Below are 487,587 nucleotides of genomic sequence, written 5' to 3' on the forward strand. Positions count from 1 at the left end.
TCCCTCATCACACACACACAGAATTAAGTGTGTGTGTGGGAAGAAATAGATGCGGGGCTCCTGAGGCAACTCTCAGAGACCATAAAAGCTAAAGAGGCGGTAGTCATGGGGGACCTAAACTACCCGGACATCTGCTGGGAGACGCAGACAGCAAGGTCCCATCGCTCACGCAGGTTTCTAACCTGTATACAGGACCTCCACCTGACACAGGAGGTGCATGGTCCCACTAGGGGGAATGCCATACTGGATCTGGTATTGGCAACAGGAGATGACATGATAGGGGACCTCCAGATCGGTAGCCATTTGGGAGACAGTGATCACCTTATAATAGAATTCAACATAAGACGGCGAGTGGGTAAGGTAACTAGTAGGGTGAAAGTGCTAGACTTTAGGAAAGCTGATCTCAATGCACTCAGGCGATTACTCAAGGAAGCACTGCAGAGTAGGAGTTTTGAAGGGATGGGTGCCCAAGAAGGGTGGCTGTGCCTAAAGGAAACGATCCTTCGGGCACAAAGCAAGACGATCCCCGAGCGAGGCAAAAAAGGGAAAGGGGCCAGAAGGCTTCCATGGCTGACCAGAGAAATCCAGGGCAGCCTAAGGGCCAAAAGGGGAGCACATAAACAGTGGAAACAGGGTGAGATCACTAAAGATGAATATACCTCCTCTGCTCGTGCTTGTAGGGAGGCAGTTAGGCGGGCCAAAGCTACCATGGAGCTGAGGATGGCAACCCAAGTAAAAGACAACGAGAAATTGTTTTTTAGATATATTGGGAGTAAAAGGAAGGCCCAGGGAGGAATAGGACCACTGCTAAATGGGCAGAAACAACTGGTGACAGACAGGGGGGACAAGGCTGAACTCCTCAACGAGTTCTTTGCCTCAGTGTTCCTAAGTGAGGGGCACGACAAGTCTCTCACTGGGGTTGTAGAGAGGCAGCAGCAAGATGCCAGACTTCCATACGTAGATCCTGAGGTGGTGCAGAGTCACTTGGAAGAACTGGATGCCTTTAAATCGGCAGGCCCGGATGGGCTCCATCCGAGGGTGCTGAAGGCACTGGCCGACATCATTGCAGAGCCACTGGCGGGAATATTCGGACGCTCGTGGCGCACGGGCCAAGTCCCAGAGGACTGGAAAAGGGCTAACGTGGTCCCCATTTTCAAGAAGGGGAGGAAGGAGGACCCGGGCAACTATAGGCCAGTCAGTCTCACCTCCATCCTTGGTAAAGTCTTTGAAAAAATTATCAAGGCTCACATTTGTGAGAGCCCGGCAGGGCAGATTATGCTGAGGGGAAACCAGCACGGGTTTGTGGCGGGCAGATCGTGCCTGACCAACCTAGTCTCTTTCTATGACCAGGTTACGATATGCCTGGACACAGGAGGAGGGGTGGATGTCGTATACTTAGACTTCAGGAAGGCCTTCGATACGGTATCCCACCCCATACTGGTGAACAAGTTAAGAGGCTGTGACGTGGATGACTGCACAGTCTGGTGGGTGGCGAATTGGCTAGAGGGTCGCACCCAAAGAGTCGTGGTAGATGGGTCGGTCTCAACCTGGAAGGGTGTGGGCAGTGGGGTCCCGCAGGGCTCGGTCCTTGGACCGATACTCTTTAATGTCTTCATCAGTGACTTGGACGAGGAAGTGAAATGTACTCTGTCCAAGTTTGCAGATGACACAAAGCTATGGGGAGAAGTGGACACGCCGGAGGGCAGGGAACAGCCGCAGGCAGACCTGGATAGGTTGGACAAGTGGGCAGAAAACAACAGGATGCAGTTCAACAAGGAGAAATGCAAAGTGCTGCACATAGGGAGGAAAAATGTCCAGCACACCTACAGCCTAGGGAATGACCTGCTGGGTGGCACAGAGGTGGAAAGGGATCTTGGAGTCCTAGTGGACTCCAAGATGAACATGAACCAGCAGTGTGACGAAGCCATCAGAAAAGCCAATGGCACTTTATCGTGCATCAGCAGATGCATGATGAATAGGTCCAAGGAGGTGATACTTCCCCTCTATAGGGCGCTGGTCAGACCGCAGTTGGAGTACTGCGTGCAATTCTGGGCGCCGCACTTCAAGAAGGATGCGGATAACCTGGAGAGGGTCCAGAGAAGGGAAACTCGTATGGTCAAGGGCCTGCAGACCAAGCCCTACGAGGAGAGACTAGAGAAACTGGACCTTTTCAACCTCCGCAAGAGAAGGTTGAGAGGCGACCTTGTGGCTGCCTTTCAGTTCATCACGGGGGCACAGAAGGGAATTAGTGAGTATTTATTCACCAAGGCGCCCCCGGGGGTTACAAGAAACAATGGCCACAAGCTAGCAGAGAGCAGATTTAGATTGGACATTAGGAAGAACTTCTTCACAGTTCGAGTGGCCAAGGTCTGGAACGGGATCCCAAGGGAGGTGGTGCTCTCCCCTACCCTGGGGGTCTTCAAGAGGAGGTTAGATGAGCATCTAGCTGGGGTCATCTAGACCCAGCACTCTTTCCTGCTTAAGCAGGGGGTCGGACTCGATGATCTATTGAGGTCCCTTCCAACCCTAACATCTATGAATCTATGAATCTATTTGTTTATGATGACTGCACGAACAGTATCTTGCTTGTTAAAGCCTCAGGACATAGGAAGGAAGCAGTTCTACCAGGTGTGATCACGCCCTCCAAGTTCATCTTGGCCTTTCCCAACTTTGATAGGCCAGTGGCCCAATCCCTATGTACAAATAAGGGGTGACTGAAATTGCTTCCACTGATAATGGGAGGAAAGGGTTTGCTGAAAGGAGTAGCTCTCCAGTTGTACAGTGTTGATGAGGTGGGAATGGGCGCCAATTCATCAGGCCCTCATTCATGGCATTTCTTTGCCAAAGGAATATTTGGGCAGCTCTTTATTTGGCTTTGCAGACACTTTGTACCAATGAGCAGGAGACCTAAGATCTTTCCCAGAACTTGAATTTTTGTGTGTGACCAATGCCACGCGAACTGTTCTTGTTTCATGTTGGGGCCACAAAACTGAAAAAAAACAAACAAAAAAACCCAAAACCTGACTTGGTGCATCTACACGTGTGATTTATTGTGAAGTTGGCTAACTAGCTCTGCAGTTAGCCAACACACATTACTGTCTCCATCTGTGCCGGTATTAGGGCACAGTAAATTACTTAATTCTGCCATAGTATAGTATTGTTGGGGACAGTACTATCCTACAGGCGAATAATTACATGCACTGAAATCCATGTGTAGAGGGTAACAGGGGCTGACCCCACACTTTTTAGCACCTTCATGCCCCAGCCAGCCCCTTTGCCACCTGACATCGCCACCCAGAGTCCGGGGCTAATCCCTCCCCCAGACCCCTGCCATCCTGGAGCTGCTCCACTCTGGCTCAAACTGCTGAAATCCCAGGTGCACATGCAGACTCTGAGCCTAGGAGCAGCTGATTTGCACTGGAGTTTATCACATGTAGATGGCACATGTGGATGCACCCACTGAGTCTTTTACTCTCTTTTCCAAAATTTAAAGGTACATTTTAGGATGATGCAAGTGGAAGAGGTAATGGTGGGTAAAGCAGTAGGGCTGTGTGACACTTTGGGTGGTGATTTGATTCAGAGGAGATTCAGCCTGATTCGATGGTCAAATCTCCAAATCCGAACTGAATCAGGGGACCAATTTTAAAGGTCCGGATCAATCTGGATAGCTTTGATTTGGGCAGTCCCCAGTGGCTGCAGCAGGGAGCTGCAGCTGACTCTGAGCTGGTAAGTACTAGGGGCAAGGAGGGGAAAGGGGACCATGGGGGGGTGGCCTGCCAGCCCCACCCCCCCCCCACACCCTGCCCACCCTGCTCCCAGTGTTTTAAAAAAAAAAAGCCCCTGTGCTCACCAGGTGCTGCTGTGTGGACCTGGGCCAGCTCCGGCCCTTTAAGGAGGAAAAAAAAGAGAGAAGCCCTGGGACTTGCAGCTCCTGGTACAGTCTTGGGGCTTTGGGGGGCTTGTGCAGAGCCCCCCACATGGCAGGGGGCAGTTTGGATCACCCCCACAACAGCGGTGAGTGCAGGGCTTTTCTCATTTTTGTTTGTGGTTTGTTTTTTCTTAAAGGGCCAGTGCTGGCCTGGTGGGGCACCCATGGGGACTGAGGGTGGTTGGGGGGCTTGTGCAGAGTCCTCCATGCAGTGTGGGGCAGCAGGGATTGCCCCCCCACACACCCCTGCCTGGTAGGACCTGCTGAGTCGGGGCTTTTTCTTTTCAAAGAGCTGGGGCAGGCAGGGCCGCCATTGCCGGTCTGTGGGGGGATGGGCCTGGCCTGGCTGATTTCAGAGATTCGACAGCAGCTGAACCTCCGAATCGGATTCTAGACAGTGATTTGAATCACCGAATTGAATCACTGCCCCCCGAATCAGCTGAATCCAAAGTGAATACTAGCCACTTTGCATGGGCCTACAAAGCAGCTTAGCTCAGAGGTATAATAAGCGGGGTTTGTGCTGTGTGGGAGAGCATGTGGGGGAGGTACCACTGAGCTCTGGCAGGGGATTGGGCAGGAAGCAGAAGTCTTATCTGCTCTGGCTGCTGCTGCCGTGGCACAGTTTGCATGCACCAGTGCAGTGTCCGTGTTCCTGGCTGGTTCTGCAAAAGCACTGTTCTGAGGCTGCTTCTGCTGCCAGGATATAGACTCCATGGCCAGATACAGACATTACATTTTTACCGGTATAAGTGATTGGAAACTGGTCTTATACCTGTAACAGAAAAGAAGTGCAACCCACACAGACTGGTTTAAAAATGGTGGAACCTGATAAGATTTCCAACCATCCCTCCTCCCCTTTCCCTGCTCCCACCAAAGGGTGAATGTGTGTTCTGTTTGTTACTGATCTAAAATACGCCATTTACAGAAAACCACTTAACTTAGATTCTGGCTTCTTGAATGTCTGTACCTAGCCTACAGGGGTGGGGGTGGCGGTCTGGTGTCCTGCTGAGTTGACAACTGGGTCTGGTGCACCACCCGCCCATATCAAGTTATGCTACTGGTCTAGTTCATTGGTCTTCTGGCTTCTGCAATGTGCCCTTTCTGCTACTCTTGGCTCTCCTACTGACTTGCTGCTTGACCTTAGGCAAATCACTTAACTTTTGTGCCTTTGTTTTTCCCATCTCTGAATGGGACAGTCCTTCTATACTGTTGTAAAGGACATAAAGAAAAGAAGTGTCATCAGAACACAAATATTATGAAAAAAATTGTCCTACCCAAAAATACAGGATATCTCAGATGTATCTGTGTCCTCCATAAATGCACTTTTCCCTATTCTTGTTGCAGACAATGAGCAGTAGCATTTCGGGGGGAGTTTTTGCCATTTGATCTCTACTCTGATCTAATGCAATTGTCCACTGGCAGAAGCGCTGTGAGGTGCAGAATAAAGTAATGAAGCTAATCTGATTTCTACCCCCCAACCCCAGGATCTACATGCCCTTATTGTATTAGATTCCTAATGAGATTCTCCGTCTGCATTTCAGCAACAGGACTGAGTGTGTGGGTGGTGGGGGAGGTAGCTTTTTCACGTAGCAGATTGCCTCTATTTACATCCCATCTTTAATGGATAAAGCCTGACTGCCCTTGAGTTGCAAGGCATCCATTTACTTTTCCAAAAGTGCATCTTGAAGGAGGAGCTTAATTTAAGTTGAAGGAAAAAGCATATGTATAACCAAGGCTTAAGGTATTTTGCATTTGTTACCATATTGCAAATCTAGGAACTACAATGCAAATGCATCATTTTCTTATAAATGCGTTTGGTGCCTTCTGCCTGATAGGTGTGCTGTGGAATGCCGGAGTGGGGCACGTGAGGGACACATGCTTGAGCTAGTCTCTGGAGCAAGAATCTTTAGTCAGAATTCCTCCTTTGTGCCCTGAGTGCCACATACTGTCCCATCACCTTTGCCACCATTTGAGACAGTCATGCTGTATAGTTCAGAAGCATTGCATGGAAGTGGTGAAGCATGGCTTTTGAGTTAGTTTACCTACTTTCAGGCAGGTATTTCCCATGGGACCCCAGAGGCCTCACTTTCCTATGCTCTCCAGCTGGGTAGGACTACTAATCAGTGTGTCTTATTTAAGTGAATGAGCGCTGAAAACCTAGCCAGTAGCAGTCCTTCCCTCCACTTCTTGCATATGTGAGCAGAGATGGACTATACTTGGTCCTAAAGAAAGACCTGTCCCTATGGATGTATTAGTAGCTGTGTTGGTCTGAGACAAAAAGAAATGCAAAACTCTAAAACTCTTGGTTCAGAGATGTTACCTTTTTTAGATGGTGTAATAAAAGGCAGCATTTCTGAACCAAGAGTTTAGAGTCTTGCATTTCCTTTTCTCCTCTTCTGTTGCACATATTGACAGCATTGCTCAGAGAATGAATGAGTGCTAAACATGCACTTGCTGCTATTTTGTGGGACACACAAACTTTGGAATGAATCTTTCAAATACACAAGCTGTAACGAACAGCAATGAAGGCTGCATACACCAGAGGAAAACCTCCAGCTCTCAAGTGTCTCCTAACAAGAAGAGGCTTGTATCCAATTTATTATACTGTAATGGACAAATCTTTGTCCCATGGGAGACCAAATGGAGTCTTGCTGTTCTATTCCATGAGGCAAGTTCTTGGTTTTAATATAGATTTTTATTTTGAAATAATCCTTGCTGATGGTTGGTATTTATGAATAAAATGCTGGAGAAATAGTTTAGATCTAATTAATCTAAGGTCTTAAAAAGAAACTGAACAGCCTCAGCTGGGTCCTCAGTGGACAAAGGTCCACATCACAGAAGCACCATACATAATTCACCACAAGAGAGCCCCAGAACTAAGCAAGAAAGCTAAATTACCTGTCACTTCCAGAAAAGGTGTTCACTTTGGGTCAAGGTTGAAATCATTGGCAAACCAATGTGAAGAAGATCACATCGGTCTCTGTGCAGAGACCTTCCCTGTATCTGGACTGCAAAGAAACAGGGACTGTTCATGCAAACATGTACTGAAATTATCCCGTTGTTTAACATTCTCATTCACAAACCAATGAGTCTGTCTCTCATCATCTTGGCAGGGAAAGGGAGTTTGCATGTCAATATTTTTAAAGTATCATTTGATTCTTTTATTACAAAGAGAAACAAAGCTACTCACAGAAAGAACATATATTCTGTTCACAGGAATGTCCTGTCAGAGGTTTAAGGCACTACAACTTAGTCTGAATACAAAAAACATCTCATTATTACACTAGATAGGAAATGCTGCTAGTTATAGGCAGTGACTACGACTTCAGGACTACAGTTCATGAGAAGTAGATGCCATCTGGCTGTCATTAAGTGGTTGACTGTGCCTTCCTGTGATTGACTGATTGATTGACAGGTAGTAAAGGGATATAGTATGTGTCAGGCAGACATTTGAACCTTTGGTTTCAATCCTGTGGGTTTTTTTCTTGGGGGAGGGGGTTGTGGTGCATGTAGTTATCAAGGGACACTTTTTCCTCCCTAGTTTCATTCATACTGAAATCTCCCTTTAATATTGGCTTGAAATCAGCAGAGTAGGATATGAAAGGGAGCATTTGGATAAATATTAAGTTTTAAAGGTTTGCAAGCATCAAAATTAATTCAAGCACTAAGAGAAGAAAAGAGTGGAATACATCAAAACCAGAACAAATCCTTCCCTCCTCCCTCCCACAACCGTGTTGGATTCAGTCTTCTACAGGCACTCAAATGTCCCAAAGAATGTAGAATTGTTAATAGCAGGGGTGGGGAGGGGTATAGTTTCTTGTATCTAGTGGGCACATCTACACGGGATGCTTTACTGTGCAGTAAGCATCTGCATATCCAGACACTTACTGTGCAGTAATTTGCTCAAGAAGTTTACTTACTGTGCAGTAGCACATGCGTAAATCCTTGACTGGGAGTAAATGTGCTCCTGGTCATCCAGGCAGCAGGGGTAGGAGATTGCTCCCTGCCCCTGAAAGCTGCCTGCTGCCAGGGTGGGCTCTAACACTGGAGCTCGGGTGCGGACAATGTACCTCTGCCCCAGCAGCAGGGAGCTCCCAGCCCCTATTCTACAATCACAGGGCTGCCACTGGGAGCTCCTTCTCTCCCAGCCCATGCTTCTCAGTCATGAGGCCCAGGCTGGGAGATCCTTTTCTCCCAGCACCATGGAGAAAGATCTCCCAGCCTGGGCCCCGCAACCGTGAAGCTGGCACTAGGAGAGAAGGATCTCCCAGCCCAGGCCCCAGGGCTCAGGCTAGGAGAGAAAGATAAGGATATCCTTATTCCTGAGATAAGGATCTCTTGGTGCTGGTCCTGCAATCACAGAACATGGGCTGGGAGCTCCCTGCTTCTCGGGCAGGCGGACATTGTCCCTGCCCAGGCTCCAGTTGTGGAGCCTGCCCTGGCAGCAGGCAGCTCGCAGAGGCAGGGAGCAATATCCCAGCTCCAACCAGGAGACAGCTATCTCCTGGCCTCTGGGCTAGCACCGAGGAGGAGCCTAGAGCTCCTCCTGGCTGCTGCAGGGGCCCATTGCAGGGCCACAGCATGGAGGAGCAGTCTGCTGCTAGGAGCAGCAAATCTGCTCCTGCATCCCTGCATGTGTACACATGTGCCTGGGACAGATTACTTTTGAGTAGTTTACTTAAGAGTAGACTGCTCCCAGATTATTTGCACGTGTGCACCCACTGGCTTAGCTTTCTAAGCTTGTTTTAGCCAATAGGTAGAGCTTGGCTAGTAATGTGCATACTAGAGTAAAAAACAGAGTTTATTAATTTGAGAGTTCAAATTGATGTACTTCAATGAAAAATACTTTAGGCAATTGAATGTTAAAATGTGAGGATGAAATCTAAAGGAATGCTTTGTCTTAAGCCATCCTGATGGATTTTTTTTTTTTCATATTTAATTGGACTAAATCACCTTCTTTATGCCACATCACTGTCCTTAAGGTCAGCCAAGAGCAACCTCCTGCAAGTACCATCAGTATGTCAGGTCCACTTGGGAATTCATTCTCAGCAGTTGCTCCTCAGCTTTGGAACTCCCTCCTTCATTAGGCCCACTAGAGCCTAAACCTCCACATGTTCAGAAGCACAGCAAGGTTTTTTATTTGGTTGGGAATTTAGTAAACTAAGGTAGGACAAGATATTTAGTGGCTCTCTGTTTTATTTTGATATTCTAATATGTCATTTTAAGTTGTTCTGTTCTGATACTGTAAACTGCCCTGAGCCTTGTTGAGAAGGACAGCACAGAAAGGATGTGGACAAACTAGAGAGAATCCAATGGAGGGCAATGAAAATGATTAGGGGGCTGGAGCACATGACTTCTGAGGTTAGGCCTGCACATCCATTCGCACAGAACACTGTGTAGAATAAAGGCCAGAGCATCTACTGTATGTGTGAGGTTCATCACTTATCAGAAGGTGTTTTGCCATGTGTCACTTCCAACATGGCAGGAATTGCTCATGAGAGTAAGGCAGGGTCTGCAGTCAAAGCTACAGCAGCTTAGCTAATTTGATTTCAAATTATATTTTTAGTTAAACCGGTGTGATGGGGGAGCACAAACTTATACAAGGTAAATTTAAAGCAATACAACACGTGGGCTACAAAGTAGCAAGGCAGTTCTTCGATGAGATAAGTATCCATGCAGGGGATCATACAAGCAAGTATCAATTAAACAAGTATTAAATGAATACAAGTTCTTTAATTAAGGAACTGATGCAAGCGCTTCATATAGATGAATCCTACAGGGTTGGAAGATTTGTCTGCTAAAAAATTTGAAACTGAAGAGAACATGATAGGGGCAATCCTAAGAGATGGGCACTTTTCTTTTTGTCCCAATCCTAAAGAAGCTGCTTACCTACATTGGATGTTGCCTTCCGTCTCCATTTTGCCCCTACCCCCAAGGGCACTTTTGAGGACTTACCATACATTTTGAGCAGTGCAAAGATTTTGTGCAGGCTCTCTGTGCAGTTGTGAATTTCACACAAATGAGAATTCCTTATTAGAAGAATAAGTCCCAGGATTAAGTGTGTTCTTTATATTGAATTCCATGGCAGAAGGGGTGGGGACCAATGAGAGTTGTGCACTGAAGTACCATTATTTTACCAAATATTTTCTTTAAAGTCATGGCAATGGGACTATTCATGTAAAATTGCAGGCGTGCATGTATGGAAGTTAGATTGGACCTAATAGGTCTGCTTGGGTATGCTTCACAAGGTCAAGCTTCAGTCCTTGCTTAGGTGAAGCTCTCTCTGACCTCACCAATAGAAGCTTAGCCAGTGAATCCTGTAGAGTTTGGTTCTTAGCGATGAAAACTTAAACTAAAAGCTGTATTGCTCAAAAATAATGTCCCAGATCTTACCATAATTAAACAGGAATTCCCACTGATATAAATGTGAATTTGTGCTTAAGCGCAGTTCTACATGTCCCTATATTATCATAACTACCTTTTTAATAGCATTACTGCATCCTAAAATTATGACAGCATTAAGCTTTCATTCTGAAAGGCAGTAATTTCATCTAATAAGCTATGGAAATAATGCTAGGTGGCAACATTTAAAGAAATAGCATAAAACCAAATACTCTTTCCACGTATATCAATTATCTTAAGTGGAGTCTTGTAAGATAACAATGAAGTGGAGCTTTCTTTTTTTGTTGCCATATAACTTCCTTTGTAATTAATATACAATAAGCTGCTGCTTCATGAAAATCTGCTCAATGGCATGGGGCTTTCAGAGAAGAATAATTAAAACATAATATTTTATTCAAGGGCTTGCAAAAATAAATTCAATTTAGATGCAATATGTCTTATTTAAAATACATCATGTCTGATTAAAATACATCTTATTGAAGTTTAATGTACATTGTGTGAAATATTCATTATATAAAATATTTTATACATTCCATGCAGAATGAACTGTATACAGACCATATATATTCCTTTTAAAAATGTAATGAAATCTATAGAAGCAGGCTTTTAATACTTTCCATAGTAATTATACAATACGAGGATTGTCTTATTAGCTCAAAATGAAATTCACATTTAGAAGTCTTGATTCATTTAATGGCCTTTTATATTCTTGACCCCTCTAGATAGGATCATATTCTGATCCAAGAAGAATAAAATGGATTTTTCTAATTTGAATATGATAGGGTAAACTATTCCAAAAATAAACCTGATGCACTAATATATCAAGTGTATTAGTCTAAAAAAGGGGGGGAGAGGCATTTTTCAAGATACCATATGCAATTTTCTGTAATGTTACACCAGGAGTCAACAAGACTACTGCTGCTTTAAGAAAAGATGGTCTCCAAACAGTTTATGAAGTGATAGATCATATATAAATAGGTTGTTTGCTCTCAGTACAGATGCCGTCATTACTAACTACTTTCAGGCTCTTTGAGAGCTAAATAATTTCGTAATGCATCATTGAACATTTAGTTGCTTCGATAGCAGATGGTTTCAGGGGTCCATCTGCTCACAGCAATGTTTTCAACAAGCCCCCTTCACCTTCACCAAAAGGTTCAGAAACATTAGAATATTTATTCTTCACCACAGGTGCCTTTCCTGGATCCCACCACACAGGAATAGCAGGCTGAAATCATGTACAAGCAGAGCTGCTTTTGGTGACTTAATCTAGATATATGTGTATATAGCTTATTTAACTAAAATAACAAGTAGCACAACAGTATTTAGGGAAAGCATCAGGAGCCAAAATATTTGGAATCCAAGCTTTTATTTTATTGGAAGTTTATCAGATGTACTGTTTAAATGTAAAACACTGTTTTTATATACCAGCAGTAAAAAGATCTGTAGACCAACTAGTCAAATATCATGTTGCTAAAGAGAAATTCCCTGTAGTGAGATTATTGAATTAAATATGTATTCTCTTACATCACCAATAGGAATGGATAATAAAAAAGAATAATGCCTATAATTAGAACATTCTGATAGTAGTCCCTTATTTACAGGACAGAGGTATAAGAAATACAGTAAGAGCAACTGAAAGGTGTTTAACTCCTTGAGACAAGTAAACTAACCACAAAACCTACACTGAGGTTCTAGACTTTATTCAGTAACATTTTATAAATGTATTTGACTCAGGGAAGGCCTATTGGCTTGTTGTCCATTTGTCAGTTTAATCATATAACTCCTGCTGCTGTTGTCCCCAGTAGTGGAACAGAGGACTCTCTGCAGAAGGTAAGCATTCCTCCAATCTAATAAAACTGCTGAATCCTACTATGTGAAGTGTGGAAGAAAACAGCATGGGATGTACAATAAGACTTCAACACTGCAGAATAGTATCGAATATAGAATTTACAGGGTGTGGCTAAAAGTGAATGATTGAAGCTAAAATAAATGCACTTACTGATGAGTCATACTGAACTGTTTTAACTCTGTTTGGTAAAGGTGCTTCTATCGTACTCATTTCACAAGCTACATTCTAAATCTCAGTGGTAGGGTGTCAGAGCATGAACTGAGATTTGGTGAACTACAGATGTTAACAAGGCTCATTTCTCTTGACATGGGAACACGTGGGAGTGATTAACTATTATTTAAAAAGGATGTATCACTCAGATTCCCTACACTTGTGTGTGGTGTTTGTCCATTGGGTTTGAAGTATGGGGAAAGTGACATATGAACTACATATAGCTGTTGAAGATGGGTATGAAATAGCCAGGAGTAAATCCAGGAATGGGACAAGAAGGGTGCCAGCCTTCCACTTGGTTGTGCTGCACATATGCAGTGAGCTCTGACTTCACTACCTGATCAGTGCAGGCTCCTACTGGAGCTCTGTGTGAGCAGTAGCATAACTAAGAGTGGGAGAGAGGGGCAACTGCTCAAGATGCCAAGTTAGATGAATTCCAGAATTGCCCCCAGTCTCTGCAGAGTCCATGCCCCAGCAGCATTGCAATGGTGAGAGCTCCAAAACAGTACCTGGCTGCTGTTGGTTTAAGGACAACAGTTGGGGTGGGCAAAGCATGTGCAGTGGCAGCAGCACTTTAATAGTCAGGACTGTGTAGGAGCCGTAGCATGAATAGGGCAGCTGTCCAGTCCCCCACCAGAGTGACTCCCTCTCCAATCTTGGCTATCCCAAGCACCAGGTCTGTTATACCACTGGCAGTGCACTCTGAGCTCACCAGCTGATCAGGGAGGGCTCTGGCCCGAATCTTTTTGTGTGTGTGGTTCTGGAGCTGTGCAGTTAGCCTTACCTCAATACCCAGGAAGTTACTAGATCATATCCTAAGGAAGGCCATTTGCAAGCATCTCTAGGAGAAAAGGCTGATCTCAAGCAGCCAGCATGGGGTTACAAATAAACAAATCATGTCAAACAAACCTGATACCCTTCTTTGACAAAATGACTACTTGAGTGGCTAAAAGGGATGTCGTGGATATAAGCCATGTCTACAAAAGACATTTACTGCAGTTGCCTAATCGGGTAAAGTTTCAGTTTCCAAGTGCAGTGCTATTAGGCTTCAGGGAACTAATAAATGCTGCCGTAGGCTAGTACTTGTAAGCACAAGTACTATCCCGCAGTGGCATTATTTAGTGTGCCACAATGTGCATGTTGATGCTAATAGGGCTGGCTGAAGCACAAGGGTTAGAGTTAAAGTGGGTCCAGAGGTGGGCAACAAAGGAGGATGCAGAGCAATGGCTTGAATTGCAGCAAAGCCAGTTTAGATTGGGTATCCAGATATCTACATTGTTAGAATAGTGAGGCAGTGGAATAGACTGCCTAGGGAAGTTGTGGACTTCATGAAAAGGCTGGACATTCACTGGTCGGGGACAATCTAGCCATAACTATACCAATGTTCTAGGGGTGTGCGAAACAGGCCGTATTCGATTCAGATTCGGCCTGAATTGGGGACAGTGATTCAATTAATTGATTCAGATCACTCCCCAATTCAGTTCAGCCAAATCCTAATCTGAAGATTCGATGCTGATTTGGAGAATCAGCAATTCTGCCATAGACACAGCTTTAAAAGTTTTTTTTTGTTTTGTTTTGTTTTGTTTTGTTTTTTCACATAGCTTGAGGTACCAGGCGTGGCTCATGAATGCTGCAATGGTGGGGTGGATGGCGCATCCCACAGGAGCGTGGGGGGGGGGTGCACATGCTTGGCAGTGAACCCAGAAGTGGACTGGAAGTACTTCTGGGTCCACCGGGGGACTGGACCGGGGGAGTTGCTGAGCTGGGGGGGGGGCAGCGTGCTCTCCGGCGGACCCGGAAGTGGACCAGAAGTTCACTCCTGCTGGGACCAAAGCCAGAGGTTCCTTCCTACAGGGTCTTGCCCCTCAGCTCAGGGTCAGACCAACTGCCATATTTGGGTTCAGAAAGAAATTTTACCCCATGGTCAGATTGGTATGGACTGTGGGTGGTTTTGTCTTCCTCTGTAGCAGGGGCATGGCCCTCTACCTAGGATCTCTTGAGCATATATCAACAACATTCAATTGAAGCAAGACATTGGCTGCTGCCTTGGTTCCCCTGCTTTATCTGAGACAGGTTAGGATGCTAGGTCTGTGTTGTGCCAGGATTGATGTTAGTCTTATGTAGAAATTAGACTTTAGTATTTGGATAGGATGGTTTGGATAGGGTTGTTCCTGCCTCAGGCAGGGGTTTGGACTAGATGACCTTTGGAGGCCTCTTCCAGCCCTACATCTCTGTGATTTATGACCTTTCACACAGCTCACATGCAACACAGCCGAACAGGTTGTGACTGCACCACTGCGTAACCTCTGTATCTGCCCCTGGAAAGAGCCCGTGAAGAATTGAATGGGAACCCATAAGCCTACAAATGCAAGTACCTTGATGAAGAAAACAGAACCCCCTTAACCAAATTACTGAACAGACACCTCTGCATCCCAAGCCTTCCTGGTCCCCTCTTTCTGCTGAATAAAGTAAGATAATAGTTCTTCACAGTGCTTATAGCCACTAACTTCCAGGGTATCATGTGAGCTCATTCTTTCTGTCTTGTTTTGAGCCTTTTGTATAGGATTGTGAACATTCATAGGCCACAGAGAATGACTCAAACCTTCTGATTGTGGGGTGTACCTAGGAAGGATTGGGGGTGGAGATGAGGGGACAATTTGGGTTGGGGTGCCTGCTCCAAATCCCATCAGGAAAGGGATCTAAACCTGGGTCTGCATCATAGATAGGTGTCCTCAGCACCAGGCTGCAGGAGGGCCTTTACCACTTTGCCTTCCATTCCGAAAATGAAAGTCCTATTGTATAGTCCAAAAAGAGGTATGTATATTTCAGTTTTTTGGACGTGCCCAAATGAACTGCTTAAATTCAGGAACTACTATTGTTTTGACTATCCTGAAAAACGGATTTTGTGAGAAAATTGACTTGATTTTATTTCTTCTTTAAATAGCCCACTGTTTTGAAATCCAATGCTTGTTCTCTGTATAGTGGTACAAGAGAAGCATTACAACTCTTCCCTGTGCATGTGTGTACACGTTCACACACGTTCTTCCTCCTCCCCCATAGCAAATAAATGCACAATACAGCACTCTTTTTTTTTTTTTTTCCCCTGTTGAGATTAATACTATGTCTGTGGTGTGTGAGAGATTGTATTTTACACCACTCACTAAAATACTAAATCAAGTCCAAGAGCAGTTTTGGATACAACTTCTTTTCTCTGCATAAATGAATAGTTGCATTTTTTTCTTTTACCAGATACAGTAAATCATGGCTGCAAACAGCACCTACAATAAAATATTCTGTCATGTAAAATTATTCTATGAGAGGTTTTATTTGAGTTAATATGTCAATAAAAAGAGCTTTGCCTTAACCACTCCAGGTAGACTGTGTCTGTTTTATGTAGCTTATATATAGTAACCCAGCAATTTACATCCAGGTAGGTAGACAGGCAGAAAATGGATAGAGTAAAAAAAAAAATTACATTTTAAAATAAGTGCATTTGAAGAAAAATGATGGGTATGTCCTGGCTAGTGTGCATGTGCAGTTTGCAGTACCTCAGAGCAGTTTGAGGCACCACAAATGTCATATAGCACATGTGCACCCATTCACCATGCTGCTAATTTGCAGCCTGGAGGGTTTTTTTGGCACCAGGAAATCCTGATTTTAAAAAAACCAAGAACCTGCCACTGACAGAAGTGGCACAGTGCACACAGCAGCAGTGTGTCCTGCCAGAAAGGGAGCCTGGATGGCCAGAGCCCTGGTCTGGCTGTTGGCCAGGCTCCAAGTGGCTGGCTCAGTGCCACTGGAGCCCTGGGAGGCCCCCAGGACCTGAGGTAAGAGCTGGGGCAAGGCTCTCTTACAGTTGTAACTGTGCAGTCATGCCAAGAATTGGCTTTTTTGTGATCCTGACTGCACGGTAGCTTGTGACTATTGTGCATTTGCATCATGTTGCGCTTTCTGCCATGCAACACTACTGCACAGTAGTCACGAGCTACTGCACAGTCAGCAACTTGCAGTCAGCAGCCGCTGAGTATGGCACATGAGAGAGTGTTATTCGAGGGGATGGTACTTTGATACTTGAACTTAACACACAATTTTGTGGATGGAAAGAATCAAAGTGCCCATATGAGCTCCTGATAAAAACAAAAGGAATTCATAATTTTGCCTATCTCTGTTACCAAAACTTTCCCCAGAGCTTATACCCAAAACAGATCAAACTGAATGCAGCATCTCTGGTAAAATCTTGATTCCAAGTATTCTCTTCCATGTAGAAAGTAGTTAATTAAATGTAACTAGAGCAAGACAAATTTTGGTGGATGTAAGATTACCCTAAGCTTTCTCTACTAGGAAGAAGAATGTATATCTTTTTCCTTACGTATAGCATAGACTGAAGAAAATCTTTAAAAAAATTTTCAGGTAAAAGTATTAAAGATACGGGAAAACTCATCTAGGGAGAAATTGAAAATGGTGGATTTTCTTACCTTAGTAAGCAGACAGTTAAAAGGGATATGATAAAAATATGTAAATCAACAAACTGAGTTCCAGTCTGATCCAGTATGGTAACTTCTAGGGATCACTCAAATTACAACTCCAAATGATAGTCAACAGATAAACCTTTCCGATGATCTGATGAACCAGGCAACGATTCCTCCATTCACATTACCCTAAAGCACAACTTACTTCATAATCTACCATACTTCCACTGGGAAGTGACTACCTATTAAAACTTTTTAAAAAAGCAGATTTAAGAAAACGGATATTGTGCAGAAGATGACTACCTGGACATAATCTAGAAGCAAGCAACGCAAAATAAATTTGCGGAGTTATTAAAGAACTGCCACTAAGAAGTGATATGGAACTTCATCATGACTGGAGCACAGAAACCTGGTTTGGTGATTCAACAAGCCCTGTGATTGTCAACCTCAACCTCAGCTTCATGCCTCAGCCTTATAAGATTTAGCCCATTTGGAATCCCTGATAGGACAAGAAGTTCTGCAACAGGATAATAAGTTTGATTAATAAATATATTAATCCACAAAGGTGCATCAAGTAAGGTATTTGAAGTTATTTGATTACTTTCTGTTCAAATTAGCATTGTAGCCAAAGCCAAACATTAATAGTCGTAACTAATGCAGAAATCTAGAACTTGAAGTTCAGAGATGATACTTTTTATTAGACCAGCTACAAAATTGCAAAAAAATTATTTTTTTCTGAAAGCTTTTGGGCTCACATGCCCTTCATCAGGCTCAGGGAAAATTAAAGATGGTAAAAAGTCCCAATAGGTAGGAAATAAACTTCATTTTTGCACAGAGGAAGCTGAAGATGGATATCTGTCCTTCTGGGTCCATGAGAGTGTCTTTGTGAGTTGTTCTTTGTTGGGCAGATCAGGTAGGATTCCTTCCCTGTTGGTGGCAGGCAGAGAGGTGTAGAAATCTTTTTTGGTGTTCAGCAATGAAGTTCATAGTCCAAAATCAACTAAAATTTGGCACCTTCCAAATGTTAATTAATTAGTTCTAATTAATGTATTTATTAACAACCACCACTGACAAAAAAATTATTAAAGTTGCTTCCTCATGCCTTGTCAGAGATAATAGTAAAGAAGCCCAGGTTCAAGGAACCACAGGAGATCCAGAACTGGACAATGAAGATGATGAAGTTAGAAGGCAGGCCATAGAAGGAAAGGTTAAGGGAAACTAATAAAATTGGAATTCTGATGCAATTAAGGAGGCTTTCTAAGAGGAAGTGAAATGGTAGCCATGAGGTTTATAAACTGTACTGGAAAAAGCAGTAGAAAATGTGCAAAAAAAAAGAAGCAATCCTGCATTGGTAAGGAGATGGATTGGATGGTCTTCAGTTTTTAACATCTCTAATTCCTATGCATTAAGTATTGATTTGTGACTGTAAACATAGTTCATTGAATCCCTATAGTTCTCTGCTAGGTAACATAGAAAGGTGACTTGGGGACTGATAAGCTATGGAAGTTGGAAACCTATAACATGAACAAGATAGAGCCCTAAAATCTGATGTTTGGCTCTGCATTAGATTTAAGTTAGATTTCAGATTCCATGGCCAATCAGGACTGGGTGGGTTGGGCTCAGATTCATTGCTGTCAAAATCTTTTAACTATAAAAGTAGAAAGTTCATCATCTCATCTAATCTGGTAAGATTTCTGTCATTGGATAAGATCTTGTGAGAGAGCTATTCATAGAAATATTTTTGCCTGCTTTCAAGTCAGAACTAGAACATTTTTTTTTTCTGTTTTTCCTTTGTACCTGGGAAAAGAATGGAAACTATAGAATTAACATTTTGGGATGTAATACCAAATACCAATCCTCATTCCTTGTTTCCCCTTAAGTCTGTTTTAGCTTCCACTCATGTGGTATTTCATCTTGATGCTGGGGGCTGGGGTGGCATGGGCGCTATGGCACACAATTGACAGCCTAGAGGTCACAAGTTGAAGGCCATAGCAGAAGCATTTGTGGAGCAGCTTGTCAGATTCCAACTTTATGCTTACAAAACATGATCAGCTGAGATTTGATCATTTTTGTGACAAATATACTATTTTGTGAGTTGAAAATCCAGTCTTTTGCTTTAGAATTAGTACTACTCCACGGCTGTGATGTGTCTGAATGTAAAGCAAAATCATCCCCATGTTAATGTGATAGTATTTTTATGTAGTGGATCATTGTAATCAAGAAATCTTAATAGCCATTCAGAACAGGGGTCTGCTAAGTGCCATTTTTGTCATACAGTTTAATTGCATTTCTGATTTCAACACTGGAACAAAACAAGTGCAAATTAAGACTTGAATTTGTTAAAGAAAAAATATTTTGATCCTGATAAAAGTACTACAGCCACTGAAGAGCTGACCCATGGTTTAAAAATGCATAAATTATAGTGATTAAATCTAAGTCAATTTAAGCATTTCATTAAACATAAAGGGCCCTACTGATGTTTGTATGTTTTCCATTCATGAGCTGAGCCTTCTTTCTTTTGGCGTTTGACTATCATAACTCTCATTTTCCTCGTGCCTAATGCACCTGTAGACTTAAGAGCCTCTAAAATGTACTTTACATTGCTAACAAATACTGCTAGCCATGCTCTTTGATGTAACCCTTCTATTTTTAATTTGTACTCTTTTCCCAACAAAAATACAATCCAATAAAAATCAATAAAAACAAGTGATGCAAAATGCTGGAAAAACGTACCAAGTAATATTAAGGACAAAATAAGTATTGATGAACTGCAAGGAAATGCAAGCCATGGCACACAACATTTGCATACATGCAGAGGTTTCGTTTGTATGGGCCCTAGGAATTAATATAGGCAGTTAAAGGAAGGGTTTTGCCCTGCTCTTCAAATAGGTAGCAAGACCTACCTATTGAATTCTCTACTTTACCCTTGCTCTAATTTATTTCTGTTTAGCAGATATCCAGGAAGCCTTGACTGATAGCTTTTGCCTTCGTAATATTTCCAATCATTCATGAAGAATTCGAATAATTTTTTTTCCTTTCTACAATGGTTCTAATGCTAGTCTTACTTGAGAGTTTAACATGACATAAAATTCTTCCACTCTCACTGGCCCCTGGGCCTCTCTCTTTCAAAGAAATAGCTAACAAACATGCCAAGTCATATAAAAAAGTTTGATATCAGTGCTCTGGTGAAACACTGACATTCTATGTCTACAACCCAAATTTTTGAGGCAGCATACTAGTTGGAAAACCACCAGTGGCAAGAACAGTTGCCATTTTGAATTTTGTTTCTACTTTCACAATAACACTGCAGAAGAGATAATCAAGCTTTTAATTTATATTTACAAATGCAGGCGGACAGTAGTCTAAGTTGGAATAATACAAAATATGCCAAATCAGTTATTGTATAAGGTTAGGGCTGTATGTTTTTAGTTAGATAAAAAGGGTCGAAAGTCTGCCTGCTGTTGGCTCTTCAACATAAATTTCATAAGTAAATTAAAAGGGTCCAGAAAGAAAATTGTTAGAAAATTGTTATCCTGCCTTTATCTATTTAAAGTATTGAATTAAAAGTTTAAAGAAAATCAAAAGCACTTGCAATAATTTTCTTGATGCTGTACTATTTAATATCAGGGTTTACAAAGTTTGCTAACAAAATATGTGCTTGATTTTAGAGAACATAATTTACACTTTAAAAGCACTAATCTTATAGTGTTTGGTGTACAAACATGGAGTCCGCGCCTCTGATGTATTTGACCATATCTTATGATTTCAAGTGATCTGAAAACAGGATTCTCCACACTTTGCAGAATTGGGCCCATTAGTATCCTATATATTTAGTTACATTTGTGTTGACTGTCAGTTGCATTTTTATTAAGTGTACATCACTGTCAGTTGCATTTTATTATTTAGTGTACATACAGCTCCAAATTTAAACAGTAAACTGTTCTGTAGTTATTTTGTTTTTTATCACTACCGAAATCCTGATTTCTAAATATAAATGAAATCCATAAAATTGAGATGAATTTAAATGCAATCACAAATCAGTATGTAGTTTCTAAGATTTGCAAATTAGGAGAGAGTGAAAAGGAGTTCTGATGTAGTTAAGTCCTTACTTTTAGCTGTATAAATGAAAAAACTGTACAATTAACTTTATATATAAACACCCTTGTTCAGAGCATTACAAACCACTTAAAAAACATTAAAGCAAAAGCAAGTTTTGTTTTTTCTTAGTTATAAAGAATTCCTGGCTGAGCTGATATCCAGTATTTGCATCCTTTTTTGTTGTTTTGAGTAAAATTCTTATCTCACTTGCTTTGATAATGCCAGGAATTTATGCAATATAAATACAGCATTAATTCAAAATTTCTCTTTTTAATTCACATATTTAGTGATATTGAACCAGAATCTGTAGTGGGGCAAATCGATACAGCTGCATTAACAAAAGCTGAGGCTTTGGCTCCTTTTATATAAAGCATTTTAAGAAAATCCCTTCTTAATTTCTGGAAAACCAAATTGAGAGTTTTTCTCTGTTTACAATTACACATACACACAAGCAGAGAAAAGCTTTAAACTTTTTGTGTGTAGATGATACTGCAGGATCTGTATTGTTAGTGATCAAGGATGACTTATTTATTCAAATAAAAGAGTTTTGACCTGCTATTGAACACTATTTAAAAAATATATATATTCTGAGAATTGAAATAGTTTAGGCAGCCATTTTTTTTCATTTATCCTTCATATCTTTTTGCCTAAACAATTTATACACATCAGAATTGTCTCTTCATGTAAACTGTTGCAAATAACTAACACTTCTACAAAGTGAATTGCTGCTGCTTGTGCAATCTGAGCTATCTGATAAATTAACAAATGTCAAATTAATTAGCCCAATACTTCTAAAATGATAACAGTTGTACATTCAAAAGTTTAATGTTTCCTTTCCCTCATATAATTGTCTTCAGGGTACCCAGTTTTTTTCAGCATTTATTAACCTGGCTTGTTTTGTGAATCATAATATATATTACATTTTCTTTAGGAATTGTTTTTTTTTTTCCTTTGTTTTGGTATGTTACTTGTAAACAGCCTCTCATCTTTAGGAAGCCATGAGAGAGCTTTTAAACAATACAACAGCAATGTTTGCAACCCTGTACCCTCAATCTTTAAACTATACTGTTTTATTTCCTAGTTTGCTTGCTAGATTGTTCCTGCCCCCCATTGCCCTCCCCCGCCGTCCCCCCCAGACAAAAAATAAATTACTGGCCGTGGTCCTATTAAAGGCAGTTTGATTACATAATTAAAGGAAGCATGTTCTATTTTTTTTCACTGACCAAAAAATCATATTACTGTTGTTTTGAGTTTCCCCTGCCCCTCACTCAACCGTTTAAACAAGTGCCCCATGTCCCTTTTGGAAAAAAGACATGGGCTCCCTGCACCCATTCTTTCTCCAATTTAATGAAGCTGTTAAAGTAGCAAGACTGACAGGTTAATTATCCTTTATAAAAAGGGGACAAATTGAACTGTGTCTTTCCATCATTTTTTGATATATCAAGAAGCTCCTGAGGTGTTCAGATGCCACTCTGGTGAATAGAACAACTAATCCACTCTGCTATTCTTTGCTGACCTGGGTCTCCCCATCGGGGCCTTGCAGTATATTGCAGTTGGTTTTGTTTCACATTCAACAGATCCCACTTTATTATAAATTCAGAAGGATTTTTTTTTTCCCTCCATATGTTGGCTGACAGCTCCCCTGAAATAACTGATGGCTAAATTTAAACTCTGATGAAAATTAACCCAAGTGTTAAATGCAAACAGGAGCTGCCTGGAAAGAAAAGAGTTATCATGGTAAATGCCAAACAGTGGAAAATGTGTGTAAATTAATGGAGCCTCACTGGTGACAAGCTGTCAGGCAATTTGATGGCTCTTGCTAGTGCTTTAGTCCCACTGAAGTTGGCCAGAGGGCAGCATGGACAAGTCTTGCTCTTCAAAAAGACTGCGGGATGCTTGACAGTAACGCTAACTAGATCATCTAAAGTTCATGGTCAAATAAGAGAAATTTTTTTCTGCAAAGCTTTGCACTAAACAGAGTTCATACACAGCTGAGCTATGAATGAGATATCAAATCATAGTCTCAGGATAGCGGTCACTAAATAATGCCAAATTTCATGGTCAGAGATTAGCAGTGAAAGGAATGGAAAGTTAATCTCAGACACAGATTTAATGTACTATATAAAAAGTGACCTTAAGTTTTATTTATTAACTATGGAGCAATGTTTGGTCATTTGAATGTTAAGGTGATGAAGCTGTGAGGATATTTTTTTTAGATTTCTTTTTAATAGAAGTTTTAAAACTGGCATCACTGTTTGTTATTGTCTGTTATATCTTCCCCTAATGCAAATATAGGAAGCTTTAATTTACAGTAAGATGTTTTTTCTTTTTCAGCTTTACTAAAATGTTCATATGCTGTTCATCAAGGACATGCAGGTTTTGCTTTAGAAAGTAACTGAGCATCCTCTATTCCTGCTGATTTCTGTGGAAGCAGAGAACATTCAGAAGCTACCAGGATCAGGTATTAATATCCTATCAAGCCACAGTTTGCAAGTGTTAAATTATTGATCTATATTGTTCCAACATCCTTGTGTAAAGTATAATTACATAGTTATATATGTATGATAGAGCCTTACAGTGTTATAGAATCATAGGGTTGGAAGAGACCTCAAGGGTCATCTAGTTCAACCTACTGAACAGAAGCAGGATTTACTATCATTAAACCATCTCAAACAGATATCTATCCAACCTCTGGATACCCTTCCAGTATAGGAGATTCCATAACTTCCCTAGGCAAGTTGTTCATTATGTTCTTATTCCTACTGTTAGGAAGATTTTCCTGAAACTTGGTCTAGTTCTGTTTTACTCTAGAATTTACCTTGGTGTAAAATCCACTTGGCTTACCTTGCCTTCATGTCATGCCTTGTCTGGAAAGGGTATACTCATTCCCTTATTAGAAATTCTATTAGTTTGAACTTTAATTTTTGCCCAACCTCACACTGGTAGTCAAAATAGTTAAACTGGTAAAACTCTTTGTAGGATTCATTCCGGCAAAACACTTACTGGCCTGAAAAATTACAATGACATTATTTCCATAAGAAAGAACAAATCACAGAAGTGGTGTTGGATCATATGGTACCCATTCAACAGTTAGAAGTAGAGGCCCTTTTTTCCTCTCCAAGAAGGAAAAAAAAAGGGCCTCCCTAGGAACCCTAGGAATAAAGGGAAGAAGGGAGAGAGCAGCAGCTGCAGCATAATAGATTAAGCTGCAACACCTGAGGGCAGCCTGGCCACAACACTTAAATGGCTGGAGTCCATTGTACTAAAAGCCTAGCCCCTCATCCAGAGAGCTCAGTCTGGCCCCAACTCCCACTGAACTGGACTCCCGCTGGCCAAGGCTGCAACAGGAGGAACCTGGGCAATACAGGTACCAAGGGAAGATGCAAAAGCCAGCAGCTACTGGGCAGAAGTTTGCTGGGACCCCAGGGAGACCCAGAAGGAGTTTTGAGCGATCTACAGGTGGCAGAGAATCAGAGGACTGAGTTTGGCTGAGAAGTGTGGTCAGGAGGCCACAGAGGTGTCTGAAGGGCACCCAGTATAGAGCCCTATTGGGATCAGGGACCCAGAGGCTGTAGCAGGGAGAAGGTGGCCTTGCTTGGGCCACAGATGCCAGGGATGCTGGGTTGAACTGTGAGCAGCCTTGCCTGGTTCAGGGGCACTAGGGAGCTAGGACAACATGAGACAGGGCTAGACGCAGAGAAAGAGACAGGGCCTGGGGACTGGAGAGTGAAACAAAGGTGGGGGCTGAAGCCGAGAAAGCTAAGCCCAAACAAGTGGGCCAGGGCTGGAAGCCCGCAGCCAGAATGAAGGGGGAGCTAAAGCTAAAAAGGCTTAGGCCTCAACTTGAAGACCAAACTGTAGACAGAATCACATCCACAAGACATGGGCTTGTCTGTAGGGGAAGAAGGAGGCCACGAATTCAGCCCTTAAGGCAATTGGGGCCAGTGGGGTCTGAGTCACGCAGAGAGACTGGGCACAGTGGGGTTGAAGCCCCAGGCCAATAGAAAGACTGGGTGCAGCAGGGTCAAAGCCCCAAGTCAAGCAGGCCTAGTTGGGCCTAAGGAGGAACAGAACTAGAAAGAGCACCCAGAGCTCATCAGGCATGTCAAGCAAGGAAGTAGGGTGAGCCCCTGAAAGGCTGGAGCAGGTGAACCAGACAGGACTAAGGCAGCTGCTAGGGGATGTCACAGCCGCCCTCGAGTTCCATCCTGTCACAGATCCCAACTGCACCAATTTGGGGGTTATTTTAGCTTGCCCAAACAAAAATGTACGTTTTCTTCATTTGATACAAAATCAATAATGGTTCAGATTCCTACTCTGAATCAGTTGGAGATCTAAAGGGACTTCTCCAAATCAGGCTTGAGGTTCACTGGTAAGACAATGGAACAATAGCTATGCCATTCAGATCTTTGTACAAGTGCTGAATGTCAGTGCCTGGGAGTGGTAGGTCATCACCTTTCACAGGAACTGGAAATTCACAAACATGCAAAACTGAAAACACCACTGCAGCTGAAGGTGACTTTTAGTTACTTAAAAATAAAATTAACAACTGAAGGATAGTTCAGTGCTAATTGACCATGAGGCCTGAAGTGGTTCATACTGTGTTTCCAGAGGATTAAGAAGAATATACAGGAACTATACTCTCCCTGACACATTGCATAGGCTTAGCTGCCAAACATATGGTAAGTATATTATCCCTTGGGTACAAATCTATTGGTTCAGCCAACCTGACCCAGTCCCTCTCCCCTCAGACACCAAAAATGTTGAGCTTATTGCAACAAGAATGCCCTGCCTGTAGTTCTGATCTTCAACATTTCAAAGAACTCTTTGTACATCAGCTAGGTTCTAGTCTACGACTAAATGTTCCAAGCATTTCATGACATGATTTTCAGGGGTGAATCCCTACTCATATCAATGCTTTACCTAATGCTTATACGGTGCCCAATGCTAGTCATATTGGATTCACTTATAAATTCTGTTGTCTTTAGTGGAAAACACCCATAACAGATTCTCCTTAGACAGGTCATGTATGGAGTTATAATGACATGCAGGCTAGATGTTTGATGAGACAAAAAACAGCCACTATCAGTCTATACAACTAAAATATATGTACTAAATACATTTTATATGTATGGGGCAGAGGGGATGGGAATCAAGCCTGCCTGCACTGCCCTTCTCCCCAGGTCTGCCCCCCCTCCCAACTCTGGGGCTGTTACCACGAGAGTGGGAGAGGGAGCTGCTCTGAGCTGCCAGCTAGGGTTTGCTGCCTGGCCTGAGCTGGAAGCAGGGGGCTGGAGTAGAGCCCCACTGCCTCATACTCCTCACCCCCAGGGACCATAGCTGGGGTACCGGGGGGAGCAACCTCCAGCTATCAGCTTGGAGTTGTTCCCTCCCTCTCCCTCTTCCCCTGCTGACAGCCCCAGGGGCAGGGTTGGGCTTCACCAAATCAGCCCAACGTGTGAAAAATGAACCCTAGGGAACACAAGCTCCCTAAGGTGCTCTAAAGCAAAGCACCTTCATCTGATACCTCATTTGAGGAGGGTTAATTTTTCATGTGATTGGCCACTTCAAAATAGCTTTGCAGCCATGCATGTGTAGAGCACTTTCAGGGGCCCAAACTCATGAAAAATGTAACTTGTATAAGCGCCCTATGTAAGAGAGACCCTCTAAAACATAAGGTCAACAGAGAGCAGTGATCTGAAGTGAGCATCACCATAGGTACATGTCTTAAGGGTGTTAATTGGGAAGCAGGTGAAAATAAAAGTACATGGACATCATGTAAAGGAAAAATAATGAAGGATCTAAATGAGCTCTAAAACATAAAATAAAGATGCGTTGAACTTGATGTGTCTGTGCTGCAGCTTTCATTAACACTGTCTAAACAGAATGTCTCTGTAGAAGGGGAAAAAAGGGATAGCTACTATGAATCTTAGAGAGAGGGTAAACTAAGAGGATATTTACTTAAATTGAGCTGTCATTTAAAGTGGTATTAATCATTGAGAATTATTATAATAATCTTTGGGAATTAAGGTGTTTAAGGAGAAGACTTTTTTACATGCTGAAATCTACTCTCTACCCCACTTGTTAACTTGTTAGGTTAGAAATGTAGCTTAACTTGTTAGACATTTAGGAAGGAAAAGAAATCTTTGGACTATTTTACTCTACAACATATTTCTCCACAGTATCTAGTGCTTACTGCATTCTCTTGTGGGAAGTATCTGTTCTCCCAATGCTAGTCTAACAAACCATAATCTTCTGAGTTATGGAGTTTGGGGATTGTCTTGTTTTTTGTTTCAGTCCCATGAATTCAAGGTTAAAGTAACCTTAAGTAATCTTCTTAAATAAGGAGAATATCTAGAGAGAGATGTGTTTTTAGTTGTTTGCCTCATTTATAGCAGATCTATATCCTGTGGCATGTAAGAATGGTTCACAACCCCCCCCCCCCCCCCCCCAAATAATGTGTTAATTCAGGTAGGCAGTGAGATCAGAGAAGAAACCCAAGACAACTGTGTTTTATGTATGTATTTGCTTGACTGTACCAGCTTCAATCCATGTTCTTTTTTTAAAAAAACCCTGAGGCCCAGATCCACAATAGAGATTAGACAACTACAGTGGGACCTAAGTACCTAAATCCTGCTTAAGAGTATGACTCTCAAAACCTGTGCCTTATCTCTTAGGCACCTAAAGTCACAGGTGCTAAAGTTTTCACTACTAAATTCCATAGGTACCCAAGTTCTGCAGCTACACTTGCTCAGACTATTTTGGCAGGGCTAAGCAGCTTGAGGTCTACTTTGTGCCTAAGCCAGACTGTAACCTCAAAATGGGCCTCCTTTTGCCCACCTCCCAGTTTATGAATTGCATCCAGTGATTGTTTAAAGTAAAACAATTGTAAAATGCATAAATAGTGCTTGGAGCAAGGAAAGGAACTTGGGGGCAAACTCTAACCACTACACTTAAAGTCATGCTCCTTCAATCTGGTCCAAGGACTCTCAAATTCTTTCATGCAAAGTTGCACAATTTCAATAGGAAGGTTGATGAGTACCCCTCCACTCTTGCTTCTGCCTGCTTCCCCCAAAAAAGAACAGCCTATAACTTAAAGGGTAGAGCGCCTGGGAAATGAGAGATGTAGGGGTGAATCCCCTGTGACTAAGTAGGAAATTGAATGTGTTCTAACCACTGAGCTATAGAATAAAAGGGCAGTACCATCACACTTATTTTTAAAAAGACAATTGAACCCTGTTATACCTAAATGACTTAGGCCCCTAACTGTAGTAGAAGGCCTCAGACTGAGAACCATGATCTCTTGTGTTGTTAGATGTTTAAGCCTTGAAGAGCAATGAGATTTAAAAAACACCTTCCTCTTCAGCACTTCATATTGCCTAACTTTTGTGACCCCCTGCTAGCTATAGTGTGTTAGCTCTTATGTATCCTTTTGTTAGGATGCATTTAAAAAAAAAAAAAAAAAAAGCGGTTCAAAGACACCCTGAAGGCAAACATGAAGAGGTTTAACATCAATATGAGCACTTGGGAGACCCTGGCTCAGGACTGACCAAAATGGAGGAAGACTTTTTGAGACGGACCTCAACACTTTGAAATAGCTCATTGAGAGGTAGAAGAGGAAAATAGGAACAGGTGAAAATAGCATCAGGACATCCAAGGCAGCAACACAGTGCCCATCCCTCCTGGAAACACCTGTCCTCACTGTGACAAGACTTGTGGATGTAGAATTGGGCTACAGAGCCACCTGCGGACTCACTATTAAGATCCTTGGAAGACTATCCTACTCACTTGCAAGTGATCGCCCATCATCATCATCATGTGCTAGCTATTATGCATCCTTTTGTTAGGTGCCTAATTCTCCCCATGAATTGTTTAGAGTTAAATTACCCAATTCAGGACTGTGGAATCTACTTCAGAAGCAAGGTAGCAAAAACTTAGGCATTGCTCAATTTCACAACACTTTACAACCCTCAACTAAGTAGATGTAGCACTTAGTTTCTCATAGTAATTGCATATTTTTCCTTGTACCTTGAAAACTGAGATAAATAAATATTTGGAATCTAAAGAGGCTACTTCCAAGCATTTGGCAAGTCAAAATTCCAATGAAAAAATGACACCTAACTTATTTTTTTCGAGAGAGTTTTCTGATGCCTTTCCAGGATCTCCATCACATCAAATGAGAGGTTTAAACAGAAGAATAAGGTAGCTATGTAGATGTTTGAGGAACTCCTCTTCAGCCTGAGGGAAACCAGAGAGAAAAGCACAGTTGTTTTTTTGAAAATGTAAGGAGTGGTAGGCATCATGAATCCTACAATAGTGTGCAGCTAGATAATGAAGGGCCTTGAAAATGGAGACAAATAAGTTTTATGTTTGATGCAATAGAGAAGAAGGAGCCAGTGAAATGATTAAAAAAGGGGGGTGAGAAGGTCAAAGTGACCAGTTAAGAGAATTATCATTGCAGAAGCCTTCTGAATGGACATGAAAGGTCAAAAGAAAAGATGTTGCACTAATGAAGATATGAAAAGAAGAGAGACTGGCTGAGAGTTGTAGCTGGATAAGTGGATGGGAAGGCTCATGTGTTGGAAAAGTTTTATACAGATTCTACGAGATTTGGACAGACATATCTTGGGTGTTGAGAACTAGTGAGAGACCCACATCAAAGTTGATACCCACATTATAGAGCTGTATTACAGAAAAGATGATGATGATGATGTCTGCTGCAGTTGAGAAAAGAAGAAATGGGAGTGGAGATTGGTCAGGAAGATTAACAGTTCTCTTTTTAGTTGTTGAGCTGACACCTAAATATTCACAATAAGATATTAGAGAAACCAGGTGAGATTGTAGTTTGGACAGAAGATGACAGTTATGGAATATAGAGTTAGCTCTGTGAATTGTTGGCATAAAGATAATAGTTGAATTTGGCAGATTATTAGCCAAGGACAGGGTCTAAGAGGGAGAAGGGAAGGGGAACAAGAATAGAGCCTGGTGAAGTTTCCATTGAAAGTTGGAAGGGAGAAGAGAACCCTTCAAAGGAGAAAAAGGAAGGAAAGTACAAAAGGACAAACTCATGGAACGAGAAGGAGGGCAAACCCTTGAAGGAGATCATAGTTGTGTATGATTTGGATATCTGATAGATCAAGGAAGATGGAGTTGGAAAAGTAATTAGAAACTTTAGTAAGATCAGATTTGATTGAGTGCAATGGGTAGACAACAGGATGAGGAGGCTGTGAGAATTGGAAGAGGATTGGAAATTCCAGAGAAAAAGTTTAGACAGTGTGTTCAGTGAGTCTAGAGATGGAAGGCAAATAGCTCAGTAGTTGGAGAGGCAAGCGGGGGATAAATGCAGACTTGTTTTAAGTAGGAGACACAAAAGCACACTTAAGTTGTTAGGGCAAAAACCCAGAGAATGAAAGGTTAATGAGAAGAGTTAATGGCAAAGATAAGAGTGAGCATAAGGGAGATCAGGAGATTGGAGGGATCAGTGGGCCAAGTGGAGAGATTACACATGGGAGTAGCAAAAAAAACCCAAACATTTGTGACAGGAAAGAGTTATTTGAGGAAAGTAGGGAAGGGCTCGGACTTAATTGTCAGTTTGTTTTCTTGGAAGAAATCAGTAAGATGCTATACAGAGAGAGAGAAATAAGTAAGAATTTGAAGAGTTAGTTAAGGGTGGTGAAAATGTGCTGGGATGATAGGCTTGAAACCCTAATAAGGTAGAGAAGTAGAGTGATTATGAAGGGGAGAGGAACAATAATAATATCCCCATTGTAGACTGATCCAGAGAGTGGTGAGAGGAGAGAGTAGCTGCAGAGTGAATGTTGGACAAAGAGATTCAGGTCTCTCTGGGCCCACCTACACAACAAATATACCATACCAGGCAATAAAACACTCAAAGTCAGTTGCATTGATCATTATTCACCATCTCTCACATCAGAAGCAGTATAGACCACCTGTATTACCATGCAAACATGATTATACTGCATTCAGGACAGCATGTTGTGTTTGACTGCATCACTGCCTGGTACAGCAGACTCTTGGTGTAGCCATGCCTTGTAAGAGGTAAGAAATGGACAGGCAAAAAAATAGAGGCCATGGATGGCTTTGATTCTTTTACAGAGAGTGCATGTTCCAGAGACTGTTCAAGAAAACTGAGGTGAAAGAGCTGGGTTGGCAATGTAGTTAGATGGCACAGGAGAGATTGAGGTGAGGGTAACGTGTGTGGGAGTTGGAGCCAGAGAGGATACCAGGATGTGGGCAAATATTGCTTAGCATAAGGAAGAGAATGCAAATGTGTTATTGGAAGGAGTACAATGATGGGGGTGGAGTAAAAACAGACACAGATCAGATCTGGTGAAAACTGTACCAGTGAGAATAACCAGGAAAAGGGGGAGTAAGCCAGTTATTACACAGAAGAGTGGTATGGTGTGAGCCACAAAGGAGGTCAGAAGAACAAGACTTTAATACACCTAATATACACCCTGACGGGCCTGAAGTTCTGTGATTGAGCAGTTTTCAGCACTGATTTCCACATGATTGGGTAGTTTCCCTCCCTGTAGCCAAAGTTCTCCAGTATCACAGTCCTTATTGATGGTGAACTCTTCCAGGCTGTGATATTATGAATTGGTTCAGAAATATTTCTGTTATGCTTCCTGCAATGCTGCTTCCTTTTCTAGAAATTATTTTACATAATTTGGTTTCTGAAATGGGCAAAATGGGAAACTTTCTAAAACCAAACTATAGGCACCTTCTATAGAACATACAAGAACCTAGAAGTTAAATCTGTTCGCGTATTTCCAACTACAAAGAGAATGGATGTGTTCCTTGGCTTTAAGATAATGAGTATCTTGTTGGTTTTACAGGTGCCCTTCTAATGTATCAAATGAGAAGAGGGAATCAAATCTCCTAGATTGTATGGTCCTCATTCTACCATTGACTAAACATATACTACTGGGCAAGTCACTTGATTTGTCTAGACTGGAATCACTTTTGGCTTTGGGTCCAGTTTCAGCAAAGTCTATGAAATTTTTGTTAGTGATAATATTGGCTTTGTGTTTATTCATCTTTGAAATGAGTTTGATGACAATAACATTAGGGAAAGCTTGTATCCAAGTCAGTGCTTTATCACAATGCCCAAACAAGTAAAGAGAGCATTTTACCAATTATTGTGAAGTGGGGTCTAGGAAAGCTCTACAGAGTACATAAAAAAAATTGTTCAGCAACACTTTCACAGGGAAATTGTATAGTTCGATAAATGTTTATAAAGCACTTCGGAGTGTCTGGCTGAAAATGTTACACAAGTATAAAGCATTATCTTTCTTTCCTCTTGATGCATAAAAAGTATTCACAACTAATGTTAAACCTGCACGTTTATTTTCCTTCTTTTCAAAAAATATGAAGAGATTATATGTATTATATATAATCCCTTGAAAGCACCTGCCACTCCAATTACTGTATTTATAAAAACAAAAGAGCTTTCCTCTACATTTTCTACATTTGCCTGCAGGTATGTCGAACGAAAGAATATTTCAGATTTTGCCACATACAACTTCACTAAAAATAATAACAAAAGTAATGTTAAACCCCCCCCTACCAACTAAGATGCCCCTGGTCTTGTTACCTTTTTAGATGTCAGAAAACGTTTCCATGAAATGTGTTCTTACAAGCTGTTTTAGACTGTTCTGAGATGCTCTGTTGTTTGTGCTGAATAGCATTACTCTTTTACAGACCTCTTTGCAAAACTGCTTTATTGGATGATGTTTTGACACATTTCATAGTTGTGTTTTCCTTTCCTTCTCCCATGAATTGCAGGTAAAATTGCTGTAAAATATGCCTTTCATGCTAACAGAGAACAAACTTAAAAAAAAAAAAAACAAAACAACCCCAAAACCCTACTTCTTGGAAGGCAATATTTAAGTAATTCCTGAAGTTAGAATAACTGCATATTAGAATGAAAAGTTAATGTTCAGTGGGTCAGAATTAACAGATAATCAAGGTCCTTGCTGGTTTTAACTAGGATTGTGTCAAATGCACCGATTTAAAGAAATGTAAAACCTCATATTACAGACTGAGTTTCACAGTAAAAGAATGGAACCTACAATCCTTTAATACTATATCCGTCTACCCTGGTAACTGACACTACAACTTCTTCTGAATAACTAAAGCTAGCCTTGCTTCTCCATCTTTTTTACCTTTCTTACCATCTGTTCCTGCTGCTCTAGCAGCCTCCCTGCTCTCTTCCCGCCAGGGCCTGTCTAAGCAAAAGGGTATTAGAGCCTCTGATGAGGTAGGCCTCAGGCCCCTCCATCACTCCTAGCCACAAGGAAAGCACCAGCTGTCTGGCTTCATTTGCATTTTCTCTCCAAAATAATGAAATTAGCCATGAGTATCCTGAGGTGATGCAAGACGCAAATTTAGGCTAGATGTGTCAGTGTGTGATGGGAAGGGAGAGGGAAGGTCATGGAGGCATTTTGTGAATGCTCACAGCATTAAAATTGAGAGTAAAAAAAAAAAATCCTCCACAAACTATGTAAGAGGCACAGATTAAAAGCCCTTTAACTGAAGGGAAAGTTGAACAGATATTTGTCTAGACACCTTTTCCCTGTCCTACCCTGATATATATATTTTTAAATTTATATTGATGTGGTTATCTTATGTTAGTTCAGCAGCTAACATTATAGCCACTGGAGAGAGAACATGCCAAAGACTTTTGGCTATCTGTAGTCTTTATTCAAGTGCCAGCAGATACTTCTACCTACAAAAGTGGGAAGGCACTACCTCAGTCCGCAGCTGATGCTATGTCTTTAAGTTTTTAATGAGGCTTTCTGGCCTACTGCTGTCTCCTACATTATAATGTGCTCCCTTTTTTATTCAGTAATGTCAGCATCTGTTCCCAGGCACTTACCACTGATTTTATGCAGTCTCATAGCTGTTTGGCCCCTGTAAAATGATCCAGTTCTCTGAAATCTTAAGATCTCATGTGGTTCTAGTTCCAGTTGTCTCCTCTTCCCAGTTCTCCCTCATTTGTTCCCCCAAACCATTTTAAACAAAAAAATTCTATTACTTTTTTTTTCCTAGCAACAATATTTTTTTTTTCCCTGCCTGGCCCACCCAGCATCACTCAGTTAGGGTCTCCTACTCTTTACATACTGGTTCCTAAAGGAACTGATGATGGAATCTGAATCTAACTGTTCATTTGAGGGAATGCATGTGCATAAACTTTTAAGTTTGCATTCTGAGGATCCTGCCGAATCTCCATCTCAGATCCCTCTGAATACCAGAAGTGACCAAGCAGGCATACTTCCATTGTTAGTGAATGAGGACTCTGCAGACTTCCCTTTAAAATCCAGATTTTGCCACAGCAATTGAAGTCAACATGGCAGTCTGCTTATTTAGCAATGGTTCATGGATGGGTCAGATGACAGCTACACTTCATTGACTGCTGATTTTACTGTTCAGACCTTTTATTGTTTAGGCCCTTGGTTTCTTGGAGGCTGCCTCACTTCATGCTACTAGTTGGCAATCTATATCTGCTGAGATGCAGGGCTGGTATGCCTAGATTGCTTCTTAGGGGACTGGTAGCACGGGGTGCTTTATAGAGCGTCCCTTTTGGGGGAATTTCTTGAATACCAGGTCACCTTTCACGATTTGTCAGGGTATTTCTTTGGAGGAAAGTACCTTGCGGTTCTAGAGGTAGATAATATATCGATCATCATTAGCTGATGACTGCATGTGTGTGTGTGTGTTCCTCAAGACTACATTTTTGATCTATCAGGAGGTAAGAAAAGATGCACATCAGGAGGCTAGATCAAGCCTTCTGACTTTTTTCATCTTCTTTCAGACCATTGGGGTTCAATCATGTTGTACATGATGATAAACTTAATTTATCCAAGTCTAAAGTCATGGCAGCTCCATACTGCGATCAGCTTTGTGACAGATAACTCAGTTCTTCACTACTAGGTTCAAACATGATCAGAATCAATACTGTAGCACAGCTTACCTGTCTTACCCTGCCACCATGCTTTTGTGCCTGTCAAGTTGCACAGAGGCAGGATGTGCCATGTTGGCTTTAGCAAGTATTGGTTCTAAAAGCAAAATATGCATCATTAGGAAAGTACATTTTGTTGAGTCCCTGTGAGTCACAAAGGGCAGGAACTGTTTTTGCTTGTCTACAGTATTACAGTACTTCTGGGCAGGTTTAGGACTGAAGGTAGCTGGAGCTGAATTCTGTAAAATGAATCTATTGGGAAAGGCTGTGAGTACATCTTCCTGTGGCTTAACATAAGATATGGGAATAGGTTGATGGTTGATTACACCATGCCCACCTACTTCTGCATGGATGTTAGGGTACCTCCTCTTCTGAGAGTGTCTAACATTTCTGATACTCAGTGGTCATGTCTATACAAGTCACTTTACTCAAGATTAGTGCAAATTACTGTGCAGTAAGCATCACCATCTACACGTGCAGATGCTTACTGCACAGTAATTTGCTCTAATCATGAGTAAATTTGCTATCTGTAAATACAAGTAGCAAATTTACTCAGGATTAGTTACTGTGCGGTATGGCATGTGTAGATGCCCGACTGGGAGCAAACTTGCTTCTGGTCAGCTGGGCAGCAGGGGGTGGGAGATTCCCCCCTGCAGTGTCCCACAGCCCCAGCAGCAGGCAGCTCCCAGCCCCTGCTCCATGATTGCAGAGTAGGGCTGGGAGCTCCCTGCATGGGGAGAGTTTCCCACCCAGCCTAGAGCTGCCTGGGACCTGTCCCTGACCAGGAAAGTTCCTGGATAGCCCTAGGCTGTGCAGGGAAGTCTGCACCTGGAGGTGGCTGAGAACTACTGTCCCATTTTGGGCAGTCCCCAGCCAGCTCTGGGCTGCAAGTGCAGACTTTCCCATGCAGTTCAGTGCTGGCTGGGAATTGTCCCAGCCAGGGGCAGGTCCTGTCTTGGAATCCCCATCCAGCTGGGGGCTCACTTCTAGCTGCCCCACTGGTGGATTGGGGCAGGGGGCAATGTCCCTCCCTTGCACCTCTTTCCAAGCCCCAGGCAGCTCCTAGGGGCAGGGAGCAATCTCTTGGCCCCACACTCCCTGCCCCCATGCTGTCCGCTGGCCCCATGCTCTCTGCCAACCCCTGGGCTAGTACCCAGGGGGAGCCTAGAGCTCCCCCTGGCTGCTGCAGGACGCTGGTGCAGGGCTGGAGGGGGCAGGAGCAAATTGCTGCCAGGAGCAGCAAATCTGCTCTCACTTCCCCACATGTGTAGATGCCTGCCTGGGGTGGGTTTACTCTAGAGTAAACCCTGAAGCATTTGCACATGTAGACATACCCAGTTTGTGACCCTGTCACTGGCAGACATAAGTCTGCAGATAAATGTCCACTTGCCTCCCTAAGCACTTGTGGGACATATGTTAATGCAACCTCCAAGTGGTTTTGTGCCAGCCTGGGCTTAACCACTGCACATAAGTATTTGTCTGAGAGAGAAATACTTTCCTTTTTTCACGCCACTTTTGAGACAGTAGGATGTGACCTGAAAGCATCCCTGTTAACCAAACCATGTCCCGTTTTTTTAGAAATTTGTACTTGGGACTGTGGAAGACAACTAATGCAAAACCATTTCTGGAGTATACACAATTTTAGACAAGTAGCAAGTTCCCATTGAAAGGAAAAGAATTTTTTTTTTTTTGCTTCCTCAGTGGCTGTCAGATCTAGTACATCTCATGAGACGGAATGATTTAGAGAAGTAATAGTACTAGAGAGACAATATGAAAGACTAACTGCATCAATCTTTAATTTTCCAGTTACCAGTCCCATTAAATATTTTGGTCTCATTTCATATAACTCCAACCCTTCTCCCCATCTTCGGTTAAGTATCAAATAGACCACTGAGGCAGACTTTCATTTTTTTCCCCAGTGCTTAGTCACCACCTATAACTAAGAGTTCTGCCTGACAGGTCTTCACGTCAGTCACAAGTCTAGGTCAGACACTTATCAATTGACCCTGTGTTAAAGGTAGACACTCATTTCAGTACTTGTCAATAGCATCTTTTGATCCATTTATACTGGAGGCTGCATCACTGGAGTGATTTATAAGGGAGCGTGTGTGGACTTTAAAGAAAGGGAAGCATTTCTAAGACTCTGGAAAACAGTTTGCTACTTAGTTTGTTGATATTTAAGAATAAAGTTTCTTCCTTTCTTGTTTAGAAGGTATTGTTCTTGACACAAGTGCTTAGTAACTGAGAACAGATGAAAGCAGTTTCTCCTGTTAGCACTAGCAGCCATAATGTCAGTTAATTTCATGTTCCAAATCTTGCATCAAAGAATGCAACTAAAATGTTGTCTTCTGCAGAACTCTGTTAAATGTCCAGTGAGAACCTTAGGATTATTAGCAATGGTTACCACTAGTTCCCAACCTGATATGGTCTCTACACTTTTTCTTCTGAGGTGTTAATCAAAAATCTGCCAATCCTGTCCCACTTACAAGACAAGGAAAGAAATGTGAACATGTAAAAATTCACAGAGGGGCCCAGGAAAATTTCCCTGACATGCTCCTGCTGTGACACCATGGCAATTGAAGAAGGCCTGTCATTTGGCTGTCAACCTTTGACCTCAACCAGACATATTTTGAGATGATGTGAAAAGAATTGCTGTGCTGTACTGCTGGCTCCTTACAGCTTTGCATGTCTGTCCTTGATGTCAGTCAAAAGTAGTTAACTGGCACCCATGGAGCCTTAAAAAAAAATCCCTCCTCAAAATATCAGTAATGACTTCTGTTAGCAAGACTATGTCTTGTCAAGTAATGACTTTATGACATAAGGTATTGTTTACCTAGGCATCGTTCTCTTACTTGCATTTTAATGAGTCTAATTAATAATAAGTTAGAAGTCCTCAGCTATTTCTTCACAGCTGGACCATATGCACTAATTACATTGAGTGTGCAAACTTAGACTAATCCCTTTTGTCAAAAAAAATTTTAATTTAAAAAACCTCAATGTACTCTCCCTCCCTCCGCCTCTCCTCCCACATCTGATTCCTAAAGAGATGTAATCATTTTACATTGGCAAATTTGCACAGAATAACAGTAAAGTTGGAGGGGAGGATGATTTGGTCATTTAATATTGTGTCCCTGCTCCCCCTCAGGAGTAGTTTCCCTTCTTTAAAGTGATTGAGGAAGACCTTTGAGGAGCAGAGTGGTGGCAGGTTCATTCCTGATGTGAATGGTGTGCTATAAAAAGTGAAGAGTCATAAATAGCTCTCAAGTTGAAGGATAATCATCGAGTTCTGGGCAGTGGTCCTTTTACTACTAGGACAAAGGGATAAATAACTAAAGATTTACAAGAGCCCTGATTTGTACAACACAAGAGTTTTTATTCACTGTCCACATATACAACTCAACCTGGATTTCTGCTGTTATGCACAGGGATCTGTAATATCAATCAGATAACATGTTTCATACAATCAAAAGTACACTTCCTATTTCATAAAAATATTCCACTTTGTCAGTAACAGGATAGCCTTGTACTAAAAGTGGACACTTACAAAGGGATTGATGAACAGGGCGTGGGATGGCTGTGGGAGTGTTTGCCTCCACAGGATGTGTCCAGATGAGTCTGCACTGATCTCTTACCACGTCTCAAAACAGTTTGAGATGCAGAGAGGCATTCTGGGAACAAAAAATGTTCCCCACACTGCATATTTCCGGCATGGGCTCAAAATTTGACACCTGGATATCCAGGTATCAAATAAAACATGGGTGGAAAACAGCGGGGCAAGGCATTGTCACAGACCATGCCCTGAAGTCACCTGGGAACTGGTCTTCCAGAGAGATTCTCTGGTTTCTGGCCAGAGTGTCTCTATGATGCCCCTGCTGCCTTAGCATGCAGGGCACGAACCCTTAGCATGCTGGGGCAAGCAGAAGTGTGGCAAGGATTGGGACCCAGGCACTTCCAAAAGTAAGTAGGAGGGGAGTTATGGGGGGAGTTATGGGTGTGAGGAGTGGCGGGGGGATGTGAGGTCTGTGGGTAGGTTTGTGGAGGGGCTCAAGTGGGAGCTACCACATGCCTGCCCCTCACCATCCCCTGCAGTGCATGGGGAGGATGCATGTGGCAGCCCCCGCTTGTGAATTTGGGATTTTTTTTATCAGAGATTTTGCAGTTTTTAAATGGGGAACACCAGGATTCCTGCTAGTGAGGCAAGTGGCAGGACCCAGGCACAGGTGCCTGCTCAGGGCTGGCACCCAGGACCCAGTTGGAGGCCAGGAGGACATGCTTTGACAGTTCAAAAGTGGGCACCATGCTGAGAAAATCTTCTGGGCGATAGCTGCCCAGATGGCAGGGTGGCAGCACACATGGCAGCAGTGCCACATGAAGGCCAACTGTGCAGCCACAGCCTACTGGCAGCTGGCCCAGAGGCGCAGATGCCTCTGCTGTGGCCATGAAGTCCCCATCTGGGTCTGGCAGGCTCACAGCCTTGGGGCCATGTGCTGTCACAAGTAGGTCATAGGCAGGCAGCAGCCCCCACTGCCATTGCTGCAGTGAGTAGAGGGAGCAGGGAACTCTTGGTTAGGGATGCTGTAGCAGTCCAGGTGGCACAAGGAGGTAGTATCCCCAGATACCAGTTGCCCAAGCCATAGAAACTCCTGAAAGCAAGTAGCCCTGAGCTACTTGCCAGGGCAACTTTTTATACTGCTGGGGCCAGGACAGGGCAGGTTTTTATACTGTTGGGGCCAGCACACCTGCTGGCCCCAGGCTCTAGCTCACCCCTGGTTGCAAAATAACCCTGGTGGGCAGGGTTATTTTGCCCCAGGTGGCACAACTCGCCCCACACCAAAGTGCTTGTCCAGCCACATGTGCTGAGGCAAAAATCCCTGGCTCAAATTTGTGCAGCTCCTATTTGAGCTGCCGCAAGCACATCTGCTTGCATATGTGGATGCTCCCTCACTGTCCACCTATCATCAACTGAATTAAAAACAGCTGGTGTGGCATGCTTCTGACAGCACCTAGTTCTACCTACTGTCTCCTCCCCATGAATGTAAAGGAAATATAATTTATTGCTATACTGAACATTTCCACTTGTTTTGGAATTTTCCCTCTGTCTTAAACTATGGGTCTTGGAAGATGTTTTTGAGGAGACTTTACTGACTCTTCACCACATGTTTCCACACTGATTTCAAAGCAGGAGTGTAGCTAAAATCAAGCGCATCTAAAAATTGAGTGTTAAAAATGCTGGGTATAGTAAGAAATGTAAGTAAACTATATAGCAGAGGATACTGATTCCAAGCTGAACATAGCATTCAATAACTACAGGTAAGTTGTTCAAAGCTGTTTAGGTGCCAAAATCCACTAAATATCCTTGAAGATCTCAGCCCAACAGTTTTATATTTGCTATGGTAAGTCATATTTGTAGAGCTATGTTATCACCAAGACTTGCCTGGTTTGCAACCTTGACACGGTTTTAACGCTAACCAGTAAAACGTGTTAGATTCATAGTGTGGACATAGTGTGGAAACAGGAGGACTCCAAAATTTTATGTGGTGATATGGAGGAAGAAGACTCGGACACCACATATTAGAAGAACGTAGAATAGAATCAGAATTAGAAAAAAAGGGTGAGGATGTAGCAGTTGTGTGTATCTGTGAATTACAGTGGTCCAGCTTCACCTGGTTCTTTCAGCCCTCATATATCATAGTCTTCTGTTGTGTCTTCTGGTATTTGTCTCACTATTGATATGATTTCTGCTTAAACCTCTACTCCCTCAACTTCAACATCTAAATTTGCTATCAGTACCATTCCTTTCTTTTTTCAAGCTTCTGTTTCCTAGGAATTCCCATCCATTTTTCTATCATATTAGCTCACTTTCTGAAGCTTGGTGCTAGCCATTCTAACTGGCTTTCCAAGCGCATTCAAAGGTGTCTTTTTATTTCATTTTCTCTGTCTCCCCCTGTATATGTGCAAAGAGCTGTATATGTCTTAGGTTTGCATCCTTTGTGTTAGACTGCACAGCTCTCAATCTGATATAGCCTTTTCACCGTTCACTGAAAGAATAAATTTGCACCTGCACCTTATCACATGTGAAGTCACTAGGGAGATAAAGAACCATCTGCTAGAATATGCACTCTCCTCCCTCATCTGTTCAGTCCTTACCCTTATGACAGTCTCAGTGCAATCTCAGTTCTTGGAATCAGTACCTTGGTAATTGCAACCTCAGCATATTGCAGCATTCAACCTTATCAGACATTGCTACCTACCTCCACTTTTGTCACCTGTTATTAGTAATGCCATCAAATGTATCAGTATTATTTGGAGGATTCTTTCAAGCCCAACATTACCTAACAATCTAGTTTCAAATGGTGGAACTGGGCTCAGGAGTAAATAGGGTACACAGGACAATACAGAGATGAAGGCCTCATGGTAGCAATCAGGCTGTGTGCGCACAGTGAAAAGACAAAATCCAGCTTTTCTGTATGGATGCAAGTTGCATATATAGGACAGTGAAACTGGAAATGCAATGTGAAGATGAAGTTATTATATCATTGTATTGAGTCCCTTTTCTATCCACGCAGTCCAAGATTGTTCTCACCATTACATTCTCCTGTGCTTTGTCTGTACTAATTTTACCTTTCTCAGAAGATGGAACTTTCACTGCTTCTCTTAGGGCCTAGTTCACAGTCTAACTGAACTTGCTTCATGTGTCAGCCTAAAATTTCCATTTCTTTCCTTAGTCCTTCTTGTACTACTAGATGGACCTGCAGAATTCTTCTTTTGTTGGCTTGGCCTTCTAAAAAAAAAAAAATAATAATTCTGCTCTTTGTAAACTTACTTGTTGGTTAATTGGGCTGCTGCTGTGCATCTTCAGTCTTTTTTACTCTTTGGTTGAATGAGCTATAATTTACCAGATTCTCAATGAAATATTGACTTTCAAAATAATGTACTGGTATTCATGAAGATATTTACTATGAAAATAGTCTACTTGAAAAATTAAAACAGCTGCTTTCTCTGCTTCACAATCAAACTGGGAATATCTTTTACAAAACAGCAACAAGTATTACTGTAGCTGGCAACAAGGAAACTTTCCAAAGACATAATTAAATGAGCCTGAAGTTTTGATTCTGTGCCATTCATTTAGATGCCTATATGTTCCTTTGATTACTTTCCTAATTTGTATTATTTTCCTTGGTTCCCCTAGATAAACCAGGCTGTTTTTCCACCTGATATCCCCTTAGTTACATGTTTATGTTATTATCCTTCTCATTTCTGCCAGAGGGCAGAGATTTTGCCTGGTTTATATGCTGCAACTTTCTTTGTGTGGATGTCAGTACTCTGTGGGAGAATGCACAGTTGGTGTTCCACTGTCCTTCAGCTAAACCTTCATTGGCAGGCCATTGCTAAAAGATGTCTAAAAGGTTACAAGCAGAGGGAGGGGAGGACCTTTATGAGGAGCAAAGAAGAATAGCTTTTTTTTCCTCCCTCTTTATTTTTTTTTTCTTTTCTGATGGTGGTTATTTGTCCCGCATTATGTAATTCCCTCTCTGTTAGTAGATATCTGGCCAAATACTGCCTATAGAGTTGTAACCCTTGTTCCAGGTCCGTGATAGCAGTACAAGGGCCAGGTTCAAATTAAGGGTTTGGCTCAAACCCCCACCCAGAAATCTGGGGAAAATAACCTTTACTGAAAATCATAAAAGAACAACTTCCCCACTCACAAGTCAGTTGTCATCAAACAAAAAATAAAAGTTTATTAAAGGAAAACCTCATCAAACAACCCAACTATTACATTCTGCAACTTAAAACATCCTGAGTCTCTCTATTGTAGTTTCTATCTGAAACTCCCCTTCTCCCAGGAATTGCTACCTTGCCCGGTGCAGGATGGAAAGGGATCTCCCTCACGATTTGCTAGTTGAGATCCAGTTGCTGGTTATCATTCCTGGTTGCTCTGTCACCAAAGAACTGTGCTTCCTGCCACAGCTCCTTTTAGGTTCTCTACTTCTGCTTGGAAGCATTGGTTGGAGATCACACTGCTTAGTGGTTGCTCAGGGTCCACCACTTAAGGTCTCCACTGGGGCTTGGGAAGTGCCTTTAGAGTCCCCACCACTACTGGTTATTAGGTTGCCAGGGCCAGCTTAATTCTTTAGATCCAGAGTTGTCCATTAGAAACTCAGATAGTACAACTCTTTCAGATTCCAAGTTCCTTGCTAACTGCTCACAGATTTCAGCTCTTGGTTTTGCTAGCACATTGGCTTCAGCTTATTTTACTGGAGCAGGTTTTATGGCCTTGGCAAGAGTGTTTTCAAAAACTGGCTCCAATTTGGAGTCTCTTCAAAATCTCTCTCCACTTAAAAAAATCAGCAGGCTTCTGCTGGGTTGCTGATAAGACCCTACTGCAGGCCCCTGCCCAGGTCAGAGAGAACACTGAATTTTCAGGGACCCTGTCTCCCACAGTCCATATGTGCCTTCCAACTACAAAAATCTGGGAGTGAAGCCTGGGAACACTAAGATCTGACCAGTGACAGATTCTGCCCTTTCCACTCACCCTTGGCCCCTAGTTTCTTAGGCTACAAATCAAGGAATAGATACAAATGGGCTCCTAAGCTTTTGAACCTGTATATCAAATGAGATTTGGGATAATGAAGAGATGCCTGGGGGCTTGAGGAATGCCAATATCATGACAATCTTCAAGAAAGGAGACAAGCCTACACGTGAGAACTGTCAAGGTTTCACCGTCCTTTCCACAGCAGGGAAAACACACATCTTCCTGAACCATCTTCTACCTCTTGCTAAGGAGGTCCTGCCAGTGTAGTTTCAGACAATTCTACTAGACAATTGACATGGTTTGTGTTTCCTACCAGGTCCAAGAAAAGTATTAAGCCTATAAGAGTACGCACGTTTTAGAACACATGCAGCAGAATAGACTTCTATTATCAAAACACATGATCAAACATGTGTGCTTGAAATATATAAAGAGTTATAGAGACTAGGCTTGTGTGAAATTTCACCAGCCGTTTCGTTCCAACACTGTTTCAACCAATTTTGAGGTTGAAACAGCAAAATTGGAATGAAACAAAGGCCATTGAAATAGCCTCAAAACAAAATGAGGCTGGTCGAAACGTTTCGACCATAGACTGGGGATAGGAAGTCAGTCCAGCTAGGCTGACTTTCCATCCCCTGTGCTAGATCGCACCAGGGGTGGAAGTCAGCCCAGCTGGGCTGCTTTCCGGTGCCCTGTGCTAGATCGTGCTGGGGGCAAAAGGCAGCCCAGCTGAGCTGCCTTCCGCCCCAACACAATCTAGCATGGGACACCGGGAAGCAGCCCAGCTAGACTGAATTCCCATCCCCAGCAAAACTCGAAACAATGTCAAAACAGCCTTTCTGTTTCAACAGAACGAAATGGAACAGACATGAAATTCGAGACTAAACACTCTTCCCTTGAACCATCAAAACACAAGGCGAAACGGAACGGTGCCGTTTCTCACAGCCCTAATAGAGACAATAAGGGCAGATTCAGGGTTCCTGGCAGATAGGCCTAATGACAAAGTACCATGCAGCAAGAGGGTTATAGCAGTGCAAAGCAGCCCCCAAAATCGATTTCACCAGATAATTGAGACAGAGGTGAAAACATAAAAAAATTCAGCACAAAAAGTAGATGATATTCTTTCGTTAAGACATAGAAAAGAAAGCTATTCCATGTTACTATTAAGGCCTGACTCAAAACACATGGAAGTCAATAGATTACCTTATTTATTTAGCTATTCATTTATTTCATTAGTGTTACCAGTTTTTTAAAGTTGTGACTATCTCCTCTCCAACAGGTTAGAATCCTAATCTGCATCCTTGACAAGTTGTCTGACTTCAACTCTGTCATTGGATCAGGTCTGGCCCTTAAGACTCTGTAATTTTAAGAGAGATGAATTCCATATATGGCAGATATGTTTCCATGGATGTGTTGGAAAGAGAAAGATAACTGAAGTGGGAATGTTAGTTGGATACAACTATTGTTGTAATTGTTATAACACAATATTTATTACCGTATTTATGATCATAATTATCAGTGTCAAGACAAAACAATGTAAACTAATCTATTGATTTTTATGCTTTTGTGCTTTTTCGTTTCTTTCGCAGGAAATTCACTATATACTGGTTATAAGCATAGTATGTAAAGTGCTTTTATACACGAATGCATGCTTCATGCATTCCTTACTTTATACAACATAACATTTTTGTGTATTTTGCATCATTTTATGACTGATGTAAGGTTATTTTCCCCATTAGATCTTTGAAAAAGCTTCCAGCTATTCCTATTCAGCAATAGGAATGTGCTTAATTTTCATTGTTTGGTATTATGTATTTTACTATTGATACACACTAATGTCCAGTTCTTGAAGATTGACCTCTTCCACTAAGTGCTCTAGAAAGGTGGTGGTTTCTATAAAAAAAAAAAACCTGAAAAAAACCTATGCACACTTTTGTCACTTATGGCCATTAAAATTTATGTGGGGCATGTTAGCTGAAGGTTGTCAACATCTCCAGCATTTCCTATATTTAGAGAAATCTGCTGGATGTACAGTAAAAGGGTTTGTTTTCATTTTATTTTAAAGTGGCTATTAGATGTTGATCAGATGTTTCAAATGTTAAAAGTAGTCCCAGTGGAAATGGGATTACTAAGCAGAGGTTGGATGAGGCAGTTAAAAGTACCCAATAAATGCAATTTACCACATGGTTGCTATAATTTATCACATTGATATTGCCAATACATAGGTGGCTTATCTGTCTGGTTTTGTCTTTATCCCATAAGTTTCACTGTGTTGGGTTTGCCTATCTAGGGTGAATGTCAGCTATATGCTTACCACTTCAGGTATCAAGCCACACTGCTCTGTGTGGGCAACTTCATGAAGAGAGAGTAGGGTAACTGATTTTTTTAGTACACTGAGGATGAACTGGCTGATCAGCCTTGTGACTCTGTTTGCAGTGTTGACATGCCTAAGATACCATATTACCTTGGGAATTCCAATGGTACAATTGTGTGCTATGGTTCTTCAGTAAGAAAAAATGACTTTGTGACAAAACACCTTCTGATGACAAGGCCTATGAACCACTTTTTTTCCTCATTTAATCCCTTAATATTAGACTTAAGTCAGACTTCAGCCATTTACCTCAGGAACCCTGTGCATAAAAATTAACATCATCTTCTGGTACTATCACCTTGACCATTCTAGAAAAACATTAGGTAGGTAGGCCAATTGAACTCCATTCACACCAGACCAAAAAAGAAAGCATACTTAATCTTTCTTATATTCTTTCAAAGAAATACCTCAGGACTTGGACGCAGACACGAAGTATAATTTACACATTATACTTGGGCTATACTACACCTGTGGCATGTTAAGTAGTGTTAAAGCAGAATCTGCTATGAGCAAGCATAGATTAAATGCCATTTCTTGGCTGTGAATGCTCCTGTTTTAAGTGCCCTTGGTCTAAGCGTAACATGTAACCTCATCCTAAGGGTGTAATTACACATTACACTTAGATCACACTAAAGAGACATAAAAACAAGGTTCTGCATGTTAAAACTCACTAACTCATGCTAAGTGTCCTCTGAGCATCTCAAAGTTATTCGACTTTAGGCAAGGGTTAACTCTGGGCTATGCTACCTAGCTCGTGTTAGAATACATTCTGTCTATTCCATGGAGATAAAATGATCATTTTGAAGTCCTCCAATATCCCAGAATGTACTGTTCTTAGGTCCCCTGTCCTCACAGAGCAGGGCTAGAGTCCAAGTATCCTGGCTCATAGCCACACCCCTGTTCACCAGCTCTCTAGTGGTAAGTCAGAGCTGTGCAGGCAAGGAAACTCTGACTGCTCACAGTATATTCTAACTTTCCACAAATTTAATAAAGTGCAAGTGTAATGTGTTACTTCACCCTAAGAATTGTTTTCCAAAGCACATAGTAGCCTAATGCTAGAGATCTAGCATGTACATTAAATTGACCAGTAATTTGTGCTGAAGGTCTAGTTTCTACTAGATTGTTTTATTTGTTCCATATTCTTATTTGTTGTTGGTAACCTATTCAGCAAATAATCTTTATGCATATTTTTAATAATTTCCTTTAATTTCTATATTACAAAAAGGAAAGAGCCGGGACTTTGTACAGTGGATTTCTAGATCCTTTAGGCTGTCCCAGAGGAGGGTTATGAAGTTTTAAATGTTCCTGACGGTAGCAGGTAGGGTGGGGAATTTCCCCCACAAACATCTTACTTAAGAAGCATTCTGAGTTTGCCAGAGGAAGCTCTTGACATGCTGTAAGTTTAATTATGTTCAATTCATTAACACAATTAGAGCTGTGAACAAATTTATTGACACAGCCAGAATCACTTAGAAACAGCCAGTTAAGTCATAGATTATGGGGATTCATTTTCCATTCTTGTGTGTCATGCATCATACTCTAGCAAAAACAAATAAGTTATTGGGTAGCATAACCTGAAACTTGAGTCGGGTCTTTTCCCCTCTCTCCCTATTAATGTGCAAAACCTCACATTAATTCAACAACAGTTTGGCAGAAAGTCCAAATAGATATACTATTAAATCAAATAGTTAGTCAAATGACACATCTTTGATATGCATTTAGCAATGAAAAATGATAAGCTATTTCCTCATTATATATGCCTTTTGCTCTTTGGTCTTCTAATAAAGTGGGTCCGATTTTTTTCAGAAGAATTTTTTACAAAAGCAGTAGAATTTCCGAGCTGTGGTTCCAGTGGCTAACCCTAGCAAATTTATATATGGAATGTAATTTCAGATCTGTCACTGAAGGCTCTCGGCTGTAAGTATTATCCATACTAATCTATTAGCTGCTGAGGCACAGATGAGTTCAAGATGTAGAGTTCTGGATCTAAATCAAAACTCCCATAAAGTCTTTGGGGTGTCTGGTTTCATCTTTATTGATTTGGTCTGAGCATTTCTACAGAAACATTCAAAAATTAAAGAAATGGCTGGTTCACCCCTTAGAGGAAGAACCTGTAGAAAGGGCCTGGGGTTGAAGTGGGGCAGGGAGCGAAGTAAGGGAGGATCTTTCTGTGAGACTATCCTGCCAGAATTCTAGACTCCTTCCCCTATTCTTCTACCCATGTACAAGTGCCACTTCCCTCCTTTGAATAGTTTGCAAAATCCCATAGTTTGGCCCAGCAGGAGCCTTTGCAAGACCTAGATGTTCTGCATGAAAAGCTGGTAGTTGCATGCTGATTTCAGCTTCCTACATCCCTTTCTTCATCCCTAGCCTTTGGGAAAATCTCACTCAAGCTGCACTATCACAAAGAACTCCATAGTAATTACTTTGCAAGGAGATGATATTTTCCCTCTGAACCCACCTTTCCTGCCTTTTAGCAGTTTCTCTCATTACAGATTCTGGAGAGCTAAGAGAAGGTGGGAAATGGTGCTACAGAGATTAGACTTCTGTGTCCCTGAAATGAAAAAAGCAACAATAGGTTGAGGTCTCTTGAAATACCAGTTTGGGGATAAAAATCTCACTTCAAACAAATAGGGGCCTCAGTCTGCAAACTAGTGAGCTCTCTGTAGGGATCACTGAAAGGTTAAGTGTCTAGATCTGGGACAGCAAGATGAGGAAGGAATGAAAGTTGCATGAAAGTCTGCCATTCTAGTTCATACTGTTTATTTTGTTTGGCTTTATATGGATCTAAATGTGTAATTTCCCCCCTGTCTTCTTTAGTTTTGGTTTTTCAGGTTCAAATGAATCTCAAGAAAAATAGAAAGTTTTGCACAGAAAGTTATTATGTTGATGTGGAAACAAATTGGCCCACACTGTGCCATTCCTTATAATTTTTCCAGTAGGTTATGAAATGTCTGTGAGAAGACATTTGAAGAAAAGCCCCAAGCTTAATGTTGTTTGGGTTTTGCAGTATAACAGGGGTCAGCAACCCCTGGCACGTGTACAAGACTATGGCACATGAGGCCATTTTGCTTGTCATGCTACAGCTGGCCTGGGCAGCTGCCACCAGTGACAAAGCCTGGGCTGCTCATAGCAGGTGGCCAGGTGGCTGCAAGCCCTGCTGCAAGCAGCCTGGGCTCTGTGGCTGGCAGCAGCTGCCCAGAGCCCAGGTCAGTTGCAGCCAGAAGGCTGCACACAACTGCACTGGTCTCCAGAACCCTGGCCAGGCTCTGTGCCAGCAGTGAGTGCACGCGCACCTCTGGGCAGATGTTGGGGGAGGGGCCTGGGGCAGCACAACCCTGGACCCTTCTCTACTGTGTGCCCAAAGGCGTACATGCAGCAGCCACAGCCACGGAGCTTGGCCAAAGCTCTGGAGCCTGGTGCAGCAGTTTGCGGCCTCCTGGCTGCTTGCCACAGCTGGCCCAGGCTCTGGGCAGCTGCATCAGGTGGCAGAAAGGCTGCAAACAGTTCCAGCAGGCTCCAAAGCCTGAGCACCAGCTCTGTGCTGGTAGCGGGTACATACGCACCTCAGGACACAGGGCAGGGAAGGGGCCACTGCAGTGCAACCCCAAGCCCTCCCCTGGTGTCTGCCTGGAACCATGTGTATAGCTACTACCAGCAACAAGGATCAGGCCCCTCATGGCTCCCCCCACACCTGCCCCTGGCATGCCAAGTCAAGGGGTGGGTCAGGGTTGGGTTGTTTTTGGCACTCCAACCATAAACATTGCCAACTCCTACAGTATAAGCCCTGGGGGATAAGTGAGGTGAGAACACGGAGGCCATGGAAGCATGCCTCTCTGTTCCATGCTTTCACCATGCTCAGTATTAAGCAGCCTCCCCTCCTCCCCCAGATGAACATGGAAGGCTGGGGAGGGAAACCACCAACCACCAGCAAATTTTTCTGGCTAGGGAAGAGAAGCCCAAATATGGGGCAAAGGCGAGGAGAGGGCCACATGACTACACCCCAGCCTGGGACCTGAATTGGGTCTCCTGGGGTCCTTGGAGCCAGCAGTGTGGTGCCATGTGAGCTAGAGTCATAACTGCAATGTGCCAAAGATCTGTTGCTTCAGAGCAGACTCGATTTATCATGAGCTCAAGCTGATGCAAACTGTGCTGCACCATGTGCAGTTGTATATTTCGCTGCTTATACTTCAGCGCACAGAAAATGACGGTGGTGCACTTTTGAACTAAAATACCTTCAATGATGTGCATTTCACCGTTTATATAACTGCAAGTGATACAATGCCAGGTGCTTTTCAAAGTGCCCAGCACTGTGGTGCTTGTATGCGTAAAAATGCCCTTAGTGTTTAGAGGGTGAAAGTATAATTTAACACCCTTAATGCCTGGAGGCTCCTATTTTAAGTGACTCTAGAATAGTTTAAAGCACATGGAAATCTCAGTGCTTTGAAAGGTCATGGCTACAACAATGGGGCAAATATGAACTGAAGTTGAGAAGGTCATTCAGGATCCTAACAAGAATGTTCAGTTTTTTTCCCCAGAAAGATAGATTGTTGGAATTTCATTGTTACATCAGGATGTGAGCAGCTGGACCTGAGGCCACTTGGAGATTGAGGCACCAACTAGGGTCAGGGTGGATGAGGACAAACCAAGGTTCAAGGCCATGGCCTGGCATCACCTCCCCCCACCCCTACAATGCCCTGGGGAAGGGTGGGGGGGCGGGGTGCTGGCCCTGGTTTCTCTAAGTAATCCCTATGGAATGTTTTTTAGTAAGTTGGGGGCATGGCTGTTTTCTTCTGGTAACTATGTGCAGTCTTTGGACCCATGTTCCTCCTAGTCTATCAAGTAGTACAACTTCCCCCATCTCCGTGTTGACTCTAAAATCTCATGTTGGACTATTACTCCACCCATCTCTAGATTGTTACAGGGTGCAGAGGGGGGAGGTTGGGTACAATGTGAGAGAAAGAATCCTCTATCTGCGGCTTATGTAGTGACATCTGGAATACTGTATGGATCTTTAGTGTCTAGCTGTAATTCAAAGACTACCAGGTTGACTTGGCAGGCTATACAGAAGGGACTGAGGAAACAGAGGTCCAGTATCCATGAGGGCTAACCCATGTGGAGTTATTAAGTTGACAGCCACACTTCATGCCCCATAGAATAGAAAGGCCCTGCCTGATGGTGCTAGTTCACCTACCACTTATAGGCTTATTTTGCCCTTTCTGGGTGTTGCTTTAATTCCTTCTGGTCTTTATGAAGGTGACATACCCATTCCATAGCCACAGAGTTGTCTGAATTTCTGGGTAAGGCAGAATACAACTGGGGGGACCCATATTTTGCAAAGAATGGGCTTTGCTCAGTTCACAGACTCATTGAAATAAAGGGCTAGAAGGGACCTCAAAAAATCATTAAGTCCAACTCCCCTGCCCTGGGCAGGAATACTGATGAGATCAAATGATCCCAGCAAGGTGTCTGTCCTGTCTCCTCTTGAAGACTTCCAAGGTTCAGGACTGCACCACCTCCTAGTCCAGATTCTGGTCACCCTTACCGTAAAGAAGTTCTTCCTTGCATCTAACCTGAAACCATCCCCTAACAGTTTATGGCCATTGCTCCTTGTCCTCCCTTGGGGTGCCCTAGTGAACAGTTTTTGTCCTAGCTCCAAATATTCACCCCTTACATACTTATAGATGACCATCAAGTCCCGCCTCAGTCTTCTCTTTCCCAGGCTGAACAGTCCAGATCCCTTAGTCTTTCCTCATAAGGTTTGTCCTCCAGGCCCTTGATCATTCTTGTGGCCCTCTCTGGACCCCTTCAAGATTCTCCATGACTTTTTTGAAGTGCGTTCTTGGAATTCTGCAAGTGTTTTTGACTGTCTGTACTTAGCCTAAAAGACCTACAAGAACCAGAACTTGAAGCATTGGCTTTCAACTATGAAGTCTTGTGCAGTGGACTACTTGAGCATGATATTCTTTCTGAAGTCACCAAAGCGAGTAAAACTCTTCAGTAAGTGGAAGTGCTTATCAGACAAAGTATAATTAGGGGTTAGGTAAAAGGGTGAAAGAATTGCCTTGTAAACTACCCTTGTGATAAAGTATTTGCAGGTATCTTGACTGATGCTGAGGAACTGGCTGATAAGCTGCAAATTACAGTTAATATCTTACAAGAAAAACATCTCTGAGTGCAAACCAGACCTGGAGTGTTTGATTAGGAGGCCAGAAACTAATTGTCAACTAGTCAAGAGAAGAACTTAGACAATTTTTTGTTGTTATGTTTTGGAAACTGCCATATAGCAACTTGACAAAAAGAACATTCTACAAGCTGAGGAGCACCATAAGCTGTTTGGGGTTTTGTATGATAGCTCTCAGACACTGAACGTGCTTTGTGATGAATAAGAACAGCCATGTCCTTATTCATGGTTTTAGCAAAGCATTAGAAGATGGACAGCCTAGGGAAGAGACACACCCTAACATAAATCTTCTGGACCTTTTGCAATGAATTTCAAACTCCTGGCAGGTGGCTGAAACTTGGAATTCAATAAAAAGTTGCAGTGGAGCCTCTGTCCCAAACTAAGCTTCTGTCTTTGTTTCCAAAGACATCCGTTGCCTTTGAAATCTGATTAATTTTGCTTGCATCTATACAAGTGGAGAATGTACTTTTTTCTAAATTTGAGCTCATAAAGACATTTGCTTTCTCCCACGGCTCAGTTTCACATAGTGGGCCTGGCTTTGTTTTGAAATGAAAGCTTAATTGTGGAGATTATTGATTTTTAGAAATATCTTCCAGGTGTTCACTTGTATTAAAGGAAAATTAGTGAAATTCACTCAAGGTACTAGATATAGTCACAAATCTTTGTAAACAAAAGTTTCAAAGGCCTGGTTGGGTTTTTGATTTTTGAAGTCCTTGATGTTTCCTTATACTTGTGTTATCATCTGTAAATGAGAGTGATTAATTTAATTGTTTTAGCTTCCTAATTCCCCAGTAAAATGCAACACGGAAAGGTAGCAAAAATATTTACCTTGGAAAAAAACCTAAAGCCAGCACTTCACTGTTTCCTTAATAACTTTTCAGCACAGGTGAATAATAGTTTCTAACACTAATGTGTTTTTCTGTAGCTTTAGATTCAAGAGCCAGTAAATCTTTATATTATATTGTGAAGAGACAAAGGACAGGGATTCACCCATCACAGATCATTATTAGTGTAACCCTAGCCATGGTGCTAGCTACTGCGGTAACATCCAAATTCAGACTCCTGGGGTGTCAAAATAGCCTTGGTCAACCTCCCAGCTCCTAAGGCTGGGGCCACCTCTCTGTGGAGTGCTTTCCCCACACGCTGGATTACATACAGTCTAACTATTTACACAGTTAATCATTTACAAAACAGTCAACATATGAATGAAGTTAATAGCAGAACAGGATATCAATACTCGAATTGTCAAAGGCAAGTATCAATGAACTGAAACACTCTATACAAACTGAATCAAAGATACCCTCAGTACAACTCCCTAGCTTAAACCTTGAGACTCCAGTGAAATTCAGGAGGAGCACACAGGGTTAGCAAGACATCAGCTCTCCTTCACACTGGCAGCACAATAACCAGGGCTGGTGCTGCTGCTTCAGAAAGTCCTGCTCCCTGCTAGAGCCTCATGGGGAAGAGCTCTCCTGTGCTCCAGCTGTCTGTGGTATCTGCAAAGAAACACACACACTGTCCCCTTTCCACAAAAGCACCTTTCTCTAATTCCCAGACATGGCCTCTTGTGCTGATAACTGAAACAACCCTGGGCTTATCACCCACCAGGCTGGTTCTCAGTTAATTCTCCCCAGATCAACACCCTGCTCTCCTGGGCAAGTCTACCTTACCACCCTTTTCCCTCCACACAGGTCCCTCTGCCCCACAGAGGGGAAAAAGGATACCAGGTTATCTTCTCCCCATTGCTAAGGGCAGGTTCACTTCACAGGCAGGCTGCAGGGTGGTTCCTCCCCGAGCTCTGTGGTCCCGGGGCTCCCTCCGTTCTCTGAGCCTGGCTGATTCCCTTCCCCTCTCCTGCCTTAGGAGCCAATTAAACATAAGCATATGCTCTTGCAAAACAACTTTCTGCAAGCTTTCCCACTCTGCCTTTGCAGGGATCCTTAGCCCTGTTGCAAATTCAGCCGTAGCTGTTACGTTAGTGATGCTGATACCCAAATATTGGTCCCTTTTAGGGGAGACTGAACTTATGAATCAGGAGGTGCCTGGAACTTTGATGAAAGGCATCCAAGAGATCAATTTCTCCCACTTTATGCATTCAGATATTAAAATAAAATACACTTGCCTTGATATATGCATTCTAGTAGTAAAATTCAGATGTACCCTTTTCAGCGTTTATAATGTATTAATTGCACTGATGTATGTAATACAGTAGAGCTGTTGGGTCTACCTTTAATTGTACTATTAAAAACCATATATACTGTGTATACACTATTTCTCAAGCAGAGAGACAGAGTGCATCTGAAGTCTTTTACTAGTGATCATAAAAATTAATAATAAACTGTGTAAAGGATAAACTACCATGGAAATTGCAGAGGGAAATGATGAGCTGTGTATTACAGACATAGCTTACATGTATGTTACAGTTTTACTTAGGTTTACTTAACAATTTTTTGAAAAGATGAATTTAGGGGTTAGGAAATCTGGTGGGTTAATGCACCATCTTTTTGTCTCTGGAGGGTTGAAATCAAATTTGATTTTGGTCATAATTGAGATGGGCTTGGCGGGCCTCGTTTCTTAATGACTTTCAATACTGCAAAACTCACAGAATTTGGTATAATTTAGCATGATTAACCTATTCTGGTAGAAGGCTGGGTAGATTTGCACCTTTATAGACTCACTAAATCAAATATGAAAGCCTATTCTATACGTAAGTAGAGGGTTTGCTTTACCAAATGTTCTGAAGGGACTGCAGAAAGCAGACTTGCTAAATAGAAAGCAGTGAATAAAATACAATGGTTTGGGAGCAGGGGAGGAAAAACGAGGGGGCACTGCTGAGAGAGGTGGGGTGGGTAGGAGAGAGAAAAACAAAGCAGTTAATACGCTGGGGGACATAGGGTTTATAAAAACGAATCCAGGTAATGTGGAAGAACCCATAGTCTCAGTTTAGAGCATACTTAACACCATCCAGTCTGTGGATGATTTCCTCTTCCACAATTTCCCAATCAATTTCATCTTTAAAGTTTTATTTTCTAAGAACAGCCACTTTGAAGTTAACAATGGAATGTCCAGGGAGAACGTGTTCTGCCACAGGGCTTTATGTATTTCTGGAACTGATTTCAAATTGGTGTCCATTCATTCTTTCATGTAGAAATCACCCCATCTGTCCACTGTAGACAACAGAAGGGCACTTTAAGTAGGTGATGGTTTATATGACATTAGTAGAGGAGCAGGTAAATGAACCTCAGATGTTATAAACCAGGTTTATTTGGTCCAGCAATAATGTGGTCTATGTTGATGAGGGGCACAACTGGCCTGTGGATCTGGACCAAAGTCTGGTGATGAACGTGTTATCAATGTACCTTGGGTATACCAGGGATGAGAGGGCAGGTATGCTCATGAAGGACTCATGAATCATTGTTCATGAGCCTCTAAGGTCATGAAAGAGGGTATACTAAAGCAAAGTGAAATTGGAAAGGTTCTGTCTGACTCAGTATAACTTTAGCATTGCTAACCAAATAACAAGAGGGAAATTGATTAGTTGTTGCCACGTTTGTCAATCAGGCACTATTAAAATGGTTCCCACAAATACAATTTTTAAATTTAATTTATTATTAAATAAAGGAGTAAATAACAGTGCAATTAAAAATTAAAGAGAATTAAATAAACAGCAATTTCCAACCTATGATTATGTCCTTTTCCAGCATAACAGTCTATATTAGCATTTTTCTATTACAAAATTAGGGCCGTTGTGGTAAGGGACTTAACACCACTCTAGTTATGTTTTGAAATTTCTTTCTGTATCTGCAAAGGGGCTGGTTCCAGCCTTTCTTTTCAGAAAAGCTAGTAGCCAGCATTTTTGCCTGTGGCACAAGAACTGTATTTGATTGTAGTTGGAATCAGCAGAGTGGCTGAGACTGACTTAAATGCACAGAAGCTGATTGATGAAGCATGATGCATCCCTTAATTAAGCAGAAGCTACTAATAAAAATGAACTTACTGGTTGATTTGTGTGATTCTTGCAAAGTGGCCATATGCACTGCACAATGATAGCAGGAAAGGGTGGCATGTAGCTGATGCTGGTGGGCTCCTAATATAGGAATCTTGTTAAAAGAGAAAGTTTGGGTTATGCCATATTATCCAGTGCCCCTTAGGTACCTTTGTTTCCACTGTAAGGTCCCCTTTGCTCCTATTATTGGTAGCATTGTGTTGTGCCTCCATTGCTGCTACCAGTCATCTTAATACATCTGATCATTCTTTAGCATGGCTTTTTTTGATAAAATTCCTTGAATCTACATTTCTTGTGTTTTGGGTGACTTCCCTTTTCTGACTAGGGACTATGACAGCATCACAATGAAGACTGAGAGTGCTGAGAGGTCCAGATTTGTTTCCTTGTGTTTATGTACATTTCTGCATTGTAGCAATCTGAATGGAGCTTAAAGAGAAATGCAGGCTACAGGGGGGAAGTTTTTGGATTGGGCACGAAAAATCAGTCTCTGCATATGGTCAGACTGCTAAGGGCAGTCACAGCACTTCGATAAATACCATATTTACTCAAATACAAGACAAGGGGCTTTTTTTCCCCTTCAGTCACCTTGGGGGTTGGGGCGGGAAGCCCCTCATCTTATGTTCACATACAGAGAAACCACATTAAAATTATTGTTTATCTTTGAGCTGCTGCTAAAATCAGCCTGTGCTCAGTAATGGAAATAAGCTATGAAGTTGATTAAATGCAACAAACACTGAGCATGACTATAAAATACATGGCCTATAATGGCCAAACATGCTTCTGAGACCCTTTTTTTGTGTGGCTGTTTGAAAGAAAAAAAAAAAGGCAGTTGCTCCCCCAGGAGGGAATGTGCACTGAGCCTCAAGTTACTGCATACTAGCCTGGCACTCAGAGAGACTGGAATAAGCTCTAACACTTTCCCCTGATGCTAATAATAGTAATGGGAGCCTACCACAAGGACAGGTTAGTACTATCCATTTAAATAACGTATATGGTAATGTCCATTGAGCACAGTCTCCCTCTCTACTGGCTTTTTTTCAAGCCATGGTGAGCCACTACATTATATATATTTTTACTTTCTCTTCACTCCCTGTGCCTTTCTTTCCCATTTCTAATGGTTCCTGTTTCTTCATCAGCCTTAAATGTCTGACAAACATCATCAAATGGGGCCCTAAACAGTTTATCCAGAATCCCTCTATTAACCCTTCTCTCATCCTGGTGTATATGATTAGTTGGGCTCCACCCTCCATGAGGTGAAGCTGGACCAGTTTGCCCTATGACCCTCTGCATATAATATTTTGGAGGATCCCAGGACTCGTGTCATGACAAGAATACCCAGTTTGTCATGAATGGGGCTAATTAGCACATAAAGCCTTTATTGTAGGGGAGGAGGAGGTATCTGGAGTATACACACATGCTGAGCAGTGCTGAGCTTTGGGGTCACTATGACTTGAAATGCTGTTGACTTTGCTGGGGCCCAACTCAATGAAGTAAGTCATGAGCCTTTTGGTTTTGGACTAATATCATGCATAGTTTTCACTCTATAGAAGTAAGTGCTAAAGTGCCATGTGTGTTCATGGAGTACCTGTACTAAAGCTTGCAACAGTTTCAAAAAGGGTAAATTGCATTAAATCTGGGTGAACTCATTCTATGGGTACTCTATGCAAATAACTATAGCTATGTTTATTTCAAGGTCAGTTTTGTCAAATTTGCTTTTCCTTCCATGTGCTCAGGAAGAGCAGGGTCTGATAGAAAAGAGGGGGAAGTGACTGCAGAGGAAAGAAACTGTGAGGCTAAGGGGCTGACTCCCCCATTTTTTTTCTGCTGTAGTGGCAAAAGGGTAACAAATTCAAAACAACCCTCCAGTAATTAGATTCTATACATGGAAAATTATATCAAACATACATTTTCTATCTATAGAATCTAATTATTGGGGGGGGGTTGTCTTATAATCACAGTTGTCTTATATTTGAGTAAATGTAGTAGCTCTTTAAGGAAGAGCCAGTTCAGTTTTAGAACCACATGGAGTCTTTTCACCTCATCCATCATGCAGTACATGAAATATGATGGCATATGGGTCTCTAGTGAGACCAGCAGCAAGGAAGAGAAAATTTAGAAAGACAGCAAGACAACACCATGAAAAATTTGGGCTACCAGGAATGGTGGATTTCCAAAAAAAAAAAAAAAAAAGACTTTGCAGAAGAATGGATGCCAAAATTGAGCCTGAATATGACACTTGAACATGGTAGGCAAAGATGAGAACATGAAGATAACAAAAAAAAGTTATCTCACTAGAGATGGAAAAAATTAAAGAAATGAGTGAATATTAATACTGTTGGAAGAAATAATGCCCGAAGCACCTAGTAAAGGTATTTATTTGGCCACGAATAGAATGAGACTGTAAAAAAAAAAAAATGTTATCTCCAGACAAGAAGCAAAAGAGAAGATCTAAGGATCCTGTTATCCCAGCCAACTTTGGAGGCCATAAAGATTCCTAATTAAAGACAAGGTTGTTGAGGGATATATGATTACAGCTTCTAGGACAGACTGTTGAGAGAAATGCCTCTAACTAGTGAGGGCAGATGAAATATCCAGGGAAGGATCATAACAATAATAGTCTTTAGTGCAAAAAATGTAAATATACAGGGGCTTAACCATGTATTTTGTGGAAAGCAACATGGAAAGCATAAAAAAATTGCCCATCTTATAGGTGAAAATGTGAAAGGGACAGAAAACATAATTGCTTTGTCCCATCGCTGCAATAGTACATGCAGTAGGTAAGGCTCTAAGGCTAAATACAGACAGTCAAAAAACACAAGGCTGAATCTATTCAATCTTCACAGGTTAGTCTAAGCTGCATAGATTGAACTGATAATCATGTGAAAAGACATTCACTTTTGATACCTAAAATGCAGCCACATGCCTGTAGTGGCCCAGGCCAGAAGCCAGAGGGCACTAGAGCATGCCTCCCTGCCTATTACTACTCTAATATCAGGGACTGACTTCCAAGAACACTGCTCCCAGCTGCTCCCTGCCACTTTCTCTTCCCCTCTCCCCCTCCCTGACTGCCACTTACCTTCTGTCACAGCTCTGGCTCCAACCTTGCTCTTGCTCCCACTTGGCCGGAGAGCAGTGGCTGTAACAGCAACAGCAGCTCCCATCCCAGCTCTGGATCTGGCCTAATCTAGGACCAGGGCTGGGGCTGTTACTGCCATAACTGCTGCTTCTTGGTCAGGTGGGGGTGGGAGCAGGGCAGGGCCAGAGTTGGGGCTGTGATTGAGGGTAATTGCCAGTGGTAGGTGGACAGGTGTTGTGTGGGGGGTGGTGCCAGGACAGTGCAGGAGATGCAAGCTCCAGGGGGTGTAGGCATAGAGAGACAGGGAGCAAGGGACCAAATAGTGGAAGGACACATGGTGCAGGAGGGTGCTGGCACTGTGGGGTGGGGAGGACCAGTGGCAGTGCAAGTGGAGTGAGGGGCAGGTGCAAATGGGCACCACAGAGCAGGGCAGGTAGCAGGGGAGGAGGTGATAGTGGATATATGCAATGGTGGGGGAGGACAAGGAGAAGGGAACAGGCCACTTGACTCCCCTACTTCCTGGCCCTTCTGCTCCCCTGCTGCTGCTGCTTGCCCTGCTGCAGTGGTGGGGGAGACAAATTTTAAATGACCTTCCAATAATCAGATTCTAGATATGGAAAATTATAACAAATTCAGACATTTCCCATGTATAATATCTTATTATAGGGGGGTCATCTTAAATTCAAAGTCATCTTGGATTCAGATATATCTCGTAAGTATTACATCCTTTGATAGCAGTACATTTGTTACATCTATGTATGCTTATCAGTCTGTATCCATCTTCTGTTCTGTATCTTATATGTAAATGGCAAAAAGCTCCTACCCAGAACTGTTTGCACAGTACCTAGCAAAGTGGGAGTAAGCAGGCTTTAATGTAAATGAGAAATGAGTCCAAATTTTCTCTTTCACTTCAAATACATTTACTCACTTATACACAATATATAAGACCTACTTCTGCTCTTTAGCCATTTTACCTGCTTTTATAAGCTGTTTTTATGTGGGTTTTTTTAGACAGTCTACTCCGTTATTTGATTTCTCTTTTGTACTGTCCATTTTAAGATCTTGCATTTTAAATCAAAATTATTCAAACAGAACCCTAAGTTACCATATAGAATTGCACTGTGACCTTTTAGGAAATCCCATTGTCTCTGTTTTTCTGTTTTTTACTTTGCAGCTCATTCATGCTTCAAACTCCAGGTTTCAACCAGAATCTAAAAAAGTTGTTTGCCAAACGGTACTATGATTCTTCCACACTGTTACATTTAATTAGGGTTTCTAATTAATCTTCTCTGTGTATTACACTACATCCAGCCATCAATATTAATAAAATCTTTGCTTACTTTGAAGACTCTCTGAAAGTTTTCATTTGGAAAACTAGACCATCTGGCCTTTCTACCTCACTAGGATTAGATTCTGGGTAAAGTGTATTCCATCTGTTTCTGAGATTCTTGTAGCTTGTGTATATGAATGTGTGTTGGGGGCAAGACTGAAGAGGGATTTCATTGACAAGATAGTTGAAATAAAATTGAATCTCTCTGGGGTCTCTTCTATGTTATATAGAGAAGCATCCAGATTTGTTTTTCCTCTTAGAAATTTTATCAGTGTCTCTTCAGGGGAGAATTTATGTGTTTCAATAAAGTTTTTTATCCGCTAGATACAGTAGTGTTGAGTCTTTCACTGGGAATACATCATGATACCGAGTAGATTGAGTTGGTATTACCGAAATGGTGAGCCCTATTTTATACAGCAATGTCAGAAGGTGGCTCCTGGGAACCCCTTTTTAAACTCAACCACACAACTGAAAAGCTGGTTAGGTTCATTTCTTTTCTCTCTTATGGTGTTCCCCAGAGGTTGCTAAATCATCTTTGACAAAGGTGAACTGATGTAAAAATACTTCTGAAGAGTAAATTGTAGTGCCTTTGGAGTGTACTCATTTGCACCAAAGGTCAAGTATTTTAAAGAAATTGTCTTAGCCTTGGCTTCTAAAAATACACACAAGTAACTTCATCCCACATACTTTATCCCCTTTAATCTCCATCTCAGAATTACATGACTTGAACATTGGGCTTTTTTTTTTTTTTTTTTTTAGAAAAGTACAACCATGTCTAGCAAATTTTGAGGGGGTTATATTTGTCATTGTTATTGCTTCCTTGCAGCAGCTGTAAGGTGAGTTTTTTAAAAAAGTATAAAAAATGTCTGGATTTCTCAGACCTCCATTTCTGCTCTTCTTCCCACAAGCATTCAGAATGGTCTTATGCCTCATAGGATAAGGCAAACTGAGGTACAGTTTCTAATCCAGTCTATATCTTAGCTTTCCTGTGTGACCTTGCCCAAGTCACATGGGATGAACAAAGAGATAAATAAAGATTTTGGGGCAGGGAGGGGAAGCGAAAGGTTTGAGTCAAACCAGTAAATTGGAATCTGTTTCTAATATAGTATTATGATTTCAGATGAAGTACAAAATTTTGTTGTTTTTTTTTTGGTTTGGTTTGGTTTGGTTTGGTTTGGATTGGATACAACTGAAATCTCTAACAGGTAAGCTGTTTCTGTGAAGCTTTCACTCAGTAATGTGGGATTTCTGCCTGCCCAGTGGGAGAATTCCTGGAGTTCAGTTTTACTTGTGATTATTTCTCACCATTTTGATGTGGAATCAGATAATAGCTTGCAAGATTTTATTGCTATGAACTTTCATACAGCCTTGAACCCCAGTTGTAGCCTACATCTTAATGGAAAGTAAAATCTACCTTCCTGACCCATCTGTATTTAAATAAAGATATTTTTTTTAATGGATACAACTACTGGAGTCTATTTATTTAAAAACATCATTAGGAGAAATGAATATGCTTCAGAGTGACTGTACTAACAGAATTGCGGTATGCTGATGTAGTTTAGTTTGTAACTTACACAGTGGTGTATCTCTTTGTTACAAGAAGCAACCAGGGAATGTCAAAAGGCCTGGAATTTATTTGTGACGCGGTTGAGCATAGGGGGCAGTGAGTGCACTAATCTCAAACATATTTAATCTTGAGAAAACAAAGGGATATTTCTGACACTTCTCATTATTGTCCCACTGAAACCCAGAATGGCAGTAAGTGAGTTAAAATTATTTCAGTATTTTATTGAAGATGTGGGCAAAAGTATAGGAGATTTCTTTTAATCTGTCCATTTGCTCTATGCCTAGGTAAGCAAGTCTTGTAGCTGAGAGGTTGCATGGTAGTAGGAAACTGTCAACCCTGTGGATCATGGTGTACACCTAAAAGGTCTAGTCAGGTGCCTGATGAATCCGCTTGCAGCTGACCAGACAGATTTGAGAGTGACACAGCTTGTTACAAGTTTGAAAGAACCATGTTGTCTTGAGTTGGAGGCCAAATTTACAGCATGCTGCTTTCTTTCTCACTTTGTTTCCTCCCTCTGGATCAAAATCACTTCATGTTGAGCTGCACCCAGTGCCAGATGTTCCCTCCAGATCAGATGGGATTCTGCCTGCTCCTCCCAGCTTTCTATGTTGATGTTTAATATCTTCATATAATCTTCGCACACATTATTGTACTGCCATAGAGGATGACTCCACTTTCTAGAGCCCTCTCAAATCTCGCTATACAAAATATAGTCTAGGTTGGGTTCATCTACATGAGATGCTTTATTGTGCAGTTGACTAATTGACTGCACAGTAAAGTGTCACTGTCTACATGTGCAGGCATTTACTGTGTAGTAAATTAGTCTATTTTGTGGGTAATTTGCTACCAGCAAATGCATACTTTATGCTATCTGAAAATGCATACCTTACCTCCAACATACTTTATCCCCTTTAATCTCCTTCTCAGAACTACATGAATTGAACATTGGGCTCAATTCATGTAATTAATTTGCAAATGCAGGTAGTAAATTAACCATGCGCACATTGTGTGGTACCAAATTAACAAAGAACAGGAGAGAGAGAGAAAGCTTTGAACAACAACATGCATTCTGTTCATGAATATACAGAAATATTAACTACAGCTTGGAGTAGGTGTTTGGAACTTACATGGTACACAGCAGTAACTTTCATTACTAATGGCAGATTTATAGAGTCATCATTGACTCGTGGAGAAAAATTAACTGTTCTTGATCAGTGTTTCCAACGTAAAATGTATAGGCTTGCTTTCCATCAACAGCAGGAAGGTATGCCTACTTTTCCTGCCTGTTTTCTTTTTGAGAAGACATATTTACTGTGACCAATTCAAGAAAAATCACATTCTCCATGCTCAAGCATCACTACCTTAGTTTTCTAAGGAATGATGATGTTCTACACTAAATTTTGTCCCAAAACTGCATCTTTTTCTGAAGGATTTTACTTTACGACACTTGATATAATAGAGTAACTAGAAATGTTAGAGGGACGTTCTGTGCCATCTTTCCCTTTTGGAGTTGTCACCACAAGAATTTTTCTTCCTTGGACATCTGAAAATCCAGGACATGCCCTAGGGTCAATCACCTGGGAACAGGGATGACCCAAAACATGGCAGCATAAGAACTGATACCAGTAGGATCAAAAAGTTGAGTGAGGCTATGATTCAACTTACTGCTGTGAAACCTATCTTCTTTTAATATGTTGTCATTTAAAGCTATTTGTATAGCTGGAAGCATAGCCAATATAAAAAGTCAATTTTAAAGCATAACACTGTATATGGTACAAAATTAAGCTCTTCTGCTACTTAATTTTCAGATATATTCAAATATAAGGCCACTCAAAGTCACCATTTAAAGTAATCCATTTCTCAGCATTTTAGAGTATTTGATTAGCCTGCAGCCAACACTCCTAGGGTGGTTGTACACGAGCGCAGAGGCTTCTCTGATGAGCTGTAATTACAGTGCATCAGATCAGACTCAGTTAATCAAGTCTGCTGGAGTATGGTAATTACCATGCTCCAGCAGCCTCCCGCATCTTCTGTATCAATGCCCCTACACTTCAAAATGGTGGCAGGGGATCTTAACCTAAAACTTGTTGAAAGAGCTTTAGTTCAAGCACCCCAGCTGTGATTTTGAAGCACAGGAACGCTGATCCATGAGATGCTGCGGTGCTTTAGTTAGAGCAGCTCTTGGAGTACTCCGAGATCTGCTCTAATTAAAGTGCCTGCCCTCCCACCCCTGGAGCACGTGTAGAAGTGCCCCTATTTACCACATGCTTTAGAAAGCTCAAGCAGAAATAAAGGGATGTGCATTTAACACACATTGATTGGGCTCTGTAGTCCTGTTTTTGTCTGTGAATTAGGCTCATTTGGGTTCTTTGCATAGTTTTTTTTTTAACAAGGCATCTTCATAAGCCATAAGTATCTCTACCTCAAATTGTTTTTCTTTCCACTCAACCATTTCTGTGGTCACTTTAATACAAACAATCCACTTAAATATAAGTTTGTAACATTTCTTCTTTGTTGAAGTTCTGGTCAGATATAAATATTTGTCAACTTCTGTACAAGATCAGTGTGATGGCGACGGGCCGCCGTCATGGGTACAGGCGGAGGATAGGCAGGACAGGGGGGCAACAACACCCCCTCAAGAAAGCCACGGGCCGGGCTACTCACCCCTGGGATGGACAGCGTTGTCGGAGCTGGGACCGCAGCAGCAGACGCGGCCGGCACTATGCTGGCTGTTTAAACAGCTGTTCACAACAAGGGGAGCAGCTGAGCCAATCGGTTTGCGCGCCCTGAATGCCTGCCGGTAACTCTCGGGGGAGATCTCCAGCTGATACAAAATCGCGGCTTTGACGGCCTCATAATCCTGGGCCTCCTCTCTAAATAGTGCCCTGTATGTTGCTTGGGCTTCATTGATTACTAAGCCGCCCAGCTGGTGGCCCCATTGGCTTCGGTCCAACCCTGTTTGAATGGCCGTCCGCTCAAAGGCCTCGATATAGGCCTCAGGGTCATCGTCCTTAGTCATACGAGGCACCCTTAAGAGGGCCGCACTGCGCTGCATCCAATCTTGCTGGTTCGCCCCCTGTAACTGCTGAACTGCCAACAACTGCCTCATAGCCTGAACCGCTTGAGTTAACAGGTCCACCTGGGACAACCCTGATGGCTGCATCTTGTCTTTTTATTCCCGGGTGGGGCTTTTTATTCCCACTGCGGCTGCCGCGGGAAGTTTAAAAGCCCCGACAAACCCTGCGGTAAGGGGGAAGCCAGAGGAGGAGAGAAGAGGCGTGCAGCACATCGCTGCCGCTGCGGCTTCCCCAAAGCCAGAGCCTCAGGCAGGCAACTGGGCATCAGTCCAGCGGCTGAGGCGAGAGCTGGAAGCCCCGGTCGGGGCAAGAGGAGTGACTCCCAGCGTTTGCTGGGAGCAGAGCAGCAACTCGGGAAGTTCTCCCATTCCCGAGGAGCAGTATTTTTGAGAGCAGGGGAGAGAAGAAAGGAAAAGACCCGAGCTAGCGGCCGGGTCAGGCGGAGACGGAGCCAGGCTGCCGGAGGACGACCGTTGGCCTCGGGAAGGCCTGCCAGAAAAAAGTGCTGCAAGTAGCGGCGGATGACCATCTCATCAACAAGTGACCGGTTGGTGAGTGGGCGGGGTGTAGGGGTGGCGGAGCCCCGTGGAACATCTGAGGACCCAACTGTGAGTACCCCCCTTTACGTCTGGCAAGCCCCTCTGGCAGAAGATCTCCACTGAATCCCTCCTTCGAATCACTTAACATCCAAGTCATGGCAGGCGGGACAAGGGGGAGGAGCTACCAGATAAAGGGTGGTACCAGACGGGAGGCCCACGGACATCACAGTGGTGCATTAGCCAGGAAGCTTGGTGGCAGCGTCAAGGCTCGTGGGGCAGACCCCCACCCAGGAATAAAAAGACAAGATGCAGCTGTCAGGGTTGTCCCAGGTGGACCTGTTAACTCAAGCGGTTCAGGCTATGGGGCAGTTGTTGGCGGTTCAGCAGTTACAGGGGGCGAACCAGCAAGACTGGATGCAGCGCAGTGCGGCCCTCTTAAGGGTGCCCCGTATGACTAAGGACGATGACCCTGAGGCCTATATCGAGGCCTTTGAGCGGACGGCCATTCAAACGGGGTTGGACCGAAGCCAATGGGGCCACCAGCTGGGCGGCTTAGTAATCAATGAAGCCCAAGCAGCATACAGGGCACTATCTAGAGAGGAGGCCCAGGATTACGAGGCCGTCAAAACTGTGATTTTGTATCGGCTGGAGATCTCCCCCGAGAGTTACCGGCAGGCATTCAGGGCTCACAAACCGAGGGAGAGTAAACGACCCCGGGGCCTACTGCAAACCCTCCGGGACTCCCTGCAAAAATGTTTGCCGGTAGGCAAATTTGATCGTGTGGGGGTGCTGGACCAGATTTTACTGGAACAGTTCCTCTTTGACTTAGAGGAAGACACCCAGAGGTGGGTGCGGAGACATCAACTGCAGTCCACTGAGGAGGCCTTGCACCTAGCAGAGGCCTTTTCGAACTCGGAGAAGGAGAAAGGGAGTGGACGAGGCTTCCGGGTCTTGAGAGAAGGCTCGGGGGGCAAGGCAGAAAGCCGGGCAGCCCCTAGGAGGACTGCCCCGAAGGAGGTAGTTTGCTATAAATGTGGGCGCACGGGACACATCTCCCAGGACTGCGGAATGGGGCTGAGCTAGTTAAGCCGTGGTCCCGTAGCATTCCTGCCGACCAGAGAGAAGGTCAGGGAGAAGAGCACAGGAGAACCCATGGATTGTAGTGTGGGGTTCACCAACCCAGAAGAAGGGTGGAACCGTCCAATGGTTACAGCCTGGGTCGGTGGTCGAGCAGTGTGAGCAATGTTGGACACAGGATGCTCCCAGTCCCTGCTTTGAGCAGACCTAGCCCCGTTGGGGAAAAAAGAGAGAGACAGGGATCATCAATATGACCTGCATTTTAGGTGGAGAAATGCAACTCCAATGCTGTTACATACCTGTTAGGGTGATGGAGTTCCGAGGCGAATTACGAGCGGGCTTGGCTCCCACCTTAGCCTGCGAGATGATCCTGGGCCGCGAATGGGAACCCTTCTGCAGGGTGTTAGAATGGGTGCAAGCCACAGACGAGGAGAGGAGGCGAATTAGAAGAAGGGACGGATGGGCGGCAGAAAACTCGGTGCCTTCCCATCAGGAAGGCGGGGAAGGCATTAGTCTGGAATCCCTGCTGAGCGCAGCACAATTCCGACAAGCCCAACGGGAGGACCAGGAGCTCCAGCGGCTGGGGACCAGTGACCCTGGAGAGGGAACGTCCCGGAGACAGGAGACCTTCGAGGTAATAGGCGGGTTGTTATATCAGGTACAGTGGGGAGAGGGAGGCGAATTGAAAGGGAGGCAATTGGTGGTCCTGTCTCCCCTACGTCACCGTGTTTGGAGGCTGGCCCAAGCCTCGGCGCTAGGGGGTCACCTGTGGCGCGCCAAAACCTGGGCTAGATTGGCCCAAGAGTTTTTTTGGCCACGCCTACGAGAGGATGTGGATCGGTGGGGAGCCGCATGCCCGGAATGTCAGAAGGCTCAGGAATGGGGACCGCCTAAGGCACCCCTGAGATCCATGCCGATAATTGAGACACCCTTTTCTAGGGTCACCCTGGACGTAATAGGTCCTCTTCCAAAGTCGCACAACGGCTATCAGTACATACTGGTCCTGGTGGATTACGCCACCCGATTCCCGGAATCGGTCCCGCTGCGCTCCATTACAGCCCCAAAAGTAGCAGAGGAGCTTCTTAAATGGATAGCCCGGGTGGGCATTCCGCAAGAAATACTGAGGGATCAGGGAACTAACTTTATGTCAGGGGTGATGAAAGCCCTTTGCAAGACCCTGGGCATCACGCAACTAAGAACATCGGTTTACCATCCCCAGAACAATGGCCTGGTGGAAAGGCTAAATGGTACCATTAAACGGTTGCTGAGGCATTGTGCACAAGAAGATCCCCGACGGTGGGTTGCCCTGCTGACACCTCTACTGTTCGCCCTGCAGGATGCTCCTCAGGAATCCACCCACTATTTGCCATTCCAATTAGTGTATGGCCAGAGCCCTAGGGGCTTGCTGCAGGTGGTCCGCGAAGAGTGGGAATGACCGATGGGGTTGGGGGTCTCCGCGGAAGAGTACCGCCGGGACCTGCAGGATCTTATTCAGAAGGCCCAACGGATCGCACGACATAACGTAAGGGAGGCCCAAGAATGACAGGAGACCTACTACAACAGGAGGGCAAGGCTCCACACCTTTCAACCCGGAGACCAAGTCTTGGTCTCGATACCGACCACCTCCAGTAAGCAGCTGGCGATGTGGCAAGGGCCCTTCTCCATCATTAGGCAAGTAGGGCCAGTGGACTACGAGGTGCGTAAACCGGGTCACCGCCGGGAGCAGCAGGTCTATCATGTAAACCGGCTGAAAGAGTGGAAGACACCTTAAGACTGGATGGCCCAAGAAAAGGCAGGTGAGGGGGATCTAGGGCCTCTTTGTCCAGGGTTAGGACGAGCTGTCCCGAAGGAGGCTGTCCACTTGAGTAACGAGTTAAATAATCGCCAGCGGCAGGAACTATTGGCTATAGTCGAGGAGTTCCACGAAGTGTTCCAAGAGAGTCCAGGGAGGACGGCAAGTATCCAGCATGAAATAAGAATGCCAATCAGTACGTTGGTAAGAGAGAGATGGAGGCCAATACCCCAGCAATGGCAGCAGGCGGTACGGCGGGAAGTCGTTAAGATGCAGGAGCAGGGAATTATACGGCCCTCTCGTAGCCCATGGCGTAGTCCCATCATGCCAGTAGCTAAGCCCGATGGCTCCCTCAGACTGTGCATCGATTTTAGGAAACTGAATGCCTTGACAACATTCAACGCCTTCCCAATGCTCTATGTGAGTCATCTCATCGAGAGGATTGGAGAGGCTTGATACATATCCACCCTCGATCTGGCTAAATGGCTACTGGCAGATCCCAAGACAGTGTTTGGAACTCCTTGGGGCCTGTTTGAATTTATAAGGATGCCCTTTGGCCTTAACGGAGCGGCCGCCACCTTCCAAAGGTTGTTGGAGACACTACTAGCTCCCCATGCAGCTTACGCTGCAGCGTATATTGATGACATAATCATCTTTACCTCTAGCTGGGAGCAGCATCTAGGGGCCCTGAGAGTGGTCCTAGCAGAACTCCACACAGCGGGTTTAACTGCTAACCCTAAGAAGTGCAAGTTTGCGGAGACAGAAACAGCCTATTTAGGGTTCCGACTAGGACAGGGAACAATATGCTCCTTGGCCGATAAAATCAGGGCCATCAGTCAGTTTCCGGAGCCCCGGACCCGTAAGCAGTTACGCTCCTTCTTGGGGCTTGTCAACTACTACCGCCGGTTTATACCACACTTTGCAAGGATGGCAGCACCCCTCACAGATGCGTTGGCCGGAGCCTCCTCGGCACGTTTAATATGGACCCGAGGGATGAGAGACAGCTTCCATTGTCTGAAGGAGGTGATGCGCCAGGATGTCATAATGCATAGCCCAGATTTTAACACCCCCTTTATCTTGCAGACGGACGCATCGGGACGGGCGTTGGGAGCTGTGTTGTTACAAAAAGGAAAAGAAGGTGAACGTCTGATTGCTTTTGCAAGTCAGAAGCTGAGCCACACCGAGACAAGGTATGCTACCATGGAGAGGGAATGTCTGGCCGTACGATGGGCCATAGAGTATTTCCAATATTATCTCCTGGGGAAGGAATTCCTAGTGATAACAGATCATGCTCTGTTACAATGGCTAACAAGGAAGCAAAGTACTAACACCAGAATTACCCGCTGGGCATTGGCTTTGCAACCTTTTACGTTCTCTGTAATACACTGTCCAGGCAAGGATAACTTTGTTGCCGATTTCCTATCCAGCTGGGAAGACCCGGACTGGTTCGAAGAGCCAGACCACTACCATGGCAAGGAGAGCCACGGCAGAAGGAATGCGTGACACACTACCCAGACGCCACAAGGTGACTTGAAGGGCGAAGTCTGTGATTGCGACGGGCCGCCGTCATGGGTACAGGCGGAGGATAGGCAGGACAGGGGGGCAACAACACCCCCTCAAAAAAGCCACGGGCCGGGCTACTCACCCCTGGGAGGGATGGTGGTGTCGGAGCTGGGACCGCAGCAGCAGACGCGGCCGCCATTACGCTGGCTGTTTAAACAGCTGTTCACAACAAGGGGAGCCGCTGAGCCAATTGCGGCAGCCACAGCGGCTGCCGCGGGAAGTTTAAAAGCCCCGACAAACCCCGCGGTAAGGGGGAAGCCAGAGGAGGAGAGAAGAGGCGTTCAGCACGTCACTGCCGCTGCGGCTTCCCCAAAGCCAGAGCCTCAGGCAGGCAACTGGGCATCAGTCCAGCGGCTGAGGCAAGAGCCGGAAGCCCCGGTCGGGGCAAGAGGAGTGACTCCCAGCGTTTGCTGGGAGCAGAGCAGCAACTCGGGAAGTTCTCCCATTCCTGAGGAGCAGTATTTTTGAGAGCAGGGGAGAGAAGAAAGGAAAGGACCCGAGCTAGCGGCCGGGTCAGGCGGAGACAGAGCCAGGCTGCCGGAGGACGACCATTGGCCTCGGGAAGGCCTGCCAGAAAGAAGTGCTGCAAGTAGCGACAGATGACCAAATCATCAACAAGTGACCGGTTGGCTAGTGGATGGGGTGTAGGGGTGGCGGAGCCCCATGGAACATCTGAGGACCCAACCGTGAGTACCCCCCTTTACGTCGGGCAAGCCCCTCTGGCAGAAGATCTCCACTGAACCCCTTCTTCGAATCACTTAACATCCAAGTCGTGGCAGGCGGGATGAGGGGGAGGGGCTACCAGACGAAGGGCGGTACCGGACGGGAGGCCCATGGACATTACAATCAGTTTCATGAGCAATCTTTGATACTCTGGCCACATGTAATACATGATGAACTGAGATAGATTACTCCTTTCTGCCATTTTAACTTGTCTGCATAGAAGTGTGCCAAGCTCTGCTCATTCACCACTGGCCTCTTGCCTGAAGGTAGCAAGAAAATACTTAATATTGAATCTATTTTTAATTCTGTAGAATATCTTGAATTCTAAACATACGATCTAAATGTTTTTGTGTCACTTGGTGCCAGTTTATCAACAAAACTTGAAAACGCAAATAGTTCGATTCTTGTGATCTGTGTAAGTTCAGAAACCAAACAAAAAACTAAGTTTCCTTTAGGCACATGATTTCTGGGGATTACATTAAAGAATTCAAGAGAACACTACTTTCAGGGTTTCTGCTTCAAGTTTTCTGCTTCAAGTATCAGAGCTTCATAAACACCTTTGATCCTTATCAGTCCAGTTTTCAAAAACATCTTCTTGTTGGTACTGGTGTTTCTTGTGCTCAGGGAAAGTCTGATGCCTCAAGAGGGAGCATGCAATCATTCCTTTGCTGACAGTCACCATAGGAAGCAGCTTTATATTCTCCCTCAGCTTCACAGGAGACTCTCTGGTAGTTATTGCCTTGAAAATGGCTCAGTCAGCACATCATTGGGATCCTCTTGCCCTAAGTCTTCTCCAGCTGTCCTATCTATGTAATGAGTCATCCCAGCTGCCCTGCCTATTCCTTGCTTTTAGGTGCTTACCCCATTGGAGTTTGCTCAAGGTGGAGTTTCTACCAGTACCGCAGTAAAGCATCACTGTCTACACATGTGCCTATATTAGGTTGCAGCAAATGAATTAACTTTACTGTAGGATAGTATTGTCCTGAAGTGGAGTAGTTTGGTTTTCAGAGGGGTTTTTGTAAAAAAATATAAGTCTTTATATTTATGTCTAGATACAGATATATAAAGGTTTTATATAGACAGATAGATATAAAACCTTTATATCTATTTATACATATAAAGGTTTTATAGATATAGATATATACAGCTTCTAGTCGCCATTCATTCTAGTCACTTAACCCAACAGAGGAAAACCCGTGCATCTGCTACAATATACACACTAGCAGAATGGCACTCCCATCTACAAGGCATCATTTCCTTCCACCCCCCTGTCTCTTCATCCAGTATCTGAATACTGGGTTTAAAACTCAGTTAATTCACTGTTGCTTTTGCTGGAGGACCCACTGTTGCTGTCACTGCTGCTGTCCTCATTACTGTCTTCTGATCCGGTTGTCTCAATGTCCTCTTTGCTATCACTGTTTGTTTCCCCACTGGGTGGGGGTGGTCTTGAAAGAGCCTATGCTAAGTATTGCCAGGTGGATTTGGCTATGCCCTCACTGTCCTCTGCTACTGATTTCTGGTAGTAGGGCTGGAGTTTGCTCAGAGCCATTTTAACACAGTCTACCACCTCAAGGTTCATGTGCTTGTACATCAGAAGGTTCCTGGACTTCCACAGGGTGCTCCTGACACAGGATATGAACGGATCTAAGTGGGCTGATGGGCTGCCCTGGTGTTTAGTCATGTGCCTGTACAGTGCCACCTCTCTTGACAGCTGTCCGACCCCTGTCTCTGCTTTGCAGAGCCACTTTACCTTCTTCCACACTTCCTTGTCGTACGAGCAGAGCCAAAGTAGTTACGTACACTGAAACATGTATAGACTGTGACCGGGGGTGGCTAGGGCATGAGGGTGCTACAATACGGGACCTGCCTGCTGGCTAGTTCCTCACTATAGCACCCTCATGCCCCAGCCAGCCCCCCTGCAGCAAGTTGAGCCAGGGTGGAGCAGCCCCCGGCTGGCAGGCTGACCCCCCAGGTCCCATGCCAGCCAGGGATGTTCCACTCCAGCTCAGTGCGCCATGGTCGCAGGCTCACATGTAAATGCTGCACCTGGGAACAATAGACTCTGGTGTGACTGCGTCAGAGTTTATTCCTACATGCTAATTAGGTTTTGCTGGCAGAATAAGTCAGAAATGAGAGTTACAGAAATGAGGGTTAACCTAAATCAAGATTTTGAGTATTAAGGAATTTTGAAATAGTTTGGATTTGGCCTCAAAGTCTGTAGTTCGTTAGTTTTTAAGTAGTGAGGAACAAGCCTTGAAATATTTGAGTAAGTCTGTAAAATATTTGTGGTGGAATCTGAGCTCTCACAAGAACAAGGTACCCTAATTTCCAGTAGAGATGAAAATACAGCCAGAACATGCCTTTCTTAATGGGTATTTTCATTCATTTTATTGTATTGCCTAAACCTGTGGTTTTCAGAAAAAAATAGAAAAGGAAACAAACTGAGAAACACAAAAGTTTTAGTCTAAGTAGTTCTTATTTTGTCAAAACAAGTTTGCCTACCATGGTCTATTTCCTGGTTAATTTATTTTGCTAGGCAAGTCTTTAACTGCAAAAAATTAGTAATGGGTGAGTGCATTTGCCTAGTTTGAACCCCGACAAGCACTGTGAGTTTCAAAGTCCAAATTGAATTTGAGCATCATCAAGTTCACGTTTCACTCAGGAGAAAGTGTGTGTGTATGTAAGGGAGAGAGCAAGAAACATGAAGGTAAGCAGGCTGAGCATATTTAATTAAAGAATTGGGTGAAATCTGAATCACACAGGGAGGAGAAAAGGGAGGAGAGAGATCTTTTGGGATAAAAGTAGGTATTGCATGGGTCATATCTTACTCTGCTTATTATCAGTAGTTTTTAAATTCCTTCCCATGATCTTCAATGGGGGACCCCTCAGAGGCTTAGGATTGGGTCTATTGAAGGAAGCTATGTGTTGCAGTGTAGCTTTGAGAGGGTGTATTTATCTCCTCACCCTCTGCAAAACAACTGTTGTTATTTTTTAAGGGGAGTGGGGAAGTATCTCCCTTGTGCAGAGTGGGGAGAGAAGTCATTGGTTAATACTACAGGAAAGAGGGATTATGAATTCACAGAATCCGTGAACTCCAAAAAACAGTTGACAAGGGTCACGGATCTTCAAGCTCAGTTGCACTTGCTTGCCCTTCAAATAAAATCACTGGCAAAATGCCTAAGCATCACAAACAGTGTAGAACTGCCTTCTACAAGGAGAAAAATCAGGAAATATGCCCTAGCTCTATCCCACTCATGTTGGTCCTCTTTTCAGTTCAGGCAGCAGCAACCTGCTGGTATGCTTTGGGAGCAGGAGAGCGTGAGTTCTGTTCCAGTTGTTGCCATGAAATTCCAAGTGGCAATGGTGTGGGGAGCATTGTGACAACCATGAAGTTCCTAAGTAGCCGCAGATTTATTACAACAAGGGTTTTTAGGATGCGAGAGATGGGGCTAGGTTAAATATAGATGCAACAGATGCTCCTTGTCATTTTAGTTAATATTATACTTGAAGAGGAATAACACAGTCTTCACTGGAAAAATATTATATTGAAAAAAAAAAAGATGGCTGCACTTTGAAATCTAGTCAAGCATCTTAAAGATTTTTTAGGGATGGATGGATTCAAAGTCTGGTATAATATATTTGCTATCACTTCACTGTGAAGAATTGAAATAAGCAGAGGGATATATTCTTGTAAAGTGAAATATGTTAACCCCACTGTTTTAAGAGTACTAAAATATGCTGCTGATTAAAGGGGAACAAACACTTCAGAGCAACAGAAGCAAATATTCCTTTCTTTTAATAGGAAACATGTTTTGTTTCTGTGACTGTTTGGATAACATTATTTGATCATGCATTTCTAAAGTATAAATTGTCATCAAAGCCCTTTACTGATTCTAGGTGGTTGGTAACATCTGTGAGATTATATGGCCATAAATAGAAATGAATGAGAGCTAAATCACGTGTTAATCATTTCTTAAACTAGGTCAAACAGAAGCTCTGCCTTGATGTTTACAGACACAGCTCAGTCTGTCACCGTCACCCTCTTTAACTGTCAACAGTCTCCAAATGAAGAATTAACAAGATATAGGAATTCTTGCCCATAATTTCTACTTGCAAAAATGGTCTTAATGAGGAAATCTCTGTACTGCCAGACACACCCTTGCATTTATTTCATTCTTTCAAATCCACATTCTGCTCTTCATTAAACTGGAGTATCTCCAGTGAAAGCAACTGAGATGCTCTGTATTTATATCTGCAGAAGTGATAGTGGAATTTAACCCTAAATGCATTTTTTTTTCTTAACTGGAGAGAGCTGGTTTGAATAAAACCAGAATTCTGCCATACTTCTGCTGAGAATTAACCCCACAGCCTCTCCCCTCATATTCCATTTTTTTTTAGGATAGGCTACATGCCTAATTCTAAGATTTCTTACACTGATTGAATTCTTTCAAATTCAGTGGAGTGATACCACATTTACTTCCATTTAAATGCTAGTGGAAACAGATCTTAAAAGTTTAGATAATTTGGATGATCTGCTGGAGTGTGAAGTGCCTATTTGAGTCGGATGTGTGCTTTTGAGAATCACTGAGCATTATATCTGATCAATTGCGAAGATATGCAGAATATGATTTAAAGACACGCACACACACCCACCCACCAACACCTGCCAAAAGTGTCTCTGTTTTTGATGTATTGCATGTGTTCACAGGGGAGAGGAAATTTAGAACTTTAAGTTTCCAGGAAAGAATTATGTGGTGTTTGAAACCTGCCTTTATTTCAAATTATCCAGTTTCATTTGTTATCTAATTAACTCACTTTAGTTGGACCAACTGTTCTCTCATCACTCTGTAGCATTGCTACCTTATAGTAGCGGGAATCAACATATAATTAAGGAAGGGCTGGACTTGATGATCCTCCCGGGTCCCTTCCAGCCTGAATGTCTATGAAATCTATGAAGATTAAGGAAAAGTTGTACAAGATTTTTTTTTTTAATGGATTAATGGATTTCTTATAGATGTTACCCTTTTATTCCTGATTCATCATTTATAGGTAACTAATGCTAGTTCTAGCACCACTGGCATATCTACACATTCATTAATGCACCATAATTATGGCATGTAAGTTTAATACTTGTAATAACTTAATCCACTGTAATCAGTGCTACTACTACAGCATCCTTTTTTTTTTTTTTTGCGATGCTAATGCGCAGTTGACTAATTCTACTGCACTTTAGTGCATTAGCATGGTTTTTGCCTGCTACGCTAATGTGCAGCAGAATTAGTCTACTGCACATTTAGTATCTTTTGTAGATGTGCCCACTGAATACTATTCTCAGCTTGGTTAATGCTCTAGTATTTATTGGCATAGGACTTGATCAAAATTTTCTCTCTTCTGCCCTATTTCAAACTAAAAATGAAAAGAAGCATGTTGCATAGATCTCACACACAGAAAACGGATGATAACGATCACTAGTGATATAATGGACTCAAATGAACATCTGTCCAGAGAACACAGATAACCAGCAATAGACAACACAACGTAGGAGGTGGAATGGAATCTCAGTATGGGATGATTCTAGTTCAGTTTGATTGCTGTTAGGTGTCATGATAGGCTAATCTTAGATTTCTAAGATTATATCATAGTATATGTAAAACAAACAGCATATGTGAATTTATTTTTTTAACTAAACATTATACACACAGAGTCTGGATATTTTATCTTGAAGTGCCCTGTTTTGTTACTTTAACATATTTTCACTGTTTAGTAATTTCTTAACCAGAAGATTCTTGAAGTAAGCAGTTTAATGCATAATCTCAACATGCCACATTTTGGCAGTGATTGTTTAATGCGGCAGTGTGCTAATGAACTGCTCCACTGCATCCTATGATCATGAATATGAATCAGAGTACTATAAACTGAGCTCAATGTACTGATAAGTGACTCTTTCTGATTGTGCCAGCAGCTTGGTGATTTTCTCATTAATGAGCTGAACTATTAAGAGATGGCCCAATACTAAACTTAGCCAGCTTTGTATTACCTGACTCTGCTGACCCTTTTCTAGTCTTATGTACCAGAAACCAGTGTAAATACTAGTGCAAGATGAACTTCACAAATGTTTTATTGTAAGAAAGATAACTTTAAACAAACAAAAAAGACACAGGCCCAAATTCTGCTCTTGGTTCTGTAGGTGCAAGTCCTTTTGATTTCAGTGGAGACTGCATTAGTGTGGAGTGCTCAAGCTTCTACAGACCAGGAATCTATGCTTATTCTCTGCTGTAGAATTCCTGTGGGGCAAAGGAGCATACAGCTGAGGAGGGAAGGTGTTCCTTCTAATATAGCTCAAGAACTCCTGAGTTCTTCCTCCCCTTTCTGTGGCCTGTTGTAGGATTGTCCTTTTTGTATATTGTCTTTTTTGAGTTTTGGGGCTGCAGTGTAGAAAAAGGGTTGGAGTAAATGATCTTGGCTTCATATATATGTACCATTGAGGCAGGGGCAGGCAAAATACGGATTGCATGCTGGCTCTGGCCTGGCAGGCAATTTCATCCAGCCCACGGGTACCCACCGACTAACTGTACCCCACCCAGCCCTTCTGCCTATGATAGTGGGAGCAAGGTGCTCACATATACACCCCGCTCCCCAACATATCCTGTTGCACCTCACTCCCACCCTTGTGGGCAGAAGGGCCTGGCCCAGCCAGGATACAACTTCGGGGTGGGGTTGTTGCTGCCAATGCTACAGCTGCCAATGGATCTGCTCAGTTTCCTGCTCACACTGGGCACCAGGTAGGGAAGCTGTGGGGGCAGGGTCTGGGGTCGGCAGAGAGGGAAGGGAGCTACAGCTGGGTGGGAGCCTGGATCATGCGGCTGGGGCTGGTAGCAGTGCTGAGCCCATGCCCAGGGGAGCATTGGGAGCATGGAGCTTGGGTGGGCAGGGTGTGGGTGTGGTTGTGAGGGAGGGTGGGAAGGTGTGGGGACACACCACACACTTCACCAGATGGGGCACAGCCCCCGCCACTGGCAGCAGCAGCAGGTGGAGGCGTTCAGGGCACTTGTGCCCAGTCTAGGCACTGCAGCTGGGTGCATGGCTCCAGCCAGCTCTGCACATGGGGGACAGCCAGCCTGGCCAGATTACCTCTATCGCGTGGGGCTCCCTGTGGTGCACATGCACTCCTGGCACTCGCATGCCACTGGGGGGAAGCCCCACACAGTGGAGCTGGCTGCCTTCCCCTCCCCCTGCTGTGCATGTCCTGGGCCTCCACTGGGAAGCAGGGGGTGGGACTCCCCTCTACTTCTGGCAGAGTCCCAGGACCTGCACAGCAGGGAGCAATGAAGGCAGCCAGCTCCACATGCAAATGCCAGGAGCAGCGTGTGTGCCTCAGAAAGCACTGTGCGATAGAGGGCTGGGCTGGGCTGGGCTGGGCTTCTCTTCTCACCACCATATGCAGCACTAGCTGGAGGCACACATCACTGCATAGCAGCATCTGCACAGGGCACAAGTGTCCCAAGCACCTGCTGCCTGCTACTGCTGTTGTCACTGGCAGGAGCTGTGCTCCATGGGGGAGAGTATGTTGGGGGTTCCCACCCCCCCACATCCCACTATGCATACACCCCCAACCACACCCCACACCCCCTCACACAATATACTAGAGTATGACTTTATTTTTGAGCTATTATGCAATCACCCCTATATACACTATGCAAATACAAATCATGAAAAAAAAAAATTTGTAATAAAATTTAAAAATGTTATAGTAGGTGCTTGACTTTTAGTATATGATTTTTTTTTTTCTGGTTCCAAGATGGCAACCCTCCCCTCCCAAAAGAGTATTTCTGGGGGGCAAGGGGAGGGACTGCTGGTGACTAAGGTCAGGGATTGGGGCAGGACTTCCAGTCCCAAGATGGCAACCAAGGGACAAAGTACCTGTCAAGAGGTGGGGCTACCCTTGCAGCCCCTGACAATTCATCAAAACTCATTAAGCAGCCCTCCAGCCAAAATAATTGCCTGCCCCTGCATTAAGGCAACATGATAAACTCTGGTGCAGTTTGCATCAGTCAGCTGCTCCTAGGTGTAGCATCTTCATGTGGGACTAGGACTGCAGCAGTGTGAGCCAGCGCAAAGTAGTCCTGAGCTGGCAGAGAGTCCAGGGGGTCAGGCCTGGGCTCTAGGTGGCAGCATTGGGTGGTGGAGGGGCTGGCTGGGGCACAGGAGTGCTAATGTGAAGGGCTAGGCAGGAAGCAGTCCCCATACCTTAGCACGTTCGTGCCCCTGCCAGCCCCTGTCACCATTACACGTGTTTCAGTGCATGTAATTTCTCCATCATAGGATAGTACTGTTGAGGACAGTATTATCTTACAGCAGAGTTAATTCATTTACAGCACCCTAATACCCATGTATATTTAGACAGTAATACTTTACTGTAGAGCTAATTAGTCAACTTCGCAATAAAGTGCCTGTGTAGATGCGCCCCTTGGGTGCGTCCCCATGAGTAGCAATGTGGATTACCTGGGGACAACTAGTAGCAGCACATATTTATGCCACTGCTAGCTGTCCCCAGAGAACACCCCTTCACATGTGCTCTGGCCCTTACCTCGGGTCCTGGGGGCATCCCAGGGCTCCAGCTGCAGTGATCCAGGCACGCAGAGCCTGGCAGCACTTGTGGACAAGCAATTGCCTGTAAATGCCATTTGGCTGGTTGATAGCCCAGGAGGCTCTTTCCAGTGTTATATTTCTATGTTTTCCACTAGACAGAGATGCTGCATTTGTAAAAAAGCTTGACTGCTGAATTCTTAAGGGCATCGCAGATGGACTTTTGGAGCTACAGTGACCTTTGATGTAAATAGTCCTGAATCCTGGTGCTAGTAAGTGTCTCACTTGTCAAACACTGGTATATTGAACATTGTTGTGTACCTCATTTCAGATGGGTTTCTATGTTTGAATATGACTCTTTAAAGACACTTATAATAGCTGTTTGAGAATGCTGTATCAATGTTAGCAAAAGTATAGAGAAAGATCAAGAAACGTTGGGCAACAGAGCCTCTGGAGGACATTAAAGCCCACTGATCACTGTATAAGCAATGAGACCACCTTGGGTTAGAGCAGAGACATTTTAGAGATTTTCTGATCTCACTGCAGCAGCTGTGGTAGCTTTCTGCAGGCAGCAGTGTTGCAAGATCTTTAAACAAAGCCCAAGGGCAGAAAGGGATTGCTGAGAAAAGATGCTATCTGTTGTTCTGCAATTTAGACAATCTCTGAGGGAAAACATCTCTGGTGTTTGCTCTGTAATAGTGGCCAGGTACAGTTGTTACACTTTTACCAGTATAAGTGGTTGGAAACTGGTCTATACCCATAACAGAACAGAAGTTTGCCACATGTAGACTGGTTTAAAAATGTTGGAACCTGGTCTAAGATTTGCCTCCCTCACCAAAGGGTGAATGTGTGTCCTGTTTGCTACTGCTCTAAACTATGCCACTTACAGGAATCCACATAATTTAGATCGAGTCTGCCTCAGGCTTTTTGAATGTCTGTACATTCTTCTTTGTAAGGAAGTCTCAACTTGTAATAATTTGCCTTGTGTTGTGGTTAGGAGCACATTAGTTTCCACAATAATGGTAATAATAACTAAAGCAGCATATTTGAAACTCTGGGGGCCCAAATTTTAAGCTACCATATCTAATGTACAAACACAGGCTAAAATGCTTAAGTCTTTCAAGATGGATTCATGAGCTTAAGGTGCTCAAGGAGCCCTATAACAAAGTACTGAAGTGAGTTTTATCTGATTGTTTCTGTGACATGTCAGGAAGACTTGGGGGATGATATTAAAGGTCCTTTTGACTATGTCAGGTTTCTCAAGGTCACCTAGTTTAACTCCAGTTATATGTAAGGAAAGCTGCCTCAAATTGCCCAACAGGAATAGTGTCTATCTGAGGAGCCATTGCCATGTGCATCAAAAAGGTAAGTATCTCAAAGGCTATGATAAGGAGCTATACAGGCACAAAAATCTACCCAAGCAGAATAAGTGCCACATTTTGTAACAGTATGAAGCCACAATCAAGTTTGTCTGATACAGGGATCAGCAACTTTTTCAACAGGCCAGAGCTTGTGACCCAGCCTCCTGCCATAGACCACAAATATTTGTCCCCCCTGAAAGCTCAAGTCACCTGTGTTTGCCTTCACTGCAGATTCGTGGCACAGCAAGAGTAAATGCAGGCATGATAGAGCAGTAAAGGTCCACAGAAGAGGGTGCTGTGGAGGAAATAGGCAGCTTGACACAGTTGCATGCCCCCTGATTTCTCCTGTGTGGCTTGGACCAGATGGGACTTTCCTGGGCTGGATCCAATTTCTTCACAGACTAGATTTCATAGGTATTAGGGCTGGAAGGGGCCTCTCAAAATCATTGGGTCTAGGCCCCTGCCCAAGAGGGAGGAGGTCAGCTGGGGTCAAATGATCCCAGCAAGATGGGTATCCAAGTGTTTTTTGAAAGTATCCAGAGTAGGTGCTTGCACCACTTCTAGGGGAGTCTGTTCCAGGCCCTGGGGATTCGGACAGAAAAGGAGTTTTTCCTTATGTCCAGTCTAAAATGGTCTTCCTGGAGTCTGTAACTGTTGTACCTCGTCTTTCTCTGGGGCGCCCTGGTGAACAGACACTCTCCCAGTTTCTGATGCACACCCTTTATGTACTGTAAGCAGCCACCAAGTCACCCCTGAGCCTGCGCTTTTCCAGGCTGAAGAGTCCCATGGCTCTCAGCCTCTTCTCATAAGGTCTGCTCTCTTGTCCTCTTATCATGTGTGCAGCTCTCTTCTGGACTCTTTCAAGCTTCTCCACATCCTTTCTGAATTGCAGAGCCCAGAATTGGATACAGTATTCTAGCTGTGGCCTCACCAAGGCTGAGTAAAGTAGGAGGATGACTTCCTGGGTCTTGATTGAGATGCATGATGTCAGGCAGTTCCTTTAGCACTTGTGGATGCATTCCATCCGGGCCAGCTGATTTCACAAGATCTACATCAATGATGGGCATGTCTTCACCCTTTCCCTGGTGATCCTGCATCTTGTAAGGTGGGGTGATCCCCTTAGGCTGATGGAAGACCAACGCAAAGTAATAGTTAAGGAGATTGGCTTTTTCCTGGGTGTCAGTTATCAGCTGACCCATTTGGTTTAGCAAAGGTCCAATGTTGCCTTTGTTTTGTTTCTGGCTTCCCACATATCTGAAGAAGGGCTTTCTATTGTCCTCAATACGTGTAGCCAGTTTGAGCTCAGTTTCAGCCTTGGCTTTCCTAGTTTGCTCCCTACAGGTGAGGGTCAGTGCTGAATACTCCTCTTCAGTGGTGTTTCCCATCTTCCCTCCTTTATAAGCTTCTCGTTTTAGATAAGGAGGTCCATGAGTTCCCTATTGAGCCAAGGGGGGTGCCCAGCCCTTTTGTTACTTTTTTCTACAGGCTGGAATGGACTTCCTTTGTTCTTCAAGGATTACATCCTTGAGGAGAGACCACTTGTCATGGGTTCCCCTCTCTGTCAGATTCTGGCCTCTCAGGGCCTCAACAACTAGCCTCCTGAGCTTGTGAAAGTCAACTTTCCTAAAGTCAAGGACTTCTGCATTGTTGACTGACTTGCCAGCTTTGCAGTAGATAGAGAAAGTGATTAAGTCATGGTCACTGTCACCCAGCTTCCCTTTGATTCTCAGGTCCCTAGGTAGATCGTCCCCTTTAGCCAGTACCAGGTCCAGCAGCACCTTGCCTCTTGCTGAACCATAGACATCTTGAGACAAGCAGAGCTCATCATTGCATATGAGGAAGCATTCTGACCAAACAGTTTTTGGCCAAATGCTCTTCCCATGACATGTCAGGGTAGTTGAAGTTGCCCATGACAACCATGCAGTGAGAGCATGCAACCTCAGCCAGTTCCTTAGTGAATTTGTGGTCAAGTTCTTGCTCCTGATCAGGAAGTCTGTAGTAAACTCCTACTGTTATATCCCTTTCACAATGTTCCCCCCGTATTTTTACCCAGAGGGTCTCAAGTCACCCTCCTTGGTTGTCAGTCTCTGCCTGTAGGGACGTGTATGGCTCCTTCACAGAGATAGCTACACCCCCACCCTTTCTTGTGACACACTCTCTCCTGTACAAGGCATAGCCATCTATACCTGTGGTCCAGTCTTAGGTGCAGTCCCACCAGGTCTCCATTGTCCCTATAAGATTGTAGTAATTTAGGTTTAACAGAAGGGCCAGTTCCTTCTGTTTGTTGCCTAGATTCATAGATGTTAGGGTCAGAAGGGACCTCAATAGATCATCGAGTCTGACCCCCTGCAAAGGCAGGAAAGTGTGCTGGGTTCAGATGACCCCAGCCAGATGCCTTTCTAACCTCCTGTTGAAGACCCCCAGGGTAGGGGAGAGCACCACCTCCCTTGGGAGCCCATTCCAGATTTTGGCCACTCTGTGAAGAAGTTCTTCCTAATGTCTAGTCTAAATCTGTTCTCTGCTAGCATATGGCCATTATTTCTTGTAACCCCCCAGGGGTGCCTTGGTGAGTAGAGCTTCACCAATTCCCTTCTGTGCCCCCATGATGAATTTATAGGCAGCCACAAGGTCGCCCTTCAGCCTTCTCTTGAGGAGGCTGAAGAGGTCCAGGTGCCCTAGTCTCTCCTCGTAGGGCTTGGCCTGCAAGCCCTTAACCATACGAGTGGCCCTTCTCTGGACCCTCTCCAGGTTATCCACATCTCTCTTAAAGTGTGGCACCCAAAACTGGACGCAGTATTCCAACTGCAGTCTGACCAGCGCCCGATAGAGGGAAAGTATCACCTCCTTGGATCTGTTTGTCATGCATCTGTTGATGCATGATAAAGTGCAGTTAGCTTTGCTGATGACTTCGTTGCACTGACGACTCATGTTCATCTTGGTGGCCACTAGGACTCTGAGATCCCTTTCCTCTTCCGTGCTGCCGAGCAGGTCATTTCCTAGGCAGTATGTATGCTGGACCTTTTCCTCCCCCACTTTGCATTTCTCCTTGTTAAATCGCATTCTATTGTTTTCTGCCCATATGTCCAACCTGTCCAGGTCTGCCTGTAGTTGTTCCCTGCCCTCCGGTGTGTCCACTTCTCCCCACAGTTTTGTATCATCGGCAAACTTGGACAGAGTACACTTCACTCCCTCATCCAAGTCACTGATGAAGACATTGAAGAGTATTGGTCCAAGGACCAAGCCCTGTGGGACCCCACTGCCCACGTCCTTCCAGGTTGATACCGACCTGTCCACCACCACTCTCTGGGTGCAACCCTCTAGCCAATTTGCCACCCACCGGACTGTGTAATCATCCAAGTCACAGCCTCTTAATTTGTTCACCAGTATGGGGTGGGATACCATATTGAAGGCCTTCCTGAAGTCCTTCTGGACATTGTGGGAGCTCCTTCTGTCCGCCCTTGTCCTGCCAACCGATCTTGCTCTTCCTTCTGGTGAAGAGCCTGGCAGTAAGAATCAATCTCCTCTTTGCCATCCCTGATGGCATGCAGCTTCTGTACCGTGATCTGGAGCTCCCCTATTCAGCACCCCAGAGACTCCAATGCACAGCAAACCTCACAAGGGGAGGTGTTGTTGCTCCTGATCTCATGTGCTTGTAGGCATGCCAGGCAGCCCTCGCAGCTGAGAGCCAGGGGTCCTGTCTGAGTGGAGGCTGGAACAATGGGTTCCATCTGGGTGGAGGCCTCATGGGTACCGGGGGGGGGGCAGTCATGGAAGGGATCTTCGGGGTGTGGCACATCCCCACCATGGTGCAGGTAGTAGTTCAGGCTACTGCTGTGCCAACCTTTCACTTCAGGCTTGCTGCCTAGAGCCTTGTGTCCCTCCTGAGCACCCTCCTGTGTGAACTCCTGCACTAATCTGTTTGCACACTCTGTTCACTAGGCTCCGGTTGCATGGCTCCCTGGGAGGCTGGACCAAGTAGGAGCTGGGTGGGGGCGTGACCCTCCTCGGCTCCTCTCAGCTGCCTCCTGCAGCTGACTAGCTCCCACCTACCTACTCACCTACCCCCCAACTGTGTTAGGGGTCAGGATCGGGGTCTGCCGCATGTCCTGCTGGAGGTCCTGTGGGTTTGGGGCTCGTGGGGACATGACGAGCTTCCACCCATGCATCTCTCACCGGATCCGGGCCCAAACTGTGGATTCTGCCATTTGCAGGCCCGTTTAAACTCTGTGCATTTGCAGAAATACTAAATAGATCCAGCCCATGGGCCATGGTTTGCTGACTCATGGTCTCTAATACAATTTGTTATTTTTCTCAGTTCTGTTTTTGTCTAGAAGTTGAATGATTTTGTCTCTTCACCTTAATTCTATTGTTTTACAATGAAGTATGGTTATACTTAGTGGATGCAGTTGCCACCATCATTATTCTTGCTTTTTTTAAAGAATTAATTTTTTTCATAGTCTTCTAGTTATAGCAGAAATAATAGTCAGTTATTTAGTAACATTCTTAACTAATTACCTTCATCAAATTGATGCTTCTTTTATATTTTCCAATTTATGGTATTACGTGTTCCCTTAGATGTACTTTTTATCCACAGCTCTCTTTATTGGGTAGTTCTGAGATCTTACACACAGAGAATAAGCTTTAATATCCCCTCAGAAATAGGGAATTCTGTTTAAAAATCTCATACAATCATCATTGAATATGAAGTGATAAACTTATTGAAAACAATAATCTAGATTATTAAGGGGTATAGATGGCTATACCCTGTACAGGAGGGATAATGTAGAGAAAAGGGGCGGGGGTGTAGCTCTCTATGTTAAGGAAAGCTACATGTCCCTGCAAGCTGATATTGGTGACCAGGGTGGATGGCTGGAGACCCTCTGGGTTAAAATCCATGGGGAACACAGCACAGGGGACACAATGGTGGGAGTCTACTACAGACCTCCAACCCAAAGTCCTGAGCTTGACCAGGAGTTTGCCCGGGAACTGGCTGAGGCCGCATGCTCCAGGACCATGGTTGTCATGGGTGACTTCAATTACCCGGACATCTCGTGGGAGGATCGCTCAGCAAAATCTGAGCGGTCGCAAAGCTTCCTCTCGTGTGTGGATGACCTCTACCTGACTCAAGAAGTCTATGGGCCAACGAGAGGCAAAGCACTGCTTGACCTGGTGCTGGCTACTGGGGATGGCCTAGTTGGCAACCTAGTGATCGATGGGAAGCTGGGTGACAGCGACCATGAGCTGATCACCTTCACCATCCGCCGAAAAGCTGGCAAGTCAGTCAGCAACACGCAAGTCCTTGACTTCAGGAAAGCCAACTTTGACAAGCTCAGGAGGCTTGTCAGTGAGGCCCTAAGGGACCATGACCACGGGGAGAGGGGAGTTCAAGAAGAGTGGTTGCTCCTCAAGGGAGCGATCCTCAATGCACAAACTAAGTCTATTCCATCTCGGAGAAAAGGCAGCAAGAGGGCACAGCAGCCCCCCTGGCTCTCCAGGGACCTAGCAGACCTCCTGAGGCTAAAAAGAAAGGCCTACAAAGGATGGAGCATGGGAGTCACCTCCAAGCAGGATTATTCTGCACTGGTCCGGTCCTGTAGACAGCAGACCAGGAAAGCCAAGGCTGCAACTGAACTCCAACTAGCTTTGAGCATCAAGGACAATAAAAAGTCCTTTTTCAGATATGTGGGGAGCTGGAGGAAAAGCAGGGGCAACGTTGGACCCCTGCTGAACCAGATGGGGCAACTGACAACTGACGCCCAGGAAAAAGCCAACCTATTAAATAGGTACTTTGCGTCGGTCTTTCTTCAGTCCCATGGGACGCCCATACCTGCTACGGGACAGGGAAGTCCGGATGAGGGTGATCCCCTGCCCTCCATTGATGCTGACTTCGTGAAGGAACATCTTGAGAAGCTGGATACCTTCAAGTCAGCCGGCCCTGACAATCTTCACCCCAGGGTACTCAAGGAGCTGGCGAGCATCATAACCCAGCCTCTAGCACGGATCTTTGAAAACTCTTGGCGCTCTGGTGTAGTGCCCGAAGACTGGAAGAAGGCCAATGTGGTGCCTATCTTCAAGAAAGGGAGGAAAGTGGATCCGGCTAACTATAGGCCCATCAGCCTGACTTCTATCCCGGGGAAGATCTTAGAAAAGTTTATTAAAGAGGCCATCTTTAATGGACTGGCCGACGCCAACATCTTAAGGGATAGCCAGCACGGGTTTGTTGCGGGTAGGTCTTGCTTGACCAATCTCATTTCCTTCTACGACCAGGTGACCTATCACCTAGACAAGGGAGAAGAGATTGATGTCATATATCTTGACTTCAAAAAAGCCTTTGACCTGGTTTCCCATAATTACCTCTTAGAGAAACTGGCCAATTGTCGCCTTGGGTCCTCCACAATCCACTGGCTGCAAAACTGGCTCCGTGGTCAGACCCAGAGGGTAGTAATTGATGGAAGTCACTCATCGTGGTGTCCTGTGACCAGTGGTGTCCCCCTAGGCTCTGTCCTTGGACCCATACTGTTCAACATCTTCATTAATGATGTGGACACTGGAGTCAGAAGTGGACTGGTCAAGTTCACTAATGACAGCAAACTTTGGGGCAAAGCATCCACACCAGAAGACAGGTGGATGATCCAGGCTGACCTGGACAGGCTCAGCAAGTGGGCGGATAAGAATCTGATGGTATTCAACGCCGATAAATGCAAGGTTCTCCACCTTGGGAAGAAAAACCCGCAGCATCCTTATAGGCTCGGCAGTGCTATGTTGGCCAACACTATGCAAGAAAGAGACTTGGGGGTCATCATTGACCACAAGATGAACATGAGCCTGCAGTGCGATGCTGCGGCTAGTAAAGCGACCAAAACACTGGCTTGCATCCATAGATGCTTCTCAAGCAAATCCCGGGACGTCATTCTCCCCTTGTACTTGGCCTTAGTGAGGCCGCAGCTGGAGTACTGCGTCCAGTTTTGGGCTCCACAATCCAAAAAGGATGTGGAGAAGCTTGAGAGAGTCCAGAGAAGAGCCACGCGCATGATCAGAGGTCAGGGAAGGAGACCCTACGATGACAGGCTGAGAGCCCTGGGGCTCTTTAGCCTGGAAAAGCGCAGGCTCAGGGGTGATCTGATGGCCACCTACAAGTTTATCAGGGGTGACCACCAGTATCTGGGGGAACGTTTGTTCACCAGAGCCCCCCAAGGGATGACGACTAAGTCGAATGGTCATAAACTACTACAAGACCGTTTCAGGCTGGACATAAGGAAGAATTTCTTTACTGTCCGAGCCCCCAAGGTCTGGAACAGCCTGCCACTGGAGGTGGTTCAGGCACCCACATTGAACACCTTCAAGAGCAAACTGGATGCTTATCTTGCTGGGATCCTATGAACCCGGCTGACTTCCTGCCCTTTGGGCAGGGGGCTGGACTCGATGATCTCCCGGGATCCCTTCCAGCCCTAATGTCTATGAAATCTATGAGATTGAAGAAAATGCCAAAAATATTATGTAGTTAGAAGTTATTAATAGTAAATGTGGTAATTTGGGAACTATAAGTAAAATAGCAAGCTTTATTTCAGTTGGAAAGACTTTACATAGTCAAGTAAAAGCATTTAAAACATAACTTGTCTCTACTGATAGATAACTGGATTCTATAAAAATGTAGTGACATCATGTACTCAACATTATTGTGTCATGAATAAAGAAATAATCTTATGGATTTAAATGTCATCAAATAAAAGTACATTTATTTTGATTTAAAGAGGAGGGCAGAGCAAAATTTACAGTATACATTTTACTGGACAGGACTTGAAAGGCTATTTGTTATCAACAACTCCTTTCTCTCCCTTTCTGATATGCTATAGCACTGTTAAAAATTACCTTCACATTCCTTCTGCTTCATTCATGATACTCTATTCCCTTGCAAAATAAGGGTATATTGCTGTGAGGGATTGAGAAATTCCTGCAAAGGTACTGAGTATATAAAACATCTGACAACAACTGCAGTTGAGGACCTTTCAGAGTTGGTCTGAGTGTTCAGTGAATATTTTTTTTTTTATTGCTTTTTCCCTGCAACATTGGGCCATTTGTCTGGTCTCAGCAGCCTCATCTGCATGCTGCAACAGGCAGGAAAGCTGTTTTAATGCATTCTTGAGAGGACCTCTTTACTAAGTAGCATGTGGCTGGTAGTTTGAATTAAACCCAAGTTCCACTTATGTTTCAGTGACCAGTATTGACTGGAATTTGAGTCTGTAGTAGGAAAATTATTGTCTTATATTGGTTTCATATTCTTCTTTAAAACAATCCCCTTTAGGTTCATAATCAGGTGACTGTGTCTATGTTTGTGTAATTTATGAGCGGAGGAATAAAAAACAGGTCCTATATTAGGAGAAGAGCAGCCATTGGAATACTTACATGAAATTAACTTTTTCAACTTACTTGCACCTCTTTCTCTAAAGGAGATTTTTGACTCCTCCTTGAATTTTTTCTGTTTGGATGTCATCCCCCAGGTTAGGTACCTATTCTCTTGAGAAAAACAAGATTCACTACAAACTGGTTATGGACAGAGCTAGATTGAAAATTAGCAGATGGTTTCTAAGGGCCCTGCTACATGTTCACATTAAAGCTGGATAGAAACCAGCTATAGAGTTGTTACTCATTTTCAAGCACTAACATTGTAGCTGCTTGGCTCTTTTTATAGCTGGGCAGTTATTTTTATGGTCCAACTTTGCACATGTGGCTGGTCTGAAGTTATTGAGTGATTAACCAGTTAATTGCATAATATATGTAACATGTAGCAGGGGCCTAGGGGTGCTCTTTCAAGCAAAGTACTAGAAGCAAAGAACCTGAAGCACTTGAAGAGCAAACTCAATTTATAGAAGAGAATGTTAGGTTAAGCAAGGTTCTTGGTTCAACAATCTGCATGTGAGATATCTAGAATCATGGACTGTCAATCACCTTGGTGGGGTATAGAGATAATGCTCTTGCACTGCAGGTAGATGCCATGTTTCAGCAGTTTTGCTAGTTACCTCTAGGCGGGAGGAAGGAAGCTTTTTCTCTTCATGAATGCTACTAGCTTCTGGGATTTTTCTCCTTCTAAACCACTGGACATGAGCCACAGCTAAGGTTAGAGGGTTTTGATTGGAATATACTGGTGCTCCTGAAAGTACTTAGAAAGCTCATATTTTCCTGTTGAGAAAATTTATAGAGCTTTTTTCTGTTTATGATTATACTGCTTGCCAAATTTGGAATGAGGAATTTTTTGTTAAGATCAGATTGATGAGGTTTGGGAGGCAGAGGTGACCCAAGCAGGGTGCAGAGCCCGGGGCAAATCAGCCTATGCGCCCCCCCCTCCCCCCAAGTCCTATGGGCCCTGGACCCAAAGAAGCTATCGTTGCAACTGACGGCAGTGGCAGCAGGGGGAAGTGGGGTAGCGAGCAGCTGGACGGGGAGCCAGCACTTACGCAGCTCCACACTGCTGCTGCTCCACCCGGCTCTGCAGGGCCCCCCAAAGTGCATGGCCCCCTGGGGCAGTCACCCTGATTCACCCCACCCTAGGGACAGCCCTGTTGGGAGGAGGGAGAAGTTGCCTTTTCTGTAGCAGGTGGCATGGCTCTTTTCCTACTATCCTCTGAGCATATATTACCTTTTTGTCACTGCAGCATCAGAGCAGGTCACAGCTGCTTTTCCTTGTGGCAAGTTGCAGGGTATTCCCAGTGTTTCCAGTGTTCCAGAGTGTGCCTGTTGGTTGTGTGTGGGGGATTGAATTGGCAATTTTAAGAAACTTTGGGTGAATAGCTGTCTATGAATAAAGGGGACAGCCAAGTGTAGCGGGCAAACTGAGTTATGCTAAGGCTCTTGGCAAGAGTCAAGGCAGTCCAGGCCTTCCCAGAACTAAGCAACAAAATTGAACAGAGCACCTTCTATGGCACTGGGAGATGTGCCTTCTGTGACTGGGCACTAGGCAAGCAAGGCACAACAGTTTCCCTATAAGGAATGTGCTTGGCACAGTGTCAGGGGATTGGACAGTTAGGGATGGGAAAAGTTACAAAAGTGATGGACAAACAAAGGGAAGGTGTATGTAGCATGCTGTGGCCCTGGGAGGACAGACATGCTGCTGAGTCCCTGCTTGAACAGCGGGGAGCCAGAAACTAAGATCCCACACACCCAGTGCAGGACCCAAGGTCTGGTACCCCTGAAGGTTGCTGCTGTAACGTCTAAGGAGCCACTTGCCAGGTTATATTATGGGGAGGAAACATGTAATATTGCCTAAGGGTTACTGTTAAAGTTCACTTGATACCACATTGGATGAATTGCTGTGTCACTCCTTGGGGAGCTCTGGCAAAAAGAACTATTGGTAACACCAAGGAGGTCCCCATCAGTCCTATCTTCCTATCTGTCCAGCACAGAGAAGCAGCACTCCCTCTTACGAACTGCGGACTCTGGTCCTAACTGATTTGCATGAGAAGTTACAGACAGAACTAAGGAATCAAATTCACAATCCTGGAATGGCAGAACAACATACCTAACTCTAAACTAACCAAGTTCATTAAAAAGAGTGAGCTGTCTTCCTTATAAAATGACAGTTAAAAGAGACAGTGGCAGGTAGTGTGGTTATTCACTGAGTTTGGGTACTTGTCTGTTTTTAGCGTAACAGAATTCCTGCTTTGTATATAAGAACTTTTATGATAAGTGGCTCATATTTAAACATATAAAAAGAAGATGATAAAATAAGAGAGGAGGAAACAGCAAGAACTGATATGAGTCAAACTGAGAGTGAATTGAAAGTACTCTTTTTAACCTTAATCTATGTTGAGCCCTGTCAGCTACTGAAAACTCTAGCTTCTGCAGTGATGGTCTTCACGGACAGGTTTTTTTTTATTATGAGGTCAGAGATATTAAAAGAAAGAAAGAAAGAAAGAGAGAGAGATTAATCTGATAAAGGCATTGCCATTTCTAATCGGACTGATGGGAAAATGTGGTACAGAGGTAAAAGGCAACACAGGGTGAATTATTGTGAAGTGATGAACTACCTTGAAGCTGGAGCAATCAAATAGATAGCTCTCACATCTAAAAATTACTGTGGCATCTTTATTCATCAACAGTTTTGTGCAAGTCTCTCATGCTCAGACTCCCTCCACAAGGAACAAAAGCACTCCGATTTATTTGGTCAAATTAAATCTTAAAAGGAGGGACTTGTCTGAGTTGGCCATTTCTTACTTACTAGAATTAAAGGACATTCATTTTTTGCTGCAGCACAGAAAGACAAACTTCAATGAAGTATTTTAAGATATAAAAAGTACAGCAACAAATATTAGTACTTGTCTCCAATTATAACATTTCTGCTTTTACCGGTATTGTTTATAAAGCATAGTATATTTTTTCTCCCTCTCTTGCAGTTTTAATTCTATCTATTAGGCATCTAAGTGGACTTAGGCACTTAAGTACAGCTCTATTCTACCTTGCCAAAGTCCTGAAAATCCATTAATGCATCTACTTTTGTAATAAACAGTTGTCTTACCCTTAAAACTGAGTCACAGAAAAGCAGTGAGGAGGAGTGGGACTCGCCCACCATTTTATTGTTTTTCACTCTCAAGCAGGCATATAAATCCACCTACGTGCCTTACAGGTAGAAGAGAATCTGGCCACTAGTCTCCTCTCCTTTAACTACTGCAAGATTTATTAAAACTCTTTGGGTGTGTCCATACGAGATGCTTTACTGTGCAGTAGACTAATCTACTGCGCAATAAAACATCACCGTCTACACATGTGGGGCATTTACTTCTTCCAGGAGCTGGGAGCCAATCAGTGCCGGGACTGGGGAGCTCTCTGCCCCCATGCAGGCCCCTGGCTCCCACCGTACAGATGGGAGATCCAGAGGGAGAGCAGGGGCAGGGAACCCACTCACCCTCCAAAGCAGCTCTGTGCAGCATGGAATTGGGAACTCCTGGGGGGTGGGCTGGAGCTGGGTTCCCAAGCAGGGCAGCTGCTAGTGAGCCTCCTGCTGAGTGGGGGTGCCTGGGGCTCACCAGCAGCTGCTTCACTTGTGGTATAGTTCCCAGCCAGCTCCCTGCTGAGCAGGGGGTCCTGTTCAGTAGGAGACTTATGGACAGCTGCCTCACATCTGGGAGAGCTCCTGGTGAACCCCCTGCTAGGCACAAGGTGAGAAGCACTCTGCCAGCTGCAGTGGTAGCTATCCTCCCAGCCCTGTGCACATCAGGTCCCATCCCAGTGTGCACTGGGCCAAGAGACAGCTGCTGCTGCATCCAGCAGAGCTCTCCTGGCCCCATACACATTGGGACCATCCCTGTGCCCCTTGCCATCCCCCAAGCTAGATCCTGGGGGAGTCTGGATCTCCCCCCGGCTGCTGCAGAAGTGCAGAGCAAGGCAACAGCAGCCCTGTACTGGGCTGTTCCTGTTGCGAGCAAATTTGCTTCCAACAGGGTGTATGTGTAAATGTAGTTGCAGGGAAGGCTTACTATGCAGTCTTTTACTGTGCAGTAAGCTTGAAGTGCATTAGTAGGATGTCTAGATGCACCCTCTGAAATGGGATTGAAAATATTTTGGTCCCATGTCCACTAGTATTGCATACTTGCATTTAAACTATTTTCAATACTGGCTCAGGTGGGTTTATGGATGAAAACCTCTGCCAGCAGTGGTTAATATTCTTGGTATCTGGAGCACTCCTCTGTGTCCATAATACCAAAAAGTAATGGGTGGCACTTGCTCATTTTGATGTAGACAACAAGCCCACATTGTAAAAATTTAGGAATAAAATGTTGATTTCTATTGAGATATCAGGTAGTTGCTAAAATTCCAATTACATGAGGAAAAATACATTATCTCAGACGATTTAGATAGGAAAATGCTACAAAAATACAATCCAATCACTGTATTTGACGAACTAAACTATGGTGCAATCCTGGGAGGTGCTGAACTCCTCCCTAGGAGGTAATGGATGTGTGCCATTGATTTCCATTAAGTTAACATGCAACTAAGGTGGTCAGCACCTTGTGTTCTTACGCAAGAACACAATGTTGTGAGCTTGAGTCTTTTAGGCACAAAAATATGTTCATTCTTGCCTATGTATCACGTGGCTGCTTTGTACCAGGACCTTCCATATATGAATCTGTTTATGTCATGTTTTCTGGACCAGGAGTAAAAGAAGACGTATACAGAGATTAATTAGACGCACAAAAAGTTTCGTGTTCCTTATGTGTGAAATTGGTGGAGGACTGTAGTTTTCTTTTTTAACAATGAAGTAGCATAGAAAGCAAAGAAGGGCTACATGATTTAAGACAGTATTTGCTATAAAAAATGATCTACTCTGATCTCCATGAAAGCCAAGATAAAAATATTCACTGATTTTTAATAGCACTCGAATCAGGTCCAAAGGAGAAAGTTTACCAATGTTGAAAATAATGAGTAACAGTGATATAGACTAGATATCTAGATAAATCTAGGTACTAGATTTACATACTTCAGAAAACAATAACCTAACAGTTCTACTTTAGTGAAGTTCTCTTTCATAACTGTAACAAAAGCACTTTGAAGATACGATCAAAAGTCTTTTAATTGATTTAACTGATTACAATGGGTTTTGTATCATAAAAGATACAGGAGGTATTTTGAAAAAGCAATACTAAGAGCTAGGAAGTTTTCCTAAGTCGTCATTACATTTGCCAGAATGGTAATATATACGATATGAAGGTCTACATTGAAATCAAGTAGAGAAGGATATAGGTTGCTAGAGAGTTTTTGATATTAAGGTCTACATTGGTAAAAATAAAACAGAATAACACTATTTTGCTGTAGGTGTAGCCTACATTGCACTAGAGAAAACATTTACAATAATTTGCGAAGAGTTTAATTAACATTTTGCTTTGCACTTGCTTAAAGATTTTTATTGTTTACTTATTAGGAAGTCTAGCTCTAGACAAATGCAGAGTTGGTTATACTATTTGCCCAGCTCTCGAATATGTTTTTCCATGCCTATCGAAGAGATCAATTGGTGGTAACACGGTTTCAAAGTCCTAGAGTAAAGAAAAAAAGAGAAAGATAGTTAAATTTTGATTTTAAGTAATAGAATTATTTTATTTTTATTACAATTCGTTAGTATGTTGTATAATTTCACTGGTCTTCCCTTTTGATTTTCCTATTACCTATGGTAGAGTTTAGGATGTAAGTTACACTTACAAAAATACTTCTCTTGTATGATGAAGTATATTACACAGCTATCCATTGATTATTCTCACATAAGTGTATCAGACTTGGGAGGAAATTCAGGATGAACTGACTAACTATATTTATATAAATAATTATATATTGTACATAACTGCAAGCATTGCACACTTTTTATTTCTCTGAAACGCAGGCTGACTGTGGCTAGGTACAGAAATTACACACAAACTGGTATAAGTGATTGGAAACTGGTCTAAACCTATAACAGAACAGAAGTTCAGTGTACATAGACCAATTTAAAAATTTCAGAACCTGGTGTAAATCTGGATGGATGTAGTATCAGATTTAATTGGTTTAGGTTAGATTGGTCTATCAAATTTCTGTGCTGGATCCCCTCAGGACTCAAGTTAGGTCACTGTCCCCCAGCATCCCAGGATGCTTGCAGCTCCCCTGCAGGGTGGGTGGGCTAACCTTGGCCTATGTTCATCTGCTCCAGCACAGTGCCAGGGCAGCTCCAACCTTGGGCTGTCATACAGTCTAGACAGCAAAGCCTCTGCAACCCAGCCCTGTGTCCTGCCTGTGCCTGTCAGCTGGGCTGTGCAGCATGGGAAGTGGGGGGGGGGGGCAGGCAGGGAAGGAAGCGGAGGCCCTGGCCCTGGCCCCAGCCAGAACCACTGGGGGGAGGGGTACATGGTGGTGGCTTTCCCTCCTCCCCCACTAACTGGTCCACTGCAGCTTCATTTCCCAGACCTTCCCCTTGGCAATAGTTCTGGCTGGATCAGGGCAGACACCTCTGCTTTCCTTCCTTTCCCCGCTTCTCCCTTCCAGCTGCTAACAGCTGACAGGGGCCTGGGGTGGAGAAATGAAGCCACACTAGGCCAGTCAGTGGGGGTAGGGAGAAAGCCCCCACTGCATGCACCCCCAATAGTTTTGGCTGGGTAGGGGTGAGGGGGCAGGGTTGAGGCAGGGGCCTCCGCTTTCTCCCCGCTCCCTCTCTTCCCACCCAGCCACAAACAGCTGGCAGGGGGCAGAGCTGGGGAATGAAATGTGCTGAGTGAGTCAGTAGGGGAGAGGGGAAAGTCCCCCCTCCCTCCCGTATGCCCTCCTCCCGTGGTTTTGGATTGGCGGGGGAGGGCTGGAGGCCTCTGCTCCCGACTGCCACTGGCAGCAGGGGGTTGGGGGCATGTGCCCAGCAGGCAATCGGGCTGAGTATGAGATGTTCTAGCATGGATTTCTGTACTGGGAAGTTCCAAATCTAAACTTACCTGGCAAGGGAAATGCCGTGACCACTAAGGTGATTTTCCTAGTTGCTGGGGATAACCACTTTTCTGGCATGGGATAGTTCCCATGGAGGTAATGTATAGTTAACCTCCCACTTCCATTTCCAGTGAGAAGATCTTAGCTTTATGCCCACTTTATGGAAATGGGAGACTCCTGCCTAGCTTGCTTCTGTGGCCATGTGGCTCAGGGCAAGCAAAACTCGGGGGCATCTGAACCCCAAGCCTCTGGGCTTGGGGCCTGCACGTAGGATGCCTGCCAAATGATTTGGAAGCATGTGAAGCCCCAGGTGGGGGTGAAGAATGCTTGCCAGTAGCAGGGCCACGTATGATTCTTGAATGACTCACGGATTTGGAATTGATTTGGCTGATTTGACTTGGAACGTGAACATTTTTCCTTAAAAATAAAAAAAAATCATTTTAAAAGTTCCAAATCTTTGGGGTTGTAACAAAGCCTACTTTGGACTTTTTTCATTGTTCCTAAAAAGCTGCTGATATCAGCAAAAGTAAAGCTTTTACTACTTCTCTTTTTGGATGACATTATAGTCTAACTGAAGTGTTGGTTTTAAATTGGCATGGTTTTCAGGACACCTGTCTTTTCACTCCTCCTGGAACAACTGCAGCCTTTGATCAGAGCTGGCTGGAACTTTTTTTTAAGCAGCTTCATGGAAGTTGAAATGTTTTGTTGAAATGCATAAAATATGAAGAATTTTTGGCTGATCTTTGAGGTTCAATGTAGACTAGACAAACAGAGTGTGACCATAAGTGAATATCTGACCTTCTGGACACAATTTCACTTTATGAAAACTTTTAAAACATTTTGTTTTCTTTCAGTGAGGAACACCACAAATTCTGATACTTCTAGTGAAATGGAATTGGTGTTCCTTTCTCCATTTTTGCATTCCAGTTCTGCACTGGATACTGTGCAGATGGATTTCTATGTACATAGAGTCCTAGTGACTTCAGTGGAGCTCTATGAAAATGAAGGAGTCTGCTTACTTTGTTTTCAAAATAGGGTCTTAGCTGAATCTCAAATAATTAAAAGTGATCTGCAATTTCTTACATCTGACACATGACCCTCTCTATATGTCTGCAAAACTCTCAGATCCAGATTTCCTAAATTTGCCAATGAGACAAAAATAAAAGACTCTGTGGCCACATCTACACAAGATGCTGACTGTGCAGTCATTACTGTGCAGTAGGGCTGTGCAAAGTGGCTGCGTTTTGTTTCAGTTTCAGATTTGGTGTTTTGGAAGGACAGTGTTTTGTTTCAGTGTTTTGTAGGGCTGTGCAAAACGACTGTTCCATTTTGGTTTGGATTTGGCATTTCAGAGAGACAGTGATTTGTTTCAGTGTTTTGGATTGCTGTCCCATTTCATTTTGGCCAAAATTGCTTTGAAACTTTTTCGGAATTTCAACACTGTTTTAGTGTTTTGACCATAGGTTATAATGGGGAATCACAAAACTGCCTATAACTTTGTGGTTTTTTGCCTTTTCATCATTTTTTGCAGATGAAACTTGAAGGGATGCTAGCCCCCTCTGAGGCCATGAAGCCTGCCAAGTTTCAAGGAGATAGGTGCAGGGGTTTCTGGGAAACTGCATCTCAAACTACTGAAAGCAAAACTTGTGACGTGCGACTTTGTGCCTGTGTTAAGGTACAGTGGGATGAAAACTGCTGGGATGGTAGCCCCTGTTCTCACCCTCACAACTCTACTGCAACCAGTAAGCCTCAAGCCTCTCCAAGATCTTACAGGTCTGGGCTTTCCCCACACAGGACTATGCAGTGGCTGGAGGTTATCAGGTGCCTCCTACCCACCTTTCATGAGGGAGGTTTGCGGTCCTGGCATTTCCTGAGGCTGCCACGCCACTGGCAGTCCCACCTAGGCCCTACCCTGGCAGGGTATAGTTTTAGGTCATGCCCAGGATGATGTGGGGCCTCCTCCTCCCCATATAGCCCCAGCCCTTATACCTCCAAGTTCTTCTTGGCACAGGAGCTCAGCAGGGAGATGTTCTTCCTCTGTTGGCTGGTGAAAAACTAAACTGCCACCTCCAGCTCTGAGAGCAAGGCATTAAATGGCCACCCTCATTAGCACCTATCCTGCCACATACATACCCCTCATGCAGGCATGAGGCCTGCCAGATTTCAGGAAGAGTGGTACAGGGGTTTCTGTGAAACTGCATCTCAAACTGCTGAAAGCAAAACTCATGTCACTTGTGTGAGTTAAGGGGTGTAGGTTGTAGGACATAGCCCAGACAAGGTTCTAAGGGTCAATATAATATCTTTTATTAGACCATCTGAATAGTTGGAGAAATTCTTCTTTATAAGTTTTCGGGTTTAAAAACCCTTTGTCAGGCTGAGGAAGCATCTGCAGTTGCTGTGTGTGCTCTTCCTGGTTGGAAGGAATAGTAAAGAAGCCAGAGGCTGGCATGCTATGCAGGCAAGACAGCCAGTCAGTGAAAATGTAAATTGAGACATCAGAAGGTGAAAGACAGGCTGGGGGGGGGGGGCGGAAAGAGGGTGGAAGGGGGATGTAGCAAGTAAAAGTGGAGAGGTATCTGCTACTTGGGGAGTCAGATGTCAGGCAAGTTGTAGTGTTTGTCCCAAAGCATCTTGCCCCCCTTGATGCTCCGGTAGAAGTAGCCCACCACCTTCCTGCATTTCAAAATGAGCTGGCTGGTTGTGATGGCACTGTCACCGGCAGCCCTGTCCCCCTCCAAAGCATCCTGGACTATGAGGTGGAACTTGTGTGCCACACAGCGGATGTCAACAAAGTTGGCATCACAGACCGCCTTGACCATATTGGCCCCATTGTTGGTGACCATGAACCCACAGGTGAGCTTGCCCTGCCCAACAAGCCACACCTGCACCATGGGGTTCAGGGCCACTATGATCTCCATTGCCATGTGGGACTCATCGATCACCTTGGCTTGAAGGATAGACCACCAACTGCCTGACTGATGGCACCAGTACCCTCTGAGGAAGAGGTAGGCATGATCTGTCCTGGCAACCATCTCCCCGATGCTCTGGGTGATCTTACTTGCCTTTGCAACATGCCCCCTTTCTGTTCACCTTTGCCCCACTGTTCTAGGGTGGCCTGCCTCTGCTTTTTGGGGATGGGGGCTTTGGAGTGAGAGGGGGAGTTCTTTTTGGGCATGTTCCTACTGGTGCCAGGCTGAGAAGGAGCAAGGGCAAGAGGGTAGTGCCTCCTGAGATGCATCAGCATCCCCATGGTGCTGAAGTGTCACATATCTTGAATATGTTTCACCTCCTTGCCCCGGCTGGTCTTATATCATCAGTGCAGGCAGATAGCATATGTGGGATCATCTGCCACCTCAAAATGATCCCACACCACACTACCCCCTTGCTTCTGAGGTGCGGGTGTGGATCCTGCCTCAGCAGGCAGAGGCACAACAACAGGAGGAGCTGACTCAGCTGAGCCACTTGCTTCCACAACCTCAACGTCAACCTCCTCCAAACTGCTTTCCGGGGAAGGAGACCTGGCTCTAGGGGAACTTGGAGGGGAGTGGAGCACAAACTCAGATTCCTCCTTGGTCCCCAGAATTTCTTTTGATAGGGCTAGGTCCTTTGCTTCCAGATCCATCTCCTCCTCTGGCACTGGAAGGCTTGGGTTGGGAACTGAAATAGAGGTGGAGGAGAATGTCATGCTGGTGCTGCTTGTCATGCTGGTGATGCTGGGGGGTTATTATTATGGCTCATGTTATTGGAGGGGGTACAGATGCAGGCAATGGTCCTACCTCCCTGCTGCCACTAGCACCATGCCTGCTAGTGCTAGGAAAGAGAGTGCATCTAAGTTTGGGGGAGGGGAAACTTACAAGTCTCCCTCTGCCCCCTCTGGCTCCCCCACCAGAAGACCTGGCACCGGCCTTTCCAGCACGCTTTATGTTTCGTGTGCTGGAAAAAAATGTGTGTCTGTGTGAGTGTATGTGTGTAATGTATGTGTAGTGCTTTCCTGCAGTGCACAGTGATGAGACACTGCGATGCAAAGCACTGCTTTCTTTTTGTTTGGGTGGGGGAAAAATAAGAAGAACAAATAACAGGATTTTGGGGGAACAAAGAGTTGCAAGGGATAACAATAGGGAGGGTAGGCAAGGGTAAATAGGAAAGGATTGGCTACAACTTGGTAGGAAAGCACTACCAAGCTGCAAGGTTACAGGTGCTGCTCTTTGCTGCTGTTTCTGCTGCTACACAGATACAGATGTAGCTGCAAAATGGCAGAGAGCAGTTCATAAATAGCCTTTTATGGTGCTTCTCTGTCTCTCCCCCAGAGCACTGGGATTGGAAGGGACCTCGGGGACAGATCATAGACACTGGCCAGCTACAGATGTCAATATCTGAGCAGTCCTTCCCCCCCCCCCCTCTTCTTAGTTTCTTTTTCCCTGCAAACCCGCCTCCAAAACAGTCAAAAACATCCGGAGCCTTTCATTCATTTCGGATTCACTGTTTTGGCCACCAAAACATCCAAATCCGAAATGAAATGGCTGCCGAAATTTCACACAGCCCTACTGCACAGTCATTCAGCACTTGTATAAAGTACATGTTTATACAAGTGCTGAATGACTGTGCAGTAATTGGAGTTACTGAGCAGTCGTGCTGAGGAACGGCTTTTTCATGACACTGACTGTGCAGTAGCTCATGACTACCACGCAGTAACATCATGTCACACTTTCTGCCATGAAATGCTACTGCGCAGTAGTCATGGGCTAGACGCAGCTTTTGTGTAAGAGCACTGCACTATTCTCAGCATCTCACAGGATTTCTTTCCAGAGAGATTTTTAATATCAGTCTAAGCATAACACTCCTCTTGCCCTGCTCTATACCAAGCCATACAATTTTATTTATGATGGAGTGTTTCAAATAGCTTTATTTTTATGATACTTTTAGAATGGTATACTATTGTGCTTTAAATTATTTTTTATTATGTGTTCAGTCTACAAACACCTTGCAGATAAAAGAGCTGCAAAAACTATACTTGCCTTTTTTATATTAAATATAACAATTTAGTATAACTGTAATTTTTTTCTGAAATAAGATTGCTATACTCAATTCACTGGCTTCACCATGCTGACTTTGTTGATTGGGATGGACAGAAAACATACCATGAACACATAAAGGAAGCTCTAGTTCCACAGAGAGCAAACTAATGTTATTCATATGTACCTAAATCATGTTATAATTTGAGAATGTATAACTGTTTTATGTTTTGGATCTGGAAAATATATTCTCATGTTTATGCAGCAAAATTAAGCACACTCCATTTTAATTTGTGATAAATTGTAATTAGTAAAACATCCTACAATTTGTAAAAAAATAAATAACAAGGCTACCAGCAAATGTCCACCCCTCTTATCTGGATAAAATTGGGAATGGCAAATTGAGCACTGAAGAAGTCTTCATTTGCTAGAGCAGACGGCTTTTGCTATTAGGATGCCTAGCCAAACAAAAACAATTGGCTGCCAAAATTAGCTCCTAGGGACAATTTAGGAGCCTTTGAAGTGAACAATTTTTTGAGCTGGAACTAAGCCCAGGTCCAGCTTCAGACCCAAGTCAAAATGACAAAGAGGAAATTTTCTGTGCCACTTGCCCCCTCAGTGTAAGATTGCTTTGGGTTGGCAGCTGTACTGTTTATCTTGCTATTTAAAGCTATTTCACTAGATACTCACAACTGAGTATTTAAACAAATGGCTCTGATCATGATGACAGCAGTTCTGCTTGACCACATCTAGACAAGACTTCATAGTCTGATGAGGTAAATTAATAAACGGTTGATAGTTATGTATTAAGAACTGAAGATGTATATAAGATATATTAAATATCTAGGCCCCTTATGTTTTTCACACATGAAAATATATACATATTTTTGGCTAAAAACTTGTCATTTATTTACTTAAAAATACAGCATTTAATTGTGCCTCTACTGTGTGGATGCACCATAAGGGAAGAAGGGGCAAGAAATGTTGCCTCAGCCTCAACCTAACCTTGAAGGATCTAACTAGACCAAGTGGGGTGCTGCAGAGAGGATGTTTCAGGTGAAAGTACTGCCTCATAATTTCTCTTCCTGTCCTCTTCTATGTTACTATGTAGAGCAGCTTAGGGTAAACGTTATGTTGGCAGCAATGGTTTCTCCAGGGACAACTCTGCTGGTGAAAGATTACTGAGGAGAGTGCACATATGACTACATCTCTTCCTCTGTCCAGTCACACACCCAATACCTGGTGAGAGGATGAGTATAGTACAGTCAAGTTCCCTGGTAGGGCAGCTTTCTGTTCCACTGTGGGTAAAGAGTTGGAAGCAGGTGTTTAATTAGTTTTGGTGGCTGAAATTACAGAGCTTGGACATCCAATGAAATGCTGCTTTTTTGCAGTTCTCTGCTAGTGGATTCTGGCTGGAGTCAGTCTATCTGGCCCTGAAAGGCCCACTTCAGTACAAAGAGATTATGAGCACATCTATATGCAAAATTAGTGCACAGGAATAAACTCTGGCACAGTTTGTGCCAGTTTATTGCTCCCAGGCACAGAGTTTGTGTGTGCCTGGGATTGTAGCATACTGAGCTGGGGTGGTGCCGACTTGGCTGGCAGAGGGCCGGGGGCGCCTGGAGCTGCTCCACCCCAGCTCAACATGCTGCAGAGGGGCTAGCTGGGGCATGAGGATGCTACAGTGAGGGGCTAGCCAGCAGGCAGCCCCCATGCTGTAGCACCCTCATGCCCCAGTTAACTTCAGTCAACGTCTACACATATATCATGTCTAGGTATGTCCTGTGATCTTTGGGCATTGATACATATGCTCGGGGGGGGGGGGGATTTAATTAGAGCAGCTCTTGTAATCACCCTAATTAAAGTGCCCAGAGTGTATCATGTATTAGCATCCCTGTGCTGAAAAATGGTGGCAGGGGTGCTTTAACTAAAGCTCATTCGACAAGCTTTAGTTAAAGCCCCCCCCCCCCCCCCCCCCCCAATTTTTCATTGTGGGGACACTGATACACAAGACACTGGAGTCTGCAGGAGTCTGCACTCAAGTGCACTGCAGGACTGCACTCCTGCAGACTCAATTAATCGAGTCTACTCTGAGGTATAATTACAGCATGTCAGAGCAGCCTTGCTGCTTGTGTATAGGCACCTTTAATGCCTAGAATACTAAAGTTACAGCTTTAAACTGAGCTGTCCTCATAAGCTTCATGACCTGCTAATAGCCACAAAGGCCTCTGACAAAAAACCAGACCATGGTGATTAGCTGTTATGAAAGTAAAACGTTGATCCAGCTATTTGCTTTGTAAATTTATCAGTTCTGGTTAACAACACTTCCAACTAGTACAAGGGCTTCTGACATGGCAAAATGAGTATAACAACCAATTCTGTCAATACAATACAAATGTCATTTCAAGTGCTCAAAACCCACTAAGCTACCCTAAAAAAGATTGATTTATCTGCTCCAATGTTTCTTTGGGGCAAACTTTTCTCACAACTGAAACCAATTAGGGGCCTGGCACTTGTAGTGCAGAATGTAGGTCAGCATCAAGTAATAAAAAAGTATTGACTTTTCTCTGTCTGTAAGCATCATGAAAGGGGTGCCATGGCCTTGTCGTATATGAAAAGAGCTCCATTAATTTCACTTATTTCAACTAGGGCTGTCAAATACTAATGCTTCTATTGCACTTTTCACACAAAGTACATTGACACCAATCCTGGCCCCAGTGAAACAAGTTTACAATATTTCAGCTAGAGAAAGGGGTCGGTACTATAATTTTTAATTCCCTCTAGTACATTTAGACACCTTAAGCAGCATTGCTCTTGAAAAGCATTGAGAGAAATGAGCTAGGACATTAATAATGGCTACCAATTTCTTCCCCTGGGTAGCAGGAACCATTTCTTGTGAATAGCTCCAACAACTAATTAGCCAAAAACTTCAGAGCACAATTACTTGATGTAACTGTGTTTTTGTGGCTGGTAGGCACAGACTGTCAATTGTGCTTCCTGATGTGGACTAAAGTCCAAAAGCCAGGGATAGGTCTCCTGTAGCTTATGGCTGTAATATTGAAAAGCTAATGTGTTAGCCAATTAGGTCACCTAACTGCTTCAAATAGGAGATAATAACAAAAAGCTTAATTGTGCCTTAGGCACAGGCCCTTGTGTCAATGTGGAGGTACTGACTTTCACTGAAACACAATGTCTATTAGAGGCTCCCTGCCTTGTAGTGGGAAAGCAGGGCCAGGAAGCCACCTCCTTTCTCCTGCCTACTGCTGTTAGCACTGATAAGTTCTCTATAGTCTGTTCACTCACATCAGTGAAAGGAGCTAAATTGCAATGAGATCCTGCATGGGGGCTAAAGTAGGAAAGGTGCAAGGACTGTTTTCCCATAATGTGTACCAGTATAGTTGTTGGTCACAATCTGGCCCCAAACATTTTAATTTTGTTTCACATTATTCCTTCTTATGTCCCTCCTTAACTGATTGGGAGAAATGATACTTCTTGAGGGCTGTCCCTGAGTGTGATGTCTAACTCATTTCTTAATTACCTCCTGCAAATGCAAACACTGACAACAATAAAAGTTCTCTGATTTAAAAAGATTGGCTGACTAAAGTGGAGAGCAATTTTCTACTTACTTTAATGACTTTATAACTGCAAATTTTACCCTTTGAATCAACTTGTCATTAGATCTTAAAATAAAAAGTGATATTGCATAGCCATCACAAAAGCCAATTTTATATCCTTTTGTATGACACTTTCATCAGACAGTTTTTTCTGCTTGTTAGTTTTCTCTTTTATTGACAGAAAGAATATGATAATATGTTGTACAAAATCAAGAAATTATTCTCACAGTGGGAAGTCTAACAACACTATTTTAATATCTTATCTTTCAAACAGACACAGAAACCATATTAATTGCTATTTAATTTATGCAACCAATATTTCATTATTATTATTATTATACTTAATTTTTCTCTAAGCCTTGTAACTGTCTCTGGTTCACACACATTGCTTTTTCTGGGGAAAAAAACAAATTCCATCAGTGCTAACTAGAAATGAAGAAATACTTCAAATTACTGCTCATGAATTTGTAAAACTACTAATCTGAAAATTACATGGGTCTTTAGCTTCATGCTTCATAGGTTTTATAGATATTAGGGCTGGAATGGACCTCGCAAGATCATCGAGTCCAATCTCCTGCCCAAAGGGAAGGAAGTCAGTTGGGGTCAGATCACCCCAGCAAGATAAGCATCCAAGCATTTCTTAAAGGCATCCAGAGTAGGTGCTTGCACCACTTCTATTCCAGACTCTGGAAACTTGGACGGTAAAAAAGTTTTTCCTTATGTCCAGTCTAAAACGGTCTTCTGGCAGTTTGTGACCATTAGACCTTGTCTTCTCTTGGGGTGCCCTGGTGAACAGATGCTCTCCTACTTCCTGATGAACACCCCTTATATACTTATAGGCTGCCACCAAGTCACCCCTCAGTCTTCGCTTCTTCAGGCTGAAGAATCCCATAGCTCTTAGCCTCTCCTCATAAGGCCTGTTCTCTTAACCTCTAACCATGCACGTGGCTCTCCTCTGGACTCTCTCAAGCTCCTCTATATCCTTTCTAAAGTGCAAAACCCAGAATTGGATGCAGTACTCCAGCTGCGGCCTCACCAAGGCTGACTAAAGTGGGAGGATGACGCTTGAGATGCATCAGTAGATGCAAGCCTATAAATATGATGTGGATTTTTCTCTCAAGATGGAGCACCTGGCATTTTTCCATGTGAATGTCATCAGATTTTGATCTGCCCACTTAGCGAGTCTTTCTAGGTTGGCCTGAATTGCCATCCTGTCCTCTAGCGTGACTGCAGTTCCCCATAATTTGGTATCATCTGCACACTTAGCCAGTCTGCTTCTGACACCCGAATCCAGATAATTTATGAATATATTAAAGAGTACTGGTCCACGTACTGAGCCCTGGGGGATGCCACTGGTCACCAAGCTCCATGTTGACTCAGGTCCATCGACTATCACTCTCTGGGTCCGACCACAGAGCCAGTTCCCCAGCCGTCAGACTGTAAGGTTATTGAGGCCGCAGTTCCCCAATTTTACCATGAGGACATCATAGGAGACCAAGTCAAAGGCATTTTTGAAATCTAAACATATGACATCAACCTCTTCTCCTTTATCCAGGTGATGTGTCACCTGGTCATAGTAGGAAATGAGGTTGGTCAGGCAAGATCAACCCGCAACAAAGCCATGTTATCTATCTCTCAGAAATTTGCCTTCCGTTAGCCTGTCGTTGATGTTTTCTTTGATTATTTTTCCCCAGATCTTTCCAGGAATTGAGGTCAAACAGATTGGCCTGTAGTTCCCTGGTTCTTCCTTCCTTCCTTTCTTGAAGATAGGCAACACATTGGTCGTCTTCCAATCTTCAGGAACCTGTCCCAAGCACCATGAATTCTCAAATATCCTCACCATTGGTCATGCTATGATGTCAGCCAACTCTTTTAGCACTCTTGGATGCATTCCATCCGGGCCAGCTGACTTGTGACTCTCCAGCCTTTCAAGCTGTTCCCTCTCAAGATTTTCACTGACTATAGGAGATTAGCTTTTTCCTGGGTGTCGGTTGTCAGCTGCCTCACTTGGTTCAATAAGGGTCTGATGTTGTCCTTGCTTTTTTTCTGACTTCCCACGTATTTGAAAAAGGACTTTTTATTGTCTTTAATTCCCATAGACATTTTGAGTTCAATTTCAGCCTTGGTTTTTCTGATTCGCTCCCTACAGGTGCAGGCCAGTGCTGCATAATCTTCCTTAGTGGTAGTTCCAACTTCCATCCCTTATAAGTTTCCCTTTTCAGATTCAGGAGGTCCATGAGTTCCCTATTGAGCCAAGGGATGGGTAGTCTACAAAGCCTTTTGCTACCTTTTCTATGAACCGGAATGGACTTCCCTTGTGCTTTTAGGATCACTTCCTTAAGGAGCGACCACTCATTATGGACTCCCCTCCCTAACAGATCATGGTCTCTCAGGGCCTCAGATTTCTGCATTGCTGACTGATTTGCCAGCTTTGCAATGGATAGAGAAAGTGATCAATTCGTGATCAGTGTCACCAAGCTTCCCTTCAATCTTCAGCTTGCTGACTAGATCTGTTACCTTTGGCCAGTACCAGATCCAGGAGCGCCTTATCTCTTGTTGGCTAACAGACTTCTTGAGTCAAATACAGCTCATCAGTGCAAGTGAAGAAGCTTCGTGACCAATCAAATTTGACTGGATGCTCTTCTCATCAGAGTGGTTGAAGTTGCCCATGACAACCATACACCGAGAGCATGCAGCCTCTGCCAGTTCCCAAGCAAATTCATGGTCAACCTCTTCATCCTGGTTAGAAGGTCTGTAATAGATTCCTACAGTTATATCCCCCTTCACTATGTTCTCCCCACACTGTAACCCAGAGGGTCTCAAGTCACCCTCTTTGGGTGCCAATCTCTGCTTGTAGGGAAGTGTACTGCTCCTTCACATAGAGAGCTACCCCCCTGCCCTTCCTTGCAACACAATCCCTCCTGTACAAGGACCTGTGGTCCAGACATATGCTCTCTGCTGAAGAAGCTGAACAAGAAGTCTGATTCTGCCTCCTGGTCTTTCTCTGGGTTGGGGGAGGAAGTGTACTCTGCACAAGATCTACATCAAGCATAATACCCAGCTAAAACACAATTAGGCAGGATGAAGTTACACATTACACTTAGACCATCTCAAGGGCACTTAAAATCCAAGTGCATGCATATTAAACCTCATTAACCTGTGCTAAGTACCCTCTGAACATCTCAAAGCTATGTCATTTCAGGTGAGGGTTAACTCTGGGCCATGCTACCTAGCTAGTGCTAGGGTAACCTCAGTCTTCTCCATGGAGACAAAACAAGCAATCTGCAATCCTCCAGCATCCCAGGATGCAACACTCCTAGCCCCTCCCCCCATCAGGGATAAAGTGCTGGTGTCCTGGCTCCTAACCATGACTTGCTCACCAGCCCTTTAATGGCAAGTGACAGATGTACAGGAAATATATTAACCCTTAATGTGCAAGTGCTCAGAGCATATTCTAATTTTAACACAGCTTAACATTCCACAGATTTAGTATGGCCTAAGTGAAATGTGTAACTTTACCTGTACAAAGTAGTAATATTTCAGAAAATGCAACTGCTTAAATGCTTAGGGTAAAACTATTTGAATTCTCTCTTAATAAACACATATTTCTCATAAGAATAGGGTACTTTACAATCATTATGTACATCAAGAATTTTAAACTGGGTAACTCCTAATATTCTTACTGTGCTTTCACCAGTCTTTTGCCAGGCAACTCATCGCCAAGCTTCATTGGGAGTTTTGCCTGAGAGAGGACTTAAGGAAAGGTGAAAATTATGTAAAGACATCAGAATTTGATGAGAATGATGACCTCCTAAACTTCATCTGATATCTGACAGTGGACTGATGGTCTTCCTGACTCAGGCAACATACCGATAATAATGATTTGGTCCTAAAGATGCTATGATTTAAACCATATAGAACCACTGTATTCACTGGGGTTGTTCAAGTACAAGTCAGCTGAGAATTCAGCCCCACCATTTGATTCTGGTTAAGAAGTCTCTTGATGATGTGCAGAGCTATCTGATTCATTTCCCCACATCTTTACTGGCTTTACAGTGTCATCTAAAGGTACAAAATGTTAATTTTTATTAAATATTCAGATACTGGCTACATACATGAAGCAGATCCACTGAGGAGAAATAAAGCAGTCTTTTAGAGTATCGCTTTTAAGCAAATTCAAATTCGGTCATATTTAAAAAAACCCCCAAATATACTTAGCACAGCCTAGTCGGCTGTGGCAAACATTACAATATATACTGTACTAGACTTCCATTCATGTTATTAACCTGAAGAAGCAGCACCACCCATTTTTCTGAAATTACCTAATATCTATATTTGAACCAAAATTGCCAAAGATTATATTCTATTTTCTGAACTAATGCAATCTTTTTTTACAAGTAAATTAAATTAAGAAAGCAATGTGAATTTCCTCACAAGCTATTTCATACTTCAGTACCCTTGAACTTTACTAGATCTGGGCTAAAAAAACAAATGCACAAGTGAAATAGTTTGACTGGTATTCAGATTCCCAAGAGAAGTTTATTTGCTATTGGCATTTAGATCTTTATTTATAGCAGGCCAATTTCAAAAAAGTATTTTGGAAAGAAGGAGCAGATGTTTAGTGTATTCATCTTAATTTATCCAAAATGTATAAATGACATTTGCTGGGTGTGAAAACACACTGATACATATTAAATACACCTTTTATGAGCATATTAAATCTAAGTGAGATGGAACTATGCCTACCATTACATTCCTGTGCACATAAAATACACTGAGTTTTAAAAGCTTGTGATGAATCATGGAATCATCATAGAATCATAGAAATTAAGGGCTAGAAGGGACCTCAAAAGATCATCGAGTCCAACTCTCTTGCTCTGTGCAGGAATACTGCTGAGATCAAATGATCCCAGCAAAGTGTTTGTCCAGTCTCATCTTGAAAACTTCCAAGGTTGAGGGCTGTACCACCTCCTTGGGAAGTCTAGTCCAGGTTCTGGTCACCCTTACCATAAAGAAGTTCTTCCTTGCATCCAACCTGAAACCAAACCCTAACAATTTATGGCCATTGCTCCTTGTCCTCCCCTGGGGCACCCTAGTGAACAGTTTTTCTCCCAGCTCACAATATTCACACCTTACATACTTATAGATGGCTACCAAGTCCCAACGTGTAGGGGGTGAACATGGATGCACGTGCACCCCCTGAGCTTGGCGATGCACCCTGCTCGCCACTCTCCCTCACTGCCAACACTGCTGGTGGCATCTGCAGGTGGTTACCGACCACTGGTCGGTGCTTGCCACCCCCCTGCCACTGCCATCACCGCTGCCTCAGCTGTCTGCGAGAGCTCCCTGCTCGGCCTGCCCCCACCACTGACACTGCCATGGCTACCTGTAGGAGCTCCCCATTCACCACCGCCATGCCTCTGCTGCTGACACCACTGCCTGAGGGTGGTCACCATGCCCCCCAGCCTCCGGGGGCATGTGGTGCTCATGGTCCCAGATCCCTTAATCTTTCCTTATAAGGCTTGTCCTCCAGGTCCTTAATCATTCTTATGGCCCTTCTCTGGATCCTTTCAAAAGCATTCTTCATGCCTTTTTTGAAGTGCGGTGCCCAGAACTGTTCACAGTACTCCAGCTGTGGTCTCACCAGCACTAAGTAGAGAGGAACTATCACTTCCTTAGCCCTACTTGCGATGCATCGGCTAATACATCCCAGTATGCGATTAGCATATGAAATGGAAGGGAAGAAATGTAAACATGGGCATGTATCCTTGTATGCCAACTCCTTGGTCATGGCCATTACTCAGATTTTGACTGCTGGATATATAGCATGTACAATAAAAAAATAATAAATTTAGGCATACCAGTACCTTGATTCATGTAATTTATGGCCACGTCCAGACAAGCATGGCCATGTGGTATGTGGTGCCATAGACCTGTCTGCAGCACCACATACCACACATTCAGGGCTCCTATACATGGAGCGTGCCAGAGCAGACTCAATTAATCAAGTCTGCTGGAGCATGGAAATTAACGTGGTCTGGCAGCCTTCCACATCACATGTATCAGCATCCCAGCACATCTCCACACTGAAAAAATGGTGATGGGGTACTTTGAAATAAGACACATTCAATGAGCTTTAGTTCAAAGTACCCCACCACCAATTTTTCAGTGTGGGGACATGTGGGGATACCGATACACATGACGCATGGGTGTTTTTAATTAGCACAGCTTCTAATTAATGTGCCCAGTGTGCATCTCGTAGCACATGTAAAAATGCTGTCAGGCATTTTCTATGATGCTACCTTGAAGTGCGGGGCGGGAGGGGGTTTGACCCCAGGAGACAGGGTGTGATGTGGCTACAGCTTCCCTGGCCCCCAGGACCCCAGGTAAGTTTTCTGAAGCCAGCATAGTTTCTGCCCCCAGCCTCTCCTACTCCACTCAGGGTAATCTGCCATGTGCTAGAGGGCACATAGCATAGGTGTTCCCAGAGGACAACTAGCAGCAGCACACAAGGTGAACCAAACATCTGCACTTGTCTGGATGCGGCCTACATGTCACCCCTTCATTGTGTAATCTGTTCTACCATAACATTCTCTTTCCAGTAGGAACCAAGGCAGAACCAATTGTACACTGCAAAGGCCAACAAAGAACCACTTTTAACTTTCTAGACCCAAACCAGGAAACATTCTTAACATGTTAAGATCAAGTTGCAACTATATCCAACTTCTAGCTCATGCCAACAGGAACTTAAGCGAGACAAATTCTGAGTTTTCAATCCCAACCAGGAAAGAGATTTACTTTTATGAACAAAAGTCAGAAAAACAAAGGTTAAACTAATATGAAATGGAATCTGAAACTTAAAAGTGATTCTAATGTGACTTCTACTAGTTCGACACTATTTTTAATTAGGCTTCAGAGAGAGAGAGAATGTTTTTGAGAGAGTTATTTTCCAAATATTAGTTAATTCACACTTCAAAGAGATATTATGAACTTCATAATTTACTACAGGTAAATATCCTTTATGGATGCATCAATAGAGCCATTTTCAGGGGAAGGGTATAGCCTCACTTCTTGTTACACTGAAGGCAGTTATGAATCAGAATTCTTGTGTTTTAGAATAGTATTGCCACAAATGTAGGAAGTTATCTTACATTTCACCTTCTGCATTTGACATGTCTGAAAATTTTGTTCAATTTAGTGGGCATCATGTACTATTGAAACACAATCTTAAAATGATATTTCTTTTTAATAGCACAGATGGAAAAGGATGCAGCCTGTCACTAGATGAGAAAACACTGCTCAACTGAAACTTCCTCTTTGAAAAAAATCTTCCCATTTTTCATATTTATATTTTATTTTAGATTGAAAACTTTTTCAATACAACAAAGAAATTATATCCTCTTAGTTCACCAAGTACCTAATTATTCTTTCAATTTCTGAAAGGGGTTTCTGGAAAACTGCTAGTTCCCATGGATTAAGTGCAAAATGTTTAACTATAGTATAAAGCCTGGAATATTGAGCAAATGAAATGCTTTTCATGACATTTCTTCATTGTATTTTCCCAGCCCTAAGTGGCCAATTGATTCTCCACAATCCTATCTTCTCTTCCTGTTTTTGCACACACAAAAAGTAGAATTTGTCTCTCCTGGGTCAGGGGATGGGAGAAAAAGATAAATTATATGAAATTAGTCCTAAAGAAACCAGCTAAAGATAGCTTTAAGTCTTGTTCAGTCCCAGATTCCCAGACAGCTGGAATAATTGATGCTGATTCTTGTGTTGGCTCTATTGAAGTGGTTTGTATAAAAGCTAAGGTAATCTGTGATCATATTCTGTATTCTCAGCATATTTTCCCTATGGGCTTTCTTATAAACATCCTTTCAACCTCATCAAAAGCCTTTTTTCAATTTGCACAACAGAAAAAACATTAGGTATGATCTTCAATTACTGTTTCTGTTACTTTGCCAGGAAGTTTCTCCTCTTAAAGGTAATAAGAAAGTTGCAGTACAGAGGCACACCAGTCATGGAACAGAACCACATAATTTTACAAAAAATAAAAAGATGATCCCTGTCCCGAAAAGCTTAATTGAGATCATCTATCCTTTCATTAAAATGGCTTACCTCACAGTTCCTTAAAAGGTACGTACATACTTACATACATATACACATTCATTCATTCATTCATACATACATACATACATATGTGTCTATATCTAGATATATCTATATCTATATAGATATGTATGTATGTATGTAATATATAATGTATGTATTATATATTTATATAATATGTAAAGGATTCCCAGGGAATGCGTGATGAACTAGTTTGGAAATACTAAGGAGTATGTCTAGATCCCATTCCACCTCATGGTTATCTAAATGGTGTTAAGCAACTTTTAGGCATGTAAGCTCTTGAGTATAATCGTATTCCACCTTGCATGAGTCCCTAGAAAACTGTTAGCGCACGTTTTTGTAACACGCCATATATGGCACCAGGAAGTTGTCCCCAACACTCTCCAAAAACTTTCTGGATTGTCTGGGCACTGCTGTATTGCCCTCCCAGCAGATATCAGGGTGATTGAAGTCTGGTGGTCTATAGCAGACCCCCACCATGACATCACCCTTGTTGCTTTCCCCTCTGACCCTAACCCAGAGACTCTCAACAGACCTATCTACAGCTTTATACTGGAGCTCTGAGCAATCATATGGCTCTTGTACATAAAGTGCAACTCCATATATGGTGTGTTATAAAAACATGCACTAACGGTTTCATGCAAGGTGAAATAGGATTACACTCAAGAGCTTATAGATATCTATATCCCCCAAGATATCTATATAGATATCTTGGGGAAGAAAAGAGAAGATGTGTGGAATGTGTATGTGCACATATATGTATGTCTATATATATGTGTATACACACACATGCACACACACACACACGTATTTTCTCCTTTCTTCCCTGAGTTACTCTGAATCAGCTTTTATACCTTGCTTCCCTTTAACTTTTCATGCAGGTTTATGACAGTTTCCAAATTTTCTTTAGGTCCTCCTGCCCCTTCTGTTACTCGTTGTTGTATCATCAACACATTTAATCACACTGGAAGGAAGGCATATATTGAGCTCTTTTGATGTCTCCTTGTGTGGGGGAACTATTATCATCTCTTTCTGTTTTCTGCTTACTGACAGATCTGTTTGCCTTTCACCTAGGAAAGAGTTGGATATTTGAACACTTCTTTTTCAAGCATCCAGATAGACCCTAGGCTGTAGCAATACTAATATCACTGAAGGTTTAGCTCTGCCCTAAGGATTTTTGACCACCATTGGGACAATTTATTAATTGGTACAGTGAATTGGTCATCAGAGGATCTACAATGTGAATTAAGTTAGCCTGCAGACACACCCACTTGAGTTGATCCTTATCTATAGTTTGGGACACAGATCCTGAGGGCCAATTGGTTTGTACAAGATGTATGAATTTGTGTCTATATCACAGGCCACATAGGAAGTTTTGGTGAGCTGTTGCAGGCTGAGTCAACACCCTCCCTTCCCGCACAGCAGTTCATCAAAACTCCCTAAGCATCCCCACCCCATCTGCCTAGCCCCATGCTCTGCCCAGACAGGTCTCAGCTTGTCTCCATGGAGACCCCAGGATTGCGGGGTGGTGATAGTGAGGCCTAGGGCAGAGCCGCAATCTGCTCCCTGCATGCCTCTGCCCACAGAACTGGTGCCCAGCTAATGCTGGCACCTGCCTGGCACTGCTTCCAGTGTGCAGGGCAGGAGCTGGTGTAAGCTGCAGAAGGGGCAGGGAAATACCCGGCGTGACCCAACAGCCAGAGCTGCCAGCTCCCCACGGGCCAAATCCCATGACTTTGTGGCTGTCTGCCTGCAGACCAGATAAATTATTTGGCTGGCCAGACCTGGCCCACTGGCAGTATTTTGCCCAACTCTGGTCTATATTGTGTATTTGTGTGCTATACTGGGGGACGGAGACCAAAGCCTTGAGGTAAATGGGGAAGTGGGAGACCTTCAGGAAGACCAAGCAAGAGGAGGCAACAAGGGAGGTGCTCTCATACTTCCTGAGAAATTAGGGCAATCAACCTCAGGTGCCTGTACACAAATGCACGGAGCCTGGGAAATGAGCAGGAAGACCTGGAAGTCCTTGCACAGTCAAGGAACTATGACGTGATTGGAATAACAGAGACTTGGTGGGATAGTTCGCATGACTGGAGCATTGTTATGGACAGGTACAAACTGTTCAAGAAGGACAAGCAGGGGAGAAGAGGAGGAGTTGCACTTCATGTAAAAGAGCCATATGATTGCTCAGAACTCCAGTATGAAGCTGTAGATAGGCCTGTTGAGAGTTTCTGGGTTAGGGTCAGAGGGGAAAGCAACAAGGGTGATGTCATGGTGGGGGTCTGCTATAGACCACCAGACTTCAATCACCCTGATATCTGCTGGGAGGGCAATATAGCAGTGCCCAGACAATCCAGAAAGTTTTTGGAGAGTGTTGGGGACAACTTCCTGGTGCAAGTCCTAGAGTGGTCAACTAGAGGCCGTACTCTTCTTGACATGCTGCTCACAGAGAAGAATTGGTGGGGAATGTAGTAGTGGATGGCAACCTGGGTAGCAGTTATCATGAGATGATAGAGTTCAGGATCCTGAGGAAAGGAAGGATGGAGAGCAGCAGAGTAAGGAGCCGGACTCCAGAAAAGCAGACTTCAACTCTCTCAGGGAACTCATTTTTCCCAGGCAAAATCCCCTGGGAAGCCAGACTGAGAGGGAGCGGAGTCCAGGAAAGGTGGCTGTACTTACTGACAGTGCAGGAACAAACTATCCCAATAGGAAGACTAGCAAATATGGTAGAAGACCAGTTTGGCTTAGCAAGGAACTCTTCAGTAAATTAAATCACAAAAAGTAAGCTTATAAGAAGTGGAAACTTGGACAAATAACTGAGGAAGAATATGAGAGCATTGCGTGGGCATGCAAGGATGAAGTCAGGAAGGCCAAAGCACAATTAGAGTTGCAGCTACCAAGGGTTGTGAAGGGTAACAAGAAGGGTTTCTGCAAGTATGTCAGTAGCAAGAGGACAATCAGGGAAAGTGTGGGTCCCTTACTGAATGGGGAAGGAAATCTTGTGACAGAGGATGCAGAAAAGGCTGAAGTGCTCAGTGCCTTTTTTGCCTCAGTCTTCACAGGCAAGGTCAGCACCCAGACTACTGCACCAGGCAGCACAGTTTGGCAGGGAAATGAGCAGCTCTCAGTGGTGAAAGAACAGGTTAGGGACTACTTAGAAAAGCTGGACATGTACAAGTTCATGGGGCCAAATGAGATGCATCCAAGGGTACTGAGAGAGTTGGTTGATGTGATTGTAGACCCATTGGCCATCATCTCTGAAAACTCATGGGGATCAAAAGAGGTCCCAGATGATTGGAAAAGGGCAAACATAGTGCCTGTATTCAAGAAAGGAAGAAGGAGGATCCAGGAAACTACAGACTAGTAAGCTTCACCTCAGCCATGGAGCATGATCCTTAAGGAATCCATTTCTAAGCACTTGGAGGAGAAGAAGGTGATTAGGAACAGTCAGCATGGATTCACCAAGGGCAAGTCATGCCTGACCAACCTGGCCTCCTCTCATCTCTATGATGAGATGACTGGCTCTGTGGATGCAGGGAGACGGGTGGATGTGGTGTACCTTGATTTTAGCAAGGCTTTTGATATGGTCTCCCACAACATTCTCCCAGGCAAGCTAAGGAAGTATGGGTTAGATGAATGGACTGTAAGGTGGATAGAAAACTGGCTGAAGCATCAGGCTCAGAGAGTAGTAATCGATGGCTCGATGTCTAGTTGGCAGCCGGTATCAAGTGGAGTGCCCCAGGGGTCAGTCCTGGGGCTGGTTTTGTTCGATGTCTTCATCAGTGACCTGGAAGATGGCATAGAGTGTACCCTCAGCAGGTACACCAAGCTGGGGGAAGTAGTAGGTATGCTAGAGGGTAGGGCTAGGATTCAGAGTGACTTAGACAAATTGGAGGGTTGGACCAAAAGAAATATCATGAGGTTCAACAAGGACAAGTGCAAAGTCCTGCACATAGGACGGAACAATCCCATGCACTGGTACACGCTGGGGGCTGACTGGCTGGGCAGCAGCTCTTCAGAAAAGGACCTGGGGGTTACAGTGCACAATAAGTTGAACATGAGCCAGCAGTGTGCCCTTGTTGCAAAGAAGGCTAATGGCATACTGGGCTACATTGGTAGGTATGTTGCCAGTAGGTCAAGGGAAGTGATTATTTCCTTCTATTTGGTACTGGTGAGGCCACATCTAGAGTACTGTGTTCAGTTTTGGGCCTCTCATGACAGAAAGGATGTGGACAAATTGGAGAGGGTCGAGTGGAGGGCAATAAAAATGGTGATGGGGCTAGGTGGCATGACTTATAAGGAAAGACTGAGGGAACTGGGGTTATTTAGTCCAGAGAAGACTGAGAGGGGACTTAATAGCAGCCTTCAACTACCTGAAGTGGGGATTGAAAGAGGATGGAGCTAGACTGTTCTCAGTGGTGGCAGATGACAGAACAAGGAGCAACGGTCTCAAGTTGCAGTAAGGGAAGTTTAGGTTAGATATTAGGAAGAATTTTCTCACTAGGCAGGTGGCAAAACACTGGAACAGGTTACCCAGGGAGGTGGTGGAAGCTCCATTCTTGGAGGTTTTTAAGACCTGGCTAGATAAAGCCTTGGCTGGGATGATCTAGTTGGGAATGGTCCTGCTTTGAGCAAGGGGTTGGACTAGATGACCTCCTAAGGTCCCTTCCAACCCTAACTTTCTAAGAATCTATGATTCTATGATACAGACATAAATTCAACTGGCAACTAGCCTCTGAATAGGTATTTGATTTGGGATCCGATTTCTCTTTACCACTATTTTTTAAGCTGCATGGATACGATTTGAGCCATTTAAGGGTTGTTACTGTTTTTTAGTTACCCTATCTTACATACTTATGGATGTCTAGATAGGAATAATCAGCAGTAGATGACCACTAAGGGATAATGGTGCCAAGCCTAACTAACTACACCACAGCTGTACAGTCTTGTTAAAGTCCTACAAGGTGCAGAACTATCTATTTCTACCAGGGGTCTTCTGATGGAGTTGGAACACTGACAAGAGACTACAAAGTAAATAGACAAGGAGCACAAAATGCGGGTTTCAGTGGAGTTAATTCAGAGTCTAGGGTTATTTGTATTGCTATTTTATTCCACTGCTGGAAGCTATATAGCTATATATATATATATATATATATATATATATATATATATATATATATATATATTCCTTATTTTTCAGCCCTACCAAGAAGTACCACTGGAAGGACTAACATGGTATAGAGGTTTGTTTCTGAGCAGTTTTTGATATTGGTGCTGAGTGTTATGTAGAAAGGGAAGGATTCTGAGCCTGAGGATGAACTTCCTTCTGTCAAGTGGGAAATGTTGAGTACAAGGAAGTTCAGAGATCAATGGGGTGATGATGAACTATGAAAATTAGGCAGGAAGAGGAGGTGTGCTAACCTGGGAGATAGGGCTGTTTCTGTGCCTGTGTTTCTGAGCACGTGCTCAGGAATGAAGGGGGCTTGAAGAAGTTCTGAGCTAGAAGAGGGACTGGTCAGATCTGGAGGGTCCAGTGCAGTGGAGTTAAAAAAGGATGTCAGGGACTTGTTAAAGAGGATGTGAATGAATTGTGTGGGTCTCAGGGAGTCACCTGATTGGGAGGGGGTTATGGAAAGACTAGTAAGCAGAGGCTGTGACTAGGAGAGCACTGCTGAGGTATCATGGTATAAATTTAGCTGCCCCTGCCCCTGTCCTAAAGTTTTATTCAAAAACAGTATAATATAGAGGATGAGAGGAAGCAAGCAGGTGACCCTTTTCCTTTACACCCCACTGAAATTATTTTTTATCATTCACTGAATAGGAATCCAGTTTTGTTGTTGGGAAAAGATGATAATCATGAAGGAGAAAATAGAAGGTTGGGACTGGAAGGGGACCTAAGCATCTATAGTCCCACCAGGTATTCAGCCATGTCTCAAAAATGTTCAGTCAAACTGTCAAAGAATAACTGAGCAGTATAATACATTATTTATCTGTTTGCTAAAGTTTTGTTTTGGCAATTAGTATGAAACCAATTCTTTGAAAACTGCAACTGTTAAAGTGTTAGCTGCTGTGCCACTTGTAGAAAGAGTAGAACTAGATAGCGATATAGATATATATTATTTGTTTACACACACACACGTGTGTGTGTGTGTGTGTGTGTGTGTGTGTGTGTGTGCTCCACTGCCAAGAACAATGCAAAGGACTGAATATGTTAACAAAAATTAATTGCTGTTTTAAAATATATTTAATAAAGCTAAAACTCCCTTCCCTATTGATGAGCAATTTTGATACACATTTGTACTATTTTCCCAAAATGCTGAATTGTAGCATATGACCTAAAGTTTATTTCTTTTTAAAACTAGATTTAAAAGTGCCATATTTTATAAATGAACAAGAACTGGATTTTTAAAAATGTTTTATATGCTAATTTGTTCTTTGACAGACTAGTAGCATTGTGAGTTATACTGTAAAGTTTCCTATACTTTTCTAAGGACTTTTGGTATAACCTGAAGTGTTCATATTCTTTCAATAATAAGACATTTTGGGCTTCCTGCTGCCAAAGGCTTGGACATCTGCAAAAACTACAAATCATGCCAAACTCTGTTGAATGATATATGGAGGACTGCAATCCACCAGGAAATAAGCTAAGACCAACACATTCATTTCATTTAGATGCTTTGGTGGGATTTGAACCATTCAGCCCACAAAACATGTTTCATGAGATTGCAGTATACATCCAGCCCACAGTAATAATGATTCATATACATATATATGTATATGCTTTATTGCTACCTTTAGCTGGATTAAAAACAATATATCAAATTTTATATTTGTGCTTCTTTTATTAGCTTTCTACCACTTGATCAGCTGATAGAGGCAATAATGAAATGTTTTTTTTATAAACTAGAGTTTGTAAGTCCTGTCCTGAGAATGTAATATTTCAAAAAACAGCCTAAGCTTTGGGGAAAAAACCAATTACAGAAACAGCATTAAAAATGCCAAGCACTGGGCAGAAGCAATTCTGGATCAGTTTAAAAAAGTGATTGATGAAACTCTAATCTGAGCTGAAGGAACAGTTTCACGACAAGCTGTGACCATTCCACACACTTCATTAGCTGCCATAATTAGCCTGGTGTTTCAATTTGTTAGAACTGGTGGGGACAATTTTACTCAGAATGCAAACATCAAAAAACAGGGTCCCTCAGACTTCAGAAGAGGCTGATGAGAGGCTTTTCTACTCTCTGTTAACTAAAAGATTAATTACAGCTGATGGGAGGCTGTACTCTGATTGTCACTCTGTCTATGTGCATTACTTTTAGCATTAGAAGAAAGACATGGTTGACACTGCACTGCTCAATCAAGCAGCTTCACATTAGGATACAAAGTCTTTTTTAATATGCTGGATTTTTTTTATTGTTTGATTGACTTGTTCTTTAGTTTTCTAAGTCTGAGCTCTGCACACCTAGTGAAGTTACACTTTGAAAACAGTAGGACATAGCAATAGTTGTTAAAAAGTGTTTAAAATGATATCATTCTTTCATATAAATAAAGGTCAGGTATCATAACACGTGTCAGAACCTTCTGCCAGAAGTGTAATTATTAGTTCCATTTCTAATGGCCCAAGTGCAGAACACTGACCAAACAGACTCACTATAGGGAAAAAAAAAAAAGCACAGGTACTAAAAGCATCATAGCTCTCTTTGTAAACTGCATAATTTCTCATGGTGAAATCATTCTCTGATCTATTTACTTTACTGTGCTGAATCTTGTTCATATTTTATGCCTATACAAACTGGATTTATAATTTTTATCATTCCAATTTTTTTAGATCACATCTACACTTTAATGTTAATTTGGATGAAACCTAAGTGTTCACATAAAGTGCTACAGTTATTATTGAGTAATTCCATGTATAGTTAGCAACATTAGACTTCCTGCTTGTTTTTACTGGTGGTAGCAATGACTGCATAAAGTATAAAATAGTGGAGATTCTTATATCTATCAAGGAGGACTTTCATTTCAACTTGACTCAGTAAGAGGTGTGTTGAAACCGTCTCTTCCATCTAATCTTGAAACTCTGTCTGTTCAAAAATGGAATCTTTGAAATGTATCCCAAAAAGCAAGCCCCAGTAACTGGTGTGATAGAAATGAGAATCTACTCTATGATCTAAATGGCAAATGGAGGAGGGTCATCCATCCTATTTGCCATGAGGCTAGGGTTCACATTCTTCAGTCATTCTAACCATTCTCAAGAATGCCCAAGGCAGGTAGAGAGTGTAAACATGGCTCTCCCCTTAAGGTGTCAAGCCCCGAATAGACCTTGATATTAAAGATAAGCTATAGTAAATCAATAATGAAACAATACGTATTACCCCTCTGTAACATGGGTAACAGTTTTCTTTCTGCAATGTACCTTCCAAAAAACAGGTATACATTTTCTCTAAAAACCTATATGAATTACAGACCATATCCATATCTGATGTAAACTATCCCTGTATCATGGGAGTCAACCAAGTACACTAATTTATACCATCTGGGGATCTAGCCCTGTATTTTGAATACAGTTTTAAACAACAGTAATAACAACTATATTTAACAAAGTTTTCCTCTAGAACTTGAAAAGGATCTGTGTCATGTTCATTTCAACTCTATTTGCTTAAGAATGTAATTAAGTTGCAGATGAATCCTTGCTAAGAATATGTAGACTGATTCTGCAAACACATTGCGCACAGAACACTCACTGACTTCAAAACACTGACTTCAACAACAATACAAAAAGGTTAGTTCAATAGGCACGTGTCTTGTTGGATAGCCACAAGAATGAGCCATATATATGTTCTTAAGAGTATTGACAAGTTAGTGAAATTCAATGTGGGAAACCCCATACAAACAGATTCCTCTTGTCATGAACTATAGTTCCTATGGATCACCACCCATTAAATAGTAGTTACAATCCATTTCTTTTTTTTTTTTTTAAAGTGGAACTTCATCAACCGTTACGGCACCTAATTCAATCATTAATTTTTACATTAAAAACTTTGACGTGTTGCCACAGTCATTGTAATTTACTCTTTTAGACCTGGAGAGATTAGATACTTTATTTCTAAAGTAATTCTGTTTAAACAAGAGGTTTTATGACATTCAAGTAATTTGCACAAGAAGAATTATTTGTGAAGTTAAAACATCCATGAGAAATAATGGATAAAGTTAGCTTTTACTAAAAAAACTATTTTCCTTCGTTGCCACTAACATGCAAGTTGCATTATTAAATGAGGAAGGTAGGAAAAGCAAGACATTTATCATCCACCAGACAAATGACACTGGATTGCTAGTTAGACAGTATAATAAGTACCATCTAATTTTCTCTTTAGAATCAATTTATTCTTCAAAGCCTTGGATCGTCATCAAGGGACTGCATTTTCCCGCTGAGAAATTACAGAACTGAGAATCAGGTTTTATAAAATATTCAACTAGTTGCTGACAAACCCTTTGCAAATAACTACCAGAATGGATTTGATTAGAAAAGTGGTGACAGTATCTTTTCTCATGCAAATAACTTTGCTGAATGGTTTGAATCTTCCCAGTCACTACTTTGTATTATTCAATCAAAATTATTATTTGCTTTGAGTCACCAATAACCTTCAACAGAAAGTTTTTTCAATCTTTCTTTTTAACCTTCCAGTTGTTCACACTGCCTTTTCTACTCTTGGTTAAATAATATCCAGAATACGTTTTGTGGATATTAATTTGCTTCATACAATTTTAGCCTTCCTTATGCACCTAAGTAAATAACTTGAGAGATAGACTATAGTTAATAATCTGGTTATCAGTCCATCATTTACATTACAGAATTTCCTAAGAGCAGCATTTTCAAAGGCAGCCTGGTAGTGATGACCTCTAAGATCTCCTCAGAAGAAATAATCAAGAACATTTTCCCATAGAAGCTCTAGTACCATCTGACTTAATGAAATCAATGACAGTCATCTTCAAGAGAAAACATATTTCAGTAAATATGATACTGCCAACCAACCAGAAAACCCTCATTTATGTAAATCTCTCAAGTCTGAAAACAGATGAGGGGATTTTGCTAAATGCTGTAACTTATGAAAATGAGAGCGAGTGAATTACTTTTTCAGACCTAACTTCCAATCTATCCTTTTGCATTTTGTGCACACAAGTAGCGCCATGATACTTCTCTGCCATTTTATATATATATATATATATATATTCTAGAAAAAAAGTGTACTACAATTTTTACCAAAAAGATATGTTATAAAAGAAAGCTGCCCATTAAATAATGAATAAATCAACCTGAACTGGCAATCCAAAAGACAAGAATGACATGGCACCACTTTAACATACTTAAGTCATTGGTTTAAGCATTTAGGTCCAGATACCAGGGTCTGGCTTAACTGCACATAGCAAGCTGCGGTTGGCAAAACCAATTTTTTGCACTGGTTCCATGACATTTTAACAATAAGCTGGTCCCTATAATAACTTAGACCAGTCTCAGGGTTACTTTCCTTGATACTGCCTGTCCATGGCCCCAAGGAGTTGGGAACCTTAAGCCACAGACATTTGAGGACATGCTGGGCATCCAAGTGGTCTTAGCCATGAAAATGTGATTCTATTCCACCTGTTTAGGTTCCTGAAAATCCATTAATGTACCTGCTTTTATAACACTGTTATCTTACCCTGAAGATTGAATCAGAAAAAAGCAGAGAAGATGAGGACCCACCCACCTTTTGTATTAAAGTTTTCCAGGGACTCAAGCAGGGGGGGAACAGAATTGAATTTAGGAGCCTAAATCCACTTAAGGGCCTGATGGTTGAAATAGAATGTGTCCCTCTGTGAATCTTCTGGCTATTCATTCTGGCATGATAGATGCTGCCTCTGATGGGGAATCCTACAGTTGATTGTTAAGGAAGGGTGCACTGGTGGATTAGGCTCACAGGGCACCTCTACATGAGACACTAGAAGTGCAGTAGACTAATTCAACTGTGCATTAGTGCATCACAGTGAAAGCTGTGCTAATGCACTAATGCTCCATAGAATTAGTCTACTGTGCATTAGCGTCACCTAAAAGACATGTGCCAGCACTACTTTGCAGTAGCGTTGATTACGGCAAATTAAGTTAGTACCTGTTATTACAGCAAATTAACGCATGTGTAGATGTGCCCACAGTCTTTTTTTTGTCTCCTCTGTTACCCTTCAAAGCCACAGTACTGAATAAGTGTGAGCAATTAATTTTTCATGAACATTACAGACTACTATTACAGGCTTAGATAGTTGAGTTTAACTGAGCTGCCATTAGTGCAGGACTCTGGGCTGAACAAGGAAAAGTGACTGTAAGAAAGCTGCTCCCCTTCTCTTGGAGAAGTTGGGGGCCTGAATCTTTTCAAAATATAACCTGGCGCAGGTGAATGGATGTTGTAAGTTAGACCATCAGGAAAGCTTACGTAAGGGCTGTGTCACTGGCCAGAAATCACTACAGAGCACAATGATTTGGCAACAACCTCTGCCACCTTCACCTGGCCTCTATGCAAGGGCTGAAGGGACCTTTTTGTGCAAAGCTAGCTATATGGATTTTGTACCGCCTCATAATGCCCCTGCAATAAGGGCAACTGCCACATTAGGTCAGCTTTCCAGCTGCTTTGCACTATGTGGGAAATGCAAAGCAGCTGCTTTGGGGACCAAGGCTTACAAAAATTTTGCAAACTCCTCATATTGCATGTTAGCAGTCTGAAGTGCGGCAGTGCATACCCAGATATCTGTTCTTAAAAGACTTAAAAATTGGTTTCAGGCTATTATGAATTTTCTTCAATTCATTAGAGGTATCACATGATAGAATTCTCTTTCATTTTCTTGACTAATTTTCTTATATTAAAAAAAAAAAAAACTAGTTATGTAGAAGCTAGGGCAGGGTGGCACCTTAGGCTACATTCCCATGAGCAGGGCTGTGTGGTTGCCATAGGGGAAAAAAGCAGAGGCTGCTGCTATTTGCCTTGGCGTGCACCCCTGAATGTGGGGTTAGCGCAGGGAAAAATGCTCCAGGTGGGGTAGGAGAGACTGGGGCCAGCACCTGCGTTGGCCCCAGCAGCTTTACCTGGGGGCCTCTTGGGGCAGCAGCAGACACTGGCTGGCAGCCAGGGGGAATGTCCAGATGAGTGTGAACATGTGGTTTGCAGTGCTGCAAATCACACATGGTGCATGTGCACCCATTTGTTATGTTGCAAATTTGTAGTGCAGCAGTTACTTTTGATGCCAGGAAATCCTCACATCCAAAAAACAAACAAACAAAAAAAAAAACCACCGCAAAAAAAGCAACGTAGTGCACGCAGCAGAAGCATGCACTGCCAGACCAGGGGCCTAACTAACCCCATGTGCAGGGATGTGCACTGAGGCAAAAAACAGCTGTATGAATTTGTGCAGCTGCTTTTTTCCTCATGGCAACTGCATGCCTCTGCTTGCAGGGATGCAGCTTTAGAAACTAACTGGTTCAGAGATGCATGAGGTTTTGTAGACGGCAACTTTTTCAGATGCTATAGAATTCACACCATCAAACAATGCAGGGTGTGGACTATTAATGCTTATGCTTCTCTATATGAGTTTCTATCCAAACTTCTGCCTATACACGTCCATGTACACATAATATACAAAGTCATACCTATAGTCCACATAATTAGTTATGTGAATATATATATGCACAGTATATGTGCAATAGTATAACTAAGAGATTGCAACTAGGGCGGAAACTCCTGGCACCACCTTCTTGAGAGGTGGCATTAGGGGAACAAAAATAGCTGCTGCTGCTGCAACTGGCAGTGGGCCACACTGTTGCCAGCAGCAGCTGACACGACCCTGTGCACTGAAGCTGCCCTAGGGCACAGGGCTGTCCTGTTCTGCCTCTGTGTCAGTACATGTGCATATTTTTGTGTGTGTATATATGTATACGTAGACATACAGGTACCACTGAATGCTTTTGTGCAATACTTGTGCATTTTTTTTTACCAGCTCAAATGAAGGCAAGCATTATCAGAGAAAATAAACCAGATCTTATGCCCGATTAATTATTTATGCACAATAGAATTTGAACCTGTAGTTTCTCATCAGTGATACCAATGATGGAAGCGGCAGTATATAAAATCATTAAAATATTTACAACTTGCAATGATGATTATACAGCACAGTGATAAAAATCCCTACGTTCTGTCTACAATACAACTTCTGCTGCAGCTACAATTGGTGGACCTGCCTCAGTGGTGAATTACATATTCTTTTTTTCCTAATGTAGGCAGGCCATAACTTGTCAAAAACATTTTAAACTCAGCGTTTGATTAATGCAAGCTGTACTCGTAAGATATTTCCACTCAATAATATCTTATTATTTAATTATTTGCTGTTATTAATGGAATGAAACCATTCAAAACAAACAGCTAGATTGGCTGTTTTCAGCAAGCTCATAATCATCAATTTATAAATGTAGAAATCTTCCCAAAATTATATTAAGCTGGCCTGTTGAACTTGAAAGGCATATTTTATCCCAATCAATGCATAAAAGTAAAATTATCCATAACTAAGGGATGTTTCTCTGCTGTACAGTTCAGCTGTAATGATCCCCACACACTGCACTTGCACATCAATTATGATAATCATAATCATGGTCGTTAAGCTGAATGTTCATTATTATCAGGATGCTGGTGACAGCAGATTCAATCATCGGGTGCAATGGGCAGGCAGTCACAGTCCCACCCAAGTTTCTGCAGACAGCGTTGTGCCACATTAAATCTATGATGTGTTCCACATCCCACTCCATTCCAAAAGCTGTAGACGGTAAAGGTCAACTTTATGTTCTGTGCAATATGCTTAGGTTCTCTAAATTAATTCTTTAGAGTGCTGGATATTTTTATGCTTTGTAGATAATAAAATTCTGTTTAGGGCCAAAATGCATGTGCAAATAATGAAACAGTGATGTAGCTGTGTTGTAATTCACCTATAATAAGGCATAAGAGGAAAGAATCTATCAACAAGGAAGATTTTAAAGTGTCATTTCCTGAATTTTGCAAACAAGGAAAACATTTAATGCCGCCATTAAAGGCAGTTGTCTAAAATGCATATGCAAACTAATTCCAATTCTGATTAAAGGCTGTAAGCTATCATTTCTGCTTCAGTAAATAAGAACATATGTGAGTGTTTTGACAACTGAAACAGTATAGTTAGTATATTTGATCCCCTGACTGTCCAACTACTTGGGACCTATCATTATAGATTAAATTCATGGTGACTAGTAGGTTATTAATACTAAAGCTTCACACTTATAAAAACTGACTGAGACATCCCATAGCACGTGCAAATAAGAATGTTACTGGTGGCTTTTAGAAGTGTGTTGTTAAAATCGACATGCAAATTTTCTAATAGTGTTTTTTAAACACAGAAATTCCAGTTGGGATAATGATCACAAAAGGGAAATATTTATACTTATTTGTATGTATGCTTTCAATAAAGAATTTAAATACAGTATTTCCCCCCCTTAGCTTTTTATGTTACTTCACTGAAATGTTACATTGCAAAGTAACACTTTTGAGAAAACCGGTATAAGCAAAGTAAGTTTTCTCACATTCATTATGGCCATTATCATGCTCTGAGGAAGGCTGTGCTATATCCAACCATGTTTTTAAAAGGAAATGGAGTTAACCCATGTTGTTCCAGTTGTTTGTTTTCATTTCCATAGGATATCAAATAGGTTTATGGGCAGATAGTAATCTCTTTATGGTTTTCAATTTAAAATATGCACATATTACCATGTAATTAAATAGGATGTAGCCATAAAATATAAGTTAGCTTTTTAAAATATACATTTGAATAAGTAAAATATGAAAGGCATATTTTCCATTACCACTTGAAGAGGCCATTGACTATTGAACTGATTTCTTGGGAGGATTTGGTACAAGGATTTGTACAATTACCAATAGGGCAAACCCATTTCAAGAAAAATATGTGAGAAGCTGAATTCAGCCATTTTGCTTATATAAACTGTATTAGAAAACACAGTTTGTTTCATGGTATCTGCCTTTTTATTAAGTGTCTTTTACATTATCATGTTCCTGAATACATGATAATCTAGTAGACAGCATAATTCAGGAAACTTAGGGGTGATTCAAAATAAAGTTTTGCTTTTAAAAGTAATGATGTTGGGTCTTTTAAATAGAAACTCTTTCCTTAAAATATGATGAAGGGTATAGCTTTTAGACTCTCTCTTGAAAATAATGACCAGTAAAAGCAGCAGGTAGGTCAAGAAACTGCTCTTCTTTCCTATTAGCTCTCTGTTTTGGTAAGTGCCTCCTAATTGAAGCTTCATATTGATTTAGAATCTGTAGTTGGAAGGCTAGATGTCATATTGGGTTAATGCATATGGTTGTTCACCTCAAGAGATTTAAGTTTAAAATTGCTTAAGATCACAAGTAAAAATGAGTTTGGTGGTCTCAGCTAAGTTCCTACTTTATATGATGTACATTGTAAAACCTCCATATGGTTTGGTGTGGCTATTTGTCTCTGATCATGAAATACCCAGGATTGGGAATGGATACATGTTGCAGGTCAGAACTGGGGATCACCAGCAAAATTGTTTGGAGACCCTTTAAAATGTACTGCTTACACTATGCTTATAGGTTCCAAACAATGGTACCCATTTTTCATTTTTTAAAATGATATTAAGGCAAACTTTATTTCTTAATAGAAAGATTAATTGTTAGCCTATATGCATTTAACTGCAGCCCAATTTAGGTAATGCAGTTATGTTAAGATACCCAAGTTTTAAGGCACTGCATAGACATGCTGTTTGAAGTGCTCTTAGCACCTTCACAGAGCAGTAAAGAGTAGGGCTGTGTGAAATTTCACCAGCCGTTTCATTCTGACACTGTTTCGACCAATTTCGAGGTTGAAACAGCAAAATTGGGATGAAACAAAGGCTCTCGAAATAGCCTCCAAACAAAACGAGGCTGGTTGAGACATTTTGAAGGTTGAAACATTTCAACCATAAGCTGGGGATGGGAAGTCAGTCCAGCTGGGCTGACTTCGCAACCCCAGCACAAGATCCGGCAGGGGGCAGTGAGGCTGCACAGCTGGGCTGCCTCCCGCCCCCAGTGCGATGTAGCGCAGGGAACAGGAAAGCAGCTTAGCTGGGCTGCCTCCCACCCCTGGTGCAATGTAGCATGGGGGACGGGGAATCAGCCCAGTTGGGCTGCCTCCTACCCCCACCATGATATAGCACGGGGGATGGGGAAGCAGCTCAGCTGGGCTGCTTCCTACCCCTGGCGCAGGGGACAAGAAAGCAGCCCAGGTGGGCTGCCTCCCGCCCCCATTGCAATATAGCGCAAGGGACTGGGAAGCAGCTCAACTGGGCTGCCTTCCAACCCCCACACAGGGGATGGGAAAGCAGCTCAGCTGGTCTGCCTCCTGCCCCCAGCAGGATGTAGCACAGGGGACGGGAAAGCAGCCCAGTTGGGCTGCCTCCCGCCCCCGGCCCAATCTAGTGTGGGGGACTGGAAAGCAGCCCAACTGGGCTGCCTCCCGCCCCTGGTGCGATGTAGCACAGGGGATAGGCTGCCTCCCGCCTCTGGCCCTGGGGGATGTGGAGTCGGCGCAGCTGGGCTGACTTCCCATTCCCGGCAAAACTCGAAACAGTGTTGAAACAGCCTTTCTCTTTCGACAGAATGGAACAGCTGTTTCAACTCGAAATGAAATTCAATACAAAACACTGTTCCCTCAAACTGTTGAAACTCAAGGTGAAATGGAACAGTGCTGTTTTGCACAGACCTAGTAAACAGACAGGGTACAGGCTTGTGTGGCTGAAGCAGTGCCTCCAAAATGATCCACAAAAAGTGAGGATCATGTTTGACGTGCTTTCTTTTGAAATGCTTCCCGAAATGGCTATATGCACCAGCAGTCATCTGACATCTTACAGTGCTCTGCTCTGCACTTTACTCACTACAAGGGTGGTGGTAGGCAAATTGGGACAGAAAGATAATAAGCACTTTCCCATATGCTTGTCTATACTTGGGAGCCTCCAGAGGCTTGAGGCTGAGAGGCATGCAGGGATTCCAGTTCTCTGGCTCCCTTGCTTGAGAGTGATATCACTGCATGTGGTGGTGGGGGTGATGTGGGGAGTTCAGTTCATTTCAAATATGTGTCTGTCCACGGCCCTACTCTGATCTGTTTGTCAAAGTTCGGAAGAGATCTGTCTTGCTTATGAAAGTATTACTATCAATTACAAGAACAAATGTACCAAATTATACTTTTGGAGTTGAAAATTTTTGTCACATTTTGGATATGAACATGTAAAAATAATCAGAATGAACAGAATCATGCCAGCACCTCAAAAGACTGTCCTCAGCTTAAGGGATCGTGTTCAAAATAAAGAATTCATTTTTACTCTCACACCCATCTCCTGTATCAAAATGAAATACCTGAGAGAGTTGGCAGGGGAGAGTCAGAGAGTGAGCATGTTCTTTATGGACTGAAGTTTAGCTAGCTACAGTTTTATTATCCTAGCAATAAATAAAAGAGGAAAACAAGTCTTTTTTTTTAATTTATAGAGTAGCTTTGCTAAAATAGGATAGAAATTTTAAAATGTCTAATTTCTTGAAAATTTGCAACATTATTTATATGAGACTGATGTTTCAGTATACATTTAAAGAGAAAAAATGTTTGAAAACTGATTATTTCTTAATCATCACCACTGACACAGTTTAAAGGACCAAGGTAAATGCCCACTATTTGCATTGAACGTGTCAAAAATATTTTCTAGTTCATTTTTAATCTCTCCTAATAATTCCGCAAATGGTGAATAGAGAACTAATTCCTCCCACCTCACAGAACCAGAAGTCCTATCAACAAACAGGTCCTAGCTTAGGTAGAGTTGATGTGCAAGAATATTTTTTCTTCTACCTGCTTTACGTGAAGTACACAGGGAGGGTATAGGGGTTTAGGTTGTACCCAGGGAGGGTATATACATTCCCAAAGCTGACAATTTATGAAAACAACCAAGAAGCAACTGTTCAATTGCCTTTTTCCATTTCATGCTTTGTGACTGATGCTGTACATGACTGAAGCTTTTACACTTTTGACGTCCTGTCCTGTACTGAATTCCTCTGGTTGAACATATATTTATATAATGTTAACTGTTCTGAGAAACATCACATCTTGCAATGTTAGGAAAAAAAACATTATTTTACCAGATCAAAAAAATGCTGTACATAAAATAGCATTTTTTTCAAAATGAATGCAGATAATATAGCATTTATCAGAAGCATCTTTACCCCGATAACTTGTCTTTACTTGGCAAAGTGCTAAACATCTACTGAGAGGACCTGAATGCCCTCAACTTTGACCACAAAGAGAAATGAAGAAACTGAGCATCTTCTATACAACAGTCAGCTTTCTTACAGCCCTTTTCATGACCTGCTTCAGAGGCCCCCACTGAATTCAGTCTTTTTTGGATCAGGCCCACTATTCTTTAGTTTTAACAATCCAGAACTAGGGTTGGCAACCCCCGGCATGTGTGCTAGAGCATGGCATACAAAAACATTTTGCTTGGCATGCGCACTTCAGGTCAGATGGTGGGAAAGGGGCTGAAGCTGTGCTGCCACAAAAAGGACTGGGCTCCTCACAGCTCCCCACTCTCCACCCCTGCCATGCCACTCTCCACCGTGCCAACATCTTACAAGTCAAGGTTGGGGTGTTCTTGGCACTCTGCCCAAAAACATTGCTGACCCTGATCTAGAAACCAGTGACATTGCCTGATTTTGCAGTAACTCACCTTGTTTGCTACCCATTTTTCATGATGTTCTTCTCGGAAATGTTTAATCCCGTAAGTTATTTGACCATATTTACTTGATGAATTAATTAATGGATCATACTTCTGGTTTTTTTGACATGAAGAAAATGGCAAAAACCTGAAAGATAAAACACATTTGTAAATATATTGTTATCTTGCTGTGTCTGCAAGCCACATAAGTCACAGGATTTTCCCCTAACTTCTTTATGTTTCCTTCACTGTTACCCTAGGGCTTATGCATTTTATGAGCTTTCAGTTTTCAAAATGAAGAGCAGTGCCACAGCACAGAAATACAGAGTTATAAGATGATGCTATTGAGGTTTCCATGTGAAGATGTATCTTTGGTTTATCTGCACAAATAGGTAATTGCTTGAATATTTGTTAACTAAAATAATAGACTGCGGTTTATTTTAGAAATAACATCATAAAATCCTAATTCTGCCCCTCTTGCTCACTCTGAGTAGTGACTTACTATACAGTGAGCATATCTACACAAGATGTTTAATGCAAAGCTGTCCAATTAGCTCCACAGTAAAATCTCAGTGTCTACATGTGCATCCCTATTAGACCACAGGAAACTAATTAACTCCACTGTCGGTTAGTACATGTAAACACAAGAACTATCCTGTGGTCACATAATTTAGTGTGCTGCAACAAACATGTAGACACTGATGGGGCTGGCTGGGACATGAGGGTGCTTCAGTGCAGGGGCTGCCTGCCAGCTAGCTCCAGGCTGAAGCACCTTTGTGCCCCAGCCAGCCCTTCTGCAGCATGCTGAGCTGGGAGAGAGCAGCCCTGGGCTGGCAGGCTGACCTCCCCTACAAGCCCCATGCCAGCTGGGGCTGCTCTAACCCAGCTCAGTGTGCTGTGGTCCCAGGTTCATGTAAAGATGCTGCACCTGGGAGCAATAAACTCCAGCATAATATGCGCCAGAAATTAATGCATGGCATTAATTTCACATGCAGACATGCCAGATAGTACAAATGATATTCAATGCAATATTAGACCAGGGTCGTCTAACTGGTGGCCTGTGGGCTACACCTGGCTTGTGTGCTGCCACTCCCCACATTGCTTCTGCTGCTATAGGAGCTGGGCAACACAAAAGGAGAGGGACTGGTGTGCCCTGTGTTCATGTGGCAGCAACAGAGATGGGGCTTGCACTGCCTATGTGACTGCAAAGGAGGAAGGGCTCACACCATTCATGCAGCAGAGGAGGAGTGGTCTCAGGGAGTCCACATAACTGGCGGCTTCATGGCATACGGTCCATGCAGTGTGTGACTTGGGTGCTGCCAGTTGGACAACCCTGATCTAAAAGTGTAACTCAGAAGTTGAATAGTCCTGCTTTCAGACTATAGATTAAAGAGTGTCTGTTGCTTCTGAGCTCATCATATCTTTTTTATATAACACTAGTATAAAGTTAGCAATAATTTAGGGCTGGATTCTAACACTGTTAGCCATATGGAAAAGGCCTATCTGTTAGTGCAGCCATGCTGCCCGTGACAGATGGAACCCAGGGGCCACAAGTCCAGCAGTGAAACAGACGGCTTTCATGTGGATAAGAGCTGTCATGGTCATCTGCAGGTTTTCTGGCCATGTCCCAGAGTCTATTGAGTAGGGGAAGGGGAAGTCCCCTCTCTCAACAGCATAGTATGGAAGGAGTATTTAAAGGGCACTTTACAAAAACAATCCTATTCCTAAACCCCCTGCTATACAGTTTGCCAGATGGAGGGAAGGTGATTCAGTTCCGAATTATTACATATTACTGTAGAATTAAATCTTAAGATTTCTTGATGTTTTGCAAAGCAACAGGTAGTATTTATTCTGTGCCCTACAAATACCTTTTTCATGTGTAAGGTAGGTCAAGGACAATACAGCTACAATTAAGAGTATGTGTTCCAGAAGTTTAAAATATTATTTTGCCTGGGCTGTCATAAGAATAGGTGTAGCTAATTTAAACATCTTGAAAAAGAAATTAGAGAGCTTTCTTGAAGGCTAAAGTACACAGGAGATTTGGTTTGTCAAACAAGAATTTTTATGAAGATGGAAATAAAACTATTGCTTTAACACTTGATTGTTAAATAGGATTTAAAAAACATATGGGGGGGGGGGAAATTAGTATTTAGCAACTGTGAATTATGTCATTTATACTTTTATCCTCACCCCCTTCACAAAAAGGTCTTTTAGAACCTTTTAGTAACAATTATCAAGTATCCCAACCAAATGCTATATAAAATGAACAAAACAAAAACACAAAAGTAGAAGAGCTTTAAATTATACCAAGCTACAGTAGCATGTACTCATGGGACAGGTGGCTCTCATTTAAGACAGATTATGGTACTTGTAATGCTAATTTGCACATGGGATGGACATCACACACACACAAAAATTAATGTGGCCCCAGTGTCCCAGAGTATACATAGAAGGTGCTGTGAGCCGGCTGCTCCACTTACAGTTTTTATCACTTCTGAATTGCATTTTAATAGTACATTTTTCTTTTGTTCAGACATGAAAGAAAATTGGCTTTCTCAGGGGATTGGATGCCTGAGAAGACAAGGCTAGCAGTTTAGGGATTTGCCCATATATGCATGGAATTTATTTTAGCCCTAGCACTCATAATTCAATATGAATAGTGTTTCTAAAGCATATATCCTAAACAGATTTTTAAAAATGTTTTAAAATACCATTTCTTGAGAGAAACAGCAGATAAACTAAATGAAAATGGTAATGTTCATAGTTTACTATTTAAGCTGTAGTATTACACACAGATCCTATAAAAAGGGCATGGTTTATTTTGGATCTCACCTTGCCTTTCTTGGCAAACAGCAACTCTCAATAACCCATTCTTTATGTATCTTTATTTCAAAATCATAACATATCCAGTTAAAAAAGTAATAATATGTAATATGACATAAATGCACATCTTGTGCAGTATTCAACTGAATATCTCCTTAAAGGGCATGTGCTGTAATATCCAATATTAGCTGCACTCTCTGGAATGTGTCTTTGTGTTTGGATAAGGATACCTATAAGTGGTTATTAGTTTTTGAGAAAAAACCCACTGAGACTTAAAAATTGTAAATAGAATAGTAAAAATAGTAGTAAATGGAATAGTAAAAATACACTATTATTTTCACTGTCTCCAATTCTATCATCTGATCCATGCTTGTGGTTCTTACATACATCTTGATTGGACTGTCTGTGTTTGCAATACTGAAGTGTTCCTACATCCAGCAAGGATTTTTGATATACATTGTATACTCATGTCAAGAAGAATGTGATTTTTCTTCAATTATTAGAATTAAAAGTTAGTAGGATAACCAAAAAATAAAATAGGAATCACATAAAAAATATCCTGCTTCTATGGCAGAACTTTAGAGTAAAAAAGATCTAGTAAACATTAATAATATTGCAATGTATTGCACAATAAAGTTATAGCGTCATGCATGCCCTTCGTAGCTCCTCCTAAAATTAGCAATGGTACATATATGCTCTGAACTTGGTAGAAGAGGGAAGCAGTTGGAGAAGAAAAAACTATCCATGGAAAATTAAAGCCAGACAGACGGATCAATGCTGTTAGTAAACTGCACTAGTGTTGACTTAACAGGCTTGCATAACCAAACGTCCAACCAGTTCATACTCAAAGGATTTTTACTCCTGTGTTTCAGCTTCCTAGTGTAACTCATTAAGCTCTTTTTTTTTAAAGGTTTATTTTTTGGGTTTTTTTTTTTTTTTTTTACATCTAGGGTATAAACAGTGGTAGCAGCATAAATAAACTAGTCAAAGGGCTACACTAATGTAGTTATACTGCTTCCGGTATACCAGCTAGCTTATTTTTAGGTATTTCAATATGGCACCACACCTTGCAGTGTAGACATGCCCCTAATTCTGAATGCTGCAGCCACAGGAGTGATGTCTCTATGAGCACACCTGTCAGTGGCACTGCAAACTGCACACACCACACATGCAGGCATTTTCTGTGCTGTTAATTTGCAGTGCAGCAAATTGACACCGGGGACATGTCCCCACGAGTGGGAATGTGTGGTCCCTGGGGACAACTAGCAGCAGCACAAATATAGATTTCATAGATTTCACAGACTTTCAGGCTAGAAGGGACCCCAGAGGATCATCGAGTCCAGCCCCCTGCCCAGGAGCAGGAAGTCAGCAGGGATCATAGGATCCCAGCAAGATAAACATCCAAATGTCTCTTGAAGATGTTCAAAGTGGGTGCTTGAAATGCCTCCAGCGGCAGTCTATTCCAGACCTTGGGGGCTCAGACAGTAAAGAAGTTCTTCCTTATGTCCAGCCTGAAATGGTCACAGAGGAGTTTGTGACCATTCAATCTTGTCATCCCTTGGGGCGCTCTGGTGAACAGACATTACCCCAGGTCCTGGTGAACACCCCTAATAAACTTATAGGTGGCCACCAGATCACCCCTGAGCCTGTACTTTTCCAGGCTGAAGAGTCCCATGGCTCTCAGCCTCTCATCATAAGGTCTGTTTTCCTGACCTCTGATAATGCACGTGGCTCTCCTCTGCACTCTCTCAAGCTTCTCCACATCTCTTTTGAACTGTGGAGCCCAAAACTGGATGCAGTACTCCAGCTGCAGCCTCACCAAGGCTGAGTACAAGGGGAGAATGACATCCCGGGATTTGCTTGAGAAGCATCTATGGATGCAAGCCAGCATTTTGCTCGCTTTACCAGCCGCAACATCACACTGAAGCCTCATGTTCATCTTGTGGTCAATCATGACCCCCAAGTCCCTTTCATCTGTGGTGCTAGCTAGCGTAGTACTGCCGAGCCTATAAGCATGCAGCAGGTTTTTCCTCCCAAGGTGGAGAACCTTGCATTTTTCAGTGTTAAACACCATCAGGTTCTCATCCGTCCATTTCATGACCCTGTCAAGATCTGCCTGGATCACCCTCCTGTCCTCAGGTGTGGATGCTTTACTGCAAAGGCTGGTGTCATCAGTGAACTTGGCCAGCCTGCTTCTGACACCAATGTCAACATCATTGATGAAGATATTAAAAAGTAAATGCCCTAGGACAGAGTCTTGAGGGACCCCACTGGTCACAGGGCACCACGACAATTGATTTCCATCAACCACCACCCTCTGGATCCTGCTGTGGAGCCAATTCCCCAGCCAGCGGATCGTGGTGAGGTCGAGGCCACAGTTAGCCAGTTTTGCCAAGCGGTGATCATGGGATACCAGATCGAAGGCTTTTTTAAAGTCAAGATATATGACATCAATCTCTTCTCCCTTGTCCAGGTGATAGGTCACCTGGTCGTAAAAGGAAATGAGATTGGTCAAGCAAGACCTACCCACAACAAACCCATGCTGGGTATCCCTCAGGATATTGCCATCAGCTAGCCTGTATAGGACGGCCTCTTTGATAATCTTTTCCAAGACCTTCCCCAGGATAGAGGTCAGGCTGACGGGTCTGTAGTTTGCTGGATCCACTTTCCTCCCTTTCTTGAAGATAGGCACCACATTGGCCTTCTTCCAATCATCGGGCACTACACCAGAGCACCAGGAGTTCTCAAAGATCCGTGCCAGGGGCTGAGCTATGATGCCTGCCAGCTCTTTAAGTACCCTTGGGTGTAAACCGTCAGGGCCAGCTGACTTGAAGGTATCCAGCCTGTCAAGGTGTTCCTTCACAAGGTCAGCTTTGATGGATGGTAAGGAATCTTCCTCACCTGGGTCTTCCTGTCCCGCAGTGGGCAGGGGCACCCCATGGGACTAGTGAAAAACTGATGCAAAGTACCCATTTAGCAAGTTTGCTTTTTCCTGGGCATTGGTTGTCAGTTGTCCCATCTGGTTCAGCAGGGGTCCAATGTTGCCCTTGCTTTTCCTCTGGCTCCCCACATATCTAAAAAAGGACTTTTTATTGTCCTTGATATTTGTAGCTAGCTGGAGTTCCATCGCAGCCTTGGCTTTCCTGGTTTGCTCTCTGCAGGTCCGGACCAGAGCACAGTATTCCTCCTTGGTGGTGGATCCTGTTCTCCATCCTGTCCTCCAATACACTGGGACTGGTTAGTGTAGTGGGGCTGCCTGTGATAGGGGCCAGGAAAGACATGGACCACATGGACCAGAGGCCCAGCGAGGGGTCAGGGAATAAAGTATGGCTCAGTGAGAGGTTAGGAAATAAAGTGCAGGACCAGACAGGTCTGAGGGCTTGGACAGTGAGGCCCAGTGAGTACAGTGGAACCAGAAGGATCCAGCCGTCCAGCAACGGGCCAGGAATAAAGCGCAGGACCAAATGGGTTCAAGGGCCTGGAGAATGGCTAGGAAAGTGGAGAACTAAAAGTGTCCAGAAGAAGGGACCAAAAGGGGCTGGCAGCCCTGAGAAGGGCAGGGAAAAAGACCAAGGGGGCTGGTAGCCTAGGGAGTTGTTGTGTTAGACCGAGGCATCTGAGGGCTGAGAGAGGGGTCAGAGGAGAGTCTGAGGAATCTGGCAACCTGAGTGGGGCTGAGAGGGAGACGAAGTGGGTCTGGCAGCCCAGGAAGGGGCTGTGCAAAGAGATTGAGAGGTCTGAAGGCCCAGAGTGAGGCTGAGAGAAGCCAAGGGTTCAGAAGGCACAGTGAAGTGTTGTATCAGCTATTGGTAGAACATCTGTAAGGATGCCATCTGTGAGGCATGGGGCATGGTATAGGGAAGGTATGGAGCCATGGAATTGGCACATAAGGCCAGGACCACAATCCAGGTGGTCTCTGTAATAAGATCAGGCCAGTCTCCCACACTCTGTATATCAATTAACATAAAAGCGTGGTAGACTGTCCACAGAGCAAGGTATTTAAAATATTTTTTTGACTACCCTGTGACAGGGACATCTTGCCACACACGTGTGCAGGGGCATTCCCTGGGGACAACTAGCAGTGGCACAAATATGTGCACAAAGATGTGCTGCTGCTAGTTGTCCCCAGGAAATGCACATTCCCACTTACGGAGACACACCCATACTGAGTGCTCTGGTGTCCAGCTGGATACCAAATTGTGAGATGTCTCACAATTTGTCTTCTCTCAATACATTCCTGCTCCAGTTTCCAAGTCCCCAAGTGGTTGTGATGTCCTGAGAAAGGATATATTTTTTATTCCTTTGAGACAGATTTAGCTGTGTAAAGTGTCTGCCACACTTTTTTTCTGCAGCCAGTATGAGAGAGTGAAAGAGCATGGGAACTTGATTGACAAGCAAGCTTGGCCCAGGTAAACTTCAGTGATGTACTTGTAGATTTCTGAAAGTAAAATACTGAGACTTAAAAAAAGGTAAATGGAATCGTGTTAGGGCTAAAATGATACAGATACGTTCCTGTACATTCCTAGTCATCTTCTACTAAAACAAAATAAAACAAAACAAAATCCTTTCTCCTTCTCTTCATTCACTGTGTTGTACTCTTCTTTCTATTTTTTCTGCTCCCTCCCTCCATGTATTCCATCCCTCCTTTTTTTTTTTTTTTTTTTTTTTTTTTTTTTTTTTTTTTTTTTTTTTGCCTTCTCACCCTCCTTTCTTTCCTTCCACTCCTTGGTTCTCTCATTCTGTTGTGTAGCTATTGCACAGGAGATTGAAGACCTCCTGGTCCCTGTGGATCTTCTAGCTGGGATGATACTGACTGTAGCAGCAACAGGAGACTTCTAAGGGCTTATTGCTGATGTCATTTTGAGAGAGGAAGCAGGGAAGTTTCCTGTACAGTGTCAACAGGAACACAGGTCTGTCAGAAATGCCATGTTCTGCTGAGCAGCATTGTCTCAGTCCTGTGCCGCGCCAGCCTACAGGGGCAAATCTCAGAGGCTGTCACTGTTTCATAGCAGCAGTAGCAGACCTTCAGCCCATTCTCTGGATCTGCTTAATAGTAGCCTACCAACAATAGACTGGGCCTGTAGCCAGGTGGCAGCCAGTTACTTAATTTTTATTCATACTTCTGAGAAGGGGTTGGCAGTCCTTTTACTACAGGAATCCAAACTGCCATTGATGCTGAACTGCCTAGGCACTATGAGTTGCACTAGGAACAGATAACTAGGTTAGATTCGCTTGCTTCCTTTAACATCCTTATGTTAGTCATTTCTAGTCGCACATTTAATATTGCTTTCAATGCACATATTTATGGTTTAGTAATAGAAATGCTGCCACCTAACCTATAGGTGTGTGAACAGCTCTCCTACAATTTTACATAAATTTATTTTATACATTAGTGACTCTTTCTTGTCATCTTGTTTTAATACAAGGAAAACAGAATAATGTATCAGTCTAAAAAAGACCACGAACAATTAGCTCTACACACATTGTACTAAACTTCATAACACCTGGGACATGTGAAATATTTATTTTTATAAGGAATCTCATGAATTTTCAGTTTTAAAAATTGGTGCAAAACCTGAAGTAAGTTCTCTATCCTATCTAGATATGATCTCCATGGGACACTGTGCTATCACCACTGTTAGCATCTGATTACTTTTTGTACCCAGGGCAGGAAGGAGGCCTAAATTTGTCTTTACCCAGCACAACTATGCCAGGATACCTATAATTTTGCCCATAACAAATGCATGTTAAAAATTTAAGTTTATTTACAATTTAAAGTCAATATAATCCACTTTATATATCTAGTTTGGTTACTTTCAATATGATAATTTTTTATCAGTAACTTCTTTAGGATCCATTATTTACAGCATTTTATGAAATGCCATGTTAACTGTATGTCCAAATCATAGCTGCACTTACTGTATCAATCATATCTCATGTTCAGATGTCATTAAATCTAGGAATCCTGTAGCCATTTTTATTCAATCCAGATTTCACATTGGAGTAAGGTAGCAGACAAAAGGTTAGCTTAGTTCTTGTTTGAAGCAAAAATAAGAGATCTGGTTTGCAGCAAATTCTAGAACTTCTTAATTATACATAGACTTATTATCTGCATCCCCAGTGTTATAAAGTACCAGAACTTCATTAGAAAAATTAAGATGGAAAAATGAAGGCACCACTTTGTAAATTTCCACTGGAAATTAGCTGGAAGAGGCAGAGGAATACTGGATCAAAAGAGGGTAATCATGCTTAACTGTGCCCTAGAGCACCCGCATGTATAATACGATTTGCACAGTAACTACCTCTCCTATTACTGCTTGTTTGGAGTATTCTGTGTTAATGGGGTTAGCTAATTTAGTATTTTAACTTAAAAAGACTCTGCTGATTAATAAATGTTGCACACTGTGCTAGTAATTAAAATAAATGGAAGAGTTACAAATAGAAGTTGAATTGTTAAGAAAACATTATCTGAAAATGTATGATAATCCCTGTTTATCATAATACAATAACAATCCAGAAACTATGCAAATTGCTAAAGTTGGAAAGCATATGAAAAACCAGGCATAAGAAAAAAAAGACTCAAAGATGTGATAGAATTCTATGACATGAAATGAAGTGGCCGTTTTCTTTGCAGCTAACGAAAAAATACAAGGAACAGTAACTTAAAGCATAAGAAAATGTATTGTTTAAAAAAACTTCCTCAAATATTTAGCTGAATGCAAAGTAACTGTCTCATTTTTATTAGTATTAACTTCTGGGCCAACTATTGACTCTTGTGCTCTATAGGCAAAGAGCTTATTTATGTCATTAATATCATGGTAACCTTGCTCAAAAAAAGAAGTTTAGACAGTGGCAGTAAGATATTATACTACCTATTAGACAACTAAATGGACTTGGGTGCCTAAGTGAAATTCTATTCCCCCTGTTTAAGTCCCTGAAAATCCACTAGTGCATTTACTTGCATAACATAATATCATCTGACTCTTAACAGCTTTGAGGAGGAAGAGGAGGAGGAGGATCAACCCACCTTTTATATAAACAGTTTTTCAGTGATTTGAGCAGAGTGGAATAAATTGTACTTAGGTGCCTACATGTACTTAAGTATCTAATAGGCAGAATAGAATCTGGCCGTAGTCAACACATCTACATGAGACATAGACAAATTAGCTGTGCGGTAAATGTTGCATGTCTACATGTGCTCCCATATTAGGCTGAAGTAAATTAATTTACTTTGCAGCGACTTGTAAATACTAGTACTGTCCTGCCGTGGAGTAAAAAACTCTGCAGCAGCAAACACGCAGACGTAGCTCTGGCTGGCTGGGTCATGAGGGTGCTTCAGTGCGGGGGTTACCTGCTGGCTAGCCCCTCACCAAAGCACCCTCTTGCCCCAGCTAGCCCCTCTGCTGTATATTGTGTTGTAGGGAGCAGCCCCAGGATGGCAGGCTGAGGGGAGCAGCCCCAAGCCTCCTGCCAGCCAGGGCTGCTCCCACCCAGCTCAACATGCTGCTGTCCAGGGTGCACAAGTAATCATGTGTCCAAGAGCAATAAACTCTGGTGTAATAAGCACCATAGTTTATTCATGCACATTACTATGCATGTGTAGACATGCCCAGTTAGGTGTTCATGTAGAAAATTCTTTAGAGATACCTTTAATGGATGAAATTTGATGCACAGAGGAAATCTATCCTCTTGTAATAAGCATTAAGCAATTCCCTTAAAAACAGCCTGGGATAGGCGGTTGCTTGCATATCAGAAAGACATGGAATCCGTTCTAAAAACAGTGCATGTAATTTGAAACCACCAAATAGGCCTGGGTGTTAGTTAAAGAGAAACTCAAAACTCAGGTGGAAGGCTCTGAAATATACTGTTCTAATGGCAAAAAATATGGAAGTGAGAGCATAGTAGGTTTCGTTTCTCTCATATGACAGATTATGCTTACCTCCTGTGACAGAGAATTAAATAGTTACCTCAGATTATCCATCTATATGGAGATACCTGAGTTGGCTAGTACTAAATGACATAACTGGAAGCGGTATAGTTGTATTAGAGCAATGTTCCACATTTTGAGCATGTTGAAAAGGCATATTTCTGCTTTTTAAATATTGATTCTCAAAATAAATGCATAAAGAATCTTGGGAAGAGAGAATGGAACCCAGGTTATGCCACTAGGCTACAGAGGCAGGATTACTCTTACTTGCCTAGTTGCCTAATGGCCCAGTTTCAATAGGAGAAGAGGAGAATAAAATGTGGAGGAGGACCCAGTCCCCCACTTGTTCAAGAGCATAGTGGGCTTGAGATGTTTACTGTGGAGCTCACTAATTAGCTCCTCAGTAAAGTCTCAGCATCTGCACATGAGGACCCATTAGGCCACACTAAACTAATATATGTTACCCTAAGATAATACTTGTCAACACATGTACTGTCCTACAGTGGCATTATTTAGTGTGCCGCAACACATGTGTAGACGCTGATGGGGCTGGCTGGCTCTCCTTGTGACCCCCCTGGGACTGGAAAATAATTGATATTGTATTCTGTAATCATCTTACTTTGCCTGCATTTTCTGCTCCCTCCTTGTGCTTACTTTTATTTTCTGTCACTGTGTAGCAATAAAATTTTCCTATTGTCAAACAGACAGAGTTGTGGTCAGTCTGAAGGTTGTGCTTGCCTAGAACAAGGTATCAGGACTGGGTAATAAATCCAGTGCCAGAGTGTCTAAATGTAGGCATCGCCAAAACCAAATTAGATCTGGCCCTAAGTGGCTTGTCTTGGATAACAGGGAGTCTATAGAAGATCAGGAAACGTAGTCCTCAAGCTAGCACTTTAAGCACTGGAGTGTCCTTGTCTGTTGAAGATTTTCAATTAATTCTAGAGGATGTTGACTTTATAAAGACCCTTTAGAGAGCACTCTGGAGCATCACTCATGTGAATTGGGCCAGATCTCAGCAAAGGTACCTAAATTAATTTGTGTTTCTATCCATTAGAGAGCATGTTATTCTTGTTACGTCCCCTGAAGATGCATCAAAAATCATAATTCTTTGTTTCATGCCAGTCCACACAACAAGGAGGAGAACTTTTCATTCTCAATGGTTTAAACACAATGGTGCTCAACCTTTTGGCCCTGTGGGCAAGCTGCATGAAGCAGGGTTGGTCTGCAGTCTGGATAGAGCCAGGAGCAGATCCTAGGGCCCTGCACCATCTGCTCCCTGCCTGGAGTACTGTGACTGGCACCTGGGGGCCTGGTGCTGTCCCTGCCCACCTCCACATGCTAGGATTTGACCTGGGCATCTGGCACTACCCCATCCTGTCAGGATTTATCTTCAGGGGCCTAGCACTACCTCCTCCAGGCCTCATACACAGGAATTGCATGCCTAATCCCAGCACACAGGGCCCAGGCCTCCCCACAGCTCCAGAAATTTGACTGTGGGGGAGTGGTGTCACCACTTTCCCATCATCAAATTTCTGGACTTGTAAGAAGCCCCATGGGCTAGATGACATGGGGCTAGGGACTGTATCTGGCCCACGGGCCAGGGGTTGGCACCCCTGGTTTAACTCTATTGGTTCCAGCTTTGGCTCTCATACCAGCCACTTGTCTGTAAAGTGTGCCCTTACTGGGGATCTAATTTCCAGTTCCTGTCCAAGTAAAAGGTAAAGTAAATGTACATATATAAAAAGAAATGGCCTAATAAGACAAAACCATATCTTCAGTTCTACCGGAAAAAGGGAAAGATTCCTGCTATAGCTAGACAGCTCAGAATTCTCCTTGATTAAGGGCAACTTTTACTTGGCAGAAATCTAACAGAGGTAGTAAACCCGGCTGCAGTGCTGACAGATAAGTAGTATTCATAGGATAATAAGACTTGCATCATGTGGTCCATTCTCTGCATGGCATCAGAGTACTGCTTCAGTACAGTGGAGTAGAGCATTTATATTTCAAACACTTACCTTAGTCCATTTTCAGTGTAAAAATCTTCAGAAATGCCATTGTAAAATGTAAGACAAACAAATGAAGGCAAGATTATTAGATCTTGATCAGTAAATTTAGGTTTGTTGAGAATAAAAATAAGCTATGTTAGCTCATTTTAAAGTTGAATAAGAATACAGAAATGAAGAGACCTGCAGAGGTGTAACAGGGCAGCCCAACACACTGGGCAGCAGCAGTGCTAACTTCTGTACTGCCAGTGGTAGCTATTTTTGTACTGCTTCCCTCCCCTTTCCCTGAAGACTTTTTACCCAGAACTGCTGCCTGGGTCTCCCCCCTCAGTTATGCTACTTGAGCCCTGTTTAGGCTGCCACACAATTAGATGTCTACTTTGAGCACCGCCCACCTGATGTGAGACAAACCAGTCATCTTAGGCCTTGACATGAGACCGTCCCACCTTGTGTTTCAATTGCTACTGACTGGCTTGGCTTCTTCAGAGCTTTCTCAATCCAGTCTTGAATGCATGGGGAGCAGGACCTCTCCTACAAATGCAAATTCCAGACCTCAAAAGTAAAATTTTACCACTTCAAGTAAACACATTACTTTGGCAAAGAACCCTCAAAGTATGAGCTGAAGGGAAGGAAGGCGGATAAGTAGGAACCCTCTGCAAAGGTTGAGAATTAGAAATAAATATTTTTTCCTTCTTTAAAGATACTATCCACATAGAATTCCCATTCTTGAAAAATTAAATCTCAAGATGCGTCTCACTTTACAAAATTGTCATGACCAGCAAATAACATACATTGCTTTCTTTGTTTTTCATTTCTAAAAAGACATCATTGCATCAATAAACACTACAGCTGTGTCCACATGAGCAAGCATCTGTCTGCTGTGGCATCTCAAAGCAATTTGAGACACTGCAGAAGGCACGCCACAAACTAAAAAATGTTCTCTGCACTGCATATTTGCAGCCACAACTCTAAGTTTGATACCGAGGAATCCCAGTGTCAAAAGAAAACACGCCTTAAAAAAGTGGTGCAGGGTGTGCTCCTAGAGTATGCTCCGAAGCAACTGGAGGCTGGGTCCTCCAAGGAGATGCTCTAGCACCCGGTCAGAGTTTCTTTATGCCTGCTGCTCCAGCACGTTGCCTCAGTGTGCTGGAGGAAACAGAAATGGGGCATAGCTGGCAGCAGTGGCTCAGAGCTGGCTCTGTCCCCGGTAAGCCTGGACATGGGGGTGGGCGGACTGTGAGGGCTGTGTGGATGTGGGGGAACTGTATGCCCACCCCCCTGACCGCGCACAGCTCCCACTGCTGGTGGCAGCAGCAGCAGTCAGCAGTGGGCCCTCAAGGTTCTCATGGCCTGCTTCAGGCAGAGTCCCCCAGCTGTGTGCATTGCCACCTCAGTCCTGGGGGCTACATGTGGTGCACAGAGCTAGCCCACTGGCATGCACCTTTGAACTGGACTGGGCCAGCTCCTGCTGCCAGCTGGGGCTCCCAGCATTGCAGGCATGATTCACGTGCCATCAGGCTGGGCCAGATCCTGTCTCCATGTGCCTGCCACATGGAGACAGGAGCTGGCCTGGCCAGATGGCATGCAGATCTGCCTGCAATGCCAAGAGCCCCGGCTGGTGGCAGGAGCTGGCCTGGTCCTGTGTAAAGGCACACACCAGCCCAGCTCTACATACCACATGTAGCCCCCAGATCTCAGGCAGCACCATGCACTACCAAAAGGCTCTGCCTGCAGCAGGCCATGAATACCACAAGGGCCCACTGCTGGCTGCTGCCATCAGCTGTGGAGGCTATGAGCTACAGGAGTGGAGGTGGGCAGGCAGGCATGTGGTGCCCCCCCCCCACAAACCACAACCATGAACCCCCCCACAATCCACCCACAAACCTCCCCACCCACACGCTCATGCACAAACCTCACACCCACAAACCCCACACTCACAACCCCCTACAAACCCCAACCCTACAAACCCCCTGTCTCCACAAAACCCATCCCCCCACAAACCCCAAGCCCATTTCCCACCCCCCTGCAAGCCCCACACCCCCTCCACAAATCTCACACCCTGCATGCCCAGCTGCCAGATGAGATGGGACCTGCTGGCAGAAGCCCACGTTGGTGCTGGGACATGCAGTCCTGACCTTAGGAGGGGGGGAGTGCTCCTGGGCCCAGGAACCACTTGGAGGGTATGATGGGCTGGAGGAAGGGGCGGCGGTGGCAGCAGGGTCTATGGGTGCATGTGATGTACCAGGGGTGGCAGCAGGGGTGGGGGGGTGAGAGAGAAAGGGGGTGGGGAGTGCTCTGGGTAGGAGCAGCCACCAGAGCCAGGCTTGGAGCCTCCCTGCCCCCATAAAGCAGCCTGTTCAGGGGAAGGCTGGCCTGGAAGGGAAGGGGCTTGCCCAATCCAGTCCCTGAGCTCTAGTTGAGGGCTTTCCAGGAGCAGCATGGGGATCACTGGGGCCTGGGCACAGGCACAGGGAGAACAGCAAGGGCTGCCACCGGTCAGACCCACAAAGCAGTGGGTAGGATAGTTGCAGCTGGACCCATGTCCTGGTGCTGGGAGGAAGCTGCTGTCAGGAGGAAGCAAGTCAGGTACAGGCAGGGGCTGCAGGTCAGGAGTAAGGGGCATTGGCAGGACTCATAGATTCATAGATTGTAGAGCTGGAAGGGACCACAATGGATCATCGTGTGCAACCCCGTGCCCCTGGCAGGAAAGAGGACTGAGGTCAGATGACCCCAGCCAGGTGACTATCAAGCCTCCTCTTGAAGACCTCCAAGTTAGGTGATAGTACTACCTCTCTTGGAAGCCCATTCCAGATTCTGGCCACCCTTACTGTGAAAAATTTCTTCCTAATGTCTAACCTAAATCTACTCTCCACTAGTTTGCACCCATTATTCCTAGCATCTCCCTGGGGCACTGTGGTAAATAGTGCACCGCCAATTCCCTGTTGTCCTCCCTTGATAAACTTATAGGTGGCTACAAGGTCTCCCCTCAGACATCTCTTGTGAAGGCTGAAGAGATCCAGATCTCTCAACCTCCCCTCATAGGGTCTTTCATGCACGCCACTAATCATGTGAGTGGCCCTCCTCTGAACCCTCTCCAGATTCTTCGTGTCCCTCTAAAAGTGCAGTGCCCAAAACTGGACACAGTACTCCAACTGCAGCCTGACCAATGCCACTTAGAGGGGGAGCATCACCTCCCTTGATCTGTTGGTCATGCATCTGCTAAAACACATCAAGGTGCAATTGGTCTTGTTGATAGCCTCATTACACTGCTGGCTCATGTTCATCTTGGAGTCAACTATGACTCGAAGATCTCTCTCAGCCTCTGAGCTGCTGAGGAGGTCATCCCCCAACCTATAGGTGTGCTGGGGAGTCCTCCTTCCTGGGTGGAGTACCTTACATTTATCTTTGTTGAATTGCATCCTATTTCGTTCCGCCCATTGATGCAACCTGTCCAGGCCTGTATCTGCTCCCTGCCCTCTGGTGTGTTAACTTTGCCCTATAACTTGGTATCATCTGTGAACTTGGAGAGGGTGCTCTCCACACCCTCATCCAAATTGCTGATGAAGATATTAAATAAGTTTGGTCCAAGGACCGAACACTGTGGGACCCTACTGCCCACCTCCTTCCAGGCCAAGAATGACCCATCCATAACCACTCTCTGGTTCCTAAGCCAGTTGGCCACCCACCTGACTGTGTAGGTATCTGCTCCACAGCCTGCTAGCTTCCCTATGAGAATAGGATGCAAAACTGTTGGTTGGAAGTCATAGGCAAGGGCATGGGCAGGGGCTGGGCACAGGCATATCAGTGTTGCTCAGTGCCACAAAACAGTTGCAGGTCTAGCTGCAGCAGTCCCCACATCTTATGGGGGGCAGGAGCAGCTCTGATTTTTCTATGATAAAAAAAAAAAGCAAATGCCAATGTGTACAGATGTTTAGAATTTATTTTATTATGATAATAGAGGCACTCGTAGGCTTCCAAATGGCTTTAAAATTTTAACTATATCAATAGAACATTGTCCAACTGATCTTTCTGTCTCTCTCTCTGTATATAGTAGTATTTCATTTTAATCATGGAAGAATGTAGATTTTGGGTATTTTAATGAGAGAATTTGGGTTTTGTTTTATCAGAGCATTTGTAATTTTAAAAATGGAATGCTAGCATCCCTGCTAGTGAGGCAAGTGGCTGGACCCGGGCAGAGGAGCCTTCCCAAAGCCAGCACCAGGGATCCAGATGGAAGGGAGAAGAGGTGGCTGACCTCCTGGCCATTTGGGGCCAGGAGGACAAGCTTTGACAGTTCAAAGTGGGCCACCACAATGAGCACATCTTCCGGGCATTAGCTCACCAGATGGCAGAGTCCAGGCCACGGAAAGACATGACAGCAATGCCACACAAAGGCCAACTGTATGGCCATGATCCACTGGCAACTGCAGCCATGGGGCTGCAGGTCCAAGGGGGTGGATGCTGTCACAGGTGGCAGCAGGTCACAGCCAGGCTGCCAGGCTGCTGCAGTGGATAGAGGGTGCAGGGGCCAGTCTAGGTTAGGGCTGCTTTAGCAGTCCAGCTGGCGCAAGGGGCTAGTGTCCCCAGATACCAACTGACTGGGCTTCAGAAACTCCTGAGGGCAAGTTGCTCTGTGCTTTTCTCCAGGGCAGCTTTTCATACTGATGGGGCCAGCACAGTTGTATAAGCACAGGATACCTATTTTTATTTCCTACCTATGGGGACTTTTTACCATCTTGTACCATCTACACTTTTCCCAGAGCCTGATGAAGGGACTTTGATCCCGAAAGCTTGCAGAATAGGACAATTTTCTTGCCATTTTCCAGTTGATCTAATAAAAAGTATCATTTTGGAACCAAGAGTTCTAGTTTTTTGTATGTCTTTTTGTCTCAGACCAACACAGTTACCAAGTACACCCCTGAAACATGGAAAATGCCGAATTTCAGCCAATTTTGGATTTTAAACTTCATTGCAGAGCAACAAGGAAGTTTTTTTGCCTCCCTGCTTGTCATCTGACACCTCCAGGGAAGGAATTCTACCTGATCAACACATCAAAGGGATACTCAACACAGCTCAGAAAGACACTTTCATGGACCTAGAGGGACAGACTTCCATCTTCAGCTCCCTCTGTGCAAAAATGAAGTTTATTTCCTACCTATGGGGACTTTTTACCATCTTGTACCATCTACAGTTTTCCCAGAGCCTGATGAAGAGACTTTGATCCTGAAAGCTTGCAGAAAAGGACAATTTTCTTGCCATTTTCCAGTTGGTCTAATAAAAGATATCATTTTGGAACCAAGAGTTCCAGTTTTTTATAAGCAGAGTCCTAATGCATAAACTGACTTATTTTTTTTAAACCCCCCCAGGTAAAATACCATCATAATGTCTCCCAGATCTAATCAGCTAAGATTAATAGAAAAAGTCATGTTTTTCAAGTTACTAGCTCTGCAAACTTAAACTGTGATCTGAAAAGCAAGCTTTTCTCTCTCTCTCTCTCTCTCTCTCTCTCTTTCTTTCTTTCTTTCAAATCATGCACATTAATAAATGTTATCAAAGCAAAATCTGGAACTCGGATCTACCTATATAATTATGCTATTTTCAACTCAAGCTCTCTGCAGCAGACAAAGTGTTACTAACGGTTCAATTTAACCTTGCTATGTTGGTATAAAACTCAGTATTGGCACAGCTTCATTTTTGGTTAAAATATAATTACACAAATAAATGGAAGCATACATAATAATTGTGTTGATGATGTGTAAAGTGGGAAAGAATCTAAGTAAGAAACAATTTTTAATTATCATCAATAGCAATCTAGTTTCTACAATAAAAAGTTCAAGAAATACTAATGTTATTTTTGTCACTAAACAGTAACAAAACAAAACAGGTTCTAAATATACATAGGGAACACATCTGTTGAATAAGGTGACATTATTAATATTATATTATATTATATAATAGTATGATAAATGAATATTGCTTAGGGGCTATAAAGCATTTTTGTATATGAAATATGCCCATATCATTACTCATGATAGGTGCTTCACTTTGGGTACATCTACATGTTGCCCTATGGCAACATTGTTATTGTACTGTGCTTTAGCACTTCCTGTTGGCCAAGTAGCTGCTAGTCCTGTGTGGACACCCACGGACACTATGTCACCATAGCACATTGCTGTAGCGATGCACCATCACGTGTAGACATGCCCATTGCATGCTGTTCTCTATTCAAATGGAGATTCAAATACTTCTGAAATGCTTAGTGGCTCTTTATTAACCTTGAAGACATGAGCTTTGGATACTTTCCACATACATTTAATTTCCAGAAAAAATGCTACATACATTGACCTGAGGAAATGCCTATGTTGGAAATGGAAGGATACATGCACTATCCTATAATGTTTATCTTTGCAAATCCAATTGCAAAGTGTCATGAAGGTGTCAGAAATAAACCAGTTCCCGTAGATGGCTAAAACAAACTTGCCTTTAGTAAAAAACAGCCTTTGTTTCCTTTCAAATTGTCACCCAACCTGGCTATCAGAAACTGTCATAAAACTCATAAGTGCAAGCCAGGAGAGCACAGCATGTTTACATTAGGGGTGAGTACTTAGTTACCAATCAGATTGTTGGAACATGAGTTCTTGAGAGACACCACGTAATATGACTGACTAGTCATGTAGCATGCCCAGGAAACTGGGTCAGTTGGATACATTATTCATGCCCTTATTTCCTTATTGAATTCCAACCTGGCTTAAGTTTACCTTACATGTATGCATGCACACTTTAAACAAAAGATTGACAATCCAAGCATGTGCAATACCTATATATTCCAAACCATGGGACCATTCTCTCTGATGCATTGGAATGTATGGATCTAAGCTAAAGAACCTAGGCCTTCACATAAGCCTAAACATCTGAACAGCACTTTGATGCCTCTCACATCAGAAAAAAGGTGCATACATTTTGTCTCAAACACAAGAAATGCATATAAATCCCTTTTTGAACTGAGCCACCAGTCCTTAAGCATCATGAGCACAAAGACTGTGATAGTGTCTAATCCCAGGGCAGGTTGCAAGGGTGAGAAAGGGTTTTTCTTAATTTGTTTGCTAAATTTGTTTCCATTAAACCTATCTTTTGCATCCTACATTATTATAATTAATATTTTTTACAGATCCTTTTTTAGTTTCACAAGAGCAAATGGCACATACAAGACAGGTCTCTGCCCCGAACAGTTTATAAAATAATAAGAACACAGATTTAGAAATATGTATGTAGAATTTTTGCTGGTAACCTGTCAAATTTGACATTTCATTTTGTCAGGCATGAAAGGTTTCTGGAAGCAGTGGAATAAAGAAAATGTTCTTATAACTACATAAGAAAAAACAAAAAACGTACTCATTGTCATGTATGCGGTTTCTCCATTCCTCTCTTTTCATTTCCTCTCTGGCCTTCTCTAGTGAATTGATTGATGTTGCTACTCGCAAGGTTGGTTCCAAAGGCTTGTAGCGTTGCAGCAATACTTCAGCAGTATCACGAAAGGGCCCCTGATAGGTATAGGAAAAGGTAAGTGTTTTATTGTGGGGTTACAGTTCTTCTCTTTTCTTTTTATTCATTTGTGACATATCACTGATGAAAGAGTATATGTAGTGGTTGAAAAGAACGGGCAAGGTTTTCCTTCCAAAACAATTAATGAAAGCAACTCATTCTGATAGAAAATGATGGATAACACTACAGTTACATGTTCTAAAACAGTAGATACAGAGTGAGAAATGCATATGGGGATATTTCTTTCAATATTAATGTAAGTTGCTTAGTAAAAAAATACACATTTCTAGAACTGATGGGGTGATTAGAGTTTTTCTTTTTTCCACATAAAAATAGTAGTAAAATAATCTGATCACACATATACCGCAGTTGTGTGAAAACACCTGAAAAGCCTAAACTTTTCAGTTTTCATATTAAGAAATTGTATTCCTTTATGAAATGTCTTTCTTATTATAGCAGTATATACATTTTTAAAGGAATGCAGAACTAGATTATAACTAATGCTTCTAATATAAGTGAAAACAACATAAATACTGCAGGTGAATTTGCTATTGCTTGAAAACCTTTTTGTGAAAAGTCAGATTTCATGTTCTGTTATATTCTGTGCACTCATGGTTTCCTGACATTTTTAAATATTTTACTTGAAAAACTATAATTATATTGTTTAATAACTGATTAAGTCAGTATCTATCACTTAATGATATAGCTATATAGCAGCAAAAAGTCCTTTTTTGCACTATAAAAGTGACTTACACCATACCTGGCTTTCAGTAGTAACCAATATGAACTCACTTGAAGCGTAATTAATACCATATTAAGCTCAGTACAATTTGTGACAACTTGGCTTTAGTGGTTGCTAATTAACTCTTTTTTTTTCTGCTATTGCTGATCCTGCAATGAAGTAGTGAAACCTTCTGAAAATATGAATGGACAAAGAATCCTAATCGTGCCCCTTATTCTTAAAGATTTCCTTCTTTAAATAGGTTATCACTAACAAGTCACAGCTGGAGTTACTGCAAGCACTGAGTGAAGACTGTGGGGCTAATAAAAAGAAATGATTCACGCCTCATTTATGTTCACTTATGTTTTACATTAATAGAAACCAATAATAGGAACCAGTTACCATAAAAGTCATGGACCGTAAATAACACAAATGGCAAATAAGTATCATCTAGTACTTTTCACAGCTGGACAGGAGGATTGCTATATTTGAAAGAAGTTAATAGATTTTTATTGGAACTTTATTTTTTAAAGGCACAGCTCCATGATTCTCAGGTTCCTTTTAAAGACTGTAAGAAAGCAAATAACATAATCATTATGTTTTTTGAAAGGTGCTACTTAATTCCAGAAAGTTTACACAAAAAAATAAATGTATTTTACTGGAATCAACATACATTTTCTTTTTTTTAAAAGGGAATGAAATAAAAAAGTTATTAGGGTGCTTGGGAATAATATATACATGAGGAATTTCCTCAAAGTAGTAACATTTGTTGGTCTACAACATACATTTAATTAGAGAGATTTATAGGAAAAATATATACATTAGTTCTAAAAAATATATTAACACTCATATAATAGCAAATGTTTGCAGTAAATGGCTTTATGACTGAAGGAAAAAAAAAGTGTCCAGTTGCCTGAACTATGTTGTTATGTAACTAAAATAAACTATAAGAAACATAGATACATATCCTATAATGGATAATACATGGACATAGTATTTTTTTCTCGTTGTGTGGATATAACATTTCTTTTTTTATCATGAATTTCTCACTACTAGTACACTAGATAAGGTTTTAACCAGAAGGCTAAAATATTCAACCCTTTTCTCAAATTTCCCTAAATGATGTTTATAGAGAAGTCACTACCAAAAGAAGCAAAGAAAAAGGATACTATGAAAAGGTCTGTCATATATGGACTCTGTTGTTATAAATGAAAGTGGGGTATCATTTAAAAGCATTAAGATTGTTATAATCCTTCCCTGCAGATTCTCCCCTTTCTCTGAATCATGTATTTGGAGGAAGCTTACCATGGGGATAAGCACCTTAGAAATGTCTATGGTAGCTAGCTAGATAACAACCCTTAACTAATCCACTCACCTACTTGCATTTTACAAGCTAAAAAGCAAGGTTGATGTGTGCTGGGACAGTGATCCTTACAAACACCTCTGCCCTGGCAGTGCTTGTAAGTATCACAGGAGCCCTGTTTCAGAAGAGGTAGCCTCTTCCCTGGGAACACAAGGACAGCATACAAGAGGGAGTCAACTTTTCCTCCTTGCCTACATAAACAAAACAGAATATGAGAAAAAAATCTTTCCCCAGCAAAAAAATATTCAGTTTGCTTTTGTAGCACTGGTAGCAAGTAGGATAAAACTTGATAGTGAGTTGTCTGCCAGATGATGTGTCAAGGGTTGGCAGATCAACAGATTCAGTAGAGTTACCTTCCTATTACTGTATCATAAAACCAGAAACTCATGGTAACTACAGTGAAAATTATGATCTGAATGAAATCATATGCTACTTCCTCATTGCCCGTCCTCCACTCCAGTAATAGCTACCAGAAAGGGGAAAAAGAAACTAAAAAAAATGCAATGTGCTTGCTGTTATTAATACCCTTTAATGAAGAGATGACTAATTTCAGTATTATCTGTGCTTTCATTGGACTGTAATTCTAGTTAATTCAGTAATAAAAGTGATAGATTTGATATAACTGATATATCAGCATCATTAAAGCTTTTTCTTTATATACACTATCTTACATACACAGTATTTTACCTATAAAGCACCAAATACCAGTTTCCCTAGGAGAAAACTGTTAGATAATTACATTTTGTTTTCTTAAATGCACAAATTCCATTCTTATTTTAGCGTCATCCATGAAAGCAAAGCAAATTTCTGATATCTAGATGGGCAGTTAAGTACCACAAGTGACTAACATAGGGCTTAATGTATTAAAGAAGCACAGGGTCAAAAAGTGTTAACATAGAGAACTAAGACAAAAGGCTGGCTAGTAATTAGATTCCTTATTGTCATATGAGACAACTTTTAAACCTGTGCATTCAGTATGGCTTTCATATCCAGCTGTTTCATCAGCTCAGACCAATGTCCTTTCCTTTGACACACAACCCTAAATTGTCAAAGTGCTGTGCAGGGATTTAGCCGTGTGACTCCCATTAACATCAATAAGAGTCGCGCAGCTAAATCCACGCAGCGTGCTTTGAAAATTTACCCCACAGTGTACATCCCAGGGTGCTGAAAGGATTAAAGTATTATATAGTAAATTCCCACTTTGAGGTACTGGAAATAAACAGAACTCTTCTGGTTTGTTCTGAAAGGCTATCTGTATATCATTGCTTTCTGTGGATGTTTAAATTTAGAAAGGTTTATAAAATGTTCCAAACTAGAACACAGACTTGTAAGATCCACCCATGGAATAACACCAAGATATTTTTTGCAAGAATAAACTAGCAACAAAAATACTGTAATTTCCCCTTTATTTCAAAACATTCAGAAATTCCATTTGTAATAGGTATACATATGTTATATCAGGCAAAAGATTACCACTTCTATCCTTAGAGGCATATAGTTATATCTCATTGAAGGTGTGTCACAGTACCTTTGGCCTCTGAGGTGAACAAAGATAAGTACCACATCAAAATGAAAATAAAATAACCAGAAATACAAATAAGATATTATTTTTTATATTTTTAGCCTGCTAACTTTGTTGATTAGCTATACTCCAAGCAGAGGTTGATGGTGGTGACAATAGTGTTGCCATTACTTTATAGCAAAAATAAATAAAAATGAAAGGAGCATATGTTGACATCAACTAAAATTCAGATTGAGACCATGAGTCATGAAAAATAAAATAGATAGTATCTTTTGTAATTAAAACTGACATATGTCTAGTAGATGCAGAAGACGTTTATGTTGACAGAGGTACTTCCTGGTCTTTGAATGAAAACTTAAATGAAATGGATTAAAGACTGTTTTTGTTGTCTATTTTGAACAACCTGGGTGTCTTTAAGGCTGTGTACAGACATTCAGGGAGGTTAGGAGGAGGTTAGATCGCATGTAAAATAGCTACCTGATCTAAGCTAAGTCAGGATGGGGGGGACTAGTGGGAGAGGGTGGGGGGTGGTAAAAGAGGCTAATAGGCTCTGGGAGGATTGGGAATCTGCAGGGGGATCGGGGGCAAGTGGGGTCCACAGGGGAATTGGGGGGGCAGGAAGAGTCCACAGGGGGGATCAGGGGGCAGGCAGGATCTGCAGAGGGGTTTGCTGGGGTTCGGGGGGTTTGGCACAATATGGGAGGCTCATGGAGTCTACGGAGGTCTTGGAGAAATGGGGTGCTCTCTCCCCTACCTCCTGGGACCAGGGGCTATTTTTAGCCCCCCAATACCCCTACCCTCAGACAACCCCATCCCTCCTGCCCCTTCCCTGACTGGGACTTACTTCCTCAGCTACCAGCATTGGAGAAAGCTGATAAAACTGGCATTCTAAGTGGCTTGTGGAATGGTGGGTTTGATGGGCTGGGGGTGGTGTCTGTCTGGAGATAGGGGGAAAGGCCAGGTGGCTAAAAATAGCTCAGTGCCAGGTCAGAGGTAGCAAGAGTGCAGCTCTGGGGCTGAGGCCAGCAGCTAGACTATCTCAGCCCCAGGCCTATACTGGGAACTGTACAGAAGTTCAGTAAAGTTGGTCTTACCGGACCCAAGCTAAGATAGACTACCTCAGAGGTACACTTAACTTAGATCAGGTTGGCCATTTTTAGACCAATCTAACTGTCCTGAACTTCTGCACCGTTCATATGTAGATCCACCTAACCAGCGTAAGGTCTGTACCTGGGTGAACTAAATTAGATCAGGTGGCTGTTTTTAACACAATCTAATCTTCCCCTAATCTCCCTAAATGTCTGTACACAGTCTAAATGTTTCATTTTCAATTGGCTACATTTTGTATCCTCTCTGATTTTTTTTAAACATTTATAATTGTATAATAATTGTTAAATCTTTAACTGGAGATATAGCATGTAATGTGTGTTAAGTGTTGTCATATCTTCTTGGAATTTTAAAATCTTCCTATTTTTTCAAATGCAGCATAGTGTATCTGCATCTCCTTAACTTTAATAAAATATTTTCTTTCTTTCTTCAAAATGAAAACATATTTCTTTGAAAGAGAACATGTCCTGAATGGCTGAACCAATATTATTAATAACACGAATGTTATCAACAGAGTTAGTTGTCTAAGAATTATTGATGCACATTACCTGAGGTTTCTGTCTGGCAATGGGTGGAAGAGGCTGCACCGTAGGGAAGGTCCAGGAACTTGTACAACTTGGAAAATCAGAAGTCTCTTGAGTAAGATTTTCCTTTATTTGCTGGTGTTTGTGGCTCAAGGGCTTTGCTTTCTGCAACCGTAGTTCCATAGAATCAGGTGATGCTCTGAATGGTGAGTTAAAAACACCTGGAATCTAAAGAGGAAATGAAATTTTCTTGAGTTCCAATAATTTAAAACTTGTCCTTTTTATTCAGTAAATAAAAACAGTAAAATAGCTATATGACAAATGTTTCAGAAGAAATGTTTCCATGGGACTACAGACATAAGAAAGGCCTGTGTCCCTGTGTGACCTTGAAGTCTTACTTAAGAAAGCCTGATGCAGGGCTTATATGGTACCTAAACCTTCTGCTGGCTTTCTGCACTGCAGAACTGAACCCACTGAATGTTAAACCCAGCTCTCCTTCCAGTCATATCCAATCACGTCAACGTCCACAGCTAGTAGCCAGAAATAAAGATGTTAAATATATATGAGCAAATCTATCCCCAACTTAAAATAAATATTCTTAAACTTGCCTTGTAATATAAAGCATTAAAATGCGTAATACAGTAGAATAATAGTTTTTAAATATATCTGTGGACACCTTATGTCCCCTTAAATCTCTGCTCTACCATGGTAGCTAAGCCACATTTTGGCCTCAGGAGAGTAGGAACTGGCAGTATTCTTGCAACTATAAGTGAATGATTGTGCTGGAAAGAACTCATTTAAAGCTTATCTTACTTTCCTTGCAATACTTTCATGTTAACTTCATACAGGCCTTCAAATGTGAATATTTGTAAAAAGCGAATAGTTAAGTTAAATATTCACTGGAAGCAGAATTCAAAATTGTGCACTGAGCTGGGAATTTCATAGCTCACACTAGAAATTCTATTTAGGGTATAAAGCAATATAAAAGCAATATGAAATACCCCCCTTTACGTATCTAAACAATGAAGCACAGATTTCAAACTGGGAACTGACAATATCCACTAGTCATAACTTGTGAATATCAAAACACATTCCCATATCATTTTAAATAATGAAAAACCTGAGAATGTTATAATTGGTATACAAACAATTCACAAATAGAAAAAGTTAATTTATTTAAACGTTATTAAGTGTTAATTATTCACTCTGCCTTAATAATTTATTGATTTATTTGCTGAACATGAGAATCACCTATAATACAGAGCTACTGCCTCTATGATTAGATAAATTACATCTGCTTAAAGTACATATGCCAGAAAATAACCTACATACTGTTGTCGATTTCTACAGATGATAAATGCTTTAAAAACAATGTATTTATAGTATTGTGGCCTTTTCTAACCACATTTGTACAGGTAAAATATTTGTAATTTTGATTTTGGCATATTCTTAATTGTTAAGAACTACTGTATAAAAGATGCAGGGAAATATATCAGTTGGGAAAATCAGTGGTGCAATGGAGATAAGTTTATAATGCTGCATTTTCCCTCTGGAATGGTATTTCGTCTTCCTGAGAAAATTAAGTAGAATATCAAGCTCCTCATAAAGTGTTAACCTCTTGAAGTTGGGAGGATTGTGTGTGTGTGTGTGTAACCCACTGGGAAATACTAACTCTTGGTGTCAAAAAGTTAAATAAGGGATTTAGGAAACTCACTGTTTATTAGACATAGATATTCACAGATCATAGTTTATTAAAAATGTTGCTGTTAAATTCTGTGAGCCAGATTCTCCAGCTCTGAGTTGCCCCATTTTAATGGTCTAGCAAATGAGAGCTCCACTGTTGGTAAAAAAACAAAAACAAAAAACCAACCAAACCAAACAAAACAAACAAACAAAAAACAAAGGATTCTTTCAATCTCTCTCTCCATTCCTCTGGGCCTACAGGAGAGGAATGGCAAAATAAGACATCTGGACCAAAGAAATGGGTGTATTTTCAGCAGCTGGTCTGAAATGGGGGTTGCACCAGGTTCAGAAAAGTATATGATCTGTGTTCTGTGCCGGGGTGCCTGACTTACAGGCCACAGGCCAAATGTAGCCCATAGAGCCTTGGCTCACGGGGCTCCCCATGAATTGGGAAATTTAGCAGCAGGCATAAATAGCCATTAATGCGGCCACTATCCCTCCTGCCAAATTCCCAAACCCCAAGCCCAGTTGGAAACAGGTCATATTCCCTTCCCCTCATAGGGCTGGGCCTTGCCCTCTTTACCCCCATGGGGCCAGATTGGAGTTAGGCCATATCCCCTTTTCCCCTGCAGAGCTGGGTCAAGTTCTCTTCCCCCAAGGACCAGATTGAAGCTGAATCACACCCCCTCCCCCAATGGGGCTGAGTCATGCCACCTTCCCCCTCCCCCACCCACAGGGCTGGGTGAAGCCCCCTACCCCCCTTGCAGGCCCAGGCTAGGGCTGGGTTGCCTCTCCTGCCCTGCTCTGCATGGCTGGATGGGGCCCTGAGCAGTGGATTGGAATCACAGATGGGATCTGGCCCAAGGTTGGACTGGGCACTGCCCAGCTGGCCTGCTGGGTAAAAAAGTTGAGAACCACTGTTCTATGCAGTTCAGCTACACTTTATTATCTGACTCCATATTTGAATCCTGGCTCTTGAAGTTGCATTACTACCTCACAATGTTTAATATAATTCTAGGATTACTCTCACATATCAGCCTGTTTGAAACATTAGTATCATTCCAGATTGTATTGATTTGTAAACACCTAGGAGATGTCCATGCAGCTCAGAGCAGATCACAGTACATATCATCATGCTCAAACTTCCTTGGGACAACCTGAGTACAGCCCTGGAGGCAGTCACTGGTGCTCAAATCTGAGCTACTTAGGGTTGCTCCTGAGCTATTTATTCTGTCAAATTGCTAGTCACTGCCTGAGCAGGAATGAGTGAACATATTTTGTCAGTGCCCATACTAGGGTCAGGAGGGAGACTATGTAGACATCCCCTAAGTGATCTCTGCAGGTGCTAAACTGAGACACTCCTACCCCCAGTGCCTCTTTCCTGCCCTTGGTACATCTCCATTGATGGGGTAAGGACTATCTTCCTTTAGACATGTCAGTAGCATGTCTAGAATAGTTAAGTTCCAGATCTTTGGTGCTTTTAGACACTATAATATAAATAAAGAACAACAGCAATAAAAATAAGGCATTGTTCATGAATAGGGATTTTTTTGGAACTGAGAACAATAACTATGCTAAGGATGCAAGTTTCTAATTTGTCTCTGCCTAGACAAATAAAAAGGATGGCTTTGGAGGGCCAGGGCTCAGATTCAGCTATCACGGAGTCTAACTGGCAGCCCATGAAGGCCAGCATGTAGCCAGTGGGTCACTGCAGCTACCTCCCCTACTGCCACAGGATGGAAGGGGGTTACATGTCACTGGTGCTGTTTGTATGGTGGGGGAAAGAAGGCCATGTGCCTCCCATGCAGTAGGGTTGCAGTAGGGGCAGCGATCATGGTGCAGGGGGGAATCCCAAGGACCTGCTCTCATAGGGTGTGGTGGGTGTAGTGTGTGGCTCAGAAGCCACACACCAGAACCAGGTGAAGCTAGTTCTGCCTCAGATGCGCTGAAGTTGCACAGCCTTGTGGAATAGCAACACCTCTCTGAAGTTAGTATCTTGTTCATTTCTTTTCTTTTTAAATAGGTCTCTAGCTTTTATGGTTAAATAAAAAAAACTAAAAATGCGGCCAAGTTTAAATGAAGCAGAAAAGATGAAATAGTTCCAAAAGGTGTGAACTGGTAGAGTCTGTCTATACTAAAGTCACTTCCATGTAAAAAACTAGCTCAAATCAGTTCAACTGTAGTAGTATGAAGCTTAATGGGCAGGTCTGCACATACACACTTACTGCACAGTAATTTAGTTTACTGTGCACTAACCGAAAATTACTGTGCTGTATGGGTGTGCATTTACACATGTGTACTGCGCAGTAACTGTGGTGACCTACACTGATTTGGGCATAAATTTACTTCCTGCATGATGCAGGTAGGAAATTTATGCTTGAGTAGTTACTGTGTGGTAATGCACATGTAGACACATTAATGTGCAGTAGGGCTGTGCAAAATTTTGCTGGCCGTTTCGTTCTGACACTGTTTCGACCAATTTGGAGGTCAAAACAGCAAAATCAGAATGAAACAAAGGCCATCAAAATAGCCTCGAAACAAAACAAGGCTGGTCAAAACTTTTTGAAAGTTGAAACGTTTCAGCCATAGGCTAGGGATGGGAAGTCAGTCCAGCTGGGCTGACTTCACATCCCCAGCGAAACTTGAAACAGCATGGAAACAGCCTTTCTATTTTGACAGAACAGAATGGAAGAGCTATTTTGACTCAAAATGAAATTTGATAAGAAACACTGTTCCGTTGAACCACCAAAATTCAAGGTAAAACAGAACAGTGCCATTTCGCATAGCTCTACTATGTAGTAACAATGTGTGTGTGAACGGACTTGGGACAAACTTTATTCCCATAATGATCCATACACAGCATTACTGCATTGTAATGCCTGTACATGTAGACACTGGCTTGAAAAATGCTTACTGTGCAGTAAATGCATATGTAGACAAGCCCAGTATAAGCTAACTGCCTGAGCATTTGCCCTGCTTCTTAAGCAGGTTTTGCAGCTCTTGTTGAGCTCTCTTGTGTATATCTAGAATGCATTGTGGTTACAAATCTATCACCATTTATCACAAGGCAGGGAGGGGTGGCATCTTAGAAACTAGCTGGTTAAGACAGGCATGAGCTTTTGTAGGCAACAACACACTTTGTCAGGTGCTCAGCTACATAACTTCTGGCAGTCCGTTCCTAGTATCTGGTGTTCTCACAGTGGCAGTGTCAGGGGTTTCTGTTTCCCAGTCTCACCAGAACTTTCACTGTGAGAATACTGGCAATAGCTATTGCTCTTGCAGTGATGGCAGCAGCAGAAAGTTCCCTCTGACAGCTGTGATGAGGAGGCAGACACTCTTGCAAGTGCTTCCAATGCAGTGTGCTGGCAGCATGCTGGCAGGGGTCTCTGTGGGATGCTGGGGGTCCAAGACCTTAATGACCTTAGCTGAGGGGTATAGATCTCTTTCCTATTCTCAATACACTTAGTGCTTTTAAGGCAGTGATTCTCAAACAGGGTGCTGCAGCACCCTGGGGTGCCTTGAAATCCTTTCAAGGGTGCCACACTATGTTAGCATTATTAAGTGTACAAACATGATTCACAAGATAAACCAAGAGATTTCCCATAGGAATCCACATGGTTAAAAACATGCTGACCTGCTGTGGTTTTTCTGAGATTTTTGGAACAGAAGAACTAATTACTTTTCTATAGTCCAAGAATGAGTGAAAACTAGGGGCTGGCATTTTCCAAAAGGTGCCTTGCATGTATCAAGGGGTGCCTCAGATCTAAAGAAGTTGAGAACCACTGGTATAAGGGAAATTAATATAACTCATACTGTTTATAATATTAAATTTTAACTTACGATGTGTTTTTATAGTTAATTCTTAAGATTTAATACTGGTTTTTCTGGCCATACATATTTGTTTAATTTTTAGTTTTTCAGGAAAACATATTATGAGAATGTTTAAAATATTTTGCATTCAAGAGAAGTTTATTACTTCTGTTCGTAATAATATACTATTTCACAAATACATTAATTAGTGACTATGAATCTAATTGTCTTATATATTACAAATATCTATATATATAAAAGGCTTAGTCTGTCTGTGTGTCTGTAACGCTCTTCGGGCATGGCTCCTGATGGGCTGTGGCTCCAGCCAGTGCTGCATCAAGAATGCCCATCAAGAATGACAGACAGGGCGTGCCTCCAGTGGAGCCAGCCAGGCAGACACAGAGTGGCAGGGGGGAGGGATGGGTGGCACAGGGTTGGTCATGGAGCAAGGGGGCATGGCATGGGGCCAGATGCAGAGCAGAGGAGGGGGGAGGCACGTGGATGGATGTGGAGTGGTGGCAACACAGGGTGGTGGGTGGTGGCAGTGGCTGTGTGCAAGCTTCCCTCTTCCCCCCCACCCCGACTGCTCCTGGGAGGCAGCGGTGGAGTGGGGTGGTGGGGGGTGGTGCTCTGTCCCCTCCCACCATTATTCTTAATGGGCAATTCTCTCTCTCTCTCTCTCTCTCTGCATATATATATATATATATATATATATATATATATATATATATATTTCCTCACAGCATTCTAATAATCCATAAATGCTAACATTTTAATTCCGTTACTAGGAAGAATAGCAGAGAAGCTGTAGTTTAGAAAAAGGTGGATGAATAAAATTTGTGTAAACTAGTTTTACTCTAAGCTGAAAAATGAAACTAGCTTTAACAACATGATCATTTATCATTTAATTTTCTTTAAGAACTGTAGACAGGAATAACTTCTAAGCTATTATCTGTTATCTAGGTCCTATTATATATAGCTATTTGAAATATCCCACATTTAAAACTGTGGGCACTTTTACATGTGCTCTGATGCATTCTGATTAGAATGAGGTGAAGCAGACTTGATTAATCAGCATTCTAATCAGAAGGCATCAGTGTGTTGCAGTGTCTTGTGTATTCAGTGTCCCTGTGTTTCAAAATCGTGGCAGGATGCTTTAACTAAAACATATAAAAAATACATGAGATGCTGCGGGCATTTTAATTATAGTGGCTCCCGAGAACTGCTCTAATTAAAACACCCACCCCCACCCTAAAACACAAGTATAGGTGACTTATGTTTGTAAACTAGATGGAAAACTGCAAATGGCCTCATGAGCAAATCCCTTTCTGAAAAACATTTTTTTGTTCATCTAGACTAGAGGATATAGTCTGAAGGGCTGTTCTTCAAATATTTTCCCCTTTATAGTGGCAGGAAAGTATATTTTAATGTATTTCAGGTTGTGATTGCTTGTGAATTCTTACAAAGTTCCAGTTAATTCAGACAAATGCAAATAGTAGCCTTGATTCTGAAAAAGGATTTGAAGTCCTACTGAAGTAGAACTCTACATGAAGATAAGGATTTGTGCAGTTGAATCCTTCTGCGAGGGCTCCATCAAAGTCATAGTGATTAATATTATATTTTTTCAAGAAATGTTTATTAATTGGGTTAAAGTATAATTTTATGTGTCTCAGTGTTCAGTTAAAAAGAAATGAGCCCAAACTCTGCAGTTCAAATGTAGATTCAGAGTTGAAATCACGTGTCTCCCTTCCCCCTAAGTTTCTGCCAGCAATTGGTTTGAAAACCCTTGATTCAGGTCCTTCAAGGGAAGAGCCTGAGCTTGTTTGGTACACTTATATGCTCCAGATCATGCCCATCTTTACCAATCTTAAAACATTTCTATAAATCAAAGCCTTATGCCTGCAACTGCTTACACATATACTGATTGATAAACACTTAATTGTGGTCCTTCAGGAAGATGGCAGCCTGCAGAAGCACGGGAAGTTGCAGAATCAGAGCCTTTGACATTGAATATCTTTTCATATCTTCAAGAAGTCGGATATAATATACTAGAATTATTACCTAAGTCTCTTTGTTTTTCTTACCTCCAGATACCTTTCTTTCAACTACAAAACTGTCATAGGTAAAACTATATTCCTAAACCACTGGTAGAAAATTAGCCATTTTAAGAAATTATCTTGTATCTTGATTGAAATATATTTTTTTTGTTAGTTGAAGTAGTTTCTCCAAGTAGGATATATTCCCCCAACAAATATTACTGTCGGTTGCAAAATCACATCTAGTCTGTGGGGACCATGACACATTTTTCGGTATCCATGTTCTTCACAACTGAGAAGGGCCTCTGTCAAAGCTGGCTTTCTGGGACTTCATTTTCAGGAACAATTTTCTGAAGTGACAAACACTATGGGGAAATCTGTGCTAACTGTTAAAAAAGCTACAACTGAGTTATTTGCAGTACTGTCATGCTATCTTCCAACTCAATAAGACCAAAGAAATCTCAAGAGAGGGCTCTGCTAATAGTTTCTTACTGACCTCCTTGCATCAGGCCCTTCTGCTGAATGGTGGCCCAGTGGTGAATATGGCAAATGAGGTGTGAAAACACAGATTATTTTTAAGGCTATGACTCTGACTCATCAGGGGGAAAAAAAGAGAAACGAGTTATACAACATATATATATATATATATATATATATATATATATATATATATATATATATTCCCCCCCCCCCCAGAATTCTCCACATCAGACCCTCCATCATGGAAAACCAAGCATGACCTAGAATATTAATTGTGCCAGGTCAAGCATACTGGCAAATGTACCATTTGTTACCCAGTCATCCTTAGCATTACATTAATATTTTGAATCATTTTGCATTTCTAACAATCTATCATTTAGCATTCTTCCAATCATTTTTATCTCCATATTTATGTATGGTACATGGAAACATAAATCAGAAATGCTAGAATACAAAAATACATTCATTAGATTAATGAAATTATCAGAAAACATTTATTTTTTTCCCTATTCAGTATCATTTCCTATCACTGATCCTAAGTTGGAACAATGCTATGGAGCATCTAGGGGTGTGTTTATATTTTTGTTTCAATTATTATTTATCATTTCCAGTTCAAAAGGATTTACTAGGTGACTCCCAGAATAAAGATCCCTGCATCTAGGAGATTGCATGCAAAATTACACAATGTAAGAAGGGAGTAGGGAAAATATGGCAAAGACAAGAAGACTTATATTGAGCTGATGGGGCAGTTGTGTGTAAAGGCTTAGTGCATAAGATAATGTAGTAACTGAGAGGGTTTCAATACTTTATGATATGTCATAATTTTAAGCAACAATTATAATCTGGTCAGTGTAACTGATGACCTGTAAATATGCATATACACATGAAAATTATTTTTTTGAAATAAAATGTATCCATGAAGTCTTTAGAAAACATACATTGTCTCCATATATTTTAATCAAGTTGCAATTGAAGGAATGTTCTGTGTTAAATATTTTCCTACCTGAATTCTGTGCAGTTAAAAGATTACCTTATATATTACCATCATAAATTATAAATGCTTGTTTTAACAATCATTTATTTTAAAAATCTCTGAGGTAGTATATCTGGCTGACTGATTACTGAGATAAGAAGAGAAAATAAAGTTCTACTTTTCTCATTGCTCTTTTTACCAGAAGAAAGATGTCTCTTTCCCCATTATTAATGTAATGATACATAGTGTGTTTTGAGGAAACAGGAGAGCATCTAAGCAAAAAAATGAGTCTTGACTTGAAAATACTTTTGAGTTCCTTTATAATTTGTATAAAACTAAGCAAGCTGAGAAAAGAGGGAACAGATCTTTAAAAGCCATAAAAATAAAAGCATGAAGGAGAGCTGTGAATGAAATATTTGCTGGAGATGGGATTGCTGAATCAACACTGACCAGTGCACTTCATCATAATTATCAGGACATACTACTGCCAGGGGATTTATAAAAATCCCACTCAGCAAATAATTGCCCTGCTGTTAGGAGATAGTCAGAGTGTTAACACACTGTCACAGTCCAGCGTTTAGTAAGATATTCAACATTCAATTACTCTTGCTGAGAACTAAAAGGAAACATGATCATTTCTCAGCTACTGCAGTTATGCTTCCACATGAATTCCAGTGAACAATCTTGTTAATCCCCAGATATAGTTTCTCTAGGAGGTAGAAGAGATACTTTAAAACATTACTGATTCAAAAGCAAAAACTTTGCTTAAATGATGCCATGATGTGTAAAAAATAGCTTTCAAATGTCTAGATTACTAGTTTGCAACAAGCTACAGAGATATTGCATACAAAATTAATATAAGCTAAAAGGTTAATGTACTTAATATAAACATTCATTTGGAAAAAAATAATCATTAAGATCACTCTGTAGATAAAGGGTCAGCAATATAATAAAATAGATCTGTGATCTCAAACATAAGCCATCAAAGAGACTTAATCTATTTTAAAAGATCTCTTGCACTACAGATAAGAATAATCCATGCAGTGTTATGACTACAAAAAATACATTCTTAAATTAAGCATGGAGAAATCCAGTGCAAATTTATTTAGAGCCTTAAAACAATGCTACAATCTGGTCCAGATTCCCTAATTTAGGATCCAATTCTGCAACAATGCCAATGGCTATTTTCACTTCTTTATACTGTTGTAAAAACATTGAGGTCAGTGAGGTTGTACCAGTGGCCAAATTAATATAGTTAATATACTGGGCCAAACCTCCAATTCTCATGTAAAAGTTGCATTAGGAGTTTTGCTAGAATAAGGACTAGATGGTTCAAATTATAGTAGACAGTGGCTGTGTCTACATGAGACACTGACTGTGCAGTCATTTAATACTTTTATAAACTAGTACTAAATGACTTTGCAGTAACCAGAGTTACTGCGCAGTAGCACTGCCAAACGGCTTTTTCATGATGTTGAATGTGCAGTAGCCCAAGACTATTGTGCAGTAGCGTTGCATCATGCTTCCTGCTGTGAGATGCTACTGTACAGTAGTCAGGGGCTACTGCGCAGTCCATATCTCATGTAGATGCAGCCAGTATATCAGGTATATTTGTGATATGACATTTATTCAGAGATTGCAGGAATCTTAAATGAATGATGAATACTGTATATGCTCACAAGTGGGATTACCTGTCCCCCAGTTAATATATATTCTGTTGAAACAGAAATAGAAACATTCATTATTGTTATTCTGGCTTCAAAGTACAAAGTGTAGCTCAATCCTTTTAATCTGTGAAATGCCTACTTGATAGCATAATACCACCATGTTCCAAATGACAGACAGTAGCATGTTTATATGTGCTCAGGGCCACAGTTTTACTGAAATGCATGGACAGGAAGTTAGAAAATATTTTAGGTTGACAGTCTTACTGTAGATCATGAAGTTAATCATAAACCCTGCAGTACCACTGGGGTCCCATTGTAGCCAACAATATCTCAGAGGAAAATTTAGGCTCCTCCATGTAACTAACTGCTGCAGGGTATTTAGGGCACAAAATGGGAATAAACTCCTCTGATGGCTTAATAAACCAATGGAATAAACAGTCATACCACCCAATACACCAAAGTTGATTCTCTTGCTTTGAGAGAGAAGGGCATCCCACAGATGCTTTCATTTTTCACTCATGTCTGATTGAGCCTTTATTGTGCCAAATGTAATTCTAGCATAGGTTCTTCAGATATGGCCAGATCTTGGTTAATAACATTGATGTGTAGGTGAAAGTATGGGACAAAATATTGTTGTTGTAAAGATACAAAGCTAAGACTCAGGCAAATGTTCTAAGTTCACTCACAGACTTCTTGTTTGGCTTTAGAACATTTCTGAGATACATAAAAATATACAGTGATGGGTAGGTGGCTATAAAATAGCAAAGTTTTCAAAAACAGGGAATAACCAACAGTTTCACTGATTCTAGTAAGATCTGTCAGTTCTCCATATGTTTTCATTTATTGAGATAATTAAGGACTTAAGAGTTTAATTCTCATTACAAATACATTATAGGAATTCATTTTTGGAAATCCTGTTCTTATTCTTCCTGTGCCTCAGTTTCTGTAAAATAACTGTAACAGTACTCTGCTATCAGACCCTTGACCATTATTCATATGCAAATTATTTAAATAATAACTCATCTCTTGTCATTCTAATAATAGCAAAGATAGCTATCATAAGAGCTGTCATAAGAAAAAATAAGCATGTGGGTTGGCCACTCTCCTTCTTTCATGGATTGGAAAAAAAATATTTCTAAATATCCCATGATGGCATATTGGATGAGCTATGGACTATATAAAATAAATGTGTCAAAGGACAAAAGTTCATTTTGGCAGACTTGAAGAATCATGTGGTATTTTGTCATGACCTAAAATTTCATTTTTTCAAGAACATAGAGATGTGATTAAGCAAATGGGTGTTCCATTGACTTTCCTTATGTTTTTATATCTGTCTGTGGCTTGTATTTTCTTTTCACTCCAATAACATTTGATTCATTTCATCATTCATTTCAGTAAACCAGCAAGACTGGACAATGCAAACAAACTGGAAAGGGACAGTGTGATTAGCAGTCATCTTAGCTCTTACAATGGGACCAATATGCCAAGGCTTTCATGAAATGAATATAGCTGTGTGCAGGAGAGAAGAAAGGAGAGGGAACAGAGCAGTCTTAAGAAAAAAAAGGAAGAAGAGGATAAAGCAGCAAACAGAGGAAAATATTGAAAGGTGGCTGCAGGCTTCAATGACAGATGGAATAAGGACAAGGGAGAGTGAAGGGTGAAAAATGATAAGGGAGGGAAGCAGATGAGAGAAGATATGAGGGGACACAGCTGCACAGAGCATGCCCGTTCTGGAACTGATAGCAGCTGCCAAAATAGCAATACTGACTACATACCAAACGAAAGAATCTAGTACTATGCAAACTTTACATACATTAACTGAAAGAACACTATCATAACTGCTGAAAAATGTAAGGTAATTCACCTTCATGCCCCTTTCTATGCTATCTCTACTTTCCCTTTTCATACCCTTTGCTCCTTCTTAAATATATTTATTAAATATATTTATTCTGACGATGTCGTTTTAAAAACTCTCTCTCAAGATATTAGATACACAACTGAATTTTAGCCAAATGTATCCTTTTAAATTGCATTGACTTCAGTGGAATTGTACTAGGAATAAACATAGTTCTATGTATGAGAGCTGTTTAGTTTATAGCAATATAAACAGAATTCACAGATTTTGCTGTCTTTGGTGTTTGCATAACACCAAGCAGCAAACACAACTTTCAGATCTCTCTTCAGATCTCTGTACCTGCTTCTTGCCAGTATAAGTGACAGTAATACACTGATGTGGTCATGTCTTCTTTAGAGATCTCTAGGGTATGTACATTTGATAGATTGAGCAACTTGTCCCTTAAGCTCTGCCATTAATCCTACCCACAGGAAAGAAGAAAGTGGTTCATCATTTGGAAAGATTGTACAATTCTGATGAACAAAAACACAATATAAGCAGAAGGATAAATTAAGAACTATTTAAGTAGTAGCATTTTAGATATAAAGGTCTTAATATGCCATAAGAGAGAGTGCTTCCAAGGAATGATGTACTCAGTGGGTGCATCTACACAAGACACATTACTGTGCATTACCGTAGTTTACTGTGCAGTGAGTGCACTCGTCTACATGTACATGCACTTACTGCATAGTAAAAACCCTGAAGCCCACTTGAATTAACTACCTGCAAATGCAAGTAGCAAATTTAAGTGGGATTAGTTACTGCACAGTGTAGACATGACCCGGGAGCAAGTTTGTTCCTGGGTCTGCCCAGCCACTAGGGGGCTGTCTTAAGGCCAGCCCCAGGGCTCTGGGCTAGGAGCCTCTCCTGCCTCAGGGCTGGGCTACCTCTATGGCAGCCTCTGCCTGCAAGCTTTAAAAGCCTACAGACATTTTGAGCCCTGGGGCACACTCAACAGTGAGCCTGAGGGCACTCCAGGCCCTGTGTGTCCCTCTGGGAAGTCCACAGGCCATGTCATCAGGGGAGGGAAACCTTGGGTGCCCAGTGGCCCATTCTGCCCAGCTTGTCAGCTGCAGTTTCCACCACCTACCTTGCCAGCTCTGCAGCCCCAGGGCCAGCCATGAGTCATATCCAAGAGCAGCGCCAGCTCCTCCCTGGGGAGATGGGGGGCAGCCGGGCACCTGCACACCCATGCTGGCTTACCATGGTCCCTGGGCACCTATGCATGCCTGACCCCTGATCTGAGGCCAGGCAGCACAAACTGTCACAAAAAGCTTCTATCTCATGCCTCTGCAGGTCCTGCACCTGGACGCGGGGGAGAGGCCATGCTTGGCAGTAGGCATGCTGCCTCAGGATTGCCAGTGCCCACAGCTGAGGCACTGCAGATGCACTGACTTCATCAGAAGCACACAATGCCCCCTGGCAGCTGCTTACCACCCAACAGAAGGCCCCTGCCTGGGCCTGGGAGGAAGTCCTGTGGCCTTCAGCCACCAGGAGCCCTTGTCCTGGCCCCCACACCAGGCCCACCACCACCTAGCCCCCTCACCTGGGCCCAGGCTAACCACTCATCCTGACTCCAGGTGGGCACAGAGCCAGAGCTGCCAGCAGCAGGGCCAGGACTGCATGCCAGCCCTGCTGGCTCTGGACAGTGCCTGGCAGAGGGGGAGCCATCTGCACCATGGGACCAGCAGCTACCATCACCCCTAGGTGAGCCCCCTGCCTGCCACACTTGGTGCAACATCTGTACCCACAAGGGAAGGCCCAGAGGCCAGGGTGCTGGGCTCCTGTCCCTGGGCTCTGCCCCCTAAGCACACCCATAGCCCCCCACTTCAGGGCACCAAAAACAACACTTTTTGTTGTTTTGCACAGGGAAGAGGGTTTTTTATTGTTGGTGGGTGGGGAGGGTGGTGGAGGGCCTCTGTTTGTTGGGGAGGGAGAGGGGAGGCTGAGTGATGTGTGAAGAATAAAGACTAGTTCTTCTGACATGTCTGCAGTGAGCGTGGTGCTGAGAATGGGCAGGCATGGGGGATCTGTGGGCAGTGGAACAGGAGGGCTAGAGAGGGGAGTACAGGAAGAGGTGGTTAGCTATAGCCTCCCACATCCAGTGCCCTGGCCCCTGCTGGTGGGTGCATAGCTCTCGTGGTGCCTCGGCAGTGCGGGGCCCACTGTTGCCACTGTCACTGCAGGTGGTGCTTCCACCACCAGGTGTCCCCTGCCCACCACACCTTCTATGCCCATGCCTCACAGAGGAGCTCCCCCTGAGCCTAACAGATGTTATGCATCACCCAGGCTGCTATGGTGACCCAGGCGAGGTTCTCCTTGGTGACCAGTTGTCTTTTCTTGCTTGGTGCAGGGGGGCTGGACCTGATGATCTTCTGAGGTCCCTTCCAGCCTTACAATCTATGAACCTATGAACCTATGAACCTTGAGGCAGGTGGTGAGGGAGTGCCAGCAGCCTCTGAGGCGGCCAAAGGCGCACTCCACCAGGGCATGGATGCGGCCCAGGCACCAGTTAAGGTGGGCCTGGCAGGGGTCCAGCTGGCTGCTGTTGGGCCGCATCAGGCAGGACAAGAGCAGGCAGGCAGTGTCCCTGATGAGCAGGGGTGGGACCACAACAATGCCCAGCTACAGGTTTGGGGTCCCTGGTGCAAAGTGCCTCTCTCCATGAGTCCTGCCAAGCCAGAGTTGCAAAACACATGGGCATTGTGGGTGCTGCCCACCCAGCCAGCATTCATCTGGGTGAATGTGCCATGGTGGTCCATGATGACCTGCAAGACAATGGAGTGAAATCTCCTGCAGCTGTACTAGGGGCAGTCTCTGTGGGGTGGCCAGGTGACCAGGATGTGGGTTCCATCTGGGACTCCGGTATACTGGGGGAATCCCAGTGCATGGAACCCCGCCACCATTGCCAGGAGGTCATGGATGCAGAGCACAGTGTGCCCCACCATGTTCTGGAGGGTCTTGCACACCTCCAGGATGGCCTCCCTGGCAGTGGTCTTGCTCATGCCAAACAGGTGTCCAATGTACCAGAAACTGGCAGGTGTGGCCAGCTTCAGTAAAGTGAGGGCCAGACAAGTGCTGGTGGGGAGGGCCAGGTGCATGCTGGTGTCTTGCCACTGTAGGAGGGGCCAGAAGTGCTGAAGGAGGACCCAGAAGGTGGTCTGGTTCATGTGGAAGCCATCCAACCACTGCTTATCATTCCAGGTATGCTGGACAATGTGCAGCCACCAGTCCTGGCTGGTGCAGCAGGCTCAGAGGTGGCAGGGCTGGAAGCCAAGAACGATGACGCCCCAGTGGTGGTGTTCAGAAGCCCCTCGTTAGCGTCCTTGTCAGTGGTAGCTGTGCAGCAGTGGTAGTGGCCCTGGCATGGCATGCTGTGGCCAGGCAGGCAGTCACTGTGCTTGGGGGAGCCAGGCATGGTGAGATGGCCATGGGCCAGGTAGAAGTCAGCGTGGCAGTCAGCAGGAACCCAGGGCACTAGTCATCACTACCAGGGGCCATATTGCAGGGGAGTCAGAATGGCCAAGGAGAAAACTGCCATGTGCTGCCCCTATACTTGGCGTCCTGCTCTGGGACAAGGAAAGGGCTAGCCAGAGAGCAGAGAGTGGAGCTAGCTTTTAAAGATGGCTGTTGGGTGTGGCAGCTGCAGCCAGAGCCTAGAGCTCCCCCCAGTAGTGGCAGAGGTCTGTTGCAGGGCTGCAGCAAATCGGGCAAAGAGCAACAAATCTGCTCCCTAATCCCCTCACGGGTAGATGCCTGCCCAAAAGGGCTTACACCAGAGTAAATTTAGGTCAGAGTAGCTTACACAAGAGTAAACTTTGATCAGATCAAATGCATGTGTAGACACACCCACTAGCAGTATACTTAGCAGAAGTTCCAACAGACATTATTTTTTGTCCAAGCACTATGTGTCCCAGAATCACAAGGAGCTCAGTTACTGCCCTTAAGTTTAGAAGTTATGAAACTAATCAACTGGAGCACCTCCTCCTCCCTCTACCTTCTTTGGGTTGACTGAAAAGAACATTAGGCACACTCATGAATAATCTTTCCTCTCAAAAGAGCAGTAAGACTGTAAAGGTGTCTAGTCCCTATCTAGACAGCTGAGGTAGATGGCTCGCCTGTGCAGTTAAACTGACATTTTCTAGCCTACAAGTATGCAGGTGAGCATACTGGACAAAAAGGCTTGCTGATCAAACATTTATGGAGCAAATACTGTAAGAAGCACTTAATGTAGAATGAGAAACCTTTGGAAATAATGCTTTATGAAAGCAGGATAGAGAAACATAGGGGAAGATGTACATTACATACTAATATTGTTAAATTGTAGCTGTAAGTCCATTAGAGAACTAAAAAACTCACTCTCTTTTTTAACTTAAATAGGAATTTTAATTATACAAGTTTGGAAAGTAGTCTAAGATCTCTATTTTGTTAATAAGTAGGCAAAGAATGAGTATAGAGATGGGGATGTTCAATAACTGGGAGTTCCCACGTTTCCAAAAAATAAGCATCTTAGTTCATCTCCAGAAAGCATTTCTACTTAAAATGAATGATAATTTTATCCCTTGAATGTTTTAGAGACAGGATAATAAAAATTATAATAGAAAAGTGGGAGGAAATAAAATGGAAAAGGTAAGAGCTAATTCATTCTCCATGCTAGCTCAGTCCTTGGCCTTTTCCGAACAGAAACTGCCAATAGTAACAAATTATGTATGATCATTTTGTGATGTGGACTGTTCACTTGGGACTAAGCTCAAATGACCAAACCTGCAGCTTTGCCTCTTAAACTATGGATCCAAAGATCAGAGGCCAGTGCTTTATCCACTGAGTCCTCACCTTCATAAGAATAAAACTGCCAGGTGTCCAAAATAGAGTGGGTGTCAGTGTCATTTTAGACCAATTGTTTTTCAAGTGCTTACAGGAGAGCACATTAGGTTAGGAGTATTTTAATTAGCTGTGCCTTTTGAATATTCATTAGCAGGCTTTGGTAAGGAAATTCTTGGTCAGATTCTCCACTCACTTCCACCATTTATTTTGATGTAACTGTATTGATTCCTAGTTTGCACCAGTATGAGAGGATAATCAGACCAAGAATATTGTGTTTGTGCATTGTTGTCCCTGCTGATAGGAAAAATGTAATTACAAAATTTAGTAACATAGTTGGTGTTTGTTTTATGGGAATGAATGTTCCATACTGGTTCAGACAGAGAAATGTAAAAAGAACTGAAAGTATTTTTACTACACAAACTGACAATACAGTTATATGTGTATCACCAAATGTTGCAAATTAGTGGCATAGTTATGAACTGTAAAGTAATTATAGGAAAGAAAATAGATAAAACTGGTTTAAAACAACAACCTATGAACCAAAACCTTAGGGCATTTCTGCTACCCTTACTCATACAGTAAAGTCAGTCAAAAGACTTATAAAGTACAGTTCTACTCACTTTGAGCAGGAATGCAAGAATTTGGTTCCTAAAAATTAGAGATGGAAACTAGAACACCACCTTTTTTTCTCCCATTTACTTAATAATAATATTCTTGTACGTCCTCACAAATCTCTTTCCTGAAACTCTCTAATGCTCTCTTCCACTGTTTGCTATTAAGGGGAGAAAATACAGACAAATACAAGCCAAATATGTAAAAAGTGGGAAAGGAACCAATATGGCATGCTTCCAAACCTCTAAATTTAAATGAAATCCCTTCCAAATCCAGTGTTTTCTAAATAAACATTCAATTCCAAACTGAAGGCATCATCTAGAGCAAGTGCTGGCAATATTTTGTCACCACAGGCCACCTTTTCCAGCCTGGCCCTCTGCCGTGAACTGCAAGGTTATGGACAGACATTACACATAAACCGGGTTAAGTGATCAGAAACTGGTTTAAACCTGTAACAGAACAGATATTCAGTACACATAAACCAGTTTGAAAATGGCTGAAACCAGTTTGAGATCAACCTGGTTGAATGTAGTATCAGACTTAACTGATTTGGATCAAACTGGTTTATGCAATGTCTTTCCCAGACCCTTTGCTGGTTTAAGCTAAACAAGACACCCCCAGCATCCCAGCATGCTCTCTGGGCTGGGCAGGGCTCTCTGCTCCCCAGCAGAGCTGGCCCCTCCCCTCTGCTCTTCCCTATGGGACCTGCCCACGCCTCCACCACCCTCTTCTTAAGCAGACATCCGTTCCTCATCTCTCCCACAGCAGACTGTAGCCAGCATGTGATATGCTAGCTAATGCTATGTAAGGCAGATAGGGCAGTGTCTGCTTAGGGCTTTTTGGAGGTAATTACAAGCTCAGATAGTAATGTCCCTGCATTCCTTCCTTTGCAAAAAGCTGTTTAAGAAGAGCTTATAATGAGCAAGGCTAGGTTTTCTGATGGGGTATTAAATGCTAATAACAGAGCTGATAAATGCTGTTATCAAGGGGGGAGGGGGACCCCTCCCTAATCACAGCATCCTGCTGGGGCCTGGCCATGCCCCGCTCAGCTCCCTGCAGAAGGGAAGGGAGGGCTGCTCTAGCGCTCCTCGTCTTCTAGCCTGAGCCATTGCAGGCATGTGACTGCATTTCTGGGATGTCTCTGTGGGTTACAAACTGGTTCAGCCTAGCCAGGTTAGACTAACCCACAAAAATTGAATCAATTCAGGCTAAGGCTTTTTGAATGCCCAAGTGTCCATCCCTAGAGTGGCCTGCTGCCTGGGCTTGCTGCTGATCCTGAGCCCCTCTGCAGTAAGGGTAAGTATAGGGAATCCTCCCTGCCACCAATCCTCTGAGCTAGATCAGACCTTCTTAGGCCAGATTCAGCCCATACATGCTAACTGCTGATCTACAGCACTAGGTGTGAGACAGCTATCCTCTCAGGTCTTGCATAGCACATGAACAAGCCTGATATAAACTAACTAAGTACGTTTAAACACTGATAGCATAAGTGGATTGTGACACAATCAAACAGTTGCTAAAAACCATAATAGCTTTGCCAGTCCACAGAGTAACCTTTCCTTGTTATTAATAATTTACCAACAAAACTGCCTAGATTTTATAGATGTTAAGCCTAAAAGGAGCTGCCGTTATGACCCTCTAATCTGACCTGCAAAATGTGGCCTTCACCAGTTCGTTAGTTGCACAGCTCTGAGCCTTTAATGTACAAGACAATAACCTTGGCCATGAAGGACATGAAGGCTGAACCTAAGAGTTTCCCTACAAAGTGACAGTTATTCTGGAGACTTAGCAACTACATCAGAGATTTTTTTTAAAGCCCTAACAGACACTTCTTGATGTACCTCAAAGAACTCCATACCTTATGTTTCTGTCTTCAGGAAAGTACTGAAGACATCCTGAACTATGAAGACATCCTGAACCATGAAGACAATGTGTATCTTACCTTACATCATGGCAATAGGAAGAAAGTAAAGTCAAAATCTGCTGAGGAGTGAGCTGTCCTTTCAAAAACTGTAAAATGTTTATTTTTCTTGTTCCCAGAAAAGGAAGCTACCTTCCCCAGATTAGATTTTTAGCCACGGCTGAAATCTTTAAAACGTCTAGAGTAAGAGCAAAAAAAATAAAAATAAAAAAGCAAGTTTCTCTCTCAGTGTTTGATAGTTGGAATTTAACTTCCCTGAGGCAGAAAATGTGAGGCAGAATGATTCTACACCTTTTTGACAAGCTTTAGCCAACAGTCACTAATTGGGAACGTTACCATTTTTTTTTTTTTTAGCTTATGGCTCCAAGTTATTAAGGATTTTGTGAGAATTCACTTTTTAAGTGTGAAGCTTCCAAAGGATGTCAAGAGAGATCTTTACCTTACTAAGTAGGTTTTGAAGAGCCTGTCACTCAAAGGAATGGAAGAGACATTCAGCAGTATCATCAGGGAAAAGGATTATGGCATTTTGGAGGGCTGTATCTTCTGATGAAATGAGCGATACTACAATCTGTAAAACTTTTTGGTCTTCTAAGGAGTTCGGACTTAGGGCTGGTTGGTGATGGGGTCACAAATCTCTTAGCATCCTCCCCTGAGGTTACCTCTTCTCTGGATGTAACAGAAGTAAGAGAAGGAAGAGTGTAAGGTCCAAAACTTAAAGGGTTCAATACTCAGACAATGAAAAGTGCCCCAGAAAGATTTTGAGACAGGAAACAGTCCGACAAAATGTCCTGTACTTGAACCAAAATCCCCCTGAAGAGGCCTTGAAGAATAGGATAATCTAATCTTCTTCAAATCAAAGTGTCTCAGTAATATGCAAGTGATTTTGTATTTGCATGTAACCGAGGATCTAATGGAACTACTGATAACATCCAGGCTGATTCCAACTTTGGGGATATCAGAAAAGAACAGTCTGGGTTTAGAACCAAAGATGGATTTAAGTCCTTTAGTCAGTTGAATCATGAATTCATGGGCTCTATATATATTCAAAATACCAGAGGCAAGGGCCGCAGTTCCAAGAGTACTCCTCAAGTTTTTAATAGCTGAAAGTAAATTTAGCTTTTGGCACTCTGAAGAAAATATTCATAGCTACTTGTTAGCTGTTTATTCTCTCCCTTTGTTCATTCACAGATAACTAAAGACATATTTTATTATTCTTGCTAGAATCCGGGAGCCTAGATTAGGTCCATTGTATACCTAGAAGAAGAGCCTGACTCTAACTACTATTGTGTCCCAAAGTAGTTACAGGATTGGGAAGTTGAACTATTAGACTCATACAGTGATTGAGACATTCAATTCCTTGTCCCATCAAGTTTTCAAACCTAATCCGGTGAGGCATTGGATGTTTCTTTCCAGGTATCCAGTGTGCTTTCATCTTCCATTTACTTTAAAGTCAGCTACAACTGGGAAGCACTTCACAAGATTGTGGCCCCTTATACAAATATAACCTTTTCTTACTAATATGAAAAGGGTGAGATAAGGTACAACCTGTGCACTTATAGAGAGGTTTATTAATATAAAGTAAAGATAAGCAAATAATATTTATATAAAGTGATGAATAAGAAAATAACATAATATAGACTTCTTATATTTTTACTTCAGATCACTACACACATTAACTATGAAGAAAGGCAGAGTTCTGGTTACAAATGTAATACAATTTAGTGCCTTGCAATTCTTTAGGGTTTCTTGTTCATCATCAAATATAGCATTTACTATCTTGTTAATTTAGGCACAGATGATCAAAGTATTTTGGGGCATAAAATAAAATACACTTTTTAAAATCCAAATTAGAGGGCTTCATTTTTTCTACTAGAATTTAAATTAGTAGGCTAATAATATTGACTTCTGTTAGAGGTATTTCTTTTTATATTCCATAATAGAATCCTTTGCAAAAAGCAACCAGTAGGTGGAGCAGACAACATAATATATTAGCTATAAGAAAGACATGGACTCTATAGTAGGTTTCTTCATAATTATAGGAATCATGTAGAATGAATTTTCATTGAACAAAGAACACTCGTATAGTTAGCTGTTACTTGACTAGTTACTGAAGCTACTGACATATAAAATTGAATTAAAAGCTCAATATTTAATAAGCATAAAATTTGAGAGCTCATTTTTTATGGCTCCAAACATTTTGCGACTCAGTGGGCACGTCTACATGTTCATTAGTGTGCCTTAGATACTGCACATTTAGTTAGTGCTTTACTAAGGAAGTAGTAAACTAAATGTGCAGTACATAAAGTTACTGTGCAGCAGTGTTGGAGCATGGTTATTTAGTGATGCTTACTGCACATTAGCCTAATAACACTGTGCAGCAGGCTATTAGCACAGTTTTTGCCATGACCTGCTACTGCTCAGTGTTATTAGGTCAATGCAGAATAAGCATCTCATGTAGATGCATCCAGTTTCAACTTAAAAAATCTTTTTTTTTTTTAGACTTCCTCTAATTGTTACAAAAGTTTGGGTTGCATTTGTGATCCCTGGGTAATATCAACAATGCAGAAAGAAAAATACACCATAGGCATGATTTATTTTCTAAGACAGTAACACTTATTCATGTTTTGAAGTTAGTGGAATGCATTGCAAACTGAACTTTCAGGGAAGAACAGTTGATTAAGTCGGTGACAAGAAATTAACCCTATTACTGCTAGTAAATATTGATTATGAAAATATACTGACTTGTTTAGCTTTCTTTCAGTTATATATATGTACAAAAGGTACTCTACCTCTTAAATTAATGCAATCATCGAAGTCCGGAAATTCAAACATTGTTATATGGCTTAAGGAATCGTGTATATCCTATCTGTGTTAAAATATGTGTGTAAACAGCATATATTTGTACAAGCAGCATTAGAAAATAACTATTTTTTTTGCAAATCCCTAAGGCAACATAGTCTATCACAATACAATATGCTGTTAAGAGCTTTCACTGGATGTATTGATACTTGTTCCATTTATTCTAAACATGACACAAGCTAGGCAAAAGTGTTCCACTGTATTATACACTACATTTATTTGTAGACTTTGTAAAAATGTAATTGTTGGGCTTCTAAGCAGCTAGGGTACATACTTCTCCAGTATTCAACTTATTGCAGTCAAACAAGCAGTCAATGTTAATATTTCTGCTGCAGGACATCAGGAAAAGTATCAGCTTCAGTTACATCTAATTGCGTGCATCTACATGTGCTATTAATGTGCAGTTTGCTCCAGAGTTAGCTTCTTCCAGGTGCAGTCTTCACATGTGCCTGAGACCACAGCAATTCAAGCTGGGGCTATCTCAGGCACACATGAAGACGCTGCACCTGGGAGTGGCTGACCTGGAGCAGGAGGCCTGGGGGTCAACCTTGGGCTTCAGGTACTGGTATCAGGAATCAGAGGGGCTAGCTGGGGCACTAGGGAGCTACAGTGTGGGGCTAGCCGGCGGGCAACCCCCACACTGTAGCACCCTTGTGCCCCAGCCAGCCCCAGTCAGTCTCCACATACGTTGCAGCTCACATAAGTATTCTGAAGACTGTGATGCTTTACAGCAGAGTGAATTAGTCTACTTCGTAGTAAAGCACACGTGTAGATGGGCCCACTGAGGCTGAAGTCCTGAATTACCCACAGAATACTGATGGCCAAGTCCACTATGATAGCCCTTTTTAGGCTATAAATGTTAACCTTTATATCTGAGACTTCCTAATCATAAAAATCCAAAAAAAAAAAAATGTATCTTGCTTGAATTCTATATCTAAATCAACTCTGTTAAAATCTATATAATATGCTGTGGAAACAATAGCAGCAGAAAGTTTTTAGTGTCTGTAACCTTTAATGATAAATTCTTTTACTCTACATCAGAAATTGGGATTTCAATATAAAAAGGAACTAAAAAGTTCAAGTCATATTCATATTCAAGAATTCTTGTTTTTGCCAGTTCTTGGAACATCATGGCAACAACATTACCCCAGCACTACTCTTCTCCTACCACATGTGACAGGAAAGGAAGGAGGTTAAAGTTAGGTTTTTCTTAGCAGAGCAGCTCTTCTCTACAGCTCCTGGGCTTCAGTTGATACATTCTCCAGAAAACCCAGCTCATCAGCCTGTATTTTTGGTTCCCTATGCTCCTTGGCTACATGTCGAAGTCCTGCTTTGACTTGTCATCGTCACACTAATGTTTGACTTAATTGAGCTAGGAAGTGGCCATACTGGTTATATTTCAGTTAACCATCATATCAGCAGAAAGCTAGAGAGCAAGATGCAGCTGCAGACAGGTCAGAAGGCAAGGAAATAGAAAGTAAAATGCACAGGTTTATAGCAAAATAGCAAATTCTGCCACAAAAACAGGATGATTTACTTTATAGCTAAGAAAAATACCAAATTCTGTGGTCACAGAACTGTGGAGCTGACATAGCCTTGCTGACATAAATGGGGCAGTTCATATCTTTCTAAGCTATTTTATTGGGCTCTGTGAACAACTTGGGCTTGTGTCACTGCATTAGTTTATACTCATTCCTACATCAAAGTTAACTCTATAACTGTAAGAGTTAGAAACATAATTAAAAAAGAAAGATGAAATTCTAGAACACAATTTTATGTCAAGGGATGCATTCTGCAGATATTGTAAACTCAGAGTCATGTAATACATGAATCCTCTAAATAAGATAAAACAGGATCCATTTTTGTTTTGCAAAAAGTTAAGTATTGACTTTGTAAAATCAGAAACCCAAACCCACGAGATCATAATACTCATTTCTACCCTCCGTTAGTATACAACCTTCTGAGATGTGGAAGTTTACTACTGAAATAGAATGTTGTTTGCTAACCTGGCATTACTGTCGGTGAATCAAAGCTACTGTAATTGAGACCAGTACATTCATTTTTCTAGCCATCTAAAGAATGCTAAACATTCAAAAATGTATTTTTAGATACTACAAATAGAAAATGTATGCACATTAACCATGCTTTATTAGTTCTTTCTATATCTGCTATTTTTGTATGAGGTATCTACTTAATAATGGAACTATTATAAGATTTCTTCCCCAATTTTTTTACTGTTAAAGAATACAGGTAAACAATTGTTCTACAAAGAATATTCGTAATGTGCTGTTTCTACAGATGGTCAATTTATCCACTATAAATAATAAGTTACTAACTTAGCTTTTTCTTCTGTTTGCAAATTGTACATGAGCAGATCTTAATTTTTACTGATTTAGTAACTAAATACAGTAGTTAACTTATATCTATTTTTCATATTTATCTATACCTATTACAAACAAGTCTCAAAGTATGGGTTGATCATAAATGGGTGTGTCTACATTTGCATTTGAAGCGGGAGCCATTTACTCGCAAATAAATTACTCACGAGTAAATGCTTCTGAGCAGGCGTCTACACATGCAGGGAAGCAGGAGCAGATTTGCTGCTAGTGGTAGCAAACTGCTCCTGCTTCCTGAGGCCCTGCAATGGGCCTCTACTGGCCACCAGGGAGAGCTAGAGGTGCTGGCCACAGCTGTTTGCAGCCACAGCCCATCTTAAAAAGGCAGTCCTACTCCCTGCTCCCAGGCCAGGAGTAGTGTGCAGAGCACAGGGGCAGAATGCGACTGCTGTTTAGCCACAGCCTCTGCCTCCCCACAGTATGGTTGCTCCAGCTCCTGTCCCTGCCCCTGGCAGCAATGACCAGCACCTTGGGCTCCAGCTAGCCACCATGCTGGCTCTGCTGGCCCACCGCGACGACCGCTGGCCAGCTCATGGCTGCTTGGGTCCTGCTGACTCCTTCATATGCAGCAACCACCTTCCTGGCCACACCACACCAATCCAGGGCCACTGCTGGACCTTGTCCTGCTGGCTAAACCCCAGCAGGGATGCTGCCGATGTTTTCCTGGATGCCACCATTGGGGCCATCCATGTCCTCCTGACCCTCCAGCCCTGCCACCTCTGGGCACACTGTGCCAACAAGGACTTGTGGCTGCACATCATCCAGGCCACCTGGGACAATGAGCAGTGGCTGGAGGTGTTCCACATGACATGAGCCACCTTCCTAGACCTCCTGGAGTATCTCTGCCCAAACCTGGAGTAGCAGGACACCACCATGTGGCAGCCCCTTCCTGCAGACAATCAGCTGCCCATGGCCCTGATGAAGCTGGCCACCCCCGGCAGCCTCTGTTAGGTGGGCCACCTCTATGGTGTGGGCAAGGCCACCACTGGAGAGGCTGTCCTGGAAGTGTGCAGTGCCCTCCGGACATGCTGGGGCACACCATGCTGCACGTGCATGACTCCCTAGCAGTGGTGGCAGGGTTCCATGACCTGGAAATCCCCCAGTACATTGGGCCCTGGACAGGACATACATCCCCATCACCTACCTGCCCCACAGTGACTGCCCCTACTACAGCCAGTGGGGCTTCCACATCATTGTGCTCGAGGCTGTCATCGACCACCGCAGTGCCTTCACTAATATAAGCATTGACTGAGTGGGAAGTGCCCTTGATGCCCACGTCTTCAGGAACTCCACCCTGCCAGCCCTGGTGCAGAGCATAAGCTTTGTAGCAGAGGTGCCAGACCTCCAGCTGGGCACTATGGTGGTCCTGCCCTTCCTCATCAGGGACCCATCTACTTGCTCCTCTCCTGGCTAATGCAGCCCCACACCAGCCAGCTGGACCCCTGCCAGGCCCACTTCAACAGGTGCCTGGTGGAGTTTGACTTCAGCCACCTCAAGGGATGCTAGTGCACCCTCACTGCCCATCTCAAGTTTGCCAAAGCCAACACATGTGCTGCATAATATCTGTGAGGCCTTGGAGGAGCTGTTTCATGACGCCTGGGTGGTGGAGGAGGCACAGCAGGCAGAGGATGCCTGACAGTGGGAGCACCAGCTATGGTGCCAACAACAGCGGCAGTCCCTGCCCCCAACCAAGGCCCTGAATGATCCACACACCTGCTAGTGGGGACCAGGTCACTGGGTGCAAGACATGCTGACTGACCATCTCCCCCTGCACTCCCCACTTAAGCCCACCTGGATAGCTGCTCACAGACCCCCTGCCCCATTGTCCATCCCCAGCACCATACTCCCTGCAGACAGTTCTCAGGAAAACACTTGATGGCCCTCACAACACTCACACCCTTCCCCTCTCCCTCCCCAACAGAGCCCCACTCCCCATTCCATCCCCAGCAACAGAGCCCCTTCACCCTCCACCCCACTTACCAACAATAAAACACCCTCTTTTCCATGCAAACTATTTGCAGTGTAGTTTGTGTGTGCCCTCATTTGTGGGGGGGGGGCATGGGGTAAGGAAATCTAGGGAGTGGAGCCGAGGGACAGGTGGCCAGCAACCTGGCCTCTTGCTATGCTCCCATGGATGTGCACACTACAGCGAGCCTGGCAGGTGGGGGCTCACCCAGGGGCAATGGTGGCTACTGGTCCCCCGGCACAGGTGGCTCCCCCTCTGGCAACCAGTAGCCAGGGCCAGCAGGGCTGGTGTGTGGTCCTGGCCCTGTTGCTGGCAGCTCCAGCTGTGTGCCTGTGTGGAGCCAGGGCAAGCAGCGGTGCTGGGCCCAGGTGCGGGGGCTGGGTGGTGGGGGACCCAGGGTGGGGGTTGAGCTAGGGGCTTCTGGCTGGTGGAGGTGGCACTGGACCTCTGTCCAGGCCCATGAGAGGGCCTGCTGCTGGGTGACAGCCAGCTGCAAGGGGCCAGATGGGGCTACGGTTAAGGACAGTGCAGTGGGCAGCAGCAAGGCAACTGCCAGGGCCAGGATGGTGTCTAGCACCCAGCAGTCCTCCTCCACATCCTACAATGCCCTGCCCACAAGTGCAGCCTGCTATCACAGGGCCACCACATGCTCCTGCTCCAGGGCCAGGCACTATGCACTGAATTTCCAGTCCACCTGGTCCTGTGCGTCTTCATGGACAGTGTCCTCCACCTGCTGTGCCTGCACATCTGCAAGCCAGTCCTCCACGGCTGTCATCAGCTAGTCCAGAAGGAGGATCCAATCCTGGGTCCTCTTCCTGTGGAGCTGGTGCATTTATAGGGTCCCAGCCATGGACGGCAGCAGCAGCCCTGAGGCCACACACTGCCAGCTGCAGCTTCTCCCCTGCATGCAGCTGCAGGGTCTGCAGAGCCATGAGAAAGAAACTGTTTGTGAGAGTTTGCAACATTTCTGAGATAAGATGCTCTGTACTTTGGGTCTGTGCACTGCCCAACCTCAGATCAGGGGTCGTGTATGCACAGGTACCCAGGGACCATGGTAAGTCAGCTGGGCAGGCCCTCCCCCCAGTTCAGAGCTTACCATGTGGGTGGGGCTGGCATGCCCAGTGGCTCCAGTCAGTCCCAGCTGGCAGCAATGGTGTGCAGCTTCTGGTGGACTTGTCAGTTGGAGGGGTGCAGCAAATGGGTGCCCCCCCACCGGGAAGGAGATGGTACTGCTGGACCCTGGCGGTGACATGACCGGCTGTACCTTATGGCTGGGGCTGAGGTCCTGGAACTGTTGGGGCAGGCGCTGGCCTGGGCTCCCCAAGCTGCTGGTAGAAGCTGGTGGTAGAGAGCTCGGTGAAATGGGCTGCTGGCAGCCCAAGGGGCCCTCCACTGGTGACACAACACTGCAAGTGCCAGGCCAGAGCAGGGCCTCAGGCTGGCCACCTGTGCTGCATTACACAGCATGGCTGTGGCCTGGGTACTGGGGTGCAAGGATGTCAGTCAGATGCCACATAAAGGGCATGGATTGTGGGCGCTTCCCAACCAATGGTTGTGGTCAGTGCTGGTAACCCACTGTGGCATCAGCAATGATGGTGTTGGAGCCCCTGCGCAGGCTCTCCAGGCCTCAGCATGGCTGTTCTTGTGCTGCTGAGCCTGGGCAGTTGCTTGCAGCACCCAGAACAGGGGCATGGCATGGAACTATTAGCTGTGTGGTGAGGCGATACTCCACAGCACCTGCAGGGGCTGGGAAGGCTACTGGGGGGTGGCCCCAGTGGCCCCCTGGACCTGGCCCCAGTGGCCAGGAGCTGCAACTGGGCCTGGGAGGCTGGCAGGCCTGGCAGGAACCTGAAGCACCCTGCAGGCCTGGATAGTGAGGCCGTGCAGTGGCCAGGTCATGATGCCAAGGTACAGACAGGCTGCCACAGGTAGCCTGTGGCCTGTGCAGCGGGGGCAGAGGCCAGCAGTCACCCCAGGCTCCCTGCACGTGTGCCCCAGGGCTCAAAATGCCTGCAGGCTTTTAAGGGCTTGTGACTGGGGCTGCCATAGAGGCGGCCAACCCTGGGACAGGAGAGGCTCCCAGTACCAGGGCCCTGAGACTGTAGTGAGGCTGGCCCCCTAGTGGCAGGGCTGAGTGGGAATAAATTTGCTCTCGGTTGGCATCTACACATGCGTTACTGTGCAGTAACTTCTTGCAAATAAATTTGATATTTGCATTTGCAGGTAGCATATTTACTCACAAGTAATGAAGTTTACTGGGCAGTAAGCATGTGTGCATGTAGACAGATGCATGCTTACTGTGCAGTAAACAGTGCTACTGCACTGTAAAGCATCTCCTGTAAGAATACCCAATGATTTGTAAACAGAGAATAGGATTGAATTTGCATCTGTTAAGTCACATGGTATTAGTGTTGCTCCCTGATTAGATGACTCATACTTTCTAAACAGAACAAAAAATAACAATGAGTTGTGAACAATATGAACTAATACGTAACAAATATTTGTTTATGCCTGAAAACCCTGGTTTTCATGTCAAGATAATATTAATATGAAGAATAACCATGCACCAAAAGTTCACAGAAACGAAAGTACTTTTGTACTTAAGTACACAGATAGGAAATAACAAAGGGCAACCAGCTCTGTTTTGCTGTGAAAGATCTCAACTGATTAGTACCAATTCAGCTTTGTGCCAGGGAAATTCTATAGGAAGGTTAGAAAAAATGTCTAGAACCTTTCTCGATGCAAACGAACTAATCAGTAAATATTCAAAATTTAAGAGGCATGTCCATGTGAAAATAATCACATTAAATGTGCTGATTCCAGCAGTTCTGTGAATAACTTTAGCTGAAACCCTATATTTACAATCTATTCTAAAATACAGCAGAAGAACACAGTATCAATCCAAGCATTAACTCAATTAAAAAAGAAAAAATGGAACCCCTCCTCAGCTTAATAACTTGTTAGTTCTTGACAAGTGCAACAACACAACAATAAGCCAGTCAAAATGAGTTTTTAAAGCGAGGTTATGCCCTTCGTGTTGTGTTATCACAGCGGCAGATCAAACTGCTGACTTGGACTCTTTCTGCCAGCCGCGCTGATTCTGCCTCTATGAAGCCGCTGTCACAGAGTAGTCATGGTATCTGCCCTCGCCTATAGAAAAGCACTAAATTGAACTCGAAGTAGTGTCTTTGTGATATCTTTTCAACAAGTCATGTCCCATTCAGCCTGTTAGTTTATCTCTGTCAGGCTGGGGGCCCAAGTGGTTTGCATGAGCTGTCAGGGACAGGTATACCAACCTGCTCAGTGCTGAGGAGGTAATGCATCTTTCGGGCTTGGTGATCCTTTTTCTTTTCTTTTCTTTCTAAGTCTTTCTTCTCTTTTTCTTTCTCCTTCATCTCTGCAAACTCCTCAAGTTCTTTTCTGCAATAAAACAATTCTTTGTTATTTATGTACAAAGCTCAATAAGAGGCTAACCAAGACCTTTTTTTAACTCTTTGACAGCTGGTTCTTCAAGGCATTCAGTGTACTGTTAACAGCCACTAAGGAGTCTGCTGAAACCAGTGGCATGTTAGAGTTGGTTACATTCAGCACTACAATAGTTGAATTATATACAGATGCAACTGTAATATTTGACACTATTAAAGTATTCAAAGATTTATTCTCTATGTGTTGTGCAGTTTAACATGTAAACTGTAATCCATCGGTCTAGTTTGTTTAGCCGCTAAGAATGATTTCAATGGCATTACTTAAATACAGTGATAAGAAGGGATTCATGATCTTTTTTCCCAAAACCATTTTACCTTGACTTTCTGTAAAGAGATTTTATATTTACTTGGTACTTCCTTTCAAATGGGCATTAGAATTATAAACTGATATTTTACATTTAAACTTGTAGTTTGTAACCCAAGAGTAAATCATGCATTGCTGATTTGCAATCAGAACAGACACTCTGACAAAGCATCAAAGTATCAAAGTATGATGTCCACTTAACATTTCCATCATTGCTGGACCCTTGTGTCTTCTGCAAGGTGGAGAATCTAGGGTTGGAAGGAGTTGGGTCATGAACTAGAGACAGGTGAGCTCCATCCAGAGGTATTTACTATTTCTTTACCAATCACAGGTAAAGACTTTGTGAAATCCCTTCATGCAGTATTAAACCACATAGCTCAACTTTCCACACTTCTCCCACTAGTGGCAGTATAGACTGCCCCAGTCTTGAGGAGTCTCCTAGAATATTACTGGCAGTGTAATGAAGAATATATAGCACAGGGCTCCTTCAGCCAAAGTCAAAGTGCAGGACATTCTACACATATGACTCGGGGGCTTCAATAGTTCTTGAAAGATCCACAGGTTCCAAAGAGTCAATACTGGGGAAGGTCAAACCATGTTCCCAAAATAACAAGTCTGAGAGAAACTATGTTAGGAAAAACAGAAAGAGATTTTCTTTTTAGTAGTCTTTTCCCACTGATTTTTGAAAATAGGGCAAGCCTGGGCCTAAACTGCACACAAATATGAAGTAAATTAATGCCCTATATGGAATTATTCAATTATATTGTTCACAGGGCATGTATATGGAATTTTTTGAACCTGTAAAAGAAGTTGGCTTGATTAACAATTGTTATTATTGTTATTAATAAACAGCTAGCTCAAATTAACCTGTGTATAAATTATACCAATTTTGCTCAGTGATGCATGTAGATTCATATAAAGGTTAACTGGGTAAGTTCCAGTCTTTTTCTGAGTATGTTACATGAAATAAAGAACGAAGAAAATTGTACAGTTTGTTTTAATAGTTACAAAAACCAGAAATAAAACAGCAAAATGAAAATTGGGGTCAGATCCAGTGAAGTCTATAGTTAACACTCCAACTGATTTCAGTTGGTGCCTGGTTTGCAGAACAAACCAGTATTTAAGCATTTATGGCTACAAGTGAAAAACAAGTTACTTCTGTAAATGTCTGTAGGATTTGCCTCAGCCTTGTAATGCTAAATGTTTTAATTACCATAATGTAAAATTAATCTGTGAAAAAATGTGAAATAGTAATATATGTCTGAAATCTACAAACTCAGGTAAAAGACATTCTTAAATAGATATTTAAAATGTATCAGTTTTACATTTGTTTAATGCGACAGTCTTTCAAGCTTTCTTTGCCAAAATATTAATCCACACCACCTGGAAAAAATGAATAAATGTTAAGTAAATCATACATGTTTTTCCTCCAAATGTACAAGACAAAAACAAAATGAAAAGGAAATAAATTAAAGGTAGGGAAAGATGTATAGGTCTGTTTCGATCTCTGGAAATATTATTTTTTTTGCAGTTTACTGTTAAAGGCTGCTAATGCAATATTTCATACAAGGTTACTTATGAAACATACTGACGTTTAAAAATCACCATGCTACGCTTTTGCAGCAGTGTAATTTTTTTCCAACATAAGATTAAATTGCAAAATAAATGAATTACTTAGAGTGGCATGGCCCCCATTTTGCCACCCTTCTCTTGAAAATTGCTTATTAATATGAAAAAAGAAGTTGGAAAATAGCCTGTTTTACTTTATGCATAGTGTTTTGGGGCCTCAGAGCCTGCAGAGCTGGCTAGCTGCACATTTTAGATTGTGTTGGCAAGCAGGTACGATGACCTTTCTGACCTGCATCTCAAGGCTATTATTAATCGCTAAGTAACCTGGTAAAGCCAAACAAATTTGTTTCCATTGAAAGGATCTCTATCTGTGTCTCAGAATTTGTGCTGTACCAAACAAACCTCATTAACTGTGTCCATTTTTGACAAAGAACTAGGAGTTGAAGAGATTGGCGACCTTCTTTGTCCTTAAGGTACAGATTTCAGAACAGTTACATGAGAGTAAATAAGCATTTTTACAAGAAAACTCTTTGTTCTATATAAGCATAAATAAATTTAAAAAGTACATAGATTATCAACTTTACCCTTTCATTTTAGGCAACTTTATCTTTTCATATCTGTGCAGATGTTCTATATTTTACATATTTAATACTTCTCATTCTTTTTCATTACAGATCCTTCTATTCCACCCTTAGTACCACTATAAATAGCTGATAAACTAGCTCTAAATATATGATTACAACTTTTTCATGTCTTATCTACTTCTTCCCAACAGTGAATAAGAAGTTATATTATTCAATAGACCACTGGTGATGAAAATCCCCAAAGAAAAATATCGATAAAAATATATATTTGCATTTTTATTACAGATTTAATGATAATGGAATGTAAAATGTTTGCCCCATGCCATCAATTAGGATTTACTACATTATTTAGAATGAATGATTCATTACCATAATGTGTTCAAGTCAAATGAAGTTTAGAATATTTGTTGAAATGAAGTTCAAGGCAATATATAATCTTGTTAGAAAGTACTGTCTTAAGATGATCACAATCCTTTCCAGATAGCTACACATCTCTTCATTAATGTTCTACAGCAATCCACTCAAGAATGCAATTTCTTTCAAGGAATGATGTGATTCTCAATATGCTTTAACATATTTTCAAAGGCCTACATATTTTACCAAGAATATTTTTGTTTAAGTAATATATTAAGCATAATGTTTACATTACTTCTTTATCACTTTCCTGATAGTTATATTTACCTTGATTGCTCTATCTTCGTATACACCACAAAATATAGAGAGGAGGTACCCAACATACAGCTTTCAGATTATATGTGGTCTGTCAAGGCAATCCTAGTGGCCCATCATCATTTACAAAATCACTTTGAAAAGGAAAATAGTGAATGCTCTGTCCTCCCTGTATATTGATCAAATAATGTATATTATGTATAATTAATATGTATAACTGCATATTAAGTGCATACTGAGGCCTACATCCAACCAAAACAGATTCCCCTAGTAGAGACCTCCATTGGAAAGTAAGCCTTGAAAGTGGCCCTCAGTAAAGTTTGAGTTGGGCATGCCTAATATAGAGTATATAGTGGTCTAAATATTGCAATCCTTTAAAATATAGATGTCTTCACATAATTATACCAATATTATCATTATACTAAAATTCATTAGAAATATACCAATTCTTTAGATTTATTCTAAACCTATTTATAGCCTGTTGTCCCCGTATGTCTTTTTTATCATACATTCAAGCACGTGATCTTAGTCTTGCCGAGCAAGTTTATATTTCATCTATGGAATCTAAATACAGGAAAAGGAAGGAAATACAGATTAGATAAAGTACTGGAAGGTGAATACACAACTGGTGGGATCAAAACATAGCCATCAACTGCTCAACGCATGGTCATCAATGGCTCCATGTCTAGTGGGAGGAAGTATCAAGTGAGGTTCCCCATAATTTGAATGATGAGATTGAGTGCACACTTTGTGAAGTTTCAGAGGACACTAAATCAAGTGGCATTGAGGACACCTTGGAGGATAGGGCTAGGATCCAGAATGACCTCATTAAAATGGAGGAATGGTCCACAAACAAGCAGATTAAATTCAACAAGGACAAGTCCTGAAAAGTGAAAAATTCTGTACTTTTGACAGAATAACTGTACGCACAAATATACAATGGGGAATTACTAGCTAGGATGCAGTATGGCAGAGAAGGACCTGGAGATTAAAGTATACCATAAGCCAAATATGAGCCAATAGCATGCTCTTGTTGCAAAAAAAGCCAAAAGCATACTGGGTTGTATTAACAGGAGTGTCAGGTTACATACAGACATTCGGGGAGGTTAGGGAGAGGTTAGATCATGTTAAAAATGTGATCTTAGTTTACCCAGGTGCAGACCTTACATCTAGATCCCTTGTTAGATCCATCTAAGTATAACCTGTACAAAAGTTCCAAGAAGGTTAGCTTGGTCTAAAAATGGCCAACCCAATTCAAGTTAACCCTACATCTGAGGTACTCTAACATTGACCAGGTTGGCCAGTTTTAGACTTACCTAACTATCCCAAATTTCTGTACAGTACTCAGTGGAGCCCCGGGGCTGGGAAAGCCCAGCCATTGGCCCCAGGCTCGGGGCTGCTATTTTTAACCCCCTCACCCCATCCACAGATGGGCAACCCCCATCCAACCATGGACCAGCCAGCTCCCTCCCAGAGACCACCAAATCCCCCATCCCACAAGCTGCTCCGGTGCGTTTTATCAGAATTCACCGATGCCAAGAGTTGAGGAAGTCCTGGTGGAGAAGGGGCAGGAGGGATGGGGGGGTAGGTTCATTGTGGGGGTTGTTCATCTGGGGATAGAGGGCATGGGGGGGTAAAAATAACCCCTGGATCCAGGAAGGGAGAGAGCTCCCCTACCCCCCAAACCTCCCTATGGACCCCATATGCCCCCTGATCCCACCAAACCCTCCTGGACTCCCCAATGCCACCGCAAATCCCACCTACCCTCATGGTCCCCCTCACAGACCCCATTTGCCCCCATGATCCCTCCTGTGGATGTTACTTGCCTCCCAATACTCTTGATCCTCCCCGTGGACCCCTGCCTGCCCCATCCCGCCCACAGACCCCTCTATCCCCTGCGATGCTCCCAATCATCCGAGAGATGCTGCCTGCCCCACAATGCCTCCTGTGGACCCACCTGCCCTCCAATCCCCCTGTGGACCCCTGAGCCCCCTCCTCCCCCCATATCCCGTAGCTTGCTTACTCATCTGATTCTTCTGCTCAATTCAGCAGCGGTGAGGCCTCACCACTTTCTGTGTGGATCTTCCAGTTTTGGATTCCATACTTCAAGAAGGATGTAGACAGTTTGGAAATAGTATAGAGCACAGCAACCAAAATGATTGGTGGCCTAGGAAACATGACTTATGGGGAAAGGCTGAAAGAGTTCACGTTATTTAGTGTGGAGTACAGACTGAGAGGGGTTTGATAACACTCTTCAATACCTGAAGGGTGATTACAAAGAAGGTGGAAAGGGGCTTTTCTCTGTGACTACAAGGGACAGGACCAGGAGCAATGGCTTCAAACTGCAGCACAGGAAATTTAGGTTGGAGATTAGAAGGAACTTTGTGACTATGAGGGTGGTCAAGCATGGAACAAGTACCCTAGATTAGTGGTGCTCAGTTTTGGCCCCATGGGCCAGATGAATACCACAGAGCTGGTACATGGGCCAGATCAGGCCCAGTGCTGCCCCTGTGTGCTGGATCAGGCCCAGAGATCCGTGATGTTTCTGCCCAGCTGCAGCCCAAACCCAGTTAGGCTGTGGTAGTGCAGATCCCTGGGACCCAATTTAGCTTGCAAGGCCATGGCCCCTGGAACTCCCTACAAGATCCATAGGGAGCCCTGTGGGATGGATGATATGGTGCTGGGGACCAGATCTGGCCCACAGGTCAGGGGCTGAGCACTCTTGACCTAGAGAAGTAGTGGAGATTTTGGAGAGCAAATTAGAACCTTGGCTGGGATGGTTTAGTTTAGTATGATCTTGCCTTTAGCAGAGGACTGGACTAAATGACCTTATAAGTTCCCTTCCAGCCTGGCTTTCCTATGATCCTATAATCCTAAATGAAAGCAGTGGCTAAATATGAATCATTCTAACTCATGTGACAATTATGAAATGGGAAATAAGACACGTGGGGCAGAATTCTATTTCATCTACCACCTGCAGGCATGTAAATGCCTCCATTATAGGAATGGGAAGACAACTGCATGTCTCCAGACACTGATCCTATTTCTGAAATACAAGTTTTTATATATTCAGAATAGCTCCTACACTTTAGTTAGGTAATTCAAAGCTGGTCATAAGCTGAACTTTCGGGGCACATCCAAATGAATGCACACATGTAGGAATGTGTGTTTGTCGCAGCACAAACAGCAGCGGCACATATTTGTGCTGCTTTTTTGTGCCCCAGGGCATGACCCTGCATGTGCCAGTTGTGGGGGGGAGGGTGGGGGCTCACTGCAAAAGGACCATGAAAATGACGCCGGGTGCTGCAAGTGGCCTGTGATTTTTCCTTAACCTTGGCACACTTTAGGTAGATCCCCATGCAGAATCAAGATTCTGAACATTTCCTGCACTTTATGTTCTTTAGCCTCCTCCTATAGTAACAGGAATCTGTATTACTCTACTTCATGCAAAATTTTCATTGACTTGAGCGGATGCCTTATGTGTAGAGAGCGAATTACTGAAAAGTTTTACCAAGTGAGTGCCTACCTCTTTGGGTCTTCACCAGGTTTTGTTGCTGGAAAAAAAGAATTTTGCAGATGCAAAATAATGTTTTATACCAACTAATGTTTTAGTAAAATTTTCCGTAAAATGCTCTCTTTTTAGTGAAATTCCTATGTGAAGGAAATAAGTGCAATTTTTGAGGGATGCCATTCCCCACCATCCCACCCCTGAAATCTGCAAACGACTTGAAAAGCAAAGGAACATTAATGACAATTTGGGACTGTCTTGTGAAAAAGATACATGTACTTTCTTGAAATCTAAACTGTGTCCATATTTAGGAAATGAATGTGTTCAGAGATTCAAATACTTTCATATCTAACAAATCACTGAGGTAGTTGTTGACTCACACATAACTGAAATTTCCACTTTATCTAGGTTTTAAAATAAAACTTGTTCATATGCCAAGGTAACTTATTGTTATTCTGATGTTTCATTATGCAATATGCAGTAGTGTTAGTTCCAGTTATGAGATGCAGATTTGGTTGACAGTGCTCCTGCTGTCTGTATAAAGGTTAAAAATACATATATAATATTGTTCCTGGCACTTTTGAAAAGATCTTTAAATGATGATTTCAGCAATATATGGATATGAATAGTGCTGTATAGAACAGCATCATTTTAAGATTCTTACTAACCTACATTTATTGAACTTTATCAAAATATTGCATTTGGTTTGCATTTTCAAAGGTATTTTGTGATCTTGTGAACAGATAACTATAAAATCAAAATATTAAGTAAAGTAAAGGGCATTTGAGAAAATCAATGTATAGTATAATTATATACTAGAGTATATGTCTAGAGTATCCAGAAAGAGCACAAAGTTATTGTGATCTGAAATAGCTTAGCCCCCAAATCATAAAAATTCCTGTAACATATGCAGTAAGTAACCTTAACATAATAGGAGTTAGCCTAAATCAATTTTACCTTCCCAACTATACATCATCCTTCACCCTCAAACAAAGTATATGGGAATATGGAATTGTAAATGAAATTATTGGAACATTTTTAGTTACTCTAGACATCTCTGTTGACTTCCTGATGCTGTACTAGTCTGAATTAAACCAGAATTTGCCCTGCCATACTAAAATTATTTGATTTTACAAATAAAATTTGGTAAAAATTAAATGTGTGTACATGTAGTCACAATTAAAAAATGTATTTTATACCACAGCTATATTTTAACAGAAAATGTTACCTTACATTACCTTACAATTTAAATTTAACCTTACATCAAATTAAATTAAATTCATCAAATTTAGATATCGTATCTGCCTTATGGGTCTTTATTTTTGCTCACTAGTATGCACTGTACAATACAGACTCCTTCGACCTGCTCTACTGACACCTGAAAAATGATGTCATGCAACAAGCACAAAGAATTCCTGGGTGTGTTTGGGAAACAAAAGTGTCTGCTATAGCTGATTAAGCAGATCTGGAGGGACAGATCCTCTGTAGCTAGAGGTGTTTTGAGACATTACTGCTAGTGAGTTATTGTGGCCCAGTACTATTCTAAACATACCTCCAAAGTCCTGTGACACTTAGTAAGATCTGTTATCGAGTTTGTTCCTACAGCTTTCCCCTCCTATCACTTTTCTAACTAATGGAATAGTAGTGTGCTCAGTCTGCATGTTCAGTATCTCTAATCAATTGATTATTCAGGTACAGTGTTATATTAATTTCTACCATTTTATTTGTATCTAACTATTTTTGCAGTGTGATGAAAAAAAGTCATTGTTCTATCCGAGAAACCTTGAGGTAAACTGTACTGTCCATAGTTCATTATCCAGAGTGGGACAAAGCCTGGGTACACAAGTTCTAAAAAGTACCATCTTTGTTCTATGCAGGATTAAGACACAGCTTTTATTTGGGATTCATAAAACACTGATATGAATGGCAAACATGGTATATCACCAAGTGTCCTACAAATAATATTGTTGCACCACTTCCACGTGTTCCTCCATCATGCTGCTGATAAGTACATACACCCCAACATGCTCATGGTGGCCCAGTCTCCCAAGGATGTCTGCATGTGGAGGAAAGCATGAGGGTGATCACTGTTTTTATTTTAAAGTTTAAGCAGCACAGATCTCAAAAGCTCAGACAACAAACAGGTTGTGTACTTGTTAACTTCCTGAACACTTGGTTTTGCATCCTAACAGGTTCAGAAATAAGAGAATTTCAGAGAGGACTTGTACTGATATATCTGTGCATGCGTACATGCACACACACACATGCACACACACACAAAGGGGAGGATCCAGGATTTGGCAAAGAGGGGCACAGGTCGCTGCATTCCTTCCTCCCTCAATAACCACCAGGGGACAGACAGTGCTGCCAGAGCCTCTGGGTCATTTTTTCAAGTCCGCAAAGCATTTAAAAATTCTGCCTCCCTTCCTCTCCATGCTCAAAGGCACATCCCATCCTCTCTCCTCCCTCCACCCATTTGCTACTGTTGCTCTCTGTTTTGGAGGAGGGCTACCTTTTCCAGGTAGTCAGCACAGAGGCTGGGCTCAGCTGGGAACAGCAGCAGTGGCAGTGAATGGAGGCTCTCTCTCCCCGTGCCTGCTCTCAGGGGACTAGACAGGATGGGGGGACCCACCCCTCAACTGCTGCCACCACTGTTGCTGTTTTCAGCTGAATTCAGTCTCCCGATAGCCTGGCTGGAGCAGGCAGGAACAGCTTTGAAGCTTCCCCTGCCCCTGGGGATACTGAGGAAAGCAGCAATGGCAGGCAGAAGGGGTGGGAAAGAGGAGGGGAGAGCATGCCTTTGAGCACAAAGGGGAAGCGGGGATTCTTAGGTGCTTTGGAAACTTTAAAAAAGTCCCCACAGGCAACTGTAGTGCAGTCTTGTCCAAAAGTGGGGTACAGCCGCACCACTGTACCTCCTCTGGATTTGCCCTTGTATATATATATATGTGTGTGTGCATGCATGCAACTACATATGTTACTAGGAGAGGGGAACATAGCCAGGGCAGACTGCAGAAAGCCTGACTGCAATGGGCAGCAGGTGTGAACCACCTGTTTAAACTAAGCTGCAGGCCACAGAATGCAAGGTTGCTGATGAAGGAATCAGCAGGACCTGGGGCCTGGTGGAAGAGAGCTGGGACAGATGACCAGAAGGGAGCAGGACATTGGTGATACATAGGGGTGCACATGCATTCTGAGATTGGCCATGCACCCCCTGGATACGCCAGCCGTGAAACTGAAAGTGCCAGGGGAAGTGCACTTCCAGTTTCACCACTGGTTATTTTGGGCTCAGCGAGCGATTGGCCACGAGGGGACACCCCCCCCCAACAGTGATTGGTTGCTAGGGGACCCCCCTCCGGTTGGCAATCTGGTGCCCCCTCCAGACTCAGGAGGCACCAGTTGCGCATGGGGCAGGACTTAGGTTGGGGTAGTGGTGGGCAATTAAATCAGCTGGAGGGCCACTTAACAAGTTTTGGTGAGCTGTTGAGGGCTACACACATACAATTAATGGTGAAGATGTCATTTTCACGAACTATAGATAAAAAACTAAGCATATGCTAAAAAAAAAATCTCCTATAAAATATTTTAATTTTATTTCAAAAAATAATTTTTGTCCTGACTTATGGTTTTTTGAGTAGTGTACATAGAGGCGAGACACTTGGTCAAGCAAGGACACCCCACCCCCAGCAGAGCCCTGCCACTGCCTAGCCACTCCCCAAATCACAAAGGAACTCCTGCCTCAGCCTGCACCCTGGCACAAACCTCAAGAGACTCCTGCACCTCAAACTCACCTGCCCTCCATCCCTTCTTGTTCACACTTGCCCCCACAAAGCCTGGGGAAGCCCAACAGCCCGTTCCAGCGTGCCACATCTCCTGGCCAGGACCATGCCAGCTGTGTCCACCCACAGCCCAGGGGTTCCCATTCCCCCAGGAAGAGCCCCAGTTCCAGTCCCAAGACACTGGGGGGGCAGCCGCACTGGGATGGATGGAAAGGGAGACATGCTGGCTGCCACCAGGAGGTGGCAGGTGGCTGGGCCAGCTCACAGCACTGCAGGAGGTGGGGCCAGACCTGGGACTCCACCTGCTGGGAGGTGCTAGGGGAACTCCGCCACCTTCAGGCATAAGTGTGGAATGCCCACTGCATGGTCCTAGCACCCAGAGTGGCTCCCACCAGCTGTATGCCACAGCCAGGTGGGGCACCACTGGCCCAGGCTAAGCAGCAGTACTGGGGCCTAAGGCAGCTCCACAGCAAACGTCTTGTGTAGACGTACCTAGCATGCACCTCTAATATGTTTATGTATATATACATACACACACAACATACACACACACACAGCCTATTTGGCAGGTACACAGACTTCAGTGAATTCCACAGAAAACAAAGAAGGAGTCTGGTATGATGCATGACAAATATGCAGCAAGTCAAGTGGTACAAAGTGAAGTGGTAAGTGAATTGGAAATCAGATGAAGTCCCGCACCAACTGGCAGTAGGAATTGGGTGCTGGGGCACAACATAAGCAGTCCTGAGCTGACCAGACATAGGAGGGTCATACCTGTCCCAGGGTCTCATAAACCCCTATTGCTCCTGCCATGTCCCTGCCCCCTGCTCCTATGGCTAGGTGGTATGGGGATACTCCTGCTGTGTCCCTGAACCCAGCTCCTATTTCTGGGCAATGCAGGGCTTTTCCAACTCAAGCTTTTAAAGCTGGGTGGTGCAGAGCTGTTCCTGGTGTGCCCTGACACACAGCTCTTGCAGCTAGGCAGTGCAGGGTTCGTATAGCCATAGGGGCTACTCCAGATGTGGCAAAGACTCAAGAGGAGGGGAGCATCATTCTACTGTCCCTTTTGAGTCAGTGCCTTGAGCTGATGTACCATTTGCTTCCTCTTAGCTACAGTCTATAGGTCTGTTAATGGAATTTTGAAGGCAATTATGATATTATCCTGAACCTGAATTGACAGGTGAAAGCCCTGAGCCTGCTCAAGTCAGGAATCATACTTTATTCCTTTCTTTCTTCTGGATTAGAAAATAATTGGAACTATTATTTTTTTTTTGGTCCTGTATTTCAGTTGAATTTCTATTGCATCAATGGACAGAAGTAATTCCACCTACTGATATAAAGGTCACTTGTGAGATGGGTCCCTGGGTAAGAACATGGTAAAAGATGAGCCTAAGAGAAGGTATGGAATTTCAGGTAATACTCACTGAGATTTTTTTCTAGAACCCAATAGGTTCCATTCTCACTGAAAATGAAAAAAAATGTTTCTAAATGTGGGAATGACATAAGGGATAACCTCTGTGGGTTGACTGAAGAGTGACTCTCAACCACCATATCAAAATGAATGCCTCAAGGTGATCACAACATAAAAGTTAGGAAATGTTATGAAAATGCTACTCCTTCCCAGGCAGATCTAGGAATCTTTGATGGAAAAAAGTGCTTAATGCTTGTTTCTGGCAGGAGTACAGTTATGGCTTTCCCATGTTCTGAGAGCTGTCCTAGGAAACGAGTGGCCTGGAAGTCCTTCAATGAATGCATGTATTTTTGTACTATAAACTCAGAGCTTTTAAAGCTAAGATTTTTGATTGCTTAAGGCTAAAGCCAAGAAGCTCTCCTGGATAACCTAGCTCTGAATTTGAGCCTTAGTGGGAGTGTCTACACATGCAATTAATGTGCATGAATAAACTCTTAGGATTATTGCTCTGGAATATTTTGCTCCTGGGCACACCATTTGAATGTGCGCCCAGGAACAAAAAACTCCAAAGTATATTGCTCTAGAGTTTATCTGTGCATAGCACATTGAGCCCAATCAAAGATGCCCCAGCTAGCAGCAGCCTAGGACTGCTTTGACTGGGTTCAATTTGCTGTGAAGGGACTGGCTGGGGCATGAGGGTGCTTCAGTGCAGGGTTAGCTGGTGGACAGCTGCCACACTGAAGCACCCTCATGCCCCAGGCAGCTGAGCAGTGTCTACATGTGTGTTGCTGCACACGAAAAAACTCCAGAGCAGGCTAGAACTTGTATTTGCACAGTTGCTTAAAATGATTCCTATGGGACTTCACACACCTCCTCTGCTTCCAGGCATGGAATTGCACTAATGTAGTCCCAGACCTGAGAGCTCTTCAACACTCAGAAGAGGGGTATGAATCCTATAGGAATCATTGTACACAACTGTGTAGCCAGAGAGGCAAATTTGGGCTTAATAAAACTTTTTGTAAAGTCTGTCCCTTTCTGAGGATTCAAGAGCTCTCAGTATTTATTTACATGTGTTAGCCTGCTCCAGAGTTTTTTGTGTGCAGCAGTGCATGTGTAGATGATGCCCAGCTAGCTGGGGCACAAGGGTATTTACAAGTACTAGACTTATCCAGAGTTTATTAGTTTTGTGAACCCTAATAGTGCACGTGTAGATGTGGAGATGTTTACTGCAAAGCTAATTAGGCAGCTCCACAGTAAACGTCTCATGTAGACATGTCTAGCATGTTGACTCTAAATAAGAAACAGAAGGTTAGATTCTGAGTTGGCATAATCCACATAGATCCCTTGATGTTATTTTATTGATGTTACACCTATTTACACCAACTAAGGGTGTAACTCCAAGTCTACATACTACCAAAAAATTAAAAAGTTGTATATTTCCAGAGATCGTTAGCTCAGGATACCAACCCATGCATAAAAGTTCTGCATCAGATAAAATTAACTAACAGTTTTCTAATGAACAATTTTTTCAAAGTGTAAAGTGTGTTGCTATTTAGGGCAGCTGTAAAATAAACACTCCAGTGTTGTGTGCAGTCATTTGTACCTACAAGTATTAAGTGAGTGTGAAATTCTTAATATGATAGCATTCTGCCACTATCCTTAGCAGTGGTATAAGTCATTCCACAAGCTGAAATTCAATGAAAAATCAGTTTTGTAGAGCCATATGAAGACAAAAGCTTTATCTACACTATACTACCACTATTTTTGTTTTGTTAAAGCAGCAACAGCCTCACAGCCTGGATGCAATAATATCAGTTTACAGTATGTATACCGGTGCAGCTTATGCTGATTCAGGAAGTGGGCACAGTTTTAAACAAAATCGATTCATTTTTATTCAGTCAAGAAAGAACTCTCCTTCTTCATGATAGGTCTTTTATGAGGTGACTGGGCTAGGCCAGGTCTGGGACTACATCAGTGAAATTCCATGCCTGGAAGCGGAGGAGGTATGTGAATTCCTATAGGAATCATTTTAAGCAAATGTGTAGCCAGAGGCAAATTTGAACTTAGTAACTTTTTTTGTAAAGCCTGTCCCGATCTGAGGGTCCAAGAGCTCTCAATATTGGTTTAATATACTGTATTTACCTGAATCCAAAACAGCTTTGAATTTAAGATGACTCCCCAACAATCAGATTCTAGACATGAAAAATGCATAAATTATAAAATGCATAAATGTTATAATTTTCCATGTATGGAATCTAATTTTTCAAGGGTCTTCTTAAATTTGGCTTCTCCACCACTGCAGGGTGGGCAAGCAGCAGCATAGGGACAAGTGGTTAGGGAGACACGCAGCAGGAGAGTCAAGTGACCTGAACCCCTGCCCCTGCTGCCTCCCCCCTTCTTGCTTGCCCCTCCTAGTGCCTGTGCACCCCATGCCTGCCCCCGACTGTGGTGCCTGAACTCCTCCCACACCTTGCCCTCTGTCACTCCCCCTCCTGCCTGCCCTGCCCCCCCCCCCGGGGCTTGTACTCCCTGGCTGCCCTTGCCACTTGTCCCCCTCCTTCTGCCTGGCCCACCATGCCTGTGCCCCCCTGCTCCCTCCCTACCTGCAGTGGCTGTACCCCTTGGTGCCTGCCCCTGCCTGCCTCTCACATGGTGCCTGCACCATCCTGCACCTTGACCCCTGCCATCCCTGTGCCTGCACCCCCTGGTGCCTGCCCTCTTGCCACCTGCCTCCCTCGCTTGGTCCCCTTGCTGCCTGCCCCTGGTGCACCTGTTCCTCCTCTGCCCTCAGCACTGCCTCTTGTCTTCCCACTGCAGCTCCAGCTCCAGCTGAAGCACCACTTTGGCCCAGGGCCTGGGGCATGCAGTACTTGCTTCCTCTGACCCCTGCCCACACATGCAGCAGTGGTTGTGGTGGTGGCAGCTTTGGCCTCAGCCCCGGAACCAAAGCCAGAGCTCCTGCCACCACTACCACTATTGCATGGCCAGGAAGGGGTCAGGGGGTTGAGCTGAAGCTGCAGCCACTGCCCTCACTCCTGCTTGTTCTTGAAGCTAAAAGAAGGGGTGTTTCACCCCATGTTCAATGGGGGGAAAAATCTTGGATTTGAGTAAATGTGGTACCTTCATATCTAACATTTTTGGCTGAGTTTTCTCCTTTAACATAGCAGAAATTTCATTTCTGTTTTCTCTCTTTTTTCTATGACGTTAAATGATAAAGAAGGTGTGATTTTAAGTGATACAAGCATTATGAATGGGATGACATGAAAATCTGTGCTCATAGAATGCGATGTTTCATTTGCCTTATTCTTCTTACCTTAATGTATGGTACTTGGCCTGATTTAGAGTATTTAACTTTGTATGATTTATAATGCAAATACAATGTTATAATATCTAAAGGTCATTGGCAGGAATTGATTTTCCTTCTTCAGGGTATTTTGAAGCAATTTGGCTGAAAGGCCTCCTGTCTGGCTCACATTTTTCACTTACTTTGATTTGTTGCGGGATCGGGCACTTCTAAAGTGTTCTGCAGGCATGCACTTGTGTCAGGGCAGGGCATGGCTATAGAGTGCTTTCAAGTGGCTGATCATGCAACAAATGCCACTTCTGTCAGCACCCAAAGGGTTCGTTCACATATGCAAGCACCTGCGCTTGCAGCAGCTCAAATAGAAGCAGTGAAAATTTGAGCTGGGGCTTTTTGCCTCAGTGCATGTGCCTGGACATGCAGTTGGTGTGGTACAAGTTGTGCCACTTGGGGCAAAATAACCCTGCCTGGCTCCTCCAGGCTCTTCAGCCAGGGGGACCCAGAGCCTAGGGCCATCACCTGTGCTATCCCCACCAGTGTAAAAAGCTGCCCTGTCCTAGCCCCAGCAATAAAAAAGACTACCCTAATGAGTAGCTCAGGGCTACCCACTTTCAGAAGCTTCTGGGGGAGGAGCCTCTGGGAGGAAGTTGTCCCAGGCTGCTGCTGTTAGCTTGGTCTCAGGAGCTTCTGGGGAAAAGATGGCCAGACCCCTTCCTGCCTCTGGCTACTGCTAGCTGCTGGCTTGTTCTCAGAGCTTTTGGGGGGAAGTTGGCCACACTCCTTCCTGCATTGGGCTGCTGCTGCTGCTGTTGCTGCCCCCCCATGGGGGGGTGTCCTGTGCTGCACACCGCATGCTGCTGCCCCCGCCCCCCATCGGGGGCAGGCTACCACACTGCACCACACCCCAGCTTCTGCACTCCTGTCCCAGCCTGCTACCCAGATCATCGTCAAGCTGTGGTCAGGGGACAGCCTGGGGAGGGAGACTTTACTGCCCATGGGCCCCTCCCCCACCATCACTGCCAGAATCTAACGATGCCTTATCTGCCTCAGCTGCCTTGGCAGGCCACCCCCATTTTCACCTAAAGCACACCATGAGTGGCTGAACTGGACAGCTGCTACCACCACTGCTGCTGTTGATGCAGCCATCTGTGCTGCTGGTGCCCCCTCTCAGGAGAGAGGGAGAGTCCCTGCTGCACCACCTTGCACCATGCCTACACTGGATTACTCCCTAATTGACTGATTGCTCCTGCCCTCCCCCACAGCTGCCTCACTGCATCTACTTTGTTTTCCTGCCTACTGCTCTGCTGCTGAGTGCCTAACTGGGGCCTGAGGGGCTCCTGGACTGATCTTTAACAAATGAAGCCCCTCCACCACTGCAGCTATTTTGTACATCTGCCTCAGCAGCCTTCCTTGTGCATTTTTGTCCTTGTGTGGTAAATCCTGTGGTCCACTCCCCTGCCCTAGTGTTTGTTGTGTGGCTAAGTAAGCCAGCTTGAGTCTCCCCGCCCTTGTGTGTGTGTTTCCCCCTCCCCCACCCTATCAGGTTCACTAGCCCCACTGTATATTTTGTTTTTTTTAATTGTTTTCCTCTCCCACATGTGAAGCAATGGCAGGGCAGGAACCTTTTGCGGGGCAGATACCCCCACAGAGCTTCCTGCAGCCCCCACTATGGGGGCAGATCCCAGCCTAGCCCCTGAGGGGATGCATGCTCCTGCAGCCCCCACCCCAGAGGCAGAGTCCAACCAACCTCCTCCGGGGGTTGAGAAGCCTGCAACCTCCACTGCAAGGGCAGGTGGGACTCTGGCAGGGAGCCAACAGAGCCAGGGGATCTCCCCTGGCCAGGCCCCCTCCCCCACCATCAGGGACCAAGGGCAAGGGCAGTAGGAAGGGCTCTTCTTCAGCCTCCTCCACAGCTGGCAGTGGGAAGGGAAAGGGCCCCGCCCCCAAGCCTAGACCACTGGCATCTGAGGGGACTATGTGCACTACACCAGACAGCACACCCACTCCGCCTGTTCCTGGCCTTAGCCCCGGCCCCACCAATGTGGCCCCCTAGCGGGGGAACCATAGCTATGCACAGGTGGTGCAAGGTGACCCAAAACTCTGGGGCCTGGACCCTCCACTGCCAGCCCTTCTAGCTTGGGTGGTGGGGCCCCCTTTCCAGCACTCACCTGCAGGTACAGGGTGAAGTGCCAACTACCCAAGTGGGATAACCTGCACTTTGAGACTGGGTGCAGGCCCTGGCTCGGGTAGTGCGGGCCCCCAAGATCATGGCAGCCTCCTGCTTTCATGGCAAAGGGGCCTTTTTCCTTGCCTTGGAGGCCACTGCACAAAAGGTGGTGGAGAGGGGGCTCGTAGTGGAGGTGAGTATGTCCCTCTCAAACCCCTAGAAGAGCTGAGGACCAGGGTGGTCCTCAGCTCCATCCCTCACTATATCCCTAATTGGGACCTGTTCCCCCAGATCCAAACCCTGGGGAGAGTTATCTCCCTGGTGGTAGCCCTCTCGCTGAGGTGCTGAGACCCCAGCCTCCACCACATGCGCTCCTTCCATCACCAGGTTATGATCCAGCTGGCGGTGGAAGCATGGCTAGAGACTGAGGGGAGCCTTGTAATTATTTTTTGGGGGGCCCTGGTGAGGGTTTTTTATATGCTGGGGGACCTGCAATGCTTCCGGTGCCACGCCCCGGGGCACTTGCGTCATGAGTGCCCCATGGGCCAGGAGGAGAGGGCATCCGTGGCCCCACTGGTGAGAGGGGTGCCCCTGCCACTGGTACCCCTCCCCCCTCAGGCCTCCCTGGCACCCCAGCCACATCATCAAGCCCCCTTTGAGCTCAGGGAACCCCACCCCCAAACCAAGTTATGCGGGGTCCTGGGGAGGGCAATAGCAGCCAGGGAGAGAGAGAGAGAGCAGGGCTCCCCTGCCCTAGTCATGCCCCCACTGTAGCTGCCCCACCTCACCATCTCTCACCTCCTACAGAAGCCTGTCCACCTGAGGAGTACCCCATGGCTGAGTGGGTGCGGGTCCCCTCCGGGCACAAAGCCAAAAGGAAGGCCCGGGCACAGCTGGAGCCCTCTGATATGGAGGACTCCTGCGCCCCTCCCAAGACCACCACACGTGGAGAAGGAGCGGCCCAGCTTCTGGGGGCCTCCCCAGTGAATTCTGAGAGGGGAAGTCCCCTCTCCCGGGACCCCAAGACAAGCACTGATGTCACCCTGGTGCCTGACGGGTCTCCTCCTCCCCCCTCCCAGACAAAACCCACTACTAGCCCACCCAATAGTCCCAAATCAGAGGGGGTCGGGTTGGGATCCCCAGACCAACTGTCTGATCTTGTCAGAGACCCCATGAAGACCTCCAGGGGTTCCAGCTCTGCCCTGCCATCTTGTGAGGGAAACCCGCCCCCACCCTTACCTCTACCCCCATCCCAAGAGGCTGCAGAGCTCTCCCAATCCCAGTCAGAGTCCAGGGCCTAAGCAGACCGGGGGGTTCAGATGGTACCTAAGGAGCCCACTGAACCCCAGGACCAGGAGGATGCCTGAGAAAAGGCAGGCTCTGTGGAGCCAGAGGACCTCTCAGTCCTGGCAGTCCCCAGGGGTGAGCTACTTGTATTTCTTGACCACAAGTACACCCGGTGGTCTGCCAGCGAGGTGCAGCTCGCCTTGGATTGCTGGGGAGATTTTGACAGCATCCTCACCACTGCAAGGGTGCTGGTGGGGGAAAGCAAGGGGCCCAAAAGCTGAAATGCCCGGATATATAGGTGGGCCCGCAGTTTTGTAGACACCCTCTATGCTTATGCGAGACCACTGCGTGAGCCATCAAACCCCACACCCGGCGTTGACATGCGCAAGGCTCCTGCTGAACAATCTAGTCCACCCCCCCAGCCATGAGGTTGTTTAAGACTGTGACCCTCAACGTCCACGGCTGCAGGAAGGGTCTCCAGAGATGCCGGGTGTTCTCCTTCCTTCAGGAGCAGGGCTAGCCTATGGTATTCTTGCAGGAGACCCTGATGACTCTGGCTGATGAGCCTAATTGGTGGCTGGAGTGGGGAGGCAGGGTCATTTTTAGTCACCTCTCAGCCTCCAGGGTGGCCATCCTGTTCTCCCCAGGCCTGCAGCTGGAGGTTCTCCAGGAAGCTGAGGTGGTGCTGAGCCGCCTGCTGCACCTCTTGGTCCAAATGCAGGGGCTGGTCCTGAACCTTCTGAATGTGTACGCCCCTGCAAAGGACCTGGAGTTGGTGGATTTTTTCCACCAGGAGGCCACTTACAAGTGCCTGGTCCTTGGCAGGAACTTTAACATCACCCTAGATGCACGAGACCAGTCAGGCAGGGAGTGGAACCAGGCCACCGTGGGCATTCTCAGGGAGATCCTGACGGACTACTCCTTGGTGGACGTTTGGTGTATCTGTCACCCTACCGACCCCCCTGCCCTCACCTATGTGAGGGTCGGGGAGGAGCAGGCATGCCACTCCCGGTTGGATCAGATTTATATCTCTTTGCCACACTTTGATGGGGCCCACACTTTTGACATCTGGCTGACCCTTTCACAATCACCAACTTGTCCAGGCCCAGGCCACGCTAGGGCCTCGGCATCCGGGCATTTCAATGCCAGTCTGCTAGAGGATATGGGCTTCAGGGAGGCCTTCTGGGAGTTTTGGCTGGCCTGGCAGGAGCAACAGGCAGCTTTCCCCTCAGCTTGGAGATGGTGGGATGTGGGAAAGGTGCGCATCCAGCATTTTTGCCACAGCTACACTCAGGGGCACACCCAGCAGAGGGAGGTGGTCCAGGAGCAGCTCAAGCAGTAAGTGCTGGAGCTGGAGAGGCACCTGGCCACTGACTCATCCAACCAGTCCATCTGTGGAGAGTGTTGAGAGAGGCAGGAAGTGCTTCATGCTCTGGATGACCACCGTGACCATGGTGTGTTTGTCTGCTCACGCATCCAGTTCCTTCAGGAGGGGGACTGTGACTCCTGCTTCTATGCCCTGGAGAGGAGGTGGGAGGCCAAGAAGTACATCACCTGCCTTCTGGTGGGTGACGGCAGCCCCCGCACGGATCCAGGTGAGATTTGCTGGCAAGCACTGGCCTTCTACAAAGAGCTTTTGTCCCTGGATCTAACCGACGCTGAAACCTGTCAGACCCTGTGGGGGAGACTTCCACAGCCACAGGTCAGTGTGGGCGACTGGGACCGGCTGGAGGCTCCTCTCACTCTGGCTGAGTTTTCAGTTGCCTTCCACCTGACGCCTGGCAACAAGGCACCAGGCATCAACAAGCTGACTGTGGAGTTCTACCAGACCTTCTGGGACGTCCTAAGCCTGTACTTTGCCACAGTCTGGGGTGAATCTGAGGGAAGTGGGGATCTCCCCCTTTCATGCCAGAGGGCCATGTTGACCCTCCTGCTGAAGAAGGGGGATCCCCGCGACCTGAGAAACTGGTGTCCCATGTCCCTCCTCTGCATGGACTACAAGGTGGCAGTTAAGGCCATCTTGCTGTGCCTGCAGTCCATGCTGATGGGTGTGATCTATCCTGACCAGATGTACACAGTGCCTGGACGTTCCATCTTTGACAACCTGTACTTGGTCCGGGACCTCCTGGAGCTAGTATGCTGGGAGGGCCGGTCTTTCACCCTCTTATCCCTGGACCAGGAGAAGGCGTTTGACAGAGTGGATCTCGGTACCACATAGACACACTGCGGGCCTTTGGCTTCAGGCCCCACTTTGTGCAGGCTCTCCAGGTGCTGTACGCCTCTGCAGAGTGTTTGGTCAAGCTCAAATGGATGGAGCTTATCCTGTTCAGGAGAGGGGTGCATCAAGGCTGCCCGCTGTCAGACCAGCTGCATGCCTTGTTCATGGAGCCCTTTCTTGTTTTCCTGTGGAGGCGGGTGATGGGGTTGATGCTCCAGGAGCCGGTGGTGTGGCTGGTCCTGTCAGCATATGCTGATGACTTACTCCTTGCGGTCTAGGACTCAGGCAACCTGCCAGGCATTGTACTCAGCAGCCTCCTCTGCCTGAGTCAACTAGGTCAAGAGCTTTGGCTTGGCAGTGGGTGTTGGGTAGCAGGTGGGCTCACTCCCATCCATGCTCTGTGGGATCCACTGGAGTGTGGTCTACCTGTCCCCCACAGACCCCTCCCTTCCAGAGAACTGGCACCAGTTGGAGGCAAGGGTGGTGGAACAGCTCCAGGCATGGGCAGGTGTTTCCCTGCATGGGAGAGTGCTGGTGCTGAACCAGCTGGTCCTGTCCACGCTCTGGCACTGCTTACACACCCTGCTTATACCTCCTGAGGTCATAGCAGGGCTCCAGAGATGGATGCTGGAGTTTTTCTGGCCAGGATGGCACTGGGTCACTGTGGAGGTGTCGGTAGCCATGTGGCATGGGGCCACTGGGGCGCGCCTTCCTCCACCACTTCCAGGGGCTCCTTGGCCTGGCAGCTCCTTGGCCTGTGAGGCTTCTCCCTGCAGGACCTGCGAAGGCTGCCAGAGTTCTATCAGGACCTCTTCTGGGCCTGGAAGCTAGTCTCCACCTCCAGGTCCCCTGCAACACTTGCCCAGGGTGCCAACCTGCTCAAGCCCCTCCTCTGGAACCCCTAGCTGGAGATGCCAACAGCAGAGGTGGCTCAGTTGTGACAGAGGTTGATCGTGGCTGGTGTCACCCATATCAGAGACTTCCTGGACTACGATAGGCAGGAGTGGGTGGACTCCATTATGCTAACCTGGCGCATGGGTCTACCCATGAGACATGCAACCTGTCATCTGGTCCAGGAGGTAAAATCTGCCCTGCTTCCTGACACCTTTGCCCTTGTTGACCAGGTCCTGTGTGGTGACAGTCCCTGCCCCTCCATGTCCTCCAGCTAACCGAAGTTTGTTGTGGCATTGGTGCCTTGCCCAGCCTCACAACGCTTCCTGCTCCACCACCTAAGCTGGCTGGAGGACACTAGACTGGTCCGCTGTTCCACCGTCCATTGCCGCCACCTCTACACGGTCATGTGCCACATGATTCATCATGCTGCCCTCACGTCCCGCTCAGACACCAAGTGCTGGGACCTGCTCAGTGAGGGCGTGGCTGGGACACCCCAGTGGCTGAGTCTGTACTCCACCCTCATCCCACGAGCAACTGGGGACGTCAGCCAGAGGCTCCTCCATGGAGCTGTCACCATGGGCATGTATGTGGCAAGCTTTACAGACACCCTGGTCTTCTGCCCCTTCTGTGAGCAAAGGGAGACCCTGGAGCACATGACCTTTGAGTGCACCAGGCTGCAGCCCCTCCAACTCTACCTCCAGAACCTCCTCCTGAGGTTCTAGTTGAATTTCACCATAGAAGAAGATATGCAAAAGAGCCACAAAAAATATATTAAGGCTAGAGAAAGTGCCTTACAATGATCTTAATGTGTTTAGTTTATCAAAAAGATGATTAGGACATCACTTTTTTAAGGTATGTACTACTGAGATGGAGAGAAAATACAAGGTATTAAAGGGCTCTTTAATTTAGTAGAGAAAGACATAGCAAGTACACAAAGGCTTAAAGCTGAAACTAAACAAATTTACATAAAAATGAGGCGTAAATTTTAACAGTGAGGTTAGGTTGATTAATCACTAGAACAAACTAACATGGGATCCTCCATCTAACATAACAGATCCTCTGTTTCTTGATGTTTTAAATCAAGACTAGATGACTTTCTAGAAGATATATTTTAGTCAAACACAAGTTATTGTTCTCAATGCAAAAGTGAAATTCTGTAAACTTTATTATACAGGAGGTCAGTCTAAATGATCTAATGACCCGCTTTTCATCTTAAAATCTATAAGACTCATCTGAACAGTAGATTGCCTAAATCAGAATAATGACATATTTGGCCCATCCCTAGTACAAGTAACATGTTTTTTTTTCTCTGTCTCCTGCTAGTGTCCCTGGCCATAAAAATAAAGATTATTGGCTGGTTATTTCTCCTGAGTGAATATTTATAAGAACAAACTCTTCTTTAAGACAGTGGGAACCTCTATTTTAATGATCTAGAACAAATGAAAGTGATCAATCAGCATTATTAATTTTTCTTTTACTGTTTTCTTCATAAAAAGTATTTTCAAAAAGTTGCTGTACTGAATTAGGTGTACATATTTTTTCACACCACTGTAACACTTTTTAACACTATGGAGTCCAATAAGCTATTATAATATAAAGCTCCAAATGTTATTTTGATGTTAGAAAAATGCAGGGCAGGGTGAGAAAGACACAACGAACCCTCCCCTCATACTTTCCCTTCATGCACAAGCACTTGGTGGCACACAAACAGTCCTTTGTGCAACCATCATGTCACAAATAAAAGGTATACAAAGGTCATGGCTTTATCTATGCTTCTGTTCCATCCTACAAAGGAGGCATGCTTCATCATTTTAAGAAACAGTACAGCTTCCTGTGCCCAGAGGAACTTGGAGAGCATGTTGTGCCCGCCTCCGCTCGACCAGGCGCTCTCGGGCTGCTCTAGCCCGAGTGGCAGTTCTCACTGGCCACGAGCTCACGAGCGGGCCCCAGGAGGTGCCTTGGGTGGTGATGGGAGGCCCCCTAACCTCGCCTGCCACGACTTTGAATGTAACCTCAGTGGTGGGGGTCTCCATTAATGCCGCCTCCCGGGGTCGTCGCGCCTTCGGCGGGCACTCACGGGGCTCCGACCTCCCCTACACCCCGGCCAATCGCCACCTGCTGCTGCTGATCTTCTAGTGGCCTTTCTCCGGCGGCCCCACCGCTTTTCCGGTCCTGAATCTCCCGGTGGTCCTTATCCCAGGGATCCAAACTACCCAGGCTGAAAGCTGCCTAGGGGTCTCACCCCTCCTGGTTTCTCGGCTGCCCCTAGCCCGTATGGTCCTGAGGCCTCCGCAACACTACAACCACGAGCTAGCCCCAAAAGAGAGCGAAATACTGAAACTAAACTCCAACTCCCATCTCACGCCTAGCCCAGGCTCTGACCCGGGTGCCTAAGCCCTGACCGATGAGCTCCCCCTGGCTACCAGCCTGTCAGGAGGCTTAAGGCCACTGACTTCCCCGGGTGCCTACTCCCTGAGCTTGTGCCTCCCTCTCTCTGGGAGTCTTGTTCCTGGCGTTCTCTCCCTCGCCGAGTCCACTGCCGGCTCCCCGCCAGCCAGACCCCACTTCTCTCGTGGGGTCCGCGCTCGATTGCCTCACCGGTTTCGCCACCCGCACTCCTGCTACGACTGTAGCCAGTTCCTCCTCCCGTCGTGCTGACGACGTCGTCTTCTTTTTTGTGCGCGGCTCCTTCAAGAGCGCAGTCCTCGCTGCTGTAGCCGCTGCTTTCTCTCCCGGCTCCTTTAACGCGGCGGCTCTCTCTGCCGCGGCCGGTGCTGCTATCACTGCCGCTCTCCTGGCAGCTGCTGCAGGTCGCACCGCTGCCTCGGCTGACCCCGTCGGGTCGGATGCATGTGCTCTGCTGGCAAGGGTCCCGCTCTCGGGGTTCCCTGCGGGCTTCTCCCACCTCTCTCCTGGCCCCGCTTCTGGGGCCGCCTTTTCTCTCTGCCGGGCAGCGTCTCCCGCCGGCGTCGCCCAGCCCCAGCTGGATATAAGCGCGGCTTACAAACCGTGCTGGCGGTCTCCCCGTGCGCGTGTCCCTGCTTGTTCCGGCCTCTGCGTGGGGTAAGTAAGTGGTTACTTCCCCCCTGGTCCGGCCCCGGGGTACCCTTCTAACCCCGGCGTCCCTGGGGCACATGTTATCTTTATATGCATTCTCCACTGATTAAGGCAGCACTACATAACACCTTAAATAGGAAGCTGTTCTCAAAGTGCACAAGCTGTCTCTAAGTTTGCTCCTTAAATGGCTACTCATATCTTATTCTGTGCTTGGTGCTTTGGTGGCTCGTGACCTTTATCTATTAATGAGTTATAAAGAAGCATTTGCGCAGTTAAAAGTATATTTTCTAGTAATAGTCAAGCAAAGTATTGAGTATTGTGATCCAGTGTGTAATTCTGCAAGTTAAGTAGTACGCCATAAAATAAGCTTTGGCTCATATTTTTCATCTTTCTTTAATTCCTTTGAATTTAGCTGGTTACTAATGTTTCAACAGATTTCAATGAGACCACATATGTGACTAAGTGCACACTGACATGAATTACAGTTGAACGACCCAGCCAACAGTTGACTAAACTCAGCTACTCGGCCCACTATAAATACATTATTTTTACAAACATAAATTATTTTGTGTGCTTGCATACCTTTTCTATAAATGTTCATATATTTAAATTGCTCACCTGATTATGAAATACTGAAGTAGAAATGGAAAAAAACTGCCACTTTATTTAATGAGATGTAGAACTGCTTTAATTAAGTGACCAAAGTAAGGGGCATGTGAAATTCTGCATACTTTTTAATGATCTAAACTGTTAAAATGAAATGCAGATGAAAAATATTTATATACTTTTCATACAAGTCTCTAGTATTTAAGTGCAGAACCTTCCTGATAACCTAGTATAGCCTGCACTATGGATGGCCTGTCATCTATCTACAATTAGATAAAAATGGAGCTGCTACCATTTAATCAGTTACAACCTGAAAATTATATTTTGAAAATCAAGTTTATTAATATGTAATCTTTAGGTAATCATATTTATCCTCCTAATTTACACAATATTTATGATACTCTACATGTCCTTGAAATAGGAAACAGGGACACTATACTATGAAAAAGTGGCCTAGCTGCTGGAGTTCATAAATTTTGTTCAGCTTTGGATGAGTTCAAAGAATTGCCATGTAAGAAAAGCCTTACAGAGGGAATTTATCTGATTATGGCAGTAATAATTACCCAGCTGTTTATTGCAGATAGAGAAATAATTCATGTAGGCAATAGGCCGTGGTGGCAATGACACTCCGCATTTAGTAAATATGCAAACTGTTCACTTCTAATTAACCAAGCTAGAGGATGCCCTTATTAAATGTATAAACTAAAAGTGCCTTCCTGACAAGTGATGAATTGTTACATTGCACAAACTCTTGCCACAGAATTATTGGAGTGAACTTGGGGCTTAACTTCATTAAGAGATCTTGTGGGATAGTTAAATGAGGATGGACAGCATAACAAGGCCTACCTGACAGCCAATGATATGTTAGAGCTTAATGAAACTGCACCTTTTCCTTCTTTTCTACTTACTTTAGAGTTAAAATCCTGCATTAGATAAAGCATAACACTGTGAGGTCTGTTTAAGGTAGGATGTTGCCAAAGCAATGAAACAACATTAATATTAGTCAGAGGTTCATCTGATGAGGCAATATACAGAAAAGACATTTAAGGCTAGAAGCAACTATAATAGAAATAGTTGAACATCAAAGTCTATTCAAACAGTTCAGTGCTTTCCAAGCTCACTGCTATAAAATTATTGCTACTATATAATTATTATAATGTCACTTTTGTTCCATCTTACTTTGAATTAATCTATTAAAAAGTCAGTTTCATTACAGACTCTTTGGTACAGTAGGTGAATAGATTTCTGAAAACCTAGAGGCAATTCTGTCTTAGGTCATGAAGAAATTAAGGTCAATTGCTAATGTTGGTTAGTCCCAAAAACTTGCTTGGTGATGTACAGGGTACAAAGGTAAATACAATTTGTATGCCTAAGATTTTATCATTGAATGAATTAGCTTGCATTTTTTAAATATAATCTACCTAATTAATTATTAACTTTGAAGTTGAAGAGTGTTAAAGAAATGCCTACAGAATCTGGTAGGACATCTGGAAACATTTGCTTCAGGGAGCTAGTAGCTACCTACTAGAGCTACACAAACAGACCTATCACCATAACTAGGCATGGTATCTCAAGCCGAGGATATCTGGCAGAATTTCTGTGGGGAATTATGAATATTGCCTAATAACAATGATTCCTTCAGTGCTTTGCTCCTGAATTCAATGTAAACATTGTTTCTTCAGTTCTGTATCTAGCTTTAACCAGTGCAAGTGCTTTTTCTTTCAATTTTATGATCAAATTCCCAAACTAAAATAAAAAAGACTGAGGGGAAAACTCCCTTAGTATAAAATTACTTATTTTGTAATATGTACTTTTATAGCATGATTAAAATAAAATTCCATTTTATTCACTGGGATAGATATTTATTAGGGCTGTGCAAAGCTTCAGTTCCTCATTTGATTTGGTGGAGTTTCGGCCTGATTCGATGGCTGAATCTCCAAATCCAAATGGAATCTGAGGACCCTTTAATCTCTCTGAATCGAACTGGAACCCTGTGAATCGATTCGGAAAGATTTGGTGATTCAGACATGGAGAGAGAGCTTTAAATGTTTTTTCCACATACCTCTAGGTAGCAGGGGCTCATGAATGCTGTCATGCTGGGATGCATGGAGTGTCCCGTGGAGGGGGTCCCCAGCATGCTCAGCAGCAGACTCAGAAGTGGACCAGAAGCACTTTGGGTCCGCTTCTAGGTCTGCCGGACAGCACACCAGGGGCCCCACTGTGTCCCCCCAGCTTGGCAACTGGTGCCTTCTGGGTCTGGGGGGGGCACCTGGGGTCCCCCTGCAGCTGATCACTGAATTGGGTTGGCACGGGGGGGCCCCCAGCGCACTCCCTGGTGGACCGGGAAGTGGACTGGAAGTACTTCCGGTCCACTTCTGGGTTCGCCGCTGAGCATGCAGCCCCCCCCCCCCCCAACTCCTGTGGAATCCTCCATGCAACCCAGCATCACAGCAATCACAAGCCATGCCTGCTACCTCAAGGTATGTAGAAAAAACTTCTAAAGCTATGTCTGTGTCTGAATCACTGATTCTCTGAATCAGCATCGAATCTTCAGATTCAGATTTGGCCAAATCAAATCAGGGACAGTGATCCAAATCAATGAATCAAATCACTGTGCCCAATTTGGGCTGAATGCAAATCCAAATAGAATAGGGTCCATTTTGTACACCAATATTTATTTAAATGATCATAAAAGAAAGGTTAAAAATATACCATCCTGCCATAGATTCTTTATATGCTGAATCTTTTGGGTAAGTTGAGTTTTTGGACAGCAGTTCTGAAAAAAAGAACTCACAAAATACATATTTGCATGGAATATTTTACCTATCTCTGGCTCCTTCATATTTGTTCAAAAATACAGTACAGTACTTGCCCACTGAAGTTGATCGGGGTTGCTCCATTTATTTCAATGAAAGTTGGATCAAGCCCTGTGGAAGGCAGATATATGGCCTGCTAGTTCATTACTTAGGCCAGGGTTGTCCAACTTCTAAGTGGACAAACTTCACCAGTAGGGGCTGCATGCCCTGTGGGCAGCACCAGTTTGATCCACAGACCCCCATGAAGCAAGGTCAGGAAATAGAAACTGGAGGAGACAGTGGAAGTTAGAGAACTCAGTTGCTGATGTTACTGCTGGAGCAATGGGGAGAGCACTGGCAAGGTGGGAGCCCTTGGGCTGCAAACTAACCCTTCACAGGCCACAAGCTGGACAGCCTTGATTTAGGCTGTTTATGTATATACCTCCAATCTAACAAAAATCAGAAATATTTTTAGAATTGTAATACTTTTGAACTATTGCTTCCATAGACCCTGACTCTAATTTCCATCCCAAACCATTTGGACTCTGCAGCTCTTAAACTGTTAAGGTTGGAATATTATAATAAGTCAAGCTAGTGTCTCAAGCCACATGCACTATATCACTAAAAGTTCCTTTAAATAAAGGAAGACATAATCAACACCTTTTTTCAATTTCAGAAATTCCTACGTTGAGTGAATGAATGTGGATTTGTAGAGAAGATCAATTCAGAAAATACCAAGTATTGGGAACTAAGTAAGTTAATTCTTGATCATGTTTCTCCCTCAGTTTCATTAATGAGCTAATGAAGCCTAACAGGAAGGACAGTATTACAAAATGAGATTTTTGTTCCTCTAAGAACTCCAGAGAGCTGCCTGATACATTATGGCACCTGTTGAAAACAGGCTATTGAATCAACTGTTGCTGAAGTCACTGAGGAAGAACCCTTGTTATTGAATTGTCAAAAAAGTGTACGTAAATACTTTGACACTTTGGAAAATGGCTAGCATTTTGACTTATGCATAGCATATAAACATAGACCAGATCCAGACATGTAGGCATGTGTGGTTTGTGGCACTGCAAACCTCTTTGTGGCACCACAAACCACAAATCTGGCATATTAAAAGATATTCCACGCTGCAAATTTGCAGCACGAGGGCAAAATTTCCTACCAGGAAATCCCAGAAGCAAAAATAATCATGCCAAAAGCCCCACACCAAAGCCCACATGCAGGGCTTCAAGTGCATGCCCCTGCATGTGGGGATGTGCTCACAAAGTCCATAGTAACCAAGGTGCTAGTTATATCAAGTGTAATACACCTTAGTATCTTTCTTGGAAATAAGACCTGATCCTGCAGCTCCAGGATCACACATATTTGGATGGAAGAAAAAAATGTCCTACATTATCAGACCTCATAACAGGGTCCCCTAATCCTGAACTAATCTGGAATTGAGGCTTTCCTGGACATTTTGTATGTCTGTAGTACACTGGGCCAGCAGCCATTTAGCAGTTACTGGAAATGGTGGTGGTTCAAACTTATCTAGCAATGCTGGATATTTTTTCCCTTCCCAAAGGAATTGGTGAAAGCCTCACTGCTTGGGATTTTTAAAATTAGACTGAGCAAAAGGTTTGTAAATGCAGGAAATTGTCAGGGAAATGGTCTAGGTGATCTAATATGCATTTTGCATTGCTAAATTTTATAACCCCAGGGATTGAATTCTTTAGCGTATTCCACTTATTTTCACTGATTTTCATATTTTTTTCTTCTCCCACAAGGATATTATTAGACAAAACTCAGAATACTTTGATCTGTGTGGGACATTTGATGCCTTAGGGGACTTACACCTGTCTTAGCCAATCTATTAAAAATCAAAGTGGAACATGTTGTTGTTGTATTTAAAACATAGTTTACTTAAAAAGAAAACACCCCCCTTCCCTTCTAATGGCATGTATTCTGACATTGAGTGACATATTATTTTATTTGCTGGCCAAACAGGTAATGGAACCCGCCCTAGCATGAGACCCTTTAATATACTAAAGCCACACTTAACATTTAAACTTCAGTGGATGTGGCAAAACCCCCCACAAATATTTTACCACTGATTTGTTAGTTTTTTTGCTTCATCATATTCTAACTAAACACTGTGCCTGTGTACAAGTATATTATTTGGCACTATATTCCATGGCCAAACACTGCAAAACAATATCTATTGTTTTGTTTTCCTACGTAGTAATGCCTCAGAGTCTTAACTCCAGTTTCATACTTGACACAAATAGGAAAGTTGTTTGACTAGTTTAAAGTTTAGTGTGTTGACAACCTTAGTCAAGAAATCACAAGTTAATCATGCAGTTGGCAATTGACATCATCTGTAAATTCTTATGTTATAATGGCACCAACATGCTAATTTATGTGAAGTGATGTCCATTTGCTTATCATAGATTGGAAATTGCTTCACATAAAACAAAATGCTAATTCCACTACATCATAGGGAGTTATAGCCAATGCTGATTGCTTTTGGCATATTTCCCCATGTAAGCATTCTGCTAACTCTATTAGAGCCTTTATGAATATTTCAGAATAAGGTAGCACAATATCTATATTCTATAAAATAATAACTTCAGTAAGGAGTGATGGAAATTTTCTCAATGCAAGCTTTTTCAAATAAGCATGCAACATCCACAAAAAACAAACAAACCAGCACCCAAACTTTAGTTCTATGTTTTTCATGTAAACACCCATGGATAAAAAATAGTATGACTTATTCTTAAAAGCTACAAAGCAAAATTGTGGGAAACATATTGGAAAACTTTTCAGGATATATTTGCCACTGTGCTGGTTTAAAATGTTTATATAATAAATGTTCTTGGGCTTTCTAAACGTTGTCAGCAATTCAGAATAAAGAACAAAGTTCTCTATAATGCTTAGCTCTAATATTGCATAGTGTTGCTTTTGGTATCTTCAGCAGAGCTTACAAGGAGTTAAGGAACTAGATCTCAAGGGCTAGTGACAGACATTAAAAAAGCCTGAGCCTGAATTGATTCAATCTTTGCAGGTTAGTTTAACCTGGCTAGGCTGAACTGGTTTGTAACTGCACACACATCCCCTCTGGACAAAGTAAATTCAGGCACATGCCTGCAGTGGCTCAGGCTAGAAGCCGGGGGGGTGTTAGAGCAGCCTTCCCTTTCCTTCCAAACTGCTGAGCTATGGGGGGCATGGCCAGCCCCTCCCCTCCCCCCTACCCACCGCAGGATGCTCTGATCAGGTAGGGGTGCCCCTCCCTTGAAAACAGAACATTTATCAGCTCTGTTATCAGCATGTAACACCCCATCATAAAACAAAGCCCCTCTTAGTTCAAGCTCTTCTTAAACAACTTTTTTGCAAGGAAGAGAACATTCCAAGGAGGGACATTATCTGTTGATTAGTTCCAAAAAGTCCTAAAGACACTGTCCTGTCTACCTTACATGGACACCTCTCAGCATTAGTTAGCATACCACATAGTGACTTCTGTCCATGCTGTGGGAGTGAGGAGTGAGGGATACCTCCTGCTTGAGCTGCAAGGGGGGCAGGGGAGGGGGAGCAGGAGGAAGCCAGGCAGACGCTCTGTGCTTGCAAGTCTCTGCCGGAGTTCCAGAGTGGGAGCAGGGGGGAGTGGCCAGCCCTGCTCTGGAGCAGAGAGCCCCACCCAGCCCAGAGAACATGCTGGGATGCTGGGGGAGTCTAGTTTAACTTAAACCAGGAAGAGGTCTGGGACAGTCATTGCATAAATTGGTTTGACCCTAATCAGTAAAGTCTGATACGACATTCAACCAGATTTATCTCATACCAGCTTCAACCATTTTCAAACTGGTTTATGCACTGAATGTCTGTTCTGTTACAGGTTTAAACTAGTTTCTGATCACTTAAACTGGTTTATATGTAATGTCTGTCCCTAGCCAAAATGTGCACCAAAGGCATTAAGACGGTTCATACCTCGACTTGCAAGGGGCTTTGGCTAGGGCAGCTTTGCTACTATTGAGTGCACGGGCCTCTAGCTGGGAAAAACTGCTGCAGTGCAGATGTGTTCTGGGTCTAATCCCTCCCACACCAGTTCAATGTCCTCCTAACTCTAGAAGACTGCCTTGTTTGCATCATACAATGCACTCTATGCTGGGATTCCTGTATTACAAAATTATACTCCATGCCGTGGTGAATTCAATGGTGTAATACCCTTTATAGCCAGCATTATGAAGGTGCTAACATTTTAAAAATAGTACTTAAATCAGTGTTATTATGAGCTTAAAAATTCTTTGAATATTGTAGGAGTTATGATTTAAAGGTGACTTTAATTCATATAAAAATAATGGTTTCAGTTTAGCATGAACCAGTCTGTTATGGTGTGCAAATTCACACATCACGTGACTATTATTATTTAATTATATTTTAGGTCAATTTCTGTTAAATCAATTTTGGTTAAATTTAATTAGGTCTCTCTATGGCTTTAAACTAAGGGCAGCTTCTATTAAGTTTACTTTCTCTTGGGGTTTTTATGGTAAAGACACATGATAAAGGTCTGGCTACTAAATGAGGGCTGCTACTAAATGAAAGCACCTTGTATTAAAGCTGAATGGTAAAGATGTGGCTACTAGCTGAGGGTAGCTTCTAAGTTTAAAAACAACAATAACTGTTCTGCCTAAACCGTAGGCCTTTAAATCTATTCTGAGGCCTCTGCATAAAAGCAACCTATATTTCAGCAACACTGAGCAGCCCCTTCTGTTTGAAAATGTTGGACCTCACAGTCTTGCATTTTCCAATATGAAGTCACAAACAAACTGCACAAAGAGGCACATAGAGTGTGTGCTGATAGTCCTATCTGTATTGGTAACACATTTGGGAAACTAGGGTTTTGCAGGAGATAGTATATATCTTCTTCCTTTGTCTCCCTGAACTATATAGTCAGCTTCTCCCCAGCCTGCAGATAAGACTTATGCCTGAGGGCTAAGTTTTTCTTCACTACTAAGATGTCAAATTTAAGCCTTTTTTTTCCCCCAGGCCAACACAATCTGGCACAGGAGCACATTCCGCTTGCCTGTCCGGACATTTAAGTTAGCCACACCTTCCCCCCCTGGGAAGGAGCTGGTGGAAGGCAGGCAGCAGCTCTGAGTCAGGAGTGAGGGGCACTGGTGGGGCTGTGGGTTGGGAGTGAGGTGCAAGGGCCTGGGCAGGGGCAGGGCAATGGCATCCCAGTGCTGCTTAGCACCCCACATCCTGGTGAGTGAAAGGGGCAGGGACAGCTCTGATTTTTCTATAAGAAAAAACCCAAAAAATAAATGCCAAAGTGTATGGATATTTAGAATTAATTTTACTATGATGATAGTGGCACTGGTAAGCTTCCAAATTGCTTTAAAATCATAAGTATATCAAAAAACATTGCTAAACTGATCTCTCTTTATATAGTGGTGTTTCATTTTAATTGCAGAAGAACACAGATTTTGGGTATTTTAATGAGAGAATTTGGCTTTTTTTTATCAGAGAATTTGCCATTTTTAAACACAGAACACTAGGATCCCTGCTGGCGAGGCAAGTGGTGGGACCCAGGCAAGGAGCCTGCCCAGCACCAGCACTGGGGACCCAGCAGGAGGACAGACGAGGTGGTTGACCTTCTGGCCATTTGGGGCCAAGAGGATATGCTTTGACTTTTCAAAGTGGGCCACCGCAAAGAGCACATGCTCCGGGGTGATAGCTGCTCAGATGGCAGAGTGGAGACTCCATAAGACATGACACAAGTGCCACCCGAAGGCCAACTGTGCAGCCACAGTCCACTGGCAGCTTGCCCAGAGGTGCAGGCAGCTCTGCTACACTGCCTGTACCAGAGCTCAGGCAGCTGTGCGATCCCCATCTGGAGGAAGATGTCGGAGGAGCTGGGCAGAGTCAGCACAATTTGCCCCACACAGCACAATTTGCCCCACACCAAGTGCATGTTCAGGCATGTGTGCTGAGGCACAAATCTCTGGCACAAAATTGTGCTGCTGCTATTTGAGCTGCTGCAAAACCCATGGCAAAAAGTAATGGAGCAGTGCACACAATGGCAGCACTCCCTTGCAGCGTGGAGAACATCTGAATGTGTGGTATGTGGCACAGCAGATGTGTTTGCAGCCTCACATACCACACGGCGGCACGCATCTGGACGTGGCCCTAGAGGCCAAGAGATGAAAATTAGTTCTAAAAATTGTGCACATATTATTAGAATGGTAAAAAACCCCAAATAAAACTTATGATAGAGCATTTCTCTAAACTATGCAGCTTAAAGAACATAGGCTGCTTACAGACATTAAAAAGCCCACAAAAATGGCACTTTTTTCTCTGTGTGTATTTTTTTAGTGTGAGCAGTCATACAGAACATACAATGGTACAGTGCGATACCCATTTGGTGATTACCTGCATAACTTACTCATGAGTAAGGCAAGTCAGAGTAACAATATCTTCCCAAATGTTTGATTATCTCTTTTACTGATAAACTTCAAGTGCATTGCACTGTTTTGTTGGCAGCTATAAACATCAGTGAGTTGCTACTATATCAGTATTGTGTCAAAGTTGTTTTTAGTGTTGTATAGAGAAGGTCAGTTCTCCACTACAACTGGCATAGCACTAAAACTGAAGTCTTGATGAATGAAGCTAAAGGATGGATAAAATATTTGAAAGGACAGGATCATTGTTCCCGCTTCTCTGTGCAACTTTGGAGATACAACTCAGTCATAAATCTGGATTAACCAAAGCCAGGTTTATGAATGCACTGCAAAAAGGTTCCAGAAAACCCCAGTCTTAAATTTAAAAATAACTATAATATCAATGCTATAGCAAGAAGCAATTGTTTTTTCTAAGTTCACATTTTCAAACATTAAGTTGCATTCTATTGTTTCTGCCTTATTTCTATGGTATGTATTGTAATAAGTAAATAAATATGTATATCTATGCAAATATATACATAATTACAACAACTGAATCTTAGGTGTACCTACCATTGTGTGTTGGCGGGAGAGAGGTAAGCAGTGAAGTTGTTTTTTACTTCATAACAGTACTCCAAGGCCAGTATGACTGGCAGCATTCCTCAACTGGATAGGAGCAAATCTATTTCGCTGAGGGTGTGGCCAGGGCTTGTTTCCCTGGTCCTACCTGCTAGTCCGCCAGCAGGAGCCAAAAACAAAGAAAAATACTTCTTTCTTATTTTACCAGTGAGGAAATCTCTTGAGTTATATTTATCCATAAGAAAATACATTCATATCCTCTTACTACTTGGTGAATGTAAAGTAATTAATCAAATTGGCTTAAAAGTTCATTACAAAATGTATATTTTACTTCTAATGTATAGACCAAATTTGGGGTTTAGATTTAAAAAAAAAAATAACTTGGTGGATAAACTAATTATAAAGAGCTACCAATATACAAATAAAAATATTCTAATGAAACCAATTAAGTCACAAAATTCATTTAATTATTTTTTCATAAAAAAATGAATGGTATATTTAATGTTAATGGGCAAAAATAATAGTCTAAACTAATGTATATTTAATATAATAAAAGCTAAAGAATGAGACTTTCAATTTGGGTTTCTGTCAAAAATAAAGGATGTTAGTTTTTCCTTCACTTAAACTTAATAATGTTTTATTAATACTATCAACCTGTAACTCTGTGGCTAATTCTTAATTTCATTATATCATTTTCTTTTTCATAACCTGGGGCAATTTTTGCAAATTAGGTTAGAGGTTTCAAGTGTATATTTCTACCAAATGCACACTCAGCCTTTAAACTAATCAAACCAATTTATCTTTGTAAAATGTCTACTGTCAGTACAAAAATATATTTTTACATGTGTGTCAATATAAAATAGTACATTATTAACTGTTGAGAAGATGAACTATAGGTTGTATGGTGGCTTACACAGTAATGCTATTTTACTTCAGTGATACAAAAAATATCTTTCACTTCTTAACAACTTAGTTTTAGTATTTAAAATGCCACAATGTTTGCGTGTTTATAAAGAATAAACAAAATTAAGTTTGTTAATGCCTGTAGTGAATAAAAATATTAGAAAACAGATAATTTAACAATAACAGATCAGCATCAGGAAAATATACCCCAGGATAAAACTAAATATGCACCCAAGTAAAATGCCTGTAAAAGTCATAATTTTTAAGAGCTGGAATAATGATAGACAAATAAGCAGAGTATAAGCAAGTAAACAGACAATAAACATATCAATAGAGACATAAACCTGTTAAGTATTCACATAGACCAAGTTTGGCATATTTATGTTGAACCTGGTGTACGCAAAGCCAGAGTATTGCACATTAAAGGAAATAGTATGAAACAATTTCCTCTCCTTTACACTGCAATTTAAAATCTAAACAAAATAGTGTACACGACAGATTTTAACTATATGGACATTGTATTGATTTCAATTATCTCATATATCCATTAAGGAATTTGATAAAAGTAACAAAACATCAGAAAATAAAAACAACTTAGTATTCTGCAATAATTTAAGCGTATGAGACAAAGAAAAAACAGTGGGGAAAAAGGAAATCAAAAGTGTCATAAATTCATGTTTGTTCAGTACAGTAGAAATGCCAATTTTCATTATATTCTTCTATTTATATATATCAAAAATCTAGAGGTTGGTCTGCCATTCTTGCTCAGGGTCAGATTTAGGTACCAAAGGGAACGAATGGAGATACTGTACTTTGAATGAGGAAGCAAGTCTGCATGATAGCAGTTCAGCCTGTTACAAAAGACTTACTTCAGATACCCATGAAGACCAAAAACAGTTCTTGAAGAATTATTTAGTCTATAGTTTTCCTGACCTGACTGCCCATAAACGAATAAGCATGTTTAGGGTTTTTTTTGTGTAGTTCAGGGTAGGAGGTGGCAGCATGCAGAGTTGATAGAGGTGACAAATCCTACATTAGGATTGTTTTCAAATTTGGTTTGTGTGATTGGTTATTTCTAACAATATATGCTGGTTATATACAAAGAGTTAATATATTATCTCAAAAAATCAAAAAGAGTACAGAACTACTCTTACAGAAGAATGCTACAGGTTTGTTTAAGTTAACTGGATAATATGTTATTTTATATGGTGCATTTGCATAGTATTTGTGTTATAAAAATAATCTTTTAGTTCAGCTGGGCTGTGTCTAAACCACTTCATTAACAACAAAAGAATGAGGATAACCTAATTGGCGACCTAGTGATCGATAGGAAGCTGGGTGACAGTGACCACAAGCTGATCAATTTCACCATCTGCCATAAAGCTGGCAAGTCAGTCAGCAACATTGAAGTCCTTGACTTCAGGAAAGCTGACTTTGACAAGCTCAGGAGGCTTGTCAGTGAGGCCCTAAGGGACCACAACCCCAAGGGGAGTTCAGGAAGAGTGATTGCTCCTCAAGGGAGTGATCCTTAATGCACAAGCTAATTCTATTCCATCTCAGAGGAAAGGCAGCAAGAGGGCACAGCAGCCCCCCTGGCTCTCCAGGGATCTAGCAGACCTGAGGCTAAAAAGAAGGGCCAACAAAGGATGGAGGATGGGATTCACCTCCAAGGAGGAATATTCTGCACTGGTCCAGTCCTGCAGGGAGCAAACCAGGAAAGCCGAGGCTGCAACTGAACTCCAACTAGCTTTGAGTATCAAGGACAATAAAAAGTCCTTTTTCAGATATGTGGGGAGCCGGAGGAAAAGCAAGGGCAACATTGGACCTCTGCTAAACCAGATGGGACATCTGACACCCAGGAAAAAGCCAACCTATTAAATGGGTACTTTGAGTCTGTCTTTCATCAGTCCCTTGGGACACCCATGCCCACTATGGGACAGGGAGGTCTCGGCGAGGGAGATTCCCTGCCCTCCATCGATGCCGACCTTGTGAAGGAACACCTTGAGAGGCTGGATACCTTCAAGTCAGCTGGCCCTGACACTCTACAACCCAGGGTACTCAAGGAGCTGGCAAGCATCATAGCCCAGCCCCTGGCACAGATCTTTGAGAACTCCTGGCACTCTGGTGTAGTGCCCGAAGACTGGAAGAAGGTCAATGTGGTGCCTATCTTCAAGAAAGGGAGGAAAGTGGATCTGGCAAACTACAGGCTCATCAGCCTGACCTCTATCCTGGGGAAGGTCTTGGAAAAGTTTATTAAAGAGGCCATCCTTAATGGACTGGCTGACACCAACATCCTGAGAGAGAGCCAGCACGGGTTTGTTGCGGGTAGGTCTCTTGCTTGACCAATCTCATTTCCTTCTATGACCAGGTGACCTATCATCTGGACAAGGGAGAAGAGATTGATGTCATATATCTTGACTTCAAAAAAGCCTTCGATCTGGTATCCCATGATCACCTCTTGGCAAAAATGGCCAATTGTGCCCTTGAGTCCACCACGATCTGCTGGCTGGGAAATTGGCTCCATGGTCAGACCCAGAGGGTGGTAATTGATGGAAGTCAATCATCATGGTGCCCTGTGACCAGTGGGGTCCTCCAAGGCTCTGTCCTTGGACCCATATTGTTCAACATCTTCATTAATGATGCGGACATTGGAGTCAGAAGCGGGCTGGACAAGTTCGCCGATGACACCAAACTTTAGGGCAAAGCATCCACACCTGAAGAGAGGAGGGTGATCCACGCTGACCTGGACAGGCTCAGCAAATGGGCGGACGAGAACCTGATGGTGTTTAACACTGAAAAATGCAAGGTTCTCCACCTTGGGAGTAAAAACCTGCAGCATCCTTATAGGCTCGGCAGTGCTACACTGGCTAGCACTACGGAAGAAAGAGACTTGGGGATTATCATTGACCACAAGATGAACATGAGCCTTCAATGTGATGCTGTGGCTAGTAAAGTGACTAAAATGTTGGCTTGCATCCATAGATGCTTCTCAAGCAAATCCCGGGGCATCATTCTCCCCTTGTACTTGGCCTTGGTGAGGCCGCAGCTGGAGTACTCCATCCAGTTTGGGCTCCACAATTCAAAAAGGATGTGGAGAAGCTTGAGAGAGTCCAGAGGAGAGCCACGTGCATGATCAGAGGTCAGAAAAACAGACCTTACAACAACAGGCTGAGAGCTATCGGGCTCTTTAGCCTGGAAAAGCGCAGGCTCAGGGGTGATCTGATGGCCACCTATAAAGTTTATCAGGGGTGACCACCAGTATCTGGGGGAACATTTTTTCACCAGAGCGCCCCAAGGGATGATGAGGTTGAACGGTTATAAACTACTGCAAGACCGTTTCAGGCTGGACATAAGGAAGAATTTCTTTACTGTCCGAGCCCCCAAGGTCTGGAATAGCCTGCCATTGGAGGTGGTTCAAGCACCTACATTGAACACCTTCAAGAAAAAACTGGATGCTTATCTTGCTGGGATCCTATGACCCCAGCTGACTTCCTGCCTTTGGGCGGAGGCTTGGACTCGATGATTTTCCAAGGTCCCTTCCAGCCCTAATGTCTATGAAGTCTATGAAAACTATGAATGATTTCTGTCGCCGAAGGCTACCAAATATATTTAAATAGCCTTATAAAAGTTTTTTTTTTAATTTTCTTTTTTTTTTTTTAAATAAGATCCACTAACATAATATCACTTTGATATCTCATATTCTCTTTCCTCTTATTTTGGTAGCCTTCAGTGACAACTATCTTAATTCTTTTTGTTGTTAATGAAGAAAAAACAAAATCTCATTTTTACGGGCCAGTGATGAAGTAGAAGTAGGTTTCATCAAGGATTAATTTGGCTGAAACTGTTATTATTTTATAACATTATTACAATGAGGAGCCCCCATAACAACCTGGGCCCCATCACAGCCAAGGAAAATGACCTATGAAATCAAAATATACAAAATATATACATAATCCTATGAAATGTTTACTGTCAATAACCAATTTTAATGAAATTGTTTAAAAAAATCCTGCCTTCTCTCTCCCCACACTGAAATCATCCCCAAATAATATATTTCTGTGAAACATACATCCAAGATACCCTAAGTGCTCTAAATACATTTTGCTCATTACACTGGGGTAAATCCAGACCAACTCCAATAAATTCATAGGAATTAACTGGATATATACCAGTGTAACTGAGAACAGAATTTGGCACAACATGCTCAGACTTGGGGACAGAAGGGAATAATGATTACATTATATATTAGGTAATGGAGGGGGTCCTTTACCCAAAGAAAGAATGTGATTACTACTATAAACTTTTTAGAAATAGGAGAAGAGGAAATTAAAGTTTTACCACCTGGTATTTTTATCTTTACCTGACAATCTCATTATTCAAAGAAACGGCTTCCAGGTATTTCTTCAGTGTATAATAATTATGGATATATTTTCGGATGTAATAGCCTCGCCATCTTTTCTGAATCTAGAAAAAAAATATTTTACTCCAGTATATTTTATGCAATACTGAAAAAGTTTGGCAAAACTCATGCAATGCCTGTTATGTTTCTCAAAGTTATGGTGCTTTTAAAAGTGATATCAAGCATACACCCAAACTTGCCTCTCCATTAATGTAATGAGAATAAGAAGCACATGTAGCACAGTCCTTGGCCTTAGTTCTACGATCGTTGAGGGTTGTGCCACAAGGAATGCAAATCTGTTGTACTATATCTATTAATTAAAACATTAGTGTTTTACTGTTACTTTATATTCTCTTATCCTGCTATTTCTATTTTCTGCTTCACACACTTGTGTGATCTTGTCTGATTATAACTTTGTAAACTCTTTGGGACACTGACTATCTGTTTCTGCATGCCTGTACAATATGTACAATATCTTCTACAAAAGGCTTAGATGTCTAGTCACTGCTGCACTTCAAGTAATAAATAATACTGATATGGGTAGCTATACATGGGAACAAGTAAGGTTAAGCATTAGGCATAGTCTTTTGCACTATGTGGTAGTAAATATTGGGCAGAATTCTATTTCACTTTATGTGCCTAAATGGCAGTTTTCCAGCCACATAAGTGGTATTTTTGGCACTTACACAGTTTGGGATTCAATTACCCATGCAGTGTGGATGCATAAGCATCCACATGGATCATCAGTATGTGCACTAGGCTACACAACTATATACATGTAAATGCTGGGTATAAGTGCCAAAATTCCACCTGGCAAAAACCCATGATTAGCAGGTGTCAGATGACGGAGGAGGAGGAGAAGAAAAACACTCTTGTGTTTTAGATCCAATAGCTAAGTGGTTAGGGGAATTCTCTAGGAAAGAGGAGACCCAGCTTCTAGGCCCCTTTTGCCCAGAAGGGGTTTGAATCTGAATTTCTGACTTCCAACAGAGTGCTCTAACCAACAAGCCTGTGTCAGGTATCATCCAATCTCCTCTCCAGCCCTCCTTTTGAAACTGCTCCCCTGGGCGGGGGAGCCAGGAGAGAACAAACTACAGTGTGTATAGCTCAATGAAATGGTTGCTTAGGAAGGGAGCAGGTCTGTAGCTCTTGCCTTGTCCCTACTGCTCTCCATCCATCTTCTCCACTGAATATTAAATTTAAAGTGCAGTGACTTCATCCTCAAAAAGAGTGCTAGAGAGGGGAATGGACAGCATCCAACCTGTGGCTGGTGATTAAAGCACTGTGCTGGGAAATTAGAGAGACTGGGAACATCTACACATACATTCACTCCGGCCTAGATTTACTCTGGTGTCAACTAAGCTGGAATAAGGGGTTTTGGTCAGACGTCTACACATATGGGGATTAGGGAGTTGATTTGCACCCAGTTCCCTGCAGCCCTACAATGGGCCCCTGTGGCCACTGGGGGGAGCTCTAGGCTTCGGCTGCAGCTGCCAGCACCAGGCATCCCACTTTAAAAGCCAGTCATGCTTGCCACTCTCTGATCAGACACTTCCTTGCCCAGGAGCAGCATGCCAAATGCAGGGACAGCATGTGGCAGCTTTCTCCTCAGCCACTCTGCCTCCCCACACTATGGCTGCTCCAGTCTCTGACCCTGGCAGCAATGACCCCTGCTGTGGGCTCCTGCTGGCTGCCACGATTGCCCTGTTGGCCCTCTGCACTAACTGCCACCTAGCCCATGGCCGTCTCACCCCACCCGGCTCCCCTACACCCAGTAGCCGCCTGCCTGGCCACAGCACACTGTCCCAGAGCTGCTGCCACCACTGTACCTCTGTTATGATAGACACTGACAAGGGGTTCCATGATGCCACCGCTGGGGCTGCCATCACCCTCCTGGGCCTCCAGTCCCTCTGCCTCTTGGCCCCCCACATCAGCCAGGATTGGTGGTTGTATGTCATCCAGCACACCTGGGATGATGAGCAGTGGCTGGACTGCATGACCTGGGCCACCTTCTGGGACCTGCTCCAGCACCTCCAGCCCAACTACGGCAGAGCACAGGTTGTGCTTGCCACTTCAAGGGGTCGGAGCAGGCAGCAAGCAACCTATAGGTGGGAGCAGACCCAATCAGGTGGTCACATTAGGCAGGAGGCTGCCTGATTGGGGGAGAGTCTGGAAGCCTGGGTATAAGGCTAGGTCCCAAGAGCTGAGCTCACAGTTGCTGCAGGGGCTGCAGGAACAACATCAACCAGCTGGAGATCTGCTGCTCCTAGAACAGCTTGGAGGTTCAGTGTAGGAACTATGAGGATGGAGGAGGTTCCTGGTCCTGGGGTATAACCTAAAACTATACCCTGCTGGGGGGGAGGGGGGTGTTGCTTGTGGCAGTGCAGTCCTCAGGAAATGTCACACCTGTGTTTCCCCAGTGAAAGGCAAAGATGGGGTGCCAGAAAGCCTCAGCTCCTGCTGCCTTGTGGGTGACCCTCTGCCTCCCCCCAGAGTGCCATGAGGTGGCCAGTCTCCTCCTGGCTCCAGTTGGGGCCCCAGGTGGAGGGTACGGGTGTGTGGATGTGTGGTCCCAGGCTTGGACATGGAGGAGGAGGCCACAGTGGGTCCCACCTGTCTCTCTGGGCCCCTGTGCAGCTGTCCCAGTGTTGCCGGCCCTAGGCAGTTGCCAGCAGCACCCAGTGCAGTGGTATGGCCCAGAATCAGCAGCTGCATGGCAGAGGCAATGTCCTGCAGCACATGCAGGTACAGGGCAGGCTACCGGGGGCATACTGCAGGTAGGTGGCCCTGGCTCTGCTGCCCAGAAGTTGCCTGCAGGTGGCCCTGGGGTGCCGACAGGCCTGCCTTGGGGCTGCAGCAGCCTGCAGCACCCAGCTGGCCTCAATGGCACTGCCCTGGCAACCATGTGGTAGTGCAGTGCTAGGCAGCAGTGCAGGAGTTCAGGCAGGAAAGTGCAGCCCAGCTGTGGCCTGCCCAAGGAGACACACAGGGCCTGCAGTATCCTCAGGGTGCCTGTGGTGTGTGTCCCAGGCCCAAAGTGTCTGCAGGCTTTTATACCCTGCAGACAGGGGCTGCTATAAAGGCAGCCCAGCCCTGGAGCAGGAGAGGCTCCTAGCCTGTAGCCCTTAGTCTCACCTTAGGTTGGCTCCTGGTGCCTAGGCAGACCTGGGAATAAATTTACTCCTGGGTCACATCTACACGTGCACTACTGTGCATTAACTAATCCCACTTAAATTTGCAAGTAGCAATTTAAATGGGATTAAGAGCTTTTACTACGCAGTAAGAACATTCACATGTAGATGTGTGTGCATACTGCACAGTAAACTGCATTCATGCACAGTAACGTCTTGTGTAGATGCGCCCACTGAGTTTCAAATATTATCTGGGTGAGGCAAGTCTAGAACCTTGATCTGTTACTTAAGGAGTTTGTCCCTTAACCACCAGGTTAAAACATGAGAGAGTCTGCCTCTTCCTGGCCAGGTATGTAGCCACAGACCTACCTGTTTAGAGCACCACACACTGAGTAAGCTCTGTTGCCATGGGGATGCTTACACATCCACATTGCACAGGTAATAGAATCACACATTGTGCATAAACACTAAAAATGCCACTTATACAGCTGGGAAATTGCTGTTTAGGCATGGAAAGGGAAACAGAACTCTGCCCATCACATCCTTTGCACGCCCATTTCCTTCTGCACAAATGTGCAAGATGAAAAAAAGGGCTGGAATATGAGTGAAGAATAAGCTTGTCTGCAGAGATCTGGGATTAGACATATGAATAAGGATTTTAGCTTTGTTCATTTTTGGTCTTAGTATTGCTACTAAAGCAAGAGCAATTGGCTTCCCTATAGTTCTGCTCTAACGCAGGATTGTGATCTCATGCAAACATTGCAAAACTCTAACTTTTTCCAGTGGGGCCAGGATTTCACCCAAACGATCACATTCCATGGAAAGGCACAGGGGCAGAGTAGTTAGGGTTTCTTGTTATGGTTCTGAGGCATGAATTCAAGTCCTGATCTGAACTCATGCCAAAAGCTGGACCCAGCTGACTTGGCAGTAAGGGTACATGGTCAGTCAGACTGAAGAGTCAGAGGTGGCTAGATACGATGCTGGCCACATTACTCCCTTAACTAGACTAGCTCAATGGGCAGTTAGGCTCAAATGAACCTTCAGATATCCTCTTCTGTTCTCAGTTCCAATTCTCCATAAATTCAGAGTAACTTCCTACATTTTGATGCATACATTGTGGATTTATACCAATCTAACAATAACAACAAAAATAGATCTTTTTTTAAAATGCTAAGATTCTATTTTCCTTATTCAGTAGGTCAGAGTCTGCATGACTGATAAGCTTGAATCTATATAACATGATATAGATTATATAGTCTTAGAAGAACAAGGTCTTACACAAAGGTTCTGGTGATGCACAAATTTGCCATATAGAAGTTGCTGAAAATTGTTGCTTTTCCAAAAGAATACAAGATTTTATAATATAACTCTATTCCTTTTTAATTCCAAGGTGAATGTTTTAACACTTCTAAAAAAAGATGAGTGTGTATGCCCTTCAAAGTAATTAGCAAGTTTCAACAGTGATTGGTACAAAACAATTATTGTCATTGATCAGCACTGAACAGATAATTTTAAACAAAGTCATTGTGTGCTCAGCAGATTACAGCTTGTTAACGGGCAAGTTCTAAATGACCTCTTAAGCTAGTCAAATCAATGATGCATATTCCTCATTAAGTAACATCAAAATGTAAGTGGTCTTATAAATAATGTTTATTTTAAGCACTAAAACAAATGGCAAAACCTTGATATATCAAAAGCCATCTGCTCATAGAAAGATTTTCTTTTTGGGGGTTACTTTTGTTGTTGAAAATTCATAGCAACTTTAAATCTTCCAAAAAATAAAGAGAATAACATATCACAATCCAATATTAAAAAAATAAATAAAACTGATTCCTAGAAAATAAATTGCAGATAACAAGCCTCTATTTTGAAAGATTTTTTGTGATTCAATTTTTATGAAGATGAGATTAACAGTCATGGTTAGGGCCAAACATAATCCAAGGAGAGCGACACGTAGAATGACTTCTGAACACAGATGCTATGAACTTACCTTAGCTCTGAATGTTATTTCTAATATTAGTGCTAGGTCTTAAGCAATCATTGCAAAATTGAACTGAAGAGTCTGATGCTGTTATAATATAAATCATTAGTTGTACAGAAGACATTTAATCCACTAGTTACATTTAAGTTTTAAGCTAAATTTAATTTTAAAATAACTTCCTAATGCTGACAATATAATGTGTTTTAACATTACAGGGCTGACGGACAACTATTGTACTTCAGTTTTCTACAATGACTTCAATAACTTTACACTAGCACAAACTGGGGTAGTGCAGTAATAAATCAGGTCCTGCATCATCCATCCCCAAACTTAACAGGCTGCATTTTCATAAATTTCATAGACATTAGACTTGGAAGGGACCTCACAAGACCATCAGGTCCAGCTCAACATACTGCAGAGGGGCTGGCTAGGGCCAAGGGTGCTCCAGTGCAGGGCTAGCTGGCAGGAGGCCCCTGCACTGACTCATGCACCAGCCAGCCGCATCAGCATCTACACATGTGCTGCTGTGTAGTAAAAAACTTTGCAGCAGGATGACACTTTTATTTACAGGTACTACCCTTCTGCAGAGTTTATTAGTTTACTCCAGCTTCATAGCCCTGCTCATATAAACACCAAGATATTTACTGAAGCACTAATTAGTCTACTCTTTAATAAACATTTCATGTAGATGCACCCAATCTGTACCAATCTAATCTCTGATCATGGGGGAAAATTCCTTCCTAATCTCAAATATAGTTATTGGTCTGACACTGAGCAGAGAAGCAAGGCACTCTAAGAGGAAACCTCTGGATTTGTGTTCCAGTGAAAGCACTGGCACACCCCAGTCAAAATTCCAAGCCTTGGCTGCATCAACACCCAATGTTTCTGAGGAGGTAACCCACCCCCGATAATAAAAAAACCCTTGATATCTATAGCAACAAAAGGGAGAAAAAAAATAATTCCTGGACCCATGTGGCAACTTGCAAAATCTAGAAGCATAGGAAAAACCACAGACTCTTCCAATTAAAAAATAAAACAAGCATACCAGCAAGCAGAGAATACCTGCAGTTGTGGAGCACAGGGGAGAGAGGGGAGGGGCAGCAGCGGGGGGGCACGGCAGGACTCTTTACAGCAGGAAGCCTGCAGCCTCTGTGCCTCCTACTGCAAGCAGCCCCACCCTGTACCGTCCCCACCTCCATGGTCCAAGACTGCACGGCTTCTCTGCTTTCCAGTAAGTTTGGGGGGGTTTTTGCAGCGAGCCCACCAAAATCATGGAGCCCACTGTTTTTCAGAGTCCACATGAAATCATGGTTTCTGCAAAAAATCATGCAATTCTGAATTCGATAGGCTCCTAATTATTATATCTTGGAATTAGATTTGGTATTAGACTTGGGTATGCAGACTTGGGTATGCAGCTGTTTATGAAACCTGGTTCTGAAACTCTTTCTGAAAGACGCATCTGACCAATATCTGAGCTGACTTGTGCTTTCTTACTGAATTCAATTCCATATTAGTAGAATATTTAGCCTACTTCCATGTGCGTTTAAAATAGTTAACTAAGCAATAAACTAAAACAAAAATGTAGGGCGATTAGAGCCTACTGGCAATGAAAGTGGGATTTCCACTAAATATGTAAGGTGGCTGCAGAAAGTAAGGTTCTGTTCCTTCAAAGAAGCAGCACAAAACTAGGGAAGTGGGAACTAAGAGTGTTCAAGTCACCTTGGGCAGACAAGGTTCCTTGGGTGAATTTGATATCTTTTATTAGACCAACCCAAATAGTTGGAGAATAGTTATTAAGCAAGCTTTCAGGTTCAAAAACCCTTCGTCAGGCTAAGGAAGTTTCAGCAGTTGGTGTGTGCTCTTCCTGGACAGAATGAAAAGTAAAGGAGCCAGAGGCTGGGCTGGAGAGTCAGTTGCCAGGCAGATTATAATGTGTCAAAAATCCAGTGTCTATGTTTAGTCCATGATCTCTAGTATCCAGGAGGTTGATGAAATGGAGTTCATAGGCTCATCTCTGGGAAGTCTTGTGTAAGTTTCCCTTGAGGATCAGGACTGAGAGATTGGAGAGAGAGTGGCCCTCCTGTGAGAAATGTGCCCCCACTGGTAATTGGGTATTCCTGTCTTTGATAGATTTCCAGTGTACATTCATTCTGGTGAGCAGTTTGTTTGGTCTCTCCTACATATCTTCCATCAGGGCACTTGGTGCATTGGATGAGGTATACTACATTCCTGGAGGTGCAGCTGTAAGATCCAGGGATGCTGATGGCTCTGTTGTGGGGTGTAGTAATTGTTGGGGTGGTGGAGATGTGTTGGCAGGTTTTGCATTTCTTGTCAGGGCACGGTCTGGATCCTTTTGGTGTGTTCTGGGCTTGAGGAAGTTTGCTTCTGGTGATGAGGTTGGCGAGGTTCGGTGCTTGTTTGAAGGCTAGGATGGGTGGCTCTGGGAAGATCTTTCTAAGAATAGGGTCTCTTTCTAGTATGGGTTGCAGTTGTTTGAGGATTTTTTGTACGGGTTCGAGGGAGGGGTGATATGTCGTAACCAGCGGTGTGCGATTTGTGGGGGGTTTTCTTCTGTACTGCAGCAGTTCTTCATGTGGTATCCGGGTGGCTCTTTCAAACGTGCAATCTACCTCTCTGGAGGAGTGTCCTTGCTGGGTGAAAGCCTTTTTAAGATTGGTGAGGTGGCAATCCCGGGTGTTCTCTTCAGTGCAAATGCAGTGGAACCCGAAAGCTTGCTTAATAACTATTCTCCAACTATTTGGGTTGGTCTAATAAAAGATATCAAATTCACCCAAGGAACCTTGTCTGCCTATGTCCTTAGACCAACACGGCTAAAACCTACACCCCTGCAAGTCACCTTTGTGCTCCCACTCCTGAGGTGCTCTGGGATCTGAAGAATCCCTAGTGAAAGTAAAATTGTCCTGGGGTCAGCCGCAAGTGCCCTGGGCTAAGCTATAAGAATCACTAGAGCTCTGCATGTTGCAGTCCTCCCCTGAAGATAATTTCTGTGCTGAAACTTGTGAGAGCATCCTCAAAAAGCAACCTTACACTGTCTTCCATTGTTCTTCAATAAGAGAAGTCTTCTCGATACAGACATGGGGATTTTTAGGACCTTTTGTACTGCTTCAGTCCTTTCATATAAAAGAACCAGAATGAGGTCCCATTATACAATGAGGTCCCATAGAATGATATGGGAGGTCCCTCTGTATTATGAGGTCCCACAGAATGATCTGAGGGTAATGAGGACCTCAGTTGAAGAACAAATTCCATACTTAAAAGTTACATGGTTGTTTACATGCAGTTTCCAGTAGCCCAAGAATGCACGGTTGCACTATGCTAAACATAAGTATAATATATACAGTGGACTTTTGCAGTTTTCCCTTTGATAAACCCTATTTGCATTTTTATTAGCGTACAAGGATGTTTCCATTCTTCTCTGTTTAAAGAATCATGGATGACATCATCAATGAGGTCAGCACAGTTGTGATGATGTGTTTAGTCAATTAATTTGTACTTGCTGTACTAACTGGGTGACTGTCTCTGTAGCAATACAATAAACAAATTATGGAGTCATGCCCTAACATGTATCTTTTTACTCCCCTACAACAGTTGATGACATCATAAGAACATGTGTTTTACCAGGATTGCAAGTATATGGATGTGTATTCACACAGGCACGCATATATGCACATTTCAGATTTTTTTTAAATTACCATATAGGTTCAAGCACATTAAATATTTAAAACAGACAAAGATTTACACACGCAATGTCTATAATTTTCAAACAGAACCCAGATTACTTAGTGTAACTTTAATTTTTAACTATATACTATTTCCTTCTGGTACCACCAGCATATCAATCAAGTTTATATTATTCTGGTTTGCTCATTTTATTAAAAGCAAATTCGGAGCACAATTGACTTTTCATTTGTTTAACAAGTGAAGAAATATTTACCCTGACAGCCATTTCATTGTAGAAATTCATCTTCATAATAAAATATGCTGTCTGTGAATCAAGAAAAAAAGAGATGGCATATATTTCAGTTACACAAAGACAGTGCTCCTATTTTTACATATAAAAGATAAGAATCTTTATACATAATACATAATAAGAGTTCTAGGCTTAGAGAGAATAAAATCAAACTTTGTATTGAAGAGATAGGCTTCCTAATACATAATGCAGGCTTAACCAGAAAAATCTATGGTAGTCAAACTAGGAGCTAATGGAGATATATGATCATAAAATGCTCTCCGCTGAGTTTGATAATCAATGGTGCTCTACTGAGAGTAGAATAACAAAGCAGAAATATTCACAAGTGCTGGTGACACGTAGTATTGTATGATTTATTCACTGGGGTTCTTTTAGCCAAAACTCACAGAAACATAAAAGGAATTCATATTTCAAGACGTCTGGTTTAATGAAAAATTCAAAGAAATGCTGTCTTCAGTCGAAATCGTTCAAGGATACGGATACGGTGATGGAGCAAAATTGTGCCTTCCAACCATCTGTACTAAATGTTATGTACTTAGCCGCCTCCCGAGTAATCCTTGGGAATTTTGTTTCATTTAATATTCATTTTAACATCATAAAATCATAAATACAATGATACCATGTTACAGTGAATCCCCTGATATAGAAAACATTTTCTGAAGTTCTGGTTTCCTTCCAATAAAGTAGAATTCCTCTCCTCATGAACGAATCCCCTGTTATACAGAACAATCACTTGGCAGCATAGGTTATTTTAATGGATACATCACTTTAAACTAAGCTTTCACATCTGTTCCGCCCTCTAATTACAAATGCAAAATGAACATAATTCACAGTTGTATCATAAAAAGTAAAATATAAGTACTTTAAATACAAGTGTATATCCTTTATTTAGCACAACATGCAGCTTTTATGTTTTTCTCATGTTTTAGAGACAAATCAAAGGCAAAAGTGCTTTCCCCTGATATAGTGATTTTTTTCCCCCATGGCAGAGGAATTCACTATAAAAGGGTTTCACTGTAATTAGTGTTATTTGAATTGCCTAGTCTGATCCAAAGCAAATTGTCTGTGGAGAGCAGCAGGACTGGATTATTTATCAACAGTCTGGGCAATTAAGAAACAGTTGGCTGCAATATGTTATTTACAAATGAACACAATGATGCTACTTCATTTTAAATTCTCTTTCTTCATTACATTAAGCAAGGCATAATTCCTGCAGTTTAATTGAGGTGCATTTTAAATGCTTATTTTAATATCATACTGCTTCACTAATAATATAAACAGAAACAATAGCAAAGTGTAATATTTTATACAGAAGCAAAATTCAGGGATTCTTATATATTAGATTGAAACAAAGTTTTATTTTCTATGTACAAGTATTTCAAGCAGAAAACTCAACCCCAGACTTGTGCATTAGAACAATTCGTGTCTTCTAGCTTAATTCTACTCCATAAATCTTTTCTGAATGACATTAACCAGACAACACAACAATGAAATAATGTGTCCTGGCCTAAGAATATTCTGAAGCTGTTAGGTTAAATAAATTCAGTATTGCTTTACCACACTCAACTTTTCTTAACTTGAAAGAAATACAAAAGCAATGTGGGACAACCAGTTTATGAATTACATTTCTAATGGTAAGTAATCATGCTTGGAAACCAGGGTTCTTTTTATGACTGGTTAAACTGAGTCAGGATAGTTTGCAACACTGTTTTGGTACTTCGCCTGATATGCTGAGGGCACTTACGGCTACAAACAAATATCACTTTGTCCCTTAAGAATTTTTTTTTCCCAGGACGGGAAAAAGTGCAAATGTTCAGACATTGCTGTTCCTTGTCACAGGAAAAAACCTTAAAAAAGGGATAAGAGATGCTAACAGTTTATTCTGTGTTATCACCAGGGATCCAGGTTTTCTGTTTCCCACTGAAAAATGGAAAAAACCACAGATTTTGCCTTTTGACCAAGAAAAATGCAAATTTTTCATTTTAACAGAGAAACACATGGATTTTCCACTTTTGCAAAGAGCTCTCTGCAGGCTGGCAGAGTTCCAGCCTGCAAGGGGCTGGGGGGAGTGGGAGGAGGGTGGTCAGGCAGGGGACAGCAGCTCCTACAGGTAAGTCTGGCTGGTAAGGTGGGAACTGAAGCCCCCATAGGGAGGGAGGGAGTTGGGCAGGGCTGGGGCTGCTGCCCAATCCAGGTGGTGCATGGGGCTTGGGCCCCAGGGCCAGAATGCACAGGAGTAGAGCCTGGGCCGGAAGTAGGATGGAGCTGTAGGCAGCTTGTCCATGGGGTGGAAGGAGGTGGAGGTGGTTCCCAGCTCCTGCATGCACTCCTGTGTGGCAGGGCAGAGTGGACTGGGGTGGGGAAGCTCCTTGCCTCTGCAAGCCCCATGCCACCCTGGTGAGGCACCTCATGCCCACCTGGCAGCAGTGGGGGCAGGAGTACAGGGTTGTGCCCCTTGCTGCTGCTGGGCGAGCAGGGAGTGCCTCACCAGGGCAGCATAGGGCTTGCAGAGGCAAGGAGCTTCCCCGCCTGACCCCACTCTGCCCTGCCGTGCCAGGTCCACTGGACTCTGTGCTGTCACTCTTGCTCTGATCACAGAACTCTACTGCCCAGAGGTGACCAACCCAGATGACTGCTCCTACACATTAGCTGCCTTGCATAGCAACTTCCCAGACATTTCGCATGTTCATCACTGACCCAAAATCAGCATTGCAACCTGTATCCACTGAATCAACTTCAAATATCACCAATTGCTGGGCACCTCCACCCACCCAACCATCCAGCTGCTGGGGAAGTCTTCAGACCCAGTGAAGTCATCAGATATACGTTCATGCTCCTGCCTTCATGGCTTCTCAGACAGCCTGAAGCATCATACATGGCAGCTACTGGACCAGGGAGGAGGTAATAGTTCTCACTGCCATCTAGGGTGAGATCGAGGACCAGTGTGGTGGTTCCACTAAAGTCACTGAAACAAGATGGTCTATGAATGGATCCTAAAGGAAATAGTGGCCTGGAAACATGATTGTGAGTGCTGGTCCAAGTTCAGGCAGCTTATCACAAAGACACAGGATGGTAGCTGCATTTCAGGTACACGCAGGGTCTTGTGTACCCAAAAAGAGGAACTGTTCTGCATTTTCAGTCAATGACATGTTGTTTCTAAATATGCAGTGAACACAGCGGCCGTGCCACCCAGGAGAGTGATAAGGACTCTGATGCAACTGTGGTCAAAGATAGCCCTTCGACAGGTCAAATATAGGCGGTTGAACATACCCCTTGCAGGCCAGCACAACAAGCTGGACAATGAGCCACATTGTGGATTCCCAAGCCATCCTGCTGATCTGCATGGACTTACTGGCTATCCACTCAAGCCATGTGGACTCTGAAATGGACCCAGGTTCAGACAACAAGAGCCTGGAGTTCCCTGTCCTCCCACTGTCTTTAGCATCCCTGCCAGCACTCTCATAAGAGGGAGCCTGTGTCCCAGAAGACAATGCTGACAACAGTACAGATCCTGATTCTGGCAGTGGTAAGTGGCAGCCCACTGTTATGGTTTGTTAAAGAGAGGATGAGCAATTGGGGGTGATGGGCGAGGAGCTGGAGTACTCCCAGTGGAACCTGAATGGCATGCTGGCTGGCTGACCCTGTAGCTTCTTTCCTCTTTCTCCCATCCCCATGCAGAACTGCAGTTAAAGCCTACACTGAAATGACATGGCTGCACATGGGGACTGTTCTGCTATGCCCCTCCTTCCCCCATCCTCCATGTGACTGTGGTGTGCTAATAGTACCACTTCAATCATAATGGGTGATTCATGGGACCCACCCATTTTTTTTTGGAGGAACAGTTACCAAACAGTCATTATGTTGTAGGTCCCACTTTATGTTAGACAGTAACTGATGCTGTTTAAGGTAACTGACCACTTAATGCCTCATCCATCCCCCTATGAAAAAACATAATAGCAAGAGTGCATAGCTCCAAGTAGCCTCCCTGCTGTCCCTGGCCTCATGCCAAGAGCTCAAAATAAGGCACTAGTCCTGCTTCACACCTGGATGTCAGGACAATGCACCACTCTCACCCCTACCTTTTGCCAGTGCCAGATGGCATGCAAAAGACAAGAAGCACTACACAGCTATTGCTAAGAGTACAAATGAGATGCTCAGGGAGTCCATAAGGGTTGAGCAGGAGCCCATGGATCATCTTGTATCTACTGTAAACCTGCAGACAGTGATCACCCTACAATTTCACACACAAGTAGAACCATCCGGTAGTCCCTGAGGGCACATATTGCCCCCAGGCTTTACTGTCCCGCGGGGGTCCTCCATGGCTTGAGCAGGAGCAAAAGCAAGCACCTCACAGTTGTCAGGCAGGCAGACCCTGCAGCCTGAACAATCTAGTGGTGGCTGTCACCATCCGGAGATATACCACATGCAACTTTCATGCGCCACTGCTCATTATCGAGGTAGCCATGATGATCAACTTCCACCAGTCACTACTCATCTCCCTAGCCCAGAAACACTTCTTCACAGTGAGGAGCCATTCCTACATCTATCCAACCACAATTTGCTAACCTGTAGGCAAACACCTTCAGGGAGGCAGCTCTTGCCATGGATGTAGCTATGGACCAACCATGGTTTGGCAGTGAACCCATACTTCTCCCTGACAAGTACTGCTCTTTCACTCTTAGCACCAATGGAAATAGTCCCGGATGCCATCAGGGCCCACCAATGTCACCTTCTCTGCTTAATTTCACTTATGAGTTCATAACACTGGTCCAGCACATTCCACAAGGCAATGACCACACATGGATCTATAACAGCCAATGGTGGTGGAAGTTCCAGGTCACAGCCAGTGGTGGCAGCACAAATGCAGAGAAAATACAGGCAGAAGGCCAAGGGCCCAAGTTGCGCAGTGAATCACACCAAAATCCCTCCCACTGGTGTGATCACACCAGTGAATCACACCAAAATCCCTCCCACAAAAATTTCATCACCAACAATTTGAATACCCAGTGGGTGCAGAATTGCCCAGCGCTGGCAGAATCAATCCAAAATATACCACTTTAAACATTATTTTTAATCCCTCAATGTATAAAGGATAACAAACTACAGTAAAAGCTTTGTTATCTGGCACCCACGGGAATTGGAGGGTGCTGGATAACAAAATATGCCAGATAACTGAGCGGCTTCAACAGGCGTCTTTGCCTATTTGGGCCGCTGCCTGTCCCGCTGCGTTTGGGGTGTTTCTGCCCCTCCCGCCGCATTGCCACCCATCCCTCAGGCCCTGAGGGACAGGGAGGGGGGACCCGCACAGCCTGCTATGCCCCTGGGTCATGGGGGCTTGGCAGCACAGGCTGCTTTCCCCCAGGCCGTGGGGGCTCCGCAAAACCAGAAGTGCCACGGTGAGCACTTCCGGTTTCACTTTTCCCTTACAAGCCCTTACAAGCTGGCATGCCAGTTAACAGAGCATGCCGGCTTGTAAGGTGCCGGTTAACACAGCTTTTGCTGTATAGTCTTATTAATTTTCTTTTTACTGTTTTGTTCAAAAATCCCTAAAGTTTCCATGTACAATTGAGAAGTGATTAGTTGGTACACAGGTCATTTTTCTCATCTTGAGGCCTCTCAGTGGGTGCATCTACGCGTGACACTACACTGCCATAGCAATGCGCTATGCTGACACAGTGTCCACAAGCAAAAACCGTGATGCCATAGCTACATTGCCATAGTGATGCACTCCCTTGTTATAGCATATCACTATGGTGATGTAGTGCCTAAAAATAACTGTGTGTGGTGTGCACAGTGCAGTATGGGCTGCTACTGCACCATCTTTTAGTACTTCCACAAGGAAGTACTAAATGATGGCACAGTAACAATAGCACCATAGAAGCACATGTAGATGCACCCAGTGTGACTACTGGAGAATAGTATAAATCTACTGTTGCTTCATGGACCATGTATTGCCCTTTAACCCATTGAGTAGCACTTACTCAAGAAGACTTATTGATAGGCACTAGTCACCACTAATAAGGGTTCTTGAATTTATCCTTAAAATAGTGCTGAGGTATGCTGTTCAAAGAAGTATCCAAATAAAAGAAGCCACAGTTCTCATTAAAGTTAGTAACAAATATAGTCACCATATGTAGTGCTGAATCCTAATTATGCTGTCCTGAAACCTTAACATTTCTTTTGTCTTAGAGGGCATTTTTTTGCACTGGGACAAGTGTTCTATGCTGACTTATTGTAATAACAGTAACAATACTAACACTAGTGATATTGATAATAATCATATTACTGCTAATAATAATAGTCCCTTCCTGCAGGTGATGAGATTTTGAGGCCCCAGTACCTGCATGATAACAAGTGTGATCCCAGATATAGCACGTCTGAACTTTACCATGACCTTAACATTCCTGAAAAACCTTTATTTTTCCTAACATAGCTATATTTTAAATACAATAACAATCAACACTTGCTTGCAGACAGACCATGTAGATTTATCAATCTAATTAGTTAGCTTTATTTACTGGATTTGGGCAGTTTGATGGAGGAGACACATGAATAGTAACAACTGAAATACTAGTAGTGATGCACATATGGACAGCAGATCTGATGAGCCTGAGCCTTTGTTATTTTCCGCATCAGTGCTACTTACATTTCACAATTTTGCATATAATCATTAAAATGATTTATTATCAAGTAATTATGGGTATTTTGTGCATATGCTTTGCCTTGTTTGCTGGCAACAGATACCAGTCTAGTCATTATCATCAGACAAATTTTGAAATTACCAATTTTTGTCTAAAAAAACCTATCGTGTCAAATGTATCATTGTGTTTAATTAACATTAAGTCATTCAGACAATTGTTGAAGGAGTTTAACACACTTTTTTTCTACAATTTTAACTTAAATATTGTCCTTAATTACTAAGACTTTTTTTCTAATATTGTTAGTGGAGCCAGGCCAGTGGTCTAGTAAAGGCTGTGTGATATGTTACTACACAAGGAATCCAAGGACATAAAGGTCTAAGGAGCAATGAATGAGGAAACCTATCTCCACAAGCAGAAACAAGCAATTTTTGTATTTGATTGCAGAGCTGACTGAGAAACTATACAACCAAATTGTGAAAACTGTCAAATCTAGTCCTCCTTGGTAAAAGAGGTGTAAGCACAATTTAGCAGGTTTAAGAAAGATGCTCCCAAGCTCACCACTGTACAACTGACAATCCTTATGTGGAGCTCTTGTTTTCCTATAAAGCATTGGTTATTAGCTACTGCCAGAAACAGGACAGATGTATGCTCTAATCTGGAATGGTAAATCATATTTTACTGTGTTTTAAAAGTGTAGAGTGGTAGTTTACTTTATAGCTCTCCACCTTTATTTGTTATGTATTACTACCAAAAAATTCAGAGCCACTGGTTTCAACTTTTCTGATCCTTTGTTGCACTTTAACAACTACAAAGTATTCTAGGCAACTCTAATGTGAAACTATTCCAGCAAAAGGCAACACTGTAAAGAATTACCCAAGGTAGGTCTTTGTGTGCTGCCACCCAAAAAAGAAGCAATGCAGCTAATTAGCCTATCCATAGCATCACAGCAAGGTGATTATATTGTTTCCTGTTTCAGAGAGAGGGCATTTGGAGTTTGACACAAATTAAACGGTGTGGTAGAATTTCTAGGAGTTTTTAATTGATCACTATCCAAGGTAAAAAGCATAAACATTCTTGGCAGCAGAGGCCAGAACTGAGTGTTCTTTCCTCCCAGTATTTTCTCTGCCCTCTCACAGAGTCACATTCTTTCTTTTTCATTTTCACTTCATGGAGAGTCATTAGGCAGCAAAGTCTAGGGCAGTGGTTCCCAATCTCAGGTCACGACCCAAATGAGCATTGTGGGGGAAAGGTCGGTGGCACCGCACACAAAGGACAAACCACGCCATGTGTCGGGAGGTCCCCTGCCCTCCCGCCCCCCCTCCCCGGGCTGCTACTGCACTCTGCTCCCAGCAAGAGGTCGTGGCAAAAAAAGGTTGGGAACCACTGGTCTAGGGCAAGTGCTCTTATTGCTAGGCTACTAGACAAAACACAGGCACCATTGCTGCTGTCCTAACCTGTTGATTTGGATCCCACTCCTTTCACTGCGGTAACAAAGTAAGTGGAAGCAGTAAATGGAGGCTCCTTAGGTGATTTAGATTTGAGTCATAGCCACTTGTTAGAGTGGAACCCAAATGAAGTGTCAGCATACACAGATTGGAGTAATTTGAAGGTACCTTGAAAAGTGTGGCCCATAAGGATGATTCAAGGTTTATTAAGATGTACAATCTTTGATATACAGTATGTAAAATATGATCCTTTCTTTTCTTTCTGTAAATATTTATTTTTCTACAGAAAGAAAACAATTTAGTTTCAGTAAAGTTAATAAAGAATAAATGAATAGCAAGTTAAAAACTACTGTAATATAAAATATTAATATAACTTCGTAAAGCAGTGAAACAGATGAGTGATTAAAAAATTTACCATTGAGTGTTAAGGGCAAAGTATTCTTCTCTTAATTTCCTAGGCCTTCTAACAGAGATTTAAGCTAGCGTGCTATCATACATTTCTGCTATCTTCAAGTCCGTCAAGGGAATTAGATTGGCTGTGATCTGCTGTGTGCCTCAAGGCAAAACCTCAAATATTTCAAGGTTCATTAAATGAGAAATTTAAACCACTAAAACACAGAACAGATATGTAGAGACACTGGCTTATTTTATTTTCCAGAATTAACAGCACTTCAAGGAAAAAGTACCTCCAACCAAGAACCCCAATCCTGCAATTAACAAAGCACAGGTAGAATACTGCAATGATCTGAGCTCCTTGCTAATTTGGGGCCTAAGGTTCCAATCCTGCAAACACTTATTCATATGCTACCAGGAGTAACAACCCGGTAGTAAAGCTATATACATATCATATTTACTCCAATCCAAGGTGAAATTATTTCCCCATTCAACATGGGGAAAAAAGCCCCTTGTTTTAGATTCAAATACAAGCTGGGGGCAGAGGCAGTAGCAGTGGTTACAATTCCAACTCTGACCCTGAGCCTGGGGTTGGAGTCAGAACTGCAGCCGCTGTCCCGTGACACCTGTCCCGTGCTGCTGCCTCTTCTCCCCACTGCTATCTCTGCCCCTCCACCCCCCTGCTGCTGCTTACCATCTCATCGCAGCTCTAGTTGAGGCTCTGTTCTGGCCTGGGACACAGAGGATGGAGCACATGCTGCCTCTACCACCATCTGACCAGGCAGCTGTGGTGCCAGCAGTGGCAGCAGCTCTAGCCCAAATCCAGGGCTGAGGCTGGAGCTGCCACCCCTACAACCACTGCTGCATGGTGGGGCAGGGGCCAGAAGCAGCAAGTTCTCTGTGCTCCCTGTCCCAGCTCAGAGTAGAGTCCCAACCAGAGCTGGAGTTGCCACAGGAAGGTAAGCAGCAAAGGGTGTGGAGAGGGTTGAGGCAGGTATCAGGGGGAGCAAGTTCTGGGGGATGCTGGAGTCAGGAGGTGCTGATGGGAGGAGGGCAAGTTGTGGGGATCAGGTATCAAGGAGTATAGGCACCAGGGGGAAATTGGTGGGAAGGTGCAGGTATCACAGGGGAGCAAGTGACAGGGGGCAAGGTGCCATGGGTTCAGGCACCATGTGACAGTAGGCAGCAAAGGGATAAATGGTGGTGGGGAAAGCATAAGGGGAGCAAGCACTGTGAAGAGGGCAGGTGGGGGACAGGCACAGGGCATGCAGGCACTGAGGGGGGCAAGTGGTAGGGGGAATAGGTGGCAAGAGGCAGAGATCAGGCCACTTGACTCCCCTGCTGCCTGCACCCCAACACCCTACCCCCTGATGCTGCTTGCCCCACTGCAGGGTGGAAGGGCAACAATTTTAAATGACCATCCAGACTTAGATTCTATACATGGAAAATTTTCTATGTGTAAAATCTAATTTTGGGGGGGTGGGGGGTGTCTTATATTCAGTCACCTTGGATTTTGTTAAATATGATAAATGTTTGCCAGACTGGGGCTTACATTTTCAACTTTTGGACAAAACCAGAGGCAAAAAAATGAATTACTTATATTTGTGTAGTAAAATGCCTAAAATAATTTGAAAAATTATTTCCTACCTTTAACATCTTTCTGAAGTGTTTTCTCCCTCGATAACCTCTCCACCATTTCTGGATAACAATCATCATTTTATTCAGGTATCTAAAAAAGGTTTTGGATGAAATAATGATCGATCAGTAGACTTTAAAAAAAACAGGTTACAATGAACATACATACAATAAAGCTATGCACAAATGTGTCTTTTAACTGCTTTAAAAGATAGGGGGAAGCTGCCACTCAGGAAGGTGCTTTTATAACTATTACACCTGAATGATCCTGTTGATGTAACTTTAATCCTGAACAGGGCTAAAGCTGCAATGGTTTTCATACATTTACATTGCTACTCCTGCATACAGACATAACAGTTACATCATAACAGCTTATATTGGCATAATTTTATAACAATGCACCTGTCTGTACCCTAAATCTCATTCTATTTATTCATTAGCAAAGTCTGACAAAACAGACTTAAGAATAGGCTTTTGCATAACTGGTTAAGCCATTAATAAAGAATATAGTTAACTAATACATCTACACAGGGACGTTTTCCTTGTCAAACTTGTGCTCCTGAATATTTCCCTGTCAAATGGCAAAATGCAAAGGTGCTGAAAATATTTTATGAAAAGAATACAGTATTCTAGAAAAAATATCTGACAAGTTTTTTTTCATTTTTCCTTTGTAAAACTGAAAAAATGGGGCCAGCCTCATTAACATGAGGATACCCTTTTGCTCTTTTCTCACTTACATATACATTATGAGGCAGGCCTAAATCCATGCATAGCCTGATGCTGATCCTACATAAAATAATGGTAAATTTGAGGCTCTAAAAAAGAATGAAAAGAGAAAAATACATTTGCTGCCAGCAGGTTTATTGGTTATAGCCATGTGGGTCTAAGGACATAGGCAGACAAGGTTCTTTGCGTACATGTGATATCTTTTATTAAAACAACTAAATAGTTAGAAAAAAATGTTCTTTGTAAGCTTTCTGGCACAATCACCCTTCTTCACGCACAGGGAGAGTCTTGCTGCCAGCAAACATCTTTACAAGAAATGTACATTTTTTTGTCCAACACAGCTGTTGTCTTTTTTTTTTTACAGGATTATCTATCTGGTTGATAAAAGTAACTGTGTATTTGGATTTCTCCAAAATGTGTGATTTAATACCATATAAACATTTTTAAAGCATGCCTTATATGGCATGAATACACACAGTAGCTAGTTTAAAAACAGGCTTACTGACAGACTTCAGAATGTAGTTGTTGATAATATATCAATGAGCAGAATTTATTCAAGATGGGGCTGACAAGATGCTGGGGGTGGAAGCTGAAATTAAGACATATTCTGCCTTGAATTAAGACAATTTGCTAGCTATGAAGATGATTAAACTGCATACACAGGGTGGCAGAGGATAACAGATCATTGCTTAGAATTTTTAAGTTGAGATTAGACAGCTGTATAGAAGATGTGTTTTAATTCAGTTTATTGGGACATATTCTTTAACTTGTGAACAGGAAGCGATCATGCTGTTGTGGGGCTCCTTTCTGGGCTGGAAATCTACAAATCTGAGGACCTTGTTTCACAGTAGGCAGCTCCTAGAACTCTTAACCCCTGGACTGTATGCACATTAAAGCCTGAAACTGTTTTTTAAGCACTCCTTATGTAGTTAAAAGTTACCCTTCTCCAGGTCAGAATTATCTTGCTGACTTGACACACATCAGATCAATGCTTGGGATCTCAATATTGCACTGTTAGGCAGGAGGACATGACACAAAATTACACACGCACACACACACACACTGCACATACGACACTATGGGTCCACACACATACACACACACACACACACAAACACGCACTTCAGTGGTTGTGCGTGTTAATACTAGAGGGTACTTGGGGGTAATTGGGGTGCTTGGTGACTAGGGGGCAATTGGGGCCCTGGGTGGAGAAGGCAGTGGAGACGAGACTGGGAGAACTGGCCATGGAGCCAGGAGAGCAGAGGCAGTGGAGTGGAGGTAGGAAGCTAGGGTGGGAAGAGCTGGCAGAGAAACCAGAGAGGCTGCAGGGAAAGCTGGGATAGAGAGCCGGGGGGGGGGGGTGGAGGCAGCGGTGAGCTGGGGAAAGCTGAAAGCTTGGAGGTGGAGGTGGTGGAGCAGTGGTGAGCCGGGGGAGTAGGAAGCTGGCAGAGAAGGCGGGACATAGAGGGAGAGCTGGGACAGGGGTCAAAGGTGGCAGAGAGCCAGGGTGGGGAAGCAGAGGGACAGAGGACAGAGGGATGGGAGTCAGACATGAGATTGGGTCTCGTGGGTCTCAGGCTGAGAGCTGATCCTCAATGGGCGGGCGGGGGCTTTTCCAGCAAGGCGTTGTCCAGAGGGGGTCGTCGGCTGGGTGGATAGGTGGCGTGGCACAGTGCTAGTCCAGATGAAGAGGGCGTCCCAAGAAGGTCACACTCTAACACCCCTTTTATAAGGGTGGGATACCTGTGACTCCAATGAGAAGGACATGCCCAGGCAAGGGCCAGTCCTGCTCAGATGAGGTCGTGCAGTTCTAGGTGTCCTTGCTGTCCAGTGGGATACAATGGTGGAGTTGCTGGTTTCTGTTCTGTTCTTTGTTACCATGTTGCTGATTTCTTGGAGGGTCTTTATCTTTCAAATATTGGGTTTTGTCTCTGCTCCTGGAAGGAGGTCTGTGGTTTCAGGGAGAGTCAACTGAAGGCAGCAGTAGGGTTGTTAAGTTGATGGTCCAGTCATTAAGCTGATGGTCCGGTCACTCAGTAGGAGCTATTTTTAGGGCTGCTACCATTATGTCTCAAGCACTGTCATTCTCTCTCATTCATCCAAGAACCAATTTACATGGGAGGGGTACCTATGAGTCACAGTTGCAACATAATTACAATAGAGTATGCCTGGGCAGGGGACACAAAATGGAGACTTGACATTACTTTGGCTAATTTACAGAAAGAGGCCTAAATCATACAATATCAATATAAAACAGTAAAAATCAATAAAAACAGAACAGAACACTATTTACAATATAAAAAGGGGCTTGTTACAATAATGGAATATAAGAACTTATCTTAGCTTATCTATGACTACTTATAACTACTTATAAGGAATAGAGAGGGCAGAGAGAAAGACAGAAACAGTTGGGGAAGGGGAGGGAATGTATTTTGAAGTAAAAAAAGAAAAAAAAAAGAAAAACCGGGGGGTTTTGCTGCAATCTCTGATCCATGCTGCCCAGCTTGTGTTGCACTAACTCTATACCCCATCTACCGCATTTCCCCTGCTGGCCAAAATCAGGCCACTGTCCCCTTGCCTACTGCCCCCCACCCCTCCAGCACCTCAGATCCCTGTTCATGGCAACCCCGCCCCCCCCCCCCGCTTAGCTGTGGCTGCTAGATCTGTCTGTTCCTTTCAGTCCTCCAGATCTCTGCTGGCCTGAAGTGTAACTGCTCCAAACTCAAGCTAGCACTAACACTGATCAACATTTGTGCAGCTCACAGTGTAAGGCAGGGATGTCCAACCTTTTTGAATGTGGGGCTGGATCACGAACTTTTTATCACCCAGTGGGCCGGCGAGCCATATTCAAAGACCTCACAGGAAGTGACATCACAAAAGGAAGTGATGTCACATGACCCTTGACACCAATGAATTTGCAGGAAGTGACAATGAAATGGGTCTGGAAAAGTGCACACATGTGTTGCAGCAGACAGCTCAAAGCAGCTATTGGGATGTGCTGGGAAACACACACACATGCACATGCATGCACGCACGCGCACACATACAGCCCCAACCCAGCCCCAAGGTGCCCTCAGCTCCGCATGGGAACTTACCCCATGCTTCTGTCCATCGCGGCCGGCCCCGAGGCACCCCCAGCTCCACACGGGAACTTACCCCATGCCTCCGTCGTGTTCCAGCCCCACATTCAAAAAGGTTGGACATCCCTGCCTTACACTGTGAGCTGCACAAATCCAAGATTGAGGAAGTAGAAGGATTGTGGGTTAGGCTACATGGGGGGCAAGGAGAAAGGGATTTGGTGGTAGGGGTCTGCTACAGACCCCCACACCAAGGGGAAGAAATAGATGCAGGGCTCCTGAGGCAACTCTCAGAGACCATAAAAGCTAAAGAGGCGGTAATCATGGGGGACCTAAACTACCCAGACATCTGCTGGGAGACACAGACAGCAAGGTCCCATCGCTCACGCAGGTTTCTAACCTGTGTACAGGACCTCCACCTGACACAGGAGGTGCATGGTCCCACTAGGGGGAATGCCATACTGGATCTGGTATTGGCAACAGGGGATGACATGATAGGGGACCTCCAGATCGGTAGCCATTTGGGAGACAGTGATCACCTAGTAATAGAATTCAACATAAGACGTTGAGCGGGTAAGGTAACTAGTAGGGTGAAAGTGCTAGACTTTAGGAAAGCTGATCTCAATGCACTCAGGCGATTAGTCAAGGACACACTGCAGAGTAGGAGTTTTGAAGGGATGGGAGCCCAAGAAGGGTGGCTGTGCCGTAAGGAAACGATCCTTCGGGCACAAAGCAAGACGATCCCCGAGCGAGGCAAAAGAGGGAAAGGGGCCAGGAGGCTTCCATGGCTGACCAGAGAAATCCAGGGCAGCCTAAGGGCCAAAAGGGGAGCACATAAAAAGTGGAAACAGGGTGAGATCACTAAAGATGAATATACCTCCTCTGCTCGTGCTTGTAGGGAGGCAGTTAGGCGGGCCAAAGCTACCATGGAGCTGAGGATGGCAACCCAAGTAAAGGACAACAAGAAATTGTTTTTTAGATATATTGGGAGTAAAAGGAAGGCCCAGGGAGGAATAGGACCGCTGCTAAATGGGCAGAAACAATTGGTGACAGACAGAGGGGACAAGGCTGAACTCCTCAACGAGTTCTTTGCCTCAGTATTCCTAAGTGAGGGGCACGACAAGTCTCTCACTAGGGTTGTAGAGAGGCAGCAGCAAGGTGCCAGACTTCCATACGTAGATCCTGAGGTGGTGCAGAGTCATTTGGAAGAACTGGATGCCTTTAAGTCGGCAGGCCCGGATGGGCTCCATCCGAGGGTGCTGAAGGCACTGGCCGACATCACTGCAGAGCCACTGGCGGGAATATTCGAAAGCTCGTGGCGCACGGGCCAAGTCCCAGAGGACTGGAAAAGGGCTAACGTGGTCCCCATTTTCAAAAAGGGGAGGAAGGAGGACCCGGGCAAATATAGGCCAGTCAGTCTCACCTCCATCCTTGGCAAAGTCTTTGAAAAAATTATCAAGGTTCACATTTGTGAGAGCCCGGCAGGGCAGATTATGCTGAGGGGAAACCAGCACGGGTTTGTGGCGGGCAGATCGTGCCTGACCAATCTAGTCTCTTTCTATGACCAGGTTACAAAACGCCTGGACACAGGAGGAGGGGTGGATGTCGTATACTTAGACTTCAGGAAGGCCTTCGATACGGTATCCCACCCCATACTGGTGAACAAGTTAAGAGGCTGTGATGTGGATGACTACACAGTCCGGTGGGTGGCCAATTGGCTAGAGGGTTGCACCCAAAGAGTTGTGGTGGATGGGTCGGTCTCGACCTGGAAGGGTGTGGGCAGTGGGGTCCCGCAGGGCTCGGTCCTTGGACCGATACTCTTTAATGTCTTCATCAGTGACTTGGACGAGGGAGTCAAATGTACTCTGTCCAAGTTTGCAGATGACACAAAGCTATGGGGAGAAGTGGACATGCCGGAGGGCAGGGAACAGCTGCAGGCAGACCTGGATAGGTTGGACAAGTGGGCAGAAAACAACAGGATGCAGTTCAACAAGGAGAAATGCAAAGTGCTGCACTTAGGGAGGAAAAATGTCCAGCACACCTACAGCCTAGGGAATGACCTGCTGGGTGGCACAGAGGTGGAAAGGGATCTTGGAGTCCTAGTGGACTCCAAGATGAACATGAACCGGCAGTGTGATGAAGCCATCAGAAAAGCCAATGGCACTTTATCGTGCATCAGCAGATGCATGACGAATAGGTCCAGGGAGGTGATACTTCCCCTCTATAGGGCGCTGGTTAGACCGCAGTTGGAGTACTGCGTGCAATTCTGGGCGCCACACTTCAAGAAGGATGCGGATAACCTGGAGAGGGTCCAGAGAAGGGCAACTCGTATGGTCAGGGGCCTGCAGACCAAGCCCTATGAGGAGAGACTAGAGAAACTGGACCTTTTCAGCCTCCGCAAGAGAAGGTTGAGAGGCGACCTTGTGGCTGCCTTTAAGTTCATCATGGGGGCACAAAAGGGAACTGGTGAGTATTTATTCACCAAGGCGCCCCCGGGGGTTACAAGAATAATGGCCACAAGCTAGCAGAGAGCAGATTTAGATTGGACATTAGGAAGAACTTCTTCACAGTTCGAGTGGCCAAGGTCTGGAACGGGCTCCCAAGGGAGGTGGTGCTCTCCCCTACCCTGGGGGTCTTCAAGAGGAGGTTAGATGAGTATCTAGCTGGGGTCATCTAGACCCAGCACTCTTTTCTGCTTATGCAGGGGGTCGGACTCGATGATCTATTGAGGTCCCTTCCGACCCTAACATCTATGAATCTATGAATCTATGAATCCGTCCACCACACATGTGGACAGGGCACGGGCCATGCTGCAGTTCCCCCGGCCAAATGCTGGGGGCAAGGGGCAGAGCCCATCCCCAGCTTGTCCAATCAGGAGCAGCTGGGGCAGCCCCACTCCACGCAGCCCTTGGGACAGCTGTGGCAGGACCCGGCTCACTGATGAGCCAGGCCCCGCGGGAGCAAGCAGCTCCCCTCCCCTCGCTACTGGCTGGGGCCCGCGGGCCGGCCCTGCCCGCCTCGCCACTGCCCTGCTGCCCCCGCCGCCACTGCAGATCCGCGCTCCACCACCACAGCTCCGCACTCCACAGCAGCCCTGCCACTGCTGCCACAGCTCTGTGCTTTGCCACCGTGGCTCCTCACTGCTGCCGCCGCCGCAGCTCTGTGCTCCACTGCTACCGCCACAGCTCTGCACTCCACTGCCGCCACAGGCCAGATAAAATGGCTTGGTGGGCAACATGGCGGCCTGCGGGCTGTATGTTGGACAAGCCTGGTGTAAGGTATAACAAAGCCCTGATTCCCTTTGTTCATCCCATTTCTTTGATGTTGTAGTTGTAATAGAAGTTGTAATTTCCCTGAGCCCCAGTGAGAACTGAATGGTTTACAGTGCCTTCAATTTGCTCATAACATTGGTAGTTGAGCACTGAGACATTTATTATGATGACATCACATTCTTCAGGCCTTTAGTTGATCTCCTATAGGAGATCGGAATGAACTTGTTTCCCCCACTGTATATTTTGCTTTTTAGAAATTATTTTTCTTTTGTCTTCCTCTGCAGCATTGAGATTGGCATGGCTGGAGATAGGACACTGAGCTATGTGCTCTAGTGCCCTGAGGTTGTACAGAGAACTATTAAGTGTCGTGGTACATCTTGATCAGATTCTCAGGGATATTATGATCCCCAGATTTGCGTATAGAACTAACAGGACAAATTAGAGGGGATATGAGGGTTACCTCTGTGTCCCAGGGGAGTTGGGGTTACAGGAAGACCCCAGGCCAAAGCAAAAAGAAAGCCTCACTTACATTCTGCAGAGCCCGAAGAACAGGCAGGAACGCGCGCAGCAAAACCACCACCACGACTGATCAGCTGCGCTTATATCTAGCTGGGGCCAGGCGGCGTGGGCTGGAGACGCCACCCGGCGGAAATAAAAAGCTGCCCCGAGGGTGCAGCGGGGCAGCAGACGAGCGGAGGCTCGAGGAGGAAGCCCACACCCCGAGGGGCTCAGCTGCTGCATCGAGCAGCGTGAGAAGTTGGGGGTGGAGCCGGGAGAGGCTCCGATAGTGGAGCCGACGGCAGAGTCAGCAGCAACACCGACAGCAGAGCCAGCAGTAAAGCCGGGAGCAACACTGGCGGAGGAACCCGCAGCGGAGTCGACAACAGAGCCAACGGCAGAGTCGGCAGCGACGCCGTCAGCAGAGTCGGCAGCAAAGCCAGTAGCAACGCCGGCAGAGGAGCCGGCAGTGACGCCTGCAGCAGGGCTTACAGCGAAGCCAGTAGAGAAGCCGGCAGCAACGCCGGCAGAGGCTCCAGCAGCAGCACCTGCAGCAGAGCCGGCAGCGGCACCGGCAGAGGGGCTGGTTACAGAATCAGCGAAAGCAGCGTCGGGCAAGCCGACGCAGGGATCAATGTGCAAGCCAGCAGTGAAGCCTCAGAGAGGAGGTAACAGATGCGTGGCCAACGGGAATCCCATTGGGTATCACCGCAAAGGGCGGCAAAAGACCCCAAGGAGGGACAGAACAAGCGGCGGACGGGTCCCACTACAGCCCTAGGATAATAGACTGGGCCTCAATACCCGAGTGGGGTGAGCAACCAGGGCTGGGTACCTAGGCACAGGGGGATCCATGGGGCCCATAGGCTAAGGGCACCCTTCGTGGCCTCTTGGCCCACTGGCCTTATTGCTTTGGCTATCACGGTGGTGGGAATTGCATGTTAAGTCACAGGGTGGTTGGGATAGGGCGCTAGGGATTCGGATTAGGGGGGACCCAGGTCCGAGGACTTTGAAGTCCGCACATCGAGGCATGACCTGAAGACACTGGTGCGTGGCTGGCGGGCCGCAGGAAGAGGTCGGGTGGAGCTAAGAACGCCTAAGGGGCCCGAAGACCGGCAACCCAAGGTGGCAAGTGGCTGGGGTGTAGGGGAGGTTGGAGCCCCGTGTGTGCCCGCTGGGAGACGTGACGACTCTGGAGGCTGCCTCGAAGGGGAACCCCTCTACTGAGGTACCATTCAAAGTCGTGGCAGGCGAGTCAAGGGGATCCCCTGACGTCAGCCGGGGTAGTCTTTGGGGTCCACCCGCAAGCCCAGGATAGGCTCGATCAATAGCCTGGGCTCAGGCCACACGAGAGCACCTAGTAGAACAGAGGCGGGCACAATCTGCAGTAGATGTGGATTGCCTGCTAGGATCATCTGGGCATTGCTCACCTACTAAATTCCTTTGCCACTGCAGGGATCTTAGATGTTAGTGGAATGTTGTTGTGGCCCATGGCATATATTATAGCTGTCTGAAGAATCAAATATTTGGTCTAGCAAACATCTTTGCCCTTATCTTATTCTATTTATTTGAAACTCCATAATCCATTTGTTTGGTTGAAAGTCAGTCTACTGTGATATGTGCAAAGCCACTCTAGATGATCTAGTGGCCCTTTCTGACTTTCTCTGAAATTATGCCATTTTAAGAATGTAGCTAGATCCATCAACCCCATGCATGCAAGTCTTCCTGCACTGGGGCCATGGCTTTTAATCGCCATGCTTATTTGCATGCCACACCCCTGAATAAGATGCACACCTTGTTTGGAAAGGCAGAATTACGAAAACACAATTTTTCCAGTCAGCCCTGCCACAACACCAGTCCAGCCAGTGCTCAACCCTCTGGCTGCATGGAGCAGAGGCAGACTCCCATCACCAGCAACACTCTCCTTCCCCCTGCTGCTTCACTAACAGCTACAGCCAATTTAACAGTGGCTGCAAGAGGGTTACACTTGTAGCAGTCAGCTCTCTGGTAGGGCTAAAAGAACTGATGCTGGTGACAAGATTCTGCCCCTGCTCTGTACAGACAGAAGGTTGAGCCTTGGCTGGGGTGGTATTGTGCGTAGCTCCTTGCTGCCATTCCAGTATTCCCCTGCCTTTATTCCAGCTCTCAAATCAGTTTCCTTTCTTAAGATACACAACCCAATTTTGGATGGCTACTTTTTTAGAAAAAAAGGTGTGTGGGGTATGCACATAAGCATGGTACCTGATCACACCCAACTTTTCAAATAATATATAGCACTTCAGTATATCTTAGAGCATGTTATCAAGCAGGGGTGGCCAACGCAAAGAATGTTCACCACAAATTGTAGTGTTAGAGTGATGATGTAGCTGTGATGGTCCAGGAATTATGCGAAAGACAAGGATTTCTTAGAGTGACATCTTTTATTGGACCAACTGTATAGTTGGGACAGTTAGACAAGGTTCTGAATACAAGACATTCTTCAGGTCTGAGGAGTAAAAGCCAATGCAGCATAGTGGAAAACACCTGGAAGAGGGTGATAACAAATTCCCAGGAGTGGCCACAAGTGACAGAGGCAGCTGCTGCCTGTGGCATGTAAGCTCAGTAAAGGAAGGAACCGGATAGAGGCAGGAGGGTTTAAGCCAGTCTCCAACCTTTTTAAGGTGAAGATCACCTTTTGAATAAAAGGGCAATTCACAGTCTACTGCACCCCCCTGCCCAGCCTGTCCCCCTGCCAATCCCTCTGTCCAGCAGGTCGGGGGGGCGGGGCAGGAGTGAGTGGCGCCTGGGCTGGGCTGGGGGAGGGTCGGAACCCGGGCAGCTCATCTAGGTGTGTGGTGGGGCTCCTGCCGCTGCACGCACCCCGGCAGAGGCCCAGGGAGCACATGCCCCCCCCCCCCGATCTGTATGTGGGGCAAGGCTGCTGCTGCTGCTGCATGCTGGGCTTTGTGCCCTAGGCTTTGCACTCCAAGCCCTGAGCTGAAGCTGGGCTCAGGGTGCAAAGTCCAGCATGCAGTGGCAGCAGCCTCACCCTGCACACAGATCAGGGGAGACACGTGCCCCCCCCCCAGCCTCCACCCAGGTGCTTGCAGTGGGAAGAGCCCCGCTGTATGCCTGGATGAGCCACCTGGGCTCTGACCCTCTCTCAGCCTGGCCTGGCCTGGCCTGACCAGGGCACCACTCACCCAGCAGCATGGGGCATGGCTCAGCCCAGCCACATGCATCCTGCATCTCCTATGTTCCACTACTCCCATACTGCGTCCTGGCCACTTCCAATCGCAGAGCATCTGACAGTCAATCTCAGTCTGGGGGATGAACCAGTTGGTGAACACTGGTTTAAGCCTCCAACTAGGCCACATGAAGCTGAGCAGACATGGGATGCTGATGTTATCACCAAGAGCCAGGCTAGTCGTTCCCTGGTCCTGCATCTACTGCTGAATTCAGGGCTTTGGATCCTGGGATATAGGTTGTAGCCATGTTGGTCTAAAAAGCACGGACAGACAAAACTCTTGAGGTAGAGGCAATATCTTTTATTAGACCAACTGAATATTCACTTCAATTCAGTACCCTGCCTGACATCTGACACCTTCAGGGAAAGAGCCTGCTGGAGCCTTAATTGTGCCTAATTTACATACATACAGAGCAGCTTTTTCACAAATGGACTTTGAAACCCAGGGGAACCTTACCATCCTTTAACTCCCTTCTGCAAGATGAAGTTTCTTTTCTACCTGGGTGAACTTTAACGATCTTTGAATTCTCCTCTGCCTGACAAAGGGTGTTTGGGCCCAAAGCTTAAAAAAAATTCTTTCTTTGCACTACTATTTTGTTGGTCTAATAAAACATATTGCTTCTCCCCCAAGGGCTTTAGATCCTTGCTTGCTGCTGTGATTGTGGGGCCAGAGAAGGGTTAGAATAATTTTTCTTGAAAATTTTCAGTAATTTTTAGACCGAGACACCAAGTAAAGTATAATAGACAATATTTTTGGAAACTAATTAGTTCTGAAAAATACTGGCTAAATAGAGCAAACAATGATTTGGTCTGATGCATGTTCAAATACCTGATATATGCTCGGACTCTGCATCCTCGAAACCAGCTCTGGATTTTTACAGCAGCAGCATGTTCTGTTTTTCTATATTCACCTACCAATCTGAAAACATTTTTAAAACAATCTTTTAGCAATTTAACATTCCAACACATTAATTTAAACCAAAAAACCCTTCATATATTCTTCTTAATAGGACTTGGATGATTTTAGGGCTATTCTTTTAAAATTTTGCTTTTGTTGGTTCTCCTTTTAATTTTTAATTTTAACTTATTCTCACAGTTAAGCAAGATGTCAGACAATGTATCACATCGTTATTGGATAATAGTGACATGATCACAAACGCCCCAAGCTTGCTAGAAGCACAGTGTAAAAGCTCTGCTCCATTTTAACAATTTTGTAATCAAGCACCAAAAACAATCAAAATATAAATTCAGAGGAATGCAAATAAATGCTATTTTTCATTCTGTGCAAAGGAACAACTATTTTCAATTATTGTTTTTTTCCATGTGAATTCTAATTTTGAAAACATGAAACATTAAAAGAAAGACAGCAGGGCTAGATGAGTTGTAACTCATATGCTGACTTCTATTAATTTTATGTTTTTTCCATCACCTGAGAAACATAGTTCTTAGACACAAGATATTGAGTACTCATGCCAAATGTCACAAACTTACAGGCTTCTTATGCTTTAAGTGAAAAATGCAAGTAACATTTTATCTTAATGAGGTATTAATTAGTGCTAAATCACAATAGAAATCCACACAGAATCCACAAGGCATAAAATATGCCATGAATACCAAATGCATTCACTATGATCAGCATTATAACAATGAATTAAGAGTGATAGAAAAGAAAGCCTGATGACTGAAAGCCAAGTGAAATCAAATGAAAATTTCACTTTGCTAGACTTTGGATCGAGTCCTAAATGTGTTACCAATACTGCAAAGAATTAGAATTCTCTAAGAAAATATTAGGTGATCACAGTACTCATATAACCAACTGAAAATATCCACTGTAACTATTGAAAAATATTTCCGTTCTAAAGACTGAAATGTTTCCAAATGAGGTAATTCTGGAAGAAAAAAAAAAAGTAGAATTATACAACATGCTGGCAACTCCAATACAAATCAAATGTCACTTAGCTCTGGCTTTTCAAATACCCACTGCATTTTGCAATAGAACTTTATTGTTGCATGGGAACATGTATTAAAAAAAGGCAATAGTGTATGAAGCAAACTACAAAGCGACTGTTATTTGTCACTTAAGTGGCTTACTGTTAGTTATGAATACAAGGTCTTTGGGCTGAAAGGAAGCCTGATTTAAAGCCCACTGAAGTTACTGACAAGCTTCCATAGACTTGTGTGGACTGTGGATCAGGCCCTATGGTTCTTGCACAAATTAGGCAGTATTTGAGTTCTACTGAAACCCCAAAACTTTAGCTCCCACTCCCAAAGATGTTTAAAAAGTCAATGGCATAGCTTTAACAAAGAGAATTCAAGTAGAATTTACAGAACTAGCAAGGTAAGTATACTGAAACTATACTTTTCAGTTGTATTACTTAGCAACCTTATTTTTCGGTGTTGTATTTTATGCTGCTTATGGTGTTCAAACCCTGCATGCACTTCCTTACCCACATTAAACCCACATGATTCTACTGTGATATGTACAAGGCCACTTGAGATGATTTAGTGGCCCTTTCTAGCCTTCTCTGAAATTATGACATTTTAAGCAGGTGGGTCGATCTATTAAGCCCCCATGTGCAAGTTAAAAACATTGAAAACCACTGTAATCTACACCAAGCCTTCACTGACATAATATACTGCCAGCCCCTCTTACCTAAAAGGGACCTTTCCTCCTGGATTTTCCAAGACAACCCCAAGGGCTTCAGGAAATAGGACTTTTGTCAACGAACAGTAGCATTAAATATACATCTTTTTAGCATCCTATCGTCATTAAAGATTGCATGTTCTTGAATATGTTAATGCCTCTTTCAGGATAACTGTAATTTTTTGGAAGCTAGCATTTTATAAAGTTTGAAGAAAGGGGGATGAGGGTCATATAAAATGCTCAGAGATAAACTGGCAAAGGAATACCCAGGGAAGGAAGTTAGGGGAAAGACATAAAGAGCTGAGAGGTAGGAAAGGCCTAATTGGACAGAGTTTCGGACAACGAGCAAAGGGAGACAATAAACAAAGCTGAAGAACTGGAACCAGCAGAATTAAAGGCAGTAGAACACACTATGCTTGCATGCTAATTCAGTGTTAGCATTTAATTCATGAACTGACAGTCAAAAATGCAAATATTCATTTACTTGCTGAATTAGGAATTATCTAGTCCCAGAAACATGGGACTAGTTTCGCTATCAAACACAATCAGTAGCTTGGTTTTTAAATTACAGGGAGTGATAGCTATCTTCCAATAAGATGGCATACTGATTGGTGTGACATTCAACCCGACTGCATAGTGGACTAGGTGGAAGTCATTTAAGCAGACCTAAGGTCAGAATTTGGCCTGGGAATGTTACTGTGAGTGCAATTACCAGCGAAAGAGCCAGTTACAAAACTGTACTACACTTAAGGCAAAAGAATGCACTAAGCACACTTGCTACAGTAACAGTTGGGAGAGGGTCCTCAAAGACCTGCCTTGTGGATTTTTCCTGCTAGCCAAGTGATTCCTAATCAGGGTCCCTGGGCACTGTGGGGTACCACCAGATCTTCTGAATTTGAAGGGTGCTGCAAGATGTGAGGTGATAAGCAAGATGGAAGGAGGTAAGCAGATAAGCTGAGCAAACAAGCCAGGCTCAGGCTTGTCTCTGGCTGGATGATCCCCCACTCCTAGTGCCGGGACCCTGAGTAAGGAAATCAGGATGATAATATATAAATTGGTTGGTGAAATTGAGTGCCACATAGTTCACAACAGTTACGGAGGGGTGCCTCGTGTCCAATGAGGGTAGGGCTGCCAACTCTGAATGTATTTCGGAAAGGTCCTGGAATGCCAACATGCCTGTGACTGCAAACGTGCCCACACGCTTGCGAATCTCAGTTATGGATGATGGTGCATAGACTTTACGTCAGGAAGGCAAATGCACATTACTATGACATTGTAAAAACCCGCTGGATTACTGTATAAAGTAGATTCAATGTTTAATATTTATTTTAATGAATGCCCTATCATTTATCTCCTGGGTGACTCTCAGCAGTCTCTTGGTATCCAGGGATCCTGGTTTTCTCTGATAATATTTATCTGAAATATATATTAATGATGTTTCATTTTAATCACAGAAAAATGTGGATTTTAGGTTACTTTTTTAAACCAAAAATTGGGGATTTTTTTTTTTAATCAGAGAAAACCAGGATCCCTGTTAATATCTAATTCCTGGAAACTCCAGGGCAATCCTGGAGGGTTGGCAAGCCTAAGTGAGGAGTGCCTTGTGTCCAGAAAGCTCGAAAACTGCTGTACTCTACGCACCTCATATCCTGTCCCAGCCCCTTTTACCTAAAAAGGGACCCCTCCTCCTGACTGTTCCAGGACAGTCCCAAGGGTGTCTGGAAATGAGACTTTTGTCCTGAATTTGAAAACCTGCTCCTGATTTGGCCGCCCGTGGGCAAGTGGTGCAGTGTCACAGGGTCCCCAAACTAGCAAGCCGCCATCAGCCTTTGTGTTGCTGTCCCTGCCCAGCGACGGGAGGTTCCTGGTCCCTGGATTTTGGTCCTGGGGTGCCAGTAGCTCTTGCTTTGCTTGGCCAGCGTGCTGGGAGGAGGGGCTGGCAGAGGGACGGCTGTCACCAGTGCTAAGGGGGAATGGGGCAGTGACAGGAGGGCAGGGTTCTCCCCATGCTAATGCAGCCCCAGGTCAGTGCATCGCTGGGGCCCCAGCAGTCATCACCCCACGGGCCAGGCCAAGTTTGGGAGGGGGGGGCGTTACCTGTTGCTATGGAAACACTCCTGGAGCAGCGTGGGCAGCCCCGCGCGCAGTCTGACCCAGGCGGCCATGCTCCCAGCCCCGCCCCTGCCCACTCGTGTACAAGCAGTCACCATGGCAACCGGGCCGTACCACTCGCCCAGCTTTGGGGTGGGCGAGGGAAATAGGGGCTACGCGTTCTACCAGGCCGTGCTGCGGCCTGGCAGGGGCCGCGGGGGCATGGGAGGAGGAGGAAGAGGAGGGGACGCGGGGCGGCAGCCCAGGGCCGAACCATCAGTGCGGCCTCCGGGGCGGGGGGGGAATGGTTTGTCTCGGCTTCCTGCCTCTGCCTCTGCCTCCACTGCTTCCGGGCGCGGCCGGAGAGGGGGGAGGGGCTGGCGCGGCCGCCCGGGCCCGCGGGTGGTGCAGAGCGGCGTCTCCCCGGGAGCGGCCGGGCCGGGCCGGGCCGGGCCGGGCGCCGGGTTCATGTTCCGGGCCGCTGGGCCCAGCCCGACCCCGACTCCGGCGGCGGCCGCGGCAGCAGCGAGACCGAGCTGGTGAGGCCGTGGGGGGAGCGGGCCCTCCCTCTCTCTTCTCCCAGGGGGCGGGTGGGGCTGGGCCTTGCGTCCCCGCAGGCTCTTCGACCGGAGTGCCCGGGCGGCCGCCGTCCTCCGGGCCTGAAAGCACTGTGGGAGCCCCCCGACACGCGTATACACGCACACGTGCTCACGTAGCTGCACACACACGCGCATGTACACACTGCCTCTCCGTCCCCTGCCCCGTAAGCCGGTGGCATCACTGCCTCCTGCGCGGGGCATCCCAAGCGTTGCACGTGGGCAGTGACCGGGAGCTGTGCTTTCAAACCTGGCTCGAGCTCGGGTGGGCTGCAGCCCACTCCCCCCCCCCCCCCCCCTCCAGGGCTATGACAGCTGCCACCTGCCAAAGCTCTTGCCTCTCAGAAACCACCGCCAGTGTCTCTGGGTCCCTCGGGACTGCAAACTGGCACAACTGACTCCTTTCTCTCATCTCTTTCCAACTGTAGAGATGGGGGAAAAGAGGGTGGATATGATCTGACTTGACCTGTGGCCTGTGGCGCCTTCCCTACTGTGAATGAGTGGACAGTAGGCTAAATCAATGGATTTGGGGGCTTTTGTACTGATTCTCCAAATAAGGAAGAAAAAAAATGGGGGGAGGGGAGCAGAAGGGAGATAAGATCTTTGGAGGTCTGGTTTGTGGTAGCACCGTTGATACTACTGTATCTTTGTATGTCTCTGTGTGTGCTTGGGGTGGTTGGGATGCATTTTGGAATGTTATATCTGTTATGTCATGGGTTGGACTCGTTAACAAATCAAAATCTTGTTTGAAGGTTGACAGGAGGGTGCCAATACGGAAGATGAGCGAAGGTGGCAGTAATCCAGTAGTGACAGTAATCCAGTATCAACTGGCTATGGCGGGCTGTTATAGAAATTCTGCAAATGGCACTTTTTATTTAGCAAATCCCATTGATTTTTGGTATTAAAAGCACTGCTGTTTCATATAGGAACAACCAGCTCTGAGCTTTCCACATCTCATTAATACTAGTTACACTAATACTTAGAATGTGCCCTAGGCCTTGTAATGGCGCTGTGGCAGCTCCTTGAGCAGGTTTGAAACTGAGAGGACCTGGTTGGTTTCAGAGCTGCTCCAGCCTGGGCAGTTTTTGACTGGGTTCATTTGGCAGTTAGAAATAAATTGTATATAGATTAGTGTGCATGTGACTCAATGGTGATGAGAATTTGAGTACGGAAATAGGACTGAATGAAAGGAGAAAATGAATATATGGGGAAGAAGAGAATGAAAGTAAGTGAGGAGGTTAGAAAGCCATTGAGTCAGGGAGAGTGATGCTGACAGCAGCAGGGACATATAGATGCAGAAAAAAGAATAGGCCCAGGAAACAAAACAGGTTAAGTCCAGACTGAGCACGTGGTCTGCTCATATCACTGGTGATATGACAGTGTGGCTGAAGTGCCTGCTATAATTGAAGCATTATGGATGCTTTGACGGACTGTCAATGAAAGTTTCAGGTTATAACCCATGATTTTCTTCAGAAAATGTCAAAGGCCTCATGGTTGAAAACATTCTGCATCCTAAAAGACACCTTATGGTGCAGAAACATGTTACATGGCAGAGTGGTTAAGGTGTTTCACTACAGCTTCAGCGGTGTATATTTGAGCCTCATTCTAGACTTCTGCCAAAAGCCATACCTAATTGCCCTAGCTGTAAATGAGTACCTGGTCCTTTGACTGAGGAGTCAAAGACAGATGGAAGCAATGCTCCTTTGTGTTCTGTTAGCCCCAGGAACTGCTGTGCCTTAACCAGGCCAGGTTGATAGGGAGTCTAGCCTGGAAATGACTTCTCTCCTTGATTTATTCAGATAAATGTTTTAGGATCACTGGGTTAGTGATAGGAGAGATTGCATGTAGAAAAAAAAATATAGAAGAGCTTTCACTTTTAATAGTGACCGTGTTATATATTCTCTTGATTACATGTTGTGGCCCCAAAGAAATGACCAAAAATAAGGTGTAATGCTCAAACTTTGTGTAAAACTGGCCCCCAAGTTGAAACAGTTTAGAACTATTTAAATTAAAAGTTTTGTCATCTTTGGTGTTATACAAAGCTTCTGCAAGAAATATATTTGAAACTACTCTTTCTTCACAGAAGTCATGAAATATTTATATTCCAAAAGAATGTGCACTGTGTAAAATGTTCTTGTTTAATATGAATTAGCCTTAATTAAAAATGTTCTATTTAAGATTAATAAACCATATGACCTTTGCTTTTATTACTGATATGATCAGGGCACTAGTTATCCTTGCTGGTAACTGTTGTTACTAGGGCTGCACCAATAAAGATTTTCCTGGCCGGTACCGATAGCTGATGATTAACCAACCATATTGACCAATGCCAATCTGATAACCGATATATAGTAATAGTTAAAGGCATTTTAAATTACTGACATAAATAAACCTTTTTTATTTAAAGCTTCGCGGAGCAACTCAAAACATTGTATTGGGCATTCTGCGGCCCAGGAGCCACCTTCTGCCTGCTTTGGCCCTTGATGAGGAAGGCAATGACCACCTTATTCCCATGCACATCACCCCCTCACCCAGGGTACCTACCCACAGGCCCACTCCCCACATAGCCCGTACTGTCTTTCCTGGCCGATGGGGCAGACCCTTATGTGGACAGTGGCACTGAGCACATCTGGAGTCTCAAAGCCTGCTGGTGCCTCAGTGCTGATGGGCCCATGCAGCTGAACTCCCATGGCCACCAGGGAGAAGCCACTTTTGCAAAGCTGCTTGGTGCCTGGTGGAGTGAAATGTCCCTTGCATGGGTCCTTACCCTGCCCCTACACAACCGAACGTCTCTGCAGCAGCCCCAGTGCTCAGGCCTCTGCTGCGCACGTGGTATTAATGATCCTTTTGTTGCGTGCTGTGCCCTGTGGTCGCTCCCTGGTACCCTTCCCCTTCCCGCTGCTCACCAGGACCTGTAGTCTGCTGTGGGCTTGGGCCGACAGCAGGGTGTGGGTCCAAACTACACTCGCCAGGGTGTTCCAGGTACGCGATAATAATTATTAGCTGCAACGACCAAAAAAAGCCGATTGCCAATAACGTCACTTCTCCTTTTATCAGTGCCTATCTGATAGCCAACCAATATATTGGTGCACCCCTAGCTGTTACTAACAACTGATAAATTACAGATTCAGGGTTGGTTTTTTAGAGGGCTTGGAATTATACATGCATGCCTACAGTCGGAGAAGGCGTCTGTACTTTGATGGTGCTGTTCCCAAGTTTACGATGGAAACAGTGTGCCATACCAGTAAACCCTTCTAGTATAAATGCTGTTTATACTGACAAGGTGCTTTTATCGGTATATTATGTTTGCGTGGTAGTGAAATAAGCTCTGTTGACCAAAGCATCTATATGTCAGTATAGCTGTGGATACTCTAGGACAGGGCTTCTCAGTCCCCAGGCCGCGGCCCAGTGCTGGGCCACGGCAAGTCAGCAGCCAGTCCACAGCACGGTCAGCTGCTGGACCAGAAGTGGCCGTGGACCGGCAAACTGTGATGCCCCAGAGTCAGGCGGAGAGCCCGCGGTTTCTTCTGCAGGGCCCGCAGCAGCGCAGGGGTTGGCCCACCCTCCTACCCAGGGGTGGGGGTATCCTTACCTGTCTTCCGGCTGGAAAGTCTTGCTGCGGTTGGCTGTGACTGCTGTGCCACGGTTTGCCGAGCCGCAACCGCTTCCAGGCTGCGGTTTGCCGGGCCATGGCATAAAAACTTAGGGAACTCCATCTCTAGGATTTTGTTGTTGTTGCTGTTGGAAGGGAAATATTGCAAAAGAAACCCTCATCCATAATTGACATTATTATGCTGACAGATATTTCTTAGTAAGTCTGGCCTGTAACATCTACTTTATTAAGGTGTATCATCTTGCATCACTGTAAAATACTAGTTATGGTGGAACTAAAAAAAAACAAAACTGTGTTCACAGACCAGAATAACTGTTCACATGATGTTGTTCCCTGTGGAACTTAAATATTTTTTTGTTATAAGAGTTGTAATAATGCTGCACGTATTTGCCCATATATATTACCCAACCTGGCACAGAGAGAAGAAACCAAAATCTAATTACCTGTTGGAATTATAGTTTGTCAGCTCTGTTGAGTAAATGTAAGGCTACTCCTCAGGGCTCCTGCTTCCTCATTTTGTGCTCGTGTAATCTAGGAAGCTGTCCTTTGGAAATCTTGTTTAGTAACACGTGTGGAAGGAAAAAGGAAACTGAGGAAATTTATTTTTCAACGAGACACATCAGAGTTAGAAAAGGCTACAAGGAAAAATCAAGGACATCATTCTTATCTGTCAGGTATCTATCTTTGTTAAGGCTTGCTCACTCTTATTTCTCAAGTATTTGATCAGTATATACCAATACTGAGAGAGAGCTTGTGTTTTGGGCACTGTCATGGTGCTTGTTCTACTAATGACTCTGACATTTCAGCATATTACCATCATTTGACAGTTCATGTAGGCTGTCCACCTGGACAATTAATAGTCATACGGTCAGTAAAGGGCAAGCACATTAGTAAATGGCTGCAATGGGGTTACAGGAATTGCTGCTTCCTGATAAATTGCTCTAAATCTCATTTTTGGCTGACCAATTATTTTGGGTTTGAGCCTTATGGTTCATGGCGACATCTTTCCTACCATATACAACAATCACTGCTTTGATAAGGTCATTTTCTCTGTCTCATATTAGATGAGAATCTATCTAGTTATGTATAATCTACTTTGGTTAGTCTATAAAGTGCAAATCTACCCTGCCTTCTCCTTGATTTAAAACTAACACAACTAACTACATCTCTGTAGTTATGTGGGTCAAACTTTTGGTATAAAGCAGTCTTAGCCCTACTGGGATTCTTGTCCCATCTCCTTAGAGTAATGATTTCTCAACCAGTCCACATTAGGACTGCCCACATTAAACTTTATTTTTTTTAAACAGATGATCCTGTTTTGAGCATGAGAGTTGGATTAAATACTATATTGAGAGTCTTTCCAGCCTTATTCTCTGTTCTAATTCTCACCTGGAATATGTGAGGAAATGCTTTTTTCTCTTCTAGTTTTAGGCTTGCTTCCTGTTGATCAAAGATTACAAGTAGAACCTTGACATTTACCATACAGTACCTTTTTATAGGGGACTTGCGCAAATAATAGCAGTTTTATGGTATTAGACATATAAACATATGCCTCTTCTGATAAATCAACTCAATTAAAAAAGAAAAAAGAAACAACTTTGGGATACTGTAATTAAACAACAAAATAATATGCAACTTCAGGAACAGGAAGGACCTAGATGTTTTGAAGCAATGCAATATCTTGTTTACAGCACGTTAAATCGTAATCCATTTTCAGAATAGACAGTTTTGTAGTTCTTTTGATATGAAAACCTATATCTCTTCTGTGTTCAGTTTCTTCAGGATTTTTTTTCCTTCCCACCTGGTTGTCATGGAGTCTTCCTGCTCTGGACTTCAGGCCTGCTATGAGGATAATGATCAAGATTACCATCAATGGCGATGCATAGGGGGTGCACATGCACGTCTTGAGAGCACTGTTGCACCTCCAAACAGCTAACATTTCCAGGCAGAGGGGAAAGGTGAGAGCGCTGGTGCACCCCCTGGCAGCCAGCATTTCCGGCCAGAGGGGACAGATGAGAGCGCTGGTGCCTGCCCCCCACCCCCCGAGAGCTCCGGCTAGGGAGTGGGGATGCCAGGAGAAGCAATCCCCGTGGCTGTTTGCACTCTCCCAAAAGTGCCAGCGGTGTGCTTGGAAGTGCCAGTGGTGCACTGCTGCTACTTCTGGCTCAGCATGATCAGCTGTGGGGGGACTCCCTCCCCACCCTCCCTCCCCTGGTCGCTGACTGGCAACTGTGGGGGGCAAGTGCCCCCCCCCCCAGGAGGCACCAGTTCCCCATGATTACCATCCAGTCTTTTTAGCTTGCAGTTGTAGTCTGAAGGAAGCAGGGCAGCAGGTGAAATTCTCCTGTTTAGGGAGTCCAACAGAGCCTCTTCAGTCTCTACTACAGGGAAGAAAAATAAATCAGACATGCTGGAAGCTGTATCCCTGAGAACAGTAAGGGAAGGGTCCTAGCAGCAAAAGACTCTGGCTGAGAAGGCAAGAGCACTGCATGGGCTAGAAAGAAAGGAGACATAGGAGAACTGATTGTGGTAAGCTTGGGGAAAATTGAGGAAGGCCTGACAAGCCACAAAGAAGGCTTGTCAGGCCTCTTCAGAAAGCATTAGAAGCTTCAAAAGGAGGAAACTGGTTTGGGAAGAAAGAACCCTGACAGCTTACTGTGGGGAGGAAATCCAAGGTAAAATATGACATACCAGGGGAATTAGCAAAGCCAGAACCCTGTTAACTACACATACCCCTTCAGCTACCTGCCCATTGAGTAAAATCACCCTTAGTAAATTTGCAGACAACACCAAGCTGGGTGGAGCTGCAGATACTCTGGAAGGTATGTCTAAGTTTCAGAATGCCCTGAATAGACTGGAGAATGGTTCACAATCAACCAAATGAAATTCAGTAAGGACAAATGCAAAGTCATGCACTTGGGACAGAATAATAGCAGGCACAGTGCAGGCTGGGATTGGCTGCGGCTGCAATACTGCAGAGAAGAACCTGGGGGTTACAGTAGACTATAAACTGAATATGAGGTAACAGCATGCTCTTGTTGCAAACAAACAAACAAGTAACAATATACTGGTTATATAAACAGGAGTGTCACTTGCATATCAAGGGAAGTGAAGTGATTCTTTTATGCTATTCAGCACTGGTGAGGCCTCACTTGGAGAACTGTGTCCAGTTTTGGGCCCCACACTAAAGAAGGTTGTAGACAGTTTGGAAAGAGTCCAGCATGGAGCAACAGAGATAGTTAGGGGCCTGGGAGATGAGACTTATAAAGAAAGGTTGAAAGAGCTAGAGTTATTTAGTCTGGAGAAAGGAAGATATTGATAAGTCTTCAAATACCTGAAGGGCAATTATAGAGAGAATGGAGATGGGTTTTTCTCTCTGTCTGTAGGTGACAGGACTAGGAGCAATGACCTCCAGGTTCAGCAAGTCAAATTTAGTTTGGAGATTAAGAGGAACTTTGTCTATGAGGGTGTTCAAGCATTGGAACCTAGAGAAATTATGGACTCCATCTGTGCAAGTTTTCAAGAGCATGTTAGGCAGACACTTGGCTGGGATGTTTGAGTCAGGGATGTTCCTGCCTAGAGCAGAAACGCATGACCTTGTGAGGTCCCTTCTAGCCCTACTTTCCTGTGATCCTAAGACATGGCAGGTGAGATAAGTAGGGACACCTAGGAAGAATGGGCAGCAAGGGTGGAGCAGGAAACTCGGACAACGTTGTATAATCTTGTACCTGGAACAAAGGGGAAGGTATGAGCTGTTACAGGGAGTCCTGACCTTGCTTTTATGCCATTCATCCCAGTAGCCATTAGTATGGCCAAAAGACGTAATGGCCAGAGTGTCACTGTTTTGTAGTTGTTCTCTGCTGGCCCTTAAAACTATAACTAGTTGACTGGCATAGAACTGGTCCGTTGTCCTTTGGGTACAACTGAGAATGGTGATCCATGAAGGACTGTCTAAATACTGTAGTACTGTTCTTTCTTTCTTTCTTTCTGGCCAGGCTTGCTTTCTTCTGTTTTTTATATTCATCAATTATTCCCCATGTACATCAAAATCTTTTTTTCAGTTGTTTAGCCCTCTATAACGAAGTATTGTAGCTGTATTTCACTGTTTTGTGAAAAAGCAGTGTTATTTTTTTTCTTACGCCTTTTACATTACATTTGTTGAGACTAAACACTAAGGCAGCTACGATGCTTTTCGAGTTGTTGCTAGTGGTTTCCATCAGATTTTCAAAACCTGTATGTGTGATAAGTACAAATGTATCTTTCTCATAAAATATGCAACATTTATATGTGGAAAACGGAAAGCACTAATAGACAACTAGATAGCAAATGTAAATAAATTAGGACATGCATATAGTATTTCTAAAGGCGTTTTTCATAGATTGTAAAGCTGGAAGGGACCTCAGAAGTGTGCGGGCCGGGGGCGATCCGGGCCCGTCTTTGCGCACGCGGACTGTGGCCAGCAGCCCGGGCACGCGGGGTCAGAGAAGACCGGGGGCGAGCTAGAATTGGTCACGGATGCGTAGTGGTTGATTTAAAGATTGTTTACTTACACCAAAGATGGTCGTGGTGTAGGCTGGACAGTTTCCAGGCACAGCTCCGCTTAAATCCTCGTTAGAGGACTACGACAAATTCGTTCTTTTCCCCGGAGTTGTTGAAGCTCTGTGGGTTCGGTAGTTTCTCATACAGGAAGGGATACGTCTAGGAATCTATCGGTGACGGGGAGAGGCTAGAGGCTGTTCAGGCCTCTGTTGCCTTTTATGAAATGCGTTGGGTCCATAAGGATCCGCAGCGCTTAGAGATCTTCACGCGAGGCGAAGGTTTTCTTTCTCTCTCTCACTCTGATTTCTCTCCAACTTGGGCGGAAACCACCCAAGCTCTTTATACGGCTAGCAAGCCAATTGCTAGCCGCCACATGTGCATATTTTAGAACTGACCAATAATGTGGCACGAATTCTCATACAAATGGCGGGAACTCCTTGCACCGTGCATTTCTTAGATGCAAAAGAAATGCACCATGCAAAGAAAGCTTCAAATTGGCGGGAAATTCTCAGTTGCACCGGGGTTCTCTTCTGCAGCAGAAAACTCCACCGTGCAAAGAAGCTGCAATTTAGCGGGAAAATAATTTAGCAGTGCCGAAGCGCACACAAACAAAAAATCACAACTTTGGGTTGTGACAAGAAGATCATCGGGTCTGGCCCCCCGCACCAAGCAGGAAAGACAACTGGGGGTCAGGTGACCTCAGTAAGGTGACTGTCTAGTTTCCTCCTGAAGGTTTCCAGGGTAGGTGACTGCATCATCTCTGGAGAGAGCTTATTTCACAGTCTGACTGAAGAAGTTTTTCCTAATGTTGAGCCTGAATTGGTCTTCCAGGAGTTTATGGCCATTACTCCTGGTTTTCCCCTTGGATGCCCTGGTGAACAGTTGCTCACCGAGCCCTTGATGTACTCCCCTAGTGTAGTGGTAAGCTGCTACCAGGTCCCCTCTCAGCCTTCTTTTCTTCAGGCTGAAGAGTCCCAGATCCCTCAGCCTTTCCTTGTATGGCTTGCCTTTTAAGACTCTCATCATACGGGTTGCTCTTCTTTGGGCTCTCTCAAGCTTGTCCAAGTCCATGTTAAAGTGTGGTGCCCAGAACTCGACGCAGTACTTCAGCTGTGGTCTCACCAATGCTGAGTAGAGCGGAAGAATCGCCTCCTTGGCTTTGCTGGAGATGCATTGATTGATGCATGCCAGAGTATTATTTACCCTATTGGGCATTGCACTGCTGGCTCATATTCATACTGTGGTTTATTATTACCCCCAGGTCCCTTTCGTTCATGTTACTAGTCAGTTTGGTGCCACCAAGCCTGTAGGTGTGTTGGGGGTTGCTTTTCCCAAGGTGGAGCACTTTACATTTCTCAATGTTGAATTTCATCAGGTTCTGATCTGCCCAACTTGCCAGCCTGTCTGGGTCTGCCTGTATCTGTAGCCTATCTTCAAGTGTGACCATGCTTCCCCATATCTTAGTGTTGTCTGCGAACATGGCCAGTGAGCTCTTCACCCCACATCCAAATCATTAATAAAGATGTTAAAAAGTACTGGACCAAGCACCGACCCCTGCAGGACATTGCTGTCCACTTCTCGCCAGGATGATGCAGATCCGTTCACTACGTCTCTCTGGGTTCTATTCTGCAGCCAGTTTCTCACCCACCTGACTGTCTTGGGGTTAAGCCCACAATCCTTCAATTTTCTCATGAGGACATTGTGGGATACTACATCAAAGGCCTTTTGGAAGTCAAGGTATACAATGGCAACCTGTTTTCTCGTGTCCAGGTCATGAGTTACCTGGTCATAGAAGGAGATGAAGTTGGTAAGGCAAGACCTGCCCGTGACAAAGCCATGATGGCTGTCATTCAGAATCTTACCTTCTGAAGCTTATCGCAGATAGACTCCTTGATGAACTTTTCTAGGATTTTCTCTAGGATGGAAGTTAGGCTGATTGGCCTATAGTTGATTGGGTCCTCCCTCCTGCCCTTCTTGTGTATGGGCACAGCATTGGCCCTCTTCCAGTCCTCAGGAATTTCTCCAGAACACCACAAGTGTGGAAGAGTTTTGCCAGGGGTTCCGCAATGACTTTGGCCAGTTCCTTCAGCAGTCTTGGATGAAGATCATCTGGTCTCGCTGACTTGTATACATATAATTTTATTAATTGGTCATACACCAATTCTATGGCAATAGTAGGAAGGCAGTTATTCAAACTGTGCTCATCCTTTACTCTATTTGGTATGGTTTTCCCCTTGGTTTGGTGAAAGACAGAGGTAAAGTAGTCATTCAGGTGTTCAGCTTTCTCGTGGGTACTGATAACCAGCTCTCCTGAGTTGAGCAATGGCCCCACACTCTCATTTGTTTTCCTCCTGTTCCCTGTGTACCTAAAGAAGGACTTCTTCTTGTCCTTAATTCCCATTGCTAATCTAAGTTTGGTCACTGCTTTAGCCTATCTTATCTGTTCCCTGCAAATGTGGGCCTTTGTCCTCCTTTGGGCCTGCCCCGAGCTTCTGTTGTTTGTAGGCCTCTTTCTTCAAGGATCATGTCTTTAAGGAACATCCACTCTTCGTGCACAACTTTTGCCTTTGGTCCCTGGTCCCACAGCACTTCCCCTACTAGTGTCCTAAGCTTGTTGAAATTCGCATTTTTAAAGTCCAAGACTTCAATCCTGCTATACGATTTATCTGCCTTGTGTCAGACAGTGAACATGATGGTTTCATGGTTGCTGTTGCTCAGACTTCCCTCTATATTTAAGTTGATCATAATGCACTGGAGAGTAGGAGGGCTAGCTCCATCTGCTTGTTCCCCATGCTCCTGGCGTTAGTATATAGGCACCTGAGTCCTACTACTGAGACCCTTGTCTTCCCGCCCTGCTGTTGGAGAACTACAGTGGAATTGCATCTTATGCGGGGGTTAGGTTTTGAAGTCAGCGCATAAGGTGAAAATCGGCGACTATACATGGGGTGGGAGGGGGGCGGGGCTTGAGTTTGCACACGGCGCCATGCTTAGTGCTGTGCAGCCGGCGGCAGCGGCGCAACACGGGGTGGTGGTGGGGATGGCTGCATGCCACCCGGCCACCACCACGCTGCTGCTACCAGCCTGCGGCCGGCCACACAGTTCTGGGCACGGCTTCATGGCAACAGCAGGAGGTTTTGGAGGCAGTGGCCGTCACCACCACAATGGGCCTCCAGGTAAGCGGCAGCTCCACGTGCAAACCCAAGCCCCCCCCACCCTGCGTATAGTTAAAATCGTGCAAGTTAAATGCGCGTAAGATGCGACTCCACTGTATTCCCTCAGCTCCTGCAAGAGTGACTCTCCCAGTGTCCCTATCTACAGGGCTTACTTGTATGTTGGTCCCTGGACATGTTTGAATTTGTGTATCCCTGTCCCTCAGCAATCTTAGTTTAAAGCTCTGTCCAGAATATTGGCCATCATGGCCACAACCAGGGACTTACCTTTCCTCGTGAGGTGGATGCTGTCCCTTCCATTTCCAGTGTTCCTTTTTGTTTCTTTCTGTTTGGGGCTTTTTTTAATACTATGAATTGTCAGTCTCAAAATGTCATTCATATTTAGCGTAAGGAAAGTCAAAACACAATATTTCATCTTCTAGGCCTTGTTTTTTTCAGTGTAATAGATTGGTAATTTCAGTAGTGAATATTAATATTAGACAAAAGCTTTTTAAGTATTTTAAAGTTGGAGGAACTTGAAAGAGGTTACTCTTTGTAGGATATACATAATGTAACTTTTACAGTTGTTTCTGGCAATGGATACAGAGAAGGGTCAATATTTAGTGAACTACATTAAAAATGTTTTAGACAAATGTAAAGGTCATTGCAGGCAAACTGTGCAGTAACACCTTCTCTGAAAAGACACTTTATCACTAACAACAAATAGTTGCTTTAACTGATTTTTTATAGACATGCTAAGCTATAGGATCTTTAAAAATATTTAAGAGAATGTCTAGCAAGTGTGTTCTAAACAATACATTCTATATTACAACCATTGAAAATGATCTTTTCCTAGTAAGTGCTATCCATATTTATAGTTGATATATTTTAAAATATATCCTTGTTTCCAAAATGTGAACGCAAACGTGTGTTTCATCCTGTTTCAGACGGTTATTTTTAACAGCCCCTGCAGATAGAACTCTAGTAAAAAGAACCAATTCAAATATGTCCAATATTGTGTGCACCTAATTTTTCAGGTGTGTACAATATAAAAAGTAAGAATATCAGCTCCTCTGATGAACATTGGTATACTGAAAAAGTACTGCTGCCTTTTTAGAAACTAGATTGTATAATTAAAAATAACTAAGTTGCTGCTCCCGCTTCTTGATTAGTAGGTTCTCCATTCTTTTAAGCAGACTGTTTTTATTTCTGTGGACTTATATGCAGGCCACTGTTCTATCTGTTGCTCAGTTCACACTGTCTGTTTGTTTCCCAGATCTGAACCCGAAGGCTACTCTGAACCATACAGTTAGTCCAATAAAAGGTATCACCCCCCAAATCCTTGATTTGTACAGGCAGAAATAAGAAAACTACTGAAATCAATTAGATGTGCTTTCCTGTTCTTTCATAAATGACATCTTGATATGTTCAGAATTTTAAATACAACATGGTTTGTATTCTAGCCATAATGTAATGGGATTTTAGCACCCTGATTGGTCTAAGTCATATAATCATGCAAAGTAAGTATCTTTAGACTATTATAGTATGAGTTGGTCTGATCTTTTCATGCAAAACAGAGTTTTAATGGTCGTAAACGGTTTTGCCGCCCTGATCCCCTAGCCCGGGAAGTCTGCTGCTTCCCAGGGGCCCACATCTGAGACATTGTGGAGAAGATCCCTAAGCTCCTCCAGCCCACAAACCACTATCCCATGCTCCTTATTCATGTGGGCACCAGTGACATGGCTCGGAGCACTCCTAGGCAGGTCATAAGGCGCTACAGGGATTTGGGAGCGGGGCTGAAGGGTCTGAGGGCACAGGTGGTGTTTTCTTTGATCCTCCCAGTCTCGGGGTATGGGCTGAGGAGGGAGAGGAGGGTCCAGGTAGTTAACCAAAGACTGTGGCACTGTTGTCATTGGGAAGGCTTTGGCTTCCATGACCACAGCCCGCTCTTTGGTGAGAAAGGCAGTGAGTTGCTGGGAAGAGATAGCCTCCACCTCTCTCTGCAGGGGAGGAGGCTCTTCTCAGCCAGACTGGCTGACATGCTCTGCCGGACTTTAAACTAAGCCTGCTGGGGGACAGGGGGATTACCACCACTGCTGGCCCGCTGAGCGCAACCCTTGCAAAGCCATCAGGCCAAGGCACTTAAGGGATCCCACCCCTGCCCCAGCCCTGGTACAAACTGTGGGCAAGGCAAGGGGACACTTGCCTGCCTGTACACAAATGCCAAGAGCTTGGGGAATACAAATAACACAATTTGTATTTGCTTAACACAAATAATTATGATGTCATAGGGATAATGGAGACCTGGTGGGACTCCACTAATGACTGGACCACGGGTATAGACGGCTATACCTTGTACAGAAGAGATCGAGTAGATAAAAGGGGCGGGGGTGTAGCTCTCTATGTTATGTTAAGGAAAGCTACATGTCCCTGTAAGCTGATATTCGCGACCAGGGTGGACGACTGGAGACCCTCTGAGTTAAAATCCGTGGGGATCATGGCAGAGGGACACAACAGTGGGAGTCCTACTACAGACCTCCCACCCAAAGTCAAGAGCTTGATCAGGAGTTCACCCAGGAACTGGCTGAGGCCGCATGCTCCAGGAACATGGTTGTCATGGGTAGATTCAGCTACCCAGACATCTTGTGGGAAGATCACTCAGCAAAATACGAGCAGTCCCAAAGCTTCCTATCGTGCGTGGACGACCTCTACCTGACTCAAGAAGTCTGTGGGCCAATGAGAGGTAAAGCGCTGCTTGACCTGGTACTGGCAACTGGGGATGACCTTATCGGTGACCTAGTGATAAATGGGAAGCTGGGTGACAGTGATCACGAGCTGATCACCTTCACCATCCACTGTAAAGCTGGCAAGTCAGTCAGCAACCCTGAAGTCCTTGACTTCAGGAAAGCCAACATTGACAAGCTGAGGAGGCGGCTTGTCAGTGAGGCCGTAAGGGACCATGACCTCAGGGGGAGGGGAGTTCAGGAAGAGTGGTTGCTCCTCAAGGGAGCAATCCTCAATGCACAAGCTAATTCTATTCCATCTCAGAGGAAAGGCAGCAAGAGGGCACAGCAGCCCTTCTGGCTCTCCAGGGATCTAGCAGACCTCCCGAAGCTAAAAAGAAAGGCCTACAAAGGATGGCGGATGGGATTCACCTCCAAGGAGGAATATTCTGCACTGGTCCGGTCCTACAGGGAGCAAACCAGGAAAGCCAAGGCTGCGACGGAACACCATCTAGCTTTGAGTATCAAGGACAATAAAAAGTCCTTTTTGAGATATGTGGGGAGCTGGAGGAAAAGCAAGGCCAACATTGGACCCCTGCTAAACCAGATGGGACAACTGACACCCAGAAAAAAGCCAACCTATTAAATGGGTACTTTGTGTCGGACTTTCATCAGTCCCATGGGACACCCATGCCCACTACGGGACAGGGAGGTCCAAGTGGGGGAGGTCCCCTGCCCTCCATCAATGCTGCTTTTGTGAAGGAACACCTTGAGAAGCTGGATACCTTCAAGTCAGCTGGCCCTGACACACTATACCCCAGGGTACTCAAGGAGCTGGCGAGCATCATAGCCTAGCCACTGGCACAGTTCTTTGAGAACTGGTGCTCTGGTGTAGTGCCCAAAGACTGGAAGAAGGCCAATGTGGTGCCTATCTTCAAGAAAGGGAGGAAAGTGGATCTGGCAAACTACAGGCTCGTTGGCCTGACCTCTATCCTGGGGAAGGCCTTGGAAAAGTTTATTAAAGAGGCCATCCTTAATGGACTGGCCGACGCCAACATCCTGAGGGATAGCCAGCATGGGTTTCTTGTGGGTAGGTCTTGCTTGACCAATCTCATTTCCTTCTACGACCAGGTGATCTATCTTCTGGACAAGGGAGAAGAGATGGATGTTATATATCTTGACTTCAAAAAAGCCTTCGATCTGGTATGCCACGATCACCTTTTGGCGAAACTGGCCAATTGTGGCCTTGGGTCCACCACGATCTGCTGGCTGGGAAATTGGCTCCATGGTCAGATCCCAGAGGGTGGTAATAGACAGAAGTCAATCGTCATGGTGCCCTGTGACCAGTGGGGTCCCCCAAGGCTCTGTCCTTGGACCCATATTGTTCAACATCTTCATTAATGATGTGGACATTGGAGTCAGAATCGGGCTGGCCAAGTTCGCCGATGACACCAAACTTTGGGGCAAAGCATCCTCATCTGAAGACAGGAGGGTGATGCAGGCTGACCTGGACAGGCTCAGCAAATGGGCGGATGAGAACGTGATGGTGTTTAACACTGAAAAATGCAAGATTCTCCACCTTGGGAGGAAAAACCTGCAGCATCCTTATAGGCTCAGCAGTGCTACACTGGCTAGCACTACAGACGAGAGGGACTGAAGGGTCAGGACTGATCACAAGATGAACATGAGCCTTCAATGCGATGCTGCAGCTAGTAATCGAGCAAAATGCTGACTTACATCCATAGATGCTTCTCAAGCAAATCCTGGGACGTCATTCTCCCCTTCTACTTGGCCTTGGTGAGGCCACAGCTGGAGTACTGCGTCCTGTTTTGGGCCCCACAATTCAAAAAGGTTGTGGAGAAGCTTGAGAGAGTCCAGAGAAGAGCCACACGCATGATCAGAGGCCAGGAAAACAGACCTTACGATGACAGGCTGAGAGCTATGGGGCTCTTTAGCTTGGAAAAGCACATGCTCAGAGGTGATCTGATGGCCACCTATAAGTTTATCAGGGGTGACCACCAGTATCTGGGGGAACGTTTGTTTATCAGAGCATCCCAAGGGATGACGAGGTCGAACGGTTATAAACTCCTGCAAGACTGTTTCAGTCTGGACATAAGGAAGAATTTCTTTACTGTCCGAGTCCTCAAGGTCTGAAATAGCCTGCCATCGGAGGTGGTTCTCAAGCACCTACATTGAACACCTTCAAGAGAAAATTGGATGCCTATCTTGCTGGAATCTTATGACCCCAGCTGACTTCCTGCCCCTCGGGCGGGGTGCTGGAGTCGATGATCTTCTGAGGTGCCTTACAGCCCTAATGTCTATGAAATCTATATGTGAGCATGGTTGTAGTGGTAGTGTAGACAAGCTCATGGAGTAGATTTCAAGTGGTTCATGCTCTGTTGCATTGGGTTCAGTGAAAAGATTAATATATAAAGAGAAAGAGTACTTGATTAATTGCCAGAGCACACAAGACTCATAAAACCTGACATTCTGTGGGAATTGAATGTCTTGCTGCCCTCTGCCTCCTGAAAGTCATGAATGTCTAAATATGTTCACATTGTACAGGCTTTCTCTTGTAACTGGGAGCCATCAGAGAAATTCTACTTGATAGCAATATGTTTTTGAGGGAGAGAAGGCTGTTTCAGGAATGTTTAATGAAAGGTGGACTCCTCTTTTTTGATTCTTGAAACATTAATATTAAATGAGTAATAAGAAGAACTGTGAAGACTCAAAGCTTTATTGAGAAAATGTTAAAAAATGTGGTTCTTACATGGTTTTAGGGAGTTCATAGTTTCATAAATACTAGGGTCAGAAGGGACCTCAAAGGATCATCGAGTCCAACCCTTTGCCAGTGGCAGGAAAAAGTGCTGGGGTCATGTGACCTCAGCCAGGTGCTTGTCCAAGCTCCTCTTGAAGACCCCCACGGTAGGTAAGAGCACCACCTCCCTTGGCAGGCCGTTCGAGATTCTGGCAACCTTTACTGTGAAGAAGTTCTTTCTGGTGTCTAACCTAAACCTACTCTTCATCAGCTTGTGGCTGTTGTTTCTGGTTATTCCAAGGGGTGCTCTGGTAAACAGAGCATCTCCTATTCCCTGCTGCCCCACAGTGAATTTGTATAACTGCCACAAGATCCCCCCTCAGCCTTCTCTTGCAGAGGCTGAAAAGGTCCAGGTCCCTCAGCCTTTCCTCATAAGGCCTTCCCTGCAGGCCTCTAACCATCCAAGTGGCCCTCCTCTGGACCCTCTCAAGGTTGTCCTTATCCTTCTTGAATTGTGGCGCTCAGAATTGGATGCAGTACTCTAGCTGTGGTCTGACCAGTGCCGCATAGAGGGGGAGCATCATCTCTCTCAACCTGTTTGTGATGCACCTACTAATGCATGACAAATTAACTCTGCTGTTTGCTTTTTCACATTGATGATGACTCATATTCATCTTTGAGTCGACAATGACTCCGCGATCACTTTCTGCTGCTGTGCTCCTGAGAGGTCACCCCCCGGCCTATAGGTGTGTTGATGATTCCCTCTCCCTAGGTGCAGCACCTTGTACTTGTCCTTGTTGAACTGCATCCTAATGTTCTCTGCCCATTTCTCTAACCGGTCCAGGTCTGCCTGGATTCGGTTTCTTCCCATCAGAGTGTTTGCTTCGCCCCATGGTTTGGTGTCATCTGCAAACTTGAACAGAGTACTTTCCACACCCTTATCCAGGTCGCTGATGAAGCTATTGAACAGCAGCGGTCCAAGGACTGAGCCTTGGGGGACCCCACTGCCCACACCTTTCGAGGTCAATACTGACCCATCCACCACCACTCTCTGGGTACCACCCTTAAGCCAATTTGCCTCCCACATGGTTGTGTAATCATCTATGGCACAGCCGTTCAATTTGCTCATAAGAATAGGATGGGAAGCTGTGTCAAAGGCCTTCTTAAAGTCCAAGTAGATGACATCTACCTCGACACCTGCATCTAAGCTTTTAATGACCTGTTCATAGAAAGAAACAAGGTTAGTCAGGCAAGATCTACCTGCTGTGAACCCATGCTGGTTGCCCTTCAGCATTATATTACCTGCTGGGCTCCTTCAAATGTGATTCTTGATCATTTTTTCAAGTTGGAATATATTACAGGACCCACACATCATGGCTACATAGGTACATAATTGATGCATGTGCTATGCATGCTTTTAGTCATCCTGCCTACATTAGCCTGGGGTAAAAGGGTTAATAAATTCTGATGTAATGTTAGAAAAAAGAGAGAAAAGACCCTGTGCTGGGACCTGGAGTGTGGAGGTGGGCTGGCTCCTGCTGCGTTTTACAGTCATGGCCATGCAGCCGGGAACTGCATGCTGCTGGAGCGGTGGGCAGGTGAGTGGGGAGGGGAGTAGTGGGTGTGGGTGGGAAGGAAAAAAGGGAAGTGGCCAGCGAAAGACAGCCATGGCAGGCAGGTAGGAAGTGGCAGTGAGTAGGCGGGCAGGGGCATGGGGCCTATGCTGATGCCCCGTGGCTGGGGCCGGCAGGGGTCCAGGAGGAGGCAGGAGCATGGAGCCCGGGCTGGCAGGGGCCCATGCCGCCTCACAGCCCCCAGCCCCTCTCCCCTTCTACACATGCCACAACCCCCCCAACTACTCCCCCACACACAGCACCCCACAAACTCCATACCCCTGCACACCTATTCATTCCCCCACAAACCTCACACACACATACCCTCCCTCACCCCACACATACCCAGATGCACAAACCTGTACCCACCCACCCATAACCCCTCACAATATACAAATGTAAAACTTCTTTTTAAGCCAGTATGTATCGCCTGTATGTATTCTACACAAATGCACAAAATCAGGACAAAAATATTTTTGAAATCAAATTAATGTATGTTGTTTGTTTGGGTTTTTTTGTTTTGTTGAGGTGCGTGCACCTGTGCATCGGTCCATATTGTATCGGCACTGATAAAAGGAAAATTGACATTATTGGTAATTGTTTTTTGTGGCTGATGTGGCTGATAATGTTGCTGATAAATGCTGTGTACATGTGCGCAGCTGCAGCATGTACGCTGCCAGCTCAGCAGCTTGGAGAGCAGCTGGTAAATCTGTTGCGGGGGAGGACTAGATCGAAGCCCCCACAGTGAGGGAGGGAGTGGGACTGGGGCAGACGCTGCCCAGCTGGGGTGGGGTATGGGACAGGGAAGGCATGGGAGGCACGTGCCCCCTGGATGTGTGCACAGGGCAAGGGTGGGATGCCCGCCGTGGGCTGGGGTCAGGGCTGGTGCCGGGCTCTTCCTGGCAGGGGTGCTGGTCCAGGGCTGCGCTTGGAACAGGTGGTGGCAGCGCTGGGAAGGGGGGCTACGGTGAATTTTGAGGTGGCTCTAGCCCCTCCCCAGCTCCCCTCTCCGTGCCTCTGCCACCTGCCATGAGTGCATCTCTGGCCCAACCCCCCCACCTGGAAGAGCCCAGCACCGCTTCTGGCCCCAGCCGGTAGAGGCCACTCTGCCTTGTCCCACACGCAGATCTGGGGGACACGTGCCCCTGTACCTCCCGGAGGTGCATGCAGTGACAGGAGCTGTGGCCCCCAGATGAGCCACTCATGGCTCCGTCCTGTGCCCCACCTGTCTCCTGCCGGGCAGCCCCAACCCAGCCCCTGCTTAACTCCCTCCCTCACCACGTAGGTCTCGATTTCCCTCCCCTCCCAACAGACCTATCAGCCAGACTCTGTTCTCCAAGCTGCCCGGCTGCCTATCGGCAATCAGATTGGTATTGGCTGATGTGGCTCATTAATAATTTGTGATCGGTATCAGCTCAAAACATCTTTATCAGTGCACCCCATATAATTTGGTATTTTCTGGTTCCAAAATGGCAAACCCCTAGCCAAAAGGAGTACTTCCAGGGGCAAGAGGAGGGACTTCCATTGGCAAAGGTCGGGTTAGGGGGCAAAATTTACAGTTCCAAGATGGTGACCAGGGGGTGCGGCACCTGTCAAGGGGCATGGCTACCTTTGCAACCCTCGACAGCTCACCAAAACCTGTTAAATGGCCCTCTAGCCAAAATAATTGCCTGCTCCTGCTCTACATAGATGTCCTTTGACCATCAGAGGATATTAGATACCAGGAGGGAAATTGACCAGCAGAACTAGTGGTAGTATAACTATACTGCTGGAGCTGTATTGGCATATCTCTGTGTGGACACTGTATTTTGTAAGAAGGTGATGTGGCTCCATTAGGAGCTGTGCTGGCATAACAACATGCTGTATCCCACTCTCTGAACCTGGATGGGGTCATGTGTGCATTTGAGAGACACTTCTGGAGTGTTCTCACACCTTTGAGGTTGCCCTTCTGCCCCAAACCCTTCTGTGCTGTCTGCTTCTTGACTGTTGAGAAGACTGAGATGCTCCAAAGGTCACCTTCCTCACCTCTGGCACTTTAGCTTTACCTGCCTCACCTAGCAGAGGGGACTTTGTCATCTGTAAGAATCACACCCTTATCCAGTCATGTGCTCCAAAAAGAGGCTTGCCTGTTTTCATTATCCATTATCATTGACAGTAAGTGGGTTATAAAAAGATAAAACTTTATATGAAAAAGCAAAAACAAGCATAAGAAATTTGTAACCATGTGTAGAGAGAGAGAGAGAGAAGAAGAATAAGTAGAGGGGCTACTAGACCAATAACCTTTTTTACCCGACACCTCTACAGTGTTTCCCTATATACCTAGGAAAACTAGAAACAAAACCTTACTCAAGGTAAAGCTTAAGTATGATTTCTTATCTGATCATTTACATGCATCCCCCATTGGATTCTCAGGGAGCCCACACTGCATTTATCTTCTTGCCCCCGTCCTTCCCCCAAAGGTGCATGCTTACCAGACTAAAAATCCTTCCTCATCTACTTAAAACCAGGAGAATATTTGCATCCCTTCAGACATGGAGATTTCTAATCCATTTTCCTGAAGATACTGTCTCTGTTTTCATACAAATAGCCTTCCTGTTCCAATGGTAGGGTTTCTCCTTTTAAAATGTAAGTTTGTCATTGTGTGGAAGGGCCTATTTGTGAGTAAACATACTCCTTTGAGATGTCAATTTTTACAGATTACTGCTTTCCAGCCATTTAGGCTCTGAGCCTCTCCTAGGTGCCAAAGAAATTCATTGTTTGTCACTTGAAAGTTGTTATCATATTGTGCAATCCTGGTCGTATTATAACACATGAGAAACACGTGTTATAGCAAATACCACAGTGCATATAAGCATGGAATAATAAAGCTAAATACAGTTTGGCACTATCTATTGGTAGAGACTACACATGCCATATCAGTAAAACACCCACAAGAAACCACATGTGACATCCCACGAATCCCCCAGAATGTAGTGAGGTTCATGACACCCACCATAGCTGCTATTTCTGCCAGGCAGCTTTCCCATATAGACACGCCCCAAATAAAGAAAAAAACAAAATTGCTTGGTGTGGTGGGACAATGAAATGAAGATCAAAGAGCTCCTTAATGTACTTTGTTCTTGATAAGTAGTTTGTTTGTTTGTTTTTTAACTCAGTATAGAACACTGTGCCACCAACAGGGCATGAATATTTTTTTTTCTAAGTGCTGAACTTCATCTACAACTAGTGTCATGCTGATTAAAAATAAAGTTGTAGTCTAAAACTGAGATGCAAGTCCTCTTTACCCTCTGTAGACATGGTTTAATACCTTTCCTATCATGTGAGCCTGAAAAAATATTAAGCCGTATCTTAACTTAAGTGCTATTAAAAAGTTCTTTCTGGTAATATTAAATTAACTAAATAAGCAGAAACATTTTGCCCTATTTCCCCCTCCCTTCTTAGTGTACAAAGGGCCAGAAATGTTGGTATGCTGAAGACTTTTTTACATTTCACTTCAAATACTGTGTAAGATGTGCCAAGTACAAAGTATGGTTTACTGCTACAATTAGACCAGTGGCTAAAATTCTTACCATAGGTAAGTTGGGAAAAGAAGAAGTGAAGAAGAAGTTAGAGGGAAAAGAAATAGCTGGATTTCTTAAATGTAAACTTCATATTGCAGTTTTTAAGCAACTATCTTTTATCTAAATAGATTTTATTGAATGCTTTATCTCATCTGAATTTTCAGATAAATAATGCTTTATTTGGCATACTTTTTGTCTTAAATTGATATCCATCAAAATTGTTTCTCAAACACAGGGGAAAGGTAGTTTATGGTCATATATATAAATCTTGTTAAGAAATTTGTTTAAGCTCATTCTGAAACTTTAAAAAATGAAAACAGTTCAAGTAATTTCTCTTGCAGCTGAAATTTAAATATGCTGAATTGAATTTATGTGTGTCCTGCTTCCTTTCTACATTAATATTTGGAAATTCCGTATTACTTTGCATGTAAAGAATTCAAGAACTTTAAGGTAGTGGAATTCCAATTTTAGATAGAAAAACCCAGGTACAATGAGGACAAGTGTTGTCCAGTTAGACAACAAATCACTGATAGAATTAGAGAGACAGAACCCAGGTCTTCTGTCTTTTGTTCATGCCCAGTCACTGGGCCATCCTCCTAGGTACCTTTTAGGATCAGGGTCTATGGTGAATGAGTGGATGAATATGTGTGATGTATGGCTTACCTCTCCCGTTTTGCAACCTCAGTGGTGGTGGTATTTAAGCCTTGTTCTAAAACTATGTGAACTTCTTTTGGACATCTGACTTGTTAAGTTACTGAGCATATTTTCACTGCATATTAAGAGGCATAATGTAATAATGTGCAGCAACTCCTCCTGTTAGCACTTGATAAAAGATGCTGACAATATTTTGGTGTGAGAATGTGGTTAGTTTTTGATTGCTCCTCCCAGGTGTTCAGGAATTGCTGTTTGTATATAGATTTTTTTCTTAATTACGTTTGCAGTGCATACGGATGAACTTATTTAAATATACTGGGTGACAAATATGCTAAATGGTAGTGAGAGGACCCGAGCTTTAGGCTATAGTAAAATTCTTGCTTCCTGACTACACAGTGCGTCTCTGTTTTAGGTATCATGTTTTCTTTCCTGGTCAGATCCTAGTAGACAACTTTGCCTTGAATCTTTATAGAGTTTAGAGAGTGGTCTCTGTCTACTAAATCTCATTCTATTGACTCAGTATTTTAAAAGATTATATAAAGAGACAAAATTTAGTAAGACAGAACTGGTCACTATTTTTTTAATATATACTTCTTTTAAAAATACTACAAGAAGGTTGTCATAGAATGATTATCTCTTGATGCTCCCTAAATGCCAAAATGGAGCTGAAACATTATTTCTGTAAGGGATATACAATGCTGGCTGGCACTCTCTCTCTCTCTCTCTCACACACACACACACACACACACACACACACACACACACACACACACACACACACACACACACACACACACACACACACACACACACACACACACACACACACACACACACCCCCGAGCATGCTGGAGCCCTGCTTAGGTGACAGGTGGGGGGAGGGGGCAGGCAGGAGCACCGCTGCCCCCTGCGAGCGCCAGCTGGGGAGTGGGGGCACCAGGAGGAGCACTGCTGGTACTTCCAGGTGCCCCGCTTATGCTTCCTGGCTAGTTGGGGCTACTTCCATGCTGCCCCTGACTCAGGAGGTACCAGTTGCCCATGGGGTAGCTGTGCTTCCCAACTGCTAGGTCCAGCTAGGTCCCAGCCCCCAGCATCCTCAGCTGTGGGGTTGTGGGTCCCCATGCTGCCGGGGCCCAGAATTGGCAACCACTGGAACTGAGAGTCCCAAGCGGTTGCAGGACTTATGGCCCTGACTGGAAAAAGCACACCCCTGTGTCTGGAAGCCTCATCAGCTAATGGGGCTCCCAGCCACAGGACCCTGCTACAGATGCAAATTAAAGCTCAGTAGCAACCAGCTATAAAGTTAGTACACATTTTCGAGGTCTAACTTTATAGTTGGTTAGAGCTTTTTATGGCATGATAAGTACTTTGCATGTGAAGCTCATCTCCAAGTAATTGCTCTGTTAACCAGTTAATTGTGTGATACCTGTAATGTCTAATAAATTTCTGTTGTCATTAAGATGGAAATTGGGTGAGAGAGAGGGGTGAGAGACCTAATACACATGGCAAAAAATATATAAAATTAGCTGTTTTTTATCTTTCGATTGCTTTATAAGACCTGGCATCAAAACTAGCTTTCAGTGACTAGTATTGATCTATAAAATAGGTTATTGAATTTGATATATGTCACTTTTTCACTGTTCAAAAGCAGTAATTGTTTGTTTATTTATTTTATTCTTTCCCTCTGCAAATGTAGGCATTTCAGTAAGACTATGGAGGAGCTAGTTCACGATCTGGTCTCAGCACTGGAGGAAAGTTCAGAACAAGCCAGAGGAGGTTTTGCTGATACTGGAGATCATTCTCGTAGCGTGTCTTGTCTTCTAAAACGTCAGGCAAGAAAAAGGAGGGGGCGGAAAAGACGTTCGTTTACCACTCATCATCCTTGGGAAACTGGTCACTGTTTAAGTGAAGGTTCTGATTCCAGTCCAGAAGAACTGAGTAAAGACTACAGAGAGAATCATGCTAATAAGAAAGACCACAGTGACTCTGATGACCAGCTGTTGGTCGCTAAACGGAGGCCTTCTTCAAACTTAAATAATGTTAGAGGCAAAAGACCTCTGTGGCATGAATCGGATCTGGCTATGGACAGTTTAGGAAACAGAACCTTGCGTAGGAGAAGAAAGGTGAAACGCATGGCAATAGATCCACCACCAGAAGTTTCAAGTACGCTGACATTGACCCAGCAGCAGGATAACATCAGGGATCAGGAAATGGACAGTGACAACAGATTTTACCAACATCAAGAGTTTGCCAAGAGCAAAGTGAAAAAAAGAAAAATAGCTGCAACTAGACAAGGACCAGAAATCTTGGATGAAGGAGTGGTCATAGAAAATGAAGAAGTGAACCAGGCAAATAAAGAAAAAATGGAGTATGAAGAACAAAAGGGCTCAGATGAGAACATGAGTGACAGGTTGTATGTTATCTTTCTTTTGTACCAAATGAAAGTTTTTTGATTTATTAATCTTCACAGTGAAGGTGAAGCTTTGATTCCTTTATTCCAAATGTTTTAAAATACAATCTAGAACAATGTTTTTTTTAATAAGTAAATGCTAGGAGTCTTTCCTTACCCAGTAATACTACTTCAGACGTTGTACAGTGTCAGATTACTTGGGTGTTGAAATACCATGCAAGGGGAAGCCTAATAAGTGATAGGATAGCAACAAAACAAATAGTTAATTCAAGGAAAAATCCCTACAAATCACTTCAGAATTAAGGAAATTGAGTTAATCATTGTTTTTATGCTAGGTATGTCAACTAGTGACAGTTTTCAGTCAGTGTCATGCAAGGTAATTGATTAGCTCAGATTTTCTAACTTCTAGGTACTGGTAGTATGGTTGTTTTTGCTATACATCAGAAGGTTATCAGTGTTTAGATGCACCAGTTACACAGTCTGTGCCTGTGTGTCATGGGCATAAAAAGTCTGCAGGTTGCTGAGAGTACACATCATTTACGAAATGCAAAAACCAATTTACAGTTCAGAAACACCTGAGCTTGCCATTAGAAAAATGGGGGAATGATGACCCTCTGGCAGTGCACCTCATCCATCCATTCCAGACAGCAGGCATACCACAATGGTAATTGTTTCCAAAGTACTATTTTGACAACAGAGAAAGGTGTAAGTCATTTTTCCACAACATACAAGTGATGTTACCTGCAGAGTCTGATGAGCCCGATCATGTGCATAAGATTTTGAATGCATAAATATCAGCAGGGAAACTCCTATTAAAACATAAGTTCTGGCCAGTCTTAGGGCTTGACAGCAACAACGTTCTCACTTGGTAGTAGCAGTCTTATCTTTTGAAGTGCGTTGATCTTTTTTTGTGCTTATTAGACACTCAGTTTAAATGCACATATATATACATAGATGCTTGCCAAGGGAAAGATGATAACTTGTTTATTCAGTAACTGAAGTATTGTTAAATGACTAACTCCAGTTATTGAATAATTGTGAAGGGAAAAAAAGTACTATATACTTTTGTGGTCTGTTTCCTAAGAACTGTTGACAGTTTAAATTGCCATATGAATCCCAAGTCACATATTTATAGAAAAGAATTCTCCCTCCCTCCTATTATCTTTAAAATGGCATTGGACCAGAAGCAGCCCTTACTGGGCCCTTTGTGATTGAAATTCATTCAGGGTTCACTATCTCTGTCCTGTTCGCTTGCAAACTGTTATGGTCTTGAATTTTAACTGTCATTTTAAAATGCCTTAAAATGTACCATGCAAAGGTACAAATTCTACAAGGATAGGGTTACCATACATTCGGGTTTTCTCGGATATGTCCTGTTTTTGGGTCCTCCCATCTCCATCCAAGTGGTTTTTTAAAGCATCAGCAAATGTCCAGGATTTTGCTTGGGGCAGCGAGGGAAAGAGATTGGAGGCATGGCATCATGTGCTCTGCCCCCAGGCCCTGGCAGCTGCAGGCAGGTAAGAGAGAGTGTGTGCATGTGTGTATGCGCACGTGGCATTGGGGCTGGGGTTGCAGCAGGGCAGGGAGATGGGGAAAGGAGGTGGGGGTAGGGGGCTGTGGGTTGAGAGTGAAGAGTGTCAGTAGGGACAGGGGTGCTGCAGGTTGGGGCACCAGCATGGTCTGGGGGGCAGGATACTGTAAGTCAACAGTACAGGGCCAGCAATAGGGCTGTAGGGGCTGTGGCTTGGGAGTGAGGGGCGAGGGCAGGGCACGAGCATATCACTGCCCCCCCCCCCTTCATTCTGCTGTTTTCTTCTGGGTTGTGTGTCAAACTGCAGGAATCAGAGTGTGGGTGTAGGGGAAATGCATTTTTTTAAATGTCACTGCAAAACGACAACATTTATCAAAGTGTTAAGATGCATCACCTGAACTGCTTTTACCTTACACTTTCAATTTCATTGAATTTGGTGTTGTAGCATAGACTAGAAGCCCTGTGCTCTGGCACTGTTTTCCTAAACCTTCAGCAAAACTTGGACTTAAAAAGACCTCAGCTGCTAGCAGGCATCTTTCCCTTGCCCTCCCTTTTCCCACCCTCCAACCCTTTCTCTCCACTCCTTCCACTTGGTTTAATTAAGTCCCAGCTTCTAGCAAAAGATAGTATTCCTCAAAAGTATTATCACTGCTTGGCTCCACCACTTTATCCCGCTGGAGGAACAAGTAGTAATAAGTTTCTGCTACTAGCATGTAATAGCAGATAAAACTATCACCCTAAAACTCTATGAGATGTAAAATAGTGAATTACTTAAAACTCCTTGGGTTAGATTCATTTAGGGAAATGAAATGCAGAATAAAAAAAACACAGGTAAATGAAAATGAGTACCTGTATGTTTGTATCTACACAGTACAGTGCTTTGAAAAGTCTCTTAATAAATTCTTACCTAAACTCTCAGCAGCAAAAATTTTTTTTAATCAGTCCAAATATGTAAACCTAAAAAAGGAGTAAAATTCCTCAGCTTTTTAAGCTGTAATCAAATAGGCCTGGGTAAAGTTTAAAGTATTTTTTTAACATAATATTTTTGCTGCATTACTTAAACTGCACAGTTAAAATGTTAAGCCAGGAAATAAAGGAAATATAACTAATGATCTCTAGACTTCTAACTGTAAGCTTTTAATACTTCCGCAATGGGACAGTGGTAGAAGAAAGAACCCTCTAGCTTTTGAAATGTCAGTGTTTAAATGATTCCATTGAGGCTGCTCACTGATGATTAGGGTTAAGGGAGTCAGCTTTGTTTGTTGCCTCATAATAGTTGTCTATAAGGTTGACTTTTAAAGGATCACCAAAAATAAATAATAACAAAATACGTGTGTCATACTTTGCTTCATTGATGTATATTACAGCAGTGAAGGCTTTACAGTACAGGAAATGTCTTGCCAAGCATTTTGCCTGCTTGCTTTATTCTGTAGCAATATCAGGAATACTAATGGTCTTCCTTCCCCCTCTCCCCCCTCTTTTTTTTCCCTCCTGGTTGTTTTTGTTGGAGATAATTTTGGGAAGTGTGAATGTGAATTGTAACCTCTTGCACATTAACTGAAGGAAGTAAAGGATGTCAAATCTTAGCCACTGACTTCCTTTCTCTATGTGTTTAATTAGGCATTTATGTGATCATGATAAACTAGTTCAATGGAAATCTCTTCCTTTCTTAATTGTTTACTTGTAGAGTTTTGTGATGCCATAACTTCATTTTGATTTCAAAGACCATAATCTTCCAAGGTTCACATCTAGAATTCATAGAAAAGCCTTGTACTCCTGGATAAACTCCAACTTTCTTTATGACACAAAGTAAATAAAAAAGCATGGCTAGCATGCAACTTTTGTTATGATGACAAGCTAGCTTTTATTTAAAAAAAAAGAATGAGTATGCAGCACGGATGGATAGTCACATTAAAGTAATAGAATTAAAAGTTACCATGCCAATCACCATATCAATTTTCACTTGTTCCAATCCTCAAGACATTAGTTTCTGAAGGATCTTCCTGTGTGTAGATTCATTTAGATGCTTGCCTTCTGCTTTTACAATTATCAGAGTCCTGTGTCTGGAGAACCGTGCACCCAACAGAAATTGTGTTTTTGGGGCCATGAAAGAGGTGTGACTGCATAACGTTAGCATTTTAAAAATGGGCATTGGATGTACTTTCAAGAAACTTTCAAATGTTTATATGCTTCTCTTTGAATAGATCAAGAACGTACACATCAATGAGGAGAAGAGAGTAAAATATTCATCAACTGGGGAATTGTGTAGTGAGAAGAATGTGTGGTTGCCATCTCTGTTTTCTCAAAATGCAGATGGCTAAAGGGATTTCTTATACCTACCCCCCCCCCATAAAAAATGGAAAGAAAAAAGGAAATGCCTTTAGTTAGAGATGTGAAGTTTCAGCCAAAAAGCTATGAAGTTGTAGGATATGTACAATTCTGAGGTACACGCACCTATCTACATCAGAATGTTAAAAGTAAAAATGGGATGCTAGGATGTGCATAGGTTTATAGTATTTTAATATTCAAGCTCTGACCTTGTGTTTTAAAGATCACTTTACTCATGTAGCTCATGCGGTTTGTTGTCATCTTTGTATTTGGGTTAGATATCCAGGTTAAGAACTTAAGTCCCTTAGGCTCCTTCTCAATGTACAGGTAAAAGCTCAATGGGATCTAATGCGCAATCCACACAGTCACACCTCCTGCTGTGCCACATGCATGGCAGGACTTAGCATTGTGGGATTGCATATTAGATCCCATCACGCTTTGTTGCTGGTGCAGGAAGAAGCTCCTGCAGCTGGGAGCCTTTGCAGCTCCCATGAGCCCCTGTGCAGCTGCCACAATCTCCCATTCCGAGGGGCAACTGAAGCCCTGGAGACTGGGATATCACTGCAGCCGCAGTCTTCCAACCCTGGGCGTTTCACCCATCCCTAAGGCTGGGAGATCATGGCAGCTGTGATCTTCCTGCCGTGGTGCTGGAAGACTGTGTCGGCTGTAATCTCTCAGTCCTGGGGACATCTGGGGCTAGGAGATCACAGCCTCCCCCTGGGTCCTAGCATGGGAGGTACATTGCCAGGACCCAGCATCTGCAGCTGCTGGAGCTGAGAGTTCCCCTAGTTGCAAGAATCCCAGCCTCAGCTGAGGGAACTAGGCTGCCACTGGGAGGACCCTGCTACAAATTCAAATTAAAGCTCAGTGGCAACCGGCTATAAAGGTATTAAACATTTTTGAGGTCTAACTTTATAGCTGGTTGGAGCTTTTTATGGCGTGATAAGTACTTTGCATGTGTAGCCAGTTTCTAGATAATTGTGCAGTTAACCAGTTAATTGCATGATACCTGTAATGTGTAAACAGGGCCTTATAATTGTCTTGTGGATAAAAGATGGAGTGTAAGTGTGTAAAATAAAAATATGTTCAAGCAGAAGGTACAACAGAAAACTTCTCTTCTTGTACAGCTCTGCCTTTTAAGAATGGGACAGGTGCCTCTCAGCAAGCCGCTGTATCACTTCCGCACATCTGTCCCAATTTCAAACCTTGTTAGAACACCTCCAAAGGAAGATGCAGATTATCATGAGTTTGGGAAGGGTGGCATATAAATTGAATGACCAAATAAATAAATAAATAAGCCATTAAATGTTTACTGCCCAGGACAAATAAACAGTTTCAAGTTTATTTTTATGAAACTGGGATTAGGGGGAAAAAACAATGCCTTGTCTCTTCCTTAATTTTCTGAGTAATATCATTCATTTTAGACCTGAAAAATAGTTAAAGCACCCAAGTTAGAAACAAGATCCAAATTAACTATATGAATAAATGTAGGGAATTCAACACTGAATTTATATAATTTGAAATATGTGAACTAGTGGGGTTTTTTTTTTTCATGTGAGAAAATAGGAAAAAATAGTTATTTAACTTCCATTTGTATAATGTATGTACTACATTAAAAATAAACTTGAAATACATACCATTTCCCTGAATTAATTTGTGAGCTGATGTAATTTTAAAAAGTTACTCCCTATTTCATTGGAGGTGAACTAAAGGATATATTATCATGAGAATTGGTGCATTAGAAGTATAATATTTTAAGTATAATTTTAAGTATAAAATATTGTACTATGTATATAATATAAAATAACAAGAAACAAAACATCTTTGTCAAATGAGAGGTATGTGTATATGTGTGCGCACACGCATATACACACACACACGCTGCCTTGATCTTTGCTGTATTTTAAATACAGGAGACAATTTTTAAGACTTTTAATCTTACCAAATAGTGTGATTTACATTGGGTTCAACAAAAAGAAAACAAAATAATTCCTCTCTCCCTTCCTGGCTTCAAATTTATGTATAGGAGTGTGCATATATTGTGAGTACACTATATAAACACATTCTTGTTTATAAGGCCATGTCAGAAGTTACAGAAAAGTAAATCGTAACTTGCATTTTCTTTTGCTGTCATGTTCATATTCATTCTTCCCAGGGTGACCTTTCCTTTGATTTAATAGATTCCATTGTTGTAAACTTTTTTCTTTCTCTCCGAGTAATGTAGTTGTAGTGAATCCTTAAGCAATGCATTTTCCAGAATATTTGCAAATGTTGTTAAGAAAAGTAATTCCATCTCCACACACTTGTATTTCATGTGCTGAAGAAAGGCTTAGACTGCTTTTGATTGAGATTTTTCCCATTTTATTGAGCAGTGGTGTTCTAGGATCAAGCTGAATTGCACAGCATAAGAAAGGAGCAGTGAACATTTGATGGAAGCAGATAATAAAATGCATCAATTGTGTCAGCACCTCGTTGCAGTCACATCTGGCTTACTGTCAGGGTCCCATTAGATTCCTGTGGTTTTATGTACCAAAAATAATATGCTCTGTAGTTAATGGAACTAGGATATTTGCAGTTTGATTTTAAAAAAATCATCTTATTTTCTATCAGATCTTTTGTTGGGCTTAAGTTCTATCTGAGCATAGCCTTGTCACTTTAAAATTTTACGACTGAGAGATCAATTGTTCTTTTGATCTGTTTCTCTTTCTTTTTTTTCCTTATTACAGTGAATCCAGTAGCCTGAGCAGCAGTGATGCTGGTTTGTTTACCAATGATGAGGGAAGACAAGGTAGTGATGTATTTTTTTTTCCTCCAACTTATCAGTCTAAATTCTATAAGAATTGCAAGTTAGTAGGTTGATGACTGTTCCAGTTGTTTTAATGTTCTCCCTTACAAGTTGAGGGTATAACTTACTTCTTCATTCTTAAATATTATAGAATGGTGTTCTATCTCCATGACCTAAAATCATTAAATCCTGTGTTTATCTCTGAAAGCTTGTATATAAAGCTCATATTAGGTAGGTTTTTTGAGCAATTTACATTATCCTTTGTATTAAAATAAATACATCCAAGACAAATATGGGAAAAGTACAAAAGTAAATAAATTTATCTAAATTTCATTGACTGAAAACTTATTCTCTGAAAAAAAGTCATTGAGGTCAGTGTCTCTTTGCCAACCCAGAATTATAAAATGTCAAAAACCAGTGTTATGTAGAGGGTTTCCCTTCCTGCAGTGCATTACTTATACATCTGAAATTTACCTTTTTATGGACAGCATGATCAGGTCTGTATTTTTTTTGGTGTGAAGACTTAAACTTTTCACAGTGGTTTGTACTATACAGAAATTACTTGTTTTGTTTTCTTTTCCCAGTTTTATTTCTGTAAAGGTACACTACATTCCTGTTTTGTTTTTTAATCAAAGAAATCTGATTATCTAGCAATTTCCTGGACCCACCTGCTAATGGTCCTGCATTATGGTTATGGTTTTGTAAATATCTGCCCTGTGCAATAAAAGGTATTTGTGTTTCAGCATATATTTTTATGTAACTGATACAAAAAAGCACCTACTTTTTCTAACTGATATTTATAGTCCTGTATGTTTTTGATGAGTAAATGGCAACTTTAATAATATAATGTTCCTTTTTTCAATCTGTATTGGTTTGATCTTTTTGTTTTGTTTTGGGAAATTACAGTTGTAAAGAGAGATAACTAACATTCAGAAGACTACATTTCTATTTTGTAAGAGTTGTAGTTTTTCTTATTTTCTATTTCAGTTTGATTCTTGAAAAATTGTATCAATCATTTGTACCTGTTCTCTGTGTGTGTTTCTAGTAGAATATCTTGGTTTTAAAATTGGATTCTTAAAAAATAGTTAAAATTATTTATTGTTCTTTTGCATAGAAAAGGTGAGCCAGAAGTTTGCTATTTTTTACCTTATATTTTGCGAATTAATTATTTTGGTGATTTACTTATTTATTTTTTATTTTATTTATTTAATTTTTACTCTGAATCTAATTTAATGTCGTGATGTCTTTTAGTTCGGGAGAATGTTATTGTTTCCATTTTAGACTCATTTAAATTTGCTAATGATTGATATTTCTAAGTCTCCTGTTAGTGTCAAAGTTATTGTTCTGTGTTCTTTAACTTTTTGTTTTAGGTAACTTTGAACTGATGTTTAAAATTTTGGAAGCAGACAACAAAACCTTGTCTATATAAAACGTAACTATTAAGAATGTCCCTTACGTACAATGCTGTAGCACTTAGGAGCTGTAGGTATGGCCCTTTTTTGCTAAAGAAAAAAACACTGTTTCTATCCCAAAGAGATTATACTTTAAATATTGACAAGAGACGAGCTGTATACAGGCAGATGGGGAATTGCAAGGAAACAGTGCTGGCTGTCTCAGCAAATCAGCAGTCTAACAATTGTCAGGCCTTTTATAAGTACCAAGGAGAAGAAAAATTTTAAGGAGGAATTTGGAGAAATATACTGAGCTTTGCAGGTGCTTTGGGGGAGCTCCTTTCATACCTGAGGGGAAATGGGAGGAAAAAGTACAAAGGCACTTGTTGAAAATTAGCATGTTATTATGCATCAACTGAAGGCAGGAGTCAACATATCTAAGACTAGAAATAGATGTCACCAAATGAAATGGATCAGCTCTGCTGCAATGTGTCAAAGCACACAGATCATCTTCTACACTGGGCAAAACACACATTACCCCTTGTCCCTGTCCCCACCCCCTTTTGATGGTGTGAGATGAGGCAATATGACCTCCTCACTTTTCCCACCTAGCCAGACTCAGAAAAATGTGGTTTTCCCCACTGAGCCAGACCGTCTTCCTTGTGTTGGCAGAGAAATGAGTCTGACTGGCCAAGGAAAAGCCCCACTTCCCCACTCAGCCATGACTGGATGGAGAAGAACTTCATCCTGCCCTGCCAGACCTGGGCCACAGGTCTGGCTGAGCAGGGGAAGCACCACAGAGCTAACAGAAGTCTGCCAAAATAAAGCAACAGATTCTCTTACCACCTTTATTGTGCCACTGATTTTCCTTTCATGTGGCACAACAGTGGGTTTCAGCATCTATTTCAGGGGTGGGCAAAATATGGCCTGTGAGCCAGAACTAGCCCTCCATGTGGCCCTGGCCCAAGTGCAGGGGGCAGCCTGGGCCATGGTGCATGTGGCCAGTTCCACCACTCCTGAGCATGTGGTAGGGCAGGGGCAGTGTGACATGGTGCCTAGACTACTTCTCAGCAGCCCCAGCAACAGCTCCTTCTGGCTGCTGCCAGACCTGGCTCCACTGCCCAGGCAACCCTGGCCTGTCTGCCCTGCATCCACCGCCGTGGGTGCTGGACAGAGTAGGTGGGCAAGGTGTCCATGGAGACCAGCTGGTATCCTCACAGCTGGGCAGGGTATGGTGTCTGGGAGTGGGGTAGATGGGGGCTGGGATCATGGGGTGGTGAGAGCGCAGAGCCAGAACATGGTCCACAATCCATACCCCACACATCCCTGCCATGTGGGAAGCAGATAGCACCTCTGCCCCTCACACTACCCCGTGATCCTGCGTTCAGCCCCAACTCCCAGACGCAGATTCCCCTCGCACCCACAGCCCCATTTGATCCACCCAGCAGAGTATGTATGCCCTGCCAAAAAGGTCCTTGCCGGTGATTGGAAACCCTGCTCCATCTGGCACCCCTGCCGGTGAGTGTGGGGTGGATGGGCCTGGGCCGGATAGTATCAATTGCCCCCCCTCAACACTGCATATGCCCAAGTCAGCACCCTTCCCTACCTGACTTTGTCCTGGGCTGGGTCACCATACCCCCTCACCCCCCCTGCTCCCCCCCCTCCCCCACAGCCTGCAACAGCTCACCCAGATTCCTAAAGTGCCCCTCCAACCAAAATAATTGACCACCTCTGGTCTATTTGCTTAGCATTTGTAACAAATGAGACGGACAACGTCTGTTTCCACCCTAAGTGGAAAAGAGAAGGCGGCAAAAATAGGGATTTCCAGCACAGGATATGATTTTCAATAATACTATTAAAAAGGAAATATATCAACAGAAAGGAGTAAGAGCAGCTGGAGCACATACATTTCTGGAGAGAAGGACTTGGAATTTTAGCTGTTAACCCAGACTTTAGCACTGAGTTTGCCCAATAAAAATTAGAATATGATGTACGTACTATTAGTAAAATACACTTTTGAAAAAACTAAAACACAGAGATCAGTTCACTCCTAACAAGAAAGCCTTTTAGCACTGGGGAAAACCTATTTTGTTTTTGTAATGTTCACTAAACTTCTTACATTGCCCAAATATGTTCTTTTTGGGGCAATGCTTCTCTGGTCAGCCCATGCAAAAAAAAAAAGTGAAAAAAGCTTTGGGTAGAAAATAAATCATTCAAAATTAGGAAATGCCAGAATTAAAGGTGCCCATGCACCCTCTATTGAGTCATTTGCAAGCCTCCATTGGTAGTCATTAATTGCATTACCACAGTCCTTAATTATATTATCACACATTATCTCTTTCTACAGAATGCCTGCCTCTTTCAGTGTGCAAAGGAGAGTGTTCACCAAATGAGTAGATAGTCCTGTTTCATTTTACCTTCCTTTAAAAGGTGATCACATTCTTGTTCCAACTCTTTTGAATACAGAATTTACAGAATGTCATGGCTTTCTTAGGTAGTCACCTCTAAAAGTAACTGAGTGCTTAAAGATCTAATGTTTTGATCTTCATAACCATCTGTGAGGTTGCACAGCTATTAAGGTATGGACTGCCTACCAGTCCTTGTTGTAAACTTTGAAATGCCTAGGAACTGATTTCTCCTTCTCTGGTCACATTTGGCAGTCTGACTATAACATGTGTTCGCAACAGAATTTCTGTTGATTTCATTTGCAATTGCGTTGTTTTCAATTCTGGCCCCAACTACCTCAAGTAGAACACACGTCTTCTCCTGTGAACATGGTCAAAGTGATTTGCCCAGTATCACATACGAACTGTTAGAGGGAGGGATAGAATTCAGTCCTAAAGGTTGGCCCTCAATTGCTTAGGTCATCCTTTCCATCCCTCTCCTTCTCTGCTTTATTTACTATGTGTGCCTCAATTTCTGCAACAAATAAGGCCAGGTTATTCCAGGAAATGGGCTCTATTTGCTACACAGACACCCTGAGCAACAGCTAGCCTTTGGAATGAGGCAGAGGCTGTCCTGGAAAAAACAATACATCATCTCGCAATGAAAGACTCATAAAGCATACGCGCAAGTGACCTTAATACGAGCCATCCTTAGGGCTGTCTGCAGCATAGAACTCTGCCATGTGATCTCACACAGCAACTTATAGTAATGCTGTGCTGTATCTTGAGGAAGTTGGCACTAAATGGAGATGAAACTATACTTTGCCAGTAGGTTTTCTTGTTCAGACCCATGAATCATGGATACAGTTCTGGAGTGTGTATGCTATCTTTGTTACAGATCTTTCTACCCTTGGCTGCACTACTTCCTTACTTGGACTTCTTTTGATTTCCCCAAGCTCTTAATCCATTTATACTACAGTAAGGCTGCTCCTTCTTCAGATTGGCTAAGTAATTCTTCAGTGGGCAAATAAGGAATATAGTATTAGCACACAATGTTAATAGATCTGTAAGTAACGTTTATAATACAACACAACAGATATGCAAACTTTATTATTTTAGATAAGTTACCTAAGTATTTATAGACCCCTGGAAGCACTCTGAAACAACATATTTTGGTAAAGCTAAACCTGAGTAGCTAAAACAAAGTTGGAAAATGAAATGACTGACTTAATTGCCTTTCATCCAATCATCCTGGAAAAAAGAAGGTGCTATCTTTTGGACCTGCTCATACACAAGCAGCATCAGCCTATTCATCTCTGGCTACTAGCTATTTAATTTATGCTTTACTGTATATTAAAATACTGCCATGGGCTAAGTATTTATCATAAAATACATAGGAAGTGCAGTGCTGGCTGTAGTACTTTAATTCTTTAATTCTTAAAACTTGCATTTCCTGACTTCATAACTATTCTTATAATGTTGTTGCAGTTGGATTTAGTTGTTTCCATTTCAGTGGTCTGATGTAACTTTTGACCAATAGAGTCTGTCTTTAAACTGGGACTAGGTACATGATCAAGAGAGAGGCACTTCAGGAGCCTAAAATGGTACTTAGATACCTCAATTCTACCTAAGTGCAAAAAAAAATTTCCCAAACCCCCAGCTCATGAAGCATCTAAAGTCATTTAGTATATGCATCTGGGACACAAAATTCACTAGAAATCTAAAATTAGGCTCCTGCACATGCCATTTGTTTCAGAACAACAGACGAAGCCAGGCTTTCTCACTCAAAAACATGTAGCCGTGTGGTTTGTTGTAGTGGCTGCCTATTGGATAACATCCAAGATACTAAAGCACTTACCCAAGGAGTAGGAGGCCTCTATGTTATGTTTTCCAAACCTACCTCTCCCACCAGGCTATGGTATACTATGGATACTTTGCGTCCCTCCTGTTGCATCTGAGACAAGGTGGAGTGAAGAACACATCATAAAACCAAAAGGAGAGTGAACAAGAGGCAGTCTGACTGTAGAGGTTAGAAACTACAGCTTGTAGAGGGATGGGGCGATCTAGGTTCTCATACCTGCTCTCTAGATTCCACAAACTATATTTAATGTTAAACAGTTTGTGGATTTAAAAAAAGGAAAATAATCTTGAGAGCAGAAATTAAAACCCAGTTTACCCTTCCCCAATGCACACATGCCCCTTCCACCATCCTAGGGAAGTGTCATAACCACTAGCCTACAAAGGCAGCTCTTTCTGTCTTGTTCTTGCTCTCCTTTCTGCCCACTAATCCAGTCCAGCATAGCCAGTAGCTTGGAGTTTGGGGCACTTTAGCTGGAGTGAGATATAGGTTTGAGTCTTATGGACTGAGGAAATCCTTTAACATTGATCTCCCATTTGCTGGGCATGTTCTGTATCTGCTAGGCTAGCACATAAAAGAATTGTACCGTTGCACCAGGTAGGTGTCTGCTCTTAAAAGAAGACTGCAGAGAACAGAAGTGCCTTGTGTATCCCCACGTCAGACCTCTAAAGCCCCGAAAGGGGCAGGATTATTTCAGCCTATCTTTGTGCTTAATGTTTCCTATTGGCTAGTTCTGCATGCATGCATCTTAATCTTTGGGCTCTCTGAATCACCATCACCTTTTCAGAGGTGCTAGACTCTTGCTGTTGACTGTGTAGGGACCCTAGGCTCCCAACTATGTTTCTTTTAACTGCTCTGCTAGGGCCTGACTGATTTGGGGAAGCACTCTATTCTCTCTCCTGATTCTTCTGCCCATAGGATGCCCAGGGCTACAGCCTGATTGCTGGGAACAGCAGTGCCAAGAGCACCAGAAGCCTTAGAGAGGTGATGTTGCACTTTGGGATACCTGAAGGATCGCATAATATGCTTCAAAAGTGGACAAAGTATGCCAAAAAAGTACCTGGAAAGAGCAATCACTATTTTATATAGTTTGCGTCTATATTATCTGGTGCATATGTCTGTTTCAAAGCCATTTGAAATATCAATATTATATCTATCTGCAATCTGAAATTCTACAAAATGCTTGTTCCTGAAAGCTTATAAAATAAGTAAATTGATGATGGAGCAGAATAGTACCTAGCAGTGGGTTTTTGCTTATATATATTTTACCAGCAGCGTCTTAGTGTGACTTGTGAATCTGCTAGCAATCCTAAAAATATTCTTCATAGCCGTCTTTGAAGGGGGGTTAGAACTTTTGGAAAAAAATGGAAGATAATGAGGCAGAGGCACCTTTATACAGTTATTTTTATGCAACAAGAAGACAGTTTGTTAGGGATTTATGAACCATCCTGATCGAGAGGGACCTGGAGTGAAGCAGATCTGTGATGCTCAATCTAGAACTGACAGCTCATGGAAGGGCCTGTGTCTAATGACAAGTGCTTTCAGTTTATAAAGCTGTATAATTTCACAACCTGTTGTTAGAGGAAGGTACCACAGTAGATAATATGCCAATGTAGAAACAGAAATTGAAATTTTGCTAGATCTTTGGTGTAAATTCCAAGCATCAGGGCCATTCCACTATACCGGGGATGGGCAAAATGACAGATCCAGCTGGAAGCTGGGCTCCATTTCCCAGCAGCCGCTGCCCACATGGCTGGAGCCAGTTTCTATGGAGATCTGAGCAGCAGCCACGCTTTGATAGTGCGAGGCCAGAGTTTCTCTGGAGACTGGCCCCAGCAGTGCTGGGAAGGCATGCGGCAGGGCACGGAGCTGCTCCAGAGCCAAGCTGGGGTCTTGTGGTGGTGACAGCGTGGTCCAGGGGTATGCAGGCTGCAGATTGCAGCTCTTCCCCAGCTCTGGACCACGCTGTAACCACAGCAAGGAGCCGAGGCAGAGCTGCGATCCGCTGCCTGCACATCCCTGCCTGGGGCATGCAAGATGCAGATCGCAGCTCTGCCCTGGCTCTGGACCACGTTGTCACCACTGCAAGATCCCAGCCTGGCTCTAGAGCAGCTCCACGCCCTGCCATGTGCCCTGCGAGGAGGGGCAGCTAGATTGGGGAGGCTACAGCCAGCCCAAAATTACCCATAGCCCCCCCATAGTATATTGTAATAGTATATACTATAGTACTATAGTATAATATTCCCCATAGCCTGCCCATCCCTCCCAGCAGTGCCACTACTGTCTGCCCTGCACAGGTGGCAGCAGCTGAGCTCACCCCACTTCCGTCTACAGCCTAGCCCTCGCTCCACCAGGAAGAGGTTAGCCTGCCAGTGCTTCTGGGGCCAGTCTCCATGGAAACCCTGGCCCCATGCTATCACAGCACAGCTACTACTGGCGTCTCCATGAAGAGTGCCCTAGCCACGTGGGCAGGGGCTGCTGGGAAATGCAGTCCACTGCTAGCCAAATCTGGCCTGCGGGCTGGACTTTGCCTGCCCCTGCTCTGTACCTAGAGGAGCTCCTCAAGAAATGATTGCTAATGAAGTGACTAAAAATTTAATTTTGCCATTCATAAGATGGATCTCAACTCAGAACATGTTTACTGGACATGGAAAACCTACTGGCAGTTAGCTGTATAAGTTCACTGTATAGCTGGAAACCAAATGTAGTGTGTAAATTCAGCCAGGGCAGTGATAATAGACTAGAACTGATCTAAGGATAGAAAAGTTTAAATGGTAATTACATTTATACCATTTAACATTTACTGTTTACGTCCCAGCTCAGTGCTGTTGGAGGAGTGCCTTCAACAGGGGCTGCCCAGGAGGTGGTGCAGATCCAGTCTGCAGCCTTGTGCAGCTGCTGTGGCAGGGAGGTAATTAGCAGTTACCTGGGGGAGTGGAGCCAGGCAAAGTTGTGCAGTGGAGCAGGGCTTAAATAGGAGTGAGAACAGTAGCAGGGCTGCTATCAGGTGCCTCAGGGACAGGCTGCATGGAACCAGGTGCCCCCAACCTCCATAGAACTCACAGGGGCTCCTGCCTTCATGGGACTGTTCCCAGGTAGTGCCTTCAGCCTGTGGGCAGCCAGAGCCCTGGGTGGTGCCTTCCTTCCACCTGCCTGTCCGCCAGGCTCTGGTGGTTCTCCCAGCCTGGGGGCATGTGATGGATGGACGTGCTATGCGGGATTATGCCGGAGGCATCCACTTGTGGGCTGAACACCCTCTGCTAGGATCCGCAGCACCAGGAGGAGGATTAGAAGAGGTTAAATAGGTCATTTTTTAAATGATATTTACATCCCTAGACTGATCATGTAGTGACTTGGGGTAAGATTTGTCCAATTACTTGAAGTGCACTAAGATCTACTCAAGGAAACTAGACTGGGGATATTCACTGAAGTTTAGGAATGATTAACCCCTGATGTGTTTGTATGTTTCCTGGGCAGCCAAACTTAGATAAGAGGTTTTTCAATGTTTGGCTGCACAGGGAAATTCATCACCATCCTAAGACTCTTTCATAACCAGATGGCTGCCTCCATCTTACGTAGTGGCTCTGCTATGGAGCCCTTTGCCATTCAAACTGGTGTCAAGCAGGGGGGCTGTGTGATCATACCAGTTCTGTTTTCCACCTTTCTTGTGGTCATCAAGTTGCTCATCCATGACTGTCTGCCACATGGTGTCGGCATCAAGTACAGGATGGATGGGAAACTTTTCAATCTCTCCTGCCTCTGTGCCAAAACCAAAGTTACTTCAGTCTCAATTGTGGAACTTCAGTACACTGATAATTGTGCTGTCATTGCATGTACCGAGAAGCACCTACACACAGCCCTTAACTGCTTCTCTCAAGCTTACCAGTGTGTGGGACTGACCCTTAACATCATAGAAACAAAGGTGCTTCACCAGCCTGCTTTGGGCCAGTCAACTCCCCTGGCAGAGATCCTCACTGGACAGGAGCTGGAGATCATTGAACACCTTGCATACCTTGGCAGCCATCTCTGAGACAGCCAACAGCAACAAAGAGATCCAGTATAGCTTCTGATGTGCCAGCTCTGTCTTCAGAAGACTGAATCATCGTGTGTTCAATGATCATTACATCAGGATGCAAACACAGCTCCTATACTGTTACTATATAAGGATATGGTGATCCCAACTGTGCTCTACAGCTGTGAAGCTCAGCTGACATACAGGGATCGCTCGAAAGGCCAGGAACACCATCACCAGTGCTACCTCTAGAAGATCCTTAGCATATAGTGGGAGGATCATCACACCAATGCCAGTGTCCTCACCTACCTAACACCACCAGTATGGAAGTGTTGATTATTCAATATCCGCTTCAGTAGACAGGGCATTGTCTGATGTACGTTTATTGAAACAACTGCTGTACTCCCAATTCAGCCAAGGACAAAGGACACGCAGGGGCCAGAGAAGGTGCTTCAAGGGCATCCTCAAGGTGAACATTAAGAAGGTGTGGTATTGATACCACAAATTGGGAAAAAAAAAAATCGCCCAGGCCAGGGCTCCATGGCAACACCTTGTCAGAGAAGGTACATCTTACTTTGAGGAAAAAAGTCTTCCACTGGAGGCAGAAAAATGACAGAAATGGAAGGAAAGGAAACAAGACCAAGAAATCCATGGTCTGACACTCTCTTTAATTGCCACCTGTGTTGTTTGCCAGAGAGTCTGTGGCTCTAGGATTGGCCACCTTAACAATCAAGGGACTCACCTACAACCCTTTAATTGACCCATGGGAGTGATCATCCTCAACCATGGGGGATTGCTGCCACTTGTGTATGCAGGTAATAAGATTGTCTTGATAGAAAGTTTACAGAAGACAGCAGAGAATACAGGCAACCCCTGCTTAATGCTGTGTTGCTTAGTACTATTTTGTTATAGCTCTCATTTTATATTGATACCTGATTCCACTTAGCACTCAGCAAGTTTCATTATAACATTCACGGGCATCATATAGCTAGCGCTGAAACTGACACTAATCCTGGCAGCCCTGATTCTGGTGTTTTGGTGGCTTTAGAAAGTGATTTTGGTGGCTTTAGAAAGTGAAAGTTGGTTTTGCTTGGTTTCATTTAACGCTGGCTTTTTTTTTTTAAGGAACCAGTTAAGAGCGCTAAGTGGGGGGTTGCCTGTATCTCAGGATAATGGAAGAGTAGGTCATCTGCAGTATAAGACATTGAGCCAGGTAGCCACCATATCTTTTGGCTGGACATGGTTACAGAGAAAAGTTAGATCCATAAAATTTCTTGACAGGTAAGATAAGAAAGTGCAAGGAGAGAGAGGGAGAGGCAATACTGTTTTATGGGAAATCCTCAATCTGATAGGTTTGGGGAGTTCATACAAATTTAATTTGAGGCCTAATACAAGAAACACCTGTTGGAAATTGATGTTTGATAGTAGCATATGATACCCTTCTTAATGTTTATGGAGTGTACCCCTGAAAGATAAAGGCTATGATGGCACTGATAAAACATCATAGTATTCTGGTTCAGTGTACTAAGTTGTATCTGTAGTTATCAGGGAAGGAATTTTAATTCTTGCTTTTGCAAAAGGTTTGCCAGCAACTTCAGATAAGAAGATGGAGGTCAGAGTTACCCATCTAGTGTAGAAGTAGAGAATAGAGGTGCACCAATACATCGGTCCAATATCAGATCAGTACTGATAAAAAGAAAATTGTCTATATCAGATATCAGCCAGATGGGGCCAATAATTTGGCTGATAAATGCCCGTGCTGCATGCAGCCACAGCGTAGCACAGAGCAGAGTTGGCAGCATGGAGAGCTGCCTCCAGCTGGTAAATTGGAAGGGGAGGGAAGGGAAAGGGTGTGGGAGAGCAGATCAACACCCCCCCCCATGGTGAGGGAGGGGGCAGGGGTAGGCACTGCGCAGCCAGGGCAGGGGGGCACAGGACAGAACCGTGGCTTGTGGGGTGGGGTAGCTTCCGCCACTGCTTGCACCCTGGGAGGGTGGGGGCAGGGTGGGTATGTGCCCCTGGATCTATGCAGCGTGGGGTAGGCTGCAGCTGTTGGGTGGAACCAGAGCTGATGCTGCGCAGGACTTTTCTTGCCGGGGGCTGGGCTCGGTGCAGGCTCTAGCAGTGCTAGGAGGAGACTATAGCCACCCCAAATTTCGCTGCAGCTCTGCTCCCAGCCCTGCGCCACCACCTGGCACACCCATGGCTTTTCCCGGCACTTGTGTGGAGGCGAGGTGTTTAGCTGGGGCTATTATGCCTGCCGGTGCGGGGCTGGGAGCAGAGCTGCAGCAAAATTTGGCATAGCTGGAGCCTCCTCCCAGTGCTGCTAGAGCCTGCTCCAAGCCCAGCAAGAAAAGCCCTGCACAGCGCCAGCTCTGGCTCCACCCTGCAGCTGCTTGCACCCCAGCAGGGTGGGGCAGGCCGTGTGCCCCCGGATCTGCATGGTGCAGGGCGGGCTGCAGCAGTGGGAGCTGCCCCCACCCCACAAGCTGCACCTCAGTCCCGTGCTCCCTCCCCACCCCAGCTGGGCAGCGCCTGCCTCTGCACCCTCCCTCACTGTGGGGGGTGTTGATCTGTCACCCCCACACCCTTTCCCATCCCTCTTCCCCTTCTACCACACTGGACTTACTACCTGATGGCAGCTGTATTGGATATCATATCAGTATCAGCCTATATGCCTCCTTAAATATCGACTATCGGTATTGGCCCGCAAAATCTCTGTCAGTGCACCCCTAGTAGAGAGACTAAACTGCACCATTGATTCCAGACTCAAGCAGTAAAGATCAGGAAGATTTGTATTTGTATATAATGAGCTAGGATTCAGGTGTCTATTACTTTGTGAGAGATTATATTTGGAATCGGCAAATAGATGGTTCAGTGTTCGTGCAGCAAAAACCAGCAAGACTCCTTGCATCTGCACAAGAAACTCATACAGGAGACTTCACCAGTCATCTGAGGACAGCATTCCAGAAGAGCTAGAAACTACTAAGTGAGAATCAAGCATAAAATGCCAAGGAAAAAAGAGAATTAAGTACCCGTTCGGGGAAGTGAAAAAGTTTGGCCACACAACTAGAAAAAGCTGCCAAGTAAAAAATTTCAAACATTATTTTCTTTTTGGGATTAAAGCTATTCAGAGCATTGTGACCCAAATGTTTTAATGGAGGTTATTGATATGGATAGACGCGTATATTTTAAATGCAAGATTATATTATTATTCAATCTGATGTTAGATTATAAAAGTACTATTTAATACTTTTATCATTGAAATAACCAAGTGACACTGAACCCAGCTGTATTAAAATTTAACCAAATAGTTAATAATAGTTTCACTAACATGCCTGATTTAATGAGATCACAACAGTTGGGGAAAAATACTGAGTAGTCTTGTCCTGGGTAATCATTTTGGATTTATCTGGAGTTCAGTATTGTTGATTAAACCCCCAGTTGGTGGTAGCAGGTCTACAATGAGGTGCTTAAGTACTGGACTGGGGGTCTTATTCTTCATTGTATGTCCATCAGGTTCATTTTCTTAGCCAGCCACTTTATCCACACCACAATACAAGTGTGCCCTAATTATACAAGCTCTCTGATTCCAAAGAGTAGTTGTAGACCAGAAAGGACAAATAGTTCCTCTATGGCAAACTTAGATTTTTAAAAATATGTGACAGAGGCGGCTGATAAATGTCACTTAGATCTATTCACCACATAATTTCAAGCAGATAATTCCACTTCCCCTAGTCAAGACTTTTTATGTGAAGTGAGACAACATTGGAGTATGTGGTCAGACATGAATGAATTGAAGAGGAATATTTATCAAGCAGTTTATACTGTGACAGTATTTTCAGAAACCCATCTTGGTCTGAGCCTTTTTAACCCAAACCATTTCAGACAAGTGAAAAATGAATTCACAGTGTTCAGTATTTCCATTGGCAAATAAAAGTTTCAGCATTTCAGGTAATATATCAAATATACATTAAGTGGAAGGAACCCTGGAGTTATTCAGTAGTTCATATACACCCCAGCCCTTTAAATTTCTGGGGAAATTTGTCTTTTCCAATACAATATGTTGTCCAAGACTTCTTGAACTGGCTATTGAGAACTTACTGAGAATAAGCAGTAATGAACAGATTATGTTCATTTGTGTGAATAGTAGATTCTGAAGCTGGTATTTTCTCTTCCTAGTAATTGAGATGTCCAGTTTTGTCTCAGAAGATTTAAAAAGTCGTATAGTTGCCTTGTTGGTCTCTCTCAAAACAGAATCAGGAAAACAACATATTTGTAATGTTCTGTTTACTTTTACCTTGTCATTATATATAAAATAGAATGGGGGTGCGGATGTGTGTAACTGCTTTTATAGAATAAAAACATACAGACCAGGTGGACTCAAGGAAAGGAGCTCAGGAGGTCCTTAAAAGAACAGAACAGAACTGCCTTTGATTATAACCTAAATATTCATTTACATGAAATTATGATTAAAGAGTCAAAACCGTAGATATGGAGTTAGGTAGACAAATAAACCCTGTAATAGCTCTTCCTCCTGGCTTAGTGCTCATTTTTTTTTTTTTTAGTTTCTATATAACTTTGAACAAATTACTCAAACTTTTGGTACTTTTGTTTTCCTCCCATGTAAAATGGGAATTAAGCTAAACTTCTTTTTGAGCTCTTTAATAAAAGTGTTCTTTAAACTAAACAGCAGCAGCAGTAAGTCTATTTACTGTTAGCCTGATGAAAACGTACAGTAGCTGCTATGACCACAGCAGATGTGGCTGGATAAGAGATAGCTAAAGATAACTTATAAACAACTTTGCCATCTCATAAATTTGTTGCATTTTTTTTTCAGTCATGTCTGGATACAAGCAAATCTGCTTGTCTGTCTGTCAGACATGAACTTAAAAAATAATGGATTCTGATGCCTGGGGGTTTGAGATGGTGGAATCATTGGGCTCCTATATACATGTGTGGAGCCTGCGTGTCAGAGCAGACTCAATTGAGTCTGCACAGAAATTGACATGCTCTGGCAGCTTTCCACATCATGCATCCCAGCGTGTCTCCGTGCTGAAAAAATGGCGCTTTGAAATAAAACGCGTTCAGTGAGCTTTTGTTCAAAGCTTCCCACCGCCATTTTTTCTGTGCAGGGATGCACAGGGACACTAATACACATGACACATGGGCGCTTTTAATTAGCGCGCTGCGCTAATTAAAGCTCCTGGCACTGTGTTCCACAGCACATGTAAAAAAGCCCATTAATTGCAAGTAATTTGTTTTAGTATCACTTGGTCCTCATTCTGTTCACAAATTTCATTTCTTGATAAATAAATTCCTGCTAGCAGCCTACATTTGACTTTCCATGACCTAGTAGTTGAGTAAATTTCACTTGGGCAAAAGTTTGTGATAACTAAATGAAAAACATAGGTAATTGAAATGTAATTCATGATTAGCAGAATTGTTTGTATGCACTCTCCCACTATTGTTGCTCTAATTCTATTGTGGAACATCAGGGACTGCCTTTATAGATAGAAACTGACCTTGACCTTGGCAAGGATAGAATTAATAGGGGACAGCCTTCGTAAAAAGTCACAGCAGCATAAATATGGAAAAGTGTATGAATTGGAAATGACCTGAAATATGCCCAACAAATTTATACTGTAGTAGAAATAAGTTTTGCAGTTGCCCGCCCCCCCCCCCCCATAACTAATCATTTACAGGTTTCTCTTTTCTCCTTGCCTCTTCCTAAAATAGTGATTCTCAGCCAGGGTGCTATAGCTTCCTGGGGTACCTTGAGAACCTTTCAGGATTGCTGCAGGATGTCATACAATGTTAACTCTGTTAGGTGTTCAGACATCATTTACAAGATAAACCCAGAGTTTTCAAATAGGAACTCATAGTGTTAAAACCTTCTGATCTGTTGTGGTCTTTCTGAGTTCTTCACAATACAAGAGTTGCTTTATTATTTTTCTGTAGTTAAAAAAAAAAAAAAAAAAGTGAAAACTAAGAGTTGACATTTTCTGAGAGATGTGTTGAGTCTATTAAGGGTGCCTTAAGTCTGAAAAGGTTGAGAACCACTGTTCTACAGTGTATCAGTTTGGATGTTAGTTGTGACCACAAAGGATTTTTAAGGCTGTAATGCATCCATAAAGGTCCAGTGAGGGGCTTTGATTCTTTTAAATGTGCTAGCAACATTGAAGTCATTCAGACCAGATCTAATATTTTCAGCCCTCTAGTACTGTGCTGGCTTAATACTGTGGAATTGTCTCGTATACATTTTTATTTAGTACCTTATTTGGAGCTATATACCTGTTTTTTTCCCCCACAAGAGTCTGCTTGGGTTATCCAGGTGATGTGCTCTTGCTCTTGTCTGAGTGACAGTGAAGTTTAACATAAATGAATGTTTCAAGCCCTCACTTATTGAACCCTATTTAACATACATTTATGTAATGTCTGTTTTTGCAAAGTCTTGCATCTTTAAAATGTGAAACACCAAGTTCAAAAGAGTTTTATACATGAAAATAGTTATAGACAAATTCAGTGATATAACACAGACAATACAATATCAGGAACATCATATCTGGATAGCTCACTTTTAAAACTCAAGGATGAAAGGAGGACATTTGGAGACCTCTTAAAGGGATACTGTCAGATTTAAGTGTTCCAACTAAACTGAGCAGTCATTGCAGAATCAGCAGTTTAGGAAAGAATGATCATCTCAATCTTCTGTTTTCCTAAAAAGATAGTACTCCATTTTCTTCCCTAATTTTCTCTTTTGCTACCTCTTTATACGAAACACAGGTTTGGCTTTTTTGGTGTAGTACTCATCTTTAATTAAACGTTTGTATTTATTTTTGTATGCTATTAAGTTAGTTGAAGGCAAGACTTTCATTGGTTTTTTTTTTATCTTGCTTTTGAAATTGAGGCTGTCTCTAATTTTAATTGAAAAACTGTGCCCATAAATATTGTTCTTAAAGCTGACCAGCTTCATAGTGCAAATGTAGTATTCTTCAGTATATCACATGGTACTGTCACTTTTCATTTAAAATCAACTTTTTCAAAACTTATTTCTTAATGAACTTAATCAGATTAATTTCATTTAGTCACATCTGTTCATGATTGTTTTCCCCTTTTACAAGCCATACAAATCATGAAATTAAGCTAATTATATACCATTATCAGCTGCAAAGAACTAGTTTCACAGCTTTATACCTTTTAATTCCCTGCAGGAGATTAAGGCTTGTTTTTTGTTAATGTGGAAAGTGCAGTAACTTAAATGGATTTCCCTGCAATTATCACCAGAGGATTAACCAGTTTATTATTGTTTTTCACAATTCTAAATTGGTTCTAAAACATTACATTTTATGTGTTCTTATTGATGGCAGTACTTGTCATGCTATTAAAAAACATTCTCTAAACAGAGCCGCTATATACAAGTAATTATAGTACTGCTATAAAGCAAGAGTTACTGTGATGCAATGTGATTTCTGCGAGTAATAAACCTGGACCTCCCCACCACCTTTTTGGTGTGGGGTTTACTATATTTATACAGGTGACGATGAGCAAAGTGACTGGTTTCATGAAAATGAATCTGGCGGCGCATGTGGAATCACAGGAATCAGTTCTTGGTGGGAACAGGAGGACTCTGCAGAATTGGAAAAAGAATTACCCGATCCAGTCTTTGAAAGTATCTTAACTGGTGCTTTTCCTCTTATGTCCCATTCTGGGAGAAGAGGTCAGTAATACTTTACAGCTTACTTAATAGCCTAGTTTCAATGGAAAGATGTCTGTGGGCCTGTATTTGAGATATAAAGTGTGAAGTTATCAGTCTTAATCTTGGGGCATCATCAGGTTGAGAGTTCATACACTTTTTAATTTAGAGTATCGTCAAGACTAGCAATAAAAAGGGACAAAAAACCCTGACAGTGATTATAAAGGTCAAGTCATATGAAAGATACCTTTGTTGTCTGATCCTTTAAATCTGCATTCTGCAAGGAGTTGTCATGACTTCATTAGACTTGTGTATAAAACATCAAGATAATTCTGTGCATTTTGTAATAAAAGCTTTAACGCTTAAAAAAGAAAATAATTTTAGAAGCAAAAATGGTATTCATGTAGGTTCAGTAATAGATACAAATGTTCAGTAATGTTCAACTAGAATCTTTGGACTTCTTTGTTCCCAAGGTTTCCAATAATTTTAGTATTTTGTGTAAGTAGATTGATTCATGGACACTAGCCGGAAAAGACCACAATGATCTCTTTTGCTTTACAGCATACACAAGCCACTGTTTGTTTTTTTTTCCCCCAGAAACTGAGTTACAGCATAGATTTTATAAGGATGCCTGATTCTTATCTTCAAAAGGCTCCAAACAAGGGTGGATCCTATCATTCTCTGCTATCTGTTCCAACATTGCTACAGTTCTTTAACAATGAGAGGTATCTTATTTCAAGCTTGAATTTGCCCTTAGTTCAACTTTCAGCCATTGGATTTTGTCATGCCTACTCTACAAGACTGAATATCCTCTCTTTAGCAGGTATTTTTCCATTAGGAAAACTTATGCTCAAGTCAACTCGAACTTTTTTAATAGCTGAATAGATTGAACTTAAAGTCTTGCATCACATGACTTGTTTTCCGGCCCTTTGGAATAATTTCTAGCCTACTTTTGTATTTTCTCTGGTGTTTCCATGTTGTTTTTGAAGTGTGGACACCAGAACGGGAGAAAGCAGGGGTCAGCGACATTTTACATTGTCAGGCTCAGGTTGAAGGTGGGCCAGCACAGGCACCTGTCTGCTGCTGCCAATTCTCCCTGCTGCCCACCTGCCACCAAGTGCTACTAAAGCTTTTGTTCCACAGGCCAGATCCAGGAGCTCTGTGGCACAGATCTGATCTGTGGGCTGTAGATTGCTGACCCGTGTGGAAAAGTGGTCCTGTAATTATTTTAAAAGTGCTGGGAACAGAAGCAAAATAATTTCTCTATTCCTACCTGTCCTTTTCATAATTCAGAGAATAAAATTAACACTTTTAGATCCACCACTGTACTGAGAATATGTCTGTAAGCAGTTACCTATGATGCCCATTGTCTTTCTTAAGTTGGTAACTTGATCCAGTTCATGCATGTATAAAAATGTTTTTTAAACAGAGATATAATTCTGATTTGTAGGTTTCCAGAATAGATTTAATCATCTTCGTGGAATGCCAGCAAGGAACATCAAAAAGGCTTCGGGAAACCAGGCAGCATTGGTAGGCATGATTTTTAGTGTTGCATACTAACTTGAACTATTCTTTTAATTAGGGGAACTACAATAATACAGATTTCCATATTCCCTTTTCATTGAAATTTTAAGGTTTATATATTGCTGAAATGGTTAATTCTCTTAACAGGGCACAAACTGCTATGGTATAAGATGCAACTATAAATCAGTTTTAACACCCAATTTTTGGCTTTTTGGTTTAGATATTTTAATTCTAACTCTCCTCTCCTACAATATGCCATTGTAATGGAATAGCATATGTATTCAAACAGATTATTCCTTTATGCTTATATTATGAGCGCTCCAAGAAAAAGGAATGTATTTTTTTTCAGTGCAGGTATGTACAAAAATAATTTTTGCTTTTTTATTTATTTCATACCAAAGGTGTCAAAACTGATTTTAATCAACTATACCAGGTACTAAGTGTATTCTAGTGAGGCTGTGTGGCATCCAGGATTAATGTACTAGTCTCTCTCCCCTGCCCTTTCCCCTTCCCCCGCCTTCCCCCAGGACGTTTCTATGTCCCTTTAACCCTCCAGTTTTCATGTTTTTAGGGTTTTTTTGCCATAAATTAAAATGAGGTTAGTGGTCTGATACTCCTCATATATACCCATCACACAATCCCCTGGCTGCTTCAGACTATTTCGAGCTTTTGAGTACAAACATTGGTAATATGTCTAATACGTCTCTTCAATTTTAGTTCCTAAGGAAAGAGAAAAGTCCAGTTATCACCCCCTTTCCTTCTGTACTCTTAATTCAGCTTTTAGAATACTCCTTCTAGAAGAATGAGTGAGAGAAGAGCAGCTTTCAAAACACAAAATTCAGATTACTAATAGAAGTGGGATCTAATCCTTTCTTTTTCAAAACGGAGTATGAGAGGCAAAGAGAAAGCCAGAAGAACTTGTTTCACTATAATTATTTAAGGCTTCTCTCTGTTTGATAGTTACTATATAACAGGATAATAAATACATAGACCTTCAGCATAGTGTTCTTCATTATTAATGGATCTGTTGATTTTTTTTTTTTTTTAAACTAATTAGAATAATATGGTGGCAAGTGGAAGTGGTATTACATGTGCAAAGCATAGATAGGTCTACTGAAAAGTTACCCTTTTTTGAGAGGGGTATTTTATAATCGAAGTCTCCATTCAATTATTGCCACTCAGAGCTGAATAAGACGCTTTAAAACCTTGGCCTATGAACTCTGGTCATGAATTAGATGAATGCTATCTAGTTCTTGGTTTCAGATCTACCTATTTTTATTTTTGGTTCACTGCTTCCTTGAGCATATCTGGGATTTGTAGCCCATTTTCTAGGCTTGTTGCAATCTCACTGTGGTATTTTATAGGAGCTATTACAACTGATAGGTTAGCTTCATGGTATTGATGATACATGGCTTAACCACCCTAAAAACTGCATTTCCCTCTAAATTGTAAAAAGGTGATTAAGTTTCAGTTGATGGAGAGATACTGTGTGTGCACATGCATGTGCACATAATGAGTAATATTGTTTTTCTAGTACAATTTCTGCATTCTTCTAAGCAACAACATTCTTTTCCAAATAAAATTCCTCTAGTATGTTGACAATATATTTTCATTCCTGAATCTATTAAAGAAAATAATTTATCTAAATAATAATTTTATCATTGTGTAGCATTATGACTGGATAGAATGTTCTAAGAGGGCATGTTTTCAAAGGATGGTAAAATGATTTTACCTACAGAATGCCACATTTGGAGGAAAAATATATTGGACAGATCTACAATGAGCTGCCAGCATACAGAATCTCCTGACTTGCATGCATCCTTGGTGTTCATTTATTTCTACATCCATGCACTTTGCATCCACTTTGGAAGTTTTAGCTCTTTAAGGCAGAACACATGAGCTTGTTTGTTATCAGTGAGCAATTTTCAAAGAAAATCTTTTAAATACTTCAATCCAATGGCAAAAGAAAAAAATCATTTAATACCTGTGCATCTGATAAGGCAGAACAAGAAGTAATTACTGCTGTTAGATTGTTACACTGAAGTGCAAGAATGCTTTTAGAAAGATTAATATCCTGAGCAAAGAAGAACACTGCGGACTCAACCCATTGAACAGAATTGTGCTGGTGACCTAATTCTTTCATTTTTAACGGAGATGAGGCTGTGATGTCTGTTCAAGAGCAGTAATACCTTTTCTCCCTTTCAAAGTCTGTGAAAACTGAATTCTCTTCTAAGGAATGTTAGAGTATAGTGTACCCATTTTAGTAATTATGGGTAATCAAGGAATAATGCCTTGTAATCTTATGCATAAGATTACAAAGCATTATTCAGTGTGCACTGAGCTTTGCACCCATGCAGAGTTCAGTTGAACGCAGTGGGGCTCTGCACATTCAAATTAAGGATTCTCCTACAGGATCAGGACCAATGTGGTAAAATCCTGAAAAAATGTAACCTGTTTTGGAGGGGCAAAAGTGTTTAGCTCCAATACATAATCATCATCTACACAAGAAATTAAAATTTATCATAAATGTTCACTTCATTTTTTGTAAGATAACGAGTCAGTTTGTCATACTTCTTATCATTTGCTTCTATGGGGAAGTGACTACTCATGCAGGTATCTGCCTCTCCACATGTTTCTGTTGCCAGTAAAGGAAATTTGAGACTCTGGGACAAATGCTGTGCTCTGTGGGTCAGTCAGTAGTTTTTATTTCATATTTGCCTTTGCAAGCCATGTATTGTAGCAGATACTTTGCCTGATTATTTGTCAAGCATATTTTAATAGAACAATTTAGCTATGTGTCACGGCGGGGTCCTCGCGGAGGGCTGTGATCTCCTTGAGGCCCTCTCACCACGCTACTCCGGCCCGAGGGCACCCTCCATTCTCGCGCGCCACGTCTTGATGGAATATGTAATAGGGAGGCTGCCTTGTGTTTCCTCGGGCCTGTCAGCTCCTGGACCCCTCGTGGGTCTCCCCGTACAATGGGCGCTACCCAAGTGCCCTAGCCTTATGGGCTATGCGTGGCTCCTACCAGCCCCTAATACCACGCCCCAAGCCTCGCAGATGTAAAGGACGTTGTCCGGTCTGTCTCTCTACTGTGGCCCACCCTGGGCTCCCTCTCTCATGCCCGGCCTCTTGCTGGGACTCTCATCTGGCCCACTCTGGGCCTCCCCTGCCAGCGTGGTTCCGCTCCGGGACTCTCTAGCGGGCCTCCGGTCCTATGGGCCAACCGCACGGATACCCTCCCTGACTCTGGCTCCCTGCGCTGCTACTCCCTGTCTTCTCAGGGGCAACCGCAGCGCCCTGCCTTGGTCTGAGGGGGATTGCTGCACTAGCCTGCGGCCGGGCTCGCTATGCCCGTGCGCCCACACTGGGCTACTCAACAAAGCACAATGGCGTTCCCCCTCTCTGGGGCTCGCCGCGTCCACACTGGGCTACTCAATAACGTACAAGGGCGTTCCCCCTCTCTGGGGGCTCGCCGCGCCCACACTGGGCTACTCAGTATGGCCCCGCTCTCTAGGGCTGCTCAGTATGGCGCTCCCCCCTTCTCTGGGGCTCGCCGTGCCCACACTGGGCTACTCAGTAATACCGCCCCTTTCCTGGGGCCGGGGGCTATGCTCCCCCACACGCAATCCGGGGTCTCGGTCCCCGTCCGCAACCTACGGGTTGCGCCCGCAACCCATTGGCCGCGCTCCTCGCCGCCAGCTGCTCACGCAGTGGCATGCGAGCTGCGCCTTCAGGGTCTATGTTCCCCCACACGCAATCCGGGGTTTAGGTCCCCGTCCGCAACCTACGGGTTGCGCCCGCGACCCACTGGCCGCGCTTCTCACTGCCAGCTGCTCACGCACTGGCGTGCGAGTAATTGAGGCCTCCTCCAACCCCTACAGCCTCACCCAAGCCTCCGGGTGTAATATACAGAGCCAAACGTAAACTAGAGCCTCCTGGCTATAACACACACATAAAGCAAAACCACAAGCCCCTAGGCTGTAACACAAATGCAAGCTGCATGGCTAAACTCTAGTGCCCAACCTCTCAGGGCTATCATGAGCTGTACTTGCGAGTCATGCTCCTTTCCACATCTTGGCCGAGGGAGCTTCTGCCTCTCCGACTGCTGGCAGAGAACTGCCAGCCTGACCTCAGCCCTGAGCTTTATAAGGGCCAGGCCCTGCCCCCTACAGGCAGCTGGTTCCCCTTGGTTGCTCCGGCAACCCGCAGCTGCGCTCATTACCTGAGCAAGCCTCAGCTGGGCTCGTTATGTCAGGCCAGGGTGCGCTCACTCGCTCCCTGGCAGTTTCTCCACTCTAGGAGCAGGGGTACCGAGGTGCCCTGCGACACTATGTTTAAAAAAAACTTTAAGTACAATTTTGCTATAGTTGTCTTTGTCTTTGTCACTGCTATACTGCTTTTGAGTATGGGCATAAAAATACATTCCCACCGTGGTAAACTAGGGCATGAATTTATAGTCTAACAGCTGCTCTGTTCTAGATACCCATGTGCATTTTCCTACTTTGCGTTGAAGGTGAGGTGGTTTTACCACCCAGTGAAAGTGGGATAAGAACTTGTACATAATCAGTTACCACAGCGTGCCAGAGATACTAAGTTCAAGCTGTCCTTGCTTATCTTGTAACTTGTTCAAGCATCCATACAGTTTGTTGACAGATTCACCTTTTTAATGACCCAACTCTCCCTCTCACGCTTGGTTCATGTATTGTTGTCAAAATAGTGTATTATTTTACATTAGCAAGACACATGGAATGAAGATTGCTATCTAATGAAGTAGGCAGGTAAGATGGAGAAACTGAAGGAGGCAGAGGAGCATGCATGATAGGACTAAAAGTAAGCATTGAATAGCTGTCTGTTTGCTATGCATTGTTTAACCAATATGCCAAATGAGACACAGGTCTCAGGAAAAAAATATATGCTCATGTCATTTAATTATTTTAGTACAATATGTAAATGCAAAGAGGTAAAATCAAAATTGAGCAGACAACCTTAACTTTGGCATTGCGTGTCTCGATTGCTTTTTATATATTGCATATATTTATTTATCTCTACAAATTTCCTGAACAATTCTTTTGATTAGACTTAAATATGCCATATTTGTAGTGGGTATGTAATAAATAATTTTAAAGCCGTGGGAGTAACTTGTTATAACTCCTACAACATATCAGTATTTGATACTATAGATTTTTTTTAGACAATGTTATAATATAAAATCTTATAGGACTTGGCATACTTGGATTTCTTTTTTAGTTTGTTTTTTCATGTTCTTATTATATAAATCCAGAACACTGTTATTAAAAGACAATTCAAAGGTGGTGTTGACAAGTGACATCACTATGATGCTTGTTCCTTAATACTAAAGGTTTTCAGGCTACAGTACTATGTTAGCTATGCTAAGTTGAGATATATCAGACTGTATCCCTAGGATCCCCATCATGTTACTGAAGAGATCTTGTGATTTAACAGAATGCTTCTAACATGGTTAGAAATTAAGCCTGTGTGAATAGGGAAACATTCGATTTGGCCAATTCGGAGGACAATGATTCGATCTGACAATTCAAGTCACTGTCCCCGTTCGATTCAGCTGAATCAGAATTGGAGATTTGGCACCGATTCTGAGATTCAGATTGGCTGGGGAGAGGCAGGCACAGCCAAGCGGCTGCAGGGTCTCCCATGGCTCCTCCAGCTGTGCCTGCCTCTCCCTGGGGAGGGGGAGCTGCAGGAGAAGCTCCCATGGCTGCCCTGCCTGGCCCCATCTCCTGCCTGGCCCCAGCCTCCTGGTACTTAAAAAAAAAAACAAAAACAAAAAAAAACCCCACATTCACCAGCTGCAGCAGCGCGGGGATCAGGGCCTCTGAGGGCTCCTAGCAGAGCCCTTCCTCCCCCTCCCACACAGCAGGGGGCAGCAGGGATCGCCCCCACCGCTTGGCAACTGCATGACAACTGTCCCATGGCATGGGTGCAGCGTGGCTCGGCAGGGTGCCATGTACTGTCTGGGAGCTGGGCTGCTGGGGCTGAGCAGTGCCGTGCTCTGGCTGACTGCTGGACCCACCCCAGCTCCCAGACAGCATGTGGTGCCCTGCTGAGCCACACTGCACCAACGCAATGTGACAGCTGCCATGCATGTGCCAAGTGGGCGTGGCAATCCCTGCTGCCCCCCACTGTCCTGTGCTGCGTGGGGGGCCTTGCCATGAGCCCCCAGAGGCCCTGATCACCACTTCCAGACTGGTGTGTGTAGAGCTTTTATTTCCTTTTTTTTTTTTTTTTTTTTTTAAGTGCCGGGATGCTGAGGCCATTGGGATGGGACTGGGGGGGGGAGGTTGTGCGGGGGGGCTTTGCCACATGGCCCTAGAGCCCCCACAGCCCCTGCTACAGCCGGTGAGTGCAGTGCGCTTTTTTTGACTCCCGGACTGCTGGACCCACGCGGGGGGAGGGCAATCGGGGCACTGGGGCTGTGCAGGGGGCTGTGCCACAAGCCCCCAGAGGCCCCGATTGCTGTTGCCAGAGCCAGTGAGTGTGGGGCTGCATTTTAAGTGCCCAGAGGCTGAGGCTGGGCAGGGCAGCCATGGGGGCTTCTCCCGCGGCTCTTCCAGCTGCACCTGCCTCTGCCCTGGTGGGGGGAGCCCTGGGAGAAGCCCCCGTGGCTATCCTGCCCAGCCCCATTCCCAGCCCAGCCCAGCCAGCGGGCACGGGCGGTGCGATGCAGGCATGGTTTTCTCCAGGCGGAAGCAAGGCATAGCCCTCATGCCCAGCGCTACTGCGCCCGCATCAGCACTGTGTGCAGGTTCTCTGCCCTACTGCCACTTGCCAGCCAGTGCAGGGGGGGCACGGGATGTGGGTACGGCAGGGCTGGGAGAGGGGGCTATGCCGTGCTGCCGCTTGCCCCCTTCCACCTGGAACGAGCCGTGCCTGCACCCCGCCCCCGCCCCAGCTGGGCAGGCAGCAGCAGGGCATAGTCCCCGCTCCCAGCACTGCTGTGCCCACCTCCCACAACCCCTTGACCCCCTCCCTGAGTGATGTGCCTCCCTGCCCTGGCTGGGCAGTTTGTCCCAGTCCCAGATCCAATCCCTTCCTCCCCCACACCCCTTCCCTCCCCCAACCCTAACAAACTTACCAGCTGGATGCAGCTGTGTCAGCTGCATTTATAGTCTGTGACTGAATCTCTATAGTGGCAGACTCTTCTAAAGCCTTTCTGAATCGATTCTAATTTGGAGAGTTGGTCCCCAAATTGGGCCAAATTTCCTCCGAATCGAATTGGCTACCGAAGCTTTGCACAGCCTTATTAGAAATACTATTCCAAATAATGCTTCTCCTTTTTCCAATTGTGCATTTTGAATACATTAGTAGGTGGATTCTGTTCTAAAAATGGCTTTGTGCAGTGATCCCAGACTTCTCAATTCTTGTTAGTTTCAGTTGCTGATGTGTTTGTAAAAGGCTCAATTGGCGAAAGAAAATAAGAACTACAAACATGTGGGAAGTGGAATATTTCCACTATTGGAAAATGTTTTAACATAGTTTTCAACAGTAAGATAATATTCACTTTTACCGGCTACCTTACAACTAGGCAAGCCAACTAGATGTTTGAACTTCTGAATCTTTTGCAAAATTGATAGTTTTTTTTCAGAGAGAGTTTCAAAAAATTATGAAAATAAAGTGATATGGTATTAGGGCTAGAATTAGTTCTCTCATTCAAGGGAATATTCCTTTATGATATAGTTTTAGCTAAATAAACTTTCTGTTGACGAACTAAGAAGTTTATGGAGTGTTCAACTCTGGAAGAGGGTCTTGAAAGAAAAACCAGTAGCAGTGGCATTGTAGCTTTTCAAATTAATTTCAGTCCAATAATATGAAATGGTCTTTCTGTCTGAATACATGGGATGCCTGCAATTAGATAAAGTTGCTTTTCTCTAATAAGACTGACTGAAGTTTACCATCTTTTTATTTCTTTCTTCAAATGAGATTTTTGGCATTTTTAGATGAACAGCCTCTGTTTCAAAACCTATAAAGTGTCACTGGTATTAAATGTCATCTAAGTCAGTTTTAGCTAAATATTTTTTATTCCCAAATCTTTACATACTTAGACTCAAGATCAGGATTCTCTTGGATTTCCAAGACTTATGGTAAAACTGGAGGTGACTACTGTCATGAACTCCACTGTGTTGAAAAGGCACCCCTTACTGTATCCAGAGCCTGGGCATGCTGCATCTACTTTTCAAAAATGAAAAGTATTGGCAGCCTAAATAGAGGAAATTTGATTTTGTTCCCCCATAAATTTACAGCCTGCATCTCAAATGACCCAATTAAAGGAAGACTACACATTTTTCTTGGACTTAAAGCATGGTACTGCACAAGGTAAGGAGTACTTGTTTCCATTAGTAAGTTTGAAATGTTTTTTTTCTTGTATCTTGTATCTCCATAGGCGTTTCTGAGCTACTCAGAGATGTTTTTTCTGGCTCTATCATAAGAACCCAGTGGAAGATTGAAAATGTTTTGCTTTTTCTTCATAACCTGCTCAAACAATAGCTTAGTGTACCTGCTATAAAATAGTTCGTAATTATAAATGCATCATGTTCCATAAAAATCAGTGTTTCTCAAACTACTACATGTTGTTAAGTTATATAGGCTATATTTAAATAGTATGATTATTTTAAAGTATGCTGTGAGGATAAGAAGCTGTTTTAACTATATTGTTTTAAAATAAGGAAGATGGTATATGAAGTACTTTGAATTTTAGGTGGTCTGTGCTATCTCTACTAAGTAAAAACAACAACAACAACCCCTCCTTCTGTCCCCCCACCCCCACCCAAAAAACCTTCTGCCTTGTCTGTTGGCTGCCTTTGTCCACAACGAACTCTACTAGTCATTGTGAAGGAGATCTTTAAAGAAGACCATAACATTCTCTTTGCTAATGACCCAACAAAAAAGTACTTTTGCCAAAAACAAATTCCTTTATCTTTTTTCTACCTCCCTGAGATCAGGGTTTATTAGCCAAACTTTCATAAATATGTCAGATGCCAAATGTTGATTTTGGCAAATCAACATTTGTTTGCAGTGACCAAAACATAGGAAAAATCATAAAATTAAAGATAAAATAAATGCATAACTCACCTGATTTTCAGTAGGTTATCAAAGCTGGTTAGTGATGAAAGGAATGTTTTCTCTCTGCTATAGACTTCCTTCTATGGTCTCCATTTACTATTACTGTTGTAAAGTTAGTCCATTTACACAATGACATCTAACTTAGTAATAAATTGAAAAATACTTGCATAGGAAGTTTCATTATAAGCCATTTTGCTAGTTATTTCCAATCTCTGTTTGATTCTTTGCATTAAAGCCATCTGTTCTGGAACAAAGAACTGTACGTGGGAGAAAAATAATGAAACGCAGGTGTAAAATTAGAAAAATAATCTTCTAGTTTGGGGATATACTACTGTACTTCAAAAAGCTTAGGCTATGAAAACAATGTATTAGAATGTTAGGCATTTTAATAATTTTTGGGAGAAGTATTCTTTCAAACAATATTATGTTTGCCAAATTTATCTTCTCCCACTACTAATGCCAACCTTTTTTATTAGATGTATCAAATCTAATTATGATTTACTGTTGAAGATTTATCTCTGAACAGTTATGGCTACCCTGGCACTAATTTACCATAAACTCAGGATGTACTATAATTTCAGATCACCAAGGAAGTGTAGTGCATTGTTAGGTAATGATTTAGGATTTTTTTGTTTTGTTTTGTTTTCTTAAAACTCTACCAAGTTGCCTCCCTTTGCTTTCCTTATTTTGTGTGGTGTCTGTCTACATTTATAAATGCCTCAATGTGGACAAGATTTTTAAGGATTTCACAGACACGTTTTATACCACCTGTGTTTAATAAGTGAAAGTAAGTATTGCTAATATGTCAGTCAATTTCTGCTTTGTGTACAGGAAACAACTCTCTTACCCTGTAAAACAAATAGACTCTATACATACACTATAAAATAGAGAAATCTCTCTAAGCATATACCAGCAGTCAGCAGCCTCTAGCCCTCAACCTAGTTCCAACCATAGAACCATGTTATTCAGTCAGCGGTTATGAGGTTTCAGCTACCTCTACACATTACAGGTCTTGCTCAATTACCTAAAGACCAGGTACATGTGCAGAGCAGCTATCATGCTATACAGGTACTCCTCACTTAACGACCTACCTGTTTAACGACCGCGCGGACTTACAACCAGCTCTCTGAGCAGTTGGTACTCCGAGCAGGTAGGTCGTTAAGTGAGGAGTACCTGTATTGTGGAAACAGCGCGCCGCAGGTTCAGCACGGCGGGGCGGACAGCTCCCGCGCTCGCGGCCTGGGCGGGGCGCACGGAGCGGGCTTTCCTCGCCGGGGCCGGGGCAGCTCCGCCGGCTCCCACCTGCCTGCAGGCGCAATGCCCCCAGCCCCACGCGACAACAGCCGGCAGGGCGCAGAGCAGCCCCGCGCGCGGGTCTGGAGGGTGGGTTTAAGGGCAGTGGTTAGTTCTGCCTGCCAGGGCCAAGCTTCCCTCCTGCTCCATGGTGCCAGCTCCTTCCCTCTCTCAGCATCCTCTTCCCACCAGCCCTGGCTTCAGGGCCAAATGCTGCCCTGGTGCTGGCAAGAGGAGGGGAGGGAGCAGCTCGGCCCCCTGCCCCAGGGACGCGGCTGCCAGTACACGGTCCTGCGGGGAGCACTTTGCTGCTCAGAGCGGCTCGTCGCTTATCAACCAATTCGCTTAACGACTGAGTCGCAGGAACGGAACTCGGTCGTTAAGTGAGGAGTACCTGTACAAAGCTCCAACTGACCATAAAGTTAGACCTTGAAAATGTGTACTAACTTTATAACTGGTTGCTATTGAGTTTTAATTTGCACATGTAGCAAGGTCTCCCCTGTGGCTGGGAGCTCTGTCAGCTGACAGAGGTCCTAGCTGCAGGAGTGCACCATACCCAGCATAAAAACCCTGAGCTCAGGAGTGTGGGAAGCCCCCAGGCCAGAGGATTGCCGCAGGGGCATTTCCACCGCAGGGGTGCTGGGAAATCAGGGATGCATGGGGTATCTTTGTGGGTGGAAGCCCCTCAACTGGGATGCATAGTGCTCCCAATTGTGGGAGCTTTCTTCTTGATGGTGCAGGGGGAGCCTGAGATTGGGCTCCTCTTGCTCCTCGTGCTCCAGCAATAATGCTTGATGGGTGCATGCACTTTACACCACAGCAAATTAAGTTGCTGCGCAGTTAAGTGTCACGGTTTATGCTATTAGACCACGGCAAACTAATTTTCACCGCAGTAGGATGTTAATGCAGCAAAAAAAACTGCATCTAAATGCACATGTAAATGCTGACCCAGGTGTACATTGTGCCTAGTGAGCCCAGGCAGCAGGGGGCCAGACCCTTGCCTGCTGCCTATCCACAGGGTTCCTCACACTGGGGCATTCTCATGCCCCAGCCAGCCCTGATGCCACCTTATGGAGCCTGGGCTTTACCCCCTCAATTTTCCTGCCAGCCCAAGGCTGCTCTGTCCTGGCTTAAACAGCTGCAGTCCTGGGAGCAGCATCTGCACGTGTGCCCTGGACCATAGCAGTTTGAGCATCTACATGTGCCATTAAGGAACTGAAATAAACTCCGGCACAAACTGTGCCAGAATTTATCCTATCACCTTAATGATACTGTAAATGTACCCAGTGGTATCTAATGCACAAACCCACAATTGTGCCTCCTGCCATGCACATGTGGCATGCCAGGAGGCATGATTGTGTGAATCATTCATTAGATCTCATCGCTTCTCTACTTGCATGTGTGGTGGGGACCAATGGTGACATTTAACAGCAAAGGGCTTCAGCTACAGGCACTCTCCCCATGTTGCCATGAGGACAAGTGCTAGTGATAGCCAGGTTCTGGCATCTGCTTGTCTGCTTACATCTTACTTAGGGTGGGTCCTTCAAGGCTTCAGCCAAAAAAGGTTACCTACCCTTGTCATATGTCTATAATAACAGTTTTTAAACCCATATTTCCATGGAAGTTAAGTTTATGTTGGAGGCAAGGATTTTTGTGACTGATTTTATTGGACCAACTGCATACTTAGCTAGGTTTAGATAAGTTTGTTGGATATTCTAAGCATAGTTCAGCTGTCAAGATAATACTCAATTTATTTATTTTTTAATTAACCTTTCTTCTATCAATCCAACCTAATGCAAGTTTAAAAGTTGCTTAAAATCTCTTCTTTGAGGTGTTCTGCCTTCAAACATAGCGCCAGAGATGGCTTCACTGTTCAACAAGATAGTTACCTCCAGCAGTGCCCCCAGAAATACCAATTGTACTTTTTGTTTTGTTTTGTTTTTTTAAATATATCTTACATTTATTCATAGTTGCAATTGTTATGAATTGTTGGGCTGAACAGTTTTCCTTTCATAGATTCATAGATTCTGCCATGGGCAGAAAAGAACACTGGGGTCAGACGACCCCAGCTAGGTGCTTGTCCAGTCTCCTTTTGAAGACCCCCAAGGTAGGAGAGAGCACCACCTCTTTAGGCAGCCCATTGCATCTTCTGGCAACCCTTACTGTGAAGAAGTTCTTTCTAATGTCCAACCTAAATCTGCTCTCTGTTAATTTGTGTCCATTATTCCTAGTTACTCCAGGGGGTGCCCTAGGAAATAGAGCATCTCCTATTCCCTGATGCCCTCCCCTGATTAATTTATAGGCAGCCACAAGATCACCTCAGCCTTCTCATGCAAAGGCTGAAGAGATCTAGGTCCCTCAGTCTCTCCTCGTAGGGCCTTGCCTGCAGGCCTCTGACCATATGAGTGGCACTCCTCCGAACCCTCTCAAGATTCTCCACATCCCTCTTGAAGTGCGGCACCCAAAACTGGACCCAGTACTCCAACTGCAGCAGTGCGATTAGCCTTGTTGATCACTTTGTCACGTTGACGACTCATGTTCATCTTGGAGTCAACTATGACTCTAAGATCCCTTTCCACTGCTGTGCTGCTGAGAAGGTCATCCCACAGCCTGTGAGCATGTTGGTGATTCTTTTTGCCCAGGTGCAGCACATTGCACTTGTCTTTGTTGAGCTGCATCCTATTTCGTTCTGCCCATTTTTCCAGCCTGTCCAGATCAGCCTGGATCCGTTCTGTACCCTCTGGTGTGTTAACTTTGCCCCATCATTTGGTATCATCTGCAAAATTGGACAGGGTACTCTCCACGCCCTCATCCAAGTCACTGATGAAGACATTGAATAGCACCGGTCCAAGGACCGAGTCTTTCGGGACTCCACTGCCCACATCTTTCCAGGTCGATATTGACCCGTCCACCACCACTCTCTGGGTGTGACCCCTAAGTCAATTTGCCAAACACTAAATCACCTTAATCCAGCCAGTCATATGATAGAATTCTACCTGTACTCTTAAATTTCACTTTTAAACAGTGGCATACTTCAGCTTTAATAAATCTTAATGCAAATGTTCAAGTTCATCACTGACCATGCAATACCTTAAATATTTTTTTCTTTGAAATTTTGTGCTGTCTTTTGTCAGAAGATTTCTATGAATGACTATTTAGCAGCACATTTTTTTTAATTGTCTGTAAATTCAGTTTGTCTCTGAGCTAGGATTGTATTTCCTGTATTTTGCTTTGAAACTAATATTACATTATAGCTTTTTGTCATTTAAAGCGATGAAATCTTCCAAGTCACTGGCTTCTTAAAAATTCTCAGGTTCACTTTTTTGTGCTTTCTGTTTTTTATTTCGCTGATAAAATAGTAATTTTCTGAAAATCTATTGCTAATTGGCCACTCTGCAGGTGGTAGTAAGAGCCAGAGCACTCCTAGCAGTACTCAGGTGTTATTGCATCTTCCATCACTGCTTAGATCATACCTAAAAGACTTTCTGATAAAAGTGCTGGGATTTGTTCAGTTAATTTGATTGGCATTGGTGGTCAAACAGTAATATAAGAAATCTTGAAAATTGTAAGCACTGATGATTAGGGAGTACTAAGTCCAGTACTTTTCTTTGGTCTGGCTCAGTTGTATTAAGCTGAAAGGAAAAGATTTCTAGCACTCTCCTGTTCAGATGAACCAGAGTTCATAATTTAGTTTTTTATAAGAATATTTATGTGCTTAATAGCTTCAAAGCTAGTTAAAGTTCCTTATTTTCTTTGTGAGAATGAATTTTAAACTTCTGAGAATTATTTTTTAAACGAAGTACACTTAATTGTGTCAGTTTATATAAGCCATTTCTATTTTCCACAAGTCTAATGAGTTCTTATGTTATCTGCTTTCATTTCTACCCCCTACCCTGTCCTTTAGTTTTGAGGGGGGAAAAAAGTGTGTGCATGTATATGTGTGTGTGTGTATGAAGCTTTTTGCTTAATCCATTTCCATCTAAGCTATCTGCCTCAAAAATAGGAAGATATGTTTTCAACTTCAATATTTATACATATAATCTAAATTATATATCATGTACATATACAATCCGATATTTTTTTTAGGGGTTGCCATTTTTCCTCAAAACTGAGGGGCGGAGTAGGGGGTAGAAATGAAAGTAGATGACATAAAAACTCATTAGACCTGTGGGAAATAGAAATGGCTTATAAAAACTGACACTTAAGTATACTTAATTTTTAAAAATAATTCTCAGAAGTTTCAAATTACGTATGTATGTATGTATTGGTGTAGGAAATATTAAATGATGGTGCAGTAACAATGGCACTATAGAAGCATGTGTGTTCCCCCCCCCCCCCCCCCCCCAGGATTCAAAGGATATTCTAATATTATAAAAGACTTAGTCTGTCTTTCTGTCTGTCCGTAACACTTTATTTGCACTCTAATTGTCTGAAACAACCAATTGGACTGCTCCAAGAGCATTCCAAATGGAAGGCGGCAGTGTGGCAGAGCACTGCCATGATAATGGCAACAGAGCTGACGGAGCAGGGGAGTGAGGCCAGTACCGCTGGCCTCATCCCTCCCCCCCCAGCCCTGTTCCCTGGAGGCGGTGTTGGCCAAGGGGGGTGCGGGGCAAGCTTCACCCCCCCCACACACTCCTGGGAGGCGGCAGTGTAGGGTGCTGACAGTGCAGCGCTGGCCCCCCCCCACTCCAGCCTCGCCACCACTGCCAGGCCCCAACAAAAGCTGGCAGGGAAGGGGAGGAGGGAACAGAATGATGGTGCCCTGCCACTGCTGGGCCCTGAGAACAGCTGGGAAGGAGGGAGGAAAACCAAGGTGATGGCCGGATACTCAGTGAGGCAGGAAGCATCAGTAATTATTCTTCTTTCAACCCAGTGCTTGTCTTTGGGCAGGCTGTACTGGATAAGGTGCCAACTTTCTGATAAGATGTAACAATGAAGTTCTGATCATTGTAGTGATATAGGTGTAGCCAAGCCACTTCAACCTTTAACACTCTTTCATTCAGGCCAGGTACAGACATTACAATTTTATCAGTATAAGCAATTGGAAACCAGTCTGTACAGAATAGAACAGAAGTTTTGCACACATAGATTGATTTAAAAATGGCAAAACTGCATCTAAGATTTCCCCCTCCCCTTTACCAAAGGGCGAATGTGTGTTCTGTTCGCTACCAATCTAAACTATGCCACTTACAGAAAACTATGTGACTTCAATCAATTTCACCTCGGGCTTTTTGAATGTCTGTATCTAGCCTCAGAATCCAAGTTGGAGTACGTTAGTTAATTTATATCACTACAGATTCATACTGACATAAGTTAGATTTTTTTTAGTTAGCATAGGCAGTTTGGGCATTTGTTTCAGCCATCATAAAGCAATGTCATCACCAGTGTGAAGAGCTTGAAGGCCACCAGGTATATATGGACATGAGTCAACAATGTGGGACATGGTATGAACTTGTCCACAAGGGTATTTTTTGTAATTTTGAAGGCCATTGGTATAGGTTTGAGGCACAGTGACCCTGTCCAGTTTGAAAATGTTTAAGAAGTGCCCAATAACAGTGTGGCCAATTAAATCCTGGTTGACTGATTGTAGGGTCAGAGATGATGTGGTGATTGATCAGTGTTTCTGCTTACTATTCTTCATGTCTTTGAGTAACTAAAGAAAAATGAAAGGATTTTGAAAGGGTAGACAATATTGGACATCCTGAGGGGAGCTGAGTTATTGATAGGTGGAATATGTCCCAATGCAGTGGCAGTGTAGAATTATCATGGAGTCTGGCTAGTAGGTTTACTTCAGCATTTGTGTGGTAGAGATGAGGTGGAACAATGTTACTGAGGACTGGTAACCATGGGAGTAGAGTGGGACACAATGTGCCTGACACAAGATGCATTGTAGCATGCAGTTGGATGTCCATTAAGGTTGCGCAAAGCTTCGGTAGCCAATTCGATTCGGAGGAGGTTTGGAAGCTGAATCTCCAAATCCGAATTGAATTGGGAGACCAGTTAAAAGGTCTAGATTGAATTGGAAGCCTCCAAATCAATTCGGAAAGGATTCGGCCCAATTTGGAGATTTGGCCATAGACTAAACAGGCAGCAGTTCTCAATGCTGGACACAGCTGCCTCCAGCTGTGGTAGGCGGAGGGGGAAGGGAAGGGACGTGGGGGGACAGATCAATACCCCCACAGCGAGGGAGGGATTGGGGCTGAGACAAGCTGCCCAGCTGGGGCAGGGGGGCACATTACTCGGGGAGGGAGTCAGGGGGTTGTGGGAGGTGGGTGTGGCAGTGCTGGGAGCAGGAACTATGCCCTGCTGCTGCTTGCCCAGCCGGGGGAGGATATGGGACTCGGGGAAGGAGGTGGGGAGTGTGGGATGTGGGTGTGACAGCGCTGGAAGCAGGGCCTATGTCCTGCTGCCGCTTGCCCAGCTGGAGTGGGGGGAGGCGAAGGGGGGGGCACGATGTAGGTGCAGCTCACTCTGGGCAGAAGGGGGCAAGCGACAGCAGGGCATAGCCCCCACTCCCAATGCTGCCGTGCCCGCATCCCACACCCCCTTGCCCCACCTTGGCTGGGCAAGTGGTGGCAGTGCTTGTATACTGCGCCCCCCTGCCCTGACTGGGCAAGCGGCAGCAGTGCCCGCATCCCACGCCCTCTGCCCTGACTGGGCAAGCAGTGGGCTATGCCCTGCTGCTGCTTGCTCAGCCGGGATAGCAGGGCATGGGATGCGGGCACGGCAGTGCTGGGAGCGGGGGCTCTGCCCCGCTGCCGCTTGCCCAGCTGGGGTGGGGGAGCACGGGATGCAGATGCAGTAGTGCTGGGAATGAGGGCGATGCCCTGTTGCCATTTGCCCCATTCTGGATGCGCCTGCATTGCCCCCTCCCCCCACTCCCCTGATATAGAGGGATTACCGGTAGTAGGATGGTGCATACTGATTTATTTATTTATTTTTTAAGACTTACGATCCAAGTCACGAACCTGCAGCTGTAAAGCAATCTATGCTGACTCTCATACTGTACTGGGAATGGGCAACCAAGGCACAGCCATCAGCAAACAGAAATTCCCAGAGAAGTTCATCGAGTGCTATTGATTTTTTTTTTTCTTTGCAATCACCTGAGGTTAAACAGCCTGTCATCAGTTATGAATCTAATCTGAATACCTGTGTTGTGGTCACAGAAAGAACTAGCACTGCAGTAAACAAAACAATAGAAAGTGTTGATGTGAGGACAGCCTCATTTTAAACCATTTTTTATTCAGAATGGAATGGAGATTTTTCATCTTCCAACCATTCTTGTCATCCCATCATGAAGCTGTCTAACTATTGCAATGAATTGGTCAAGGCAGAAATTTCCATAAACTTTCCCTACTGACAGTGCCAGATGCTACACTAAGATCAGTAAAGACTCAATAGAAGACTCCGTTCTGCTCTCTACATTGATATTATATTTGCCATACAGTAAAAATTGTTCCCATTGTTGCTCCCCTTTCTCTGAAACCACTTTATCTAGTGGCAAAAATCTCAGCTATATGGCAAGTAAAACAGTTGATCGTGACTATGGCAAGTATCTTGCCAGCAGCTGTTAAGAATATTTCTCAGTGCTTGTCACATGAAATGATTACCAGTGGTTAAATAAAGGCAATGTATTCTTAAGGATTCCATACTGACTGACAGAAAGGGCTTTGTGAAATGTTGGATTAATATCTGGTGGTTCCCTACTTCTCAGGCAGAACAGAATTGGAGACGAGATGCTTTTTTGTCTTTTATTTAAGAAAAATACAATTATTTTCAGTCTTGGAAATGACAGGGTTGGTAGTAAGAATTTCACTGTTGGCATTGAGGTTGCTGATCAGTAGTCTTATTTGTATTGGATTCCTGTTGAGCAGGTTTTAAAGAGGTCAGCCTGCCTTTCTGGAATTTGGCTAGAGGAGCATTTTCATCTGAGCTCTTAAGAGAAGTAAAACAATTTGCATGAGGCCCATGAACTATTATAACAGCATCATAAAACTTTGAGTCATTTCAAGCAAAATGACTGTAGTTGGTTTGTTTTCTTGTCTTATGTTATCTCACAAGTCTTCAGTTTAACTGAAGAGTGGTATATGTCTTGTAAAAAAAACATTTTTCTTGAATGTTAAAGTTTTTATCAGCTGTACAAGATAGATAAATATAGATGTGAAGTTACTCATCACTTAGTCTCCTTGTATTCTCAGCAGTCCCATCAAACAAATTTTGATGCTTCTCAACTGTTAACCCAGGGTATTTAAAGCAGCCTTGTAAACAACTCAAAGTGCTTCAGTCAGCTTCGGTGTTGCCAGAAGAATGTGTAGTAGTTATTATCCAGATAGCTTTCTACCACCATATGTAGCTCTTGTTTTGTATTATCAGCCTTCAGTATTTAGCTGCTGCTTGAGCGTTTTGGCTTGTTAGTTTGGTATTGATGCTGAAGTTTGGGCAGGTGAGATTAGTCCAATGATCAGCTACTTCCATGGATTTGGTGATCCTGACATTACTGATGTCTCATTGACTACAGCATGTCACACAAATGCCAGTGTTTGAATTGGAGTGCAGCCAAAAAGGTGCCCTTTAAGTGGGGTGTGGAGGAGTTGAGATGGTGTTTGTGTTTAGTACATTGCACTTTCCATGTTTGCTAGTAATACTCTGTCAGATTTGGTGGTCTGAAGCAACATGGGAATTGAAGTTGTCCAGTATAATGAACTTGTCCCCGGGGATTAGTTGTTAGACTAATATAGCACTTCTCTGAAATATTAATCTTCTGCTTAATTAAATGATTCCTGCTGAAGGGAAGTCTATTTTTACCAACAGTAGTGGATCTGAAAGCAAAGCATATTTTAGCCTTTTGTCCAGAGAAGATTATCAACCTTACCAAAAGAAATGTAGCTGGTCACAGACATGGTAAGCTGGCTGTCTTTGCAAGATACATTTCAATTTCTGTGGCTAGGTAGATTCTGTATCTGATCAATTCTTCACCAACTAATGCAGTCATTCTGGTCAGTTAGAAATACTACTGCCCATAATGTTCATGTGTCCCAAGTTCCTGTGTTTAGAGTAATCAAAACAATCAGAAAACTGTTTATCACTATAGTGGGAGAACTGTCAGCTGTATGACCACAATGAAAGTTAAGCAGGCAATGTATAGGATACATTTTTTACCCCCAGGCCCTTCCTCAGAATGTGGAGGTAAGTGGCATGATCCTCAAAAAGGCATTGCTCAGTCCCCCATGAGGTTCTTGAACACCACTGCTGCCTTGATATAATAATGGGTAACCCTGACCTTCCTGTGTGTAGTTTGCAAGTGCAGCTCCCAGTGTATCTACCTACACCTGCTGCTTTGCTTCTCACCTGTCACCACAGGGGCTATAGCAGGATAGAGAAAGTGTTAGATTAGATTAAATTAATCTGTTTGTCACTTGAATTTAGTAAGGAAGATCAAATCTAAATCCATCTTGAATATCTTGCTTACTTGGCCACTATGAACAAAAATATTGGAGTTTGGCTCTAGTGGTAGTTTCATAGTAGCTAGGGTCAGGAGGGACCTGAACAGATCATCTAGCCTGACCCCCTGCCACAGGCAGGAATGAATGCTGGGTTCACAAGACCCCAGACAGGTGATCGTCCAACCTCCTCTTAAGTATGCCCAAGGTAGGGGCGAGGACCACTTCCCTGGGAAGTTGGTTCCAGATTTTGGCTACCCTAACTGTAAAAATTAGATGGCTTGCAGTTTCTGATTTGCCTGTATTAATTATTTTGCTGTCCATAAAATTTTGTTGCAATGCTTCCTAGCTACATAAAATTCTAAACTGCCATGGTAGCCTTTTTGTGAATGAAAGCCAGAGATAGGTGCCTCTCCATGACCCTTAGACATCCATCCAAGGATTCCTATGTACCTAGTTTGGCATCAAGCTATCCCAGTTACCAGTGGCATGTGGCAGTCACCATCATAAACTACTACTTGGAGATATAGGTCACAGAAGTTCACCCACAGAACGCAGCTAACTTCTGAACACAGGAGGACACCATGCACAAAGAAGGGAGCGAGAGTGGCAATGCAAGAGGAAAGAAGTAGTACTGTCTGGTCTGCAGCAGGAGTTCCACACAGCTGTCAGGCAATGAAAGTGGAGCATGGAATGGGCTTCTGCACCCTTGCACATGCGTTGTTAAGAGAAAATATAGAAGGGTTTGTAAATTTCTTAAATCTCTTGGGGCTATACCTTCCAACTTCATTTGTGAGCAGTCTGGTGTCTGTTTCATTCCATCTCATAATCTGTAAATTTTAGTAATATATTCAGTATAATGCCATTTCAGGCATCTACTTGTCTGCTGATGCAAGACTGCAACCTATCAGGATCATTGATATTGTTCATTGATATTAGGAAAAGCTTTCTCACTAAAAGGGTAGTAAAGCACTGGTACCAGAGAGATTGTGGAATCTCCATCCTTGCAGTTTTTTAAAGATCCAAGTAGACAAAGCCTTGGGTGGGATGATATAGCTGAGGTGGTCCTGCTTTGAGCAGGGGATTAGACTAGATAACCTCATGAGGTCCCTTCCAACCCTAATTTTCAATGATTCTGTGACATACCTTCTCATTTGTGGCATATCAGTGAATAGGAGTGCATCCTGCCTTTTTATATGGAAAGAGCTATAATTTCTGCTTTTCAATTTATGGTCACATTTCTTTGAGTTGTCATCACCACTGTGTTGAATGGTTGCGTATAAGTTGTTAGGCAGACATCCTGCTGTCCTTTTGAATGCACTGAAAAACTATTAATGCAAGACTGATTTGGCATGAGATAATTGACTAACCAGTCAAATTGAGAAAATAAAAATCTTCACCACTGCAAAACCTCCTGGTATAGTTTTCTCAGGTTCATGGTTTGGACACAAGCATCACTTTTTTCAGGCTACGATTTTGCATTAACTTTTTTTAACAAATTAAAAATGTATTTATATAAAAGCTTATATGAAACAGGAAAGCTAACTAATTCTTAGATTTAATTCTGTGTACTATAAAATAGCTGAAGGAGATTACCATGAGGCAGATTTTCCTGTTTTGTGGAAAAATGTTAAATGTAAGCAGCAAGAAGAGAATAATAATTTAATGAAAACTGTTTCAAAAAGTTAAAAAATTATTTTGTATTATACATAAATATCCTGGTCTACATTTAGACCTCTTGTTTGGGAGAATAAGAAGAATAGACTATTTTTAAAAATAAGAGTAAATAGTTATTATTAATGCAAGAGGCAAGGATTTCTTAGGGTGATATCTTTTAGTGGACCAGTTGTATAGCTGGGATAGAGTTAGACAACCTTTTGACTGCAAGACTTGTCTAACTATCCCAGTTGTACAGTTGTCCAATAAAAAAAATCACTCTAAGAAATTGTTACCTCTTGCATCCATCATGGCTACTGAATCACTCTAACACTACCATTTTCACTAATGCAACTTATTTTCTTTATTATGTTAAATATGTTATTAAAGAGTTATGAGTTTTCTGCCATGTAAACTAATCCTGTTCTATTTTTTTGTTTATCTTAACCTATATTATTAGTTCTTTTATTCAGGGTTACATATGCATATTTCTTAGTTTATTTTAATTTTTAATGTAATTGTTCTGGGAGACAAATACATTGAATCTGAGTGACTTTATTTTTATCATTTTTATGGTATCTTGTGTTAAGTATTCCTAAAATATATACAAACATTAAAAATATTTGGGGTTTGATGGATTAGTACTCTTGAAAGGGAAACAAAACACTAAATATTTCTAATCCTGCATTATTTACCGCATGGGTGGTTAAATGCTACTTTAAGCCTCATAAAATTAAAAGGGAGAAATCTGCCAACTGTAGCAGGAATTGGATTTAGGAAGAGTGGTACAGAGCCAAAATATTGCTACAGAATTAAATGTCAAAAATCTTCTTTAATAGTAGATATATAGTTCACAGTGTCTGGTTATGATTAATACATTTAATCTAAATCACTGAAAGTTGCTCTCTCCTTTTCCATAAAATACAATGGGACACAAATCAGTTTTACTGTAGGTGGATAACAATTGGAAAATAATGCATCTTCCCGCCCAATAAATTGTCAGTTATACCTTTTAACTAAAATCAATTCATCTTTCCAAAATTTATTACAATTTCTAATAATAAATCTTCTCAAATGTTTATTCATTTGCTTTTTGATACATTTGTGCCACTTTTGCTATGGTCTAATGTTTTTTCTTTTGATTCATTGTAAATTAGAAAATCTATTTTGAGTCAATTTTCTACTTAAGAAGTTAAAATCTATAACCCAGCCATTTTTTCATAGTCTCCTTTACACATTTTAATACCCTTGAACTTGAACTTAGATACAATCCAGTAAATTCTGATCAGAAGTTGATTAAAAGACTTTTCAGTGTAACTTCTTGACTATGGGCCAGATTCATAAAACAAGTACATATGAGGTGGTTAGGTGATTACCACAGATCTCTTTCTTGATTCAAAAAGGAAATATTGAAAGAATTATGGCAAATGAGCAAACGTGTAGATTTTAGTCAAAGGATTTTAATACAGACAAGCAGAAGTGCCTCTTTGAATTTGAATCCAGCTGTGATCATACAGAGCAACATAGCAGATGCTTCCTTTTGTTGTCTTTCCACAGTAGTGAGACTACTAGTACTATAGATAACCAACAACTCAATACATAACTAAAGCACCAACTATATTTTTCTGTTTTTTCCTGTGTGTATTTTCCTACAAATATGTCCTTTCAGTCTTAACGTATTTACAATTCACGCAGATAAAAAAATGGAAACAATATTGATAAGGAGAAGTACTGATTTGTTTAGCTGTGCATGTGTTCTGTAATGATTAATCAGATAATTTACAGGGTGAGTTAATTTTTTTCCTGTTATGCTTTTTCTGGCTTATACTTCCAGTATGTTCACATTTAGAAGTGAGGTAAAATTGACATTTCTATATAACATAAAAATGTTACAAGAAAGATGGTTAAAAGCTATCTTTAAAAATCCACCTGTAAACATGTCTTTCTTGTTTTCCCATTCTAGTAACACAACCTGTGATAGTTCCCATTTGGCACTCTGGCAGGAACTGCAGATAAAAAGCATGGCATTATGTGTAATTACTGCCAGTCTTATTAAAGTGTTGGTTTTATAATACCTGAGCATGTTCTGTTTATACTATAAATGTCAATTTGTTGACAGAATGGGGGAATGTTAGAAAACACTTCAAACACAATTGGGGAGAAAAAGTGACATGTTCATAATTTGAACTTGATCTACGGTATCATTTATTGGTAAATTTGTTTAGCTGATAGCATCTTGGGTGTTGAAATGATTGATTTAAGAGGTAAAAAATCATTTGTGTGGATGGATTGGAATTCATTAATTTTGCTAATTACACAGTGAAGAAAACAGATGTTTTCTTAGGCAAAGATCAAACATTAATTACAGGTCTTACCTTTTCATCTAAAAATAGTGTCAATATGTTCAGGTGTCTTTTGAAAGGTTGATTTTTTTTTTCTGAAATGGAAGTTTAATTCTATAGATTTAGCCTTTATATAGTTGTATTCAGATAATGATTTAATGGAGACATTTTGATTAGATTAGTACTACCATTTTTTATTAGAAAATTGATGTTATCCAGTTGTTCTATTTCTTTTTTTCGGAGTCACATATGCACAGCATGCTTTTAACCGTACCTCAGGCAGTTTGCAGTGCAAACCTTATTGTTGTGCAGACTCCCAATAGTACAGGCAGTCGTCAGACTTATGACGCAGTTGGTTCCTGAAAACCGCGTCTTAAGTCAAAACGTCATAACTTGGAACCAATTTTCCCACAGGAACAGTGTTACAAATGGGGGATTGGTTCCTTTACAACAGTCGATACAGCTGTGTGCAGCTGGTAAGTGTTGAGGTGGAAGGGGAGGGGAAAGAGATGGAGCTGGGGGGGAGGGGGGGCAGATCAATGCCCCCCACAGTGAGGGGGGGACTGAGGCAAACGTTTCCCAGCCAGGGCCGGGTGGGTGCGGGGAGGAGGGGTAGTGGCTCCTGCCCCAATGCACTGATAATCTGCTGGCTAGACTGGTGGTTCCTGCCACTGATCCTACCACTGGTCTGGGGGGGCATGTGCCCTCAGATCCTGTCCCCGGCTGGGCAGAGCTTGCCCCCAGCCCCAGTCCTTCCCTCACCATGCAGTGCATTGATCTGCTCCCCCAATCCCCTTCGCTTCCCCCTCCCCTTCCACCACAACACACTTACTAACTGCACACAGCGGTATCAACTATATCAGCTGTCGTAAAGATGAACCCCACTTCGGAATGTCAAAACAGGATGTCATTTTATAAATGTCATAAGCAACGTTCATCGCAACTCAAAGTCATAAGTCAAGGACTGCCTGTACTGTATAGAGAGGTAAGTTCTGTATGTGTAGGACTCTTTTCAGGATCGATACATATCATAGGTGACACATGAGTAAGTCCATAAAGCACAGTGAGGATGCAACAAGGAAGTAGATGTATGCTATATGCCAGAGGTTTTCAACCTTTTTTTAATAAGCATTACCCCTTTTGCCTCAAAGTTTCAGCTAATGTACCCCTTTATAATTTTTTTCTTGTTTTTAATGTTATCAATTATGTTCCTGGCCACTGCCACCCACCCCGAGCACAGCCCCAGCCCAGCCCCCCTGCCAGTGCTGCCTCAGCTCCAGCCCACAGCAGCAGCCTGCCCGTGCCTAACACACAGATCTGGGGGTACACGACCCCCCCGGCCTCCCAGGGTGTATACATTGGTGGGAGCTGCCACCCCCTTGCACCTCCTGGACAAGCCGCTTGCAGCTTCGTGCCATGCCCTGCCCCAGCTGTGAAGCACCTGCCCCAGTCCCAGCCCCACTCCTTCCCTTGCTGCAGGGGCCTCAGTCCGCCCTCCCCCCCACATGCCCCTTCCCTCACAACAGACTTACCAGCCAGACCCAGCTGCTCTCCATGCTGCCAGGCTGTGCTCCTGGCCGTCTGCATGCTGCATTGTGGCTGCATGCACGCACAGGGCATTTCTAAGCCATATTATGGGCTACATCAGCCAAAAAAGGCTGATTGCCAATACTTGTATATTCATTCTATGTACCCCCTATGACCTTTTTAAGTACCCCTAGGGGTACACGTACCCCCGGTTGACAACCACTGCTATAGGCGCATTTATCTTTTTCTGTGAGTTACTCGGTTTTGAATTGTTTTGAAATCTCCCTACCCTGCTCAGCATAGAGCAACAATAGAGAACACCTGAACAGACTGAATCATAGAAACCAAGTGAGTTTTGAGAAAATATTGGAAGGAAAATGAAGATGTTCTAGGTATAGGAAAGTGGTTTGAACAAAAATGCAGTGGAAGAATATTAGTTTGTGCTTTGTGTATCAATTCTTCACCCTTTAGTGAGAGGTTTCAGGCATCAAATCATGAATGAATCACATTTTTTTATTCATAATCAGAAAAGAGAGGTAACTACTTCAATAAATCACTTTTTGAAAAGGTGTAGCATGTGGGTTTTCTTCTTATTTAAATGTATACACACAAAAAATCCACAACCTAGGAATACAACAAAATTAATAACCAACTATAACCAAAATTTAGTGGATTCTAAGCTGATGATAAATTATGCCAGCAAAGCATACATTTTTCATGCTTGGGGGGGGGGGGCGTGGCGGGAGGTTCTTTGATCAGGGCAGCTCTCAGAGTGTCACATGCATTCAGTGTCCTGTGCTTCGAAATGGAGGTGGGGTGATTGAACTAAAAATCGTCCTACAGCTCCCTCCTACTTTCAAATGCTTGGGAGGAAAAAGATAAAATCTGCAGAATTTCCTTATGATAATCAGACCTGGACCTGGACTATTTTAGAGTGGATCAAAGAAAATTTTAAGTTATGGTAGTATAAGACTGATATTGTAGCCTTGATGGTCCAGTTATTACGTGAGGCAAGAATATCTTAGAGTGTTATCTTTTATTGAACCAAGTATGTAGTTGGGATTGGGTTAGATGAGCTTTTGCATGCAAGTCATTGAGATATTATCTACTATATTGTACTTCACTTTCAAAGCATGCTAGGGCACAGTTAGTTCTTATACCTCCAGAAGAAGAAAAGTTACATCTGAGATCAGTTTCAACCTCTAGAGAAAGGATGGCCAACCTGTGGCACATATGCCACAATGGCACAGGCCACATCTGTGCGTGGCATGTGGGCAGCACGCTGACAGATAGGGCAGGGAACAGAAAACAGAGTAGCAGATCAGGCAGGGAGCACTAGGCAAGGAGCAGAAAGCAGAGCAGCAGAGGGAGCAGAAAGCAAAGTAGCAAAAGCAGTGGAAGGGCATCGGCGTGGCACTCAGAAGGGTATGGGTGAGCCCTCACTGCTCTAGAGAGAAAACAAATGAGAGGAACTCATGGAACTTACACTTGAATCCCTTTCATTTTATTTTGCTTCACTGGAAGAGTGGGAAGGAACCAACTCTGCTCTGTGTGTGTAAGCTTTACCTAGAGGCCTCAAATATCCTTAATTTTCACAAAAATGGTGAGATGACCAGTTTGGTAGGCTGTTAGCAAAACTAACCAAATTGAGCACAATCCCAAGTGGACTGCCAATTAACAGATACTCTGCTGGCACCAGACTAATTAAAAATAAACAGATACATCTTTCTTTTTTTTCAGAACCAGCAAATTGGTAAGGTGCTGACATCTGGGAAAAGCTGGAACTTTTGACCACTTAACCTCCTCTCAAAACTGAGAGGATTTCTCTTTACAGGCCCCTGGCTGATGAAGGAATCATTGAAACCATTAATGGTCTCTGCCGGGATGCCTGGCAAGATTCACTTGGAGCAGATTTCTTTAAAGTTTTAAGTGCCTTCTTTAACATCCACCTTGTAACTATCCAGTCATTCTGAAGGAGTTGGTTGTATGCATCTAGATATCCAGACAGTTCGTAGCGAGAAGGGTAGAGGCTCAGAACTGTCTTTTTATGTGGAACTATATCCTTGATTAAAGGCTGAAAATGATTTAAAAATGGTAGCAAAATACTTGCACTCTGTCATTCAGAACTTTGCAAACCAGGAAAACTCGGTTTATTCGAACAATAGCATATAAATATTTAAACATGAGAAGTATGAGAAATAGTGGAATAATACTGAATAAGCTCAGGCTGCAGTGTATTCATTCAGCAGCCATTTTTCTGTCCAAGGGCTGGGCCCAGAAAGGTTTGGCAGCTGGCGCATGGCTCCTGATGGCCCGGCTCTGCTTTTGAGGGGCGCGCACTGCCTGTATGTGCACTGCTCCACTTTTTTTTCCCCGCAGGTTTATTTGACTCCCTTGCAGTGTGGAGAACATCTAAATGTGTGGTATATGGCTCCACAGTTGTGTTTGTGGCCCACATACTGCACGGCCGTGCTTGTCTGAACGCAGCCTGAGTAAATCTATATGGTATAATGCGGAGATGTCGGATAATTTGAACCGTACTGTGCTAAGACCAGCATAGGTGCAGTTCTGTAGCACTCCACCTAACCTAGTTAGTTCTGAGAAGCAGAGTCTATTAACCTGGGCCTAGCACCATGCCAGCACAACTATATTGATTTCAGTGCTCAAAAATAGCTCAGTTATTTGTACACACTCTTTATTGTCACACACAGCCATACCCTAATGTACTGCTTACTTCATATAAATATGAACTTACCTTATATTTTGTCTTTTGGAGCAGGTAAATGTCTTTTAAAAATAAACAAACAGAAAAATTCACCCAGATGAAAAAATTAAGCGGACTTCATTTTTATCTCTTACTGTTCTTTTTCTTCTTATATTTCTTCTTTCCTAGCCTTGACATGCTTTCCCCCATCAAATTCAAGTACAAAAGGACTATGTTGCTGTTGCATGCTTTGTACTTTGTATATATGCTATATGTGTTCTGGTTTTGTTTGGTAATAGTGATTTCCTGTGATATTACTATTGTTTGTTTTTAAGCTTTCACGATGCCCTGGATTTGCACAACACATCTGTAGGTAATAAACTGCCTTTGGATTATTCCAAGTTTAACTTTACGTTGAAATTCCTGTCTTAAAGATCAGAAGTGAAGCTCATTTAAAAAATATCTCTGTGTTATTTAGACCGCTGTAACAAGCAACAGCTTTAGTCAGTCAAGTAACAAGTTTGATCTCTTTGGTCACCTGACGTGCCTCTCAGTGTCAGTTGTGATTTGCAGTAAAGAAATTTAGGGTGTACTTCTCATATCAAATCTTATTCCACGAGTAGTGCTTCATGTTTCATTTGCTGAGAGAAGGGATGCTTTTTCCCTAAGATTGTGAGAGCAGTCAGCTACCTGAGCATCCAGATGTACATCTTCACCTCTTTGCAGTGATTTATCAGCCTCTGTAGATCTACCTGAAGTATGCAGCGCTTGCACATTATAATCACTGATGTTTTTCTAGGTTTTTACCTTCTCTCTGTAACTTATGGTAGCAGGCGATCCTGACCTGACCTGCATTAGCACCAGTACAGTGTTCTTCATTCCCTGAGAGTGAGGCTTTGGTATATATTTAACTATTTGTGGGCAGCAGTTAAATAATCTAGCAACCTCTAGGGTGCCAATAGCTTTTTACAGAAGAGCACCTTCGAGGCAGGTATTAGTCTTACTGCTGGCGGAGGAAATACTACCAAAAAGTTGTGGAACTGAAGTCCACTCCATGATAAAGACTGGGATCTTTAACCCTGGTTGACAGCCAGTCTAGGAGTGAAGCCCGAGTAGCCAAACAAATTAACAATCTCTTTTGCTCTGGAAGCTTCTGTGTCCAGGCTGGTTCCAAATATACTGGCACCTGCCTTTCCTTTGTATTAAACTAGCAAGGCTGGGTGGGGAGCACTGGTGTATCTGTATACACTGCCATAGTGTAGATACACAGTGTCTCCATATACACTGCCCAGGCTTTCTCACCCAGGGGAGGTTACTCCAGCTTCACTCTATTTCCAAACAAGGATTACATTTAGTGAGCTGCTGTCTCACTTTGTGTAATTCTGTTGTTTCGTGAGGTAGACAGATGCCTATTACTACTGTCTCGCTGATGACACTGGGAATTGCTATTGAACCTTTCAAGGTCTCTACATACATTCTCATAGTATAGCAAAAATAGTAATATTTTATTTGTTAATTACAGTCTCTTAGTCCTTTTATGTCATACTAACCACCTCACCTTGTGTGTGTATGTGTGTCCCTCTCGGAACTCTTCTTTTAATAATGATGTTTCTATTGTACTTAGGATCTGTCAGTCAGAAATTATTTATAATGAGATTACAAGGTACCAAAGAAAAAAAAAATAGTGCTGAGGTCCAAAGATAAATTTATGCTTATTGACCACTCTCTAATACAGATTCTCTTCTCCGTCTAGTTTAGGGAGTTTGGTACTTTTATATTTAAATATTTAGAATGGAACAGACTAAATATCTCTTGTGTGGGATGAGTGATGCCACAATAACTTTGTGTTTGTTGGGAGGATTATTCACATAAACTTCCAGTGCTTGTACAATATCTTGGAAAAAGTAAGTCGCCAGTTATGAAATTTTCATTTCTGTCACATAGATAATGATTTATATTTACCTAAATGTAGTTTAAATGTAGTTTACACCATTAATTTAAAATCTAATCAGTTTTGTAAAATTAGTACATAGTAGTTTCTGGTACTAGCTGCCATATAAAAAAAAATCACAAATGTTGTGATGAAGTTAATGGTGTCCTTTTTGAAAGATACGATTATAGGTGAGAACTGTTTAGCGTTTTATTGATTTGTACTAATCTTCTAAGTGTTGCATGTGCTCACCTCTATGTCTAAATTGCATTTCCACAGTTAAAACTATCTTACCTTTTTCCCTTCTTATGCTTCCCATATGGTAGGGCTATATGAATAATATGCATAATAAAGAGTAAAGTACATTAGACTGTGTATATGATACAGATTAAACAGAAACCTGTAGAAGAGGGCTTTTAAGATCCTGCTTATATACAGGATTATTATACAGTAGTTCCAGATTGCTGACAATTCCTGACAAGTGTTTGCATAAATAGCAAAAAAATTTGCATAAAGTTTTCTTTGTAGTTTATCTTTCTCAAAATATGTAGAATCCCTTACCACAATAATTTGTGAATTTACTGAAAAGGATCTGGCTAGCCTTCTAAAAAGAATGATATTGGAATCCTGTCAGAAGAACCTTGAGATTTGAATTACAGCCTCAATATTCAAACTGGGGACTGTATTGTTATTTGTAATATATGTAAAATGATTTTTATGGACTAAATTTAAAATCGGTGACGCAGAATAGGGTTTATAGTGCATGTGGTATAAGAAGTGAGAGTAAAGTGCTTCTGAAGTAGAGAAAATACAAGAAGAGATGAGTATTTACGAAAAACAAAGTAAAACTGTAATTAAAAGACTTTACAAAATTAGATTAAATGGTTATTGTGTATTATTTATTATTCTGATTGCAGTCTCTCTCTGGAAAATAAGTAGGAAAAAGTGTAACTTTGCTTTAAAATATTGCATATATATATATATATATATATATATATTGAACTTGATAAACCATAAATAATTCTAAAAAGATGCCTTTTATATGAGATGAATTTAAATACTATCTCTCATTGTCCATGGAGCACAAAAATACATTAAAGGTAGGTGCATTTTTATTAGTCTGGGTTATTTTCTTTTTTTAATTTTATTTTCAAAGCAGTGTTCTCCTGTATTGCAACTGCTTTGGGATCTACGCTTATATCTTACCAAAATGCCTTTTTTATAATACCTTTATTCTCTTTTTTTAATGCTATTTTTACTCTGTTTTTTGAAACACAGTACAGTCTGAAAGGTGTTTTGTGCTGTGTGTACATTTTCTGACATTTATGTTCTTATGCATTAAGAAAGCAGCATGATGTTTAAATGAATAGTGGATAAACTCTGTGTAGGGTAAATGACCATTTAAGAGATTTAGAACCTGTAAGTGTGCTTTCTAAGGTAAGAAATCTATATTGTAACTTTCTAAGATTAAAAAAATCCTCACAAAATTGTAACAAATGTAGGATAACTATTATAAACTATATGATCAATTGTTGTTGGTTTCCATAGGTCTACACTGTACTTGGCAAACCAAAAAGGTCTCAGCTTTGACGAATTTACAACCTAGGTAGGCAGCATATATAGTGAGGACAGAGTGATATTGAGAGCAACAAAAGGCACATGAGTTGCCTTTCTAGCTCTGTATGTCTGCACAGTTAATTCTGTAAAATAGAGATGGGAATAGTGGGCACCTATACATGTGACGGACCTCTAATTAGCACTTGTCGGAGCAGACTTGATTAATTGTGCTAATTAGCATGCTCCAGCAGCCTCCGCATCACATGTATTCAATGTCCCCACATTTCAAAATGGTGGCAGGGGTGCTTTAACTAAAGTTCGTCAAATGAGCTTTAGCTAAAGCACCCCCACTGCCATTTTGAAGTGGAGAGCACTGAATACACATGACACTCTGGATGCTTTATTTAGAGCAACTCTCAAAGCGGCTCTAATTAAAGCACCTCCCCCTCTCCCCCCCCCCAGCCCAGGGCACATGTATAGACACCCAGTAAAGGCAAAAAGGTGCACTTGGCTCTTATGCATGATCCCACAGTCACGCCTCCTGCCATGCATGTGTGGCCTGGCAGGAAGTATAAATGTGTGGATCGCACATCAGAAGCTATCATGTCTTTACCTGCATGTCCGGCAGAGGCCATAGGTATACCAGTTAGCTAAATCACCTTAGCTCTGACCGTGAATGAAACAAAGTTAAAGTTGTAACAGTTTTGCTATGTTTGTATTACTACAGGGTCATTCAAAATGGTTGCATTGTAACAGCTTATATCAGTATCTTTTGATACCAAAACGTTTGTTAGGTCTGTCTAGATGTCTAGACTGTATCATAATCTTAGAGAGAGGACTGAATTAAAGTTTACATCAGATTATGGGATGGGGTGATTGAAAGGATATGGTGGTATTCAATCATCCTTTTAGAATTCTATGTATTTTAGCTCTAGTTCCACGCTATATTTTTTCTCCATTTTGCCAAAAAAAGGGGACTCAAGACAGAAAGTTTAAGCTTTCATCATTTGCTACAGTCTCAAAACTTTTAGTTAGCTGAGTCTGTTAATCATAATTTGAATAATTTTGTCATACTAGTTTGGTGGGGGCAATTGAAACGTACAAGATATGTAAGAAATGAAACTAACTGTTCAAGCAGCTACTCCACTCATGGCTCCTGGGCAGACTGTCTGAGCATGAAAAAAAAACAAAAAACAAACCTGCTGATAGTCATATCATACTGTGAAGTTTCTTCTGCCCCATCAGTTTATTTTCTGGTTTGGTAGATTATAACTTAATCCATTGCCCAAAACTTTGCTGTGCATTGTGCTTTAGTTTTAAACAACATATGAAACATGTAACTGCCTTTATTTTCAGAGACCTGCCTTTTATGGAAAAGACATTGCAAATGTTCCAGAGTCCTGATTTGTTTTAACCAGCTATATAACCTAAGGTTTTAAACAAAACAAAAAACGTTTTTTAAAAAGAGATGTTCAATCAACTGTTAAATATTGAACAGTTATGATGGTCCCTTTTTATTGAAGGGACCAGTTGTTGGAAATGATAATGGGTTTTGGATTTAAAATACCAGATGTACGTTAATTGACATAGGAGCTTAAATAGGTTGTACTTGATAGTAAATCTTAGATGTGATTATAAATATAAACAAAGACCTTTGTTGATCATATTAATCTGTTCTGCCTATACCCAATCTGAAATCATAAGTCTGTGAGTTTGGGCCTCAAAAACTTGCTACAGCAGCTATTTTTGAGGTCACAAATTCATATAATCATTTTATGTTGAGGATAGCCAGCAAGAGTAGATGACATTATTAGAAACAAAGTCTTCCTTGTGGGAAGAGAAATAAGGAAAATATGACACAAAATTGGAATTGCCTTTTAATATAGTTTGTCATTTATCTGTGAAAATGCATGAAGGAAGATGATGAATGTCAGAGTTTTAAAAAATATTGTGGAATGGAATGGGGAAAAGATTTAGTGTTTTCTGCTACTCTTCTGTTTGTGAAAATACACCTTTAAAGTATTGCCATTAGTAAAGTTTAAGTCTGCATTGATAGTTTTAAAATAATTTGAGAGGTTTATAGGTTTTGAGATTATGTAAAGAGAAAATGGTGGTTATATTTGCTTGAGTGTGCACTCGTGTGGCGGGAAAAAATGAAAACTGGTATCGGACTTTATCTCTAAATTATTAGGGTCTGTATTCAACCCTGATCTTGTATATGAAGAAATAAGAATAATACTTCTGCATGAATCACAAATTTAATTTAAACATCACAAATAAGTAGCATCATTAGCACTAAATTGGTATGATGAAACTATTGGTTCAGTTTGAAATCGAAGATGTAAAGATGAGCAATATTTACATCTAGAAATTTATTCTTTAGCACTATCACTCTGTTATGTTTTTGTTTGCTTTATTTTCTATGCCATAATATATTTTTTTCTGTTTCTGCTTATGACTTCAAATGGTGTATATGTACTAAAATATTTTTGAAAATTGTTTCTAAAACAATTTGATAAATTTAAGATTATAATTTCATAAGCAGAAAAGCCATCAAGGGAAATTTTAAGAATCTCAGATCATATTTCTAATTCAGTCCATTAGTATTAAATTATAACAAGTGCAATCACCTTTCTTCCCCAAAAAGAATGTTTTTTAGATACGTGACTAATACGTTCCAAGTATAAGATACATGATGTCAGAACCCTCCTGGTCTTCACTTAAGATATTCTTAATATTGAACAACTATTACCATTATCATGTTGCCCTGATGTATTAAGAGAACATTTAATTCAGCTATATGTAAATTAGCTAAGTTGTTACCCATTCTAGATGGGCCATACATATAGGGACATGTTAATATATAAGCATTAAAATGTGAAATTAAGAACATTGTTATTTGTTCTTAATTTTTTATTGTTGTGTAAACGTGGCTAAAACTAACATACAGAAAAGATCATAAAAGTAGAAAAGCTGGCAAGGCAGGTTAAATTAATAGGTGAATATTATACAATCGGGGGGAGGGAATTAGAGAGTCTTGACTTACACTGAAGACTTATAAAACACTAGCAAGATGTTCTTTTCCCCACCCCTTCTCTCTCTTCTCCTCTTCCACATTCTCTAATGTCATAGTTTTGTAGTAGCTAGGATCAGGAGGGACCTAACAGATCATCTAGCCTGACCCCCTGCCACAGGCAGGAATGAATGCTGGGTTCAAAAGTCCCCAAACAAGTGATCATCTAACCTATTTTCGAGTTTACCCAAGGTAGGGGCGAGGACCACTTCCCTAGGAAGTTGGTTCCAGATTTTGGCCACCCGAACTGTAAAATATTGCCTCCTGATCTCTAACCTGAACCTATTCTCCATCAGCTTATTACCATTGTTCCTCATCACCCCAGGTGATGGTGGGGAGAGTAGGGCTTTTCCTACTTGCTGATGATCTCCCTTGATGAGTTTGTAGGCAGCCACCAGGTCCCGCCTCAGCCTCCTCTTGCCGAGGCTGAACAGGTTCAGGTCCCTCCCTCAGTCTCTCCTCATAGGGCCTGTCCTGCTGCCCTCTCACCAAATGGGTGGCCCTCCTCTGAACTCTCTCCAGGCTGGCCACACCCTTTTTAAAGTGCAACGCCCAGTACTGGATGCAGTACTCCAATTGCGGCCTGACCAGTGTCACATAGAGGGGGAATATCACTTCTCTGGGCCGGCTTGACATGCATCTTTGGATGCATGGCAAAGTATGGCTGGCCTTGCTGGCTGTGGTCTGGCATTGGCGGCTCATGTTCATCTTGGAGTCAATAATGACTCCAAGATCCCTTTCTGCCTCTGTGCTTTCAAGAGGGGAACTCCCCACCCTGTACGTATGCTGTGGATTCCTTCTCCCAAGGTCCTCTCTCCTTCTCACTCTGCATTTATCTACGTTGAACCCCATCCTATTCTCATCTGCCCACTTTTGTAGTCGGTCTAAATCTAGTTGCAGCCTCTCTCTCCCTTCAAGTGTGCCCACCTCACCCCACATCTAAGTGTCATCAGCAAACTTGGACAATGTGCTTTCAACCCCCTCGTCCAACTTGCTGATGAAGATGTTAAACAGTGCGAGCCTGAGGACTGAGCCCTGGGGGACCCCACTGCTCACATCTCGCCAGGTTGAGTATGACCCGTCCACCACTGCTCTCTGGGTGCGCCCCATCAGCGAGTTTTTTACCCATCCAACTGTGTAGGCATCAATGCCATAGTCACTTAATTTATTAATGAGAATGGGGTGAGAGACAGCATCAAAGGCCTTCTTAAAGTCTAGAAAGACTACGTCCACGGTGACACCATCATCCAAGGATTTAGTTACCGGGTCATAAAAGGCAATCAGGTTGGTCAGGTAGGACCTGCCTTTGATGAACCCATGCTGATTGCCCCTGAGCATGATCTCCCCTGCTGGCCCCCCACAGATGTGCTCCTTGATGATTTTCTCCAAGATCTTCCCGAGGAGCAAGGTGAGGCTTACGGGCCTATAGTTACTTGGGTCTTCCTTCTTCCCTGTCTTAAAAATGGGGACCACATTAGCTAGTTTCTAATCCCCCGGCACCTGGCCAGATGACTACGAATGCTCATACAGCTGGGCCAAGGGCTCCACGATGACCCCTGCTAGCTCCCTCAAGACCCTTGGGTGGAGGACATCTGGACCTGCAGATTTAAAAATGTCCAGCCCTTCCAGAAGATCCCTAACTACATCTGCGCTGACCCAAGGCCTGACAAGAGCTATCCCCGAGATTGTCCCTACCTCTGGTAAGAGGGATGTCCTGGTCCCTGTTCAGGAGAACAGAGGCAAAGAAACTGTTAAAAATATTGGCTTCAGTTAAACTAACTGCTAAAAAGAAAATTTACATTTGCTATAACTGTGGTTTAGGAACACTATTTGTCCCATCTAATTTTATGTATAGTTCTCTTGTTTTTCCCTACTGCAAAACCGTTTTTTTTTTTAATATCATGGTTTCATTGAATCAGCATTGCTGTTCAGTTCATTTGGTACTTCTACATTTTGTAAGTATTTTTATGAAAATTGTCTGAACTACACGTCAGCAGCAGGTAGGTGGTGCACAGGTTGCAAAATATACACATAAGCTTACAGATACCTGAGCATTCCCGTGCATTGGACTGCAAGTTTTGACAAAAGAGTTAAACCAGTCACAGACCAATGATAAGAAAAGGATTCCTTCCAAGACGCTTCACTTTTAAGTCATGTTTTTATGATACAAGAGTTTAAATTTGCCAGATACATTGCTTGTGCCTAAGCTTAGCTTACCACTCTGTGATGTCTTGGCTCTAAGTCGCCAACAAACAAACCCTTTTGATGATTTATATGTGCTAAGTGCATAGATTTACTGCTGCAGTTTGAACATTTTAAAATTAAAATATATTGCTCATTCTGAATGTATTGATTTACACATCTCTGTGTCAATATTAAGTCGAGTGAGTTGTCCAATAAGTTAAAAATATCTGGCAAGGCAGGTTACATTTAGTGGATTGGTTTAGGTTTTATACTTGTGTATTTGTGAGCCATGTATTCATTTTTGTTATTTTGCCCTTTATTTTTAATTGGTGTTACAGATGTTTAAAGTGTCCCCTCAAGCCTGACAAAAGGTGGTAAATCCCATCGTACGATTTACAGTGAAACTTCTGTCCTTTCCACTTATTTACTAAAGATTTAAAACTGTTTTGCTCTTTTTCTTGAGAGTTTTTATAAAAACTGTTACAATTAATTTTTAAGAATAAATTTAAGCTGTTGTGTGTGATGCCATTGTCCTGCTAATTTAGTTTCCTCACCACCTAGTGTGTTGGGCTAGTTTAATCCAATATTGGGTTGTCCCGCACTCCAATAAGTAAAAATGGATATTCTGCTTTTTACATCACTTCCTGTATCTAAGTTGTAGAAGTTTGCAGTTAAAGGTGAACTAAGTTCTTCAATTAAACTAACTGCTAAGAAGAAAATTTACATTTGATGTAACTGTGGTTTAGGAACACCATTTGTCCCATCTGATTTGATGTATAGTTCTCTTGTTTTCTCTACTCCAAGACCGTTTTTATTCCCTCTGATGGACTTTCAAAAATAATTCTCTAGGAAGCAGCCAGCACAACCTCACTATTGGCTGGAAACTCACTGAAATTAATGGGAGTCTTTCTGTTTGAACTAGGATCCTGTGCCCAGGGATCCAATTCAGACAGCTCTCAGTACAGTGGGCAAGCTACTCTAATGATATATCCATTAGCCTTTCTGAAATTTAAGCATGTGCCTTTTATATTTTAATATTTGTAAGGCCTCTGGCAGATGTTACATTTGAAGTGCAAATAATGTGTTAATATAGCAATGGATTGTAACATACCACACATTTAAACACTTTATCATGTGAGAATGAACCATAAAAATGGTCATCCAGCCATAAAAATGTTTCTTGCCAGATGCAGGGGTATAGGTTGTAGCCGTGTTGGTCTAAGGACATAGGCAGACAAGGTTCCTTGGGTGAATCTGATATCTTTTATTAGACCAACCCAAATAGTTGGAGAATAATTATTAAGCAAGCTTTCGGGTTCAAAACCCTTTGTCAGGCATAGGACGTTTTGAACCCAAAAGCTTGCTTAATAATTAATTTTGAACTATTTGGGTTGGTCTGATAAAATTTATCAAATTCACCTCTTGCCAGATGCAGAATATGTTTGCAGCTTGTTTCTATTGCACTTTAATTAGACTGTCAGTGGTAGTCCCTTGATTCAAGGATGATCTCTACAATGGTTTATTGATGCGTCTTGAGGTGAATTAAGAGTCCAGTACTTGAACTACAGATACATCCACAGAAGTTACAGATCTTTCTGCAGGCACGAGCAGGCCATAGGCTGGGATTTCTCTCCTTTCTGTCGGAGATCAGAGCAGCGCCGGCAGCTGCTTTCTGACCCCCCCCCCCCCCCCCCCGGAGCAGTAAAACTTTCACCTGACAGGCTGGTAGTGATGGATGGGGTGAAATTAACCAGGCATAGATGCGTGTTGGTTACAGGAGATTGTTTACTTACGTCGCCCAGATAGTGATGTGCGACGCAGGCTGAGCCTTTGTTCCTGTTACAGTTGCATCGATTACAGTCAAACGTACGGGTTACAGCCAAGCAATGACAGACGTGGCGCCGAAAACGTGCTATCGTGCCTGCAGGGCTTTGATACGTCAAGATTTACGCTGACGGGGAGTATTGACAGCTGATCAGACCATCAATCTACTCTGGTGATGGACTCAGGTCTCTCCTCAGAGGTTTCTCCGGGGTTCTCCGACTTGGCAGAAGTTGCTAAACTATTTATAGACAGAGGTGTCTGACGGAGATACCCAATGATGAACCGTTATGTGGAATCTTTAATTTTCTGGTAAGCAGCAGTTCTTTGTGCTCTCAGGTTGCTATCAGGTTACAAGGTAGTGGGTTAGGTTTTCTGCCTGTTACGTATGAGGTTATGATGAGGGGCTTACGCTTGTTTCTTGACCAATTGCAGGGATTTATGGCAGGGCTATCCCCTTTCACCCTGACCAGTCTTAAGTTTCGTTTCTTGTTTGTGACGTGGGCATAAATTATATACAGCTCTCCACCAGGATTTTGTTTCAGGAGTTTCTGGCAAGAATTTCTTTTAACCCTTAGTTGACTACTTGAATGGTATCTCTTGCTAGTGGCATGGGCACTGATTAACTGGGTTGTGACACTTTCTTTTCCTCCACTCTCTCTTCTCTACTTTGAGGGCAAGACGCTTTACCTTGAAGCAGGCTGCCACTTGGGTGAGCTTGCGTTGCCATCAGAATTGGTTAGCAGCCAGCTCCTCCCAGCTCTTGATGTCAGCATCCATTTTCTTGAGATATGCCTTTAATCTGTCCTTGTAGCATTTCCTCTGACTGCCATGAGATTTCAGGCTACAACTAAACCTGGGAGTAGAACACTTGTTTTGGGAATCAAGAGTCAGGCATCTGCACCCAATGTCTGGTCCAGCGAAGTTGGTGCTTGAGGATCACCAGCTCAATGTTGGTAACGTTGGCTTCAACAAGGATTCTGGCATTTATACAGTGGTCTTCCCATTTGATGTGGAGGATTTTCCAGAGGTATCGTTGTTGATACCTCTCCAGGCTCTTGTGATGATGATGGTAGGTCATAACTGTGGTGCAGACCTACATCTTGATGTTGTTATGGAGATTGTGATCAATAAAACCATGCCAAAGCAGTTTTCTGAAGGAGGTGCTTGCACACTGGATCCTGTGTTGGATCCCCTCATCACTGTTTACTCTCTGAGAGAGGTGGCTACTGAGGTAGGTGAAGTGCTTGACTACCTCCAGCATTTTTCCCTCAGTGGTAATTTGATGGGAAAGGAAGTCACATTCAAGGCCTGGAGCAGGCTAATTGGGATACTTGAGTCTTTTCAATGCGGAGAGATGCCCAAAGTTTAGTAGGTTACTGTGAGCAGATTTAGCATGGTCTGAAGGCTTTCCTCAGTGGGGCAAGGATGATGCAGTTGTCAGCATGTTGGAGGTCAAGAATAGTTGTTTTGAATAATTTGATCTTAAAGTAAAAATGTCCCCAAACGAAGAGCTCTCAATCCATTTGGTATTTAGTGGTGATTCAGGAAGGGAGGTGGTCCTCAACAAGAACCAGGTTGATGATTAAAAAACATGGAGAACAGGATTGAGATAAGCTCCTTTAACTGGTAAAAATGAAGACTATTGGCAACTTTTCAGCAAGGATAGGTCCCTTGAGCCTCAAACATGTGCCTTCTTGTAGCCCAAAATAGGAATTACAGTGATCTGATATCACTGGTCAGCTAAATGGCATTATAATAAATGAGGTGGTGTAATAACTGGATAAGCCATAGCACCTTATGAAGTAATTTTGTTTACAGTGTCAGCACTAATCGATATTAAATAAAATTACCTAAGTATCTATATTAAGCACTTCTATTGTGTACATCACTAACTCTGTATGCTGTCCTTTGCACTTTGCTTTCATAGAAATTGGTCTCATATCTTTCTGCAATTTCTTCTTATTTCCTGAAATATAAGAATTCTTTTGCTTCTCATCTCTTCAATAAATTTTATATCACCTATCACTTCTGATTCATTTGGACAAGATAAGCCATAAAAATAGCTCTTGATGCTAGCAACTTATTTCTGAGACTGCAGCAAATTCCTTCAAAACAGGAGTTTTACATAGGAGATTTGAGTCAGATCATTTCCTCACCATTGAAACTGAGAAGAGTGTTATAGCCCTGTAATACAGTAGCACAACACTGAAAAGTGTAGGGGATCAACCATGCTGCAGGGGTTTAGGTTGTAGCCGTGTTGGTCTAAGGACATAGGTAGACAAGGTTCCTTGGGTGAATTTGATATCTTTTATTAGGCCAACCAAAATAGTTGGAGAATATTAAGCAAGCTTTCGGGTTCAAAAACCCTTCGTCAGGCTAAGGAAGTTTCAGCAGTTGGTGTGTGCTCTTCCTGGATAGAATGATCAACCATGGAATTTATTGGCATGGTAGAGAATCAGATTAAAGGAATTCTCCACTTGCTTCATGAATCTTTTCGGTTTTTTGCTGTTTAAGGTGTGGACTTTGGGATGATCTGTTGTGTGGAGATAGTTGGTTTAAACAAAAAAAGTATCAACCATGACTCCCCTTTTGAGGAGAGAAACGGTGGCAATTTTGGGCTCAGCAGCAGCAGCATAATCAACTGTGAGGTTTGCAGCAGGGAGAACACTGCTTCATGAGGTCTGGGGCTCTCAGCAGGGGCAATGGGTAGAACGTGGCCAGTTTAAGACAAGCTGCTACACTGTTATTGCACGTTTTGTGGAATAACCAACTTCATAGCTTATTCCTTGTTTTATCACACCATTAATTGGGTGAACATGTAGCTGGATCACAACTTGGGGCATATTAACTGGTTAATTACGCCTTAAGTGTAACATGTAGAGGGGGCCTAATACGTGTTTATCTTTTTGTGATTTGGTTTGAGACTGTTGATAAAAAAGCACCATATAAGGGCCGTGCGTGCTCAGTTACAGTGCAGAATCTTTAATCCAAATCTGTTACCTGGAACTCAGTTTCATGTTTCTGCTAACTTTATTGAACATGTTGTGTTTTTTATTATATTATTAGGGAGAAAAAAAACCTTTAAAAATATTCAGCATTCTTCATGGCATTCAGATAATTGGATTTTACAGTTTAACTATATACATAAGTTAATAACAACATAATAATATTCAGTTAGTGAACGTCACCACAGTACAGTATTTTGCCTGAAGTACATTGTATGATTGGCTGAAAGAGTCATGTGAATACCTGGGTATGATCAGAGTCTTAATATTGTATTCCATACAGCACATTCCTTCCCTTTCTGAGATTTTTTTCAAACTTTCTGCAGCAAAAACAGAATAGCAGTGCTAGCTGTATACTCAGTCATCTGCTTAATCCTTATCCTCTTCGCATTGTCAATACCCATCTAATTCCACTTTAACAACAGTAATTGGCTGATGGAGTAGCAGATATAGATTTGTTTTCCTGATGACTCCTTGACTTTTTTCCTCTGGTAATACTAATAGAATTCCAAATCCTTACTGGTGTGATCATGTCATGAGTAGGTCAACAGTCATGTCAAGGTCCTATTGGAAACTTCATAGCCAACATCTTAATTTAGACTTAGCTATCTTTTTCTCTAGTATGTGCAATTGTAAGCAATTCTTTCAAGTCTCACACTCATTCCATTATAACACAATTCATTTAATTCAAAGGGAGGTAGTTCTGCATGTGAATTATTTGGCTAGCTGCAATTCAGTAAATACCAATTCAGAAGAGCAGCTTTCAGATTTGAAATATTAACTGCATTGGGTTTTGAGTGAAAAAGATATTATTGTTTGTTTGCTGACATGTCTCTCTAAACTGTCTCATAGTTTTATAGTAACCTAACGATGATGGAAAATAGACATGTTAGGTCCCTGATATTCAAAAACAGCATTGAGTTTTCACAGCATCTGAGATCTCAGATCTTGTCTCTTCATTCACATATGTTAAAGGTAGCAGATCTAGAAAGCATTTCCTTCAGGCATTGCTGACACTTTTTACTAACAGCTTGCTTCCAGAAGGCTTGAGGATAATTGTCTCCCCTTTATTTTGCTTGTTTTCCTTTTAATTAACTGGGATTAAAAATTAAGCCTAACACAAATGTACACATTTTGTAAATGGATAGTTCAGCAAAACGAACTACCTGCTTTGTGTAGGGCTGACCATGTACCAGTAAAATCACTCACTTCAGTAGGAACAAATCTATAAGAATAACTACTCCTGTTCTGTGATCATGGAAGTGATGCTCCTAGCCCAATACTGTATGAGACAATGGAGGGGAAAGGGGGAACAGCAGAATTCGGAGTCCATGTACCTGACTGTTGCTGTTTTTTTAATAGCTTGCAGAGTTTTTATCCCACTTTCACAAGTGTAAGTTTGTCTTTTTCGATCGTCCTGCCTGTACTTCTTTCTCATTTACTTATTAACGCCGATACTACAGGTTTACCCCACTCTTTAAAAATGGATTTTATGAGTTGGGCAGGTGTCTGAATTTGAATGTCACCCTCTAAATAGAAGCTGCTCAACAGCTTTGCTTCTGCATACTAGCACTAACTACAGCAGGAACTGCTGATATAAAAAAAAAAACAAAAAAAAACGAAGGACATTTGTCCTGTAGGAATCTACTGAGTTGGCTAGTTCTTAGCCTGCTGCCTATTGAAACCAGAAGCTTTTTTTTCCTCATGCTCTGACCAAATCCTACATCAGTGCTAGTGGAGTTTCTGATCAATTACAATGAAGCTAACTGGCATTAACAGTGCTGTCAGTCTTAACATATTTACTTGTCATCCTTAAGTGTCTGCCTCTGTGATAGGCAGGAAGAAAATTAAGTATTTTGTAGCTTGGCAGAGGGGATATCTTAAAAATTGGGTTTTGCTGGTGCAAACCATATAAATCCATTTTGTTTTGAAAGGAATCACTCTCAGTTCAGTAGTACTGTACTTCCTAACCATTTCTTAGACATTGCTAGTTTTAGGAACAAGACCAACCTCAGTACCCATGGTTGCAATCACCATGGTATCATTATATTAGCCAAACGATTGTGGTTGTGTATAGCAGTATGAATAGCAGTACAATGTTTTATCTTTGTATTAAGACAGTCTTTCAGGTTTTAAGTCATTTTGTAATCTGATTAATTGAACGAATAAGAGAAGTCTCAAGCAGGTTTAAGATGAACTTGAATTGACATTGCTCTTTCAGGAAGATGCCTCCTTTTTTTTGTGTGATTGTCACTGCCACATTAATTTACATATGCGTTCATTTCTATTTTTGTTGGATTTATATCTTGCCTTATCCAAAACGCTCAGCATGGCCTGCAGTACACAAACAACCAATCAACAGGATCCCTAAAGAATACACCAAAACCTGAGAACTCCACCCTCCTTCCCCCAAGCCACCACCTCTGTGCCCAAACCCCCATACAAACCATCCTGCCAGTTCCAGTGATGCCTTCCAGTTGCTACTTGCATCGAGACACAAAAATCTCTATCCATCCCAATCACCCCAGTTCACCTCCAGATGAGATCCTCCCCCAGTGTCCCCTCTAAGCTGGCATCCCATCTCCCACCACGGAGCTGAAGCTATCACCTCCATGACAAGAAAACACACTTAGCTCCTCCTCTGCTCAGTAAACACAATGTTGAATTCAAAAGAACCCTAACAAAAAGTAAAAGACAGACCCTGTATTACCTTGGTCATTACTGAAGGGCAATGCCAGGGGGTATCCAGAGAAGCCTGCCAGCTCTGTAGGGTTTGCAGGCTGGTCAGGTACTTCTTTCTTCCCAGTGGCCAAGATGGTGCCTAGACTTGGCCCAGCCTTTCCCCAGAGGAGAGGGAGTTGGTGGGAAGGGATGATGGTTGGCCTAGGGTCGCTTGTCAACTTATGGGGCCACAGTTCTTCATGTGTTAGATTTAGATGTTGGAGATTTTGAGTTAACACAAAGCACCTTTAAATAGGGTTACCATACATCCAGGTTCTCCCTGACACGTCTTCTTTCTGGGTCCTCTGATCTCCATCTGGGTGGTTTTTTGAAATAGGCGCAAATATCTGGGATTTTGCTGGTAGAACTACATTGCCTGACTTGCTTTGGCCACGTGTGTGTTTACCAAGTATCTGGGTTTTCCTTTTGCTGTGGGAAAAACATGTATTTTCCTCTTTAAAGGAGGGAAACCATGGATTTCCCCTTGCAGGCTGTATGCACGTGGCTGGCATACAGCCTGAAGACAGGGTGGTGGAAGCAGCCCCAGCAGCTGGATGCAGGTAGGTCTTTGGGGAGCAGGGGTTGGAGGGCCAAGGTTTGGGGACTATCTGTGGGGGCTGTATCTGTGCATTTGTGTGTCTGTGTGAGGGCTGTGTGGAGGGGATGGGGGTGGGGGGAGGCTGGTGCCTGCCAGCACTGGGAAATGGTAGCCGGCTGCGGCAGGGCACGGGGGGTGGGAGGGGAAACATCTGCCCCTTCAGAGGGGGAAGAGCATGGGGGAGCCCTTTGGGGGTGGTAATGAGCTGTGTGACTGGGCCAGCGGTACCTGGGCCAGCACCCATGCTCATATGGGTGGGTCACCTATGAGGTGCTGCCCGGGGGGGCTGTATCCAGGCTGCCTGGCTCTGCATGGGAGCCCCAGCCCAGGGCAGGGAGTGCCACAGGCCTCTTTTCCTCCTCTCTCCAGCCTGTTCTGGGGCTGGACTCACTCCACTGTGACCCACACAAGCTGGAGTTTCATAGTTGGTAGGGTTGGAAGGGACCTGAGGAGATCATCTAGTCTGACCCCCTGCCGTGGCAGGAAAGAGTACTGGGGTCAAACGACCCCGGCCAGATGTTCGTCCAGCCTCCTTTTAAAGACCCCCAGGGTAGGAGCCAGTACCACTTCTTTTGGAAGTTGGTTCCAGGTCCTAGCCGCCCTGACAGTCAAATAGCGCTTCCTAATGTCTAGCCTGAAACTACCCTCCGCTAGCTTGTGTCCGTTGTTTCTTGAGTTGTCACTCTCTGGTCTGGTTGGACAGGACTGGGGATCACAGGGGGCTGTGGTTTGGGAATGAGGGGCACCACGGGGGCCAGGATGCTGCAGGGCACTGACAGTGCCAGGGGGCTGCAGGTCAGGAGTGAGGGGCACCCCCCTCTAACAGATTCTCTTTTTGGAACTGGAATTATGGTAACTGTACTTTAAACTATTTGTTTGGTTGTCATTCTGAATATTTATAAATAACATTTTGTGCAATTAAAACCAAAAAAGTTTGAGACACTGATTAGGAAACTTTTTTTTTTCAAGTCTTCATTTTCTTCTCATATGTCCCGCATCCATTTCTACAAATCCTCACTTGATTATTTTTTCTCTTTGACTTGTGTCAGACAGAAGGCTAATTATGTAGTGTTCTTATATTGTGCCTAATAATTCAGTTTTGCTATAAGACCATATGTTAGAAAGTGCTACATCATGGCTTGCTTTGACTTCCTGAATATGTATTCTTACTTGTACTCTAGGTTATGTATTGCTAAAAGCTAATAGTGTAGAAATAAAAAATAGCTAAAACCTGTTGTTGTTTCAGCTTTTTTATTAAAAGCAATATTATTTACTATTGTTCAGCCTGTGATAATTAGGCTTTATTAACTGAATTAGAACTTATATTGGAAAGATTCAGTTTTATATTGGGGTTTTGGTTGGTGAAGAGTGAGATAAAAGTCATTCTTCTAGGCTTCAGATGATTCCATCTCATCTTTATTCAAGTTGCAAATATGGCCATCAAAAAGGCTAAATAGGGTCTGATGTCTTACTCTGTAGATTGAAACTATCTGGAATTTCCATCTTCTCTGAACAGCTCATGGGCAGTTTATGCATGGCTTAGGAAATAGGGCACATTGGGGCTAGCACAGGTTAGACAAGACCAAGGTTGAAGGAAAGTACCCAAAAGATCTGGCTTTGTTTTTGTTTCTGCTTCCTTAGCTAGAGAATAGCATTTATAACAACTGTCTTATTCCTAGCTGCTTTTGAATGTCCTATACTTGCATTTGTTTTTGGAGGTGCAATAGGTACTTTCCAAACAGAAAAAGCACAGCCCCTGCCCCAAGGAATTAAAGACAGACAAACAAAAGGAGGTTAGGGGAAGTAGTATAATAGGGTGCTTGACTGTCTCTTGGTAAAATAAGGTTAAGCTAATTTTTTTAATTAACTTGTCAGTATAAATCAGCTGGATTTCCCATAGGCAACATGGCAGAAGTGGGTCTTCAGGAGTGATTTAAATAGAGAGAGGATAGAAGCCTGGCAGATGAGCTCATGAAGGGCATTCTATACATAGGGCATAGAGTGAAAGAAGGCAAAGAGCTGCTTATGCAAATGTATAACAAAACATGCTGACAATGCTAGCATCATTGGCAAAATCAAGGGAATGGGGAAATGAGATAAAATAAAATAAGAGCATATAAATAGAGAGGGACAAATTTATACAGGGCTTTGAAAGGGATGGTAAGCACGAACCAAATGTTATGGTGAGGAAAGTAGTAGTGGGAATCAAAGGTGGTAACATGAGAATGACAGGCAATGCAGATTATTTTGATTTCAATTATATTGATTGAAATAGGGAAACAGGTTTTATAAGCACCTGAGAAGTTTTGGACCATGTTAAGTATAGACTGACACTTAGATGTCTCTTTCTAGATATCAGAGAAATGAGCTGAGTTGTTAATTGGATGGAAGGAGAAAAGTCAAAGGTAGAGAAATGTGCAAATCATCAGCCTGGAGACACTGCTACAAAATCTGCACATTTTCAGTCCCATCAGGCCCCTGGCACACATTCATTTAATGGTGGACGGAGTCTGTTCCCCAAATTCCAACAGTTGCTCCTCTTGCCATGCCACACATGCATGGCAGGGTGGGTGGTTTGGGATCAGGGATTGGATCTGAATTACACTACTTCTACTTGCCAGTTCAGGGGAAGTGCAGGATCTTGATCTTGATCCTGGACTTCCCCTCCACTTGCAAGTTGAAAGCTGGGTGCCAGGTAACCAGTGTAGTCCCAGGGCTGGGATCACCAATCAGCTGAGTGTCAGTTCCAGTTGTGGGACCACACCAGGGTCTTGAACTGGCTCTGGTGCAGTCCCAGGGCTGAATCCAACAATCAGATTGTAGGTCCCAGTCCCAGGACTGCACCAGACTCAGTTTGAGACTCCCGTTTGGTGCCAACAGTCAGTTGATTATCAGTCTTAGCCCTGGACCTCCTTGTAATGTAAAACTGGCTCTGGTACAATTCTGGGGCAGAAACCCAGAATCAGGTGATTGGGGGTCCCAGCTCTGGGGCCTCGTTGGAGTCTCTAGCTGTCTCTGCAGTCCCAGGACTGAGACCACCTTCAGTTGATTGTCAGTCTCGGCCCCAGGACCACACTGGAGCTGATTCAAGACTCTGGTGGAATTCCCAAGCTTGAACCAACAAGCATCTATCTGATTGTGGGTCCCATCCCTGGGACGGCACTAGAGCCAGCTGGGGGAGCTGTCATCTAAGCCCCACCATGTAGCTGGCGTCAGGCTTCAAAATTAGCACACATTTTTTGGAATAATTTTGCCCTGTGTTTACTTTTTTGGTGCTATTAATTGCCTGGACATATGACCAAGTTACTATTTAAGATACGGTTAACATAGTCATCGTGTCTTAAATGTAATGTCTGCAAGGAGCCTTGGAGATAAGAATCAAGGTGCTGGTATAAGACTACAGACAGAAGTGACAGTTTTCGCCTGATCTGGCCAGAGAAAGCAGTTTATAACTGTGACTAAACACAAGCGCACAGCTGCAGACAGCTTCAAAATGGCTGATCGGGTGAACATCTGACTCCTCATGCAATGAGGGGTCAAGTGAGGATGTTTCAAAACAGAACATCTTCTGTAACTTCTGTCTGTGCTGTCTGCCAGCCTGTTGCTATTTTCAAAATGGGAGCAGGGAACGAAAGTGACTGAAGGGAGTTTGGTGTGAGGGTCTTTCAGCCCCCTGCTGGAGGGTGAGGTTGGAGGTATTGGAGCTCCGCAAGGGGAGCACTGACTGGGGAACCCCTAAACTTCGGTGGCTTGCCAAAACTCAGTAAGCAGCCCTCTGCCCAAAATAATTGCCCACGCCGAGCTAGATTCTCTCCCCTCCCTGCAACCCAGCAGTGAACTTCTGTTTCTTCCAGGGGATCATTCTAACTCAGAACACTTCCTGCAAAGCATTCTCAGTTACAGTGAGGAGTTGCATGTCTGTCTGCACTCAAAATGGTTTAAGTCTTAACTATTTGAGGACCATCTTTCTCTCTATGTGATGTCACCACAATTAGGATGATTAGTGAATGTTGTTCTCTTGACAGTCCCTAGAAAAGGGATGGTGGGAGGTCACTTTCCCAATGATGGGTCATCTTTTGAATTCATTCTCCCCTTTTGTCAAGTGAAACATAAATTTCATTCAAACTCGCAGGTTCTTTCTTGAGACAATTAAATGAGTATATTGGAAGAGTAGTATATTGGAAGAGTTGGTGTTCTACTTGGTGTCTGGCTTGGTATAAATTGACAGCTTATCATTCACTTCACAGGAACTAGATCAGTTCACATCAGCTGAGGATATAGCTCTGATGTATTATTTAAGGGGTTTTTTTAGATGCAGCATTTATTTTAAAATTTACATTACAAATATGTAAGTGCTTTGGGCAAGTATTATTACTACAATCTCTATTTTTTTTAAATTTAATACTGTTAACAAATCTGAAAGTATAATTTTGAATTGTTTACATTTTTTAGCCCTTGTAGGTGTTTCATTTTATGCCTGTAAAAATACTATAGATAGAAGTATTTTAAAAATCAAAATTAATTAACAAGGGTGAAATGTAAGGCATGGGGTTAGGGGATGCATATTATTCATCTGTTTCGCCCTAACTTGTATTTCCTGTTTTGAGCATGTCATATCACTAATGTTGTTCAAGCATACTTTTTGTGGTATAATTAACAGCCACAGTGCGTTGGTACAAAAAAGGACATCTACCAGTTTTGACACTGCGAATTAATTATGAAATAAAAGACAGATTTGTGCTCAGGCTAGAATTAGCCTGGCAGTTCAGAATATAAGCAGTCACCTTGGAATCATGTAACAGAACGTGACACCCTTTCTTTTACCATAGGCTAAATATTTCTTGTGAAGTTTAAGTTAGACAAATCAGCTGTTTGTCAGTTATTTCTGTTATTCTATTTAATGATTTGGGGAAACAGTTTTTGCTTTCCTTTGACAAGCTCAAAGTTCATTTTTGTTAAATAATTCAAGAAGTATAACCATTTTTAAGTGAGTTAGATGATTATCAGAGAGGTCATTCATTCTTACTAGAGAAGGGTGACATTCAGCATACCTAGCCATTTCTAGTCAATTTTAAATGAAGTAAAGTTTCAAAAGAATATGTCAAAAAGAGTATGTTTTCAACTCCTTTAATTAGCTTTTGCATGGAATCCTTCACACAAAATGCTGGCACTGTATTTTGCTCTTGTTCCTTTCCAAGTGAATGCAATTATTTTAATGCTTTTAATGCAACTTTCCTTATTTTATGACAACAAAGACCTCTCCAAATATCTTACATTGGTTAATACAGAAAAAACACTGTGATAGTGGGTTAATTTTGAGTGCACAAAGAACCCAGTGGAGGGTAAGGAGAGGACATCTGTTGGATAAGCTTTCAATATGATGAGAATGATAACAAAGCTGCCACTGGTGCAAAAGACAACAGCTAATCTTTTACAGTATTTGATTAAAAAAATATATCTTTTTTTTTTTTAATTTGTTTATTGGGGGGAAAAAAAGCCTTGCCTGCTGTGGACAGAAGCACTAGGAGCTTACATATGAGAACACTGACCATTTTGAAGTGGCACAATTTGTAATAGAAGTAGTCACCATCCTAAATTTCTAGGTCTACGTGTTCTGGGTGGATTATTTTTATGATGGATTGTCATTGTGATGAATTATCCTTTACCACCACCTCTATGTTTTTCAGCACAAGAAAACTGAAAGCTTTTTGTCTTCTTAATAAGTAATGCAACGATCTAGTATTCTACACAAACTGGTGCTGAAGTGGTTAGCATAATTAACAAAGGAGATTAAGGGTAAAAAGGAAGTTTTGTATGGTGATGGAGTAAATGAAGGTGCTGAAAACTGGCAGTTGAAATGTGCAATTGCACATGGAAAAGTCATTCCTTATTCCATTGTCTACTGAGTAACCTAGGGCAGAGATAGTCCAAACAGCATTCCTTGGTTCCTAGTGTAATTTAAATTCATATGCAAATTGTTTTTTCTCTTGGAAAAGAAGATTCATGTTTCTTACAGATTTAAAAGTGTTTTATTAATGTTTAGGGTAAAAAAGGATTTAATAGTTATGTACTCTGTAAAGATGGCAATTTAGCAATTAAAATATGTATAAAAGGGTATTTAATAATGTTCACAGTAAACAGTCCCTTAGGCACACAAAATACTGTAATTTTCTCCGACATTTATGCTGTTCACTGCTGTGTTAATTGCAGTGAAACCACTGAAAGGTAACTGTTGATTATTCCTTAAACTTAGAAAAAAACTATGTGCAGAGAGCAGAGCTTTTTGATTGCTGCCTCAAACATTATTCTTATCATTTGTACTTGCAGCTGAAATATTTTAGTGCTTCGGTCTTTAGAATTCTGCACATATATTTACCACTCCTCCAGATGCACGTGTATTATTCTTCCCATTTTTCAGATATTTCAATAACAGAAGTTGTAAGCACTTAGCCAGGTTTAAGTTAAGAAGAGTTGGCTCCTAATTGCTGTGTTCAGTATGCCTCAACAGCGTGCATGGTTATGTAGAACTCTGTGTGCACACGCTTTCCAATTTCTTAGACTCAAGGTCACGTGCAGTTTTTATTTGAAAATTAGGGGAAAATGAAATGTGTCATTGTCAGGACTGTTGCTTCTTAACTACATACTGATGCCTGTCCTCATTACCAACACTTTAGAAAAGTGTTACTAAGTGTACAGCATTGCCTTTTCATGCTTATATATGCTAAATTTCTAAACTTCAGAATCTGCTATTGGTTATGCTGATAACTAGCATAGGTGTATACCTTTTAAAGAACACATCTAATCCAGGTGCAAGCATTATACTTTTACAGAGGTAAGTGATCAGAAACTGGTCTGTACCTCTAACAGAATGGAAGTTCAACACACAAAACCGGTCTATACCTGGCACAAAACAGAAGCTCGCCACATATAGACTGGTTTAAAAATGGCAGAACCCAGTCTAAGATCTGTGCCCCCCCCTCCAAACCAAATGGCAAATGTGTATTCTGTTCACTACCGATCTAAACTACTCCACTTACAGAAAACCACATAATTTAGATCAATTTTGCCTTGGGCTTTTTGAATGTCTGTACCTAGCCCTAAGGTACAAGCTTTCAGTATCAACTACCAGAGTGAAATGAATGTAGAATGAAATCAGTTCCTTGCTCATTAAATCCAGAAGCACCTGCTGTATTATTATTTGGCTGTAAACCAAAAAAGAATGGTTTAGTTAAAGATGGTAGGGAGGGGAGCATTTAATCAAATCTATGCAGCTTTCTCAAAGTTACTGGAACTAAAGTAGCTGGTGATGTAATGTGTGAAGTCAAACGGAGTATTTTGCTGTGCTGGGGAAAACTAATGGAAACATTCACTTGGGGTAAGACAAATGGTATTAAATGAGAAAACACACCATGAATTGCAAATGGAGCTGAGTTAATTTGTTGCTACAGTAGTGTTGCCCTACTGTTAAATGAAGGCTGTGTAATTATCTTGCTGGCAGAGATAATGTCAAAACCTCATTTCTCCTTACATGCCTCATTTTTACATGAGGGCTAATTGAGCTGCAAGGTGACAACTGATTATATATGGCTATCATTGGGTCCTCTTGCTCAATTTGCAAACAATGTTATCTTTTTTAAGTGATGATTTTTATCACGTGTCAAATTAGGGGTGGAAAAACTTTTCTAGCTATTTTAGTAATTTGAAACATTTTATTTCTATCACTAAATTATTCTGAAAGGTGCAAAGAAAAACAGTAATTAATTATGCATATATTTCTTAAAGATTCTTGATGTTCATCCAGTTGACATGCCTTTACTTAGAACACATGAGGAGAGACCTATACCAGCCATTTTGCTGTGTAGCTGTCAGTTTTTTTGTATATCAACAGGGCATTTACATGGTAGAGCGGTTCAAGTATGTACAGCCAGTTCCCATTCTTTCCCTATAGTTGGGCAATCTTGTGCGTCAAAAAGTGGTTAAATGTTTACCAGCAGAAACCATGTATTAGAAAATACTTAAATTTCGAAGTTTTTCCTACATCTTTTGTTAAGATGTTTAAAAACATGTTTAAAGAAATACAGTATAACACCTAAATCACATTTTCAAAAATGACAATTAGGTATTGAGATGTCTTGAATTTAGGTGAGGGGTATAAGTCACTATTGAAACTAGGGTAGGGTATAAGAATCTAGGTCTGTTAAATGGTTTGACAATCTTACCTGAGTGCATAAATTGAAAAGATTTAACAGAATTTTTTAAAATCCTTTTTTCCCCATGTTCTTGAAAAAGTTTTAGACCATCTCTTAATGATGACTTAATTTTGCAGGCATAATCAGAAATTAAATTCTTGGATGTTTGGTTCTGTTAAGTCCTTCTAAACAAAAAAGAGAGAGAGAAAGGGTTTCATTTTATGGATAAGGAGAAGCTTTTATATTTTTAAAAATCCTTGAAAATGAAAAAGATTTAGAACTATTTTTACATATGTGAAAAAAACACATTACCACATCTATATGATAAAAACAAAATTAAACCAAATCTGTAACTTTCGCAGTTGCTTTTTAAACAATGTCCCATAGCTGGAATTGCCATATCATATTTGGGGCAACTTCCCTATATGGGCTTGTACATATATATTTTTTTTTAATGATCTTTTTTATTTCTAGTTTCAGAGTGATGTTGTTCTGTGATGGTCTAGGAATTATGTGAGAGGCAAGGATTTTAGGGGAATATCTTCTATTGGGAAAAACTGCACAGTTTGGCTTCAGTTAGATAAGCTTTTCAATGCAAAGTCACTTGATAAAGAATGTCTAAATCTAGCACAATTATGCAGTTAGTCCAATAAAAGATACCACCATAAGAAATCTTTGCCCCTCACAATTTTTTCTCTCCTTTTTAAAGAGACAAGGAAGTTTTAATATAATTTCACTTGATTCTCACATTTTGCTTTGTTCCTTTTACACCAGATAGAAGAACTAGAACAATCCAGAAGCTCTAGTTCTGCTTCAGTAAACATCCATGAGCACTCCCCCTTGCAAGCCCCAGCAGAGGAGGTAGGGCTTTTAGGAGTGTATCAGAAACAAAGCCTCACACACACTACTGCATCATTTTGACCAACTCTGTCATCTCTCAGGGTAGCTCAGGGTGCCTGCCATAACTGACAAAGTCTCCAATAGCTGTCTTATTCTGGGCTGTTTCCTGTATTCCTTGCATAAATAGGGCACCTATATACATACTTTGAGGTTGCTCCAATGCACTGTAATTACAGCGTTCTGGAGCAGGCTCAATTAATTGAGCCTGCTAGAGCTTGGTAATTACTAGGGCTGTGTGAAGCTTTAGTCGCTGATTTGATTCAGAGGAGATTCGGCCTGATTCGGTGGCCAAATCTCCAAATCCAAGTAGAATCAGGAGAACCATTACAAGTTCCGAATGAAATCTGAAGCCTCTGAATTGATTCGGAGAGATTCGGAGATTCAGTTAGGCCAGGGAGAGGCAGGCACAGCCAGGTGGCTGCAGGTTCTCCTGCATCTCCTCTAGTTGTGCCTGCCTCTCCCCGAGCAGAGAGATTCATGGGAGAAGCCCCCATCGTTGCCCTGCCTGGCCCCATTCCCTGCCTGGACCCAGCCTCCCAGCATTAAAAAAAAAACAAAACAAAAAAAAACAAAACCCCACTCACTGGCTGCAGCAGGGGCTGTGGGAGCTCTGGGTGCTTGTGGCAGAGCCCCTCCCTCCCCCCTGACCAGTGCGGGGCATCAGGGATGCCCCCTCCCTGGTACCTGTGCAGCAGCTGCCCCGTGGCGTGGGTGCAGCATGGCTCAACAGGGCACTGCGCGCTGCCTGGGACCTGGGGCCACAGGCTGAGCGCTGCTGGGCTCTGGCTGACACATGGAGCCACCCTAGCTCCCAGACAGCACATGGGCACCCTGCCACTCATGAAGCCACCTGATTGGAACCTCTTGGTGAATCTTTTTATCCTTCCAGACCACGAAGCCTCCTTAAAGGAGTGCTTATATCAAACAAAGAAGAACTGCTGTTAGTTTCAGTACATTCACTTTTAGGTTTTCAGAATGTTCTTAGTAAGGCTATGTGACGCTTCAGTAGCTGATTCGTTTCTGGAGAGATGCGACCCGATTCGGTGGACAAATCTCTGAATCAAATCGGGAGATCCATTAATCTCTCTGAACTGAATCAGAATCTTTTAAATCAATTCAGAGGTTTGGCCATAGACTGTACAGGCAGGCACTAGGCAGTGCCAATGGGAGCATCTGGGGAAGCAGGTGGATGAGCCTGAGCTTGAGCCAGCAGCCCCAGGAGAAGCCGCGGTGCATCCAGCTGCTCCCCTGGCTGTTCCGCTGCTGAGGCAAGGTAGGAAGTGCTGCCAGCCCCTGGAGAAGCCACGGGAACTGGGGGGAATGATTGGGAGCTGGGGGAACAAATAGACCCTTCCCCTCAGCTCCCGGTTCAATTTCCCATCTCCCCGACCATTCCCCCCAGCCCCCATGGCTTCTCCCAGGGCTGCCAGCTCAAGCTGTGGCTTGTCCAGCTGCCCTCCCACCAGGGCAAGGCAGGTAGTGCTGGCAGCCCCAGGAGAAGCTGCGGGGGCTGGGGGGAATGATTGGGAGCTGGGGGATTGAACTGGGGAATCAATCTGGGAGCTGGGGAGAATGATCAGGGCCTTGGAGAATGAACAGGGGATTCCTCCCAGCTCCTGGTTCAATCCCCGAGTTCCCAGTTTGATCCCCCAGGTCCTCGATCATTTCCCCCAACCCCCATGGCTTCTTCCGGGTGTGCCAGCACTGCCTACCTTGCCCCAGTGTGGGGGCAGCCAAACAAGACATGGCTTGAGCCGGCAGCCCCAGGAGAAGCCTCAGGGGCTGTGGGGAATGATTGGAGAGCTGGAGGGAATGATCAGGGTCTGGGGGAATGAACAGGGGCTTTCCCCCAGCTCTCTGATCATTCCCCCCAGCCCCCGCATCTCGTCCTGGGGCTGCCAGCATTACCTGCCTCACCTCGGCATGGGGGGCAGCCAGACAAGCCACGGCTTCATCCAGGTCTGCTGGCTCAACCTGGCGCTTGTCCAGCTGCCCCCGCTGGTACTGCCTGCATGTATTTCATATATATATATATGGCCAAATATCTTTGGATTCGGATTTGGCCAAATCAAATGGAGACAATGATTCGAATCACTGAATTGAATCACTGTGCCTCCGAATCACGGAATCCGGATCCAAAGTGGATCCTTTCTGCGTTATACAGGCCTAGTTTTTAGCAATACAGAGAGTAGCGGGTTTGCTCACTAATAAAGCAGCCGATTGCTGCATCAACTTAAAGAGTATTTTATAGGAAACTGAACGGAAAAAAAAGCCTGCTTTAACAAATTTTCATTTTATTAATAAAACACTTAACATTCAGCAGTGGGAAACAGAAATGAGCAATGATGGCATTATACTGGAAAACTGATATTACATCAGTAATAACTACTGAGCATGTTAATGAGGGACTAGGGCCGTCTATCAAGTACAGCTTTGCTCTTTAACATCTTGAATTCTGGTTTACCACTGAATTCTGGTTTACCACAGAAATTCAGTTTTTTAAAACTGATTTGAACTTTGAGACGCACAGAGGAAACTCCTGAGACTTATGAGAAAGTTCCTGATAGAAATACAAATGAGAGTATGACGAGCTTATTTTATCACTGGTATGCTAACCATAGTATTGTTTTGCAATATATATTTCCACATCTATATCAAAGATGTGTATTAATTGTGCTTAATAAATCAAAGAATGTTTGGACTACTTTATTATTGAAGTATCAAGTCAGATAAGCATAGGTTTCTGTATACATTGTTTTTAAGGACAGAACGTTTACAAGTTTAATAACCTAACAAGTGATATTTGATAAAGAAAATGTTCTTTTTAGTCATTTGCTTTTCAAGTTAAATTCAAGTTAGTTATTGCATTGATTTTTTTTTTGTTTGTATAAGTACAGTATGAGCAGCAGTAAATCTTCATTTCTTTGTTCCTGAACATATAGCCTTTATATGCCTTCAGTAGCATGTATTTGTGTGTGCTATAATTAGTTTAATCATGTATTCTAAAATGTGGTATTTTAGAATTTCTGAAGGAAAGGCACCAAGTACATGTAAGAAATAAAAGCTGGCTATTTTGCAGAGGATGCTTGTCATGACTTGTGGAGCTCTATGGATGCTGGGTTGCCCTAGCTAGTGACCTCATAATTTCCAGAAGCAGGTGAAGGTGGCAATTATAGCTATGGCCACTATCTTGAACCTTCTGTAGTAGGTGATGAATTGCAAAATGGCTAGACCCAGTGCACAACAATAAACTCAAATAAATCTTCAATGTGTAATAATGACAAGACTGAAAGACTGGCAGCTATAACAAGGCTGCTGTTGTCACCCACTTTACTGTAGCCTTGATATTCATCATTATCAGCTGGAGCTAGCTCAAGAGCTGGACAAGAAGGTCCGAAGAAGGATGAGTTGTTTGCGCTGAAGCGTCCAGTAGGTCCCATCTGGCAGAGAGTAAATGGGATTTTTTTTGCCTGTTCACTGGGCCAGAGCTGTCCATCATTTTGGGCAGGTATCTGATCACTTCATGCTGTGGGACAATATGGCTTTGTGCTGTTTGGTACAGCAGTGGCAATTAAAATATCTAAATTTTTAATTCATTCTGAACTTCTATATTACTTTAGCCAAAAAATGCAGGTTTTTGCATTAAAAACTGATCGTTATATTAATCATGTTTTAATTATATTTTAATTCTTTGACCGAAAGAAATGAGTTAACCCTAGACATACAGAGCTAAGTACTAAAACTGTAGTCCAAATACTGCATAAATTTATACATATTATACATTTTTGTTTTTTAATATTTTCGATGGGCAAAATGCAAAATCTGTGTAAATGCCACTGTAGATATACTGAGATTATTTAGCCTCAAGCAAATTTGTAGTGACTATAAATCCTAATTGTCTTAATGCATCTTAACTTGATATTTTTCTCTGCTAAATACAATTCTACTGGGTTTACATCACACATGTAGCTTTCAGATGTATTTGTCAGACAAGCATGAAGGATTATTTTTAAAAAGAGTATGTACTACACTAAGCATAGAAAACTGAATATAGCTTAGTTTAACTTGGCAGCTTATCTAATATTCGTTTGATCTTTAGACATTTCAATGAGATCATAGGATTAATCAACATAACATGTTAATCAGTGAATCCCAGATTGATTTTTCCCCTTAGAGGTGTACCAGTTCTTGAACATAGAACAATTGAGTTTATTGAATAGTAATTTATGAAGTCAATATAATTACACTTCATAGATTTGTTTTGTTTTTATAGCCCAGGATACTTTTTCGCGGGGAAAAAAAATCCCTTACGTGTTTTCATTTATACACAAAGGTGACTGTCATTAGAGTTGAAAATTTTGTCTCTCGATTGCACACACTGCAAGAGTATGTTTGTTTGGTAGACTTGTCTAAATGTATCTTCCTGATAGGTTGTAAGGTTAAGAACAAACTGTTATGATGGTAATCCTGCTTTAAAAATCTCAAATGTAGTAGTAGTAGTAGTAGTAATAATAATAATAATAATAATAGATTTATAGGTATAGGGAGTCATGCTTTTGACTTTAATTTTAAAAGTAGTATGCTCTGTGAGACAGGATTCTTCTAGTTTATATTTGTTCTTGTTTATATTCCTAGTATATTTAAATATACCCCACAGTTTAGGTAGAATATTAGTAAGTTTATAAACATTTTTGTAATACCTGCGATGACTACAGTTAAGTCTTGTTTTAAATTTCTATCTTTCTAAACTTTGGGGCCATAGCTGCCCCCTTCCCCCCCATACCAGCTCTTTCAAGCCTTCCCCGCCCTTGTATTTCACAATAAATCTTAAAGCCTAAAGGCATTAGACCCATGCAGATCTCTCTGCATTCTAGTGTCTTGCTGGAATAACAACTTCCAAATTTAAAGCTGAAGCATATTGTCTTTCATCTCTGTAGACTTAGCTTGAAACAGCAGTAGCCACATGAAAATATATGTCAAGAAGGCTGTTTTCTCATATTGGAATTTAGGCAATTTGTTTTCAGTCAGAGAACTGTTTCCAACCTATTTTTGGAGCTCCTCTGTGGCCTGACCATACGTTCTAACATAATTTATGGTGGCACTGCAACATATGGACTTTTCATCATTGTCCAGCTGAAATCCTCTGTTGGATATGGATGCTGCTTCCCATACTCCCAAAGCAGGTACATTAGAGTAGTATTTACTTGGATAGGAGTTTTATTCATCAGCATCTCACATGAAGTCAGAGCTGTCACACTGTGTGATGAGGGTTTCTTATGCATCTTGGACATGATGCTGTCAATTAAAGCCATCAGCTTAAGTGAACCAAATAAATACTTATTTGACATATTTAATGTAGTATCTGCTTGTTGTAGAAGAGCATCTGGAGGCCCCAGTCAAGCTTGGGGTCTCGGTGTACTCATGCTGCACAAACATAAAGTAAGACACAGTTATGCCCCTGGAAGCTTAGAATCTAAATGGATGAGACAAAATAGCAGGTGGAGAAATTGCTATGACACCCAAGCAGAGGGAACAGAACCAAGCTGATACAAACTTCTAGCTTTTTTGTTCTTTTATAATTGATTTTGACAGAGACATTGTGTATTTTATTTTCATATAAATTGTTAGAGCAATTTTAACAGAAAATAGAGTAAGGGGTTAGCTGAAAGGAAAAGGGAAGGCAGTAGGGGAGGTAGATGCAAGAAGAAGGGATTGGAAAGCATCTGGAAATGTAACAAAGTAGGAAGATGTTTTAAATGAAGAAACGGAGTAAAAAAGTAGAAAGTGTCTGCAGCAAGCAGTTAATCATCATAAAGGAAACACTATTCAGTAGAAAGCAATTTGGAATGATCATCTTTTTAAAGTCCCTACTGAAGCTGCTTCTGCACCTGTTATTGATGGGCTTTGTCCCTGATTCTTTGTAGTCAAAAGATTTTTCCTTTTTTTTTCTCATGGATACAGGAATGGGAAGTAGTAGGATTTTCCTTTTTCACTGGATAACCTGCTTAAACTATTTCTGCAGGTGTTCAAGGTCTACGAGTCTGACCACCCTGAAATCTCAATCTCGTTGTCGCTCTCTCCCTCCCCCCCAGCCCCTTTTTGTCCTCTGGGCCTACTTTGCTCCTTTCCACTACATTTTAAATTCGTGGTAGAAGAAGTTTGCCAAAGTAGGGAGTTATTCAATGATATTGTGTGAAAAGTATGCACTAAGTAAACACTGTTAATGCTCTGAAAATTATCTATTTCTTTCATCTGATTCATTCTATTTTCTTTAAAATGATCGTAACCCATTCTTAAAATCTTACCCTGTTCCCCTTCTATTGTCAGTTTGATTCTTTCTCCCCAGGTCTGTGAAAATATTGTGAACATTTTAAGCGGTATAGAATTTACACAGTGGGCAAAATGGGTAGTAGTCAAAGCACGGTTTCAGGGAAGGGTGTGGTTCGTTTCCTAAGTTTATCTAGGGAATTTCTCTTGTGTGCACATTGCGTGACCATGTGTTGTTGCATTTAGATGGAATAGTCAGTTATGTATTCATGGTTCTAAAAGTGACTGTTTTGCTTCTATGTACTGATGGCTAAATAATACGCACTGATCAGAGAACACCTTTTCAGGTCTGGCCCTTGAAACCAGTTCTTGTTTTTATGGTGATTAGACACCAAGGGTATGATGTTTAAAACTGTCACCCTTAAAAGAGTGTTAAGCCTTCAAGTTTCATTGTTCCTCTACTTCCCTTAAGCTGCTGTCAATATCCCTCCCTTAATTTACATCTTTAACCAATTGACTATGGGTTTCATAATCAAAAGTGTAATAGCAGCTGGTATTTTCTGAGTCGCAGATCCAGACATTTATTAAACAGCACTTTAATCATCTTAGAATGTATTGTGTTCCTAAAAAAACAAAATTTGAGATCAGTATCTAGAATTATGATAATCTGTGGTGTTTTGTGTGAATCAACCCTATAAAGGTTGCTCATTGAATCAGAATATTATATTGCCTGTATTTTACTGATGACGGTATTGTTTCTAAGCTGACAGTAGCAAAGGATACTGTGGTGATGGGTTTTTAGGAAAGCATGTAAAATACCAGTATTTTCAAAATCTACACACTGGGTTTTATGAATGGGTTTATGAATGATAGGGTCAATACCTTTTTATCGTAGTTGCTTTTTGTTTCTCTGTTCTCTATCATCAAGTTTTCAGTAGGTTCCTTATATGGCATTTTCTTCAGAATGGGGAAGTTCTTGCCATCTTCATCAGTTCTTTCTTTGGACATAAATTCCTCAGCCTCTTTCTTATCAAAAGTGTATGAAAGGAAAAAGTGGTGCAGACAAGAGCACCAATCCTTGGCATTGTTAGTAACAAGTTTTCCTTTCACAAAATTATGATTATATCTTAATATATGGCAAAAGCATCTATCTGTTTCTCTCTGTGGCACAAATCTTTCAGTTCTGTATGCTGATTAGCTTTATAGTTGCAGTAGAAAGGACTTATTCTATATACCCATGCTTCCCCTGATTAATCATTAAGCTATAAACAGGTGCTTAAGGCTTTGAAACATTTTAAATAGTGTCAGTCAAGGAGTGGATTTCTCTCACCTTTTTCCTCTTTTTAATCTGACAGAAGAATGACACTGGAATGTAAAGAAATCCAACCACAGAAAAAATGGAAATGACAAAAGTTGCACCTTTTCTGTAGGAATACTTCTCTTGCACCTTGTCCATAGGAATACTTCAATGGGTACAGTGGTTTTGTGGATAGGGTACTTATTGTCCAGGGGTGCAGACAGAACTGACAATATTCGCCCAATCCAACCAGAGAAAGCAGTTTATAGCCATGACCAAACAAGTGCACAGCTGCAGACAGCTTCAGGACTGGCTGATCAGGTGAAAATTGCATGAGGGGTCAGATGAAGATGTTTCAAAACAGAGTGTCTGCTGTAACTTCTGTCTGTGTTGCAGGAGTGCCAATACTACTGCCCTCTGTAAAGTGAACTTATCTCCACTAACAGTGACTGGTTAAAGAATGTATTTTAACCTAAAGTGAAAGGTGCCATATACCTGACTGATCTTTCAAGTTTCCCTGTTGCTCTGTTTTACATACTGTTTGCATTTGGGGGGCTTATGCATCTCTTTTTTTTTTTAAAACTGTTTAAGTTCATAATGGGAACTGATAGTTCAGAAGTAATGACAAAAAATATTCTGAAATGACGTGGAGCTCTTAAAGTGGTCTTGCATCATGTCAGGCAGTAGTTTTCAGAAGGATTTTACTATGCAATTACACACACTAATCACATAATTGCACATCTTAATTATTACATTTCTTACTTGTATAGTTACATGTATTTGTACTAATTATATTACCAGAATGTTTAATTACAAAATTATAGATACATATTAGAAAAAGGTGTGAAACTTTAGTCCATCCAATGAAAATACATCTACAGTTCCCTCTTAACCTTCCTGGCCAGGTGGTAATAGGATTAGAATTCAGTTCAGTTTTTTTCTTCACATGCAAGTAGCTGTATGCAATGCAGTGCAACCAAGTTGTCACCACCTAATTTAATGCCAGAAGTAATGCAAAGTTTAGCGAAGGCAGAACTTCTATTCTAGCTCTGGTGTCTTGGATTGGTCCAATCTGATATTCCTTATGCCTTGCCATATTATATTACAATCCCAGCCAAGATCCAGACTCAGCTACAAGATCCACACATAGTAATGGCTGTGGAGGTCTCCACACCCCGATTCATTGTGCATCTGCAGTAAAGGTTGGCTTTTTACTGTCTAGTTAACATAGCTCCCAATAACAGTGTAGATGTGGTAGCATAGACTTCAATTTGGGTTGTACAAGCATACGAGGGTATAAATCCTAGGCTCTATTAGTCTTGTAGCAGCCTGCACTGAAGTCTGTTTTGCAGTATTTTACTAGTATTATCTTTGCTAGCTAATTTAAAGCTAGTATTAAAGCTAGTAAACACTTTTAATGCTCTGAAATATGTTCATTTCTTTGATCTGACTCATTCCATTTTCTTTAAAATGATCCTAATCCATTCTTAAAATCCTACCCTGCTCCCCTTCCGTTGTCAGTTTTATTCTTTCTACCCAGGTCTATGAAAATATTGTGAACATTTTAAGTGGTGTATACTTTACGCAATGGGCAAAATCGGTAGTTCATAAAGCATGGTTTCAGGGAAGGGTATGATTAATTTCCGAAGTTTATCTAGGGAATTTCTCTTGTGTGCACATTGGGTGACCATGTGTTGTTGCATTTAGATGGAATAGTCAGTCATGTATTCATGGTTTAAAAGTGACTGTTTTGCTTCTATGTACTGATGGCTAAATAATACGCACTGATAGCAGAAAACCTTTTCAGATCTGGCTCTTGAAACCAATTCTTGTTTTTATGGTGATTAGACACTAGGGCTAGGATGTCTGTCCAATTAGTCTGCAATCATAACTTTGAATGCAGGGTAGATAAACTCTTAAAGTTCAGAGGCTGACTCTCAACTTCTTTCTAAGACAGCCAAAATGAAACAATTGCTAACAGTATTTTCTGTGCTCTCATTTATACCCACTTCAGCATCAGAAATTACCATGGTCTTCTGCATCCTAGAGTCCAAACCAAAGGGACTGCATCTCTCTTGTTTAAATATATCCAACAGTAAAGCCAGATATGGGATAACAAACTTTTGGATACAGGTAACCAGAGTTGGGTTAGGGGGGGTATAGAAGCTTCACAAAAGGGCGGAAAAACCCATTATCAGATGGAAAGTCATTACAGATCCTTCCGTGACAATCATAAAAATAAATTTAAAAAGATGTCCTGAGGAATAGTGTGTGCCTAGCCCTTTGTCTTCCAACTAGGTGGATCCCCTTGCATGGAAACCAGTGCTGGTCTAGATAGCCTCAGAACAGAGCAGGTAAAGTGTATTGACTTTTTGAGTTTCTCAGGAGCAGCACCATTACTAGTCTCTGTCTTCCCAGAGAGCCTTGAATTATATCCAATTTCTCATCAACCTTTGGTAAAGTATTGGCATAGATTCAATTTTCAGGCTGAGGAAACAAAGAAAATAGCCATACAGGCTGGTTGCAGACATAACCCCTCCCCCCCCCAAACAAACAAACCATACTTTAAACTCTGCATGCCCCTGCACCAAGTCCAGTGCATGCCCGGAAGAGGCATTGCATTAATTGGACTAGCTCACCCAATGTATATATAGATTGGATGCTTTTATGGTACTTTCCTCTAATAGCTGATAGAATCGGCATTAGGTAAGAGCTCCAAAAAGCCCCATTGAAGCACACGATCTATACAGACACTGCGGAGCCAGGTCAAACTAACATGCTGCTTCTTCTGGTAAATCGTGTTTGTTTTGGGGGGGTGGGGGGGCGGTGTTCTACATCTGCCAGCACCCAAGATGTACAACAGATACAGAATGGGCTTTGCTCCCCTTGTTTTGAGTGCCTTTCTTATCTTCCTAGAAATCCTGCTTTTCTAGTGTTGTTTCCCTACAGATTCTATACTTACGCCATTGATGTCAAAACTCTTTAGTGCTTTTTTGTGCATGGGCCTATTCTGATGTACCCTGGAGACTCTGCAGTGTCAAATATTTACAGTTTTTAAGGCCAGAAGTTCCTGGTGTGTAAGGCTGCTGCTGCCGTGCCTCCCTCCCCAACACTGGCTCTCAAAACCCATGTACCCCACTTCTACTCTCATCCCCCTTCACCCTCTGCTCCCCCTCCCTTCGCTTACTCTCAAAACCTACATCCTGCATTCTGAGAGCCCTTCCACCTAGTAGGATCCATTATTAATCTGGCTTCCTGCAGAATACAAGCCGAAGAATTTCTAGCTGGTAATTTTTTGACTGAGCTAGAATATGTTTAAATCAAGACTGAATTTTTTTTATAACTATTTGAAGGATTGATTTTTAAAAAGCCCACTATATCCTTATGTTCTACTGTTTAGTTGCTCTTATTAAAAACAAGTTGTGTCTTGGTGTTACTTTTAATTAAGTTTAGCTTTGGCTTCCAGCCATTCACTCTTGTTATTCCTCTGACTGATAGGTTAGAGGCAGTAGTGTAAAAAGCCAAATTGGCATTTGGGGCAAACCCTGCAAGAGACTGAGTTTCATGGGGTAGGAACATGGCTCTGAGAATGGGGGCAGAGAGCGCAGGTTCTGAGAGCAGGTGGGGCCAGCACATGGTGTCGGTTCTGGGTTGGGGCACAGTTTCCATGAGTTGTGGTAGGCAGGTTTAAGAGCGCGAGGAGGACCAAGGGAGCAGCAGCCTCACCTTCTGGGACCTTCTAAACAGTCCCAGGTGAGCTGCTGCCACTGTGCATGATCTGCCCGCCCCAGCTCTATTGCTGTAAAAGTTACAGCAGCTGGGAACTGTTTTGGAGTTCCCAGCCTGGCAATGCTACTGGGGCACAGACTCGATGGCGTGGGGGGTAATTTCAGCACCCCTTCTACCTCTGTTGCCCACCCCTAGTTATACTACTGATCTTAACTTACATGAAGGAAAAATTTCTGATAGACTGGTCAAGCCAGGCCTTAAACGTTGTTTGCTAAGGAAAATAGCTAGACAGGTTTTCCAGATCTTCAGTCATTTTTGTGGGTTTTTTTCTTAAACCTTTTCCAGTGTTTTGATTAATCTATATCATATTTGAAGTATGGCCACCAGAGCTAGGCACAATATGCAAATAATGTTTCATTAGTGCTATACACAGTTGTAAGTACCTCCATACTTCTCAATATGCCCTTGTTTAAATACCAAAGGACTTCATTTGAACTCTTAGCTTGCACAGTCAACTGCAAGTTCATATTCAATCAGTTATTCATCTGGATCCTTAAGTTCCTTTTTTTCTTTTTTCTTTTTTATTCAGTGCTTTCCAAAATACCAGCCTTGATATTCTGCCATGTATGTATGTGTGTATATATATATATATTTGTTGCTTATATGTGACCTTACATTTAGTTCTGTTTAAGGTGCATGTTGTTCAATTGAGCCCAACTTACTACTAGAGGTGGAAAATGATTTTTCTGATCTTAAAAATAGTTTGGAGATTTTCTGTTCCATGTCAGAAATCACTCAGCACCTTTTTTTAATGATGGGAGACACACACACAGAGAAGTAACTTTTAGTTATTGGGGCAGTCTTCTCCATATGTAAGGGACCTGAGTTCCAATTTGCTGTGCTCAGCCAGGTACCTCAGAGTGCTGGCACTGGTGGGTAGGGTTGCCTCCACTTCTGATTCTTCCGCCTTTCTATTTTTCTCTCTCTGATTTTAAGAAGAAATTCCATTAAAGCCTTGAAAGAGATCATTCTCAACAAATGTTTCGGCAAATTCAGCAGTTTCCTATGAGCAGTTCTGGCTCGTGTCATTTCCGATGGAAAAACCATTTAGACCAAATTTACTTGCATGTACAGTCCAGATAAACTGAAATACTGTAATTTATATATGAAGAATCATCATTCAATGAGGAAATTTCTAGTCAAATTCCACAGGAGTTTGTTCTTGACACAGTGCTATTGAGTATCTTTACCAGTGATGTGGAAGGGAACCATGGTAATAAGCTGATGAAGAATAGGTTTAGGTTAGAGATCAGAAGGCAATATTTTACAGTTAGGGTAGCCAAAATCTGTAACCAACTTCCCAGGGAAGTTGTCCTCTCCCCTACCTTGGGCAAATTCAAGAGGAGGTTGGACGATCATCTGTCTGGGGTCTTGTGAACCCAGCATTCATTCCTGCCTGTGGCAGGAGGTCAGGCTAGATGATCTCTTCAGGTCCCTCTTGACCCTAGCTACTATGAAACTATGAAACCAAGTCACCTCTGGTAAAGTTTACAGATAACAACAAATGGTGGATGATTAAATCAGGACAGATCAGTTTTACAGAGCTGTCCAGTTTGAACTCATTTAATATATCATATTCTCTTGAATGCAAGACAAGGTTTTTCCCCCCATTCAACATGGGGAGCGGGGGGAGGAGAAGCCCCTTGTCTTATTCACATACAAGAAAACCTCACTAAATGTGTTGTCTATCATTAAACTGCTGCCAGAAGCAGCGTGTGCTCAGTAATGAAAACCAACAATGATTAAATGCAGCCAACCCGGAGGTTTACTTCCAACTTTAAATGTCTGGCAAACATCACCAAACATCTATGTGGGTGAGAGGCTCAGTCACCCCCTCTCTCAGCCTATCACAGGTGGGCCTTGACCAGATAGGCCCATGACTCATCCAATTCCAGTCATGAGTGAGGGGTTTTGTGGGCTGTAGGATCACCATGGCTTGAAATGATGTTGACTCTGCAAGGGCCCACCCCAGTGAAGTCTATGATAAATCTTGAGCCTTTTGGCTTTGAGCTAATATCGTGCTTAGTTTGTACAATGTATAAGTAGGTACAAAAGTGCTACTTCAAAAAGGGTTTATGGAGTACCTGTGCTACAACTTGTTTTTGCCAAAAAAAGATAAAATGCATCAATTCTGGATTAACTAAGTCTATGAGTACCAGTAGTAACTTGCCTATATGCAAATTATCACATGCATATTTATTTCAAAGTTAGTGTTTTCAGATTTGCCCCTCACTTCCATGTGCTCAGGGACAGCAGGGTCTGATAGTAATGGGGCAGGGGAAAGAGCTGCAGGGGAAAATGTTGGCGGCTAGAGGACAGGAGGGCCACATGATCCCCTTCCTACCCCCCAGATTTATTTTCCCTGCTATACCAATGTGAGGGAGACAAATCCAAGGCAAAGCTTCAGTAATTGGATTCTGGACCTGGAAAATTATAACAAATATATAAATATTACCATAAATATAATCTAATTATTAGCATCATCTTATATTCAAGTAAATATGGTAATACAGGCTGTGTTGGTTTTTGACTAGTGATTGGGTTTTTTTATTCAGAATGTCTTTCTATGCCAATTCAAGTGCTTTTAGAAATATTTCACATCAAAACTGTTGCACTTTGTTAACCAACTTATCTCCTCAAAAGTGATATTGGTGGTTTCTTTTTTGACAAGAGCTATTTGCCACTTATCTCTGCACTTTTCAGGAGTGGTGAAGGGGAGGAGTTCAGAGAGGGTCTTGCACCAGAAGTACTTACTATGAATGAGCCACAGGTTTGCACCATGAGTACTCTGTGTAATGGCTGAATATTTCAGCGGGTCTATAGCTGCAATTATTTTGAGCCTGTAATTCCCACATGCACCTACATAGCCAATAAAATCTGGTATGGAGAATGATGGCTCCTTTTCCAGTCTTTTCCCATGACAATTTTTCCAGAGAGATTCATGACCCATAAGGAATGGAAATAAATGAATAAAAAATGTATCTTCCTTTCCTTTATTTAACTGTATTGAATAGATGACCAAAAACAGCTGATCTTCCCCACCTGCTGAGCCCTCTGTTGTTACTTCTGTTGCTGACTTAACAGCTTTTCTTAACCCTAATCCCAGCAGCAGTTCCTTGTGCTGGAAGAAGAAACTGAGTTATACCACAAAATATCCAATTTCTGCCCTCAAGGTTCTTTGGGTAAATTCAATATCTTTTATTAGACCAGCTAAAATAGTTGGAAATATTCTTCTGTGCAAGCTTTTGGGTACATACACTCTTCTTCAGGCAGAGGAAGTATCTGCAATTGTTTTGTGCTCTTCCTGGTTGTGATAGATAGATGCCAGGGGGTAGTATGCAAGAATGCCAGTCGGTGAAAATGCAAATTGTGGCAGACAACGGGTGAGAAACAGGTTGGGTGGGGAGGGATTCCTGTCCTCTGTCAGGTATCCAGGTTGTTGCTATATTGGTCTAGAGGCAAAAGGAATTGGGACTCATGGTAGAGGTGATGTCTTTTATTAGACCAACTAGATTTTTGCAAAAAAAATCTTTCTTTGCAAGATGTTGGGCGCAAGCACCCTGCTTCAGGCATAGGAGAAAAGATAATAAAAGTTCTCTCGAGTAGAAATGAAAGTTCATATTTCATAGAAGAGTTAAAGGTGTGGTAAAATCTCCTGCTTGGAACAGTTCTACCTGGGGAACATTTACAGTCGTTTCTCCTATGTCTGAAGAAGGGTGTTTGTGCCCAAAAGAATGCAATTAAAGACTCTCTTTTTGCAAAAATCTAGTTGGTCTAATAAAAGATATCACCTCTACCATGAGTTGTGATTCTTTTTGCCTAGACCAGTAGGGCTACACCCTGGACACCTGATACATGGAAAATACCAAATTTTAGCCAATTTTTAAAACAAAATCTTCATATTTTTACAAGGAGGAAGCAAGTTGTACCACTTGTAACCTGAGACCCTGTTTCTGCCTTTTTTGAGGTAATTTGCATTATCACAGAGCCCAGAGACACCTCACCACATAAGACATCTCTGCCCAGAAGAGTATTCCATCCTTTTACTCTTTTCTGAAATATGAAATGTCATAACCAGAAGGAATTATGACTACATCTTGCTTGCCACCAAGCAACCTTGAGGTAAACAGACTATTCCAACTTTTCTCTGAGCCAAACCTGCATAAAATGAACTGTGCTAAACAGGAGATTTTACCACGCCTTTAACTCTTCTATGAAATATGAACTTTCATTTCTACCTAGGAGAAACTTTACAACTTTTTCTCCTATGCCCGAAGAAGGGTGCCTGTGCCTGAAAATTTGCAATTAAAAACATTTTTTTTTGCAAAAATCTAGTTGATCTAATAAAAGATATCACCTCTGCCATGAATTCTGATTCCTTTTGCCCTCTGTTAGTTCCCCTGTCTGTTTGGAGGCCCTCTCTTGCCATTACTCTGTCCACATATATACATAAAATATATATATATATATATATATATAAAATTATCTAAACTTTTTAGCAGATAATATGCAAGGAAGACCTTGTAGTGCAAACAGGAGCCTGAACATCTTATTTTGTTCTTTTAAAGACCTCTCGGCCACCATGAAGTGTTATAGGCCTTCTGCAGGGTCAGTGGTTTGATAGATGTCAGGAAGCATTTTACCTAAACTTGAGGAAAGGTTAAAATATCTAAAAAGGGGAGGAAAAAAAACCTCATTTTGATAGTGGAATGAAGAATCCTGATTTATCTTGATGGGAGATCTAGTACTGCATACTGAATTTGATGCTTCTAATGGTGTACTCTTTCATTAATCAATGTTGGCCTTATTCTATTACACTAGAACACTGTGTTACTCATGAAATGTGGCTAAATAGATTTTTTTTTATTTAAAATGAAAAAAAAATGCAAGAGTGTCATGTAAAGTACTTTAAATGTATGTGTTGTGTTCTCCTTTTCTAAATTAAAATATCCCAAATCATTTCTTTGTGGGGGAAAAAATTAACTTATGAAATCTTTAAGATCCCAAGCTTTTGACTAGGAGAAAAAAGAAAATTAGGAAAAAAGGTGTCAGAATCTTCAGCAAAGTTATGCTTTATATATGTAGCATCTATACATGTGTGTATACATATAAAAATACATGCTGTATAAACTATATAAACAATCAAGCAATCATGTCTTTCACTATTATCTATTGCCATCATTCCCCATGCATTGAGGCTCTCACTATAGCTATTACTATAAAACGTTCCCTAAGTACATAAAGGCTCTAATCGTTAAGATTTTTATTACCAGCCACACATACAGAGCCGCAAATTGCCTTGTTTCAGATTTATTATGTATTACCCGAGAAATTCTATAAAGATCAAAAGAACTGATTACAATGTTGACCTTTGCATTAACTCATCTGAATTTAAATTCGAGTGTTTGATTTGGGAAAATAAGTCCATTTATCATAGGTCTGCTACTGAGGGGATTGTGCAGCCCTGATTGGGAGTGCTGAGACCAAATTTATTTATTGAGCGTGGGCTTGAAAATTGTTTGTAGGACAAGAGGAACAAAAGTTTGACCTGCCATTGTATAGTACCAAGGGAACAATGTGGTAGTTGCCCTTTTCAAATATCCAGTAGTCAGTCTGTTTCAATGTTGCTGGTAGGACCAGAGGATATTAATAGCTTATAGTATTTTTAAAATGTAAATCATCCTCAAATCAATGTGCCTTTTTTTGCTGTGAAATAACTAGTTCCTCATTACAAAGGCTTAACAATACAGAAGAAAACAATAGCTCTTGTAATATTTTGAGGCATAATGCTTTTTTATTTTTTGTCAAGACAGTTTAAAGTTTCTACTGTACATCTGTAATGTATACATTAATGTATTAATATTTTGGAGCAATTATTGAGCTAGTGTAAATCACTGTAGCTCAGTTGACTAAAGAGCAGTAAGCTGATTTACATCAGCTATGAAGCTTATGATTTAAAAAAAGCTTGTTAGCATAGAAGTTGGAGTGTTCTATTAATGCAGTTTCATAAACATTAACTGAAACATCAATATAAGTCATCTCCATAATTTACTAACTGAATATAAAGCATCAAGTCTTATTTGACACAAATATGTTATCTGCTGTATAATTTAAAGAAACTAAATCCTGAGAGGAATTATATCACTATTAAGCATGTAGTCATTATACTACTACTGATGGTGCCATATGATTACAAAATGTAATTATACAAGCATATCCAGGGAGTTTTTTATTGTTTTTGCTTATATTCTTTTGCTTTTTCTTAGGTATGTAAATGCAAAAATGATTTGATGACATATACATCAGGTGTATTATGCAATATTTGCAGTTACTTGCACTTGAAGTAAATTGGTAGGGTTTCTGAAAAATATCCTGAACCATTTAAACTAACTGAACAGTTTTTTAATAAAACTTTAAGATGTATAGGTGCAGCATGTCAGGTGTGTCTTGGCAATTAAATGCTTGTATTTGGCATGACAACATGTTTGCTAGATATTTTATGATGCTGCTATGTCCATGAGCAATTTAATGAAAGAGAGAGACAGGTGGAATCCAAATTTGAATTTTGGCGTGAAATAAGCTTGCCTTGTTGCATGGGTTACAATGATTTGAAACTGTTATGTCAGTTATGGTGGCCCAAAAGATAGGTTTCAGTAAGCAAAGCTTAATACATGCTTCACCCTAAGGACCTGCACAAGGGTTTCAGACTCTAACAAGGGTCATCTGATTTGTATATATATACATGTTTTGTATATATTATAAGAAATTCAGGTTTTACCTTTGGAAGGGTTTAACATAAGCTGTTTTAAATGAGTAGTAGTACTTACTGTCAAACAGTGATTTACAACTGAATCTTTCAAAAAAAAATTGTAATGTTCTAATGTTGAGCTTTCATATATATTTAAGTTCACTGTTTGTTTTCTAAACCAATGCAAGAGAAACTTGCTATTTATATGCTATCAAAGGAAGTATATTTTCTGCTACATCTCTTTCTACTAATCTTTGCCTTTAGTTTTAAGGCTCTTACTATATGGTAGAGTTAAGGAAAGTCTAAATGGCAATGTCCAACGCATCTGGCCCCTCAAGCTAGCTCTGGAGCATGGGGCTGCATGTAAATTCCTAGCTCAGGAGGCAGCAGGGTTAATTGATGTGGCTTGCAGAACTGCAGCAGCTGCTGCTTCTCCTACCACCAAATTTCCAGGCTTGCGGACCAGATGACATGGCTCTGTGGTCCAGAACCAACCCATGAGTTGAGAAATTTGGTGGCAGGATCAGTGGTGGCAGTGTTAATTGCCATGGTTCCAGCACACACGTCAATTAACACTGCTACTACTGTCCACGCCAACAAATTTTCAGACCTTTGCGGAGATCTTCAGACCTTTGCTGGATGACAGCTCTGTGGGCTGGATCTTGGTAGCCACCAATCTATATGATTTTGAAATAACATCATAGCTCTCTTGCTGAAAGCAATACTTTTACTCTTTCTGCTACTTTATGCTATTTTAGAACTTCTAACTCAAGATCAGGGCACATGTCCATTAACTGGTCATGATTTAATGATATTCAAAAACTTTTTTAAGGTTGAAAAGGGCACCAGGAACCTCCCTTTTTTACCAACTTTACTTTGTGAATCACAGTTTCCTATTCGGGAAAGATCAATTTACAGATTATTGGGGGTGTTCCATTCTCTGTTGTTTTTCCATGCTATTTATTCATATTAACAACATCTCTGGCTTATTGATAACCTTACAACACCATTAACATGCTGGTGTGCTGGTGACTCCCTTCCCTCTCCTCCCTAATCTTGTTTCCTTCAATCTTCTACCCATTCTCTTACTTTTTCAGAAATCATCGTGTGTGGGTTTATCCAATTTGAGGAGGAAAGGAGTATTAAGAACCAGTATAGTAAAAATTGTCATAGGTTTATTAACTGCAGCTACATTTAGTGGAGCTGTGAAAATTTTCATCAGCCAAAGATCTTAGGAGCTACCCTCCCAGTGTTTTTTTCAAAAGAAAGAACTCCCCTAACCTCCATTTTCTTCTCAGAAGTCCCTTAGTGGTGCAAGTGTTACTTAAGATCTGCATATTATTTCTCATAGCACTGCATCTTCTTCCCAATATAGATATTTTAATAGAAAAACAAAGATAAAACTAGTTTCACATGGAGATAAAAACAGAGTTTAACAATTTCTTAGTCATCTACCTCTATGCATTTCAGAACCTTAAAAGGAGAAGAGTGTGGGGGGGAGGAATTGATTTACCTACTTAAGACAATGTGCCCTATCTTTTGATTTTAAGATGATCAGTGATTTTTCTGCCAAATGATTTGTCTCTATGTATTCAAGTATCTGCTACATTGACAAATTACATTTTAAAGACATCTTAGAAAAATGAAAAAGTTAATTAATGTCATGAGATATACCTAACTACCAGGTGATGTTAAATTATGTACCACTTACACTTAACTTTTAAGTTTGACAACACAGTGAATAAACGAATAATGGCCATCCTTTTTGGCCGACGTGCCACAAATGAAGCCCTTCTTCTTCCTCCCTCACCGCCCCCCCAAATGCTGCTCTCATCCTTCCCCACAGCAGTGTACCTGATACAGTTTGTGCCCTGGGGTGCTATAACTGAAACAGAAGTGCTCAAACTTAAGGCCATACAATATGGAGCAAAGGCAAGATACTGCTGTTAGAGGAGATGTTAGGTGTCCCCACCAAAAACCAGGTTAAGCCTTCCTTGTCCCTGCCACCACCAGACTGTTATATGGTGAGTAAGGATTTAAACCCCTTAATTCAGCAATGGCTGCAGGGCTAGGGGTGGGTTAATCCAGCTCTTGGCAATGACTTCTGACACCTTCTCTTAGAGCTGTGCCCTGTTTCAAGTTGCTGGAGACTTGAGAGACTTAAGCCTCTCTTTACTGAGCACTCAGGGCTCACATATCTCACACAAAAGCCACCTGTGTCACATATGGCACACATGCTGCAGGTTGGCCTCTGTGAAATTAACTGTGTTCCAAAGACCAGGAATCTCATATGGATTATCTAGAAGTTTTTTCTTTATGCCTGGTTTCTGTTCTTAACTTTTTCATTATTTATTACTGCTTCAGTTTAACAAATGAAGTACCCAGTAGTCACTTAGCAGACTCGAGCTTCCAGGGTAGACTTACAGAAAAAGTAATAAGATTATCTCCACTCACCAAGCTCTTAATTTAGGTTAGCCTGCAAGCTGACACAGTTACTGTGGGTGAAGCAGACATCATGTGCAAGCAACTGTTTGGAGCCATAGGCAAGACATTTCTTGAGTTGTCTTGCTTTGGACTAAGATGAGGGAAGGAGAATCTGTACAAATCCTTCTCACAAATGGTAGCCAGCTTGTAGACCACTTGTCTACCTTCTCTAAACAATGCCATGATTGCATTGTAAGTGCCTACACATTAATTGTGACAACTGCAGATCATTTGATGGAAAAACGTTATGACCCTGAGACAGACTGTCTCCCAAATTCCAAAAGAGGATGAAATGGTTATCCTTAGGGACTTCCGTGCCTACATTGGGTCAAATTATGAAACCTGGCTCAGTATCATCAGGAAGCACAGTGTGGGAAGCTGCAATAATGGTCTCTTGCTCCTCCAATATATGGCAAATTTGATTTGATTATTACTAGTGCTGGACCTTGTTCCAAGGAGTAGTAGTTACTTGATTGTCATCCTCAGACCATGGAGATACTAGAAATGTAACATTAAAAAATCATGATGGCCAGATCGTTGTTATATTCAGACAGAGCTAAAACTGTGAATCAAACAACCAAGAGGATTCAGAAGGAAGTGAGTTAAATCAATGTCTCTTCACTCAAAATCGAGTCTGTGAAACATGAAATTTGTAAAACAGCTGAAAATCAATTCAACTCAATGGCTGGGGATATTGAAGGTGACTGGAAAAGGTTTAAGGAAGCTATTTTATGCAAGTGAATAAAACTCTTAAGCCAAACAATTTAAAAGCGCGATCTCCAGAAAGACACTAAAATCCGGGCCTACAGTAGTCATCATCCCTACTCTCTTGTATGGATGTGAATTGTGCACAACTTATCATTATCATCTCAAGAGCCTGGACCAGTATCACTAACATTGCACCCAAAAATCCTCCACATCAAATGTAAAGATCACCTCACAAACACCAGCATCCTTGCTGAAGCCAGTGTTACCAGCATTGAGTAAGTGATCCTCAAGCACCAACTTCGCTGGACCAAACATTGTGTGTTGATGCTTGATTCTTGACTCCCAAAACAAGTGTTCTGCTGCTAGCTTAGCTGTGCCTTGAAATGCTGACATCAAGAGCTAGGAAGAGCTGGCTGCTAACAGACTCCAGTGGCCCTGCAGCTTCAACCAACCTCAACATTTCAAGACGAAGCGTCTTGCCATCAAAACAGAGAAGAGAAAGCAGAGGAATGAAAAAGGAGAGGAATCCCAGCCAATAGCCTACTCTCCCCTGCAGAAAATCTGCAACTTGTGCAGATGGAACTGTAGCTCAAGGATTGGACTCTCAGGTCACCTCAAGACCTATCAATGAGCCATAATTCAGATCATCCTCAAATGAGGAATTGCCAACCACAAGGATGAAGAAAAGTGAAAATGATAGTGCAATATGGAAATTACTTGTCAGAAAACTTCAAGAAAACAAAACCTTAAAGGATGAGCTGAACAATTTAGAAATATGCTTAACAAAATAATTTTTGCTCCATGACAAAACTGCTTACCTGTTGTATCCATCTTTGACCATGAAGGCTTCAAGGAAAAAAGTTGAAAATGTAATATGAACGTTTTCTAATTGCATAACACCAAGATCTGATGGAATCCTAGCCAAGGTCTATAAGGCTTGCAGCAGTCATGGAACATACTAAACAAATGCATTTCAGTAAAACAATTCCATTAAATTCAGACTACTTCCCTTTTTTTAGAAGCAGGAAGGTACTTATACAGTGTGACAGTCATTGGCTATGTCTGTTCCTTCTTGTGACTACTTGTAAGATCTTCACTGGAATATGTAAACCAAATTACAATTTATGTAGCCAAAAGACGTTGACAGATTGTGAAACAACTGGTTACCAAAGCAGCAATTGCTTCTGTTACAATGATTTGCCTCTGTCAAATAAAACTATGGTAGGCCTTGCATATGCGTTAAGCACAGCCTGAATGCTCAACTCGATGGATCAACCTACACAATGCAGTGCATTTACTGCACAATAGACTAATTTACTGCACAGTAAAGTGTCACCAACTCCATGTGCACCACAATTAGGGCTCAGATTAATATACCCTGGCATAGGATAGTCGCGTCAAACACAGGTACTATCCAACGGTGGAGTAAATTACTACACTTAAATGGACATGTAGATGGTGATGTCAGGATTAGTTTACTCTGGCTCAGATTGCACCATAGTTTATTCAGTCACATTAATTGCATGTGTAAACACAGCCAAGGTGTGCAACATAACTGGGAGTAAATTGCACAGAACAGGATATGCCAACTTATTCAAGAATAGCCCTTTCTGAAAGCCAGCTCTTTCAAGATACTGAGCTGAAATTCAGAGGAAAACAATTTGCTAGATATCTCCTATTTGATGTCACAAAAAATGGTCTCTGATGATGAAGATTGGACAAGAAGAAGTATGGCTAATATAACATGAACAAAAGGTTCCTTTAAAACCTTTTCTAATGGGCAAAGGTTACATTTTAAGAATACAGAACACTCACTTAAATCACTTCAGAGCATTTGTTTGATGTTCCATTTTCACTGAAAGTATCTATTTTATGGCTTTCCTTACATTCCACCATTCCAGCCCATACAAGATCAGTGCAATGCTAATCTCTGATACTATGATTTTACATATATGTCTAAATATTGTTGTTAAACTTTGCAAAGTTTTCTAAGTACAGTAGTAGCTAGGCTGATTCTTTTTGTCACCTTCACAATTTGTTCAATACTAGTTCTCTAAAATTATACAGTTTTTTTCCACTTGTTCAGGTTCTTGGTCTCTGACTTTGATCTTTACCTCTTCCTTTTATCTTCTGTTTACTGATGCTCAGTCTGAATTTTCTGCTTTCCTTGTATACATTGTCCATTATTCTCTGTAGAGTCTCCTTGGTCAGAGTAACAAGATCAATATAATCTTGCAAATCTCAAGGCATTCACTCTACATATAGCATAATTCATCTCATTTTTATCTCTGAATGCTAAAGCCGTTACTATTTCCATAACTAAGTTGAACAGAACTCACAGGAGAATGCATCTTTGCCTCAATCCTATGTTCATCATGACCCTTTCCATCAGCTTCTTGTCCATACCCATGACATTCATTGCCTTACTGCCTATTTTTTATCAGCCAGATCGATTTCTCAGAGCTGCTATACATTCGCAAAGCTTGCCATATCCCTTTCTGCCAGATGTTATCAAAAGCTTATTTGAAGTCTATGAAATAACTTACTCAGGTTCAGTTATGTTTGTGTGTACTTCTCTGAGATATGTCTTATCACAAACAGCTGCTCTGTTGTACTTCATCCTGGTCTATATCTAACCTCTACAAGTGCTACTTCCTTGTGCATCTTCATTGTCCTCTGTAACATCTTGATGAATGTTTTTCCTGACATACTGAGTAATTCCTTTGTAGTCCTCGCACTTGCCCTTATCTTGTTTTCTATAGACCAGTATTATCATCACTTTTCTTCTGTTGCTCAATATTTACTCTTGTTTGTAAATGTTGTTGGATACCTTGTTCACTACCTTCCACCTTACTTTACATTCCTTGCATACTTGCAGCAGCTCAGTGATTTGGGGTTTTTTTTTCATGTCCTAGGACTTTATCTTACTTTTGGTTGCACCCCCTTCCCCCCGCCCCCCCCCCCCTCCCGCCAGCCTTTTATTTTAACTTCCGTTCAAGATCTTTTATGCTACTTGTGAGAGCTGCCATCTTATTTCCACAGTGTATATTGGGAAGCTTCTCTAGGACCCTTTTCACCTCTGGCATTTTGCATATTGTATGGCTCGTTAAAATATTCCTTCTCACCTGTCCTATTGAATTATCTTATCTGGTAACCTAATTCTTGTCATATTTCTCTTTGTATTTTCTGCTTCTTTACATTTTTTATTTACCCAGTTCTCTTCCCCATCTTGTATTCCTGTCTGAACCTTGCATCTTCCTCTTTATTTTTTTAGCTTCCTACGCTTGTCATTCAACAGCAGCTCTGCATCTGTTATAGCCTTGAACATCTTCCTTTTTCTGTCAACAGCAGCTTTAGAAGATTATGGTCCTCAGGTGCAACAACTTCTTATAGTTCTAATGGTTAGAAAAGTGACAGGCAGTTGTTTCGGGTGGAGGGCCACTTAAGTTTTGGTGAGTTGTCAAAGGCTGCATTACTAGTCCCGCCCCTTGACATTTGTCCCACCCCTGGCTGCTCTCTTGGGACCAAAAGTCCCCCCTGACCTTTGCCACTAGAAGTCCCTCCCTTCTCCCCTCCCCCCCCCAATGGAAATACTTCTTTTGGGAGAGGGAGTTGCCATTTTGGAACTGGAAGAAAACCAAATCATACATTAAGTCAAGCACTTACTATAACATATTTTAATTGTATTACAAAAAATATTTTTGTCATGATTCATGTTTGCATACCATATATACAGGTGATTGCATAATAATTCAAAAATAAATTTCATCTTGTATATTGGGTGTGTGTGTATGGTAGGGTGTGGGGGGGATTATGAGGGGGTGTGGCTGTGTGGAGGGGGTTTAGGGTATGTTTGGGAGGTTGTGTATATGTGGGGGGTTGTGGGGGCAGGGTGTGAGTGTGTGGCATTTGTGGGGTATAAGATAGGGTGGGGGGACCCCTGCTGCACTCTCCCCATGGCACAGCAGTAGCAGGCGGGAGTGCTCAAGGTGCTCATGCCTGGTGCAGGCACTGGTGCCCAGCAGGTTACAGCTCTGACCAGCACTGCACATCCAGCATCTAGGGCTTCCCTCCCATGCCATGCAAGTGGGGGGGCTGTGCATGTATGGCAGGGAGTGCTGGCAACAGAGATGGCCTGAAGGAGGCTGCACCCCTCACCACGATGTGCAGTGCTGGCCGTAGCTGCACATCACCAGGCACCAGTGCCTGCACAGGGCACAAGCGCCCTGAGCACTCCTACCTGCTGCCGCTGCCACTGCCAATGCCTGCTGGGGCTGCGCATCATGGAGAGAGTATGAGGGTCCACACACCCCCACACCCTCCCTCACACCCACACGCTGCCCACCCAAGGTCTGCACTGCCACCACCCCCACGTTGCCGCCAGCCCCACACTCCATGTTCCCACTCAGCTGCAACTTGGCCCCCTCCACTTCCCTACCTGCTTCCCAGAGCAACAGGGAAGCAGGGGAAACAGGGCTGCAGCAGCAGCCCTGCCCAGAAGCTGTGTGCTGGCCAGGCTGGGCCCTTCCACCCACAAGGGTGGGAGTGAGGCACAACAGAGTGTGTGGGGAAGAGGGGTGTACACGTGGGTGCCTCACTTGCATTCTTGTGGGCCGAAGGGCTGGGCAGGGTACAATTCATTAGTGGGTGCTACAGGCCGGATGAAAGTGCCTGACAAGCTGCATCCGGCCCGTGAGGCATATTTTGTCCACCCCTGAGTTAAAATGTTATGAGGTATGTCACAACGGAACATGTTCTTGTTAATTAGGTCACCAAATGGTAACCAAATATGTTCAGCAAGTTTGAGAAGGAGCATCACCAAGGTAATTGTTTAAACCATGCTACTGGGACATAATATCCACTAATAGAACCTTTTCACTGAAGTATATGATTCAGTATATTAAATGCATTTGTGGACATTTTTTCTTGGAGTCTCAGACCAGCAGAGATGCCCTATGCCTGAGAAAGGGTGACTGCGCCCAAAAGCTTTTTAAGAATTTTTATCCAACTACTCAGTTGGTCTAATAAAAGACATCTACTCAAAGAACCTTGCCTGCCTTTGTGGACAACAGTCATTTTAGGCCATCATCAAAAGTAAATGAAAGTAATAGAATATTTATTGATATGATTCTTGCTACCACTGAAACAATGAACTTCTACCCACAGGAAAGACTAACAATTCCTGCTCCATAAAAATCCCTGGGGCAGGCCAAAAAGTGGCAGCCAGAGGAGAAAACTGTAGATCCCTGCTGCTGCTCCTAGAGCAATGTTGGAAGCAGTGGCTGGTGGAAGCCCAGAGGCTACAATTTAACCTCTCAAAGGCTGCATGCAAGGGAGTGATAAACTGTATTAATTACCCGTCAGCCACAGCCTATATTAATCACCCATCAGCAACAACCTATCCCTCATAACATTGACATAACTAATTTAAAAGCATAAATCCACAGATATTGAGTACTTTAAAAATGACATAAGAAGCATTACCTAGGAAGAACCTGGTAGGGGCAGAACACTGTGATGATACTATCAGACACACAGCTCTCTAAAATTCTCCCCATCCTCTTATATACAGCCACAGTAGGTGTAGTAGTTGAGTAGGTGCAGTAATTAATCAAACAAGCCTATATGATAAAATTTGTCATAAAACCCCTGAATTGTTCTTTACCCCAATACCCAGAAAACCTGAAACATAAATAGCAGCAACCCGGTAATACAGAATGCAAGTCTTGAGTCTCACTTTAAAAGTTTGCTAGACATGTCTCTAGCATGTGTCAGAGGTGTTGAATTCCCAAAGTCCAGGCATTGCCTTCTTTCTCTTCAATACAGTGTCTTGGAAGAACTAACTTTTTAAATGCCAGCAATACCAATTACCAAAAAAGTACTACAGGCTCTCTTTTAAGTAAGCTACTACTATTGTATAGTGAGGTCTTTTTCTATAGTTGAAACAAAATCTTAAAGTTCATTTACAGATGAGCACCAAGTTGGGTACCAGTACATAACGTTGTTTGATAGCAACTTCACTTAACCTACTAATGAATATATGCAGTTTATGCACTGTCAGTATGTCTTGTATTAGTGTACCAACTGCCTTACTGAAGTGCTGATACCTTATATAGGATAACTGAACTTAAGAAGCCTGACAGTCTCTTTTTTAAAATGATGTCACTAAAGAGGAATTACCACTTTGGAATTTTCTATTACTGCCTAAAGTAATAGAATTCATGAATTATTTACATTTAATATTTGAAGACTAGATGATGGACAGATTGGAGAATGTCTTATTGAGAAGCAATTGCACTCACTGTAGTGTATTTTAAAATAAATTTAGCTTTATTTCTAAGGTCGCTTATATGTGAGGACATAAAGTTTTGACTCAAGCATGGCCTGACAATATTCCATAGAAAGTTGTTGTCAAGTTTCCTGCTTATTCCTTCTGTTCCAAAGTACTTAGCTCATGATTCAGTGGTGGAGAAAATTATTTTATGAAGTACAAGTAGGATTATGATTTAAGAAGGGGAAAAAAGGTTACAGATATACCACTAAGTTCTGCCTAGCCTCTCACACAATTTTAGAGAAAAGTGAACAAGCAGAAGGGAGAACAAGAACAAAATAGTGGCTGTGTTTAAATAATTAAATAATATTATTTGGCAGAAGTGAAATTTCCTAGGCCTCGACTTGAAGTTCCATTTCAACCAGGAAGTAAGCTTTAAGTTGTTGTATGACTTACGCTGTCCCTTGACACAAGTGCAAATTTTAACTGGAAAAAAAATGGTTTTTTGATCACTATCAAAGTTCTCCAGCATGAATGAAGAGAACTTTGCTTTTACTTTAAGATTAGAAGTGGTAAGTTAAGATACCACAATCCTATGGTTTATAAACTAAACCTTGAAAAGGCATCTGTCATAAGACCATCTAAAAATAATGTTCAAACAAATGTGTGTTGTGGTTATTTTCTTTTAAGTGTGAAAATCTTATAAATGCTGCAGTCTAGCATCTGCTATACCTACCTATCACCTGGGTTGTCATTTAGTTGCCATTTAGTTTTTCAGCTGAATAATCTAGTTAACTAAATGTTATCCCCAGGTGATTTCAGTTATAGTATTCACCAATATATGTTAGAAATATTTTTACTTGAAGACAAAAACTAGGTACAGACATTCAAAAAACCTGAGGTGGGATTGATCCAAGTTGCCTTGTTTCCTGTAAGCGACATAGTTTAGATTGGTAGCAAACCGTACACACATTTGACCTTTGGTTGGAGGGGTGGGGGGCGCAAATTGTAGACCGGGTTACACCATCTTTAAACCAGTCTGTGTGCTGAACTTCTGTTCTATTCTGGGTATAGACTGGGTTTGTGTGCCAAACTTTTGTTCTGTTATGGTACCAGTTTCTGAACATTTATACTGATAAAAATGTAATGTCTGTGCCTGGCATAAATGATGAAGGATTCAAGATTGTACAGAATTATTGTGGGCCTAAAAATCGAATATCTCCATCCTCAGAAAGGTGAATAGGGTAGATTACACTAGCAAATTAATTATTTGCACCTTTTTATATGACTGCTGATCCTGATCCCAGACGTTTTCTGAAACACTGGAGATGCTGGAGACTGCTAGGTTACCAATGCTGCTTATAAAAGAGATAGGCAAAAATGATCTCCTTCAGGTTCCACCCGTTGTTGACATGTTTCGTGTTTAAATAAGCTGATGGTTTTCACTACTAAACAATGGTGGGAGGGTGTTCTCTTTAGTGTCTGCCCTTGACTCTTTGTTTTTTGTTAATTTATGGCCTGTAAATCAAAAAACCCTTTAGACAATTTAAGGTGTATGTGGTAGGGGAAAGCACTGCTTGTGTTCTTCCTTCTGTTCAAATTGATGTGAATTATAGTTATTTTACTTATAAATTGTAAAAATATGTAACATTAATATGTCTAAATATCCAGATTCATTATTTTCTGATATGATTAATGGAACTGATGTCAGACTATTTAAAACAATTTTTTATGTATAAATAAGACTAGAAAATTTTAAAACAAATTCTTTGAGAGATCCATTTATATGGTATATATTTCAGACTAATAATCATGGCTTACTGTGGGTCAGCATGTCATATCCCAGTGGTGTCTAGTGAAATGGAGGGTTATCTTATATGTCAGCTAGATAACCCTGTGAACAATTTTGAGCAGCCAAGATAATGGGACTGAATTCTGAAATGAGGTAGGATTCTGAACTAAAGCTAGAAATATCCTGGAATACTCTTATATGTGAGCACAATAATACTACCTAGGAAGGCAGTCACCTTTTGGCATCATTAGTCATTTATGTTTGACAATAATCCTTTTTAATAGGGTGCAATTAAAATGAGGGAGAATTGTAAAACCAGGTACCTAATCCCGTACTGAAAAAGCTAAGTGGAAATTCACTTGCTCCCTAGCGGTCTTCAATTTTTTTTTAAAGTTTCACTGTATATTAGCTTCTTAATTGAACCCTACCAGTATGGAATAAGCTCATACATATTTATAGTAAGCTATGTTTTAACCAGCTTAGATTCTACCATATTAAAATTACATAATATCCAATAGCAGATCTTTTAATGATAGCTTTTTCTTAAAGTCAGCACATTTGAGAAGTTTGTTTTGTTTTTTAAGTTTAACCAGTTGCACCATTTGTTTGTGCTTTATATAAATCTTTTTCCCCCGCTACTGTTCTTAGATCCATATTGCATTCAGAAAAAATACGAAATACAGATTATTACTCATGATTATAAAAATGATTTGTATAATGGGCATCTGAAGTGAGGCGACCCAGATCACAATAAATTGTGTGAGAATCCCTGAACACTATGCTGTTTGAAACCAAAAGTTTGACATGTATAATCAAAATATTTTTTTTTTTGCATGCGAGATGAAAATAAGCTTCAAATTACTCAAAATTCATGAGTGTAATTGCCATTAAAGCTATTTTAAATTAACCTTGATAATTTTTTTGCTCAACAATGGGAGGAACAGGCAAATACATATATTTACAGTATGAGACTTTCACACGAAAACACATTCTCTATAGAAACATCTATATACTTACAATTATATTTTCTGTTATACAGATGATGTGCCTTCCCAACTTTGGTAGTCTTTGCCTTTAAACTCAGTCTGAGTGCAACATTTTATACTGTAGTATATTTTCTTTACATATTTTTTCTTTACATTATCATTACACACTTGATGATATTACAGTCATAATACATAAGAGCTTAGTGACTTATGTAGACTTTGGTCAGCCAGTAGAGGCCACTCACAGCTTGCTACTGAAGCTGGACACCAAATTGAAAAAGTCTTTTTATTCACTTTTGGTAAACTTACACAGTCATAATTGTAATCTGAGTCTCTTCCTCCAAATCCATATTAAAATAGCTACTTATACGCAAGAGTAGAGCTGTTCATGTGTTGATTGTTTGTATGATTGAATGGTGAACGTATTTTTCTCTTTCCTTTTAATAGATCATGCAGCAACAGGGGAAAATTGTTTTGCTTTGTAATAGTACATTTCAGCTGGACTAAAATATATCTTTTAATACCTAATTGGGATTGAAAGAGTGCAAGAGGGCACCCAGTCATGAGGTCATCCTTGGGAAGGAGGTGGTATGGTACTGGGTTCTCATCCTTGCTCCCTGGACTGCAGTTTGCATTAGTTATTGGATGAAATACAAAACAGTGTTGTAAGTAGGGACTGGAACCCAGGACTGCCCACTCCCCTGGGAGTGTCTTCATAATTGAGCTCCAGAGCCATAGAGTCTTACACTGTCTTGCCCCTATGTACATTGCATTCTTAGTTACATAGGGACACAATCTGAAGAGGAGAAATGGAGCATACTCCGGCCCTAACCTACCCTATAACCTACTGGTTAGGGCACTCAACTGGAGTTTGGGAGATATACTTCTGAACACTATCATGCTGGGGTGGGGTATTGTGGTGCCTAAAACTCACATCTCCCACTTCTTGGATGAGTGCTCTAATCTGCTATATTACATTAAGGTAGAAGGCACCTTTGTTGCCTCTACCCCAGTTTATTAAAGACAAAAATGGGCCAGTCATCTATGCCAAAAGGGACAACTTGGGGCATATTTACACATGCTCCAGGGGAGAGGGGGTATTTTAATTAGAGCAACTCTCAGGAGCCACTCTAATTAAAACACCTGCAGCATCTCCTTTATTCAGTGTCCCATGCTTCAAAATGGTGGCAGGGAGCTTTAACTAAAGCTCGTTAGATGACCTTTAGTTAGTGTCCCCACTGTAATTTTGAAACATGGGGTCACTAATTACAATGTTCCAGTAGACTGCATTAATCTGGAGTCTGCTGGGCAGATTGATCGAGTCTGATCCAATGCATTCAATTTAGAACGCATCAGAGCAGGCATGGGGTACATGTGTAGGTACCATATCTCTCTGGAATCTGAGGCTGATACTTTATCCTGTGCACCTTCTTTTCTCTAGGTATTAGGATGCACTTCACTAGTAAATGTGAATTTATGGAAGAAAAAAAATCCCTTATTCTCATGCAATGATTACTTTACTAAATATTAATAGTGAAATCCCGACAGCTGAAGTCCATACCAAAACTCCCATTGACTTCCATAAGGCTAAGATTCAACCTAAAAATGGTTTCTGACTTCTAAGTGAACATGAAATTGCACAACAAATTTTTTTTTACTTGTGCATTGTCTGTCCATCTGCAATTAAGAACTCACTTTTTAAACCATGAGGAGTCTAATTCATTTTGTATGTTTTTTATTAACGTTTTCATCATGTTAAAGATGAGATCAACAGCACAACATATTTTTTCCCGTTACTTGACTTATATGTTTAATATAATACAGGTGGCTACAATACAGACTTTCCTTTCTTAATATAATAGTTATATACATATAGTGCCCAATCAAGTGATAACATACTGGAAGGGTACTTGTGTGCTACAGTACTTTTTAAGTGTTTTTTTTTCTAAGGTTGCAGACAGTAGTGAAGTTTTTTGCCTGATCTGGCAGCTGAAAGTACTGTATAACTAAGACCTAACACACACTCACGGCTGCAGAGCACTTTTAAAATGGCTGATGGCACAAAATTTACCTGCATCAGATCAGGTATTAGATTAAGACACTCTGCTATTATAGAGCACCTTTGGAAACTTGTGCTTTTTGAGGGTTAATTGTTCATGCGGTGTCAGAGCTGTTAGCCAGGAAGAAGGGAGAAGCAAGCAGTATAGAGCTGCCAGCTTGCCCTGCCTAATCTGCGGGCGGGGGGGGGGGGGGGGGCGCAGAATGGAGCTTCCTTGCCTTGTGGGCCCCACCCCCCAAATACTCTGGCAGGGGTACTGGGGGGAGCCTAGCTGGGCCTGCAAAGTGCAGGAGCTCCATTGCACTGTACTTTCCCCCCTTCCCTTCCCCCCTCCCCCACTCTGGCTAGGCCTCTTGAGAGTAGCAGCAGCAGCTTCCAGCTGCTGTACCTGATCTGAGCTGGGGTTGGAGGGGTGTAGAACACAGCCCCCTCAGTTCGTGGGCCCAGCCCGGCTCCTCCCAGTACTCCTGCTGGGGTAGCCCACAAGGCTAGGGGGCTTTGTTCCATTCCCCGCATCCAACTCAGGCCAGGCAAAGCCCAGCCAGCAGCTCCATTCTGCTCACTTCCCCCTCCCCCTGTCTCCCTGTTGACAACCCTGGAACTGGGTGGGGGGATAGAGAATGGGGTATAGGGGGCTGGAGAGGGGTAGTTCAGCGGCCTCTTTGGAAGCTGCTGGAGCACCACTGCCTGCTGGCCAGGAGGGTCAGTGCAGGCAGGCTTGATCCCCAGCTCCCCAACCCAACAGATGGATGGCTTGTGGGTGCTGAGCACGTGCTATTTTTTTTCAGTGAGTGTTTGAGCCCCGGAGCACCCACGGAGTCAGCACCTATGACTGTACGGCCATAACTTAACACGTGCATGGCTGCAGAGCACTTTTGAGCTGGCCAATTGCATGAAAAATTAACCCTGGTTAAATCAGGTATTACATTATTACATGAACCCTTCACAGTCAGGGTGTTCAGACTGGATTAAGCTCCCTCCAGAGGTGATACAATCGCCTACCCTGGAAATCTTCAAAAGGAGACTGGACAGTCACCTCGCTGGGGTCACTTGACCCCAGTTGTCTTTTCCTGCCTAGTGCAGGGGGACTGGACCCGATGATCTTCCAAGGTCCCTTCCAGCCTACATTCTATGAATCTGTGAAGGTGCTTAAAAGCAGAGTACCTTGGGGAACTTGGGTTCCCTCCAGGGTTAATTTTTTGCATGGGGGGTCTGGGCATATGTCTAGCCCTACCACCTGGGCTGTCAGGGGGAAAGAGAGGGAGCTGCTGGCTGCTGAATGGCCAGACCTGGGGCTCGTGCAGGCTGGCTCCAGCTCCTCCATTTGTTGAGTTGTGAGGAAGTGGGGGCACTCTAACTCACGGCACTTTATGTAAAACACCATGAAGTAGAGTGGAGGCCTGAATGTCTGTAGGCAGCCTAAGAGTCTTACTAGTGTAACACTTTAACAGGAGGTGGTTTCCTGTGGGAAACGTGGCTTCCCTGGTTTCCGTTTTCAGCTAAGAATCTTAGCTGACTTTAGTATACTCATTAGATGCTTCATGTGCTATTTACTGATAAGTATAGAATATCTCAATAAAATAACGAGCCTGGTAAATGTCTTTTTTTTTTTTTTTTTGCTTAAAACAAAAGTGTAGTTATAACTGTAGCTGTTTTTCCCCCTGAATTGTATGGGAGTACTGTTCTAGAGAAATTAATTACAAGTAACTGTAATTAAAGTAGCAATATTTTTAGTGTGTAATTCTAGTAATACTGAAATTATATTCTCTGTGATTCAATTCAGTCTTTTATTTCATTGACCTAATGGTTTTTAAAATTCGCTGGACCACATTCTTTTTCTTTTCCTTTTCTTTTTTTTTTTTTTTTTTTTTTTTTTTTACAAGATAAATTGTTCAAGTATCTGAAGTGAGCACATGCATCTATGCATTGGGTTACAGTGCACAACTTAGCTTTGTTCTCTGTCAGGGTAAAGTTACATGTTACACTTAGGCCATACTAAATCTGTAGAAGGTTAAGCAGTGTTAAAGTTAGATCGTGCTGTGAGCAGTTGCATGCTAAGGGTTAATACCATTTCTTGCCTGCACAGCTCTAACTTACTACTAGAGGGCTGTTTGGGGTGGGTTGGGGGGGGGAACCTAGGAGTCAGGACACCTGAGCCCTATCCCTGCTCTGGGTGGGGTTGTGGGGCTGGGAGCTGTGCATCCTCCGATGCTGGAGGACTGTAAATTGCTTGTTTTAATCTCTGAAGCAGACTGAAGTAACCCTAACGTGAGGTTGGTAGCACAGCCCTAAATTAACCCTGCTGTGGAGTGGCATAAGTTTGAGAATCTGAGAGGGCCCTTGGCATGAGTTAACAAGCTTTAACATGCAGACACTCACATTTTTAAGTGCCTCTAGTATGGTCTGAGTATAATGTGTCATTTCAACTTCATTTGTTCAGTAGTATAAAATAATTTCCTTAATCAGCATTTTCACACTTTCACTCCTTTCCACAGCTGTGTAATGAGTACTCGGTTCCTTTCCTTCAGATAGGGAAGGCAGTGCTAATCTGACCTCTTCTTGGACTTAAGTAGCAGAAACCAAAAAATGTCCTGTGCAAAAATCAGGTAAAATAGAGCTCATGCTGTTCTCAATATAATTGCTTTAGAAGTGAAATATTTTCGTTATTTTGGGGGAATGCTTAGACATTACCAGTAGTCCTTTTTCTAGTTTCTTACATACAGACATTAAATTTGTTTGCTTAATTTTTCAAATAAGAACCGTGTACAAAGGGAAAAGGTTATTTTGATCAGTTGTCTGAACTGAAACTTGGAAAAAAAAACTCTACAAATCAAGAGGGGTTTCAGTTTTGCATCTATTTTGATACTTTACTCCAGTGAAGAAAGAAATTACAATAATATTGTTTATCATTTTACCCACAGCATGTTCTTGTTAAAAGACAGACAAAGCAGCAGACCCTCTATGGAAATGTTTGTTTGCTCTGGAGTTAAAGTCCGTGATTTTAAACCTGCATTTCTTGAACTGATTTTCTTCATACTTTATCACTTACATTTTACTGACACAATGGTTGGACATGTTGGGGCCTTGCATAGAATTTTCTGTTTTAAAATTAACTTCCAAGTTGCACAGCATAGCAAGTAGCAGCATACTTATAATTCGCCACAAACTGGCAAGGAGTCATTGGCAGAGTTATTACGCTATGGAAACAAAAAGCCTTACGAGATCAAAGTTTTAACTGATCAAGCATCACTGAGGCAGAACAGTGGGCTGTACAGTAGAGTGACCCTTCTCTTCAGTGGCTCTTCACTCTGGGCAAGAGCCCATTTGGAGGGGTGGAGAAGAATGTAATAGAAAAATCTTGGTAGCTACAGATCAAAGTTTGTTTGTTTGCCTCTTGAAAGTTTCTTCAGTACTTTTTAATTCAGATCTTTATTTATTGTGATATAACTAATACAATATTATGAGTGGATAATAATTAAGTGTTTTGGATCAAAGAGAAAAAAAGAGGAAGTAAGAATGCAGTAGGGAGATGGCCTAATTCTGTATTAGAGTACTGCCCATGCTAATTTAATCCAAAAAAAAGCAGTGAAGTTAGATGCAAAGGCAGCTGTTCTCCTATCCTTCTAGTGGGGACAGGAATAAAATCACTGATAATAAATCGGTGATAAAAATAATAAGAAATTGCTTTTAACAGGGGTAATAAACTTTAAAGAATTGATGTTTTATTTCTTCCCTTGATATCATTTGACTGAATTTCCTATAAATTGGTAATTACAAACCTTGTGAATTATAGAAGCACCAGTGTGATACTATAGTTAAGATTGTATCAGTTTCCATTAAAAACTCCTATTTTTGGACTTTGTCACTTTAATCATAGAATTTGGTTTTGGGCCATAGCTTAGTTTGAAAACATTTTTGTAATTTCTTTATGCCTTTCAATGTTTTGCTTATCAGTTTGTTTAAAGCTCTTGGCATCTGCGAACTTTCAATCATTTTGTATTGGAAGGATTTTTAAATACTTTTGGAATTAAAAATCACTCTGCTTACTAAAATGAACGTTTGCATCCTGTTAGTCTGTAATGTAAATGTATGAGAGACAAGTTATAAGAGAAAAAATAAGGTCTTCTATTTTAAAAAGTAGCTAAAGTATCTCTAATAAGGTTCTTCAGTAAAACTTTCATCATATTTTAAGACATGTTCACTGTACTAACATGATAAACTAATTCACTAAGGTAAGTTTTTCAGTCACTGAAGTGGCTGATTTAAATAATTTCTTGAAATATAATTCTCTAGCAAAGATTACCACATTTTATACGTGATCTCTTGAAAGGGTTTATCTCTGCAGGTTTGTTGTTATTGTTCTTTTTCCCCCGCACATAGAATTTTAAAATATTTTTTCCAGTAATATTAAGATATATCTGCATCCAGCATAGGTTCCATTCTTTATACAGCAACAAAAAACAATTATGAGTTCCATCATTGACCTCACTTGAAATGTCCAGAAACTGGACTATAAACATCATATACAGCATAGATGAAAATTGAGTAGTAATACTAACCACTATTTAGCATAGATTTATTTCATGCTTCACTGGGGAGAAAAGTTTTATACTACCATACTTGCAATCCTAATACATGTTTGCCAGTTGTTGTAAGCACATTTTGGGGGATAGGAATATGTTGGGGGGGGGTATGCATACAAGTATGTCAATATCAAGAGGAGGATCAGGCAAACTGTGGGTCCCTTACAGAATGGGGGAGGCAACCTTGTGACAGGATGCAGAAAAGGCTGAACAGGCAAGGTCAGCTACTAGGCTACTGCACTGGGCAGCACAGTTTGGGGAGGAGGCAAGCTGCCAACAGTGGCAAAAGAACAGGTTATGGACTATTTAGAAAGGCCAGACATATACAAGTCCCTGGGGCCAGATGGAATGCACCTGAGGATGCTGATGGAGTTGGCTGTTATGATTGCAGACCACAAGCCATCATCTTTGAAAACTCATGGTGATTAGGAGAGGTCCAGAATGATTGGGAAAGGACAGACATAGTGCCCATATTTAAGAAAGGGGAAAAGGAGGATCCAGGGAATTACAGACCAGTCAGCCTCACATCAGTCACTGAAAAAACCATGGAGCAGATTTTCAAGGAATCCATCTTGAAGCACTTGGAGAAGAAAGTGATTAGAAACAGTCGGCATGGATTCACCAAGGGCAAGTCATGCCTGACTAGCCTGATTCCTTCTATAATAAGATGACTGACTCTGTGAACGCGGGGAGACCAGTCGGTGTGCTATACCTTGATTTTAGCAAGAATTTTGATCCCACAACATTCTCCCAGGCAAGCTAAGGAAGTATGGGCTGAAAGAATGGACTGTAAGGTGGATAGAAAACTGGCTGGAGCATTGGGCTTAGAAAGTAATAAGTGGGTCTGGGGCTAGGGCAGGCGCTGCCCAGCCAGAGCAGGTTGGGACGTGGGATGGAGCCACAGCTCATCAGGGGAGTGTGTGGGGGGGACGCAAATCCTGCTGCTATGTGCACCCCAGGACAGCATAGGTGGGGCATGTGCCCCCAGATCTGAGTGGGGCGGGCTGCAGTTGCAGGCTGAGGCCAGACCTGCACTGGGATGGACGGCTACAGTGAAATATGGGGTGGCTGAAGCCCACCCTGAGCACAGCCCCAAGCCCACAGCCAGGGCCATCCTTAGGGGGCATGAATTGGGGTGACTGCCCCAGGCCCCACGCTTTATGGGGCCCTGTGGAGCCGGGCGGAGCAGCCGTGGCAACTCAGTGCCACGTTGGGCAACTCAGCTTCACGTCCGCCACTCGGCCCACCACTGAATCTGCCACTGGCTTCTTCGTGTCTGGGACACGCAGGGGTGGGACCCCGCACAGGCTGACTTGCCCTAGCCCCTGCACCCTGCTTAAGTCATCTCTGCCTGCAGCTGCCACCTGCCCCACACAGATCCAGGGGGCATATGCCCCCCACATGCCCTCCCAGGGTGCGTGCAGCAGTGGGAGCCGCCCCCTGCCCCATGCCCTCCAGATAAGCCGCGGCTCCATCCCTCACCCTGCCCCGCCCCAGGTGGGCAGCCTCAGCCCCACTCCTCCCTCACCACAGGGGCCTTTATCTGCCCCCCCCCACGTCTCTTCCCTCTCCACTCCCCTTCTACCACAACAGACTTACCAGCTATGTCAGAAATTGGATCAGTATTGGCCGATATGCCTCCTTAAAAATCAGCTATCGGTATTGGCCCCTAAAATCTCTACCGGTGCACCCCTAGATTTTGCCCCTCTATTCAGCACTGGCGAGGCCCCATCTGGAGAACTATGTTCAGTTTTGGATCCCGCAGTACAGAAAGGATGTGGACAAATTGGAGAGAGTCCAGTGGAGGGCAATGAAAATGATGAGGGGGCTGGGGGACATGATTTATGAGAAGGCTTATGAGAAGATCTATGAGGGGCTGAGGGACCTGGGCTTATTTAGTCTAGAGAAGTGGAGATTGAGATGGGACTTAATAGCAGCTGTCAGCTACCTAAAGGGGGTTTCAAAAGAAGATGGAGCTAAACTGTTCTCAGTGGTGACAGATAACAGAACAAGGAGCAACAGTCTCAAATTGCAGCAAGGGAAGTTTAGGTTAGATTCTAGAAAGAATTTTCTCTCTAGGCTGGTAGTAAAACATTGCAACAGGTTACCCAGAGAGATGGTGGAATCTCTGTCCTTGGAGGTTTTTAAGACCTGGCTAGACAAAGCTTTGGCTGGGATGATCTAGTTGGGGGTGGTTCTGCTTTGAGCAGGGGGTTGGATTAGATGACCTCCTGAGGTCCCTTCCAACCCTAATTTTCTATGATTCTGTGATCCTTGTTTCCCTCCCTGCCCTGTCAGACTATTTCAGAGATCCTAAAATTGCCAAATGAAGCGCTCAAAAGTTAAGAAATGCCAGATCTCAAGGTTACTTCCATCTGCTCCATTCTACAGCCCTTAGCTCCATGCTATTTATGATCTGCAAAGAGCACTGGAGCCACTGAAGAAGCTGCAGAAATTTAGGCAAATAACCCACTGAGAAGCCCTGAGTCAAACAGGGTTCACAGGAGCTGTGATGCATTTCTGATCACTAAGCACTTATCTTGCATAACTATATTGGATCCATAAGGTTCCATCTAGCATCAGTATCTGCACAGAACCTTCCTAACCAGATGCAAAATATTTTCTGATCCTATAATAAGTATATTCCTTAAGGTGGGTGTCAGTGTTTTTCCTCCAGTCTGGGAAGCTCCCTTCTGGGAATCACACTATAATATTAACTGTGTTGATTGTCCACCATGAGCTGTTAGCAACCTGTCCCCCATGCTGCCTATCAATAAAAGCTACTTTTATAGCAAAGGAAAACGAAGACTTACACGGTGAATCCATCTTGTACAGTATTTCATATGGACAAGGTTACTCTCAAGTCTCATAGCAAATTGTGGCCCAGAATTGTGTTTAGAGTTTTTATATTAGCCAACTTATTAATCTCTTATAGTTTTCTTCCCCAAACCTCATTCAGCTCCTAGGAAAGTTAAACTTCATACACTTGATGTAAAAGGGCATTGTTCTATCTTAGCATGCTGAAATCATTCAATAACACACAAGTAAATGGCTGCCTGCCAAAATTTTGGTTTAGCTGATTTGCTTAGGATTGTATAAGGTTGTAACAGAGGCAGCAATAAAAAGAAGAGTTTTTTTCCTGTTCTTGTGGGTGAGAATCTATTCTCTTGTTGTGGTCCCCTGCTGTATTACCCGTCTCCCAGCCTCTGTGATGAATGAGACAGGGGTCTTCCAGACAACCTCATTCATTAAACAATTTTGATTCATTCCCTAATCCCTGTCTATCCAGTACAATGAGTGGTGCAGGGGCATAGTGGAAACAAATTGCATTTGATCTTGTAATTAAAGACTGTATCAAAATGCATATTCATAAATGGTGCTAACTGAAGCATGTGTCGGTGATTTGCTTGATTTCAGACCTTGATTTCTCTTAGCATATTTCTTAATATAACTTAATGGTTTCTTTTTTAAAAGCTGTATGAAAAACTGAAGTTCCATCCCATAGAACTATATTGGTCCTGTGCGAGTCATCCATGAGATGACTCACAAAATCAGTGAGATGTTGTGCCTTTAAGTGGCACATCACAGATCTCTTCCAGCTAAGCTGACAAAGTAACTTTAACTTGCAGCTGTAGTGAGTTATCTTTTGTGAAGGAGATCGACTCGAGGGGTCTGAGACGCACACAGTCAGTAAGAGTCATAGGTAGGTAGCAGAAGCGTATTGGGGCTTCAGAATCTGTGCTTCCATTACAGATTCTGGAAAAGAGTGAATTCCGGTAGTTATAGAACCCCTTCCTTCCCCCACTCCCAGCCTATCCCTGTTATTTCTCCCACTCCTCCAGTTTGCCTCTGCTTTTCCCTCCCATCCCATTCCTTATTCCTCTTATATGCATTCAAAGCAGGTTGTTCCCCATTTTGCTTCCGTAGTACCTAAGTGCCAATAGGGAGGCTATTGAGACCACAGGAGAGGCAATCCTGTTCTCTGTTCCTTTGTACTCAGCATCAGAACAGTGCAATTGCTGTGAGGAATGGTTGCTGGGAAAGTCTTAAGTCTTTGACTAGAGCATATTCAGTAGGAATGGAAGCTTCAGAAAATATAGTTGCAGCTTCCAGCAAACCTTTACTGGGCATGTGCAAATAGTAATTTTAAAATTTCTAGTCCATGCTCCAAAGCATGGAGACATAGGATCTTCTCAACCAAATGGTCATCACAACTTGAAATCCATTGGTAAAAAAGCACTATTTTTCTCTAACCTCATTCTTGGAAGTTGAACTGTTTGCTGAAAAACTCAAAAGAAACAAAGTTTCAGCTGAAGGAAGATATCCGGTATGGAAATTCCAGATCTAACAGCAAAAGTCTGGCAACTTTATAAGTGGGGATCCTGGTTTTCTCTGTTTAAAATCCCAAATTCTCTGATAAAAACCACCATCAGTTTCTCTGATTTTAAAACCCCAAATCTGTGTTTTTTCACAGTTAAAATGAAAATCCACTAATTTACACACACACACACACACGTGCACGTGGACAGTATGTAGTAGTTATGAAAATGTAGTGCATCCCATTTTCTTTGGGAAGTGCTTAGTACAAACATGGGTCAGGTGATCATCTGTATACCTGTGAAACTATCGGCATGGAATGTTTGAAAGCTACTCGTATGCTTACCATTGTTGGCCTGAAAAGCCATTACTATTTATTTATTCCCTCTTGGATTTTATTCCTGAGCATTGGAACTTCAGTGCATAAAAACAGCTCCTACAGTATCTCATAATGGATAGAAGGGCTAATCAGATGACCAAACATTCATCTTGTTCATTGTGTCCTGCCAAATGACTCTAGAAGGAGACATGGAAGAAGTTGTTGATGTCTTTTTTAGGGGACTCAGAAGACATTTCTATCTGATGTTGCTAACAAGGACCTCAACATCACATGCTATTTTTTCATTAAGCAAAACAGTGTTGCAAACCTAAGAAATTATAATATATATTAAAGTGTTGGCTTCTTATAATGATCAGTATAGCATACATACTTGTATTTGTGTGTTATATTTAATTGCATAAATCTCCTCTGAAGTCACCTTTGATATATAGGATACCATCGGTATATTTTCTGATCAGTTGTGACTAAATTGAGAGTATGTTTATATTGCAGTATAAATTAGTTTTAAATTCTATTTCTTTGTGTTTAGATATTGTTTTATATCTGACAATTTATCAGGTGGTTTTCTTGAAATGTCCATGCTTATTAAATTTTGGATTATGTATTTCGATTGAGCTAGAGACTTAAACATGTTTCCATAAGTATGGCTGCAGGTAAACAACCAATTTTAGTCCAGAAAATAGCTTTTGCTTCTGTCAACATGTTGTTTATTTTCTCCCCGAGATAAAAAGTTCAGTTTTCTGATATTTGTACCAAGATAAAGTCAGTAAACAAGATTATTATAGTGTGGAAAAGGTTGTCAGCAACCCTGGCAAAGGAAATAAGTTGCCTGTACACAGAACATACTGTAAACTGAATAAAAGTGTCAGGTCCACCATGAGATAATGTGATCATGAACCTCTAACAAAGCATGACATAGGCACAGTCGGCTTTTCTTATAGCCACAGTGTAGAAAATGGATTACTATATTCCTGGGATACCCACTGGAATAGCATGAAAACCTCATTTTGAGATTAATGCAGGATGTAACTCTCTAGAGCCAAGCCACATGTTTACCTATGGTGTTCAAGCTACAGCTTGTTTATTACTATTCTACTCAGGATGTTACATGTAAATTTAAAAGTTTTTTGTTCCAGAGTACATCTTTATGAACTTATATCTGTTGCTCAATCTATAAGATGAATACAGGAAAAGCTCTCTTGAAAGATTTCACTGAAATTTTTTTATTACTGAATGAATAAGCAAGACTACTTTTGCTCTAGTAAAACTAAGATAATTTCAAATGTCTACGTCTATGGAAGCCCTCTGTTGCTGACTGCATGTACAGGTTTTTCTCACCAATCACTGGAGTTAGGTTCCTGAAACTTCCCATGGTTGGCAAGACAAAAAGGCTTATGGGAAAAATAGCAGGTGGCAGGCTGATGCGCGGCCACGGAAAACTGTGGTTATTCGAAACTGTATACCATGGTAGCCAAAATGGTATATAGAATATTAAGTGTAGATACTCAAAACCGTGGTTGGCAAAACTGTGGTTGGTGAGCGAAACCTGTACTGGAGTGTAGACAGGGGCCAAGAACAGGTGTTCATTTCTAGCAGTAGAAATTTCTGCTGCTATAAATGTTTCCAGGAGAGGGAGCAGCATAGGCATTCAGTCTACAACCACCCCCTTGCCTGCTCCCCTGCCTTCCCAAAACTGAGTGATCCCAATCTGGGGGAAGTTGGAGCAGCTGTTGCTTCCCACTTCTGCCCATTTCTGTAAGGGCAAGTGGAGCAGCAGTGAAAAACTTTCCACATTTTCCCATATAAGGGACACCTATGTCTGGGGAACGGGCTCCACTCCCCTCCCATAAACTGCTAAAGAGGGGACTAGAGGAACAAGCAAAACCCCCTTCATGTTCCTCAGATCAGTGGCCAGGAGCTGAGTGGAGGGAGCGACAGGCAACACCGCCTCAGACCAGGGCCTCAGTCTGGGAAGCAGTAGGGGGCTTTGCACTAGTGCTCCTGTCCCCTGCTGGAATAGTCTATGGAAGAGGTAGGGACAGACTCCCCACCCCTTCCCCAGATGTAGGTATGTCCTCAGTCTGAGGAAATGTGAAGACTAGTTGGGACTACATGGGACTAGTCCAGGATGAGGAAAGGAACAGTGGGACAATGCCTTGGCTATTCACCGCCCCCTCCCCTGCCCCCTCTGCTGGCAGTCCCTGATCTGGGGAAGCATAGGCAGCAGTATCCCACTGCTTCACCCCACCATGCTTCTCCCCCTTCCCCTCCCCCACCCCCAACCAGACTGGGACAGGAATGTTAAGGCATTCATTCTTCTGAGTTTCTATTGCATGGAAGAACTTCCAGGTTCACACCTGGAAGATATTTGTACTAAGATAAAGTCAGTAAACAAGGTTAATATAGTGTGGAAAAGGGGAGGGTTTATTTTCCCCAGGAGAAATTAACTGAATGCTTGTACACTCATAGTTTCCATCAGGAGAACAGTGGGTGCCTATACATGTGCTCTGACACATTCTGATTACTCTCGATTAATTGAGTCTTCTGGAGTGTTCTAATCAGACCGCTCCAGCCTGCTGCAGTGTCTCATGTATTCAGCATCCTGTAGTTTAATATGGTGGCAAGGACACTAACTAAAACTCATCAAATGAGCTTTAGTTAAAGCACTCCCACCACTATTTTCATAGATTTCATAGATTTCATAGACATTAGGGCTGGAAGGGACCTCGGAAGATCATCGAGTCCAGCCCCCCGCCCAAAGGGCAGGACGTCAGCTGGGGTCATAGGATCCCAGCAAGATAAGCATCCAGTTTCATCTTGAAGGTGTTCAATGAAGGCGCTCGAACAACCTCCGGCGGCAGGCTGTTCCAGACCTTGGGGGCTCGGACAGTAAAGAAATTCTTCTTTATGTCCAGCCTGAAACGATCTTGTAGTAGTTTGTGACCATTCGTCCTCGTCATCCCTTGGGGCGCTCTGGTGAACAAACGTTCCCCTAGATACTGGTGATCACCCCTGATAAACTTGTAGGTGGCCATCAGATCACCCCTGAGCCTGCGCTTTTCCAGGCTAAAGAGCCCCAGGGCTCTCAGCCTGTCATCGTAGGGTCTGCTTCCCTGACCCCTGATCATGCGCGTGGCTCTTCTCTGGACTCTCTCAAGCTTCTCCACATCCTTTTTGAATTGTGGAGCCCAAAACTGGACGCAGTACTCCAGTTGCGGCCTCACTAAGGCCGAGTACAGGGGGAGAATGACGTCCCGGGATTTGCTTGAGAAGCATCTATGGATGCAAGCCAGCATTTTGGTCGCTTTACTAGCCGCAGCATCGCATTGCAGGCTCATGTTCATCTTGTGGTCAATGATGACCCCCAAGTCTCTTTCTTCCATAGTGCTAACCAACATAGCACTGCCGAGCCTATAAGGATGCTGCAGGTTTTTTTTCCCAAGGTGGAGAACCTTGCATTTATCAGCGTTGAACACCATCAGATTCTCATCCGCCCACTTGCTGAGCCTGTCCAGGTCAGCCTGGATCACCCGCCTGTCTTCTGGCGTGGATGCTTTGCCCCAAAGTTTGGTGTCATCGGCGAACTTGGCCAGTCCGCTTCTGACTCCAGTGTCCACATCGTTAATGAAGATGTTGAACAGTATGGGTCCAAGGACAGAGCTGTGGGGGACCCCACTGGTCACAGGACACCACGATGAGTGACTTCCATCAATTACTACCCTCTGGGTCCGACCCCGGAGCCAATTTTCCAGCCAGTGGATCGTGGGGGACCCAAGGCGACAATTGGCCAGTTTCTCCAAGAGACGATCATGGGACACCAGATCGAAGGCTTTTTTGAAGTCAAGATATATGACATCAATCTCATCTCCCTTGTCCAGGTGATAGGTCACCTGGTCGTAGAAGGAAATGAGATTGGTCAAGCAAGACCTACCCGCAACAAACCCGTGCTGGCTATCCCTTAAGATGTTGGCGTTGGCCAGTCCATTAAGGATGGCCTCCTTAATAAACTTTTCTAAGATCTTCCCCGGGATAGAAGTCAGGCTGATGGGCCTGTAGTTAGCCGGATCCACTTTCCTCCCTTTCTTGAAGATAGGCACCACGTTGGCCTTCTTCCAGTCTTCGGGCACTACACCAGAGCGCCAAGAGTTTTCAAAGATCCGCGCTAGAGGCTGGGCTATGATGCTCGCCAGCTTCTTGAGTACCCTGGGGTGAAGATTGTCAGGGCCGGCTGACTTGAAGGTATCCAGCTTCTCAAGATGTTCCTTCACAAAGTCAGCATTAATGGAGGGCAGGGGATCACCCTCACCCGGACTTCCCGGCCCTGTAGCAGGCACAGGCGTGCCATGGGGCTGATGAAAGACCGACGCAAAGTACCTATTTAATAGGTTGGCTTTTTCCTGGGCGTCAGTTGTCAGTTGCCCCATCTGGTTCAGCAGGGGTCCAACGTTGCCCCTGCTTTTCCTCCAGCTCCCCACATATCTGAAAAAGGACTTTTTATTGTCCTTGATGCTCAAAGCTAGCTGGAGTTCAGTTGCAGCCTTGGCTTTCCTGGTCTGCTCCCTACAGGACCAGACCAGTGCAGAATAATTCTCCTTGGAGGTGACTCCCATCCTCCATCCTTTGTAGGCCTTTCTTTTTAGCCTCAGGAGGTCTGCTAGGTCCCTGGAAAGCCAGGGGGGCTGCTGTGCCCTCTTGCTGCCTTTCCTCCGAGATGGAATAGACTTAGTTTGTGCATTGAGGATCGCTCCCTTGAGGAGCAACCACTCTTCTTGAACTCCCCTCTCCCTGCGGTCACAGTCCCTTAGGGCCTCACTGACAAGCCTCCTGAGCTTGTCAAAGTCGGCTTTCCTGAAGTCAAGGACTTGCGTGTTGCTGACCGACTTGCCAGCTTTTCGGCGGATGGTGAAGGTGATCAGCTCGTGGTCGCTGTCACCCAGCTTCCCATTGATCACTAGGTCGCCGACTAGGTCCTCCCCAGTAGCCAGCACCAGGTCGAGCAGCGCTTTGCCTCTCGTTGGCCCATAGACTTCTTGAGTCACGGGACACTGAATACACAAGGCGCAGTGGGCATTTTAATTAGAACAGCTCCCAAGAGCCACTCTTATTAAAATGCACCCTACCTACTCCAGAGCACGTGTATAAGCACCTAATGCTTCTCTTAGTAGAAATATAATGCCTCTATGTGGCCACGATTTCCTCAAGGCAGCAAGTTACAATTTTTTTGTAACTTCTACTTTCCAAGCAGTAAGTATGGCTACAATTTTTCTATAGCAAGTTTTGATAGTTGTTCTGAATCATCACTGCCCAGTAAAATGGGCATTGTTGAACTAGATCTTAACATGCTTTGGTTCTCTTTCTGCATAAAAGTAGGGGAAACTTGCTTTAAAACCACAAACAAACAGTAATTTGTTGCTGATGAAAATGCAATGGATCATTCTTCTAATGAGTGATGGCCTGTCAAATGTGGATAAACAGAAAACCCTTATGTAAAAATAACCTAAAACCCAGTGGTCCCAGACAATATGTGTATATTAGCTGTTTATCTCTTTGGCTTCCAGGTTTCCTTCAGCATTGACAGCATGGCTGCCTTAGCCCTGTCACTGGTCAGTTGGTGATCCCCTGGGGATTCAGAGTTTTTATGAGGACTCGTTGCTCTTTGCTCCAATATCTTTAGCATATATGCATCTTTAGCAGGTGATCCCTAACTCCATCTCATATATATGTGAACAAGCAAGTTCTAGCAAACAAATCGTGCAGAAGAGGAAGGCTACTTCAGCCGTAGTATGATATAACCCTATAAAGATGTATTTTCCTTATGTTTACCCTGTCCCACATGAAGGAGTATGAAAGAGAATTATATAACTGATTAAAAAGTTAACCATTTTGTTCCTTTTATATTATGGTAAATGAAAAGGAATGGACAAAAGAATATGATTACAGTTATAAAAGTCAGAATTTTTTGTGTCTTTCATTTTTCGTCATGTGTTATTTTCATAAGCATTTTGCTCCATCTTGCAGGCTACACCTTAGATTTTCAAAGGAGCCTAAGGCCCTTTTTGAAGCCCTTACAGCTTTAAATTAATTAATGGTATTTTCCCTAAATTTAACACCTTGTACATTCTGGATGAGATTTTCAAAAGCATCTAAGCATCACATTTTCAAAGGTGCCTATGAATTTGTGTTTTGTGGAATTTTCAAAATCACTTAGCAGATAGACATCTATCTGACTGCCATTGAAATGCAATGGGAATAATTACCTAGATTAATTCTATAAATATGGTAATGTGCTTATCTGAATCTTTAGGCACCTCAGAACCTTTGAAAATTTGACCCAAAGGTTTCCAAATCTTACAGATCCTTGGTGAGACTATGGCTCCTAAGTACCTGTCACCTTCGAAAAGTGGAATCCTTCTCACTGAGACACTTCTGAAAATTTTACCCAAGAGTTAGAAAACAAAAATATTATTGGTGGTACATATTATACTTGGTATATCTTTTTTTATGCGGGAAATAAAAAAAATAGTGTCATCGCTAGAAAACATTGTGTGCATGTAATACCACTCTAACTCAGATCATTTTTCCCCATAGATTACTGCTCCAGGCCCAGGCAGTAACAAAAAAGCAGTGCATTTATCCCAGGATTCTCATCACCATGAGTGAGTACCAGTAGTGGGAATTGTCCTTGTTTTTAGTGTGTTTGTATTACCGTAGCACTTGGGCTAGGGACAGAAATTACACACAAACCAGCAGAAGTGATCAGAAATCACTTCAAATCTGTAACACAACAGAAGTTCAGTGCACATAGCCTGCTTTCAACATGGCCAAAACCAGTTTAAGATGAACCTGTGTGGATGTAGTCTCAGACTTAACTGATTTGGATTAAATTGGTTTATTAAACTTCTGCCCCAGATCCCGTCCAGATTCCAGTTAGCTCACAGTCCCCCAGCATCCCAAGATGTTTTGCACTTCCCCTGCAAAACCCCCTCTTGCAGGATGGCAGAGCTAACCTGGGCCTAAGCTGTCTATTCCAGCTGAGCAGGGAGCTGTGCTCTAGAGCCCCCCCACTCTACCCTGTGAAGATTGAATTGATTCAGACTCTGGCTTTTTGACTGCCTGTACTTAGCCATCATGTCCAAGATGATTAAGTTTTTGTAAAGAAGCATACTAGGTTCAGCACTGCCTAAGTGCTTTGCAGAAAGAGAATCAAATACTTTCCGTTTTTTTGTTTTGTGTTTCTTTTGGTTTTGGGGTTTTTTTGGTATAATAAATATCCTGTGGAGACTCATGTCCTCAAAAGATCACAAAACCAAAGACCTGAATTGAGGACATTCTGACAGGAAACATCTTTTGATTCCTTTAGATATTGCAGCATATCATTAATATTTTCTCTATTTTCAGCTCAAAACAAGATATATGTTTATAGAGCCCAATCCAACCAATGTGGCAGATGTTCCATTTGTTATTTAAATAGGCTGATCTATTCTGACCTTCCCCCAAAATCCACTGCCATATTTAAAGAAGCAGAACCCAGTGCCAGGCACCTTATTTCCTCTCTTGTTCTTCTTCCCAGTACTGATATTGCCCCTTCCACCCTGAAGAAGTTGTTAGGTCCATGTGTAATGCACACTGCAGGGAAATTGGGAGGCCTCTTTTAAACATGCTGCTGCAATCTCAGATGAGTCTATCATAATTGCTGCTGGTTATGCTGAAGGAAGGCACCATGTTACCTCCTGTTGTATCCCACTTTCTGGACCAATGCCTTGCCTTTGTAAAGGAAAATATTATGAGTGGTGTGAAATGGTGTGGCAGCCTTGAGGTGCGAGTTTATGTTTGCGTGCTGTTTGAGTTACAGTTCAAACCCTGGCCTTGACTGGTGAAATGCTAATGTGTTAACATTTACCAGTTAGCTCACAGCAGTTAGATGGCTTTTCAGCTATAATTAAAAACTGCTTATGCTTCAGTAAAAAGGATTTTATTTTGTTTTGGTTAATAGGGTGCATTGTAATATGCACGATTTAAGACATGCAGAATCTTAACATTTATGCATTACTAAATTGAATTAATAGAACATAATTAAATGTAAAGTTAATGAGTGCCTGGTTTTCCTAAGAAGTGAATTTGCAAAGCTAGATGCATTCTTGAATTCCTATCAAAACTGTTACAGACTTTGAGAGTTCCATAAAATATCCCATTAAAATAAAGCATAGCCAAAGGCTATATTTTCCTGGCAGACAATGAAATGCCCAAAAGCACGCACAAACTGGTCATATGACAGCACGTGCTTTAGTTATATTGTTAAACCCTTCTTTTCTCTTTCTCCCACAGCCATTGGTTTAGCCCTGGGGCTAGGAAGGAACATAGCCAGGTAAGAACCACTTTGATCAAAAAACAGTTTACTTCATATATAAGAAGGAATTTAACTGTCTCTCCTCCAGAGTTCTTGGGCCAGTATTTTAAGTCATGAAAAGCACAGCAGCCTAAATAAGTTAATATTTCCTTTAGAGAGTATACTTAACAGATGACCATTTCAACCAGTCTTTTGGTTAATAAGCTGACATGTCACATTATGCTAGATAAGCATCAGAGTTCACTTTCACTGCTGACTTTAATGTTTAGAATATTTTATCCTACAACTAGTTTCTCATTAACAGTGGTACCTATGTTTCTCTTTCAATGTGGTTTCTACTTCTATAACACTTTTTCATGAAATTAAAAAAATATACAACTGCTAGAACTGAGATTTGCCCTTATTTTTCTCCTTCACACCAGGAAAAGGGGCTAAAGCAACATAAAGGGGTCATTAAACTCGGTATCAGGTGAGAGGTTGCCAGCGGCAGGAATTACAGAAGAAAGGCATAATGTTGTGTGTCAGGGAGTCCCTTAAAACCTGCTGTGTAGGGCACATTTATATTTGAGCAGTAAAGCATTGGTCAGACTTCGGAAAATTAATGGAATTGTAGAAACACACTGGTCACCCAGAATATATTGTCCATTGTTTTTATCTTAAAATAAGTTTTTTTCTAAATATAATAGCTGCTTACAAACACTCAGTAAAAAAAAAAAAACCCAGAGTACATCAGTTATGCATTAAGATGCTATAGTAAAGCTCAGTGGGAAATTCTTTAGGTGAAAATTGCTGTGACTCAGTTGATTTCACTAAATCTGTACCAATTACACACAAGCTTAAAGTTCTAGGAAGTAGACTTTAAATATGGAAGCAATAAGTAATATTGTAAAAAAACAGATATATTGGGGAAAATCTTCATATTTTAGGATGTTGTAACCTCTTGTAGCTCAGATAAAAAGTCAAAGTAAAAGCTCCTCCTGAGCTTAGTGGTCCATGGGGCTGGACATGGGCAATGGCATGCATGTTTTTACAGCCAGAAGCACACAGGGAAGTAAACTGAAGAACATTTGAACACAAGATTTAATGTTTCTCAAAAATCACTTTATTTCCTCAAGCCTTTCAGAATAACAAAAGAACTAAGCACAGTTTTTAGCTGTAAATTGTGAAAATACTAGGTGTTATTCTTTGCTGGCAGAGACTTCCTTAACAAACAGATAGCTTGCTGTGATTTGCATTTATCTCATGTCATTCTGAAACTTTATTCTTTGTTGAAAAGACGCATAAAAAAAAAAAAGGAAAAAAAATGTGAGCACGCTTTTTTAGTTCAGCTGAAATAAACATGATAAAAGATTCCCATCAGCAAGGTTTCTTGCTGTTTGTCAACGTTGTTACATTTACTAATTGTAATAAGTGATACTTGCTGAGCACCAGTAAAAATAAAATGAAAAGTATATTTGATATCCTGAAAGTTTCAAATAACTTAGTAATTAATTTAACTTGAAACCTTTCACGTGTTTTGAAGGTTTTGAAATTCAAACCAGCCATACTCAAAGCTAAGTGATGTACCAGCAGGCACTATGCTGCTGAGCAACCACTAGGCAACCTGGCTGTAGGGTGAGCAATGCCTGTAAGAGCAAATGAATTTGTATTTTCCAAAAAAAACCCAACCATGGTTTGTAATTCTTTTTTTAAAAATTACACCTTTGGGGTCATAAAATCATTATAAAAGATTATACTTATAGAGATGATCTAGAGATCGTGAAATTCATAATTTTTTAGCCTGTATTTGCATCATTTTTAGCTTGAATTTTGTAGTCAATTTATTGCCATTGCATGGGGAAAGATGCTGGCAATCCATAATGGGTCTAATCTTCAGGACCTGTAAAAGAAGGAGGGAAACATTAATTTTAAAATAAATCTGTATTATGAAAGCAACTTACCTTTCGAAAGGTCTAGAGCTATGGAGCACCATATTAAATAATTATAATTGTTGCTGCAATTGTACAATTAATATTTAGTTAAGATGTTTAGGTTTTGAGATTTAAAAAATCATAAAGTATCAAATAGGGCTCATAGAATAGCAAATAGAGATGCAAGGGACCTTGAAAGGAAATTTTGTCTTATGCTATTAAAAACCTACTGATAAAGATTTCACAACCTCCCTGGGTAACTTTTTCCACTGCTTAACTATCCTTACACTTAGAAGGATCTTCCTGATTGCTGAACTAAATCTTTCTTGTGGCAATTTTAGCCATTATTTCTTGTCCTGTCCCTAATGCAAAATAGTTTACAACTTTCCTCTTTGCATATCTGAAAACCTTATATATACCTGGAGACTCACCTTCTCAAATCCAAACAAACCCAGTTCTTTCCAACTTTTTTCACAAGTTGTTTTCTAGAAATTTGATTATTTTATTGTTTTTTGTTGCTATTCTGTGGACTTTCTCCAGTCCATCCATATCTTTCTTGAAGTGTAGTGCCCCACATTGGACACAGTATCATGTTCCCCCTGAGACTTTACCAGTGCTAGGTATAGTGGAAGGATTACTCCATGCATCTTACTTATAATATGCTTAGTGATTCACCCCCTATTGCTTTTTTTTTCCAGTAACAATTAGACATTGTTGACTCATGCTTAATTTTAATCCAGTATAACCCCAGATCCATTTCTGCAGCGCTGCTAATTAGCCAGCTCTTTCCCATTTTGTATTTATGCCATTGATTATTTCTACCTGAGTTCAGTATTTTACAATAGTCTTTATTTAATTTTGACTGTATTCCAGACCATTTTTTCATTTTGTGAAGATAATTTTGAATGTTAATCGTGCCCTCTAAAAAGATTGTGCCCCCTCCCAGTTTGATATCATGTGCAAATTCAAAAAGAGCACTCTCTATTCCAACACTCAGTCTCTTAATGATAATTTTGAATAGTACCCTACCCAGGACAGACCCCTTAAATTTAAAACACAGTGTTTGTAATTGCATAATCAGCGTAGAGGTATGTGGCAGACAATCTTTATTTGTGCAGTCCTTATGCAATAAGTGTAATTAATATTTATTTTGACATCAGCAAGATGGACTAAACAGCAGCAAGACTGCTCCTTGTAATCTTTTTGTTTAAAATACAGTTTTTAATTATTACTATTGGTGAGTAGAACTGCACCGATGCATCAGTCCGATATTGGATCAGCACTGATATAAAAACAATGGATTGTGTCAGAAATTGGTCCGGTGTGGCCGATAATTTAGCCGATAAATGCCTGTGCGTGTGCACAGCCGCAGCATAGCATGTGGGCAGTATGAGGAACACAGCCGGGCAACTCAGAGAGCTTCATCCAGCTGGTAAGTCTGTTGTGGTGGAAGGGGAGAGGGGATGGAAGGGGCTTGGGGGGCCAGATCAATGCCCCCCCCCATGGTGAGGGAGGGAGTGAGGCAGGGGCTGAGGCAGGTACTGCCCAGCCGGGGCAAGGCGGGGTGCAGGACGGAGCTGCGACTCATCTGGGGAGGGTGGATGGCTCCTGCCGACACGGGGGGTGTGCCCCCGGATCTGCATGGGAGGGGCAGGGGGGCCGCAGCTGTGGGCTGGGGTTGGAGTTACGCCAGGCTCTTCCTGGTGCGTGGGGGCTGTGCTCCCAATGCGTGGGGGTGGTACTCAGGGCAGGCTCTGGTGGCATTGGGAGGGGGGGGGGACGGTGAAATTTGGGGTGGCTGCAGCTGCCCCCATAAGCCCCTTCCCAATGCCACCGCCACCTACCCCAAGCACAGCCCCAACCCAACCCCCCCCCCATGCACCAGGAAGAGCCCAGCGCAATCCCAGCCCTCAGCTGCAGCCTGCCCTATGCAGATCCAGGAGCACACACTCCCCCGTTGCACTCCTGGGGTGCGCGCAGCAGCAGGAGCTGCAGCCCCCCCAGATGAGCTACGGCTCCCTCCAGCACCCCACCCTGCCTCACTTTAGCTGGGCAGCATCTGCCCCAGCCCCACTCCCTCCCTCACTAGGGGCCTTGATCTGCCCTCCCATGCCCCTTCCCCATCCATCACAACCAACTTACAGCGACGTGCAGCTGGTATCGGAAATTGGATTGGTATCAGCCGATATGCCTCCTTAAAAATCAGGTATTGGTATCAGCCCCCAAAATGACTATCAGTTCACCCCTGTTAGTGAGGAGTATGCTTTCAGTCATAAGCAAATAAAAATAAAATAAAAAAAAAAATTTGCAAAACTTCAATGTAAAACCTGGCATAAGGAAACCAGGTTATTCATTAGGTATCTTTTAAGTCACCTTTGAAAGCTAAAGTGTACTTATTTTGTTCAGTCTAGGAGTTAGACAACTCAGAAAATGTTTCTCATTCAAAAAACAATCTGTAAATGTGCTAGGAAAATAAATTTAGTTAAGTGTGTTCTCCAGATATAATTAAAATGTTGTCCTTTGCTTTGGCATCCATGCCCAGGTATATGACCAAGGTTTGGATTGCTAAACTGTGCACTAATAGGTTCAAAAGGTGTATCAATCGACTCTTGCAGTGAAGGGTCCCTTGTTCCTCCTCTGATACTTTTCTGAGTCCCATCAGCAGAGCTCTTCCTTAGATCTGTGCAGCCATTTGTATAGCTAAACCTGCAATCCAGGTCTCAACATTTTGTATCCATTCTTGAAGCTTTGGTTCCTATCAAAATATGACTTCTAGTTTTTAACGATCGTTTGCACTTTCACATAATCATTTGGCAGCCAGATTTCACTGCATCACTGCCACATCATCCTCACATGGAAAATTGTCAAATCAATTGGAGAGACACATTGTCAGCTGAAGTAGTTGGATTAACAAAAAGTCTTTTTTTCACTTTGAACAAATCATAAAAAATAGTGTGGTTTAGAATATCATCTCTTCTGTTTCTCCCAAAGGAACCTAGTATCCTGGATATTTTAGGAAGGTTTGTTATTTAGTTTTTGTTTACTCTAAAACTTTGAGTCTCGTGAAAACTGCTAGGTTTCAGCAGTTCTGCTTTCTTTTCAAAATACAGTCGAGAAGATGTAAATTATTTGCAGTGAGTGATTCTATGCTTTTCACAGTTTAAAATAAGGGTAAAGTTATTTGTAAAAGTCTGGATTTCTTGGGTTTTAAGTATATTCTGTATAACTGCAAATTTCTGTTAATGGAGTAATTGCAGTGTAATTGCAATGTAAATGTAATTATGTGCTTAATTCTACATGTATTTTAACAACATTTGATTAAAAGGCTGTAATGACTGATCATGCTTTATCAAGAATGCACTGAGTCACTAACTGTAAATATTTCTTTAAGTGCATTCATGGTGCACCTTAAGTAAAAAAAAACAAAAACAAAACAGTCTAGGGCAATGGTTCTGAACCTTTTGAGCCTGAAGGCAACCTTGCATAACTTTTCTGAATTTTTCAACACCCCAGATGAGAATTGCTGAGCTGCAATCTAAATTCAGAAAACATGAAACGGTGCATTGAAGCCAAAAAAGTTAAGAAGTACTGATCTACCTGGTGCAAGGTCAAGACAGTGGGGGCAGTATCTAACCCTGTCACATCCTTTCCATGGTCCCATTCCTACCCCTGGTCTGTTCCTGAGGGGGCAAGGGCAAACCCCACTGCCGAGCTGCTCCTGCAGGGTCTCACTTGCTAGCAACTGCCCCCACAGCCCCTCTTGCCAGTCCTGGAAGCATGAGAGGAGTGGAGGGGACAAGCTTGGCTGCAATACGTCCATCTGCCTGCCCACATCAGAGCATGCTTCCAAGAGTGTAGGGGCAGCCAGAATGTAGTCATTCAGTGTGGGGGAGGCAGGCAGGGGCAGGGGGAGAGCAGAAGAGGGCAGCAGCAGCAGTTCTGGGAGGAGCAGTTGCAGGCACTGCTGAGTACCTGGGGCAGGCACAGGGCGCTAGACTGGGGAAGGAGAGCATTTACCTCTTTACCCAGGGGACAGGTGTCATAGCACCCTTTATGGGATCTCTTGGGGCCCTAGTTGAGCATCACTGGTGTGAGGTGTCACTATTGAAAATCAAACAGATAGGAGCTGGTTAACACAAGAGAGTAATCAAGTTAGAATGACATTGCTTAGAATAAAAATGACTATGCTTTCAACACTGTTCTGAGTGTACTTTCTGTATTTTCAGCACCTGCGGGATAACCGATCAGAGAGAGGACACAAGAAGAACAGCTCAGTAAAAACAGCTAGCAGGTAAGATAAAGCTACAGCTTATTGTTTTAATCAGAACATGGCTATCCTTAACTATCCCCGTATATTTTCTAAAAAGATTGATGCCACCCCTGTTTCTGAATAGTTTCTTGTGCTCCCTTTCTTATGGACTTTTTCTGTGTAACATGGGACTGTACTGGTGTTTTGTATGGGACTTCACTGGTGTTTTTATCCCTCCAATTTATTTACTCTGATTATAATACATTTATTAAACATCTGGGTAATATGGATGATCTTGCCTGGTTCCTTACTTACAGGATGTAATTGTGAGAGTCAAGAATGTGCATTACACACACACACACGCACACAATTTTTAATGATAAAAAACAGTAGAAAGGGACTTAACACTTAGATATCTGTACAGTATTGTCCTTGAAAAAACTGATTGGCAAAATTTATAGAAACAAATTCATCATTAGGGGAAAAAAGCTGAGCATTGCAATGATAAGATGGGACAAAAGATTAAAGGCAAAGCTCACTGTTAAGTCTGTGCTCAAAGATCATGTATATGTTTACCATACCTGATTTCTCCTTGACCCTTACTGTAAAAAAATTGTTTTATAACTTTTTTCTGTGTGCAACATTTATTGTGTATACATAAGTGAGAGATTGTAGATATATTTTTTGGGATAGCAAATAAGTTTTTTAATAATACACTTGAAGACTGGAACAATACCATACTTTTGAGTAAAAGAAAGTACTTGGCATTCTGTTTTTAAGCCACACAGTATATCTAGGATCTGAAGTTATCTTGGGATAGCCATGTTATTTCGTGTTGTGAAATACTGGCTATAAGTAATACCTGGCATGTAAGATAACATTTACTTTTATCATATGAGTACCAAATGTGAAAATACTAAATGTTGTGTGCAAGTTCATATTACACCCTCTGATTGGTTAGTTGCACAAATACTATGGACACAATAACTAGACACACTTAAAAGCAGATTGTAACTCAGGAAATCTCAGGAAAATCTTCCAAACTATAGGAACAGTAGCAGAATGAAACAAGATGCCTATGGAAGTAGATAAACCTTTGATTGGAGATTTTCAAGAAGAGGGTAGATGACCATCTGTCTGAGATGGTTTAGGTTAAAGAAAAGAGTCCTGTCTCTGTTTAAGAGGTTGGACTAGATGAACTGAACCTTTAGGTCTCTTGCAGCCCTGTAACACACAGTTATAGTTGTCTTTTGTCTGTTAAATGTATTCCAAAGTAACTACTCTTTCTGAATAGCAGAATTCTTTAAAAATAGTAAGTTTGCTTTCAGCAATTTTATTCAAAGAAGCTTATGTGCATATAGGCCAGATTCTCACTAAAAGACTGCATTAAGGATCTGACACTCATTTGTGCCAAGGCTCTTTACACTAAGCTGGCCCCATAAAAGGGTCGTAAAGGGGGTTGTTCAAGAGGTCTAAACTGTATTTACACCCACTTTACAGCCATTTTATACTACTAAAGCAACAGAAACCAGTCTGGAAGTAACAGAGAATCGTGTTTAAGTATTTATTAGGTTTTTATTATATTAAACAATTACTTGCAAAGACATTTAAAACAGATTTTTAAAAAGAAATATTTCAAATGATCTTTTCTCCCTACCCTGAATCAGCACTGAACCAATAGACTGTTGTCCCAATGAACACTTGGCAGTCTTTTTTGGAAACAGTAGGATTCAGAACCCAAGTGTAGGACTGACTTTTTTGCAAAACTTCTGTAATATTAAAACAAAATGTGTATAGCCCCCTATTCTGAGATAAAATGACAACATATCACATGAAATGCCTACTATCCTTGAATGGCCCAGTGGCCACTACTACAATTACTTGCACAGAATGAATTGAATATATTTTAGCTACCTTACAATGCAGTTTAGCACCTGGAATTGAAGAAAGCTTATGCATAGGACTTCTGTTTTTTCCACAGACTACTTGAGAATTACTAGTCTAACCCACTGGTGGGTACATACACCAGAGTTAAAGAACTGCAGAACTGCTGTATAGCCTTCCAGCCAAACTCAGAATGATCTGCCATCTCATGTTTTTTCTTTCACAGCAGATAGATGTTACTTCTGGTGATGACTTTCCTACCACCATCCATCATTCAACAACTTAATATTTTACCTTTTTTTTAATGTCGTTATAGACAACTGAAAGAATTATATGCATGTCTGTGATGTCTATGAATATATAACACATGCAACACAGCAATAATTTAGCCTTTCTTTCCTACTAATTACATTTATTTTAAGTTACCAATATAAATTCAGTGAGTGGGATTTCTAGGAGGACTGCCCATGACTTTGCTTTGGTTTAAGTTACCATTCTTACCAGACAGCAGTTGACTACTTCACTGCTGCACTCAAAAATTCCTGGCCTCAGTCATTTTCTTAGAGAAAAAAAAATTCAAATTCTGAATAAACATTGTTTCTGACAAAGTAGATCGTGTACACACCGGGTGTATCTGTACATGCGCTTTATTGTGGAGTAGACTAATTAGCACTGCAGTAAAGTGTCACCATCTACACACGTGCTGGTATTAGGGAGCAGTAAATTAATTAATTCCACCATAAGATCATACTGTTAGGGACAGTACTGTCTAATGGTGGAGTCATTAAGTGCACTGAATACACATGTAGATGGTGATGGGTGCTGGCTGGGGAACAAAGATGCTAAAATGCAGGGGATGCCTGCCATGTAGCCCCACACTAGCAACCTTGTGCACCAACCAACTCCTCCACTGCTTGACACCACCACCTGGAACCTGGGGCTTACCCCAAGTACTCCCTGCCAGTCCAGGGCTGCTCTGCCCCAGCTCAAAGGGCTATGGTCCTGGGCGTATATATAAACACAGAACCCGGGAGCAGTTGACTCTGCTGTGCACTGAGCTTATTGCTCCACCTTAATTTCACATGTAGATGTACTCACTGTTAATGAAGAGGCAAGTTGAGAACTATGTCTTTCTGGTAAATGTGCAGTCTCATTACTGTGCATCTGGGAGGCCTGAAATGGAAACAGGCTTTTAGATTTTAACTTAAGGCCAGATCCATTTAAAAGATGTAAATTAGCAAAACTCCCCTGAAGCTAGTTGTACTTCACGAATTTACACCTAGAAAAAGTGCTGGCCCATTCTTCAGAGTAACTATAAAATAACTATAATTAAATGAATAAATCTGTTGTATTTTAGATAACTGTGCTTATGCAGCTACATTGTTGAATGTAAGTGTTCATTCTACACTGAAGTCTCAAGTACTCTGACACTGATTCTAAATTATTTTTTGCCTGCTTTCAACATATAGGTAATATGTAAGGATATTGTAATGCAGATGCTTAACATGCTTTTAAAAATGCTCAAACCAATTATATCTATGATAGAAATGTCTTGTCTTTATGTTTATTGTTAAATGTCAAAAAAGTGGTAAATATTTGAAGGCTTGTATTACCCAGAAGACTTTCAATTTTATCCTTTGTGTGCTGCTCTTACTGCAAGACTACACTTGCTAAATGTATTTCTTTGCATAATTGCCACACGGGCATGTTTCTAACCATGTGAACATATATATTTTTGTGATTTGGTATTCTGAAAGACTTTCTATTAATACTTTTTACATTGCCTTGACTTTTCTTACCCCTTCTGGATGAGTGACCGCAGTTCTTGTCTCAGCATGTGAAAAAAGTAAAGGTTAGAGACCTACACTGCACTAGATCAATGAATTGTGGAATAATTTACTCCACAATTGTATTGTACAGGTAAGAAGGGATAAGCATTCAGTTGGTGTGCTGTTACTGTCTTTCTTCTGTACAGTACTGATGATACTTTCTTAATGAGCTTAACTATATTCAGTTGCTCCTAAGAGAATACCAACATTAATATTTGAAGACAACAGTTAAGTTTCAAATTCTTAATATTAAACATGGTCTAAAATGAACCCTATGAAAAATAGCTTCACCATTTTATTAATGGGACGTTATGAGAGACTAAATTTTTGAGCATCAGTGATATGCCTGTTGATACAGAGCACAGAGAAGAGGTCTCCGTCAAAAAAATTAGAATAGAATAGACCATACAGGATAGCTATGCAAAATACTGGATATATTACATCTGACACATTTTCAAAAGAAATGGAGCTATGATCTGTTTTAAAAAAGATCAGTTTTAGTTTGCAGACCCGTCTGTCTTCTTTGATTTTTTTTAAATCATGATTTACTCTCCATTACTGCATGACATATTAACTTCTTGAAGACCTGTGTTTCTTTCTCCTGCACAACTGCAGAGAAGTTATCTTAGCTATGGATGGAACACTGCCAGCCTGAAAGGGGAAATCCATGGTTTTCTGGGTTTTTCTCCTTTAAAGGAGAAAATCCATATTTATCTGTGAACCTGGCGGCAGCAGCAGTGGCAGGCTCAGCCTGAGCTGGTCTGCCTCCAGCTGACCTCAGAGATCATGATCACACCAGATCTGCAACCCCACTAAAACCTGCTCACGGGCCCCTTGCTGAAAACTGCTGGCCTAGAATCGAGGCCTCCCAAATCCTGGGCCAGGGATGGGCAAAATGCAGCCCATGGGCCGCATCCAACCCTCTAGGCAATTCCATCCAGCCCAGGGCACCCCTGGCCCTGGGCTGCCCCTCTACAAGCCAGTTTGTCCATGCAGGAGGTGAGGCTCCAGCTAAGCAAGCACTCCCCCACCCAAACCTGACCTGCCCCCAGCCCCGAGCTAGGGGGTGCACTAGACACAAGATGCCTATGCCTGTCAGAGGCTTTTGCAAGCAGACCCATGGCTGTTTCCGCCTTCCCTGGCTGCGTGCTAGAGTGGGGGCCCCCACCATACCCCCCAAACACCCACACCCTCCCACAGCCCCCATACATACTCCCAACCCCCAATCATAACCCTACACATATCCACCTTCCCACAGCCACCACACACACTCCCTCACCTCCCCATCCCCCATCATACCTCCAAACACACCCTCCCATACACTCCCACCCCCCTACCATAACCCTACACAACCCCCACCCCAACCACATACCTCACACCCCTCCATACATGTCCCCCACCCTCCCCTACACACCTTACCCACCATATCCACATCGCACATGCACACACACACCCCCACCATAGACATACACATGCTCCCCAACCCCCCCATACCTCCTGGATCCCCCCACATACAACATACAAGAGTAAGACTGTATTTTGAACTATTATGCAATTGCTTCTAGATACACTATGCAAACACATAAATCAGGACAAAAATATTTTTTTAATAAAATTAAAGTAAGTTATAGTAAATGGTTTTGGGGAGGGGGTTGGGGGGGGGGGGGATTAGTATATGATTTGTTTTGTTTCCAGTTTCAAGATGGCAGTGCCCTCCCTCCCCAAAAAAAGTATTTCCAGGGCAGGGGGAGGGACTTGCGGTGGCAAAAGTCAGGGGTTGGGGTGGAACTTTTGGTCCCAAGATGGTGACCAGTGGGCAGGGCACCTGTCAAGGGGTGGAGTTACCCTTGCTGCCCTTGACAGCTCACCAAAATTCATTAAGCGGGCCTCCCACTGATATAATTGCCCAGCCCTGTCCTGGGCAAAGGCTTTGACCTCTAGGCTAACAAACACAATAAAGACGCTGTCAGCCAGATATTAAGAGCCTTCCCTCAAGAGTGAAGCTGTGCATAGTGGATCTGAAGTGAACAGAGGTATTTAATGTGCAGCCTGATTTAGTGGGGCAGAAGTTCAGACACATCCTTCTGACATTTCCTATTGGCTGCCTCTAGATGCCTCCAGGCTTTCTGAATTGCCCTTTGGAAGGACCTGCCTCCCCCATTCTCCATGTGGAGCACTTGGCTACCTAAGCACCTCTCAAATTAAATTGCTCTTCCAAGCCAAGGCATCTAAATTTTAACCCCTTGAATAACTAAATGTAGGTATATCAAAGACTGAACATTTAGTAAGTCTTCGACAGAGCAGGGGTTGAATAATAACATCAATTATATTTTGCCTTAATCTAGTAACCTTACAACTGTAGATTAGGAAAACAAAATTACAGACTGCTAAAAAAGTTCAATTTCTACAGTCATTTCCTTGTTCTTTATAATTGTCTACATCATTTTGTTTTAAAACATCTGCACATTAAGTGTAATTATTTTCAATGTGTTTCTTCCTCCTCATTGTATTATAAATATTTTAGGAAGCTGAGTGGAAAAATCAAAGCAAGAATTACAGCCATGTAGCCAGACATATTTTAAAAAAACAACTTGACAATTCCTTCCCAGCTTTCAAAGGTTGTGCACTATCTTCCAGTCTTCTAAGAAAAATGACTAATTGCACTTCCAGGCCCTTAGGTTTTTTTGCTATTGCTAAGGCAGTTTATGTAGTGCTGAGATATCAGAGCTAGCTTCAAAGTACATAGCTGGGTACCTGTGAGAGAAGTACCTGTATAGCCAAGGCAACATGGAACTTAATTGCCATTCAATGTGGACATAACCAAAGGTAGAAGTGCTGCCATCAGTACCTCTTGAAAAAGAATGAACCGAGCACACAGCTGTCCAGGTGGTGGGAGAACAGGTCTATGTGCTATTCTTCCTTTGTTCCCTGCTTGCAATACTTTCCTAATACTCCTTTCCTGGAGTCTTTGAAGCCAGATCTTGCCTTGAGGCAGTAGGAACTGGTATAGGAGACTTAGTAGGTAGTATAAAGGGAAAATGTCAAATGCATCTAAAATGGTGATAAATGTCAATAAAACAACAGAATATCATCTATAATTTTTTTTCATGTTCTGTAACCCCATGTACCCTGGACAGGCTCAGGCCTGTCAAGTAAGGGGTGGGGAAGGGAGAGGGAATTACTCAATTACGTTCTTTGTCATAACTTCACTTATTTTCATTTTCTTTTTAAGCTAGTGTATTACAAAGGCTCCTAAAACATGAAGAATGACACCTAGCATGAGCAGCGATTTGACTAAAATCTGTGATGGGTTTAGATACAAATATTGAGTTCAGCTTTTTTTATCCCATTGTAAAGAAAGTCCCTATTTAAATTTGAACAGAGCTTGTTCATTTTCTTCTGATGATACAGATCACTGTATTTTGTTACACAGATGTGACAAATAGAATTACAGCTGCTCTTTATTTGATCTTCTAAAGAGACAAAGATGTGCAAGGATTCTGTCTGCTCCCTTTTTCCCACCATGTCATCTGTTGTTTGGGAAGGAGTCCTAATTTCCAGCAGATACGAAACTATTTGTTGTGTAGCAGGTTTGCCAAAAATAAATGAAACCATTAATTACTACATTTTTGAGCAGCTGTTAATAGATTAGGATAAGAAAACTGTACATTAGACTACTGGTTAATTACAAGAACTATAATTGTTTAATGTGGTTTTTGTGGAATGAAATTACAGTACCAAAAGAGGTGAACACTGCTTATTTAAAAAAAATGGTACAAGAAAATGCACACGTACCTTTACAGCAATACATCTGTAAAAATGAGTTTTTTATATAGTAATCATTCACTCCTGTCATCCCACATATTTTTTATATTTCCAACAAAAACATTAAGCTTGATTAGATTAAAACATAGGAGTTTGTGTTTTTTTAATATAATAATAAACTCCCCGAAACAAAGGACTACAAATCCAGGAAATGATGAGTTAAGATTAAAATGAAAAGAAATCCAAACATGTTAAAATACAGAAATAGGCAACCATGCCAAACAAACATTATTAACTCCTCAAAGTATGTTCAATGAATATAAAAGGCATTGTTTTGAGACTAGAAAGGAATTGCCTGTTGCTGAATCTCTCTATTGTTCTTATTATGTTCTGTTTGTTTACCCGGTACTTCCAATAGCTCCAAGTACAAGATCAAAGGTTTTTACAAATAAATTACATTTTTTATTCTTTCCCTCTCACAGTCAAGCTAAGGGATAATAGTGGCAAGTTGTTGGGCCACTACTTTTTCTCATGCACCTTGGCATCACTCTCACTGAGGAAATAATAAAACAGGGAGAGAGATGTCAGACATTTTAAAAGAAGGCAGTTCTTCATGGAATTCTCTGTAGCAGAGCATTCCCCGGGCCTCACTGGGCAAGAGGCTTGGTTAGAAAGTAGAGTTCTGGACAACCATTAGTCCTTTAAAAAAAATAGCCAATGAATGATATTTTATTAAGATTTAAGTATGTGGAAACTGCAAAGAATATTCATTTACAATATCTGGGATACAATATGGTTTGATACTGAGAATTAAATACCTTGAAGCAATGATGCTCAGACCCATAGGTCAGCTTAGTGACATAGGGCCAGTCTGCAGACCTGATTTAGTGTGAGGTTAGCGCACAGGGTTGGTCCATGGGGATTGACTAGCTGCAGTGCATGCTAGATCCATCATATGGGGCCATGTCATTTGTGGATCCACAAATTTGGCAGTGACATTCCCAGAGCCATGACAATTAACATTGCTACTGCTACCCCACCATCAAATTTACAGACCCGTGAGGAGCTTCATGGGCCAGATGACATAGCTCTGAGGGCCACAGGTTGAGAATCACCATCTTAAAGATTCATTTTTACTAAATTTTAACTTATTAATTTTGTAATATACTTACAATATCTCACAAAACTCATTCTGTGCCCAAATAGAACATACTGTAATTTGGGGGAGGATAAATTCTAATTCCAGTATATAACAAAGTGGCTAAATTCCTGCTTCGAAGTGGAAACTCAGGTGTGGAGGGCACTTCAGTAGCCAGCATTTTAAAATGGCCTACATCAATAAATGTGAGTGGCTGTTTGTTGAGCCATTTTGAAGATTTAGCTTTTAGACCAAGAGTAAAATTTTTGCTACAGAGGATTAGTTATGATCTTTCATATAATTTAGGAACTATACAAGTAAACTTAAACAAACAATTGCATTGCATGGAGTTTCCACTTACCCCTTAAAACCCATGGAAAAAGCCTCCGTATCTGCCCTGCTTAGATCAGGACATAAAGACAGTGTTGAAGACTGGCCAGAAATCTAAATTGATCCAGATCCAATGGCCTCAATATCCTGTGCAATAGTGTGAATGCTACAGTGAAATCTCCAAGTTTGCAGTGATGCTATATTATTCCGGGTCGTCAAATCCCAAACTGGCAGAGAGGATCTGCAGAAAAATCTTGCCAAACTAAACGAGTGGGCAAAAAAATGGCTGTTGAACTTTAGTGTCAACAAGTGCAAGGTAATGAACTTGGGGGGAAAATAACCTCTGCTATAAGTACACAGTGCTGGGTTTTCAACTAGCTGTTACAACTCAGGAAAAAGACCTTGGGAGTCACTGTAGTTAGTTTTCTAAAAACAGCACTTTCATCTCTAGCGGTGACTGAAAAAGCTAATAAAACATTGGGCATCATTAAGAAGGGAATAGAAAATGAAACAGAAAATATCATCAAGCCACTATACAAATCTGTGGTGTGCCCACATCTTGAATACTGTATGCAGTGCTAGTCTTTGCATCTCAAAAAGAATGTAGCAGTAGTAAAATTAGAATTAGAACGGGTAGCGTAGTAGAATTAGACAAGGTACAGAGAAGGGCTGTCCGCCCCACCGTGCTGAACCTGCGGCGTGCCGTTTCCACTTAACGACCTACCTGCTCGGAGTAACAACTACTCGGAGAGCTGGTCGTAAGTCCGAGCGTTCGTTAAACAGGTAGGTCGTTAAGTGAGGACTACCTGTATATAACTATATGCTGCATAAAAAAGCATACTTTCTCTTGTTAGTTTTAAGCTTGTGTCCTAATTTCAGTGGGTACACATTCTAGTTTTAGTATTCCGGGACTTGGTGACTATCGGTTCCCTATTCATTTTATACACACCCTGTGAGATTTTATAGACCTACTTTTTTATAGACCTTTTTTTTTTCCCGCGCTCGCAGCCCGGAGCGGGCTTTCCTCGCCGGGAAACTGACAGCCTACAAGGGAAAAGCCAGCTGTGCTCCTTCAATGAGAGGAGCCCCTGTTCGTGCAGGGCAGCCCTCAGGCCCCAGCCTACCAGTGTGTGGAGCAGGGGGTGGGAAATGGGGTGGGGGGGAGGAAGCAGAAGCAGTCCCTTGCAGGCTGAAACTGACAGCCTACAAGGGAAAAGCTGCAGGTTCAGCACGGCAGGGTGGACAGCTCCCGCGCTCGCGGCCTGGTCGGGGCGGGGCGTACTGAGCGGGCTTTCCTCGCCGGGGCTCCTCGCTTACCGACCAATTCGCTTAACGACCTAGTCGTGGGAACGGAACGGAACGGAACTTGGTCGGTAAGTGAGGACTACCTGTAACTCATTCCCTCAGGAAATTATAGAGCCAGATAGTACAATCAGGTTCAAAAAGGGATTAGACAAATTCATGGATGATAGATCCCTTAATAGCTATTAAACAGAACATATCTGGTATCTTTAATTCAATGATGAATTAAAGGCCAGGGAGGGTATGACAGGGGATAGATAGGGGATCACTCTATATCAGGTGTATCAAACTCATTCTAAGCCCTGGACTGGATCTAGATTGTGGAGCCCCTTCTGGGCTAGATCTGCAAGGCCAGCAGCTCCAGTGGGTCCTATGGTGGCAGTGGAGATCTGGGGGCATAGGGCCAGCAGACTACAGAGCACCCAGGGGCCATGCCACATAGCCCTCACTTGCTGTCTTACTGCCAGTGGCCATGGCCAGCCACGCCCAAGGGCCCTGAATTCTGCAGCAGGCCATGCCCCCCATAGCCACAGCTCCAGCTTCCAGTAGCTTTGCAGGCTCAATGGTATAGTTCCACAGGCCTGATCCAGCCCATAGGCCATATGTTTAACACACCTGCTGCAGATATACCTTGTTCATAAAATGTCCACTCTTGCCAGTGTTGGAGACAGGAGACTGGTCTACATAGACCATTGGCCTGAACCAGTATGGCACTTACGATTGGTCACTGTTCAGGCACATGATAGGAAGAAGAGTTATGGAAAGTCAGACAAATCATTTACAACTATTTAAGACCCCTTCAGGCCATGCAGACAGCTGTTTAAATCATGCAAATGGCTTAAGCCATTTGTCAAATCCTTGTAATGTTTCAAATGCTTCTAATTTTAAGGCAACGCTGGATGTGTCCACCCAAGACGCTTAACTTTGGATTAGGGAGGTTTACTATGAAGTAAGCATGTGAATCTACATGTGCACATGCTTACTTCATAGTAAACCTCTCTAATCTCTAATAAACTTGCTACCTGCAAATGCAAGTAGCAAATTTACATGGGATGAGTAACAGCACTGTAGCGCTAGTGTAAATGCCTGACTAGGAGCAAAATTGGCTCCCGGTCAGCCGTGCACCAGGCGGCGGAAGATAGCTCCCTGCCCCAAGGAGCAGCCTGCTGGTGGTGGTAGAGGAGCCTGTTCCCTGTCTAGCTCCGCAAGCGTGGAGCTGGGAGGGGAGAACAGGACTAGGGTGCTTGTTCCTCCCCCAGCTCTGTGCTAATGGAGCTGGGCAGGGAACAAGCTCCCCAGCCCCCACCCTGCATGCCCAGGTCTGGACAATGTCTCCCTGCCCTGAAAAGCGCATGCAGCCTAAAGGTGGCTGGGGACTATCCTGTTTCAGGCAGTCCCCGGCCAGCTCTGGGCTGCGCGTGCAGACTTCCACCCAGGGCTGGCTAGGAACTATCCCTCTCAGGGGCACGGGGCTTGAAAAGAGCTGCCAGAGTGGGGTAGGTCCCTGCCCCAATCCACCAGTGGGGCAGCTTTCCCTGCAGCTCTTTCTAAGCCCTGTGCCCCTGGTTAGGGAGCTAGTGCTACAAAATCCCTGCTGCTGGGGTAGCACCCAGGGGGGTCCTGGCGCTCCCCCCCCCCAGGGATGGCAGGGGCCCACTGCAGGACTGCAGGGAACTAGGTGCATATCTGCTCCCTAATCCTGCATGGGTAGATACCTGCCCAAAAACCCCTACTCTGGAGTAGTTTACACCAGTGTAAATTTTGGCCAGAGTAAATGTATGTGTAGACAAGCCCACTTAAACCAATTTAAGTATAACTGACAGCTAATTCATGCTGGAACAAGCTGGCTCATCTCTTCACACCTCATTAAGACTCATTATCTTAATGGGATGTGCTTCACACTTGTATGCCTAGCTATTCACACCTTATTAAGGTTTGTTATTTTGTTGTTCAGAACACCAGCAGATGAAATTAATCATTCAAACCAGTACCACTTTATACTATGCAGCAGAGTCCTTGTAATATCTGGCTGGGAAAAGAATAGCAATCAGCCTAAGGATTTACAGGATTTACCAACCACTGTGCCTATAGGGTAGTTTCCCAGCTGCCAAACTATCTGCATGCAGGTTAGACCATATTTCAAAATCCAGAATATAGCTTTACCATTTGCACGTTCATTTCCATTACTAATGTGCTGACATTTTGTTTATCCTTTCTTGTAACACATTTGGAAATAATGTATTGAGAATTCAGCAGCTCTGCTTTCTAGTAAGATATTATCCCAATAACAGCTCTGCTTTCCAATAATTCCTCATTCTAAGTTTGGTAATTTGCTTTGTCCAAGTTTGAATTTCCTTAATTCTTTCAACATTTTTCACATCAATATTCAGTTCTGAGTAGGACATTATAAATAAATATAAATTAATTTGTTTTGCTACTAAGGAATACTGTTCTTGAAAAATAATAAAATGTAAAAACATCGTTTGGTTTGTCATGTATGGTGTAATTAACTTGCCAGATATGGTGCCTGCCTGAAGCACTACAGCAATAGTTATTTTCTCTGAGCCAGTTGTTCAAAGAGTAACTGAGGAGATAGTGTAGAGCAGGGGCGGGCAATTATTTTGGGCAGAGGGCCGCTTACTGAGTTTTGGCAAGCCATTGAGGGCTGCGTGACAGGCAGCCCAGGGCAGATTAATATTAATTTTCTAAAATTTTTAGGGGCCCCGCGGGCTGGATAGAATGGCCTGGCGGGCTGCATCCAGCCCCTGGGCTGCATTTTGCCCACCCCTGGTGTAGAGTATCTAGATCTGCATTCAGATCTGGGCTATCTGACAGTGACTAAAAATTATTACTACCTCTTAGTCTAAGGACAGACATTCAAAAAGCCTGAATTGATGCAACCTTTGCAGGTTAGTTTAACCTGCCTAGGCTGAAATGGTCTGTAACAGGACAGACATTCTCTCTGGACTGAAGCAATGCAGGCACATGCCTACAGTTGCTCAGGCCAGGCACCAGAGGATGCTAGAGCGTGCTGTCAGGTGCAGGGAACCTGTGCTGGGGGGGGGGGGGCATAACTAATCTGGGCTGAACTGGCCAGAGAGGGACTTAATTCCCCCTTCTCTGTCCCACTGGCAGGGACCTGAGTCAGGTCTGCCGGGCACTCCCCCTTCGCAGCTGCAGCAGCAGGTCACCATGGCCCCTGAGGCAGAGTGGGGCACGGAGGAGAGTTAGTCTCCCCTCTACCCCGACTGGCAGTTGGGTCTGCCCACCATTGCCGCTGTGCTCCCTGCCCCAAAATAGGCCTCCTACAACAGAGGGAGGAAGAATAACCCCTATCCCTGCCCCGCCCCAACCCCAAGGGTTCCTGCCAGCCGGTGTCTGGCCATGCCCCCACCCTGCCGCTGCGGTGGGAGGGGGCAGGGCCCTTGTTGGAGGCAGCAGCCCCTGTCATGATGCGGGGAACATGAGCTCCTTCCCCTGCGCTGCGGGGCTGGCTGAACTGCAGCAGGCCGTGTGCAGCAGCACCAGGGTCCAGAGCAGGCCAGAGCCCTGCAAGCCCCCTGTCATGGTCATTCACCCCTCACTGCTTCAGCTGCTGGGTGGGGGCAGAGCCTAGCCCCCACCCCTCAGTCTGTGCTCAGGGAAAGCCCTGTCCTGGCAAGAGGGGTCTTACTTAGCCCCTGGCCCCGAGCACAAGCTGAGCGGTGGCTGCAGCTGAGTCAGGCAGACCCCACTGCGGTGCCAGCAGCTGAATAACCCTCCTCCTGCCAGGAGGGGGCTTGCCCTGAGCACAGAGAGGCCACTGGCACTGCAGCAGGGTCTGCCCAGTCTCACTGCAGCCACCGCTTGGCCTGTGCTCAGGGCCAGCAGCTGAATAAGCCCCCTCCTTCCAGGAGGGTGCTGGCCCTGAGCACAAAGCGGTGGCGCTCAGGCCAGGCAGACCCTGCTGTGGTGTCAGTGGCCTATCTGTAGCAAGAGGGGGCTTACGCACCAGCAGGCCATTGGCACTGCAGCAGGGCCTGTCTGGCCGCAGCCGCTGCTCGGTCTCTGCTTGAGGCCAGCGGCTAAATAAGAAGCCCCCTCTTGCTGGGAGGGGACTTGCCCCGAGCATAGACTGAGTGGCGGGGCCGCTCAATTTCTCTCAGGGGCCATGGTGGCCCGCTGCTGCAGCAGCGACCAGGGAGCACCTGGCAGATCCAGCTGCGGTCCCTGCTGGTGGGATAGAGGGGGGGCAGGATCTGGCTGGGAGCCAGAGAGCCCAGCCCAGAGAGCATGCCAGGATGCTGGGGGTCTCTGGTTTAACTTAAACCAGCAACGGGTCTGCTGTACAGAAGAACTGTAAAGGTCATTCTTCTTGGTCAAGTTTGAGGTACTGTCTTAGGTCACTGTAAGGGAAGTTTGCACTGTCCTTGCCTGTGCTGTATCTTCTCTGTGGGTAGAAAAGTTCGGACTTGATTCTGCAAATGTTTACAGAAATTCAATTTTATTCTTGTGAGTGTATATAAGGAAGGGTTTTTAATTCCTTTTAGAAGTCTGTTCCACCCAAACTAAGATGTGATCTACCACTATGCTGATTTCATATAACAAGTGTAGAAGTGAATTCACTAGTCCATGAACTACCTACTAATTGCAGGTGCAGTTAGCCTTAATTAATCTGTTGAAACATCTATTAATTTTCATGATTAGATCAATTCCTGTTCAAGTCCGTGAGAGTCCAGTTACTTCAAGTTGAGGAAAGGGGATATGGAGTTGAATCGGGCCCCATATCTTTTGGTATAATGATTCATGTTCAGAATGTTTTCTAAAGATTGCTATTTCTCAAACAGCAGGAGACCATTATCCTGTAACCCCATTAAAATATAATCTCTTTGCTAGCTACATTTTATATTTACATAAACATGAACAATATCCAATTTTACTCAGTTGTTTGACACAAAATCATAACATATGCTATACTTAATTTTCAGTAATCTAAAACCAGCTGAATGAATTACATGCATCTAATGTATATAAGAGATTTTCTGAATTTTTTTATTTCTAAAAAAATTAGGTTTAGTAGTATTTCCTTCCAGACCATCAAAATCTCTTTATGGACACAATGATGAGTAAATCATTCTAAATAATTTTTCATTAAAAGTCATTTTTAAAGGTTCTTTCACAATCAGTTTTAGCATTGCAGACATGAGTTTTCCATCTTGAAAAATATGAAATTATACTTTTTTTGAGGAAAGCTATAGTCCCAGACAATGTTTTAGTTGTTAAAACAGAACTTTTTTCCCTCCTAGCATTCTTTGGTGACTTGTTTTGTGTACCAGGATATTAGTTGGGATATGCCTTTGTCTGATTCATATACTTTTGATCAATTCCAATTCATGCCCAATTATATTACACTAAATTAACATAATTCAACAGATGTTGATATTTAAATGTTTTCTGGCATTCACATCTTGGACAGCTGTCTTAGAGCTTGGGGAAAAGGCAAACATTTAGAGTTAAATGCTGAACATATGCTTAAATTACTAATTAGAAACAAGAAAAAACAATGCATTATCCTTTCTGAGGACAGTAAACCTCTACTACAGAATCTTTTTAAAGACTTTTGGTTCACAATTAAACTCTGTGGGTCTCTGGAGACTGGGTGTTACATATACTGTGGAATTGGATTTTATTTGCAATTTGGTTTGCTAAAAGTGATACCATTAGAAAGTGGATTCATTCAGGTGAGTTGCAGACAGCATTTGTGCTTCAATAAGCCTCAGAAGTTCTGGAAAAAGGTGATAAGATAAGTAGTAGAGTACTCTACACAGTGATGAGATAATCCACTGGCAAAAGAAATTATTATTTTCTCATCCATAGTTAGATTATGCTAGTACTCCTTTAAAACAAATGTGTCACTCCTATTTTAAAATTGTACTTTGAACAGATTGGCTTGATTTGAAAGGAGTTTGACAAAGTTGCATTGTTCTATCACATCTGTTTAACATTTAATAAAAAGAAAATAATGTGCATAGCTCTTTGTGGTTAATGTAATGGTCTTCACATTGGAGGAGGCAGATGCTGCAATCTGTGTTATGTTGATGATGTCATTTTTGTAAATGAGTGTGAGGAGAAGATTCAGAGCTTGTAAAGTGACTATATAAATAGAATGTGAAATTTTAGTTTCACCTGAACAGTGTTTTAAAACATAGTTGATGATTGGAAGGCACATACTCATCTTCATCAGAGTTAGGGACAAGTGTGTTATATTTTGTGTGTAGTGTTTTGAATGTGTAATAATAAATGCAGTATTATTTTGCCATTTTCAATTCACATACAGTGAAAGAAGATTGATATAAAAGAATTAAATGAATTCTGCAGATAAGCCTAATTACAGAACCATTCATATGTTTTGCCAGTCAAGAGGGGTAACACATCTTTCTATTAACATGAAAAGAGGTTTTACTCGTTTAACAATTGCTTGTGTATTTCTGAAACTTAGCATGAAAGCCTGAAAACTATGCCTAACTTCTCAATTGCAAAATTGTTAAAAATTAGGATTAATAAAAAATAAGTGGAAAGCAAACTAAGTACCTGTTTTTATTAATTTAGCGAATTTATCAATTTTGTGCATTTTATTCTTCTAATCCCTGGTGATATTGCCTGTTTGGTCCCACTATTTTTATTTGAACATACTGGATTTCAACTTGATTATTTTTCTACTGTAGTTATGTGCAACTTTCTTTTCAGAAAATTTTGCACCTACCATGAATGACTTAAATGTATTCCCATTGCCATTTTATAGCATGTGTTCTTATTACCAACATATCGTCCATGGCAATTTTAATGTGAATTTGAATACACTGACTATAGTTACAACATTTATTCTATACATTTTAAAAGAAAGCTGGAGTTAATGTTTAATATGTTTATCGGCTTCCTAGTTCTTTGTTTAGTCAGCACCCTAGAATGTAAATCTTCCAATTAACTACACATTCGTTTGAATTACTTAATATTTCCACTGAATATATTTCCACGGTGTGTATGCACCAAAATATCTACAGCAGGTTCTGGTGTAAATGATTAGGTGATGTTTAAGCATGTGTTAATTGTTACTGTAATCCAGGTGTAATCAGTATCTTTGTCCATATAATCCTTGCTTTAAATCATTGGGGTGTGCTTTTATCTAAATATCTGCCATTCTCCACTCAATGGGTTTGGGTAGATGTGGATTTAGAAGGAAAGCACTTGCCCTCACTGACAACCTAAGCAAAAAGAGCTCAATACTGTCTTCTTCCAAGAAAAAAAAAATGTTAGAGAAAAATGGCATCAAATTGTTCACCAAGAAAGGACCTGTCATACTGAAATCAGTAGAAACGTTGGCTGGCATTCTGGCACTTCATGTTGACACTGACTGCCCAAATCACTACCAGGCACAACTTCTATATAGCTTTCTGTAACAAACAATAATATAGATTCCAGACATTGATTTGACCTAAAGCCAGACAAATCCAATCACACTGAGTGACATTTACCTCAAATATTCCAAACAAAACATTACGACTTTTTTTAAGGAAACTTCATGCTATAGTACTTACTAACACCTGGGGTCTATCTAAATCCTCAGTGTTTAGCCATTTTGTCACTATTATTTGTTTTCATCTATTTGACAAAAGCACTGACCTTAGAGCAAAGATGCATGTGTTCACCATCCACAAGTATTCTTTTGTGGATTCTTCACATTATCAAACTTGTATTTGTTGGTTGACTTCTGGCTGGACAGGAAAAAGTTTATTAGCTTTCAATAAGACATGCTAATTACTATAGGGCTACCAATTGTTAGTCATTAAAATTGAGACCAGGCATGGTACCTAGTGTCACAACCCAAAGTTGTGTTTTTCTGTGTGTGTGCTTCGGCACTGCTAAATTATTTTCCCGCCGATTGTAGCTTTCTTTGCACGATAGAGTTCTCTGCTGCGGGAGAGAACTCTGGTGCAACGGGGGATTTCCCGCCAAATTACAGCTTCTTTGCAGGGTGCATTTCTTTGCATACTAGTGATGCACGTTGCAAAGGAGTTCCCGCCATTTGTATTTGGATTCGCGCCACATTATTGGCCAGTTCCAAATGTAGGCATACGTGGCGGCTAGCTATTGGCTTGCTAGCCGTACAAAAGGCTTGGGTGGTTTCCGCCCAAGTTGGAGGACTCCACGAACATCAGGAGAGAGAGGGAGAAAAACTGGAGAGATACAGAACTCGCCAGGAGGAGGAGACTTCACTCTGTGTGAAGATCTCCAAGCGCTGCGGACCCAACGCGCCTCTCTTAAGCAGGCAATAGAGGCTTAATAACCGAACCCACGGAGCTTTCGCTTCTAGCCTCTCCCCGTCGCCAAGCACAATCCAAGATGTATCCTTTTCCTGTAAACCCAATTTTCGAACCCACGGAGCCTAAACAACTCCGGGGGACCAGGGAACCGAACCGAACCCGTGGAGCTTAAACAACTCTGTGGGAGCAACCGAATTTGTCGTAGTCCTCTAGCGAGGATTTAAGTGGAGCTGCGCCTGGAAACCTGTCCAGCCTACACCACTACCATCTTTGGGTGTAAGTAAACAATCTTTTCAATCAACCACTACGCGTTTGTGACTAATTCTAGCTTGCCACCGGTTTTCTCCGACCCCGCGTGCCCGGGCCGCTGGCCACAGCCCGTGTGCGCAAAGACAGGCCGCGGATCACCCCCCCCGACTCGCACTTGGCGGCGGGATCGGGGCCTGGCCCACACACCTAGGATCAAGGAAATCTCCAACTTCCTTCCTGAGAAGGATTTTTATGTGGAGTGGGAGATGTATGTTCAGACTAAAATCAACAGAGTATTATTTTGCCATAAGCAGAAGCAGTATTCTTCTGCTTTCCTCATGGAAGCACTCCCAGCCTGTTAGGAAGAGGAGCATCCAATGAGTGAATGAGTACTATTATCTTTCTGTTGGAGCAAGTGACATCCTCAATCTGACTGGAAAAGAAATGGGACACGAGGAATTATAGAAGCTGGTGCAATTTTCCTGGCCCACAGGACAAAAGGAAAGCTTAGAGAATTAATTGTGTGGCCTCTCTAAAAGTGTCAGTATATATTTTCTATGCAAAATATGTCTTTTGCACCTTGTTACAAAGGTACTATAGTACTTCCATAGTTTATCAAGCTGATTTATGCACTTGAGGCAAGATTTAACCCTTTTTGTTATACAAGAGTAAGAAAACGTACTCCCCCAAATTTGCAGCTATAATCAAGGACAGGTCTGCCTGAAGATGGTGGGAATTAGGTGGCAGGTTTGTATAAGTCCAAAATTCTGGAGACCTACTCAGGCTGAATCATGGAATCTTTTGTAATTCACTCAACTGGACAAAATACTAAGATGATAGGGGGCTTAGAAATACCTACATGGCACTGGGCGCATCTATTCGTGGCCATATGGTGCCTCTGTTACTGTGCCATCATTTAGTACTTCCTTTGCAAGTACTAAAAGATGGTACAGTAACAGTCCATACTGCACTATGTTGGCTGTGTACAGTGTTTTGACCACCATGTCGCCATAGAAATATGCTATAACAAGGGAGCCTATTGCTACAGCAGCATCACGGTTTTTGCCAGTAGACGCTACAGCGCCATAGCATCTTGTATAGATGCGCTCACTGTGTAGAACGTTAATTTCTCATATTATGGTCCTGGTTGTTCATGAGTCAGTAAACAGCAGTTTATGGATAGCAAGATAGTCATGTTAAAATAGTTTTTAAAAAAATACATTTTTGGTTTAACCACCTGCTAGCAGCCTCACGGTTCTATCAAAAATGGAAGGAAGTATTTTCCAATGGAAGGGCATGTGTTCCTGTAGATACTCTTTACTAAAAGGCAGCATATGCTATGTAACCATATGAGAAGTGCAGTTTACAGTGCATTGTTTTATATTAACCATATTGGAACAACGGAAGTATGTAGCCAGATTAGTCTGGTTGTAGAAAGTGGGTTATATTGCCTACCTTCATTTTGAGCTCTTTCATTGGCTCTCCAATGTGTTTTGAAACAATGAATCCAATTTGAGAAATATTTTAAATATATTTTGTATTGTATCATTTCTCCCTCTGCCCACCACCACACTACATACAGTATTACCCTTTTCCTTTTCAAGTAGTGTTAGTGTATATTCTGCAGTGCTTCATAACTGAGATAAGAGGTTATTCACTGATCTCCTCCACATTTTATTAATGTGCCCCAGCCTTCCTTCCAAGTCAGTGAGTCACTCTTTCAAGACCTTCTGGATTATTATTGACTTTATAAGTAGAACATCACAATGTCTTATGAAAGATTGTGTTTTTAAGTTACACAAGGAATGTGCCAGAAGCTTTAGCATTTTTGGCTGTCAGCTTTGGAATGAACATGAGGCACCTCTACACGTGCAGCAAGGCTGCTCCAGCGCGCTATAATTAGTTGCGATTCTACAATTGGAGCGTAACTACCACAGCAGACTATAGTGTCACGTGCATCAGCCTCCCAATGCTGAAAAATGGTAGCGGGGGTATTTTATCTAAAGCTCATTCAATGACCTTTAGTTAAAGCTTCCCTGTCACCATTTTTCAGTGTAGGGATGCTGATGCACATGATGCTCTGGGCACTTTAATTAGAGAGGCTCTCAGAGTCACTCTAATTAAAGTGCCCTCCCCCCGCCCCCTAGCATGTGTATAAACGCCCCTAGAAAGTAAGTCTTTTTAAACTGAAGCAATGAAAATTTAGCTTGTGTACCACCATTATGAATGGCTAAAATAATTAAAATTGTGTAATTAAGAAGCTGTCAAATCCTTCCAAGCTTCCAGAGGGTTCATTCTGTCTCCATTCATTCATACATGACTATATTGAGCCTGAGAAGTAACAAAGGGAAGGAGTGGCATTTCCTTTTAATAGAAATGCCTGTATGTCCTTTTCTAAAATCCAAACCAGTCAACTCCAGTCTTACTACCATCTCTTTCTAAAGAGCTTCACTTAGTATTGTCAGCCTGTGTATTAGCACAGCATCCAATGATGATAAAATTGAAGAGTTCTACAGCCATCTGCAGGAACTCATTGGATACTGTGACAGAGCACTGTGTTGCTTTTTTATAGAGGATTTCATTGTTCAAGTTGGATGAAAGATGTGTTAATTACAGTATAATGGACAACGACGTATTCAAGTCTTTAAAACATATTCTAACGGTCAGTTTTGTTTTGAAACTTTTTTTTCAGTGTTGTATGTGTAGTACAACATAGTTGATTATTTTCAATTCAGCAACAAAAAATCCCTTATTTTTTAATGAAAAATACAAACTTTAAAAGCTCAAGCTATGTCTAAATTACATCAAACTGTCACCACGATCACTTATAAACAATCTGGGCAATGTTGGAGGTCTTAAATGTAATTTGGCATATAGTTTGAAACCTAAAAAGAAGTACAAATATAATATGAGAAGACTTGTGCTATACATGTATGAGCATTACAAACTGGTAGTATAATGACAATAGCCAAAGAACAGCATTATAGCTTGTAAGGAAGAAAAATATTGAAAGGAAAACAATGGGAGTAAAGTGACCAACAGAAATGCTAGTAATAATGAATAGACATATAAAATAAATATATTAGTAAATGATTTATGAGAAGGGTACCCAGATGCCCCTAAATGAGATTGAGGCTCCATTGTCTTGGATTTTGTACTAGTATAGATGAAGTGTGGCTAATTCTTAAAACAGCTCTGTGAAGTGACTCTGGAATAATTCACACTTCCCTACTGGTATAAATGAAGACTACCTGATTGCTTTTGGAGGGTTTTGTTTTGGTTTTTTTTTGTTTGTTTTTGTTTTTGAAAAAAATGCATATTGAGATTAGTAATTTCCCCAGGGCCCCAAAGTATATACTTAGCTGAACTCCATGTAAATAATACAGATTCATAGATTATAAGGCCAGAAGAGACTTTGGAAGATCATTGGGTCCAGCCCCCTGCACCAGGCAGAAAAACAACTGGGGTTAGGTGAGCCCAGCAAGGGTGACCATCCAGTCTCCTCTTGAAGATCTTCAGGGTAGGTGATTGCACCACCTCTGGAGGGAGCTTATTCCAGTCTGGACACCCTGACTATAAAGATTTTTCCTAATGCTGAGTCTGAAACAGTCTTCTAGGAGTTTGTAGCCATTACTTCCCCAAGGGTGCCCTGGTGAACAGTTGCTCACCAAGCCTTTGATGTACTCCCCTAATGTAGCAGTAAGCTGCTACCAGGTCCCTTCTCAGCCTTTTCTTTTTCAGGCTGAACAGTTCTAGGTCCCGCAGTTTTTCGTCGTATGGCTTGCCTTGCAAATATCTGCTTATATGGGTGGCCCTTCTCTGGACTCTCTCAAGCTTTTCCACGTCCTTGTTAAAGTGTGGTGTCCAGAACTGGATGCAGTACTCCAACTATGGTCTTACCAATGCTGAGTAGAGTGGAAGAGTACTTCCTTGGTTTTGCTGGAAATGCATCAATTGATGCATGCCACAGTATTATTTGCCCTACTGGCTACAGCATCACACTGCCGGCTCATATTCATAGTGTGGCCTGTTATTTACCCCAGGTCTCTTTCGTTCATGGTGCTGGTCAGTTTGGCGCCACCAAGCCTATAGATGTGTAGGGAGTTGTTCATCCCCAAGTGGAGCATTTTACATTTCTCAATGTTGAACTTCATCTGGTTCCAATCCGCCCAACTTGCTAGCCTGTCTAGATCTGCCTGTATCTGTAGCCTGTCTTCAAGCGTTACCACGCTTCCCCATAACTTGGGTGTTGTCTGCAAACTTGGCCATTGAGCTCTTCACCCCCACATCCAAATCGCTGATAAAGATGTTGAAAAGTACTGGACAAAGCACCAACTCCTGTGGGACACCACCGGCCACTTCTCGCCAGTGCGACACAGTGTTACTTAAAATTGCCAAGAGCTCAACTCAAGAGCAAGACCTTAAAAAGGGGATAAGGCAAAATATCGTGTTTATTGGTTGCATGAAGCAGATACATAAGCTTGGACAAACCAGCCATACAAAGACATACACAAGCATACATACAAACAAAACCACTCCAGTAATATATTATAGTTACCAGCAGATGTTAATCAATATTAGCACTGGATGGCCGGGTCCAGGCTTATTGAGGGTGATAGGAGCAGGGAAAGAACAGACATGCATGCCTGTGCTCTATGAGGTTGCAGAGAGTGGATTTCCCATCTTGGCTTGCATGCATCTCACTTTTATAGGGATTTCAAGTCTTTCTTCAGCATTGGGGATTTTCCACATTCAGTCTTTAATTAGAGGTTGTTTCTTGTCATCTCAACTTTAGGTCAGTCCAGTAAAGTTGATTTTCTCTGCTGAAGCACTGTATACTTGGTCTTGAAGCATTTGTGTCCTTGATCTTGAAGCATTGTATAGTTCAAATGGCAGGATATGCAAAATTTCTTTTTCTTTGCACCTGATCACAGACAAGTTCTTCAGCCACCCATTAATTAGTTTACTGTCTGGTAACTTATACACTGGCTTCTTGTTGCTTACACACTCGATTAAATCTTCTGTTTTCATGCAAATAGTTACCATTCTTTCACCATTCACCCTTTCACATAGACGCTCACGTATACAAGGCATACGAAGTTTATCTACTCATGTCAAGCAGGGAAACAAGCACAAAATGGAGTTTTAGTTGTTCATACAATCATAGAGGTGCTATTATCATTTAAACATAATAACTAATATGCAAAAATTCATACACTGAGTCCTACCCTGCCGCCAGTTTCCCGCCCGCCTGTCTCGGAGTTAAGCCCACAATTCTCCAATTTTCTTGTGAGGACATCGTGAGATATCAGATCAAAGACTTTTTGCAAGTCAAGGTATACAGTGTCAACCTCCTCTCATCCACGTGGCGAGTTACCTGATCATAAAAGGAGATGAGGTTGATAAGACCTGCCCACAACAAAGCCATACTGGCTGTTCAGAATCTTACTTTCTGCAAGCTTATCACAGATAGACTCCTTGATGAATTTTCCCAGGATTTTCCCTGGGATAGAAGTTAGGCTAATTGGCCTATAGTTACCCGGGTCCTCCCTCTTCCCCTTGTAGATGGGCACCACATTGGCTGTCTTCCAGTCCTCAGGGACCTCTCCAGGGCACCATGAGTTGTGGAAGAGTTTCGCCAAGGGTTCCGCAATTACTTTGGCCAGCCCCTTCAGCACTTTTGAATGAAGTTCATCCGGTCCTGCTGACATATATATGTCTAATTGTTTTAATTGATCACACACCAATTCTATGGCAATAGTAAGAAGGCAGTCATTCCTACCCTGCTCATTCTGTACCCTACCTGGCATGATTTTCCCCTTGGCCCAGTGAAATACCGAGGCAAAGTAGTCATTCAGGAGTTCAGTTTTCTCCTGAGTGCTGGTAGCCATCTCTCCTGAGTTGTTGAGCAATGGCCCCATACTCCCATTTGTCTTCCTCCTGTTCCCTATGTACCTAAACATGGACTTCTTGTTGTCCTTGATTCGCGTTGCTAATTTAAGTTTAGTTGCCACTTTTGCCTTTCTAATCTGTTCCCTACAAGTGCAGGCCAGTTATTCATTAACTGGGATCAGTCTGCTAAGGTTTACATACTTTAAGGCTTATTACCCTTTTTTCCCCTCTAAAATTCATGGGACCTAGGCTTTACAAGCTTTGAAATGGGCAGCTTTGTTAGTTTCACCAATTATACTATTACATACTGTATGGTTACAGACAATGGGCCTAGAGTTCCTACATATTTAAGTGGTTCATGTCCACAACCACTATACAGAGAAGTAGTTTGTTACAATGTAAGTAATGGTTAACATACTGGAAGTAGCTTTGTGTTAAGCAAATTAGGCATTTACCCAATAAGCATGTAAGTGGAGGTCACTATATTTAGAAGTTCCCAACATCCTGGATTCAGTCACTGTCCTATTCCACTTTTCTGTGACTGAAGTGAAAGTTACATTTGAGGTGAATTTCTCCTAATTTCAGCTGAATGACAAGTGCAAAGGTAAAAATACCTGTGAGTATTATAGCCATAATTGGGAAAAGAAAAGTAAACAAGATCTGCTTTCAGTGTTCCATAGATCATGAATGTAGGGCCTCTTTCAGAGGAAACTGGTTATGAATTGAAATGCCAACATAAACCTGAAGGACACTTGAGAGAATTCCAGTGATCATAAAGATCAGACTAGTTCAAACCCTGGCTTTAACCTGCTCCAATGACTTTGAGATGTAAAAATTCCTAATTGTAAATGAAAAATAGATGATCATTGAAAATATTGTCTCACTGGGAATACTGAGGGGACTGAACAAAATGAAGAGTTTTTTCATGGTATCAGTATGGATGACATGGTTCTTGGGGGTAGGAGGGTCAAATTTAAACAGGTATAATGTCGTCATATCTCATGAAATGTCAGTTATGAAGTGAGAAAACAGTGAGGAAGAAGGTAAAGGAAATGGTGCATGGATAAGAGTAGTGCGAAGAGAACATTTACAGCAAATAGGCATAAGCATTCATTGGGGGTGTCTCTTCTGAGATTAATACAGCAGTTATTGTAGTATAACGTTATTAAAGCGCATTATTTGGGGAATGTTTTTCTTGTGCTAAGTGTTCTCTCTCTTTTCCCCAAGCTTTATGCATTATTGCATGCCCTTACATACAAAGGGGATCTAACCACTGTGTACAAGAGGAAGGAAGAATACATTTTGACAATAGATTTTTCCATTCCATTTTTTGTGTAATGTGTTGAGGCTTGACAACAACAACATCAAATCTTGGCCTCCTAGTGTAAGTTCACACCAGTCTGGCTTTAACAGCCCTCTTACTTCCCTCTGCCACAACTTTGCTGCTGCTATGACACTTGCAGGCCTGCTCCACTGTGGTGCAGCTGATGCCCTGTCTATGCTTATATTTTTCTTATTGACAGTGAGTGTTCTTGCCAAACGCCAGGGACCATAGTCACATCTGTTTGTCTCCCAAGCTTGTCTGAGGCTGCTTGGGAACACTTTTTATCCAGAGGGCAGCTTTAACTAGGCCTAATGCTCTGAAAAGCCTCTATTTGTAAATGCATACAATGAGGCGACAAGTTCCTGTTGTCTTTCCTTAAAAATTATTCCATTTGACACTGCTTGCTCCAGTCCCTGTCACCAGCATATCAAAAGCCAAGTTTTCAGGCAAGGTGGTCTTAACAAGTTTTATTTTTTTCCCCAGCAAAATGCCTAGCTTTCCACGAGAGCACTATTTATAAATGATAGCTTGCAGCAAGCTATGGATAAGTAGATAGAAATCAGGCAAATCGCTTTCTTCCTCTTTGTAATCCTTGCATTTATGATTTAATGTTAAGAACCATAATATTGAATCTAAACAGATTCTTAGGGTCAGTGTACTCCCTACTTCTCAATGACCATATAATAGGAATTTAGAAATATATTGTACATGATCTGTTATTTGTGTTTAGTGCAAAAATGTAGCGTCTTGTCCTCCACTAAACTGTAGTTTTGTCCCTTCCTCCTTAAGATGTAATGTTTTGTCTTTTAGTGATTTAAATCGACAATAAAATGTTAGTTGTAAATCCTTTTGGAAATAAATGCTGCTTTATAATTAGTTTTAGATCCAGATACAATATCTGTTGTTATGAGACTGGATTTCTTAGTTTAATGAACACACCAAGAATTTGGGTTGGCTCTATAGAATTTTCCTCAAAACAACAACAAAGAAATATCTGCTCTCACCTTGGCTAGTGATCAGGTTGTAGTGCTTTGCAAAGACAAATGATTCATTTATGCTGAAAGAACAAGGTTGCCTTTCAGACATTCATTGATTTTAAATTAAAAAGTAACTGCTATGTTCTACATGAAGGGTGACGACAATAATACAGTAGTCCTAACTTAGTGTTAGTTGTTGCAACTCTGTTCTCTGTGTGCCTGAAGGAAAAGTTGGGAGACCTGAGTAACAGAATTTTGCTGATCAGTAATCTCGATATCTCAATACAGTGTAACCAATAATCAGTTCTGGGTTGAATTACTCAAACAGTTCTCCTATAATTCAGGTCTGCAGGTTCAATTAGCTGACTTTATTCATTTTTATTATCATTCAGTTTGTATTTCTCCCCCTCCATGTTTGCCACCTTCTCTCCTTTTGTATAATTCCAGAAGGAAAAAAATCCACATGTTCCATTCTGCTAAGTATGAGACATGTCCAGGAGACGTAATGAAATTTGGATTTGGGGGGAAAGGTGGTGGTGATCTTTATTTCATATTCATAGACAATTCTGTTTAATGAAATAAAACATACTTCAGTGAACTCTGAACATTTTCAGTCTTCCCTGCTGCTGCACATTAATTTTGAATGAAAAAGGATACATTAGTTTATAAATTAAACCATATATTTTTAAATTTTGATATTTGCTTCCCATTAGTTTGTATTCAAATGTTTAAAAGTACAGAGTGTGATTGGGTTGTATTTTAAACAGAGAGTGAAATAAGTGGTCTATTTAGGTGAACCAATTTTTGACAGTAGTAGTTTTCTAAAGATTCCTAAGTAGCCTGATTCTCTAACATACAGTGTTCTCAATTTTTAGGAACAATTTTTGTTTAAAAAATAAAGCCATATTACTGTACAATTAAAAAAATAGGTAAGTATTGTGCCCAGAGTTATTTTAACTAAGTACACACAATTTGTAAGTTAAAACCTGTATACTTAAAAACTTTTTAAAAATATTCCCTTTTGAATTTTTGTTGCTCTTATTAGCCTTTTTCCATAGTTACTAAATTATTGCATTTCTCCTCATTTTCATATGTATTATCAATCACAAAAAAAGATTTTTAATAAGTTCAGCCTATGAGTGAAAAAAATCTGGTAAATGCAGTTAATTGAAGTCAACGTTAAAATAAGATAAAGCAATGCCAAAGAACTGGCACAGTAAGTTAGAATAAGGTACACATTTGTGCAGTAATTAAATCTCTTGGAGTATTTTCTTTTAAAATCACTTCCTTGTTAATTTACGAAGTCTTGCACCTTTTTTAATAATAAAAAAAAAGATTATTAAATGATTAAACATTAACCACTTTCAGCCAAGTGGTGAGGGTTTACTTTTTTCCAGTGTTATTCAGAAAATCTAAATATTTGTTTATAGCATATAATTAATTTGTTATGCATTAAGTAATGCTGTAGCGAAAAGAAACCATTTAAGTGCAAGAAAGCAAAATTCATGCAGGCTAAGGATTTGAGTGGAAACATATTACTTTGCATTGGCACCAATCTACTAGAAGTAGTTATCTCCCTTGTAATTTATCAAAATTCACTACATTTTTGCTAAAATTATAGTTATTTAATTTTTCCATGCATTCTCTAATGTTTAATACATCTCCATAAATACCTTCCCTTTTCCCACCCCCACTCCCTTTAGTTCTCATCTGCAGAAATTAATGCAGGCAGTAACTTTTCAACTAAAGGAATAACATGTTACTTACAGGAAAAACCACAACTATCATTCTAGTTTAACAGTGCAAATCATGTTAAATTCCCCAGTTCAGGATAATCCCTATTGACTTTTTCTGGGGTAACCTGACAGCCAGTAGCTAGTTCAGTCCATTAAGATCTGGCTATTTGCCACCTACTGTAACTGCTTAATTTCACCAGTCCAAAAATAAAAGCTCATAATCGTTTAATGGGCAGAGCAACATATCCAACCATCACTATGTCATTTTCATGCTCAGCCAGTGATTAAAAAAGGAAATATCAACATGTAGCGCAAGTTTATTTCATATACATCTTAAAGAGGATCCGTTTCATGTTACCCAGTGCATTCTTCGTCTTTCTTTAAAATGAATTGATAATACTTTTCCTGTAATAAATGTTGTTCTGGCAGTAAGGCATTAGTAACCGATTGATAACCTACCAACGATATTGTGATCTCTTTTGATAATTAATCTTAGTTATTTTCCAGTCAGAAGCCAAGCGTGTTTTATGTTGAGGTAGAAAGATTGCCAGTTTTGAAAATTGAAAAGCATTCCTTTTATATTATTCATTCCAGTAACAATTTATGATGCTGTGTTTAGATGCTGAGTGCTTGTCAACAAACATGATTATGTTTCAATATAAACAAGATTGGTGACTTCACTATGCAGCTCCATCTTCGTTGAGAATGTTTTGATTTAGGTTTAGTTTGTATAACCTGTGTATTTGTGTCATTTTCCACTCTTTGTTAATAGTTTTCTCTGATAATTACTTGCAGACAAACAAGCTTACACTTAGGATCATTGTGTATGGGAGATGTCAAACGGAGAAGGAAAGCTGCACCCCTGCCAGGACCCACAGGTAATTCATTTTACTGTGAAGTTAAATCTTCAAGGTACATCGGTCAGTAACCCTGCAAAGTGCATGATAAATTCATCAACTCTTCCAATAGCCTCAGGTATGTGCTTTAATATTTAGACATACCGAGCATTTGAAGGACAGTTGAGTCAGTTGATTCCCTAATCTCTCATACTAAACCTTTTCAAATACAATACTTCTTTAAAGAAAAGTGATCTCTTTGCCTTTGATAAAAATGTTAGACAACAGAGTTTCCTATTCATGTGCAGTCAAGAATACAAGGTTGGGAAGCATGTGTCTCTTTTACAATGAAGATTGTATGAAAAATAGAATAAATTTAGAAAGCGACAAATGTTGGGCAAACAATTGAAAGTTTGGAGTCAAGAATATGACAGATAGCTTCAAAATAAGTGCAGCACATTAAGTGGCTAACACCTGCAAGTGCATTTTCTGGAAGGTTTTTTTACAGATGCGAGGTCACAACCATAGCATACATTTTGCTGATGTCACAGCTGGGAAATTACTTTTTCAATACCTAACTGTGATTTATAGGACTCTCAGTTTGTTTATATTGATTATATATGTGTACTCTATTTTATATGTGTATCTTTGTGTTTACATTTACAGTTTGGCTTCATGTATTTTTCACAAATATGTATGATATGAATAATGTAGCTATTGGTATATTAGCATATAGTTGTGGTACCTTATACATAGGATTCTTAAATTCAGTTCAATCCTAGATAAATATTTTTAGAGTAACCTAATGTTTGCATTCCAGTTGAATGGCCCCCTGAATATTTCATTGTTTCGAGTATCAGTGATAGAAACAGACCAAGAACAATCTCAGAAATGCTATAAAAGCACCTTAGTGGCAGCACTATGGAAAAAGAAAATGCCTGGGTCAGGTCCTAAGACTCTGAACATATGTGAAGTGAGAAGGAAAATACTTAATGGCTGAGGAGAGGATAATATAATTATTTCTACAAGGTGATTTTGACTTAACAACTTGCAAGTACCAGAAAAAGTCATTTTTGTACAGAGTAGGTATAAAGTATCAGGAAATTCATTTTATTATGCATTTTACCTTGGACTTCCAGTGTCCACTATTTTATTTTTACAAGCTGACTCATTATTTGCAAAGGCAACCTTTTGATAATGAGGTCACTCAATATTTTTTATAAGCATTCATTCTTTTTCCAAATACATGGCTACATCTTCACAATATACAAGATTTTCCCCCTTAAACGCTTTGTCTTATATTTAGAGGAAGAAATACAACATTTTTAAAAAACAGCAACAAGAAGCTTTGTATTTGCTTCTGTTTAGCTACTGTAAATTTATCCCTTTAATTTAAGCTGAACTATTTCATTTTGTACTGAACAGAAAGATGGAAAATTTTATGTTGGATTATAATCAAATGAAAGGATTTTCTGTTTGAATATTTGTGGGTTTTTTAAACAAATATAAACCTTAAAAATATTAAGTCATACCATGTCAGGGATACAGGTATGTTCATGTACAAATATTACAGAAATATATTGTGATAATCTCAATACATTCCAACATTTTTTCTTCCCACGGCTAAATTAATGTTAAAATCCTTTATTAAAAACATTTGATACCATAATTTGAAAGGAAAAAACTTGCATACCAACAAGAAAGCTAGATTAGAACAAATGACTAGTATGCTTATTGGCATTTCTTTTTCCCAAATACATTAAATAGTTAAAACATGGGAACCAAAGGACCAGATTTAAGCCCCCCAAAATTATTTGCAGACTTTTTTCCAGTTAAATGCATGTGGACAATAATCACAGTAGTGTTTCTCTGCAAACCAAGAGAAACAGTCTGTCAGTGTTTTCTCTACCTCCTATTTGAACATGGTTGTGAAAGCTAAAGGCTGAGTGTAGATTGGTGATCAACTATATAAGCTTTATTTTGAGGTTTGATACACGTGCTACAAATTAGTAAAGCATGACCTTATGTGTCAGCCAGGTAGGTGAGGAAAACAGTTTGGTTTCATAACCCCAATCTATGTTTACAGGAGAAAATTGCTTGGGTACATGCATTTCTATAATAATATGCATGGTATTTTTTTTTTTTTTTTTTTTTTTTGTATATTTGAGATGCATGCTAGCAGGGAGAATTACTGGTGATACTAATTGGGTATTGAAATATGTTGTGTGTATTTTTATGAATAGTCAGGTTAGCACCTGCTCCAGTACACACTTTCCGATATCTTACAAAGCTGTAGACCACTGTAGCTAGCAGTGTTATTGGTTAAACATTTATTAATTGTGACAAGAACACCCAATTTATTTCAGTACTCTAGCTTATTTACTGCTCTTTCACCTTTGTATTTTGTATTGAAAAAGTAAAATGAATATTGATAGGGTTAGGTATTGATTTCTAAATTTATAGCCTGTTCTCAGCCTTGAGTCAAAGTCACATACCAATAGGTTTGTGTGCATTAGTAACAAAGGATGTAGATTTACTCTTGTAGCTATAAGAAACTGTTGAAGCAAAAAAGTTTAGCTGCACAGAGCATTTTATAGTTTGAAAAATGTCATCTGTAAAGGTGAAGTAAAGAAAGCCACGTTGAAAAGCAGTGAATAAAATAAGAGAAATGCTATTACATATGGATTGCAGGGGAGACTTACCCGCTGACAGCAGAGGCAATTATGTCCTATTCTTCTGTTTTTACTACAATACTTTTTCTGGGGTTTGTGCATTTAATAAAGTCTCTTTTGACATGTCATCTACTTAACTAATCCATTTACTAAATTAAAGAACGATTCATTGTAAGTATACATTGCATGTTTTTTAAGTATGACTTCTGTTTCTTAAGAATCAGAAATGCATGATGTTATACATTGCAGTCAATTACACGGTTTCTGGCCCAACTTCCTCTAAAGAAATTGATACCTGATATTTAAGCAACACTGCATTCAGACATGGGACAATGTTGCTCTGAATTACTTCATGTCTTCTAACCACCTGAATAGTAGTGCTAATCAGTATGACACTCTGACATCATTCATTGCAATTACACAATGCACTCAATTTTTTTTTAACTTTTCCCTGTATTTTTAATTATTTGGTTTGTCTATCAGGAGACAGAACCAGACCAAAACCATATTTAGTACTTTTTTAAAGCAATTGGTAGCCATGTAAATATATCTATACATAGAATGTAGAAGAGAATCAGCAGAGCATTAGATCCCTAAAATGTATGCATTTGAAATGTTCATAGCAACTTCAGTGAACATTCGGAGTTTGTCCATTTTAAGTCTCTAATTAGTTTTGTCAACCTGGTGTAAACTGAGTAGGAGTTTCATTCAGTTCTGTTCCTTGAATTCTAATCTTCTTTTCCCTACAGCCTACCTTATTCTCTCAGCTCCCCAAGTGATCCTCTGATCCCCATCCCATTTACCATAACCTTTGGATTCTCATTTTTTGTTTTTCTTATATTCCTTTAGATCCTCTAAATTTTATTAGGGAAATGCATGCTATTCCTACCGAACATATTCTGTTTGATATTGGTAGGTTTCTATTAACTTAAGTTACAATTTACAGACTAGAAATTTCATGCAAATTAAAAAGAAAAAATGAAGACAAATGACCAACTAAAACTCTACAAACTTTCATCTTATAAAGATGAAGCAGCTTTATTAGGTGTAAAATGTATATACATATAGAGCACACCTATATAAAGCATCAAACAAAATGCATCTAAAACCATGTCGATCATTTTCCATAGAAGCAAATTTCAAATTTTACTGGACTTAGCATTTGCCATAGTTCAGACCGATACAATCTGAAATTACTAAGATATGTCTTGTATTAAAAATGTGCTTTAATGAAAAATTTGACAGATTCTTAATTATAGCAGAAGCTCTGAGCACTGCTATAATGCTGTCATGACTCACTTTAACAAGGTAATCAAAAGGCTAAATGTTTTCATTCCTTTTTTAAAATTGCCAGTGGAGCAGCTAAGCAAACTATTTTGCTGATGCTTAATGTGTCAGTGATTAAAAATAAGACCTGAATATCTGCAGTGCCTAAATGATTATTTGGAAAAGATTGTGATTATACTGTCATAACAGAGGTTGTCCAGGCTAAGCTTGTGATGAAGGTCAACTTTCTTAGGTATTTATAGATAAAAAGCAGACTTGCCTCACCTGGATAAACTGGAGGTAAATTTCCCAAACACTTGGGCATGACTTGTTCAAACTCCACATAATTCCCTGTGTGGAAAATTTAGAATTTATGCCCTCCATCTTAGATCTGACATCTAAGTGATATTGGTTGTCAGTATGGACAAAGGTTTGATTAATTTTTGTTTGACCCAGTGCTGCTTAAGTTTCTTGTATTCACAGCTCTGGAGACTGAAGTTCTTTGTCTGTACACAGAACAAGTACAACACTTTCACTAGCAGTGGAAGGTTCTCCATGGTGTGTTGCATTATGCTTTATCTATGACCTAGGGGTCAGCCACCTCTAGTGGTAAAAGAGCAGCCCTTGCCTCACTGATGAGAAATCAAGCAACAAAAATTGACTTTTGTGGGGACTACGTTGACATTTTTTGGTGTATTCCCTTTTCTCTCTCTCTCCTTACTACCATATTTATACATTCCATACTACCTCAGAGTGAAGCCTGTGGCAGATGGCAGTGACATTACAGATGGTAAAAAATTTCAAAAGACTTTTAACACCAGATGTAACTATCCTGACTGGTGGGCAAAAATTATCTATTCTGAGCCTAAGCCCCTACTTTAAGGCTCTCTCACATTAAGACACAAAATCTACTACCACACTTGTAAAGCAAACTGTGAAGAAAAGGAAAGAAAAGAGATAATTACCGACAGCCGCAAGGAGCTGGCAAAGGAGAGACGAGTGCCCCGGGAGCCACGGTCCTGGATCAGCTACTCCGTGAGGCTAGAGCAGCTCCAGGAGACCAGAAGAGGAGCATGCAAGGAGCGTGGTGAGCCAAGGAGTGGGGATCAACATCCCAAGCCTTGAGACGCAGGGTGGGACATCCCTAGCAGCAATGAGCCAGTGGACACCTGGTGATTAAACTCAGAAGACACTGGCCAGAGAAACGCCACGGAGCGAAGTGGCATTTGCGATGAGGGAGCAATGCCGTTAAAGGGCCAGCCAGAAAAAAAGTAGCTGAGCCCCAATTGTTAGGATACTGACTTCTTTTTATTATTACTTTGGCCTTCTTTTTATTTGTGGCTGTGTTGCCTCCCTTGTCTCCACAGGCCTGCAGAGTGTTGCATCAGGTGGGCAGAACCCCAACCTGAACTATTTAAAAGGGAAAATCCCCCAGACAGATCAGTATCCCCTGGACAGGGGATATCAGCCCAGATGGGCATCTGTTCTTTTTGTTTGCTTAGAATACTTTATTTTGTTGTTATTATTAGAAGGCTTAACCATCAAGGAAAGAGAATATACAAAAAGCTCTCCCCTGGACACCTGCTGGTCTTACTTGAAACAGAAGAAGTCCAGTAGTCCATGCTGATTTAGCTCTGTCGAGACAGTTATCTAGAAATGTACAAGCCTGTAAAGGAAAAAAAAAGAGATGCCAGTTAAGATCAAGATAAACAAATGGCAGTGTATCATCTGGGTGGCACTAGGCCAGAATGTAGTGGAGGTCGGAGCCCCAAAAGAAACCTACTTTGAGTGATCGTCGTCCAGTGGCGGTGAAAATTACCACCTTCCAATTGTTATCATCCTAAAACATCAAAATGTGGCAGGAAAAAGTAAGGACCACTGCTACAGGAAAGGAAGCAAGTGATCACGTGACTGAAGGTCAGAGTCGTAAAGGTACCCGGTGGCCATACCTGTGACTTTATCCAGGCCCAGCCGTGACAAAAACATTTGTAAAATTTCTACATTGTTAGAATACAAAAGAGACATACTGATTCACAGATTCATAGATTGTAGAGTCAGAAGGGACCACAATGGATCATCGTGTCCGACCTCCTCCCCTGGCAGGGAAGAGGACCGAGGTCAGATAACCCCAGCCAAGTGACTATCTAGCCTCTTCTTGAAGACCTCCAAGCTAGATGATAGCACCACCTCTCTTGGAAGCCCATTCCAGATCCTGGCTACCCTTACTGTGAAAAATTTCTTCCTAATGTCTAACCTAAATCCACTCTCAACTAGTTTACACCCGTATTTCTTGTCTCTCCCTGGGGTGCCTTAATAAACAGCGCTTCCCCTATTCCCCGTTGACCTCCCCTAATAAATTTATAGGCGGCCACAAGATCTCTCCTCAGCCATCTCTTGTGAAGGCTGAAGAGATTCAGCTCTCTCAACCTCCCCCTGTAGGGTCTATCACGAAAGTCACTAATCATGCAAGTGGCCCTCCTCTGGACCCTCTCCAGATTCTCTGCGTCCCTCTTGAAGTGTGGCGCCCAAAACTGGACACAGTACTCCAACTGCGGCCTGACCAGTGCAGCATAGAGGGGGAGCAGCACCTCCTTTGATCTATTAGTCATGCACCTGCTAATGCACAACAAGGTGCGATTGGCCTTGTTGATGGCCTCGTTACATTGCTGGCTCATGTTCATCTTGCAGTCAATTATGACTCCAAGATCCCTCTCTGCCTCCGAGCTGCTGAGAAGGACACTCCCCAACCTGTAGGTGTGCTGGGGATTCCTCCTTCCCAGGTGGAGTACCTTACATTTATCTTTATTAAATTGTATCCTATTTCTCTCTGCCCATTGATCCAACCTGTCCAGGTCGGCCTGAATCTGCTCCCTGCCCTCCACTGTACTAACTTTGCCCCATAACTTGGTATCATCAGCGAACTTGGAGAGGGTGCTCTCCACGCCCTTGTCCAAATAGCTGATGAAGATTGTCACGGCGGGGTCCTCTCGGAGGGCCGTGATCTCCTTGAGGCCCTCTCACCGTGCTACTTCGGCCCGAGGGCACCCTCCATTCTCGCCCGCCACGTCTTGCTGGAATATGTAATAGGGAGGCTGCCTTGTGTTTCCTCGGGCACGTAAGCTCCTGGACCCCTCGTGGGTCTCCCCGTACGATGGGTGCTACTCAAGCACCCCAGCCTTATGGGCTGTGCGTGGCTCCTACCAGCCCCTAATACCACGCCCCAAGCCTCGCAGATGTAATAGACGTTGTTAGGTCGGTACGCCTGCTTCCCGGGCCTCCTCTAAAGTGTAGCCCACTCTGGGCTCTCTCTCTCGCACCCAGCCTCTCACTGGGACTCTCCTGATGGTGCGGTCCCGCTCAGGGACTCCCTAGCGGGCCCTGGCCCTTCCCTGGCCAATTTCACGGATACCCTCTCGGACCCCGGCGCACCGCGTTGCTACTCCCTGTCTTCTCGGGGCAACCGCAGCACCCTGCCTCGGTCTGAGGGGTGTTGCCGCACTAGCCTGCGGCCGGGCTCACTATGCCCGTCTCGGGCTCCTCAGTAATTGCCCCTCTCTAGGGCTCCTCAATAATTGCCCCTCTCTAGGGCTCCTCAGTATGGCGCTCCCCCTCTTTGGGGCTCGCCGTGCCCACACGGGGCTTCTCAATAATACAAAGTGGTGCTCCCCCTCTTTGGGGCTCACCGTGTCCACCCTGGGCTTCTCAATAAAAATCGCCCCTCGCTCGGGGGCTGGGGTCTATGCACCCCGCACACGATCCGGGGTCTAGGTCCCCCGTCTGCAACCTACCGGTTGCGCCCACAACCTACTGGTCGCGCTCCTCGCTGCCAGTCACTCCCATACTGGCGTGCAAGCTACGCCTTCACTGGTGCTATGAAACTAATGCGCCCTCCTGGCGCTGGGGCTCCCCACACTCTCTGGGGTCCCTATGAGGACACTGCACCCTCTTATGAGGCCTCCTCCAACCCCTACAGCCTCACCCAAGCCTCCGGGTGTAATAACAAAGTCAAACAAACTCAAGCCTCCTGGCTGTAACACAAACCTAAAGCCCCCTGGCTAAACCCTAGTGCCCATCCTCTCAGGGCTATCATGAGCTGTACTTGCAAGTCATGCTCCTTTCCACATCCTCACTCCCAGAGCTCCTGCCTCCCAGGCTGCTGGCAGAGAACTGCTAGCCTGGCTTCAGCCCTGGGCTTTACAAAGGCCAGGCCCTGCCCCCTTCTGGCCAGCTGCTTCTGATTAGTTGCCCCGGCAACTTGCAGCTGTGCTCATTAGGCACTGCCAGGGCTCTCTCCCTGGCAGTTTCTCCTCTCCAGGAGCAGAGCACCGAGGTGCCCTGCGACAAAGATATTAAATAATATCGGTCCGAGGACCAAACCCTGCGGAACCCCACTGCCCACCTCCCTCCAGGCCTAGAAGGAACCATCCACCACCACTCTCTGGGTGCAGTTCCTAAGCCAGTTGGCCACCCACCTGACCATGTACGTGTCCACTCCACAGTGTGCTAGCTTCCCATCCCACAGGCTTCTAGTCTTCACTGATCTTTCCTATCCCACAGGCTTCTAGTCTTTACTGAAAACATATTCACAAAGTTCCTGTGTCTTAAAAAAGCTTTCAGGGAAAAGGAGATGATGAGAAAGAAGCAATATTTCCCTTCTCAAGAGTTCGCAGGCTTTGCATACAGATTGTCCCTATGCGATTTTCTTCAAGTATGGCACTTACTATTCGTTTGTGGAGGTTCTCAAGTGGATGCTTTTGCCCAGAGAGCCTAAGCCAGCCTTCATTGCTTTCCTCTTAAAAAATTATAGTTTCAGAGTAAGGATTGGGGATCACTAGCAGAACACACACTCTTTTGCCGTACATGTTAGAGTATATCAAGGCTGGTTAGTGTAAAGAGATTGACAACTCCATGCCTCCTCTTCCCAAAGAGTAAGAAGAGTATGGAAACAATTCCAAAAATAACAAGAAAAGATCCTCACTCTCTCTGTCTTGCTTTCACTCCCTCTCTTTCGCTTGCTCGCTCTCTTGCTCTTTCTCACTCTCTTACTCTCTTTCATGATCTTACCTCCTTAAATGAGTTATCCCTTTCTGGCTTTTTCTAGAAACCACATTGATCCAAAAGATTGCTGTCTGTGGAGTTATTTGCTTTGCTTTCACGAGACTTATCTCTGCTTTGGGCTACCAACAAGGACCATGAGCCAGTCCAAAAGAAAAGACTGTCCTGTAGCCAGTGAGAGGGTCAAGTCTATCTTTAATTTTTAATTAGTCAGTTGAGGTTTTGTATAGGGGATAAAAGTCTACCAGGACTCTCCCAAGAGTCCCCATTTTGCTAAAGCTTATGCATGGTTCTCATTCTTGTTCTCCAGGATAGTTGTTCCTTCTCTTGAAGGAATAGGAAAGTACCATTTCAAATAAATAAATGGCTGCTGTACAATATGCAAAAATTGTTTCCTTTAAATATTGTTACCATTGTAATTTATTTTTTAAAGAAAGATAGAAGTTCAGCAATTTGTCAGATTTCTACATAAGGTTTTTTTATTACATTAGGACAATAAAAATAAGCATTTAAAATATCTAAAAACATTTCCATGATCTGAATTTGAAAAGGGTCATTGTTCAGGTAAGCAACACAGAAAGGTTCAGAGATCTCGATTTTCTTTCTGTAGATAAAGGAACTGTTTAATGTGAAAGCTTTGAATAAATATTTTGATGTCTGGAAGAAGGCATTCACTCTTGCTTTCCAGTGTTAAGGTCCCAAGATGTTGCTTTCTGCAAACCTGAAAAGAAAAGCTCATAGCTGTGTATCAGTGTGGCATGCTTAGGCATTCTGACATCTTCATTACTGGCTGATAGATCTTTGGTCAGCAGCAAGTTTGCATATTTAATTCACAGATTGACATAAAATTTTCCCAACAATTTGAATTATAGGAGCAAGGTTTATAGAAATGAAAATCCAGTAACTAGGGTACAATGTTAGTCATCTTCAGATAGTAAAAATTGACTACAAGCACCTCAGCAGATATTTATTTTTGTTATAGACCCTCCCCCAAAGTAGAGCCCCTCACTTCCCTCCTCCTTCACTATATCTTGGCCAGAAGTCTTAGAAGTATTTTGGTTCTTTCATTTTAGATTTTCTTTTTCCTCCTAGTAGTTAGAGCAGGGGCAGGCAATTATTTCAGCTGCAGGGCCACTTAACACATTGTTGTGAGTTGTCAAGGGCCACAAGGGTAGCCCCGCCCTTTGACAGGTGCCCTGCCCCCTGGGCACCATCTTGGGACCAGAAGTCCCACCCCTAACCCCTGACCTTTGCCACTAGAAGTCTCTCCACTTCTGGAAGTACTCCTTTGTGTGTGGGAGGGTGCCATCTTGAAACCAGAAAAAAAAGACAACCCGTATACTAAAAAATCAAACATCTACTATAACTTATTTTAATTTTATTTAAAAATATAATTTTTGTCCTGATTTATGTGCGTTTGCACGGTATATCTAGAGGTGATTGCATAATAGCTCAAAATACAGTCTTACTCATATATTTTGTGTGGTGGGGTGTGAATGTGGGGTATGTGGTGGGAGTGGGAATGTGTGGGAGGGGGTGTGTGGGTATGGTGGGGTGTGGGAGGGTATGGAGATGTATGGGGATGTGGGAGTGTGTGCGGGGGGCTCTGGGAGGATATGTGTTGGGGATATGGTGTGGGGGCTGGGAGGGTGTGGGGGAGGTGTGTGTTGGCAAGCAGAGCGGCACCTTCTGCATGGAGCCGCCAGCTTGTAGAGGGGCAGTGAGAGCCAGGGCTTACGGAGAGGCCCCACAGGCCAGATGGAATTGCTTAGTGGGCTAGATCTGGCTTACGGACCATATTTTGCCCACCCCTGAGTTAGAGCACTGTTAGTAACATTCTTAATGTACCGTATACCGGTACTGACATTTGAGTAGGTAGTTTTGGTTTTGGGGCGGGGGTTGTGTGGCCATTAATCCATTCCCTCCCTCTTTAACGTGAGTAGTTAACTTTAATTTTTCTGAAATCCTGTATCTATTCACTTTTGTACAGTATAGACAGCAAGTTTCTTCATGTTGTCTTGGCAATCTAATTTTAATCTTGTCCTGAATGAATCAGTTCGTGGAATGATAGTTTAAGTCTCCATAGTTTCAGTCCTTAGTCTTTCTTGCTGAAATTACTAATGAGGCTAGCAGTTTCATAGGTGATTTTGGTTGGAAAGAGCCAGTATGTCTTGTAAAGGGAGGTCGTGTCTCACCAGTCTACTAGAGTTTTTTGAAGACATCAATCAGCATGGAGAGCATAGTGACCCGGTTGATACAATGTATCTGGACTTTCAGGGGGGTTGGGTTTTTTTTTTAAAAGGGTCTTAATGAAACTAGGCTGGCATAGCATTCATAGCACTTGTGGATCAACAACTAGGTAAGGGACAGTAAACAAAGAGTGGGCATAACTGATCAGCCCTCACAATGGAGAAAGAGGTCCTCCACAAATATGTGCTGAGGTCTTTGCTATTTAAAGTATTCATAAATAATTTGGAAAGGGAGTTGAATAGCAAGGTGGCCAAATCTTTGGATGATGCCAAATTTTTCAGGATGGAAAAATAGAAAGCTAACCATTTAAATTGAAAAAGGTTTTATAAAATTGAGTGAATGAATAACACAGTGGTAGTTGAAGATCAATGTCATGTACAGAGAAAAAAATAATCCAACATGCACATACACAATGATGGATTCTATGTCAGCTGTTACTACTCAAGAAAGAGTTGTTAGACTTATTGTGGATAGTTCTCTGAAAACAATAACTTAACGTGCATCAGCAGTCAAAAAGATGCACAGGATGTTAGGAACTATTAAGTGAATTGAAAACAAAACAGAAAATGCCATTATGCTACTGTATAAATCCATAGTACGCCCACAGCTTGAACACTGCATGCAGTTCTGCCCCCTCTCCTGCTCCCCGCCCCCCAACTTCTAAAAGGATATAGTATAACTTGAAAAGATTCAGGGAAGGGTATAAAGGATAATCAGGGGTATGGAGAGGCTTCCATATGAAGAGAGATTAAATAGGCTATAATTTTGCAGCTTAGAGAAAAGGCAACTGAGGGGGAGATCCAATAGAGGTCTTAAAGAAATCATGGATGGCACAGTGAAAGTAAATAAGGATTTTTTTTATTTACCCACAATACTAGAACTAGGGGATATGCAATGAAATGATTCAGAAGCAGATTTAAGGCAATTGAAAAGAAGTTTCTTTTCATACAGTGCAATATGAACTTGTGGGATTCATTGGCACAAAGTATTGTAGAGGCTGATAGTTTAACCAGGTTGAAAAGGAGATTGGACAAATTCATGCAGGATAGATCCATCAGTGGGTATTAAACATTGTAGTTAGTGCTACAAACTACAAATTAAGACTTCCTAAGCCTCTGAAAGCAATAAGATGCAAGGGAAGAGGAAGGACAGGGGATAGATCAGTCTGGATAGACCTTGCATATTTATTCTTCCCCTCAATATCTGCTCTCTGCCATTGTCAGATACAGGACACTGGGCTAGGAGGACTTGTGCTCTGACCCAGTATGGCACTTCTTATGTTCCTATGATGTAAACTTCTGTCCTCTAAGGCCTGGTCTGAAACCACAATTTACTTCATGTACATCACTGGACACTCATCAAAGGATAGCAACTTTTCCAAGTTTACAAGTTTTTCTTTTTTTCTGCTTTAGAAACATTGCCTTGGAAGTTCTGTTTTAGAAACACAGCAGTGTGCCAGTTGCTATGGTACCAGAAATGTGGAGTAAATGCTGTCCTGGGTCATTCCATTAGACCCAGGTACAGAAGCGATCTTTGGCACACAGAAATCCCCGACCTGTACACAAGTGGGACTCTGCCACCTCTCTGGTTCCTTCTCTTTTCATCTATCTTCAGGTCTAGACACTTCCTTGTTAGAGCCTATTTAATCTGTCTTCATAATGAAGCCTCTCCATACCCGTGATTAACCTTGATGCCCATCTTTGAACCTTTTTGAGTTCTACTATATCAAGGGTTGTCAACCGGGTGTATGCATATCCCCAGGGGTACTTGAGAAGGCCCTAGTGGGTACGCATGGGAAGGTGGGGATGGAATGCTGCCACACATTATGCCGCGCAGGCGCTGCCCACCCATCCGGATGTGGGCAGCAGGGGAAGCTTGTACACCCTGCCTCTTTCCCCCCTTCCCCCCGCTCCATGTTTGGCTGCACACCACCACCCCCACTCCACATCTAGCCGCCCCGCCCATTTCTGTCCGGCCGCCAGGGGCACACTGATCCAAAAAGGTTGAAAACCCCTGTATTATATAATTTTCGGAAGTATGAATAGAGGCCTGATAGGTTCCTGGAATCCAAATGGTCTACCTACTGGTAGAAAAGAAAACTGGGCCTACGTATTCTCTTTATAGTGGACTTGCTTTATGAGAGCCTCTGGTAGTGCACTTCCTAGATGGCTGTGATGCCAGATCACCAAGGGGGAATGCCAGTTCAATTTTTGTATAGTCAGCAGTATAGAAGGAAATGCAGATTTAGGAGATGGCAAGAGTGTAGTATGTATAGGCTTCCCAAACTAGCTTCAGTCTTGTTAACCAGGGAATTAATAGCAGAAGCACTTCCTTTAACACAGGTTGCATATGCCCTTTCAGGACACTAAATTAGATAGACTAGGATGCTAGGCTGCACTGAAATCCAAAACATTATGCCTTCACTGCTATTGTTACCTGTGCTGGGTAGATTAAAAATTGTCCTGGAATGTTGTAGAAATACCATTAGCAAGCAAAACTGGGGATCTCTGTCTGAAAATGTGGTCCCAAATGTTTAGCTGAATAATGTCATATTTACACCTGTGTCTCTTACGGTTTTGAAACATGCACTTGCATGTCAGATTAACAACAAGCATTTGTGAACATTTGGCAGGTACATTATAAATACTTGAACCACCACAGAAGTAGCACTTAAAACATCATAGGATGGCTCTCAACTATGACACTGCTGTTGATTCAACACAAACAGCCAACAGAGTTTAAAAACAAAGAATCTCACACCTGTGCATCACAATTCTCACTTTAGAGAGAATGTCCTTATAAAGATGATACCAGCTTATGATTTTAATAATGTTTTGTTAGAATGGCATCTAATATAAAAATCATTACCTCCTGTGGTGAAGCCCTTACCTTCAGCTAGCTGGTAAAGAAACAGGAAACAAAAAAGAATATACAGAATAGTAAAGAGGCTTCAAAAACTAGGGTGAAGTTTTTAAAGGAGAAACAGCATGCATCTTCTCTCCTTCCATTGGCTGTTTATCCAACATCAATACAACACTTTAGAAGCCAAATTACTAAACAAGCTGCCAATTAGGCTTGCAGTCAGCTGGATAGATTAGTGGCTAAGAGAGGCAGATACAAGATTTTCATCTCTTGAGCCAATTATGCAAGTGAATTACTATCCACAGTGCTTCTTGAAGATCGGAGGTAGAAAGGCTGACTCTGCTGTGATATACGTAAGTGAGATCGAGAGTAGGGGGTAAGGGTTAGCAGGCCATGTATTGCAAAAATTACCCAAGCAAAAGGAGATCCTTCTAGGAAAGGATTTAAAGGATTTAGGGCTGCCAGGAGTGATAGAAGAGGAAATAATAGTTGCTGAATGCTCTATAGCTGTTCCACTCATAAGTCTTAATCTTAAAGAAAGGCCAAGACCAGATTACTATGCAGTATCATTTTTTGAAAATTGTTATAAAAATTATCCTTAGCATAAAAAATACACTGTAGTAGCCAAAGCAGAAAATGCTTGAATCGGTCTCTTTTATTCGTGACTAAAGATATGTTTTTATTGTTTTCTTAACAAAAGTTTCCTGAAGAGACTAAATCACAGTCTTACTGCACTTGCATGAGGATAAAGCCAAAATAATTGAAGTGATGTCAGAGTAGTATCCAAACTGAGCTAGGAATGTTCCCCATTAATAATAACCATAAGATTACGAGGTTCCCAGCTAGATGAATATGTCAAGTTGCAGTAGTAGTTCATAGGGTCCCTGGTTGTGTTAATCTTATAACAAACACAAGCTTAATAGGTAGGCTTTGGTTTTCTAAGAAGGAAACGTTTAGCAAGTAAGGTAAAAAGGATTTGCATTTTACCCATTAGTTCAAATCTGAATATTGCCTCTGTTGTTTCTTGTTGAGATTTGCACACTAGTATAACATTATTGCTTTAATATTAAGCAAATTTTAAAACTTGAACTTTTGCAAGCTGTTGTATCCAAAAATGATTAAACAGATGTGGAGCCTGCAGCAGCATTAGACCTCTGATCTGATTTTAGCTTACAGATGGAATTAAATTAATTCATGGCAATCACTGTAAAATCAAGGGTATGGCACTGAATGCTAGAGCACTGTTTAACCAGACTATACCTGTTTCAACAGCTGTTAAGAAAAATTACATCTTAATTTTTCATGGAAAGATGCCTTTAATGCCATCATAAATATAATTTTAAAATTTAAAAAATGTATGGCAAGTTTATTGTTTGCTTAAAAAATCATTACAAACAATTTTGTTGTTTTTACATGTATAGGCTTTATAGTAAGTCTTTTGAATATGTATGCAGCCAAAAATGTAATAGAAATGGGTTCCAGAGTATGTATATGTAAACAAGCACATGTTTGTTGAGTCACTGCTATTGCTAAGGCACAAGCTTTTTGTAGCCAGAGTGGGTCTAGAAAAGGTGCATTGGTGTGGTTGCAGTTTGTTCCCCTTTCAGAATGTGCCACAGGAACAGCAACCAGGGACTTGATGTCACCAAATCAGGTAAGAATACCTGCCCGCCCCCCCATTCCCCTCCACGCTCAGTGGTATGACCCCTCCCCTTCCCCCCATGATTGGTGTTGCTGAAGACTGACCCATGGATGAGGAGCTCCAGAGCCACCTCTGCCCTACTTCAACTGGGCTGCTCAGGAGGTGGGCTAAGCCAGAGACAGCAGCAGTAACAGTGGTGGGCAAGTTCCTTCTCCTTCCACAGTCCTCCAGGTGTTCCCTGCCAGCCCTGGAGCAGATATGAGGTAAGGGAACCCACCTGCTACCGCTGCTGTTCCCAAGCGAATGTGGCTCTCCACAAAGATTCCCTGCAGCCCCAGCTAGAGTAGGGCAGCAGTGATCAGGACAGCAGTGGCAGCAAGATGGTCCAGAAAGGTGAGCAGAAAGGGTTCTAGGGCTCTCCCCACTACCAAATCAGCCAGAGGCAGCAGCAGCAGGAGGTAGGAAAGAGGAGGTTAGGTGCCAGTGAGCATGGAAGGGAGAGGAAGGGGGAATTTTTACCTGCTTCAGCGTGCGCCTACACGTGTCCCCGTGCCCCCGGTCATTTGGTATTTGCTTTGCAAGTACTAAATGCCATTACCGCACAGTTCCAGAGGTGCATGGGTCATTTCCAGCCCTACAGCGCAGTACCAATGAGCTAGTGAACAGTAGAGTCAGCATCACGTTTTGTGCCCACCAGTGCTATGTGATCATAGCAATGAGCTATGTCACCATAGCTCATTGCTGTGACAACATAGCATCTCTTTTAGACATGCCCTCAGGTGCTTAAAAAAAAGTCCCCTGCTGCTGTTACTGCAGTATGGCCTACCTACCCCAGCATGGGGGAGGGCGAGGCTGAAAGCTGTAGAGCTAGCTGCTGTTCCTGCACACCTCCCATTTTTTTAAATCCTGGATTCACCTATGGTAACAGCCTACTTCATCAGATGTTAGCTAGATAAATAACATAGCATCAGACAAAGCAGCATCTCGCCTATTAAAGATTATGCCTTTCTAAATGAGTTAGTCTATAGGCTGCCACCCAGCTCTGACTTTGGTCCACCACACCTAACTACTAGGGGTGTGCGAAGCAGGCCGCATTCGATTCAGATTCAGCCCAATTCAGGGGACAGTGATTTGCTGATTGGATCACTGTCCCAATTCAATTCAGCCAAATCTGAATCTGAAGATTCAATTCTGATTCAGAGAATCAGCGATTTGGCCATAGACATAGCTTTGTTTTTTCTACATACCTCAAGGTACCAGGCATGGCTCGTGAACGCTGAGATGGTGGGGCAGATGGAGCGTCCCGCAGGAGTGTGGGGAGGCCCCCTTGCGTGCTCGGCGGTGGATCCGGAAGTGGACTGGAAGCACTTCTCAGCTCGGCGATTGGCCATGGGGGGCCCTGGGTGTCCATTCCCTCCCTGACCCAGGAGACACCAGTTGCTGGGGGGAAGGGTGTCCCCCACATGCTCATTGCGGACCCGGAAGTGGAACGGAAGTGCTTCTGGTCCAGTTCTGGGTCCACCACCGAGCACTCTCGGGACCCCCCATGCTCCCATGGGACACTCCACCTGCCCCACCATCTCAACATTCACAAGAAACCTTGAGGTATGTAAAAAAAAACATATAAAGTTGTGTCTATATCTGAATCGTCAAATCTCTCCAAATTGAACCGGAGGCTTCTGATTCGATTCGGAGAGATTAATGGGTCTCCTGATTCGATTCAGCTGCTGAATCAGGCCAAATCTCCAAATCAAATCAGTGACCGAAGCTTCACACGGCCCTACTATGTTTCCCTGCTTATTGCTAATTAGAGGTAAAGGAATTTCAGAGCTCTGACTTACCAAGTAGGTTACTGTCTTTCCTATCCTTCCCTGTTTTTCCCTGACATGTGCCATCGCAGTGAGCTGACCAGTTATCTGGCAAATCAGGAACAAAATTATTAGAGTTACTATCAAATTTTGCAGCCTCTAAAGAGACAAAAGGATCAGTAAATGAATCTCTTTCAAATTGTTAAGATTTGGATTCCTCATCATCAGAGCTTCTTTCCCATCCCAGTGAACTTTTAAACCACAGATGCAGTTAGTATTTCTATTGCTGCCTTTCATGAATCACATTTTGCATAGTTGCTTTGCCATGAGGTGGCAGCAGTGGGTTGTTCTCATTCTTGCTTCTGGGTGGGTCAAAATTAAATATAACCCAGAGCTAATTCAGCCCTTTTCAGGGCCACTGTGCTTGGACCACTCTCCAAAAACCCTTGTCAGCTAGTTCAAAAAGTACCACTGACACTGAATTAGAAGCTGAGCTTGGGGATGCAGTCTGCGAGCAAGGACAATTCCTGCTTTTTAATTAGAAAATAAAAGCCCAAAGCAAATAATAATAATAGTAATGCCAATGTATCTTGGTATTTGTAATAGCCTCCTCTCCCATCCTACAGCCAGTCAGCAAGAGAATGGTTGGCGCCACCTGGGTATAACATAAAGGAAAATGATTGTGATTAATAAAATTGCTACTTCAAATAGCATAGGGAGAAATTCAACGTGCAAAAAATACCTATGATATGGTTCAGTCTTTACAAAGTTTCTGTCAGAGTTAGCCATCAAGATTACCTAGTTGGTTCCTTTTTAATAAAATACAGACCACCTACACTTTTACTTAGAAAATTAAAACAGAAAAGTAAATGAGTAAATTTAGGTTCCAATGAGGTTGTTGGTTGTGCTTTTTGGTTTTGGTTTTTACTTTTTCAGAAACTACAAACAAAACCTCAAAACTCTTTATGGAAATGCCTGGTGTGTGTGTGTGAAGAGGGGAGGGGGTAGTGGTATGGGTCTGTGGCCCCATCTACACATTACACTTACAGTGTGAGTAGCCCATTGTTCATGACTTAACTGATCACCCAACCACATGTTAAGTCAATTAATGGTGTGATAAAAGGAAGATAAGCTACAAAGCTTTTCCACAAGATATGTGTAATAACTTTGAAGCTGCTTTCTACCAGCTAATTGAATGTGTGGCCAGAGGCTCTTGTGAGCCCTGTTAGCGGATTGGAGCTGCTAGTTTGGGGGGACCCATGTGCACCTGGGAGCTCCCAGCTGCAGGAGGGCCTCATCAGGGCCCCAACTGCAGGAGCTTACTTCTTGCTGGTGCAGGAAGAACCCAGGTTTGGGCTCTCTGCACTAGCAGTAAGGCACAATGGGATCTAATTTGATCCCACAATCACACTTCCTGCCATACATGTGTGGAATGGCAGGTGGCACAATTGTATGGATTGTGCATTAGATCCCATTGCACCTTTATCTGCATGTATAGAGGGTCCTCTATGTGAGAGAGAAATTTTGTGCACAAATACTAAGACTGAAAGTAAACCGATGTCTCACCTGTTGTTGATTGGTACATTTTTACCTGGGATAGGAATGAGAATAAAACAAAGAGGTTTGAAGTTGAGTTCTAATAGGAAACTCAAGAGGCAAAAATCATTATGGTCTGTATTTTAAAAGAACTAAGTGTCCTTACAAATGAAGAACTATCTATTATCCTGTTAAAAAAAATCAAAAATTGAAACATCAATTTATTAAGTGGGCACAATTCAGAATATGGATTGCTCATCTGTGGAGCCTCTTTCCAAGGCTCCTTTTGTTGAATGAGAAATGGTATTTTATATAGCAAGATATATATTATTTTACATACATGTATACATACATGCATGTTTAACTATAACAAACCAGCACAGGGATTTACTGTTTTCAGCTGTTCTGTACAGCTTACCATTCCAGGGAGAGTTTCTGTCACTGGTGTGCAGACTCAAGAATGGTGTGGCATTTCCAATTCTGAGAAAGCATGAAAAAGATAATATATGCTTTGGGCATTTGTTCTCCTGTGTCAGATCTTTCTTCTCCCTAGTTAAATTGTTGCCCCACTGTTTTTAAGATATTGGAATCACCCTATCAATTTCATCACTTTTAGTGCTTCCAAGAAGTGCAGTAATTCACACTTTTAGCAGCAATGTTTCTTTCACTTAGTTCGTTCATAGGAAGCGTGCATTGTGGGGGCGCGAGATGTGTCAAGGGGGTATTCGTCTCCCTTTTCTGTGCTAGAAGCAATAGCAAATAAGATTGCAAGGTCTGTGTTGTGTATGCTCAGTCAGTGTCAGGACTTTTCTGTATTGAAATTAACTCTGCCTGTGGGGGCCTGAAAAGAAAAGACATCTTGGTTATTGAATTTTGTGCTGGTCAGTTCAAGAGGCTCCTCTTGGGGACTGGAGCCCACTGTCTTTAAAGCCTTTATCGCTTAGCGTTAAGCATAGCTTCAAACCAGTATTAAAGCTTGCTTTCTGTCAATGCTCTTCCCTTTTTCTTTGACTCAGGGCCTGGGATAGTAGAGATCTGTCTACCTTTTATCTGGCCACAGTGTGACTGAATATAAACAGCACAACAGTGGATAATGCTTGAGTACTGTAAATTTGTTGTTATAATCATTGCATGGCTTGGGTATGCACCTCTCATCTTCACTATGACTTCTGCCTGTGAATTCCCTTTTCACTGTTGGGGTTTTGTCTTTAGCTTTCTGGATTTGTGTGTTAAAAAAGGAGCTTCCAAATTATTGTTCAACTTTTGTTCCAATACTTCTTAGTAAAGTTAATTCAGTTCTAGACTGGTTTCTCATCAGTGGTAAGTGATAGTAAAATTTTACTATCTCCCAAAGCAGATAACTATAGTGTGTCTACAGTAGTTACTGTCGTTCTCTAAAAGCAGGCTAGGCTAAGTACATGGGACATCAAATGGCAAAAGCCCCAAGCCCAGTAAGTTTTTCACATTCATTCACCACCGATTAAACAAAGAGCCTTCAGTAAAGAGACTTCAACCTTTTTTACTCTTTGGAGGGCATGATGTTGTATGTTTTACTGCTAATTATGACATGGGGAAGTGACTATCATGCTATCTGCATTCATATCCCCCACAAGACAGCCACACACAGGAAAACTTACCAGCACATCAACTTTAAAACTCCTACTGTGCAGGAGTATAAAGAGTTGATGGGAGAGAGCAGGCTCTGGATTTAATTAAATGCCCTTAACGTTTCATTTTCTTCTGCTGCTGCATTAGCAACTAGATCAGTTAACCCCCAGTACTCCTGGCAAAACGCTCATTGAGAGTCAGATTGCTTTTCCTTTAAGAAGATATAGGGCAAAAAGTAATACCATGGGAATAGATTTCATAGATTTCTAGGGTCAGGAGGGACCTGGCAGATCATCGGATCCAACCCCCTGCTCCAGGCAGGAAAGAGTGCTGGGGTTAAGCAACCCCAGCCAGATGTCTATCCAATCTCTTCTTGAACACCTCCAAGGTAGGGGAAAGCACCACCTCCCTTGGAAGCCCATTCCATATTTTGGCAACCCTCACCGTAAAGAATTTCTTTCTTATGTCCAATCTATATCTATCCTCCTTCAGTTTGTGACCATTATTTCTAGGAACCCCGAGGGGTGCCCTGGTAAACAGAGTCCCCTTATTCCCTGCTGGCCCCCCTGATGAGTTTGTAGACAGCCACAAGATCACCTCTCAGCCTTCTCTTGCAGAGGCTGAAGAGATTCAGGTCCCTCAGTCTGTCTTCATAGAGGCTTACCTGCAGGCCCTCAACCGTATGAGTAGGTCCTCTGGACCCTCTCAAGGTTATCCACATCCCTCTTGAAGTGTGGCACCCAAAACTGGACGCAGTACTCCATCTGCGGCTTCACCAATGCCGCAATGAGGGGAATTATCACTTCTGTAGACCTGCTTGTGATGCATCTGTTAATGCAAGAAAGAGTGTGGTTAGCCTTGCTTATTACCTCATAACACTGATGGCTCATGTTCATTTTTGCATCAACCAGAACTCCGAGATCTCTTTCCACTGCCGTGGTACTCACAGTGGTACCCCCCAGTCTGTAGGTGTGTTGGAGATTCTTTCTCCCCAGGTGCAGCACCTTGCACTTATCCTTGTTGAATTGCATCCTATTCTGATCCGCCCACTTCCCCAGTCTGTCCAAATCTGCCTGAATTTGCACCCTGCCCTCCAGTGTGTTAACTGTACCCCATAGTTTAGTGTTGTCTGTGAATTTGGACAAGGTGCTTTCAACACCTTCATCCAAATCACTGATGAAGATATTAAACAGCACTGGTCCAAGGACAGAGCCTTGGGGAACACCACTGCCCACATCCCTCCAGGGAGAAACCAACCCATCCACCACCATTCTCTGGGTGCGTCCCGTGAGCCAGCTTTTCACCCACCTTACTGTGAAATAATCCACATCACAGCTACTCGGTTTGCTCATAAGAACTGGGTGCAACACTGTGTCAAAAGCCTTTTTAAAATCCAGGGAAATAATATCTACTTCCATTCCTGCATCTAAGCACTTGTGACCTGGTCATAAAAAGAAACCAGGTTAGTCAGGCAGGACCTGTCTGCTATAAACCCATGCTGGTTGCCCCTTACCATAGTGTGACTCGCTGGCCCCCTGCAAGTGTGATCCTTTATGATTTTTTCTAAGGTCTTGCTAAGAATAGAGGTGAGGCTAACTGGCCTATAATTACCCAGGTCCTCCTTCGTCCCCTTCTTGAAAATAGGGAATAATGAGATTAAAGAACCTATTTTTATAGAAAACATGCTCAAAAGCATAGCATCTGGCTTTCTTTAAAATTGAAATTCCCGATCTAATGCATTTCAGACTTGCGTTTCCTTGTACAGCCACTGCCCAGTATATTGCACAGTAGTGCTTGTCATGGAGTGCCATCCAACAGGGTGCTTGCCTGGGACCACTGCAGCCTTGTCTGGTGTCTGACCCCAACCAAAGCTAGCCCAGGTGTGGTTCTAACGTGTGGGGGAGGAGGGGCCAGCCTCCTTCCTACTCTGAGACCCTGACCTCTTGGTCTCTTGCCTTCCCTGGTTCTCCATGCCCTGACTGAAGAAGCTAGCATCCAGGGCTACTGAGAGGGACTTTACCTTCTACTAGGAAGACCCAATGCACCCCAAAGTTTCAAGCAATAAAGCAGTCAGTCTCTTCAGTAAAGGTATTTAGTGGGGCAAAAGTCACCCAGCCAGAGGTTCTCTGCCCCCTGCTTCCAAAGGGGTTAAGCAGTCTGTCAGTCCCCAGTCCAGCCTGCCCAGCCCTGGGCACTCTCAAAGGTGCTTAGCTGTTTTCCCTTTCTAGTCTTTCCAGGCCCTGAGTCCCAAATCTCCACTACTGCTCACTCATCTCAGACTCTAGACTCTCCCCTCCACTCCCCCTTCACCCCCCTCATTCCCCAGAAACCTGTTGGTTTAGCCTGCTTTCCCATTGTCACTTTTATCCCAGACTAGAAATAAACATCCCCAAATGAAGCAGATTGCCTGTGCTGAGATGTGTCCTGACATAGCTGATCCACTTCGTTGGGCAAAGGGCACATTATCCATTGTCCCACCCATTGATGCTGCAGGACAGTGGGCACATATCTTCTCCTGGGGCTTGAGGGGCCCTGGTTTCGCATGCCTCAGGAATTCCCAAATAGGATTGGGCCCTTCAAGCCCTGGGAGCACTTGCCCAGCTTTTACCACTTACAGAGGCACATCTCCATAATCAGAGAAAGCCTAGGTTTCCCTGCTTACAGAGACCTCCTCCCCAGAGATCCTGGGGGTGCATCCCTGTAAGTGGGAAAACCCTGACTCCCCCCCCTCCCCTTTAAGGGGACCCACCCCAGAGATCCCAGGGCTCCAGGCTCCCCGCACTCTCACCACAAAGCAAATAGACATCTGCCATAATAAAAAGACATAAATTAAAATCACCTTTGTTGCAGGCACAATTTTTGGGTATTTGTAGAAAGCAAAAGGTGTGGGTGTCTATTTGCTTGGCCTTCATGCTAGCATAACAATTTTTATGGTAAGGAAGGGGACATCTGTCTTCCCCCCCACCCAGCTCCTCTGGACATCTCCTCCTTGTTACCTGTAAGCCCCACCTTTTGTTGACATGTCAGCAAAACTGTTCAAGTCTGGTGATGCTGGAGCTCCGTCTTGTCTCTTCCTGCTCATAGCTTTGACACTTAGCAGGAACCCTATTAACCCTACTTTCTCTGTGCACAGACAAATGAGGTAAACTGGGTCATGCAGTATTATCAAAACATGTATAAAACCCATAGTGTGTCATAGCACTAGACTAAAAGAAGGTATTAATTAAGGATTCCTCGTACTTGATGACATACAATATAACCATTTTTTTCTTTTTATAAAAAAAAAAGCAAAGTGAATATTTCTATCTCCTATAAAGCACTTCACAAACCATGGACTAGACTGTATTCTCAGTTATGCTGACACAAATACAGGACACCTTCACTAATGTCAACTAACTCTTACTGCTGTGTCAACAGGATCAGAATTTCTTCCTAGCTGATTGTCACCCAAACTTTATTCACTTTCATAAATATATTTTTGTGATGGTAAAAGTATTTTGCTTAGTGGTGTCCACTGGATGTGTAAGAAAAATACTTTAAGAGAATTTTAAGGCTATGATGATTTTAAAAATTACTCCAGTAGTGTATAACACAGAAATCAATAACCAGAACAGAAAAATAGTGCATGGTGGTGAGCTGAAGCCATTTTATTTTCTGTACTATCCATCCCAACTTTGATATCTGTGCTTTATTCTATTCTGTAATTTTTAGTAAAGCAAATTTATAGAGCTAGGATGCAAAGGAGTGGAGACAGGCCAATTGTCTGCCCAGATTTGTTGCTGCTGTAGAGATTTAATAATAAATTATTCCATTAAGTTTATAATCATACGTAGGCAGGAAAGGTTCTTTGAGTAGATGTGATATCTTTTATTAGACCATACATAGTTTTGTTATGCTAAGGAATATATAATTACACCCTGGAGAATACTGCAATTATGGACCCATGTAATTTTGTGCATAAAATGTATGACCATGCATTATTGCATAATATTGCCTAATTTAATTTGGGCAGGCTCTGTGTCACCACATTTGCAGGGCTCCATGCACCCTAGCTGAGAGCCCCATGTAGAGGCATTGAGTGTGGTAGCATGCAACTGGACAGCTGGTGAGTGTGGAGGGGAGCTCCTGCCTGCTGCAGGGGGTGTGTATGGGTGGGTGTTGGCCTCCCCTGCCACACGTATCTGCATGGTGCACAGCTCCTGTTGCCAGTGGCACCAGCTCCCAGCAGCAGGCCCTCAGGGTGCTCATGGCCATGGCAGGCAGAGCTCCCCAGCGGCATGCAGCTCTGGCTGAATCCCGAGGGCTGCATGCAGCAACACAAACCTGGCCCAGCCCGGCCCACTGGCATGTGCTTTCAGACAAGACAAGGCTGGCTCTGTGCCAGCATGTGGAACTTGTGGCACTGCAAATGGAAGCTGCGCACCATTGGGCCGGGCTGGGCTGGCTCCAGAGGAAAGCTGCATGTGGAGGCACGGAGTCCGCCCAAACCAATGGTGCACAACTCTCTTTGGTTCCCAGTCTGTATGCCATTGAAACAGGCGGGCTGCTGAAGCCAGCCTGGCCCAGTGGCACACAGCTCCTGCCTGCAGTGCCTCAAGCCCCACATGCTGGCACAGAGCCAGCCTGGTCTGGTTCAAATGCATGCACCAGCGGGCCAAGCTGAGCCGGCTCCATGCTGCCACGTACAGCCCCCAGAACTCAGCGCATAACTGAATTTTTCTGTGCATAATTTCCTGGGGTGTATATAACACATATAATACTCATATCACAAATGATTATTTTATATTAAATATTTCACTGCACCCATTGGTCAAAGAGCATTTGGAGCATTAATAGGAATGGAGAGTTGGAGTGTAATGGCACTTATTCATACATTCAATATCTATGTGTTGTCATATACTTTAGTAGCCCTGTCTAGACATTGGTAGATTTCTTTCAGTTATGAATTTTGAGTCTAACATCCTGTGAACTTTTAAGGGATCTTCAGCAAAGATTTTTTGTAATGGCTGAAAATTGAGCCTCCCTTAAATAAAAAAAAAAAAAAGGAAAAGAAAAGAAAGAAACCTTTGACTATACTGCCTGGAATCAGTATGCAGCCATGAGGTCAGCATGTTCTAGCAACCTATTAGATGAATTAGGAGAATAAGAAGGTTTAAGGCTTTAAGGGAGATTATCCTGCTCTTCTCCACATGGCAGTTCTGATTAATGCTCTGTGTTTCTTTAATCTCAGGGTTTGTAGGTGAAAACGTACAGCCAATCCCAGAAAACAACATTGGAAACAGAATGCTTCAAAGTATGGGCTGGACTCCTGGCACGGGCCTTGGACCAGATGGCAAAGGAATATCAGAACCTATAAGAGCAATCCAGAGACCAAAGGGACTTGGACTTGGATTTAGCTGACAGAAAAGCATCCCAATTCTGCTGTACAGGTGTCAGGAAAATCAAACTTAATTTAAATCTAAAAAAAGCTAAAACCTTTATTGTACTTGGTCATCAGCAAATCCAGTGATTCTTCACTTTTAAAGTACTGAAGCCTAAATGCTTTCTGTCGGCTACACCAGCTTATGAGCTGCAATGTACAACCACAGTGGCAAAATTGAGGTTTAGATCCTGACTTCATAATGGTGCTAAAATAGAAAAAAAAAAGTGTACTTTTTTATTATTTTCTGTGGTCTTAAAAGAAAGTTTATGGTAGGTATAAAACCAAAATACAACTCGTTTATTTTTCCTAAAAGCTTCTGACAAGATTTTTAGTACTTGAGCAAGCATTGTTTGGCACCATTCACTCATTGGAAGTGGCCTGATGGGATTGGTTATTAAGGAAAATAAAACCTTAGACAACTGCTGCAGTTATGCCATTTCAGGCAAAATATCCAAATTTGACACTTCTTGACGTTGACAGTATTTGAGGATGAGTTAACATGATTGTCTCTCTACCATTGTGACATGTCTTAAATTTCCACTAATGGATAGTGTGGTACAAAGTTTTGCATGAGGAAAGCATGACAAATGGTGACTGCCATCATAAGAATGTAACTCCGCTCTCCTGCATCATGCTTGTCTGTGATCAAACCCAAACACGAAAGGTTTTACCATTTTTTTCATCTCTTAGAGATTTTTTTTTAAGAAACAAATATTTTAAAAGCATTATGTTCACCCTGGGCCTGGAAATCCTTTTTATTTTACAGTAGTTGTCCCCTGACTCTCCACCTTTAAAAACAGATTAGTTTAAAATATATTTTAATCTTTGAACCCATCCAGTACATTTAAAACATGACTTGCATTGGTTGTTAAATGGTGATTTGGGGTATATTGTGGAGCCAGAAGTGCAGATTTCATCAACATTCAGGTTTTTTATGGTCATGGTATTTCCAGGCTGCATAAACTTCTAAGTATAGAAGAAATAGAGAAAACACTAAAAAGAAGCAGGAAAAAAAGGTGGGAATGAAGGGAATACTTTGGTAGTATTTTCCAAGTCTGAGCTAGCAATTTAAAATCAAGGGAGATCATTAAGAATTTTAATCAGTATCTAATATCAGCATGAGTAATTTCATCAAGCATCAACCCATCAAGCTGCCAGGATGCTATTTGGCCAGCAATGTAGAGCAAATTTAACTTGTGTAATAAAATTGAAGGAAACCATTGTTCAGTGGACTAAGGGTCAAATTCTGGTCTCATTGAAGTACTGTATTTACTCAAATAGAAGACAACCCTGATTATAAGACAAGCCCCCAGTAATTAGAAATGTCATGGCTCCTCTTGAATTAAAACAGTCAACAGTGAAGGGAACTACCATATGTCTTATTCAAATGGGCTACACTAACCTGTTCTTGCGGTAGGTTCCCATCAGCATGTTTGCCCATTATGGCCACGTCCACACATGTGGACGTTTGTTTCCCTGGGGACAACTAGCAGTGGCTTACCTTGTGCAGCCGCTAATTGTCCCCGGGGAACACCTGTGCCATGTGCCTTTTGGGGCATGGCAGGTTAACCTGGGTGGGGTAGGGGAGGCTGAGGCTAGCACTGGGCTAGCCCCAGCAGCCTTACCTGGGGTCCTGGGAGCCTCCTAAGGCGGCATCAGCAGCAATCCTGCCGCTCAGAGCCTGGCTGACAGCCGGACCATGGCTCTGGCTGGCCAGGCTCCAGTTTTAAGTGGCATGCTCTGCCCCTACATGCACTGCTCCACCTTCTTTTGTACAGGTTTTTTTTTCACCCCTGAATATCCAGGGGTCAAAAAAAAAAACCCATGGTGCTGCCCTGTGGCACAGAGAACTGCTGGGTGTGCAGTATGTGGTACTGCAGACATGTCTGTGGTGCCATATACTGCACAGCCACACTTGTCTGGATGTGGCCTATGGGGCATGTGTTTTATAGTCATGCTCAGTGTTGCCTGCATTTAATCAACTTCATGGTTGGTTTCTGTTACTGAGCACATGCTGCTTTTGGCAGCAGTTTAATGATAATGTATTTAGTGACATGTCCTTGTATGCAATTAAAAGATGAGGGGCTTTTTTCCCCTGTGTCAACTGGGGACAAAAACCTTGTCTTGTATTCGAGTAACTATGGTAGATGGTGATTTTAGTTCAAATACAAAACCCTACCCTGCAGCTTCCTGCAAAGAATACTGTGAGGATGAAAAGAAGAGGGACTGTTCACAAGTGGCTACAAAGTACAGTAATGTCCTTTCAACAGTATTTTATAAACAATCCTGTCTCCTGCCCAACCTCACTTATTTTTTAGCAGACAACATACTAGGACAAAAAGGCAAGTATTTGGAATAGGAAGCAGTAAATTAGTTCTAAAACAATATTTTCATTTTCTCAGAGCTGGTATTACCTGGCTTTGGTCAGTTTTACACTGTTAGCTTAACATCAAGCTGATGTGGAATAGCTGGTTAGTGCCTGATGTCATTTTTTATGCTAATCTAACGTTCACTAAATTGAAGAAGACTGCTTTGTGTTTAAATTGCCTGGTTACAGTTTTGTTGTTTTGTTTTTAACATCAGTGTTTAATTAGCAAGAGCATACTTTTTTTATGGATCATTCTGTGCCGCACCATAATGTGGCTTTTTCATTTCAGACTTACACTCTACAGCTAACCTTACTGAAATATTTGAAGACATTTTAGGACCAAAACTTGAAGTGCCAGCTAATTGCCAAGAGCTAAGAATCTTGGATTGTGCAGCAAAGAGTAGATTCTATGTATGTCACTTCTGATACGTGGATTATCTAATTTGGTATTCTCCTATATTCACAAGACTTCAGAAAGGGCAGTGAAGTGTAAAATTCCAAGACTTGTTCTCAGTACTACGTAGGAGTCAACCACTGGTATTGTAAACAACTTGTGGAGTAGTGATAGCATATATGGCATTATTAAGTAAAAGTTGTAGGCTCCCATTATTGTATTTGTGAAGCTTTAGAGGATTCCCTCCCCCTTTCCACCTTCTCCATTATGATAGATTTCTGAGGCTATGAATTACTGTTTAGTAATTAGAACTATGGCACATACAGCACTATTCCTAGTATTTCCATGCAACCTATTGTACTTGCAGTAATTCAAGAAACAAATATTTACAGTTTTAAGACTATTTAAAAATATTTCCTATTTTAGGGGAGAACCTAGAAGTCCAGTAAATGTACAAATAAATGCCAGAATAGAAGTTCTTTGGTCCTCATTCCACTCCATATTCACCCGTTTCCATGTATGCGCTGATGCAATCAACTGGAATAAACTTCTTTAATGGAGAAAACAGCTTGATCACAGGTCTGAAGAATCAGAGCTAGAGTATTAATACATATTACTTTAAATTTAAAATTAGTCTATTAAACTGAAACTAGTGGACATCCAGACTACTCAGATTGATTTTATGTAGAGATAAATATGACCAGTTTGCTTCCAACTTGTATTCCTACAGATGTTAAAACTGACAGTTAGCACTATGTTTTAGAAGCAGTAGAGGAAAAGGATTTAACATTTAATAATGTACTGATATTTTTCTTTAAATTCCTAGGAAATTCCTTCCCTACCTCACAACACCATTTTAATTTCTGTTTTCCTAGGCTTCTTGCTAGTGTTTACAATTGCTCCAAGAATGTGAGTATGTGTAATTAAAGCTAGCATTAAAAAAGCTCCCCAGTAAACCTGTTTTACAAGCCACTTTCTGGAGATACTAGTTGGCTTTGAACTTCTGCTAAAACCTATCACCATTTCAAAGCACAGAAACATTTGTTACGTAGGTTTTTCCATTCATAGATTTATAATGATAACATGTATCCCTGCTCCAGTGCTGCCTCATGTTATTTTAAAATACATACACAAGTCTTTTGATGTAATATCTGCTACTAGATGTCACATTAAAGTCATTTTTCCTTTTGCATATCTATTTATTAATAAATATGGGACCAGCTTGTATCTAAGAGTTCCCATCATTCACCTGATTCTTTCCATTTGGGTGTTTGATAAATTAGTAGTCCAAGTGATATCAGTAATATTCTGCCTATGGAAGGTTTAGTGAAAGAAAAATGGTTACATTTAGTATAATCTATATTGAGTTTTGCTACCTGTACCAATGTATTTCAAAGTTTTGTGAAATGAACCACTAACCATTAATAAAACAAACAAGTATGCAACTGCTGGCAGCATCTTCCTTTTTAGTGTTTGTTGAAACAGGAAACGCATTGTTTTAACATTTTTGTCCCTGCATTTTGTCTTTCTATAATGGATGTGTTGGGGTTTTTTTCAATGCAGAAGAATGGCAGAAAATGGCTAAACAATCTGTGTAAAATGCGTTGCTTTAACAACACAACCACAATGTAATAAAATAAATTATAGATTTCATTCTTCATGATTGTTTTGAATGTTGTGTTCCTTAAGCTACTTTTTCCGATACCTCTGCTACTAAGTGGAGTAACATCATCCATCTGTGCAGTGTAATTAATGAACTAATATCTTGTTTAACAATAGGACCCAGGCAAGTTGGAGCTATTGTATTACAAGGCTTAATTTTTTTTACCAGTGCTCCCCTTCTTTTTTATCTATTAGCAGGATAAATTACACTTAACTAAAATTACTTAGTTATCTACCTATAGATAACTAAGGTAAATGAGCATTAAAGTTGCTTAGTGAAACACTCAAAGGTAAGACATTACCTCTGTTGAGATATTTGTACATTTACATTTATTTTTATTGATGTCATGATCTGATCTATTGACCAAGACTTTTTAAATACACGTTTCCTTCTCTCCAAAGTGCAGTACAACCTTAGGACCAAACACCTTCCAGAAATTTGAAAATTCTGGATTTTTAAAACCGGAGCAGTGGCTGGTTGCAGAAAGGGGGAGCAAGGGGAGGGTAGCAACAGCCGGTCCCAACACAGAAGTGCCACATGGAGCGGCGGCGCAGGGTGATGGATGGCAGCAGTGGCCGCCATGTGCAGGCTTCCCCCTCCACTGCTCCAAGACCAGCCACCACTACTCCCTGATCTAGTATATTTTTTAAAAGTGCCAGATTTTCGAGAATTCCAGATTTTTAATACCTGGATTTATGAGGTTATGGTGTATATGTTTTGATAACTTCGTCAGCACTCCATAGATGCTTCTCAACCAGCACTACAGAATCTTCCGTAGGTGCAGTTCAGAGGAGGAGGTTCCCTTAGCTCTGAACTCAGGTGACTTACATTTTGCTGTCAATTTTTCACTTTTGCTCTGCACAGCTATTAAAGCACATCACACCATAGGACCCCCTCCTCCTCACTACAAAGCGTGGATATCTCTCTCTTGCTTTTGCCCCTCACAACATTCCCCAGGGATAGTGCCACCCTCTTCCACAGTGACAACGGGTTTCACTACATAACTGAAGTTAAGGTGTTTTTACCAGCTATTCTCATTCCCCTCCCCCCCCCTCCACCCATCTCTCATCCTTTGATTACAGCTACATTCATTCCCTTTCCTCACCACCTCTCTCACCTACTGACTACCTCCATTTACATTTTACTGGCTTTCTTGCATATGTACTGGCCTCTGGCTGCTTTACCACTCCATCCAAGAAGAGCACAGACCATCTGCAGACGCTTCCTCAGTAGGGTGTTTGTGCCCAAAAGTTTGCTAAAAAAATTTTTCCAACAATTTGAGTTGGTCTAATAAAAGCTATTGAATTTACCCAAAGAACCTTGTCTGCCGATGTCCTTAGAACAACATGGCTACAACCAACCCCGCTGTGAACAGAGTAAAGAATTCCCAGACAAAACTATGCTGTGAAGGGGAGAGCATTGTATTCAATGTACTCAAATATAGAACAGGTTCCAACGTAATTTTTATATAACGCTTTACCCCTTCCTCCACAACACTTTGATTTGCTCCAAAATACAAATTACAATCGGGTCTCCACTAGAAACTGGTATCTGAAGTGTGAAGGAGGGGCTGAGGCGGAGGTGGGGGGGAGGCTCTGGCACTTTTATACTGGTAAAAAACCCTCATGTAGATGCAGTTATACTGGCAAAGAAATGCTGCTGTCATGATAGTTTATTTTGCTAGAGAAATTGTGTACTTTATCAATGCTAGGAGGTTTTATGCTGTTTAAATTGTCAGCAAACCTTTTCTAGAATAGCCCCAGCTTAACAGTAAGTCTGAAAAATTTAACCAAAAAAAATAAAACTTTCTGGAACACAAGGTGATGAAGAATAGTAAATAATAGTGGAAATGCTTGGGCATGTATTTACATATAGCATTCTCTCCTTCCCTGCTATGATAACCTCTATATAGGAGATATTTTCAGCAAGAATTGTATTGACATTGATTGTAAACAAGTAATGGATTTTTAAAAGAAACATCTGAAAATCTGTGAGATCCTGTAAAATCAATCAGATACATCCATGAGAATGATTTTATAGAAATCTCTGTAAACTAGGATTTGTTTGAAAGTAGAATATTAAAAATCCTTTTGGTTTAGTGTAAAGCTTTGCATTTTTATGGAAAATGCTTTAAAATGATTCCGAATTGGCTACTGATATCACTTTAAAGAAGTTTAAGTAAAGTATTTGGAGAGTTTGTATTCTGCTCTTGTGAATTAGCCTCTAAGGAATATTAATCACTGTAATATATTTTAAATTGATTAAAATGTTATTTAAATAAAAGGTTATTCTGTTGAACATTTGATTACAGAAACTTGGTTTTAATTCTTTAGCAGTGCCTCTCTCAGTTAACATTTTTACAGTACTCCAGAAAAATGTCTGAGTGCTGCGTGGTAACATTCAGCATTTGCAATTTACAGTACTGGTTTTGCAATACTTCATTGGGCCAGGGCCCTGTATTATCTCTAGTGTTGCAGTCAGCAGTTGTCATATGATCCTGGAGATCTTCAAAAGGAGACTGGACGCACACCGTGTTGGGGTTATTTGACCCCCGCAGTCTTTTCTGCCCAGAGCAGGCGGGGCTGGACCCGATGATGTGAATCTGTGAGATTCTGATACTCTGTAAGCTAGAAAACATCTTAGCTTCATTTGCCTGTCATGTGTTAGCGGAATTCCTTCCGTAGCCTTGGAAGGATTAGAGCTTCTCTGCATGTAAATAAGCTTGGTCGACTTCAAGGTAAGTTCTACATGGCTGCATCCAGACAAGCACAGCCATGCGGTACGTGATGCCTGAGATCCCAGGGTCAAAAAACCCACCCACAAAAGCGGAGTGGCACATGCAGGGAGAGCGCACGCAGCCCAAAACCAGAGCCTGGCCAGCCAGAGCCACACCCCAGCTTCCAGTCAGCCTCCAAACAGCAGGATCGCCACTGCTGCAGCCCCAGGAGGCCCCCAGGACCCCAGGAAAGGCTGCTGGGGCCAGGCCAGTGCTAGCCCCAGCCTCCCCTACACCACCCAAGGTAACCTGCCATGCTCCAGAGGGCGTGACACAGGCGTTCCACAGGGACGACTAGCAATGGAACAAGGTGTGCAGCTGCTGCTTGTCCCCAGGGAAACAA

General features: G+C 42.7%; 2 protein-coding genes across 4 annotated transcripts; one reads left to right on the plus strand and one right to left on the minus strand.

Annotated features, from left to right (window-relative positions):
- Window positions 1–94,265: 94,265 nt before the first annotated feature.
- SPATA17 (spermatogenesis associated 17) lies at window positions 94,266–263,275 on the minus strand. Its single transcript, XM_006265047.4, has 10 exons — window positions 263,051–263,275; window positions 259,139–259,228; window positions 247,526–247,607; window positions 237,364–237,414; window positions 228,258–228,361; window positions 187,659–187,782; window positions 157,266–157,469; window positions 151,855–152,003; window positions 131,722–131,857; window positions 94,266–94,743 (listed from the first exon to the last, which is right to left on the minus strand). Exons 1-10 carry the CDS (start codon window positions 263,161–263,163, stop codon window positions 94,663–94,665), a joined length of 1,134 nt encoding a protein of 377 aa, XP_006265109.2. The 5' UTR covers window positions 263,164–263,275; the 3' UTR covers window positions 94,266–94,662.
- A 137-nt stretch (window positions 263,276–263,412) lies between these two features.
- GPATCH2 (G-patch domain containing 2) lies at window positions 263,413–484,463 on the plus strand. Of its 3 annotated transcripts, XM_014597996.3 has the most exons (10): window positions 263,416–263,583; window positions 287,946–288,659; window positions 295,245–295,306; window positions 312,486–312,668; window positions 314,095–314,174; window positions 416,443–416,510; window positions 418,180–418,219; window positions 424,338–424,402; window positions 453,882–453,964; window positions 479,852–484,463. In XM_014597996.3, the coding sequence occupies exons 1-10, from the start codon at window positions 263,513–263,515 to the stop codon at window positions 480,019–480,021; spliced, it is 1,536 nt and encodes a 511-aa protein (XP_014453482.2). In that variant the 5' UTR covers window positions 263,416–263,512; the 3' UTR covers window positions 480,022–484,463. The 3 variants fall into 3 exon arrangements, with proteins under 3 accessions (XP_019338711.2, XP_019338710.2, XP_014453482.2); XM_019483165.2 differs by lacking the exons at window positions 453,882–453,964; window positions 479,852–484,463 and adding an exon at window positions 426,471–428,170 and having other exon boundaries at window positions 263,415–263,583; XM_019483166.2 differs by lacking the exons at window positions 416,443–416,510; window positions 418,180–418,219; window positions 424,338–424,402; window positions 453,882–453,964; window positions 479,852–484,463 and adding an exon at window positions 341,269–342,639 and having other exon boundaries at window positions 263,413–263,583.
- Window positions 484,464–487,587: the final 3,124 nt, after the last annotated feature.

The sequence above is a fragment of the Alligator mississippiensis genome, chromosome 1, assembly GCF_030867095.1.
Source record: "Alligator mississippiensis isolate rAllMis1 chromosome 1, rAllMis1, whole genome shotgun sequence".
NCBI lineage: Eukaryota > Metazoa > Chordata > Crocodylia > Alligatoridae > Alligator > Alligator mississippiensis.

Bases quoted from the DNA above. Each gene is read 5' to 3' on its own strand.
- SPATA17 (XM_006265047.4), bottom strand. From the start codon at position 263,163: ATGGTGACTGCTTGTACACGAGTGGGCAGGGGCGGGGCTGGGAGCATG. The intron at 237,415-247,525 runs GTAGGAAATAAT...CTTGATTCACAG, and splicing joins ACTTCAGAAAGATGTTAAAG to ACAGCATATTTTATTATGAA. The intron at 228,362-237,363 runs GTAAATATTTCT...TTTTTTTTCTAG, and splicing joins ACAATGAAATGGCTGTCAGG to ATTCAGAAAAGATGGCGAGG.
- GPATCH2 (XM_014597996.3), top strand. From the start codon at position 263,513: ATGTTCCGGGCCGCTGGGCCCAGCCCGACCCCGACTCCGGCGGCGGCC. The intron at 312,669-314,094 runs GTCAGTAATACT...TCTGATTTGTAG, and splicing joins GTCCCATTCTGGGAGAAGAG to GTTTCCAGAATAGATTTAAT. The intron at 314,175-416,442 runs GTAGGCATGATT...TTTTCCCCATAG, and splicing joins CGGGAAACCAGGCAGCATTG to ATTACTGCTCCAGGCCCAGG.